General features: G+C 37.1%; 9 protein-coding genes and 14 non-coding genes across 25 annotated transcripts; 4 read left to right on the top strand and 19 right to left on the bottom strand.

Moving 5' to 3' along the window:
- Positions 1-998: 998 nt before the first annotated feature.
- trnad-guc (transfer RNA aspartic acid (anticodon GUC)) lies at positions 999-1,070 on the bottom strand. Its single transcript has one exon. It is a non-coding gene; the product is annotated as a tRNA-Asp (tRNA).
- Positions 1,071-1,318: 248 nt separating this feature from the next.
- On the bottom strand, positions 1,319-1,391 carry trnav-aac (transfer RNA valine (anticodon AAC)). Its single transcript has one exon. It is a non-coding gene; the product is annotated as a tRNA-Val (tRNA).
- Positions 1,392-1,632: 241 nt separating this feature from the next.
- On the bottom strand, positions 1,633-1,705 carry trnav-cac (transfer RNA valine (anticodon CAC)). The gene has a single exon. It is a non-coding gene; the product is annotated as a tRNA-Val (tRNA).
- A 1,127-nt stretch (positions 1,706-2,832) lies between these two features.
- Positions 2,833-2,904, bottom strand: trnad-guc (transfer RNA aspartic acid (anticodon GUC)). Its single transcript has one exon. It is a non-coding gene; the product is annotated as a tRNA-Asp (tRNA).
- A 248-nt stretch (positions 2,905-3,152) lies between these two features.
- Positions 3,153-3,225, bottom strand: trnav-aac (transfer RNA valine (anticodon AAC)). Its single transcript has one exon. It is a non-coding gene; the product is annotated as a tRNA-Val (tRNA).
- Positions 3,226-3,466: 241 nt separating this feature from the next.
- On the bottom strand, positions 3,467-3,539 carry trnav-cac (transfer RNA valine (anticodon CAC)). Its single transcript has one exon. It is a non-coding gene; the product is annotated as a tRNA-Val (tRNA).
- A 1,127-nt stretch (positions 3,540-4,666) lies between these two features.
- trnad-guc (transfer RNA aspartic acid (anticodon GUC)) lies at positions 4,667-4,738 on the bottom strand. Its single transcript has one exon. It is a non-coding gene; the product is annotated as a tRNA-Asp (tRNA).
- A 248-nt stretch (positions 4,739-4,986) lies between these two features.
- Positions 4,987-5,059, bottom strand: trnav-aac (transfer RNA valine (anticodon AAC)). The gene has a single exon. It is a non-coding gene; the product is annotated as a tRNA-Val (tRNA).
- Positions 5,060-5,300: 241 nt separating this feature from the next.
- On the bottom strand, positions 5,301-5,373 carry trnav-cac (transfer RNA valine (anticodon CAC)). Its single transcript has one exon. It is a non-coding gene; the product is annotated as a tRNA-Val (tRNA).
- Positions 5,374-6,500: 1,127 nt separating this feature from the next.
- Positions 6,501-6,572, bottom strand: trnad-guc (transfer RNA aspartic acid (anticodon GUC)). Its single transcript has one exon. It is a non-coding gene; the product is annotated as a tRNA-Asp (tRNA).
- Positions 6,573-6,820: 248 nt separating this feature from the next.
- trnav-aac (transfer RNA valine (anticodon AAC)) lies at positions 6,821-6,893 on the bottom strand. Its single transcript has one exon. It is a non-coding gene; the product is annotated as a tRNA-Val (tRNA).
- A 241-nt stretch (positions 6,894-7,134) lies between these two features.
- trnav-cac (transfer RNA valine (anticodon CAC)) lies at positions 7,135-7,207 on the bottom strand. The gene has a single exon. It is a non-coding gene; the product is annotated as a tRNA-Val (tRNA).
- Positions 7,208-8,654: 1,447 nt separating this feature from the next.
- On the bottom strand, positions 8,655-8,727 carry trnav-aac (transfer RNA valine (anticodon AAC)). Its single transcript has one exon. It is a non-coding gene; the product is annotated as a tRNA-Val (tRNA).
- Positions 8,728-8,968: 241 nt separating this feature from the next.
- Positions 8,969-9,041, bottom strand: trnav-cac (transfer RNA valine (anticodon CAC)). Its single transcript has one exon. It is a non-coding gene; the product is annotated as a tRNA-Val (tRNA).
- A 41,330-nt stretch (positions 9,042-50,371) lies between these two features.
- On the top strand, positions 50,372-57,711 carry nms (neuromedin S). The gene is made up of 7 exons (XM_055230691.1): positions 50,372-50,675; positions 52,983-53,029; positions 53,863-53,919; positions 54,672-54,698; positions 54,793-54,846; positions 55,359-55,439; positions 56,568-57,711. The coding sequence occupies exons 1-7, from the start codon at positions 50,603-50,605 to the stop codon at positions 56,595-56,597; spliced, it is 369 nt and encodes a 122-aa protein (XP_055086666.1). The 5' UTR covers positions 50,372-50,602; the 3' UTR covers positions 56,598-57,711.
- Positions 57,542-62,375, bottom strand: pdcl3 (phosducin-like 3). The gene is made up of 6 exons (XM_033987366.2): positions 62,291-62,375; positions 61,505-61,628; positions 60,476-60,566; positions 60,114-60,257; positions 59,078-59,286; positions 57,542-58,103 (listed from the first exon to the last, which is right to left on the bottom strand). Exons 1-6 carry the CDS (start codon positions 62,294-62,296, stop codon positions 57,955-57,957), a joined length of 723 nt encoding a protein of 240 aa, XP_033843257.1. The 5' UTR covers positions 62,297-62,375; the 3' UTR covers positions 57,542-57,954.
- A 1,573-nt stretch (positions 62,376-63,948) lies between these two features.
- LOC117389382 (TBC1 domain family member 8) lies at positions 63,949-95,153 on the top strand. The gene is made up of 20 exons (XM_033987051.2): positions 63,949-64,339; positions 74,167-74,277; positions 74,820-74,938; positions 75,370-75,598; positions 76,107-76,347; positions 80,497-80,704; positions 81,161-81,358; positions 81,933-82,082; positions 84,123-84,273; positions 85,466-85,680; positions 86,660-86,777; positions 88,467-88,752; positions 89,170-89,302; positions 89,886-89,984; positions 90,061-90,129; positions 90,852-91,122; positions 91,745-91,810; positions 91,974-92,063; positions 92,165-92,274; positions 92,838-95,153. The coding sequence occupies exons 1-20, from the start codon at positions 64,213-64,215 to the stop codon at positions 93,195-93,197; spliced, it is 3,351 nt and encodes a 1,116-aa protein (XP_033842942.1). The 5' UTR covers positions 63,949-64,212; the 3' UTR covers positions 93,198-95,153.
- A 749-nt stretch (positions 95,154-95,902) lies between these two features.
- On the bottom strand, positions 95,903-203,774 carry neb (nebulin). Its single transcript, XM_055230689.1, is given in 144 exon segments — positions 95,903-96,579; positions 96,827-96,930; positions 97,045-97,185; positions 98,451-98,543; positions 99,425-99,611; positions 100,491-100,598; positions 102,430-102,522; positions 105,064-105,156; positions 106,540-106,632; positions 107,518-107,610; positions 108,766-108,858; positions 110,197-110,289; positions 110,899-110,991; positions 111,535-111,627; positions 112,068-112,160; positions 113,148-113,252; positions 113,522-113,626; positions 113,718-113,822; positions 113,928-114,041; positions 115,752-115,862; positions 117,112-117,222; positions 118,451-118,507; positions 118,509-118,559; positions 119,280-119,384; positions 120,559-120,663; positions 121,225-121,338; positions 124,283-124,387; positions 126,160-126,261; positions 126,651-126,761; positions 127,411-127,521; positions 127,611-127,715; positions 128,402-128,506; positions 128,593-128,697; positions 129,314-129,418; positions 129,509-129,616; positions 130,164-130,265; positions 132,410-132,511; positions 133,337-133,441; positions 133,534-133,638; positions 133,904-134,008; positions 134,314-134,418; positions 134,526-134,630; positions 135,145-135,249; positions 135,331-135,435; positions 135,716-135,820; positions 135,918-136,016; positions 136,500-136,604; positions 136,690-136,794; positions 137,175-137,282; positions 137,378-137,485; positions 137,979-138,086; positions 138,312-138,416; positions 138,515-138,619; positions 139,421-139,618; positions 143,622-143,735; positions 143,821-143,928; positions 144,361-144,465; positions 144,767-144,871; positions 144,953-145,057; positions 145,864-146,061; positions 146,825-146,935; positions 147,040-147,147; positions 147,252-147,356; positions 147,717-147,821; positions 148,095-148,199; positions 148,668-148,979; positions 149,419-149,526; positions 149,813-149,914; positions 150,003-150,101; positions 150,485-150,589; positions 151,217-151,528; positions 152,396-152,503; positions 152,586-152,690; positions 153,071-153,274; positions 153,517-153,828; positions 154,468-154,575; positions 155,268-155,372; positions 155,976-156,179; positions 156,572-156,883; positions 157,601-157,708; positions 157,932-158,036; positions 158,676-158,879; positions 158,991-159,302; positions 159,812-159,919; positions 160,092-160,196; positions 160,611-160,814; positions 160,904-161,215; positions 161,301-161,408; positions 161,494-161,598; positions 161,693-161,896; positions 161,964-162,275; positions 162,364-162,471; positions 162,561-162,665; positions 162,792-162,995; positions 163,079-163,390; positions 163,501-163,608; positions 163,701-163,805; positions 163,912-164,115; positions 164,195-164,506; positions 164,940-165,047; positions 165,129-165,233; positions 166,916-167,122; positions 167,705-168,016; positions 168,380-168,487; positions 169,069-169,173; positions 169,249-169,455; positions 169,904-170,215; positions 170,645-170,752; positions 170,842-170,946; positions 171,035-171,241; positions 172,515-172,826; positions 173,279-173,386; positions 173,463-173,567; positions 174,107-174,313; positions 174,934-175,245; positions 176,279-176,386; positions 176,457-176,561; positions 177,309-177,515; positions 178,507-178,818; positions 179,758-179,865; positions 180,230-180,334; positions 181,355-181,453; positions 181,547-181,654; positions 182,353-182,550; positions 182,925-183,038; positions 183,126-183,233; positions 183,332-183,436; positions 185,013-185,107; positions 185,200-185,308; positions 185,995-186,102; positions 186,182-186,283; positions 186,790-186,906; positions 188,117-188,224; positions 188,545-188,649; positions 190,333-190,437; positions 192,204-192,308; positions 192,495-192,599; positions 193,134-193,238; positions 193,424-193,531; positions 194,680-194,787; positions 196,496-196,561; positions 202,554-202,620; positions 202,917-202,997; positions 203,697-203,774. Coding segments are annotated over 142 exon segments (19,278 nt in total). The 5' UTR covers positions 202,602-202,620; positions 202,917-202,997; positions 203,697-203,774; the 3' UTR covers positions 95,903-96,405.
- Positions 203,775-210,758: 6,984 nt separating this feature from the next.
- On the bottom strand, positions 210,759-223,092 carry arl5a (ADP-ribosylation factor-like 5A). The gene is made up of 6 exons (XM_033987427.2): positions 222,732-223,092; positions 214,970-215,030; positions 213,959-214,106; positions 213,262-213,345; positions 212,993-213,144; positions 210,759-211,359 (listed from the first exon to the last, which is right to left on the bottom strand). Exons 1-6 carry the CDS (start codon positions 222,775-222,777, stop codon positions 211,311-211,313), a joined length of 540 nt encoding a protein of 179 aa, XP_033843318.1. The 5' UTR covers positions 222,778-223,092; the 3' UTR covers positions 210,759-211,310.
- Positions 223,093-224,809: 1,717 nt separating this feature from the next.
- Positions 224,810-273,342, bottom strand: cacnb4a (calcium channel, voltage-dependent, beta 4a subunit). Of its 2 annotated transcripts, XM_055230630.1 has the most exons (14): positions 273,159-273,342; positions 267,950-268,033; positions 242,832-242,951; positions 241,791-241,913; positions 240,648-240,775; positions 237,873-237,922; positions 237,367-237,386; positions 236,941-237,021; positions 232,745-232,803; positions 232,213-232,322; positions 231,367-231,518; positions 230,603-230,698; positions 228,667-228,843; positions 224,810-227,611 (listed from the first exon to the last, which is right to left on the bottom strand). In XM_055230630.1, the coding sequence occupies exons 1-14, from the start codon at positions 273,219-273,221 to the stop codon at positions 227,348-227,350; spliced, it is 1,527 nt and encodes a 508-aa protein (XP_055086605.1). In that variant the 5' UTR covers positions 273,222-273,342; the 3' UTR covers positions 224,810-227,347. The 2 variants fall into 2 exon arrangements, with proteins under 2 accessions (XP_055086605.1, XP_055086606.1); XM_055230631.1 differs by lacking the exons at positions 267,950-268,033; positions 273,159-273,342 and adding an exon at positions 256,660-257,013.
- A 2,579-nt stretch (positions 273,343-275,921) lies between these two features.
- stam2 (signal transducing adaptor molecule (SH3 domain and ITAM motif) 2) lies at positions 275,922-296,796 on the bottom strand. 2 transcript variants are annotated; one of them, XM_033987170.2, is made up of 14 exons: positions 296,621-296,796; positions 294,991-295,075; positions 294,635-294,710; positions 294,292-294,387; positions 293,245-293,391; positions 291,327-291,393; positions 288,844-289,045; positions 288,356-288,450; positions 287,688-287,770; positions 287,491-287,578; positions 286,687-286,741; positions 285,736-285,886; positions 280,598-280,749; positions 275,922-279,506 (listed from the first exon to the last, which is right to left on the bottom strand). In XM_033987170.2, exons 1-14 carry the CDS (start codon positions 296,658-296,660, stop codon positions 279,329-279,331), a joined length of 1,515 nt encoding a protein of 504 aa, XP_033843061.1. In that variant the 5' UTR covers positions 296,661-296,796; the 3' UTR covers positions 275,922-279,328. The 2 variants fall into 2 exon arrangements, with proteins under 2 accessions (XP_033843061.1, XP_033843060.1); XM_033987169.2 differs by having other exon boundaries at positions 291,327-291,396; positions 296,621-296,795.
- A 740-nt stretch (positions 296,797-297,536) lies between these two features.
- hacd2 (3-hydroxyacyl-CoA dehydratase 2) lies at positions 297,537-310,612 on the top strand. Its single transcript, XM_033987562.2, has 7 exons — positions 297,537-297,746; positions 301,425-301,542; positions 302,341-302,359; positions 303,440-303,528; positions 305,019-305,140; positions 307,187-307,365; positions 309,569-310,612. The coding sequence occupies exons 1-7, from the start codon at positions 297,619-297,621 to the stop codon at positions 309,649-309,651; spliced, it is 738 nt and encodes a 245-aa protein (XP_033843453.1). The 5' UTR covers positions 297,537-297,618; the 3' UTR covers positions 309,652-310,612.
- Positions 310,613-320,520: 9,908 nt separating this feature from the next.
- Positions 320,521-402,518, top strand: adcy5 (adenylate cyclase 5). The gene is made up of 20 exons (XM_033987557.2): positions 320,521-321,501; positions 361,255-361,404; positions 361,838-361,959; positions 372,044-372,155; positions 378,415-378,542; positions 379,047-379,205; positions 379,680-379,821; positions 380,045-380,182; positions 383,999-384,021; positions 387,176-387,335; positions 388,808-388,905; positions 389,652-389,739; positions 390,567-390,683; positions 391,133-391,294; positions 392,170-392,354; positions 394,206-394,338; positions 396,866-397,129; positions 399,093-399,297; positions 399,718-399,842; positions 402,309-402,518. Exons 1-20 carry the CDS (start codon positions 320,521-320,523, stop codon positions 402,435-402,437), a joined length of 3,621 nt encoding a protein of 1,206 aa, XP_033843448.1. The 3' UTR covers positions 402,438-402,518.
- Positions 402,519-420,208: the final 17,690 nt, after the last annotated feature.

Raw genomic sequence — 420,208 nt, 5'->3', positions numbered from 1 at the left:
CTTTTTGGAACACTCATTTCAGGACACAGAAAGGCTACATTTGCTGGTGCTTTCATGATACACTCATTTTCAGCTCATGGTGGTGGTTTTCCTTTTCTTGAGAAGAACAATGCAGAAACAACCTTGTTGATGGCTTATATGTAAATTGGCTACACATTGAAGACACATTGCCAGACGAGCCATTAGCACAGTCGTTTGAGACCCTGAAAAGAAGGTGGGGCTGTGTTGAATTACTATGACATTCCCTCACCTGAGCCAGCATAACTCAACAAAGGAAGCCACAAAGATGTCTGAATAGGATCCAGAGGACAGCATACAGTTTGATAAGAAGATCTTACTTTACTGGAGCTCAACAAAGGAAGCCACGAAGCTGTCTGAATAGGATCCAGAGGACAGGATACAGTTTGATAAGAAGATCTTACTTTATTGGAGCTCAACAAAGGAAGCCACGCAAATGTCTGAATAGGATCCAGAGGACAGCATACAGTTTGATAAGAAGGTCTTACTTTACTGGAGCTCTGTGTCAGAAGGCGAACAATCCAATGCTACGATTTACCAACCTGGTAAGGTTCACAGTTGAGCCTGTAAGTCTTGGACTCCCTGGAATATCCCTGGCAGTTATTTCATGATAGACAATCATCTTGCCAGATGGACTTGCCTTGAACATCAGACCCTAGCCCTACCATAACCCTGCTTTCATGATACAATCATTTTCAGCTCATGGTAGTGGTTTTCTGTTACTTGTGCAGAAGAACAATGGCTTAGCATTGATGTCCTTGCTGCTGCCAGGTGGACTCTATTCATGAGAGAAAAGTAAGTAAACTTGCTGAAACCTGCCTTTGATGAGTGTGAGGCAAATTTGATGATCACTACACTACATAAACCACATGCAAGAACCTCTTGTAAGCTACTTCACCAAAGTTAATTTTGATGAAATCTTAAGACACAATGGTTAGACTCAACTGTGAACCTTACCAGGTTGGAAAAGGTCAGTTGCACTCCTCGTCGGGGAATCGAACCCCGGTCTTCCGCGTGACAGGCGGAGATACTGGCCACTATACTAACGAGGACTGGTACGGCTGGGAAGGACTGGAAATCATTCTAGAGCTTGGACATCATGGTTCCACAGCTCATGGTAGTGGTTTTCTGTTGCTTGTGAAGAAGAACAAAAGATTAGCATTGATCTAATCATTGCTGCTGCCAGGTGGACACTATTCATGACAGAAAGGTAGTTGAACTTGCCTAAAACTTTGGATGTGAGACAATCTTAACAACCACTACTGCCAAGTACACGGCAAGGAGTCAACATACCAGCCTGTGTTTCTGCCCGGTTTCGAACCGGGGACCTTTCGCGTGTTAGGCGAACGTGATAACCACTACACTACAGAAACCACATGTGAGCCATTCATGTAAGTAAGTGTAGCCCTACCATAATCCAGTTTTCAGGATAAAAATCATTTTCACCTCATGGTAGTGGTTTTCTGTTGCTTGTGAAGAAGAATAATGAATTAGCATTGATCTCATTGCTGCTGCCAGGTGGACTCTATTCATGACAGAAAGGTAGGTCAACTTGCCAAAATCTGGACGACCACTACTGTCAAGTATTCAGCAAGGAGTCAAAATATCAGCCTGTGTTTCTGCCTGGTTTCAAACCAGGGCCCTTTCGCGTGTGAGGCGAACGTGATAACCACTACACTACAGAAACTACAAAGAAGCAAATTTATGCAAGTAACTTTAGCCCTACAGTAACCATAACCCTAGTTTTCACACCACCCGCAAGCATGGAATGATTTATCACTGATGCAATGTTGGATGGACTAATCCAACAATCTTACCTTTTGGAACACTCATTTCAGGACACAGAAAGGCTACATTTGCTGGTGCTTTCATGATACACTCATTTTCAGCTCATGGTGGTGGTTTTCCTTTTCTTGAGAAGAACAATGCAGAAACAACCTTGTTGATGGCTTATATGTAAATTGGCTACACATTGAGGACACATTGCCAGACGAGCCATTAGCACAGTCGTTTGAGACCCTGAAAAGAAGGTGGGGCTGTGTTGAATTACTATGACATTCCCTCACCTGAGCCAGCATAACTCAACAAAGGAAGCCACAAAGATGTCTGAATAGGATCCAGAGGACAGCATACAGTTTGATAAGAAGATCTTACTTTACTGGAGCTCAACAAAGGAAGCCACGAAGCTGTCTGAATAGGATCCAGAGGACAGGATACAGTTTGATAAGAAGATCTTACTTTATTGGAGCTCAACAAAGGAAGCCACGCAAATGTCTGAATAGGATCCAGAGGACAGCATACAGTTTGATAAGAAGGTCTTACTTTACTGGAGCTCTGTGTCAGAAGGCGAACAATCCAATGCTACGATTTACCAACCTGGTAAGGTTCACAGTTGAGCCTGTAAGTCTTGGACTCCCTGGAATATCCCTGGCAGTTATTTCATGATAGACAATCATCTTGCCAGATGGACTTGCCTTGAACATCAGACCCTAGCCCTACCATAACCCTGCTTTCATGATACAATCATTTTCAGCTCATGGTAGTGGTTTTCTGTTACTTGTGCAGAAGAACAATGGCTTAGCATTGATGTCCTTGCTGCTGCCAGGTGGACTCTATTCATGAGAGAAAAGTAAGTAAACTTGCTGAAACCTGCCTTTGATGAGTGTGAGGCAAATTTGATGATCACTACACTACATAAACCACATGCAAGAACCTCTTGTAAGCTACTTCACCAAAGTTAATTTTGATGAAATCTTAAGACACAATGGTTAGACTCAACTGTGAACCTTACCAGGTTGGAAAAGGTCAGTTGCACTCCTCGTCGGGGAATCGAACCCCGGTCTTCCGCGTGACAGGCGGAGATACTGGCCACTATACTAACGAGGACTGGTACGGCTGGGAAGGACTGGAAATCATTCTAGAGCTTGGACATCATGGTTCCACAGCTCATGGTAGTGGTTTTCTGTTGCTTGTGAAGAAGAACAAAAGATTAGCATTGATCTAATCATTGCTGCTGCCAGGTGGACACTATTCATGACAGAAAGGTAGTTGAACTTGCCTAAAACTTTGGATGTGAGACAATCTTAACAACCACTACTGCCAAGTACACGGCAAGGAGTCAACATACCAGCCTGTGTTTCTGCCCGGTTTCGAACCGGGGACCTTTCGCGTGTTAGGCGAACGTGATAACCACTACACTACAGAAACCACATGTGAGCCATTCATGTAAGTAAGTGTAGCCCTACCATAATCCAGTTTTCAGGATAAAAATCATTTTCACCTCATGGTAGTGGTTTTCTGTTGCTTGTGAAGAAGAATAATGAATTAGCATTGATCTCATTGCTGCTGCCAGGTGGACTCTATTCATGACAGAAAGGTAGGTCAACTTGCCAAAATCTGGACGACCACTACTGTCAAGTATTCAGCAAGGAGTCAAAATATCAGCCTGTGTTTCTGCCTGGTTTCGAACCAGGGCCCTTTCGCGTGTGAGGCGAACGTGATAACCACTACACTACAGAAACTACAAAGAAGCAAATTTATGCAAGTAACTGTAGCCCTACAGTAACCATAACCCTAGTTTTCACACCACCCGCAAGCATGGAATGATTTATCACTGATGCAATGTTGGATGGACTAATCCAACAATCTTACCTTTTGGAACACTCATTTCAGGACACAGAAAGGCTACATTTGCTGGTGCTTTCATGATACAATCATTTTCAGCTCATGGTGGTGGTTTTCCTTTTCTTGAGAAGAACAATGCAGAAACAACCTTGTTGATGGCTTATATGTAAATTGGCTACACATTGAGGACACATTGCCAGACGAGCCATTAGCACAGTCGTTTGAGACCCTGAAAAGAAGGTGGGGCTGTGTTGAATTACTATGACATTCCCTCACCTGAGCCAGCATAACTCAACAAAGGAAGCCACAAAGATGTCTGAATAGGATCCAGAGGACAGCATACAGTTTGATAAGAAGATCTTACTTTACTGGAGCTCAACAAAGGAAGCCACGAAGCTGTCTGAATAGGATCCAGAGGACAGGATACAGTTTGATAAGAAGATCTTACTTTATTGGAGCTCAACAAAGGAAGCCACGCAAATGTCTGAATAGGATCCAGAGGACAGCATACAGTTTGATAAGAAGGTCTTACTTTACTGGAGCTCTGTGTCAGAAGGCGAACAATCCAATGCTACGATTTACCAACCATGTAAGGTTCACAGTTGAGCCTGTAAGTCTTGGACTCCCTGGAATATCCCTGGCAGTTATTTCATGATAGACAATCATCTTGCCAGATGGACTTGCCTTGAACATCAGACCCTAGCCCTACCATAACCCTGCTTTCATGATACAATCATTTTCAGCTCATGGTAGTGGTTTTCTGTTACTTGTGCAGAAGAACAATGGCTTAGCATTGATGTCCTTGCTGCTGCCAGGTGGACTCTATTCATGAGAGAAAAGTAAGTAAACTTGCTGAAACCTGCCTTTGATGAGTGTGAGGCAAATTTGATGATCACTACACTACATAAACCACATGCAAGAACCTCTTGTAAGCTACTTCACCAAAGTTAATTTTGATGAAATCTTAAGACACAATGGTTAGACTCAACTGTGAACCTTACCAGGTTGGAAAAGGTCAGTTGCACTCCTCGTCGGGGAATCGAACCCCGGTCTTCCGCGTGACAGGCGGAGATACTGGCCACTATACTAACGAGGACTGGTACGGCTGGGAAGGACTGGAAATCATTCTAGAGCTTGGACATCATGGTTCCACAGCTCATGGTAGTGGTTTTCTGTTGCTTGTGAAGAAGAACAAAAGATTAGCATTGATCTAATCATTGCTGCTGCCAGGTGGACACTATTCATGACAGAAAGGTAGTTGAACTTGCCTAAAACTTTGGATGTGAGACAATCTTAACAACCACTACTGCCAAGTACACGGCAAGGAGTCAACATACCAGCCTGTGTTTCTGCCCGGTTTCGAACCGGGGACCTTTCGCGTGTTAGGCGAACGTGATAACCACTACACTACAGAAACCACATGTGAGCCATTCATGTAAGTAAGTGTAGCCCTACCATAATCCAGTTTTCAGGATAAAAATCATTTCCACCTCATGGTAGTGGTTTTCTGTTGCTTGTGAAGAAGAATAATGAATTAGCATTGATCTCATTGCTGCTGCCAGGTGGACTCTATTCATGACAGAAAGGTAGGTCAACTTGCCAAAATCTGGACGACCGCTACTGTCAAGTATTCAGCAAGGAGTCAAAATATCAGCCTGTGTTTCTGCCTGGTTTCGAACCAGGGCCCTTTCGCGTGTGAGGCGAACGTGATAACCACTACACTACAGAAACTACAAAGAAGCAAATTTATGCAAGTAACTGTAGCCCTACAGTAACCATAACCCTAGTTTTCACACCACCCGCAAGCATGGAATGATTTATCACTGATGCAATGTTGGATGGACTAATCCAACAATCTTACCTTTTGGAACACTCATTTCAGGACACAGAAAGGCTACATTTGCTGCTGCTTTCATGATACAATCATTTTCAGCTCATGGTGGTGGTTTTCCTTTTCTTGAGAAGAACAATGCAGAAACAACCTTGTTGATGGCTTATATGTAAATTGGCTACACATTGAGGACACATTGCCAGACGAGCCATTAGCACAGTCGTTTGAGACCCTGAAAAGAAGGTGGGGCTGTGTTGAATTACTATGACATTCCCTCACCTGAGCCAGCATAACTCAACAAAGGAAGCCACAAAGATGTCTGAATAGGATCCAGAGGACAGCATACAGTTTGATAAGAAGATCTTACTTTACTGGAGCTCAACAAAGGAAGCCACGAAGCTGTCTGAATAGGATCCAGAGGACAGGATACAGTTTGATAAGAAGATCTTACTTTATTGGAGCTCAACAAAGGAAGCCACGCAAATGTCTGAATAGGATCCAGAGGACAGCATACAGTTTGATAAGAAGGTCTTACTTTACTGGAGCTCTGTGTCAGAAGGCGAACAATCCAATGCTACGATTTACCAACCTGGTAAGGTTCACAGTTGAGCCTGTAAGTCTTGGACTCCCTGGAATATCCCTGGCAGTTATTTCATGATAGACAATCATCTTGCCAGATGGACTTGCCTTGAACATCAGACCCTAGCCCTACCATAACCCTGCTTTCATGATACAATCATTTTCAGCTCATGGTAGTGGTTTTCTGTTACTTGTGCAGAAGAACAATGGCTTAGCATTGATGTCCTTGCTGCTGCCAGGTGGACTCTATTCATGAGAGAAAAGTAAGTAAACTTGCTGAAACCTGCCTTTGATGAGTGTGAGGCAAATTTGATGATCACTACACTACATAAACCACATGCAAGAACCTCTTGTAAGCTACTTCACCAAAGTTAATTTTGATGAAATCTTAAGACACAATGGTTAGACTCAACTGTGAACCTTACCAGGTTGGAAAAGGTCAGTTGCACTCCTCGTCGGGGAATCGAACCCCGGTCTTCCGCGTGACAGGCGGAGATACTGGCCACTATACTAACGAGGACTGGTACGGCTGGGAAGGACTGGAAATCATTCTAGAGCTTGGACATCATGGTTCCACAGCTCATGGTAGTGGTTTTCTGTTGCTTGTGAAGAAGAACAAAAGATTAGCATTGATCTAATCATTGCTGCTGCCAGGTGGACACTATTCATGACAGAAAGGTAGTTGAACTTGCCTAAAACTTTGGATGTGAGACAATCTTAACAACCACTACTGCCAAGTACACGGCAAGGAGTCAACATACCAGCCTGTGTTTCTGCCCGGTTTCAAACCGGGGACCTTTCGCGTGTTAGGCGAACGTGATAACCACTACACTACAGAAACCACATGTGAGCCATTCATGTAAGTAAGTGTAGCCCTACCATAATCCAGTTTTCAGGATAAAAATCATTTTCACCTCATGGTAGTGGTTTTCTGTTGCTTGTGAAGAAGAATAATGAATTAGCATTGATCTCATTGCTGCTGCCAGGTGGACTCTATTCATGACAGAAAGGTAGGTCAACTTGCCAAAATCTGGACGACCACTACTGTCAAGTATTCAGCAAGGAGTCAAAATATCAGCCTGTGTTTCTGCCTGGTTTCGAACCAGGGCCCTTTCGCGTGTGAGGCGAACGTGATAACCACTACACTACAGAAACTACAAAGAAGCAAATTTATGCAAGTAACTGTAGCCCTACAGTAACCATAACCCTAGTTTTCACACCACCCGCAAGCATGGAATGATTTATCACTGATGCAATGTTGGATGGACTAATCCAACAATCTTACCTTTTGGAACACTCATTTCAGGACACAGAAAGGCTACATTTGCTGCTGCTTTCATGATACAATCATTTTCAGCTCATGGTGGTGGTTTTCCTTTTCTTGAGAAGAACAATGCAGAAACAACCTTGTTGATGGCTTATATGTAAATTGGCTACACATTGAGGACACATTGCCAGACGAGCCATTAGCACAGTCGTTTGAGACCCTGAAAAGAAGGTGGGGCTGTGTTGAATTACTATGACATTCCCTCACCTGAGCCAGCATAACTCAACAAAGGAAGCCACAAAGATGTCTGAATAGGATCCAGAGGACAGCATACAGTTTGATAAGAAGATCTTACTTTACTGGAGCTCAACAAAGGAAGCCACGAAGATGTCTGAATAGGATCCAGAGGACAGGATACAGTTTGATAAGAAGATCTTACTTTATTGGAGCTCAACAAAGGAAGCCACGCAAATGTCTGAATAGGATCCAGAGGACAGCATACAGTTTGATAAGAAGGTCTTACTTTACTGGAGCTCTGTGTCAGAAGGCGAACAATCCAATGCTACGATTTACCAACCTGGTAAGGTTCACAGTTGAGCCTGTAAGTCTTGGACTCCCTGAAATATCCCTGGCAGTTATTTCATGATAGACAATCATCTTGCCAGATGGACTTGCCTTGAACATCAGACCCTAGCCCTACCATAACCCTGCTTTCATGATACAATCATTTTCAGCTCATGGTAGTGGTTTTCTGTTACTTGTGCAGAAGAACAATGGCTCAGCATTGATGTCCTTGCTGCTGCCAGGTGGACTCTATTCATGAGAGAAAAGTAAGTAAACTTGCTGAAACCTGCCTTTGATGAGTGTGAGGCAAATTTGATGATCACTACACTACATAAACCACATGCAAGAACCTCTTGTAAGCTACTTCACCAAAGTTAATTTTGATGAAATCTTAAGACACAATGGTTAGACTCAACTGTGAACCTTACCAGGTTGGAAAAGGTCAGTTGCACTCCTCGTCAGGGAATCGAACCCCGGTCTTCCGCGTGACAGGCGGAGATACTGGCCACTATACTAACGAGGACTGGTACGGCTGGGAAGGACTGGAAATCATTCTAGAGCTTGGACATCATGGTTCCACAGCTCATGGTAGTGGTTTTCTGTTGCTTGTGAAGAAGAACAAAAGATTAGCATTGATCTAATCATTGCTGCTGCCAGGTGGACACTATTCATGACAGAAAGGTAGTTGAACTTGCCTAAAACTTTGGATGTGAGACAATCTTAACAACCACTACTGCCAAGTACACGGCAAGGAGTCAACATACCAGCCTGTGTTTCTGCCCGGTTTCGAACCGGGGACCTTTCGCGTGTTAGGCGAACGTGATAACCACTACACTACAGAAACCACATGTGAGCCATTCATGTAAGTAAGTGTAGCCCTACCATAATCCAGTTTTCAGGATAAAAATCATTTCCACCTCATGGTAGTGGTTTTCTGTTGCTTGTGAAGAAGAATAATGAATTAGCATTGATCTCATTGCTGCTGCCAGGTGGACTCTATTCATGACAGAAAGGTAGGTCAACTTGCCAAAATCTGGACGACCACTACTGTCAAGTATTCAGCAAGGAGTCAAAATATCAGCCTGTGTTTCTGCCTGGTTTCGAACCAGGGCCCTTTCACGTGTGAGGCGAACGTGATAACCACTACACTACAGAAACTACAAAGAAGCAAATTTATGCAAGTAACTGTAGCCCTACAGTAACCATAACCCTAGTTTTCACACCACCCGCAAGCATGGAATGATTTATCACTGATGCAATGTTGGATGGACTAATCCAACAATCTTACCTTTTGGAACACTCATTTCAGGACACAGAAAGGCTACATTTGCTGCTGCTTTCATGATACAATCATTTTCAGCTCATGGTGGTGGTTTTCCTTTTCTTGAGAAGAACAATGCAGAAGAGCCCCAGAGGAAGATCGTTTTGGGGAAAGAGGAACTTTTCAGAGAAGACTCAAAATATGTCACTATTTTACATCAGTGGACCTGCAGAATAAAAGTGTGAGGCTGGACGTGTATAATTCTGCAGACAGGACACACCTCAGTGCTAACTGCTAGTGCTTAGTGCAAACGAGCCACTGTTAGCATAACAGTGAGTGTTGTGTTCCTTTTACCATGGCCACAGTTTCACACATATGGACATGCTATACCTTTGTTCAGTCGCTAAATGTGTTTGCCAATTATAATAACTTACACTGCAGCACAAGCAAATAATCACCAGCGCCATTTAGCAATGTTAGCATGCTACTATTGTAAACACAAGCACTGCGCTGATGTCCTCTGTGAACTATAAAGACCTTTAGAGTCCTACATTTTTGTATATTTCATGTGACACTCACATGTGAGTTCAGGTGCACTTAATGTGCAGAACAGTGAATGTGCAGCTTTATGTCCAGAGCTCACTGCTGTGTGCAGAGATGAGCTGTGAGCCTGAGGCAGCACTGCTACAGTGGTATCGGCTCTTGGTATCGACAGCAAATTGATGAGTATGAGTACTGCCACCCAATACTAGTATAGGTATCTGTGCATCCCTACTCATTAATATGAGCATTTAGATGAAATCTTGCATCCAAAACCTGACAATAAACATAAAAATAATGTGATCCTAAAATCCTCTTTTATTTAATGTTCAGTCCAAATGATCTGATGATTGTAAATCTGAAGGCTGTTTCTCTTATGCAACTCTCTCTGGATCACTACTTTGTACTTCTTGAGTGATATGATTTTGAAGTGTACTCTTGCTTAAGTACATCATTTGGCTACTTTATCCATTCTGCATTTTATGACATAAAGAATTGAGAAATATAAGCCCACTTTAGTCAACTGGAACACATTAAAATGCACAAAAATGTTTTGGCATATTTTTATACTGTTATACTTGTGGCTATTGCTCTTGTGAGCATCTAGAATTCTCAGTCTTTAACAACTGGTTGTGATGATGTCTTACTGTTGTCAAATATGAATATGTGACACTGAATTGGAGAGGGCCCCCAAGGGCAAATTTAGCTTATGGCCCCCTAAAGGCTAGAGCCCTGTGTAGCACCTAAAGCATTCATACTCATTATTGTGGCAGGAAAGTTGCCTTACAAAATGCACTGTTGTGTTAATGAACAAGTGAAATGAGCAGTTCCAGTTCAGTGGCTCTTGTTGAGCCAGATGGCATTAGTTGTACTGTGATATTTATAATGACTTAAGTGCAGTTTATATTTAATAGAGAGTTAACACATCAGAATATTAAAACAACCTTAGCACCAATCTGTATAAATGAAAAGCTAACTGTTTTCTAACTTGATAACCCAGATTTAAACCAGAACACCAAAAGCCCTCCTTCACTTGGAAGTGCTCCTCTCTGTTTTTTAAAGTTCATACATCTTGTCTAAAAATTAAAGAAAAACTCCCGCACACTGTCTCACTCTTAATGCAATTTTATTCCATACAACGTTTCGGTCGCTCTGACCTTCTTCAGGGCTGAAGAAGGTCAGAGCGACCGAAACGTTGTATGGAATAAAATTGCATTAAGAGTGAGACAGTGTGCGGGAGTTTTTCTTTAATTTTTAGACAAGTGCTTCACCTCCTACGCACCTGTCGCCCAGTCGGGTGTGCGGAGTTCACACAGAAACAAGTTCATACATCTTACCATCTTTACAGTAGCCTCAAACAGTATATATTGTTTTAATGAGAGCTTTCTAGGCAAATATGAGGTTTCATTAAAAGTATACATAAAGAGATTTTCTTTACCCCTTTCTTATATGTGTCTGTTGTTTCAAGTTATACGCCAACGTGCCCAAAAATTGTTTTAAACTATCTATATATAGCAAAATTTGAAGTATATTTTGAATTCTATCTAAAGTGGGTTTTGTTGAGGAGAAAACTTGCAAACAAACAGCACTTTAGAGTCACACTCCGATCCAACATTTATGTAAATTTGTCTGAACACATTCTGTACTGTACAGGAGACACAGCACAGAGGAGACTGATGGACAACGGTCTACAGTCCAACAGCCAATCAGGACGCAGAACACAATGCATGTTCATACACTGTAAAAAAAATAATAATTTTAAAAAAGCATGCAAAATTGCACCAAAAAATCTGTGAAACAGCAAAACCGCGAAAGGTGAACCACGATATAGTGAGAGACAACTGTATAACTGTACTTATAATTGAATAGAATATGAGAGGTTTAATGCTGTGGAACATTGCAAGCAAACTCACTCATCCACTCATCCCACTCATCAGAAAATTTAAGTAAAAGTAAAGTAATAGTATATCCTTGTGTTAAACTTTAGCAGTACCTGATGAAGTGTTTGTAGCCTCGGTATACAGGCCCTTGTTAATTATCCACTAAATGAGAGATCAGCTAATCAAACAGGATTATATTAAGGCTAATGACGCCACGTCCCTGTGGTAATCAAACATGGAGGGAGGAAGAGAGGAGTCGATTTACATTTCAAACACATCCACAATAACAGTAACTTTTACGGGGGAAGATCTGCCACCTTCTTGTCTCCATGAAGATGTTATTGGTAATGTTACAGGTCAGATCTGTGGAGAGGCAACCCCGCTCACATTAACAATATATGTTTTTAATTCAATTCAAAGTGCTTTACAGAATAAGAAGGACATTAAAATCACACAAATCAAAACATAAATAATCACAAATAATCATCATAAATTTACCATTAAAAGAGAAGAGTGCAGAATAAAAACCTTTCAGTCGTATGCACAGCTGAACAGAACTGTTTTGAGCCTGGATTTAAACATTGTCAAAGTAGAGGCCTGTCTCACATCTTCAGGAAGACTGTTCCAGGTTTTAGCTGCATAAAACTGAAACTCTGATTCCCCACGTTTAGTCCTGATTCTGGGCACCAGCAGACGGCCGGTCCCTGAAGTCCTCAGAATGTAAAAGGATTCATATGGCTCTAACATGTCAGAGATGTACTTTGGTAGTGCATATTTAAGAGTAATATAATTAAGGACTTCCAAAATGTATGGTCAAAAGTGAAATCAATCTTACAAAAAGTATAAACTTGTTGATTGGTTTACTTCCCAAACACTAGTCCTTACAAATGAAGTCAAATGAAGATGTGTGCACCTCTCCTCCTGTCGCCTCATGACCTAAATGTCTTCTTATTGTCATCAGGCTTGTCTAATGCTCCCATTTGATTTAGCTGCGGGTTACCAAACACTGAAGAGAATGATGAAAAACACCAATAACCATTTCAAATAGGCTGTAATGCTGTGACTACGCTCTCTCCATACTGCCATGTGCACTTTTATTGACTCCCACCACTATAATTGTATCATATTTCACTTCCAACTTCGTAATAAGCAGCAATAAGCATATTAAAGCCGTTCTATGCTCTTAAGCAATTCCCCAATCCAGTTTTTATTGTGTTGTGTTCATTGCTTGCTCCGTGCTGCGTGGAAATCGTACTGAAAGCATCTAAGCTATTATCTTTCTCCATTGAGATGAAATAAACACATTTATAGGAGTCTGCGATCTTAATTTTCCTATATTTATTTGTTGATGTGCGCATATTACAATTCTAAACAGCAAAGCAGTTTCTCAATATGGAAGCCCTGCAGGGACAGTCTTTGGAAGTAATATAATAATGATGCACTAGTTTAATATGGTGATTTTCTCCACTTGTTTCACATTCAGGTCCATTATTTATTGACTGGCATGAGGTGAAGTGTTGCCTAAGGACAGAAGAAAAGCGTGAACAGGAGAGGGTGGGATTTGAACCATCAACCATCTCGTAATTAGACTAACCTCCCCACCTGTGTTGGAACTTACACAGCTTGAATGCATTGCTCCCCTTTCCTAATTATTCATGGTAATATATCATGTATATCTTGCAGGTTTGAGGATGAAGCTGTGAAGTGGTGTGAACAACTGCCAGCACTGTCCCAATGGGCTGGACCAGAACTAAGTCCAGACAAGTGACTATTTGCACTGAAGACCGACCAAAAAAATCAAGTTTCAGCAGGAGGAAGGATCTGACAGGGACCACACAAGAGGCCAGAACACACTGTCTCTGATTGGGTATATTATATGGCAGATAACTAGAAAAATGTACATAGCTAACCCGCTACACCGTGTTTCAAATAATAAGTGTGCATGGGTGCTCTTCTGGCTCCATCGACTCTGGCTTCAATTCACTTTACATTGAAAAATTGTCACCCCTCTCTCTGTAACTGCTGCACTGAACCTTGTTATTTTGATCTTAATTGTTCATATTAACCCGCTCTACATGATCCTAGGGGTTTTATTTCACTATTATGTCCATAAATCAAGATATGAACATTAATAAGAGACAAATCAGGCACCTTCTTTCCCCGGCGTCGCTCTCGCTAGCTTTAGCATCAGGTTCGCACTGCTTGTCTCCACAGAAATGTTGCTTGTTTGATGTTTCATAGTATGGAATTAAACTTATCCTTCTCAGTGACGAACGTAAGTATGGTTTTAACTTTGCTGTCTCCATGGAGTTATACAGCGTACACTCAGAAAGTTTCTCAGTGCTGCTTTAATTTGGGCTTGTATTGTTAATAGTATATGAGTTTTGTTTGAAATGTTACTTTCAGTCAGACAGTATTGTTTGGTTTACTTGCTTTGCTAGTATTTCTAGTAGCTTCTATAAAAAAATCTATTGATATTTGTCAGTCACAGTTTAACCTTCATGTGTTTGGTGTCATGTGAGAAAATCCTGCTACAACAGCATCTACCTCCTTATATCTTTACCCTGGGTTAAAATCTGATTATTTCCAAGTGTTCTCCAGGCTATATTCAGCAGACATATCTGCTCCCTCTCTAAATAAATAGACAGTATCTTTGGCTCTGCTCCACATTGATTACCTCTCTCTCTCTCTCTCTCTCTCTCTCTCTCTCTCTCTCTCTCTCTCTCTCTCTCTCTCTCTCTCTCTCTCTTTCTCTCTCTGTATCTGTCTCTCTCTTTCCCTCTCTGTATCTGTCTCTCTCTCTCTTTCTCTCTCTGTATCTGTCTCTCTCTGTGTGTGTCTCTCTCTCACTCACTCTTCTCTCTCTTTATCTTCTTTCTCTCTCTTTATCTCTGTCTCTCCTCTTTCAATCTCGATATCCCTCTCTTTCCCTCTCTCTACCCCCTCTCTCTCACTCTTTCTCTCTCCCTCTGTCTCTCTGTCTCTCTCTCTTACTATTTCTCTCTCTTTCTCTCTCTCTTGCTCTTTCTCTCTTGCCATCTCTGTCCCTGTCTTTCTTTCTCTCTCTCTAGTTCTCTGTCTCTCTTTCTCTTCCTGCCTTTGTCTCTCTCTGTCTGCCTCTCTGTCTCTGTCTCTCTCTTTGTCTTTCTCTCTCTCTCTCTCTCTCTCTCTCTCTCTGTCTCTCTCTTTCTCTCTTTCTTTCTCTTTCTCTCTGCTGTGGTCTGTAGCATTCAGCCTGAGTCCATACTCTCTCTCTCATTCTGTTGCTCTCTCTTTCTTTTACTCTCTTTTTCTCTGTCTCTCTTTCTGTCTCTGGCTCCCTGTGTCTCTTTCTATTTCTTCTCTCTCGGTCTCTCTCTCTCTGTGTCTCTCTCTCTCTCTCTGTCTCTGTTTCTCTCTCTCTCCCTCTGTAAGTCTGTTTTTTCAGTATACCTTTCATTTTAGCAGTGTTTTAGATGGTAAGCCCGTTTGAAAGGTTTTAGAGAGAGAGACTGGAGGTGACTGCTGACACTTTCTCTTTAGTTCTGTGGCTAAAAGTCTATAACTTCAGTCTTGAGTCAGTTTAGTTTGACAAAATTGTTTTGCATCCACACATTGATCTGTTGGATGCAGTGGCAGAGTGAATCCACTGGAGGTTGCCAACTGGCTGCTGTGATTGGCTCAAATTTAGCATCCCGCCTCTTCCCAATCAATGGGATTCATTCCAGGTTGATAATGGGTGTGATACACATACCAATCTGGTATTAACCAAGTTACATGTTCACTGGTCCCTGGTTTATCGCGTGGGTTACGTTCTAAAAATAACCCACAATAGGTGAAATCCGCGAAATATCAGCTTTATTTTTATACAATTATTATATATGTTTTTTGCTGTAAAATCCCTCACCACACACTTTATACACTTTTTTCAGACAGGCATTAACATTCTCTCACATTTCTCTCTTGTTTAAACACTCCCAAAGTTCAAACCTTCCTAGGCGTCTTTGTCAGTGCAGAAGTTTCACCAACGTTGTGGGTTTTGTCGGGGAGAAAACTTGCAAACATACAGCACTTCAGAGTCACACTGCTCCCCTCCAACATTTATGTAAATTTGTCTGAACACATTCTGTACTGTACAGGAGACACAGCACGGAGGAGACTGATGGACAATGGTCTACAGTCCAACAGCCAATCAGGACGCAGAACACAACTTTTGTTTATACACTGTAAAAAAAAATCATGAAAAATTGCACCAAAAAAAGTCAGCGAAACAGTGAGACCACGATATAGTGAGGGACAACTCTATATAAAAAGTATTTGGAGAATTTACTACTCTGGACAGTTATTTTAAGAGTAACAGTCAGGTGTAACATCTCAGTTATGACATAAGTGTACAATAAAATACAATAAATTAAATAATGCACCTACATTACCTTCATCTTTTGTCGTTTTTAGTTTCAGGCATATGCACAAACACTGCATCAAAATTGGTACTAAACAAGATTAAACCTGTAACTAAACTAAAACTATACCAGGACTAAACTAGGATCCTAGTGTCCTTTCAGACTAAACTAGGATCAAACCAAGTATAAAAGCAGCTTTAGGAGTTTTAATGTAATCTCTTTCTCCCTTCGATCTCCTCATTCTGTTCTGCTTTGTCTCACAGTTCGGGGGCTGCATGTTGTTCACCTGGAGGAAGATTAGACTGAGACGAGGAGGGGCCAGTGGAATCTGACCTTTTTCAATGAAACAGGAGGAAAAAAACATGTTCAATATCCAGACTGCAGAGGAATCTCCCACACAGGGCAGTATGCTTAACACTGCATCAGTCACACCCGTCAGATACTATTAAAGTCAAGGAGAGAGCACTGTCCAACTCAAGTTACTGTAACAGAGCATGAGTGGGAACTTTTAACTACGGTATATTCAGGTAAAGTAACACTGTGGAACCTTCTAGGCAAAGACAGAACATCCCCATGGAGATAGGCCGTTGTCAGTCCTACAACAGAAAAGTTACATAGTGAGCGTTTTATTATTAAGTCTTTTCTTAAATGTGCTATGTTACGCAAAACTGACTCTCGTGAGCTTTAAGTCATGTTATAAAGCTGTAACCACCTCAAACAGACCTGGAGTTGTGTTTTGTTTCATTCACACATGTTTAAGTAATATTTTATTGTTAGACTGTCCACATCTCTGAAGTGTCTTTCTTTCTTTATTCTTTATTTGAAGAAGAGATTGTTTCTACCAGATTTAGCTGCTGTTTCTTTCCATGTGCCGTCCCTGTGCAGGTGAACACACATTAAAATACACATTTCATTACAATTACATTATAAGACAAACAGCTCATCATTGACATCAGCAGGAAAATACAATAAATGTTCCCATGTCCCATACAGTTTGTTTTCTACAGTCCAAACCAATTTAAAAAATCAATCATGTGCAGGTTTGTAGAGTGAGACAGAACATTTCAAATTAACTAGACTGTTGTGAAAAATTCTACAAATCTACAGACGGTTTCAGAGTTTGGAGCTGATTCTCTGATGGTTTGAAATGAAAAGGTGACTGAGCAAAGGCCCAGGATCTGTTTGGACCTGTGCAGGTTGTGTTCACAGAGACTGAGTGGATCTGGAGTTTGTTCTGGAGAAAGTTTAATACATTTTTTCAATGTAGGTGGAGCTGCATTATTAATAATTTTGAATACATTTCTTAGATTTGAATACAAAATTAAATTGTTGTGACTGAACATTTTATATTTATTTAGAATATTACAGTGGTGATAACGAAGTTTTTTTTTTTTTTTATCAAGTGCCTTTACTGCCTGATCATAGATGGATGTGAGAGGTTTGAGCCGCTCTGAGCCTGAGCAGGACACACAGTGGGTCATTTGTGGGATCATCATGGCATTGAAATATGTGAGAGCGCCCTCTACTGTCAGGATGTTCCTCATGTGTCTTAGGGAAGAGATGTATCAGATTGAATTACATACTTTGTCTTTTAAAAAGTACATTTCAAAAAGTAAAAGTCTGGTCCAAATGAACCCCTAGGTACTTTGTCTCTGTTACAATATTTATTTTTACTCTGTTAACCACCTTATGATGTCATGAAGTGGTAGTTTTCAAGTTAACAGCTCCTTTTACTTTTAATTCAGTAGAGATTGGCTATTCCAAGGTTGACATCATGCAAATGATTCCAGTGAAGTTTATGGAGTTTAAAAACACAGTGGAGCACTTCCTGTATCACTACATGATGACATCACAAGGTGTGTTTTCTGTTTGAGAGAAGAACTCAGCCTAAATATGTGTGAGTGAAACAAAACACAACTCCAGGTCTCTTTTGATGTGAAAACAACATTATACCATAGATCAGAAAACAAGATAATATAGGACTTTTAAACAAAATGTCTTCATTTAATATTGAATAATAATAAATAATGATGATAACACCTTTATGTCATTATTCACAAACTCAAATCGATCTTCCAGTCTTTGGGTTGGTGGATGAGCCCTCTAGGACAGTCCAGTGTTTGTGGTTTTAACTGCAGTGGTTTGTTGCTGTGATAGATTAACATCAGCTGAAGGAAGCGTCTACATGATGCATCTTTATCAGTCAAATGTGCTCTGGATCAGATAAACAGCAGCTGTGACTGACAGCACCAGGACACACTTGGAAACGGGGTCAGACCACGCTGCCAAAACAATTACGTTTTCTTTCTTAGCTTATTTCATTAAACCCAGAAAATATTGTATGTCTAAAATACGTGTTTATCTAAGGGTTAAATATACACATATATCCAAAATAAGTGCGGCTTAGTAATGATGTTTAATGTTGTACTCCTGCTAATTTATTATCACTTATGGGCCATTGCTTTTCAGTGGTGGAAAGTAAAGAATTACAAGTAGTCAAGTACTGTATTTGAGTAGAATTTTGATATGTCTGTACATTTTACAGTGTGTACTTTTTACATTTACTTCACTAAATTTGAGAGCAGTATCTGTACTTTCTACTCCACTACATTTTTGAATTGGACTAAGAAGGAAAAGTACTTTTTATATGATATGAGGGGTTATTTTTTACCATATTTGTGAAAACATTCTGAGTTTTTGAGTTCAAGCTTCGGCTTTGAGCAGAACAAAAATAAACACAAAATTCATAAGAAAAATTAAGAATTGTTACTGTTGGCCAAAATGTGTACCTTTTTTTAATTTTTATTTATTTTTTTTATATATCACTACATTTAACATTTAAGTGACTTTTACTTACTTTTACTAGTACTTTTACTTTTTACTCTTTAACTGCATTTTTAAACTAGTACTTAAATACTCAAGCATATTTTTTCATGCGATTCTTTAATTTTTACTGTATTTTTACTTCAGTAACAAAATTGAGTACTTCATCCACCATTTTGTTTTTATTTATGATAACTCATTTCACAAAAGTACAACATCATTATTTTACTAAAAATCATTGCTATTTTTTTCTCCCTAGTTTTTTTTATTAGTAGTAGTAGTAGTAGTCCTTTTATTATTATTATTATTATTATTATTATTATTATTATTATTATTATTATTATTATTATTATTATTAGTTATTATTATGGTCAAGTTTATAATTTCACGTCCTGGTTGGTCCAAATCCATCTAAGTACACAGAACAGCACAGCATGTACAGTATATGCAAAAACAATAATAAAAGAACGCCTCATATTTAGTCTGCTGTATACTGGGCTTTTTATTGTGCAGTGGGTCATAATATTTGGCTTGATGTGCTTAAAGTATATCCTCAAACCGATATCAATATACATAGAGAGGATGGTGTTTTGCATTCCACCCTTACACACATTTATAGCTCTACAAACTATGACCTTGGTATTTGTCCGAGGCCAGAGACTTCTCATACGACCCCACTGATGAAAAGTTCCACTCACAAACTGCATTAGGCCTGTGACTTTGAGGTAACCTTTCTTATTCAGAGCAGACTGATTTTAATCGCACTCAAGTGTTTATTTTATACAATTGTCCTTTGAAACGACGCCAAGCCCTAATGAAGATAAGGGTCCTCCATGTGTCAGGCGCTCTTAAACTGTTATTGTCAAGCACCAGGGCTCAAGCTTTAAAGCACTTCAGCTAAGTTTGCTCTTGTATTGCATCAGTGCTGGTTAAAGATGCACTATGTAACTTTTGGTAAGGGTCTCCAGGGAGAGATTATTGTATCGATTGGAATGTTCCACAGCATGACATTAAACCTATCTTTATTGTATTTATTTAATTACCGGTGTATTGTTATAAAATATCCTACAAGTCATGCATTCTTCACAGACCTTATCTGCAATTTACCTTTATCCATGGTAAATGTTTTGAAAATTTGCTGATTGTCCTCACTCTTCATTTCATTTCCTGCTGCCTTCTGTCCAGTGGTGGAATGTATACTGAAAGTATTGTATTGTAAGTAATAATTTTAGGTATCTGTACTTGAGTAAAAGTGAATCCTTTTTACTTTGATTTCACTACATTTGAGAGAAGATATCTGTACTTTCTACTGCACTACAGGACTGAAAAGTGAAAGTATTTGAGTATTTGTGTTTGAGACCTGCTGAAAAGGCCGAGGTGTTTATTTTTAACACATTTATAATATGAGCAAACAAAAATATACAAATAAAAACATCTAGAAAAAAACTACTGATTCATTTCAGCACAAATCTTCACCAAAATTACTACATTTGAACCTTTATTGGATTAGAATCTGCATGAAATACTTTTTAATCTTTGACCTTCTAGGACCTGGCGCCCACATATGTGGACAACACATATTAGGTTGTCTAGGCCACAATGCAAAGAAGAAGAAAAGCAGAAGAAGAAAAGCATACAAGAACAGCAACAATGCAAACATGTTCAAGAGTTTAGAATGTTCAGATTGTATTTATTTTTTTGTAAAGGCACGTCTTCCTGCTCCTGTCTGCAGCTCTTCACACCTTGTTCCAAGATGCAAAATTGCTGTTTCTCATTTTGTTTTTACTCAGGACAAATGTTCCTGTGTTCAGGCACTTAGTTTTTGCAAATCATTATTCAAGTGTTTTATCAAAATAATTAAAACATCCACATATGAGGGCATTCGTTTTGCATCACTTTTCTGAGAAACTACATAATGTAAAAAGATAAATCTTTGTTTTTACAGTCATCAGGTCCAATCAGCCCAAATAGCAAAGAAAAATGAATAAAGCCATGAAAGAGCTCGAGTCTTAGGGGGTTAAGTACATTTTCAAATGGGTACTTTAATGTTTTTTTAAGTAGATTGTTTCATGTGATACTTTTACATTTACTTGAGTATTTGTTTGCCCAATTGAGTACTTGTTCCACCACTGCTATTGTCCTAAGGGCCAAAAATAAATAAATTTGAAATTACAATGATATTGTTCCATATCCCAAAATTACTTTGAGTTGTATTTAGCTTTACGCTAAATGCAACTCAAAGTATGTTGATAAAGTCCAAAGTATGTTGATAAACCTTCTTTAGTAAATCCACTCCCTCTAAGCACTGAAAAAGACACCATTTTAAATTTGCCATGATTGTTATGTCATAGGTTAAAGTCCAGAGGCCTCCTGTGCTGTTTTTAGGTCCATAAATCATCGGCAGACTTCTTCAAAGCTTTTCTTCCGTAAAATCACATTAAATAGAACATGTGTTAGCATGTCGGAAAAGGTTGCTAATTCCAGCAGTGGTTTGTTTTGTTTTTTTCAACTAGCAACTCCCTCTGCTGCCAGTAGATGGATCTTTATCTCAGTTCTGAATGTTGCGAATGTAGTGAGAGCAAAGGTACTCAAGAGCACGCTTAAGGGCCAAGAACAATACATATAATGTATAATATTCATCCTTAAAGAGGGAGTATTATGTAAAATCTCTTAGGAAAAAGTTAGTAGTTTTCTCAGCAATATGATCTTTTGGATTTAATTTAAACCCCAGTCACACTTTGCTCTGTGTGAGCTGTGTAGTTTTTGTTCCAAAGCTTTTATTGTTGGTCTGTTTCCAAAGACCAAGCTTCAGATAAATCCGATTTCTCATCAGGTCTCGCCACAATACTATCCCTTCATCAGTGACACCGAAAGCTGCATGCACACAGAGAGAGGGACAGAGGGAAGGAGGGAAGGAGAGAGGGGGAGAGAGAAGGAGAGAAGGAGAGGGGGGAGAGAAAAAGAGGCAGAGAAAGAGGAGAGGGGGGAGGGAGAGAGCAGGAGGGGGTGAAGAGAGAGGGGGAGAGAAAGAGCAGACAGAGGAGGAAAGATAGAGAACAAGAAGGAGAGGGAGTAAAGAGAAAGAGGAGAGAGAAGAAGAGGAGGGGCGAAAAGGGGAACGAGAAAAGGAAAGATGGAGAACAAGAAGGAGAGGGGCATAGAGAGAGAGGAGAGGGGGAGGGAGAGAGAAGGAGGGGGTAAAGAGAGAGGGTGAGAGAAGAGGGAGAGGAGGAGAGGGGTAGAGAGAGAAGGAGAGGATGAGAAGAAGAGGAGACAGTGAGAGAGAAAGAAGAGAGGTGGAGGGAAAGAGAGAAAGAGAGAGACCGGAAGAGAGACAGAAAGGGCTTTACAGTCGTCCTTGCTGTCCTGTTCTATTTCTTTACTTTGCCTCTCCACAGATCTGACCTGTAACTTGCCTGGTGGCTTCACCTGCTCGTCTCTGTGGAGACTGATAAGTTTAATGCTACAGCGTGCGCTAAAATCAAGCAAACTGAAGCTGTGACTGCAGAAAAAGGGAAGAACTAGAGAAAAGAGGGACGATATTAAGTGCAGTTCTAAGGTTATAATTTTAAATAGTTAATGAAAAACCTTGTATTTTTTATTAAAACCAGCCTTGACTCTGCAACACTTTTAGCTGTGTAAAACAAATGAGGAGAGAGATCGTTTCAGATTTATGAAAACAGTCCCATGATAGTGAGAACCAATTTAAATGTACTAAATATTATATCTCTTGAATAGGAAAAAAGTCTTCATAATGTGGCATAAAACAGAAACCTGAAACCCATATAGACTTTGTTTAGTCCTGGTCTAGTTCTGGTTCAGTCCCAGTTTAGAGCCAGTTTTGGTGTGACGTGTGAATGAGAGTGAAAGAGAGAGAGAAAGAGAGAGGGGGAAGATAGAGTAAGAGAGAGATAGAGAGAGAGGTAAGAGAGAGAAAGAGGTAAGAGAGAAAGGGGGATATAGTGAGAGAGAGAGAGGTAAGAGAGAGAGAAAGAGGTAAGAGAGAAAGGGTTAAGAGAGAGAGAAAGAGGTAAGAGAGAAAGGGTTAAGAGAGAGAAAGAGGTAACAGAGAGAGGGGTAAAAGAGAGAGAGAAAGCAGTAAGAGAGAGGTCGTGGTAGCGTGAGAGCGAGAGAAAGAGGTGAGAGAGAGAGAAAGAAGTAAGAGAGAGAAAGAGGTAAGAGAGAGAAAGGGGTAAGAGAGAGAGAGAAAGAGGCAAGAGAGAGAAAAGTAAGAGAGAGAGAAAGAGGTAAGAGAGAATGGGAAAGAGGTAAGAGAGAGAGGTAAGATATAGAGAGAAACTAGTTCTGGTTCAGTCCCAGTCCTACTTTATAGCCAGTTTTGATGTGACATGTGTATGAGGTATGAGAGTGAGTGAAAGAAAGAGAGAAAGAGAGAGGGGGGAGATAGAGTGAGAGAGAGATACAGTAAGATAAAGAGAGAGAAAGAGATAAGAGAGAGATAGAGAGAGAGGAAAGAGAAAGAGAGGTAAGAGAGAGCAAGAAAGAGACAGAGAGAGAGAAAGAGGTCAGAGTGAAAGAGAGGCAATAGAGAAAGAGAGGTAAGAGAGAGAGAGGGAAGCCCTTGTTAGGCTCATGGTCTCTCTCATTGGGGTCATAGGTCACTGTTGCTCTTACTTCTTCACCTGTGCTCACCTGTGTCTGAGCCTCTTCCTTTAATCTCAGCGCACCGTCTTTGATCCAGCAGATGGTACTGTCACCCAAGGGTGCTCCCCGACAGACAGGGTCAGAGGTCAGGACAACACAGACTACAATGGCCTTTACTGTACAGACAACAAAACACTGGAGAGGGAAAAGAGGGTCACTGTCTGAGTAAAAATACAAAGAGCTGTAGTTATATTTTGTTGAACTACATTAAAGATGCACTATGTAACATTTCTGGAGACATGCAGGTGACACATTACATTCAGATCTGTGGAGAGGCGACCCTACTCACTTTTTATTTTGATTTATTTTTTTTTATTTTTTGTTGTTGCAATAAGAACACTTGAATTGAATAGATAAGTTAGTTAGTTACTTAAGCAACAACATCTCCATGGAGACAAGCATGTGGCCCTCCCTCTATAATGTTATGTAATTTGCCTTTAAACCTAAAATTCACTCAAAGTCGCAAGTGATGAAGCTATACTTGGAATTTTGAGTGGTATCAGATGTCAACACATACTTATATAACTTAAGGGAAGCAAATAAATGTTACCTAAAACAGTTTCATAGTGACTTAAAACAATTACAGTAAACATTTGTGCTAATATGCTAACAGCCACTCCTTTTACATTAGTGAAATCATATTGAGCACTCTGTCATTAGCACTAACTTTATGCATGGCACATTTTGACTGTTGGTTCTTTTTCAGCTCAATTAACCAGAGGAGCTTTACCCATCCCCAAATCCCAGACTGTATTTCCTCCACAAAATTACCTCCTAATGACACGCAGCCGCTGTAAACAATCCGATTTCACAGTCATTTGAAAGATGCAGAGAAGACTTGCAGAAATGAGCAGATTTAGATGAACCGAGCATATGATGAACGCAAACTTTTTCTCTGATTGCTTTGTGCTCATGCTCTTGGCAGTAGTCTATGTTACTTGGTTTGTATGGCATTAACAACCGACTTGCATTTATCATATTACATGTGTTTTTGTTGCTCAAATGTGCCTCTCCATAGATCTGTCCTGTAACTTGGCCTAGTAGCGTCATGAGGAGATACATAAGTTTTAAATGTCATGCTATTGGAAATTACAGGCACTCGCATAACATCACCATGGAGACAAGCAGGTGACAGACCCTCCACTAGAAAGTTCCATAAGCCTTGGAGCGGGACTGTTTGGTGTGGTTCTGTCCAGCCGAGTTGTGTTTCCATGACTCCAGGGTCAGGGCTCAGCTCCGTGAGACACTGACGTCACCCAAATATAGCTCATGTTTTCTTAATAATTCAAATCTAAATCATATCTCAATTATACTCGTAATTGTATGGCTGATTTCAGCAATTCACAAAAAGGTCTTAAGTAATTCCAGGTTTGTGGCGCTGTGAGACGAGGTTAAAGCTAAAGCTAAAGATAACGTAAATAGAAAACTTCTTCCGGTTTATTGTGAGCTTTTTGTACATTTATTTCAGTTTTCTGCGCCTCTACATCGCGTTTTAACCTCTCTTTAGGTAATGCAGTGGGTTTGGCTCATGTCAAATGTATTTACCCACTGGAAATATAATGTTTCATCTTTAGACGTGAGTGTCGTCCATCCATAACCAGGAAACAGCTGTTGTTTTGTTTTAAGCTGCCATGACTGTCAATACAGCGGTTTATCACAAGATCAAGTCAGTGTTTGGTGAGAAATTATTATTTGATGCGTATATCAGCTTTTTGCTGTCTTGTTTTTGCCTGACTCAATTCTGTTTCGAATCAGTCATCTCATCTGGTAGTTAACCTCGCCTGCAGCCATACTGTACCGACCTCAGATCTTGTCTAGGAGTTAGCACCGTCCAGGGTCTGCTTCAGACCCCTTTAACGGGGAGGTATGGTTCACTTTAGACAGACATTTGTAGTCCATACCGAGCCGCTCCAAAGTGAACCAGTGGAAACAGGGCAGTAACACACCTTTAAATATTAGTAAATAACAATTGACACTTCACAGCAATACTGAATGACCAGGTTATTCCATCAATGGATTTTTTCTTCCCTGATGACACAGGCATATTCCACGATGACAATGCCAGGATTCATCAGGCTCAAATAGTGAAAGAGTTGGTTCAGGAGCATGAGACGTCATTGTCACACATGGACTGTCCACCACAGAGTCCAGACCTTAACCCCATTGAGAATCTTTGGGATGTGCTGGAGAAGCTTTGTGCAGCGTCAGACTCGACCATCATCAATGCAACAGGTGAAAAATTAATGACTTTATGGATTTTGAATCATGTTATCATGTTAATGAAACTCAGAATTGTACTTTGTTGGTTAATTCATGCAGATTTGAGTAAACCTGTATGCCTTCAAGGTGTGAGTGCTCTGAAAATCTCCCCCCACTGCTCTGTGTGGTATTTGTAATCTGTGTTGAGGTTTACATTGACCAAAATGTACAGTAATGTTCACACGCCCTCTGTTATATTCTTTATACTAAGCCCCAGAAATTATGACTTATTATGTCTTGTTTAACCCTCAACATGAACAATAGGCTAATCCTCAGCTGTCCCAGGAGACGTCAAATAAAGAGGACACAGTTTGCTTACAATTATTTGAATGTGTGACAAGAAATTCAAGATTCAAGCCAAATATTCCCCTCTGATTGGGACAGCTATTGGCCAAAGCACAATCATTTCATTAAAAAAAACCAAACATTTTCTTGGATATTACATTTCTTAGGTGTATTTATATTAGTCATTATTTTCTTTATTGTAACTTCAAGAGAAAGTCTGAAGTTTAGAATTGAGTTTGAGGATTCTAACTGAAAACAAACCCAGCATTGATTTGCGCATCCACAGAATGAGTTTTGGACAAATATTCAGACTTGGCCGGCTCCTAGTCCAAAGTGATCACCCCCTAATGTACTTTGTACCTCTCTCTCTTCATCACTCTCTCTTCCCCTCTCTCCCGCTCTTCTCTCTCTCTCTCTCCTTCTCATCTTTTCTCTCTCTCTCTCCCTCTCTGTTTGATTCTCTCTTTACCCCCTCTCGATTCCCTTCTCTTCTCTCTGTTTCCTCTATCTGTCTCTCCATCTCTCTCCATCTCCAACTCTCTCCCTGTCTTTCTCTCTCTCCTCGCTCACCCTCTCTCTTTCCCTTTGCCTCTCCATCTCTTCTTGCTCTCCCTTTCTCTCTCTTTCTCTCTCTCTGCCCCTCATCTCCCCCCTCTCTTCCTCTCTCTTCTAGATCTTCCTCTTTCTCTCTGCTTCTCCTCTCTCTGCTCCTCATCGCTTTCTCTTCCCGTCTCTCTCTTTTCACTCTCACTCTCTCCTTGCTCACCCTCTCCCTTTGTCCTTCTCTCTCTCTCTGGTCCTTCTCTCTCTCCTTCCCCCTCTCTCTGTTCCCCTCTGTCTTTTAGATCTTCCTTTCTCTCCATGTCTCCCTCTCTCTGCTCCTTATCACTATCTCTTTTACCCCTCTCTTTCTTCTCCCTCTCACTCTCTTTCTTCCCCTCTCTTCTTGCTCACCTTCTCCCTTTTTCTTTCTCTCTGCCCTTCATTTCCCCACCCTCTTTTCCTCTCTCTCTCCTCCTGTCTCTCTCTCTGCCTCCCTCCCCTCTCTCTGCCCCTCATCGCTCTCTCTTCCCCTCTATCTTCTCACTCTTGCTCTCTCTCTTCCTCTCTTTTCTTTCTCACCCTCTCCCTTTCTGTTTCTCTCTCTCTGCTCCTCATCTATCTCCTTCCCCCTCTCTCTGTTCCCCTCTGTCTTCTAGATCTTACATACTCTCTCTGCCTCCCCTCTCTCTGCCCCTCATCTCTTTTTCTCCCTCTCTCTCTCTCTCTGCCCCCACTCATTTCTCCCTCTCTCCTTACCCTCTCCATCTGTTGTATTATGTCCTGGTCGTGTTCATTTGCCAAAAGTCCAGGCCTGCAGCTCTGCGTCCTGCTGGTTTCCAAACAGCTACTTCCTCTCTCCGCTAACTGTAGCCAAACATTTTAACACCCTCATACAAATGAACCGCTCTGACAAGGCCCTGCTGAACACAAGAGCACGGGAAAAAATGACAGAGAAACACAATCATCAGAATAATCTTTAAAGCCCTCTATGTAACTTTTTAGCCCAAAGAATAGACTTAATTTTGTATATGTTACTGCAGTGAAAAAACAGAGAAAAGCCATGTTTACTGTGACCGGGCTCGTATCCTCATAAATCTGACTTAGCCTGCTTGTTTCCATGGTTATGGCATAAAATGTATCTCCATAAATAATGTTCCGAAGTCTGGTTTTAACTTTCCATGGGATCCTGCAATTGACATCCCACCTCCAGAAAGTTCTGCAGTGTTGGTGTAAATGTGTAGCTTCCCTCATATGGCCAATTACGGGATACAATGTGGATACAGTGTTTTGTCTTGAGTGTCAGAGAATCCTAAATGCGAGATAGGGTCAGTTCTGTATCACTCTTTAACATAAATTAAAGAACAGTAGTACAATTCATTGACTGTAAACTTACTGTAAATCTTTACCGTTTGGGATTTTATTTTATTTTTTACTCAAAGAAGTCTGGGATGTTGCAGCATGTCTGATAAGCGCAAAATTTGGGAAAATACTTGAAGCCACAATAGATGAAATACAGGTGAAGAAATAACCAATTTACGATCTATCTATCTATCTATCTATACATCTATCTATCTATACATCTATCTATTATATTAATTTAGTATTATGTTTTACTGCAAACGTGTGTAAATTTGCAGTCACTATGTCACACCAGCTCCCCCTCCTCTTTCCCTCTGAGGCTGAAAAGAAACCCCCGTGTCTCCTATCGCCCCCTATCTGCCCCTGTCACGATGATGCCTCCTACAGACACTCCTATCTCCTCCTATCCGTCCTATCTCCTGCGCTTCTCCTCCACTTCTCCTTCTCTGCCCTTGTCTCCTTCCCTGACTCCTCCAATTGCAGAGATAAAAACTCTTTCCATGGGGGATAACGTTGTACTTTGCTATGAAATATGCCATGCAATATTCAAAAGGTAAATACACAAATGTTAATCCTGATTATTTGTATCTGGCAATATTTATGTTCTAATCGTACATGGTCCATTTTTAAGTAAATAAATAAATAATCTGAACAGAGCATTTTGAGCTTTGGAGATGTACAGTAGATTGACTAATAACGCAAGATTACTCAAACATGTGTGAATGAAACAAAACACAACTCTAGGTATGTTTTTAATGCAATAACAACATTGTAACATGGCTTTCAGCTCACAAGAGTCAGCTTTGTGTAATATAGGACTTCTAAACCGTAGCCCTCTTTCTATCTGCCCTCGTCTTCTTCTCTGACTCCTCCAACAGCAAAAATAAAACCTCTTCAGTGTGAGTTTTGTAGTTTATATTGACCAGGCTAAAGGAAGCGTGCGTTTGACTCGGTTCATTTAGACTGAGAGCACTACATTCACTTGAAAAGGGAAATGCTACTTTTACAGCCGTTGGATGTAAAGAGGCTGTGAACCACTTGATGTAATTGGTTTATACATCGAGGGCAGTGACTGAAGAGAAGCACGAGTAACATTCAAGCCACTGTACGAGAGTTGGAAAAATGTGTAGGTGAATAGCTGGACTTAAAACGTGTTCTTCTGTGTCACTTTTTTATTTGAGGGTCCACCACCTGACTGTATCCATGGAGATATTACTGCTTTGTCTGGAATATTCCACAGAATACAGTGGTGGAATGTAACAAAATAAAAGTAATAAAGTATACAAGTAAGTACAAATTGTAGGTATCTGTACTTTACTTGAGTACATGTTAAAGTGGGTCCTTTTTACTTTTACTCCTCGACATTTTTTTACTGGGCTGAAAAGGAAAATTATTGTTTGAGACCTGCGGAAAGGCTGAGGGGTTTATTTTTAACATGTTTGTAGTTGGAGCTGCTAGGAAAAAAAAGATCAATTTAATTGTTTCTTTTGAACAAAATTCAGCACAAATCTTTATCAAAATCAGTACATTTGAAGCTTTGTTAGATCTCAAAACCTGCCCAAAATACTTTTACTTTATACTCTTTAACTATATTTTTAAAGGAATACTTTTACTTTTGCATGTGGTACTTTTACTTTTATTCAGGGTATTTTGTTGTTTTGTTTTGTTTTTTTGCTCCAGTGTCAGTAATTTCACTTGAGTAAAAAAAATTGTACTTTTTCCAACAAATAGCATTAAAAGCTAATTTAAAGCAGCACTGTGTAACTTTCTGAAGGTGCTCGTCACCTGCATGATTCCATGGAAACAGAAAAAACATACTTCAGAACATTTTCAATAGACATAGACACATTTTATGGCATACTGCTTGTATTTTTGTTTTAGTTTATCTTTTGGCAAAAAAGTTTCATGGTAAAGACTTTAAGAAAGATGAGGGTAGGGCACGATAGATAAGATCAATGCTGTACTGTGGAACATTCTAGCTAAAATGTTATCCTCATTGAGACAAGCAGCTGACCCCTCACCAAAAAAGTGTAATAGTGCACCTTAAATCAATGACATATATTCCAAATTGTGGTTAAGACCCATTTTAGTCCTGATTTAGACTTGGTTTAGTCCTAGTTCAGCCCTGGTTTAGTCCTACTTTATTCTGGTTTACCCCTAATTCTGGTTTAGTCCTGGTTTAGTCCTGGTTTAGTCCTGGTTTAGTCCTGGTTTAGTCCTGGTTTAGTCCTATTTTAGTCCTGGCTTAGTCCTGGTTTAGTCCTGGTTTAGTCCTGGTTTAGTTCTATTTCAGCTCTGGTTTAGTCCTGGTTTAGTTTTGGTTTAGTCCTGGTTTAGTCCTAATTCATTCTGGTTTACCCCAGTACTGGTTTAGTTCAGCTCAGTGGTTCTGTAGTTCTGGATTAGTTCCATTTTAGACCTGATTTAGTTCGATGTTGACAGTTGGTTTAGAACAGGTTCAACTCAGTATAGTCCTGGTTTAGTTTAGACTTCAGGTAATCCTGGTTTTGTCATCATTTAGACCTGGTTTAGTCCTGGGACAGTTTATTCTGATTTACACTTAGATCAGTCTCAGTTCAGTCCTGGTTTAGGACTGGTTTAGTATAGGTCTGGTTGACATCCTGACTTTAGGCCTGGTTTAGTTCTGATTTAGTCCTGGTTCTATTTAAATACAAAGTTAAAACTATACTTCAAGACATTTTCCATGGAGATAGATATTTACTGTGGGACATTGTAGCTAAAATAATACATATTCTGAACAGTATAGATATTTTTGCAGCATATTGCCAATAATGTATAAAATATAGAATTATTGTAATGCATTATACCAGAATATTTCTACATTTCTGTATAATAGTCCCTGTTTCGTGTACTGCAGGAGACACTGGTCCAGTATTCTGTATGTTATTCACAGTGAGTCTGCGCTCAGGCCCGGGGCGATGCTGAGTTTACGGAGGCATCGCTGTGTTTCTTCATAAGCCGATTCATCTATCATTCCTTCATTAAATATTCAGCGCTCCGTGATAGGACCGCGGGAGCAGGGAGAGTCTGTGGACATTTGACTGGGTTCACCTCATAATTTAAAGAACAGGCTGGTGTGAGTGTGAGGGCTGCACCAGGGAAAGGATCCAACGTAAATATCAATGGTAAATCCTTTCTCTTCACACTTAAAACGAAATGAGGCGTAATATTTTGAACTACCATTGTGGAGTTTTCATTGGTTGATGCATGTTTGAGTATACTTTTCACTTCTACTTCACTATATTTGAGAGCAGGTATCTGTACTTTCTACTCCACTAGATTTTTGAACTGGACTGAAAAGGAAAAGTATTTTTTATCATACTTTGAGACCTGCTGAAAAGCCTGAGGGGTTTATTTTTAACACATTTATAATTTGGGTGAACAAAAATACACAAATAAAAACAGCTAGAAAAAAAACGATTGATTCAATTGTTTCTGTTGAACAAAATTTAGCACAAATCTGTATCAAAATCACTACATTTGAAGCTTCATAAGACCTCAAAATCTGTGACTTTTTGTTCTTTGAGTGCATTTTTAAACAAATACTTTAAGACGTTTACTTAAGTGGATTTTTTTCATGTGATACTTTTACTTGAGTATTTTTTTTTATTCTGGTTTACTTGTGAGTACTGTATTTTCCGGACTATAAGTCACACTTTTTTCATTGTTTGTCCAGGGGTGCGACTTATACTCAGATGCGGCTTAAATGTGAAATTATTAAAATTATAAATTCACATCTTCGTTATTGTCACATTAACAACTGGTTTGTATATTTTCCCTGTGTTCATGTGCAGTTTTGTGTGTATATGTGTTATGAGGCAGAGCTTATGTTACAATTGATGTGTTTGCTCATTCTACGGTGTGAACTGTGATGAAGAAGTAAGACCACAATAAACATCAGTGAAAAGAACTCTCATGTGTCTCGTGTTTATGGACAAGCTGCATATGTTACGTTAGCGTATCTGATTAACTGTGAATATCTTACATAAACATACCAGACAGTTCATTGTCTATGTGTTATGTTAGCGTGCTGTACTGATATTCAGCCTGTTGTTCTCTATTTTATTGTTATTATTATAACTTGCCTTTAAAGATAAAATGTCTGTTCTTGGTCTCAGATTTTGTTAAATAAATTTCCCCTCAAAAATAGTCCAGTGCAACTTATTTATGTTTTGTTTTGTTTTTCTCCATTATTATGCATTTTCTCACTGGTGTGAAATGTAGTCCAGAAAATATGGTACTTTTTCACCACTATCTACGGTGAAATGTCACTATTAAGAGGCAGGGCCATTCTGATCTGCAGTTTGGAACAGGGAGACCTCTGGCAGTTTACAGTGAAATAAAGTATAATGTAATAATTAATGCTGTACTTAAAAATAAATGACAACACCTCTGTAAAGTAACTAACCTACAATGTTCTGTTGTTTTATTCAGTGCTTCATCTGTAAATCAGTATAGTGACTACGATCATGAATTTGGGAGTGTTGGGTCAAAACTGTTCCAAAACACCCTCATTACACATTTTTATAATATCTCTGAGGAGAGCCAGGTCCTCCAAATCTCATCTTGGTTTCTTTATGCCAAAAATGAGAGAAAGGGGGAAACGCTTACAGGGCTCATATTACACTATTTTCTGCTCTGTTATAATGGAGCTACAGTAGAGTGAATTCAGCCTGGAAGACCTAACACCGCTCCCATCTACTCACTGCTTCTCCAGAGTTTACCTGCGCCTCAGCCTTCATCACCTCCTCCTATTACTCCTCCCCGCACCTCCTCTGCATCAAACCAGCGCTCAGTCTGCCCAATTTAAACCCTCATTTCAGATGCATAACCACCTCAGTCTGTACCGCACCCCAGCAACCCCTCAGCTCATCATCTCATTGTCTCTTTACTCACCTCAGCCTCCTCTCTACCACCTCCAGTGTCCAGGCCTTGGGGGAAGACATCTTCTAAACATCTAACAGAGCATTTTGAGCTTTGGACATGTATTTTTTGTGATATTCTTCCTCTTACACCAAACACAGTGAGGTAACTGAAAGGCACTACGTGTGAAGTGTCTTGCCTGAGGACACAACAACAGCACGCCTACAAAAAATTAACCCAAACCATGGACTCTCCGGTTGTCGAGTCAAGTCTTTACACTGCGTCACTTTAGTCTCATGGCACAAAATGAAAAACACGTCAAATCTCGACACATCAACATGAGGCATTCCTGAGTTGAAAGAATGGCTTGTGTCAGTTACAGCTAATCTAATTATATAGAGTTAACATCGTCTGATTCAAGCCTGATTAAACCGTCTGACACTGGAGTTTATCTATTAACATTAATTAGACATAGGATGCATAATTATGTTTTCATTACTTTATAATTAAATGAACAATGAGGGATGGTGATAAGAATGGAAGTATAGCAAATGTTTAGACCAGATGGTACAGTGAGAGATAATGGGGCAGTCAATAGGAGTGGTTTAGTCCTGGTTTAGACCTGGTTTAGTCCTGGTTTAGACCTGGTTTAGGCCTGGTTTAGTAGTGGTTTAGTCCTGATTTCAACCTAATTTCAACTTGATTTATTTTGGTTTACCCTTGATTTAGTTAAGGTTAAGAAATATTCCTTAAATGCTACGTCTTTAGAACTTGTTTAGTACCATATCAGTCTGATTTCTGCCCTGGTTTAGCCCTAGTCTAGTCCAGGTTTAAGTCCTGGTGTAGTCCTGGTGTGGTCCTGGTGTGGTCCTGGTGTGGTCCTGGTGTGGTCCTGGTGTAGTCCTGGTGTAGTCCTGGATTAGTCCTGGTTTAGTCCCGGTGTAGTTCAGGTTAAATCCAAGTTTAATCCATGTTTAAATCCTGATGTAGTCCTGGTGTAGTTCTGGTGTAGTCCTGGTATAATCCTGGTGTAGTTCTGGTGTAGTCCTGGTGTAGTCCTGGTATAGTCCTGGTGTAGTCCTTGTTAAATCCTAGTCTAATCCATGTTTAAGTCCTGGTGTAGTCCTGGTATAGTCCTGGTGTAGTCCTGATGTAAGCCTGGTGTAGTCCTGGTGTGGTTCTGGTGTAGTCCTGGTTAAATCCTAGTCTAATCCATGTTTAAATCCTGGTGTAGTCCTGGTGTAGCCCTGGTGTGGTCCTGGTGTAGTCCTGGTGTAGTCCTGGTGTAGTCCTGGTGTAGTCCTGGTGTAGCCCTGGTGTAGTCCTGGTATAGCCCTGGTGTAGTCCTGGTGTAGTTCTGATGTAGTCCTGGTATAGTCCTGGTGTAGTCCTGGTGTAGTCCTGGTGTAGCCCTGGTGTAGTCCTGGTGTAGCCCTGGTGTAGTCCTGGTGTAGTCCTGGTGTAGTCCTGGTTAAGGCAGTAGGTGCAGACAGTTACAGATTGTCTTCATTGTCTGTCCTGACATTTGATTAAACAGTATTTTTCTCCAGTCCCAAACAGACCACAGAAATAGAATCTAATCACCCCTAAACGCATGAATGCCCCTCAATACATTGTTCTAATTGGTCTGTGCAGATTTTATTTCATTATGTTGCCCCAGTGCAGGAATTCAGTTTAGTTTTTCCACTTCCAATGAATGCACACGGAGCAACAGATTAAAAGAGAATTTTGGGTGAATGATGCTATATAAAAGACTAGATAATAGGATTTTATTAACATGGAAATATAGTCACATTTTTATATAGCGCTTTTCCACCTTCAAGGCACTCGAAGCACTTTGCATCAAGGAACAGCTCACACATTCACACACATATTCACACACAGGCTTATGCAGACACTGGGGACGAGGTGGGTTAAGTGTCTTGCTCAAGGACACAGTGACAGCATTCGTCCAAGTATCAGTCAATGATGTTTGTGTCGAGACCTCAAGCTTCAGGTCAGAGGACAAACACTCTACTAACTGAGCTACTGTCGCACTGTTTCTGGAGAGTGTGGGCGATGTCCTTGCTAATCATTTTTAATCATTTCCATCTTGATAATCTGTCTAGTTATGATTTTCTTTTATGATTTTGTAAGACTTTAAAACATTTTTTTTTGCATTTTTGAACAAGTTATTTAATGAGCCAGCGTCATTTCTCAGGGAAGTACTCTCATACAGTGTTCCTAACTGTTCTGGGATACATTTACATACCCAGAAGTGTTGCTGAAAACTAAAGATTTGTTAGTTTGAAAATGTCACCCAAATAAAAAATCTGTCTCTAAATAAACATACTTTTCAAATGTTTACTTCTACAGTTATGTGCATTATTCATTCATCCATATTCAGTGGTGGTAACATGGATCCCAGACTTTTTTAAAGGATGCATCACATTAGCTTATTTGTATTAGCATTATTAGCATGTAAACAGGTATGAACAGGACACAGTTATAATATGATCAAAAAACAAGCTAGGTGACAGGTGTAGCAGTGTGGAAATGCTGCCACCTGCTGGTAAACAGAATTAAATGTTTAGATTTGAGGAAATGTGGTGTAAAAATAGCCATAGTGTATTTAAATTTGAGTATTATTTCAGTAATTAAGATACATTTTAAATTGATGGACTTTTTTTGAAGATGTTTCTGATTGCTGTCAATACATTAAATAAATAAACACAATTTAAATTAATTAACTCATTAAAATAAAAGATTTATTACCAACAGGGCATTGCATAAAATGAAGGAAACATAGAAACATATATGGGAGGATTAATGAGTTTGGCGCTGTCCATGGTGCTGATTTCACTTTTGAATGGTGGTTACAGGCACTTTATGAGATAATTGCGCCATCTAGTGGACAAATAAGCCAGGTGCAAGTTTCTTTTGTACTTGAAAATAAAGCTGAGAAACTGAGAAAAAAGATCATTTAAATTAAATAACAGCTCATTTAAATGGCCTAGTAATTCAACAAAACATACACAAGGCAATAACCCCATTTTTAAGTTAATACAAGAAAAAAGAAGATGAGGCAATGGGTTTCAGAGTGATAAAAAAAAAAGCACTGTACCAATTAACAATTCATAAGAAAACATGTTATAATTGAATGATGAAAAGTCCTCAAAAGGGCGCTGATACAGAAATCAGGAATTTGCAAACTAAGAAACTAGGAATTTGCTTCTCTGATTTGGCGTAAGATAAAACAATGAAAAACAATAGTAAATATTGACTATGAAAAAATAAAATAAAGGTATATGGAAAAAAAAATCTCGGACAGACAAACTTTTAATATAAATTTAGTTTCATTTATTTTTCTCTGTGTAGTTATAGCACTGCAATGGCTTTGACGCACAAGTAGGTGGTGACATCAAATCACAATCAAAGGTGCCACTGCCTGAATACAATGACAATTGGCCAAAATACTACAATATATATATATATATATACACATACATACATACATTCATACATATACACAAAAATACAGGAAGTAGCAGTAAGTTTTTAAATGGAATCTATTTCATCAGCACTGAAACTCCATTCAAAATACAGGAACTGTTTAATCACAAGAAAGGGATTTTTCTGGCAGATGACACATTGAGTTAACAAAATAAAGGGGCTGTCGTGTATTTTTATTAGTCTAATCATAACTTTTGTGGTGTTTAGATAAGTTTTGGCCCTTGTGGGTCACAGTTATGGAATTTCCTTTAAGTCATATCAGCGGCTCGCGTCCAACCAGGAACCAACCTTTACTAAAATTAGAAACACTGGAAAAATTTAGATACAATTTTTAGTTAAATCTTAAATCTAATTATGTTAACTATGTTTTAGCAAAACGAGCATAACTATTTGCAGTTTAAGAGCTAAAATAGTGCTTAGTCCTGTCACCATAATTATTACATTGACTTATCATTCAATATATGCTACATGAACAACATTTTTTAGGGTCAGTATTTAGTGGGGAATATTTTCTCATTTTTGTGTAGTGTTTGACTTGTATGATGACATTTGAGTTGTAGGTAAGCTGAGTTGTAGATCTGATAATTCATTTACATGACACATTATACTGGACCTACTACTACTATTACTACTACTACTTTGATTCATTGTAGTATTTATATATTGATGACCACGTTCTGTTTCATGTGATTCACTTAGAAGAGGGTTTGTCCTGCATTAAATTTATTGTGAAATTGGTAGGTATAAAGTGGCATAAATTCATTGCAATATTATCGCCGTGACAGGTCTAATAGTGGGACATTATTTAAACATGTACAGCAGGTTAAAATAAATCCAAAAATTACCAAAAGTGTAACGGGGGTTTTCATATCATTATACAAGTCTGAATGAATTTATTTCCCACATAAATGCCCTTTAACTGGACACTATGTGAAATGATCTCAGCTTTAAATTAGAGTTAACCTTTTCTGTCCTCAGTCAGAGGTAACACTGTGTCACTATGACTCTAAATGTGTGGAACTAATTAAAAAGGTAGATAAATCCACTTGGAGAACACGTGAGATTAATAATGTTTTATACAGTGGTGTGAGCAGTGTGGGGCTAGAGAAGAAGAGGTCAGTCCCCAAATAGAAAATGTCTTGCTCAATTATTGCAACCTACAGTTTTCCCCTAAGCCTCTCTCATCCTGTACTTTAAATTAAATTATTAACAAATTCAGAAAAGAAATATTGTACGTTTGATTGGATTTGGTCAATACTGATATGCCAGGTGAAAGCTAACAGCATTAATGGAGAGAGACGATGGTAATCTGGACACTTAAACTGTTTCAGCTCCCATCCAGAAGATATTTTCAGTTTGATGCAACTGGTTCAAAGTGCTAGGTTTCATTCTAACCTGAGTTAATTAAATACAGCCCTTATTTGAAGACAGTTAAGTGCAATTGTTTAGCAGATAAAAGAAAGGGAGTGAAGGAAGTCATTTGTGCAAAGAATGAGAATCCCTCTGTGAACAGAAATGGTGTACTTCGATGTACTCCAGTGTTTACAGAAGTGTTCTTAATCCATGGACAAAGGTCTCAACAAGACAATCAAATGCCAATCTGGTGCTTAACAACACGGCAGAAGAGGCATAACGACCCATAATGATGTTAGGAAGTAAACAAGGGCAGGGCAGTTTCACTCTAAACTCCTCCATTTGGGACAGGACTTAGTAGACTCTGATTTGGATAAAACTCAGAGCTTCAAGCCAGTTCCACCAAATTGAAAATGGCTTCTAGACGAGAGTTGAAACATCTTCCCAATTCCAGGGCTGAAATTATCCAAATGATTCTAGTGAAGGTGTGTGGAGTTTAAAACACAGTGGAGCACTTCCTGTATTACCACATGACATCACAAAGTGGAACAGAGTATTTTCTGTTTGAGAGAAATACTCCTAAATCTGCAGGGTTTGTGTGTTAAACATGTGAGAATGAAACAAAACACAACGCCGGGTCTGTTTGTGATGCAGAAACAATATAACGACGTAGATCAGAAAACTGTGTAATATGGGCCCTTTAAGTTGTTTGGCATACTTTAATTGACTTGTTTTAACATATTTCCCCTACTTCTGATGAACATTTTCCTCATTTGAAGAATAAAAATATTGGACTGTGGTGTACAATTAATTTATTAATTTTATTTTTTATCATTCAAACTTCATTAAAGCTCCAGTGCGACCTTCAGTCTGTGGAGAGAAAACCTGCTCACAAGGTCTGTTTGTCAAGGTAATTTTTGACCAATAAAATAGTTCTAGTTAAGTTAAGAAATGTTGTTGTTTTTTGCCATAAATTTTACACAGTGGGCATTTAAGGACATAGAACACCTGCTTCACAGAAGGAAATGATCTGAAGTAAAGTGACTGTTCTTGGACATTGATTTTGACCCTAATCAACACTAGAACAGACACAGGTCCTACTGCTGCCGTGACTCAGAGCTGTAATTAGACCTGTACTTTAGCACCTGACAGGCTCCATTCTGGAGGACCACAGGCTCCACTCTGCAGGAGGACCACACTATAGGCACCAAACATGAATGAATGCACAGACTGGAGCATGAAGAGGTTAAAGAGCTGTACCTCATTTTTTGTTTTTAAGGAAAAATGTGAAAAAACGTAATTATAGTAATTTTTTTTAACAGATTTCATTGATCCAAAGTTGTTCCTCGCTTATCTTATTCATTCTGAACATCCACTTTTCAGAGTGTAATGTGCACTTCCTGATTATCGGACAATAAAACACTTTATAGATAGACAGCATGCAGCAAACATACACTGCCTGGCCAAAAAATAAGTCGCCACCAAAAAAAAAAACCTCACACTCTAATATTTGGTTGTTCCTTTAGCTTTGATTACGTCACACATTCGCTGTGGCATTGTTGCAATTTCACTTCTGTAATGTCACAAGATTTATTTCCATCCAGTGTTGCATTAATTTTTCACCTGTTGCATTGATGATGGTCGAGTCTGACGCTGCACAAAGCTTCTCCAGCACATCCCAAAGATTCTCAATGAGGTTAAGGTCTGGACTCTGTGGTGGACAATCCATGTGTGAAAATGACGTCTCATGCTCCTGAACCACTCTGTCACAATTTGAGCCCGATGAATCCTGGCATTGTCATCTTGGAATATGCCCGTGTCATCAGGGAAGAACAAATCCATTGATGGAATAACCTGTTCATTCAGTATATTCAGGTGTCAGCTGACCTCATTCTTTGAGCACAGACTGATGCTGATCCTAGACCTGACCAACTGCAGCAAACCCAACATATTTGCTTGGTTAAATCCAAGTGACAACTTTTTTTTTTTGGTCAGGCAGTGTAGTTTGACCTAAATACATGGAAAAAATTGGGTACAGGCCCTTTAGCAAACAAAAAGCAATGGTTTGTTTCTTGATTTTGTACATGGTGGGGCGGGCTAATGTAAAAAGTAATATTGAGATTGTCCAGATGGAAAGCAGTAGTAGCTTACTCTGGTACAAATCATCTCTTCTTTTGTAAGATTAATGAATTTGTACATGGTCCCTGACAAATAAAGAATAAAGAAAGAAAGAATGTATATGGGAAGGTTAAATAAAATTAAGCACATAGTCCTACATGATTCTTGTTGATTTATCCGAGAGAAGTGCTTTGTCCTATGACACAGAGGCAGGTTGCCAGACATTATAGTAGAGATGACTCCAGTAATCCTTACAACTGAAGGCCATCAAAATCCAGGCCAGCATTACAAATATGAAACAAGGATTTATGTTTTTCTGGATAAAGTTTAAGGTCAATAAAATGAACTTAAAAACTTTATATAGCGCACACATCGTTGAATATGACGCTTCCCAAGGGACTTCACTGGAGCTGCTGATTTTTATGTGCTCCATTTAAATTATGAGTTGACGTGCAAAAAGATCATTTAAAAAGTATATCATGGCCTCCTCTCTCCAAATTATATGTAAATAACACCCACTTTGTGTTATATACAAATAACACCCGGTGGATATTGATTCAAGAGCCTTTGACTCTTGAATCAACTTAATTTTTTATCATTTAAGATCAGTTGCGTTCCTTCAAAAATGTATTAAATGCTTCCCAATGTGTTCTAGCAAAGGGCCACAGATCAGACTTTCTCAAGTGAGAGGTGTCCTGCAGGGATCAGTTCTAGCGCTTGCATTATTCACTATCTTTATAAATGATCTGGAGAAGGATCTCTGAGCCCAGTTACATCTGTTTTGCGTTTAACGTGGCCAGATCTGTAAAAGAGATTTTGAATCTCAATGGAACTACCTGGTTACATAAAAGTAAAACAAAAAATAAACTAAACTAAATATTGTCAATAAATAATAATATACATTTGATTTATAGCACTTTTGGGACACTGAAATACACTGTGATACATTATTTCCAAGCCCCACTAAAACAAAAACATAATAATATGTCCTCTGTAAATGTACTGTGCAACAGCTGAGTCTAAAGCTGTTATAGGTGGACAATACTGACACTGAGATTTTTAGATTCTCACAATTTAAAAAGCAAGATACTTTTGAACTCCATCATCAATATGGTAAAACATTACAGTAAATGTCTTGGCAACAATGAAAATACCCATAGGACATGGAGGATAGAGGCTATAGCATAAACGGCGCATTTCTGGTAAAATCTTTGCTAATCACTTACTCCTACACGTGTAATTATCCTCCATAGATTCATTTATTTGACTGGAGCAGTGACGAGACCCTTTACTCAGACAGAGCCAATATCCAGCTCAGATTATAGAAGCACAGAGCAGCCCGTAAAGGCAAGTGTGTTATTGAAAGTACAAATCATCAAGAAGAAGACTGAAGCAAGCTGACAATGGACTGGTTAGCTTATACAGAATGTGCTGCTGTCATTCAGAATATGATTAATATAATTCATTTAAAGGACACATATTATGCATTGCTTGTATTGTTATTGGCCTTTAAGCATGCGTTTGAGCACCTCTGCTTTGGCACTTCATGTTTTAGGAATTCAAATTTTTCTTTTTTTCTTTTTTTGGGGGGGAAAGTCAACAGTCAAAATTGGGATGCTAATATAAGCACACTGTTGTAATTGATTCAATTTGCTGGTGGAAATACTCAAACGAGTCTGACAATGATTTATGGACTTAAACACTGCATGGGATTTCTACCTGTGACGTAATGAGCCAGGGGAAATTGAAATGGAGTGATTTCTGAGGCTCAGAGCAAGATGAACTGGTAAGCAGGGTTAATAAAACAAGCGTGAAAGCAAAAGCAAACTGCAACTCCAGGTATGTTTTGGCTGAAGGAATGGATCCAAAAGCAAAAAAAGTCAACATTTTTTCATAATATGTGTTTAATATGTGATTGAGTTGAGTTAATAATTATATTTGAGTTTATTTGAGGTGTTTATGCATAGGTTTAGCTTGACTTGATACAAAGAAAAGTCATAATTTCACTTGAATACTTTTTTTTTTAGATTCATATCCACGTACAAATTGGGGATGGTAAATACCAGCATTTTATCTGCTCATTTGCAAATAAAAAGCACATAAAATAATGTTGTAAAAAACAACACTGAACATTTACATTTAAGTAATAGATGGGAAATAAAATAAAAATGAAAATACAAATAAATTCCCAATTAAATTTAAACCAAAAAAAAAGATTGCAGATAAAATAAATCCTTACATTGCAACTGTATATTCACCCTATAGCCAGTTTAATATCAGAACAGACTATTCTAATGTGAAGTCTTAAAGTTCACATTAGTTCTGAGCACTCCCTGAGCTGCACTACACTCGTGAATCACAGGGTCACTGCAAAGGAGGGGTTCGATGTCTACTCTGACTTATGACTTTAATAAAGAGAAGAACAACAACGAAATGGGACCTGATCTTTAATCTCATTTCAAGATTAAACACTTTAAGGAAAAAAAAAAAAAAAAACAGCAAAAAAAAAAACCCAACAAAAAACGGGAAATATAAACATCTGGAACGCGTAAAAGGAATATTGTAGTGTTCATTTATTTTATATGGTTTCAAGATTTTCATAGTAACAGCTAACTCTCCCATGCATCCTCTTCTCTCAGGAACTCGTTGTGCTCTTTCACTATATCATATATCTCTCTTTGGACTTCCTCTAGGCCTTCAGTTTCCATCCTCTCTACCATATATTCACTCTTCCTCCTCTGTACCATTTATTCATTCTCCCTCCTTTGTACCATATATTCACTGTCGCTTCTCCATCCAACCATCCATTTTCTTCTGCTTTATCTGGGACCAGGACGCAGAGGCAGCGATTTCAGCAGGGAGGACCAGATTTCCCTCTCCACACACACGTCCTCCAGCTCTTCCGGGAGGATCCCGAGGTGTTTCTAGGCCAGCCGAGAGACATAGTCCCTCCAACATGTCCTGGGTCTTCCCTGGGGTCTCTTCCCAGTGGGACATGCCCTAGACACCTCTCCAGGGAGGCGTCCAGGAGGCATCCAAGAAAGATGCCCGAGCCACCTCAGCTAGTTTCTCTCAATGTGGAGGAGCAGCGGCTCTACTCTGAGCTCCTCCCATGTGACTGAACTTCTCACCCTATCCCTAACGGTGCGCCCAGCCACCCTGTGGGAAAACTCATTTTGCTTGCTTGTATCCACTATCTTGTCCTTTCGGTCATTCCCCAAAACTCATAACCACAGGTGACGGTCGGAGCATAGATTGTCCGATAAATCAAGAGTTTTGCCTTTGGACTCAGTTCCTTCTTTACCACTACAGTCCAATACAGCAACCGCATCACTGCAGACGCTGCACCGATCTACCTGTCAGTCTCATTCTTCATCCTTCCCTCACTCATGAACAAGACCCCAAGACACTTGAACTCCTCCAGTTGAAACGGGGACTCACCACCCACCCGAAGATGGCAAGCCACCTTTTTCTTAGTCGAGAACAATGGCCTCGGATTTGGAGGAGCTGATTCTCATCCCAGCTGCTTCACACTCGGCTGCAAAAGACTCCAGTGCACGTTGCAGGTCCTGGTTCGATGAAGCCATCAGGACATCATCAGCAAACAGCAGAGATAAGATCCTGTGGTTCCCAAACTGGATTTCCTCTGGCCCCGACTGTGCCTAGAAATTCTGTCCATAAAATCAATGAACAGAACTGGTGACAAAGGGCAGCCCTGGTGGAGTTCAACATGCACCGGGAACAGGTCTGACTTACTGCCGGCAATGCGAACACAGCTTCTGCTCCGGTCATACAGGGACCGGACAGCCCTTAGCAAAGGGCCCCAGACCCCATAATCCTGGAGCACCCCCCAAAGGACACCACGAGGGACACAGTCGAATGCCTTCTCCAAATCCACAGAACACATGTGGACTGGTTGGGCAAACTCCCATGAAACCACCAGCAACCGATGGAGAGTAAAGTGCTGGTCCAGTGTTCTGCGACCAAGACGAAAACTGAACTGCTCCTCCTGAATCCAAGGTTCAACTACTGGTCAGATTCTCCTCTCCAGTACCCCTGAATAGGGTACTGGAAGGCACCGGGAAGACTGAAGCGTGCGATTCCCCTGTAGTTGGAACACACCCTCCGGTCCCCCTTCTTAAACAGAGGGACCACCACCCTGGTCTGCCGGTCCAGCGGCATTGTTCCCGACCACCATGTGATGTTGCAGAGTCATGTCAGCCAAGACAGCCTCACAACATCCAGAGACTTAAGATACTCAGATCTCATCCACCTCCAGAGCCACCACAATAAGGTGACAGTTCAAGGGGGACACTGACCCTCCTTTGTACCCTATTTTCAATCTCCCTCCTCTATAAAATTCATGCTTCCCTCTCTGTACCATATATTCGTTCTCCTTCCTCTGTACCATATATTCACTGTCCGTCTTCTGAACCATATTCACTCACCCTCCAGGAAAGTTTATCTCCAAAACATCTAATATTGGGCCAACAGTAGGTAGAGTGTTTGTCCACTGATCCAAAGGTTGGCAGTTCAAATCCTGCTCTCGGCATAGACATCATCAGTTGAGCGGTCAGATTCACAGGTTGGCTATGCGATTCTAGCTCACACAGATGAATGCTGTTGTTGTGTCCTTGGACAAGACACTTAACACCTCACCCTCAGTGTCTGTGTACACTGGTGTATGAATCTCCGTGGTAGCCAACTAAGCATGGCCATCTAACCCAAAGGTTGGCAGTTCAGTTGCTCTTCAATGTCACACTATTCTTTAACTTTGTCCTGCATTCAAGGCTTGTTTGCTCAGAAAATGTCCATTTCTACCCACATTATATCCCTGCCCACTTATCTGTACTTACTTGCAATTATTCAGTCCAAAAATGTTGCATAGTCTTTCTTCATCCATGCAAACAGGTAAATTAAAATCTGCAGCTACAGTGAAATGCCTGTATGCAGAGGCAGGTTGAAACGTTCTGCAATTTCTTTATTATAATGTTGTTTTAGATCAATATTGTGCTTTACAAAGGGCAAAATGTAAAATAATATATCTATGTGTGATATTGTTTAAGACTCAATAAAAAGTATTATATATTTTCTTTAAAGCTCCTGTATTATACAAAATTGACTGTTGTGAGCTTTTAGCCATGTTATAATGTTGTTACCTTATCAGAAACACACCTGTGTATTAGTCTGTCTACATCTCCAAAGCTCAAAATGCTCTGTTACACCTTGTGATGTCATGTAGGGGTAGTTTTTAAGTTAACATCTACCTTTTACCTTTAATTCAGTAGAGATGGTCAATTCTGGGGCAAATGAAATGATTCTAATGAAGATGTGTGGAGTTTAAAAACACAGAGCACCACTTCCTATATCACCACATGATGACATCACAAGGTGGAACGGAGTGTTTTCAGTTTGAGAGAAGAACTCAGCCTAAATATGCGGAGTTTGTGTGTTAAACGTGTGTGAATGAAACAAAACACAACTCGAAGTGCAGACATTATACATTATGACATAGACCAGAAAATAGCATAATATAGGCCTTTTAAGCTATTATAAATTTGAATAGAACACATTGTACATTGTGAGTCTTAAACAATCACATACCACTCATTTGTACACATAGAAATCAGACATCCCTCTAAACAATAGCAGTGTTTGTAATCAGGGACTATCTGCTCTCCACACTGTTTGAAAAGCACATTGAGTTGATGAGACAGCTGGTTCAGACTGTGGGACATTGCCTCGATAGCTGCAGAGTGGATCCCATAAGAAGCCATTGTAACAGATCTGCGTGTCTGTCAGTGTAAGGGCACCCTAGGGAGACCAGCGGAGGGAGGGCATCAGGTTTCCCTTGGCTGTTTCGTAATGATCTTTTGGGAGTTTCGTTTTATGGTATATGACGTGTGAGGACAGCTAATAGTGAGGTCATAACTGTAAAATAATTACTCTACAGTGTTTCTTTTTAAAGGTACAACCTGCATGATTCTATGGAAGTAGAAAGTTAAAACCATACTTCAAAACATTCAGAATGGAGATAAGTTCTATGGTGTACTATGGAACTTTATAGCCAAAGGAACAACATTTTGATGGAAACAAGCAGGCCTAGTAAGAGTAGGTTTGTGGAGATGCAAGCCCGTTCACAGTAGGGGTACATGCTTTAAAAAACAAACATACAAAATGAAAAAAACAACCCCAAAACAAGAAAACAAGATTTATGCTTCTGTTTTAGTTTATTTTTTGGCTAAAACATTACATACTGTGGCTTTAGAGGAGGCTACGGTGACCAGAAGTGCAACTCGTGTGTGATAAGGTGTAGCCTCCCTCATTTTGATTTATGCTTCTTGGACCTCTTTTCCTTGAATCCTTGATCTTGAAGGCCTCTCTGATCCAGCGGTGGTCAGAAAAAATAACACAGTCGACTGAAAAACATTGCTCAGCCTGCCTGATCAACGAGTGAAGCTGTTAATCTGAGGTAACATACGATTTTGTTCTAAATGATCGATGACCTCCTCTGTCCCATGTGTAGGGTTTCATTCTACTGCATACTGACCATAGACTGTATAAAGAAGTGGACTAAGGGAGTGTGATGTCACCGATAGCTTTCAGTTCCAGTCAAATGAAGCTCATCGAGGCTAGAGCAGTCACAGGGGCGAAGGCGCTGTAACTAGACGCTGTCAATCAAACCTGATGCTAATGCTAGTGGGAGGGACCTCAAGAAAAGAAGGCGCTTGATTTGTCTGCTACTAATGTTCATATCTTGAATTCTGGACAAATAGTGAAATAAAAATACCAGGATCATGTAGGATGCTTTAATATGAACATTTTAAGACGGCATTTTAAATGACGAGTCTGACAGCAGCAGATATGGAGAGAGGGGTGCCAGTTTTTCAATACAAAGTGAATTGGAGCCAAAGTTGATGAAGCCGGAAACGCGCCCATGCTCACTTTCTATTTGGAATGTGGCGGTTACAAATACAGAAAATAACAGACCTTTACTGACAAAAATACTTATTCATTCAATTTAACCTTGAACCTTGAACCTTAGATCATTATGAGACTGCATTAGATTACATTGTCATGAGTCAGACCGCTGTCAAATTATAAACGCCTATAGGAACAGTGGAGTGTAATACGTGTGTGATGTTTTCCATGACAGGGTGAGACCTCAGACTATCTAATGAAACACTTCAGTGGGTGCTCTGACATACAAGTGACAGTGAATGCATCGTAATGAGTAAACGTACGAGCGCTGGTCAGTGAAGGGGTCATCTATAGGCTCCATTTAGAAACATGGTGATTACGGAGGAGACGAGGAGACATGAAGAAGGTCAGACAAGAGCATTTTAAGAATGAGTTTACTGGTAAATTGACATGTTCACCGTAGAAGATAATTACAGAAGTATATAACACCAGAAAAGTTACATAGTGTACCTTTAATGAGATAGTAGGTCAAATTGCTCATGTGTTGTTTTTGATTCTAGTGTAACATTTGTGGGTTTTCATTATTAAAATGCAATCCTCCCACATCTGAAAAATGTTAAATACACACTATGAAACTTTTCTAGTGGACGATCTGTACCTGCTTGTCTCCATGGAACGTTCCACAGTAAAGCATTACACGTATCTACCATCTCTATCTATGGAGAAAATCAGGTGACACAAGGCCAAATTAGAGGTGAGATCTGTGGAGAGGCGGCCTTGCTCACAGTAAGAATGCAATATGATTACGATTATATATGGTTATTAAATGCAAAATACTGAAGTTTAATGCCTCACTGTGGAACTTTTTCAACAAAAAAGTCCCACCAGCTACAACAGTACACCTTTAAGCACTGTAAGTATGATAATATGTCTTCTAAAATCCAACCTAAGTTAAATAAATAGTTAAAAATACCTGATATTTGAGAGTAGTTTTGATGGAAGAAGAGTCATCCTTGGAAATACATTCAATTTGACTTTGTATGAATGTCTATGATTTTATTACAATTTGAAAAGATCTAAAAAAATAAAAAAATAAATATATATATATATATATATATATATATATATATATATATATATATATATATATATATATATATATATATATATATATATATATATATATATATATATATATATATATATATATATATATATATATATATATATATATATATATATATATATATATATATATATATATATATATATATATATATATATATATATATATCTTGGGCTATGGATTTGTTTTCTGTGTGTTTTGTCAGTGCAGAAGTGGGCAACTACAGTGCAACACCCAGGGACCCTTCTCCAAATCTTGAATCAGGATCTTGGTCCAGACGACTTATAGCTAGATGATTGTAGCTCATGTTTTGATGGAAAATCCAGAATAGGAAGAACATGCAAACTCCTCACAGGTCCCACATGCTCTGGTCAGTGGTTCGGGAATTGAACCAGGGATTTTCTTGCTGTGAGGTGAGAGTATGATCCAGCTACAGTATTAGAACAAGAGCATTGGTCCATTCATCGTAACATGTATACAGAGCTGGGCAGTCATTACTTTTAAAATAAATTGTGTTTTCAGAGTACTTTTCCAGCAGCATAATTTAGCTCCTATTTGAGGTTTTTTTTTTTGGTTGAAGTAACAGTACTGTTACTTGAGTACAGGGTTTTGATTCCTCTTCTCACGGTGAGTAAATCTACAAGTGACAAAAGATTTATGTTGACAATATAAAATGATTTGAACATTTCTGTTTCTTGTGTTTGTCCTTTGAAAATACTTGATTTTGTTTATTATTTAAAATTTCGTCCTTCAAATTACATTCACTTCAAATTATAAATTAGATGTTATGTCCCATTACTCTTTAAGTTATTCTTAGTTGAGTAGTACTTTTCCCAATCTTTTACTCTAATTTCTTGGACCACTTCTTTTCGTGTTTCTACTTGAGTAATATTATTTTGGGGTAATGTTACTCTTATATTTTTGGGCAGCTCTACCCACCTCAGTCTGTATGAAGTGCAGTAACATGAATGACCTCTTCAGATCCTCCTCATGTGTTTCTATTTCCTGCTGTTGTTTGGCCCAATCACACAAGATGGCCGTGATTACGTGTTCAGGATTCAAGAGTCAACAGCTTTGTGTTTATTGCCTGTTTTATCTCTGCCACTTCACTCAGACAGAGGCTCGATCACTGCTAAAGAGGACATGCTAGACATTTAAATACTGCATTACTTAAACAGCAGACAGGTGGCTGGAGCTATACTGTTAGCTGATGGCTCTTTTGGCTTTTTATTTGACCTTTATTTAATCTTTTTCTGCTTTTTTTTTTTTTCTATGACCATCCCAATACACAATAAAACCCAATAAAAGCATGTTTTTCATTTTGGTTGTGTTTCATACACAGAAAAACATGCGTCTTTACTGTGAGCGGGCTTGCATCTCCACAAAGGCCTCCTCCTGCTTTTATCCATGGAAATCTTAATTGCTGGCTATAATTTTCCACAGTATAGTGTTGAATTTACTTATGTACATGGAGAAGTATGGTTTTAACTTTTTATTTCTATGGACTCAAGCAGGTGACGGGCCACCTCCAGAAAGTTACATACGGTACCTTTAAGTTTAGGGCTCTCTGTAGAGTTTTTTGCAAATTCATAAATAATACATAAAAACATGTACAAGATCACAATTAACCATTATGTAAACAATCTGACAAGACACATTTACTCAGACTATTACATTTTGGATATGCAAGGTCATTGTTTGCAACGTTTACTGATTTCAAGTAAACTCAAGTACTGGTTTCAAGTTTTTGTTTTGCAACTAATTAATAACTAAAAAGTATAATAAAAAAGTATATTTGTAGTCTTTATACATATTATCTATACTCAATTCTTAGCATCCCATTTAGCCTCGGTGTGATTATTATTTCCGTGATTCAAAAAAATGTCCCTTTTTGAATTTGATGAAGGCAAGGTTATTTTCAGATGTAATTTTCGACCATTACACTGTGAGTCAGAACACATGTTTACGGATATGAGACTATGCCTCTAAGTTGCCCCTTGTCCATTTAGCACTTAGGACTTTCACTATCTAGATAAAAAAGATTGAAATCAACTTAAAGTGTATACGGCACATTTTCTTGTTTTTCTATTACTTGGTTTGGTGAGATAGTGACTGTGGTAATTATTTATCCTAGTTTTACATCAGTTAAGTGGCATTTCTAGGAAAAAAGCAGAGGAGAGAAATTCCAAGAACAAAGGAAGTAATGTTGAGTACTAAGACATACCTACGTCATCAGCAAGGAAAATTTGATCCAAAATCCAGGTATAATTCACGTGCAAGGAAGGCATTTTCCCATTTAACGAAGTAAAAGTATTGTTATTTACATGTATTAGTCTAATTAGTCTAATCATAACTACTGTGCAATTTAGGGACCTTTTGGACTTTGTTAACAGTAGGTTATTTGGTAGTTTGAGAGTTAGAATGACCTCTACTTATGTCATATCTGTTGCCCCTGTCCAATCAAAATTAATCTATAATGTAAAAGATTTGGCGTTTTTGAAAATCTTAAAGCAAATGAGTCTGACCCATGTCCGTAACGCGAATCTAATCAATACAGTATCGTAATCGGTGATGCGTAATGCGTGATGATCAACCCGCGGGCTCGTGAGGGTACAGGGTGTGTGTTCAGTTTACGCAAGTGGACACGCAGATGATGACCAGGAGGGCGGGGATTGGTTAATGGAAACATGTCCGTGAGACGCTCCAAAGTTGTGAGCGCATTTAACTGAGCCAAGAAGAGACAGTGGAGACGAGCTGAACAACATCGACTGAACCAAGTGGAGCCACAAGCGCGCGCATTGGACACGTTTATTGCTGAAAGAGAAAGGATGAGCGTGCCGTCCCTCAGACAACTTTGCGCTTTGTGTTTGCTTTGGTGCTTCGGATGTTGGAGCGCGACAGGTAGGAGTAGTACTTTTTTAAGTTAAAAACTGAAAGAACTATAATGAAAGTTTTTGTGGTTGAAGTTCCTTTTTATTGTGGGTTTGACTGAGTAAATATCAAACAAGTAATGGCTAAAACGGCTGTGCGTAATGTGTGCGTAATGTGTGCGTAATGTGTGCGTAATGCGTGCGTAAAGTTTATCCTTTCAGCATATAAACTGTTTTTTTTTCTACTTATGCTTATATTGTAATATTATTTGTGTTATAGTTACATTGTAGTGTCTTTCCAGAATAACTAACTAATACATAAACTTAATTCACAGCTCTATAAGGCACCATAACAAGCCCAATGACAGTTTACCATGAACTTTTTATCTGTAATAATTAGACTATGTTGGCCCAAGTCGTCCACTTTGATGAGAGCGGGAGTGTTTGTGTTTTGTAATCATTAAGTTTAAAATTTCACTGAATAGAGACATTTAGTGTGTACGCATAAGGTACTACTGTAACTGTAACTCAATCCAATCGTTTCACAGTTATTCACGAGGGACCAAAATAGAAGTCATGCTTTAATTAAATTATCCAAAGAACAAGTGACTAATCTGACTATTCTCTTTCCACCAAAAAATTTGACTTCATTTATAGTTTACATATGTCACCGGTGCTTATTAAGTTAATTATCAATTCATAAAATACCAACTTAAATACATTTAAAGTATAGTGAAAATGTCTGGGGAAATTATGTTTATTTATTTATTTTATTTGATTTGATTTCATTTTATTTTTTATACATAACATGATGTGATACTTGTTTGCAGAGGAAATTTCAGCACTGCCTCAAATCTACAATTACAGCCAATGCACTTTATTTACAATGACATTATATTCTGCCACTTGTGTCAAATGTAGTTATATCTTAGAATTCTCTTATTATATCAAAACTCACCATAGCCAAATTCCAAGTGTCTCATAATGATTTTATTTTTCAAGTTTTGTAAATTCTAAACATAACCTTGCCATTTCTGATCTAATTTTGCAGTCAACCTTGCATAAACTCTTCCATTTGCATGTGTCATCTGTTTAGGTTTTAAAATACATCGTTGTGGACAGGGATATGGATTGTCTGCATCATTTTTATCGCGTCACATTTAAAAGGAGTGCCGCTTTTAATGCCTTATTACTTATTAATGACGTTTGGCCCAACACTGTGAGGTATTCCCATAAATTTGTTCAGTGCCACAAGAGACTGGAAATCTGACTCCTGCGTGGACACAGGCTAAGTAACATTATGAGAAATGTGTTTTATTGTACTGGTCTGAGGAGAAAAAGAGAGTCAGTGATGGTACATAAACACATTCCGGTCTGCTGCCGTAGCTTATGGTCATTGCTTTGTCTATAATTGGTTATCTATAAAACAAATGCATGTGGATTTCAATATGAACATCCTGAATATAAACAATACATTTGCCCTTAAACACAAATAGTCGTCTAAAGTCTGAACTCTGCTCCAAACCAGATTCACTACTGACAGAGGATTGGCTGTAGACCTCTCTATTGACCTCTCCAAAGAACCAAGATAAATGTAATTATGTATTCTTTCTTAAACAAAAGAAGCAAGTTTGATCACACCATCAACGTGTCATAAAAGTGGTGAGTGAGTGAGTGGTGATGGACCGAGGAGCCGGTGACATCGATTGGGTGCCATGATTCAGTCAGTTTACCCCAGGGCAGCTGTGGCTAAGTGCCTGGGAGTGAATAAAATCCTTAAGCAGGTGACTGATCCAGGTCCTTAAACCATTTCAAGCCAATCACTGTCCTGCCTCATAACATCAGAGAAGAGACTGAAATGTGCGATGGATGAAGTGCTTTGCCCAGGGACACAGCAACTTACGAGCCTGACAATGTTCAAACTAGCAGCAATGTCCCACTTAACATATTGAGCCGTGCGCTTTAAGATGGGGGGCTCAAAAATACCTTGAAAAACATGCATGATACTGTGAGTGAGAGCACCTCTCTGCAGATCTGACCTGTAACTTAATCTGATGGTGCCACCTCCTTTAAAGTCATACTGTTTCAAGCAAAAATAATAACACCTCAATGGCGACAAGGTGGCTCCACCAGAAAAGTTATACAGCGCACTTTTATTATCATTAACAAAATCAAATAAACTATACTCCTCACTTCTCTTGTTTGTCTAACAAAACACTTTTTTAGTTTTACAAAACAGAAAGAAAATATTTAAATTAACACACTGTATCGAATACCACATAGCAATGTTTGTGCTGACATGAGTAAATCTTTTCTGTGTTTTTGGTCTTTTTTGCAGATGCAAGTCCTTACAGAGACTGGGAAGATGGTATTCAGTTCAGACCGGTATGGAACTTCTGTTTTTATATTTTGATCAATATAACAGACAGACAGAAGGCCTGCACTCAATATATCAATATATAGCTATATATACTTATATATGACTAATATTATAGTAGTAGGATAACATATATATATATATATATATATATATATATATATATATATATATATATATATATATATATATATATATATATATATATATATATATATATATATATATATATATATATATATATATATATGTGTGTGTATATATATATAAAACCTTACCTAAAATTCTATTAAAATCAAGTTCAAATTTAACTTCAGTTCAGTTTATTTCAATCACAAAAACAATTAACACTTTCAAAACAAAAACAATGTTTTATCTATATTGAAGAATTAAGCAAATCTCATCAAAGCCTAGTTTACATGCTGTATTATTATTTAACAAACAAAACTGTAGGTCATTTGCATAGTATTTACTTTAATTGAAGGAGAATTTTGACAGTAACAGTGTGGTTTGTGTGGGGTAAAAATGTTCACTTCATTTACAGTAAAATTAAATAGGTTATTAATGCCTTGATTAATAATAATAATTAATGATTATTTTGACACTGTATTTGCATAACAGGAAGAACACATTGATGAGGCATCTGTTTGGTTGTGGTTACTGATGTCAAACAAATTAAACCTCTCGGGTCAATTCAAAGTCTTGTTTGTGAAGTAAACATTTGCTAATTAGCTTCTAGTGGTGTCATATTTCACAGTAAGCAAAGTGTGTCATAGCATTTAGAGCTATTGACATTTGATTAAAATGTGGAATAATAATAACCTGAGCTTTTTAATTGCAGGTTCGGGATGTCCAAAACGAAGATTTGAATGACATTTTGTGGAGAGATCAAAATGAGGTAAGAATAGATTATAAGTATTTGCATGGTCAAACTGATACCAATGAAAAAAATAGGAAATTAATAAGGGTTGCTGTAGGGGATCGTTAAGCATCAAGTGAGCTAATAGTAAGGTTTGACACATTTGGTGAATGGTTAAGTAAAGCAGAAAGTAAAATGAAGTAGAAATCTATGAACAATGGGCGAATACGTTTTGATGCTGTGATACTAAAGGACGTCCATACTGATATTATGATAAAAAAAAAAAAGCTTATTGTCCTAACTCAGAAACAAGAACACAGCTATGTTCCATCCATTTTCTTCTGTTTATCTGGGGCCAGGTCACGGGGGCAGTACTCCCAGACTTCCCTCACCCCAAACTATGTTATATGGTAAATGGTAGATTCATGTCCACATCTTGCAAAAATGAATATTGACACACCATCACACTCTATATACATACAAATATAATAAAAGTTCATTTGAAATTAGAAGTTAAAATCTAAACCAACAACCCCTCAGTATAAAAATGTAATTTAGTTATACACGGTGACATATTTGACCCTTGTATAGCCACTGTTTTAAAGCTTTTAAAGTATTGAGAGTTCTTGTATATGATCCACAGTGTGTTCCACGTCTGACCTGCTCCATAAGCAAAAGAGAGTTGTCCAAAAACACTCTAAACAGCACAGAGCAGTCACTTCTACCTGCAGTTGCTTCAGAATATATACAGTTTCACCTAAACTAACTATACTCTCTTGATTTGTTTTCAGGAACAAGTCCAAAATGTTTTCAAAAGAGTAAGTTCCTTCTTATACTGCATTTTATTTTATGTTATTATACCTGTGCTTATTAGTAGCTCATTGATATTTATCCTGTTTTTCTTCGTTCTAGTTTCTGTTTCATTATTCCAAAGCTCGTAACTCTGTGGGGTCTGTACAGCAGGAGGTGAGAACAAACTGTTTTTACTGGTCCAATGTTACAAAAGAACACAGCATCTGCTCAGGGTCAAAACAACAAGGTTTAGACATGCATGATACAATATGGGACGCACACCGCAATGAAAATCTGCTCTAGTTAAAATGAATTAGGATTCTATTTATCTCGTGGGTAGTTTGGTGTTGATCCACTTTGTTTGTTCAATGTATTTCACAGTTGTTTCAAAGTGTGGTATTTTTAGCTTTAGCAGAAATGAACTTAAGATGTGAACTTGATAAGGGAAAAAATACTTTGTCCACAGATCATTTTAGCTGGTGATCAAATATAAAAAAAATACACATTTAGGCAGACTTGAGGTCTTATTATTGTAAATATTTCAAACTAATAGCTCACCACAAATATGTTCTGAAGTGTATAAAATTTGTATAAATAATTATTAGGTGTGCTTTATAGTGATACCAGCGAATGTAACATTTTTCCATAAAAGCATGCAACTTTAAATATATTTGTTTTGTTTTCAGAATCACTCACCCTCAGTTCACCCTCTGTTGCGACTCTCTCCAAAACTGTCCCAAAGAAGAAAGAAGAAAGTGGTACTTTTGGTAAGAGAACATTTAGGTTATTAAGAATTCATTCATTTAAATCTGAACTGCATTTGATCATATATGATCCAAGTCCACAGGCAACTTGGCTCTGTGGTTAAACTGCAGCGGTGTAAGGTAACAAAGTACAAGTAGTAAAGTACGGTACTTAAGTAGAATTTTTAGGTATCTGTACCTGTATCTAATATATTTTTACCATGCCCTTGGTGACATTCCTACTAAAGTAGTTCAACAGTATTGTTACTGTTGACTAAAATATGTATATGTATAAAATATGTATAATTTAAAAAAAAAAATCAATATCACAACTTTTAGCACAAAAATTAACAACACTACTTAAATACATTTTTAAAATATTTTTTTAACTTTTTTCCTCTGTATCTGTACTTTTACTTAAGTAATAATATAGTAGAGTATTTCATCCACCACTAATAAAATGTAGTATGCTAATATGGTCATTAGAATGTATCTATTAGAATGATTACTCCCATATGTTTTGTTATAGCAGGCTTACACCATTCTTTCACCCATTACTAGTTAATTGCTGGTAATGGGCAATACCAGTGATTTTGTTTCGATCTGATACCCAGTTACACCAGGGAAAGGATCGCAATATATCGATCCAATACTGATAGTAAAAAGTTTAACATAAAAATGCATTGAAATTCATATCAAGGATTTTAGCTTGGCTTATAGAGGCCCCTGCTTGAACTGATCTAATAATTAAATATATGTGCAGAAGACATAGTGGAGCACTTATTGTATTAACACATGACATCACAAGGTGGAACAGAGTGTTTTCTGTTTGATAGAAGAACTCTGTCTAACTATGCAGGATTTGTGTTAAACATGTGTGAATGAAACTAAACACAACACCATGTTTCTGATGAGGAAACAACATTATAGCATAGATCAGGAAACAGCGTAATATGGGCCCTTTAAAATGTCATTATCATTACCCTTATTAAAAGCTACGTGAAATGGTTCTTACCTTCTTTGTGCTATTTAACATGGACAAACGCCCTATTTAGCTGAACTGTGATTAGGCAAAGTAGTGGATACAAATGTGTTTTTCTTCAATTATCTCTGACACTTCCCTCTTGTCTCTGTCTCCTTAACGACCAATAGATTAGGGCACTGCCGGAGGACATGTTGTAAGAAAAATGTCCCACTAAAGGAACAAAATTAGACCCAAGAAGAATAAGAAGAAGAAGGCGCCATGAGCTCTGGTGAACAGAAGACCCAAAACTCCAGACAGAGGTGGAGCGATTGTGGACTCTAAATAAATGATTGTACATTTGCCAAACTTAGCATAACACTGCCATGCCACTGTCCTGTGTGTCTTCCTGCTTGAAAGGATAGGTCAGTATTTTAGCACAAGGGGTTTCCTTATACGCTGGATAAATAAATAGTATGTTTTCTTCTTGAATGTTGCAAACAGGATCAACAAGAACAGATGTAAAATAATCATATTCATGTATTTTGGCTACCTGTGATATACTATTTAAGATATATTTTGTTTTAAATTGTTAATCGATATGGCAGCGGTCCTAATTTTTTATTATTCGGGACCTATGGATAAAACTCAGCATTCAGGAATAAGGGTGCACTGTTTAAGTTTTCTAGCGGAGGGTCCATAACATGGCATGAAACTGGAACAATCCTTGATTTAATAAATGACAGGAGTTTCAAATTCGAAAAAAAACATTTCAATTTCGCTGGGTTGTCTCTCTAGATGTCATGGTGACACATGCTGGTCTTCAGGGAGATATGAATTTGTAATCAAACCAATAAATAAAATGAATAGATTAATTTCTACTTCTACTTGCTTTTACTGCACCTAGTTCTTTTTTGCTGGTCTGCTAATAATTCTCTAATATTGATGTTTGTTACCTGTTTAAGGCACCATTTTCAGGACTGGCAATTCAAATTGTTTTTGATTTTATCTGCTATGGTAACTTTTACTTAATTACTAACCCCAAGTATAAGATCTCCATTACAAAATACTGTCCTATGTCTATAATGTTCACTGTCTCGCACACAAGTTCCCTATGTCGCACTTTGAGAAAAACACCATTGTCTGAATATACAAGGGAACCAGGTTTAAATAAAAATCGTTTATAACCTGTAAAAAAACCTATTACAAGAAGTCGCATGCACAAAAGCTGGCATGATTATTGTGGCAAAGAGATTAAACTTAGATTCTTTCAAATGTATTTAATGTGGCTTTTTGACACATGAACATAATAAAAAATATCTAATTTGTTTTGAAGCATTTGTAGAGGCTTGTTGTGGTAATATTTGTCTAAAAGGTAATATTTTCTTGACAAGTGAAGATGTAAAATTGTCCATCAAAATGTCCTGCCTATATGCCGTTGAGCAAAACATACAAACATAAGACATACAACTCCCAATCACAGGGTTTTGTCTCTTTTTTTGTCTCTTCTGCTGTATAGAGATGGTCTGACAGGTCTCTGGAGTGTATGGAGCTGCCATTTTGAATTTGCCCATAGTGTTAATAGTCCTCATCGCTGTCGTCACTGTCCTTTCTCGATGGTATTGAACATTTGATCGATGACATGAGTTTATCCTCGATCTGTTTTTTGGGGTTTTCCTCCAGGTCTGTTTTCACTGCTCCAGATTCTGACAACCTCCACTCCAACTCTAAAAAGACATAATAAAAACATAATTATTAAAATCAGGAACACATATTTATTAAAAAAGACATTGTGCTTGAATCTGCTATATAGTTAAAATCTACACCTGTGGATTGTTATATTTAATTTGGACATTTTAAAACACAATATTCATCTAAAATGACCTAATAAATAAAACAAGTCAGCTGACTTCCGTGTTAGAGAACTGTGGTGCCCAATGGGAGCTGACATAGCTGTAAAATTCATCACAACAAAGAGCCACACAGTTTTTTGATGAATCTGTGAATCATGCAAAATACAACTTTGAGAGGGGAAACAACTACAGCATGCTTAAAAACTCTCAATGGTTAATTTTGCTTTTTTTTTTTTTTTTTTTTTGCACAGGTCTGCTTTAACATTTGTGAAATACTATATAAAATTATGCTCCAGAAAGGTCCTATATTTGTAACAGGAATTTTGTGCCGGCTATTACAACACAACTGAGGTATGTAGGATTTTTCTTAAATATGTCCTTAGATATATTTTCAAGAGCATTATCTACTATGGAACTAAAATGAGCTCCTCACTCTCAGATTCTTCAACTAAGTAAGAGAATTTCAATAATCTATCCCGCACTTACATTTCTCAGTTCAACATTGTCTCACAGGAGTCATATTTACACCATCATCTTCCCTTTCCTTTGGCATACCATTGTCTAAATTGTGGCATAATGCTAGGTAACCAGAGATTACTAGCCTTGAAAAGGGGCTATCTATGATGTGATCCATTGTTGTATTTTCATCCACTGTCTCTTTTTTTCTCTCATGCACACACTCATTCATACATCAGTGTACTAGGTGGATGAAGTCTAATATGCACCGTTCACTGAGCCATTCTCACCTTTTGCATGTAGCAGCTATTACATTTAAACCAAGCTCATTATATATTAAACCTAAACTTATTTCGATAAAGACTTCATTATGAAATAGTGTAATGCCCTACCGTCCACTTTGAGGTTCATTCCCCCGAATACAAGAGGTCCAATGAACTGTGCCTTCATGTCGCCCTCGTAGTAGACGAAGATGGTGGGCAGGTTGTGATCAGGGTAGTTTGGGATGCAGGTAGTGGAAATGGACTTCAGGAACTTTGTTTGAGGAAACTTCCGTGCCAAAACACTCAGGTGCTGGTTTATCAACGTGCACAGAGGGATACTGAAAAGATCAAATCAGTTATTTTAGCATTTCCTGTTTTTGGTGACCATCCTTAAAAATCTAGTGCATAAAGTATCTTATTGTGTATTATTGTTCGATTTTAAAACCGTGAAAGGAGGAAGTGGGTAGTTGCTATAATGTAATATGTTGCTAGCACATTGCTAGTACTCAAATCCATTTGTTTTTTTGGACACTGGCACACCTTGAGAACAGCCAGTACAGAAAAGTGAAGCATAAACACTCAGTTCTCTCCTCAAAGCATCATATAGGGACTCATTTAACACATCTGTAATAAGCACGGGACGATATTGAAATTTTGTGTCATGATTATCATGGCCAAAATAATTGTGAATAAGGATAATGATTAAAGTTGATGTCTAAATGTTGTGAATATTAATAATAATTATCATTTTAATGTTATAAATAAGTTCCATGTTTAAAAAGGTTTTATATAATTCTACTTTGTTATCAGTAAAATCAACTACGATGTAGCAGGGAACATTATGGATAAATAGCACATTCTGGTCAATATCTATGTTTGCGATTCTCATGATTGTAGCAAATGCCCCGTGAATGATTATTGTTGACAGTTTCTATCATGATAAACAATATGATTGTTTATTTCCCATCCCTAATCTGCAAAAGATGAAATGTTTTCTTATTCAATGAAGACAGCATGCATGCCTCTGTATCACATGTATCATAAATAGACAAAAATGTGACTACCATTATGCAAGTACAGCACACACAACACTCTTGTTATTCATAAAGGTAGGGTAGATGCAGAAGGTTGGACTCAAACTACTATTAAAGATGTAGTTACTTACCCTGGTTTATACAGATGCAGAACAACCCAGATGCCCTCCCCAGCCTGGTTGACTTCTTTGACATAGTCCTGTCCTGAGATTTCACCCACTTCTACAAACTTAGTCTTCATCTGAGCGGCTTTCCACTCAGCAAGTCGCTTCTGTCTATAAAAGAAGTACAGCTCTTTAACAATATAATAAATATAAACAATGCTAGATGATATAAATACTTAACAGTGATAGGGATAGGCCAAATTAGTTTAGTTACTATGCAGATGTTTACTGTAGTATAGAAAATTAGCCACTAGTATAAATGATCAGGTGGTTGAAAAAATAACATTCAGTTCCCCCATAAACCAGGACATCAAGCCGGCCAGTTTTACCTGTACATCTCCATTGCAGCTTCATCGTCTTCACCAAATTCATCCTCATTCTCCTCCAGTTCTTCTAATGTCATGCTCTCATAGGTTTTCACTGTCAGAAAATCAAAAGATTAGAGAATATACACTGCCTGGCCAAAAAAAAAAGTCGCCACCAAAAAAAAAAAAAAGGTCACACACTCTAATATTTCTTCGGACTGCTTTTAGCTTTGATTACGTCACACATTCACTGTGACATTGTTTGGATAAGTTTCTGCAATGTCACAAGATTTATTACCATCCAGTGTTGTATTAATTTTTCTCCAACATCTTGTATTGATGCTGGTCGAGTCTGACGCTGCACAAAGCTTCTCCAGCACATCCCAAAGATTCTCAATGGGGTTAAGGTCTGGACTCTGTGGTGGACAATCCATGTGTGAAAATGATGTCTCATGCTCCTGAACCACTCTTTCACAATTTGAGCCAGATTAATCCTGGCATTGTCATCTTGGAATATGCCCGTGCCATCAGGGAAGAAAAAAATCCATTGATGGAATAACCTGGTCATTCAGTATATTCAGGTGTCAGCTGACCTTATTCTTTGAGCACAGACTGTTGCTGAACCTAGACCTGTCCAACTGCAGCAACCGCAACCGATCTGCTTAGTTAAATCCAGATGGCAACTTTTTTTTTGGCCAGGCAGTTTATATAAACAACTACAGGCCACATATATAAAGAAGCATATTTTGTATTAACAATCATTAACACAATGTTTTTCAACTTTTTCAGTTAAAAAGATGCTCTGGCACACAAGATGCTTTGTTTTTTTTTTAATTACACCAATTTGAGCTAAAATAATAGTGTACATAATGTCTGGGTCACATCTCTGGTTCAGCTGTTTGCACAGGATACCTAAAAATGTCCAATTATTACATTAAATAACTTTGTGAATGTGTTAATTCAAACTGGACATTTTACCAAGGCACACCTGGTAATCCCTGGCACCGGTAGAAAATCAACGCATATTTTAGTCCTGAAAGCTGTGTTTCATACCGACAGACTGTTGTTGAAGGGCTAACTCCTCTTCCTCATCCTCATCCTCTTTAGGGACTTCTTTTGGAGGCAGGATCCCCTTCTTCCGGAGAATATCGTTCCACTCGGTGTCTTCATTTGGGTCCTGAGGTTTCAACAATAATCAGATAATATGTCCCAAAGACAATAGCTTAAAAAAAACATTAACTTTAAATGTTTTGGTTTAGCACATTGTAAAACCCAAGTGCATACATGTCACCGTACACTAATATTAGGAATAACAAAACCATTTCAGTGGTCAGTTTAGTTTGTGCATTTGGCCCTATAGACACCCATCCCCCAAAATGACAGACACACATTTAAGACAGAGGACAACTGTGGCTCTTGTTGTCAAGATGGTTGACAAACGTTATGTAACAAGAACACGAACTGGGAAATCACTACTGCTAATAGCAAAAATGTCCATAGTTGTGATTGTTCATATTTGTGGATTGTGAAATCTTGCCTTTCGTAATTTGATGTCCCAGTACATTCTAAAATTGAATTGCTTTGCGTAACTAAATACATCAATGGAAAATATATGGAGATTAACATTAACGAGATAACACGCTGCAAACACGGGACAAATGGACAGCAGGCAATTGAGTCACCAAAACCATTGCTGTAACTCGGATTGCTACGCCCATCTTTTAAACCACATTTAATAAAAGACACGGGACTGTTGCGCCGTGAAGTTTACATAAATTGTTTTGATGACATGATATGTGTAGTTTAGGGACGGTAGATCAATATTTAAGCTTCACAAACCTGCATTTTGATGGAAAATATACTCCTCTGAAATCACACCGCTGCTCTCCTCCAGACCCGGAAACAGAAGGACCGTACTGTAACAAGGTCCGACTGGAAACAAAGACACGCAATACACTAAAACTGAAAATACACATAGAAAATACAAAATTAAATGATATTCTTATTCAATAAATGTCTTAAAATACGGATCCTATTTTAAGTAAGATTCTACGCTATTTATTTGCGTGTAATATTGAACCCCAGAGAAAGATCGCTACTTAGGGGGACAATAATAAATGCAACACTATTTTCCGCTTGAGGCTCAGAATGACCATAAAAGGAGTGAGAGCGCACGTTCCATTTTTGGCACAGAAACAGGTGTTAAAACTTACTCAACAGAGATAAAGGTTTGCGTCACGATACACAGTGATATTACTCGTAGTTCATTAAATGTTTGGTGAATTGTTGTTAAAAATATACATGTCCATTGTGTAGTTTACCCAGATTTCACTTCTGGCGTAAATTGCCTTTGAGACAGACAACGCCAAAAGTCAAATGAGGAGAGGTAGCGTATGGATGGTTAGCTCTCTAGGCTAAAGCTAAAAACAGTAATCCGCTGAGAACTTTGGTAAATGAAGATATTAGTGCGGCTGGTTAAAGGGGCACTGTGTAACCTTTCCTTCTCCGTCACCTGCGTGTCTGTCTCTATGGCAATCTCCTTAGTTTGCCTGGAATCTTCCACAGTATGGCATTAAAATGTATCTATCTCCAGAGAGACAAGTAGGTGTCGCCACTAGGCTAATTTGCGAGTCATGTCTGTGGAGAGAGAGCCACATTTACACAAGAGATAATTACTCTCCTGATGATAACTGCGAACTATTCAGGTGTTCAGATGCACAGATCCTGACAGAGGATTATGAAGACCACAACCACCAGATCAGAGAACAAAGCACAGCTGCAGTGAGACTTCACACAGAAAAGCGACCTACAGCTGTTCAGTGTGTGCGAAAAAAAAATAAAAAATATATATATCTGTGGTCTAATCTCAGAACACTTTTGTAATGTAATTTAACAGACAAACCTTCACCTACACGAATTTACTAGTTATACTTTAGATACAAGATCGTCCCTGCTTAGACTGCTGCCCCTGCTCTCCGGCCCCGGATTAGCGGGAGAAAAGGGATGGATGAGTTGAAATCTGACTCAGAAGAATGAATAAACTAAACACCTGCAGGAGGCGCACGGATCGTGAGGAGGAAGTGACGGAGAAAGTGAAAGAAATGCGGAACCAGGGTAAAGACAGAGCCCTCACTCTCTTTCATATCACTTATACATCTATTATATAATTCATTAGTCTACGCCTTTAAAATATTCTACAGAATAATAATAACCATTGTAAAACATTTCAGACAACGAGTTTCGCATTTGATGCGATGCTTTTGTAATGTTTACTACAATTAAAAAAAAAAAAACATAAATCATATGATAAATGATCTGTAGTAAACCCCCGCTCATCTGAAAATAATCTCTGAACCTGACTTTATTCATCGTATTGCTGTATGTATTCTATTTTTAATTGTGATTATATTTAAATCGTTTACATAAAATACACATTAGTTTTATCTATAATTTATTTTGAACATCTTGTACAAAACAGCGTGAGACTCGTGCTGCACACACGATCTGTGTCTCATGTGTACAGCTGTTGTAGATCGACCATGAGAATCAGCGAGGAAGTGCGAACGAGCTCCGCATCTGTCCCACCAACCATGGACAAAAGCCCAGCCCCGGGCGTGTAGACCGACTCTGTCCTCTCCTCTACCCGGAGGACAGGCGCTCTGAGGCGGATCACACCCTCTAGAGAGCACCGGGAGAGTGGAGGGCTTTCCCGGAACGTCCCTGCCTCCCTGCCCACCTGATTGCTGTTCGCTGCGGGAAAAATGTGGCTAAACCCGGAGGAAGTTTTGTTGAAAAATGCACTCAAACTTTGGATTACAGAAAGGAGCAATGACTATTTTTTACTGCAAAGAAGGAGAGGGCATGGGGAGTCCACAGGCAAGATTACAGGTAAAAAATACTTTTATTTTTAAGACAGCAAGGTGTAAAGAAGAAACCTAGCAAGGAAAAACGCTTGTAAAGAAATTGGATAAGAGAACTAAGATCCAGAGGTCGCAGGTGGATTTGAAGAAACAATTAAAGTTGAATAATTTAATGAAGAAAAACAAATAAAGCTAAAGTTTTGGCTAGCTAAGCATGATGGCACGTGTGATCTAAAGTAGTTTGATAAATTGTTTTGAGGACTTTGCTCCAAAAAAAAATACTTGATAGAGTCAGAAGATGAAAATTCAAATAGAAATAATTAAACTTTGCAGGTGTAGAGTTGTGTCTAACTTAAATAATGGCTGCCAAAGTATTGCAAGTGGCATAGCTATTTTGTTTATGCAGTTTGTTTTGTTTTTTTTTCCTATTTTTTCTGATTATAAGCTGTTTAAAAATGAATGATTGATATAGGTCAACCCTAGTAAATGTTTATATGTACCCTTGTATATATTAGTCAGATGCAAAACTATGGAAATAACTTTTACCCAAGGCATTGTTTACATTTTGTTACTTATTTACTCTAAATTTACTACCGTGCATAAAGAAGTCAGCTTGATCTGCGCTCATACCACACACACTTATGAACATATGTTTCTATTTATTTAGTCAAAATCTGACTCAGAAACAGAAACAAATGACTTAACTGAACACCTGCAGGCAGAGCAACTCTAGTACATGTTTACACACTACCTGACCAAAAAAAAGGTCACACACTCTAATATTTGGTTGTTCCTTTAGCTTTGATTACGGCACATTCGCGGTGACATTGTTTTGATAAGTTTCTGCAATGTCACAAGATTTATTTCCGTCCAGTGTTGCATAAATTTTCCACCAAGATGTTGCATTGATGATGGTCGAGTCTGACGCTGCACAAAGCTTCTCCAGCACATCCCAAAGATTCTCAATGGGGTTAAGGTCTAGACTCTGTGGTGGACAATCCATGTGTGAAAATGACGTCTCATGCTCCTGAACCACTCTGTCACAATTTGAGCCCGATGAATCCTGGCATTGTCATCTTGGAATATGCCCGTGTCATCAGGGAAGAAAAAATCCATTGATGGAATAACCTGGTCATTCAGTATATTCAGGTGTCAGCTGACCTCATTCTGCTGAACCTAGACCTGACCAACTGCAGGAGGCTCATACCTATTTGCTTAATTAAATCCAAGTGGTGACTTTTTTTTTTACCAGGCAGTGTATATAGCCTAGTATATATGTTCATTGGATGCAAAACTATGGAAATAACTTTTACCTCAAGCGTTGTTTACATTTTTTTTCTATTTATTTACTCTAACTTTACTACTGTGCAATAAGAAATGAGCTTGAGTGAGTTATTAATAAAGAAAAGGAATGTTTACATAGTTTCCTCTTTATAAATCCTGCTAATCCTAATCTGGTTCCCTGGCGGTGCCATACCTCCATTTCCTTGTATATTACTTTCACGAATGTTAGGTTGGCATTGCTGGGCAAAGAGTTTTTACAAACATTTTCTGAAATGCATGAGATTATTGTATTGATACTTTGCAGCTGATGACATCAACATTCTGGGTGATGTGATGCTAACTGTAGGTTCTGCTCTGTCTGAGGCTTTGCTAGGCTTTAATCTGATCTTTATTTTAACACAGTCTCACCAGAAAGAACTGACTTAGTTGGAATAACAACAGGTCAGATGATTTTTACTGTTAAACAGGTCCCTCTCACATAGCATTACAGTCACAAACTTGCTATTATTAGCCAACATTTTTTCAGAGATTCATTTGCACCTTTTTGTTTGAAAATCAAACACCTAAACAGAACCACGAAGGCTTTAATTAATCACACACTCCTGAGAATGTGCTGCTTAAATCCATTTTGTATTTTTTTTTAGGTTTCAGACAATCTAAAAACATGTCGAGCTGTGTTTGCTAATGTGTGCATTGTGTCACCATGGTAACTGATGAACATTCTGCCATACACACATATGCAGAACACCCCCAGCGTGATGTCACTGTAAAGTATCAATTAGTCTATCAGAAATTCAAAGAAGATGTCAGTGCCTCATTTAGTAAATGGTTTGTCATGCTGCTGAGACCAGGGGATGGTCGCCTGGAACCATAAAAGTCACATGATTCTGATCAGGAAGTCAAAACTCTCATGACTTCACTTAACAAGAATGATCTAATTGTACAGAAATTTTAGAATCGTTTTCAGATATACTTTCTAACACAACAAACTCTTTGCTGGATTAGGGACGTCAAGATTATTTGGAAAATCATTTTTTCACAGTAATTAAAAGTAAAGTGAAAGCAAGAAATTTAGAAACACAAGTCCTTTCAGATTTCAAACGTACACTACATAACTTGGTGGAGAGTTAAGTAGCTTCTCTCCTTGGAGATGTTAATGTTTTGCCTGGAATGTTCCACAGTAAGCATGGAGACTCACAGTTCACAGTTAGAATGCATGTTTTTTGAGCAATAAAAACAAATGTAATTTAATAAATGCTAGATGTTTCATTATTGTCTATCTGAAATCTGCTAAAATGTGCCTGTACATGTCTTGTTTGAGATTAAATTATAGGAACCATAAAATTAAACACAAAAGTGCAGAAATACACCCTTATATCATTGACAGAAAAAAAAGTACAATAATTTGTTTATTTGTTTTTTTTAGTATATGTTTGATAACAAATTCTGAAGTGCGATTTACTGCTGAAGCTGTGTTTCCCATTAATACAGGAGACGATGGTGGCCCCTAAAATAAACTCAACTATTTATTGGCATATCAAAATTAGACTTTGTTGCTCCTTGTATTATCATAAACTTAAAAAGACTGACCAAAATGACTGCTTTAAAATGTAATATAGGCAGAAAGTCACCTTTTATACTTCACAAAATGAATGAGATTAAATTCAAATAAAAATTATTTGTACTGTCTTAGTCTTAGCAAATCTTGGGACAACAGATGGAAATTAGCCTTTGGCTATAATGTGGCGTGTTTACTTTCATGTTGAATCATGTTTGTTCATTAACATGCATTGTCCCAATCAAATAAATAAATAAATAAATGTAGACGATACGATAATAAAAGTATTCTAAATATACACCATTGTTAATTAAAAAAAGGCTGCAATAAATAAATAACAGAACGCAGCACTTAGGAAGTTAAATTATATGTATAATGAGTCAAAGAAGTTCCTAATTTATCTGCCAGCAGCTCAAATCTTATTGTAGAACAGAAAAATAACCCAAATTTTCCCGTAAGTACGAGGAAAAAGTACTTGCGATAAATATTGACCCCCAAACATTACTGTCCCTTCTTTCATGTATTGAATGATAAATTGATATATTATTTATCGTAACAGGCCTGTATACACTCTACACTATATTGTTATTTTGCAAGTCATCAAAACAACAATTTCGACATTTTCCTTTACACAAAATCTTGCAAAAACTGCACTTTAATATATGGCCTGTTGCCTACATCCTTCAGACCCAAATGCAGAACTAGCTTTTATAGTCAGATTCAAACTCCTAATATATTTCCTATTTACATGAAATCTCTTCCCACATGTCTCATAGTTATTTCCGTACAGTGAGCACAGGCTCGTCGCAGCTGCTGTCTTTCATTGTTCTAAAGTGGATCGCTGAAGCCGCTTCCTCCGTCCTGTTTCCGCTCTGAGTTTCTGAATCAACTCATGACAACAACACTGCTACATTACACTGTTCCTAAGCAAAGTTGATGTAAAGATCTTGTTGTTAATCGATTATTGTGATTGGTGACCATTTTAGAGGTATTACTATTCAGTCTACACTCTAACAAAGCACGAAAGTTATCTTCAAGTTCTCACAGTATGTTTGAATAGAAATAGAAAGTACACACTGATGATTTACTATTTTAACACAAAGTAAACTTTTGCTACAAATGAAACTAAGTTGTAAAATCGCAGCATCAGCTCTTAAAAACTCAAAAGCCAATAAAAACTCACCAAAATTGAAGTTTCACTGTGTAACTTTTTAGTGGTTATTACTTGCCTTGAATGTTCCAGAGTATGGCATTTAACTTTATCTCTAGTGAGACAAAGAGGTGGCACAGCCAGGCCAAAAGACAGGACTGATCTGTGGAGACATTATCCACTAAGCTTTTCACAATAAAAGCATCTGTAATTACGTAAATACTAAATAGATATGTTTAATGCCATACTGTGGAATGGACAAAGCTATAACATCTCCATGGAGACAAGGAAGTGGACAGCAAAGTTAGCAGTTTACCTTTAACCTTCCTGTTACCTGGAAAACCCAAGCTTTAAAAACACTTCTTATAAAAGTTTAAGAGGGAACTTCCTGGTTGCTTTTACTTTGTTTACTTGCCGTTTCCATGGCCACACAGGTGAAAGGTCATGTCTGTTTGTCACATGTATGTTGAATATTAACTAATAACGCAAGAAAAGTGTCCGTATTGTGCTATTTTCTGATCTGTTACAATGCTGTTTCCTCATCGGAAACATACCTGGAGTTGTTAAGTTTCATTCACACATGTTTACATCCAAACTGGGCATATCACATCAGCTCTTCTTTCTAACAGAAAACACTCTGTTGCAACTTGTGATGTCATGTGGTAATACAGGAAGTGCTCCACTGTGTTTTTAAACTCCATACACCTTCACTAGAATCATTTGTATAAATTCAGCCTGGAGTTTCCAATCTCTATTAAACAAAAGGTAAAAGGAGCTGTTAACTTGAAAACTATCGCCTCATGACATCACAAGGTGAAACAGAGCATTTTGGTAATGTAGATGGACCAACAATAAAGGTGTTACTCGAACATGTGTGAATGAAATAGAACACAACTCCAGCATTATAACATGGCTTAAAGCTCACAAGAGCCCATTTTGCGTAATTTTGGACCTTTGGCCAAGGGCTGTGTTGATGAAGAAGAGGAGGTCAGGACATCTTCAGATTCCTGAGCAGGGCAGGGCACAAACATCTGTCTCCTCACAGTTCACTTTTATGGAATATTTGTTTATACTTCAGCAGAGTCTCTTTTGTCTTCTGTTAAAAGTAAAACAGGTTCCTGAGTTTCAAAACATATTGGATCTAAATTGTTCCCAGCTCTCACAAACCCTTTGGCATTTCGCTATTAGATCCTTGGACCAGCAATGCACAACCATCCATCAACCAATCAGCTCGCAATGTATAGCATGTTTTAGAATTACATGAAAATGGTGTGTAGCAGTCTGGTTTTTGTCACAAAGTTCAATTTAAGAGAAAAAAGTTGGGGACTTCAACTTTAATAAAACTCTCCATAGCAAACTACAACAACAAACATAATGCAATCGACAAACAAAGTTATTTGTCATTTTTGTACTCTGGCATAGATTGTAACTGCTAAGCAACACCGCCACCAATTTCTCAAAAATTTCTCAAACTCTTCAACAATTTTTCTGAACATTTTTTAAAGGACCAATATTACGCTATTTTCTGATCTATGTTATAATGTTGTTTCCTTATCAGAAACATACCCAGAGTTGTGTTTTGTTTCATTGACACACGTTTATCACACAAACCTGCATATTTTGGATGTGTTCTTCTCTCAAATAGAAAGCAATCGGTTCCACCTTATGATGTCATATGGTGATGCAGGAAGTGTTCCACCCTGTTTTTAAACTCCATACACTAGACACATTTGTATGATTTCAGTCCTGGAATTGCCTATATCTCTACTGAACAAAAGGTAAAAGGAGCTGTTAACAAGGTGGAAGAGAGCATTTTGAACTTTGGAGATGCAGAGAAACTAGTAATAAAAGATTACTGTACTCAGCTATGCGTGAATGAAACAAAACTCACCTAAGAGTTCCTCCTCCTTCCAAACGATATTCACGGGAGCAATTGTAGATTTAAAATCAGTAGAACTAACTTTACCTGTCAGAAAGAATGTGAAGATAATATGAAGTCCCAAATAGTTCAAGCTGTTACTATAATTCACTTACGTTCTTAAATTTAGAAAGTTCACTCACATTTATCTCCTGTCCCATGCAGATGCAGAGAAGAATAAAGGATTACTGTAGTCAGATATGCGTGAATGAAACAAAGCACAATTCCAGGCATGTTTTTGAAGTAACAGAAGCTCACAAGAATAAATTTTGTGTAATATAGACCCTTTAAGATTTTTTTTTATTATAAAACCAAGGGCTGGGTATCCTCTGCGGTTTCAAATGATCAAAAAGGACTGATACTGAAACATGTTTGTATCAAAAACATGTAACCTTTTAAGAATGACCAATACCCAGACAGTCGTATAAAACCCTGAGCTCATTAAAGTCCAGTAGAAAGCACAAACTTTCTATGGTACTACTGCAAAACAGCTCCTATTGCTTGTCTGTAAATGTCAACTGTCTATGTGTCTTTGAAGGATCCCTATACTCTTTCACCATCCAGTGAAAAAGCCATTGACTTCTACAGACTGTTTATCTATCTCTCTTTCAGCTTGGACTCTCTCCTTGTTTTTTGCTGACACATATTTGTGTTCACGTTGCCAGGTTGGAGGCACTTTAGCTCCAAGCTGTTCCACTCCAATTGGACTTTACGAGGTCTAAACTCTTGGCCCAAGTCCAGTTTCTGTGTCAGACTTTTTATCACACAGTTGAGGTTGAGTACAGTTCACTGGGGCACGTGGGAAGTGCGTGGTTTTATATAAGAGACTGGAGATTGGATCATATGATAAGTTGACTTTGAATTTAGATCATGTTTCAGAAAACTTTTTGTCACTATAGTTTTGTTTTAGCCTGGTTTAATTTTGAGTTATGCTATAAATATAAAGGATTTATGTGTTGTGGTGTTGAATGAATTTCAATACTAAGAAAAATACTCAATACTGATTTGTCTGGGTATCAATTTTTGGATGTGCTGCAGGAATAGCAGTGGGTAAAACAATAGGAAGCATGGATGTGATTTAAGCAGCAATTTGTATGTGATTATTTATTTTAGAAATGGTTGTAATGCATTTTATGCACTTTTTAATTATAAAGAAAAAAGACCTACTACTTTAGGGGCACTAGCCCGTATTATTTTTATTCTTCCCCAATATAACATCAAGATGTACATGGGATAAAACCTTTAGCATAAGCCAAGACATTATGCTAATTATGGTAATTATATTCTATTTATCCTGTTTTTAACCAGATAAAATGTTCTAGAACTGATTTCAATTCACAAACATAATGGTCAAGATTTGTTGTGAGCACCTGTACATAAAACCAATGGTCAAAAGTAAAAGTAGTACTGCTCAACTCTCAACTCACTAGAGCCAGTCTCCAAAACAGATTACGGTAGTATCTGATGAATAAAACCTTCGCATCAATTTAGCATAGAAACCAAGTGTCGCATACAAACGCTGTTACATTAACTACACCACATAAACAAGAGCAACAAAAGGTTTCAACTGTGAACTCAACACAGAATATCAAATCATTACATTATTTACCTGGAAAATTCAGTAATTGTGTAATATTTGCATATAGAGTTGAGGGTTAGGGTTAGTGCTGGTTTTAAGTATTATGCTATAAATGGGTCATGTTTTGCTAGCCAGTTACACCAGTGCAAAGCTTAGAAGGCTGTGCAGTAGTATAAAATATTAATTTAAGATCATAGGCCATTTATACAGGCTTCATGAAAAAAATATTTGATTTGATTATTATTATTTTTTTTTTTAAATTGCCCATATTACATTATTCTCTGATCTATGTTCTAATGTTGTTTCCTCATCACAAACAGACCTGGAGTTGTGTTTAGTTTCATTCACACATGTTTAACACACAAACCCTGCATATTTAGTTCTTCTGTCAAACAAAAAACACTTCCACCTTGTGATGTCATGTGGTAATACAGGAAGTGCTCCACCGTGTTATTAAACTCCATACACCTTCATTAGAATCATTTGGATGATTTCAGCCCTGGAATTGCCAATCTACTACTGAAATAAAGGTAAAAGGAGCATTTAACTTGAAAACTACTGCTTCATGACGTCACAAGGTGGAGCAGAGCGTTTTGGGATTTGGAGATGTACAGTATTATCACATTACAGTACATTCTAACGTGGCTTAAAGATCACAAGAGGCTAGTTTGCGTAATATAGGACATTTAATAATAATTTCATAAACATAACATACTCTCATAACAAGTCAGCCATTTAAATCAAGAAAAAGTCAAACATATTCATTTCAAGTTTCAAGTCCAAACCACATGCTTTTATTGACAGAGAATTGGCTGTCGACCTCTATCAAAAAGACCCAAGCTGGCCCCTGACAATGAGAGATGACTGGATCCTGATTATAGCTAAAGTTTGATGTATTTGCATAGCCCATCACTGATAATTCTCCGTATGATAAATACTATGAAAATGAAATCATTATTTACATTTGTGAAAAAGTCACCTCTTCAAATATGGCCCTTATCCTTCTCCAGATCTGAACCAGGGTCTTGTCTCCGTTCATAGAGCTAGAAGCCAGACATAAAGGGCCCATATTACACTTTTTTCTGATCTATTTTGTAGGTCCTCTCTTCAAATATATATCTGGAGTTGTGTTTTGTTTCATGCACACACAAATCCTGCATGTTTAGGCTGCGTTCTCAAACTGCAAACACTCCTTTCCACCTTGTGATGTCATATGGTCATACAAGAACTTCTCCACTGTGTTTTTAAACTCCGTAAACCTTCACTAGAATCATTTAGATAATTTGAATATTGTAAAATTCATAATCTCCACTAAACAAAAGGTAAAAGTGGGTGTGTTAACCTTAAAACCACCATGACATCACAAGGTGGAACCGAGCACTTTGAGCTTTAGGGATGTAGACAGACTAATAAAGTTATCCAGACATGTGTGAATGAAACTAAACACAACTCTAGGTGTTTTTGAGGAGGTAACTGCATTATAACATTAAACTACTATACATTATAAAACTATTTCTTTCTTATTAAAATACATGACTAACTTTCATGTAGGTATCTCCTCTCTGTAGACCAAATAATAACATACTTTGGACCTCACAATAGATGAGCTCTAATCCACCCTCTTCCCTCCTAGTTGTGACTTGTACACGTCAGCCAGACAGTGATGTTGTTTTGTCTATTTGACGTTTGTGTCATTGTCTGAATAATGCGTTCACAGATGTCCCTCCGGTTGGCTGTAACATGATCAGACAGGTTTTTAGATGTAAATGTTTCTAACTTTGTCCCATTGTGGTTTGACTTAAAAGGCAAACTGGTTTTAGTCATAGGATCCTGAAACCCACAGTTAGACATTCTGCTTTTTAATTAGATAATTGGCTCGGCTTATGCAACTCTGCAACTTTTATGTCATGCATTTTGTTCCCTGTAATAGTGAGTAAATCAAGATTTGGTTGGAATGTGTGTATTTCACGTCTAAAACATTACTGATTTTTTGAAGAAAATAATACAGATCTGGACTGTGTTGTCATATCTCATATAATTTTCAGTTAGCTAAATGTTAAACCAATTGACATATTTAATTCTAATGTTACCGTTAATTCAAAAGTTTTCTGATATTGTACAGTGAGAAATGTTTACTTTTTTATGTTTTTGATAATGCATCTCTATAGATACGGTTGCTACATCTTGTCAATAATGTTTATTTTGGACTTTCGATCCCAAGCTCAATAGTGTCTTTAAACTTTGACATAGATATTGATGAAGTTAACTGGGCTAAATAACTCAGTAGTGCAACATAAAACTTACAAACAGTAGTAAAAAAAATAAAAACAAAACCCAAATAGTACTAGATCCTGTTGTGTTTGCAGGTCTGCTGGTTGGAGCCTTGGACACAGTGCTGGACTCAAACGCCAGAGTGGCTCCGTTCAGGATCCTGCTGCAGATCCCTGGCTGTCAGATCAGCTGGGTCATAGCCAGTGGTGAGAAGGCTTCAATAAATCTATGATACTAATGTTGTTTTCTACACTTTCACTGTCAGGGATGATTTTCTCTAAAACCCCCAATTAAAACTGCAACTGTTTTGGAGTACAAACCAACGTCTGGGCTCTTTGTGAAGCGGAGACTCTGTACTTTTGACCTCTGTCTGATCTACTCTCATTATAATTGGAATAAGCTCTGCACAGAGGAACACCACATTTCAAACCCTACCCAGTTTAATTTAAGTAGATTGAGCATTTGTTGTGTCTTGACAATTCCCATTACTTATCACTAAAAATGAGATTTAGGCACTAGGCGGAATGTGACAAAAGGCATTTTAAGGTAATTTTTTATTTGTGGGCTTGTGGGAGTACAAATAGATCCAGACTTTTCACAAATTATTTATTTGACTGAAAATAAGTGTGGTTATAGCCTTTGTTTTACAAGACCAGGTGCTTCAGTTTCCTTTTATCAGGCTGTTGATCTTGTTTGTAGCCTGTCATATGTGTGAAATTCATCACGTGTGTGTTTTTGTGTTGAGCAGGAGCAGCCATCGAGGAGGTGAACAGACACTGGGACTGGCTCATCCGAAACCTGCTCCACTCTCTTTCTGTGTTTGAGAACAAGGACGACCTCGCCAGCTTTGTCAAAGGAAAAGTCAAGGTACAAAAAATGATCATTCAATAATAGTGACATTATCACATGAATTACAAAAATATCTATAACCCTAACCTTAAACTGTAAGCTGGTTTGTGGAATGTTTGGAGCAGATCAGAAAGCATATATTTTTGGGCACATTTTGTATCAATACTTGCTCACATGGTGCCAAGCATTAGACCATTATACCATCTAAAAAGTACATTGTCATATAGCAGCCTGTCACAATTGGCTAAAACTCACCTAAGAGTTCCTCCTCCTTCCAAACGATATTCATGGGAGCAATTGTAGATTTAAAATCAGTAGAACTAAATGTATGTGTCAGAAAGAATCTGAAGATAATATGAAGTCCCAAATAGTTCAAGCTGTTACTATAATTCACTTACGTTCTTAAATTCAGAAAGTTCACTCATGTATATATCTCCTGTCCCCTGCAGGGTCTGATAGCAGAGGAGGTGCGTGGGCGTCAGGTGGCTCTAGAGGGTGACCCTGAGCGCTTCAGGGAGGCTCTGCAGAAGTTTGAGCTGCACTTCGGGCTCCCATCATCAGAAAAACTGGTGACATACTTCTCGTGCTGCTGCTGGAAGGGCCACGTGCCCCGACAGGGGCTCCTCTACCTCAGCACCAACCATGTGTCGTTCTACTCATTTTTGCTTGGGAAGGAAGGTATGTACTGTTCTGGGAACCAGGGTTTGTCAATACAATAATTAAGACAGATGCAGCCATAATATTGCCTCACTGTAAAAGTATTTAGTCATTTAACTGAAGGATTGGTGCCCAGATCTGCTACATTTTTTTGTTTTTACATTCAGTCAAATGTACCACCCTTAACATGGACTGCCCTCAACAAATACATGATCCCCCTGCAATTATAATTGCCACCTCAAAAAACTTCACAGCTCTATAGAAATACACAAAGAACATAAGCAGTTAAATTATTATTCAATGAGCTGAAGTGTCTTAAATAATAAAACCCATTTTACACCAGGGTGTTTGAAGAATGCACAGTTTGTTAAAGGACAATATAATTCTTACTTTAGTAAATTGTATAGAAATATAATTTATTGATGTATTACAAATAATAGGCTCAGCTGATGTGGATCCTAATAATAAACTAAACTATGACCAAGGTAGATAACATTAAACCCTGTTTCCCTCTTTATCCTCTGTGTAGTGAAGTTTGTGATCCCGTGGGCCGAGGTGGTTCGTCTGGAGCGGGTCTCCTCTGGTCTGATGCACGATGCGGTTCGACTGGTGACACGACAAAAGATCAGAGAGTTCTCCATGTTCCTAAACAGAGACGAGGCGTTCGGGGCCATCGCTCAAATGTGCGACATCGCCCTCCGCAGGCTGCTTGACAGCGAGGGGCTGGAGCTGGACAGACAGCTGCTGCAGCCCGGGCTTCTAAACAAGAGGTAAAGTACTCATATACACTAATATACGCTACTGTTGTACTTTAAAGATCCTATATTACGCAAAATTAACTCATTTGAGTTTTAAGTCATGTTATTACCTCATCAAAAACATACCTGGAGTTGTGTTTTGTTTATTCACACATGCTTGAATAACCCTTAAGTATTAGTATGTCTACAATTCCAAAGTAGGTATAGGACGATATTCAATAATATCGCTAATGGCAATCAAAAATCAAAAATCTGTGTCAGTCTGCCAGACCCAGACGAGACATTAACATGTGTGAAGCTCTGTCTCCATCCCACAAGAAACTCGCTGTTGTTCTACCTGTCTAAGTGTAAAAGTTCATTATCATATGGGTGTGAAACAAAGTCACTCTGCTTTGAAATGTATGTAGCATTGTCATTCTGGTATAAAATAGTCAGAGCTAAGATGCTCGGGGAGGTGGGTGGTGGCTGGTGGGTGGTTGGGTGGTTGGTTGAGACTTGGACGTAGGGGAGAGGGGAACTGGGGGAGAGGCCGGGAGGCTCCCAGTCTGTTGCCAGGGCAGGCCTGGGCCCTGTCCTGTCTGTATCTGCTGCAACAAACAATAAACCTTTTTTCCTGTATTGCAAAACTCACCGAGCTTTGTAAATGGATTACTTTTCATCTAGAACTGTAATTTTTCCACAACAGCCTTTACAGCACCAGATTGACTCATGTTTTCGTAGCAGTGACACTTGTTGGCTTCTGTGCCTGTTTTGAATTGAGGATGGTTCTTCACCTCAGTCACCGTCATGGCTTATGGGCAGTGGATCTGGATCTCAGTGATGGCGCACATTTATATCCTCCACTCAAGAAGATGAAGTCTGATGTGTGGAATGTGTGTGAATGTGTGAATTATTATGGATTTGAAAAACAAGACCAACAAGATGAGCTACCAAACTGGAGAGCCTGAAGACAAAAAGATACAACAATCAAGAATAAATCTGAATACATATAGCCTCCAAGGACCTGGCGTCCACATGTGGACAACACATTTTAGGTTATCTAGGCCACAGTACAATTTTTTCTCCACAAGGCCCTGGTGTCCACATATGAGGACATTATACTGCTTTGGTTTAATAATTATTGTGATAATGTTGTTAATCGCGATTATTTTGGTCACAATAATCGTGAGTAGGAATTTTAATATTGTTCCATCCCTACTCCAAAGCTCAAAATGCTCTGTTACACCTTGTGTCATGAAGCAGTAGTTTTCAAGTTAACCACTATCTTGTAATTCAATAGAAATTTGCTATTCCAGGGCTGAAATTATCCAAATGATTCTAGTGAGGGTGTATGGAGTATAAAAACACAATGGAATACTTCCTGTATTAATACATGACATCACAAGGTGGAACTGAGTTTTTTCTGCTTGAGAGAAGAACTCAGACTAAATAAGTTAGGCTTAACCCTTGTCCTTGTTTGGTCCAGTTCAATTTGAGTCTTACTATAGACTTGATTTTGTCTTACAAGTCCTGGTTTAGTTCTGTTCTTGTCCAGGTTTAGTTTCATATTTAGTCCCAGTTTAGAAACAGTTTTGATGCAGTGATTGTGTAAGTGTGAAAACAGCCATATGGGATGTCACACTGTCAGTCTTGAGTGTTACAATTACCACCAAAAGAAGCATTACAGCTACAATTATTCACTATTTTTGGCACCATGGCAAACAATAATAACAACAACAACAATAATATCCATCATTTTTACAATCCCCACATTATACAATAATTTTCTTGCTATTTTTGGATATTTGCTATAAAAGGATGAAAAGATACTTGGTGGGCGATACATTAGGACTTTAAGAAACAAATGAAGTTCCCATTTTACAAGAAATTATGTTGTATGTTGTGCAATATGCTGGTGCAATCCACAAAATGTGTTTAGGTAAGTTCCAAAATTACCTTGAATCTTGTTTTATGGGGCCGCTTTTTTTATTTTTTATTAAACGTTAATGGGCCCATATTGCGCTGTTTTCTGATATGTATTATAATGTTGTTTTCTCATTAAAACCAGACCTGGAGTTGATTTTTGTTTCATTCACACATCTTTAACACACAGACCTTTCATATTTAGAATCTTCTCTCAAACAGAAAACACTCTGTTCCACCTTGTGATGTCATGTGGTAATACATGAAGTGCTCCACTGTGTTTTTAAACGTGATACACCTTCACTAGAATCATTTGGTTCATTTCAGACCTGGAATTGTCAATCTCTACTGAACTAAAGGTAAAAGGAGCTGTTAAGCTATAACTTCATGACATCACAAGGTGGAACAGAGCATTTTGAGTTTTGGAGAGTGATAGTACAGGATTTCTCAAACATGTGTGAATGAAACAAAACACAACTCCAGGCATGTTTTTGAGGAGATGACAACATAACCTAGCTAAAGCCCACAAGAGTACATTTTGTACAATATAGGACCTATTAACGAACACTTGAAAACTCACAGTCCAAGCCATTTGTATGTGATGAGTCCCTCCTGTAAAATAAATAACTGGAAGGATCTCTGCAAATGTCCTCAGTCAACTTTATCTACAGTATATGAACACTATGTACTTTAGAGTCTCAATACATAGAGAAGCAATATGTAAAATTCATACACAGGTATACATAGTAGCTCAGTTGGTAGCTTGTAGTAGTGTTTGTCCACAAATGTGAAGGTTGGCGGTTTAAATCTTGCTTTCCTACATCATTGGTTAAGTACTCAAATACCAAACACCTACCCACAAAGCGCTTTGAGTGCTTTGAAGGTGGAAAAGCGCTAAATAAAAACATTTACCATGTGCAGCTTCTCTAGGAGTCATTGAGGGCATGAGAAAGCTTTGCAATGGTAAACACAACTAAAAGGTCACCCTGTTCAAATGAATGTGTTAAGCTAATGTAAATAAGAACATGGTACTCTGGCAATAAAAAGGTCCGGTCTGCTTGCCAAACTGGGTGAGGTCTTTCAGGTTTCCCGCTTCTCTGTATGTAAAGATGCTCTCTGTAACTTCTCTCGTGGGGTTTTGACATCTCCTTGTCTCCATATTGTTTTGTTTTTACTTTGCCTGGAATATTCCACGGAATGGCATTATCTTGCATTGATTTGTTTACATAGTTTTATTGCTCAAAAGTACCTTAAAAAACATGCATTCCTACTGCTAGTGGGCTGACCTCTCCGCAGATATGACCTGACAGGAGGTTTCCTGTCTCCATGGAGTTGGATAAAGTTAATCATACTGTGGAAAAACATCTACTTCTCAAAAAATAGTGCCGCTTTTAACATGAGTAGGGTCACAAAATAATATTTATATTGTAAATAAGTGAAGTGTAAATGAAAACAAGATTGACATTAAAGTTACCATTTATAATTGGAGTAGTTGACCCTCCTCTGCTGTATTCTCACATAACACTACTAGATGCTAGATGGTGTCTAATAGTGTGCCAGTTTCAGGCTGACAGAAGAAAACCAGAGAGCACAGGTGAGACTGAACAAAGGCCAGATGAGGGAAACTTTTCACAGATTTTAACCATGTTATAGTCTTCTCATTTCCTTCTTGAAGTTGTGTGGAGTAATTTGTGCATGTTTGAGCAATCTTTAATCACTTATTTTCAAGACACCATATTGCTGATAAACCCCCATTTTCACCACCTCCGGCATACGTCCACTGCTCTGTGCTTGCTTCATTGTTCAATTTTATTTTCTTAATAGATGAAACATGTAGGATTTGCCAGCGTAGTCATTCTGAAAAAATCCACTACTCACCAGTGTGATCTGTAGTTATCCATACGACGGGCCGACAGCTCTTTGTTGTGATGGCATTTGCGATGACGTCAGCTCCCATTGGGCAATGCAATTTTCAAATGCAGAAGTCAGCAGACTTATTTCTTTTACTAAGTCGTTTTAGATTAATATTGCAATTTAAAATGTGCAAATTACCATAATGATCCACGGGTGCCATAAATTATAACTATAGAGCAAACACAAGCACCATGGTTAAGATTAAGATTTGGCAAGAATGCGTGTTCAAAGGGCTAAGTGTTGCGGTTGTAGAAATTTCTTCCAGTATTCTTGCACAAATGTATAAATTATACCTGTATTATACCTATACCTATAATTATACTTTTCCCCCTCCCCTCTCCTCAGGGTGCTGGAGGAGCAGGCTCTCCGAGAGTACGTCCTGGCCTTGTTTCGTCTGCCCCGCTCAGAGCGCCTCCTGGAGCTGGCCTCATGTTCTGTATGGACTCCTCACACCCGGAGCCACACGGCCGGGACACTGTACTGCACAGACCAGTACCTGTGCTTCAGCAGTAAAGAGGAGGGGCATTGCACGCTCATACTGCCCCTACAGGAGGTATGAGTGAAAACTAAGATATTTTATCCTGTGAGTGGAGTTTATTATCTATAAATGTGAAATTATTTTATCAAGATTTTTGTCTTACATACTGAATGCAGCACTTTGGAAACATTCAGTTTATTAAATATGTTATATAAATAAAGTGGATTGGCTGTACTAAGTAGACAAATTAAAATAATAACTTTAAAACTTTTTTAGATAGTGATGGAATGCAACAGATCCCCAATTTCATCCATTTTCCATTTTCATCCATCAATTCTCATCCCTTCTTCAAAATGATAATAACAAATTTCAAATCTTCAACTTAAATTTATGTACCACAAATAACTAAGAAGCTTCCCCACTTTAAGGAAAAGTACACTTTGTAAAGATTGAATACAACATAATACTGTTCACCTCTCCTTTATTGAACCATAATTTTTTATATAGTAATTTTTTCTTTTCCTTTTGCAGGTGTTGTCCATAGAGAAGGCAGAGAGCACCAGTCCCCTGCCAAACCCTGTGATTGTAAGTGTGAGGAGTAAAAAGGCCTTTCAGTTCATCGAGCTGCAGGAGAGAGAGGAGCTGGTGGAGTCCCTCAATCACCGGCTCCGAGCGCTGCAGTGGAAAGTGTCCATGTTCAGGGACAAGAGGCAGAGCAAGAGGAGCGTGGTGAGGAGGGGGCTGGTTTCAGATTCTTAGACTTTAGTTACATTCACTTGTATTTACTAGTTATAAATAAGATAATAAATTACGCACATTTAAAGGTACCATGTGCAACTTTTCTGGTGGAAGGTCTGTCACTTATCTCCATGGAGACAAGCAAATGACACACCCAGGCCAATTTACCAGTGAGAGCTGTGCAGAGGTGACTTCGCTCTTTCAGTATTTTTTCATGCAAGATGGATTTTGTTAGAATTGTAATGCCATACTGTGGAACAGGCAAAGCAATAACGTCTCGGAAGGACATGGTAGTGGACCAACCCACCAGAAAAGTTACATTGTGTACTACTAACAATATATTGTTTATCTTTTTATTCTCATTTTAAATTAGATATAAATATACTCAACTTAATGACTGAGTTATTATACAGACATTATAAAAAGAACATTTACTAAATACTGCTGTTACTAACTAATCAGCTTAACAAATTAACAGATTTGGATCATGGTGTTATTGGTGTTATATTATTGTGTCTGTGACTTCATTTCAAAATGCCCATCTTAGATCTCTGTTCTTCCCCAGACCTCCCCAACTCCATATTATACGTTTTACTACGACACTGGTCTGTCGGATGAGGAGGAGATTGAGGAGCAGGTCCTGAGGAACACCGTGAACAGTGAAGCTTTAATGACAGCATTTCACCAAAACCAACCCGGAAACAACAGCAACAAGGTACACACACTATTATATAGTGTATATATAGTGTGTATATGTGTGTATATATATATATATATATTTTTTTTTTTATTGAATGTTGCACAGAAATGCAGTGAATCACCCTATACTTAACTATATACAATTCATATAATTCTATAAAGTGATAGCCCTGCTTTTTTTGTAGCAAATTTTATAGTCCATTTACGTTTTAAATGGCCCATATTACACCATTTTTTGGATCTATGTTATAATGTTGTTTCCTTATCAAAATTATGCCGGAGTTGTGTTTTGTTTCATTCACACGTTTTATACACAATCCCTGCATATTTACGTTGAGTTAGTTTTCAGCGTGTCCTGGGTCTCCCTAGGGAGGCATCCAGGGGGCATCTTGAGCAGATTGAACTCCTCACCCTAAGGGAGTGCCCAGCCAGGGGGAAACTTAACTTATTTCATCTGCTTGTATCCGCAATCTTGTCCTTTCGGTCATTACCCAGAGCTCATGACCATAGGTGAGGGTAGGAACATAGATTGACCGGTAAATCAAGAACATTGCCTTTCGACTTCTTTATCACAACAGTGTGATACAGCGACCGCATCACTGCAGACGCTGCACCGATCCACCTGTCAATCTCACGCTCCATCCTTCCCTCAATCGTGAACAAGACCCCGAGATACTTGAACTCCTCCACTTGAGGCAGAGACTCACCACCCACCCGGAGAGAGCAAGCCACCTTTTTCCGGTCGAGAACCATAGCCTTTGAGTTGGAGGAGCTGATTCTCATCCCAGCCGATTCACACTCGGCTGTAAATTGCCCCAGTGCCTGCTGCAGGTCCTGCTTCAGGACAACATCATCTGCAAACAGCAGAGATGAGATCCCGTGGTTCCCGAACGTGACCTCCTCCGGCTCCTGGCTGCGCCTAGAAATTCTGTCCATAAAAACAATGAACAGAACCGGTGACAAAGGTCACCCCTGGTGGAGTTCAACATGCACCGGGAACAGGTCTGACTTACTGTCGGCAATGTGAACACAGCTCCTGCTCCGGTCATACGGGGACGGGACAGCCCTTAGCAAAGGGTCCCGGACCCCATAATCCTGGAGCACCACCCAAGGGACATCACGAGGGACACGGTCGAATGCGTTCTCCAGATCTACAAAACCCGTAGACTGGTTGGGCAAACTCCCATGAACCCTTGCGGACCTCCTGAATCCGAAGTTCGACTATCTGTCCGATTCTCCTCTCCAGTACCCTGGAATAGAGGTAACCAGGGAGGCTGAGGAGTGTGATTCCCCTGTAGTTGGAAAACACCCTCTGGTCCCCCTTCTTAAACAGAGGGACCACTGCTCTGGTCTGCCAGTCCAGAGGTACTGTCCCGACTGCCCCGCGATGTTGCAGAGCCGTGTCAGCCAAGACAGCCCCACAACATCCAGAGCTTTAAGATACTCGACAGATCTCATCTACCCCGAAGCCTTGCCACCAAGGAGCTTGCTAGACACCTCAGTGAATTCAGCCAGTATGATGGATGAGTCCGCCTCCGGGTCCCCAGTCTCTCCTTCCTCCTCGAAAGATGTGACAGTGATATGGAGGAGATCCTAAAAGTATTCTTTCCACCGTCCTACAACATCCCCAGTCGAGTTCAGCAGCTCTCTCCCGCACTGTAAACAGTGTTGGCCCTCCAGTATTCATCAGCTTTTTACTTTCTTAAAAATGTGAAAAGGCAAATTAGTTCATTTTAAACAGTTTGCAGTGGTCCACACGTTTCCTCTCCTTATGCATTCCGAACATCCTAATTATTCACCACAATGAGTTTCTAAGCTTATTTCACAACTAACAACAACTAGCATGCTAATGCACACTTCCTGATTACTGGACAAGAAACACTACACTTTATCAGATGCAGACAGCACACAGAGGACTTATTTTAACCTCAAGATCTGCTTATATAATCTGTAATATATCTGCACTGCCACACTTGCTCAAATACATGGGGAAAAATCAGGTACAGGGCTTTAAAGTTACAAATGTTTTTTTTTTCCTGTATTTGAATGTGTTCAGAGCACAGAGAAGGTGAAGGAGCGTCTTTGGGAGGACCACTTTGAGGAGTTTGGTCGCGGGGTGCACATGTTCAGGACAGAGAAGATCCAGAGACTTGTGGCCATGGGGGTCCCGGAGAGTCTGAGGGGGGAGTTATGGGTGACCCTGTCTGGTAAGGGACGGAGGGATGAGGGTAGACGATATCTGACTTTTGATACATTTCTTTTTATTTTATTAACAAATTTAATTTACATATATATAAATATATTTTCTAAAGTCCAAAATCAAAACCTCACAGGGCTTCAGAAAATTGTTTATTTGAACTTTTTAGGAGGCATCTGCCACCTGATTGTCTCCATGGACATTCTATTGCTTTGCCTTAAATGTTCCATAGTATTGTCTTGCAGTAATTGTTTTACAGGTAGTAATAATAATGCATTAGTCTTATATAGAGCTTTTCCAGACACTCAAAATTACTTTACAGTTTTGTGATTTATTCATTCCCTTCACACTCGGTGGTGGTAAGATATTATTCTAGCCACAGACAGAAGTGAGACAATCTGCACCATCGGCCCGCCCAACACACACACACACACACACACACACACACATGCACCACATTCATACAAGGGCAAGGTGGAGGAAATGTCTTGCCTAAAGACACAACAACAAGTTTTCCTGGCACCCCACAGTGGTTTTCCCAGCTGTCTCCCATCTAAGTACAAACCAGACCCAGCTCTGCTTAGCTTCTGAGATCTGACGAGATCAGGCTTTGACAAGGATATTTGGCAGTTATTTATTGCTAAAAATACCTTGAAAAATGCATTCTTACAGTTTTTGGGAACCTGTGGTTGAGGAAACAAAACTATATACATTTATATATAGAATTGTATTGAGAAAATGAAAATGAGAATATATTAAAAGAAGTGATATTGTTACACATAGAAAAAAATATTCTAACCTTGTACATATTATTGGACATTTGCGTTATTTCTGTAAAAGTACAAACAGAATTAGTGTACATGTGGTGCCACTTCCTTCTCTCACTTCTCTATGATGAGCAACAGTGACACTAACTCTGAAACTGAAATCAACAGTTCAATAAAATGTCTAAAATAGCTTTAAAGTGCTTTCAACCGTACAATATTTTAAGCTCATATATATATATATATATATATATACACACAAGAAAGTATTATATAGATATACAGTTTATTTAAAACTAAAAACATTTTATTTTACATATAGAATTTTTCATAAATATCTAATATGTGTATGTATATATATATATATATATATGTGTGTGTACATGTGTGTAAAAATATGTAAACATAAACTCTCTACTGTCCCTTGTTTTATTCCAGATGCTTGTTCAGAGCTGGAGTCCCATGAGGGGTATTACTCGTCGATGGTGCAGAAGTCGATGGGGCAGAGTACTTTGGCCACAGATGAAATTGAGCGGGACTTGCACCGCTCGCTCCCTGACCACCCGGCCTTCCAGAACCCCACCGGGATTGCCGCCCTGAGGAGAGTCTTGACAGCATATGCCCACCGCAACCCCAAGATCGGATACTGCCAGGTATGGAGTTTCTAAGTAAGACGTCCAATGTTTGCATATGCATACAATAGTATATTATACAAGTAGTAAAGTAAACTACTGATAAAACTGATAAACATGTTTACACAAGGCAAATGATACATGCCACAAAGTTACACAGTTATAGCTGCGCTTTTAACTCCAGTTGACAATTTAAAGACAATTTATACATGTTATAAAACAATAAACAAAGCCAGGGCTTTCTATTACAAAGAATCATTATATCATAATAAAAATAACCTCCAATTATGAAGGATATTTTTTATACACTTCTTCAGTTTGTGGTGTTGGATGCCACATGTTGACGCACCGTCAGTTTTGGCAAAAATTCTGAATTTTCAACTCTGGCATTTGATGCCTGCAACATGTGTATGTTTTGAAAAGCAGGACTCGCCCTAGAAGTGTGTGTACATAGACTTTGCATGTAAAAGAGACACCTTGTGCACATTTTGTCTGCACTTTTATTATAGGACATTTTCTCATATGGCGTGTAACAGTGGCATGATGTAATACTTTTCATTAGGCCTGTCACGATAAATACTGTATCAGCTTATTGTTCGGTACATGATAGATGGTACTTTTTCTGGGTCAGTATTTACTGTGGGTACTTTTTCCTTGCACCAGTAGGAAAGGGTTTTTTTTTGTACTATGATGAGATTTGAGCTATAGAGCGTTCAATCATTTGACCGATTATAGACTAGACTAAATAACTCCTTAAACTAACTTGCTTAGTGTTGTATTTTGTTTTTTCTTGCAGTTAGTGTTTTTTTTTAACTATATTGTACATTAAGAATACTTTTTGTGAATAATTCTGCTTTATACTTTGGCTTCAATATTATCTTTTATTGTTTATATTTACTTCAGCAATATATCTCGCTTTAAATTTAGTTAGTTAGTTAGTTAGTCATGGCAGGCCTACATTTCATAACCTCTGTATCTCCTCTCTGCTGTGTCCCTGCAGTCGATGAATATCCTGGCCTCTGTGCTGCTGTTGTACGCTCGGGAGGAGGAGGCTTTCTGGCTCCTGGTTTGTGTCTGTGAGAGGATGCTCCCAGACTACTTCAACCGTCGGGTCATAGGTAACAGCGGGGGGCAGCAGAGGGGGCAATAAAGGCTAAACCTGGAGCTGTGGACATGTGTCTATTTATCTCTGGTTCAAAGTTATGTATTTGAAATTATATTGACACAGTTATTATAAGAGAAAAGCAAGTTTATTCACTATTGACATAACCAAAAAATATTGTTTTACACAGGATGACATTAAAGCAGGCCAAGTTACAGGTCAGATCTGTGGAGAGGTAACCCTGTCACAGTTAGACTTTTTCAAGGTATTTTTGAGCAAAACATCTGTAATTTAATAAATGCTATAGCTAAAGATATTAGTGTAATACAATACTGGAAAGCTCTATGGAGACGTGCTAGTCTCTATAATTGCGGGTGGTGTACCCTCCAAGAAAAGTTATACCATGCACCTTTAATTTGTAATATTTTAGAAATGTCTGTGGGCTAAATTAATTAGAATTTTAAATAATATTTTCACTCTTTCTGATCACTAAACCCAACTCGCCGTAAAAGCTGCTCGGAATAGACTGTTGCATGTTGGGTAATCTTTTTCTTACTAAAAACAAATGTTATTTTTTTTGTTCTCAGACATGGGCTAATTTCCTGTGTTTGTCAAGTTGTTTATTTACATCAGACGCTGCATTTGAACCAATTTCCTCTTTCCTCAAAATACATTTGTGAAAAAGCAAAGCAGGTCTTACATAAAGGGATTTCCATCGGAAAACAAAACATGAAGTGTTGGAACAATTATGTTTGTATTCTTTAGAATCCCTGCCTATTGTTGTAGCATATGAGCGCTAACAGAAACCTCACATTTTTTTAAAAGTGCATCAATAAATGAAAACTACTGAACCCAAATAATGGCAAATATGAGCAAAGAACCTTGTGACCTAAGACTTTAAAACTAAAAACGGAATATAAAACAAAGTAATAAAATAGTGAGTTATACTATTAACCTAAGTAATCTGTCAGGAAGTCATTGATCCACCTGTAAGTGGAGTCGGGCAGCAGAGAGAGCTCGTCCTGGAGCAGAGCAGGGAGACTGGTGTTGAGTGCAGAGCTGAAGTCCACAGACAGGATCCTGGCGTAGGCTCCTGGGGAGTGCAGGTGCTGCAGGATAAAGTGTGCTCCTCCGGCTTGTCTTCATGGAAAAGTTGTTAATTTGGCTATAATCTTCCACAGTATGGCATAAAATGTGTCTGTCTGTGTAATCCCTCAGTCGTCCAGGTCTGATCCAAGACGAAGTTAAAATTTTTCAGCTGGACAAATTTGTTGTACACTCCTACAAGAATTTGTCCCGTTGACAGATTTTAACTTGGTCTTTTGCTAATGTGTCTGTCTCCATAAAACATAAAGTATTGTTTTAATTTTCTAATCCTGCAGGTGACGTGCCACCTCCAGAACTACATACTGTATCTTTAAAATAATAAATAAATGTATTTATCTGTTTTTTGCAAGGATTAATCAGTCACATATTAGAGGAATAATATAATCGGACATTGTGAATGAAAAAAATAAAGTATTTCACTGTTTAACTTACATTCCTCATCTGTTTAAAGACACATCTGATGCACCAAGGACAAAACAAGAAAATTACACAGAGAACAAAAAATAATTGCTAATTATCAAGTAATAATAAATAATAATAATTTTTGAAGAAATGTGACAAAGAACTCTTTCTAACTTCTCTGTTTTGCGTTGTACAGGAGCCCAGGTGGACCAGTCTGTATTTGAGGAGCTGATTCGGGAGCGTTTGCCTGATTTGGCAGATCACTTTCCAAACCTCTCCTGTCTCTCGTCTGTCTCCCTCTCCTGGTTCCTCACCCTCTTCTTGAGCGTCTTACCGTTCAGCAGCGCGGTCTGTGTGGTCGACTGCTTCTTCTACAGCGGAATCAGAGCCATTTTTCAGCTCGGGCTAGCCGTTCTGGAGGCTAACACGGCTCAACTCTGCACTAGCACAGACGACGGGCACGCGCTGATGATTCTGACTGGGTACCTCATATTCTGTAAAACTTACATATAAATAACACAATAGCTGGTATAACAGTGGACAGGGCTTTACGATGCTGGACAGTTTTTGCAGTATGACTGATATGGATATTATTTTGATGTTTATTCACTTTTTACTTAATAATTTCAGTTATTTTAAAACAAAAAGAATACATCCTTTAATTTACAGTGAAACCCTGTAAAAATAAAAACTTAACAAAATACAGAAACAAAGCAAATTTTGGGTGTTTTTATTGCTAATATGATACCTAGAAAAACATGCATTCTTACGTGCAGGGCCACCTTTCCAGATCTGAGCCAACCATTTAATTCATATATGTTTGGTTGCATTATTTTCTAGTTTAATCGACCCTTCAGATTTACATGACTGTTATTCTTGTGTGTGTTTTTTTTCTGTAGTTTCCTGGAGCAAGTTGGGACAGAGGACTCTCCCTGTGCCCCCTCTTCTCCCCATTCTGCTCCTGAGGACAATAACGAACCTCCTCCTGTGAAAAACACCAACATCACTGTCCTCATCAACGAAGCCTACGAGGTCAGAATACATGTTGGTTTTCAATATCATTTTCCACAGTGCCCTAAGTTAGTCTCCAAAGTAAGGGTGAGCGATAATGACAAATGACTATCTTATGAATATCTTGTTTTGTTTTGTTTTTTAATCCCAATGATGATGCCGGGACAATATTATCATAAATATGCAAAAATATTGTCTTGATTCAGGTTCAAGTGTCACATCAATGTCAATATTTGACTGTGTACTGTAAAATAAAATGCATGCAAGTGTAGAAATATCACTTTTACCATTGTTTGAAAGATAACACTGCAAGTTTCCTTCATTTTCATTTCTAAACAGCTCTTTTTTAATTTATTTTTTTATAGAATATTTTTCAATATATCCCCAACTATAATTGTGAATAGTGGTGGTTTTCAGATTTTACAATGTGATGTTGTCATACTTTTAGATGGGAGCAAGAGCCAGATTTCCCTATTGATAACATGCTACGCCACCAGAAAAAAGAACTCACAACATAAATCTGCATTTTAACAATATTCATTTTAGCTCCTCCCATCTGTGGTAATCATTGACTTATGTGTGTAAATTCTGTTTTTTGTCTCAGAAATTTGGCGACTTGACCGTTCGACAGATTGAGAGACTGAGGTGTCGACACAGGATACAGGTGCTTCAGACTCATGAGGAAACCACCAAAGAGAACGCTGTGAGGAAAATACAACATCATAGAAATGTACTGTATTAAACTGTATTAAAACTATATTTGTGTCTCTGTGTTTCAGTTGAGAATAGTGTCTTCCGAAGTGTCCATGTCTCCTGAGAATTTGTCAAATGCCTATGACCTATTCAAGGTAATTTAAGTAGCCATTTGTCTAAAGTAAAGGAGCAGTATGTAACTTTTCTGGTGAAGTGTTCGCTGTCTGCTTTTCTCCATGGAGATTTCATTGGTTAGCCTGGAATGTAAACTTCTCTACTTATTATGCAGAGTTATCAGTCACTTCTGTGGAGAAGTGACACCTTTCACAGTAAGAAAGTTGCTCTAACTGTAACTGTAATCCTAACTAGCATGCTAATGGCGCACCAGCCTTACTTCCTGGTTTGTGGACGATGCTATGAAATATATTGTGAAGTGTTTTCACTTTGTAATTAAATGCACACAACGGTCTCAGTTTGACCCTCAAAGCTGCTTTTACAATACATCTGTACTAGGAAAAGAGATATTTTTACTTCATTACATTAATATAATAATTAATGCAGGTCAGATTCAAAAATATATCTTTCAGAAATTTTAAATTGTTTAATAAAAAAAAGTCAAACATCTAAATAGAACTATGAACGCACCTATTAACCACAGACACCCTGAAAATGTGTTTTTAAATGTATGTTTATATTTTTTCTTGAGTTTTCAGACTTAATCTTAGAACATATTTATTTACGATTGTTTGCTAATGTGTGCATTGTGTTTACATGGCAACCTCTGAACACTCCACCATAGCGACGCATGTAGCACACTCCCTGCCCTGATGTCCCTTATTATGTGTTTGTATTTATGTATTTATGTATTTGTTGTTAGACGGAGCACCTTGTCAGCCTGTACTGGGGAGACAGCAGCTCGGTGGCGGCGGCAGAGGCGGCGTCATGGAGACAGACGGACTCGGGGCGGTCCTTCACAGAGAGGCAATACCGTCTGGACCGCGCGCAGTTCAAAAGCCTCTACTGCCTCCTAGTGCCCTGGCCCGGAAACTCAGAGCAGCACTCGGACACACTGGGGAATCGAACCTTCACCCTCCTCAGCCAAGACACAGACAGCCTGGTGACATTTAAGGACTTTGCCACGTGGCTAGGTAGGTGGGGCAAAAACTATTAAGAACTGGGTATGAAATTTGAAATAGTATTATTCACACTTTGTAATTTGAATGGTTGCAGCTGCAAATCGCAAAAGTTAAATATTCTAAGGAAAGAGGGGGTATTATACAAAATCAGCATGTTGGAGCTTTTTACCAGATATTCCCAAGATATTTTATGTCATCCATGCATGTTTAAGATAATCTAGCAATCTCAATGGGGTACTATTTGGACCCTCCTTATGGTTAACTGTATGATTCTGTTGGAAGCTCTGCCCGCAGGTCTATGTCCAGGCTCCTGCACAGCAATTTTCCATAGATATTGAAAAGCATGATACAAAACAATACACTACAACTTCACAAACCTAATGCAATGTGTTTCATTAGCGGGATGCATGCTCATTATGGTGTGACAGCACTCTGAAGGGGGAGTGACTTAGCATGGAGAGTAAAGGGAGAGGGGTAAAGGGAGTGTCAAAAACTAAGAAAAGAGGTAATATTGTGATCTAAATATGTTATGTATTAGCTGTTAATCCCCCCCTTTTTAAAGAAGGATGTTTGCAGAGGTCTAAACTACAGGGTGAAAGGTTTGTTTTTTTTATGTTGTGTATATATTTTTCAGACACATTGTACTGTGGAGAATTGAATGAGAAAATCAGACATCTGTATCGCCTGCACATCCCTCCAGGTACATATTTACTACTACTTGCTACTACCAATGGTGCCACTTACCATTTATTCTACTACTACTGGCACTACTTAGAGTTACTGCTGCTAATACTGCATTGTACTACTACTACTACTAATACTACTAATACTACTGCCTACAAATGTACTTATTTCCCCCCCAGCTCTGACAGAGAGTGAGGACGACCCTTCTCTTTTGAGAAACCCACTGCTTTCGTCCAACAGACCGCTGTACGTGACCAGGCCTGAAGCCGGTGAGACTTATTTATCAAAACATCTACCTGTTATCATCATGTTGCTAATAGCTGTGCTGCTCTGGTCTTTTTGGTCAATGAGTGACTATAGTCTATTACAGAGGAGTGTGATGAGGGGAAGTCGTACCAGGAGCAGCTGAAACAGATGTTAAAGGATCTGGGCAAAGAAAAGGAGAAGGACGCCGAGAAACCTCTGCCACTAATGAATCAGGTATTTTGGTTTGAGTCAAAATGTGCACAGTTCCCATTCACATTTTGTAATGTAATGTAAATTTTACCATTTTAGTTGCAAAGGCACAAATAAACTATAATTTGGTACCCTCAGGACAGTTTTGGATAGAACCGATGGAGAATTTATTGAAACCCTTTTTATCAGTCAGATAATGGTTTTATTCGTCTTTTTTAAAGATGCACTATGTAACGTCTGGTCAGGGGTTCACTACATGCATGTCTTTATGGAGGTTATGGAGCTTTTCCTGTAATGTTCCCCATTGTAGCATTCATTTCATTTCTGGTGTTTTTCTGGATAAATCCCTGTCTAATCTCAATTGTAAAACATTTCAGACAAAGTAAAACCATCTTCAGATAGACAAGCAGGTGGAGGACCCTTAACCAGAAGGATTCTTGTGCACTTTTAAGTATATATTGGCACACCATAAGTGACCAAGATGAGTTTAGAATGGTAAAAAGCATGATACTATCCTCCCTCCCTTTTTAAATTCAGATGTATGTATTTTATTCTGTCTTTAATTTTCCACACTTCTCTCTTTCCAGCGTGAGTTCATTCAGTTCTGTAAGACGCTCTACAGCCTTTTCCATGGTGACCCGGAGGAGAACGAGCTGTTTCAGGCCATCGCCACGGTAACCAGCCTCGTATTGCAGATCGGCGAAGTGGGACATCAGGGGTCAAAGGTCCCACAGGAACCCAAACAGGAAATGACCACCACAGACACTTCAGAGAACGACGACTGGACCATTAGCTTTGCACAAATATTAGCCTCGTTGCTAACAGAACAGGCTTTGGTGAACTTCTTTGAGAAACCGGTGGAGTTAGCAGCTAAGCTAGCAGCAGCCAAAGAAAAACAGTACCATCAACGTGCCGTGCTACTGTCACTGCAGCATAAAGTCAGATGACCCAAAAAAAAAGAACCAGAAAAAAGCACAAACATACCAAGAATGTGATGTAGGAATGTCTAATGCCACAATAAGCCAATATCCAATGAGCTCAAAGGAAAGGCAAAGTTGCATGCCACATCTGTGGAGAGGTGCCCTTGTTAACAGTATAAACCGTAAGATGAACAGTAAGAGTAAGATGGACTAGTAGCTAGTCAAAATATGTGCATCTTCTACTTGCCAAACATGTGTCTTATAGCCATAAGGTTGTTGTGTCATTGGGCAAGACACTCACTTTGCTTATCCATTCATCCATTTTCTTTAATTTATCCGGGACCAATTTGTGGGGGTAGCAGGGACTCCCAGACTTCCCGCACCCGAGACACTTCCTTCAGCTCATCCAGTAACACTCCAAGGTGAGAGACAGTCTCTTCAGTGTGGTCGGGTCTTCCCTGGGACCTTCTCCCAGTGGGAAATGCTCAGGATACCTTCCCAGGGAGGAATCCAGAATAGATGCACAACCCACCTCAGCTGGTCCTCTCTGTGGACTAGCAGCGGCTCTACTCCAAGCTCCTCCCATTTGAGCGCACTTTGCTTGTGTGAGGGTAAATTAAGGTACTTAAACTTAAACACTTTGATTGGGATTTTACCAGTTTGACAACCTGCTCAATCACAAAATCAGCATCAACTAATCAGTAATAATCGCTAGTAAGTCCTGCATTTGACCCATTCTTCATTGATGCTGGGCAACCTATCAGGAGCAGTGGGACCCAACTTCAGGTCTTGAAGTATTCTCAATCAGAACTACTGTAGCTGGAGGATTTGACCTGTGCATATTTTTGGGTTGATGGAGGAAACCGGAATGCCCAGAGGAAACCTACCCAGACACAGGAAGAACATGCAAACAGGAGTTGAATCCAGAATCCTATTTGTTGTAAACCGTGAAGGAGCCTCTCAGCCACTTTGCCGTGTCTCGGAAGTGAAACCATCAATGATTTGTAACGGTGTTGGTAACATTTTAAAGAAATCTCAAACTAGGTCTGTCACGGTAACAAATTTTGCACTATATGGCTGAAGTAAATATAGACAATAAACGATAATATGGAAACCAAATCATGAAGCAGAATCATCCCTCAATGATTCTAAATGTAATATAAAATATGAGCAACAATAAATAAGTGACAGAATGTAGCACATAAGTAATTAGTTTGTATCTTATTAATGAGTCATAGAAGTTCAACCTTCTACAGGTCAAATCTCATTATAGTACAGAAAAATGACCAGACAATTCCAATTAGTACAAAGAAAAAGTATTCACAATAAATCAGTAGTATGTATCGTGACAGGCCTATTTGAAACAGACAAATGTGAAAGCGGCATTCCTGTCAGCAACTTAAAGCAAAAATGGCTCCTTTTTATTTGACCAAAACCAGTGACTGTATTAGCTGTATGCAAAATCTTTTACAATCAAAATTTAAGACTGACAAACAAATGAAACTTTGTAAATAGTGTTTTTGAGCCAAACTGCTGCATAGAACCAAGAAATTAAAATATTGCAAAGGACAATTCTAGTTTTTGTGCATTTGAATCTAACTTTATGCTTAATTTCTTATTGATAAACAAATAGTTGTTCTAGTTTTGAAAAAGCCAATTATTTGTATGTATGTATATTTCAAATGTAGTTAACCTTTATGTAAATACATTACTAATATCTTTGAAAGTTGAGGATTTAAAGAGTAAGTTTACATTGGCAAACCAAATTTGTCAAAAAAGACTACTGAAGTTTAACATTGAAGAAATGTTTATAAATAAGAAAATCAGCACAAAGTTAAAGCTTTTTTATCAAATTTCAATTTTTATTAAACCTGCGTCAATCTGTTGAAACAGTGTTCTTTTGATAATTTTATAACTTTCATGTTTTCATGTTTTTTCTCACAAACTGAACCAACAGACAATAAAATCATCTTTTATATTAAAAATATAATTTGAATTTTTTTATTATGATTTATTTTGTGTATTTCATTTTTATTGTTGTATGGACGACAGTAGCTCAGTGTTTGTCCACTGATCTGAAGGTTGGCGGTGCGATTCCAGCTGCCACTGATGAATGCTGTCATTTAAGGAGGGATAATGAATAATTGGGTAGAGGGAAACGGGAGAGCAGTGATTTGACTCATCAAGAACCAACAATATAAAAACTATTATTATTATTAAAACTAATATTATTCAATATTTATTAAACCAGGGAGCTGTTTCTGAATAGAGGCTGAAAAAAGTCAGCCTTATTGCGATAGTTTACTAACCATACTAAGTGAAAAATCTGAAATATTGTATTTTTAAATTTTTGGTAATACATATATTTTTATTAATAGATATGAAGTAAACCAGTGAATTACCAATGGTAGTGTCCATTTGGGGTTTATCACATGCACAGAATAAAGACCAGTGCGGTGCTTCAAGGGTCTAAATTCATTTTCCAAAAATGTCAAACAGGTTGCTGTCCTTACTATTAGGGTAGCAGTACCATTTTATATAAATTTAAAACCTTTAATCTATTTTCTATTCAAATTTTGCTTGATTGGAAGATGGTCACCAAAATCCATTCTATATCTAGTTTTATTATACCTTATTTGATCTTTTGTTTCTTTTATGGAACTGAAATAACAAAAAAACATATGGTTAGATGGTACAACTTTCACTGTGGTCACTTGAGATTAATAATTTCATAATAAAAAGACAGAGGAGTGCAGGAGCGTAGTGTGCTTTATTAGCTACAGATCAGGGCCTAAACCACGACCAAAACATTCAAAAACACACTTTAGTCTTATCAAAGCCTTCAGGAGGGAAGACTGTGGCTTAGCTTCACTTCATTCAATCTGAACTCCTAAATCCTCATTGTTTCATAGTATTTCATCTTTTCATTACATTTTAAGGGCCTTTGGTGTTGCATATATTAAATATATCAATAATTAATGTACAATGGGACTGAATCTAGTGTTTGGTTCAAGCCGGTGAGAAGAGTAGACATAGTAGTATATTTATACCATATTTATATAAGTGTATATGTCATAACATCCACAGATGCCTAGACAAAACAAAACAAACATTAAAATAGTGCTAAGCTAATCTAAGCTACACATTGCACAAAGCCACGTTGGTGAGGACGTTAGCAGGATGTGGATGTAGTGCACCCGGGTACACAGGGTGGTTCAGGGGGGGGTCTTCTAGTTTAAACAGCTTCCACATAGTTGGCAGGGAGCATGCCAGTTTTGCCGGTCCTCTGCACAGTGCCATACATCCAGCCCTCGTCAATGGACTGAACATTCACAATCACGTCTCCGTCTTTGAAGGAAACCTCGTCGTTATCGGCAGCAGTGTAGTCGTACATGGCACGCACCGTTTTCTGAAGGGAGAAGGATTGGATTAAATGACAGTATTATTCAAAGGTGAAGCCTTAGGCTGTATGTATCAGTTGATAGGTGTAGCTCAACCAGAAAGCTACACATTTGATTTCCACTACCAGCAGGGTGCCAACGTGCGTGTGGCATCAAAACAGAAAGGCTTGACTGTCACTGATTTTGGGGACTAAATGCTTTAGTAATTCTTCCAGCCACAGGTTGTTATGTTGTATAAAACAGTGAGTGACTCACTCCGGTGGTGGATGGGTGGGAGGGCACAGAGGACACAGTGGTCTGCTGAGTGGCCACAGAAGAAGACCTCTGCTGCAGCTCCACGGTGCGGGCGTGTTGGTAACCTGCACAGAGCAAAAGAGTTTTAATACGGGGAAAGCATATCTGATATATTTAGCTACTGAAAATATCTAATTTCACAGTATGTCTTTTAGGCTGAGCACTGCACTGATGCGTACCGACAGAGGAGGTCATGAAGCCATTGCTGTACAGTGACATGTGGTGGTCTGGGTCCTGGGACACCTCCGATTTCTCATCAGCCATTCCACTCAGAGCACTGGTGGAACGAGAGTGCTCCTTACTGCGCCTCTGGGCTTGCACTGGACATGTCAGATGGATATTAGTATGAGTTAAATATAAGGTAGTATCAAACATGCATGAAGACAACATGTCTGTCACCACTGTGGTCTACTGTACAGGGTCCGACTGTTTACCGTCCCCCTCACTGCACTGCCATTGTCTTGCGTCTACATGTACTATGCATACGAAATAGCCATTACAGATTTTTTTCTTCTTCTGTTTGTGTCCTCAAGTGTTTTGGGTATCTAGACAAGCTTTATGCAAGTGTTATGTATTATTATGATTAGAAATAAGTAGGGATGGGACTTGACACATTTTCCACAAGACGAGATGCGATAAGAGATTGGGTCTACAATCTTCATCTTTATTTATGTTACCAGATTTTTAAATTGTGCTTGTGTCACTGAAGTATCCAGTTTGGTTTTCCTTGGAGTGTATTTAATCTTTGTGCAGTAAAACAGCTAAAAGCCCTTTCCCATCTCAGTTCTGATGCAGCTAGTCGTTAGCCTTATGCAGATAGATAGATATATACTTTATTAATCCCCAGACCAGGGAAATTCATTTGTCCAGCAGCAAAAACAGAGACAAAACATAAATTACACACAGGTATAAAATCACAAACAGTACACAGATAATAAAGTGCACCCGATCAACAAGAGCTGTTACACAGTCTTATAACAGCAGGAATGAACGACCTCCTGAACCTCTCAGTTCTACAGCGCAACGAGAGAAGTCTGGTACTGTGGCTGCTTCTCTGAGCTGACACAGTCTCATGCAGTCGTGTGATCTGATATTAAATGTTCTGGTATCAATGATTAACAACAAGTGAGGTATTCTGGAAGTTTTTGAAGTCGTCCCTTATAGATACATTTCATACAGTGCTGTTGTCTTCCAACAGACAGTGATATCCAACCCACTTTTTCATAGAGAAAACAGTGATGAGTTTAAATCCATCACTTGTAATAAAATCTAAATATAAACACATGAGCAACAAATCTCACAAGATAATTTTTCTCTTGTGTGCACAATCTTCTGGCAATTTTGTTTTGTAAGACCTTGTGACATGAGATCTTGTACTATCCCTATAATTAACAATAATCAGCTACGCCCGATGGTGGCGCTCACAATTGGCGTATGGCATCGGCTCCACTGTGCACTGACGCAGAGTGGAGAGGATGTTGAATATTTTGTTTAATTTTGTAGGTTTTGTCTATAAGTTGGAGAATTGCAATAACAATACCTGTAATAATAATCATTTTTTATCTGTACCATCTCTGCTCCTCACCTGACATCATGTGCAGACTCCTGGACTGGATGTTGTCCTCAGCCGGGTCATAGTCAAACACAGACCCGGGGTTTGTGCGCCACACACGCAGATCTGAACAAACAAATATGTATTATTACACCAAATCCATGTAAATACTACCTACTCTACCATTAATACTACTCCAACTACTCCAACTACTACTCCACCTGCTACTCCAACTACTACTCCAACTGATACTACAAATACTACAACTATTACTCCACCTGTTACTACAGCTACTACTCCACCTGTTACTCTAACTACTACTCCACCTGTTACTCTAACTACTCCATCAACTGTTACTCCAACTGCTACTCTAACTACTACTCCAAATGCTACTCCAACTACTACTACAACTACTACTACAACTACTACTACCACTCCGACTGCTACTGTTACTACTAAGCATCATACTACTAATATTGTGATAGTTTTTCTACTTTCAACATTGGGGAAATGCTGACAGCAGCGAAGTGTAAAGACTTCACTGGAACACACAGAGGACCATCCTGAAGAGAAAGGCCCGGTGAAACAGATGGTGTTGGTTTCTTTTTTCAGCTCTTTGAAACAAAACAAGCTCAAAAAGGGGAGCTCAGTAGTAGGGACATTTGAAATTGAAAGTTACAGATGTAACTACACTTCTATGAATACCAATTGGACTGAACAATACCCATGTTTTTTTAATCTATTTATCTTTATTTATGCAGATAGACTCAGTGAGAGCACTTACACTCTCTTTTTCATGGGTGCCCTGTTCAAATACGGACAAAAATACAAGCAATAAAACAAATAATTATAGTCCATTTAAAACATTAAAAACGGGTACAGGTAGGGGCTTGAGACCCTGCCCCCCTGAATCTCTGGCACAGCCCTGCTCAGTAGGGATGAGATATGACTATGCTCTTGTTTCAAAATAAATAGTACAGTGTTTTTTGTATGTTAGCTCTCCATACCGGTGATGGTCTCCTGGTCATGTTCAATGGCGCGCCTCCTCTCCATCTCCACTACACGGCGCTGTATTCCCCTGTAGCTCACATCACTCATGTCCTGGGTGTTCTTCTTCACGCGGTCCATCACTGGGTCCGTTGCGGTGGAGGTGAAACTGCCTTTGGTCTTCTCAAAGTCCTCGTGGTACCTCACCTGAAACAACAAGAAATACACATTTTACGACCATAAGGATTTCAAACCGATTCCAACCCCTCTTCTCAAATGCAGTTTTACCTTTTAACACTTTTATTAAATCCTTAAATATGCTGTATCTTACTGTGCTTTTTCAAACTGTTTTATTCCATATTGTATTTTAAATAGCTTGGAAGTCTTAATAGGGGCCTCATGTAAAATGATAACTTGATAAATGATACAATTTATTTTAATAGATTCTTTATTAAGACCAAGGTTTAGTTTGTTTTCATACCTGACAGTCTCAGGTCTCAGAGTCCCATCACATCACATGACCACTCACATGAGGAAGAGCGCTACTGAGCAGTCGAAACTGTCAGTTATGAAAACAAACTTAACCTTAGTCTGAAAAAAGAATCTATTAAAAAGTTTATATTATTGTACTTTTTTGTGATGAGCTCCTCACTTTGGGTTGCTAGATCCTACAACTAAAACCAGCTTGTAATAAACCCAAAAATGGCTCTTTATGATATGATGAGTACTCACTAAAGTGTTTCACTTATTCATTTCCCTGTTGTTTTCAAGTATTGTTGCAGGCTACAGCTATATCTTTATTTATGTGACTTAAACTAAACATTACCCAAGAATGTAATGGAGGCACAAAGTAATTAGAGCATAAACAAACATTTTAGTGAAGTTAAGTCAAATAGCACGATTCACTACTCAAATAAATACAATGAAACTGGATTTTAAAACTTTTGCAACTTGGCTTTATGATGTAATTTTTCATTTTGAAGTGAGGGTCCCAAGAATAGTTTGGGTACCCTTCTCTTAGTGTTCATACCATGTAATACGAAATAATAGAAATAAATGAGCATAAATATCAGTTTTAAGTCTTACTCCAGAAATAATGCGCTGTGTCTCTCTGACACGTCTCATCTCAGGAGTGTCCAGGACAAAGGCAGCTTTACCCTGGATCTGTTTACGGAAACTGTCCGAATACAAAACCTGAAATAAAAATAAAATGATGAATAAATAACTTATATAATGTTTATCAGCTGTTAGGTTGGACACAGGGGATGTGAAAACGCACAAATGGATGTAAACACAGACAGGGATCAGAAGGGACGACATTTGGAGTTTGGGATTAAGAAGGAAGTATTAAAAGGGTTGAAACCAAATATTAGCACAAAAATATACAATTAATTACAAGAAGATTAAGACATATTTGTGACATGTGTAAAATGTGCAAGACTTACCTCTAAATTATATTATTATTATTATTATTATGAAGAAGAAACAATAATTTACAGTGTATTTGTCAATTTACTCACCTGTTGCTACGTATCATATTTACAAATACGAACAATAATTAGCAAAAATTTGCAATATTGGCTTAAATATAAATAAGTTAACATTTTAAAATGAATTAAGAATATTTTATTTTTAAAACTCCTTCACACGTATTTATATTTTAGTCAAACTAGCTCAACTTCTACGAACATGGCTAAAAGATACCAGTGAATATATATCATCTGAAAGTGTTAGCCCCACCCACTTCTCCCGCTGATGTTGAACCATGACAGAGAAACAACTGTTTGGGATAGTAACACAGACAGTTGTTTCCATATGGTTCTCATCCAATGAGTGTTAAAACTAGGTCCTGTAATTAGACCTACTCACCCCTGTTGTATCTCACACTTCACCGCTAGATGTTTCAAGTCTACTATATACTGGTAAAAAACTGAAGAAAACTTACAGATGGGAGCTTTACCAGTGCAGTTTGCATAATATGTCCCATTTGAATGCCCAGTGTATAGTTTCTTTATGTTCCCAAGACAACACACATAAACGTAACATAAATCAGACTTGACTTTGACTGTGCAGCAAGATGAAGAGGTGTAAGAGGATGGATGTTAGCACACAGCGGAGAGTGGTGCCTCTACAAAGGGATTAATGCGATTCAAGATAGACCTGTCACAATAACACAAGAGCAATATATTTCTCAAGAAAATATAGACAATAATAATATTAAATCATGCCAGTGGCACGATAACCCTAAAGAAGGACTTGGAAAAACTAAACTAAATGTAAAATATTGTTAAAAAAGAAAAAAACAAAAAACAAAACTTGAGCTGCAATAAATAAAAACACTTTACTTAAAGTGGAACTAAACATTAAATCAACTTTTTTCGCTACTAAACTGTGTATATGGTGTTTCAACAGAATTGTCTACTCTTCCTAGTCATTTTTTCGGCAATCTAAGTGCAAAATAAGAAAATTTGCAGCTTTCTGTTCAAAAACGGTCAAAAACGTGTGAGTGTGTACTGCCTTTAGTGGCCACTGAAATTCCAAGTACCATGTGACATCACACAGGACTGCTCTAATTACAGCGAGGTGTTTCTGATTACAAACACTTGGCTGCAGGGGGGGAGTTTGAAGTGTGGATACCTGTTGGACCGACCACACTATTCCTTATATGTCCAGACTCTGCCCCTCCTCCTCCCTCACTTTTTTGTGGCTGTAGGAGGAGATTAGGTGTTTAGTCCCACTTTAATTTGTATCTATAATGAGTCATAGAAGTGATTTATTCAACTCTCTATGGCTCAAATTTTATTCTAGTACAGGAAAGTAACAAAAAGTTCTGCAATAGTACAAAGAAAAAGTACCCACGATAACTATTGACCCCAAAACTTGTTTGATGTATTATATATATTACTAATTATATAATTATAGTAATTATCGTGACAGGCCTAAATAAAGACAGATTAAATAAACAGCAGGGGGAAGACGTTAGCTGGGTTAACATTAAAGGGACAGCTCTTATTTTGAGAGGTACCGAGCTAATGTTTTCCTGGTTCCTTTTGACTCTCTCCATCTCAGGAGTGAACACGACTGGAGTCCCTTTGACTGAACTGTCCTTATACAAAACCTATGGAAGAAGCACAGCGCCACCAACGGGCCAGTCAGACACATCGCAACAAAGACAATAGACATGTACAGTACAATGCAAAATAGGAATATAAATAGATATATATGTGTAGAATTAAGAATGTATGATTTCAGAATATGTCAATTTGAGTAGTTCTGAGCACCAACACAAAATTGTTTTAAGACACTTCAACTGTACTAATCCTTAAAATATTTGCCAATATTAATTTTTATTTGCAGTTTTCCTACTCTATTGGCCTACTGGATAAGTTAGTCTTTAAATAATAATAAATACATTATAATAATCATTAAAATGTAATTAAAATACTAAGGAACAACTGATAAACTAATGATGAGTGTCTAATTGTCCTTATTTGGGGAATATTTACATATATTTAAAAACTGTCCCTTTATAATAAACAAAAAAAATATAGAAATACAATGAATAAAATTAAAAAACATTTAAAAAATGGAGGAGAGCTACTACATTGGGTGGAATGTTTCATGCTGATGAGGCCTGATCTGTGGAGAGGCGAGCCCGCTCACTGTAATTATTAATCATTATTTTTAAAGACATTTCTGTGCAATAAAACACCTATAAATGAATAATTGCAGGATAGATACCAATGCCATACTGTGGAACATTCCAGACAAAGGAATAACGTTTCCACAGAAAAAAGCAGATGGTGGACCCCCTTACGAGGAAAGTTACATAGTACAAGGGTTGAAATATTGGATTGTAGGTATATAAATGTAGACTTTTCAAAACTACTCAAATCAAGTGTACTTAATTTGTCGTTAATGTAGATATTCTTTAATTGCATTGTACATTATAACACATAAAACAGCAGACTCCTAGCAGCGTGGATCATTGCAAAGAGGAGGGAGAAAGATGGTTGTCACGGTTACACATAGGAGCACAATTCAGCAGGAGGTGGAATTGTCATTTGCTGCAAAGTGGAAATTAACTTTATTATGGGGAAGAAGCAGAGAGTTTGTGGGTTAGAAAAACAAGAGGGACCGAAAACGCAAATAAAAAAAATACAGCAGGGAGTCAAAGGCAGATGGTGGAGAACAGTTGAAAAAAACAAAAAACTAAATGAAGAGTAGAGAGGAGCAGGTGACAAGACGGTGATTTAGATGTGAATTAAGATGGCGGCAATGAAGAGGTGTCACAAGATGAAGAGGATGATGCTGAAAATCACTTTGTGTCAAGACCAATGCAAGACTTTTTAACAAGTTCTATGAGGTTATGATATCGTCAGTAAACAATGAGTGGCCCTGTACTGTTATATTGTTATACTGTTGGCCCTTTTGCTATGACCAAAGGAAATGAATGAGATTAAATTAAAATGTAAGGAGGTAAAGCATACTCAAGTATAACAATCCAACAACATGTACTAGTTTGATTTCAATTAAGTTATGCTATAAGTGGCACTGTGCACAACAGCGCCCAGCCACCTCACTGTTAGTGTCACTACTTCCTGTCCATTTTTATCTCTATAAAATGAATAGATATTTAAAGATAAGACAATGGACAGGGAGCTGCGGGTGGAATACTTCACCAAAGGACACTTCTGTGTTTACAAAAAGAGATGCTAATTTTGAGGCATAATACATATTAAAACAACACCTCAAACTGAAGTATTCTACATATAAAAGTAATTGGATAGTCTTTATTTTAATTTATTTGAAAGTGAATAAGTTGTTTATTTTACGTTTTCCATTTTTAATAAAAGTGACTGTTAACTTTAAGACACAATGAGCTAGCTAGTGTTCATTGTATAGCTGCTGAATGTCCTTTGGGGTCACATATTTTGGGGTAACATATCTATCGAATCAAATTAAATGTATAAAGTATTAAATGCATTTGGAGGGCCCATATTATGCTTTTTTCTGATCTATGTTATAATGTTATTTCTGTTTCATTGACACATAAATTCTTCTTTCCGACAGAAAAGACTCCACCTTGTGATGTCATCATGTCGTAATAAAGGAAGTGTTACACTGCGTTTTTAAGCTCCGTACACCTTCACTAGAATCATTTGGATAATTTCAGCTGTGCAATTACCAGTCTATTAAACAAAAGGTGACAGGTAGCTGTTAACTTGGAAACTACCACTTCATGACATCAGAAGATGGTTCAGGGCATTATGAGTTTTGGAGATACAGCCTATTAATGCAGGATTACTGAAACATGTGTGAATGAAACAAAACACAATTCCAGGTATGTTTTTGATGAGGTAACAACATTTGAATATGGTTTAAAGCTCGCAATCAATTTTGGGTCAATTTTCCATAATATAGGACTTTTAAGAAGCATTCTACATTCACAACTTTAAAGTGTATAAAGTTTGGGAATGCATTTGCTTCATCTGTTTTGGTCTTGACACTTCCATTGATGAAGATGAAGATGGAGAAAGAGGAGGAACTAGCTACAAATGATGATCATTAAAGATGGAGGGTTCCACTGTATACTGTTAGCTTTAGCTTTAGCATTAGCTTTAGCGATGCACTCCAGTTTGACGTTCAGTCCTTGTACCGAGCTGATGTGCTTCTGAGTCTCTTTGACCCTCTTGACTTCAGGCAGGTCTGGGATGGCTATGCCCCGCCCCACGTTCTCCTTGTATTTGATCTACACTCCAAAGAAAAGGCTTCATTTACATTTAGACACAAAAACAAAACCAGCGAAAGACATACACAAGACACACTGTTGCCCATAGAGATAGAATAATGTGTACATTTGGGTAATCTATATGGTCACTGTTGTTTTGACCCATTTCTTAATGTCACTAGGGACGTTTGTCTTGTGCCTTGTAAAAAAAAAACAACAATTTGAATTGATCACACAACTGATTAATTTGATCATTTTGTAGTGCAGCTTCAGATTAAAAAAATAAATCTGTCACCGCTACCAAATGTAAAGAACCAGACAGATGAACCTTGGTACAATTAACCACATTACAGTATACCAATTTTGGAAGTTGTGATTTGGTAATAAATTGACAAAAACTGTGTGCCATTACTCAAGGAAGGACCTGACCTTGTGCATGTTTAAGATTGAATAAGAATGTGAAACAGAAATTTGTTCAACCTGTTATTGTTTCAGCTAACGAGATAATCCTGGCTAAATCTAGTTCAAGATCTGGAGAGGGGTTGAGGGAAGTTTGGGAGTTCTCATTTCGACTCCTGCCCTTGCTACCTAGCCCTGGATAAGCGGAAAAAAATGGATGGATATACTGTATCTGGAGAGGATCCATGCCCTTACACTACGGTTACCCATTGCTCCTGACAACTTTTACCCCAGCAGCATCGAAATATGGGGCAAATGCTGAGGATAGAGCATAGTGTTAAAAACATACCCTATTTTCACCCATATACTCATTTACACACAAAGTACTACACGCATTGATTACACAGTGGTTACTAGAAACTTGGGTGCAACCAATACAATTCATGAAAGAAGTAACATTATTCCCTTTATGGACAACATTATACAAAGACAAACAAAACCACAACAAAACAATTAACCACACAAAAACATCTGGAAATCTGAAAAGCATAATGAAGTTTGTTATAGTTTGTTATAGATATTATACTGCGGTCTATTGAAGGCACATTGTATTGGGATGAATGGGGTCAGATGAGATCATTGGTAGGGCCAATCGTAAGTCCTCTCTTTGCGTTAGCATGCTAGTTGTTATTAGCTTTACCATCATGGCAAAACTCTGCACTAATCTCTGAAAGTTGAAAAGCGCTTGTAAACTAATCGCAGTGAATAATTAGGATGGTCGGAATGTATAAGGTAAGTGAGGAATGACTTTGGACCACTGCAAACTGTTTAAAATGGACTAGTTCTGTTTTTAAATACAGTAAAAATCAGGGTCAGCATCTTTCAATGTTAATACTTCTCGGTGTAAATATAGATTAAAAATGTTGAAAGAATTGTTAGAAAAATTGCAATTAGATCTTTTTCTTTCATGATTTTTGGGGCAGCTTGGGTCACTCATCGGTGTACCGTGCTTATGTTTTGCTGGTTGCGTTTGACCCGTTCCATCTCAGGGGTTTCTGGGACTGAGGTGCCTTGTCCCACACCTTCTCTGTACTGGTGCTTAAAACAGTGGACAAAAATAAGGTCAGAATAAAAGCTAAGAATTAATTAAAGTTGGAAGGGGAAACTAGTACTTGTGACAAAAATTAGGCAGAAAAAAAAGCTTGTTTGTAATTAGAGTTTTAATATGAACGGTAGTTAATCAAATTTCTTAGTTGTCAGTACTTGGCTGGGATTTTAGAGGACTAAAAAGGTCACAAAACATTACTCAAAAAATGGGAACATTTTAATTTTAAGATACACTATGTAACATTTTTGGTGTAGGACTGCCACCAGCTCATTTCCATGGATATATTACAGTTTTGCATAGATTCGCCCACAGTATGGCATTAAACAATGTCTCTCCATGACAACAAGCAGGTCCACCAATACCACGTTATAGGTCAGATCTGTGGAGAGGAGACACAGCTCACCCTAATAATGTAATTTTTTTAAGGTATAGCAAAAGACAAAGTTTAAATCTGTCAATTGGACAAATCGTTGTAGGAGTGAAGACGTTTTGCTGCTCTTCCAAGCCGCTTCTTCAGTTCAATTTGTCCAGTTGACAGATTTAAACTTTGTCTTTTGCTATGGATCAGACCTGGACGACTGGGAGATTACACAGACTTTTTCAAGGTATATTTTGCTTAAAACAGATGTAATTGAATCAATGAAAGATATATATGATTAATGCCATACTGTGAAACATTATGGTGGAGACAAGCAAGTGTGGGACACCTGCGAGAAAAGTTACATAGTGCCTCTTTAAGATGGTTGTAAATTAGATTTTAGGTCTCTAAAAAAAAAAAAAAGATTATAATGGGTTTGGATGTAGGGATTTGGGTCAAAAAGGACTTCATAATTATCACTTGGGTTGTAGGACAATACACTCTTTTTAAAATCTACCAAGCTGATATTCTTCTGTGTCTCTTTGACCCTCTTGACTTCGGGCAGATCTGGGATGGATGTGCCCTGACCCATTGCTTCCTTATATTGAATCTGTGTAGTGTAAAAGTGCCATAGACAGAGGCAAGACAAAACAAAACCATATGAACACAATATGACAATGACAACAAGCAACATGACTGCATGTGGTAATATGTTCACTACTGTACATACCAAGTACCAAGTAGATGCATATTACACAGCACACAAAAATATGTTTTGTTATGTTTTGTTTTTATAATGAAAGGGTCAACAATTGTGAAAGTTAATGGGAAGGAGGATGCTAATTTGAATCATTAAAATATTAGAATAAATATCAAAATTGATATAGAAGGGAAAAAGCAATTTTGTATGTTTGAACATTTTCATAAGATTGACATAAATAAGTATGAGAGTGGTGTGTGCGTGAGTGCGTGAGGCATTGGTGGTGGGTCGATGGCACAGACTGACAGCCTCGCTTTTGGTCAGTCTGTCCCAGGACAGCTGTCGTTACAATAGTAATTTACCACCACCGAGTGTGGAGTGACTGACTGACACAAAGTGGACCATGCCTTTCTCTGATTGGTTAATTTGTCTGTCAATCAAGTCCACTGAAATGACTTGGTGGGCTGAGACAAGAATGAACTCTAACACCTTTGTAAAGAATAGAAAAACAGTTAAAGGTGTACTACAACTTTTCTGTAGGGACGTCTGCCACTTGAGATGTTAATAATTGCTTTGCGTGGAAAGTTTCGCAGTATAGCGTCATACCAATCTATTATCTCATCTTATATTCATTGAAATAAATTCTTATTTTTTTATTGCAAAAAATACCTTGAAAAACATGAATTCTTATTGTGAGCAGGGTCGCTACTCCACAGATCTGACCTGTAATTTGGCCAGCTTGCACTTCCTGCCTGCCCCCATGGAGTTAGAGAAGAGTAATGACATACTGTGGAACATATCAGGCAAAGCAACAACATTTCTCCACCAGAAAAGTTACATAGTGCCCCTCTTAGTAAAGTGATAGTATTAGATGGCCAGACTAGGCTTTTGGTCCAATTTAATTCAGTAATATACATTGATGTTTCAGTCTCACATGTCATTATAAGAAATCATATATCATTGTGTAGCCTGTGCAATGCTTGGGATAGTAAAGGGTTGGGAGAGGTTTAGAATAAGTTAGGGTTCATATAAAGGTTAATATGGATCACTCTAATTGATTTCTACCAAGCTGATATTCTTCTGTGTCTCTTTGACCCTCTTGACTTCGGGCAGATCTGGGATGGAAGTGCCCTGACCCATTGCTTCCTTGTATTTAATCTGTGCAGCGTAAAAATGCCATAGATAAAAAACAGAGACAAAACAAAACAACAATATGAACACAATGACAATGACACAACAGGACTTCATGTGGTAATATGTTCACTACTGTGCATACCAAGTACAAAGTAGATCAATATTACACAGCACACAAAAATATGTTTTGTTATGTTTTGTTTTCATAAGAGGGTCAACAAATGTAAAAGTTAACAGGAAGGAGGGTACTAACTTGATTGAGACATTAAAATATGAATTAGAATAGATATTAAAATAGATATGGAAGGGAAAATGGAATTCTGTATGTTTGAAAATGTTCATAAGACTGACATAAAGAATTACTTTGACACGAGGTGGACCATGCCTTTCTCTGATTGGTTAATTCGTCTGTCAAGCCCATGGAAACTTAGTTGGTGGGTTGAAACAAAAATCAAATCTAACACCTTTGTAAAGAATAGAAAAAGAGTTAAAAGTGTACCATGTAACTTTTGTGAAGCGGTGTCTGACGCTTGCTTGTTTCCATGTAGATGTTAATAATTGCTTTGCCTGAAATGTTTCACAGTAAAGTATAGTATTATACCAATCTATTATCGCACCTTGTATTCACTGAACTACATTCTTATATTTTTATTGCTAAAAATATCTTGAAAAACATTAATTCTTAATGTGAGCAGGGTCATTACTCCACAGATCTGACCTTGGCCAGGTAGCGTTTCCTGCTTGTCTCAATGGAGTTAGATAAGGTTAAAGACCTTTTAAAGACCTACTGTGCTTGTATTTGCTATATTGTTATAATCTATGACATCTGTGGATCATTATGTTAGAATTTGCGTATTTTAAATCACAATATTCATCTAAAATGACTAAATAAAATAAACAAATCTGCTGAAAACTGCAGTGCCTAATGGGGGCTAATGTTGCCGCAAACACAATCAAAACAAGTCGCTAGTGAGCAGCTAATTAAAAAAAAAATGTACCAAAATTAATCCTGCGTCTATCATTGATTAAGAAAATAAAATTGAAGAATTAAGTAAGTACAAAGCAGTGGACATGTACCAGCGGTGAGTCAATTTTGCATTATAGTTTTGCTTTAATGCCAGTCTGTGGAACATTCCAGGCAAAGCAATAACATCTCTCCACCAGAAAAGTTACATAATGCACCCTTAAAAAAATAATTACTTGGCCGGACTAGTTTTTTTGGTACAATCTAATTCAGTAATATACATTTAGTTTTTAGTCTTGTGTTGATGGGTTGTGTGCTTTGGGTATTAAAGGGGCAGGTTTTGGGATAGGTTAGGGTTCATATAAAGGTTAAAATGGATCACTCTAATAGATTTCTACCAAGCTGATATTCTTCTGTGTCTCTTTGACCCTCTTGACTTCGGGCAGATCTGGGATGGACGTGCCCTGACCCAGTGCTTCCTTATATTGAATCTGTGCAGTGTAAAAGTGACAGACAGAGACAGAGACGAGACAACACAATAATATGAGCAACACCAAGCAACAGGACTGCATTTGGTTCACTACTGTACATACCAAGTAGTACCATGTATGTCCATGTTACATAGCACACAATAATGTATTTTGTTATGATTTGTTTTTTTATAAAGAAAGGGTCATCAAATGTAAAAGGAGGAGGATGCTAACTTGATTGAGTCATTAAAATATTAATTGCAATAGATATTAAAATAGATATGTAAGGGAAAAGGGAATTCTGTATGTTTAAACATTTTTATAGGACTGACATAAAGTATTATTTAGACACGGCTGTTAATAATTGCTCTGATTGGACTGATCTCAAATATGGCGAGTGAGTAAATGGTGAGGGGATACAACTAAGTTACATAATGCATCCTTAAGAAATATTAAATGTATTAGCTGGCAACAGCTAATACATGCTGGGTACAATTTAATTCAGTAATATACATTTAGTTTTTAGTCTTGTATTAATGGGTTGTGTGCTTTGGGTATTAAAGGGGCAGGTTTTGGGATAGGTTAGGGTTCATATAATGGTTAAAATGGATCACTCTAATAGATTTCTACCAAGCTGATATTCTTCTGTGTCTCTTTGACCCTCTTGACTTCGGGCAGATCTGGGATGGATGTGCCCTGACCCAGTGCTTCCTTATACTGAATCTGTGCAGTGTAAAAATGCCATAGACAGAGACAGAGAGACAAGACAACACAAAAATATGAACACCAAGCAACAGGACTGCATTTGGTTCACTACTGTACATACCAAGTAGTACCAAGTATGTCCATGTTACATAGCACACAATAATGTATTTTGTTATGATTTGTTTTTCATATGAAAGGGTCAACAAATGTAAAAGGAAGAGGATGGTGGTAATTGTCCCAGCCTGGTGAGTGGGTATAACTATAACATGGTTAAAAGTTTTAAAAAGTCACTTTTGCATAATAGATCTGCTTTAATGCCATATTGTGAAATATTGTATTCCAGATAAAATAATTAAAACATCTCTCCACCAGAAAAGTTACTTAACGCACCTTTAAAACTATTAAAAATATTATCTGGCTAGACTAAATATATACATTTTTTGTACAATTCAGTAATATACATTTAGTTTTTAGTCCTGTGTAAGTATAGTGTGTTTAGGGCTTTGTGATAGGTTAGGGTTCATATAATGGTTAAAATGGGTCACTCTAGTTGATTTCTACCAAGCTGATATTCTTCTGTGTCTCTTTGACCCTCTTGACTTCGGGCAGATCTGGGATGGAAGTTCCCTGACCCAGTGCTTCCTTATATTGAATCTGTGCAGTGTAAAAGTGCCAGAGACAGAGACAAAGAGACAAGACAACATGATAAACAGACAGACAAAGACATAGACATCTGAGGAATTACTATAGTTTGTGTTGGCCTCACTGAAAGGCAAAGGGTTATATTCAAATGATTAATAACAAATAGGTAAAAAGTACAAAATAAAATAATAAAAAATAAGGGAAAGGTGTACTGAATGGCCAAAAGCACCACAGTATTGTGTATGTAGACTGGCCTTTATATACAAGTAAATCTTATGTAATGATGCATAAGTGAGCTACAATACAATAATGTATTTTGACCATCCAGTTGAAAGGGAGCGGTGCTTACAAAAGCTGATAAAATTGAATTATCATTGTGAAAAAAGGGGAAAAAGGTCACATAAGAGGAAGAGGCAGGTATTAAGGGGCGGGGCAGGGTCACTCTAGTGTACCGTGCTAATGTTTTGTTGGTTGCGTTTGACTCTGTCCATCTCTGGTGTTTCAGACAGAGCAGTTCCTCCGCCCAAGTCCTCTTTGTACTGAATCTTTGGTCAAAAAGAGATCAAAAATATAAATAAAATAAAAACTATTAAACTTAACTTAAAATTAAATAAATGCTGTTTAAGTCAAGTGACGATGAAACTTTGGACATTTTCTCATCATATGTAAAAAAAAAGAAAGAAAAAAGTTTGATCCCTATGATGAGAAAAACTATAACTGTATAATAAATACTGCACCTTCTAATTTAATAGGCCCTGTGTACAGCAGCATGCTAGCAAGTTCAGTGTGTCTCAAAGCTAATAGTTACTTGAATTAAAATCAGAAAACACAAAATAAAGAACTCAACTTAATTCACATAAAGACTACCAGCATTGAGACAAAACGTATGTACTAAACAAGAGTCCTCCGGTGAAGTATTAATTTTATTTGTGTAGTTTTTTATCATGTTATGAGTGACATCCACCCACAGCTCCCTGTCCACTGTCTTAGCTTGAAATATTTATTAATTTTAGTGTGAATTGGGAAAACCTCATAGAGGAAATTGGACAGGAAGTAGTGACACTAACAGTGAGGTTGCCGGGCGCTATTGTGCACAGAGCCTATTTTGTTTCAATATTGTATGTAAAAATTTTATGGTTGAAAACAAACTTTCTTAAAATAGGCCTAAATAAGCCTAAATGTATTCTGCTTACTACTATTTATTATTGGCTTTGAAAATGTACTTATTGAGAGAAAACCTGGACAGACAACATATATATACACAGATATACATAAAAATAACATATAGCACAAATTATCACTGAAATACAACATATATAGACAATTACACCCACTGCACTCAAAAACAAGAAAACACACAAATAGGTTAGCAAAAATAAAAGAATACATTTCCAGAATGTTAAGAGAATTTTGGGCTGCAGTCAGGGTACTGTTAAAGTGATGGGGATAAAAAAAATAAAAAAATAAAAATAGTGTTGTTATAATAAAAAAAAGAAAAAATTAAGATTAAATTCAACACTTTGAGTTTATACCGAGCTGATATTCTTTGTATTCTCTTTAACACGTAGTATTTCTGGAGTGTCCTGCACAGCAGACACTTTGCCTTTTATGTTTTTAAGATCTGTCTGGTACTGAAGCTACAAGAGAACACAATAATGAAGATATAGCAAGAGAGAGACAAGCAAAAAGAACAATGCAATAACCAGATATAGTTATTAACAGGACAAACTATAATGAACAAAACAGAAAGAAGAAATACAAACATGAAATACTTCACGATACAATAACATACATGAAGGCAATTAACAAATACTTTACGATGGGCATAGAAAATACATAAAAAAAAACACTAATCACACTGAAATGTCTTGATCATAAAATATAGTATATGTTTGATTGTACTTACAGTGCTGAAGTTCTTCTGGTTCTCACGGACTCTCTGCATCTCCGGAGTGTCCAGCACAGGCACATAGTGAGACATGGTCCTCTCAGCCTCCTCCTTGTACTTTTTCTGTTCAACACAAAATACAGAAAGTTTGTTTTGAGATACAATTCAACAGCAATAGCTTATTAACCAGTGAATATTTATCACTGTAAAATACCTGGCTGACGATGTTCTTCATCTGCTGAGCGTGGATGATATCAGGAGTGTCGATGACGGTGGTGTAACTGGCTCTGTCCATCTCAGCGGTCTGCTTGTACTTAGTCTGAAACACAGCAGACAAAATCATAGTAGTCACCAAATTACAAACATGTACTACTACTACTACAACTCACCACCCCAACTACATACATTATAATATTCCTCATACCTGACTGAGGATGTCGGTGGCATTCCTGGCCCTCATAAAGTCTGGGGTGTCTGTAGCCAAAGCCAACATGCCTTTGCCCTTGATCTCCTGCTCCAGGGCCTTCTTGTACTCTCTCTGTGAACAGGTTTAAATACATATTGACATTTACAATAGGACACAATAATAACATACTGATCAGGATCTACAGAGGAGGGCTGCAGGACATCAGGGGATAAGCTAGAAGATGGTAAAATAAGGGTGTGGAGGTTATAAGGTGGTGATGTGGGGGGGAGTCCAAGTTTCAGTGTATTTTAAATCTACATTTTCTTAAAGGCTAAAGTAATACAAAAAGTAAATGTACTTAGTAAATACATCATGGATAACACTGGATAATATCAATATATCTATATCTTTAGGGCAAGTTATTACCGTATTGTGTTATCCAGCTCATAAAAAAATCTACCTTATTTTTTTTACCAATATACAATACAACTACAGATGCAATACTAGATGGACTAGGTTTTGGAACTAGCATTAGCACTATGCTGGAAGGTCAATCCCTGGGTTTCAGAGTGATGCAGAACCACTGCTATAGTAATAAGCAGTAAAAAATAATATATATTTTTGAACATTTGGTTAAAAGTTCTCAAAATGTCACCTATAATCAGGAACCTGAAACCCATGAATTGGGTTGGTATGGCACAAAAAACTACTGAACTACTTTGACTATATGAACTTCAACTCCTGATACTAAAGTATCTCCAATCTCCAAGGAGATTGTATTGCTTTGCCTGGAATGTTTCAAATTATTAAACATTTCTACAAGCAGTTGGCTCCACCAGACTAAGCTTCAGGGCTGAAATGTGAAGAGGTCACGCCCCTCTCGATACGAATGCATGATTTTTCATATATCTTTGCCTTATAAAAATAACAGTAATTGATACTTGCTTGCTAGATATGTTTAATACTTTATTGTGGAACATTCTAGGCAAAGCAATACACTCTCCATTGAGAGCAAGCGATAACATTTCAACTGTGGTGGATCCCACACCGGAAAAGTTACATGGTGCACTTTAACAATAAAATTAAAAAAAATAATACATCAAATAAAAGAAGAAACGGAGGTTATAGCTGTTATGTTAGTGATGTCACAAGCAGGAATGGACACAGTCAAACATTTTAGTTTGATGGAGATTTAGGCATCATGAGCGTTTATGGAGCAGCACGGGGCAGTGGACAGGAGTCACACTGATGGAAGCACAGCACCAACAGTCTCAGCAGTAACACTTTATAATAACTACACTTTAATTAACCATAATAAAGCAGGAACAAAGACTTAATTCATAATGAACAAATAGTTTACTGAGAATTATTCAAGTTTAGTTACTACTTAATTAATACCTAACCCCAACCCATTGATGGCCATGTAAACAAATTTTTCCAGATATATTGTATCAACAACTCGAGGTCAAAATAAGTCTGCTGTGTACCGTCTCCACCTAATTATAAAGAGTTTTATTGTCTGATAATCAGGAAGTTGTAGTAGTAGTTGTTAGCTTCACTGTGACAGCAAAACTCCGCTTTGGTCTCTGAAATTTGTGAAAAGCATCCTTTCCAAGCATCCTAATTATTCAAATTAGGATGCTTGGAATGCATAAGCTAAATGAGGAATAACTTTGGACCAAACTTAAAATTAACTAATTTTGTTTTTCAGTCTGCAGATTGTAAAACTCAGTAACCAAGCCTGAATGAATAAACTATTTGTTCAGGTTTTATTAAGGCTAATTATGGTGTAGTAAGTCAAGTGTTACCACATTAGCTTTTTCTTCCATCTTTCATCTTTACCTCAGACAGGATCTGAGTAGCATTTCTGGCTCTCAAAAGATCAGGCGTTTCCTCCAATAGAGTCAACCCTTTACCCTTCACTCCCTCCTCTAGATCCTTCCTGTATTCTTTCTACAGGAGGCAGAGGATACACAGGTTTGGGGCAGGCACAAGCACAGGCCAAAACAAGACAATACAAGAGCTCAAAATCAATGTTTATTTACACTGTTGCCCATAAAGTTGGAATAATCATATAGTGATAATAATAATAGTCAGCAGCATTAAAGGTACGGTATGTAGCCTGCGTTTTGAAGTTTTTCTCATTCTCAGTATATGGACATGCCTCATGTGTAAGCTCAGAACCTCCAGAATTCACTCATTGAGCTGCAGAGGCTGCACTAGCACTGATTAATGATTACACTGGGGTTTAGAGGTTTAGGTTTAAGCCAAAACATTATGGGCAACTGTGTACTAGAAATAAGTGATGATTGACTTTGGCAGTTTTCCTGGTAAAAAGACAAGATGCGTTATACAGTTTGTCACTGGAAACAACAGAAAAATAATGCAATAAAAGACAGCATTGGAACACACAGACACCAAATTTAAAGAAGACATATTTTGCTTTTATCTCATATACAGTTAAAATCTACATGGATCATTATTATTTTTGCCTTAAACATCTCAGGTAATAATAAAAGAAATGTGTCCACTGAGTTCTGATTCCTTTAAATCTCATTACAGCGAACAGTGGATTTTTAATTTTACTTTCCACTGGCACCAAAATGGTTTTGTACCGCTGTTAAATCCTGCGTGTATCACTAGTTAAGAAAAACTACATAGATTGAAGTTGGCATTCATAAATGACTAAAAATACAACTTTGAGAGAGTTTATGAGGGAAAATCATAATAGTATGGTTAAATACTCTAAAAAAATGTACATAATAGGTCTCCTTTAATAAATGGTATGAGGAAATGTAAGCCGTTTCCTAAAGATCACAGGCCAAAATGCAACCTCTCAGAGAAATGCGTTAGTGTTCACATGAAGGACTGGCAGACAAACCGAATACAGAGTACATATAAAGAGCAGTGCTTAATCTGTGGATTAAGGAGATGTAATTTTAAAGTCACACAAAAGAATGACACTGATTACATGTAGAAGAAATTATTTTTAAATCTGAAAAGTGAAACATGCACATGAAAAACAGCGGGACTAACTTAGACATTGTAAAGTGACTGTACTGAGGTGAAAAGGAAGGAAGCTATTGTGGAAGTGAGCAAGGAAAGGCAGTTCAAAGAGACTATTATGTTATTAAGAAAATGACTGTGTTGAAAGAGAGGAAATAGGAAAGGGATTATGAAATGTTTTGTATCCGTTGGTTACCTCGCTGGCTATTTTGGTGGCGTGTCGTACGTGTAACATTGCAGGAGTCTCTTCCAGTCCAGAGAGGTTCCTACCCTTCATAGACTCCTCATAGTCCTTCCTATAGTCTTTCTATTGATGCAGGCGAAGACACAGGACAAGGCACAGACAAGGCTCATATACATATACATGCAACATACAGTACCCACAATGCAATGCGCACATCCTGCTAATGCTAAAGCTAAAAACAGATATATTCCAGTCGTAGCAGGAGGTGAGTACAAGAAATCATATATGAAGCCTGGAAAGCTTGAATTGTAAAGCTAATGTAAAGAAACGCGCTAACTAGCTCACTGTGTCTCAATGCTAACAGTCACTTTTATTAAAATTTGAAAACATAAAATAAACAAAATTCAAATGAGTTCAAAGACCATTCAATAATCTTTATATTTAGAATACTTCAGTTTGTGACACCTTTCATTATTTTTATTCTTCAAAATTAGCATTAGTGTTAGCATTGAGACATAAACATCTCTCTGCCAGTGACTTCCACCCACAGCTCCTTGTCCACTGCCTTATCTTTAAATATGTATTAATTTTAGCGTGAATCATAGAGATACAACTAGGCAGGGAGTAGTGATGCTAACAGTGAGGTTGCCGGGTTCTATTATGCACAGAGCCAAAGCTAATGTAAACTAAGACAAAAATATCTTTACTTATGTCCTAGTACTTAGCAAGAAGCTTTTAAGTATGAACCTGAACTTAGGCTAATTAAGTGAATTACAACAGTAAAATAACTCAAGTTACACTTTTTTCAATTAAGTAGAAATTCCTTCAAATGGGTTTGATAGCAGGGGACAATAAATGGCTCCTAATATGACCAAGTTCTATGGTATAAAAAATGTGCTTATTAACTTCAATAGGAAGTAGGAAGTTTCTGCTTCAATATTTATTAGGGGGATTTTTCCAGACTCCACATATGTAACCAAACATGAAGACAACATTGACACATTTCTAGAAACAAAATGCTAAATGCCAAGATGCAGTTTTTACATTGTCTTTCACCATCTGTATAACACCATGACTAAGTACAAAAAGATAAGCAAAAACATAATAAAAAATATAACTAGTACAGATTTTAAAGCCCATGGGAAGCGATTGCTGTTGTGATACTGGGCTATAACAACAAATTAAACTGAATCCGTAAAATTAAAGACAATGTAAAATACTTCATAGCTGGACAAACAACAAGCGATTTAGCAATATGTATGTTTGACCTGATGTAAAAATATAGTAATAGTAGCATCCAAATAGTGTTTATTTTGATTATAAACAGCTACTTGTTTTAGATTGATCATACCTGGCTCTGCATCTGCTGGGCCTCCTTAGCGGTCACATAAGATGGAGTCTCAAAGTCTCCAGCATTGGTTTCCCTTCTCTCTTTTCTCATACTTCTCCTTGTACTTCACCTAATTAAAACAATAATATTAAAGATTATCAGTACATTCATAAACTATTTAGATATTATATACTCCAACAGTAGAGTTACATATAGATCATGATTAAAAAAATTGTTGTGTTCCATCACCTTGTTTTTAATGTAAATTCTGAAGATTTGCATAAGTAAAGAGGTGGAAACGCCACAAATATCACATTCAGAACCTTTAATTTGTGCTTAAAAGTTTACTCATTGGCTTCAATTGGATTTGGATTTAAAGGTATAACACTGAACTCGTACTTTGGACGGTAAAAACACATTTAGCACCAATTGAATTACTTGATCTTTTATGGCTTATTTGTTCCTGGTACATATACATCAATTCATATTTTAATTGGTATTTAAAAGTGCACTTCGCAACTTTTCTGGTGGTGGGGTGTGTCCATGACGATGTGCCTGGAATATTACATAGTATGGAATAAAACAATCAATTACTGGTGTTTCAATTTCTAAAATAAAAAAAAATCTAGTTGAGTGCCACACTGCGGAACATCCCAGTAAAAGCCATTAGCATACCCTCAATCAAAAAAGTTACATTATCCACCTTTTCTTTTTTTCTTTTTTTTTTTTTATCTCAGAACCTATACCATAGTAATAATTTACTAATTATTGTCAAATTAGGAGTACTTGATATTCACCAGTCCTATGCAAAGGAATCAATATACAGTTTATATATCATGTTCCCACTTACATTGCTCTGCAGCTCTGACGCCTCCTTGTGGTGAAGTTGTTCAGGTGTGTCGGTGATCATGTGGTAGTGACCCTTACTCGCCTCAAATTTCTTCTTGTACTGGTACTACAGGGAAGCCCCAGTCAAGTGTTTCACAATGAGACCAAAACTACTGTCTCTCAATGGCATTTATTAGAATTACTCAAATTAAAAATGATAACGTTTTAGTTAAGTGGAGATTGATATGTTAAATTTGGACAGCTAAAGCAATGGGCTCAAATTGTGTTAAAGGTTTAGATGAACAATAGAGTAAGGTAGATAGGATCTTGTTAGGATACTATGAATTAGAAAGCTAAATGCAAAGAGGAAAAATATATATTAGGAGATTTTTTTATGTATTTGGTAGTACTATAGAGGTTGGTCAGAGGGTAGGAGAGGATGGCTGGGTAAGGATCACTACCAGATGAGGTGTTTAAATGAAGGACAAGTAAAAAAACAAAACATGTGATGCGATGAATAGTTATGAGTGTTACGTTTGAAATAAAGTTAAAATATTGTTTATTGAGGTTGTAGGGTAAGTGTTGTAGCATTTGAGACCAGTCAGTTGTTTTTTTTGTTTTTTTTTTTACAAATACTTGAAATCATTCAAGTCATTGTTGTCAGCCCTTTGTTTCAATAAATAGTAATAGGTTCGTGCTGATTTTTTATTCTGTGTTGCACACAATGCCACAGACTTAAGTTTTGGGTAAACTTGTGTATTTGAATGACAAGTCTACCCATAATGACTTCATATACCCTTCTTACAACCATGCCATATGCTAATTTCATTTGTTTGCATATATAATTAATTAACTTGTTATTATTAAACATTCTATTCTTTATTTAACGACAATAGTCCCACTAAAGATTCTAATCTAATTTTCAGGGTTTCCACATGTCTTTTGTGTCTCTCTGAGAAAACCAGCGCAAACCCATACAGAGAGAACATGCAAACTCCACGCAGAAGTCTCCACGCTGACCTTCTTGTTGAGAGGTGAGAGCACTAACTCCTAGGGCTGTCTGGCTTTTTTCTGATGTCTCTTTTGAGATTGATTGGTCTCATTAGTTTGGTTTAGGCTACAACACCAGATGACAGATATGAATGATGAAAGGGCTGCCGCAGTGTAAAAGTCAAATGTTAATGCAGTGATGATGAGAGAAGTGAGAGGAGAGAGAAGGAAAAAGAGAGAGAATGAATAGTAGATGAAGAGACAGAGAGAGATGGGGGAGAGATGTGAGTGGAGTGAAGTGTTAGTCTTACGTCGCTGGAGAGTTTGCTGGTGCTCAGGCTGTGCTGCATGGACAAAGACTCTGCCATGTCTGTCACTGGTTTGTGAATCTTCTTCAGGTCACCCTTATATTTCACCTGGAATTTGTAGTAATACACATAAAAATAATAGTTTTGTATAATATGTATAATTTATATACAAGTACAATACATATAAGTTTACAGAACAAAATTAAAATAATCACAATTTCAATAAAGGTAAAGTCTATTTTGAAAGGAACAACAAAGCATTACCATTATCTACATAGAGGTAATTCATCATTTTAAAATAAAATACACTGCCTATAATGTAAAATATTAAATATTCATCTGAAACAATTTAACAGAATTTAAGTATGATTTTGGGAATGGTAAAGCTGAGGTTTTTGAATTTGTTGAGAAGTTAAATAGATGCAAAATATAAGCAAATACTAGGTAGATAGTAATGATATAAATAACTGAAATATGAAATCAGAATGAACTTTATTGTCCCAAATTAGTCTTAGACTGGAGTACAAACATCTGAAATAACACAGGGACATACACATATTGTAGAAGAGACAAATATCTAATCTAAATGTAATCTAAATCTGATCTAAAATGTAATAAATTATCAAACTATTCAATACAATTATGAGTCTATATTTTGTTATTTCGTACCTCACTGGCCAGCTCATTGGCCTCCTTCATGGTCTTGTACATCTTGCTCTCCTTCGGGTCGTATTGTGGCTTCTTTCCTTTCACCTCCTTGTCAAACTTTTCCTTGTACTTCACCTGTTCACATGGCAACACAAGTTAGCACCAAAATAATTCAGCGAGAAAATATAAAAAGAACTTCGAACTCCAAATTTTGTATAAAAAGAGATGCAAAGGTTTGAGGTTACACTATTTTCACTTTAAGATGAATCTATTGCTACGCTTTGTCGATGCATCTCTTGTTATACACTAAACATGTAGAGAACATATTTTGAAAAATCCAAATTTAGCATGCTATTTTTTCGAATTTCAATAGTGGGTGTCAGTGGATATGTTCACATCTACAGTTGTGGATACTGTTCACTTTGTGTAATGGCAGCATAAATATCTTCATTAAACAATTAGTCCAAAAGCCATTCATTTGCTACATAAATTGCTGTGCTGTGAAGATACCCAGTGGCCCAGTTGCATCCAGATGTTTTCAAATTGGATCTGCATTAATTTGAGGTGACGAGCTGTTCAGGCATCACATTACTGACCCCAAATGGGCAATTCAATCACACATAATGATAAAAGAACATTGCTACTACATTTCATTCACTAATTAAATACTACAAGTTATCATTAAAATCTCTTCAATGATAACTTGATCTATAAAAATGTAAAAACAATATATATAGTATAATTTCTGGATACTTAAATTGTAAACAAAAAAAAATGTTGGTAGTTTACAGTTTATCATTTAAAACAAAAAAATATTGTCACATTTTATCCATGACAGAAATGGACAAATGTATATAAGTAAGAAATCTATGTTAATATCATAATAGGTCTAATGCTCCTCTCTTCTGTTACACTGAAATATAACTTGCTTATTTTACCAAAAAGACAGCAAGATGGATGTCAGAGCATTATGGCGACTATGCTCAGCGTAAGCAGTTTGGGATGACTGTATTAGAGATGAAGATGCAAAATACATGAATCTACTATGTTAAACCTGGAGCGCTTACATTTATAAATAAGAAAGACAAAACAAATGCAACTTGTCGATTTCAGGCAGATAAAAACACCATAAACAACACCTATGGGACAAGCTCTAACTATGTTTCGTTTTACAGGCTTGGGTGTAGGCCTGTCACGATAATTACTATCAAGTTATCGGTCAATATATGAACAATATATTTTGCTTCAGTATTTATCATGAGTACTTTTTCTTTGCAAAAGTGGGGAGATTTGGGGTATATTTGTTGTAATACGATAAGATTTGAGCTGTAGAGAGGTGAGTCCATTTTATGGCTAATTATTGGTAAATTCTGCGATTTATTTGTTGCAGCTCATGTCAAATAATTAAATAGACTATGTTGCATTATTTAAATCTTAATCAGTGGCATAAAGTAGTTTCAGTATAATTGTTCATCGCAATATTTCTGGAGCAACATATTGTGCTTAAAAAAGTGTTATTGTGACAGGTCTACTTGGGTGGGACCTCATTATATAAGATGTAAATGCTATAATAATCTATTCCTTAAAACTTGGGGCATTCAAATGTAAGAAAAAAAATGCATCTTGTTGACTTCAGGCAGAAAAAAAACACCATAACCGACACCTATAGGACGATAGGACAACATATAAAGGTTTTTTGTTTTTCAGGCTTGGGACCTCCTTACATCACTATTCATGGCACTCATTTTCTTAATGTGGCGCATCTGAAGAGTGTCAAATGAAGAGGCTCCATGGAGGATGGGCTTGCCTCCTGCTGTAGGCACCTAGAAGCGCAGTGACATGGAGGGATGAGAACAAACAGAGCCAAAGCGCAGATGGATGGAGACGAAAGAGAGTGGTACAGAGAGAGAGAGAGAATAGGAGATACACAGAGAGGCTTGGAGGAGGAGAGAGGCACAGAGGGATTGTGGTTAAGGGGTGAGAGAGTGAGAAGGATGGAGGGAGACAGAGTTTAGGTATAAGGGGAGAGAGAGGGAGAGGAAAGAAAGGAGAGAGAACAAGAGTTAATGGTTTGAAGGAGGGGCAAGAAAGAGGTAGAGAAAGAGCGGAGGGAGTAGAGAGAGGGAGAAGGAAGCAGAGAGTTTAGTATTAGGGAGAGAGACAGAGAGAGAAAGAGAGGGAGTGGAAAAGATAGATGAGTGGAGGGAGGGAGGGAGGGAGGGAGGGAGGGAGGAAGAAGGAAGGAGAGTTTAGGGTTAAGAGGAAGATGGGGGTAGGAAGAGAGAGATGAAAGGGAGGAGAGGGAGGGGATGGGGGTTAAAGGGTTAAGGGGAAGGGAGGAGAAGGAGAGGAAAAGAGAAAGAGAAATTAAGGGACAGAGGAAAAGAAGAGAGTTGACGGGTACGTGGGGAAAGAAAGAGGGTGAGAGAGGAAAAGAGTATAGGGTTAAGAGGGGTGAGATAAGAGCGAGAGAGAGAGATGAGAGAAAGAATAATAGAGAGAGTTTAGGGTTAAGAAGAGAGAGATAAAAAGCAAATGATTAAAACGTAGTTAGGCATTTAAAGCAATGTATGAAATGAAAGATTAGAACACTGATGAACATGGAAAGCAATAGGGCTGTACAATATGTCCATAAGCTGTGGAGAATCATTAAACATTTTCAAATTAAAATTGATAATCTTATATTATTATTTTTTCTTATGCCTGGTTGAAATAAATACGCCAAATAAATATATGGAACGTAATATATTGTATAGTTAGGTAGACATTTGGAAGAACACTGCCAGTTTTAAGTTGAAAGTAGTGGATAAATATGTCATACACAACTTTAAAATAGTTAATTCAGCTCATATTGTGCACCCATAGAAAGCATACTGAAAAGCTGGTTGCATGAAATGAAAGCCAAAGCGTTGCACCTAGAACAAGCTGAATAAAAAAACATGGAAGTGGCACCATCTTCTGGATACAACCACAAATGACAACACATAACACAACTGTCCCTGTGAAACAATCGGCTTTAGTTCATTTAAAGTGGGATTCCATCGGACTGGCCCAGAGGAGCTGACTGTTTTTGGGGTACCTGGCTGGTCAGCTTGGACACTGCAGTGGCCAGTGCTATGTCTGGTCGGTGGACCAGAGAGCCTCCTTTGCTGGCCTCCTCTCGAGCTTTATCACGGTACCCAATCTGATGGAATATACCAACCATTAGACAAGACACAGACAATACAGACACATCACAGGACAAAGGGTGTTTAGATGCAGTTGAGTATGCAGGGCTGATTTTGATCATATATTTTTGTTATGATCGGTCTGGTTTGCAATGTGGAATGTGAGAAAGCAGAGAGATCCTTGTTGAGACTTTTAATATTTATGTATTATTATGTATTATGTACTATGTATTATGTTTTATGTTTTCTATACTATTGTATCTATCTCTATCAATCCATAAAATTATAATTACTTCACCAAATCCTATTTGTTGTAGAAATTCCATTTCTGAGCTTCTAATGCAGAGGTTTATTGGGCATCAGTACGGGACTCAGCACCCGGACACATGAGCCCTCAAGACTTTGTGATAGTGTTGTCGATTACAGTCTAGTACAATCCAGTTTGTCTATGCTTCCGTTGTAGGGAGTATTATAACTCTGATGACGCAGTTTAAGATAACAAGGACTGAGCTGGCATTGAATTTCTCTAACACTATTATTATTTGTTTATGTTTTTCTGTCAAAAAAAGTTAATTTATTTTATCTTATTTACAGTGAGATCAATAAACTTGTATCTTATCCTGATAGATAATTAGGAGCTAGGAGAAAACAGTTCCCCCTCTCATTTTACTACACTCAACTTCTTAGAAACTATTAACTAATTATTAAAACCACAATGTGAATAGCTACTTTGGAATATGTTCATATTTCTTGCTCTTTTGCTCTTGGCCTAATAATCTAAAAAACATTTGGTTATAACTTTATATATACAACTAGTTTACAACATAATTATCGCTATTAGTTTACTGACTACTTACTTGGTATTTACTAAAGGTGACTATGTACAATTTATATATTTGAGGCACTACCTGTACCAGAATGAACCCTGAGTCATTACACTTCACAGCTGTTTTTATTAGCAAATACATTTTAAAAGATGTGTTCAATGCTAATGCTTTCCAGTGTATAACAAAATGAATGCTGTTTGCTCCCCCTCATTTAATCTTATGTTGCTGATATAACCAGAATACCCAAGTGCATGTAAACACATACATTACACTACAACATTAAACTGACAAATAAGCCACATTTAGACACATTGGTCATCCTCCGAGCTTTGTAGGGCTTTAACCATGCAACCAAGCAACATATAGTTTTACAGGCATTTAAAGTGAAGAATGTGGCTTTTTATATCCATTTAAGAGCCACCATTTCATTCAAGCACAGTATTATGGAATTCACCTTGCTAACAGCAAAGTAATAAACCATTTAAGTGGTACTAGTGCTTTTTCCATATTATCTCATGTAATAACTGCAACAAGAAAGCCGTTGAGGGATCTCAGCATTCTTTAGTATAGTGTAAACTTAATTTGATGAAATAACAAATACCCAGTGACAATTGTTTCATATACATAAATAATTAATGCCGCAATTACTACTTATCTATTGTTTTTACTATGCTGTTATCAAGGAGTTTCACCATTTCTCCAAGCAAACAAAGGTCGGAAAGATATTTTTATTAAAAAAAAGAATTGGTCTAGATAGTCCAAACTAAATCCTTCATTTGGACGTGTCGACCAATGGAAGAAGTTGAAAAAAGAGGAAGAAGGAAATAAGAGATTTTAAATTATTTCAAAATTTTACTGTAGCGTTGTTCTAATAAAGATAAAGGCTTAAGGCAAAATTTCTATGTATAATTTCTAAATATATTTTGATAATTATTCACAGATAGTATAGGTTTTATACGTACATGACTGATGAGTTTGGCAGCTTGTGTGGCCTTTCTGATATCAGGGCGGTCGACCACACTGGTATAGGATAGGTTAGCTTTAGCATTCTTCTTGTAGGCAAACTATGGAGGAAACAAAGAGACTACATTGAAAACATGAGCACATACAATGTACAGTAGGAATCTAAGAATAACAATTTCTACAAAAAAGATTACGCACACCACTTAAAATCAGATTGTTTTGGTAAATATTGTATATGGACAGGGGTTGGGTAGAATTTTTGTTTGCTGATAGGCAAAAAAATAATTCAGGATTGCAAAATTCTATAGTTTTTTCAAAAATGACAAAAATGTGAAATATTTGTAAGATTTATATTTAGAGTAAGATTTATATTTATTTTAGAAAAAAAATCATTAATAAATCTAGAACCTTAATAGCACATGTCATTTGAGTATATATTTGTTGATATTCAGTGCTTGATGTGATCGGGACTCTTGCTGGGATAACTCACGCTGCTCTGGGTCTTGGCCACATCCATGGCATGCTGCACGTCCGGTGGAACAGTCATGTTGTTGTATTCAGACTTGCCCTTCTCCTTCTCAAACTTCTCTTTATACAGTTTCTGTAAAGAACAATTATTATATCATGATTATGTTTTCAAATGGCAATCTTAGATATCATAATACATTTTAAAAGCCCAAATATCTGAAATAGTTGCATGCATACTTGTGTGATTTACAAAAGGTAAATGCTTAATATGCATATGGGAATTTATTTGTGTAAATTAATTAAGGAGTCTACTAGATTTGTTTGTTCAGTAATCATATAAATCACAATGTGTCTAATCACAACAATCTCAGCTTAAAATGTAATAGTGTGAAATTAGTTTTTTAAAATATACAATATGAAAAAAATATTGTTTCACAAACTGTATTCTGATGTTGATTTCAAAAAGTTGAACTCGTGTGGCAATCTATTAGCAGGGGAGCTGACATGTGGACAAAGGGGTCTGTTATCCCAGGCCCTAGGGTCTTAGGGGCCCAAAACTGGAACCACAGCCCATTAATTTATATTAAAGGGGGTATAAGCCTTTTGGCCCTGGGCCTTCAAATTTCTGTCGACAGGCATATCTATTATGTCAGTTAATGTAAAAATACATTTTTGTTCTGTTCTGAAATCATGAAATTCACAATGTTTCTAATCACAACACTTTTTTGGCATTATATCTGAAATAGTGGCATCATAATTTTGTGTAATAAATAAAATCTTACCCCACTGACGAGTTTGTTGACCTCCTTGCTGTGCTGTGTGTCCCGGGTCTCAGCCAGAGTGGTGAAAGATCCACTCTGCATTTCTTTCTTACTGGCCTCTTTGTATTTGCTCTGTGAAAGATTAAAATGCATGAAATATAAAATAGTACTATCCCTACATAGTGTCAAAGAGCAGTAAATATAAAGTGAACAGTACAAACCTCAGAAGCCAGAGTGCGCACAGATTTGGCGTGGAGAATTTGAGGTGTGTCAGAGACTGGGAGATAGTGGCCCTTTGCCTTCTCATACTTCTCCTTGTACTTCACCTGTTAACAGTGGAGGGATGAGTAGCAAATATTACATATACATATATAACATATTCATTAACGTTTTCTAAAAGGAAAACTCTAAAGAGTAAATATCCATTTATTTATTACAAAATAGGTAAATGTAATTGCTAAACCTCCTTTACCTATACACAAACCATTTTCTATATCTATCAAAAGGTAAGTTGCAATAAAATAACTCTAAGAAGTGCAATTCATTCAAAAAGTATATTTAACATTGTAATAAGTAGGGTTGGGACAATAAACAATAATATCGTTTATCGTGATAAAAAGGGTCAACAATTCATGGGACATTTTATATGATCATGAGAATCCACAACAAAAATAATCACCATTATATCACCAGAATGTGCAGAAAAAAAACTACTTCTCCATGATGATCTCTTCTAGATCACTGTTGATTTCACTTATAACAAGGTGCAATACTATAATAATTGTTTAAATATGGAACCTATTCTTAATATTAAAATCATAATTATTCATACCCAGAACATTTTTAAACTGACAGCAACTTATATCATTATTGTGATAAAACTGTGACACCAAATTTCAGTATTGCCCTATGCCTAGTAAACTATTGCTATACTCATCTTCATTTCTTGTTCAACTGAATCGCAAAACCGTGAATGAATGAAATGAAAACAATGAATTGTGGTCACACTTACATCACTGGCCATTTCAGTATTCTTCGTGCACAAAATCGTTAACTTGTCATCAACAACTGGGATCACACAGCCCTTCATGGCTTCCTTGTCATATTTGTACTCCACCTTTAGTTAAACAAAGAAAACATATATTACATTTGATAGTAATTTTACACAATATAAAGCACGTTAAGTATAAATTGTGTGCTCACATCGCTCTGTTGCAGGGTGTTCTTAGCAGCGTTGACAAAGTCAGGTCTGTCTGCGGTCCAGATCCACTTGTTCTTAGTGGCTTCATATTTCTTCTTATAATCCAGCTGTAATATATTTGCACAATATAATTATTTTAATGGCAAATGCAATTTACATACAAGTTTTTATCTGTAATTATAAGTTATTAAACGTTACAAATATTTCTGACCAAATGATCAAACAACAAAAATATATCCAAACTATATTGAACTGTTTTGCACTGATGAGTGGATCACCACATGATGCAAAAGGGATTGGAAATGGTGAGTAAAATATTTTATCTAAAGTAAACTAGATCAATTATGGCTATGAACTTAATGAAAAACGGGCTTATGTTGAACTATACAGTAACACATCTTTATAAACTACTATAAAGGGGTTTTGAGAGTAGGACGTGTGTTTTTCTATGCTTTTCTGTGCAATTAAAACAGCCTAAATGGAAAAAAAATGCTTTTATTTGATTTTATTATGGTCTATTTTTGGATAAAAAGTTACAAACTGGGGTTTAAAACAATAAAAAATCCAAAAGACACAAAAGAAATTATTGTTTGGCTAGTTATCATTCCTGACTAGTCCACTGCAACTAATCAAAGTTGCATACCTAATGTGTTTTCAAGCGAATACTGTACATTTATATACTATTAAAAATGCATACAGTGGAAATATAAAACCATGACTCACGTTACTGATGTTCTTGTAGGCCTCTTTGGCAGCACGGATCGAATGCGCTTCGGGGTCCATGTTGATCTGGGCCTTGCTTCTTTCATACACCTCTTTGTATTTCAGCTATAGACAAATAAAATAAAAAAATTAACATTTTTAAAAAACATTTTCTGTCACAAAAATATTATTAAATATTGTGATAAAATAGCTTACAGTGCTGGTGATGTCCTTGACTTTCTTCATGTGGTTCTGGTAGGGAGTGTCGTAGGGGAGAGTGTAGCCCTTAGCCTTGGTCCTGTTATACTCCATCTTGTAAATAATCTGTGGAAGAACAAACAAAAATATAATAATTAAAAACAAACCAATTCCATCCATAAAATTAACCAACTACTCAATTTCAACGTGTTTGTGAATTTTTTTTTAAGTTACAAATGTTTTTTCCCTTCTTTCATTTTAGTATTTTTGTGTCAGTTAAAACCTCATTCGTAATTAGACTGGCCGACCCGGCACTGTTGTATTCTCACTTATCACCACAAGGTGCTGTCTACTTTACTGCTGTCTGAAAGTGTAACAGTGTCACATAAACGGATAGTTAAGAATGGTAGATTTAAGGCATGTTATTTCTATCCACTGCCCAAATAATGCGTGTTCTTTTGTAATATATAGTCTTACACTTAACAAGTATAATTTGCATAGTCGATAGATTAATTATAATTATATGTATGTATTAATGGTTGTGATACTATATATATATAATAATACAGAATATCTTACCTTCACTTAAATCACTAAAAATAAATACATAAATATATAAAAATACAATGGGATTTGGTAGTTCAGAATAATTGTTAACATTGTTCAAACTTACATCACCGATCTTCTTGCTGCGTTTATGGCTCTCATACTCTGGGGTCTCCAGCACTGAAGTGAACTTGTCCTTGGCACGTTCATACTGCTCCCTGTACCTCCACTAAAATCCCATGCAAAAATACACAGTTAGCATAGCACACAATATTAATTTAGCATTGGAAACACTACAATCTTAAACTAAACTATATAAAACTGCTACTACTTTTTAATCATGGAAAACAAATACTTAACATTAAACTTAGCTGAACTGAAAAGACTAGCTGTTTTAACATAAACTACGCAGACCTACTTGAAGACTAACATTTTAACATAAGCAGATAAGTACCAAATACTAAATAAACTCATATCTACTACAAAGCATCAAAGCAAAATCCTATAAAACTACACATGCAGTATGAAGGACAGAAGGACATGAAGGACAGGTTACACTGTAAAAAGTTATATCTAGGCAAAGTAAAATGACTTGAATTTGTTTTTATTTTATCATTGCTGATCATTGATCACTGTTGATTTTCTAACTTTCTGTTGGTTAAATCAATTCTCATGTTCAGCCCTAAGAGGCGACTGCTGTTGTGATTTTGGGCTTTACAAACATAAATTTCATTGAATTTTGATTTGAGAAGCTAGGGCTAGTCCCACAAATGTATATTGTTATCTGGTTATAAAATATTAAAAGTCATTAATTAGATCTTTCTTGGTAAGGAGATAAATATATATAAAAATAGGTAAAAAATTCCAAATCAACTAATGATAATAAAATAAGGAATAAAAAAATATATACACAGGGAGAAAAAAGTGCCCAAACATAACACACTTATTAATGTATTTTTTATTTTTATTTTTTTGCTTTCTAAATATTCAACAAAAACAACTGGTAGATTTTATATTAGAGTCAGTAAAAGCTACTCAAATCAAGATATTCAAATCAAGATCAAGAATTTTTCAGTTCCTTTTAACATGTCTAAATAAAACTTTTTCCACGGTGTAATCTTATGAATGAATTGATAAAGCCATGCATACACAGATGGATCACATGCACAGTGACATAAGGAGACACAGTGAGGGTTAATGGACAGATGAAACGGAGAGTTGTTACCATGGTTACTCATGAGTGTCTGGGGCACCCATGGAGTCGATGATCAACCACAAAAAGTCCATCTTAGGCTAAAGTAAAGAAGGGAATCTCTAAAACTAACAAATAAGTAGTATATATGAGGAGGAGATAAATCATTGACTAGTTTTACTGTTATGGTAATACTTCTCAATAAAGTTACATCTATGAGATTTGAGATTGTATACTATATATGACTTCAATTTCTAGTTAGCCTGTATGATCCTAAAATAAAATTGCAAATATGAGTTTATACCCAATTTTTAAACATAATTGAAGAATATATTTATAAATGAACTGTTACACTCATACGCTTAGCCCCTTCTCTCACTCTGATGTTGAACCATGACAGAGAAACAACTGTCTGGGAAAATGTCAAGAAGTGTTTCCCCATGGTTCTCAACCAGCAACAGTTCTAACTGGGTAAAAATGTCTGTACCTGGCAGCTGCTTCCTTAGAAAATTAAAAGACAATATCAATTATACATTATGGAGTAAAAGTGATTTTCCTGAACTAGAACAATGAGAAGGTACTGGCCATTTAATTATGATAATGAACCTTAAATTTCATGATGGACATGAGATGAAATGGTGACGTCCAGAGATAACAAAATGTTTGATTTTAGCAAGATTTTTTGCTAAAATCTTCTTGGATGAAGGATGGAGCGACTATGATAAACTGATTTGGTTTACCTTACTGCCCATAGAGGACATGTACATGGCTGTGAGGATATCAGGCCTGAACAGTTCATTGCAGCCACTTCGGTGCAGTTCCTTTGCTTTGGATTGATATAATTTCTGTTTTGACACACAATAAAACACATAGCATGCACAATGTGAGTGAAAGAAGACAGTAGAAACAGAGAGGGAGAAGGAGAAGACAGGAGACCCAGTGTAGATCGGTTGTCCTGGTCTGTGCCTTCAGAGTGATTTTAGTTTACTTTAATAAACTGTCACTTTGATGGTACAGAGTAGGCACTGGAGCAGCTAAAAACAACCTGCGTGAAATAGAAAGATAAGGACAAAGTTATAGACAGTTGTAGATGCCATGCTGCGTAGACCGTCCCAGGATCAGGACCAGGTTTTGGGGGTCCTTCATGCACCGTAGACTGGACTTGGTCTTCCTGGGTTTACCTGGCTCATTTTGTTGTTCGCTCTGGCCAGCTGGTACCTAGGGTCATCAGTGGTAATGGTGAACTTATCCTTGGTCTTCTCATAATTAGCTCTGTAGTGTCTCTGCTCACAACGTCAAAAACAGTTTAATACAAATGCACAAAAATAATAATACAGACTGCTACGAGGGACCTAACTGGGATTTAAGGAGAGGTACAGGTTAAAAAAACAATGGTATATATTAATAAATGGATGAAATAGAATATAGCAACATGACAAGAGAAAACATAAGCCAGTACTAGACCTTAAAAATAATAAAATAAAAATGTACATTTTAAATTTAAACCAAATGGACTATCAAGAATTACCTTTTTGCTGTTCAAGCAGAGTTAACAATAGAAAATAAGTCTAGTTTACTGGTTTGTGTCTGTAAATATTTCACACCAAAGACCATTTAAAGCAATATTACATAACTTTCTTTTACCATGGAATGCAAATGTAAAAAAAAAAAATTGTTTTAGTCCAATCTAAAATCTGCAATAATACAGTAAAATCAATGATATATATATATATATATATATATATATATATATATATATATATATATATATATATATATATATATATATATATAACTGGAAGCTTTTAAACCTCTGGGCTGAAAAAAATTGAAAATATTTCATTATAAAAACAATGATTGGTGTTGGTGTGTTGTTGGTTTTTTTTTTGTTTTTGTTTTTTTTTTTGTGTGTTTTTTTTATATTTGTGTTATCAGTAGATATGTATTCAGTTTGTTATTGTGAAATATCATGTAAATAAATAGTTTAAAAAAAAAAAAAAAAAAAACAATGATTAGATAAATAAAATGACAATATCAACTGAAAAAACAACACAAATACTTGTGTTGTTGATACAATTGTGATATTATAATGAGAAAATAGCACTCACATCATTGATGAGGATAGAGGCGTTCCTGGCGGCCACGAAGAAGGGCGAGTCACAAGTGTATTTGAAGTTTCCTCTGTTCTTCTCAAAGGATGCTCTGTACAATCTCTGTCAGAACAAAATATGTTTAGTATTAGAAAAAACATAATGTAAGCCATTATAGCAAATGGGAATTTAAGTAAAATAAAGACAAATCTTACCTCACTGTACAGGGTCTTGTTCCTCTCAGCCTGTACCAGCTCAGGAGTGTCCCACACGAAGCAGCCGATGCCCTTCAACCAATCCAGATCCTCCTTGTACTTAACCTAAAGCATAAGTTATAAATTTAAATGTTGTTTGATGCATGGTTTCATTGTATCAGTTTATATTTTAGGATTATAATTCATTATTTTATGTTGCACCAAATCATAGAAGCAAATTCCTAGTTTGAGCATTTTGTTCACTTTCATTGGCAATAAAAGTATTTTTGATTGCGATAAAGAAATTAGACACTTGAGACCTAATGAAGACTAGTGACCATAAAACATGCAGCTAATTCAATTTCCAAATTATTAAAACATTTGTACTTACATTGCTGACGTTATCGTTGACAATTCTGCTGAAGAAGAACTCGGGGCGATCGGGGATAGACTTCCAGGTACCCAGAGAGTTAATGTATTTCTCCCTGTATTTAACCTGGAAAAAATCAAGAAAGGATATGGTTAAAGTGTGTGCAAACTTTTTGCTCCAAGCCAATTTGTGTTTTTTACAATTCCACAATTGAAAAAAATATTCTGTTTTGCATGTACGGTATAGTAAAAGTGTAGGTATTAATTCTGAATCTGAAGTCTGATTTAATGCAAACATCAGTGTTAATTAAAGGGAAAAAAGCTGCCAGCTAGAAATTAACAGCAATTTGTACTGTTACTGTTAATGTCAGGCCCTGGATACTGGTTATATACAGTAATACTAATAAATACAGATTATTTTGTAGAACTTACTTCACTGATGTCATCTGTGACTCTGCGATGAATGATAATGTCCAAAGCGTCCTTCACAGTTCTGTAGTGGCCCTTAGCAAGTTCAAAGCTCTCCTTGTAACGAAGCTAAAAACACAAACATACAATTAAAATGAGTTAGATATACTTTATGCATTTGTAAATAGTTAGCATGATTTAGCTACGTGTAAAAGTTTTTTTAAATGTTAGCTTACATCACTGGACTGCAGGTATGCTTTCTTAGCACGGATCAGGATGGGAGTATCGGCAATAGCAGTGTATCTGTGCTTCATCTTCTCATACTGGTCCTTGTACTTGTTCTGTAATAGACACACAAAACAATATGGCATTTGGAAAACATGAGGATAACTATTATGCAAGTAAAGTATAGATTTTACACTAAAATCAAGGTGAAATTGTAGGAGAAATGCACAGGAACAATATTGTGGGATATCTATCACAAATGTAGTGTTTGGTATGCATTTTCAGGCTTCTTTTGGACAAAAACTATAAATCTCTAGGGCTGTAGTTCATAAGTGAAGTCAGATTAAACTGTTCAGTCACTCCTAAAACTTCAGCTAACTCACTTCATGGTTCTTTTTTGCTGTGGTCCATAAGATGATCAAATAATTATAGATTAAATTAAAAAAGTCTCCACTTAGACTTAAAGTGACCCCAAATCAAACAATGTAAATGCATTTCGATCACCTACAAATTTTATAACAGGAAAAAATGTAGTTAATATTATTGTTGGGTTTATACAGGGAATTATGTATTATTATGTAGTATTATCATTATTACTATATTATTAAAGGAGGGAAGACAAATACTTACATCGCTATAGACCACTTTCATCTTTCTGCAGTGGCCCATGGTTGGAGTTTCCATCTCAGGAGTGAAGAAGGCCCTCTCCTTGCTGGCCAGATCAACGTACTGCCACTAAAAACAAAACAAGATCATGTCAAAATTACAAATAATAATCACAAATAATAATAATGTGTTGCCGTATGGTAGACTTGCCTTGTTGGTGAGCTGCTGGGCCCACTTGGCTCTCTTGATGTCGATGGAGTCCAGAGTAGTGCTGACTTTTGACATTTCCTCTTTGCTCTGGGATTTGTAGATCCACTAAAATATGAACAAGAAAAGACGGACATACGTCACAACTGTATTACTGTATTATAGATATCACATAGCACATTTTTTGCACCCATGGCAGTTTTTTTTAATTAATAAAATATGTTATTGCAGGGGTAAAGCTTGATCTTGGTTACTGTAATCATACCTGCTTACTTTTTGTTAACTTAGTCTACTTGATCAATTGTTAATCATTAGTGTTCTAGCGATTAAACAAATGACAAATAAAAGATGAATTTCTATTTTAAATGTAATTTTGACAGTGCCTTACGTTGCTCATGTGCGTCTTGAGCTCTGTGACGCGCTTGTATTCAGGCGTATCCAGGACAACACTGAAGTTATGCAGGTTCTTCTTGGCCTCCACTGGGTAATTCACCTAGACATGAAATACATTCAAATGAGATAATTTTAAAATAGTGCAATTTAGATATTAAAGTATTTATTAGGTTAGATATATAATTAAAACCACATACCCTGAATTTGTTGATGTTGCGTAAATTAACCATCTCAGGAGTGTCGTACAGGAAGCAGCCCAAGCCCCTCAGCCAAGACAGGTCCTCTTTGTATTTCAGCTACAAACACAGTTGGAAATTTCAATTTCAATATACAATTTCAAAAAAGGCAATTACTATATATTTATTAATTATTTAATTAATGTGATGAGGAAGGAATTTTCTAAAATAAATCAAATATCATTGTATACTTTAAGGGTTATATTGATTATATTGGTCATCATAATCCTTATTTTTACATTAGACTAACTTAAATTGGGGGGTGAAGGATGTGAAAATCTAAAAAAAAGAAATAACATACCGGTAAGTAATTTATCAAATTTTGATAAATAGACAAATAAGCAAAAGTGTGTAAAATTGCTAAATAAATCTAATCACATTTGCAACACCAACTGATACTAAAAATGATTTGTTATAAATTTGAATATATACGGAAATATATAGTTCATAATGTAATAAAAGCATGCCAAAAAAACATCAATATAAAGGCTCATTTAAAAATATAAATAAAGATTACAGGAAAAAAACTCATGTTGGTCTTACATCGCTGGTGATGTCATTGACGTGGTAACAGTGCATAAGTTGAGGAGTGATAGGCAGAGAGATCAGCTGGCCCTTAGCAGCATTGTGCTTCTCATGGTACCACAACTATAAATAAAAAGTGAAAAATATATTAAAATACAGAAAAAAATACATACGAAAAAAGCATAATGTTTTATTTTATTTTTCTCACGTCGCTAATGTGATCCTGGTTCATCTTGACTTGCTTGATCTCTGGAGTGTCGTAGGTTGTGTGGATCTTGTCCTTGGTCTTGTGCCACTGCTCCCTGTACAGACGCTAAAGAAAAAAACAAACAAATATGTGGATTAATTATCAATCAAATACCGTTATAATCAGGTTACAAGTACATTTGAAACCATCTTTTCAACTTGTATGTGTCCTATATGCAAGTTAAGGCACTGGTACAGGTTCAGCTGGGATTGTAGGGTTTTTTTTTCCTGCAATTTGCACTTTATTCTATGAGAGCTGTCACAATAAGTGGATGTTAAATGGTTAATCTTATTTCAATCAAATTATCAATCCTATTTCTACATTTAGAGTAATATTCAGGCATCGAAAAGCTAAAAACTGAAACAAAAAAATCAACAACTGTGTCACAATGTAAGACTGATCTTATGAAAATAATATATATTTTTGTATGTAAATTTTTTTCTCACCTCGTTGATGACCTTGTGGGCCTTTCTGGAAGTCACAAAGTTGACTCCCTCGGGATGAAGAGTGTAAGCTTTGGCCTTCATCATCTCATACGCCTCCTTGTACTTGTACTACAGACAAATACACAAAACTCAATTATCTTATTGTACTAAATTGTAAAAAAAAAAAAAAAAAAAAATGTAAAAAAAATAGTTTGAATACTTACGTTGCTGGTGACGATGGTGTTGTGTTTGACCTGCTTGTGGATGGGGGTGTCATAGGGGAGGGAGTACCCAGTCGGCATGAACTTCTTGTTGGCCTCTTTGTAATGTTTCTGAAAAAGGCAAGAAAATCATGCATTAGATGGAAAAGACAAAGAATAATGACATCTAATGGTTGTAAAGACATATGTTTATTTTCATTATAGAGTCAACTTAAACCTTATAAAGTTTGAATAAGTTAAACTACTACTTATAAATGTTATAAATGCGAATATTTTCTATTTGTGTTAGTTTAGGGGGTTAGCTGCCTTTCATATACATGCATAAAAAGTCTGATTACTTGATTAATTTCTCCTTTTTGGAAAAATATTTTGGTATAAATTGGTATTAAGAAAAAATCTGTCAATTTAACAGTCTATTTGTAAATGACATGCATGTATAAATATACTTTCAGTCAGTTAAGTTAGTTCTACCGGCATGTTAAATATCGTATTACATTTTATTACATATTAATACATAAAAAAAAATCCTATATAGTATTACTACACATTCAGCACAGTTTTTACAGCATTAGAGTTAATTTAAAGTTCTGAGTTGTTTCCTTACGTCACTCTGGATGTAGTTGGCCAGGCGAGCTCTCTCTGACTCGATGGTCACAGCGGGGGCAGTGTTGGTTCCCTTCACGTTGGTGTTGTAGTCATAGCGATAATGCAGCTGAAATAAAGACAAGTACAGTTATGGTTACTACTAGCAAATATCAATAAGAAAAGTTGAAAATTCACTGTTTGCTTTTGCTATCATATTGAGCAACTAAAAAAAATAAATTGAAAGCTACGAAAGGATATCTTGGTATTTTATTTTATATACTCTTTCTATGTATTGTGTTATATATAGTACGATATAAATAAAATTCTAATTTAATTAAAACTAGTTACTTACATCACTCAGGTTGACAGCGTTTTGCTTGGCCACTTCATAAGTTGGAGTGTCAGTTACCACAGTGTACTCCTTGAATGACTCAATACCCTTAGCTCTGTACTTGGCCTGGATAAAGAAAGAGAAAAATGTTTTTTTTTTAAATTTAAATTACAGAGAAATATTGTGTAAAAATGTTAAATATTCAGTTGTAAATAGTGACTTACTTCGCTCTGCAGGTTACCGGCGTGTTTGACTCTCAGGATCTCAGGAGTGTCCCAGGCGTAGCAGCCAATGCCCTTTAGCCAGTTCAGGTCATCCTTGTAGAAGATCTATGGAGAGAATGCAAAAGATTTATATCAATGTATGGGATAGCATTTTTAATAACTACACATAATAAGATGGGACAAGGATAACATTGCTAATGTTTAAAAGTAGTTCAAATGCTCCATTTGTCTGTTTCAGATGCAAATAAGCAAATAAATGTCTCCTATGCTCAACAAGTTAAGTGATATAACATTGAAAATAGCATAAATATAAATATAAATATAAATATAAATATAAATATAAATATAAATATATATATATATATATATATATATATATATATATATATATATATATATATATATATATATATATATATAAGATATTAACTAAATATGAATATTTATTTATTGTATTTAGTCTCTCCACAATCTTTCGTACTTCCCTACTGTCCAGTCTAATAAAGACTTTGGAAGTTGGTCTTAAGATGGAAAAATATTAGGCATAAGGCTGAGTAATATAACAGATTTTTTTCCCCCCTGATTGATCAATCACAATTTGAGGCAATATTCTCTTGTCAAATAAAATATCTTTATATATAGCATTATTCATTTCTTGAATATAAACAATTCATATTTTTAAGTAGTGCCATTTAACACAAAAATAGAACAATTTCTTCCTCTTAAGTCTTAAACTCTGCTTGAAGCCACATGTTTTTGACAGACAGACGATTTGGCTGTAGACTGATTACAAAGACAGATTACAAATGAATTGATCTCGATCTTGATTCAAATTGTATATAAAAGAGACAAAATATCTAATAAACTGCCAGCCCAAAGAGATACATTTTAAACACAGTTACTCACATCGCTGAGCTGCTCATTGACCTTGCGAGCCTGTCCAAACACTTGCATATCGGGCAGACACATCCACTGGTGCAGGTACTTCCTGTAGTGGATCCCGCTGACTGTGGACTGAGTGTTTCGGGCTGACAGGATCTCCAACATGTCGGGGGGGATGTGGTTCTTGGCTTTGGTCTTTTCATAGTCCTGTTTGTACAGACGCTGTAGGGACAAGGCAACACAAGATTAGAGAATCAGAAGAGCTAAAATTCACAATAACATTGAAGTCTACTGAAAACCAGAGACAAAGGTTTTATCTTCAGCTGGTCCTACACTGTGGAACTTTCTTGTGTATGTAAAGTGCATATGATGGATAGACTTCTCATTTCACTAAAAATAGATAACATCATTATATATCATAAAATTTTACTAAACAGAGACAAGCTGTCACCCTCTCTTAGTGACTGTGGTTACACGCACACTCTACATCTAATTATTATGAGATTTTGGGAGGGATAAAGTAAGTATCGTCTTCATGCGACAATATTGCCAAAAAACTGGCTAGTACACCGGTCGATAAAAATGCCCTTAGCTTAACAAGATCAAGCAATGTTTTGATCACAATCTATAAGGGATGGGACAAGATCTCATCCCACAAGATCTTGTGAGACAAAATTGCCACCAGATTGCAGACACAGGAAAAATAAAGTGTTTACATTTAGCAAAAGATGAAATTTAAATGTGTCAACTGGACAAATCCTTGGAGTGAAGACATTTCCCTGCTCATCCAAGCCGCTTCTTCAGTTCTGGTCAGATTACTGGTGGACACTGCCTTATATCTATCTGAAGGGAGGAGCTAACAACACTGCAACTGTAAACAGCTATTGTCTCCCGTTTCAGCCATAACGACCCTATTCAACCTTTAATTCTATTGTTCTCTTGTTGTTCTCTTGTTGTTCTTAATTCTATTGTTCTCTTTGGTTTTTTTTTTTAGATCTGAGGATGGAATCAAAGATCTGTGAGAGATTATGTCTCAGTCCCCCATTCCTGTTAAAGGATGTTTACATTTAGATTAGGTTTAAGTGCTGGTGAGTTACGCATTTTGAAAAGTCATGGGATTAAAAAGAAGTGCTACTAAAATGACAGTGAAAATATAAAATGAAATAAATAAAAACAATAAGGACAATATTGTGTGATATAACATTGAAAATAGCATAAATATAAAGATGGGTTCCAGAGCTTGGGCTCTGGAACCCATCTTCTTGAGAGGGGTTGGACTCTCCATTTCTCTGGCGTTGCCCGCGGGGAGCGGCGGCGAGCTGGTGTGGGCTTGCTCATTGCCCCACAGCTCAGCCACTGCGTGTTGGGGTTCACTCCGGTGAACGAGAGGGTCGCGTCCCTGCGCCTTCGGGTCGGGGACAGGTCTCTCACTGTTGTGTCGGCCTACGGGCCAAACAGCAGTGCAGAGTACCCGGCCTTCTTGGAGTCCCTGGGAGGGGTACTAGACAGTGCACCAACCGGGGACTCCGTTGTTCTCCTGGGGGACTTCAACGCCCATGTGGGTAACGACAGTGACACTTGGAGGGGCGTGATTGGGAGGAACGGCCTCCCCGATCTGAACCCGAGCGGTGTTTTGTTATTGGACTTCTGTGCTAGTCACAGCTTGTCCATAACAAACACCATGTTCGAGCACAAGGGTGTCCATCGGTGCACATGGCACCAGGACACTCTAGGTCGGAGGTCGATGATCGACTTTGTTGTCGTGTCATCTGACCTCCGACCGCGTGTCTTGGACACTCGGGTGAAGAGAGGGGCTGAGCTGTCAACTGATCACCACCTGGTGGTGAGTTGGATCCGCTGGCGGAGGAGGAAGCCGGACAGACCTGGCAGACCCAAGCGTATTGTGAGGGTCTGCTGGGAACGTCTGGCGGAGCCCTCTGTCAGGGGGGTCTTCAACTCCCGCCTCCGGGAGAGCTTCTCCCTGATCCCGGGGGAGGTTGGAGACATGGACTCCGAGTGGGCCATGTTCTCCACCTCTATTGTTGATGCGGCTGCTCGTAGCTGTGGTCGTAAGGTCTGTGGTGCTTGTCGCGGCGGCAATCCCCGAACCCGGTGGTGGACACCGGAAGTAAGGGATGCCGTCAAGCTGAAGAAGGAGTCCTATCGAGCCTTGTTGGCTCGTGGGACTCCTGAGGCAGCTGATGAGTACCGGCAGGCCAAGCGTGCCGCGGCTCGGGCAGTCACAGAGGCAAAAACTCGGGGTTGGGAGGAGTTCGGGGAGGCCATGGAGGAGGACTATCGGACGGCCTCAAAGAGATTCTGGCAAACCGTCCGACGCCTCAGGAGGGGAAAGCAGTGCTTCACCAACACTGTTTACAGTGCGGGTGGAGAGCTGCTGACCTCGACTGGGGATGTTGTCGGGCGGTGGAAGGAATACTTTGAGGATCTCCTCAATCCCACTGTCACGTCTTCCGAGGAGGAAGCAGAAACTGGGGACCCAGAGGCGGACTCGTCCATCACCCTGGCTGAAGTCACTGAGGTGGTTGGCAAGCTCCTCGGTGGCAAGGCTCCGGGGGTGGATGAGATCCGTCCTGAGTACCTCAAGTCTCTGGATGTTGTGGGACTGTCTTGGCTGACACGTCTCTGCAACATCGCGTGGCGGTCGGGGACAGTACCTGTGGAATGGCAGACCGGGGTGGTGGTCCCTCTGTATAAAAAGGGGGACCGGAGGGTGTGTTCCAATTACAGGGGAATCACACTCCTCAGCCTTCCCGGTAAGGTCTATTCCAGGGTGCTGGAGAGGAGAATCCGACCGATAGTCGAACCTCGGATTCAGGAAGAGCAGTGTGGTTTTCGTCCTGGTCGTGGAACACTGGACCAGCTCTATACTCTCCATCGGGTCCTCGAGGGCTCATGGGAGTATGCCCAACCAGTCCACATGTGTTTTGTGGATCTGGAGAAGGCATTCGACCGTGTCCCTCGTGGTGTCCTTTGGGGGGTGCTCTGGGAGTATGGGGTCCGGGGCTCTTTGCTAAGGGCTGTCCGGTCCCTGTATGACCGGAGCAGGAGCTGTGTTCGCATTGCCGGCAGTAAGTCAGACCTGTTCCCAGTGCATGTTGGACTCCGCCAGGGCTGCCCTTTGTCACCGGTTCTGTTCATTATATTTATGGACAGAATTTCTAGGCGCAGTCAGGGGCCGGAGGGGGCCTGGTTTGGGAACCACAGGATTTCATCTCTGCTGTTTGCAGATGATGTTGTCCTGATGGCTTCTTCGAGCCAGGACCTGCAGCAGGCACTGGGGCGGTTTGCAGCCGAGTGTGAAGCGGCTGGGATGAGAATCAGCTCCTCCAAATCCGAGGCCATGGTTCTCGACCGGAAAAAGGTGGTTTGCTCCCTCCGGGTGGGTGGTGAGTCTCTGCCCCAAGTGGAGGAGTTCAAGTATCTCGGGGTCTTGTTCACGAGTGAGGGAAGGATGGAGCGTGAGATTGACAGGCGGATCGGTGCAGCGTCTGCAGTGATGCGGTCGCTGTATCGGTCCGTTGTGGTAAAGAAGGAGCTGAGCCGGAAGGCGAAGCTCTCGATTTACCGGTCAATCTACGTTCCTACCCTCACCTATGGTCATGAGCTTTGGGTAATGACCGAAAGGACAAGATCGCGGATACAAGCGGCTGAAATGGGCTTCCTCCGCAGAGTGGCCGGGCGCACCCTTAGGGATAGGGTGAGGAGCTCGGTCACACGGGAGGAGCTCGGAGTAGAGCCGCTGCTCCTACACGTTGAGAGGAACCAGCTGAGGTGGCTCGGGCATCTGCTCAGGATGCCTCCTGGACGCCTCCCTAGGGAGGTGTTCTGGGCATGTCCCACCGGGAGGAGGCCCCGGGGAAGACCCAGGACACGCTGGAGGGACTATGTCTCTCGGCTGGCCTGGGAACGCCTTGGGGTCCCACCGGAGGAGCTGGAGGACGTGTCCGGGGTGAGGGAAGTCTGGGAGTCCCTGCTTAGACTGCTGCCCCCGCGACCCGGCCCCGGATAAGCGGAAGAAAATGGATGGATGGATGGATGGACAATATTGTGAACTGAACCGTACCACCGCTCAGTGTATTATAAATATTGTCAAAATCTCGACTGGTCTTGTTCGCGTGTGGAAACTGCGTCTCACCCCAACCCTACAATCTATTGATTATTACCATAGTCCTATATGTAAATACAGATTATACTATCCACTTACATCCAGGACGAGTTTTCCGGTCTTGACGCAGCGAGCCGTGTTGGGATCATCCTCCAGGCACTTGGGCAAACTGTACAGGGACTTATACTTCTCATAGTCCTCCTTGTACTTGACCTAAAGAGAAAATATATATATAAAGATATACTTTTACTTCAAATTTTTTCTCATATTGCAATGTAAATTACAAAATTGTACTTACGTGGCTGAGGATGACTTTCTGATTTTTGGCGTGTTGCAAGGCGTGGGAGTCTTTGGGAATCTGGTAGCTCTTGGCTTTGATTTTGTCCCAAGCAGAAGTGTAATTTTTCTGTTTTAAGAGAGAATACAAATAAGTACACAAGATACATTAATTTAAATAGTGTAGCATTATATATTTGTTAAAGGGGACATATTATGCAAAATCAATGTTTATGAGCTTCCTAGCTAAAAGTTGTATTTCCATTGATCTGTTACAGTAATCCTGTGTCGTCCTGCATTTGGAGCTTGCCTACCCCCTACACTGACCCACTTTCTTAACTTGGATTTATTTAGAACAACATGCAACTGAACTAGAGAGAAATGTAAAAATTTACAGGTAAGGCTTATTAATTCTGCATTTTTATTCTAGGTTAGATAATAGTCCCATATTAAGTAGTTTTACAATAAACACATAATAAAATAATGTTTTATGCATGTTATATTTTATTACTAAGTACTAGAAAATAAGCATGTCTCCTTTAAGAAATATTTTGACATGTACCTGGCTGAAGAAGTACTTGAAGTTGTGGCATCTTGCGTAGTCGTAGGTATCAAGAACAGTGGTGTACATGTGCTTCTCCTTGTGGTAGGCCTCTCTGTAGGAGAGCTGTGAATAAAAAGAAAGAAAATATAATTGATTTAATATGACTCAAAATGATGATAATGATGATGATTTTTACTAAGATTATTGGATTTTTAAGCAGTAGTAGCAAAATTATATGCCACAGTATAATATGAAGTGATACAAGAAAGATCTGAATACAGATTTTGTATAGGGCTGCACCATTTTAGAAAAAAAATCTAACTGAATTTTTTTAAGTAAAGATTAGATTTGTCATATATTGTGCAGCTTAAATTATGTATATTCAAAATTGTACATATACATTTTTCTCTATGCTTTTACTCACGTCACTGGCCCAGGTGGTTCCCAGTACAGCTGTCACATAAACAGGAGTGTCTGTCACAATAGAGTAGTTGTTGAACTCCTTCTTGGCTTCATCTCTGTATTTCAGCTAAAACAACAAAACAATACACCATTTTAGATACAAATTTTAACAGTTTTTGATACAATTTTTAAGTGATTTTAAACTTACATCGCTCTGCAGTTCGTAGGCTTTCTTGGCGCGGACGATCTCAGGAGTGTCCCAGACATAGCAGCCGATGCCCTTCATCCAGTTCAGGTCGTCCTTGTAATAGACCTACAAAACAGCAAGAGATATTAAGAAATGACCTGGGTTAATTATTACCTAAATAACAAAGTTGACTAAAGTAATACAGTAATTTTATTTGATTATTTTTTCTCCCTTTTTACAGTTTCATTATAGTCATTCCAATGCAATTCCATATTTTGTGCATATCCCCAACAACAAACAGTAACTAATATTCAAATAATATGGAAACACTTAACTCCATCTTAATTAGCATGAACAAAAACTTTGTCCTAATGAACAAATAGTTTATTAAAGGTGCACTATGTAATATTTCTGATGGAGGATGCCACCTGCTAGACTCCATGGAGATATTCTTGCATGGAATGTTTCACAGTAACACATAAAGAAATAACAATTCTATGGAGATGAGTCAATGCCAGACCCTCCACTAGAAAAGTAACATAGTGCACTTTTAGGAATGATTCAGGCTCATTTACAGAGGTTTGTGATAGGAACTTATTATTAATTATACAGTTATATTTATACAGCCTGAATTGTTCTTGATAAACTATTTGTTCATTATGATTTAAGTCTTTGTTAATGCTTTATCATAGCTAATTAAGGTGTAATGATTTAAAAGTGTTAAAAATATTTTCTGATAAATATAGTTAAGTACTGCAAATTAATGGTTTAAAACAAATTATCTTATTTCAGTAGCTGGTTCATTGGCGGGTAATATTAAAATTTAAACTGCACATAGGGCACTATTAGGGGTATTAGCAACATGATGCTAACATATGCCAGCAAAAAGCCCCTAAGAGCCTAAAATCAACACAGAATAAGAAGCCCCGTACGTCGCTGAGGATCTCGTTGGTCTTGCGTGCCCGGATGGCGTCCTCCTGCTCGGGGTGGCAGGTCCATTGGTGCAGGTATGTGCGGTAGATGACATCACTGAGCATGTCCTGGCAGCGCTTGGCCACTTTGTTGGCGATAATGTCCGGAGGCAGGTGGGTCTTGGTCTTGGTCGTGTGGTAGTCCTTCTGGTACAACCTCTGAGGAAAAGGAAATACAAAACAAGTGAATTATCAATTTGTATGTAATTTTAAATTATTAACATTTTTCTTCTTTATGTGCAGGTATACTGTCAGGTAAATTGCTGTTGTGCAGTTGTTAAATTGGACACAATTGTATGTTGGCTTCAAGTTTTGTTTTGTAGTTATGGTGTCAATGAAAACCCACATATTTTATGACAAGTACTTCCATTAAAAAGTTACATACATTAATACATATACGTATTATGTATATACTTGACATTGTAAATTAAATGTTTAAAACAAAAAAGAGAAAAAAGAAAAAAAATGTTGAAATTGCTAATTATAAAATAGGCGAGGTGCAGAACATCCATTATGTAAGAGCAGTTCTCTAGAGAATGTCTTGTAAATACTTGTATAACCATTGTAACAATTTTAAAATGGACAATGTACAAGGGAAAATTAACTTTTGTCTTTTCAACAGATGTCAAGATGTGTTATTAAAATTACAATTATTTAATCAAGTCTATATTTCTAAATTTTAGAAAAAGCTAAATGAGGAACTTAATCCGATGATGTCATAATGGGAAGATGTCAGAAGATGGCATGTGTTAAATTGTCCAGTATGTTTATGTCTGTGTGTAATGTCCTAATATTGTGTATATGTGAATGAGATGCTGTTTAATTGCGAAAACTACACATTGAAATGGATCTACGACCTGACAATAAAGAATCATCTAAATCTAAAAATCTTCTAAACATAGTAATATCGATAAAGTCTTACCAGTCCCTTGTTCTTCTCCTGCTCCCCACACCTGATCACGTCAGGGAAGTCGATCAGAGTTCCAGCCATGTAGTGTCCCTTTGTCTTCTCATGAGCATCCTTGTACTTAACCTAAAATAAAAATATATTTAGATAGCAACAACTTACTATTTAGCATGGTTGTACTAAGCTGAGACTAGCTCAGTTAGTAATTTTATTCTATATAAAATCCTTACATCAGAGGCAATCTCTCTGCCCTTCTTTCCACTCAGCAGAGGAATGTATTCGTGGTTGAGCTGGTAGCTTGTAGCCTTAGTGTCATCCCATTGTTGCTTGTATCCTTTCTGTAAATATAAAAAAAAGGAAAACATTTAAATAATTGCATATTGTGCATTAGTGCATATTTTAAAAAGGTAATTTATGTTTAACTATGTAGACAATTACGCACCTCACTGATGATCTTGGCCACCTCTCTGCTATGGGCGAGCTGGGGAGTGTCTTCAGCTCCAATGTACTGTCCCTTCTCAGCATTAAAGGTTTCTTTGTATTTCAACTGTACAGAAAGTGAAAATTAAAGGTATTATATAAGTAATTTATACAGTACACAGCATATACAGTTTATTTCACTATTACATTTTTCAGTTAACTAGTATGCTTTGAGTAGTCAACTACAAAAGAGATTTACCAATGGAATATTCAAATAAAATAAGAATTAAGTAATTAAATCAAATTATGTAAGAAATAAGTAATTTTTCAGTAGTTTTTCACTTTTTCACTTGTATTTTTCACAATTGACTTGAGAAAAAAAAATCCAATTGCAAAAAAAAAGGTTCTGTTAGCAAGTGGCTAGAGCTAATTGTTATAGTTTTGCAGATTGTAGTTTGAATTATTATATTTAAATTATTCTACTAACGTCACTGAGGTTGGCAGCGTTGACTCTGGCCAAAATAAGCTCAGGGCGGTCCACGATCAGGGTGAACTTTCCAAAACACTCCTTGGCATTCTTCTTGTAGAGTCTCTGTGGATAGAAATAAAATAAAATAGATTAATACTTGAACAAACATTTAACTGAAGGATCTTGACACTATTGACACTATTAATGACCAACTAGTTCTACTTTTGGTACATTATGGTCAAACTTGCTAAAATAGGTTTAGGATTTAAAAGATCACAAAAGATCTAATACATGGCTCTGATAAGAATTTATACTCCTGCTTATAATTATTGATTATTAATTAGAAGAATTTTCTATCAATTTACTGCAATTAATAAATAAACATTTTGTACATACGTCATTGAGGATTTCTTGGGCCTTCTTGACTTTGACGTGATCCACTCCCTCCGCAGGCACCCAGCCACATCCACGGATCCATTCAAGATCTGCTTTGTACACGTTCTGCAAATGAGAGGAAAAGTACAGCATAACAGCGATGCTTTGACAAATAATTTCAGCTTTTGAGATGTAGACTGACTAATAATAAAGGGTTACTCAAATATTTTTGAATAAAACAAAACACAACTCCATGGCTTAAACATGGCATGAAGCTCATAGTCAGTTTTACATAATATAGGATCTTTAGACATGCTCTTGTTTACCTCTGCTTTGGTATCTCAAGTTTTAGAACTTAAAATAAATATAACAAATATGTGTCCTTTAAAAGTCCAGCATACAAATCCTTAGTACATATTGTATTTATCGTTATACTTTTCAAATGTATAGAGAGTGAATAGTAGTTTAATATCATATAATTTGGATGAAATTATACAAATTGTCTCAACAGTTTTATCAGTCAACACCTGCTCTGGATTCTACAAAAATATGCAGAATTTATGAAACACAATATATTGGTCTATCTCCACTTACATCACTCTGGATGTCGTAGACTTTCCTGGCCTGGACCACATCATTGGAGTCGGGGAGGCAGGTCCACTGGTGCAGTCTGGTCCTGTAGTTGAAATCATTCACTTGGATCTGACATTTCTTTGCCAACTCAAGATTCAACATGTCCACAGGGAGGTGGAACTTGGTCTTGGATTTGTTGAAGTCCTTCTTGTACAGAGCGTCACTGGCGATTTTGGCGGAGTTTATGGCCAGCATTATCAGAGGATCGTCCTGAACACATCTGGCACCAATGTGATGTCCAACCTGCTTACGGTAGCTCTCCAGATACTTGTACTGCAAATACAGACACATTTCAGTGTTAGTTAGTTATCATTATTGTCTTATGCAAATCTAAATATCACAAATCTATGTAAAAATATTGGAATTCACATGGCAGAGATCTACACACACATTTAAACCTTTTTTTTTATTAAAGCTTTGAATGAAAACATGCTGTGACCAAATAAATACATTTTAATGCCAAATTCCCGCTTTTCACATTCCTTTAGTCCATCTCTTACCCTATCTATATGTAAGAGCATCAAATGATTCCTTTTTTGTCGGAAAATCTATATATTCTGCGTTGCACCAAAAGTTATGCGGATTCAAACTAATAGTGAACTTTGGGTCAAGGTTAAGTCCAATTACTATTAGATTGCTGACCTATTGTCGTCCAGATCTTTATACAACAACCCATCATTTGTGAAAAGGAAAGCATGATATTTGCACTCACCTGACTTTGGACCTTGGAGGTGTTGATGCACTGTTTAATGGGCACGGCGTCTCCAGGCATGAAGTATCCAGTGGCCTTCACCTTGTTCCACTCTGTAGTATAGAGTTTCTAAACAGCAGAAAATATTCAATAAATATTCAATAGTATATATTTGTGTCAATATTTCACACAGTGGGAATCATGGGTGGTTTAATATGTCTATAGTTTAAGTGAGGTTTAATATAACCCTTGCTTAAACTATAGATGCAAGTGCTTTTTCGAGAAAAATAAATAAAGTTACTTCATTTGCTAATTAATTTGTTTGTAAGTAGTTTTTCGTTCTATTCAAAACATAACATTGAGATAAATTAATAAATTGTATAAAAATAAAATAAAATAAAATAAGAGTCCATACTGGGTGAATGTGCTTGGCTGCCTCTCTGGCTGAAGCCATGGTTGGAGTGTCCACCAGGGAGTACTTGATCTTATCCCTGTGCCAAGCTTCACGATATTTGGCCTAAAAACAAAACAAAAATTCAAAATTTAAATGAGTAATTATAATTATAGCAAGTTTTTATCTTGAAATCATTAGTTTAAGTCCTGACCTCATTGAGCGCAGCAGCAGCAGTTTTGGCACATTCAAGGTCCATTCTGTCAACGGGAACAATGTATTTCTGTTCATCCAACTTCACACGGTAACCTCTCTGTAGAAACAAAACAATTAAATCAATAATTAGCATCAACAAAACATTTACATAAAAATATACTATCAAGGGATTAATTTATAAAGAAGGCATAAACAAAATTTATATTTAAATAATGTTAATTTATCAGAGATGACAAAACTCAATAAAACAATATATTAATGAAATGTATAAACTTAAAAATGTGGTTACAACTTTTCAAGCTATTTCTAAACTGAATTATATGGTGATTATATAGTAATTACTACACTAGTTTAAGAAGTTTTAGAAGATTTTGGGACAGTTGAAAGGTGTTTGGCTAAATGTAGTGTTAAATAAAATAACACACAATGCAACTTAGTACTATTTAGGTTCTCAGTAATTGGTAAATAGAGTTTACTTACATCAGCCAGGATCTTCTGAGCATGTTTCACCTTCATAACCTCCACAGACTCATGGGGCATCCAGCCGCAGCCACGGAGCCACTCCAGATCAGATCTGTACACAGCCTACACAGGAGGGACATGAATATAATATAATACAACACTGCAATATAAGTGCAATACAGTGGCATGTGCTATAAAGAATAATTGGATTTTAAATGTCTTTTGTTACCAGTTGAACATGTTTCTGTTAAATGTCTACATTAAATTGTAGTCAGTGTTCCTGAATCATTGATATGCACTGTTCCTCTTTTCTTAAAAATAACACAATTTATATATCACCCAAAAAACACATTAACATCTTCCTGTTTTAGTTATAAGCAGAAAAGTAGTGCAACATAGAAAGTGACAAATTGTTGAATTGCTGGATACATAGTTCAACATATATTTTTCACAATTTTGGCATACTATTATTTGTCACCATTTTGCAATAATTTATTCACTGATTTGACAATATTTTTTTACTAATTAACACTGTTTAAAAATCTGTTATGTGTTATTGTGTTAAATATTTTTATTCTTACAATATTACTAACTGAATATATTGGTGGAAATATCATGTTCTGCATATCTGACCAAATTGTGTTCCCTGGCCTAATTGTTCATAGACTATGACTTGGTAATAGCAACAACTTTAAAGAGACCTCAATTAAATAAGTGTTATTTATTGATCAGTTTTAATTGACTACTTACGTCACTCTGGAGGTCATAAGCCTTTCTGGCCTGGACCACATCATTGGAGTCGGGGAGGCAGGTCCACTGGTGCAGCTTGGTCCTGTAGTTGAAATCATTCACTTGGACTTGGCATTTCTTTGCCAGCTCCAGACTCAACATGTCGACGGGGAGGTGGAACTTGGTCTTGGATTTGTTGAAGTCCTTCTTGTAGATGTTGTCACTGGCGATTTTGACAGAGTGCATTGCCAACATGATCAGTGGATCCTCCTCAACACATCTGGCTCCAATATGATGGCCAACCTGCTTACGGTACCCCTCATGGTACTTGTACTAAGAGAGGAAAGATTGGTTAAAGTCACTTCAGCCGCTTTAAAATATGTTAATAGGTTGTGTTTGCGACATTCTAGTGTGGTATTTCATAATTTCAGATGTAGGGCAGAAGCCTATGGGAGATTCCTGATTTTAGAAAGAAATAACCAAATCCAAAATCCACAAATATTAAACTTATTTTTTATTATGGATTAGGTCCGCAAACTTGCCAGATTAATCTTGCATTTTAAAGTCTTATAAACTGACAACAATCATGCCTTGGGATTGAATATTTTACCACATTTTGTAATGTAATAACGTATGAATAATTTAACCTTCGTTCATTTGTGCTGACGGAAAAGACAAATTACGTTCTTATTGGCTTTTTGGGTAGCAGTTCATAATAACTAAATCTTAATTAGCTTTAAGCATAAACAAAGTCTTAATTGATAATAAATAAAGAATGTATTATGAATGACTCACACTTAGTAATAACTTAATTAAGGGGTTAGGAATTAGACTACCGGTAATTTAAGTGTAGTTCTTATAAAGTGTTTTTTCTTGTATATGATGAACAAGCATGTAGTGCAATTTTTAACCACTAGGGGGCGGATGTTGTGAATGAGTAGCTCACTTTACGGATGATGTCACAACTTTAAACAAATCAGCACAGGGAACGCATTCTACATTTAAACACTTTGACTTGTTTTTCAAGGACAATTTATGGTTTTACAATGTTGTATGTTAGAAGAGGGATTGAGAGGAGGACATATTGGCTTTGTTTTAATATTTGTTTGTCTAAGGGGGTATCCCATAATGCTTTGCAATGTGATTTTAGCAATTGTGAAATGCACTATTGTGTCTGTGTGAGTTCAATGTTTAACTTACATCACTGACAATATCCCTGGAAGCTTTGGCTCTGATCACAGACACGGCATCCTGCTTGATGTGGTACCCTTTGGCCTTCTGGTCATCCCAAGCTTTTGTGTAGAGTTTCTGGGGAAAAATTGAAACAATAATTATGACTACATAATTTTTGCGCACTTGTTAAATTGTTGAAGTGTTTTAGACGACTTACATTGCTGATAGCCACAGCGTTAGCCTTGGACAGCTCAAATGTGGGAGCATCAGGGGGCATGTGGATGGTAAGCTTGTCCTTATCCCAAACCTCTCTGTACTTTCTCTGTAAAAGCAAAAGAAAAACATTAGAACAATATATATAAACTACCCTGTGATACTGAAAAATTGTACGCAAGGTAATGCATTGTAACTTCAAAATGTTTACATATATAGTCTTTAAAGCGATCACCACATAGGACAAAAATAAGTAGTTTTTAAATATGGACAAAACCAGGACTAGAACAAACCAAGTCCTAAAGTGCATTCTAAAGTTGGACTGGATCAGATTTTTTGGTTTCCATTAGTCTAAAATGATGAAAAATTAGGACCATTGCGATACAATTAACAATTTAAAGCCAAATATTAACCTTTTGAATGAGAAAAAGTCCTCAAAAAAACAGGACGCTGAAACCCATGAATATAACTTGTAGTAAAAGCACTCACATCGCTGATATTGTCTGCGTTCTGCTTGGACAGGACGATGGCTGGCAGGTCGACGATGCTGGTGAATTTGACAGTGCTCGGGGGCTGTTTGTACAGACGGTCATTCAGGATCTTTTGGGCATTTCTTACTTTAATGACATCGACACAGTCCTGAGGAGACCAGCCGCAGCCTCTCAGCCACTCCAGATCTGATCTGTACACCGCCTGCAAAACAGAATAATATATTAGTGGTAACACTAATACTTGTTAAACAAGTATCGTGTGAGTATTGTGTAGTTGTAACTGGTATACTCATTAAAATGCAAATGTGGTTACCGTGGTATGATCACACACCACACAAGGGCTCAAGTGACTGTATTGCAATATTGCAGTTTACGTGGCAGCCGTAACATTAAGTATATATTTGTTTGTTGTATATTGTGTTATAAAGTGTCAAGTCTACTCACATCACTGCGCAGATCGTAAACTTTTCTGGCCTGGACCACATCATTGGAGTCGGGGAGGCAGGTCCAGTTGTGCAGCTTGGTCCTGTAGTTGAAATCGTTCACTTGGATTTGGCATTTCTTGGCGAGTTCCAGAGACAGCAGGTCCACGGGGAGGTTGAACTTGGTCTTGGACTTGTTGAAGTCCTTCTTATAGATGTTGTCACTGGAGATCTTAGCTACGTGAGCCGCCAGCAGACACATTGGGTCATCATTGATACTAAGTGCTCCAATGTGATGCCCACACTGCTTACGGAAACCGGCTTTGTATTTGTACTGAAATAAAAAACAGAATATTACAACATTAGGTGCTTAAAATGACTGCAGATTAGATCAGGGGAGAATTAAAGTGAAACTAAACACTAAATCATCTTTACTTTGCTACTAAACTCTACATATGGTATTTAATAGCATTGTTTACTGTTCCTATTCCTTATATAGGTATATTTCCAGCTTTGTCTTTAAAACTGTGCTGCCTCCAGTGGCCACAGCAAAGTTTGAAGTGTGGATACCAATCACACTGTTCTATACCCCCAGACTGCGCCCTTCTTCCCTCCTCACTCTACCCTTTTGTCCTCAAAGTACTGTCCAAGTTAGTAGCTCTACTTGAAATGTGGTTGCGAGCGAAGCTTAGCTGTTTAGTCAAAAAAAAAAATCTAATTATTCTGAATATTTTGAACCAACATCCATCATTTATTTTTAGAAAATAAAATGGCTAGACAAAGAAATAAGTAAATCTTTTTTCCTTTAATAAAATTTTAATCTCAACTTTCAGATAGATATGTATACCTGGTATGAAGAATCTATATACAATTTCCTTCTGTTCATTTCGGAGCAATGAAAAAAATATTGATTACAACTGCAAAACACTTTCAACTATTTATCTTATGATTGTAAACTGTACATAAAACTCACATCGCTGACGATATCTCTGGAGGCTTTGGCGGCCAGGACAGACACAGCGTCCTTGGGGAGGTAGTATCCCTTGTTGATCATGTTTATGAAGCCCTCCTTGTAGGCTTTCTGTAAACATAAAATGTATGTATGTTAAAAAAAATCATGTGAAACAATTGTGAAGTCATAAAAAGGAGGGAAGCTATGTCTATTGAGCCATTCAGCTACAATTGTATTCTTTTAAAAACATTTCATTAGTATAGTCCCAAAGTGCTGGTGAAGGTGCCTAATACAACACACAATATTTATCTTTTGTTTTGTATTACTACATTATATTTTACTAAAAATATTTAAAAAGCATTTTTATCAATTTTCCTAATTTACTGTTCTCGAATAGTTACTTTAATGGATGTGAAGATTATTTGGTTAATCAATTCTTTCATAAACTCAGGTAATAACATAATAGTTCCAACATTTTCAGAAACAATAATACAATGTAATTCAATCCATTGCACACTCTAAAACAGAACAAAACATGTTCTGTTTTCTGTCTTAGCTTAGCTTGCTAGTTTATCACATTAAATTTACTTCATCATTAAGAAAGTTTTACTTCATAAGGTTTCATAAGTGGTCACATGCTAGAGGAATCATTACAATGAAATTAAGGATTTCACTGTTTTTTGATCATGATGTCAATTATCAAAAATTGTGATGTTTCATCTCACAATAATCTTGACTATAATATTTGATATTATGACGTCTTTAATTACTTTTCATATTTTGATACTTGTAAGTTAAACAGTTTTGTTTATAAAACCTACCAGGCTCATGTTGATCTTGTTCTGCTTGGACAGGACAATCTCAGGAGTGTCGGGCTGGATGTGAAGGTTGGTTTTATCTTTCTCCCAGGCAGCAATGTAGGCTTTCTGTAAATACAACATTGCAGTTAATGTATATGTAAAATTCAAGATTTACAAAAGTTATTCATACAAGGCTGAAAAAATATATCTACTTAAAGTTTGTTTGACCAATTCTGCAATTGCCACTATATTTGTATAATTTATTTTTTAAATTAAGATTCAGTTCGCAAGCTTCAATATTTGAGAAAAGACAGACATATGACAGAAATAAAGAGAGGTTTAGTTTAATTCAAAAGTGAAAAAGTAGTTCTAGTAATTCACATATTTAGCTGTTTAGCAAATGGAACTGTGTCAGTCTAAGCATTCATTCACTTCATATTTGGATAGTCATTTTAAATTATCTTGGTCAAGAAATTTAAAAGAAGGCTTTGGACATTCATGTGTTTTAATTATGGAGACAGTTGAGATCAAGGCTGCATTCACACTTGCAGTGGTTTGATCCTTATTTGATCCCAGTATTTGTAGACTTACTTCAGTCCTGTTTTAGTGCTGGATTACTAGTTAAGGTTAGTTCCAAGTTAAGTCCAAGTTTGTTCTCAATTTTGATAGTTTGTGTTAAAGTGTGAGTGCACTATAAACTCATTAATCTGCTCTTAAGTAGTTGTTTACCTGGTTCATGATCTCAGCATTAGCTTTAGCCAGTGCGTAAGGCATGTCTGTGGTCTGGGCTGTGGATTTGAACAGGCTCGGGTGTTGGCGATACTTCCTCTCGCTCAGGATCTCTGCAGCTTTCTTCGCCTTTTCCACATCGAGAGACCCAATGGGCACCCAGCCACAGCCCTTGATCCATTCCATGTCAGCCTTGTACACAGCCTGGAAGAAAGGAAATCAATAAGATTATTATTCTCTTTATTGCTGAACTCCAAAACCAAAAGTTAAGAAAAATATAAAACTTATTAGTTGTTGTTGAAATTCTCTAGTTTCTTATACTGTACTTAGTCCATTGACTTAATAATTTATGTCAACATATATACTGTTGTAATTACAAGCATTAAAATGTCGAAATGTCTGTTTAAGATAATAAAATGTACTGCTATTCAACTTATTGTCTTAAGGTTTCATACAACTAAATATCTTGACAAAATCATTAAGCTGTTAAGTAATGTACTTCACGCAGATCTGTACAAATGGATTAATAGTATTGCCTTTCATTGTTAAATTGTATACTAATGCTATTAAATAAATAAACACATAATTTAACTCACATCACTGCGCAGATCGTAGACTTTCCTGGCCTGGACCACATCGTTGGAGTCGGGGAGGCAGGTCCAGTTGTGCAGTCTAGTCCTGTAGTTGAAATCATTCACTTGGATCTGGCATTTCTTGGCCAGTTCCAGATTCAACATGTCCACAGGCAGGTTGAACTTAGTCTTGGATTTGTTGAAGTCCTTCTTGTACAGAACGTCACTGGCAATTTTGGCGGAGTTCAGAGCCAGCATCATCAATGGATCATCTTGAACACATCTTGCGCCAATGTGGTGGCCAACCTGCTTACGGTATCCTGTCTTGTACTTGTACTGTGGTCAGAAGAGAGAGTATAGCATTATTATGTAGACATTCACAGTAATCACATAGCAAAGTAATCCTTTATTAGATTGTCTATATCTCCAAAGTTCAAAATGCTCACATCCATCTTTTGATGTCATGCAGTGACATTTTTCAAGTTAACAGCTACCTTTTACCTTTTTTTCAGCTGAAATTATCCAAATGATTCTACAGATGGTGTATGGAGTTAAAAAAAAAAACACAGTGGAGCACTTCCTGTATTACCACATGACATCAGACGGTGGATCAGAGTACTTTTTGTCTGAGAAGAACTCAGTCTTTGAGTAGTAATTGATGATTTACAATACATGATTTTGAATCTAGTAAACAATGTTGTATAGAATATGATTAATTCCTCTGTAATAAACTCATGTATGTCAAAGCACAAGTATCCATGGGTTTCAGAATGATGAGAAATTAGGACCATTGCCATAGAGATTAACAATTTAAAACAAAATATTATATATTTTGAATGGGAAAAAGTCCTGAAAATGCTACATATGCTAAATGCTAAATGCTACACATGTTGCCATAGCAATTAAAATTAATTTAAAACATTAATTGAAGCCCGTGAATCGGCATTAGTGTAACTTACTATAAACTGTGTATTCATGAATATCTTGTTAATTACATATTCATTAATTATTTTTTACTGTTTAATAATCATGAAATCCAAATATGTTACTTACGTCACTAATGATTTCTCTGCCGTGCTTGGCAGCGATAACAGAAACAGCATCAGGTTTCATGTCGTAGCCTTTCCTGAACATCTCCTCCACAGCCTCTCTGTAAATTTTCTGAAATGAAACAGATTCATTAGAAAAAAAAGTATTGCAATTAAATTAAAACAACATTGTTTTTGTCAAGTTAATTAAAAGTTAGTTAATATAATGCTTTAAGTGTAACATGTATGTGTTAAAAAATACTTTGGCCTTTGATGTAGTTATGAAGTATTTTTGATTTTTTATTCTTAGTTTATTTTTCAATGTTTCTAAACATATAAAAAGCTATAAGACTTACCCTGCTGATGTTGTAAGCATTAGCTTTAGAAAGCAACAACTCAGGAAGGTCAGGAGTAACGTGGGTCTTGATCTTGTCTGCTTCCCAGGCAGCAATATAAGTCCTCTGTAAAGCAAAGAAAAATATAAAACATTAGGATTTTTGGATTGAAAAATATTTACAGTATATACAACATTTACAGTAAGGATCTGTTATTAGTTAAGTTCATTAGAGGCATAAATAAGTTAATAATAATAAGGCATTTTCTTTATAAGTGCCTTTCAAAACACCCAAGGACACTGAACAAGATAAAAATTAGATAAAAACATACAAATACAATAAAACATGACAAAAAGCTGGGTGCCAGTACACACCTTAGGATATTTCAAAGGACTTAACTAATAGCAGATACTCCTTACTGTAAACAACTAGGTGTGTTAGTTTCACTGTAGTTATTTCCTCCCTGCAGACAGACATAAGGCAGTGACTTACTAGAACCCTGTCAGAGTTGAAGTAACTACTTGGATAAGTAGTGAAACATATGCACTTAAAAAAAAAAAGTGTGATTATTGTATCTGCCTCATAATTAAAAAAAAAAAGTATGTCTAGATGTCAATTTTCTTTTGTAATGGAAGCTACCTAGACATCTGAGGGATTGCACAGACATTACAATATATTTACAATCAGTAAAATGGAATAAAAAATGTGCTGCTGGTAAAGGTGTATATAAAAATATATATAAAAATAAATCTGAAAATATGTTACCTTGTTCATAATGTCAGCATTAGCCTTGGCGAGGACCATAGGGATAGCATGTGTATCGGAGGTGTATTTCAGAGTGTCTGGTTTCTGCTTGTACAAGCGGTCGCTGAGGATTTTGGCTGCGTGTTTGGCTTTCAACACATCCAGCGAACCAATAGGAACCCATCCAACGCCAATGACCTCTTCCATGTCAGCCTTGTAGACAGCCTAAAGCAAAAAGGTGCACAAAAGCATTTCAAAATTATTTGTTTAAATTATAGATTTCCAATATTGGATTTTGGTAGTAATTGCTGGTTGATTACTTCATTGATTACTTACGTCACTCTGGAGGTCATAAGCCTTTCTGGCCTGAACCACATCATTGGAGTCGGGAAGGCAGGTCCACTGGTGCAGCTTGGTCCTATAGTTGAAATCATTCACTTGGATCTGACATTTCTTTGCCAACTCAAGATTCAACATGTCCACAGGCAGGTTGAACTTGGTCTTAGATTTGTTGAAGTCCTTCTTGTACAGAGCGTCACTGGCAATTTTGGCAGAATTTATGGCCAGCATCATCAGAGGGTCGTCCTGAACACATCTGGCACCAATGTGATGTCCAACCTGCTTGCGGTATCCTGTCTTGTACTTGTACTATTTGAAAGAAAAATATTTATTATTATGTCTTCTATTGTGTATTCTTAAGTCTAAATGGGTTGACTGTTAGATATTCAGAGCAATGTGCAACAGAATTTTTGTATAAATTAAATGTTTTTCACCTACAGCAAAAGTAACCAATTGAAAAGGTTTAATACATGGTATTTCTAAAGTTGATTAACCTAACAGTACAACAAAGTATACTAAATTTAGTATACTAAAGTATACTAATGTAGTACCTGACAGTCAGATATTAAATTAATAAAAAGCTTTTCAATCAAATCCATTTTGGTTACAAATGGATAAAAGAAAGTGGAAAAGATATAATATCCAGTAAAAAAAATCTATGGTGTGAAATTAATATCAATATATCTATATAATATGTAGGACATATATATATATATACACACACACCCACACACCCCCACACACACACCCCCACACATATATATATATATATATATATATATATATATATATATATATATATATATATATTTACTCACATCGCTGATAATTTCCCTGGAAGCCTTAGCAGCCTTCACAGAAATGGAATCCGGAGGAAGGAAGTAGCCCTTCTTGATGGCCTCCTCAAATCCTTGTCTGTACAGTTTCTGTGACACAAAACATATACCAAAGTTAGGGAGCAAATTTGACAAATTTTGGCAGTAGCTGTACCATCCAGAATAGGCATTAAATCTAATATTATTGGATATTTCATTTTACACTATTTGTAGCTTTCACCATTCGATCCTATTTAACAATATTTAATAAAAATATACAAACCTTGCTCATGTTGATCGTGTTCTGCTGAGAGAGGATGATCTCAGGAGTATCAGGCATGATGTGGAGCGTGGTCTTGTCCTTCTCCCAAGCTTCCACATAGAGGCGCTACAAACACCAAAAGGAATCCAAGCATTAATTTTATATATGTACAAATTAAATCTTAGAACACCGTGAGACTGAAAAATAAATCTGGAAATCTGGAAATCTGGAAATTGGTGTAAACTACAGCTAATTTGGGACCCATTTTTATCCCTTTATATGGCCTATGCCAGTTACTACAGAACAATAATGAGTACTACCATAACTACGCAGAAGGCATAGATGATCTACATCACACTGACTGCTGGTGATTTTTGTATTGGCCGCAGCTAAACTCAAATATGACTTTATAAATAAATTAGAAAATATCTTTGTGACGCTTTGTATTATAAAAATAGATCATACGCTCTGAAATGCATACAATTCTTGTAGCTGTTTATATTACAGTGTTTCGTACATTTAAATGCAGTTGAGTTGTACCTGGTTCATAGTTTGGGCATTGTTCTTGGCCAAGACCATATTCATGGCATCAGTAGTGCTGGTGAAGGGCACAGTGCTTGGATGCTGACGATATCTTCTCTCACTCAGAATCTCTGCAGCTTTCCTAGCTTTCTCCACATCCAGTGAACCTATGGGTACCCAACCAAGACCTTGCAGCCATTTCAGATCAGCCTTGTACACAGCCTATGGAAGACAAGAATATATTTTACCACTGAAGTATAAAAACAAATTTCAAAATGTTGGAGAAAGAAAAGTTCATTTTTTATGCTCACGTCACTCTGGAGGTCATAAGCTGTTCTGGCCTGAACCACATCATTGGAGTCGGGGAGACAGGTCCAGTTGTGAAGCCTTGTGATATAGTTTGCATGGTTCACTTGAATTTGGTTCTTCTTGGCCAGTTCAAAGGCCAGCATGTCCACTGGAAGGTTGAACTTGGTCTTGGACTTGTGGAAGTCCTTTTTGTATAGAGCATCACTAGCGATTTTGGCGGAATTTATGGCCAACATGAGCAGAGGGTCGTCCTGAACACATCTGGCACCAATGTGATGTCCAACCTGCTTACGGTATCCCGCCTTGTACTTGTACTGGAGGAAACATAATAATATAATGTGGAATACATAGGAGGCACACATTTAGGTTATCATATCAGGCATGTTATTGTTATCTTACATCACTGGCGATGTCTCTTGAAGCCCTGGCAGCCAAAATGGAAATGGCATCTTGGCGCAAGTCATAGCCCTTCTTCTTGGACTCCTCATGTGCCTGCTTGTAAGCTTTCTGTAAATTAATATAAATGTTATATACTTAAATGTCATATTGCAGATTGTGTAAAACATTATCCCAATTATTTTGTAACACTTACCACGCTGTAGTTAACATTGTTGGCCTTGGCCAGGAGGATATCCATGGCATCAGGCATAACATGGATGTTTTTCTTGTCATTGTTCCAGGCTTCAACATATGCTTTCTATAATGCCAGAATAGGATAGTTTTATTTACCATATTTTAAACTGTATAACCATGTTGTTGCTCTGAAATATATATTTTTGAAAAAACTATACCTGATTCATGATTTGGTTGTTGGCCTTAGCCAGAACCATGGGCATGTCTTCAGTGGTGCTCTTGAATGCAAAGGTGCTTGGATGCTGGCGATAGTTTTTCTCATCGAGGATTTTACCAGCATATTTAACTTTCTCAACATCAATTGAACCAATGGGCACCCATCCAAGACCCTGTAGCCACTTCAGATCAGCCTTGTACACAGCCTGTGGGACAAAGCAGAATATTTTAGAACTAAAAAAAAAAAAAGGAAAAGGTCGCTGCTATACTCACGTCACTCTGGAGGTCATAGGCTGTTCTGGCCTGGACCACATCATTGGAGTCGGGAAGGCAGGTCCACTGGTGCAGCTTGGTCCTGTAGTTGAAATCATTCACTTGGATCTGACATTTCTTTGCCAACTCAAGATTCAACATGTCCACAGGCAGGTTGAACTTGGTCTTGGATTTGTTGAAGTCCTTCTTGTACAGAACGTCACTGGCAATTTTGGCAGAGTTTATGGCCAACATGAGCAGAGGGTCGTCCTGAACACATCTGGCCCCAATGTGATGTCCAACCTGCTTACGGTATCCCGCCTTGTACTTGTACTAGTAGAAAAAGTGAAATTGTTAAAAAAAAAAATTACACAATGAAGGATATTTTTGTAAAAGTCTAAAATAAACTTTGTAAACTTACATCACTGGCAATGTCCCTTGAAGCTCTAGCTGCCAAAATAGAAATAGCATCTTGGCGCATGTCATAGCCCTTCTTCTTAGCCTCCTCATATGCCTGCTTGTACGCTTTCTGTGAAAGAATATCATCGTACAGTAATGTATGCAAATTATTTAACACATATATATGTATTATATATAAAAATTGTAGTTTATACTTACCACACTGAAGTTAACATTGTTGGCTTTGGCCAGAAGGATATCCATGGCATCAGGCATGATGTGGATATTGGTCTTATCATTGTTCCATGCTTCAACATAGGATTTCTGCATCAACAGAACATGTTATACAAAATATGGCCTAGCATGTAAAGATTATTCTTATTCTTAGCTATAATTTCAAAGGTACGTTGTAATATTCTTGTCCTAGCTATAATGAAAATCCTTCCTTACCTGGTTCATGTTCTGGTTGTTGGCCTTAGCCAGAACCATGGGCATGTCTTCAGTGGTGAGTTTGAAGTTGAAGCTGCTTGGATGCTGGCGGTAGTTCCTCTCACTGAGGACTTTACCAGCGTATTTAACTTTCTCAACATCAATTGAACCAATAGGCACCCATCCAAGACCCTTCAGCCACTTCAGATCAGCCTTGTACACAGCCTGTAGAAAATAACAATAGCATATTCTTCAGAACTGAAATTCATGGAAGTATTTAGAATTGTTAAAGAAGCTGCAATACTTACGTCACTCTGGAGGTCATAGGCTGTTCTGGCCTGAACCACATCATTGGAGTCAGGCAGACAGGTCCAATTGTGCAACTTTGTGATGTAGTTAGCATGGTTCACTTGAATCTGGTTCTTCTTGGCCAGTTCAAAGGACAGCATGTCCACAGGCAGGTGGAACTTGGTCTTGGATTTGTGGAAGTCCTTCTTGTACAGAGCATCACTGGCAATTTTGGCAGAGTTCAGAGCCAGCATGAGCAGAGGGTCGTCCTGGATGCTGCGAGCACCGATGTGATGTCCAACCTGCTTACGGTATCCTGCCTTGTACTTGTACTATGGACAGAAACAAAATAATGATAAATATAATAAATAAAACACAGGAATTAAAAACTAGAACACTATAGTATGCAGTTTACAGCAGAACCGAGTAAATGTTTTCTTACATCACTGGCAATATCTCTTGAAGCCTTGGCAGCCAAAATGGAAATAGCGTCTTGGCGCATATCATAGCCCTTCTTCTTGGACTCCTCATGGGCCTGCTTGTATGCTTTCTGAACAACAAAATAAGCAAAAAGAACAAGTTATATTCTTCATAATACTGAATAGTTTAGATGAACTTAATATTTGCAGATCCAAAACTTACTACACTGTAGTTGGCTTTGTTGGCTTTGGCCAGGAGGACATCCATGGCATCAGGCATAATGTGGATGGAAGTCTTGTCCTTCTCCCATGCGGCTGTGTAAGCACTCTGTAAACATGTTTAGATTAATTTAATACAAAAATAATCAACAAAACATGCAAACAAATAAAATGCACAAAAATAATAGTACGACATATTGATACTGCCAGCATACCTTGTTCATGATTTGGTTGTTAGCCTTAGCCAGAGCCATAGGCATGTCCTCTGCAGTGCTGGTGAACTTGAAATTGCTTGGATGCTGACGATAATTCTTCTCATCAAGGATTTTACCAGCATATTTAACTTTCTCAACATCAATTGAACCAATGGGCACCCATCCAAGGCCTTTGAGCCACTTCAGATCAGCCTTGTAGACATTCTATGAGCAAAAATAACAGATTTTAAAACAATGTTGTCTAATGAATGTAAAAGAAATTGCCAGAAACTGCTATACTAACGTCACTCTGAATGTCATAAGCTGCTCTGGCCTGAACCACATCATTGGAGTCAGGCAGACAGGTCCAGTTGTGCAGCCTTGTGATGTAGTTAGCATGGTTCACTTGAATTTGGTTCTTCTTGGCCAGTTCAAAGGCCAGCATGTCCACAGGCAGGTGGAACTTGGTCTTGGATTTGTGGAAGTCCTTCTTATACAAAGCGTCACTGGCAATTTTGGCAGAGTTCAGAGCCAGCATGAGCAGAGGGTCGTCCTGGATACTGCGAGCACCGATGTGATGACCAACCTGCTTACGGTATCCGGTCTTGTACTTGTACTAGAAATGTATTAAGGAGATTTGATCAGTAAAACAAAATAGAGGTCTATCTACCATTGAAGTCTTGGCTAAAAATAACATCAAAAAATTCTACTGAAAATGAATCTATTCAAAAGTTGTGGCAGCAAATATGACAAAACAGTGAGTTATGTTCTTTACCTTCTAATTTTTTGTGTGTAATTTTAATCTTAGTGTTTAATGCTTTTTAAAAGTCAAATGTAAGTTAATTGATATTGTAATTGTTAATGTAATTGTTGAATTTTATCAACACTAGAACTAGCACTCATCTCACTTACAGACTTGTCACCCAACAATTGGCAACCCTAATGTGAGTACTAAAACCATTGCATATAAAGAGTGCAACGTACAAATAACAAATTTAAAAACGTATAATTTGTTATTTGCTATATGCTTGTAATTGTGCTGTACTTACATCACTAGCAATGGTTGTGGAGGCCTTGGCAGCCTGGACAGCAATAGCATCAGCGCGGAAATTGTGTCCCTTCTTCTTTGCCAATTCATTGTCCAACTTGTACAGTTTCTGAAAACCAAAACACACAAACGAATAAACATCTAATTGTCATGGTGTATTTACTGAGTTTTAAATAAATTAATACTGTACCTCGCTGTAGTTCTTTCTATTTTCACGAGCCAGCACAACATCCATAGCATCTGGCATAATGTGAATAGTGGTTTTGTCCTTCTCCCAGGCTTGAATATAGGATTGCTAAATACAAAAATGAAAAAAAAAACGAATTATTCTCCAAATAATTCAACTATTGCAGTAAATTATAATGAAATGTTTACAGTTCTACACCACATTAAATACATAGTATCCTGAATTCCAATGTAACATACAACAATACATACAATAACAATACAATAACATGTAATGTCATAGCACTTAGGTTTAGTTTCAGGGTTATGTAATTACCAGTTGTTACAAAATGTATTAAAATTAGATTACCATATTTTCCAGACTATAAGTGGCACTTTTTTCATATTTTGGCCAGGGATGCGACTTATACTCAGATACGACTTAAAAGTGAAATTATCCAAGTATAGAATTTTCACATCTTCATTATTGTCACACTGACAACTGCGCGAGACTACGGGGAAGCAGCACTTCATCTACCTACAGAGTGGCGCTTCATCTACTTCCGGGGCAGGTGGAGCTGTTCAGAAGTTACACCGAGGATGAAGAATTCAATGAATGAATTAGTGATTTGGAGTGAGATCCAGAGTAAACCTGTTAGCTTGTTTTTTATGCTTTAGTTATCTGATTAACTGTTAATATCTTGCGTTAACATACCAGACCTGTATTCAGTTCTGTCTATGCTTCATGTAGGTGTTTAAGTATGTGTTATGTAACAGCTGATTATACATGTTACAGTTTGACCACTTGATGGCGATGTTGTGTTTGTAATACCTGTAAGAAAATTGACTTGACTCATTTTCTTTTATACATTTCATATTTAATTTCCCCTTATTTACTACCCTTTCATTTATAAGACCATAAAGGAGATCATTTTTCATTTGGAACAATATTGTAAATGTTTAGTTTATCATAAGTCTAGTTTAAGGTCACGAAAACTACTTCCTGTTTTCTGGTTCAGCCTTTTTTTACGCTAATGCGAAGTCTTACCCGACAGAGCACTACTTAAGAAACAATTGAAAAGTAAAATATAAAGTTTGGGGATCACTGATTTGTTTACTAGCAGGCCAAAATGGTCTGTATATTTTCCATGTGTTCATGTGCAGTTTTGTGTGTATATGTAATATGAGCTTAAGTTATATTTGAGCTTAAGTTATATTTGATGTATTTGCTATTTCTACGGTATGAACTGTGATGAAGAAGTAAGACCACAGTAAACATCAGTGAAAAGAACACTCGTGTCTCTTGTGTTTGTGAACAAGCCAGCATATGTTACGTTAGCGTAGCATTTCTGATTAACTGTTAATATCTTACGTAAACATACCAGACAGTATTCAGTTCATTGTCTATATGTTACGTTAGCGTGCTGTACTGCTATTTAGGATGTTGTTCCCTCTTTTTATCGTTATTATTATAAGTTGCCTTTAAAGCTAAAATGTCTGTTCTTGGTCTCGGATTTTGGTAAATAAATTTCCCCCAAAAATTAGACTTATAGTCCAGTGCGACTGATATATGTTTTTTCTTCATTAATACACATTTTTTCGCTGGTGCAACTTATACTCCGGAGCAATATATAGTCCAGAAAATAAGGTATATGCAATTACAAGATGTTACAAAGTATTATACATTCAACTTTAACGCTATTACTTGTCATTATACGGTTAGTTTTCTACTTCATTAGCTAAATACAATGTAACAAGTGTAAAAGTAAAATTCCATAAAACCATAAAAAAAAAAAATTTAAAATCTGGTACCTTGTTCATAATCTGGTTATTGACTGTTGCAAGTGCCACATCCATGGATTGCATGTCTTTGGTGAATTTGAATTGGCTTGGGTGTTGGCGGTAATTCTTCTCGCTAAAGATGTGACCAGCAGTTTTGGCCTTTTCCACGTCCAGAGACCCAATGGGGACCCATCCCAGGCCTCTGAAGTAGTTCTGGTACTCACTCTTGTACTGGTTCTGTGCAGGAAAGTGAACAAGGAAGGATTTATTTAAAAAAGTAATAATAATAATAATGATAAATACATTAATAAATAAATAAAAGGAAGGTAACATGACTAATTTATCTTAATCTAATTTAATTATTAGGTTACATTTTTATTCAATACAACTTGATTAATCAACTTGATCAAACATAACTAAAATATGGCAATATGGACATTCACACAAATCTCCACTTAATTTAAATACATTTTAATTTGTTTTAATTATCAGACATTATTATAAAAACATGCATAGCTATTATTGTTGTATTGTACTGTCACTACTGTAAAAGCCTCTTTAGCTTCCACATTTTTATAACAGGTGTAAAAATAGGTTTGTAACTATTTTAAAACTCTAATATTTGTAGAAAATAAAGTGAAACTGAACTGAATGCTTAACTTAATCAAATGTATTAACTTCAAAATGTATAGTGTATAACTTAATATTTGATTTAAATTAGCTTTTTGGACCATGGATTTAAATACTACTACTACTACTACTACTACTTAAATACACAATGTGAATATGTTTTTAGTAATTCACAACATGCATACTCACATCACTAGCAATGAACTGCATGTTACGAGCCAGTTCCAGGTTCATGGCATCAGGGAGGAGCAGGTTGCTGTGTGAAATCTGTTTATATCCGGCCATAGTCTGAGCCTTTGTGGCCTGTTTAGCATGGACCACACTCAACATGTCGACTGGGGAGTGGTACTTCAGCTTGGACTTGTGGTAGTCCTTCTTGTAGTTCTTGTCGCTCTGGTGTTTAGCCAGCTCCATGTAGTGAACCAGGAGAGGATCATCCTGCAGGCTGCGGAAACCAACATGGTGTCCCTTGGCTTTCTCAAAGGCCAGCTTGTACTTGTACTGTAAACACAAACAGTGTTTGTAAGTTAGTGAAATTTCATTGATATTTCAGAATCCAATATCTTTATTACAAGGGTCTATGAGGTTCTTTAGTTATGGTTCTTTAGTTATTCAGAAACACTAACCCACTAGCCTAAATGGTGGCTATTTAATTTCCATTACTGAAAATAAATAATAAATGCATACTTTACCGACTTGCCTCCAGTGTTAGTAAAAGTTATGCATATTTTTTTACCAATTACCATGTATTATCTGTAACAATTAATATGTGCTAAATAGATAGATATTAAAAAAGCATCTTAAAGCCCACGTACCCAAAAAATATTAGAGAAACAGTTAGAAAGATGTATTGACATTACTTACATTGCTAGCAATAATAGTGCCAGCCTTAGCAGCCACAATTGGGATGGCATCTGCCTTCATGTTGTGACCCTTCAGAGCCATTTCCATGAGGCCAGCTTTGTAAAGTTTCTGTAAAAGTGAAAAAGACATGGAAATAAGCATGCAAACAAAACTTATTTACAATATTCACTTATATTTACAATATTCACTTTAAAAATATAATCAATGACTAAAGGGTAGTTTGTCAATAGAGATTATGATTGAGTTGTCATACCACAATAATTCACAATTAGCATAGTAAACCAATAGAGGGGGGTTCCATAATACTGCTACAGCATGTTATATGTACTCACAAGTGTAGACTAAGCAGTTTTTATTCTTGTCCCTCTATTAACATAATTAGAGATAGTGAATACATTAGAACTGGCAAAACCTACCCTGTCAATATGTAATGGATATAATCTAAATTTCAGTTAACTAGTCCTTCAAATAAGTAGCAGTATCAGTGTACACTTCTTTAAGTGCTATGTAACACAATATAAGAACCTGAGGTAAGCTAACCCAATCTCTAATCACAGTGTAATTACACAGTTGTTGCACATTACCTTTAAATACAGTATTATTCAATATGGTAGGCAAATTATGTAAAGTATAGTGTAAATTTGTATTTTTAAATAACTTGTATAGGTTTTGCATTTTAGTTTTCGTACCTGGTTCATGGTGATGGCATTAGCTTTAGCCAGGACAACATCCATAGAATCAGGCATGACATGAATAGTGGTCTTATCCTTCTCCCATTTCTCAGTGTAGGCTTTCTGTAAGTAGACAAGTAAGACAAATTATAACACTTTCAATACGGTAATTATACTGTAAATTTAACAACATTATACCTTGTTCATGATCTGGTTGTTGGCAGTGGCCAGAGCAACATCCATAGAGTCCATGAGCTTGTGGTATTTGAAGATAGATGGATGAGTGCGATACCTTCTCTCACTCAGAATGTCTCCACCAACTTTGGCGGTTTCTATTGGGAGTGACCCAATGGGTACCCAACCACATCCCTTGACGAAGTTGTTATACTCAGATTTGTATTCCACCTATGGAGAAACACAATGATATACCTTTAAGTACAATGTACTGTAATGTACTGTATAAACTGTACTGTTTATTTATATATAAACACTCTTCTATGGATGGTGAGCGGTCTCAATAGTGTGCCATTAGTCTTGACTCTTGAGGTTAGATTATTATATAAAGTTTGTATCCATGATTTAAATCTAGCCCCAGTCCAAAGCAGTCGTTAGTTTCATACAAAAGGCCAACTTACTTACATCAATTGTTAATTATATGGCTTGTTTTAAATCGAGTATTATTATTATTATTATTATTATTATATATTCCCAAATGCCTTCTGTACTCTTGTTGTTTGCTGCGTGGTCTTGATGAGCAAAAAACAATTTTCTAAAACTTAAACTATCTCAGAACTATCCAGAACATAGATGAAACCCTAAGGGCACAATTTGTGCTACATCAAAAAAAACTTACATCACTGCAGATGGTGTTCATGGTGCGTGCCAACACCAGGTTCATGGCATCGGGCATCAGCAGGTTACTGTGTGAAATCTGTTTGTACCCAGCATTGGTCTGAGCCTTTGTGGCCTGTTTAGCATGGACCACGCTCAACATGTCGACTGGGGTGTGGTACTTCAGCTTGGCCTTGTGGTAGTCCTTCTTGTAGTTCTTATCACTCTGGTGTTTAGCCACCTCCATGTAGTGAACCAGGAGAGGGTCATCCTGCAGGCTGCGGAAACCAACGTGGTGTCCCTTGGCTTTCTCAAAGGCCAGCTTGTACTTGTACTGTAAAATAAATTCATACAATTTAGTAAACCAGTAGTTGACTAGTCAGCAATTATTTTGTCAATTAAACAAACAATTATTTCTATTGTGCACTAAGATTTTGCCCATATATTTTAGCCAAAATAAAGATATAATATAAATATGAAATATGGTGACTGATGGCTTCTAGATATAGAATATTTACAAATGAAGTGGATTATTGTTTAAAATCAGAAATTGCTTATTGTAATAGACATTTTGATTTAATAATGCCACAGTCTTTGCTATAAAAGATCTTTTGGCATGTTTATCAGTATCACTATAGTTTCATTAACAATTAACAACTGTCAAAATACAATTTTAATAGCCAACTAGCCAATTTATTCCAGTTAATAGTTGTAGTCGTAGTAAATATGTTTTTTTTCTGAAGTTGAATTATTAAAAACTTACATCACTAGCAATAATAGTGCCAGTCTTAGCAGCCACAATTGGGATGGCATCAGCTTTCATGTTGTGACCTTTGAGAGCCATTTCCACCAATCCAGCTTTATAAAGTTTCTGGAAAAAAACAGATAAATATATGTTAAAATTCCATACATTAGCTATGTTTGTATAATTCTTGAGTTTGCATTGTAAAAATTCCTTACCTGGTTCATGGTGATGGCATTAGCTTTAGCCAGGACAATATCCATGGCATCAGGCATGACATGAATAGTGGTCTTATCCTTCTCCCATTTCTCAGTGTAGGCTTTCTGTAAGTAAAGAAATTGGACAAATGATTACACTTTGAATATTGCTATATTGCTATTGCTATTATAATGCAAAATAAAAATGCTATACCTTGTTCATGATCTGGTTGTTGGCAGTGGCCAGAGCAACATCCATAGAGTCCATGAGCTTGTGATATTTGAAAATAGATGGATGAGTGCGATACCTTCTCTCACTCAGAATGTCTCCACCGACTTTGGCAGTTTCTACTGGGAGAGACCCAATGGGTACCCAACCACATCCCTTGACGAAGTTGTTGTATTCTGACTTGTAGTCAGTCTAGAATGAAAAAAATATTGTCATTATTTATTATTGCAAACATACACAAATCTTATAACATGTTTTGATCACCTGCTTTATTATCAGTGGCCTTAAAAGCATATTTTGTGATCACCTGCTTAGTAATAATATATAGCCCCATACACAATACATTGTTATGTATTTGAGTATTCTGATATCCCTTTAAGAAGCTCAACATTCCCACGCACTTGGAAGTCCACTCTAGTTCCTTTAGACTTTTCAAACAAATGTTAAAAAATATGCAGTAACTAAGCAAAATAACATAATTATTTTAAGCCTAAAAAGGATGTTTAAAACACCAGATTATGAAGGACGTAAACGTCATTGCTCATAATATTAAAGATTAGACTAAAAGGAGGTTTAGGACTTTCACGCAACACTGAACAAACACACTCCATTCTTCCCCTATCGCATAGAAAAAAAACGTACTGTGACAATAGATAGATTGTGTAGCATGTCCTCCCAGATTAAGCTGTTACAGATAACGCTGCGCCAGTGGGGCGCCTGGAGGGTAGAGGAGTGCCAGAAGGAAAAAGAAGATGTCCACGCCCAGCTACTGAATATTCAGGATTTATGTTTAAATGTGGCGTTCAGGGTAAGGCACTCAGATCAAAACGGGACCGCCCCTGAGATCTCCGTGCACGTACTAGGGACAGCATCACGCCTGACTTGTATTAGATTGGATGTATAGGGAACAATAAAACTCGAGTGATTCTACTCTCTGGTCTCCAGTGATTCTTTTGATCGGATAAAAGGAACATGCTTACAATGCTTGCAACAAAAATGAAAAATGTTTTAATAACTTCTTAGTTTATAACATTTCAGAAACAGATGTTAAATAAATATAGGTGTTGTCATCTTGTCGCCCTCATGTTTAGTTTTTTTTTGTTTTTTTTTGTTTTTTTATAAAAGCTTACGGGACAAATTTCCTGAAAAGTTCACTTCATTGGATCCAGCCAGCATAAACTTCTTCAGTAATATGATCTATAATAGTTGGGATAACTATTGCTACATCCATAAAGCATTGCCAGTTCATTTCTTTGAAACATCTTTGGACAAAAAACAGATCTAACCCAAAACTAAGCCAGGTTTAGTCCAGAACTAAAACATGTATAACTCAGAAATAAACCAGGTTTAGCCTAGAATCAAATTGGGTCTAAAGCACCTCTGACAGAAACTGTCCATTACAAAGACTTTGTAACATGTATATTGTTTACTGCACTACGAGATATCATGATTAAATGTCACTTACATCGCTAACTTGAGTGTTCATGGTACGGCAGAGCTGCAGGTGCAAATTGTCAGGTAAAAGCAAGTAGCTGTGAGGGATCTTCTTGTACCCAGCCATAGTCTGAGCCTTTGTGGCCTCTTTGGCATGGATCAGGCTCAACATGTCGACTGGGGTGTGGTACTTCAGCTTGGACTTGTTGTAGTCCTTCTTGTAGTTCTTGTCGCTCTGGTGTTTAGCCACTTCCATGTAGTGAACCAGAAGAGGGTCATCCTGCAGGCTGCGGAAACCAACGTGGTGTCCCTTAGCTTTCACAAAGTCCTTCTTATACTGGACCTAAAACAAAAAAAGATGGCGTTAGTTATCATAGTGTGGGAAAAAAATGCATCTAAGTAAATGGTTTTCCATTTAATAGATAGAAAAATCATATACTACTACCAAGCAGTGGTTTTAAAATGTGCACATATGTGTACGTCTATTCAGGTGCTGTCCGAGTTCATAATTTCAATGGTAGTAATACAGTTTTGACTAAATTTAAGTCTACTTTTTCAGTTTGGTCTGATTAATTACAGTACAAAATATTACATTTGTTGCCTTAAATTTAGATTTTAAGTCATTACAGTTGGTACAAATTCTACTATAAATCATTAGCTGAACATTAAGTATTTCTCAAAACTATCAATGTTTAATAACCGTGTAATAAGGTCTCATAAATCAATGGAAAAATTATACACTTACACCCTATTTACAGTCATAATGAGTTATTTTCAACCATTCATTTTACTTACATCACTAGCGATGTGTCTTCCCTGCTTGGCGTGCAGAATGGGAATAGCGTCAGGCTTCATGTCATAACCTTTAGCAATAGTCTCCAGCCACTTATGCTTATAGTAACTCTGTAGAAAGAAGACAAAACATTTATTACAATCAATATTGTTTTATATATGTATTTATTTTATTTTAGATACTTACATCACTCATAGTCTGCGCATTGAATTTAGCCTGGAGGAACTCAGGGCTATCGACAGGGAGGTTGTAAGTGTGCATAAACTTCTCACCAGAAGCCCTGTAAGAAGCCTGGCAAACACAGATATCATTACTACACAAAAATACATACATTTATTTGCACAAATGCGGAATGTTGATACTAAATGTTTCATGTAATCTTTTTGCACTTAAGTATTTCTATGTTAATTGAACAAATATGGAGCCAATTAACTTTACTTTGGATTGACCTTAAGAGTTAAATGGGCGTAAATGACATAATACACTCATTTAACCCCAACATATTGTATCTATTTTGGGGATATTATATATTTTTGGGGGGTTTTGAATCTTTTTAGTAATAATAAAGCATGAAGAAAGACTTAATGCATAATGAACAAATAGTTTATTAAGAAGGTTTCAGGCTTAATAAATACCCTAACTCCTGACCCTTTAATTAAGTAGTTACTAAACATGAATTTTTCTTAATAAATTCTTAATCCTTTTTTTTTTTTTTTTCAAATTTGTTCATTATATACATGTTAAGTATTTCTTCCTGAGTTAACAAGGCAAATTAAAGTGTAGTATTCAAAATTACACCTTTTTTTCTTTTATTATGACTTCATTCTTACATTATCCATGATCTTGGTGTTAGCCAGGGCCAGAGCCATGTGCATAGCATCAGTTTTGCTGGTGAATTTGAAGTTGCTGGGATGTTGACGGTAGCCTTTGTCATCCAAGGCAGTGCTAGCAGCTTTAGCCAACTCAATTGGAATGGAGCCAATGGGGACCCAACCAGTGCCTTTGCTGTAGTTGTTGTACTCAGACTTGTACTGGTTCTGTAAAGGAAAGAAAAAAAGGTAATTTTATTTTTGTTAATGTGTGGTTAAAATTGATGAAAGGATATATATATATATATATATATATATATATATATATATATATATATATATATATATATATATATATATATATATATATATATATATATATATATATATATATATATATATATATATATATATATATATATATATAGTTTAGGGCTTAATATTAAATAAAAGGCTGTGGGTCATCCTTAACAATTCCAATATAATACATAGCATATTTCTGTACCAGTGTTTGCTGTCAGTTGTGAATGAATCCAGGTCTTTTAGGACAGTCAAATATGCTTAATGTACCAGTAACTTGAAGTAACAACTGTTAACTTTGCATGGTATGAATTTCTTTTCTCTGGCTAAGATCTGAACTCCTCTATCTTAGTGGCTTTGAGATGGAGATGTACAGCGGACTGGGGTCCAGAAGAACTCTCATTTATCACAATATTTATCTGTAGCAATGTATCATGCTTGTGTTATCATAGAGAGGCTTCAACAAGTCTGGGAAGTGGAGTGTAAGGCATCATCATGCAATAATTGTGTTACAGTTGTCACCACTGAAAAGGCAAACTTGTACTCACATCACTCTGGATATCCATCATGGTACGGCAGAGCTGCAGTTGCATATTGTCAGGTAAAAGGCAGTAGTTATGAGGGATGTTCCTGTACCCGGCCATGGTCTGAGCTTTGGTGGCCTGTTTAGCATGGACCAGGCTCATCATGCCGACTGGGGTGTGGTACTTCAGCTTGGCCTTGTGGTAGTCCTTCTTGTAGTTCTTATCGCTCTGGTGTTTAGCCACCTCCATGTAGTGAACCAGGAGAGGGTCATCCTGCAGGCTGCGGAAACCAACATGGCGTCCTTTGGCTTTCTGATAGGCCAACCTGTACTTGTACTGTAAAATAAAATAAAAAAGTATCATTGCTGTGTTGTTATAACAATGATTCTGCAGAGATATTTCCAAATGCATTTATTGCCACAGGTTTAAATAAATATGCCAACCTGAACATTGTAATGTGACATTAATTTAAATGTGACTGTTAAATAAAATTAGGTTGTCACGGATTTTTCTATGGATACAAGTTCAAAATAGCAAACTGTTCATGGATATATTGCAAATCAGTAATAAAAATATATGATTAATGTACTTTAATATACTATGGCATCCAGATTCCTTAGTTGAAAACCATTGGTTTTTACAACAACTTGACCCACAAATCCAAGCTATTGTGGGAAAAAGTGCAGTGGTTTTAGATTATGATAGGAATATTTCCATATTGTTTAAAGAGTAAAGGGTAGATAATATTTGCAAGTTGCTAATGAAACCGTGGTGACCCTATATGAACAAACAGTATGTGAATGAACACATACATGCTTCCACAATGGGTCTCACCAGTTGGCACAGTGCTGTGTAGATAGATTTTTAAAAAATACTATTATATTAATACCATTTTACTTTAATATTTTATTTTTAATAGACACATTACAAACTAAAAGCAATTTGGGTCTGTTGAAAGGCACTACATAAATACAATGCATTAAACTGAACATTAAAATTTTAAAAAGGATAAGTGAATTATATGTACCGTATTTCCCGGACTATAAATTACTCTGGAGTATAAGTCAAAAAATGCATAATAATGAAGAAAAAAACATGGTTGTCAGGCTGTCAGTGTGACCGTGACGAAGATGTGAAATTATATACTCAGATACGATTTATATTCCAGATATAATTCAGTAAGTGAGTATAAGTCTCACGTGAGTATAAGTCTCACCCCCGGCCAAACTATGAAAAGAAAAAAAATGCGACTTATAGTCCAGAAAATACAGTATGCTATTTATATGGAAAATTGACACTTTCCCAACTGTTATGGCAGAAATGTATAATGCATTTGTTTTAACAGCTTAACAATGGTAGCTTTACTTACATCACTGGCAATGTCCCTGGAGCTTTTTGCAGCAACCACAGGAATAGAATCTTCCTTCACGTGATGTCCTTTGAGAAGGTCACGGCGGTGAGCATAAGTGTAGTAGTTCTACAAGAATAGAATTAGATGATTATTTCTTTCATTTAGATGAAGGTTTAAAAAGGATGAAGAATTGTACCTGGCTGATGTTGACAGCATTGTATCTCGCTTGTTGAAATTCAGGAGCATCAGCAGGAAGGTTGTAAGTATGCACGAACTTCTCTCCACTGGCTTTGTACTCTTTCTGTAATTCACACAACAAACAGCCATCAGTTTAGACATTGTTTAATGTTTGCATATTGTCTACGGGGGTTCTTGATCGATTCATGTTCTAGAGTTTGATTGTCATAATTTCAGATGGCGGGCAGGGACCTATATAAGTATAATGGGGATTCACATATCAACTTTCATGACACTTCACTTTGTGTCAGTTCTGTTTCATGTGGATAAGTCCAGAGATATTAACCATAAACCAAGTCAACAAATATGTAATCTGACAGTTAAACAGCAAATTCTACCACAGAATTATGACCTGTCCTCCAGCTCAATGTTAAACTATAGAGACTCTAGAATATTGTGATATCATGTGAAAGAAACCTATTAAATTCCCATGAATAATCTGTTTTGTAGTATATAATTCTTTCAACAGTAGATGTGTCATGACACCAAATTTTGAAGCATGATATATTGCTACAGATCTAAATAATACAAGTAAATCCCAGTAAACCATATAGACTGTTTCATTAAAAGACATGAGCTGCAACAAATAAATAGCAGAATGTATCAATAGTTAACCATAAAAGGGACACATTCACCCCTCCACAGCTTAAATATTATCGCAAAATACCCAAAATATTCACTTTTGCAAAGAAAAAAGTACTCATGATAAATATTGAGGCCCAAAATATATTGCTCCGTCTTTCATATATTGAACGGTAAGTTGTTATAGTAATTATCGTAATAGGCCTAATCAACATTTTAATATTCTTACCACGTTGAGGTTCCTGCTGTTGGTCTTGGCGAGCTCCATCATCATTGAGTCCATGCCGCTGGTGAATTTGAAGTTGGATGGATGTTGTCTGTACTTAATCTCATCCAGAGCTGCAGCTGCTGCTTTAGCTTTCTCCACCTCCAGAGACCCAATGGGCACCCAGCCACTGCCCTTCACAGAGGTCTCATAATCCATTTTGTAGTTCACCTGAAAAATAACAAAATGGGAATTTAAAACAGTTTTATAAGATTCTGTGTGACTGTTACGGCCCTAGGCCTTAAGTTCTTTTTGTTGTTTGTATTTGTCCTTTATGTTTCGTCTGTGTGTTCCCGAGTCTTCTTAATCATGGCTGTTGGATCCTTTGGCTGTGATTGGAGGACAGTTTTCTAGCCTGGCCCACCTTCAGCCGCCCCTACTTAAGAAGATTCGGGACACCTATTCGGGGCTGCTAGCCTGGAGTGGCCAGTCAGCCAATTCGTGCGTGCCTCTTTTGTTCAAGTCACTACAGTGGTAGTGACTTTTTGTGATGAGACACTTCCTCGTCAGTACTGACTCTGTTTGTTTGTTCATAAGATTTTGTTATTGTGAAATTTGTGTTTTAGTTAACTTTACCTTTACTTTAGTTTTAATCCTTGCAAGGTACCCTTTGTATATATGTTTAATCCCTTTTTGTTTAGTTTACCGTTACCATTCCTGTTATTATTAAATTATTATTAAATTACTTATTATTTTACAATTTTTCCATCTTGGTTTTCTTTTTGTTACTCCCCTTTCCCTAGCTGAGCTAGGTCATAACAGTGATGATGTCGTACTCTCAGATGGGGGGTAAGAGACATTTTTTCCTAATGATAATATTGTACTTTCCTATGAAAAATCTAAGAGGTAAATTCCCGTCTAACCCCCATTAAGACTAAACATGAGACCTGGGAAGACAGGGCCTTCTCGACTGCTCCTTCTCGACTGCCTTAAAGAGTTCCCAAGTTGGCTTTTTTATACTGGCTTCTTTATGGGCTTCATTTGGGGGAAAATCACTTGCAAATGTTGAAAGTTTCAGATTGGATAAAAGAAGTGATTTTTAGCCTTTTTCAGGTCTGTTTCATGATAACAGACCCAGTAAAGTCTCAAATACACGTTATTAACAGTTGAGTAAAGCAGTTTTAATGTTAAATATATCTTAACTGACAGCACTGGTACTCACATCGCTGGAGTTAAAGTTCATAGTACGGGCCAGTTCCAGGTTCATGGCTCCAGGCAGAAGGCAGTAGTTATGAGGGACATTCTTATACCCCGCCATGGTCTGAGCCTTTGTGGCCTGTTTAGCATGGACCAGGCTCATCATGTCGACTGGGGAGTGGTACTTCAGTTTGGACTTGTGGTAGTCCTTCTTGTAGTTCTTGTCACTCTGGAGTTTAGCCAGCTCCATGTAGTGAACCAGAAGAGGGTCATCCTGCAGGCTACGGAAACCAATGTGTTGTCCCTTAGCTTTCACAAACGCCTTCTTATACTGGACCTGAAAGCAAACAATAGGAGTAAGATGTGAGTGATGTGGCAAAATAAGATGAGGACCTATATCACAAATTTGATTTATGATAAAGTTGAACTTGTGAATCTTAATTCCTATTATAATGCTAACAATTCACTCTAGATAACCTTATGCCTTGTGTATTGCGAGTGAGTGAGTGCCTTTTTTAAAAAAATTGGAAATTTGGCTTAACTAATTCGCATGTGAATTTACTTTAATAATTTTAAACTTCTGATCCAAAATAAAAAGCTAAAGAATCATTCATCAATCATTACCAGATTTAAGAAACCAGACATAATTGCATGGGAAAACTTTGCTAAATTATAGACCTTTATTTTCTAAAAGGTGTGACTGTGCAGTGGATTCTTTTCAACCCAAAAAATGTTATGACAAAAAAAGATTGAAAAAACATTGCCTTATGTCATAAAATACCATTTTCATTGCTGCCCTGTATACCCCTACGCCACTTCTTGTATATAAAAGGATATATTGATATTTTATTTTACTCATACATGTAGAAAGTCTTTGTTTTTAATAACAATATGTATTGCTTTTTATAAGCTACTGCGCCCAAGTATTTCCCCTCACGGATCAATAGTTTGTCTAAGTACTGAAGAGGTAACTAAAGTTATCATATTGTTCTGAGAGTTCACGATTCACTGCCATTGGTTAAATCCACCTGTCACTCACTAAGGGTGTGACAGAGTCTGATGAATAGAGGGAGTGGGTAGGGAGAAGTAGACTTACTGTATGTAGGGCATAAAGCGGCATTAAACAGAAAACACACGGATTCTCTACAAATTTTCAGATCTTCACAGGATCAGATTAGATTTTGATTCACTATGGACTATTCACATAATTATAATGAGAGGTAATGTATTTCGTACCATATAAACAATAATTTAAATACAGGTTAAATGGACTTACATCACTGGCAGCGTGACGAGCAGCTTTAGCGGCTACAACAGGGATGGCATCAGGCCTCAGGTCATAACCCTTAGCGATATGCTCCAGCCAGGCCTGCTTGTAGTTTTTCTGTAACAACAACATGTACACATTTAGTACAACTTATTGGTAAAGTATTTAGTATGTATGACTATAAGAAAATAAAGACAACTTTATAGTGCTAGAAAAAGTTTTGTTCATTTTTAATATTAGTGATGTAATGTTCAGTATTGGACTGATACGATATCTGCACAAATCCGTAAATCCTATAGTTACCGATAGCACTGTTAAATTGTCCTAATTTAAAAAAGATAATATTGATTTATTAAACTAAAAGTTCACTGCTAAATAATTAACCACTTGTTAGTAGGAAATGTCACAGTAAATCTAAAATTGGTATAATTTCTTACAAACTTCATGCATACTGATTTGCCTTTGAAAATCCAGTACTTACGTTGCTCATGTTGTAGGCATTGCATTTGGCCTGAAGGAACTCAGGGACATCTGCAGGCAGGGAGTATTTCTGATGAATCTCCTCCAATCCTCTCTTGTAAAACAGCTACAAATAAACAACACAATATAAGTTTTGATATTATACATAACATAAGAAGCTGTGGGTGATACATTGCCTAAAAGATAAAAAAAAAAAGTTTCTTGAATAATTGTCTTTGGGAATATTTTACATCTATATGCACATTCTTATTTAAATAGACAGAGATTTCTGTGTAATCCCTCAGTCGTCCAGGTATGATCCATAGCAAAAGAAAAATCAAATCTGTCAACTGGACAAAAAGTGGTAGGAGTGAGGGCAATTCACTGCTCACCCAAGCCACTTCTTCAGTTCTGGTTAGATTTGAATGTTTCTTTTACTACAAATGGAAAGAGCTGTTTTCTCTCAAATAAAAAATCCAGTTTGGTCCCTACTCGATAAATAATTTGTTGTGAAAAAAGTTTTAAAAATGTATACATTGACAATACCATTCTTGTTTATTTAAGTTTACATTTGTGAAATTGCTCTGTTGCCTTTGAAATTAATACATTTAATCAAATTTTGGGGGTTTATGTTATATTTTTGGTAAAAATCACCTTGCCTTGGATCCAGAATACACATTAATACGAAGATGCGAGTCTGGTCACTGGTGAATCTCCCAGTTTTCAAATGGGCGTGACTGAAAGGTGGATTAGCCAATCAATGAGCGAAGCAGTAAACTCTATTAATCTGGGGTGAGATTTATTCTATTTGTAAATGATGGGCGACCAATGAGCTCCTTCGTTTCACATGTGTCACTGAAAAAAACAAATCTGATTGCATGTTCACGTTTGACTGGATTTGAGTTGCAACACAGGACGTGGGGACCAGACCGATCAATCTATATAGAAAATACAGGATTTGACAGGCAAAAAATATAACCAAGATATTGCAAAAAATTCTAGCACACTGCAGATGGATTTCAAACATATAATAATAAAGATTTTTATGAACATATTTATTGCTGTGTTATTTGTAATTTTAAGTTTTGCTCAAATAATAACATTTTTAATAATTCATATAAATACGTTTGTAGATGTTAAAACTTACATCGCTTCTCTGCAGCTGGTTGACCTTGGCCTGCATCATAATGGGGTGGTCATCGATGGCAGTGAAGGGAATAGTGTCTGGGTGCTGCCTGTACTTTTTCTATTGGAGACAAGCACAATACGCAGATTATATACAGTATTTTACACAGGAATAAATACAAAGACAATGGGGGCTTAATTGAATGCCCTGTACCTCGTCAAGGATTTCACCAGCCTTCTTGGCCTTCTCCACCTCCATACAGCCAAAGGTGACCCAGGGAGAGCCCTTCACGTAGGTGTTGTAATCAGATTTGTAATCATTCTGTGAAGAAAATAATAACAATTTAATAAAGCAACAATGACAACATTTATCAATCTACTGAGGGTAATTTAACTCAATAAATACTTTAAAATATAATATAAATCTAAACCATATTTGGTACTAACTAATACCAAATTTTATGTAATTTCTGTAGTATTAGCTTTTTAGAGGAGATTGGGGTAGAACTTCTGCTATCCAGCATCAAGAAAAGAACAGCTGATGTTTCAGGGAAAGTGGAGATATGTATGTGATGTGTGTGACTAATTGGTTGGGGACCAGTGGTGGACCTTGCTTCAAGGGCAATAGTCCTTTATCGTTCAGTCAATTAACTGGTCTATGCTGCCTTAGTCAACTCAACGTTTTATTTTTATTTTAAGGATTTATAATGGGACAATGGCAGCAACTGCAAGTGCAGTGAAAATTTGGAAATAAATGCATCAAATAAATACATAAATAAATGCATTTTTCATAAAATACACAGTTCCTATACTTTCTGTATTAATAGTTATTTTTGCATGAACTCCTGCAGCTGTAGTTTTGTGAGTGCAGCTTTGGTCAGATACATAGTGAGATCTTTCAGAGAATGAATAAAGCATTTTAGGTATCTTATCAGGCAGGTCATTATTTGACATTGACAGAAGAGCTATAACCCATCAACAGATTTTTGAATTATCTTTTTCAATGATACATTTACTCACGTCACTCTGGATGATGTTGGCTTTCTTGGCCAGGTCAAGCAGGACACTGTCGTAGGGCAGGAAATAGTTCCTATTGATGGTCTTGTATCCGGCCATACTAGCGATGGCCTGGGACTTTTTGGCTGTCGTCAAGGAGATCATATCCAGAGGGCTGTGGTATTTTGTTTTAATCTTTTCATAGTCCTTGATGTACTCTTTCTGCAATGATAAAATAACATGTATTTATCTACACTCTGACGATGCTTTACAGTAAAGATATATATAATAGAGTTGTTTAGAACAGCAATGGAGATACTACTGGAAATATTTCAATAATTTCAATACACACTTTCAGATGTTAAGTTACTTAAATACATTACGAGTCAAACAAAAGTTTAACAAACTCAAAACTAAAGCCACAACTAAACTAAATTTGAATGACATTGTACATTTTTTGCATTTCAATGAAAAAAGGCCAATAGTAATGCCAATAGTAATTCCACTGGTATTACTTTAATCATTATCCCAATATCTATAATTGCTTAAATACTGTGAAACCATAATATATCAATTACAAAGTTAAATTGACTTACATGACTTTGAATCTTCGCCACATGAACTGAATGCAAGATTTTAGGGTCATCATTGATACTAAGAGCTCCAACCATATGTCCTCTATTCTTCTCATACTCCTTCTTGTATTTAACCTAAAAAGGAAACCAAAAACACGAGCAAACAATTGAAAAGTGTATATATTTTTAAATATAAAGAAAAGAAAAATTTGCAATTCTTACATCACTAGCGATGTTAGTGTGGGCGCGAGCTGCGAGGATTGAAATCATATCGCCCTTAATTTCAAACTTCTTGGCTTTAGTTTTCTCCCAGTCGTACTTGTAGCAGTTCTGGAAAAAAAAAAAAACATAATTTATGAATTTGGTGATTACAAAATATTTAACATTTTCAGAAAGTCTGTCTAATACTAATAAAGGCATATACATACATCACTGAGGTTGTAAGCGTTTACTCTGGACTGGACGAAGAAGGGATAGTCTGCGGGAAGGCTGTTCTTGAACTTCATCTGCTCATACTGTTTCTTGTAGTTCAGCTGCAAAGAAATGTAACATTAATGGATGAGAGGCTAAAACTGAGATTGATTTATGATCAAATGTTAAAAGATAGAGTGTCAGCAGCTGACAGTAGCTTGAAAATGTCCTAAAGTGGTGGTTCTCTGCCTGCGAAATGATTTCAGTGGGAAAATTTGAAAAGGTAGGTAACAGTCCTAAACAAGTCTTGGCACCCTTCAAATGCAGTGATAAATGTAGATCTCTATTTGTTGACAGACAAAATTAATTTAAACAGGCCTAAATCGTCAAAATAAAATGAACCAATAGACATAATGCTACTTTAGCATTTGACAGGAAGCCTATTTTTTGTGTTTGGGGTTTGCAAATGTGAACTAAAGTGTTTTACTTTGCAGCCTTTTTTTTATAAACAATATACTAGATTTTTTCCAAGCCAAAATTGCAATATTATCAAAAAGGGTTGATCAAAGCTCTGATACTCATTTCTCCCACTAGAGGTCACCCTCGCCATGAGCATGTCCTGAATGCCTAACAGGTGCCCCCAGCCCCTGCAACGGCCCCTGCCTCTGATCACTGGGTTTATTCTGGGCCAGCCTGAATGCTCCGTGCTATTTTTACGACTCTGCGAGGGCTCTCCAGTTTCCATGGAGCCCACAGAGACAGCTGGGCCTCTGCTCGCATGATTGGACACATTTTAAGGTGATCTGCATAACCAGGAGAATACAATCCACTCTGTTAACTACTACAGAACTGCCAGTCAATTCGTAATGTATATACCATGGAACACATACAGTAATTATAATGTGCACTTAAATGACCTTAATGTCCAGCAGTTGAACAATAAAATGAAGGTCCTAAAATGAAGTAGAGAACGTGACAATGTCAGGCAAAAGTTTACTTTATATAGTGGCTTGAGGGTTGATTATGTATGTATGGGTATACAGTGGTGGAAGAAGTACTCAGTTTGAATATTTAAGTAAAAGTACAGATACCGGAGTGGGAAAAAAAAAAAACAACTCAAAAAAGTATCGCATGAAAAATCTACTTGAGTAAAAGCATTTAAGTACCCATTTAAAAACGTTTTTAAAGAATAAAAAGTAAAGGTGTTTCGTACAGATTTTGAGCTTCAAACATATGGATTTTGATAACGATCTGTATTGAATTTTGTTCAAAAGAAACAACTGAATGATAGCTATTTTAGTTTGTATATTTTTGTTAGCGCATATTATGAATGTGCTAATATTCAACCCCTCAGCCTTTTCAATAATAAAAAATACTTTTACTTTTAAATCCTGTTCAAATATGTAGCAGAGAAGAAAGTACAAACACCTGTTCTCAAATGTAGTAAAGAAAAAGTAAAAAGTATCCACTTTACTTTAATTTTAGGTATCTGCACTTTACTTAAGTAAGTACTGTACTATGTTACTTTTATTTTGTTTCATTCCATCACGGTGGGTATGTTATGGGTATGCAATGGGCATTATGTAAAAGTAAACTGAAGTAAAAACTTCAGTCCTGCCCCTTCCATCAAAAATATACAGTATATGAGCACACCATATCACTACCTTCCATAAATTAGAAATAGTCTAAAATACTTACATCACTCAGTTGTTTGGCGTTGACTAGTGCTTGAACCATGACGGGATTATCTGTGACTTGTGTGAACTTCACTTTGTCCGGATGTTGGCGATAAACTTTCTGCAAAACACATAAAAAACAAATATTTAACTTTTTCAAATCTCTTTTTATGACGTTTGAAAATTATATAAATTATTATTAAAATGACTTGCCTCGCTACAACCCTGAAGCTTCTTGGTGGCTTCATACTCAGGCGTGATGGTTTGAGGGAAGAAACATCTCGTCTTGATGTCTTCATACTCTGCTTTGTAGGCTTGCTAAAATGTTAAATAATCAAAGAAATAATCAAAGTTTTACATTGTTTTAATTTATTACATCATTTATAGTTATGAAAAGGTGATGTAACCTATATTACACAAAATCAATCTCTTGTGAGCTTTAGACCATGTTATACTGCTGTTACCTCCTCAAAAACACTCCTAAAGTTGTGTTTTGTTTCATTCATACATGTTTGAGTAGTAAGTTTTTATTAGTCTGTCAACATCCCCAAAACTCAAAATGCTCTGTGCCACCCTGTGATGTCATGTACTGGTAGTTTTCAAGTAAATTTCTTTCTTCAGTAGAGATTGGCAATGCCAGGTCTGAAATTATCCAAATGATCCTAATGAAGGTGTATGGAATTTTAAAAATATAGTGGAGCACTTCTTGTATTACCGCATGACATCACAAGGTGGAGTGTTTGCAGACAGGCTAATAATGTTTGAATTAAACAAAATACAACTCCAGGCATGTTTTCGAGAAGGTAACACCATTCTAACATGGCTTAAAGCTCACAAGAGTCTATTTTGTCTATTTTAGTCTATTTTAATATAGGACCTTAAAACTCAGCTTGTTAACTAATTATTTCATTTGGGCACCAACAACATTTATAATACTAATACAACTATACCTAATAACAACAATAATCATATGTATTTAAAAAATGTAATAAATATTTAGTTACATCGTTCTTAAATCCCTCGACTTTCTGGCAGTGAAGCATGTACAAGTCCTCATAGCTGCCGATGTAGTGTCCCTTCACCTCCTCGTCGTACTTGTCTTTGTAATGTGCCTATACAAAAATACAGAGAGTTGAGTCAAACAGTAAATTGTTTTCTGTATATTTGAATATATTCTGTTAAAATTCTTACGTCTGTGAACTTCTTGAGAACCGAGTCCATCTGGAATTTGGGTGTGTCGCAGTAGTTGATGCTGAAACCTCTCGACTTTTCGTAGTTGGCTTTATACACTTTCTGTAAAATTTAAAAAGTAAACAAAATTAAAAAATATATATTTAACTTCTACATACAAATATTGTCTTTGAATTTCTCAAATAGTACTCTTTGTATTATGTGCATCTGCAAAGGGGTTATCAGTTTTAACTTATCATGATACCTTATTGAAAGAGTACATACCATACTTAACACAAAAGTAATTTGCAGTATAATGTTATATTCATTTCTACATTATCTACACATGTCTTTAAAGGTGCTTGGCTCTGTGGAGCCAACTTTTCCATGTGATGCTTTTACTTTGACTTGAATTTTTTTTTGCTCCAGTATCTTTACTTTTACTCAAGTAACAAAATTGGGTACTTCTTCCACCATTGTGTATTAGTAACATTACTAAAAACTAGGACCTTTTTCTAACTACAGTAATACGCATCTATGTATCTATCATAATTTTACAGATTAATAGGCAAATACATCAAGGAATATAAGTCTCCTATTGCTGTTTTGTTTAGTTTTCACTGACGTACATCACTGAGGATTGTGCCGGCGTAACGTAGCTGTCGTAGGAGCGGGTTTTCTGTGGCGGGGAGCGTGTTGTAGTCGCACTTCATTTTCGTCTTCTCGTACTCCTTCTTATACTGGACCTGAGGGGAAAAAAACATAGATTGTATTATAGGCTGATTTCACATGACACATTATCACATTATTCTAAACTGACCATAGTTTAACACTTGAGCTGCAGGACAGGTCAGAATTCTAAGGTACAATTTGCTGTTTAACCTTGACCTGGTTTATGGTTATATCTTTAGCCACATGAAAATAAACTGACAGAATATTCAATATCTTCTGTCAGTGTAAATAAACTAATGTTTCTCACTATAGCTTCAAATACTGTAGGTATTATTTGATTTTAAAGGTGCACTATATAAGTTTATACAAGGTCTGCTTTTTACACAACTGCTTTCCCTGGAATGTTTCTGAAATATGGCACTCAACTATCTGTCAGTTCAAATGATTTTAAACCTAATCTCTGACTAATAATGATTAGGTTCAACAAATGTGGATTTGCTGTTTGGGTATTTCTTTCAAAGCAGCGAATCTCCCATAGAGTTATTGCATCACATCCTCAGTGGAGTGAATGGAGCGTGTTAGTAAATGACTCATGTGAGTGGAGAGGCTAGCCATGACCAAGTATCTCATGTCGTCTCTTATTGTTGCATTGACTGAGTGACGTATGTTTACCATCATGACTCATGGTACAGTGGGTGGGTTTAAAAGATCTGGACTAGTCATCCGAAGCTACTGAAGTGAGTCAAACTAAACTGTGAAATTACGCACAATTTCTCTTCCATACTATATATTCACTGTCTCTACTCCTCTGTACAATATATTCAGTCTCCCTCCTCTGTACCATATATTCAGTCTCCCTCCTCTATCCCTCCTCTGTACTCTTCCTCCTCTGTCTCTCCTTTGTGCCATATGTTCACTGTCCTTCCTTTGTACCATATATTCACTCTCCCTCCTCTCCCCCTCCTCTGTACTCTTCCTCCTCTCTCCCTCCTCTGTCTCTCCTCTGTACCATATATTGACTCTTCCTCCTCTGTAGTATATATATTCACGGACCCTCCTCTGTGCCATATGTTCACTGTCTCTTCTCTGTACCATATATTCAGTCTTCCTCCTCTGTAGTATATATATTCACTGTCTCTCCTCAGTATCATATGTTCACAGTCCTTCCTCTGTGCCATATATTCACTTTCCCTCCTTTTCTGAACCATATATTCACTATACTTGATAAAAAATACCACTACAGTACTTGGTATATTTTGAAGTACTTTATATTTACATACTTACCTCACTGGCGGAAATGCGAGCCTTCTTGTGCGTGTCGTAAACGGGCGTGTCGGTTTGCATGAAATATATTTGGTCTTTGATATTTTCAAATTCTTGCGTGTATTTTCTCTGTAAAAAAAACAAAAACAATTAAAAATATCACAATTAAATGCATAAGAGTAAGTAAAGTAAAGTGAGTAGCATGGAAAACTCATACATTGGTAGATTGGTAAACATGGTGAATTCACTGAAAGAAGAATTACCATAGCTAGAATTAATACTTTGGCTGGATTTGCAATATACTTTGACTCATTATTTGGCAATACAATAAATATTTTTAAAAACAAGATATTCTTTTCTAATTTGTAATATAACTTATTAGGATTAGCAAAAATGTACTTAGAATGTACTTTTTTGACTAGTTTTTTCATTCTTGCAGTGTTACTTACTTGGCTGAGGTTGTCCATAGCGACTCGGGCAGTGGCAACGTCGAAGTATGGCGTTTCACACCACTGTCCCCTCACGTTTTTATTGTAATCCTCCTTGTACTTCAGCTGCAGAGGACAAATACAAGATTGGTCATTTAGTTTTGTAATAGATATGAAGTTTTAGTCTTAAATAGACCACTGGTTAACAAACTTGTTTTTGTCTCGCATACCCTCTATTACCTGTACTAGTCTTAGTAATTTAAGTGTGTGTTGTTCACACATCAGGACCAAACCACACATAAGGACTAGAACAGGACAAAGTCTATATCAGAATTAAACTGGGTTCAAACCAAGACCAAACAAGTACAAATGCAATACACCCTTGAATCCAATAACTAGTATACTGCCAATTATAGCTATGAAATGTGTGTTTTAATATATTAATATTGATGTCTATTATGCTCATACAGAAAGTACCACTACCAATATTAGTCAGATAACATTGAGTACCAAATAGCAGCAACACCAAACTGTGTAGTAGTAACCTAGTAGTTTGTCAGTAGTAGTTTATTTTAAATGTATGTGTATTGTAATCTAATCTAGAACAAAGCATACTAATATCGACTGAACAACATCACCTTTTTTCATAGATGTTGTTGAGAATGAGAACCTTGAACTGCTTGTTACTACATCCCAGACAGTTGTCTCTCTGTCATAGTTCAAGAGTGAGAGAAGGGACTAACAGTTCATTCTGAAACCTGTTTGCTATCACTTTGTAATAACTACTCCTTACTTAGCCTTAATGACAAAGGACTCTGGCTTAGTAACTACTTAATTAAGGGGCTAGGATATTAATTATGTTGTTACTAAGTCTGATTCTTAATATCTATTTTGTTTGTACAAGCAGAATAACAAATTCAAATCACTGTTAATAAAATGAACAATGTCGGCTTTTTATATCCTCTCCACATGTACGTTGGTGTGTTACTGAAATAGCTGGGGAATGCAATTGTTGTCCTGACGCACTCGGCTCATTGGGTTTAAAGGGGCCGTAATATAAAGGAGCAGGTGGAGGGTTATAACAGCAGCAGGAGCTTTGGTTTTCCCCTGGTTTCACATGAGGGAGCTTCAGTAACAGTGACATCAAAATGGCGCCTATGGGTAACTTAAGTTTGTTCATTTCTGCTCCTAATTTTGTTTAAAAATGACCAAATAAACAATACAACTGTTTCATTATTTTGGAACATGGACTAATGAATTAGTGAATGAATTACACAACGTAACATGTTGCTTTGCTTCGGGAATCTCTGTTCTTTATCATATTGGTTTATTCCAAACCTTCATCAAGCTGAATGGTAAAACGCTTTGCTATGTGGTAAAAGAAGGCATTTAATTAATTTTTTATAAACCTTTTGAATGTCTCACTTTTTTTTTTTACTTTTCTGAATATGAAACTGATCCCTGCACTGAAGAGCACCATAAGGACATATATACATCCAAGTAGCACTCCTGCTTGCCAACTACATTACCAGTATATTTACATTGTGCTGTGTGATTAATCAAACTTTAATTGCAAATGGAATCAGCTTGGGTCAAATGAAGAGGTCTATAGTCAATATGTCAGTAAAAGTGTGTGAATTCAAACTATGGAAGGAGAATTTTTGTTATTAAATGCCAATGGTTTGTATGCTTGTGTTTAGGAAATTAAAATCATGATGGTTTAACATGACATTTGTTTTCCTTTGGTTATATCATACAGCCCTAATTTAAATATTTATTTAAAATAACATATCATTTTTTTTTCCTTACATCACTGCGCTGATGAGCCACTCTCTTGGCCAGTTCCACTTCAGGAGGATCAGCCAGCGAGGTGTACTTGGCTTTGCGTTCGTTATGGCCCTTCTTATATTGAACCTATGGACAAGTAAACGCAGCAAGAATACACAATTACCATAAGGCTGCAAGATTAATCATAATCAAATTGAAATCGCAATTTGAATGGATCCAATTAACAAGTACCATCATTAGCTTCAGAAAACATAAAATCTCATAATCTGCATTAAAAACAGTTAACCCTGTAGTTTAGATCTGTACAAACATGTTCTGAAATGTGATCCTTTTATTAATTTGTCAGTTTATATTGCAGTCCTTTTTGTCAATTCTCTTGGAAATGTGAACTTTAAACAGAATCCTATTATGAAAACATGAATCACAGATATACATACATATGTGTGTGTGTATATATATATATACATATACACACCCACACACACACACACACCCACATATATATATATATATATATATATATATATATATATATATATATATATATATATATATACACACACACACACACACACACACACACATTTTTGTGGAGCAGAACAGCTAAAAGCCCTCTTTCCTGTCTCAGCTTAAGTGCGGTTAGTCCAGACATGGGCAAACTACGGCCCAGAGGCCACAGATGGCACTTTCGGGTTATTAACCCGGCCCGCTGAACATGACCAAATTATATTAAAATAGGTAAGGGTAAACTTTGTTCAAAGTTTTTTTTTTTGCTGTGTTTATTTAAATACATTAATTATTAATTTAATTAATGCATTTGGAAAATAATTTGTACAATGAGCGTTGCATATTCATGTTTTGCTACATGTTACAGGACAAATGTGTAATATATACATATATATATCCTGGCCCAGCCCCCCTGTCAAATTTTAGAACCCACTGTGGCAAAGTTTGCCCAGCCCTAGGCTAGTCTTTAGTCTTATGTAGTCATGTGATGTGGTATTAAATGTTCCAGTATCAATTATTAACAAGCATTCTGGCAGTTTTTGAAGTAGTCAATTAGAGATACATTTCATACAATGCTGTGCTATCAGCTTAATAGCTGCTAATATTTGACCCTAATCCATTGTCTTATACTGGCCTTTATGTGTCTTCTATCACATCAGCAAAACTATAATGTCTTTAAGGAAAAGTGGGCAGTTTAATTACTTTGAAAGGCTACATATGACACGTCTGAGTCAGCATGAAACAATGGACTGTGAAGGCATTATAATAGCTAGGCTGAAAATGTGCTAAGCTATGTAATTTGGATTTTGCTAAGTTAAGAGCAGCTAAAGCATTGCCTTAAGTGACAAATTGCATATAATCAATGAACTGGAAATTGCATAAAATAGTTTATAGTGAAGTGAACTATTTTATCCATTCATAAATCTAAAATGTTCTAAGCACATGGCATTGCATGAAATAAATATAATTACAGGGAAATTACTAAAAAAATACCAATACTAAGCAGTGTAGTGAAGTGTAGTCAAGTACTGTAGTAATCAGGTAGATGCCAACAAGAAAATAAGTTCTACTACTTAGTTATATTTTAATTATGAAGAGTTTATTTTATTTGCCATTTACATGATATTAATATCTATTTTAATATATATAATTTTTAAGAAAATTAAAAAGGTAATTTCATTAATGTACCTAATGTATTACACTCTTACGTATTTATGTATGTATGTTGTATTTATTACAAAAGTCATAAACAGACATGATTTGTAGACAGTACAAAAAACTAAACAAAACAAAACAACCACAAAAAAAAGAGGATGAAATAATGAGAAGAAATAACTTTTTACATTCTACAAGCGATGAAATATTACTTTAAATGAAAGACTCACATCACTGAGAACCTCCTGAGCCTTGGCCACTCTACGCAGCTCGGGGCTGTCGCTGTACGGGCAGTACATGGTCTTCTCCTCATTCCAGTCCTCAGTGTACAGTTTCTAAGAAATAGAAAAGACAAAAATTGTCTCCCATTTGGGAATATGACATAATCATATTTTAAAAACTGAAAAGCACTAATAGGGAAAGTGGGTTAAGTGTTTGCCCAAGGACACAACAACAGTTAGGTCAGAATGAGGTTCAAACCACTAACCTTTGGGTTAAAGGATGTTCTATATATAACTTACTTTGCTCATGTTAGCAGCGTTCTTCACAGCCAGCACCAGCTCAGGAGCATCAGGGGGCAGCAGATAGCGGTCCTTGGTTTCATCCCACTTCTGCCTGTAGAGGACCTACAAAAACGATAAACAATAAACAAATACTGCATTAAAATCATTCAGGGAGGCATCCAAGAGGCATCTGAGACAGATTCCCGAGGAACCTCAAATGGCTCCTCTTGATGTGGAGGAACAGCCGCTCTACTCTGAGCTCCTCCCGTGTGACTGAGCTCCTCACTCTATCTAAGGGAGCGCCCAGCCACCTGATGGAGGAAACTCATTTTGACCACTTGTGTCCATGATCTTGTGCTTTCAGTCATTACCCAAAGCTCATGACCATGGATGAAAGTAGGAACGTAGATTTACTGGTAAATCGAGAGTTTTGCCTTTCGAATCAGCTCCATCTTCACCATAACAGTGATAAAGTGACCGCATCACTGTAGACACCACATCAATATGCCTGTTAATATAATTCTACATGGAAAAGGGGAAATTAATTTATAGAATTGTGTTTATTAAAATGACATTGATTTAATATTGATGTTTTGTGTGTACAGTATATATCTTTTAAAAGAATGATTATTGCTTGAAAGTTATCATTAGTTGTACCTTGCTGATGAGTTCAGAGACCCGTTTGACATGGGCAATCTCTTTGGCCTCTCCGTCGTACAAGCTTGTTGTTCGAACCTTGTTACCCTCCATCCGGTATTTCACCTGACACAAAGTTACACAATATTAGCTTTATTTTATATTTAAATAAATGAAAAAACATCACTCTAATGTAAAGATTTAGATTATTTTTTCTATACAAATACATAAATTATTATGCAATATACAGTTTGTGATTCAACTGGACATACAAACTTTATAAGGAGCATTGTTTTCAGTGTGTTTTGTACCTCGCTGAGCTGCTCCTGGGCCTTCCTGATGCGGATCATCTCGGGGGTCTCCGTGATGAAACCAGGAGCGGTCCCTTTGGACAACTCATAGGCCTCTCTATACTTATTCTGTCACACAGAGCAAAAACAACATTCAGCATTCATAGTTTACTATAGAAATCGTCATGCTGTGATGCTATATGTACAGTGAAATAACATAATTTTCTTTATTTTATTTACAGTCTCTTTCAATACATACATATTTAATTTTATTTTCAACAAAGTTACATTAGAGCATCAATAATAACCATGGCCATTAGTGTAATTGTAAAGTGCAGATAATCAGACTGTAAACATATACACTACTGTAAGGCATGTAAACACAACAAGACAAGAACGGCAGAGTGTGCTGTATTTGTATATATATAAGTTCATGTCTTTCTTTGTAAAGCAGAATTGTGCTTGAAAACCTTGACTTGCTGCTATTCAATAAGATTTTTTTCACATGGATTTTTAAATAAATATTGTACAGGGCAGTACTTACTACAGATGGGACAAGATTGGACAAAAAAGGGGTTAAGTGCTGATAACTTACACTTTTTGAAGCTGTCATTCCAAAACGCAGTGTCACAATTTTCGCAAAAATATAAAAAAAAAAAAAATTAAGTAAAAAAAAAACAAATAGTTAACTATACAATTTATTTATTTTAAATTATGTCAAAATCCTCCCTATCATCTTAAGGGAATTGTGTATCATCCCATCACTAGTCGTTAATTAGCTTTTACAGAACATAAAAACATTAATTCTGTCACAATGTTTTAAAAGGCTTATAAAGAATCTAAAAACATGAGTTATGTTGAAAATAAAATGTTATTAAAGCCTTATAAATAAAAACATGTATTACGTCATAAATAAAATGTTGTGAAAGCTTTATAAAGAACCTAATAACATGCATTCTGTTAAAATGTTATAAATCTTTATAGATAAAAACATGCATTATGTTATAAAAGCCTTACAAAGAACCTAATAACATGCATTCTGTTTTAATGTTAATTTTATGATTATTATTTGTGATTATTTATGTTTTGATTTGTGTGATTTTAATGTCTTTCTTATTCTGTAAAGCACTTTGAATTACCTTGTGTACAAATTGTGCTACTTGCCTTGCCTATATTGTTATAAAAGCCTTAAATAAAAACATGTATTATGTCATAAATAAAATGTTGTAAAAGCCTTATAAAGAACCGAATAACATGCATTACGTGTTGTCTCTTACGTGGCTGAACTGCTCCAGCATCTTCTGGCTGTGGGCCAGGTAAGGAGTCATGAACTTGGAAGTGTCCACCTTCACCTTCTTCCTCACAGTCCTGGTTGGCAACCCGGTCTATACCAAGAAATACATTATTAACTTCTATAGTTAATATTTATTTATATTTGAAAGAGGTTGTTGTTAGAGTTAAGTGATGCCCTACTAAGCCTGTGCAATATGCCAAAACATATCACAAGGCTAAATTTGGACTTTTGAATTAACAATACCATGAATAAAATTCAACTTAAAGTTGCAATATGAAAGATTTACTGGTGAACGGTCTGTCACCTGTTTGTCTCCATGGAGATTTTTTTGCGTTGCTGAAATATTCCACAATATGTCATTAAAACTCATGTATCTCCATGGAGACAGAAAGGTGACACTATCAGGCCAAATTAAAGATCATATCCATGGAAAGGCAACCCTGCTGACTGTAGGAATTGTCTTATGATTAAGTTAATGCCATATTGTGGAATATTTCAGGCAAACAATAACATTTAAATGGAGACAAGCAGGTGGTAGACCCTACAACTGTAAAGTTACACAGTGCACCTTTAATGAATATTCACATTTTCATTTCAGGTTCTGTTAGTAATTACAATCTTTAGAAACTCAGTTGGCATAAAAAAAAATAAAAAAATAAAAATCAGGATGATGCTAATTGTGCAGTCTTAATCATTATTAGGCCTGCCACGATAATTACTATATTGACTTATCGTTCAATATTAGAAAGATGGAACAATATATTTTGGGGCTCAAAATGTTTTCATGTTTTCATGAGATTTTTGTCATTTTTATGTAGATTTGAGCTGTAGTGAGTTAAATATATTACTGCTATTGCTAATAGCAATAAATTATTGGTTCATTCTGCTCTTTTTGTTTTGTTTGTTGCAGCTCAGGCCTTTAATGATGCAGCAGATTTAAAAATACGTTTACTGGGATTATTCTGTAGTTTAGTGTTGTGTCAGTGGTATAAAGTAGTTTCAATGTTATTGTTAATCGTAATATTTTTCTGTAGCAATATATTATGCTTCAAAATGTGTTATTATGGCAGGCCTAGTTATTATCATTACAAAAGTGATAGTTACTGCTTTTATTGCTGCAGTAAGCCAGTGGCCATGTAGCTCTTACCGCTACTTAGCACTAAACTAGTTCACAGCAACACATCTCTAATTTACAATGGCTTAAAATAAAAGCACTATGGTAATTATGGAAATGGTATGATTTGCAATAAGAAATAAACAGCAAAAAATAAAGAAAATGTGAGGAATGGTAGATTGAAGTGTTCAGTAGCCCTCAGAGCATCACATGCACAGTGAAATATACTCACCAAATGATATAGTGTAATAAGTGTAACAGCAGTTGGTGAATATTGGCAATACTTATAACTACACTATTTACACTCTTTATTAAGCATGAAAAAAAAGTTAATCCATAATGAACAATGAAATTGTTTACCAAAAATAATTCAGGCTTAGTAACTGCTTAATTAAGGGGTTATTGTTAGGCATTTGGGTAGGGTATTAATTAAGTAGTTACCAAACCTGAATCATTCTTAATAAACTATTTGTTGATGATTTAAGTCTTTCTTCATGCTTTATTGCAGCTAATTAAGACTGTATTATCCAAAAGTGTTACCAGAGTATTTGATGTAATTGAAGTTGCCTGTTTTACCACTTACAATTTTCCATATTTTACAGTTCTACTAGCATGCGGACATGGAGGGAGATGCACCATAGCTACCATAGCGGTTATCCTCGGCCCCTTAAAGGAGGTGCTTTACCTGCTGCATAGAGCCACTTGTAGCAGTTGTAGTGGTAGTCACCGTGGAATACTCTTCAACAACATACTACAAATATAGGACACTATGTGGTTTCAAAGGTTATGGGAGAAACAGCACAAGATTAACAAGGATTGAGGTTGAATTTTCTCCAGCTCTGATTATTGCTACAGCTACTACTACTATGGCTACTATTACTATGACTGCTACTACTTTTTAGCAGAACTAAACCTAAACATGGCTAAATAACTTACAAAACCAATCAACAACATTTCAGAAATATACTGTCAACCTTATAACTCAGGACCTATCCTGCTACTACAAAAACTACAATTACTTCCACTACTGTTACTACCACATTATTGAACTACACTATTCCCAAAACTAAACTTAAAAATACCATTTCAGAAATAGATCAGCCAACATTATAACTTAGAGCCTGTCCATTCTAATCATTGAACTTTGAATATAAATAAAATTTAAATATGTATTACTTTTTAAAATTTTAACAAATAAATAAATAACAATAGCATTTGAATTTTGAACCTTGATTTAAGAGGATAAGGTGTTAGTTTAACAACCTCTTGCTCCTTGATTGCTCTTGTCTATTTCAGGCTGCATGCTAAACACACCTATATTTCACTGTGATGACTACACACCTTTTAAACCACGTTCTCGTATGACAATTATTCATTTCTATTTATTCATTGTACTGGATGTGCCTGTGATCAGTTGCTACAGCACAGAGAGTACACAAATGTTTGCACAGCTTTCCAATCCCCAGGGTCTGTTCACACAAAGTCCTATAGGATTACAATGACCTAAATAAAATAAAAATGAAGCCAATGCAGATAGGTTAGGCAGCATTCATTACCAACTAGTTTTCTATCATTTTAAACCCTATAGTTAAAGGAGGCATATTGTGCATTATCTTAGCCTGGTCAATGAATTGTAGCAAATTCTGGTACATTTACAGTAATGTTCATTATATGTAGTTTTTTCAATCCAGTCCAATCAGGACTGGAAAACTAGGATTGTAAATTTTGTGATTTTAAATTATATCTAAAGTTGCACAGTCATGTAACTTTACTAGTGGAGAGTCCACCACCTGTTTGTCTTCATGGAGATGTTCTCGCTTTGCCTGGAATGTTCTATAGCATGACATTAACTTTATCTAGATCAGGGATGGGCAAACTTTTGGCACATGGGCCCCAGTGGGTTCTGAAATTTGCCCGGGGGACCGGGCCAAGATATATATACATGTATATATTACATTAAAGATTTGTTCTGTAACATGTTGCAAAGCATGAATATACAGGGGTGATTATACAAATTGTTTTCCAAATGCATTAATTAAATGAATAATTAATTCATTAAATTTCAGTTAAATAAATACAGCAGAAAAACTCTGAACAAGGTTTACCCTTACCTATTTTAATATAATTAGGTCATATTTGGCGGGTCGGATTGAAAACAATCACTGATGGCTGAGCACCAACCAGAAAAGTTACATAGTGCACTTTTTAAGTACTTTCAATTAACATTTTTGAACATATAGAAAAGTCAGTATGAATGGAAACAACCATCTTGACAACATACATACATTGATATGGTTTGAAGTGAAGTCATTTTAGAGGTTTGAAAGTTCATAGGGTTCTTTTGGCATTGTATGTCTCCTTTAAATATATGCTCTAGGAAAGTATAGATATAAAACCATCAGGAATTCTCTTTGAGTCCAAGAGTTTCCTTTCCACGCCTAGCACACTTTAAATAGCTTGTCTAACTTAAGGCTAAGTTACACAGCCAAGAAGACACTCTCACATAAACTCATATAGCTTTTAATATGACTACAAATTTAGAAGATTCACTACAGCAAATAAACAGTGCACTAAACTAGCAGTAAACCCAGCCCTAAACCTGAACTAAAAGAGGACTAAACCAAGTCTACAATTAAACCAGGGTTAAACCAGGAAGAAAGTGTGAAAGCATCTTTACCAATACAACACACAATTAAATACAGTTCAATATTTTCTGACTAATGTTTTCAATTCATAACATCAGTTCAATTATGTTAAGGTTCTAGTGGTATATCTGCTTTTGTACTGTCATACTGAAGTTAAACAAAAATGTCCATACTTTGACCTGGCCCCATTTCGATTTAAAACCTCTTAAACTGATCAGTAATCTAACTAAAATTATGCATATTCTAGATGAAACCTTGGTAATCTAACACTTGATTTTAACCAGAGCTGAGAGAAAAAGCATCTCAAACCATTTATCAACATTTGTAAGTGGCTTCCTAATCCCAATCTATCAGACAGGAGAGAACCATAGGAGTACAATTAGGACCTAACCTGCTACTGCAAGATATAATTCTATACTACTATATATTAGCACTGAATGAATTAATACTGTGACATTCTATTTGAACTTCTAGAAAATGCTACTAAGGTCATTTATAGCCTCTACGTCAGCCTCGCTCCTCCAAGTCAATGTTCCTAAATTGTCTACTTCTAAATTTACCATATGGCTAGACTGAGAAATACACAACCCTCTCTAAAAAGTTACACTGGTATCACCTTTATTTAACAGTAATAGCATGGTAAGAGATTGTAATGACATGATAATTATCCATGTGCAATACAGTTATTCTACTTTCTTGGTAAAATGGGTAATCCTAATCCAGTGTAAAGAATATAAAATGATTAATGATTCGTTATTACCCTGCTATTACCATTGTTGTGGCCCTGTACCTGATTTTTCCATGTATTTGAGTATTTATATTGTATAAGCAGCACTTTCAATGTCTGCTGCATGTTGTCTGCATCTGATTATAAAGCGTATTATGTGAGAATCAGGAAGTGCATGGTTAGGTTAGGTAAGTGAGGAATAACTTTGGAGAACTGCAAAACTTTTCTAATTAACTAGAATGTTCTGTTTTTAATGTTTTTAAAAAATCAGCTACAGCACCTACATATAGTGCAAACAAAATGCTTCTACTTGCTTGGACATAAGTACTGTCTTTGTAAGAATAAATGCCAAATACTAATCAATTATAAGCCCGTTTCAAATATTTCATTAGCATGTCTAGTGTAAAATGTCTTACTGGCACTATGTTTCTCCCCATTCTATAGATATATAAGAAGCCATCTTACTTAGTTCCAGAAAATGCTAAATTTCTCCACTGTCAGATGAAAGTTTAAGTGAAATCAGAGTGTATGTAGTTATATAGTTATGTACTCCCTCCAACTTCGATTTACTATCTTTTCAATGATAGTAAATCGCTGCTGATACGTTATATTGGAGTTTAATGATTACACACTTTTATTAAAATCATTTTGACTCCCCTATAAGGTATCAGTGTTAATTGACAAACAATACAAGGCTATTGTAATCCTGTTTCACCAGGAAATTAGGATTAGGATCAAGCCTTCTGCTCTCACTCTTCCATTGGACACTGACATGGAGACATTCAACAACATACACTATAAACATACATAGGATTAAGCAGTAAATTGAACATATACATAGAATAATTGTAGCAGTGGTACCTATTGGAGTGATGTCTACAAAATATACAATTGGTAATTACATAAAACTAATATAATTTCTATACAATGTATACAATATGCACTGATACTATTGTGCTAATTCCGGCATATTTACATTGATGCTATTTGTTGACATGTTGATTAATATGCACTGTCCTAATTAAAATAAATAAATAAATAAATAAAATAAATAAATAAATAACTTCAAGCAATTTCTATAAAAAGGTTAGCCCCTTGATTAGGTGTATTTTTATGTATGATCAGTTATGACAATCCTACTTCTTGATCGCTTCTTTTAGCTTCAACAATGGCAAGGATTTTTGAAAATGTCCGCCCTCCCTTCAATTTGATTTATTCATTGGCTCATTCTTCTAAACAATGTTATAGTTTTATGTATAAAATATATAACATAACGTTCTCAAATTGTGATAAATCAAAGTCATTTAAGTTGTTGACTGAAATAAAAGTTTAAGTGAGTACAGTAGTTTAGTATAAATGATCACCGTAATCTGAATTGCAGATACATTCTCAAAATGCCAATAAAAAAATAGGAATTAGATAGTTTTCCATAATGGTTTAGATCTTCACTGAGTAAATTGTTTTATGAGGCAATGATGATGATGTCCATCTTGTGAAAACACATCCTGTACAAATCCCACACATTTTGAGACTCATTTCTGTTTTGTTTTTTAAATGAATGCTATTATGATATTAAAAGTCTGTTTTTATATTATTAAAGAAAAAAAAAATAAGTTTTTGGTTTTAACTCTAATTTTTGAATCAGTATCTGGGCGTTGATTTTTGTGACAGCCCTACCTTTGTTTTTATGATTGGCAGTATTAATTGTGTTGCCAGTTAGGTGGAAACACGGGACATTATAAAGCCAGGCTAAAACAAGTGAACAACTGTCTTGTATATTCTGTGGGTGATGAGCGATGACACTAGACAGGCTAATGGTATGTGACCATCTGCCAAAACAAGACTTTAGCTGTCTGTGCCTTCAAAACAAACCAAAAATCATGCTTATAGACAAATGTCTATCTTAAAATTTAACTTGTGCATTAAACTTAATTAATTCCTATTTGTTAAAGATACATTAAGTTAGTGCTTTGCCTGGAATGTTCCATAGTAAAGAATTAAACTTAAAAATGCTCATAGAAGCAAGCAGGGGGTACCACTAAGACAAGTTAAAAGTCAGATCTGTGAACAATATTTTTAGCAGTAAAAACACCTTGATTGAACAAATGCAAGATTGTTAAGTTTAACAACATTCTGTAAAACACTACAGGCAAAGCAATTTCAATGCCATGGATACATGGATAGTGTACCTAGCCTGCAACTAGTACGGATCTTTGACCATATTGATTGTATACATGGTCCTATTGACATATTTATGTGAAACCATCTCAACATCATCTTTTTTTTAAATAAATAACTATTATAAAGGATAGATTATTCAGGTTTTTGTGAATGCCGTTGCAAGAACATCAATTGACTTTATGACATAATATCAACTGCTATGGTACTATACAGCAATGTCAAAAATGATGTTAAAATGTTTTTGACTTTTGCAAGATTGATGTTTTCACAAGATCACTGTATGCCCATTCCACAGCCTTTCACTTGCAATGTACACATTACTAATTGCTTGCACGAATAACAACTTAATACACCTCTATTCGTTTATATAGCTAGCTTGCTACTGTATATTTCAACAGCCTGCATAATGGTACTTAGATCAATTACATTAGCTAAGAGTTTAATTTAAGTCTAATCATGATTTATAGCAGGTTGTTAAGGGCCGCTCAAGACTTAAAACCAGCTAAAAACCTCACCTGAAACAGTATCCAACATGGAGGGCCGGTTACATGAACTGCTGACTGTAAGGACAACTATTCAAGGGGCCAACCACTATCTCATACACTACAAAAATAAATAACTACTTGAGTTTAATTGACTTGAATTCAGAATAATAATTTGATTTGAGTGGTTTTGACTAGTTTAGATTTTGTTATTTAGTACACAATGATTAATTGACTTAACTTGGTAACTTATCCCAGTGCAGCATAGTCTGACCAATGGGAAAAAGCTTACAACAAGAAAAATAAGTTATAGAAACAAAAGAAATATAAATTTAAAAATAAAAATAATTTCACCATATATTTCAACTATTTTGGCTTTAAACTAATTCAATATGTTGCTTCTGTCAGTAAAAAAAATCTGTATCATTGACAATATACTGATTGCAAGAATAGTCCAGTTTTCCAGAGTGCAACAGATTAAATGGAATTGTTGTCATTTAAAGAATATGGATAACAAATAAATAAAACAAACAAAAAAACAAAAAAACAAAACAGATTAATTAATTAAAAGTCTAACCTGTAATATTTTCTCCATTCAAGTTTATTAAACAAAAGCAGACATTCATTTTTGCAGTGCAAAAATCCAAAACGAATTCAAATTCTTTGTGTCAGGGCAATGAATGAAAAGTATAATGCAAGTTTACATACCTCCTCCTCCTCATCTTCAATATCCCCAATATCCTCGGTGTCCGACATTTTGATACGGTTTAGGGCTCTATTGGAAAGACAGGTTCAATGTAAGTACTTAGGAATTGTCAGTTTTGCAAGAATCCTGACAAGCTAACTAACAGTCCAAGCAATCCCATATCTTTGAAATACAAGTACAGTTTTAACCATTGTAAAAGATACATTTTCTAGGTTAAGCTAATGAACAAATGGGCAACTGCCAGGGGCTGTATTTCAAGAGACTGCCTCCCTGTGTCAGATCCCAACTTTAAAACCAAAAGCATAAAAATAACAAACAAAATTCAAATAAAACAGCAGAGTTTCCAACCAAACTGCATGCCATACCAGTTAAAGATTCCTGCGATATATCCAGGTAGCAATGAAGCTTGAATCTTCAAATAGTTAGTCCCAACTTTGTGAACTGCCCTAAACAAAATGGTAAGAAAATGAAAAATGTAGCTAAAAATTCAAGATAAAAATGGTAGATTCATTAGAATTTGGGTTTAACAAAGTTAGGGTTAGTAAGAGGTAAGCTAGACTGAGTTAACCCAGGTTTTGAATGTGTGACAGTGGCCCCTCCCCCTTAATGGGCCATAACAGACAGGACACCACAGGCCTTTTGGTTGAAGATTGGAGACAGCTGAGCCAGTGCTACAGTGCTATTTCACATGTAAGCTAATGCCACGAGCTGATTGGTGGACTGCGTTTAGCTAGCAGAGATGCAATGCCTTCTGAGGCTGCAGGTTAAATATAGGCTAGCATACTAACTAGCTTTTTTTAGCGCTAAGCAGACATTTCTATACATTAAAAAAGATTATTTAAGAGTAAAAAAGAAATAGGAAAGATATGAATGGAAGTTAGAAGAAGATGCAAGTTGGAGTTTGGGGTTCGGTCAGTTGGCAACGCAGAGGTGAAAAGGTCATAGCATCCAATGGGAAAAAGTTGGTGTATCTTGCTTGTTTCGTAGTACTTTGTTTTGACTGGTTGCTCCATAAAAACAATTCAGGCTTCTTTATCCTCATTGAGATCCTTCATATAAGCTGGCAGAAAAAGACATCTCCAAGACCGAAATCAGTGCCGTAGATTCACAGTTAACCAATGCATGTTATCCTTGTTTTTGCTTACCAGTTGAATTAGAAATAAATGGTCTCCCAAGTCGCCAAAGCCTCCCCAGCTTCCCTCCAGAGAAACGCTGGGCGACAGCACACAGCTGAGGGTCCTACACAGGATCTCATGTGCACAAATGGGCCAATGGCAAACCACCACTCTCAGGTTTCAAAATCTAAATATACCAAAGTGAGGTTTTCAGATAGGAGCACCTGTTGGACATCAGAGGGGCAGCGATGAGGAAGACAGTGAAAAGCCGGAGCAAATCCAGGCAACATTGTCAGAGTGTTGGGGGGGATGTTGACAAAAGCTAAGGAAAAGTTAGCAGTTAGCATTAGCAACGATGTGTATATTGATATAGGTAGGCATGTCACAAAAAATTACTATATCAACTTATCGTTCAATTTCACCTGAAGTGGGTTGAATAAATAACTTCTATAACAAATTTTAGATGTATCCTAACTACTAAAGTATTTCATTCTGCTAGTTATTTTTTGGACCTAATATATTTTAAATGTTGAATTGAATTGTTTTTTGGGATAATCCTGCTTTTTGGCTATTGTGTCAGGGGGATAAATTTGTTTTAATATTATTATTTATCATCAATATTTTTTCTTCAGCAATATAGAGCATTTCAAAATTTGTTAGCATGACAGGCCTTATTGGAAATAACCACAGTAAGGGTGGTACGCTACTTCAGAAGAACAGCGTGGAATTGGATCAAAACTTACTGGAGAAGAGCAGAGGAAGCCAGTCAAGTTAAATTTTGTTAAATGAAATTGTTCTGACTGAATAATGATAATTAAATTAATTAAAGTTGCACTATGGAACTTTTTTGTTAGAGGATCCGCTACGTGATGGTCTGAAATGAGCATCTGATGGACATCAGAGGGGCTGGGATGAGGAAGACAGAAGGAAAAGCAGGAGCAAATCCAGGCTACATTGTGTTGGAGGATGTGGTGACAAAAGCTAAGAAAAAGTTTGCAGTTAGCATTAGCATTGTGTATATTGATACAGGAGTAACTACACTATAGGGTTGTCAAAAATATTCAAAATAAGATACTGCTTGATAGTAAAACTAGTACCAAAACTAGATACTCATTTGAGCAGATAGCGATACTAAAAAAGAATCAGGATAGAAATGAATCTTTCCTGAATAGCTTTAGAATGATTTTGAGCTGCATGTTTTGGTATCAGAATCAGTATCGAGTATCGAGTCTATTCCTTAGTACCTAAATCAAATTTGAAATTTTTGTATCGTCCAGTTAAGGGTGGTAGCCTACTTCAGAAGGCCAGTGCGGAATGACCTAAGGAATTGGGTCACAATTTACTGAAGAAGAATAGATGAAGCCAGTCTAATAACAATTTAATAAAATAAATGGCTCTGACCATATGCGATGCAGTAATTAAACTTGGCACTATGGAACTTTTTCGCTGAGGATCCACTGCCTTGTTGTCAGAGAGGAGCACTTGTTGGTTAGCCATTAAGCAGTTAGCATTAGTAATGTGTATGAATATAAAACAGTGACTACAGGCAAATACAAGCCTGTGTTTGGCTACATCAGAAGGTCAGTATGACCTAAACTTGTGAAGTAATTGGGTAGAAGTTACTAGACAAGAAGTCTAGTACCACCATGTTTCTATTTAAAATATATTACTTAATTGTTTTGTTCCTTCTTTTTGTTGATTTAGCTAGCCTTTTTAGCTCTTACCAGAACTGTCTATAAGTTAAAAAAAAGATTATTTAAGAGTAATAAAAAGAGTAGGGAGGCCAGAAGTCTAGGACAATTAGCAATGATTTATGTAGAATTATATATAAATAGAATTATATAAAAATAACAGAATACTATAAAGAATAGTTTTGTTGATCATTTTGATTTCCTGTTGCATGATTTTTTTTCCCTTTAATTGTGGTCTGTATTAATAATCTATATTTGTCATACTGTGTTCTTTTTTATATTTACCTTTATATGTCTGTATTTTATTTAATAATTTTTGTTCTAACTTGAAAATAATAGTAAAAAACATTATCATAAAATAAATAAAATTAAATATTATACATTTTCTGATTGACTAATAATCAAAACTGTATCACTATCAAACTTTTCTGAAGGGGATGTTATTGCTACAATTTCTCACAATATGACCTTTAACTTATCTATTGACCAGTAGTTCACTCTACCAGGCCAAGATACAGGTCAGATCTGTGGGGAGACAAGCCCGCTCACAGTTTGAAAGTATGTTCTTCAAGGCAGTAAAAACACTTGTAATTGAATAAATGATAGATCAATAAGATTAATGCCGATTGTTGGAACATTCCAGGCAAAGCAAAAGAATCTCTATAACGGACCCACCCGCCAGAACAATTAAACAGTGCTCCTTTAAAATGTATTTATTTTGTGGTTATTTATTAATTAATTATTCATTTATGTATTTATTCATTTGATGGTTCTTTATGAATAACTGAATAATATTTGTGAATCTAATGTAAATAAATTTAAGTTGCCATCATTAGCTAGCTACTGTGTACAGTAAACCCTCTTAGCAAAAGATATAGAAAGGGTATGCTAGTTTTGTGTTATGAAATTATAATCTTATAAATATTCATGCTTTGTTTATGTAAAAAGAAAATCAATATTTTGATTTGAATTTAACAAGAGTACTAGTTTCTTCTGTACAAACGTATGGTATGTGGATGCATTCTCACGGCTGCAGGAGCTCCACAGGTCAATGATGGACAGGAGCAGCTGACTCTTTCCCCCTCTCTCCCACATACACACACACACACACACACACACACCCACACACACACACACACACCACACCACACACACTCCCTCTCTTTCCCCCTCCTTCTCACTGTCTTTCTCTTCCTTTCACTCCTTTCTCACTCTCTCACTCTCTATCCCTCTCTTCCTCCCTTCCTCTTCTCTCATTCACTGACACCTGCTTAGCCTCATTAGCATCTCTGCAGACTTTACTTAACACCACAGAATAGTTGGAATAACATTACTACATTTTCACTTTTTTATTTTTAAATTATTTTGTTATTTTAGTTACTTAAATTATTGCTAGAAAATATAAGGCAAGTTTAAGTTGAATGATAGTATGGTGTTTTATAGTTTAATAACTGGTGAAAGTTTTATATTTTTTAACAATCACTAAATTTAGCATTATATTGCTCATTACTTTAAAGGTGTACTGATAAGTCATTTTTCTGGTAGACGGTCTGTCACTTGGTTGTCTCCATGGAGATGTAATTGGTTTGATGGAATGTTGTGCAGTACGACATTAACCGTATCTACCTTGCATTTATTATTTTTAAAGGTCCTATATTACACAAAATTGACTGCCATGTAATAATGTTGTTACCTCCTCAAAAACATACCCAGAGTTATGTTTTGTTTCATTCACACATGTTTGCGTAATCATGCACTATTAGTCTGTCTACAGGTCCAAAGCTCAAAATGCTCTGTTCCACATTGTGATGTCATGAAGAGGTAGTTTTCAAGTTAACAGCTGCCTTTACTTCAGTAGTTTGGCAGTTCCAGGGTTGAAATTATCCAAATGATTCTAGTGAAGTTGCATAGAGATTAAAAACACAGTGGAGCACTACCTGCATTACAAGGTGGAACAGAGTGTTGACCGTTTGAGAGAAGAACTCAGCCTAAATATGCAGGATATGTGTGTTAAACAAGTGTGAATGAAACAAAACAAGACTCTCTGTATGTTTTTGATTAGGAAACAACATTATAACATAGATCAGAAAATAGTGTGATATGGGCCTTTAATGGTATTATGATTACCTTGTTAAAAGGACTTTTCCCCAATCCCCTATATCCATGCATAGAAAACACTCAGAAGTCCAGAGAAGTGACCTCTATTTAACAGAATTACATGTCAAAAATAACTGTGGCCCTGAGCTCCACAGGAAAACCAGGGTGACACAGACATACAGAAGAGTCTAATGCTTAGTCACTGGAAATAATACGAGAAGGAGAAGGTCAGAACAGCTGCATAGACAACCATAACATCAACACGACATAGTTAAACATAGGCCCAAACCACATTCAAAAACAATGAAATCCAGTGACGTAAGAGCTCTAAGCAAGGACCTGTGAAGTTTGGAAGGTATTATAACTATGGGACAAACACAAGTGTCAACTCCTCTATTAGAAATGACAGCTTGATTTTCTCCATGGGGGTTGGTGGTGGTGAAGATGGAGAGTCTGAAATTTCACACATTTTGGATGTTAAGGAAGCAATAAAAGCCAATGGATAAGCAGCAACTGAAACTTTGAAAGCAGGCATGGTTTAAGATGTTTTAAGTGAATGAAAAGCGCCATTGTCTTGTCCATTTCAGTCTCTAAAATAATTTAAAATCTAAAATGTGTGTGCAATTTTGTTTTAATGGGCCCATATTATGCAACTTTTTTTAATCTATGTTATACTATTGTTTCCTCATCAAAAACATAATCAGCTGTGTTGTTTCATTCACACTTGTTTAACACACAAACCCTGCATATTTGCATAACACTCTGTTCCACCATGTGATGTCATGTGGTAATTCAGGAAGGGCTCTTCTGTATTTTTAAGCTCCATATACTTTTGCTTGAATCATTTGCATAGTTTCAGCCCTGGAATTTCCCATCTCTGCTAAACAAGAAGTAAAATGTAGCTGTTAACTTGAAAACCACTTAATGACATAACAAGGTAGAGGAGCTGGAGGTATTTTGAGCTTTCAGGATGTAATAAAGAGTTATTCAAACATATCTGAATGAAACAAACCAACTCTAGGCATGTTTTGGATGAGAAAACAATATTCTAAGATGACTAAAATTTCAAAGGAGTCAATTTAGTGTAATACTGTACCTGTAAGGGGCCCTATAACTTTACTGATAAGATCTGCTGCCTGCTTGTCTCCATGGAGATGTTACTGTTTCATAGGGAATGTTACAGTATGGCATTAAACTTAGCTTTTCATCATTATTATTATCTATACAAAAAAATCCCTAAAATATGTATTCTCACTGTAAGCAGGGTCACCTCTTTGCAGGTCTAACTTGACCTGGTGGTGGTACCTGCTTATCTCCAGAAAGATGTGTTATGCTAACATTGTAGAACATTTCAAGTAACACAATACTGTCCCCATACAGTGTTATATAGTGCACCTTTAGAAAACAAGTATAAAGGTAACCAAGGGTGGCAATGCATTGAAGCTTCCATGACGTGCCTATTACAAAAGAAAAAACAAAAACATTTCCCTCACTGATCAAGTCTATATTTGCAGTAACTTAATATTTTATAATTTCATAAATAATGATCTGATACTTTGTGTTTGGTTCAGACTTGAGACCTTTTGTTTTTTCTTGTAACTGTTCATGTGTTGTTAATGTAACTTCTTTTAAATGTGACACTTGGTTGCTATGTCGACAAGTGTATGTGAAGGTTGAATTAATCAGTTACTGGTCTGTTTTGGAGGCTGGTTCTGGTAAGTTGAGACTGTTCTTGTTTTGGCGTGGGCTACGGCCTACAGTAGCCCTTGTGTTCAGAACATACATATCCAGAAGAAATTCAGCGTGTTTCCTTACACCAGAATGCTATAATAATAATAATCATGCCATTTTTACAACTTGCTGTACTGATATCTTGAACCACATATCAGGAAGTACTGGACAGGGTCTGGCCACTGACAATGAATTAATATGAGGTTAATTTGAGAATTAACATAGGCTTCTGTGTCACTAGACTAATTTCATCATTTACCTGGTCTGTACCCCTGAAATCTTCTCTCTGTCCCTTTGCTCTTTACTGCTGTGAACCATTTCCAGACCTGAAAAGCAGCAGACTCAATAAGTTTACACATTTCTTTTCAATCATTCCCCAAATACAACACAATTCCATGTTTGTTCAGAAACGTGTTGAGACATGGTTAATAGTTCATAAAACAAACATTTAGACACCAGAATTGCCCAAAATAGAGAGACAGGATATGGTTCAAGACCAACTCATCTTTGTGAAGTATTGTCATAGCGTGTAGTTTACACTGGCCAGGTAAATATATACACCCTCATTTACCAGGTCTGATGTTTTTTTTTCAGTATCTCTAATATCTCCTCTCTGTCTCTTTCAATCTTACTGCTGTACAACTTCACTGGCAATGAAAAACAGTCTGCACAATGAGGGCACACATTTCTGTTCATTTTCCTAACTAATGCTTAAAGGAACTGTATGTAAGAATTTGAATTTAAATTCCATAAACATGATGTAACCGTGTCCCCAGATACAAGATTAACATGTTCAAATCTTGATGTCCATGTTGTTTATGTTAGAATATAGTTTTCTGGTTCTAAAGATCCAATGAGAAAACACAATGGGCCTCATATGATTCTCTCATTTCAGTTGCCAGTTTCAATGCTGAAATCCAGTTGGTTTCAAACTAAAAGGACTATCTCTGGTCTGAATCCTCACAAGCTCAACACTAGCACCTGCAGCCAGTCATTAATCAGTCCTAGTGCAGTTCACATGAGGCATGGCCTGCCGGTATACTGAGAACAAGAAAAACCTGTATGCGTCCCCTATTTGCAGGCTCAGGCACTTGTAACACAGGTTCAGTTGTGAATGTATTATCTTTTTTTTTTATAGTTTTTATAGAGTGCAGGCTACATACAATTTCTTTAAAGACATACACAATACAAAACTGAAGTCTCTGCCCTCAGGTTTTTCAATAACAAAGCATTGACAAGTTTGTTAAGTTTTGTAGCTCACAACTCCTCTTTACGTTACAATTTACCTGATTTTTTGGCCTTTTTCTGTAACCCTAAACTCTCTCTGTCCCTTTCCTCTTTACTGTTGTAGACCTTCAGAGGACCTGTAAAGCATCAAATACAATTAGGAACACACATTTTCATTTATTTTCTTAAAACAACGTTAGGTTACTTCCTTGTTTGTTTAATAAATGCTTCAAGGAGTAAAGAAAAGGGCCATCTTGGCTGTAGCCCAATGTTAGTAATTCCTGTCTGCATAAAAGAAAAAAATGCAGTTAGTCAAGTTACTTGAAAATAAATTATGACACTTGAACACAGATAAAAACACTTTATTCACTGATTACTGTTAGGGATTGAAAAACAAAAAAATATGCTATGATTTCAATTTTTGATTTTCAATCCCTCTCTGACCATTGTTTCTTGCAGGCACCATGTTAAAATAAAATACTGGACTGTACATATAAGGAATGGGGTGATAAAAACCACACCAAAAAGTCCGGTACAATACTGACTGCAAGGCCACCAAAATGGGCTAGACTCGCTCACAGCTTAGGAACAAGTCCATTAATATAGTCCCAAGCCATTATTTTGACCTGAAAACCGTGCTTAAATTTAAATAATTCAAGTCTTATTTTGAAGGGTCAATGTCCTCTTCCATATATGGTCATTTGTTCAGTTCAGACCGTCTTATAACATAAAATAAATTAGTGTAGGCCCATCTCAGATTCACAGGGAAAGAGGAGAGAGGAGATGTCATGGCCACCACCGCTGTGTTCATCTTCGTCTTCGATTCCGAGCTCAGTTCTGAGGTAAAACCAGTAGAGGGCGCACTCCCGAAAGGACAAAGATGAGAGGTGAAAGTTCATCATCTCACACGGAGTCGGGACATCATCCACTCGAGACCCTGGCACAACCTGGAGAAAAAGTCAAGCAAAAAAGAAATGTGAAAAATGTCTTTGTGATGCAACGTTCTGAAATGAGGTTTTTAGGTTTCCTTATTCATTGTAAATATTTTATAATCAGATATTTAAAGTAAGATCTTCTCTATTTTTCTCTAAATGTCTGAAAGTTTCCAGAAAGCTTTAGAAATTAAAAAAAGTTCTCTCTATGCTAGACTATTTTGTGATCAAATGAATAAAAATATAGAAATATTGAATAATTATGAGCTTTTACATGTGTATAACGTTAAGGTTATGGAGTAAATAAAGTAAATATTACACTGATATAGGTACTTATACATTTCTATATTGATTATTTTTTCTAGTGCATGTGAGTACCAGTAGTAGTTGTATTGGTAAATGTCGAAAGCAAGTTTTATAAAGTTTATTTTGTGCATGTTTCAAATGGTATTTTCTCAACCATCTGTGCAAAATTATTACTTTAAAATTTTTGCTGATACTTGCAAATACCACTGAATAACAAGTAAACAGACTGCTCTAAAAAGCTGTAAAATCTTAATATTATTTCTTCTGTGGTATCTGGCAACAAGCCACAACAACTTGTGCTGAGATAATTTGTTTTAATTTCTGTGTAGTGTCACAACCAAATGCCAATTTACCAAATGTTCAAGAGTGGAGAATACTTTTATACTGTGGGGGGAATAAGTAATAAGTATCTAACCAGAAGAATTGTGCAATTTAATTTAAATATTATGAACATCAAGAAAAATATGAACTGCTATCAAACTCACAAGAATAAATACAACAATTGAATTAAAGAAATATGATTATTGATAGATTATTGATTATTGATAGTAGAGCCGCTGCTCCTACACGTCGAGAGGAACCAGTTGAGGTGGCTCGGGCATCTGTTCAGGATGCCTCCTGGACGCCTCCCTAGGGAGGTGTTCTGGGCATGTCCCACCGGGAGGAGGCCCCGGGGAAGACCCAGGACACGCTGGAGAGACTATGTCTCTCGGCTGGCCTGGGAACGCCTTGGGGTCCCACCGGAGGAGCTGGAGGACGTGTCCGGGGTGCGGGAAGTCTGGGAGTCCCTGCTTAGACTGCTGCCCCCGTGACCCGGCCCCGGATAAGCGGAAGAAAATGGATGGATGGATGATTATTGATTAAATCAGGGGTGTCAAAACTTTTCTCATTAAGGGCCACATATAAAAACACTGACAAAGCCGAGGGCCGATTGAGGGGCATAGACTCGTTGCCAATACAGTGAATACTTCAAATCTATGTGTTTGTACAAGTTACACTGAACCACTAGACCTTTATTCATGCTTACATCCTCAATGGGACACATTAAATATTGGATATGGGCTTGTTAAAGTAGATTTTCAAAAATGTACAGCAAAAAGTACTGTTTAAGGTAATATGGGCCAATTCACCTGGAAGCTCGAGGGCCAAGAAAAATTGGTCCTCGGGCCACAGTTTGGACATGCCTGGATTAAATTGTAGTAGCCATAAAAGTAGAAGTAATGGGAGACGCTCTAGAGTTAGCAGCAGCAGCAGCGGCGGCAGTGGCAGCGGCAACAGCAGCGGTAGTAACAGCAGTAGCAGTAACAGTGGTAGAAGTAGCAGTAACAATAGCAGTACTGACCCCTCTCCAGTGAGGGCGCAGCAAGCCTGGATGTGCCATTGATGGTCTTTGACAGATGTGAGCTGCAGACTCTGTGAGATTTCTGCCACAGACATACAGCCTTTAACGTCCTGTTTGTTTGCAAAGATTAGCAAACCTGCCTTCCTCAGGTCCTGGAAATATGAATGGCAAATTGTACTTTAAACAACATATTACACTAATCAAAAATGAGTTTGGATTTTTCAATATAAAAACTTTATAAAAGATACTGAAGTTGCCATTGTACTCACTTCATGTGCAAGCATTCTGTAGAGCTCCTCTTTGGTTACTGAGATGCGCTCTCTGTCTGTGCTGTCTACCACCACTATTACAAACTGAAAAAAAAAATATGAACAAAAATCATTCTCAATTTTACTCACACAAGTGGAGACAGGTAGAGGCACACTAGAGGGTACTTTTTAATTTGTACTAGTGGGGAACTTTTTGTTATTGTTTTGTACTGCAGCTGTAGAGGGTTGAATAATTGACTTCAATGATTCATCATGGATACTAACTAAATATTGAAGTGTTTTATTTTGCTATTTATTTATTGCAGCCAGTTTTTTTGTTTTTTTTAAAAGAGTTTTTCAGGGATTATTTTGCTTTAGGGTTATTGTGGACCTCCCTTCTTACTTTTCTTACCTTTTTTACTCTACTTCTCACTTTTTAACTCTTGTATATTGTACTAATGTGATGTATTTGTTGTACTTTTTACCTGCCTGGGGACTGCGGATGTAAATTAGCTCTGTAGCTATAATCCGGCATATTTACATTTGTTTACAACAGATGTTCATTAATGTGCATTGTCCCTATCAAATAAATAAATAAATAAAATTAAAAAAAAATAAAATAAATTGTGTCAGTTTCAGTATTATCGTTTATTATCTATATTGTCTTAAGCAATATATCTTACTTGAAAATGTGCTATCATGACGGGTCTACTCGTACCTCTGTGTTGGTGTAGTAGGTGTTCCAGGATGACCGGAGTGACTCCTGCCCCCCAATGTCCCACATGAGGAAATGTGTGTTGTTCACCACAATCTCCTCCACGTTACTGCCAATGGTCGGGGACGTGTGCACCACCTCATTCATAGAACTGTGGAAGGAAAACAAAGTGTTGACTGAAATTCTTACTCAGTGTTTTCATTATTATTATTTTTTTATGTTTAATTAAGTTTAATATTTATTTGTAAGTACAGCGACATACGCTCATATAATATCTCTATAAACAGATTATCACTAAAGGTCCTATATTACACAAACGGGATTCTTGTGAGCTTTTAGCCATGTAATAATGTTATTACCTCCTCAAAAACATATGTGGAGTGTCTGTGTGTTTTGTTTCATTCACACATGTTTCAGACCTTTATTATTAATCTATCTACATCTCCAAAGCTCAAAATACTCTGTTCCACATTGTGATGTCATGAAGCGGTAATTTTCAAGTTAACAGCTACCTTTTACCTTTTGTTCAGTAGAAACTGGAAATTCCAGGGCAGAAATCATCCAAATAATTCTAGTGAAGGTTCTTGGAAGTGCTCGGAAGTGTAAAAAACCCAGTGGAGCACTTCCTGTATTACCACATTCACAAGGGGGAACAGAGTGTTTTCTGTTTCAGAGAACTCAGCCTAAATATGCATGGTTTGTGAGTTAAATATGTGAATAAAACAGAACACAACTCACGGTATGTTTGTGATGAGGAAACAACATTATCACACATACCATAAAATAGTTTGATATGGGCTCTTTAAAATAGCTTGTAGTTTCCATCAGCCACTTTCATTTGCAGAAATAGCCCGGGTAATTCCAGTAGCACAATTTGCATGTACAGAAAATGCCTAAATAAGCAAGTTTACTGAAATGTGCAATTTTTTTTTCAGTTTTGCATTTTTTTAAGGAACAAAGGGATTGGTACAAAAACTTGTCTAGACAAATGTTCCTAAATGTCCATATACTTACAACTGATACAGGATAGTGGTCTTGCCGGCATTGTCCAGTCCCACAATAATGACTTTGTGTTCTGTAAGACAACAGAGAAACAAAGAGAACACAGAATTAACACAACCATCCATCAATTAAACTGCAGTAAGTGACAGGGAGCCAATGAGTGATGTGTTCAAAGACAGAAACAAAAGTGGGATGTTTTAACACAGTTTACTATTGTACTGGAAAGGCCCATTCTTTACCTCCAGACTACGGAGGGCTTTAATGGGAAATACAGAGATGAGTTTGGTTGTTGCCATGGTTTCTAGTATCACAATACTAAAATATCATATAACTCCACTGCGATAGAAAAAAATAGATTTGATACTCATTACTGATTTTGATACCCAAATGATCTAAAATATATTCTTTTAGACAATATTGTAGTTGTCAGTATTGTAATATTGTATTTGTTTGTGGTCTTACAGTAGTTCTGATAAAACTTGTACAGTAAAGATCCAATTTTTTCCATTTTATTGATATTTTTTTTTTAGTATTTATATTTGCCATCTAGTTTAATTAATAAGACATTTGTACAATTGTCAGTGGTCACTAAAGTGCTGTCCAGTGTTGTTATCCAATGTTACCCTCCAAATAGAATAAAAAAGAAAATTATTGTTAATCATAGCTTTAAAGAATTGTTTACAAAGGATCAGCAGTAACTTATAATGTTGTAAAATAAATAAATACAAAGGTGAAAAAAGGTTTATTAAAATAACCTATTTGGCCAATCCTGTATTCATTTGACCTCATTCAGGGTCATGCAGTGTCTACCTCAGCTGACTGAAGGTGTGTCACCACCGACTATATCACATCTCAATCATATGACTATGTCTATCAAGTGAATGGCAGCGATCTCTGTGCATTGAACCCAGTCTCCAAACTGAATGAGAGAAGATTCAACATGGTACATTCAATTTTAACGCCAAAACAGCACCTAAAATTTTATTATAGTGTTTTTACTGTGGAAATTATATGTAGTAAGTGACAAAGTGAAAGTGGTTTTAAGTGTAATATTTAACAGCATTTTAGTAATGTTGTGTTGAATATTTACTACATCTAAAATCTTACCATATTAAACCTTTTTTCTCATGTTATGGGACTGTATGTTTTTGTTTTGCATATTATGATAAATAGACAGTAACAATGCATTGTTTTTATAAAATACTTAGATCTCATAAACCACAAAAAGATACACAAACGGTAAAAAGAAGATTATGAAGAAACAACACAACCATATGAAAGCAGGTAGCGTGTGTGCAACTGTAGGCTTTTCTGAAGAGAGCAGTTTTGATAATATTCGTAGAACTCACCAGTCTCAGTACTTCTGTTTAGTAAACATCAGGAAAGTTTATGTGAGAGTGGAGTTTATATGTTCTGAATATCCTCTGCATGTAAAAAGGAGGTTAAAGCTGTGACCCCAACCACAACCAAATGTGTGTAACGTTCAGAAAATGTTAAGGTTAAGGTTACAGTTAAGGTTTCATCACTTCAACAGCAATGTGCTAAACTTGAGGTTTAAGAATCAGTAGCAGGAAACAACAGACACAACAGAATGTAGTCTGCCTCAAACAATACCAAAAAGCACTGAGGAACTGAAACTACAGAAGAGACTGTATCAAGCAGATGCCAGTGCCAAACTACTGCAAAACACTCTCTTCCACTGAACCATTACTGACCTTTACAGCTTATTTTGTTACTATGGTTACTTACAGGTAACAATGCCAACTACTGCCATGAATTCCCTTTGACTTAACCATTACTGATCTTTATAATATTTATGGAGATATTATTGCTTTATCTGGAATGCCCCACATTACAGTTTTAATGTTATTTCCATGGAGATAAGTAGGCATCACCACTTTATCTGTAAAATATTGTAAAACTGTCATGTTCATGGGCTATTCTTGATCCAAACAACTCATCAACTGACCAAAAGAATAATCGGCAGAAATCGGCAAAATAATTGTGAGTTTCGGCCCTAGAATGGAGTAACGTTTTGACAGTTCCATTTGTGTTTGATGATTTCAATTTGCACAATTAACTATTACCAAAGGCTGCAATTTTTGAAGTACTATAATTTTCTCCACAAATAAAATATCTTATTCTGCATAAAAACTGGTAACACTGTAGTTTAGGTTTGTGCAAACATGTTCTGAAATTAATGAATTTGTCAGTTCATATTTTATTAGTAAGATTTTTGTTGTAACAGTCACTCAGACAGTGAACTTAGGGATGTCCCAATACAGTTTTTATGGCTCCCAATCTGACGAAAATATTTATTTTAATCTGTAATTCCTGATTCTGATACCAATCTCATCCCAATTCTGATCTCCTCTTCTTTATGAATAATTAAGTATTCTATGGTGAATTTAGCCGCTGTAGAATAAAATTATTACCAGATATAAAAAGACCTACATAAAAATAGCCTAATAATTTGTTATAACTACTACTAATACTGTGAGACAGGCCTCTACTTTGACAATGTTTAAGTCCAGGCTCAAAATGGTTCTGTTTAGCTGTGTATATGAGTGAAAGGGTTTTATTCTGCACTCTTCTCTTTTAATGTTATTTTTATGATAATTATTTGTGATTATTTATGTTTTGATTTGTTGTATTGTGATTTATTGTCTTTCTTATTCTGTAAAGCACTTTGAATTACTTAATTACTTTGTGTAGGAACAGTGCTATACAATTGCCTTGACTAATAGTACCGGTAGCAGTAGTAGCATTGGTAGCAGCAGTAGTAGCAGCAGCAGTAGCAGCAGCAGTAGCAGCAGCAGTAGTAGCAGCAGTAGTAGCGGCGGTGGCGGTGGCGGTGGTAGCGTTAGTATAAGCAGTAGCAGTAGCATAGGATACAGAGGTTAAAAGGATTGATATCTCTAGGGACGTGAAGTTGATGGGTGTGGGTTGAGTGTAAGTGCTCGGATAAACAGGTCAAAATGGCAGAGTGACGTCTTCTGAACACCCAATACAAAAAAAAAATAACATTTCACTAATTCATTTAACTTTAAATGGGGAAATGAAAAATAGAAATGAGAGTTACGATACTTAATTTGACTTTTATCATTATAATTAAAAATACCATGTCAAAATCATATATAAAAATTGTTGTCTTGTCATTAAACATGGTACAGTATTTCTCTTCCTTGTGCATTCAGTCATTGTTGTGGTTAGTCTGTATTACCTACTCTACACTGTATTGGAAAGCATTCTGTCTGACTCATCAGTGACCTGTGGAATGTACTTTGAAACTGGCCACGGGTTTGGTTTCAAGCCTCCACAAGTAGCAGTAGTAAGTAGGTCTGTCAAAAAGAATATATAATATTGACTTACCATTCAAAATATAAACCCTGGAGCAATATTTTTGGGGTCAATATTTGTCGTGTGTACTATTTCTTCGCACTACTGAGAAAAGATTGGTTATTTTTTGGCTATAGATAAGATTTAACCCATAAAAGGTTGAATAAATCGCCTCTATGACTCATTAATACAAACTAGAATTAGAATGAAGTACTAAAGCGATTCATTCTGTTATTTATTTATTGCAACTCATGATTTTGACAATATTGCGCATTTAGAATAGTTTTTTTGGGCGTAATGCTGCTTCAGTGTCAGTGGCAAAAATTTGTTTCAATATTATCATTTAGAGCTGTATTTTTTTCATCAATATATCACAAATCAAAATTTGTTATCATGACTGGCCTAGTAGTAAGTAGTAAGTAGTAAGTAGTAGGTAGTAGTAGTTAGCATTTTAGAAGTAGTTAGATTTTATCAGGCCATTGTTGCAATTAAATTTGCGATTTATCTTGTAAAAGTTTATTCTGTTCAGAGTGCACATTGTAAACATCCACAGGAGGATTTGAGAGAAGATGCCCATCCCATGCTTTTTAAGACAGGTTTGTGAAGATCTAAACTACAGGTACAACAATAAGATTTTTCTATAAAAAGACGAGATATTTAGTTTTTTGTAGAGGACATTTGATATTCTGGAAAGCCCTTGTTGTAGTTATAGCAGTAGTTTGTTTACATGTCGGTTCACATTGATAATAAAGGCTTTTCTCCGCAGCTGTCGACTGACTCATCGTGGAAAACCTCAGGTACTTTACTTTCTGCTGATGTGGATTTACCGTATTACACAAAATACAGTCACTCCATAAGAGAATGTACGAACAACGTCACGAGAGCACCTCAGGACCCCAGTCTGCCGTGCATCTCCATCACTAAGCAAAGCCTGACAAGACAACAAATTTTGAAGTTCAATATATTGCTGAAGTAAATAGATGATAAACAATAATAACTGAAACAAATTTATGCCACTGACACAATTAACCAATAGCAGATTTAAACCACAAAAACTATTTTAGATCTACAATATTGTTACAAATGATGAGCTGCAATAAATAAATAAGTTATTAATTCAACCTTTTATGGCTCTCCTAGTAATGGAAAGAAAATGTACACATGATAAATACTGACCCTAAAAATATATTGGTCCAGTTGATATATTAATTATCTTGACAGGCCTACTCTAAGCCACTAATCACTCATTTGAAGATAGTCAATCAATAGATCTTAGCCAAAGAAAAGAAATGGTTTGAGAGTGGAGTTAGGGCACTTTTGCACCAGTCCGGTTAACTGGTTTGATTGAGAACTAAAGTTGAAACATTGTTGCAGTTTTTATTTCACAGATCAAGTTCTTGGCACATTTCAGCTCGAACAAAGCAAAAAAAAAAAAAAAAAAAGAAATAGAATATACTCTTCACCTGAGGTGGCGCTGAATTGCAAATAGTGCAGAAAATGACATCAAAGTAGAAACCACTTTACCCATCGGCCAGACGAAAGTCCCTACCCAATCTGTTACTTGTAAACAAAAGTTAAAATGCATCAGATTTTAGTGATGCTTCTATTTCGCATTTGGGTTTTACAAATATATCGGACATATGCACTCTACACTGGGCTGTAACGTTATTACACTGTCTGGATAATAAAGACATGGATCAAGGTAAGACATGACTGTAAAGGGCGTGACAGCATTATACGAGAAGAAATACATGTAAATGTTGTGAGGATTATTCACAGTTCTTTACTTTACGAGCCTGTATGACTGATTAGCCGCAACTATATATATATATTTTAAATCGGTCCCAGAAATTGTGGTATATTTTAATCTAATTACATAAAATAACCGTGATCATTAATTTCCTCCTCACTATACTTCTTATTAAATTTCTCCCTTTTTGATCGTTATTCTTTTATTTTTTTATCACCATACTACGAATAATGGGGAACAAACCACAATCCAGATCAAAGAAAACAAAACAAGGAAAACTATAGTGATGATAGCCGGTATACTAATGGGTGTGAGAGCAGGGGCCTGAGTGATTATGAAAAATATGACTCAGGCACAGTTTACACTTAGTGTAGCTCAATAGACCAAGCTAACAAATAGAAACTGTAAACAAATATGTATGTTACTTTCAGTGTAGTTAGCTCCTCCCTTCAGACAGATATAAGGCAGTGTCCAGCAGCAATCTGACCAGAACTAAAGAAACTGCTTGGATGAGCGGCAAAACTCTAAAACATTTGTCCAGTTGACAGAATTTAATTTTTCTTTTGCTATGGATCATACCTGGACAACTGACGGATTACACAAAGATACTACACTCTATAATATTACTATAACTACTACTATAAATACTAGCACTATAACCAGTACTAATTCTACAAACACTACCACTACCACAACTACTCCACTGGAGCTGGGGCTATGGCAAGAATCACTTTTTTTCCTGAGCAACTGACAAAATCTCAACTGATTAATATTCTATTGATCCCACAGCAGTGTAAGTACATAGTCCCACACTTTCCTCACCCCAGACACTTCCTTCAGCTCCTCTGGTGGGACCCCAAGGTGGCCGAGAGACCTAATCAACATTTACAAAAAAATTGCAATTTGAAACTTTGTTCAGGTAATAGAAAATATTGCTCAACAAAGAACAAAAACATCCCCAGTCTCCATGGTGCCTTAATAAAACCTGTTAACTGTAATCTAGACCTCTACAAACATGTTGCAACATGCAGCTGACTCTTGTATTACGTTAGCAGTTCACACAAAATCTAAAATGCAAATATACCCAGATTGAACCCGAATGTCTACTGTGACCCTGTAAAAATTTCCCAAATATATTATTAGTATTTCTACAAGGTTGTACAAATTGGTCACTTTACTAGGGCTGTAGTTGGCTAATGTCCTGCCGATCAATTAGTCGATTAAAAAGAGGACAAGGAAAAAGCTCTCAAAACGATTACGCATCTCTATCTCTACGCAAAAACAACTACAACAGAAATAAGTATTGTATTTATACCAAGACATATTAAACTTGTGAATCTGCCTTTTTACATGCAAGAGCCAGAGCCATCACAATGGGGTAGGCAAGCTAGGCAATTGCTTAGGGTCCCAGACTGAAATGGTGCGACAAAATATAATTTACATAATTAAAAGCCTTGCAAATGTAATCTTAGCGATGATGAACAATATTTCCTCTTAAATGTAAATTGTCAAAGCACAAATTACCTGTGTTTTATATCACTTTGCTGTTAAATTTTATATGCCCCGGACCAGATCTTCTCTAGGGCCCCCATGGTATCTAGAAATGGTTCTATCTCCAGCAAACTCACTCACTAACTTCTCTTTTCTGCTGTTGTCCCATATAAATCCTTATAATCTAAATAAAATGATTAGTCGCCTAATAAAAATTTTGGTAGACTAAGACACCGATCGAGTGTCAGGCCATAGAAAGCAAAGAAAGAGGAACAGCGTCTCTGGTTACCAAATGGGTTTTCTTTTCACAATCAGCTGAAGCCTTGGACCATAAATAATACAAGCAGGAACAGTATTCTTACATAATATTACCTACTGATACACATAGCTGTAATTCTTTCACCTCAAAGAAATAAACATTGTCATTCTAGTCATATTTGCTCAGTCTATTTTAGTCAAGGAAAACAAACATTTCTAAATTAATTGACATCATAATAATTTAAATGCAAGGGAAGATGTTATTATTGTCAAGTAAAAACTAGCCTTTTATAATCAATACTAAACTAACATATAGTAATTTTACAATAAGAAAATAAATAATGTAATAATAACTACTTGTATGACATAACGTGAACAGTTAGCAATAGTAGCACACCATTTGCCCAAAGTAAGAGGTTATGAATGTAAAATGTGACGTACCATTAATACACCATTTTATTATTTAACTATGGCTGCTTCATAGTATCAGATTGTACTGTCCCAATCTAATGCAGGTTTATTACACATTACAACTCTATCAACTTTAAAGTTTTTTTGTAAAATATTTTTTGTAATGTTTTATTTATTTATATAAATGTACTAGTCTTGATGTGTAGCCTGTTGCACATATTTTTACTATTATTAATATTAGATCCTATATATTATATTTAAGATTAGATGTTGTTTATAAAACCAATTGCCTCGTAAATCAAGCTTATTAGAATTAAAGATAAGCTAGTAAAATAACAAAACCAATACATAAGAAACTGTAAACTGTAGTTGCCTAAAAGGATATTCGTATATTCGTATTATAAAACCATTAATTGTCCAAAAAGAGCTATATTTTACTTTGGGCCTTACGAACGAAGCATCGAGCGCATTGACACCCTTATTTTCAAACATTTTTATAGAAAAAATCTTCAAAATCATTCTTACCTTGATGATTAAAAAGCCTCCACAGCTTCGTAAACAGTATCCCCATGGCTGACGGTGTCCAAAAGCCGATGCCAGTTTGAGAAAATCTGATTTGAACTACACAATGCTATCAACTTTAGCTAGCCTGCAAGCTAACTAGTCTCACAAATGTACATAGTTTTACGTACAAACGACATACTTGCTGGTCTCAAAGGCAATCTATCGAAAATACAAAGGCTATATGAAAAGGCTAGAGGACCGATGTGGTTACGGTGGTTAAAAACGAAAATGTAAGCAGAAAACGCTAGGTTGGAGCTGGCTGGAGTGAAGTCATGAAGGCAGCTTCGCTAGTTAACTGTCAAACTCGCGCATGCGCACAGCGGACTCGTCATTAGATCGATGGTTCAATGTTCAGAGGGGTGAGGGTTCAGCATAATTATGACCTAACCCTGAGAAAAAAAAAGAAGAAAAATACATATAAGAGGATAACACGTGTATATTCGGTCAGATGTGTACATTTAAGTCTATATTTTGTCCAAGCACTTTAATATTGTGACAAGGTAATGGGAATCACTAAAGAGTTGACCATTTGAATGTATGAGCTGAGTTGTCTATACCTTCAAAGTAATCTAGAATATTAATGTTTGTTAAAATATTTCTGTTGATATGTGATATTTCCAATAAAACAAAAAGATTTAAGGATTGCAACATCATTTCAATATAATTATATTATAGCCTTAGATGCAGTAGCCTAGTAGTAGGAATAGTAGTTGTTTTCCCATACAGTTGAATTACACATTCTTTCAGTATAGCCATGCCAGTAGGCTATTTGTTCCTCTAAAGGCTGAGCAATTTTGCAAATATGTGTGGTAAGAGTATAAGAGTTCAGGTATTGCAAATAGCCTAAAGCTTATTTTGGAATATTTGGTTTTCTGCAGGAATACAACTGTCTGTGAGTTGTCATATTGAACGTATCTTTCAAAAGTGCACACCCTTGTTAATGTGTCCTTGGGCAAGACACTTCACCCTCTATTAATGTGGCGTGTGTAAATCCAATAACATATAATCCCAGACCAAACTATTGCTAAAATGACTAAACAATGTCCAACTGAAGACGGCAACACCAGAATTAAACCTGATCTACCAGAAAAACTTAGGCAAAAATTGGTTGATGGTTCCATCTCAGCTCCAGTTAGTGTATACACTTATGTCTTTGGGCAAGACACCTCATCTACTTTACCCATTTTTGAATGTAAAGTATTTAAAAGAGTGGTTGTTAGTGGCAAGAGAGAGTTTTTGTGCAGATTGGAAGTGGCTCAGCATGTAAAAATATGCAGAGTGCATGATGCAATGTAGAAACATCTTAACATGTAAAAGGGACTATATAAATCAAAATACAGTATTAATATTTATAAATTTATAATTATATGTTTTGAGTACCCAAATTTCTACTTAGAATAAAGTAAAAAGTATGCATGAGAAATACTACCCAAAGTGCAATGCAGAGCTATAATGTGTCTTTGTTGATAGAAAGGAGTGGAGATAGTTACATTGCCTTAGGGCAGTATTTCCCAACCAGGGTTACAGCGACTGCTGACGGTACGCAAGCACTTGTCAGGTGGCACTAGAAATGATTTCAGATAAAAAAAATAAAAAAAAAGATCAAATTCAATAGTATTTGAATCGAAAATGTTCTTAGTAATACATTCTACATGTTTAATAATGTTTCTGTATGATAATTTTGACATAAATATAATTAAAACAAGAAAATAGACTACTAGTTATTGACTGTAATAGTAAAAAAAGAAAGAACACTGTGTAAAACACTGTTTTACACTGATATAGTAGGTATTTACAAATGTGAGACAATGTTTTAGAGGTATGCAAGACACAAAAGGTCGGAAATCACTGCATTAGGGCAACTGGTACTTGTTCTGTATTCAGTAACTTCTATTATTTTAAGTGTAGCAAATTACAATTACAGGCTAAACGTATACCCAATAAAAGTACAGGTTTAAAATGTACTTTAAAAAGAGTTACTTTCCTAACCATAAGCATTGTAGGACCACATAGGTCAAATGAAAGAAGTAGCAACTCTATTGTAGCATAAGGGCAGTTTATTTCATTGTTTTTGTAAAAGGCATGGCACACAAACCAATAATCAGTGCATCATTCTCTCACAGGCAGTTTTCAGATCCAGTGGTTTCTTCTTATGCTCCAGATTTCAAAACATCAACAAGAAAAGCTACTGTTTAAGATGCCGGATAGTTGAACAGAAGTCTATAGTCCATTTGTAAAGAGTCTCTGGCATTTTAAATCACACGATATATGGATATGGCAGTAAACATAATGGTATATTTATATTTCTGTAACAGCTGGCAGCATACAAGTAAATTCATATATTAAAAACGAAAACTGCTCATTTTCTCTTTTTTTTTTTTCCAGTGACAGAAAGACTACATTCAGCATATCCCTGGCCATTTCACTTTTGCAGATATCAACAAAATCAATATAGAAAATGATATTAAATACAGGATGATATGGTTAAAGCTCCACTATGCAACTTTTCTGGTGGAGGGTCCCACTTGCACGTCTCCATTCAGATGTTATTTGCCTGTATAGCATTAAACTTATCTATCTCTATGAAGACAATGTCAGTGCCATCAGGCCAAATTACAGGTCAGATCTGTGGAGAGGCCTGCTCACAGTCAGAATGCATGTTTTTCAAGGTATTTTTGAGCAATAAAAACACGCGTGATAAAATATATGCAAGATGGATATGTTTAATGCCACACTGTGGACCAATGCAGGCAAAGATTAACATCGCCATGGAGACAAGCAAGTAGTGGAAAGTAGTAGAAAAGTTACATGCCGCATTACTTTATAGAATGTCAGTATATTTTTTTAAATCTAAATAATTACTTCAATGGGACATGTGTTTGTATAACTGAAGATAGAAATGTCTAGACACCAGTTTTAGCAGTAGCTTTTTGCCACTATATCTAATGCGTAAAAGTAGTCACTAGATTTATGGACAGTTACTTGTATTTTTTTCATTCATTGTTGAATGCACAACAATAGACATATATGTGTTGGAGCAAGTAATAGTAAATCGTTATTTGCCTATTAATCATAATTGTATAATGCTTCAAAAATGTCATATTGCTGTTGCTGCAAAGTAGTCGTAGTAGTTGCAGTAGTAGCTTAGCAAGTACCGTAAAATTGTTATCTAGACAATATACTATCCATATGACCCATGTTACAGCAATATATTTATGAAAAGAGAAAAAGTGAAGGTAAACTATTTATAATTTAACTTGAAAATAAATCCATCCATAATATTAAGTGCATCGATGCTACATCTCCATGACCGCCCTTTCCTGAGGAGTACAGCTTTATAATGTGTTTCGGTGTCAGTTTGCATTCTGAAATATCGATTTATTGTTAGCCTAGCCAGCCATACCAACAGTTCTTCTAATCAGTATAGAGAATTTGTCTTCTATGCCTGATGATTGAATAGTTAAAGGTGCACTGTGTAACTTTCTTGCCACAGGGTCCACCACAGGTCTCCATGGAGTTATTTCTTTTTCTTCTTCTTGAATGTTCCACAGTATGGCATTAAACTTATCTCCCTGGAGACAAGGAGGTGATGCCACCAGGCCAAGTACAGGTATATGTGTATGAAGAAATGTAAGATGTTCAAATGCCGTACTGCAGAACATTCGAGGTAAAGAAAATACATCTCCATGGAGACAAGCAGATAACAGACCCTGCATCAGCCAGGTTACATAGTGTATCTTTATATACAGGTCAGAACTGAGTAGGGAAAACAGGATAGCTTCAAGACATATAAAAAATACAAAACACCCCATTTTAGACTGTAAGAATAGTCGTTATTGGTCCAAATGGCCAATGATTCCCAACACTGCAAAAATATATATATGCACATGTAACAAAATTATTGGTATTCTGATTATTAGTTTAGATTTATTTTAAAATATGACCTAGGTGACAAAGAGGATCAGGGGATTAAGTTATTATTATTTAGAGTTGTATTTTGTAAATAAAATCACCAAAAATAAAGCAAAATTTCAAATATATAAGCTAGTAAAAATGTAATAAAACAATTTAGAAGATGGGTATGGCTGGTCAGGCTGAACTATCAAAATGGCATCATGATTGGGGCAGTAATATACCATTCAAAATCAATGCAATTTTTCAGCGCAGGCATTGAGTGGATATTTTCACTCACATCGCAGACAAACAAACAGAGCCTCTAGACTTTTTCCACAAGCTCCTGGTGCGTGCAAACTGGTTCTGAGTTGGTCTTTTTCACTGTTGCTGAGTACTTTGGCCATTGGCTTCCCAGTTCACCTGTTCATAGCCTTCCCTGCATGCTACAGTAACATCACACATGAATTTCGGCTTCAAAAAACCTGTTTACATCCCTTAGTATATGCTCTTGTGCTACTCCTTCCATCAACATTGGTCATATACAACAAGAGCTATACATCTGGCAGGGAAAGTGAAATCCTACACATGTTATATTGGTCCAGATCAGTGTAGAAACTTCACTATACTGTGGTCCTTAGCTTTCGATTTCAGAAGACATGTCTAGATTGGAGTGGGACTAGAGTTTAAACGCGGTGTCTTGCTTCTTGGCTGTACCCGCCCGGAGACTCCCTGTTGCGGTGGGGTTTATAGGAGTCCTGGTAGGGGTCCTGGAAGTCCTCCTCGACCAAAGGGGAGTGGTCGCGGCTGTGTTGGGAGCCTGAGGAGAGGCGGTTGCGGTTCTTGCGAGCGCGTTCGTTGTGGTAGTTTTCGTCTGCGGGCATCAGGCTGCGGCGCTCGACTGGGGAGTGGTCTGACGTCGTGTGGTTACTGTTACGGTTTCTTTGGGCCTAGAGGGAAAAGACAAAAAGGGTTGAAATTAAGAAGTACAGGGAGTTTAAATAAAATATACAGGAATGAGAGATGTGTGTGCCCACTGCTTATAAAACTCTAAATAACCCATTTTAACAGTTGTAACAAAACAATGCATTTTACACAAAAGGTTCTCAAGAATACAGTATACAGTAGGAATGGGATGAGACATAAACAGTGGTGAAAGAAGTACCCAATTTTGTTACTTAAGTAAAAGTACAGATACCAGGGCAAGAAAAAAATGCTCAAGTAAAAGTAAAAGTATCTCATGAAAAACTCAAGTAAAAGAAGTAAAGTACCTATTTTAAAATGTACTTAAAGAGTAAAAAGTAAAAGTATTTTGCACATATTTTGAGGTTTTATAGTGAATACAAATGTAGTGATTTTGATACAGCTTTGTGATCGCTTTTTCTGGCTGTTCATCTCTATATGTTTGTTTGCTAAAATTAAGAACAAGTTGAAAAGAATTTATCTGTCAGTCCTGTTCAAAAATGTAGTGGAGTAGAAAGTACAGATACCAGCTCTCCAATACAGTAAAGCAAAAGTAAAAAATATCCACTTGAAAATTTACTTAAGTAAAGTACAGTCAAAATTTAAATTAAAAATAAAATAACTTTACTACTTTTACTTTGTTACATTTCACCACTGGACATAAATCTGATAAGACGATATTAGATCCACACAAAAAAAGACAAGATGATATGTAGACCCACTTAAATATATACATTTATGTGTGTATACAAACAGCTACTGCTCCCGATAAAGGATACCTTCACTCAAAACAAAGGGTTAATAATTTTGATTTGATTTTAATTTAGCTAAATACTGCAGCACAAGATCTTGCCCTTGTATACAACTGAAGTATGGTAATAAAGATTTCCTTTATTTTCTGAGCTAAATATTATAAAACTCTTTTGATCAGTATATTATTAAACTGTTCTATTTTCCTATTGTTCTAGATAGTCCAATCTATTTTCTCGTTAGTAGCTCAATCCCTTGTGTCCCCACTTGTGGTTGTCCTGATCATATTCACCTGGTTGGCAGCAGGGTAGGGGGCGAGTGCGGTGGAGCCCAGGTTTCGTCCCAGCAGAGGGTTGAGGGGAGTGCTCAGAGACGTGTGTGTGGCTCTCCAGTACGCCTCCAGGTACTCTGCCAGGTGCTCACACGCATCTTCCAACTGGTTCTCATCCAGGATTATATCGAACATCTCCTGAAAGCAGACAGAGAAGGGAGGGAGAAAAAGGGAGAATTTTGAGCCATTTGAGCTCCTAATTAGAATCAGAACTAGAATTTTTTTTTGGCAGATGATAAACAAAATTCTAAATGACAAAAAAGGCATGTATAAATCAGATCTTAGAATAAAATAGTCTTAAATACAAAATATATACAGTTACAGTAACATTATCAGATATAAGCATTTTGTATAATTTGCTAATCTAGAATGAAGTTTTAATGAAATCCAAAGGTAGTGTTCTTTATCACTGAGTGAGCTTTATCCCTGTCAATACTACTGTTAATACTACAACCACAACCTCTTGTCATGATCCTGCCTGTCCTGTCACCTGTTGTTACCCCTCCCTGTCTTGGTCACGTATCTGAGCATGAAGCTGGGGCAGAGAGCTGTCTCCTCCCGTGCACACCTGGAGCGGATTCCCAATCAGCCGCACCTGGGGACCTGGGAGGAATAAGAGGAGCCAGGACCTGACACTCAGTGCCAGATCGTCCGCGTACCTCAGTGGTAGTATACGCTTGGCTTAGCTCTTGTTTTTTTATTCTTGTCGCTTTTACTAAGATGGATTATTTGCTCTTGCTCCCACCAGATCCTGCTCCCGCTCCACGGACCCGCTCTGCTCTCCTGCCTCTGATCCAGCTCCACCCTGCCGGTACAGTCCGCTCCTTCTCTGACTACACTCCGCTCACCCTGTTCCTGCTCCCTGGACCCGCTCCGCTTCCCCGTCTCAGATCCTGCTCCATTCTGCCGGTGCTGTCCGTCCTGCCTCTGTCTCCATCTCCCACGCCCGGCCCCGGGACTACGACTCACGCCCTGTTCCTGGTTCCCCGATTGCTTCTCGTTTGTTTAAATTTCACCTCTGTAAATAAACACTGTAAATCTTCCCCCGAGTTCTGTATCTTTGGTCCCCCCCTGAGCCGAGCGTTACGACACCTCTATATTACTACTTACTATCATTACTTCCCCTCTACTTTATGTTTTAATACTTTGTTTAAATACTTTTACAGAGGCAATTAATTATTAATCTATAGCAGGGGTCGGCAACCTTTAACACCTAAAGGGCCATTTGGACCCGGTTTCCACGGGAAAAAAAACACTGGGAGCCGCAAATACTTTTTGGCATCATAAATGAAGATAACACTGTATATATTGTTTTTATATATATATATATTTTTTTTACGTTTACATTTTATAAAAACAACTACAGTGTGTTACTTGAAATCCATGAAGTGCTACAGAGATTTCTGCTCCTGAACCTCTGCACACAGCGTCTGCACATCGGGGCTGTATCTTTACACAGGACTGTAAGCTGTCGTCTGTGAGGCGTGAACCGTATTTGTTTTTAACTTAGTTCCACAAATGTGAAGCTTATTTTGAGCGAAAATAATAAAATATAATTTTATTTTAATATTTCAAGATCATGATAATCTTCCAATTTAAACTACAATTTAAAAAAAAGAACTAACACAATTAAAATACACTTCAGTTCAATACTTATAATTTATTTTCCCAAGCCACGCGGAGCCGCAGTGTAAGGATGTGGCTGCATGTGGCTCCCGAGTCGCGGGTTTCCAGATCCCTGGTCTATAGTCTGATTTGCTGAGTTTTTAAATCTTATCCTTCATGATAACATAGGGTAAAAAATCTGATTTGTTTTACAGTGTTGGTGGTAGTACACTATATTTCAGCGAAAAAATGTGTGACTTTATAGGAGTGATATCGTTTCAATTTGACTCACAGAGGGACATTGTGAGAGTTTTTCAGCCGCGACGAGCTGCACATTCAGGTGTTTGCTCTGAGACTTTCCTCTGGATTTGATCAGACGCTGGAGCACCTGCACAGAAGCACAAAGGGGAGTTATAACCAACATCTTGAATGTTTTGGTCACCATCCTTCTATAATTTATAATATAGTATCTACAGAAGAATCAAAGTCGGTATTGGCAAGGCGTAGCAGTACAAATACCGCATAAAAATAGAAACTAAACTCAGACTAAATCTGGAACTTAGACTGGACTAGACCAGGACTCATCCAGGACAAGAACAGGTCCAAGCCAAGTCTAAAGCAGGACCAAAATGGGACCAAACCAAGATCCAACTAAGATAAGTGTGAATGCAGTCATCCTCAAATGCATAACAAAGACAGATACAAAGGCATCTAAATTGAAATTAAACAATAAAAAGAAGAAATGAAAAATTAAATGAACTTGTCTCTGGATTGTCCTCATACGTTTTGTTCCTGATTTCTATTTAAAAGGACAGAATGTGAGTTTGAGTGTGTACCTTGGGTGAGAGACTTTCACATGGACAATGATGGGAGCGAAAGAGGTCTGTAGTGGTCAGTAACTATCAGTGTTGCTTTAGACAGTTAAGTCCTGGTTTAGTCCTGATTTAGTCCTGATTTATACCTGGTGTAATGCTAGTTTTACCGTGGTTAAGTCTTGGGTTAGACCTGGTTTAGTCCTGACTTAGACCTGGTTTAGTCCTGGGTTTGGGTGCATACCTTGGGTGAGGAGACTTTGACGTGGACGATGATGGGAGCTAAAGAGGTCTTAATGAGCTGGGCTGGGTGGTTTATGGTGTCCGCATCCAGAACCACGAGTTGCAAAGACCGGGCCAACTCGAAAATACGCTCGATCTCGCTCTGCACCTCCGCTGGGAATTCAGACCAAAAACAAAACCAGTAATAAAATTAGTGAAAGTGGAAAAGACAAGAGTTGACAGTCAGTAAGTTTACATGCAAGGAAAAGAGAAATTGCCACCCATAGAACTTGGCAATCACAAGAAGCTGATTTCACTAAACCAAGTATTTTTTTGGCAACAAACATTTTCATAAGACAAGTAGATGAAAAACCTTACATAATACATTATAAAGAAGGCTAGTACAAAGAAAATACACAAAATAGTCTAAGTAAGCAGTGTGCTGATTTGGTGTATTATGATTGTTTTACTTTTATTCAGTTGCAAAATAAGGCTGAATTCTAGACAAAATGTTTAGAGTGTTGCTACTCATCTAAGTAGCTTTTTCAATTCTGAGTTCTAAGTCAACTGAACTACTCTAAGGCATAAATTGTCTCTTGAGTCACATTTTGAATTATCGTATTGCCCCAATGAGTCAGCTGGCACATATTAGCATATACTGATTAGCCTTATTGTTTGTTTTGGTTTGATGGAATAGGTTGAATTGGAGACTTTTAAATAGGTTTGAGGAAACATTTATGTTAATTATATTTAAATCTTCCTAAGCAGAACACTGGTTATCTCTAAAATCTCTCTTGCATGTAAACATAGTGATTGAACATGGTATAATATAAGTCCATGCACATCATTGAGTGAGCGTTGGTTTTACCCAGACTGGAGCGTGTGTTGGACCTCTCAATGATGGCTCTCTTACTGGGGTTGTTCAGTACTGACCTCTTGGCCAAAGAAATGTCAGCCGTTACCCTGGTGATGGATATCCTGAAAGCATACAAAAACAGTTAATATTATGTTAAAGTAAATATAAAAAATATATGGGTTGATCAGGAAAAAATATATTTAATTGAATGTCATATTTATGTAGTGTATGTTTGATGTTGTGTGGTTTACCAGTCTGCTCTCAGTATGGTGCTTTAGACTTGGTTTATTCCTGGGTTAGACCTGGTTTAGTTCTGGGTTAGACCTGGTTTAGTTCTCCCTGGGTTGGTCTTGGGTTAGTTCTGGGTTAGTCTTTGTTTAGTAGTCTTGGGTCAGTACTGGCTTATGGAATGTTCCTGGTCTGCAGTCTGCATCTGCATCTGTCAGAATTATTTTAGACCTGGTTTTGACCTCGGGTTTAGTCCTGGTTTAGTTCTGGATTAGTCTTTGTTTAGTCCTTGGTTAGACCTAATTTTATAGCTTACCTTCCATCAAACCTGTGCTTAAGGAAGTCAAAGAGTGCTTTCTGCATCATGTCTGTCACCTGCAATGACAAAAAGCAAAAGAAATAGAGAAGATAAATAAATATAAATAACAATTAGCCGGCTGTTAACTATACCCAATGGCAGTGCAAAAAAGTGAAGGTGCAGTCTGTAACTTTTCCACCACCTGCTTGTCTCTACTTCCAGAGTAAGGCATCTAAATTGATCTTTTTCCAGGGAGACAAGAAGGCTAAGTGAGCCCGGCTATGAGAAAAATCCATGTAGTGTTTTCTTATAGCAATAAAACACCTGTAACTGAATACATTCAGAAGAAGTTGAATGCCATACTGTGGAACATTCCAGATAGAGCAATAACATCCACTATCCACCAGAAAATTACAAAGTGCACCTTTAAAATAACATAAATGTGGTTATTCTAAATACTTTAAATAGCGCCAAAAATGTACTTTAGAACTTCAGAACCACTTAACTTAAAGTATTCCATCACCAGTGTTGCATATAACCAGCCTTTTCTATGAAGATTTCTCATAGACTTAAAATAAAGTGATCAAGGCCCTCAATGAAAGAGCTGCACCAGTGATCATGTGATGAATTGGACCAGTCAAAAACGCAGACTCCAGATCAGGTTTAGAAATGAATATGGATGGACTACAATCAAGCAGAAGTATAATGATCTATAGGGAAGTAGTATAATGCCATTTAGAAGTGACATTTGAATATAGAAATTATAAAGTGATTAAATCTGAAAGCCAACTACAGGTTAAAGTGCATCTGTGTAAATATGAATTGATTGGGTCTTGTTTACAGTATAGAGATTACCAGTGAGTGGTGAAAGTAGTTTGATTAACAACAGTAAGTAATGAAATTAAATAGCTGTATAATGCAGTGCTTTGAAAAATGCAACATGAACCCAAACCATTATTATTGTAATTGTTAAAATAACACTGCTGGACACTGCCCTTATATCTGTCTGAAGGGAAGAACTAACAATACTGAAATAACACACCTATTTCTTTACAGTTTGTGTTTATTAGCTAGATATGTTGAACTGCAGTAAGTGTGAACTGTGCCTGCGACATATTTAGATTTGATTAATTCTGATAAGGCTGATCTCAGTGAATCACAAAAAGACATTTAGTATTCCAAGTTTGTGGTGCTGTGAGTTGAGGCTAAAGCTAGCATAAACACTAAATTCATTCTGGTTTATCTTCAGTTTTTTTGCATTCATTTTATTTACCTGCATCCCTATGCTGCATTTTAACTTCTCTTTATTTAATGCATTTGGGTTTGCTAGTGTTAGTTGCATTACACACTGAAAATGTAATATGTTTTACCTCATTGGGAGTGCTGTGTTTTGTGAAGCATATTGGCTCAACATATAAGTTGCCATCACTGGAAATACGGTGGTATGTCACAAGATCAAGTCAGCATCTGGTGAGAAATTACTATTTTACGTTTATCGTTGATCCTCCAGTGACTGCGTGGAGGTGTATCCAGTCCCAATCCCTGCAAGCTCATTGTTGTGTTGTTGTTGATGCTCCTGTTTCACCAGTCTTTTCATAGCTGTCCTGCGGCTCATGGCAACGCCTTTGGGTGTGTCTTGCTAGACCTGCGTCATGCCCAAAAGCAGCCTGGGTCGTTTGTAAAGGAAACTCCCCGGCTGAGGGTGTCCTTCAGCCAACTGGTCCATGCCAAAGTGGCCCCAAGCAAACCATGCCAGCGGAAATGAGGCTTAAGCGTCCCATTCCTATTGAAAGAAAGATTGTCTTTCCTAACAAAAATTCCCTCTTTAACTCCCTCAAACTGAACAAATATACAAAATATGTCTGAGGCACATTTCACACAGTGAACTTCAATATACCTAGCGAACAAACAGAAACAGTAAACAAATAGGTGTTAGTTTCAGTGCAGTTAGCTCCTCCCTTCAGACAGATATAAGCAGCGTCCACCAGAAGTGAAGAAGCACCTTGGCTGAACAAAATGTCTTCACTCTAAAACTCTTGTCCAGCTGGCAGTTGAATAAAATGTTTCTTTTGCTATAAATGTGTAAGGCCGTTTTATTAATGCATTACTACTGAGTTATCAAATGAACAATTACTGAAGCTGACCAAAGTACCGTACTGTAATTTCCTTTCAATATGTAAAAAAATGACATACAAAAAACCAAGTCCTGAAGAGACAAAGCGCAGATCAGAGTCCCCTTCCCCCTTCAGTCATATGTACCTAACAGTGACGCTGTTGACAGAGGTCTTGTGTCCTATGTGTAAAAACACGGTTCGTCTGTCATGTTAAAAAATCGTCCTATTTAAAAGTGCTATTCCACCTGCTCCCAGCTCTGCACAAACCAATGTCATCACTTCTCCTCCTCACTCGGATACAGTGGATACAAAGGAAATGAGATCGCTAATAGAAAATCTGCCGTTTCTGCACTTTTCCCATCGCTGTGTGGAATTATACAGCCTTCTCATATTGATTCAGCGGTGAGAGAATCAATAAACAGGAGCGAATGTAACCAACGCCAGCTACAATAGGTCTACTTTTCAATTTATCAACATAGAAAGTAATTTTAGTCTCGAAAAAAAACAACAACAAAAAGAAATAGAAAGAGAGAGAAAGTAGACCAAGGTTTCTAAATTAGAAACAGGAGGATGGTGCTATGCTATTTCTTTTTACAAGGATGCAGTTTACCCACAAGGCAGTTACCATAGCAACTCCAAGATCGGGAGGCAATGTTACCACAGCGACGGACCACATCCCCCGCCTCGCTCCCTCCTCCCACCCTGCTCCATCCTCTAACACTGAGTCTATTACTGAGTGTGTTTAAATGCAATTGAGTATTCCAGATATATTTAAAGGTGTATTATGTAACTTTTTTGATGGAGGGTCCACTGCCTGCTTGTCTCCATGCTATTGGTTTGCCAGGAATGTTCCACACTATGCCATTAAACTCCATGGAGAGAAACCACTAATGCCCCTGACCAAGTTATAGCAAGAGCTCTGTGGGAGAAAAAGTTGTGCCTTGAACTGCCTCCAAAAAGGTTGCCAGTCCAATCCCCACTTTGATTATTAAATACAAAAATAAATAAAATAACAGCTGGGGTTGGGGTTAAACTGTGACTAAAGCTGTTACTAAAGCTGTGACTAAACCAGGACTAAACCAGGACTAAACCAGGTCTAGAACGGCACTAAACCAAGAACTAAAATTTAGTCCTAAATAAGGACCCTGAACCATAGAATAGAGCCAAATAGAATAGAACCAAACCAGGATACGTGTGAATTTACCCATAGTTGCCAAAATCCCTGTTGTATGAATAGTTTATTGTTTGCACAGTAATTGCAAAATATATTATCACAATATCTTCACTCATCACAAAGTCAGGCCATCACATACCATTATCTACCAGAACAATTTATCAGTCTAGAAAACTATATTTATTGGATACTGCATTACAAACCAAGTGCTTGTATTTAAAATAAAGCTTAACTACAATGTGTTAAATAAGAAACACTACTTTATGTTATTAAATATTAGTCATACTATAGCGATAGGAGTCAGCAGCGTACAGTAACAGCATGAGTCACAGGATGCTTGGGTTCAAAATACCCCATGATAGCAATGTACTATAAATTGAATTTGCAATGTCAATTTAATTATAGCTTCAATTGATAACAAAATACAATGACCGAAAAGTCATTGGTTACTTTTGTAATGGAGGGTCCATCATCTTTTTCTCTTCACGGAGATATTGCTACTTTACCTGAACGATCCACAGTATGGCATTAAACGTATCTCCTCTGAGACAAGCCAGAGACATGACAAGGCCAAGTTACAAGTTAGATCTGTGGAGAGGTGAGACACGTTTTTCAAGGTATTCTAGCAACAAAAAGACCTGCAAAATAATTCATGCAAGATAGATAGAATGAATGACACTGCGGAACATTTCAGGCAAAGACATAACATCCCCATGAAGACAATCAGGTGCCAGACTCTTCATTTGAAAAGTTAAATAGTGTACCTCTAACCAAACTAAATACATAAGACTGAACCAGTATAAAACCGACTCTAGTTCAAAGAATAAAATATAAACAATAAGAATGCAATGTGCAGCTTTTGACAGTACATAATAAAATGTTTTTAAAAATCCCATATTGAGTTTTCCCACATTGGACAGGCCTACCTCATAACCTTTGAGGGAAGGTCCCACCAGCACGACTGGTCTCATGGAGGGAACCACATCATAAGGAGGAATGTGCTCTGCCTGTAGGGGGCAGCAAACACATGAATGAACATATGTTAATCAATCTTAGTCAATTAAAGTTGCTATGTGAATGTTTATTTATTTTATTAGAATCAATGTAATCGATGCAGATGTAAAATAAAACAAAAAAGCAAAAGAACTGGTGATACAAGAGGTGAATCATAATTGAAGAAGTTACATAAAATATTGACATTCATGGATATTCAAGACTATTACTGTTTAATTCAAATCAAAATATCATGTAATCAAAAGCCCTCAAAAAGCCCTTTGCAACCCATGTATACAATGTATTCTATTATAATCAGAAAGACAACATAAATATTTAACATATACAAAATGACTTACCACTTTCTGCTTTTGTTTACCTGCAAAAGATATTCAATACATTTAGTCAAAATTACAATTGTTCTGTTGTACTGTACAGCTGTTAATAATGTATGTGAAAATATAGGGCAGCTCCAAGTGTAAAGGAGCAATATGTCATTTTTCTGGTGAAGGGTCCACTGTCTGCTTGTCTCCATGGAGATATCACTGATTTGCCTGGAATGTCCCACAGTATAGTGTTACTCTCTTTCACCATGGAGACACCAATCCACTTTACAGGTCAGATCTATGGACAGACTTACTTTAAGTGATTAAAGTAAGAATGCATGCTTTTCAGGTATGTTTTTTGCTATGAAACCACTTGAAACCACAAATGCAAGACAGATGAGTGAGGCCATACCATAGAGCATTCTGGGCAAAGCAATAACATCTCCATGGAGACAAACAACCAGAAAAGTTACATAGTGCTCCTTTAAATGTGTTTTTACATAAATTATGTGCAGAATTTGGATTTGGCTTAAACGTACCCGACACCATCTCCCCCAGACTGGAGGATGAGTTCCCACTGGATTTACTCCTGTGAAAATAAGAATGTAGTTTAGTACATGGTATAATTCAATCAATATCATGGTTAATGCATTAAGATGTTGACATGCTGACGGATTTTCATTTCAGATATTGTCCTCCTTTAATCATTGTCCATTGATATTGTCCTCCTTTAATCATTGTTACTTTTGGTCTTTTGATTACATGATTATTATGTACATCCAGGCGTCATGACGTTTCATTAAAAAAAATAGATGCTTTGGTTCAACTATACAGAATAAAATTAAAAAGTTAAAATCTCATCTACCATATTTTGTTGTGGAATGTGCTATCCAACCATTTAACACTTTCTGTAGGTTTATTGATGCATAAATAGTTTAACCCTCTTTGGTAATAAGTTAAAGACTTGACTGAAAACCCACCTCTTCTCCCTGGCATTTAATATTAGCTAGACAGGATATCTTGGTGTTTTATTGTTCTTTTTTATGTATCTGTATCTGTATATTTATCTTTGGGATATCATTTGGAAATACACAATGCACAACCATACACACTTTCTGTTGCTTGCCTTTAAATAATGTATAAATGAATAGCACAATGAACTAAAATTATTGAAAAACCAGCAGAGAAGAGTAGTAAATCTGCAAGTTACATATTACACGGATATTGGTAGTTTTCAACAAGTTGTAGTTAGGAGCCAGAGAGTTGACGGGGAAGAAAAAAGGGTCTGTAGTTCCGGCCCAGGTTCTTAGAAGCCCAGAATTGGACTCTCTTTCTATTAATTTATACTGAACAGAGGCACATGTGAGGTTTCTTGCCCCGGACCCCCAATTTTCTGTCGATGGGCCTGGTTATTGGCAGGCCTTGCATTATTTAACAAGATTCACATTTTTATTTAAGCATCATTCAGTGCTTTATAATTTTATTTATTTTGTCCCCCCAATTCAACTAAAAACAACTAAAACTCTACAATCAGTCAGGGTATAACAAGTTTTGAAGGGCAATATATTTCCTCAGAGAAAATTGTGATAAAAGATTATATTGAAACTACTATGTACTTGTGAAGCACATTGGGCAGCTGAAGTTGTTTTTAAATGTGGTATATGAATAAAACTGAACTGAATTGAAAGGTCTGCTGTAAAGGTTAAATTTCATTAAAAAATGTCCAAACATGTTGCATTAGTTTGGCAGAAAATTAGGGCTATGCTGTAATAATAGCAGAAGATATTTTCAGTTTATTTTGATCTTGCTTTTTGACACCACAGTCCTTATTTTGATTCAAACAACCACAAATATTTAGCAACAAAAATAAGACCAAAATCTGCTGTAAAGCGGTGCCCAGTGGTTTTTGGCTATTTGCTTGTGCTGTCATTATAAACTCTGCCAAGTAACATCAAAATACTGAGACTCAGCCAGATCCAGAATATTCAGAACAAAAAACGAGAGACAAAAATAACTCTTTAATCACCTTATGGTCATCTCACCGGGGCTGGCTACTGTCCACACACACCTTGAGCCTCTTGGATTACAAAATGTTTTCTGGCATTTTTACACATTTGCTTTCATTAAACAGGGTGTTTTACACTTCTATAGGGTATTATCTGCTAACAGATAGATCACAATGATACCTGTTATTGTTTAGAAAATGCTACATTAGCTAAAAAACAATTTATTAAAATGTGTAATTAGTTTCAGTTTTGTTTTTGATGCTGTGAGTCTCTTTGCTCTCTGCATCAAGTCACCCCCCCTTCAGAGCAATATCCCAAAACATTCAGTGTGCAGTTCACCACTGAACCTACTGCACGTTGCATCAGGTTTTTGAAGTTGTAGTTTATTGCTGGGTATTATGAGTTTGCATATTTATGGTTAATTCCGTGCAGGAGTGTGGGTGACGTACGCTTATAGGCTATGCTGCCCATAGGATCGTACTGCTGACCATCGCTAGATTATCTTAAACATGCATGGATGGACACTTCAGACATGTTTTTGATGAGTGAATAAAATTATAACATGAGAGCTACAAAAAGTAAATTTTGCTTAATAACCCCCTCTTCAAAAAAAAACACTTCATAGGGAAGATAGTCAGTTGTGTTATTGTCTTCAAACCACACTTGTGACTAATTAGAGCAACCTTTACCATGATATATGAATGCATCTCCTGCTAATTAATTTAATTAAAGCGTAACTGATTCTCATCGCAGAGAAAGATATAACATAGGACCTAAGGCGTGAAACACAGAAAGCCAAATTACATTACAATATAAAGTACACACCTGTTTAGGGACGTTCACACCACAACAATATTGGTACTAAATCTGGAACGAAACCAGGACAAGAACAGAACCAAACCAAGTCTACCACACCAGAACTGTGAATGCAATTTTTCTTCCCACAAAGTCTGGCTTTGTAATAACTGAATGTGTCACTGGTGCTAGAATTACAGACATTATTATAAAAATATGATTACTAAACATGACAAGTCTTTATTTTGTTAAATATTTAAACTCTCCAAAAACTGTGTTCCTCACGCATAAATTGACCCTGCATTTTTGGATGGAATTTTGTGTATTAATGACTTAAATAGATGGAATAGATGAAAGAATAGATGGAAGAATTCATTCCTACTTCCTCTACCTTCTTCCCAACTCTTTTTCTGCAACCTGTCATTTAACGGATGTAAAACTATAAATATTTAGCACAGGTACAATCCCACCAAACAAAGTAATAATTCTTTACTTTAAATTTTCTTTTCTTACCCATGAAATCGTCCTCTCTTCTGCTCTTGCTGCAGTCGGATGTTTTCCAGTTTTAAAGGACTCGGGATGAAGCCGATCTCACAGCCCTCCTTCACCAAACGCCCGATCCACCAGTCATTATTGTACTTCTGAAAATAAAGAAGTTTCACAAATATTAGTTTAAAGAAATCAAGCCCAAAATCCAAGTTTATTTGTATAACATATTTTATGAACAAGATAGCTTCCAAAACGTGGTACATAATCGAAATACAAACATTTAAAAGGTCCATATTAAATTATTTTCTGATCTATGTTATAATGTTGTTTCATGTTGTCCTCATCAATAATATTCCTGGAGTTGTGTTTTGTTTCAATCACAAATGTCCGAAACACAAACCCTGCGAGTTCTTCTCTCAAAAAGAAAACACTCTGTTCCACCTTGTGATGTCATGTGGTAATACAGGAAGTGCTCCAAGGCAAGCAAGGCAATCTTATTTGTACACAAGTTAATTCAAAGTGCTTTACGGAATAAAAAAGACATTAAAATCACAATACAACAAATCAAAACATAAATAATCAGAAATAATCATCCACTCCACTGTGTTTTTACACTCCATACACCTTCACTAGAATCATTTGAATAATTTCAGACCTGGAATTGCCAAACTCCACTGAATGAAAGACAAAGGTAGCTGTTAACTTCAAAACTACCACTAAATGACATCACAAGGTAGAACAGAGCATTTTGAGCTTTAGAGATGTAGAGAGATATAATAAACCAGAGTTCTCAAACATGTAATAATGAAGTTTACGGGAAAAATGAATGGGAAATTTACTTCCGGAAAGTCAGCGGGCTTTGTTGACCTCCAATTGCTGAGAGTATCAATACTAGTGTCAATATACGGGGTGAAAAACTTGCTACTTGCGGTAGCCAAACCTCCTTGTCAAATCCTGATCTCATCAGATGTCAGAAGCTAAGCAGAGCAGTTATTATTATTGTTATTGTTATTCTTAGTATTATTATTATTATTGTTACTCTAATTCAGATCTACCATAGGATAACCACTCTGTACATTCACACTTTCACTGATTAAAACGTCCAACCCTGTTCCTGCTTCTTCTTCTGCTGTAGACTTATAAATGATTCGTATCTGTGAATAGCACCTCTTTGATGTGCAGGAAGTCCTTGGCATCAAACGAGACCCCGGTCCCAGCTACGGGGACATCCTCATCCAGAGCGCCACAATAACTCACATTTGTGCGGACCGCAAACGCCACACCCTTCGCCTGCAAGCAGAAAGGCCAGCACTGAATAAAACAGGGCAATTAAAGCACGGTTTATTTACAACAGAGAGATAGATGAGTTCATCAGAATCCACTGGTGCAGAGATGAGAGGGAGAGAGGGAGGGAGAGAGGGAGGAAGAGAGCGAGGGAGGCGATATAACATGGCTGTAATGAGGAGTAGCCAGGCCTGTAGCTTAATGCAAGAAGTTAAATTAATTAAATGGAAGTTGAGGTAGCTGGTGTATTAAATTGGAGTATTTTTATTGTGGATAACAGATTACAAAAAAATTTCAATAATCTAACAGAAGAGAAACAAGAGAGGAGTAGTGAAGTCAAGCTATAGCAGAAGTACAGTATCATACATAGTCTATAATACATCCAAATCCTCAAAATTAATCACAATCTCAATTTGCTATTTGATACAATTTAATGACCAGGAATGCTTAATGCTTAAAAAATATGGGAAAACATATTAACATTTAGCCTGGTTGAATCAATATCTGAAAGCTGCAGTACCTAACTTTATTCTCAAAAATGTGTTAATTCTGTTCTGTAAAAAGTCAGATCGCTACTATTTGTTTCATCTCAGTAGAAAATATTTTATCTATTGCAATCTAGTAAGAAAGAGCCAGTTCCAAAAAAGCTATCCTAGTGGCCAAATAAATCTTGCATAGTGTTGTGCAAAAGGGTTTGTAAGAGCTAAGAACAAGTTAGATTTAAATAGATACCTCCTCCTCTCATTGTTTGAAAAGCAGGTACCGCAGATTTCACTTGGTACATATTAACTAGTCTAAGACCTGGTATATCTTTTAAGTCCTGGTTTACCTCTGGTTTAATCGTGTAGTCCACTTCCACCCCCCAATTTGATTAGTCCTTTCAAAGACCTTTAGTTCACCAAAACAATAACAGGCCCTTCTGACCTTTGCCCTCTCGAGCTGGACGGTGGCCTGCTGCTCTCGCTCCTGTCGGCCCCCCTCCTTCTCCTCCTCCAGAGACACATCCGAGTCTGAGGGTCGGCTGGTGTACGAATCCGCTGAACCCTGGAACAAAAACAGCACAGAACATACAGTGTTAGCGCTATAGGTGCTAACGGCTAATATATAAACAGCTATGGGAAAACACCAGCGCTAGGTCCTGTGATGATCAGTACAAAAGACATGCTAGTCCCATAAGGCAAATCCACTCAACACTTGCCCTATGCATTGATTAACAACTAAAAGTGGGTACGGCGTGATGCTAGGAAAGGCTCTCAAGTTAGGGTGAGCAGAAGTCACTATTTTTTTTTTTTTTATATATATATATTTATTTCATTCATTAAAACAAAACAAATCAATGCAGCATATCTGCATACAGTATTTCAGCTTTTGTACAATTATAATAGATGAATGAAAGGGCACAGAAAGAAGCAAAAGCTTATAATTTATAATTTATTTACTCAGGACAGTCCCACTTTTGAGCCATTTGTCCCATGTGGATTTATTCAAAACCAGTGATTTGTCCGAGTTTTATACAAGAAATGTCCCAGGTGTCGATGGGACTCCCTCAGATTATGACTGACACAGGTGAGTCAAGAATGGACAATGTTACACACTCTCAAAATTGTATTTATACCAACCATTCCATCCTGGGTGTGTCCCAGTTTTGAATAGGCCTGGTGCTGGGAAAGGCTCTCAAAATTATTAGGTTATTACGCAACTGTATACAGGGAAGTACTAGTAAACAGAAAAAGCTGATTAAAATGTCCAATCTGTAAATCCTTACCATCTTAATTAATTAAATTCAACTAAGAAATTTAAACTAGTTAGTATGAGTTAAAAGCAAACTAAACTCAATCTTGATTCAAATTTGATTAATTGCACAGCCTTACTTTTATCTAGGAAAATGTGATTATTTTTAGTGTGCTAGAGATGAAAAAAACATTGTATGAATGAATGAAACACATAAGTGAATGAATGATGTCTGTGATGCAATTTTACAGGATACAATATTATCAGAAACATGCAGGTTTTATCAGGAATGGAATAGTTAAGGGTTATTAGTTATTTGTCAGATAAACAACATTTTGGATAGAGTACCTTTAACAGCCTTATGAAGCGAGGTAATCCCTCTCACTGTGATCAAAGGCGGGTAGATTAAAGATCTCAAAATAAGCTTCACAGGGGCAGTGCTTTTTGTGTTAAAATTAGTCTCAACACAACTCAGTGAGGCTCAGATGTTACACAGATCTTTCATTTAGCAGGTTTTAAATTTAGGGATAAAAATAGACATGTTTTTCAGTGATGACCAGTCAAGTTGTTTCTCATGTTTGCAACCAAAAGTGCAGCCAAAGCTCATTAAACTAAATATATGGCACGTATATAACAGCAAGATGCTCTCGATATATTATTGCAAGTTATATATACTGTAAGGTTTGAACTGGTACTCAATGCTATTTTTACATAATGAATTCAGTTGTTAACAAGCTAAACTAAAAATGCAACTGGAGGTCTGACAAGTTTGCCCTCAAAGTGGGCCTGGATAATTAACTTGTAAAATGTAAACAATATGGCTAATGCTAAACCATAGGCCAAAGAATTGTAAACATTATAGTGTGTCTAACTTGTTAAATAAGATTATATTCCCCGTATTTTACATGTATCAAATGTTTACAATGTGGTGATTAGCAAACATACTTCCCAGTTTATCTTTATGTTTATTCTGAGTCCCTCCACTATCTCCAAATTCACAAGTGGGAATTATCTGTTTGAGTAGTATTCCAGGGCATTTTTTAAAGCTGGAGGTGGGAAATATCCCAATTGTCAATTGCCTGGAATAAAACAAAATCTTAACAGACCTAGGCTTAACCCATGGGTAATTATGTAAATGTCATACAATGAAAGAAAGTAGATACTAAATCCAGGACTAAATCAGCACAAACCCAGGATTAAACCGGGACTAACCTGGCACTAAACCAAAACGTATCCAAGACTAAACTAAGACAGAAATCAAGAATAAAACTAGGGCTAACTCAGGTCTGCGCTAGAACTTCACCAGGGTAAACCAGGCCTAACCAGGTTTAACCAAGGACTATGAAGTAATGTAAAAGCACGACAAAAAGGTTAAACAAGGTCTAACACAGGACCAGGACCACTGAGACTAATCCAAAACTAAACAGAAATCAAGAATAAAATCAGGGCTAAATCAGGTCTGCACCAGAACTCCATCAGGGTAAATACACAACAGAATAAACCAGGACTAAACCAAGGATTAAACAAGGACTATGAAGTAATGTAAAAGCACGACAAAAAGGATAAACAAGGTCTAACACAGGTTCAGACCAAGACTGAAAATAGCCCTGTTAATGTATGTGTTTAGTCCCAGGTACCACATGTTCTCCCTCACTTTATATTTGTACAATAGTGTTTCTATGAACACATTTACAATGTACAGTAGATTATGTTCATTCCTTTGGCATGACTTAACCTCATGTCCCTCAGGCGCAGAATTACCCACAAGTCAGTGCTTCAAGAGCTACTGTTTTTCCTCGGGTCAATGACACATCATGAACTGTAGATAATTGTGAAATGAAATACAAAGACACAATTGTGGGGTAGCAAAAAGTACATAGTACATACAAGAGGCTCTGCAGAGATGGACCTAAAGGTGCATTGTGTACCTGCTGCTTGTCTCCATGGAGATGTTATTGCTTTGACAAGAAAGTTATTGCTTTGACAAGAAAGTTCCACAGTGTTACATTAATATGTCTATCTTGGATTTATTCAATTACTGGTCTTTTTATTGCTAAAAAACTTGAAAAACATGAATTATTGGAATTGGGCTGGCCTTTCCTTAGTCTATAAATTGGCCTGGTGGCTTCACCTGCTTGTGTCCATGGAGAAAGATAGCTCTAATGCTATACTGTGTAACATCAAGCACACAGCATATTCTCCATCAGAAAAGTTACATGAAAAATGCTGATCTTTGAAAAAAAGAGCCAGTTATTATGATGAATGGTGGAATACTGGAGCAAGTCTAAGTTATTACATTATTTCTGAATGTTTTTGAAACTGTAGCAATAACAATGGCATGCCAACTGAGTGATATCAGAGCACTTTCGTCTCGCGAGGTCCTGAGTTTCACTCCTGGGGTGGTTGGGACCTTTCTGAGCAGAGTTTGTATGTTTTCTCCATGTCTAAGTTTTCTTCTAGACACTATTCACCTTATTCCAGTTGTATTATTTTGAATGGGGCTGCTGATCTCACCAAATCAGTTCTATAGGGACTCCTGAGGTGGTTTAAAGCCTCCCAGGGAATCGGTGTATTGTTGACTTGTTGGTGCACATGAACATCAAATACTTTACACAAACTTTATATCAGAATTTAGCTGCAAAACCTTTCTCAAATTCTCCATTGAAATGAACAGGATTCCTGCTTAATTGGGAGTGCCATCACAAAGAAAGCATAGTTTCTTCGCATTTCTAACAAAAGTTGGCGGGGCAGAATAAGGTCAATACCCATGAACCCAGACTATGCAATATAAAGGAACATCATCCAGTGAGGTACTTCTGACCAAATACAGGCCATGATCTGCTGTAGAATTTAAAGATTGAGTAAACTGCTTAGGACAATTAAGAATTACTTTGTCCCCATTTATATTGCACTTTTAAATAAGACATAGTCACATGTAGATTATTTGTTATGTACTTAAGTTTTATGAAGTTCGTTTTTAAAGGTTGTTCTTTTAAATATACTATGCTCATTAAAGAGTGAGTTTATGTGACTGAAGCATGTCAGAGACAATTTTCCATGTTTTAAACAGACAAAAAAGCTTTTTGAATCTTGGGTATACATATTATCCCATCAACCTGAAAACATGCATAAAGTACTCATCACAAAACTGAATAACGTGATAAACTGTTTTAGGTGCACTGGTACAGTGTTACAGATGGAAAATGGTGCAATGAAAATGAATCTGTGCAGCATGGAGTCTGATACTGCACTAAATATGAGTACACAGAGCATTACTAAATGTCTTTGCAGCCCTGGTACAATGCATGACTCATATCTGAATCTGGAGGAGCACAGTTGTCCTATATTCTCAGCACCACATTCGAGCGATGAGTGGATTCTCAGAGTCCCTGCTCAGACTGTAGCCCTCAGCAGCAGCAGGTCCAGCTCATAATTACTGCTGCTCACTGATGAGTTTAAAAGGTCAATCAAGTACAGTGGAAATCTATTTTAAGTACTACAGTTGTCAAAAAATACTTAGATACTAATCATTACAAAACTAGTATCAAAAATAAATACTAATTTCAACCAATACTGGACGAAATTAGACTTTTCCTGAATAGTGGGGTTAAGTGTCTTGCCCAAGCGAGAGTGGGGATCGAACCGCCAGCCTTTGGATGAGTGGACAAACACTATACCAACTGAGCTACTGTCGACTCAAATAAAAGCATATTTGCTCATTTCACTGAAAAAAAACATGTGTCCTAACTGTGAGTGGGCTTGCATCTCCACAAACCTGACCCTTACTTGGCCTCCTCCAGCTTGTTTCCATAGAAATGTTCTTTTGGTTATAATCATCAGTGTGGCATAATTCCCATCTATTCACAAGTCTCATCTATTCATAATCTAATTCATTTTGCTGTTTATGTGCAGCTCATGTTATTTTTTACAATGCTGGTTGTTTAGAAAGGTGTTGGGGTTATTGTGTCATAGGCATGAACTATTTCTTTTCAGTAACAATACTTCACAGTATGTGTTGAATATGTGCTATCATTACAGACCCATATTCTCCCTGTGTTTGGGTGGGTTTTCTCTGGTTTCCCCAATCAGCCTAAAACATAAAAAGTAAAATACTCCTCAAAATAAGTCCTGACAGGTTAATCCAGTGGCATTAAAGGAGGACACAGTTTACAGGGACAACACATAGCCTAAATAATAGTTCAATACAATGGATAATATTGTTATTTGAGCAGAATAATAGAAAACAAACATAAGGCTGTTTCACAGAGTGTAATCCTACACTCACCTGCAGCACAGGACCTCAGACCAGAGGGACAGAATGATAGAATTAACTAGAATTATAACCAACAGTAATGAATGAACAAAAAAGTTTAAATTATTATTATTTTTTTAATGCATGTGTGTGTGTGTATATATATATATATATATATATATATATATATATATATATATATATATATATATATATATATATATATATATATATATATATATATATATATATATATATATATATATATATATATATATATATATTATGTATATATATTTATTTTATACTATAATTTTTGCTTGAAATCTGATACAATTTTAATAGTAGTCTTTCCTTAGTCTTTTTCTTTTTTTTTAAGCTAAATTGAATAACTGCAATATAGATACGTTGAATGCTATACTGCAGAACATTCCAGGCAAAGCAATAACATCTCTATGGAAACAAGCAGATGGCAAACCTTCCACCAGAAAAGTTCCATAGTGCAGTTTTAATAGACCTTCCTTACTGATTCCACTTTCACGTCTTGGTCCGAGCTGTTGTCTCTCCTGTGCTGGTAGAACATGTGCACCTACACGGTAACAGAAAGCTCACGGGACAGAAACATGCTTACAAAGGCCCGGCTCTGACAACTCCACTAACCTGAGATGGAGTGGCTACATTTTTGCTTTGTTCATCAGATTTTCCTGCTACCTCTGAACCAATTACGATCTATTTCTACTCCTCTCTCCTCTCTCTCTCTCACTATCTCCACAAACTGGCGTTTTCTTCTATCTTTACTTGCCCCTCTTCCCTCCTCTCTCTCTCTCTCTCTCTCTCTCTCTCTCTCTCTTTACACAAACAGGCTTTCTTTTCTAGCTTTACTTGCTCCTCTCTCTCTCTCTCTCTCTCGCCTCAATCTTGCTTTCTTAACTTGCTCCACTCCCCTCTCTTTCTCCCTAAACGTTCTATCTTTATCTTTAGCTCCTTTCCATTCTCCTCTCTTCTATCTTTACTTGCTCCTCTTTCTCTCTCGCTCTCTCTCTCCTTCCATCAGGCTTTCTCTTCTGTCTTTACTTGCTCCTCTCCCTTCCTCTCTCTTTCTCTCTCTCTCTCCAATCTTGATTTCTCTTCCATCCTTATTTGCTCCCCTCCCCTCCTCTCTCTCTCTCACTCGTTCTCCAATCTTGCATTCTCTTCTATCTTTACCTGCTCCCCCCACTCTCTCCCCAATCTTGATTTCTCTTCTATCATTACTCTCTCTCTCTCCAATATAGCTCTCCTCTCGCTCACTCTCTCCTCCCTATGTTCTCTCATTTCTTTCTCCCTCTCCTTTTCTCATCTCTTCCTTCCTTGTTTTTCTTTCTCTCCTTCACTATCCTTTACTCTGTCTCATCTCTATCTATTCTCTCTCTTTCTTCCTTCTCACCGTAGTTTTCTTTTCTCATCTCTCTACTTTTTCTCTCTATCTCACCCTTACGTTCTTCTCTCCCTCTGTTCTATCTCCTTCTCCTTTCTTACCTCTTGCTCTCCACTCTTCTCGCATCCTCCTCTTTCTTCTCTCCATCTCTTTTTCCCCTTTTTCAAACATTCCCTCTTTCTCAATATCTTACTCATCTCCTCCTCTCTTTCCCCACTCCTCCCTCTCCATCTTCTCTCTCATTTTCTCTTCTCTTTTCCCATCCCTCTCTCCGCTTTTCTCTCTTACGTTCCCTTCTTCTCTCCTAATCTTTCTATCTCCTCTCCGCTTTTTCTCCTCCCTCTCTCTTCTCACCATCTCTTTCTCCTCTTCCTCCTCTCTTCTTCCTCTCCCCTCACTTACACTTCCTCCCCCTCTCCTCTTTCACTCTCCTCCCTCTCTTTAATCCCCCCTCCCCATCTCCTCACTTCCCTTCTCTCCCATCTCTTTCTCCTCTCCACTCATGTTAGACTTCCTCCCTCTCTCCTTCTCTTTCCTCTTACTCTCTCCTCCCTTTCATCCCTTCCTTTCTCTCCTCACTCTCAGTCTTGCCCTCTCTCTCTCCATCTCCTCTTCCTCCTCTCTTCTTACTCTCCCCTCCCCCTGACGCTTCCTCCCTATATCCTCTTTCTCTTTCCTCCATCTCTTTATTCCCTTTCTTTCTCTTCTCTCTCCTTTTCTCCCCTCCCTCCTTCCTTCTCTCCTCTCTTATTATACCATGCTTCTCTCCTCCCTCTCCTCTCCCTCTTTTCTTCCTCTGCCCTCTTGTTACATTTCACCCTCTTCTCCTTCTCTCTTCTTTCTCTCCCTTCCTTTCTCTCCTCCCTCTCTCCTCAGTCCCCCCCCCCCCTCATCTCCTCCCTGCCCATCTCTCCCCTCTTCTTCCATCCTTCCCTTCCTCATCTTCCTCCTCCCCCTCCCTCTCTTTTCTTGTCTCCACATGTTTTGCTTGCTGGCGCTCAGTCCTGTTAGCTTCATGAATATACAGTGCACAGTGCAGTGACAGAGACAGTATGTTCCTGATATTCACAGCCATCACAAGTTTGGAGGAAAAGACGTTTAAGGACAAAAATGATGACACTTAACATCATTATATTGAAGACACTGGGAGAAATCTTGTCTAAATTTCCCTTGTGTGACAATTTTGTTATAATTTTACTTCCTGGTAAGACAGGTGGTAAGATGTCCGATTGTCCGCACTATTCCCTAGTTAAGGCACTATTTAGGGGTCACGCCATTTTTAGTGGTGTCTAAATGTCCAGTTGGTGAAAAAGTAGTACACGCAAAATTCCCACAATGCACCTTGAAAAGTAGTAGGCATTGGTGGTCATTAGAATGGTCAATAACAAACATGTTAAAAATCAAGTCTGTTTACATGAGATCCAGCTTGAGAAAAACTTGTATGGTTATTATTAGTCCATAAATGTTTGTGTCCCTGTCAAGATGATTATTTATGACAGAGATTGACTTTTATCAAGTTGAGAAGACTTTCTGAGTCACGTGACACGAAAGTAGAGAGCTGTGTGTCCGAATCGTTCTGTGAGCGAGTGCACTATATAGTCCACCAAAGAGTGTGGGGCTATGTCTGAACGAGTAGTTACGGGCTAAGGTGGACAATCGGACACATCTGTTACCTAGCAACTGTAATTTACAAATCACAAATTACAACTCTTGTTTAATTTACACAATAGGTATAATGTGACAATTAATGTGACCATTAAAAATATGTGACAAAATCTTTATTTTGTAAAATGAACGTTTCTTGCCAAACTTATAAATGTAGTTTGAACCCACATTATTTTTCAACGTCTTTCCAAAAAACTGCCTCTTGACTAATATTAATATGAACTAATGGTAAATGGTCAAATGGTAAACTTGCTTTTTTATATAGCTCTTTTCTACCTTCAAGGCACTCAAAGCACCTTACTAAAAGGACCCACCCATTCACACACACTTTCATGCATCAGTGTACGCAGACACTGCTGGTGAGGTGGGTGAGGTATCTTGGCTCAAGGACACAACAACAGCATTCATCTGCGGGAGCTGGAATCGCACCGCCAACCTGTGAATCATTGGATCTGACTGCTCAAACAATGATGTTTTTTTATATATATTTACTACAGGTATGAGACAAAGACACTCAATTCAATCCAAAATATTTTTTTTAAAGTATTGTAATGTCAGTTGCTTGATATTTTACCACACAACAAGAAGGTTATAGGTTCAATTTCCATACTATGCGGCTTATTTGAGTTGCATGAGCATGTTCTCCTACCTCGTCCTGTCTCGTCTTGCACATAACCAGCTAGCTTTGTGCAGCGTTTACAATATGGACAATCACACATCCACTTCAACTGTTCTGCCTGTACATGTACACACGCACGTGCGCGCGCACACACACACACATGCACACACAATAGTGCTAAAAACAATGGCGATTATCTGTGAGGACACTATCTCTAGAGTCTTCAGTTCATCAGGTCACACTCTTCCTTGTCTGGGCACTTGGTAAACAGTCCCATTTTTATAGAACACTTTTTCACCTTCAAGTCACTCAAAGCACTTTACAATAAGGAACCACTCACCCATTCACACACACATTCATACACCAATGTACATAGACACATCACCAATCTTCAGATGAGAAGACAAACATTTAGGGATTTTTAGGAGACATGGTATACTGTTTTCTGGTATTTATTATAAACATGTATGTCATGTATGTATCACGTATAGATTAGTATTTTACATTATTTTTCATTATGAAAATGTAATATTTATAAGAAATGAATTGCTAATATAAATAGGTCTTTTTATTTTTTAAATTAAGCAACCATAGTGTTCAAAATTGCAATAAAACATAGCATATATTCATGTAGTCGCTCCTCTGTACCATTCACTGTCCCTTGTCTGCACCATATTTTCACTCTCCCTCCTCAGAAACTTAATCTCTTTAACATCAAACATGATCTGTTCTAATGACTCACTCCTCGTCCAAAGATATAATTTTCTCCTTTCAAGTAAAACCTCAGACATATTAAGGTGTATAGGACCAATCAAAGATATTAAATAAATCCCTGTATTCTTGCATTTCCGGTGTCCCTGAGCGGTATCTAGGCAGCGGCTGCAGCTCTGGGTCTTTTACGTAAGACGCTTTGAAAAGGTGAGTCACAAATGAGAGGAGACACAGTAGTAAAAAGCCACCGGCTTCAACACAAAATCTGTTTAGACTGGCTAATGTGAGTTTACAAGTGTTTTTATACTGACCAAATATGGATCTTGAAGTTTATTTAAACAAATCTGAAGTGAGTAATTAAAAGTATTGTGATCAGAAAGAAATCAGAGGATGCTTTTTATGTGACACTTAAAGGTCCTATATTACACAAATTGACTCTCGTGAACTTTAAGCCATGTTATAATGTTCCCTTATCAAAAACATACCTGGAGTTGTGTTTTGTTTTATTTATCCATGTTTGAGTAACACTTTATTATCACTCTGTCAACATCTCCAACACTCACAACAGATGTCATGAAGTGGTAGTTGTCAAGTTAACAGCTACCTTTTGCCTTTTGTTTAGTAAAAACAGGGAATTCCAGATCTGAGATTATCCAAATTATTCCAAAGGTGTGTGGAGTTTAAAAACACAGTGGAGCACTTGTATTACCACATGACATCACAAGGTGCAACAGAGTGTTTTCTGTTTGCGAAAAGAGATCAGCCTAAATATGCAGGATTTGTGTGTTACATGTGTGAATGAAACAACACACAACTCCAGGGATGTCTTTTATGAGGAAACAACATTACAACATAGATCAGAATATAGCCACATGTCAGATTTTGTTCTTTTTATGTAAATGTTTCAGTATCAGTACTTATTCAAATGAGTATGATACTAGTGTTAGTATAAACCTGGATCTGGACATCGATGTTATTGTTAGTTGTAAGTAGGGGTGAAATATAGAGAAATACCAAAAATATCTCTAAAAGCGTGGGTCTAAAAATATCCCTGCTCTTTTACAGTGCGCCCGGTCCAGGTGTCAGCTGGACTAAAACCGGATTTGACAGACTCTGGCTCAGCGGGACCCAGTGCACCTCCTGTCTCTTCTCCACAGTACAGACCACAGCTTTGGCTTTGTAAGCATTTCTCCAACACATTTTATACCAACAATACAAGCGCCAGTGACTGCACCAATTAAGTCTTCAATGCATCAGTGACAGGGTGCTAAAGAGGTAGGCTCCGGTCTCCGATATTCAGCGTACAGAGTGATTGAATGGACCAGGACCGATGCAGACATATGCCACTGCTGGTTTCCACAGGTGAGGCTATGTGTTAGAAAGGGAATTACATCATCTGTTATGTAAGGGGAGCAATAAATAAAGAAAAGATCCTCATCAAAATATATGTTCTTTTAACACACAAAAAACAAGTTCAATGTCACTGATTTGTTCCATATGATGTCTATATGGCATTTTATGGATTTTTCTATTTCAAACCATATACCGGTATATATATATAAAAAACTAAGGCCCTGCTCGGGACAGCAGCATAGAAAGAGGGGTCAAATACAAACTTGGCAATTTTGAATATACTCAATGCGTCATGCTCAAAATTTCACCTAGAAAATAAGAAACAAAATATGTAACAGCTGCTATTAATTGTAAGAACAGTATAATTTCAGTCCTGGATGGATGTGCTTAGACATTAAACCAACACTATGTAAACAACTCACCACTATACCATGATGCAGGTGAAGTGAGCAATGCCGATGACCTATGTTTATGTAATCTGAATATTAGTTTGTAGCACCAGTCGCCTAATATAGTAAACAGCATGGAAAAGGTTTAAATCTCATCCTCCATCTTAAAAGCCTCCATAGCAAAGTAATGAGATAAGATAGAAGCTAAATAAGGACTAAAAGACAAGCGTGAAAGTGTGAGATGAAGCAGACAGGAGGAGAGAGAGAAGGGGGAGAAAGAGGGAGGGAAGGAGGGAAGGAGGGGAGAGAGAAAGACAGATTGGAGAGGGAGAAAGAAAGAGAGAGAGAGAAGGGGGAGAGGGGGGAGAATGAGAGAGATAGTGAGAGAGACAGAGGGTGGAGGGAGAGAGGAAGTGAGGAAGGGAGAGAGAAAAGAAAGAAAGAAAGAAAGAAAGAAAGAGAGGGAAGGGGAGAGAGGATAGAGAGAGGGGAGTGAAGGAGAGAGAAGGGGAGAGAGAAAGGGAGAGCAACAGAGAGAGGGGAGAGGGAGAGACGGGGGAAGCCTCTGATAAATGCAGCAGCTCTGGGCATACTAACAAGACAGTACAGCTTGGTAGTAGAGCTGTGGGGAAACAACACATGTTTTTCAAGTTTACAAGAACAGATAATGATTGATAGGTTCTTATATTTGGAATATAGTGAAAGTAACAATAAAAATGCTAAATCTGAAAGAGAAAAATAGGCAGACATGTTCAAAAAGGAGTAGGAACGAGTTACAAAATCTGTCCTGAAGATGGAATGGGGGTTGGGTATTTCTATAGTTATATTTTTGCACGGCTGATTGTCTGTAATAAGCATATTAAATGGCATGTTCATTTGTCTAATCATAAACATAGACATGGTATTTTACATTCAATACGCCAAAACACACACACAAAACACATTATACAGTTTAGTAGTAGGGCTAGGGATTCAATTTTACCATAAGATATAAAGCTTGATTGGTTGATAAGCACATTAAAGGTATATTGGGTCACTTTTTCAGGAGATTGGTACACCAGCGTGGGGATGTTATTGCTTTGCCTGGAATGTTCCACAGAATGGCATTAAAATGACCAATCTCAATGGAGACCAGGTGAAGTAACAGGGCAAATCTGTGGAGAGGCGACCCAGTTCATTGAAAATATGCATATTTTTCAAAGTAATAAAAACGGCTGTAATTTTGTTAATACAAGATAGGTGTGTTTAATGGCATACTGTGGAACATTCTAGGCAAAGAAATAATATCTTCATGGTGTAGCCTCCACCTGAAAGAAGTTACGGAGTGAAACTGTAAATGCGATATAAGAGAAGCAGTAGGAAGAAGATACAAAGTGTGTCCACAAAAAACTACGGTTATGTGTTGGGCATTTCTATTGTAAAATGTGTTTGATCATGTGCCATATATATAGAGAGAGAAAAATAGGAATGTATTTTTAGTATTATTGATCATCTATTATAAGGATATTACACTGACACATTGGTTATTTAACGTAAACATAGAAACACGGGTATTTTACATTTTTAGGCTAAACTAACTGACCAATATTTAATGAGTTGAATTGTGGTATGGCTAAATAAAAATTCACAATCGCTGTTAGAGTGTCATTCTCAAACTTATTACAATGCTTCTAGAAAATATAATTGATACAAGTACTATCTGTAATGCGTAGGATTACATTAAACGTAGTGTAATCCTGATATAAACAGCAGGTCTTACAAGAAATAACTGTTTTTTTACTAGGATAAATCTGACATTGTAAACCAGATCGAAACCATTGGCCTATCACGATAACACATTTTGAAATGCTATATATTGCTGAAGTGGTAATACTGAAACCAAACCATAAAACAGATATATCCTGCAGAATCTACTCTAAATATACAATATTGTGGAAAAAAATATGAACTGTAATAACTAAATGACTAAACACTTAAGTAGTTAGTTTGTATCTATAATGAGTCATAGAAGTTCATGATTCAACCTTCTACAGCTCAAATCTCATCGTAGAACAGAAAAATTTTCCATCTAGAACAAAGAAAAAGTGCCACAGAAAATACTGAGCCCCAAAAATGATTGTCCCGTCTGTCATCTAATGAACAATAAGTCCATATAGTATTTATCGTGACAGGCCTACTAAACCTGGACTAGAACAAGACTAAACCAGGACTAAACCAGGACTAAACCAGGACTAAACCAGGACTGAACCAGGTCTAAAACAGTTCTTCACCAGGGCTATCCCCAACAAATACAGTACAAAACCTGGACCACCTTGTTCTATCTAGTAATATAGTACCACCATTAGAGACCAATGTACTTTCAACAATGCCTTAATTTACATAAACCATTACCTGTCATACTATGTCATCACTATGGTTATAACGATTCAATTTTCTATTTTTCTCATGACAATATTCAACACAGTTCTGGCATATGTAGGTCTATTTTCATTGTAAAACTGAAGGCTTGAAGAATACACAAGCAATGCATTCAGACAGTGTAGTGTGGGCACGACACACTATTACAATGGTTTACAATGATGTGTTTTCCCCATTCAAAATCAATTACTACTCACCGCCTCCGAATCTTCAAATCCATGTATGTATGAATTATCGTACATGGATGATTTGTAGATTTATCCACAATTCAAGATCTCAAATCAGATTCAGAATCAAATTGGGTAGATGGTTAGGCAGCTCCGGTAAGAATGAAGACACCAATGCAAAAAATGGGATACAAATTGGTACAGAAAAAGGCGTGGTGCTGCTATAAGCGAAATATTATAGACCATGAATACAGAATATGTCGGTTTCCATGGTAATAAAGCAAATTTGTTCCCATAGGAAGTATAAAGAAGGTATTTTCATCGGTAGAAGATGAGACACATAAGGCTAGCCATTCCCTTTCTCTTTCTATCCACCACTGGTCTGATGACAGCGGAGGGGAGCTGCGATCTGATTGGACAAGAGGTGCTACAGACAGGAGCGAATCAGGAAGGAGAGAGGAGAGAAAGGAGAGAGAGAGGGAAGGAGGGATGGGAGAGAGGGGAGGAAGGGGAGAAGGAAGGGGAGAAATGGAGAAGACAGGGAGGGGAAGAGGGAGAGGGGAGATGGGGAGAAGGAGGGAGAGGAGAATGGGAAGGGTAGGAGAGGGAGGGAGAGAGGGGTAAATAGGAGATAAAGGGAAGGTGAGAGGAGAGAGGGAGATAGGGAAAGGGGAGAGAGACAGATAGAAGCGAAAGGGGAGGGGACAGGGGAGAGAGAATAAAAAGGAGAGGGGTAAGAGAGAGGAGGGCGATTAGAAAATAAAGGGAAGGGGAGACTCAAAAGAGGGAGGAGAGATGGGGAAAGAGAGAGGGATGAACGAGAGGGGAGGACTAAGAGAGGAGAGAGAGGGAGAAGTGGAGGAGAAAAAGGGGGAAGAGAAAGAGGAGAAAAGGAGGCAGAAGGGTTAGGAATAGAGGGAGTAGAGAGGGGTGTGAAATTGAAGAAACAGAAGTAAGGAGAGAGGGGGGGAGAGAGGGACAAGAGTGAGGAGAGTAGAGCGAGAGAGAGGGATGGAAATGGAGAGGTGATGTGTAAATGAACTTATTACATCACACAGACACAGATAAGGGACAGCAGAGGAGAGAGACAGACACAGGCTTTTAAAATGCTCATAGAGGAACAGTGCATGGACGTCAGTGGAGCCATAATAATTATACTATTACTGACTGCACTGGATAAGAATAAGAGACAATTCGTTGCCAAAGGAGTTTCTCTCAGCATGTTTAAAGAAGCTTGGTCTCAAATAATGGTCAGACACACCACTACTATTATCGTAACATAGAAAATAACATTGTTTTAAGATACACATACATAATAAAACTTGGTCAAAACGAATATAGTGATACAATAAGTGCAGTTTATGTCCACTGCTGATGTATTTTGAAAGGGATTCCATTGGGAGTGGACTTACACTGGCAAAAAATATTTACGCTTAGTGAAAATTGTAATAACTAACTCATTGAAACATATTATTGTTGTGTTCTGGTGTAAGGAAAAATGCCACATGTCTTCTGGTTGTTTATTTTCTGAACACAAGGGCTAATGTAGACCTTAACCCACGCCAAAACTTACTAGAGCCAGTCTCCAAAACAGCTGACGAATAGGACCTTCACATCAAGTTGTTGGCATAGCAACCAAGTGTCACATACAAAATATTAACAACAACAACAACACATCAACACAAAATATTAGATCCTTACATTATTGTGTACAGATTTCTGTTTATCTTGTCTGCACATATATGTTTTAATATTCATTGTTGTTTTAATGCATTTGAATTAGTTTTTCATACATTATTAATTTTAGTATTGCATTTATAAAATAGTTAAATCAATGGGCTATTTCCCTTGTTGCTGACTACAGACAATCTTTTGACAGAGTAGCAGCCCCCTCTGCTGGCCACAAAACGGTACCACACTCTCCTTACGACTCACACTTGCAGATAGAAAACCCCTTGAGTGTCTAAGCCCTGGTCTTGGCCTGATTTTCCATGTCTTTAAAGCTGAGGGGAGCGCAGCTGATACAGTCCTAATGATTACTGGATATTCAAATGGAGGAAATACAGAGACATCAAAGTGCTCAGGGCTCATTATAAAACATGAGGAGGTCAGCAGCTTTGAGAGCACTGTTCACAGACTGTTAACTAACTGTGAGAAGTGGAGATAAAAGGGGAAAGGGAGGTTATACTGCTGCATGACTGAACTGTAAACATTCAAATAAATATCATACAGTAGGCTCTGTGCACAACAGCGTCTGGCAGCCTCACTGTTAGCGTCATTACTTCCTGTCCAATTTTATCTCTGTGAGGTTTGTGCCGAGTCACTCTAAAATGAACAAATATTTAAAGATAAGGCACCTCTGTGTTTAGAAAGTGAGATGTTTGTGTCACAGTGCGAATGCTAATACTAACTTTGAAGCATAATAAATATTAAAACAACGGCACAAACTGTACTCCACATATATAAATGAGTTGATAAATGAGTCAAATGAGTTTTGAGACACCGTGACCTAGGTTTTTGTCATATTGGCATCGTAAAAAACTGTTGAAATTATAACATATAATAGACTCTATGAACCAATCCAGTTTTTTTGGAGTTCCAAAACTGTTATCTGCATTTGGGCTTTGAGTATCAGTCAATAGTAATATCCAAATATCTAAATTCTACAGGTTCTTAGTTTCAAAATGAGATCTGGGGCCTGGTTGCAGATTAGCCGCTATAACTGCTAGCCTTGATGAGCTTCATTTGGCTGGAGCCGAACACTACGGGTGACGGCACACTCCCTCAGTCCAATTCTATTAGACAGTGGATTAGACTTACTAATATTGGTTCCCCTAAAAACCTATTAATTTATGCGTGCTGAAAATGTAGAATATTTCACAGTATGGTATTAAACTTAACTGCTTTACTATAAGTGGTGTTACCTCTCCACAGATCTGACCTGTATCTTGGCCTATAATGGCGTCACCTGTTTGTTTCCATGATAATAAATAATGCCATATTACTGTGGAACATTCAAGGTAAACCAATACCATCTCTATGTTTCTGCCCATCCTTCACCACAAAGGTTATATAGTGCGCTTTTAATTAGAATAATATGTGATTAAACAAAACTACAGTAATTAAAAAGAAAAGGGCTTTGTCAAATTAGCTAAGAGCCCAGTGCAAAGAGACCATCAAGTGTTTCCTGAGCAGCTGCAGTGACTGACCTACATTACAGGATTAGACTTTTCCTTATCACTGAGAGACTGCAGCTGAGCAAAGCTTCATATTATAAATCTGCTTAAATTGAATTTCCAGGGACAAAGTTGTGGTTTCGTGAGATTTGCTGAATAAAAAGGGTTTTGTTGTGAAGATAAGAATTAAACTTGTGACCCGGGAATTGAATACAGGATTAAGATGGATTTACCAATGTGTTTTGAATCACTTTTTCTGCTGGTAAATGTAAAATTATAATGTCAGTAGCAAATTATGAAAGTGTAATGAGATGGTAATGCCGTATTTGGTAATATAAAGTGCAAATCAGCATATTGCATGTGTTATATAATCGTACAGTAAAATGGACATGAACTCACTGATTAACACATGGACAGATAGTGAGATAGCGTGAATCGAGTGAATTGGAAAAAATAGACCAAAACAATGTCAAATGTTTGTTTTCTGTTTTTGTTTTTTGTTTTTTTGCTTGTATTTATTCCACTGCACTTGTGCCCTTATTGTGAGCAGGCTTGCATCTCCACAAACCCGACTCAGAGGCCTCCTTCTTGTTGTTTCCATGAAATTGTTGTTCCTTTGGCTATAATATTCTAAAGTATGGCATAAAACCTATCTTTACCATGGACAATGTTTGGCTTTAACTTATTTTTTCCATGGAATTATGCAGGTGACTTCAAATCTGCTTTCTACTGGTAAAAACAAAAATCTAATAAACTTTAACGCTGCATTATGTAACTTTTCTGGTGGAGGGTCTGCCACCTGCTTGTCACAATGGAGATGTTATTACTTTTAACTGGAATGTTCCACAGTGAGCACTTAATAAATGCAAGCTAAAGCAGTAACAACTCCATGGAGACAAGCAGGTGGTGGATCCGCTACCAGAAAAGTTACACAGTGCGCCTTTATCAAATATTACAATGTTTAGTCAAATGTATTTAGTAGATTCAGTTGCATGGTTTTAGTTATTTTACACTTGGAAATACTAAGCAGACATTTTCAAGACATCTATTTGTAAGTGTAGTGTGATCATAGTACAGTATGCAGCTAAACTAGTACTTTTAAGCAATATGATGAGCACTGCATCAGAGGTGACTGGGGGATAAACCACATCAAGTCTGAGATATGACTTTAAGCCCTGGTTTGAAAGGTCAAACGCAAAGGTCAGAGTTCAGGGAATGGCCAAACCAGTAGATTATAAACACTGGACATCTGCTCTGTGAGTATACAGTATATACGATTATTACATTCAATCTTCACTCCTCTCTGATAGAAACCACTGCACGTGTCCATACATGCGCACACCGATCACCAATGGGCAGCTATAACCTACCATATTATTAATTCTACAAAACTAAAAAGGACATTGAGCAAGTAAAAACAACTTCATATTGCAGAAAGTAAATTTTCAATAATTCAACATTTTACTGCTATTTGAATAATATATTTGACAGTGTAACTGTACGTGTAACAGTAAGTGACAAAAGCTCTATATTAAAAATGTGAAATTATCTGAACATTTGAGTTTATTGCATTTCTCCTTCAGACATGATTTAGTTTTTCAAATTCAGTTTGTGCAAACATGTTTGCACAGATCAAAACAACAGGGTTAACAGAGGAAATTATGGTACTTAAAAATAAGGAACCTTTTGAGATTTACTTATAGCGTCAAATTGCAATTTCGATCCGATAGCGACTAATTGTGGAGCACTACTCTGAATATATGTGAAAGTACATCTCCTCCACTACTATATAATTAAATGTGAGAACTATGTGTTACGAGAGCACGCTTCATACCTAACACTTTGTCACATCTCACTAATTACACAGAAACCATACAAACAGGACATTCTCATTGGCCTAACCTGAGCTCAACCAGGCGAGCAGAAATCCAACGTGTGGGTGTTTGACTGTTTAGGTATATGCAGAGGAGGAGGGTTAAAAGGGCTCACAATGTTCTAAGATATGAATAAAATACTTTGAAACAGTTGTTACTCAAGTTATTAAAAGTAAGATGTGATTCAACTGTTTAGAAATTCAGTTGTTTTGATTTCTCAGGTCTAAAGGTGCACTACGCAACTTTTCTGGTGGTGGGTACCTGCTACCTGCCTGTTTGTCTCCATGGGGATGTTATTGCTTTGCCTGGAATGTTCCACAGTAAGGCATTAGACATATCTATATCTATCTAACATTTGTTTAATTACGGGTGTTTTTAGTGGTTAAATTAAAATGTTTGAATGCCTTGAAAAACATGCATTCTTACTGTGAGTGCTGTCGCCTCTCAACAGAGCTGTAACTCACCTGCTTGTCTCCATATGTTTAATGGTATACTGTGGACCATTATTGACAAAGCAATAGTGTATCCATGGAGACACCTAGGTGGCATACCCTTCGTCAAAAAGTGACATAAGAATACACATTTAAAATCCAATAGATCAAGATTCAGAACTAAACTAAGGACTAGACCAGGACTAAAACAGGACATAACTTGAGCTAAAGGTATATGTAAAAAAAGATTCAAGTGAAGCCCAAGGAATGACTAAGCCAGTGGTGAACCAGAATGAAAACAGGTCTAAAGATCCAAACAAACTAAAGACAACAATAATCTAACTTAACAACATGGTCTTAGATAAACCAGGACTAACCAGCAAAAACCTGATTTCAATACAGATGGAACTGCAGATAAAAAATGTGATAAAAACAAATACAAAAATTTGGACAATGAATATAAATTCCAACACCAAATAAGGTTTATTATTGATTTGCGTCTGGGTATTTGGATTTTTGACTATCCTATTCACATTCAACCATCTATCTTCTTTATCCCTAAACCATAACTAAGGTAAGACTTAACCAGGACTACACCAGGACTAAAGCAGGACTTAACCAGGCCTTAACCAGGACTTAACCAAGACTTGGGGTTAGGGTTAGGTCTAAAGCAGAATCACAATCTAACCAGGGCAAAACCAGGATCAAAGCAGGACTAAGTCAACACTTCATGGGGTCTTAACTAGGTCACGTGTACAAAAGTGCTCTTTGAAAGAGATGGGGGAGGAGGCATCTGGGGAGAGGGAAGGGGGCTCCTAATTGACCCCACGTCGTTAAGGGCGGCTGTTTCCATGGATACTCGAGGGATTCAAAGACACATTCACACCTGACAACGCTGAGGAGGTGGAGGCGGACAGGAGGACAGCTGCTTTCTATGAGCAATAATTATAAGAGCCATACAGTATCCAGATAACTCCATGCTATTTAGTTTATCCATATCTTACATCACTGTAACAGTAAACCAAAAAATGTAATTACTGAAAAACTTAAAAAAAACCTTCTTAACAATAAATATTTGCAGTACTAATACAGTATATATGTGACTGCTCTATGCAATATTACTTTTATTATATTATATTTATATTATAAATCTGTGCTCACCGTAGCCTTTTATCATCATTATGCTGTATTTTTGTGGTTAAAAGTAAACAGAAATGTGATTATAGAGACCAAAAAATGTCCCTGCAGTCTGCAATAAATATGAAAGGAAAATACACTATATGTGTGATTGATATGCCATTTTCTATGTGTTTATTTTATGGACTATTTTCACTATTGTTTTGTGAATGCAAGCTAAAGCTAAAGAAAAACTAAATAAAATGTAATTGTAATTGTCAATGAAAAGATAAACAGCTGCAACAAAGATTACTAGTAAAAAAATAGGATGACAACCATTTTGTTTTGCCATAGGCCTGTCATGAATCAGTGTGATGTTTGGTGTTTATCTGTGTATATGTCAGACGTGCTCTGTATATGTGGAAAGGAATCTCCCCCCGGGGACAATAAAGTAAAGTCAAGTCTAGAAATGTCCAGATTTGTCGCTTAATTAGGCAAAATGAACAAAAGGCACAAATGTATTTAATGGACCAAATTTGTTGTCATGGCAAACTAGAGACTAATCATAAAAGAGACTAATCATAAAAACTGCAAACAGTGACAGTGTCTGGTTAAAGCAGTGGTTAGGATTAATTTCCACTCGGACCAAGTTCTGTTGTTGTGTCCTTAGGCAAGATGCTTCACCCATCTTGCCCAGTGAATAATGTTTACAGTGAAGCACTTTGAGAGGCTTTGTTGAGTCTGTAAAACACATTATTATTATTATTATTATTATTATTATTATTATTATTATTATTATTATTATTATTATTATTATTATTATTGTTAAATTGTTGAACATTTATAGGACCCTTCATAACAGGAATCAATGCTATACAGTGGTCCCTCACTATAATGTGGTTCACCTTTCGTGGCCTTGCTGTTTCGTGGATTATTTTTGTGCAATTTTGCATGCTTCTTTTTTACAGTGTATGAACGTGCATTATGTTCTGCGTCCTGATTGGCTAAGGGACTATAGACTATTGTCCATCAGTCTCCTCCGTGCGTTGTCTCCTGTACAGTACAGAATATGTTCAGACAAATTCACATAACTGTTGGATCGCAGTGTGACTCTGAAGTGCTGTATGTTTGCAAGTTTTCTCCCCGATAAAACCCACAATGTCGATGAAACATTCTGCACCAACCAAAGCACCTACGAAGGTTTGAACTTTGAGAGTGTTAAAAAAAAAGAAAAATGTGAGAAAATGTTAATGTCTGTATGAGAAAAGTGTATAAAGTGTGTGATGAGGGGGTTTTACAGCTGCAAAACATATATAATAATCGTAAAAAATAAAGGTGACTACTTTGCGGATTTCGCCCATTGCGGGTTATTTTTAGAACATAACCCCTGAGATAAACGCGGGACCACTATATCTTTAATTTGTGAGTACAGCGCATCAACTGTACATATAACTGTATATATAAAGCAAACCTGCTAGCTGCTGTGTTCCAAATAGGAAGTGAGCATAGGCATGTTTCCGCCTCCATCAACTGTGGTCCCTCTCTGTAACTGCTGCTGTCAGGCTCATCATTTTGCTCTTAAAATGTTCATATTAATCTACACTACATGATCCTGAAGTTTTTATTTGGTTATTTTGTCCATAAATAAAGATATGAACATTAAAAAACAAAGCAATGAGGCGCTTTCTTTCCCCAAGGTCGCTCCAGCTAGCCTTAGCAACAGGTTTGATTGACAGCGTTGTTAAGTGCCCACACCCTGCTAAATCAGTGGTGTGGGCAGGAAGGGGCGTTACCTTCAACAGCCTCAATCCAGACTGGCTCCTTGGTTGTTATGATACTTACAGTCAAAATTCCAAATATGAAATTCGGCTCCAAATTCTGCTCTATAACTGCTAGCACCAACAAGCTTCATTTGGCTGGAGCTGAATGCTATGGGTGATGTCACACGCTTAGTCCACTTCTTTATACAGTCCATGGTACAGCTTCCTTTTTGATTGTTGACAACTGCCCTTATCATGGTTCAGTGTGTCAGATGATTTTGCCCTGTCATACATCACATGCAAACTATAGATTACACTATAATTAATAAGCTTGTGTTAAAGGCAGAGTATGAGGCTGGTGAATAAAACATCGTGCCTCAGAGGGGTCCAGGCTAATGCAGGTCAATGTAAACCCTATGGAAGCTACATAATTAATACATCACTCACATCAAATAGTTAAAGGTCTCTGTATGGAGCAAATACATAGACTGTGACAAAATAGGTATGTTACAATATCAAATGTTTGTGTTACGATTATTAAGAGATATGGTTGGGTGTTATGGCATTTTTTACTTATAAAGAAAGATTATGATTTTCTATTCAGTTTTATTTTGCCTTAAAACTAAGAACTTTCCATATTTCTGAACTGTACGGACAGACAATTAGTGCCATTTAACACAAAAAAATATTGTCAAAATTCTTCCTCCAAAATCTGAACACTGCTCCACATCATATGCTTTTACTGACAGAGGATTATCTATAGACTTCAGCACAAAAAAACAAAAAAACTAAAACAAAATCTGATTATTGACAATATGAAACGATTGGATATTGATTTGAGGTATAATGTATTTAAAATGTGTAGTTTGGTAGTATGAGCACTGGCTGCCACATCTACACCATTATCCAGCTACGTATTCTCTTAAAGCAACACGGTGTAAATTTCTGGAAGTGGCACTTCCCCTGTATGATTCAATGGAAATATACCATACGGTGGAATATTATGGCCAAAGGAAGATTTCCAGGGAGACAAGCAGAACGAGGCTAGGTCAAGTAAGAGTCGGGTTTGTTGGTGATGCAATTTCACTCACAATAAGGACACATGTTTTTCTATATTTTTAAATGCAATAAAACAACCTAAATAAAAAAAAAATAAAAAAAAGTTACACAATTGGGCTTTAAGCAATGATATACGACTATAATATCACCTGTCTCTCTTTGTAAAATGAATTTAAAAATACAGTTTGTAAAGTCACATGTCTCTCATCTCAAATAGCACTAGCTTTAGCATTAGCATGTTGTTTTGAAGGAAAAACCCACAGCGGAAAAGATTTAGTCACCTGAGGATTAAAGTGTTGACAAAAATACAGTGTCACATCTTACTAACAAGTTATACTCCCCAGATAGCTTGTTAGTAAGATCCTGTTACTGTTACTGGAAAGTCCTATATCTAAATAGATACTACAGAAAACAGAAAGCAGGAAATGTGCACAACTGGACTTCAGAATAAAAACTACAACATTAATTCAACATATTAACTACCGGTAATAAAGCTTAGTAAAAGAGTTAGACTTCTCTTACACTTACATTATTTTCCCGTTATTACACTTACCAAATTGATAAAAAATAAATAAATAAATAAAATGGCAAATACCTCATGCATTTCTGATGCATGTCTCTCCTTTTGAGGCCGGGGACAATTCACACACTCTACTATACATATTTAGTGACTGCCTATTTTATTTCCTGAGTAAGTTTAAATGGGTCAAGCCACTAAATTAGCCACTGAAGTAAATATGCAGGTGTGAAATAGAGTTTAACCAACAAAAAAGGGGGCATACATTTTTGAGTAACCTTTTTTTTCTAAATCCATACATAAATATACCATACATATTTGATTTAAATAGTTCCTTGAAAATGAAATTGTAACTGCAACAATGTAAGGGTTGTAAATTGTAAGGGTTGTAAATTTGAAAATTTTAATCTTGCTGTAACTAAAACACAAAGCAAAGTAAGATAACACCTGGAATCAAGTCGCACAGTCCACAAGCCTGGAGGGTGGAATAAAGCTGAATTGGAGGGCGTCACGTTTCTCATCAAAACATTTCAGACAAATCAGCTGTACCCATGCAGGTGGCCGTAGTCAGTAAAAAACAAGTGAGTCCACCTTGTAAGACGCCTCCAGCCACTCACAGGGACCTACATACAGGTTGCATCATCTTAAACACGTACATGACTGTCCCATGGTTAATACTGAATGTTGGTCTGCTGCGACTGGTCCTTTGAAGTAATGACATTTAAGAACAGGAATATTATTTTAAAGAAAGGAAACAGGTTATGGTTAGGGTTTGGTTTTGGATTATGCAAAATTGACTTTTCAGAGATTTTAACCATGTTATAGTTGTTTCCGCTTCTCATTTAACCTTGAAGATGCATTTGGAGTGATTTGTGCCTGTTAAAGCAATCTTTAATTGCTTATTTTCAAGACGCCATATTGCCGATCAAATTTTCAATTTCATTTTCTTAATCGATGATATGCGTAGGATTCGGCAGCGCATAGTCATTTTGGTACAAATGATCTGCTATCCATAGGAGGGGGCTGACAGCTACATAGCTCTTTGTTTTGTTTAAAATGTACAAATAATAACATAATGATCCACAGATATCATAGATTATATCTACATAGCAGACACAAGCACAATAGGTCTGCTTTAAGTCGAGGAAAATGGTTAAGGTTAGGGTTAGGGCAATCTATTGTGGTAGTTAACATGTTAGCAGAAGTAATTTTAAAAAACAAATGTGTCACCCACTAGCCTTATCTCAACTTACACCATAAAACAGTAAAAAAAAAAAAGTTAGTCCTATTTATAGCTACAGATGTTAACACATTACCGTGGCAACCAGAGCTACGTGATCACTTCTGTTCCTTAAGACCTGACTACCTAGCACTAATCCTGTCCTACCTGTCGGAGAATGAAGCTCGTTGACGTCGTGCTGCCATCTGATCTCTTCAGTCGGCTGCGCCTTGAGTAGGTCCCCCTGTTGGCCTGGAGTACACAAGACAAGGTAAGTTTATGCGAATAGCACAATTTGTACAGAAAGCAATTCAAAGTGCTTTATAGAATAAGAAAGATGTAAAAATCATAATAGAAACAAATCAAAACATAAATAATGATCATAATATTAATGTTAAAGAGAAGAGTGCAGAATAAAACCCTTTCAGTCATATACACAGCTAAACAGAACCGTTTTGAGCCTGGATTTAAACATTGTCAGAGTAAAGGCAATATAAAAATGTCTCTCTATTTTTAAACTAATAGACTTGATGATACTTAATGATAATTTTTAAATTGTTCTTTTTTAGACAACAGACTGGCATTTTTAACACAGTAATACTATTTTCTTTATTATGCCATGTGGTGAATCCAGACCATTCTAAAACTATTTGGGCCCAAAATTATGTGTACTTTTGTTTTTTTCAGTATCCATAATCATTTAAGTATATACGAGTTTTATTTTTAGATAAGTATCTGGGTATAACAATAATATTGACAATCCAAATATCACATTTTTAAAAAGAAATGAAACCTGACATGTTTTGTATGTTATTCTGTGTATTCTCCTTAACCTTAACTCAAGGGCACCTTCTATTTGACAGCCCCATTATAAAACTCCCATTCCTGCCTCTGGGGTGGTCCTCCTCTGCCTCTTCCTCGCCTCGTCCTGTCTGACCTGATTACATGAACCTGAACATATATTACATTTTCATTTGTTCTATATAAATCAAATAATAAAAAGTGTTTGTACCAATACGAAACAGCTGCATGGTGTGACCTAGTTATATCAGGGCCCATTTGTTTTGCAGTTTACCTGAAGAAGATATATGTAATGTGAATTTATGGCAGCTAAATCTGGTCAGGTCTGTTGTCTGCTGTCCTATTTGTGATAAAGCATCTAGGCTAATAGTAATACTTAAACCTAAATCTGAACAAGGGCTGAGTAATCAACTGAAATTTGATCAAATTGTAATCTAATGCTTTCAACTTCCTCCTTCAAAATCATCAAGGTTTACTTTAAGTTTTGTAAATGTTTCATGAACCTTAGTATTGAAGGCACTGTCCCCGATTTTTTTCCATGTATTTGAGCAAAAGAGATATATTGTATAAGCAGCTGTTGAGGTCAAAATAAGTCAGATGTATGCTGTCTGCATCAAATTATAAAGCATTTTATTGTTTGATAATCAGGAAATGCAAGTTAGCATGCTAGTTGTTATTAGGGATGTAAAATATTGTGATATGATATCATCAAGAATCTCACAATAATATCGTGGGCCATCACAATATATGGAATCACAAGTCTCTTTGCTTAAATTCATTGTTGTGGTGCAGCAACAACAACAAAAAAACAGAGAGAACTACATAGACCATGATCCTTTGCTCTGTTTCAGTGCCGACTACATGAATAAATAACTTTGAAATTAAATCTTAATTATTTGGATTATGACAGAAGCAAAGGACTGTGAAGGCAAGGAGCATATTCACAATTTGGGTAGCCTCCACAAAATATCACAATAAATATTGTACCATGAGATAATATTGTGAAAATAACGTAGAGAGAGATTTGGATATTGTTACATCCTTAGTCGTTATAAGCTTTACCATGATGCAAACCTCCATTGCATAAGGTAACTGAGGAATAATTTTGGATCGCAAATACCGGTAGTTTAAAATGAACAAATTCTAGTTTTCACATTTTAAAAATCAGGTACAGCAACTTTAAGATAAATTCAATGGCAAATGAACAAACCTTTACTGAAGATGGGAAAAATACTTTTCAGCTTAGTTTCATTATAAGTTTGTGCAATAGTAAATAATAACCAGAAGTAAGTTTAGACAAGTAGAACAAATTATAAATCTATCTATAGATTTTTCCAACACTGAAAGATCGAAGGTGGAACAGTGGGTTAATGATTACCAACTTCAGTTCTGCCACACAGCAAGAAGGTCCTAGATTCGATTACCAAACCCTATGGATCTTTTCTATGTTGAGTTTTTCCCTTGGGTTGAACATAAGTAACTGTAACAAATGCATTATGTTATATTGACTGGAGACAAAGATTACAGCAGTTTCCAGGCTAAAATCGTTATCTTGGCTGAAAAACTTTAGGCACCTCATAGATCAAGTGTCTATAATTTATTCATAATTAAACTTCTAATTTTATTTCTGTTCTTATAAATCAAGTCTGCACTGTACTGGGGGGGAGGTGACAAATTATACCCATTAGCAATAATTAAATATGTAGCACAGAGACTATTGCGAGACTATGGGAGACAGTCAAATGCTGCACTAAGGATTGGTTCACTCTTTTAGACACTGTATTGAAACTGCCCATAGGTTACAATTTAATGAAAGAATTAGCCTTTTAATTGGCTCTGTGCACAGTACCACCCTGCAACCTCACTGTTAGCGTCAGTGTTTCCTGTCCAATTTAAGCTCTATGAGGTTTTTACCAATTAAAATGAATAAACATTTAAAGATCAGGCAGTGGACAGGGAGGTGTGGGCGGATGTCATGGACAACATGCTAAAAACTACACAAATAAAACTAATACTTCACCAGAGGATACTTCTGTGTTTAGAAAGAGATGTTTGTGTCTCAATGCTAACGCTAATGCTAAGTTTGAGGTATAATAAATATTAAAACAACACTATAATCTGCAGTATTTTACAGTTAAAAACAATCAGGTTATCTTTAATTTAATTTGAATTTACAGGTAACTTGGTTGTTTTGGTTGTTTTACACTTTTAATAAAAGTTAGCCTAAGCTATGATACACAGCAAGCTAGTTAGCATGCTGCTGTGCACAGTCTGCTGTCAAAATGTAGATATTTTGACTAGGGCTGAACAATTTGGGGAAATTATCTAACTGAGGTTTTGCTGACAAGATTAACAATTGTGATTGGATTGTAATTTAAGTGATTTATGTTTTAATAATGGGATTTTGTTCAAAGTTCACATTTCAGAACATGTTTGGACAGATCTAAACTACAGGGTTAGCAGTTTTTGTGTAGAATAACACAGAAGATTTTGTTTGTGGAGTAAATTATTGATGGTACTTCAAAATGACTGCAGCCTTTGCAATTTGTTTATTGCGTCCATTCAAATGATGATTTCGATGAGATTTCGATTCATCTTGTAGACCTAGCTTTGCTCTGGTTTATGGTTGATATCTGTAATTACTGGGCCATTCCATATGAAACAAATAGCACAAAGTTGAGATAGTGGGGCGAGAGCAGAGCGAGAGCGGGGCGAGGGCGGGGCGAGGGCGGGGCGAGGGCGGGGCGAGGGCGGGGCGAGCGTGAGAGCAGGGTAAGGGCGGGGCGAGAGCAGAGCGAGGGCGGGGCTAGAGCTGTGTGAACACGTTCGAACTTGGCCTTGTTCACACCAGAGCATACAGTCCTCGCAGTGTATTTAACCACAAGTGAAAGAAAAGACCACAGTGTATAGGGGAAGCAAGCGCGCACATGCGTATTCTGTCTGCTTGAAATGTATTGTCATAGAAATAATGTATGTGAATAAGGTCAACCCAAATGTAAAGTAAACAGAACTAAATCTAATGTGCACTGGGGTCACTCCACAGAGCGCACTAACGTGTGTGGAACCGACTTAAAGAACATTTCCAAAGCAGTCCTGCATTTTGGGTCCTCCTGTTTAAAATGTGACATCTACCATGTTATAATGGTTTCCATTATCAAAAACATGCCTAAAGAGGTTTTAAATGTCATCCATGCATGTTTGAGTATTTTAGCGATCTCTCCCGGGTCCTATTTGAACCCTGCTTACGCTTAGTCATAAGATTCTACACGACGAGCAGCCTACAAGTCTACGTCACCGAGGCTCCCACAGGACAATTCTCCACAACTATACAAGAACATGATACAAAACTGTACACAACAACTTGACAAACCTGATGCAAAGTGCAGTAGTTTCATTAGAGGGAAATAAAAGGCAGTTTCATTAGCACTCTCAAGGGAAAGTGACTTAATGCAGGAAGCAAAAGGAGGGGAGACTCAGAGCATCAAAAACAAAGTGAAACTTATCAGACATGTTAATGTGTTGTTTTTGGCAAATAACGTATTTTCAAACCGATAAAATGTAATATGGTGATCTAAATATGTTATGTGTTAACAATTAAAACCCCATAGAAGTAACATACCCCCTCCTTAATTTAGTCCATGGAAGTTTGTCACCTGTGATTGACCCATTCTTCAATGCCACTAGGATTAAACTTGTCAGGAGCAGTGAGCAGCCACAGTGCCCAGCTTAGTCAGGACTACCTTAGCTGGAAGATTTCAGTTTGCGGATTTTCTATTTGTACGTTTCTTCAAAAATCACCCATAGAGTCACATACACACCTTCCCAACATGTGAACACAACCTGTTATATACTGTGACAAATGAAGATCTGTTTATTGAGTGTGATCTGAATTTCTAATAGCGACATATGTAAATTGCACTGGGAGTTCTGTGACCCCTTTCTGATCAGGGTCGTGCATAACATACATAACATAACATAACATAAGGAGTGATGGTCAGAGATAAGATCCTGGCTCAGATGGGTCCCTGGGTGCTGCACTCTGGTCGCCCACTGCTCCTGACAGGTTTAACCCCAATGGCATTGAAGGATGGGGTCAAACGTAGAGGACAAATGTATAAGGTGCAAATTAAGTCTACCTTAGCCTCGCTTAATGATGACAAATGTATGTATTATATTATTTACAAAGGTTCCTATACATGGGTTTCAGAATTGTGAAAAAATAGGACTATTAACATATCAATTAAACATTCAAAACAAAATATTATAGCTCTTTTGTATAGCGAGAAGTTCTCAAAATTTTACATTTAGGATGAAACTCATGATTTAAACCGGTTTAAAACAGTTGTTGCCATTTCGCCTCTGCATTTGTAGTCCTGTGTGCATGTTTAAAATGTGGTATGGCTTTAGGTTTTATTAGCCCAAATATATAGACCAAATTGAACTAAATAATCCACAATATTGCTGTTTTTCTGTGGACTGAAAACAAAACGCATCCTCTAATATTTTTGACCACAGGCCAAGTCTAAAACACGGTAGAAACTACAAAGTGACAGCTGTGGACGCAGGAGAACCGTACCTGAAAGACACCGGGCTTCTGCAGTGCGTCTATCCCGTGCCGAGTGTAGATGTGCTGGGACATCTGAGCCAGTTCGTCGGTCCACGGAGGAGGCTGCCGCTCGGAGCCGCTCCACTGTAACTGCTGCTGAGGCGGAGGATCCAGTTTGAACACGCTTTCTGACCACGAAAACTAAAGAAAAACTGAAGGTGGATCGGTTCCGTTTGGTTTAGGAGAGAGGAGAGATGAGCAGATGAGAGTGGAGATGCGGGTTTAATCTACGGGACTCTCTGTGTCCCCTCCCCCTGTTACGAGCATCACTCCGCCGGCTTCACTGCTGCTGCGCACACGCTCCCAGGACCAATGGGAATGCGCCATTACGCATGAGCCATTACGCACAACCACGATAAAAACATCCACAACTACAACATGAAAGTGAAAAACTATTTATCTTATCATTGAAATTTAGGCGGAAAAGATAAATATTAGTGGATATTTTCGTATCCCAGTCATGTAACTCCAATAATCCAATAATTGTGTGACCAAGATTAACGAAACTAGCTAAATAGGCTACCACCACGTGCCCGCGTCATCGGTCAGCGAAAACGGTGATTATTTATTTATTTATTTATTTATTTATTTATTTATTTATTTATTTAGCACCCAATAGCAAAAAAGAAAAAAAAATCACAAATATTTATTTATAGTGTTAGTTATTAAAAAATATATATATTTTTTTTTTTTGTTAATATTTAAGAATTTTTTTATGGTAATATCACTGATTTCACTGTTTTCTGAGTCAAGTTGAATTCTTTCAGTTTTAAGAAATGAACAAACAACAGATGACGCCGCTATTTGTCACCAGCTGCACTGTTCCAGACAATACCACACACACAAACCATTATCTCTACGCTTTTACGTCCACAATTGGAAACCTGGTCTAGACCTGGTTCCGGTCATTTTGCTTAAGAATGGGTTTAATTTCATCTTGACTGTCTTAGATGGTAGACCTGATATTTGTTGGTTAAAAGTCCTAGATTACACAAAATTGACTCCAGTGATCTTTAAGCCATGTTAGAACATTGTTACCTCCTCAAAAACATGCCGGTACTCAAAGTTGTGTTTTATTTCATTCACACATGTCTTAGTAACCCTTTATTATTAGTCTATCAACATCTCCAAAGCTGAAAATGCTCTCTTCCACTTTGTGATGTTATGTAGTGGTAGTTTTCAAGTTGTCTGTGTAAACCCTCAGTTGTCCAGGTCTGATCCATAGCAAAAGATGGAGTTTAAATCTGTCAGCTGGACAAATCGTTGAAAGAGTGAAGACATTTTGCTGCTCATCCAAGCCACTTCTTCATTTCTGAGTTCAACTTAACAGCTATTTTTTTTACCTTTAGCTCAGTAGAGATCAGAAAATAATATAATATGGTGGTCTATGTTTGATCTAATCTAGAACCACGGTTTAGAGTCAGTTTAGTCCTATCCAGAGTTGGTGAGACTGGGTTAAGATTTATTCCTGATTTGAATTACAGTAACTTCTTATAGATACTAGATGTGTTCATACTTATCCTGCTTTGAACCAGTTTAGTCAAGATGTAGATTTGGTTTGGTTCTGTTTTAATCCTGTGTCTAGTCTTTGTTTTTTTTTTTTTAGTTATTCTGTATGCAGTACAATGTGACCTGTAGCCTATGACCATGATTTTCAATAAACCAATTTATCTTGACATCCCTAATTACAACATTTGATGGAATGAAGTCTTAATTTTGAATACATTTTTGCGTGTATAAAAAGTACAAAATAACAAATTTAAAAAAGTTTAAAATATGTGGTATTCAATGTGTAAGACAATGTGTAAGACCCTGTTCAAAAATTGCTTCATTCTTTCAAAATTAGCCCATATTTACAACACATTTGCCTGTCCTTTACGAAGAAATAAAGTGACTATCTATTTATAAAGCTTTTGTTCTGTTAAACATGAATCTCTGTCACGATAATGACAACATGAGCCAAGTCCATCACAGCAGCTGTCAGAAGGAGCTCAAGGAGAGTTAATTAAATCCTGAGTCTATTTTTAGAGCATGTTAATTGTTAAAATGCACTCACCAAACAGAAGACAAGAGTCCTCCATTCATTAAGTGATTTTCCAAGACTTTAAAAGAACATTAATGATACTGTAAGCATAGTGGGTGGACTAAGCTAGAATGGATATGAATCAGATCTAAAGTAAGACTACATCAGGTCTAAACTAAACCACCTCTAAACTTCAACTAAACCAAGACTAAATAGATATGTTTATCAAGGAACTTAATCAAAAATGTTGCCTAGTCTTTCACATTAGGGTGATATGGGACTTGCAATCTATTGGAGAATTAAATCACCATGGAAACAAGTAGGGGGCACAACCAAGCTAAGTTACAGGTTAGATCTGTGGAGAGTAAGAATGTTTTTCCAGCTTATTTTCAGTAATTCGTCATAATTGAAATGCATGCAAGAATCAGACCGTAATGCCATATTGTGGAATATTCAAGGCAAAGATTCAACATCTACAGACGGAAAACAGCCATTGGTCTAATTCTGTCATTTTCACATTGAATGCTCATTAATATGCATTGTCCCTTTAAATAAATACATTTAAATCTTTATAGAGACAAGCAGGTTGCCACCGGAAAAGTTCCATATTTCACCTTTAATTTTGCCTTTTTTGAGTGTTTATTGTTCCTTATTGATCAAATGTCAACAATGAAAGTTAATTGTTCATTTTACACACATCAGACAACATGCACTCTTGTACATTTTTTATTTCAAATTATTATTCTATGCCATTACAAAAGCATAAAGTTTTAAAATCCCAGATGTTTTTTACTCTAGCATACTTTAAATATACAGATTTATACATTTATGAACGAAGCATCTGTCCAAAGTAAAGTCCGATTTCTACAGAAGAACAAGAAGGCATCCAGTGGTAGATAAGTTCACAAAGCTAAGGTGCAAAATGTCATGAAATTTACATATAATATACAGACTGACAGGTATGGATTAAACATAAACAATGGGAAAAGGCTAGAAGTAATAGTTTAGCATTTTGTAAATTGGGTCACAAAGATACAAAGTTATTCAATTGCAAGTGATTTTTGGTAGACGAGCCAATCTAAATTAGAACAAAGACAATCAGATAAGCGTATAGGTCAGGCTGCAGTTATTTAGACAATATATTGTCCTTTGCAACTTCCAATGGGTCCCTGTAGTTTAGACTATTACAGACATGTATACTGTCATTTGGAGAAGCAGACAGATGCAAAAACAGAGATGCTAAATCATAAATACAAATATACAGAAAACAAGTGATTCTGATGGTCCCCAATAGATATTTTGTACATGGCTATATTATTACTTATTATGGGAAATAGAAAACAACTTCATATATTAAAACATATGCTAATATCATTAATAATATTGTTTTGGGGCCATATCCCACCAGGTGAAAATCACAGCTCTAATATAAATAATTGAAATAAATGTAAAGATGAAACTGTAGCCCAGAATATTGAACAACTAAAGTGAATAATGATTTATGAGTAAATGGCAACCAATAAAACCAGCTATATATAGAAGAAAAAATGACTGGAAATTTCTACCCCTAAACCACAACAGATTAGGATTTTAAGCAGTTAGGTTTCCATAGATGCATGCAACACAAACCCGCTACATTTGCTCCTGTCTGCTACGCCAAACACTTTTATCCATAGAATAACATGCATATCTTAATATTTAATAGACCCCCATTTACAAAATACTGTACAATCCAAATAAGGACAGCAACCCAGCAAGCAGCATGTCACCGCCCATTCTTCATATCACCATAGCTTTTTACAACTGCATCTTAGACATAAACCCACAAGCTAACAACATACACATATATTTGCCATAAATAATTCAAACAGAAGGCAAATGAATGAATAGGTACATAGATTTAAAGGGGAAGTTGCTTGACATTTTTACATTTTTAGCAGACTGATGTGGAAAAATAAAAAACAAAATTATATTAGAGGAAACTCATTACTAATCTTTGCATAATCAGCCTCTATTACACAAGACTAGAAATAGATAGATTCCCAATGTACATGTATAAAACCCAACTCAGTCAAACATACACACAACCAGGCCCATCGATAAATATTTGGGGGCCTGGGGCAAGAAGTCTCAAAAATGTCCCTCCCTATAATATAAATGAATAGAAAGAGTTACTGTTAAATTCGAGATTTTGAGTGTAGCAACTGGAAAAGCAGCGTGAAGTTGTTAAGATATTTTTACATTTTATGACAAAATGACAAAAGTCCAATAGAAAAGCAGCTCAGAGCTACAATACATACAACCAATGAAGCATATTAAAGATGCACTATGGAACTTTCCTGGTGGAGGGTCAGCCACCTGCTTGTCTCCATGGAGATGTCATTGCTTTGTCTAGAATATTCTGAAGTATGGCATGTATAATAAAAATAAGTAGGCAACCTCGGCTTACAGTAAGAATGTTTTTGAGCAATAAAAAAAACTGTAATTGAATTAATGCAAGATGTACAAGTTTAACATAACAATATTCCAGGAAAAGCAATAATATCTCCATGGAGATAAGCAGGTGTGAAACCCGTTGTAAGAAAAGTTGCATAGTGCACTTTTATTATAGAGTGTTCTAGAGTAGTGATCTATGCTGAAAAAGAAAATGGCCATAGATATACTAAAACCCAAGTTGCCTTTCATCTTGACCAAAAGTGTTTTTTATTCAGTTTTAACAGGACTAAAATAAACATGAAAATTATAAAGAACTGTAGCAGCATCAATGAGAATATGTTAGACATAAAACAAGATTAGTGAAGGTAAATTGGGACAGAAATACTGGGGCTAAAATGTGGGTTATGAGTTGTGGATGTAACAAAGATGTATTTATTTTCAATTACAGTTTCTGTGAGTTGACATAGTACATAACCTTTGGAAAAATTGGTGACTGAGCACTTCATTCTTTAAAAGCCAAATCTATTTACTTGCCTCCACCAATGAACCTTGTCAGAAGTTTTACATTGTATTGTATTTAAAATGAATTGGCTCAGGGTGATGAATTGTGTAGATTTTTATTGATACCATCTATACATTCTATTTGTTCCATAAAACTAATTTCTCTCTCATTTCTCCTTATTTGGAGCATACTATATACTACAATTTTGTCCAGTTACAGTCTCAGTTTTTGAAAGGTGGTAACTTTTCTGGTGGGGGGGGGGGGGGGGGGGTCTGCCACTTGTGCCTATCTTGATGAAGACAGGCAGGTGACAGCTCTAAGCCAATTTACAGGTCAGATCTGTGGAGTGATGACCCTGCTCACATTAAGAATGCCTGTCATTTCCAAAGTAATGTTCTATAGTAAAAACACCAGTTTTGAATAAATGCAAGATACATTTAATGCTACATTGTGAAACATTCCACACCAAGCAATAACATCTCCAATGAGTCAAGCAGATGGTAGACCCCTCACCAGAAACAAAACTTGCACCTTTAAGTTTACTTTAAATCAAACTATGTCAATGTGAAACAGAAGCCTATCGCAGGCAATAGAGATGGTAAAATAACATGTAATCCTAAATCCTGGATTATTTATAACAGCTATACAATCTTAAATAATGAACTGTTGTCATGGTAATTCAGCAAGTAAAAGAAATATAAAACAAAGTTCTATTTTTGTTGTGACGTCTGACCACTGAGGCCTGCTAGCATCAGTTATCATTTTGCCCTAGACTAAAACTGGAGCAGCACCCCAATGTATTGAAACTAAGGTACGCTTTAACTTATAGGTAAACGTATTGGAACAACTGAATTTATATTGACAGACTGTTCCTCTATTATCACACCAGAGAGCCATTTCAGCCATTTGCAAAACAAATTAGACAATCATATGCAAACTATATGTATTTCTTGTCATTGCGCTGTTGTAGAATGAATTTGACGCCCCTAGTGGCTACTTTTTCATCAAGATATTTATAGAAAACCAGCATTGAGCGAATGAAAAATGTCCTTCTGTGCGATTGTCCAAAAACATGCACACAATATCCACTCTTGATCGCATTACAACTGTCTCAAATATCATTAAGGGCCATAACTGTACTCTTACACTCACCACACATAGAAACAGACAGAACAGGTTTTAGAGCAAGGGTTGTTGGTAGTAGGCTGCTTGTTGTTGCTGTGGGGGGGTCTGTAGAGGAGGAGGGGCCATGGGGTAGGACACGGGGGGCATTTGGGGGTTGTGGTGGTAGTTTGACATGTCCATGTTCTGAGGGGCGTATGGGGCCTGGGTCATGTACTGAGGGTTCATGGCACTGCTGCGGACAGAAAAGGCATGGGTAAAAACACAGTAAAAGGCAGAGACAACGGTTTTAGTAGGAGATGATGTTAATAAATGAGATTACTGTTGACACAATATTGCAATTTTAAACTAGTTTGATACTAAAAATAGGCAATAGGCTATTTACAACACAGTACTTTTATTATACTATGTGGTTCGAGATCTAGTTCTTGCTCAAATCAATATTTAGTTTTGATACTAGTAGTACTGAATAGTTTCTGATTCACCCCAATTCAGAATCCATTTTGTTTTTTAATATATTTTGTAGTATTTTGTAGTTTTAAAAAATATTATTTGGATAGAAAAGTTTTTTTTGATTCTCCCATATAATGTCTTATTTTTTTTGCTTACATTCTTAAATCTAAGTCTGTGTATTCAATCATTTTTTTCTCTGTCTCTGTAGTTAAAGTTGGATATTGCTGTGTGCAACTAATACTTATGGCATTTTCTTCCGGGTTTGTTAAAGATAAAATACTTAAGTAGCGCTATGCTTAGCTGAGTTTAGATGATCCACCCTGATTTCACTTTACTGTCTGAAAATGCTGTTCTAAAACTAAGCACAAGCTGAAATATTAATATGCAGGTATTAATAATGAGTCAAAGAGTTTGTAAGAGCAAGAAACTAGTTAGTTAGATTTTTAGATTTAAATGCATGGTTCTTCCTTTTGACAATTAGGTACCACAGCTTTAAAAATTGCTTCATATTCTTAGTGCATTTTTGGGCTAGCTGTTGATATTTTTACAATAATAATATGTGATTAGATATCATGTCTGTTTCACATACCGCCTCTTTCATTCAGTTGTGCTACATCTGCGTTTGACCAGAGTGACAGATGTAATTGATATTGTTTTTGCACGCTAGCCAGCACAAACAAATGTATGTTTTGCATTGTTAATCACTAGGATAACAGTCTTCATTTCTCATCATTCTGAAACCCAAGGAAAGTTCTCTTATATTATACTTATGTGTCTTCTTTCTAACACTTGCAGTAATTTACACTGGACCTGTTCTCTTCACTGTCAGTCGTGAGTCATTCTAACAGTATATAAAGAGCTCTATGGTCTCACCTCATGTACGGCTGTGGCTGGCTGGAGGGGTGAGCGTTGGGAGGTAGAGAGCAGAGCGAGGAGGGCTGGTCACTGGGCAGAGAGTAGGTCTGTGTGGGGTGTCCTTGGGTCATCGCTGTGGTCATGTACGGAGCTCCGGTCGGGCCTACGTACTGAATATAACAGATACAGATGTGAGGTTAGAAAAGATGAAAAATAATGTGAACTGCAGTGGTTTAGTTTTACAGGTCCAGAGATCGCCTTGCCACAGATGTCTCAAGAATGTCTTACATTTGTAATGCACTTGTTCAATCTTGTTGAAGTCTCTCAATTATTCACTGTCTCAGTCGTGGTAAATTACTGTAAGTTGACTGATGGAAGCGAGGGTGCCAATCTGCGCAATCAGCCCTAATCATTCACATCAGACAAACATCACATTCTTACTAGGCATGTAGGGGAAGTATGCTCCCTAAGGACACAAGGACAAACCTTAATCCCAGCAGGAATTGATTCCTGAGTATTGATCCTCCGACCTTTGACCTCACACATTGACACTCAATTTGACACTAAAGCCATCAAAATCAGGACAAAAAACAGGGCTAAACAATACTGAATTTAGACAATAAGCCAGGTTCAAAACAGATCTACACCATAACTAACCCAGACTACAAGAACCACTTCTAAATGAGAAATGTAGACTTCAAACCATTAAGCTTACACAGGCTCTGTAAGTTAAATGCACTTATTGACAGAGACAGTACCAGATGTAACAGCCCTTTATGTTAAACCACAGCAGGTGCAAGAACAGCCTGACGATGCATTCACAGTCTGCAGAAAAATAAGGAGAAAAAAAAATCATGATAAAGGATGAAATAAAGCGTGGGCCGGCCCAGTGAAGTGGACATTTTTCTAAATCTCCAAGGACAGACAGCGATATCAATCATTAGGCAGAAAACTGCAAGAGCCAAGAAAAGCTACAGCATCCTCCTCCTCCCAGAGAAAAAGGCTGACTGAATATGGGCCAAATCAATAAGAATGCAATAATCTGGAATTAAATGTCATGCATTATGTATTTGACACAATGTTTGCTTAAAGGTAGGGCATGGAGCTTGCACTTTTGATAGTTAAAAAAAACAACTATATTCACAAGCCAGTGCTTTAAGCTGCAAACAGACCTATATGTATACATTATAGATCTATATCAGGGGTCACCAACTCTGTGCCCCCAAGCCTCACATGAGTCGCCCGCAGACCGGTTCTAAAAACAGCACAACTCACTAATGAGCTGCATCTAAAATTTTATTTTATTCTGTTGCTATTTTTTTTTTTATCACCCTTGCGTTTATATAGATTTAAAAATGACAATATCTTAAACATATGTTCATTATACGTGAAGCAAAACCAGTGCTCCACTAGCAAGCGCTGTGAGGATGCGCTGAATGCAGTTCCTTACTCCAAAACATGGTAGAAAATAAAGAGATCACTTTCACAACCATTTAAGACTGTAAAAGAAACCTGCGCGTATCTCATCTGCGGAGCGACTGTGGTGATGGCAAAGCGGCACAATGTGGAGGGACACTTCACTACGTCTCACAAAGCTCCACACTAACTACACATAGTGTGCGTCCCCGTGGGGACGCACACTATGGGCAGAACAAGCCCAGAGCTAAACGCAGCTTTGGGTAAACAACAGGCTTTTTTCACGACACCGGTGAAAAAGTCACACAACACAACCGAGATTTATTTAAAAATGTGTAAGCTTATTTTTCTTTAACATTACATAATTGATAACTTTATGAAACATGGTGCAATGTATATTATTTATGTTTTGTTAAAAAGGTGTGTCAGTGGATAGTGAAAATGGGACACTTTTCCTATGAGATGCAGTGATGTAAGTGTCATCTGGAAATTTAACAATTACTAAGATTAGTAAAGTTAAAGTGCTGAATACTGATATCTGTTTCCTCCTTGCTCATTGTTGATAATTATTTTGAGAAATCATTAATGTGATCAGTGTCTTGCAACATGATCAGTGTGTTCACATAGATGATTATCATTTATCATTATCATTATTAATAATTTATAACTAAAGGCAAACTGAGAAAATGTGTTATTTCAGAAGAGCGTCTCAAACTGGTAGCCCTTCGTATGACTCAGTGTCAATAAAGTAGCTCTCAGGTTAAAAAAGGTTGGTGACCCCTGATCTATATGGACAGGACTCACATGAAAGCTCAGAACCTCTAGAATTCACTCACCAAGCTGCAGCGGCTGCACTAGCACTGACTGGCTACAGGTGCTGTGGTTTAGGTAGTGACAGTCCTTTTAGGTTAAATCAACTGGATTTCAGCATTGAAACTGGTGACCAAAATGAGAGACTCATGTCAGGCTCATTCTGCTTTCTGATTGGATAATCATCTTGAGAACAAAAAGAACCAAATTTTAACACAAACAACTTGGCCATGATACCCATTGTTTTTGTAATTCATAAAAAAATCATCATTTTGTGCAATTATAAACAGTACCAAGAGCTATATTTGATGAGAACATGTGTACCTCACATGTTGGGGACACAGAAAATAGGTCTATTGAAGGCTATACGCCTTCAATGAGACCAAGCAAGATAAATGGGAAAACAGCCTAATCAAATCTGATAAAATGAGAAGGATGAGAAGAACATGTACACAAGGAATGTGTACATATTGTGTTTCTGATGAAAAATATATTTTGTCTGTAAATATATCCATAACAGAATGGCCTCAAGCAGCTTTACTTCTGCTTCTGGGAAAAGTATAGCACAAATCTCATGTTCACAGGCCATTTGCAATCTATGACTAATAAAAAAATAAATAAAAGATTGCCAGAATGTTCATGAGCTAAATAACTACTAACTTATGACAGGCAAAATACAAGATGTAAGTGGTGCTGCAATGAATACACTGAGATTTTTTAAGTATATTATCATCCAAAGAAAGATTGAAATTTGGTAGCTGAAGGCTTTTAAATGTATTTGCACATAAAGAATATTTTTGATAGATAACATAAATTGTTTATTATTTTCTGACATTTTAATTTAATAATGCCACTGTCTTTTCATATATGTTTCGGAGTCTGTAATGTCCAGATAACAAATACGACTATGATTATTTTTTATACTTGACTAGTCACAATTAGCTGATTAATTGTTACATCCCAAGATTTAAGCAGTCAAATAAAAATCAGATACATCAAGTATTCTAGTCTTGTAGGATTTCCAAAATCATTTAAAAGAACAAAATAATTGATCAAAAAAGTCAATAGAAGATGTGCTCTCTGGCAACTCCTGCAGTGAGTCAAAGGCCTTTTCTAAGCTCAGAAAATCTCCAGCCTTGAAATAAATCAGTCTATAAATAAATTATGTACGACTCGTGTGGACTGACCTGAGTAATATGGCCGACGCTAAGGGGAAGGAAAGGACATGATGTGATTCACTGTTTTCTCAATCTGTCACCAACGGCAGGTTTAAAAATGGATTTAGGATTGGCAGCAATAGCTCAGAACAGAAGTCAATATACAAGACATAAAGGAGTATTTTCTACATCATTTTAAATCAAGCTTATTTTATGATATATTTAAAAAGGGACATATTTCAAGACGCAGATTTTTTTTTTACCATGTATTAGCAAAATTTGTCTTCCCCTCATACAGTTATATTGTATAAGCAGCTCTTGAAGTCAAAATAAGCCAGCTGTATCTAATTATAAAGTGAGCTCATTATGGTGGATAAACAGAATGTTCAGAATGCATAAGATAAGTGAGGAATAACTTACTTTGGACCACTCCAAACCGTTTAACATGAACAAGTTCTGTTTTTCATGTTCTAAGACAATAAACATCAGACACGGTGGAATTGCACTTGCCTGGACCAAAATATGTCTGCAAAAATGTATTCAATTTGTAATTTTTTGAATACACAATTAATATATTAATATATATATATATATATATATATATATATATATATATATATATATATAAAAATATATATATATATATATATATATATATATATATATATATATATATATATATATATATATATATATATATATAAAAATATATATATATATATATATATATATACACACACACACACACACACATACAGATATTTTAAAGAGAAATTGGACAAATTCAAGGAGTTGACCAACAATTTGAGACAGAATTTTTTTTGTGTTGATATTTGCTATACTGTAACACTGATTTAAATTTAAACCTGCCATTGTACCTGTAATACTTTTGTAACCATAAGACCAAATAGATTGTGTATTTCAATATAATTCTAAATGTTTAAATGTGTTTGTTACATTTGTTCAAATTTAAATGTGAACACACATATTTTTATAATTATTTTAAATCAATACTGTCATTATGTTGCGTAATCAGTGAAACAAAATAGATTATAAAGATCAAGCTGCCGTCATTAAGATTTAAAATGTCTTTCAGAGAGCTGTACAAGTGAATTTGTTTTTTGCAATTGATTTGAGTGAAGGGAGAACTAAATGCCCCTGAAAAAGAGTATAGCCTCGTTAACCAGTGCTTTAATACATAGATGAAAAGTTAACTATATACTGTACTGTAATAAGAATACAATAAAAGAAATGTGTTATTTGCCCGACAACATTGTTCAGAAAGCATAGTGCTTAAATCAGGTCAGAACTGGAATTTGCTTTTTAAATTATATTACACAAAATTAATTCATGTGAGCTTTAAGCCATGTTATTTTGTTGCTATCTCATCAAAAAAAATACCTGGAAATGTGTTTTGTTTCATTCACATGTTTGAAGAACCCTTTATTATTAGTCTGTCTACATGTCCTAGGCTCAAAATGCTCTGTTCTACCTTGTGATGTCATGTGGTGGTAGTTTTCAAGTTAACAACTACATTTTACCTTTTGTTCTTGCATTATCACATGCCATGTTTTCAGTTTGAGAGAAGAACTCAGCCTAACTATGCAGGGTGTGAGTCCTAGATGGGGGGCACTTTCACTGCCATGAAATATCCAAAAGATAATGTTGAACCTGATCTTTTCTATTACTGACTAGATCCAAAAACGTGTTGAATTTTGTAGTGATGTCACTTAAATAACATAACTGTATTTTAAAGATTTTTGTGTATCTTACCGGCATGGACATGGCGGTTGCCGTGGGAGCGTACTGTGGCTGGTGCAGTTTGGAGTATGGAGTGTAATACGGTGCCTCATTCACCAGTTTGTTATAAAGCTCCAAAGACTCCAGCACCTTCACGTTCAGCTCAGACAGCTCAGAGTGCTTCCTACAACAGGGAAAGAACACACATTTTTAACAAAAGACTTATCAGGAGGGGACCTAAAATACTGCCAATAACCAAACAAACTTAAACTAACCCTTAAGAGAACAGATTTTGGTAACCGTTCCATAGATGTAATACTTTTATGCATCCGAGTTTGTACTAAGCGAAATTCATACATTTAAAGCTTGCTTGATATACAGCGTATAATTATAAACTTCTAGTTTTAAGACAACCCTTCAACTGCCCATGAGTCATTCCCGCCCCTTATGTCTGTGTTGAGTTTAATTAATGAGAAGAGTGAAGTGTATGCCTACATAAAAAGTGTTGCATTTCTATAGCTTTTTTGGACACATTTTTTTCTTTCGCTTCATACGCTGTGGTGATAATTGATGAATTGTAGCTACAGCTTCCCTGGGGCAAACAGATAAAAGTGAGGCTGCCATTCTGTGCCATCAGCCCCTCCGAGCACCAACACTTACACACACCACATTCATAAAAGGCAACGTATGTGTCTCACCTAAGGACACAGTCTCCACTAGAGTTGACGAGATTGAGCATTATCAAGCAGGTATTGCCAAGTGAATTATAAAATTTTGAAAATGAATATTCATGAATAAATGCCCTAAGGTTTGGTGTCAGTTTTCTAAAAAGTGCATTTGCTTGTGTTCTTTTAGCAAAAGGGACAAGTAAGGAGTCCCATGGATATACTAAAATGACAATTGTATTTCTGATGTAGTATAAAAATTGTTTTTAATTAAAAGCAACAAATTTTAAACTTTTGACATTATATACTTGTTTGTTACCTGTCAATTTCTTGTAGTTTCTCATCAATCAGTGGGTTCATCTGTGCACAAGCTCCTGTTTAAAGCACAAAAAGCAAAAACACAAATATTTTAACACTTAGCATTAGAGGTAACTTTTCTATGTAACTATTATATGTATCGTACTGGATAGCAAAAATTGTATTCATTACCTTTGTAAATGTATCATGTTGATGCCTAACTTTGTGGAATAACAAATGGATTGTGTTTTATAGTCATCTAACTGTACCACATCTAATGCTTGCTATGGCACTGATATTTAGGCAATTTCTTGTGCCCGCTAAAATTAGTAGCTCTCTGGCATTGTGATTTTGTAAAGACAGCTCCCTGGAGGAAAAAGGTTAGAGACCCGTGAGGTAGAGGGTCTGTCACCTGCTTGTCTTTATGGTGATATTATTGATTTGCCTAGAATGTTCCACAGTATGGCAATAAACCTAAAAAACATTCTTACTGTGAGTTTACTTTTAAGTGTATATGAGACTAATCATTTCACTAAAATATCGCTGATGACAGTTAGTGACATAGGTAGACGGATTTTGTTACAGAACTCACTACTTGTGTCTCACTTCCTGTATGTTCCAACATTTTGTTTTGTACTTTTCTTCCCGAACTGCCACTGATATAAAATTATTATGAAAATTTACCACAAGTACTATCCCACCAAACCACATAATAATTTGAAATTTAAAAGAAGTTAAACGCCATACATTGGAACATTCTGTGCAAATTTCCATAGAGACAAGTAGATGAACAGATAATGTTATGTAATGCCTTAAATTGTTGTACCCTCGAGTTGTAGCAGCTCTGTGGAGTCTGGGCTCGGATCTGCTGGATCTACATTCTGCAATAGAGCCAGCGTTCTGTCCATCTTAAACTGTGGAAAAGATAAATGAATCCAAATAAAACGTCTGAATTAAAGTGAATTAAAATGTTTTATCTAAGTGTGACTTTGCAGAAGACTCCAGACTTGGCGCCATTTTTACCTCGTCAATAAAAACAGGTTCTGGCTCAGCTTTGGTCTCTAGGCTGGTCTGTTCAGGAGTACCGGCATTGTCAACATAAAGGACTGAAAGAAATAAACACTTGAGTCAGATTACAACAATTTAAATAATATGTGGAGCAAAAAGAGTTCCATTTACAAAGCAGTTTCATCACATTATACTTTTTACTCAAATAATACTAATACTATTATTTTGAAGTAGCCGTAAAATAATGGCTACTCCTCTCTACAGTAGCCTTACATTATCCAAAACAATAAAAGCTTTATATCGGTGAAAATGTAAGTTTGAATAATGTAACATTTTGAATCATTTTTAATATAAAAAATTATATAGTCGTCTGCTCATTTCAAATATTACAATTTTAATATAATTTTACTACCAACTAAAACATAAATTAGATGTTATATCCAAGTAGATGCTTAGTAGTTGAGTAGTATTTTCATCAAATATTTACTCGTCTAGAGTAATAACTACTTTTTACTTCTACTTGAGTAAAATTATACCGATACTTTGAAATATTTTTGCTACTCAAAGAAAAGTACATGGAAAAAGTACTGAAACAGTGACAAGCAAGAATCAAGTAGATATAGATAACACATTGTAGTATCTCTAAACAATTCTGTTGATTGTAAAATATAAATTATACTTGCCTGGTTCTGGTTCGGCGTTGAGATTTGTCGTGACGAAGTTTGAGGGAAAAAGTCCGACTCCCCTGTGGTTCTCTCCTTTCCACCAGTTTGAGTCACTGTCAAACAAGGCAAGCCATTTATTCAAAGCCATATTGTGTCTAGAAATTTAACCCTAACCCAATTTTGTGATCACATTATTGCCAGTTTAACTATATTGGTAGGGGTGGGAAATTAATCAATGATCAACTTGAGTCTTTTTAATGGAGAGGTTTACAGTCAATCTCTTGTTTATGTTCATAAAATCAACTAAACATCAAATTAAAATCAAATTGCAAATCAAGATTTATATTCAAGATTGCGATATCACTTGTTCATTTGTGAATGAAAATTATTCTTGAAACATGTAATTATTGGATTTCTGTGAGCCCATAGCCCAGAAGTTTTACAATATAACTGTATTATTTTGAGATGAGATTTTGCATATTTTTCCATATTTCCCTCCTCGTTACCTGTCGTCTAAAACCAGTATGAGCTCTCCAGCCTTGAATGTGAGCTCGTTGTCCTCTGCCGCTTCAAAGTCGTAAAGCGCCCGAACTTTCTGTGCCTCCTTCGTCACCGCGGCAACAGCACTGTAGGCCGGGGGGTCAGAGGTCATGGCGAGGGGGCGTGTCTCGGCTTGCTGCTTCTGCTCCTGCAGTGAGAGCTCTATGGCTACAAGATAGTAGAGCAGAAAAGGTGGGACAAAATACCAAGGCTTCATTTATTTAGAATACTTTATTTAATGTAGTGGATACTGCAGACAGTTAAATCACTATACTGGTATGACTAATGTGATTCCTAAAAGTCATTTTCAGGGTGTTGTTGTGTGCTATATGGTTATAATCTATGACACGCATAGATTATAATTTACATTTTAGACTCACTTTTAAATTGCAATATTGATTATTAAAAACTTCATAAAAGAAATAAGTCTACTGACTTCCAGATTTCCACTTGCTGATTTGTGCTATGTCACAGTAAACTCAGTGGAAGCTAACAGTGGGTTTATTTTCATTTGTGCCTAAATGGAATGGTTGAACTACATGTATCGCCGATTACAAACAGAAATTGGAGAACAAAGAAAGTAAAGAGCACTGGGCATGTACGGGGGTAGGGTAAAGCAGGAATGTTCGGAGTCTTCACTGGAAAATAAAGATTTCTCAACTATGCATGATAGGGTTGGGTGATATGATATGAAAATTCGGGACAACTGTTGTTGTGATTTTGGGCGTTACAAAAATAAATGAATTGAATTGAATTGAAAATAATCACAATTTTCAATTTGATTTGTCTAACTAAAAACTAACTTTAAAAAAACTAAAGACATATAAAAATGGCTTTCAATATTAATTTCCTTAACATAAACAAGAGACGTTTAAAAAAAAAAAAAAAAAAAGGCCATTTAACACATTTCTACAGTATTCCTCTGTCTGAAATCTGCTCAAAACTAAAGTCAAACTGTACTAACAGATGACTGGCTGTGAACTTCTCCATTAAAAAAAAAATAAAGAAGGTGATTATTGACTATTAAAACTGACTGAAACTTGGCTCTGTCACTAATTAAACTAATGTTAATCGAGACCTTTTCTGTGTCAGGGCCCAGGCAATGGGCCTGTCAGATCCTCTCAGTCTTTAACACAGTTTAAGACGAGACTGAAAACCCGCCTCATCTCCCTGGCATTTAATAATACTTAGACAAGATATAGGTGTTTTATCCTTATTTTCCTATGCATCGTGTTATCCGTACATTTGTTTTTTGTTGACATTTATGTGAAGCACTTTGGTCAGCTGACGTTGTTTGAAATGTGCTATATAAATAAAACTGAATTGAACTGAATTGCACAACTCTAATACACAAATCACTCAAAATATAACTTCAAATGGGTCAATGAGAAGGGAAAACAATTATAACATGGCTCAAAGCTATTAAAGGCAGATTTTGCATAATATGACCAGGCAATGACATCTCCATGGAGACAAGCATGTAGCGGAACCTGCACCATAAAAGTTACTTTAAATACACCTTTAAACTCTTGTTCAAAATTTACATTCATCTTAGCTTATAAAACACTAATAACTGGCACTTATAAAACATAAAAATTGGCAACTAACTTTAGACGACAGATAATAGTAGGATGGTGGTCAAAGCGTCAGTGCATGTGGGATTGGCAGTGCTACATCATTCATCATCATTATTTTGTATGTAACTGCACCAACTGTTCCCACAAGAGTGAATGTAGGAAGAAGAATGTGTAAAAGAAGAAACCAGTGATGCATGGAGACAAATGGGCCAGCAAAGACAGTTTTTGTTGTTTTCTATGTTTTCTATGTATTTGTTTTTGGGGAAAAAGGGGTGGGTTAGCGGGTTGTGACCTTTGTTGTTTTAGGTTATTATTTAGGTATTTGTGTCTTGTTTTCATAGTTATTATGAATGTAAAAAAAGACTGCATTAGTAAGTAGCATTAAGTCTATTCTGAAAGTAAAACATCATTATTTATGCTTTTTCCAAACTTATCTCATGTGCAAATCTAAGAGGTTGGAGATATATTGAAAGCAACTGTTAGCCTGGGTAAGGGAATATGAATTATATTGACTGGAACTGAAAATATTAAAATGGGCTGCAAAAAGACCTGATCACATATAAAGATAAAACAATGTAATTGTTCACATAAGGGTACAAAGTGATGTTTAATTTTTACAATTTAATTAAATTTTATTTCTTCACAATGTGATACTTGCAAATTCCAGCTGCACTGACAAAAGGGAATTGGGATAATCTAAATCATCTAAAACAAAACAATAAAAAATATTTCCATTTTTGTAAATATCCTCCCTAAGAAGAAGACTCAAAATCCAAATATATAACTACAAAACTACAAAAAAGCAACGCATCTAAAAAGAAAGTGGGTTCTGAAATGTCCCTTTCATATAGAAGATGAGTCATTTCTAGTACCTTTGGCGAGGTCGTCCTCCTCTGATGTTTTGGCTGCAGCCGGAGCAGTGACCTTTGAACTGGACCCCTGCTGTATATGAAAACATAGATAGCACATCATTAAGAGAGAATAGGGTTAAGAAAGACTTTAAAGTAATAACGCCACCTACAGTTTAAAATAGGAAGTGGAATGTGCTTTGTGAAGAATTTGGACATTTAATATTAAATATTAAAAGTTGCATGTTTTATACTTTAAATACAGTAATTTGATTCATCAAGAATTACACAAATGGAATAAAATTATTTCAGATAAGAAAATCTTATCTAACACCATGGAGAAAAACATGCTCACCCCAAAGACAAGTTACAGGTCAGATCTGTGGAAAGGTGAGCCCACTCACAATAAGAATGTATGATTTTTAAAGTGATAGATTACCATTAGATATTATAGATATTATAACATCGTCAATAACATCTCCACAGAGACAAGTAGGTAGCAACAACCAAGTAAGTTTCATAGTGCATATTTAATGAAAATACTGTTACCAGTGTGATAATTTAATATTACTTTCCTCCTCTTCCTCTCCACATATTTGAAGATGTAAGAGGAAGTAGATAAACACTGAACAGCATGAGTCTGTTGTGGTTTCCTCCTCCCACTGTGCCCACTCTGAGCTCGATCAGATTAAATGTCATTTCTGTTACCAGTCTCTCACCCACCCTCACCTGCTTTGAATCATGTATTAAACACCAATATGTGCAGTACAGTGAGAAGGAGTCACTGCCGCTAACGGCTTTGCAAACTTCAACACAGTGGTAATATTACATCCACACACAAATGACTACAGGCTACAGATAGACAAATAGAAAATAATAATTTCTAAGCCCTGGATGTGCTCTACAATGTACATCAGGAATTGAGAGACTATCTTAAAACACTTAAAAGAGACTGGTTGACTCTATGTCCTTCATAAAGGAGACACATTAATGGGCCTGGTCTCAGGAGGTTAATTGACACCAGAGAAAGTGCTATGAACATTATGACATATCATTACCTTATTTTTACAGTCTGCATACTGAACAATACTGGGTCAACATTACAGTGACAAAGTCCACCTGAGCCCTTGACACACAAACTACTTTCACACAACAGATTAAACAAGGATACAAGTCTCATAACATGTAGGTGTTGTGTTTAAAGTTATTTAGGTCAACCTACTTCAAACATAGGGATTTAAAATGACAAATAGAGAGCAAAGTTGGTTGTCTTGTATGTTGTATTGTTTTTACCTTGTATTTTTGTGATTTTATTCTAAGGTGGCCTTTACAGTCCTGAAAGGCACCATTAAATATTATTATTTATTATTGTTAGTGTTGTTATTGTTGTTATAATTATTGTTATAATTATTATTATTATTATTATTATTATTGTTATTATTATTATTATTATTATTATTATTATTATTATTATTATTATTATTATTATTATTATTATTATTATTGTTATTATAATGAACAAAGTCAACTGAAAGCTTCAAATGGCCTCACACTGAATAAAAAGTTGTTGTTTTTTTAATCTAACAGGACAAGCCTATGTGTGTAGTTACTGGTAAAAAGGTATAGATAGTATAAAGTGCCTACTTTTATTAGCCATAAATAGACTTAATTCATGATGAACAAATAATGTATTAATGGTTTATTAATTAAGGGGTAAGGGTATTAAGCAGTTATTAAGACTGAATAATTCTCAATGAACTATTCATTATATGCTTTCTTATAAAGTTTACAAAAGGAAATCACTTTAAATTAATTAATTTTATCATTTTCAACAGTAAAAAACAAAAATATATCTATTGTCTATATTGCAGTAATAGTGTTTTATATAAATATTTTGTTTATATGTCAGTAGTCTGTGTTCCCCTGGTTGTTTTTCATGTACCTGTGCAGAGGCTGAGGGGAAGCTGACTCCATCCTCTTTCAGAGACTTGATAGTTGCTGAGATCAGACTGAGCTGTGGGTCTTTCTGAAACTCCTCTGACCACTCCACCATCAGCGCCTTCAACTTCTCACTCACTTTAGGATGTGCCTGCAGAGCACATATTAAAAACATTTTATTATATTATATGGAAACATTCTGAGATATAGTAAGAAATAACCGGATTAGTCCTAAAATGTTCTAGTATAAGGAGATTGTAGACAAGATGGCAACCCTTTTAGCACAAATACATTTTTCAGAAATTAACCAAAACATGCAAATACAAAATGCATAAAAACTGAGCAATTTGAATGTGGTAAGTTAATGAAAAAGCAAAACACAAACTGGTTAGTTGAACAAAGAATACGACTTGAAAATGAATAGGTAATACTTGTATAGTAGTGGTTAAATAGTAGTCAGAGTGGAAGATAGTTACTTATTCTTTAATTAAAAAAAAGGTATTATTATTATTATTATTATTATTATTAACGTCTGCCCCTCTGTATTCGTCTTTCAGTGCTTCAGGGGAAGTCAATTGAAGTGTAATTGCACCAGATATGACCTAGACCCAAGTAAATTAAAGAATTTGTCTACTGTGCATGTATTTCTTTCAATCACTGTCTATCAGAAGACAACAACATTGTATTAAGTATATTTATAAGGGACTACTTTATAGACTGCCTGAATGTTTATTTTGTTTTCCAAAAATGTTATACATTTCAAAGATATGCAAAACTGGATACCACTGGACCACAAATGCATTTTAATAACTTGGTGATAAACATTTGCAATCACACCTGCACATGTTTTTTAATGTTTTTAATGTTTTAAATGGACCTATGTAGTTATTTGTTTTGTTTGTTATTTGTTTGCATTTTCCGGTATTTGAACAGGACACCCATGAAAAGGACAATCTGAGTGCTCTCATTGGGCTCTCCCTGTATAAATACTGATAAAGAAGAAAAAAAGAAGCATTATTTAGTATTTGAGTATTGTGTGCACTTAACATACCTTGTTTAGGACACTTCTGACTTCACTGGCGAACTCTCTGGAGCAGATTTCCAAGTGAAATATTTTGCCACAGTTTGCTACACAAGCCCCCAACAACTGCAAGAACAACACAGCATTAATCTTAGTACAGTATTATTAGTAGTCACAATTTATAGTTACATTGTAAAGTTGAAAAGTTGAGCTAAAATAATACATATATGTTTCCTACTACAATAAAATCAGAATTGTTATTGTATTTATGAATGCCAGTGGAGCAGCAGAAATCATAGACTCTTAATGATGGAAAGATTAATAAGTAATTTTTTCTGCCATGTAACATTACAGCAATAAATAACACACTCACATTCAGAGCTTGCATTGCAACATGGGGCACTTTATGGTTGACTCTTTTCATGATAGATCTCAGGCTGTCTTTTGGTCTGAAAGTTAAAAAACCCAAACACAATTATAAATCATACAGTCAATACATATAAATACATTTGCAAATGATAAAACACTTAATGGAGTTGGGAAAGAAATGAAAACAATAATGTAAAATCATCAGAAGTTGCTACTATAATATAACATCATTACATTTTTTAAATGATCGAGTCAGATTTTTTTCTCACAAAACCATTGATTAAGGTTTAGAAATAAAAGTAAATACGCATTCAAACCAGATTTAAATACAGCTACTTTTCATCTTAACTTAATTCTTACCCATTTGGTGTTGTTCCAATTCTGTCACATATGTCCATAATAAGGCCCCAGTCATCTACTGTGTTGGTTTCATTGGTTACCTTTTCTGCAATGAAAAAGCAAACATTTTAGAATGCAAAACTATACAGTGTTTGTGTTTTGTTTATTTTCATGATAGTACATTTGAGAGTAACTGTGGTTTTAGGTTGAAATACTTTGTTCCTATATCTACAATGTCTCAACTTCATTGCCACATTCTGACCCACAAACCATCACGTCTATGTTGACATGACATTACGAAAGTGTCTCAAAATTACAATATTAGTTACAAACCTAAAAAGCAGTGCGAAAAAGGGCAAAATTAGATGTGTTCGGCCTAATATTACTGTGTTGAAAAGGTTTTAAATTAACTGAAACATTTCACAACTGCTAATGTACTATGTTGGCGAGATTGATTTATCTTTTGACAGCTTGCTAATTAAAACAACAACAGTGGAGTATATTGTAGAGAATTTGAGGCATTTTAATTGTGTAGCAGAAAAAGTAACGTTTCAAAGTTAAGTATATAAGACACAGACAAAACAACAGCCCTCCTTTGATCTAGTCTGATAGATTTCCTCACAAGACAATGCAACCAGCAGATCATAAAATATGACACTTGTACCTTCCATTGACAACATATGTTTAATGATAACATAAGTGCATAGAGTTAGGCTTGTCACAATAATTATTATCTACTTATTCAATATATCTTAGATGGAAAAATTATTTTTGGGGGACAATAAACATCTTGGGTACTTTTTCTTTGTACTAGTGGGGAAAATTTTATAAATTTTCCTGTCCTATGATTAGAGTTGAACTTGAATCACTATGACTCATTATCAACTAACTACTTAAGTCAGATGACCACGTATGACTGTTTGAATTACTACCACTGATTGGGTGGTGGATCGCTGTCTGTGAAGCAAACTATATAACCTAGTCCAAAAAAGGATTTACTAAAGATGCAGATTGTTGATAATATTGACACAGTGACCTGAGTGAATGAAAAGTATGTTTCGGAAATGCTGGGGTAAGATATGACAAAATGATTGTTGTGTAATGTGTTATCACCAGTGGCCAGTGACTGTTACAAATTTGGGAGACATGAGACTTAACTGTTAACAACTAGCGCATTGATTATCATAGATAGAAGTTATAAATGCTTTGACAATTTGACAATCATAAAATCGTTTTCTGTCATTTTGTTCTCACATATGAAATTGTTAATAAATAACATTTTAATCATTTTAGAATCTGTTGTTTTTTTTCCCCCCAAGTATGTAACTGACCAGGACACGAGATCCAACTTGTGGCTATGTCATTCTCGTCCAGCGCATTAGGTTAGATGGGGTTTTAAATGACCAACAATACCATTTTAAGGTGGTATTAAGGCTGGTAGACAACTGTCAATGGCATTTTGTTCTAAAACACTAAGATTAAGACTAGGATATATGGTATTTATCTCTTATTTTCACAGTAAAAGACAAAGACAACCATTGTACAACAAAACTACAGTCGCGACCAAACTCGTGCTAAGCTAAAGTTAGCTCCTGTTGCCTCATCGGGGCACCTCTTTGACAAAAAATGCCAATAGCAACATCCCACTTACCAACATCTTGGTCAAATGGGTTTTTGGCAAATAAAGGCATCTTGATAATTAAAAGAAACACAAAATATCCAACTGTTAGAGAGGAAAAAATCGAAGCGTCTTGACAAAACTAAAACCTAAACAAATGACTCTTCCGTGTTCAGCACCAGTTACACTTCCGGAAACTTGGTTGCCTTGGATAGCGCCTGAGTATTTTTTATAAGTGGATAAAAATTGATATAAACTTGATTTCTGCATGTTTTGTTGCCTGTAACCACGCCAAATTGGATATACAGTATTTTACATGATTTTTTATGGCATTTTTCATAAATTCTTTTTTTTATTGAGCAGTTATTGGTGAAACGCTGACATCTAGTGGCCCAAAAATAAGAAAATAAACAATTATTATTATTGTTGTTGTTGTTGTTGTTGTTGTTGTTGTTTGCTCACTCACTGTTTATTTAGTAAAATGTGACTTGTAGTGACAATAGAAATGTAAATACTAGAGAAAATACACTCATGCCAATATTTCCATAACTGGTGTTCATTATTTAGCTCATTAAATTGATTATTATTGATTATTTTGAATAGATAATGGGAGTAGCTTTATAACTTTGGATGATACCGGTTGTGCATTGTGTGACAAAGCATCTAAATAACATTGGTAGCGTTATATATGCAGACCATGTATGAATGTTCAATAAATTGACCATTTTATTTGATTACTGTACTATATTCAGTATGGACAATAAAATCATTTTCAGTTGTATGTAGCATGTATAGCTGTATGCCTTACACCTAACTTGGTTTAAAAGTGAAATGTATTCAAGGTAAAATAAATTTTATAAAGTTATGAAAGTCTACTTTGTAACGAAACAGGAAGTACATTATCTTATATCTCCCGCTTTGCATCTCTACTTCCGGATTAATCTCCACTCTTCGTTTCCGGAGTGTGAGCCGCTGTCATCCATCCAGGAGCACCGAGGAGCACCGACCGCGTTCAGAGGGCTGTAGCAGACATGTCGGCAGCTGCGGCGGGGACCAGCAAAGCGGCTCAGGGCCCCGATGTGGCCCAGAAGAAGCGCAAGGGGCCGGGGGCTCTGGCCACGGCTTACCTGGTCATTTACAACGTGGTTATGACAGCAGGGTAAGTACCGTGTTTCCCTATATGGAGCTAGCGTTGGACTCAATGAACCACACTGCAAGAACAGATTGTGACAAGCAAGAGAAGAGATTTTTAAGTCAAATATTTAGTCACCATAGTTCACAATTTTGACGTAAAGATTATGAAAATATATGCATTGGAATCGATGTATAGCGTGCTTTTCACTGGAGCTAGCTGTGCCAATGCGCGCAAGAACAAAACACAGTAGCCGAACAATTCAAAGATCTTCACTGCTTTAATGCTAGTTGTCCAGATTGTTAACAAAATGCTTTGAAATTAATATACTATGAATGTGTTTAGGTTGCATGTTTTTCTATGGAGCAAACCATGTGCCAATGAACGCACAAAACTAGATGGCAGAAGTTAGATTTGCTTATTCAAATTATGACTGTTATTGAAATCCTTCTATTATCTTGTTGTGACAAACGTATTCAAATCTTTGGCGCCCTGTATTATAGAGATTTAAGATGAGATGATCCACTGAGGCACCTGCCATATGTGCACTTAATTGTATTTGACGGTTCCCAACGCAGACAGAAGAATAAATGAAGCGTATTACTATTGTCTAAATTCTAGAGGCAATGTTGTATCACATATGGTGGTTGAATGGTGGTTTAGCTTTGTTCAAAAGTAGTTTCAGTTCTAATCAATGTGACAACAGAAAATTTAACATTAAGCACCCAAGTGTTTGATTAAAATACTTGTATCTTATATTACTCAGTTAACCACCAAAGCAATTTGCCTGGATTAAGGATTTTGAAAGTATGTTTTCAAATTGTTGGGACTCATATTTAAACCCCCAAATAACCAGTGATTCAAATTATTGTAACAAAATCTAATAATACTCCAAATCTGTGTGTAGATGAGATTGCTGCAACTATTCAAGGCTTGTGGTTACTGGCATACTTTTATTGTGCTCTTGGGCAAAACACTTTACCAGTCCTGTATTAACTGATGGTGAGATTTGTAGTGGTTGTTTGAGAGGCCATTGGCACAAAATTTCAGCCATGTTTCTGTCTGTCTGCATCAAGTCAAGGCTGAGGTGGGAATAAATGATAGCGGACTAATGTATTTGTGGGTTTCAAATTATAGCAGCCATCCTCTGTGGTCATAGCAATTAAACAATTCAAATTAAAATATAGCTTTTGAAATTCTGTTAACAAATGCATGTAGCAAACCAATGGAATAATGGTGCTGTTTTTAAAATTTCATATATCCTACTGTATCTAACCCAACAATTGTAATATATTTTCTTAGTGTATTTTGGTTTCGATAAAATGTGTCTACAACTTTGCTGAGCGCAGGGTAGTACATTTGCATGAAATTTTTTTTTTTGTAAAGTAATGGGAAAGTTCTTAAACTAAGCAAGACAGTGTTTAAAGAGTGTGAGAGAGAGTTTTTAAAGGGTGCAAACGAGTGGGTGAGAGAGTTGCAGATTGGGTGATTATTTATGTTTTGATTTGTGTGATTTTAATGTCTTTCTTATTCTGTAAAGCACTTTGAATTACCTTGTGTACGAATTGTGCTATACAAATAAACTTGCCTTGCCTTGCCTATTTTGCATACATGTTTTGATAATTTGATATCCAAACAGAAGTAAGAAGACACTTTATTTATATTGGCTAGCACTTTTACTCCATAATGATTTAGAATTGTGTATCTGTTAAAACATTAAAAAATCATGTTAAAACAGTTACAAATAAACACAAAAGGTTGTGTAATCAAGTTTTTAATGAGAGCCTAGATAATGTTGGTTGATAATGTTACTTACCTTGAACTCTGACCTAAATCTGAGCGTTTTATGGCATTGGTTTCTTGAATATTGCACAAGTCAATGATGCGTGTTGTTTGCTCACTGTTCAACCAGTTAGATCACATTGTGGTTCTCTCCGGATGGATAGATGGTGCTTTGTGCTGGCTTGTATAGAAACTCGCACACTTTTGCATACTCCCCCTTTTTCCTTCAAGATGCCAGTTCAGCAGATAGAAACGAGCTTGTCTAGTTAATGTCCAATAGGCAGAAGAAGAGCCATGAATTTTACTACTATTAAGTTTCCAAAGAGATTAAGTTGGCCATCTTTTCTTCTAAATTAGTATTAAGTATTATATCTAAATAACTGCAACATTTATGGTTTGCTGATTGAAGTTGTGACTATTCTAATTCCGTATATATTCAATACTGTGAATAATCTTGTAGAATGTGGACCTATTGTTTGTTTGTTGTTTTGTCCAATAAAGCTGCAAGATTTATCACAATTTTAAAAGGCCGCAACTTTTTGAAGTACCATAAGTTCCTCCACAAACAACAAAATATCTTATTATTGCCTTATTGTACATAAAAACTGCTAACCCTGTAGTTTAGAATTATACGTATACATTGTTCTAAAATGTCTTTTTGTTGGTTCTTCTGGATTGATTTAAAATGTGAACTTTCAACAAAATCCTATTATAAAACAAATCTAATCTCAATGCTTGTCAGAAAAATAATAATAATTAGATATTTTTTCCAAATCGTCCAGCCCTAATGACTAGGTCCAATAAGTGAAGATTGAAAAGATGTAATGTGTTTGAATACCATTATGTTATAAATTGTGCAAATTGACACAGCTTTCTACCTCATGTCCTGAAGTTGACCTACTAGCCTCCTTATGAGTGCAGTGCTTTAAATAATCCATGGCACATATAAATGAAATAAAATGAAAGAGCAGATATACAAAACAATAATTTCAGAAGAATTAATCAATTAAACTTGGAAATTAAACTGGAAAATGGCTGGTATTGTTGTAGCGTGCCTTGTACACATGTTGATTTAATATTGGAAAAGAATAACAATCTAAGCAAAATGTTCTGGTTGTATCTTCAGTCTTTACATTTTTCTGCTGGCATCTAGTGAACTGCAAATTTAGAACCACTAACTTTAGACCTCCCACCTACTTTTGTATCTATGGCAGCCCTGGAGGGACATGCAGTTTATAAACAAACTTTGAAGAACTGGGTCAAAAAGGCACAAGTTTAAAAACTCCCCACTCACTTTTGTCCTTATTCATGTGGTGTGTGGTTTGGTGGCTGCGTGGTTAGCAATCCTGCGTCATAGCCAGGGCGAGGGTCCCTGGATTCTTGTGTTCAGAGCTCAGTCTTCTCTCAAATGTTAATACTCCCAGATGCATTTCAAATTTGAACTGTGAACTGAATTTTAACTTGAAAACATAAATCATGAAACTAATCTTGCAGCAGTAGTCTGAATTGCATCATTTTAATTTTACTCTTCAACATGTATATGAGCAAAATTACTCTTGCCCTAGTACAGATATATTTTATAAGCAGCTCTGGAGGTCAAAATATGTCTGCCGTGTGCTGTCTGCATCTAATTATGAAGTACTTGATCATTCGTCAATTGGGAAGTTAGCATTAGCAAGCTGGTTGTTGTTGTTGTTGGCTCCACTGAAAGTCATGAAAAGTTCTTAAAAAGTCATTGTGGTGAATCATTAGGATGCTAAGAATGCATAAGTTGGCGAGAAATAACTTTGGACCACTGCAAACTGCTTAAAATGAACAAATTCTGTGTTTCACATTTTTAAGATATAGAACCTTAATGCCTTACCTTAATCTTAAAAGCAAATAATGAAAGTATAAATAATTGATTATCTTTTGTGTGTGCAGGTGGCTGGTGATCGCAGTGGGTTTGGTACGAGCATATTTGGCGAGAGGCAGCTACCATGGTCTTTACTACTCTATTGAAAAACCTCTCAAGTTCTTTCAGACCGGGGCCCTCCTCGAGGTAAAGATACTTACCACAAGTATAACATCAACAAGCTAGTATTGACTTTATCTATCCTCGAAAATCATATGTTGTGTGTTGAGTTGCGAGTAGCCTGGCCACCAGACTGAAATCCTCTGTATAGGATTTAAAGGGATGCAAACAAGCATATTAGTTTTCTATCATTAAAAACTGAATCCACCTTCTCTCACTTCAGATGATCTGTGGCTGTGTTAGATGCACACCACAAATCTGATCCTTATTCGATTTCTGGAGTTGGTAGTTGAAATGTCATGTAAACAATTACATCTGATGTAAGTAATCTGATTCTTCACACCGGTGCAGGTTTTGACAAGGAAAATTATGCAAAAAAGTAAATGAAAGAAGAATTGTTACAGATTGAAAGAGAGTTATTTTAAACATTTTTATGCATGTACATCAAACCAATATCAAGTCTGATTTTTCAGTTCAGTCAGATTTTTACTGGCCATGTAAAATGACTTGGGGCTTAATGTTAACCTTTCTGTCAGAAAAAAAGAATGAATTTTCAAGTAACAGTCATATTGTATCAGGAGAGCTCATCTTCGATGTCACTGCTTTCTGCTCCTGTCACTTCTAAGGTTTAAATAAGATCCTTGCTGTATTGTGCGCAGAATAAGAAGTAGTAGATTTGTTTTGTAGTGGGGTTGTGGAAACCACTTGATGATAATGATAAGAAATGGATGTGTGATAGAAAGGCTATGCTGGCAGTTTTAAAAGAAGCTCCTCTGCCAAGCCTGTTGCCTCGTGGGTAATATTTTCTTGTCTTTTCTTTTACAGATCTTGCACTGTGCTGTCGGTGAGTCTTCACTCCCACTTCTATTATAAAAATATAATGTATATTATAGAGCGCCTCATCCCACCTCTGTACACAAAAAATAAAAACACATAAATCTCTTTGCTAGGGCTGTGTAACTAATCAAATTTATAATCGAGATTTAATATATTACGCTGTTCAACCACAACAAAGTTGTAATTTAAAATGCAGTTGATTTCTTTCAGTTCAGAAATGTATGCACACTTGTTCTATGCTGCTACTATAGATTGCTAATATTATAGAGCCATAAAAAGGCAAAATATATACTGATATGACACTTCTCTCCATCCAATCCTCTTATTGGACAGTTCCCATCATCCATGAGTGATGTGGATTTAACCAGATCAGAGTGAAATGTTGACTCTCAGAAGCAGCCTTTATTTACATCTGAAATGCAATACTAAAAGGCTAGTTATTCAAGAATTATGATATTGAAAGTGTGATCTAGGCTCTAAAATAATTGGGATTTGAGATTTTTGGCATATTGCACACTGGCTGCAATAAAACTGTATTAGATATTTAAGTATTAACGTCATGATCTAACCCTTTGAAAGTGATTTAAAGTGCACATGATTTAAACCTGTCACAATAATCACTATATCAGTTTATCATTCAATATATGAACGCTGGAACAATATATTTATCTTGGTACTTTCCTTTTTTTGTAATATGTTAAATTTTGAGCTGTGGAGGGTTGAATAAGTCTCTCTTATGGCTAATTATTGGTTTATTCTGCTATTTGTTTGTTGCAGCTCAGGTCTTTTAATGATACTGTCCAATTTTAAAAGGAGTTACTGGGATTATCTTGCTTTATTTCAATCTTAATCAGTGGTATAAAGCAGTTTCATTATTTCTCTTTAGCAATATATGGTGGTTCAAAATTTGTTATCGGGCAAGCCTACATATCACAGGTTTTCATGTTTTTCTAATGATTACTTTGCTTGTAGGGATCGTACCTGTAGTAAATGTTTATCATAGTTTATGGGAAAAAATACATTTGCTATAATATTATGCTTAGTTCTTTGTGTTAGTACAGGCTATAACTTGTGCGTTTGTTTCCAGGTATCGTGCCCTCCTCTGTGGTGCTGACAGGGTTTCAGGTCATGTCCCGAGTCTTTCTCACCTGGGCGGTTACTCACAGTGTCAGAGAGGTACAAAAACTACCCCTAACCTTATTTTCCTATGTTTCTCTATGCCTTTTTATATCATAATCTATAGTTACAATAGTGTATTACTATAATTAGAGGTGAGCAACATGTTGTGTTTGTATACAAGTTATAAATGAAAATAAAGTATATCAGCTATAACAATAATTCTCATAGCTTTTATATAACCCAAGAAAATATTCGTTCTTTTGAAAAGCAAATGTTTTAAATGGGACTACTTCATTGTTACAGTAATTCTAAACCAGGAGGACTAACCCAGAAGTGGACAAAAATATTGATAAAACAAAGACATTTAAAGATGTATTTGTATTAGCACATTTCCAGAAATATGATCTGATTAGTTGTATTAGGAATATTATTGAGAGATTCCTTTTTGGTCAAAATAGCCCACCCCTAGCTATAATTAAATTTGTTACATATTTATTTGATTATCAATTTTAAAGTAATTAAGGGTTTGTAAAATGACCGGTTACTGTGTCCCATGTTGATAGATGGAAGAGGAGAATATACAGTAAGTAAAACCTTGTGGTCATTCATTGGGGCTGCCGCTATTGAATTAGATACAAGATATAATATAGACCGGGTGACCAAAGTGTTTTCCTCGGCGGGCCAAAAAGAAGCCACATTAGTGATTCATGGGGCCAAACCTAATTACAGTTTGCACATAAAAATGTTCTTCCTCAAAGAAATGGATGATTAATTTACCTTTAAATATTAGGAAATAGAAACGATTGGCCTCCTGCCCATCTCCTGACAGTCTTCAGTATAAAATTGAATCAAGATTGATTATTCTTAAAATCTTATTGTTCCCTGTGGGCCAAATTAGACCTCCTGGAAGGCCAAGTTTGGCCTACAGGCCCCACTTTGGGCACCCTGATATAGACTTAAATGTATTTAACTGCATTGTTATTATTGATACTGACAATATTCTCTGCATTTTTTTTAAGGGTGTGTTTTTGCTCATTATCTGTTGTCAGTTTTTATACTAAAATTTGCATTTCTAGAAAAAGTCTGCATTGGGATCTTCAGTGTATCAGTGTTTCTTGATGTACAAAACTGAAACAGAAGCATTTGAATTTAAGCACTAGAAGGTAATATTTGGATAGTTTGCAATCACGATTACGATTCTGATCAGATCTACCAAATAATGTTCTAAATTCAAGATTCAGATTACATGAAGATTAGAAGCAATGACATTTGATATAATTTCTGTTCCACCATAAAATTAACATTGTGCATCTTATTCTGGATTTGATAAATAATAATGATTATATATTCAAGCTGTGACAACACATCTAAACCGTCCTATGTGAATGCTGTTTCTATTGTGGAACATGTCTCTGTATCTAACCATTGATATGAAATTTTCTGTCTTGTAGTGTGTGGACTGAAGCATTTAAACCAACCTGCATGCTTTCGAGTGCATCTTTGTCCAAACTTGAGTATTCTTTCCCATAATGCTTTGTGTTCGGCAGGTGCAGAGTGAGGACAGTGTTCTGCTGTTTGTCACCGCATGGACCGTGACTGAAATAATCCGTTACTCCTTCTACACATTCAGCCTCCTCAACCACCTGCCCTACCTCATCAAATGGGCCAGGTATTGTTTATATTAAAATGCATGTGGTTTTCATATTTTGAAATTATTACTTGATCTGTTAGGATAGTACCTGTGGTAAATATTTATCATAGTTTTACATCAGTGAAGCAGCAGCTTGTGAAGAAATATACACAACAACAAAAAAAAAGAAAAAAGATTGAAAAATACAAGAAGTAGTGAGATCTGAAACTGAATCCCTCTACCTCTGTCATCAGATGCCACCAGTTCCATCAAAATGTGGAGACAATTTACGCACAAGGAAGGCATTTTTCTGACCGTTTGAACATTTATTTAAGAAAATAAATAAATGTGTTGTAATTCATTTTTATCTGTCAAATCACAACTAAGGTTTGGCCTTTGTTTACATGATGGTTTGCTAGGTAACATACCTCTGTATATGTCATATCGGCTGCCCATGTCCTACCAGGAAGTAAAATTATTAACTTAAACAAAATTTCAGAACTAGAAAAGATTTTATTTTATTTTATTTATTTTTTTAGTAAAATCTTAAATCTAATGATGTTAACTATGTTTTACAGAAATAAGCAGTCTAAATGTTTCATATGTACTTTACTAACATGTTATAAAGTTGTTCCCTCATCAAAAACATATCTGGAGTTGCATTTTGCTTCATTCACGCTTGTTTCATCAATCCTGTTTTCAAGGTTATCTGGTTCTGAGCCTCAGAAATTGCTGTTTCCAGTTTTCACCAGTAGAAATCCAGTCCAGACTCGTTCTGAGCCTTTCTAAAATCCATTAGACTTAATTGACTGTCTGTTCTTATTGCAATACATTGAAAAACTAAATTTATTATTACGGTAACTTAATTTAAACCATTTGACAGATCCAAATTTTATAGACATAGCTTAATTTCAGTCAATTAAGGATACTACCCTGAAAAGGTGCATATTTACTGATGTAATGCTGTCATAAAAGTGTATAAAATGTCTAATCACACCAAAATATTTAAAGTCAAATCTATTCTTATCCTTTCCGCTCCTGTGAACCTGCCTCTCAGCTTCACTAATGGTTTTGTGTAGCAGCCGTCGCTAAGTGGCAGTCTCCCTGTGGCTTGTTGCTAAGGAGCAGATGAGAGCTGCTGTTTTTACCATTTAGAGTCTCAAGACATCATCCTCTGTCTGAAAACTAGACATGTTTAAGGGTTTGTTATAAATTGGGAGGTCAAGGCTATTTGGTGAATCAATAATTGTGATAATGCAAACATTTTTAGGGAATTGTTGTTACCTGAATTGAATACATTTTAAGAGTAATTTCAATTCAGTTCACTCAAAGTTGTTTTTTACCTTTTTAATTCACAACAACAGTGCAATTCCAAAAGTTTGATGTCATAAAGATGGTTAAATACTGGAGGAATTCCATTTCCTTGTTGTTTGTTTATGGTGTCAGTATTGTAAATAATCATTAAATCGTGACACTAAAATTCAATATTGTGACATCCCTAATTCTAAATAAAGAGGAACTTGGATCTCACTTAGACTTGACTAACCTTAGATATAGTATAGAAAAAATTCCATTGTTTTTCAAATGTGCCTTCAATCTTCATTTGAAAAAAAAATAATAATTTCAAGTCTAATTTTAGTTTTTCTCAAATTGTAAGATATTTTTTCCAATTACATATGTTAAAAAAAAAAAAAATCTTCAAATACATGCTTATACATTCCTACTGTGAGCAGCATCGCCTCTCCACAGATCTAACCTGACTGTGGTGTAGTCTCTCCATGGAGATAGATGTGTTTAATTGAATGTGATGATGTCATACTCCCAGATGGGGGCAAGAGCCAGTTTTTCCTATTGATGACATTGTACTTTGCCATGAAATATAAATAACAAATGTTGAACCTGATCATTTCTATTGTTGACCAGACCTAATAACTCACTTCTGGGTAATTAAAGGTGTGGCTGAGGTGAGCTGTGGTTCACTGGAGAGGAGCAGGAGGAGGTTGAGGCATGGTCCTGCTCCTGAATCTCAGTCAATCATATCAACTCCATTTTCAGATAAGTTAAAGTGTATTCTTTTCCCTGCAGGTATACATTCTTCATTGTGCTGTACCCAATGGGAGTGACTGGGGAGCTTTTGACCATCTACGCCGCACTGCCGTATGTGCAGAAAACAGGCCTGTACTCCGTCACGCTGCCAAACAAATACAACTTTTCCTTTGATTACTACACCTTCCTCATCCTCGTCATGCTCTCCTACATCCCACGTGAGTATTACTATTCAAATTTATCTATATTTATATGATTATAATTCTTTAGGTTACCCAGTATATCATTCATCAGCTGTTTCCACTTAGTTCTCTTTGAAAGGGCCCATATTGTTTTATTTTTCTGATCTCATCAAAAACATACCTGGAGTTGTGTTTTGTTTCATTCACACGCTTAACAAACAAACCCTGCATATTTAGGCTGAACTCTTCTCTCAGACTGAAAACACTCTGTTCCACCTTGTGATGTCATGTGGTAATACAGGAAGTGCCCCACTGTGTTTTTAAACTCCACACACCTTCACTAGAATCATTTGGATAATTTCAGCCCTGGAATTGCCAACTTCTACTTAACAAAAGGTAAAAGTAGGTGGTAACTTGAAAACTACCGCTTCATGACATCACAAGGTGGAACAGAGCATTTTGAGCTTTGGAGATGTAGACAGACTAATCATGAACCGTTACTCAAACATGTGTGAATGAAACTAAACACAAGTCCAGGTATGTTTTTGATGAGTTGCCAACATTATAAAGCTCACAAGTGTTAATTTTGCGTAATATGGGAGGGGGGATCTTTAACCTCACTTCTAATTGGATAAAATATCTATACTTGGCAGATGCTTCATTATGGTTTTAATCCAACAAAATGCCTTTTTCATTCAGTCTGTTTTTACAATGTTCTGTATGGAATAGGGCTTTGTCTCTGATCAATGAAATAAGTCAGACGATTATTTTATCTGGTCAGTTTTCATTTGTGTCCCTAACATTTCATACTGTGTTTAATATGAAATGTGAAAGAGCTGTGACTTGAAAAAGAGATGTCTGAATCTCAGTGAGATTTCCCCAGTGAAATAAAATGGCCCTGTGTCAGCAAAAAAAAAAAAAGCTAATATGTAGCCTAATTATTTTTCATCTTCCGATTCAAACGTGTGGATATCGTTCCATCACACCAACATGTAAAGGCGTGATTGAAAATAATTATCTTCTCTCACATTGATGTAAATGCCATGCTGTATTTTTTTCTCACTCACACCTGGGAAGTGTTAAACCTATCTAAAGCTGCAGATGTACGTGTAATTATCAACTTTAATTGGATTCATATTCACGCTCCCTCCTCTGTACCATATATTCACTCTCCCTCCTCGGTACCACGTACTGATACTTTGCAGTGATGTGTATGGTGGAATGTTCGTCAGTCACCATGGTGACACACACATTAGCAGAACCCAAGCAGCCAAAAAACTTTTTAGATCATTTGAAAACTCAAGACAAAATACAAAATGGATTTAAAAAACACATTTTCTGGAGCCTGTGATTAATTCAAGCGTTCATGGTTTGGTTTAGGTGTTTGATTTTCTACAAAAAGAGTCAGAGTGACTAATTGAGAAACTGTTGGTTAATGCTAGCTAGTTTGTGACTGTAAAGTTATTTGAGATGGACATGTTTAATAGTAAAAATAACGTGAGTTGTTGTCCAAGTAAGTGAGTTCTTTCTGGTCAGATTATGTTGAAATAAAGCTCAGTTTAAGTCTAACAAAGCCTCAGACAGAGCAGAGCCTAAAGTTACCATCACGTCCCCAGGGAGTGTTGTTGACATCAGCTGGAAAAATAACAAATCACTGTCACTCTCCTCTGCACCATATATTCACTCTCCTCCCTCTGTGCTAGCCTTTATGGTAGGTTGCCCGTCACCTTCTTGTCTCATGGAGATGTTATTTCTTCGCCTGGTATGTTCCACAGTATGGCATTAAGTGTGTCGATCTAGCATTTATTCAATTACATGGGATTGATAAAACAAAATACCTTGAAAACATGGATTAGCATTGTCACCTCTACACAGATATGAACTGTAAATTTGTATGGCCACCTGTGTGTCTTTTTCCATTATTGTAGATATGTTTAATGCCTTACTGTGGAACATACCAGGCAAAACAATAACATCCAGATAGAGACAAGCTGGTAGCAGACCCTCCATCGAAAAAGTTACATAGTATATTTATAAATGTAATGGATTTTTATTCCTAAAACAGATGGAATTGATTAATCTATAATATATCGCGCAAATATGTAAAAAATATATATAAAAAAATACTACTACTATTATTCTATAATAATGTTTTGATGTTTGTTATTGTAAATTAAACTGTGAACCTAAATTAATAAAGAATTTCTCAAATTAATTCTTTTTTTTTTAAATTTTCCAGTGTTTCCTCAGCTGTATTTCCACATGATCCGACAGAGGAAGAAGGTTTTGGGGCACATCGAGGACTACAGCAAAGTGGAGTGAGCGAAAACAAAACATCAATTTCCAAAAAGATCAACCAAATCAACCAAATATTAAGCATTTACAACACTAAAAACAAACTTATCGAAAAACCCCACGAGCCCGAGCAAAACTGCCAGAACTGAAGGGAAAAGTAATTTATTCAAGTTATCAACCGGGTGCTCACTAAATCTTCATTTTGTTGTTTTATTTATGAACAAATTGCAGAGGCTGGTGGTTAGTAGCAGTATACTATAGGAAAAGAGCATTTTATACAACTGAGTACACACAGACAAAACTGATACCTGTGCAAGAATTAAATCAACTTGAATTCAAAATAGTTATCTGGATTTTATTTGTTTTAAAGGTGCTCTGTGCAACTTTTCTGTTGTATATTCGGCCAGCTGCTTGTTTCCATGGAGTTGATTTATTTATTTACCTTGCTTTTATTCCATTGCAGATGTTATTGCATTCTCCACAAATCTGACCTGTAACTTGGTCTTAACTCCAAGGAGATGGAGAAGTTTAATGCAACAATGGGTAGTACTAAACGTCTCCATGGAGACGAGCAGTTGGCAGACCCTCCACCAGAAAAGTTACTTAGTGCATCTTTACCTTGTTTAGATTTATTTAGTTACAAGGTTAAGTATGAAGTGACTTTTATTTATTCTTCAACTAGCAAAATTATCTGTCCATTAAGAAATTGTTATTGCAAATTTTCTTATCTATTGACAGAGATATTTTTCCTAAATTCAGAGAAAAGACAAAAAAAGGTTGCCCTAAGACTTCAATCTACTAATTAAATACATCAAAACTAGTCCAGTTAAACTACTGAAATCCAGATTATTAATTAATTTGTGTTCAAGGCCTTTCACCTTCATTTGAGTGCAGTCGTCGGCTCAGGTCCAAACGGCACGATAGACTTGAATCTCGATCTGTCAATACACTGTTTAAGTTAGTCTTTTGTGTTGTCTCATTTTCGTTTAAAAACATTCCTAATTTAGCTCAATAAATCTGTTTTGTAACATACTTGCATGGCTTCAATCCATTCTTTATTACTTTGTTGCTTTTCTCATTGTGTTTTTGTGCTTTTAATTTGAAAGGTGCTCTGTGAGAAATTTAGTTGTTGGATATAACAGCCTAGAGTCACATCACACCTTTGTTTTACATATTTAATTAATTTAGTAACACTTTTGAGTCTATTTAGTTAAAGTGTACTTAAATTAAACGTAAGTTGTTTTAGGAGTATTCTATTGTCAACTCTACTCACCTCTGCAAAAACAGACTTGTAGCACTACAATAGACGGTGATTTCAGTTCCTACAACAGCCTGGAGAGGACAAACTTTGCAGCAGAAATCAGAGCATAAATACTTCAAATGTATCAGTCTATCTATTAACCTTTCAATTTTCATTTAGTTCAACATCACCACAACTTTCTGATCTACACATTTTGCATTATGAACCATTATGAAACTTATTCTCGTTATTCCCAAAGTTGCTGTCGGCGCCGCCGTCATCATTGGGGGTGTATTATTTTGCGTGGGGCTGCTGATCTTGACAGTAAATATGTTCTATACAGACTACAAAGCCACATATTGAATATTTTATACAAATGAACAGTATCAAAACTTGGCAAAACTTTTCCCAAATTCTCCACTGAAATGAATGGGATTCTTGCAACTGTTGAACTAATCTAGGACATATATTAGTAACTCATTTCACCACAATATAGCTTATACCTAATACCTAATTTAATATAAGTTTATAGGACAAATCTCAACAGTACATCACAAACAATATATGCAGAAAAGGCTATTGAAATTAATCCTATTTTACCACTAGAGGTCACCAAAGGGCTAAACTCTGCACCTTTATGTCATGATTCATTTTGTTTCATATCAGTGGGTTGTGGGTGATGGTCTTGTCATCGTTTGGTGTGTCAGTGGTTTTAATGAAATTGATGTAGCTTTTGACGGAAAGTGAATGTAGCGTATTTAAGCTAATTGATCTATTATTTTATTGTTTACATCTCAGTCTTAACAGGCGTGCATGTTCATTTTTGACTAACTTAAACAACACAATTACTGAATAAACGGGTAGGGAAAAGATTTATTATATTAAAGAAAAGCAAAAAAACTTCAGACAGCACAATATACAGTAGCTAAATACTTTAAAATCAACATGCACAGGACATTGCAGTTTGAGTTGTCAGTTTGGAAAATTATTTTCTATTTAAATTGTATATCAATTCATGTATGTTTTTGGTTATTCAATCTTTAATATATTTATGCTGCCAGTTTTAACTGTAATTAACACAGTGGACACTAGAGGGAGACATTTCTGCTGGTCTGCATTGGTTTATGTTTTTGTTGTTTTGCTTCATTCCAAACTCTTATTGTTTCATTCTCATATTCGACTTAAAAGGTGCACTGTGTAACTTTTCTAGTGGATGGTGTGCCACATGCTTGTGTCCATAGATATGCCGTTGCTTTTCCTTAGATGTGTTTAATGTCATGCTGTGGAACATTTATCTTGCATTTATTAGATTTTTTTTTATAAATTGCTCAAATACTATATAAATATAATGGGATCACCTGCTTGTTTCCATGGATATAAATGTTTAATGTCATGCTGTGGAATACTCTAGGGCAAGGAGAAGCACTGACATCATAGCGAGTAGGTGACTCATCCTCCACCAGAAAAATTACATAGTGCACCTTTAATTCAAAACATTGCTCATTGATCACAAAACATGATGAACATTTGTAAACATTCCTTACCTAGCATATGTTTTTATTTAAATAAAACACAAACACAATGCACAATGAAAGAGAACAGTTCTGAAACAATTCTGCAGATTCTCATTTATGCAGATGAATATTATCTACGATACTTTTGTTAAGGTTTGTATGTTTATTATCCAACCACTTGCCTATTTTCATAATATAATTTCTGGTACCAGTTTCTAATAACTACATCTTTATTAGCATTAATCATGCATGAACAATGGCTTAATTCATAATTAACAAATGGTTTATTAAGAATGATGCAGGCTTAGTAACTTCTTAAAGGCGCTGTACCTAATTTTTACTGTCTTAAAAATGTGAAAATCAGAACTAGCTCAGTTTAAGTTTGCAGTGGTCCAAAGTTTTTCCTCACTTACCTTGTGCATTCTGAGCATCCTAATTATTCACCTTGGTAAAGAGCACTTTTTACAACTCCCAGAGACCAGAGCGGAGTTTTGCCAAGACACACACTTCCTTATTATCAGACAATAAAACGCTTTATAATTAGATCTTGACCCCAGATCTGCTTCTACTGTATATATGTACTGGGGTAACACAGATTTTGCTCACATACAAGGGAAAAAATTGGGTACAGGTCCTTTAATTAAATCTTTGTTCATGCTTTATTAAGGCTAATTAAAGTGTGGTTATTAAAAGTGTTAGCTAATCTCTCTGTGTACATTGTGGCTGTGTAATGCTGTAGCTATCATTCTCAACTGTCTTTTGTAGCAACTTGAAACGGCTAAGATTTGTGGAGAAGATTTATGATCTTTTCTTATTTCCCTTTAACTTTTCAATGGTCAAGCATGAGTTTTGGGACGATGTTTTGGTCATTTTGGGGGTTTAAAGGGCAGTACATGTAAAACAGCATGGACACAATGGAGACGCCTGGACTGGAATGACTGACTTATTCACAATGAGAAAAGCATGGCATATGTTACTTCAAAACATGTGGATTAATAAAGGTTTTGATACAAGTGTTTTGCATGGGGCCAGTGGACTTTGGTATGGACAATGAATCTATATTTACAATAAACATCAATTATGGAGAGTCTGAATTTATTTTTTATCTAATGTCCTCCTCTGCGTCACAATCCCCCCTCTGTACCATATATTCACTGTCCCTCCTCTACATCACAATCCCTCCTCTGCACCATATAGTCACTCTCCCTGCTCTAAATAGCCACAAAATAGACTAACTTTCTCCTATCTAAATTGTATTGCTGTGACTCATATTATTTTGCATTGCGTGGGCTATAACAGAGGCTCTCAGTTCTACAGTATGCATTCACAGCTTAAACCCAAACACTGGCACATTAGCTGCGTACAATTAGACAGTATTTCTAATGGATGCAGTGATATGCATTTTCAAGGTCAAAATGCTATAATTATAATGGAAAGTGGCATTGGTTTGAAAGCTCAACACATGCATTATGTAACAGCAGGATTACTAATGCTACTTGATACAGCAGAGATATATAAATTAACATCTCAGCAGTAGCTCAGTTGGTGGAGTGTTTGTCTACTGAGCCAAAGGCCTTGGGTTTGAATCCCGCTCTTGCCATAAACGTCATTGGTTGAGTAGGCAAATCCACTGACTTGCAGGTTGGTGGTGCAATTCCAGCTCCCACAGATGACTGCTGTTGATGTGTCTTTGAGCAAGACACTTAACCCACCTCGCCCCCAGTGTCTGCATACACTGGTGTGTGAATGAGTGAGTGGTTTGCTTTTTGAGTGCCCTGAAAATAGAAAATCGCTATATAAAATTGTGAACTTTTATCAATTACTAATTACTGACAAGAGAAGAGAATATGTATAGCAGGACTGAAGCCAAAAACTAGGCAAACATTTCATACAAATTTTTAACATTAAGAAAAAAAATTGATGCAGGTTTCAATTTCTGTTTTATCATAATTAAAACTTTTTTTAGATTATAAATTTCTCTTCAAAATATTAGTAGATGCTAATATTACCATGATGTCTTAATAGTTCAAAGGTCAAAATTTGTTTTTGCTTTAATCCTCCTATATCTTTTTCTAATGAATATCTACACTGCCTGGCCAAAAAAAAAAAAGTCCCCACCAAAGTAAAAGGTGACACATTCTAATGTTTAATTGGACCGCCTTTGATTACGTCACGCATTCACTGTGGCATAGTTTCCATTTCGCTTCTGCAATGTCACAAGATTTATTTCCATCCAGTGTTGCATTAATTTTTCACCTGTTGCATTGATGATGGTCGAGTCTGACGCTGCACAAAGCTTCTCCAGCACATCCCAAAGATTCTCAATGGATTCACAATCCATGTGTGAAAATGATGTCTCATGCTCCTGATCCACTCTGTCACAATTTGAGCCCGATGAATCCTGGCATTGTCATGTTGGAATATGCCCGTGCCATCAGGGAAGAAGAAATCCACTGATGGAATAACCTGGTCATTCAGTATATTCAGGTGTCAGCTGACCTCATTCTTTGAGCACAGACTGTTGCTGAACCTAGACCGGACCAACTGCAGCAGCCCCAACATGTTTGATTAGTTAAATCCAGGTGGCAACTTTTTTTTTTTTGGAAGAGCAAGTGTAGTTTCAATTCTAGTTTTAGTATCAAGTGGTATGTTGATATTGATTGATATTGATAGTGATCTTGTTTCCTCCATCGACCTAAAACAATGCTCCATTTCACAGGTTACTTGTGTGTTATTAATGCAGTGGTCACAAACAGAGAACAGGTTTCCTTTAACACTGCCAACAAATTCCAGTCAGTGAAGTAAATATAAATAATGTAACCATAGTTTATATATCCTGCTCTGTTGAAGTGCAGCCTCTTCCAACTCAGATCCACAAGTTGCATTCACAGTCTAGGATTTGTGCATGTCATATATTTCCAATGAAGGGCAGGGGGCCATATAACTCCATGAGAGTTTTGTTTTTTTTGTTTCAAATATCCAAACTTATAATCCACAAATGTTGAATCTAATCATTATTTGTTAGCAGTGTTCAGAAGTAACTGTATTCATGTACTGCAAATACGTATTCAGAATACTACAGTTACGTTTTCATTTGGTGGTATTCTGTCGTAACGGTGGGTGTAGGACTAAGGGATGCAGACTCGGGGCAGATTTACAGTGTTTATTGTACATTTAGTGCACAAGACAGTTCAGAAAGTTCATACGGGATGTAGGTAGCAGGAGGCAGACCAGACAGGCGTAGGGCAGAGCGGGCAGGAGACATCCAGAGCCGGAGCACGACGGGAACACAGACAGGGTGAGGACACGCAGACGATCTCACCCCGAGTGTCTTCTCCCAGCTCCTCTATCCACGGCAGGTGTGGTGATTAGCCAGATGGAGATCAGGTGCGCGCAGGAGGAGCCGAGAGCTCCGCCCAGCTCCAGGTACAGGCAGGTGAGGGAGGGGGAAGAGCACACAGGGAGACAAAACAGGAACAGAAAAGCACACATCATGACATATTCAGAATACATTTACATTTCTAAATTCAAAGGAACACATGGCATTACAAGAGCACACAATTTAGGCTTCAAACTGTGCAAAATTAATGACAAAATATCAAACACTGCTCTTGTGGTGAGATTACGTGTAATTTTTCTTCTCTAGTCAGTGATAGGAAACGCAAAACAAACAGTTAAACACACATAAAGCTGTTTTTAATCCTATTTTGTGGTTTTACACTATGATTTAAATACACCTCAATGTAAGGTATTCCAAGTATTCAGAATACAGTACTGTGATTGGACCGTGTACCAGAATGTGTTACCAAAAGACATTTTAATGCAGGTATTTAATATTCTGTAACTCAATATATTTTGAAAGTATTCTTCCCTTTACAAATCTGCCATACTACACTTGTGGCTTAACGTCTTTCACCACCATCTTGAATAATGGCACCACTTTGTTTTGTTTGAAACAACATTGAACTCTGTGCTGGTCATGTGGATAGGCCCAGCATCTGGCTCAATGTCACAAACTACCCAGGTTGCACTAAATTTGCCAAAAAAGTCTAGAGACAATGGACAGTAAAACACCATATTAATTTTTTTTAATTTTTTTTTATTTATCTTCATTTATACAAGGAGAGCCCAATGAGAGCACTTAGACTCACTTTTTCACGGGCTCCCAATTAAAATACAGAAAAAATACAAACAAACAAACAAGTCAATTTAAAACATTAAAAACAGGTGCAAGTGTGAGTATAAAAGTCAATTACCATATTATTAAAGTGTATTTGTGGCACCAATGTATACCATTTTACTTGTCCTCGAAATATATTCCATTTTTGTGAAGCTAAAGAGCCAAAAACCCTTTTTCCCATCTCAGTTCTGCTGTGGCTAGTCCTTAAACTTATACAATCATGAGATCTTGTATTAAAATCTCCCATATCAGTGATTAATTAACAAGCAAGTCAGATATTCAGACAGTCTATCAAGTATTCCCTTATATTTTATACAGTGTTGTTCTCTTCTGATGGATAGTGATGACCAACTTAGTTTTTCATAGAATGTAAAGTGATGTTTTTATAAACTCTTCACCTGTTATGAAACGAAGGAGTGTATCTAAAGATTTGAAAGTAGAGGCTGAAGTGTTGAAGATGATTTAGTGTTTAGTTTCACTTTACAAAAAACGTTATAATCAGATCGTGTCAGAAATTTGCTTTAGCACTACAAAAGTAATGATAGAGATCTAGGGCATTGATGGCTTTTATTTTGTCCTTGTTAAGAAGTAGACAGTTGTGACATATCTATAGACTCTGAGTCATATGTGGAGGTGCACCACTCTCTCCATTCACTCAGGGTCATAATTATCAGTAGCATGTAGGCCTTTTATAAGCACAGGAGGAGGAGGATTCAGACAGAAGATTATAAAACATACTGTAGAAGGAGCTGAACACGTCAAAGTAAGAACAGAGAACTGCAACAGCTATATCCACTAAGGACTAAAGACTCACCTTTTTACCCTGGCCTACAGCTAAATACAGGCTATTGACTTATTGTTTTTATACTGATTTTTAATTGTCTTCTGTTTTTAAAGTCTTTTTGCACTGTAGCACTTTGGGATTTGGTGTCAAATGTAAAGTGCGTTATAAATAAAATGTATTATTATTATTATTATTATTATTAACAGAGAAAGCATTTGCACTTGAGCCTTGGCAACGTAACTCAATGATAGAAAGACTTGCATAAGAAAAATATAGGGCAGCAGTGGCTTAGTTGTTAGAGTTAAACAAACTCAGCTCAAGTATAATGCAAAAAAATGTAAAATGATTAAAGTATCAAAAATGGCACAGACTTGACTTAAATGGTTGTGCACAGAGGACGTCAACAAAGCAATTCTCTACAATTTTATGAGTATCCTAATATTATTCTAGCCTATATTAAGTTGATTTTATGAGTTGTGTGGGAGAGCTATAGAGGGCAGCATTCAAAGCACTGGTCATGAGATGCACTAAAGATGGATTCAGATAACGGCAGCAGTGATTTTAATCAGAGTGTTTTTGTATTTGAGGGGCAGCGGTGAAAGGAAAGGTCTGTACTCATGGCTAACCCGGTTTCATACTTGGATTCCTGAACAAGCCCATCTGTAAAAAGCAAAACACACAAGGAGGATGTCACATGGGTCAATCTGACTATTATTAACCAGAGAGACACTGGCTTAGTTACAGAGTGGTTAACATAAAAAAAGGGTTGCGTGCCATTATGTCATTGGGCAAGACACTTCATCTGCTTTTTGCCTGTTTGAATGTGTAAATGTGTTTTGCAGCCATGTTTACAGGCTTTGGGTAGCCTGGCTTGGTGCTATGTGCATTCAAGAGGGAAACAAACGAGCAACCTCTGAGATAAGGGTCGAACTCTATATCATTGAACTTCACTGACTGAATATTAAAATAACATGTATTTACCAACAAATCTAAGTTGCCTTTACCATTTACATGTTTTTTTTTCTTTTTTACTTTTGTAACCATGCTTTGTTTAGATATTCTACCTCTAGATAGGACGGTGGTGCAGAGGTTTGCATTTCAACCTCCCAGCAAGAAGGTTCTAGGTTTGACTCCCGGGTGCCATGGGGCTTTTCTTTGTGGAGTTTGCATATTCTCCCCGTGTCTGCGTAAGTTTACTCCACTGAAACATATACACAAGGTTTCCCTTTAGGATCAAGATTCCCCAGAAAATGAAATGAGATTCCAAATCTCAGCAGCACTTTGGTTAAATAAAGGACACATATGAATCTAATAATGAAATTACACACGACCATATATATTGATTTCTAAAACAAGGTCCAGATGACAAAGTTTGAACCATTTTCTACCAGAGACCATGTCAAATCGACTATAATTTCAGCTTTCAGTCAACACTTTTTCCCATTGTCCCCTATGGCTCTCCAATAAGTAAAGTTCTAACTAAATGCCCACGTTTTGTCAGAGGCGTGGGTGTGTGCGTCCAGCTTTGCGCACGGACCCGCCCATCTCTCCAGCGCTGCCTCCGAGGGTCTCTCCTCCGATCCCCCGGCCCTCCTCTCTCCTGTTCTCTTTTGACTGACGTGCCTTTTGACCAATCAGCGCCTGCGTCTCCGTGAGTCACTCTGCGGCGTTCCCAATGGAAACAACACGGCTAGGCGGGCACGAGGAAGCACACTTGGTTGGATTGCCCATTAGAGCGCTAATCACTGTAAAAAAAAAAAAAAAAACTTAAAAAAAAAACTGGTTATGATGCTACAGCGGAGCGGTGAAGCGGACTCTCCTGGAGCTTTGTAGCCGGGGCAGGGAGGGAGGAAGGAGGCGAGGCTACGTGTGGGATGATGCTGCTGCTCGCTGGATGTCCACGGTGAACGCGTGGGCTCCCTATCGCTCCAAACAGCAAGACGTGGGGGAGTGTGCTTGGTAACAGACAGCTGCTGATTTCATTGCTTAGGTTGACGTCCTTAACGATGTATCTAGGCGACTGAAACGACCACGCTATGGAGGGGCAGGAGGGGGATGTTGCGTGCTTCTGTGGCCGGGGAAGAAGGAGGAGAAGCGGCTGAGCTCCTCTCCTCCTTCTTGCTCTCCATCTCTCCAGTCCTTACTGCGCTTTTTTTTTTTTGCACGCTTGAGTATCGCACCAAAGCTGGATTTATTCAGGTACAGTGGTCTTATATTTTCTAACTGGTGACTCAATAAGTGACACGTTTGCTTCTTCGCGTTTAAGTGGATATAGTTGTTGCATTGATGGATCTTACCACCTGGGACCAGAGCTCTCAAGCGAATCCTTGCGTTATCTCTCTGCGGACAGCTGCTAATTGGGCCCTATAATGTAGTGCCAACTCCGCCTGGATATCTTGCTCTCTTCTCCATTGGACCAAGTGCCCCCCTGTGACTTGCGTCTTCAATTGTTTTTATATTCCCAAAGTGGATCAACCCTATTTCTGTTTTTAAAAGGATGCTTCGCCTGCTGCTGACTGGACATTATAAAACCACCCATGGGAAACACACTAGACAATCCTATCTTGGAGACTTCGAGTTGTTTAAAAGGATCTATTTTTAGTTGCGGAAAGTTTGCTCAAAATCTTGTCAGCAGAGGGAGTAGTGAGAGCAAAGTCCCCTAACAGTGACCATATATGAAGTGCTGCAATAGGTCTGTACTAAAATGTGATGCAAATTTATAAAGTTAACAACTAAATAAAAATACACTAATTGGGGATCACCACTATTAAGCAGTTATTGGGCACGTTTAAGTTAATGTAGTGGCAAAACTATATTTGTATCTATATTTGGCACATTTTTTGAGCAATATTTCTCATTTCCATTCATAATATTCTTTTACATAAGACTTGTAATGTAATTTGTACCAATGTAGGCTACACTTCTCCCCACTATATTTTCTAAGCACAGTGGTTAGGCCTATGTATTTTGGCACAATTTGCTCATTATAAATTTAATATTGCTTTTACCCAATGAGCACAGCACTAGAGTGTACATCAGTTCTTATATCACAATCCAAAATGTTCTCAAATATTATAATCATTCATATTTTTCCCATTTACATTTTGCATGGAGTCCCTCTGTTTTCAAAGGGTTTTTTTTCCTAACTAGAGTTTAGTGTCTTCTGGATCTCATTACAATGTCCCGGTCCAATAGCGTGAGCCCTCCCGGAGTGGGGCATCCTGGCCTGAGGGGAGGGACCGAGCACAAGTCCGCCTGGGCCGAGTCTGAGTCGGTGTCAAACGGCTGCCCATACACCTCCACAGCTCCTCCAGCACCAGTGCGCACCACCAACAACAACAGCCGCTGGAGAGACGACCATGAGGCGGACCCGGAGCACCGACACCCCCCGCCAGCTCGGTCCTCCACAACCACTGTCAGCCGGGTCAGCTTCCGATCCCGGTCCGCTTGGCAGGACCATGGCGAGAAGAACCAACAGCAGAATCAACAGACCCAGAACCAATCTCCTAAACGCGAGCTGAGAGCCAACAAGTCCGTGGAACTCGGGCTACAAGAGCGCAGGGGTGTCGCCAACAAGCTGCCCCCCATCTCCACCAAGAGCGAGCCCGAGCCGGACGCGATGCCCGAGGTGAGGGTGTCTCTGGTGGCGTGCTGCGCTAGTGTCCTGCACGTTTTCAAGTCCAAGAAGTTCCAGTCGGAGAAGTTGGAGAGGCTCTACCAGCGCTACTTTTTCCGTCTGAACCAAAGCAGCTTGACTATGCTTATGGCCGTTTTGGTACTGCTTTTTACGGTCATGCTGGGCTTCCACTGCGCTGGAGGAGCCAATATCACTTACATTGTGGTGTTTTCCATAGCTATCTTCCTTATATTAGTTCTAATGGTGGTGTGTAATCGCAACGCATTTCACCAGGACCATATGTGGATAGTATGCTACGCACTAATACTTTTAGTTTTGGTGGTACAAATGATTGGAGTGTTGTTGGTGCAGCCCAGAAGTGCTACGGAGGGAGTTTGGTGGACGGTGTTCTTCATTCACGTTATTTACACGTTGTTACCGGTGAGGATGCGCGCGGCGGTGATCACGGGGCTCGTGCTGTCCACCATCCACGTGGCCGTGTCGTGGATGCTCAACGCTACGGACAGTTTCGTGTGGAAACAGGTAAGAGACACTAAGATTTATTGGTTTATGTGAAAAATCCTGGGATGTGGGCGGTAATGTGGAAACCCGAGCAACAGGTGCTCTTGTGTCGGGTCTAATTTGAACTTTTACGCACGGTTTTTACGCACGACTTATTTACTATGGCAACAGGTGGAAAGTAACAAGATGCTTCTATTCTAGTACTTGTACAACATTATTGATCCACTCACTCAAAATCTGTATTGAAGTTTTATATTTTTCAAGTGATTTTGCAAAATTGGGTGATAACAGCTGTGACAGTTGTTGGAAGACCATTTTGTCTTGTGCGTCTTAAAACAATTAGTTACAATTAGCCAGTAGGTGTAGATTAAGTTCTCCTAGCGCTTGAATATGATTTTTCTGACAGCTTTTTTCTACTAAAAAGGGTAGTTTTTGTTGACCATTACTATTTTTGAATATGCTGTGTAACATAAGTGAAATTTTCAAATGACACAGTTGCTGTACTAATTTTGGTGTTGTGTGTTCAATTTTATCACAGTACAACTTTAGAGATTAGGGAGGAAAGCCTTTTGCACATAAGACATCATTGATCTAAGCAACATGTATTTGTAAAGCTTTCAATAGGTTCACAGCTCTTAACTGTACAAGTTTTCCATTGTATTTAGTACAAGCAATGAAACTGGACATGCTAATTCATTGAACTGTACTTGGGGATGCTTGATACTGTTTATCATATAGTCATGACTTTGTTTTCTTGTTCTTTTTGAATATCCATTCATATTCAAATTTAAATTCACATTTTATTATGCCAGTATTAAGCAAGTTTTAAAGGTACAGTATGTAACTTTCTGGAGGTGCCGCGTCACCTGCATGATTCCATGGAAATAGAAAGTTAAACCCATACTTCATATCATTCTCCATGGAGATAGATACGTTTTATGCCATACTGTGGAAGATTATAGCCAAAGGAACAATGTTTACATGCAGGCCAACTTAAAGTCAGGTTTGTGGAGATATAAGCCCGCTCACAGCTCGCTAAACTTAAACTTAATGTTGTTTTTTATCCTTTTTAGTATTGGGTTAATATAGGCTGCTTTTACTGTACAAACCTGACACAGGGAACATGTAATTGAATAAGTATTTAGTTGCATGTAGTTCTAAAGTACATAGGATTTATTGGCTTGTATTAGGTTTCTTAATGAAAGAACATAGCCTGAATACTTTAGTGGATAATGACTTCAGGATTATCTATTCTTAGTAATAAAGTCTGGGTAACAGTGCCAAATAAAACCAGGGCCACACACCAAGATGCAATTCAGAAGATGGGAATTCATTGTCTGTTCAAAGATTTTATGTCTTTAATTGAAAACATTAGAACTGTGGCAAGGCGAGCTTATTGGTAAAGGACAATTTGCACGTCAAGTGATTCCAAGTCTTTACAGAACAACAAAAGATGCATTAAAGGAGAACCTATTATGTAAAGTTGTCATTTTAGAGCTTTCCACCATTTTATAGTTGTTTCCCCTCATCATTTACTCACCCAAAGTTGTTGATTTGTGCATGTTTGAGCACTTTCTAATCTTATATTTTCAAGATGTCCCCGTTTTCACCACCACCAGCATACATCCACTGCTAACTTCACTCTCCAATTTTATTTTTTTGATCGCTACCAAATTGCTCGCTATTCATCAGAGTCAGCTATCCATCGGAGTTGCCGACTCTTTGTTGTGATGACGTTTACGGAGACGTCAGCTCCCATTGAGCACTGCTGTTTTCTAAGGCAGAAGTCAGCTGACTTGTTTCTTTTATTAAGTCATTTTAGATGAATGTTGCTATTTAAAATGTGCAAATTATAACAGAATGATCCACGGGTGTCATAGATTAAAAATAACAACATAAACAACAACTTAAGTAATCATAAAATTTACTTTAAAACAGATATAAAATAATTGCACATCAAAATATTAATCTTAGTTTACTTGAAATAGGGAATACATCAGTCCATTTGGGTGCATATTTTTTCTTCCAGCATTCATGTAAAAATGTAATATAAAGTTGTTTTTAAGTATTTTAGACTTTGAACAGAGCTTTCTGTAACTGACAACTAACAAGTTAATAGACTTATTTACACTCATTTTATCCCTTTTATGAAAGTTCAGCTGTTCTCAAGACATGTGATGCCTCATATTCTCCTCAGGCATCGTTTGACTGGAGCTGACCAGTTGAACAGGCTTATTTTTAACATATGGACTTCTGCCCTATGATACAACTGTTCTTTACATTACTACCACTATCGAAAAAGTTTGTTTGGTTGTACTGTTACCTGTCAATGTCCCTGGTATTGCTAGTAATTATGATGTGTAAAAAGCGCTATTTTGATTAAACTTGCTAATTTTTCAAGCAAACTTCCACTCAGCATCAGCCACTACAGTAGATCAAGTTGAGCAAAAAATATAACATACAGTTTATATTGCTGTGCCACTATAGACTGTATATATACAGTGAATGGACATAGCTAATCTGCTAGCCGCCACGATCCAAACAGGAAATGAGCATGGCCCAGCTCCCAGCTCGGTCGACTTGAGCTCCCATTCACTTTCTATTGAAAAATGGTCTCCCCTCTCTCCATAACTGCTGCTGTCAGTCTCATCATTTTGGTTTTAAAATGTTCATATTAACCTGCTCTACATGCTCCTGGGATTTTTATTTTGCTATATTGTCCATAAATCAAGGTATGAACATTAATAACAAAAAAATCAGACACCTGCTTTCCTTGAGGTCTCTCCTGCTAGCGTTAGGAACAGATTAACAGTGTTGCTGTCTTTAACAGCCTCACTTTTGATTGGCTCTTTGGTTGCTATGAACTCAGCTCCAATGATGTTTGTATAACTCCTCGACAAGCTTCATTTGAGTGGAGCTGAACTCTTTGGGTGACGTCACACTCCCTTAGTCCTCTTCTTTATATAGTTTGTGTGTGCTACGCAGCCATTGATGTAAGATAAAATAAAGTAGTTAAAATTATTACTTAAAAGTGCAATAAATACTGCAGATGCTACTACTAATACTGGGCTTGCCTCATCTTGCCTGTGGACATGTTGCCTCATCTTGCTGTCTATAATAATAGTTGTTGTTTTTTTCTAGCAGTTGTTATTGTTTTTTGTGGGGGTTTTTTGCTCAAAATTAATGTGTTAAAGACAAACCCTTCAGGCTTTTCAGCAGGTCCCAAACTATAATAAAAAATGTTTTAACTTTTCAATCCAGTTCAAAAATGTAGTGGAGTAGAAAGTACAGATATTGCTCTCAAATGTAGTGAAGTAAAAGTAAAATGTACCCCCTTTAAAATCGACCTAAGTATAGGCCACATACCTAAAATTTGTACTTAAGCACAGTACTTTACTACTTTAACTTTGTTACATTCCACCACTGATTATTTAAATACAGCTCAAGGTGACGTCATTGGATTTAGTGGATATTGTTTTTAGTGCACTGTTGAGGCTAAACATCTCATAAAAGCACACATTTCCCGTTACTTTACAGCACCTCTGCTCCTGGCTTTGTTACCCAGGTACTTACAAAAATGACTGCAATTTTCCAACGTTATTTAAAGCTGCATTTAGTTACATCATGTTATTTGTTAAAACTGGACACACTGTGCAAGCTTTGTACCTATTCCATTTTCACCCTTATTTCACTTTGTATAGCACTATACACTAGCAGTGACGCTCTTTGAAATATCTGTCAAACATGGAGTCGTCAACTTAATTCACTTTTTTGCCAAATAAAATAAACAATTATGTCTAGTTTTAATACATTTTTCCATGGACAAGTTGAGTATTTTGGTAAAGCTTGCATCATATTTTTAAGTGGCACTTAAGCTGGAGAGTAATATTATTTGTATTGCTTGCAGAGACATTGGTGTGTTAAGTGGAGGATGTAATGAATGGGGTTTTCACATCTTGAGGTGTGAATGATGCAGATTGGCAGGTTCTGACTGTTCCACCTATGTTGATGTAGACATTTTGGAAAACTCAAAATAGCGCCTGTTATGGTTATAAATGGACCTAGGGAACATTTTGTCGTCAAAGTTGATGTGTTAGATGTAGAAAAATTTCAGCCAGTTTTGAAAATTGTTATGTCTAGACAACTTGGTCAAATCATCTCCAAAACTTATTGGGTGTTCCCTTGCCTGAGATCCAGAATACACACCTCTCCAATAGTTTATGAACATGTGTGTCTGGGCACCGGTGAATATCCCACTTTTTAGATGGGCATGATTTACAAGTGGATTAGAAACAAACATGGCTGCTTATAAGGAAAAAAATATCACAAGGAACTGAAAAACACTGTGGAATCAATGACCGAAGCACTAAATTCTGTTAATCTCAGGTAAGAGAAATTATTTTATTTTATTTTTTTCAAAATAATGGGTGACCAATGAGCTCCTTCGTTTCACGTGTCACTGAAATAAACTAATTTGATTGCACGGTCAGAACTTTCATGATAATTATTGTGGGATACATCACAAGGAAGCCCCGGGGAAAACCAAGGACACGCTGGAGGGACTATTTCTCTCGGCTTGCCTGGGAACGCCTTAGGGTCCCACCGGAAGAGTTGGAGGACGTGTCTGGGGTGAGGGAAGTCTGGGAGTCCCTGCTTAGACTGCTGCCCCCGCGACCCGGCCCCAGATAAACGGAAGAAAATGGATGGATGGATTTTTTTCACTTGTTATCGTGACAGGCCAGTGCGCGGCCCTGTTTGAACTGGCTCGAGACTTGACGGAGGGTGTGTGGAGCTGACTGGCATCCCCCTGTATAAAAAATACAGAAAAATATTATTGTGGACTTACCTGGCAATGTGTTCTCAGTTTGCAGTTGTCAGTATCAGAAGTGCTTTAGTTATTTCGAGTTTGCAGTGGTCAGTATATTAAAAAACAAGCAGGTTTGTAATTTTTCAGTAGTGTTGCAAATGTCATTCAAACCGGGATTCCATTCGTAATACTCATTTTAATCTCAGCGTCCATATTTGAAACCAACACGGAAATGAAATAACTGCCAAACTATGTAAGAATCCCATGTGTCTCAGAACATGTTTGTAAAAGTCTGACCTATAGATTAACTCTTTTCCCATAATAACATTTTTTATTGTTTACCGAAAAGATACCAAAATAATTACACTGTATCTTATGTAACTGTGACCATTCAAATCACAAAGGGCTGAAGATTATAAGGATTTATATCTGACAGTGGGAATGGGAAGATAGTAAGTGAGTCAGCTGAAGATTTGGGATTTTGTGGTATTTGTTTGTAAAAAGGCAGATTCACGATTCATGATTCACAAGTTTACTCTGCCTTAATTATAAGCATGCAGTTTCCTTGTACTTTTTCCAATAAATAAATATTTGTTTTTGCATGAACTCCCATGCAGCTGTAGTCTTGTTAGCGCAGTTTTCACCAAATACATAGAGATACATTATAGCTTTGAGCGCTTTTGCCACGCCCCCTTTTTAGTGGACTAATAAATCTGCAGGACATTGGTTCAGTTGAACAAGGATTTCTTTAGTTAACTACACCTCTACATGCCACCATAGATACCACATGCTTTGAACTGTAGTATTCAGTACAATTCTCTCATATTGACTCCCATTCATAGGCTTCCGTACCGTCTTTTCATCTATATTACACAAACATATGAAACTCTGTGAACATGTTAAGAATGTGCTGATGCAGGAAATGACCCTAATACTCTTCAACCCACTCCTGATAAATGTTCTCTTTGTTTCTTTTCTTTCTGCTAAACTAAGCAAGAAAACTGCCCCTCCAGTTTACATTTCTGTGACCCCCTGCATCTATTTGTGTATCTATTGTCATTTGGGTGTTGAATTATAGCGTGGGAACTATTTTGGTATTTGTTAATCTTTCCTTCATAGAATTATTGGTTTAAAGTTACTTAGCTATCCAGTACAAATATCTCCAGTTTTTGTACATACAACTTCAGTTACATGTGTTTTAATTGCTCAAACAGCACCTTAAAAACATGCATTGTTATTGAGTGGGGTTGCCTCTCCATAGATCTGACCTTTAACTTGACTTGGCGTCATTGCCTGCTTGTTTCTGTGGAGATGGATAGGTTTAGTTCCATTCTGTGCAAAGTGAATACCAGAAAATTGCAAATTTTAGATTTAAAATGCTAAATAATCGTGCTACGTCTGAGAGGACTGCCAGAGGAGGACAGAAACCAGACTGCTCCATATTGGGTATTAAAATGTTGCAGCTTGATATAACCTTTTCTCTTGAGGGTTGTTTTTCATTGAAATAATCTAATCTAGATATTCCCATTTAGTCAAATACAAAATATGAATATCTGGTATATGACATTTATCAGTTGGTCCCACCACCGTTTCTTAAACTGTAATGTTGTTTTAGCAGTGCTGAAAACTGAAGCCCTTAACTGTATTAGAGTCGTCCTGGTTAGAGATAAATGTTTGTAGTACTGCAGACACATTTTTTAAACTTTATAAATGGGTTTAATGGAAATATGTGGCATATTTACCTCTGTTTATCTCTCTATTATTAATATTAATTATTTTATGTATATATTTTTATTTAAAAACGGAAAGCTTATAATTAGCTTATAATTAGCTTATAATTAAAGGTGCACTATGTACACTATAAACTTTCTGGAGGTGGCTTGTCACCGTTATGATTTTATGGAAATAGAAATGTTCTCCATGGCAATAGATAGCAGTGAATAAGGACTCATGCTTTTCAGTGCAATAAACATGACCAAAATGAAAATATGCTTCACATTTCTCTCTTGTTCAATTGATAGTGACTCAGGTGTATTTCTCAGTTCCTCTGATTGTGCCTCTTCGTCCTGGCGCCGCTCTGCTGTAGTGTCGATCCAACATTTATGTAAATTTGTCTGAATACATTCTGTACTGTACAGAATTAAAAAGACCCAAGCTGATCTCCATGTGATTAAAACTGGCTTAACTGTTACTGTAACACTAAGAAAATCAAGGCTGATTTTCTTAGTGTTACTGTTTACTGTCCTCTATAGATTCCACATACCCCTCCCCTCCCCTTGCAAAAAAAAAAACAACACAAAAAACTCTTTGTACTTTCCATAACATGTGTGGTGTGGATCCAAAAATGTATTTAACAAAATCCCAAAATTCCTGCCTGTAAGCTATTCCCAATCCCTGTAGTTATTTCCTGCCTGTGTCTCTTTCCTGAGGGCAGTCTAGTTCCTGGCAATAACCTTTTCTTGTGTTTCCAATGGCAGAAGTCTCCTGAGGACATCAGTAAATAGACTGGTCCCACTTGGCTGTGCCTCAGTGTAACCAGGTTTTCTTCCTCTCTTAATTGAATTGCGAGCAGATGTGTCCAATGTATTTACCTTAAGCTCTTTTGTCTTGCACTGATCTGATTTCAACGTGTTTTGAATTTTAATATAAGCTCTTCAGGATGTGGGGTTTCTATGGAGTGAATTTAACACAGGCCTAAAGGATAGACAGTTCTTTCATATTTTATAGCCGTAGCACTGTAAATAGGATTCAGTGATGAATGAACGGTGCATGTTAATGAGTTTTATACTGTAAGTGGAAAGAAGAAATAAAATTGGGCACTCAAAAGGCATCAAAAATAATTATGTTTTAAAGTAGACATATTGTGCTCGTGTCTGCTCTGTAGCTATAATCTATGACACCCGTGGATATGTGGATTATGTTTTTGCAGATTTTAAATTGCAACATTCTTCTAAAACGACTTAATAAAAGAAACAAGTCTGCTCATTTCACCCTTAGAAAACTGCAGTGCCCAATGGGAACTGACGTCACCATAAACGTCATCATAACAAAGAGTTGGCACCTCCGATGGATAGCTGCAGATCACACTAGCGAGCAGCAGATTTTTTTTCATTTGTACCAAAATGATGCGATACTGCTGAATCCTATGTGTATCATTCATATAAAAATAAAATTGGAGCACGAAGTAACGACAGAGAAGTGGCCGTATATACTGGGGATGGTGAATACGGAGGTTGATTGGCAATATGCGGTCTTGAAAATAAACGATTAAAGATGCACGAATCACTCCAAAAACAACTTTGAGAGGGTAAAAGAGAAGGTGAAACAACTATAACATGGTTTAAAACTCTGAAAAGTTGATTTTGCAGAATAGGTCTGCTTTAAAATGTACTTAAAATTGCGATGTATATTTACTTTGCATTGTTAAGGTAGAGCATAATATAGTTTACTCTAAATAATACATTGTGTTGAATTGTCTCTCTGTCTCTCTCTTCTTTTACCTCTCCTGTTTCCCCCGACCTTCTCTCTTTCCATGTCTTTCCCCTTCTCCAAGTATTGGCCTACTCTTTTTTACTATCCCTGTCTATCGTTCTTTGTCCCTTTCCCTCTCCCCTGTTTTCTCCCATCTCCTTCTCTCTCCCACTCTCCCTTATCTCACCTCCTCTCTTGCTCACTATCTTTTTCTCCCTCATCTCCTGCTTACTTCCTCTCACTCTCCACACATTCTCTCTCACTTTTTCCTGTCATCCTCTTGCTCTCGCTTACTCAACCCCCCCATCTCTCCTCTTTCTCACTTTTCACCTCTCTATCTCACCTCTATCTCCCCACTCTCTCCCTCTCATGTGTTTGACAGTCTAAAATCTCAACATTTCAGTATCTTATGGTTTATTCATGATCCACAGCTGCTTTCCAGATGTTTCCTGATTCCTCCGAACCATTTTGTGTTTGATTGAAAATGTGAAAATTTCATAACACATTTTGATTGGCTCATTTACAACAGATCAGTGCAAAAATCCTGCCTCTAAATATGTTCATAGTTACTGTATGGCTGCTTTTTCCTTATGATGATATCTTGGTGTAATCTGCAGCGTGCCGTGGAGTTAAGTCATGTTTTCTTTCATAAATGTATCTAAAATTAAAGTGTGATCTTTGAAAGAGTTTTTGAAGTGTGGACATTAGAATAAAACCAGGGTAAGCCAGGACAGGTGTCTCCTATTTGAAACATCGTCTATAATATAAAATGGTTATAACTTTTTGCACATGTTCAAATCAAGTTTTATGAAGTTAATTCTCTCTCGTGAAGAGTTTTTAACGGTCTTATAGTACGCAAACTTGACTTTGTGAGCTTTAAGCCATGTTATAATGCTGTTACCTCCTCAAAAACACACCTGGAGTTGTGTTTTGTTTCATTCACACATGTCTGAGTAACAATTTATTATTAGTCTGTTTACATCTCTGAAGCTCAAAATGCTCTGTTCCACCTTATGATGTCATGAAAACAGCTCCTTTTACCTTTAGTTCAGTAGAGATTGGCAATTCCAGGGCTGAAATTATCCAAATGATTCTAGTGAAGGTGTGTAGAACTTAAAAACACAGTGGAGCACTTCCTGTGTTACCACATGCTGACATCACAAGGTGGAACAGTGTGTTTTCTGTTTGAGAGAAGAACTCAGCCTAAATATGCGGGTTTGTGTGTTAAACATGTGTGAATGAAATAAAATACAACACCTGGTCTGTTTGTGAATCAACATTATAACATACATCCAAAAACAGCCCATTAATAGCATTTTCACCTTTACTTATCTTTTAATGTTGTTTGTAAAGGCGCACTACGTACCTTTTCTGATGAGCACATGGTTGTCTCCGTGGAGATGTTATTACATTTCCTAGAAAATCCCTCAGTGTGGCATTAAACTTGTCTATCTTCATGGAGACAAGCAGGTGAGTCCACTAGGTTAAGGTCTCACAATAACAACGTAAGTTTTTAAAGGCACTTTTATAACTGTAAACACTTATAATTTAATAAAGTTAGTGCTGACTATTTAAATAAGGAAAGGAAGTCTAATTTTAAGATTATGCAGGAATATGTCAAAGTAAGTAATAAAGGCTTTTTTAAAAGAGTGATTCTATTGGTTACTCAAAGCAAAATTGGTTAAGTGTCTTGCCCAAGGACAGAATGACTGTACACACGGGTGAAAGTGGGAATTGAACTGCCAAGCTTTCACGGTATTCAGCAATATCTTTCACTTGCTACTGCCTCAAATACAATAAAAAAGAATAATGTCTGTAACATTTTCCCCATTTAAATGACTGTCTGCAAATTATAGGTTTATTTTGTTACAGCTACAAGTGTTTCTATTTGGCTTTATCTGTCTCTAGGTGAGTGTTGGCCCAGAGTTTGGACTTCCAGACTCCAGCTTCTGTCATTGAAAACAGAGCATGCACACACTGTATAAATACACCAATACAAGTGCTGCTAATCGACACAGACCAGACAAAAAAGTGGACGATACACTGGCATACACGCAGCTTTCTGGTACAGTTTGCAGACAAATATTCTACAAAATGGCTTCTAATAGATATCAGACTGTTATTGTTCCCTTTGGCAAGACACTTTACCCACCTTAATAAGACTTTGGATCACAACCGAGATATTTTGAATACAGAATTGCTTTTATTTTTATTTTTTTGCACTATTATTAAGGATCCACTATGTAACTTTTCTAGTAGGGAGTCCACCACTTTCTTGGAGATCTTAATGCTTTGCCTGGAATGTTCCTTAGTATGGTATTAAACATCTGTCTTGCATTTATTCAGTTACAGATCCCTTCAAAAATATTTGCTTCTCCACAGATCTGACTGGTAACTTGGCCTGTTGGTGCCACCTGCTTGTTTCAACGGAGATAGATCAGTCTAATGCCATACTGTGGCACATTCCAGGCAAAGCACAATTTTGATTCTACTGATTAGTCCCTATACAATACACTTGTCTGTTCTCGTGGCATTATTGTTTATAGAGCCTATTACCAATGTTTATGTGTAATAGGAGCAGGTAAGACTTCCCATTATTATCTAACACCACATTTTAGTTTGTGCTGATAATGTTTTTGTGTGTGGTTAATGCTGTTGAAATAAAACAGTTTAAATCCCAAGGCTCCCTCCAAGAACAATGTTGTGAACGAGTTTCCATTTTAGGCCTGATTAAAGTTGCGATGTCTGCAAAAATCTCGTGGGAAAAACAGAAACATTCTTAAGTATATTTTGAAAGATTACCAGCAGTCAGAACACAAGGCAGCTTTGGTTAGAGGCCAAGTCATCAATGAGAAATGGAATGTTGGAAACTCCTCAAGAATCTAACCAGTAGGCATTATGTAATTTATTATTTAAGTTATTGGTTGAAAAGGGTATGTTGGATTAGACACTTCAGTTCATTTGGTTAGCAATAGGGCTGCAAGATGAATTGCAACTTAATCAAAATTGCATTTTGAATGAATGTAATTAGCAAACCACAAAGGCTGTGGTACCATAGCACTATAACTTCCTCCTGAAACATCAACATATTCTCTTGCTTTGCATAAAAACTGCTATCCCTGTAGTTTAAATCTGTACAAACATGTTCTGAAATGTGATTCTTGTGTTAGTTAGTCAGTTCATAATATTTCAGTCTTTTTGTCACATTTGAATGTGGAATAATCGCATTCACAAAGTTTTCCAGAAAAATCACAATTAGATATTTTTTTGAAGTCGTTCAGTCCTAATTAGAAAATTATATTGTTAACATGAATGAAAAGTACAAATTGGCTTATTTATGATACACATCTTAATGTATTTTCCATTAGATCATAAAATGACTTGTCTGTGTACAACTTATCTCAAACAAACCCTACGATATTAACCATATTTCATATTTTTATTTAGCAACATTCAATTTGTGCTACTAAGCTTTTGGCTTGCACTGGTTACTCTGACTTGCTGATATGGTCTATCCATCCCTCCATTTTCTTCCGCTTATCCGGGACTGGGTCACAGGGACAGCAGAGTAAACAGGGACTCCCAGACTTCTCTCAACCCCAGACACTTCCAGCTCCTGTGATATGGTTCTGTATACAAACTTGTTTGAGTGGATTTAGATAAATGTTAGTTAACCTATTGTTTGATTAATTTGATTGGTTTTAAGTTGTTTAAGTTAAGTATAGTTTTCGCACCACTAATTTGTCATTGTTTTTAATAATAATAATAATAATAATAATAATAATGGCTTTCACTTGTAATGCGCTTTTTCAAAGCGCTACACTATAGTCATTATTCATTCATTTCCATGCTTGGTGATAGTAAGCTACTATTATAGCCACAGCTGCCCTGGGGCAGACTGACGGCTGCCAATCTGTGCCATCGGCCCCTCCGACCACCACTTATCATTCGCGCACACGCACCACTTTCATACTAGGCAATGTGGGGGACCAACACTCTAACCACTGAGCCACTGTCGCCCCCCTCCATTATATTTTGTGACAATTTATGGTATGTACTATACTGAAGACTGATGTTTGAATTTTTGTATTGTGTGATTTTTATATTTGATTTTAAATTGCATTTTGAAATAACTTTACACTAGGGCTGCACAATTTTGGGGAAAAAATTTGATATTTATTAAATTGTTTTTTATGAAGTGTATGTGATTAGATTTGCAATATATGTTTTCAGAGTAGGATTCTGTTCAGAGTGAACATTTTAAATAACTCCAGGAGCATAAACATTTAAGAGAATACTGAAGTCTGATATATACACTACACTAATTCTAATACTAATAATATAATCCCATAGGTTTCAGAACATGTTTGGGAGACTGTTGCATTCAGATTTCATCAGTGAAGCCGAGCACATGAGACGTGCTGCATGATACAATATTCTGTCTTTACCACATTGTCTATAAGGACAGGGCATTAGCACTTACTACTGACTGGCTGCAGGATCAGAGAGATCAGAACTTGATGTTGACACTGAAATTGACAACTAAAATGAGAGAATCATGTGAGGATTACAATTATGAGTAAAAGCTATATTTGATTTGAACATGTTTACGTCATATCTGGACACACAGAAAGGTCATGAGAATTGAAATAAAAATGTTATGTACTGTATCTAACTGCATGAGGTGCTACTGACTTCAATCCTGGCTCATATCTGGAGGGGCATAGTATGAAGGATGGGTCAAATTTAGAGGCCAAACATAAATATCTGAGGATAATAAATGGTAAATGGTCACATTTTTATACTGCGCTTTTCCATCTTCAAGTCACTCAAAGCGCTGTACATCAAGGAACCACTTACCCATTCACACACCAGTGTATGCAGACTCTGGGGTGGCAGGGTAGATTAAGTGTCTTGCTCAAGGACACAACAACAACATTCATCTGTGGGAGCTGGAATCACACCGGCAGCCTGTGGGTGACTGGATCTGACCTCTAAACCAGTGACGTTTATGTTGAGAGCAGAACTTGAACCAGCCTTTGGATAAGTGGACAAACAATGTACCATCTGCTACTGTTGCCCAGTACAATCAACAATTATATATATAGCTGTAATATTGAGCGACAGAGGCACTTGTGGCTGACTTGTACCTTATCCATCTCTGTCTTTATAAATCACATATCGACTGAAGAGAGGAGGGACATGTTGTTTTCTGCAGAATCATTTGTCACTGTCATTGCATCACTGTAAAACTATACATTTTCACTGACCTCCTGCTCCGAGCTCAGAATAGCAATATGATGAGCTTTCACTAAATCGAGATTCTATTTGAGACTCCTTTTAAGTTTTATTGAGTTCACAGTAAAACGTGATCACACTAAAATTAGTATAGAAACTTACATAGGTCCCATATTACTCTGTTTTCTGACATATGTTATAATGATTTTCCTCATCACAAACCTGGAGTTGTGTTTTGTTTCATTCAAACATGTTTAACATACAAACCCTCTGTTCCACCTTATGATGTCATGTGGTAATACAGGAAGTTCTCCACAGTTTCTCTAAACTGCATGTGTTTATAATAACTATAACATGCAGAGAAGGGCTGTTAGATGCAATTAGCAAATCCCAAAGGCTACAGTTTTTGAAGTACCATTATTGTGCCAAAAACAACAAAATGTCTTATTCTGTATAAAAACTGCTAACCCTGTAGTTTAGCTCTGCACTAACTTGTTCTAAAATGTGATTCTTGTATTTCTGTGTTTTTGCTAGAGTTTCTGGATGGGTTTAAAACATGAACTTGAACAGAATACCCTTACTAAGACATAAATCATGAATCTAATTGCAATCAAAATGCTTGCCAGAAAAATTGCCGCTACATATTTTTCCCAAATCATTCAGCCCTAATGTGTAGATCGTTATTTTGCATATTGTTCATTGTAAACTGCAGTACTTCATAGTGGCATTTCACTAGAGCAAGAAGCCAATTTTATGTACAGTGGTCCCTCGTTTATCGTGGGGGTTACATTCTAAAAATAACCCCCAATAGGCGGAATCCACAAAGTAGTCAGCTTTATTTTTTTCACAATTATTATATATGTTTTGCAACTGTAAAACCCCTCACCACACACTTTATACATTTTTCTCAGACAGGAAAAATTGCGAAAGGTGAACCACGAGGGACTACTGTACATGTTTTTGTTGTTGAAAATTTTGACCCTTACATGCTTGACCAGAATCCAGAATTTTTGTAATAATCATAAGTAGAAATGGGAGGAGACGGGGGTAAGTGAAAACAGATCAAATATGCCTGAATCGAAATACAACTATAAGTAAGCTAATGAGGGAAAACTGTTATAACTAAAGACTGATAGCTGATAAGCTCTGCCGATATTTTTAGGCCGATATGTAGAAAAGGTCCCCCACTGTTCTGTGTAATAGGAGCTTGGGAAACAAGACAGAGGAAAGGTATTTCAATCAATTTATCTCACTTTGTACATAAGAGGCTGGGAAAGGTACACTGAACGCTAACTAGAAAACTAAAGCAAAACTTCAGCTGTTTTTCACACCATATCCATACCTATGAATAATGTCCTGTTGTTTTAAAGGTGCAGTGTGTAACCTTTTAGCCAAAAAATACACTTAAATATACATGTTTTTATTTAATTTAATTCATTCTTACTTGGTCTTGTCTCTTGTCATGAAAATGTTGAGAATTTTACACAGTATGGCATAAAACTTATCTATCTCCATGGAGAATGTTCCAAGCATTTTCTTTTCTACAATCAAGGAACTCAAAGTGCTTTAAAGCAAGAAACCCATTCACACACATTCATACACCAGTGGACGCAGATACTTGGGACGAGATGGGTTAAGTGTCTTACCTAAGGACATAATGCCAGCATTCTTCTGTGAGAGCTGGAATTGCACTGCAAAACGAGAGTGGGATTCAAACCACCAACCTTCAGATCAGTGAACAAACACTCTACCACCTGAGCTACTATCGCCCCATAAAAAACAGTAAGAGAGCTTGTTACAGCTATTATTAATATTGTAATGTGCTATATAAATTGATTGACTATAACAGTAAAAGTCCATTTGACCCTGGATGATCCTTTTCCTCGGCTTTACTCTATTCATCCGCTATTTCACTGCTCTTAAAATGGTTGCTTTGCAATCCACTATTTTACATTTTTTATTGATCCACATGAAATGAAAATTAAAATTGAAAAAGTAATAATATTTTTATAGGTGCAGTATATATTGTCTCCATGGAAATGTTATTATATTCTATATACTACGTCAAAGGAAGTAGCTAACACGCTAACTGCCACATTCCAAATAGGAAGTGATCATGGGCATGATCAGCTCCAATTCACTTTACACTGAAAAATGGTCGCCCCTGTCTCTGTAACTGCTGCTGCATTTTGGTCTTAAAATGTTCATTTTAACCCGCTCTACATGATCCTGGTGTTTTTCTATTTCGCTATTTTGTCCCTAAATCAAGGTATGAACATTAATAACAGACAAATCAGGTGCCATCTTTTCCTGAGGTCACTCTTGCTAGGTTTAATTGAAGGTGTTACTAAGCATGCATGATTTACTAGGTATTTTAAGCACTATCAATGCTTGTAATAGAATTAATGCAAGATAGATTGTTTAATACCAGACTGTGGAACATTCCAGGCAAAGGAATAACAACTTCTAGACAAACAGGCTCCCAAGCAGAAAAAAATACATAGTTCACCTTTAAATCGTTTGAACATTTCAGTGTTTTGAATGAAGTTGACTGAATGAATCTCTGGTCACATGCAAAAATAAAATCTGTGTTATTGTCCCTGTGTATTCCCTGTGCGTTTTGTCACCTGTTGCACAAAACAATTAAAAATAGCCCAATAATAATAATAATAATAATACCACAAAAGCCCATACTCCCACTGAGCATGTGAGGTCTGTGGAGAGAGAAGTGTGAACTCACTGTTTAAATTTAGACACAGTTCGGTTTAACCTCAGAGGGAGCGGGATCAGCACCAGTCTGTACATGGGATTTTAAAAGATGCACTGAGTAACTTTCCTGGAGGGGAGTGCGTCATTTGCTTGTCTCCATGGAGATGCTATTGAGCTACTGTTCGGAGTAAAATAAAGGTAAATAAAATACCTTTATTTTACCTGGAGCAGCGGCTCAGTTGGTAGAGCGTTTGTCATTAATTCGAATGTTGGCGGTTTGAATCCAGCTCTTGACATAAACATCCTTGGTAGAGCGCTTACAGTTGATCCACTGACGGACAGGTTGGTGGTGCGATTCCAGCTCTCACAGAATGTCATTGTGTCCTTGGGCAAGACACTTCTCCCAGTGAATGGATGAGTGGTTCCTCAAGCGCTTTGAGTGTCTTGAAGGTAGAAAAGCACTATGTAAAAATGTGACCAGCGTTCACCAGTATGACATAATGTTTATTTTATCTTGCATTTATTTAATTTGTGTTTTTATAACTCAGACTCAAATTACTGCACTGAAAAACTTATAAACCTACTGTGAGTGTGCTTCCATCTCCAAAAACCTGACTCTTTTTTGGCTATAATGTTCCACAGTATGGCATAAAGCTCTTCTGACTCACGTGCCATCTCCAGAAAGTCACAGTGCTGCTTTAACAGGATTGTGGAGAGTGTTTGCATCTCCACAAACCTCACTTTTACCTGAAAATGTTGTTTCTTTGGCTATAATGTTACAGTGTTGCTGTAACAATGGACCATAGACCTTAGAGCCGCTGCATTATCCTGTCCTATAGCCCGTGTCCATGGCGATGACGCACACAGAGATGACAGTGAGAAGGCCCCAAACTGTGATAATGATCCAGAGCCTGAAGTCTATTCTCAGACAGAACCACGTCACTGCGCCACATCTAGCCCAGAGGAGGCGCCGTGCCGCGATTGAGCGCATCCTTGTTTTCCAAAAATGGCGTCTAGTGAAAATGAATGGTTGAAATAATTAAAGACGCGCTGTGTAACTTTTCTGCTGTAGCATCCTTGGAGATATTATTGCTTTGTTTAAAATGTTCTATAAATATGACAGTGTGATGGAGATGATAAGTGGACCTGAACCACAACCAGTATCACCAAACACTGTTCTATTGTTTGGCTCTATCTTGCATTTGTGTTTTTATGAATGGAAAATATCTTTAAAAACTCACAGATCTGACCCGTGGCACCGGTGGTATTACAAAAACGACTGAATGACTTGTTGATTCTCTGCATTGATCCTTCCCTGTCCATCTCTTTCTCCCAGACCGTCTCTATCCTACTTTACTTCCTCTCTCGGTCAGTCCCTTTTCAAAACTCTCAAATGTCTCAAATCTCTTCCTTCTCCATCTCTCTTCCACTGCTTCCTCCATCTCTCTCTCTCTCTCTGTCTCAGTCCCCCTCTCTCCCTCTATCATTACTCTATGAGCTGTCATACACTTAAAAATCTTTCTCTGCTCTCCCTCCATCTTCACCCCCTCTCTCTTGTTCTAGTCCCTCTCTCCTTATTTCCACCTCTCCTCCTTTTCCTCTTTTCTGTAAGCTGTCTCACACTTTCAAATCTCCCTCTCTTTCTCTTCCTCTCCCTCTTTCCATGTCTCTTCCGCTCCCTTCCCCCTCTTTCTACCCCTTTCTCTCTCTCCCCCTCTTATCATTACTCTGTGAGCTGCCTTACCCTTTCTTTCTCTCTCACACACTTTTTTGTTGTCTCTCCCTTTCCCTCTCCCGCTCTCTCCCTCCCTCTGTCCCCCCTTTCCCTCCCTCTCCCCTTCTCTCTCACTAGCCCCCCTCTTCCTTTCTCTCTCTTTCTCTCTCTCACCTTTTCCCTGTCTCTCCCTGTCCCCCCCCCTCATGCTACCCCCTTACCCCTGTCCCGTCTCCTCTCTCCCTCTCTCTCCCTCTCTCTCTGCCCTCTCCCCCTTTTATCATTACTCTGTAAGCTGTTTTACCCTTTCAAATCTCTCTGTCTCCCCCTCGCTCACTTTTTCCCTGTCTACCTCTGTTCCTCTCTCTCTCCCTCTTCCCCGCTCTCTCTCACAACCTCCTTGCCCCTCTCCTGTGTCCTCTCTCTCACTCTCTATCTCTCCCCCTTGACCTCTTATTGTTACTCTGTGAGCTGTCTTACCCTTTCAATTCTCTCGCTCTCTTTCTCTCTCACTTTTTACCCTGTCTCTCCCTTTTTCTCTCTCTCACCCTCTCGCTCCCTCTCCTCCTCTCTGTCTCTCACTACCCCCTTACCCCACTCCTGTCTCCTCTCTCTCGTCCCTCTCTCTCCCTCTTCCTCTCTCTCTCTCTCTCTCTCTCATTCTCACTACCCCCTTACCCCACTCCTGTCTCCTCTCTCTCCCCCCTCTCTCTCCCTCTTCCCCCCCTCTCTCTCTCACTACCACCTTACCTCTGTCCTGTCTCCTCTCCTCCCTCCCCTCTCCCTCCCCTCTCCCTCCCCCTCTCCTCCCTCTTATCATTACTCTGTGAGCTGTCTTACCCTTTCAAATCTCTCTCTCTTTCTCTCTCACTTTTTCTCTCTCTCACCCTCTCTCTCCCTCTCCTCCTCGCTATCTCTCACTACCCCCTTACCCCACTCCTGTCTCTCTCTCCCCTCTCTCCCTCTTCCCCTCTCTCTCTCTCTCTCATTCTCACTACCCCCTTACCCCACCCCTGTCTCCTCTCTCTCTCTCCCCTCTCTCTCCCTCTTCCCCTCTCTCACTCTCTCACTACCACCTTACCCCTGTCCTGTCTCCTCTCCTCTCTCCCTCCCCCTGTCCCTCTCTTATCATTACTCTGTGAGCTGTCTTACCCTTTCAAATCTCTCTTTCTCTTTCTCTCTCACGTTTTCCCTGTCTCTCCCTTTTTCTTCTCTCACCCTCTCTCCCTCTCCTCCTCTCTATCTCTCACTACCCTCTCACCCCACTCCTGTCTCCTCTCTCTCCCCCCTCTCTCCTTCTTCCCCCCTCTCTCTCTCACACTTTTTCCCTGTCTCTCCTTTTTTCTCTCTCTCACCCTCTCTCTCCATCTCCTCCTCTCTATCTCTCACTACCCTCTTACCCCACTCCTGTCTCCTCTCCCCCCCCCTCTCACTACCACCTTACCCCTGTCCTGTCTCCTCTCCTCTCTCCCCCTCTCCGTCTCTTATCATTACTCTGTGAGCTGTCTCAGTACGCTTTCAGATCTCTCGTTCTCTCTCCCCCTCTCTCTTTCCTTCTCTCTCTCTCTCCCTGTTGTTCTTCCTCTCTCTGTCCCTCTCTCCCCCTCCCCCTCCCCCTCCCCCTCTCCCTCTCTTATCATTACTCTGTGAGCTATCTTACCCTTTCAAATCTCTCTTTTTCTCTCTCCCCCCTCTCTCTTTCCTTCTCTCTCTCTCTCCCTGTTGCTCTCCCTCTCTCCCCCTCTCCCTCCCCCTCTCCCTCTCTTATCATTACTCTGTGAGCTGTCTCAGGAGGCTTTCAGATCTCTCTTTCTCTCTCCCCCCTCTCTCTTTCCTTCTCTCTCTCTCCCTGTTGTTCTTCCTCTCTCTGTCCCTCTCTCCCCCTCTCCCTCCCCCTCTCCCTCTCTTATCATTACTCTGTGAGCTGTCTCAGGAGGCTTTCAGATCTCTCTTTCTCTCTCCCCCCTCTCTCTTTCCTTCTCTCTCTCCCCCTGTTGTTCTTCCTCTCTCTGTCCCTCTCTCCCCCTCCCCCTCCCCCTCTCCCTCTCTTATCATTACTCTGTGAGCTGTCTCAGGAGGCTTTCAGATGGCGGTGCACCTCTCGTACATGTGTTATGGTAATGGAGTGAGTGATAAGGTGGACTCCAGATACATGACCTTATAAGGACACAGACTTTAGACACACGCTCAGGTTGGGCTTGGGTCTTTTGTGTCGTCCCTGTTGCACTTTCCTGACGGATGAGTCTGTCCCGGGTCTAAATCATGGAGGCGCAGGAGGACAGTGATGTAGAGCTGTAATAGTAATAGTGCAATAGTTACTAAGGAGAGGATTTGAAGTATTGCAATTTTACTTTTTTTATTTTTTTATTTTTACATTTTTTATAATTACTTTGTTTGGCCAGATAATACATTTGCTAGAGACAATTTAAGAGCAAGGATTACAATTTTCCTGACAGTAAACATTTATTTTACAAAATAAAAGTATTTTTAGTCATGATATAATAAATTAGACAAGCACTGGTCTTTGTTTGCGGTATGGTTGCTAGGTAACAGTCATGGAATTAACTTTACCTATGTCACATTTGCGGCCTGCGTTCAACCAAGTAGTAAAATTATTCACTTAAATGGTCAAATTCTTGAGCTTTCAATCATGTTATAACATTGTTCCTTCATTTTTATCTTACTTGGTCTTAGAATTCGAGTGGCTTGATCATTTATATAAAAATGCTGCAAAAAGAGCAGATAAAAATGGTAAAAGGTTTGTGTATCTGTGCATACAAAAATACATTTAGCACAAAACGTAAATACATAATAAATGGATAAAGATAAAAGATATGGACCACCCTTACTCTCTTTTGTGTCATGCATCACAGTGTACGTAAATTAATTCTGAATTCAAACACCAAACAGCCTGAGGTGTCTGTTTAAAGAGGTGATTAAACCATCTTCGCCACAACACAGGAAATCCAGGAGCCACGTCACCACAGACCACTGAAACGGTCGCTATGGTTACACCAACAACCTGGCAGGAATATCATTTGCACCATATTGAATCATGTTAATAGAACCATTGTAACAGGTAGCTATGTTTTCTATCACTTGTAATTATGGATGTCACAATATCAAATTCACATTGTAAAAAGAAAAGATTTGGTTATTATTATTATTGACTTGACAGGCAATGATTATCTGTTGCACTTTTGTATAACACTCCCTCCATCGCACATTGAGACAGGAACAAACATAATGCTACTATATTTGTTTTGATATGGACAGACCATGCTTGCCCCTGATTAGCAAATCCAAATGTCAATCACAACCATCTGAACTCTGGAAGATGCACCAGAGTTTAACCAGACTCACATCTTTGTAAATTATTGGAGAAGTGTGTATTCTGGATCCTAGGCAGATTTCTTTTTACCGTGAACAGTAAAATCTTTCATTCAATTTCATTAATTAGATCGTCATTCCTCTAGTGACCAGTTTTATGAACTTTACTTTAAAGGTGCACTCTCTAACTTTTCTGGTGGAGGGTTTCACAGCGTAGTATTTATGGTATATTTATTTTCCTGGATGCTGCCTGGCTAAGTTACAGGTCATACAGTCTCATCCTATCCCAACATTCCAGGCAACGCTATATCATCTCCATGGCAGTGGCCACCTTACTGGAGATATTACATAGTGCACTTTAAAGGTTGAATATTTTGGAGGATAGGTTGAATAAAATTAACTTTTTTCTTCTAAAACACTGTAAATTATTTTTGCTTATATGCTTTATGGTTATATTGAGACCTGAATAAGCACAATCTTCATTCCAATGTGATCATTTAACCAAATCATCTCGACGTCTCTTGAATGGCCTCACCATGTCTAAGTATTAAGTCCAGGTCCAGCTGACAGGGTTGTCTCCTGAGTGAGAAGTGGACATAACAAACAGCAGAGTGGCCTGGCAGCGCAGCTCGTTCTCAGAGAGGTGTGAAGTGTCTGTGAAGAGGACTGATGTAGCTATCCTGTTGTCAGGGTAAATCCATATCAACATTTTCTTGTAGAAATTTAATTTATATCTTTCAAGATTTAATGGTGTAAATTTCCAGGTTTTGGAGGCAATAAAAAGAATGGAAGACAGATAAGTTTAATGTCTTACTGTAGAACATTCCAGCCAAATTATCTTTAACTAAAGCATTTTCTTCTGCAAGTTCACAGTTCTCAGTCAAAAGCAAAAAATGTGGTCTCAGTTCAATTACTATGGTTGTTTATGTCACATTAACATTAACTTTATTATTCAGAAAGTTTGATTTCATAAAGCTGGTCACATACTTGAAGAATAGTAATGTACTAGACAATATTAGTGGAAGAAAGTGAAGGTTTTCACTATTGTTTGCACATATTTTCAATAATAACAAGCAATCATAAAATTCTGATGTTTCTCAAAATAATCGTAACACTAAAATGTAACCAGGGAACGTGTGAATGCAGTCGTATCTGCAGTCTGCTGTAATGTGGGAGGAGTGATGAAGTGTCATGGCCGCCGCTCTGTTCTCACTGTGGAGGAGCAGACGTCTCAGCGGTCGATGGGTAAACTGTGTGAACAAGTGCAAACACACATTTATCCTCAGAGACTCGACACTAGACTGGACTAGAGCACAGGACTGAATACCCTGGTTTTGTTTTTGATATTGTCATAGTTCTCAAGAAAATTATGCAAAGAAATTAGAGGAACAAATGAAAATAGAACAACATGTTCTTTTGGTAGAACTGAAAAATGCTTAAGGTCTGCAAAAGGGCAGAAGTTGTGCTATGGAAAACTTTTGTGTTTTAAAATAATATTACTCAAGTAGAAGTAAAAAGTGGACCCCAAAGAGTTAATAAGAGTTGTAACCTATATATCATAGCCTAAACATCACAATAAACAATAATATTGAAACTTCATGCCACTGCCATAATAACGCCCACAACATGGCTTGATATTTATTTTTTATTATTATTATTTTTTTTTTTTTCAGTAACACATGTGAAACAAACACACCATTTTGAGGAAAGAACATTTCTCTCCCCTCAGATTAACAGAGTTTAGTGCTTTGCTCATTGATTCTGCAGAAATCTGTTATATTTTTTTCCTTTCTTTTTTCCTCATAAGCAGCCATGTTTGTTTTGATATGGACGGACCATGCGTGTCCCTGATTAGCTAATCTACCACGTTTTCACCATTTAAAAAAAAAAAAAAAAATTATATAGTTACAGCATAGACTGAAGTGGACTAAAAAAGTGGACTAAGGGAGTGTGAGGTCACCTATAGTGTTCAGCTCCAGTCGAATGTCAAGGCAGCAGTTATAGGGCGAATTTGGAGCCGAGTTCTATATTTGGAATTCCAACTGCAAGTATCATAGCAACCAAAGAGCCAATCCAGAACGAGGCTGTTGAAGGTAACGCCCCTTCCCGCTCGCACCGCTGTTGCTAATTCCAGCTGGAACAACCTCGGGGAAAGAAGGTGCCTGATTTGTGTGTTATTAATGTTCATATCTTGAGTTACGATAGTTCAAGATAGCAAAATAAAAATACCAGGATCATGTGGAGCAGGTTAATATGAACATTTTAGGACCAAAATAACGAGCCTGACAGCAGCAGTTATGGACAGAGGTGAGACAGTTTTCCAATGTAAAGTGAACTGGAGCCAGAGTCAATGGGGCAGGAAGCGGGCCCATGCTCACTTCCTATTTGGAACGTGGTGGGTAGCAGGATAACTATGTCCATTTATATATACAGTTTACAGCCGACAGTCAGATATATTAACCATAAACCACGAAAATATTTAGCCTTGCAGAAAATTTAAGAATCCTGAAATGGCCACACAGGGATGTTGCCTATTGGAAACTTAGACTCCGTAGTAAATCGGATTATCTTCTCTGGGTCACAAAAGGCATGCTTGGTATGTTGTACTCATGTCGTACTATATTCTCACATATTTCCTTTAACACAGCTCCCCACTCCTCACTGCATGGTCCTGACTTCACGTATAATTCCCTTCATGTTTGCATTGGACTCTGTGATATCCCTCTACGTTAGGGCACCCTAGTTTGGTCAGGACAGTGGATAAATTGGGCTTGTTATGCAGTTTCCTGTTACTTATAGCCAGATTCGGAGCAAAGTCGGTTCAAGTAGTGTGATTTGTTTCTTTGCAAGGGTCAATGAAATGTTTTCGTTGAGTAAAATGTACCTTAAGGGTGCACTATGTAGCTTTTCGCGGGGGTCCGTCGGCATGGAGATGTTTTTGCTTTGCTTGGAATGTTCCACTGTATGATTAAACTTATCTAACATGCTTTTATTCACTTACAGGTTTTTTTATTGCACAAAAATACAAACAAAAACTGCATTCTGTTCATAGACTCACCTCTCCACAGATCTGACCTAGAACTTGACTAGGAGATGTCACCTGCTCATTACCATGTAGTTACATAAAATTAATACCGTGCTGCAGATTATTTCAGGCAATGCAATAACAAGCAAGTGGGAAGAGCTCTACAAGAAAAGTTACACAATGCTCCTTTAAGGAATGGGTCGTCTCATTTTTTCCAGGGCTGTCCTGCCAATACCTGTACAAAAATGTGTAGACATTGAGGCTTCTCTCACAGAAATCTACTACTAAGCGCTTTGAGTGCCTTGAAGGTAGAAAAGCGCTATAGAGAAAAAAGAAAATAAATAATATGGAGGACTGAAAACGTTGAGAGAAGCTTTGGATTTTGCAGAACTATACAAGACTAAACAAAAAAAACATATTTTCCTTAGTGAAATATTTGAAATGTTTTGAAACTTTTATTGCCCCAGTACATCAGGAAATTTCTGCATTGCCCTAGGACACCTCTTCAGATATTGAGCTGGTCTTGGTCAGGACGATCTTAGCTGGAGGATTCTGTCCTGTGGTGCGTGTTTTGGGTTGATGGGACAAACTGGAGTACCCAGGAAACCCACACAGACACAGGGAGAACATGCAACTCCACACAGAAATGCCTGGGCAGGACCTTCTTGCTGTGAGGTGAACGTGCTAGACAGGAGTACCCAGCTGGAGTATGTGCCTAAAACAAATGTTATAGTTTGATGAAGGACACTTGCTCAGACACTGCAACAAACATAGTGACTGTTCACTAAATAGCACACAGTGTGATTTTTGTGCTGGGTTGGGTTGTCAAAAGTATCAAAAATCAGATACTAATCGATATTAAAGATCGTATCGAAACTAGATACTCATTTGAGCAGGTATTGCCACTAAAGTCAAATTCACAGAAATGAAACTTTTCTGAATAGCTTCAGGATGATCTTGAGTTGTATCAGAACAAGCATAGACATTCATAGATGAAATTCTTTACCTCTACCTGTTGCTTCAACTCAATCATTTGGGTAGCTGATGTTACGTTATGTCAATTCAAGCGCTCCCCAAGTATAAAAAAAATTGCCTATAAAAACTATTAATAAAGTAAAGTAATTTATCTGCTCTTCTCACCAGTCACATGTAAAAGAGGATGTTTGGTGGTCACTAGATGTTTACTCACACCACACAACTGAAAATTGGTTAGCTGTTAGCTCAGATGCCACTCTTATCAGCTAATTGTTATCTAAAATAAAACATCACAAGATTTAGACACTCATCATTGTCTTTAAATGAGGCTTTGCCCTAAATGTGATCGATGAGTTAGTACCAGCTGACACTCCTACAGCCGTTAGCTAATGGTAACTGCTACAGTTAAAACTACGAAATCTAGCATTAGCATTGAATGGTGTGTCTACTAATTATGTCTATGAAAACAAGACCACATAGATTAGTATACGCCCATTGACCGCTACGGAAACTACCTCAATGACAGGTATTACACAGATATAATGCCACATTTTACATAAAAGAATGTAGCCTACTATGATTTAATGTTGAAAATCACATTCTGGTGTCTAAAGGAAGAGTCTTTTTATTATTATCTTGGTATCAAAATCGGAATTGAGTATGGACTCTATTCCTTAGTATCAAAATCGAGTTTGAAAATGACAGCGCTAGCTAGTATTAATCTCTGTAACAATAATAAAGCATTTGCCAAGCTATACAATATAACACCACTGATGCTTTCCACTGTGTAGGAGTGCTGTGTTGTTTTGTTCATGTTGTATCAGCTGTAGTAATGTATCCCTCCCATTATCGGGACCTGTTCTCCTTTGGGATGAGTTATAATAAGAGCAGACTGCAGGACGCCTCCTTTACACTGTCCTGTAGCTCAGAGCATCTGCAGACGAACATGTCAATTCAATACAGAACAGGTTATTTGAACATGTGTACCAATGTGATGGGAAGTACTGCACATTTGTACTCAAGTAAAAGTACTGTTACATGGCTAAAAATGTCCATTACATACAAGTACTGCTGCTAAAAAATAGACTAAAATAAAAGCATGTTTTTCATCGCAATTGTGAAAGACTTGCAAAAAACATGCATCCTTACTCGGAGCAGGTTTGCATTTCCACAAACCCGACTCCTATTTGGCCTAAAAGAAGACCTCCTCCTGCTTGTTTCCACGGAAATGGTGTTCCTTTAGGTTTATTCTTCCACAATATGGCATGAAACACATATATTTCCATGGAAAATGTTGCAAAGTATGGGTTTAACTTTCTGTTTCCATGGAATCATGCGGGTGACATGCCACCTCAGGAAAGTTACATACTATCAATACTATATTTCTTAAAAAATCACTTGGTACAGCCTGGTTTCTTCCTAAAAAAACCCCCAGAAAAACAATAAGTCTAACATTGGAACTGTGCATTACATCTCAGAAAACCAGGCAATGTTTTCATTCCAAAAGCAGATAGTGTTGTCACGATACTAACATTTCAAACTCGATTTAGCTGCTAAGGAATTCACTCAACACTTAATACTGATTATGATTCCAAAATGAAGATAACTGCTCCTTTTTAGTACTAGAATGTTTCATGTACAAAATAATAGTACATTCCCTATCTTAGCATTAGGTCTTATTCATTCTAATAAAGCTCAGAATCATACTAAAACTCTTCAGGAAAGCTCAGATTTTGTTCTGGTAATGTGTCTTTTGCAATATCGATACTTGCTCAAATGAGTATCTAGTTTCGATATTAGTTTTTGTGTCAGTTAGTATATGATTTTCAATACTTTTGACAACCCTAAAAGCCATACTGTTCAGTTTATTTAAAAGGCTAAATGAAAGCATTGTATCCCCTTTATGCACAGTTTCCTAAATAGACAACAAAGCCGTCCTTGTCTTGTATAAAACACAGGTCTATATTTGGACACATCTGGTTTTGAGTCACGTCTCTGGACTCTTTAGGCTCAGGATTAAATATTCAGTAGAGTGTTTCTGTTTTGACCAGAACGGTGGGCTGGAGGCTTTCTTCTTCAAAGCCCTGAATCACCCGCTGACCTTTAGGTACTGCTATTAGGGTAAGTTCAAAGTGAATGGTGCCTCTGCAGTGTAGTATGGGTCATAGGACATGTGTTTAGTGCCATAATGTTTTGAATGGAGCAATACTGTTAATAGTTTTATTCATGGGTTTCAGTTTCCTGTTTAAAGGTGACATTTTGAGGACCATTAAATTGTTATTTGTTATGGCAGCGGTGCTAATATGTCATCATTATAAAACCCTGACGGCACGGTGGGTTTGACTCCATTTCTGTGCAGCATTTGTATATTCAATTTAATTTAAGTTTATATATACAGTGGTCCCTCGTTTATTGCAGGGGTTAAGTTCTAAAAATAACCTTCAATAGGCGAAATCCATGAAGCAGTCAGCTTTATTTTTTACAATGATTATATATGTTTTTAAACCCCTCACCACACACTTTATACATTTTTCTCAGACAGGCATTAACATTTTCTCACATTTCTCTCTTGTTTAAACACTCTCAAAGTTCAAACCTTCGTATATTATATCCCCCTTCCTTGACGATCGCTTTAAATTTGTTGTTCATGTGCCTCTGCTCCAGCGGCATCCGCAAAACAGCGAGGCCATGAACAGTGAATTGCGATATATAACAAGGGAAAAAAATTTAAAAACAACCAAAAAAACCCCAGACAAATATACAGATAATAACTCATATACATATTTAAAGTACAATAAAACACTAAGATAGCCTGTCTCGCTAGTTTTAAATGCCAGGGACAAGAGGTGGGTTTTCATTCTAGTCATAAACAGTGTTAAAGACTTGTTAAAATATGCACTACAGGTAAAATCCTCCAGCTAAGATAGTCATAACCAAGCCTAATCAACAACAACTGCACAAAATAACAGTGTTTTATTTATGTCAGGATCTTACACTAGCTACTACTTCTTCAAACGTGTACCTGATCTTTTTATACTTTGGACCACCCTATTACAGAGATACTGCATTCACCACACAGCTAAAACTAACAACATCCTCTTCAGCAAAAGTGAAACTGAATTGAATGAAAAGTGTTCTTCTGATCTGAAGGTTGGTGGTTTGAAACCCGCTCTCATCATAAACATCATTGGTGGAGCGGCCAAATCCACTGACTCACAGGTTGATAGTGTGATTCCAGCTCCCGCAGATGAATACTGTCGTTGTGTCCTTGGGCAAGACACTTAACCCAGCCTTGCTCCCAGTGTCTGTGTTCTTTGATGTAAACCACTTTGAGTGCCGGTGAAAAAGCGCTATATAAAAACGTGACCATTTACCATTTATTTAATACGTATAATTGCCATGTAATTAAATTTGACTTTTTCCTTTTTTCCATTATAGAGTAAAGCTTTTCCCCTTATGATTGGCAATAAAATTATTACCTAAAATGAACAGTATGCCGAGTATGCCATCCATGCATTAAGCTATTCTCTACGGAAAATCTTGTTAATTCAATGTGGCAGCTGTGTATAGATTTGGAAAACATTTGACATTTTAAATTTGGCCCCCTTCACCATTAAAGGATAAAAACAGCTCAGTAAATATTGGAAATGTTTTTGATTGATTTGTCTGGTAATTATTAATGACTTACTCTATGAACGTCAAACCTAATACATGTAATACATTCAGAGAGGAAAGTGTTACAAGCTAAAGGTCATTTTCCCTCAAGTTTGTCCAGTTTTTTTGTCATTTTAGATCAGCTGGAAAAGTAAAAGAATGGTAATAGTACTCCAGCACCAAACAGACTAAACTAATGCTGCATTCACACTACCACACCTGATCTGGGTTTATACCAGATATAGACTTGATTTGGTCCTGCAGTGAAGTCCTTGTTTAGTCCTAGTCCAGTCTAAGGTTTATTTTATTTATTTATTTAGTTTATTATTTTGTCTTTATTTATACAGCAGAACCCAATGAGAGGCTGTCTTTTTCATGGGTTTCCTGTTGAAAATACAATACAAGCAGAAAACACAAACAAAGCAAACAAGTATATAAGTCCATATAAAACATTAAAAACAGGTGCAGGTGTGTGTATAAAAGTTTGTTACCAGATTATTTAATTGCGATTGTGTCACCAGCGGATCCAGTTTTGCTTTGCCTTGGAGTGTATCACAATTTTATGCAACAAAACATCTAAACGCTTCTTTCCCGTCTCAGTTTTGGTGCGACTAGTTGTTAGCCTTATGCAGTCATGTAATCTGGTATTAAATGTTGTTGTATTAATGATTAACAAGCAGGTGAGGTATTCTGGCAGTTTTTGAAGTAGTCCCTTATAGATACATTTCATACAGTGCTGTTCTTTTCTCACAGACAGTGATGACCAGCCCACTTTTTCATAGAGAAAACAGTGATGGGTTTAAATCCATCACCTGTCATAACATGAGGGGCAGAGTTAAACAGTTGATCCAACGGTTTCAAAGCAGATGCCAAAGTCTGCATGTACACCACATCCCAATAATCCAGTATATAAATCTGCATGTACACTACATCCCCATAATCCAACATATAAATCTGCATGTACACCACATCCCCATAATCCAGTACAGAAATTTGCATGTACACCACATCCCAATAATCCAGTACATAAATCTGCATGTACACCACATCCCCATAATCCAGAACAGAAATCTGCATGTACACCACATCCCCATAATCCAGTACAGAAATCTGCATGTACACCACATCCCAATAATCCAGTACATAAATCTGCATGTACACCACATCCCCATAATCCAGAACAGAAATCTGCATGTACACCACATCCCCATAATCCAGTACAGAAATCTGCATGTACACCACATCCCAATAATCCAGTACATAAATCTGCATGTACACCACATCCCCATAATCCAGAACAGAAATCTGCATGTACACCACATCCCCATAATCCAGTACAGAAATCTGCATGTACACCACATCCCAATAATCCATCATATAAATCTGCATGTACACCACATCCCCATAATCCAACATATAAATCTGCATGTACACCACATCCCCATAATCCACTACAGAAATCTGCATGTACACCACATCCCAATAATCCAGTACAGAAATCTGCATGTACACCACATCCCCATAATCCAGTACATAAATCTGCATGTACACCACATCCCCATAATCCAGTACATAGATCTGCATGTACACCACATCCCCATAATCCAGAACAGAAATCTGCATGTACACCACATCCCCATAATCCAGTACATAGATCTGCATGTACACCACATCCCCATAATCCAGTACAGAAATCTGCATGTACACCACATCCCCATAATCCAGTACAGAAGTGCCCGGTACATCCCCATAATCCAGTACAGAAGTGCCCGCTACATTCCCATAATCCAGTACAGAAGTGCCCGCTACATTCCCATAATCCAGTACAGAAGTGCCCGGTACATTCCCATAATCCAGTACAGAAGTGCCCGGTACATCCCCATAATCCAGTACAGAAGTCTGCATGTACACTGCATCCCCATAATCCAGTATGGAGAGGAAGGTTGCTTGCACTGTTTCTTTTCTGTACTTTATTGGAATACAATATTTGTTTCTGTAATAAAATTATTGAAATTTAGATTTTAAACTGTTGTGTAATTCATACATAATGGTTTTTTTTAAGTATAAATTCAAGATATTTAAGTGTTGACTCTTTCAATCGCTGCACCACTAAACCGGGACATGTAAACACTGCATTTGGTAAATAACATCACTAGACCTTAGAATTGACAACACTGGCTGTACTGATGCTTTTAGATTATAATTCCATAAATGTTTTAAGAGCCTATATAAAATGCTATTGTACTTGCTCTCGGTGAAGAAAGCCTCAATAAGAGAGGCTGTGTTTCTATGACAACAGTACAGTGCATGACTCCATTTGCGTTTAAATAATAATGCAGTTACATGATAATTTAGTGGTTATTGGACGTAAGAGGCCAATTAAAATACACAGGATGTAATTTGCTAATGTGGTCTTAGGCTGTGTTCCATTTATCCTCGGTCGGATCTCGGTCTCGGTTTAAAGTTTTCTCAGAGTTTCTGTGGTCCAGTGGCCATCTCAGGAAAAACAATGACCTATACATTACCGTTAATGTACAATAATGTCATAAAACTAGCAATAAAAACAGGGGAAGTGTTCAAATCAACCAAAAAGATAATACTTTTAAGTTCATTCATCAACCCAGACATTGTTCTTACAACTGTAGGTTATCAATCAACGTTTGAGAGTGAATTTTTGCCATTGTTTACATTCTCTTTGTGTACCATTAGCATAACTGAGCATAACAGCCCTTCATAATTGCAGAGGCTCAGCGGCTGCAGGAGTAGGTTCACAGCATCGGGTGGACGGAGGGAGCATCTAAAGGCAAAAGAACACCAGTGCGATCAATATTTTAACTGTCAGATTTCAAAATCATCAACACACAGAGGATTTTCTAACTCAGAACCAGCTTGGGTTTCTGAAATGTTGCCCTAGTTTCCGAGTAAGAATTCCGAGATTGGAATCAGGTGTTCTAGTGTAAATTTACAAGTCGGAACTTAGAAAATCTGACCTCGGAGGACAAGTGGAACGCATCATAGCTTGTGTTTTCAATCTCAGGGAACAACAAGTGAACAAGTAGAAATAGAAAGACAATGTAACAAATCAAATTGGTGACATTTTTATTTTTAAAGTCATAAAACTAGAGAATAATGCTATTAAATTAAGAGTGCACTATGTAACTGTATGGTGGTGTATTGCTTTGCCCGGAATGTTCCACAGTAACACAATAAACATATCTATTTGGAGACAAGCAAGACCAAGTTACAGGCCAGATCTGTGGAGAGGTGACTGCACTCAGAGTAAGAATTTTCACAGTATTTTTGTCCAATTGAATAGCAGCAAGGTAGGTAGGTTTAATGATATACTGTGAAACATTTAGGCAAAACAATAAAGTATCCATGAATGCAAGCAAGTGGCAGACCCCCAACCAGAAAAGTTACGCTGTGCACCTTTAATATTATTCAGATTCAAAAATAATTTGCTGAACCAAGTGAGGATTCTTACCCACAACCTCTTTGCTTAAAGGAAGGTAACTAACCACTCAGCCATAATGCACAAGTAACATTAAAACACTAGAATTGATTTTTGATTTATATGTGGCAAAAAATATAGCGTTTGCAAAAAAATGGTGTAATGTTAGTGTACCAATCTCAAAACCTTTACGATAATGTACATAATTTCACTTTTCAACCATCAAACTTAAATCAAACATTGTTATTGTTATTTAACTCAGCACTTTTTCCCTGTTGAGATTTTTCTGTCTTACTTAATCATTTTAGCTGTCTTTCTTGAGACCCATAGATTTCCCAGAGGTTTCCAAATAAGGTGTCCCGGTGCAAGTGGAATGATAGTATTAATAGAATAAGACTTGGTTCAGAAATGCGTTTGTATTGACCTGATTCAAGGACATTTTTGATGCATGCAGTTGCTGTGGTAACATGTAGGTGGGAATTCTATGGCGGCCGCGCTGGAGCTAGCTTCAATGACAAGTGTTGTAGGGTTTACATGCAGAGTGGAAATTGTTTCTGTTGTTAAGTACAATATTGAATTGGATTTGTTTAAAGGACACATTATGCAACACTGACTCTCTTGAGCTTTTAAAGGTGCTGTACCTTATTTTTACCGTCTCAAAAATGTGAAAAACAAAACTAGTTCATTTTAAACAGTTTGCTGTGGTCCATAGTTATTCTTCACTTAGCTTATAAATTCACAATTTTCACAGACCAGAGCAGAGCAGAGTCACGGTAATGCTAACAACAACTAGCATGCTAACTGTGCACTTCCTGATTCTCTAACAATATCATGTTTTATAATTAGATGCAGACAGTAAATCACAAGAGCTGCTTATTCAATATATCTGGTAGTGGTGCGAAATGAATTTTGCTCAAATACATGGGAAAAAATCCAGTATAGTCCCTTTAACCATGTTATACTGTTGGTCCGTCCTCAAAAACATACTTGGAGTTGTAATTTGCTTCATTCACACTTGTTTCATCAATCCATTAATCTAAAACAATCTTTTCTGAGCACTCAAAAATGCTTCGTATGCATTGTGCCTGAATTGTTGTGTCACAGATAAAAGGATTTTTCTTACGCAGTTTTAAATCCGTAACACATCACTGGAGAAACACATGGCTCTGTTAGCATAGCAGTCACAGGGGACAGGGGCTTTATTTGTTTGTTTATGTGATTGTTCATGCTTCAGGGAGGGAGTTAACACGAAAATACCTTATTGGAAACAGAGGTGCGTTTATAAGTGTGTTGACAGATTTTATTTTCGGCTTTTACTCTGTGTTTTCCAAATGCAAACATTATTTAAGTTAGAAAATGTAGTTATGATCAGACAAATAAAATGAATAACACCTTTATTTTGTTAAAGGAACTATATGTAGCCTAAGCTCTATAAAAAGTACTACAATCACAACTGAACCTGTGTTGCCAGGTTTTTCTCTTTCTTAGCATATGGACAGTCAAAGCCTCATGGGAAAGCTCAGAACACTCAGAATTCATTTCACTGAGCTGCAAAGGCTGCACTAGCACCGATTAATGATTGGCTGCAGGTGCTGTGGTTTAGGTAGTACTGGCGGCCTGAATGAGTGACTCTTGTGAGGCTCATTCTGCTTTTTGATTGGATAATTGTCTTGAGAACCAAGACACCATATTATGACATAAATAAAAATATAGCTTTTTTTCATTGCTATGTTGCTCTGCCTCACACCACATAATCCAATTTCCCCTTGTAATATTACCCAACATTGAATCCAGTCTCTGCTGCTTCCACTCTGGCAGCCAGCCCTAACCTGATATAACCATGCTGTGTGTCCAGTTGGTTTGGACAGCACTGGCCCTATGGCGTGAATGAGCTCTGACCGCCTCTCTATGCCCATTTTGTGACTCAGGGTAAAAGAATAGTGCCGTGGTATGCCCAGCCTTCAATGGAAACTATGTCCTCCGAGCCAACAGGAGGCAGAGAGCTGGAAACTTGGACAGAGCTGTAGGCAGTGAAGCAAATGAAGAGACTGGATTAAATTAGGGGACTTTGTGGGATGTATAAATGTATAATACCTAGAATCACTGCAGCTGGTTTGAATTCTAGCTATATATGACAGAGTGCATTCAGGGACATGCATTATCAGACGTAAAAGTCGTAAAAGTCGTTGAATCAGGACTTAAAGTGCATATGACTAGTTAGACCACTCATTTCACTAGTTAACATAATTATACTAAAGAGTTCACAAAAAAATCTTGCCTAGTTTTTTCTAGTTTTATTAATTTTGGTGAAGTTTATAATTTTTCTTCCTGGTTGGACACAGGCAGCAAATATGACATGGGGGCCCTTTCTGAAAACGCTTCCTTCTTCCTTTTCCTAAGCACTAATCCTCATTGTGCGTATTCCCACGAAGGAGCCGCCACATGAAACGGAACACACAGTAAGGAGAAGTGGCTTATAGTCTCCTTCACAGCGAGTCAGCATCAGAGCTGACTAAACAGGTGTGCGTAACAACGGAAAGCAGCCTGACGTGCAAGACACACCAACAGCTTTAGTCCCATGGTTATTTAGATGCACAAACACACTTTTATTACTGCCTCACAGACATTTTGAAATGAAACAGAAAACAGTCTGGAAATCAAATATGTTTTTATTGGCACTTGGAAACACTGCTGTGAGATAAATGAGTTTGCATGACATTATTTTGTACTGCCCTTCATGCGCACCTACATCTGCACTTATAACACACACAGGCCTGTCATGATAAATTCTATATCAACTTATTGTTCTATATATGTCAGATGGAACAATACTTTGGGGGTCAGTATTTATCTTTTGTTCTAGTGGTGAAATTTTGGTTATTTTTTGGTTCTACAATGAGATTTGATCTGTAGAAGGTTCATTACAGAGACAAACTAACTACCGGTACTTAAGTTCTGAATTGTTTATTTATTGCAGTTCACATTTTTAACAGTTTTTGTACATTTAGATTATTTCTTGGGGGATAATTCTTATTGGTCTACACACACGTTTTATCTTTGTGCCATGTGACCATAAAAAAATCATTTAATAGGTCCAATTGTACATTACGTCCTTAATGACACCACCATTCTATGTCCACGAGTTAGTGCATCACATCTTAACAGCTTTATGTTTGTTTTACATATTTTAACATTGCAATTATGGTACTTCAAATATTATAGCTTTTGCGGTTTGCTAATGTATACATTAAAACTGCAATTTCTCTTTGATTTCATCTAATCTTGCAGCCCTACTTGAAATGCAGTCTTTTTAGAGTGTAGATTTTGCTAACTGTTGAATTTTCCTGGGTGTAATTTTATCCTGGTGGTCATGTAACAACTACGTGACTGATAAAAGCAGAGCTGAGCTTGGGGGCAGAACGTGGTCAGCCATTTTGTATTTGATAAGAGAGGACATTTCCACTGTATCCACACACACTATTAGACAAAGCAGCAGAATGTGAGCAGCGAGGGCTTTGGGGTCACTAGTCTTTGTGTCTGAGCAAATATTGTTTTTAAATTAATGGGAAACAGGGAAGATGGCTTGTTCTGTCAATATAGGGCAGAGCATGAAGATAATAATAGTAAAAACCTCATTGCAGAATATATAGTTTCTGGGTCTGTCATGGGCTTATCTCCATGGAGAAAATACCAGCCCGTGAGTAAAATCTTCAAAATAATTTAAAATTTTCTTCTTCAAAATTATGAAATATTTAAACTTACTTAAATGAGGCCAAAAATCTAGAGATCAATCAGTATCTATAAATTGATTAAATGTAGTCAAAATAACTCAAATCAAGAGTAATAGTCTGAATTTACCATAAGACCACCGGTATAATCCTTTATTTTAGGAGTGGACAGTGGTCATCTCTACACTGTTGTGATGAGCCATTGAAACAGTGTTGAAACAGCAAAAACAGTGCCCAGATGGCCTCCGTTTTAATGTAATCTTATTTTTCCATGGTAACTAACAGTACTTCTTGGAGAATATGTCATTACTTTGGATCTCTAATTAATCGTTTAGCTCTTAAATACTTAAATTGTTATTCGACAGTAGCTCAGTTGGTAGAGTGTTTGTCCTCGTCCAAAGGTTGGCAGCTCGAATCCCGCTCTCGACATTAACGTCATTGGTAGGGCGATCCACTGACCAACAGGTTGGCGGTGTGATTCCATTTCCCACAGATACGGCTGCAAAATACTGCTGTTGTGTCCTTGCGCAAGACACTCAACCAACCTCACCTTTAGTGTCTGCACTGGTGTATGGATGTGTGTGTGAATGAGTGAGTGGGCCCTTGATGTAAAGTGTTTTGAATGCCTTGAAGATGGAAAATCGCAATATAAAAATGTGACAATTTACATTTATTCATTCTTTGTTGTAAATGCCAGGAAAACACTAACAGTAATTTAAATACCATGGACCAATCCAGTTTACCTCGCAACAACATGGTATGAAACGTGATTGTCTTTATACATTTATTATTCTACGCACAGTTCGATTTGACAGTTGAAATGAAATGCTGAATATTCATAGTCCTGTAGTCTGACCAAAGTGGAATGTTATTTTCAAATAACAGCCTTGAGGTAACTTATTAATTCTTACTAGTGTAATGAAGGGAGTGATAATATGTTTTTAATTGAAATACTTAGTAAAATAAAATGTAGCTAATTTTTTTCACAAGAGATACTTCTTTGCAATATTTGTCATAAAGAAAAAGAAATCTCAAATTATGTCGTAATGGCAGGCGCGGACCAAGGAGTGCAGACTGGGGGCAGATTTACAGTGTTTATCTACAGTTTGTGCAGAAATAATAGTCAATAGTTCATTAATCACACACGGGGAGCAGGGAGCGGGAGGCAGACCAGACGGGCGTAGTGCAGAGCAGGAACAGGAGAGCCTGGGCCGGAACGAGGACAGGATTGGGACGAGACCAGGGCAAGCCGAGCAGGGGTAGTCCAGAGCGGGCACAGAGACAGCCAGGACCGGAGCACGACAGGACCAGGAACGGGACCAGGAAGGACCGAGCAGGAGTAATCCAGAGAGTGGGAGCCAGGGCAGGAGACGGGAAGCAAGCCGGAGACCAAGGCAAAGGGTGGACTGTACCAGAGCTGCAGCGCAGAGTCAGGAGCAGGAACGAGCGGGAGAGCAGGAATCTGGGGAGGTAGCAAAATCCGGTAAGAGACGAGCAGGCAGGCAACAAAATACAAAACTGAGCTGGAACATTCTGTCATGATCTGCACTCTCCGCTCCTGGTTTTACTCCTGTCCTGCTCTTTCCCTCCCTCACCTGCCAGATCTGGGCTGGGCTCCTGGCTCCTCCTGCGCGCACCTGCAGCCCATCAGTGCAATCAACACACCTGCTGTGCATAAAAGGAGCTGGGAGAAGAGACTCAGCGCGAGATCATTGTCGTGTCACGTCTTTCCTGCCTGCGTTCCTGTCGTTACTGTCATGATCCGCACTCGCCGCTCCTGGTTTTACTCCTGTCCTGCTCTTTCCCTCCCTCACCTGCCAGATCTGGGCTGGGCTTGCTCACCTGCTCACCTCCGGATCACCCGCTGTTTGTACTTGTCCTTTTCTTACAATAAATCCTGTAAATATTCCCCGAGTCTGCATCCTTTGGTCCGCTACACTCACCCGTTACGACAGAATGATCCTGCCAACCATGGACCAAGCGGACTCGGGGTTCTTTGGACAAGACTACCAGCCCACCCTGCTTACCTGTTTGTCTCCGGTTCACGGGCCTGTTCCCCATTGGCCGTCCTGCACCAACCGGTCCACTCCCAACCTGTCCTCTCCTCGCCTGGACCGTTGTGGCTCCGATGGACACCGTTTCCAGTCCAGGGACCTCCTCGGGTCATCTGCCCCTCGTCAGGACAGTCGCAGCTCCGCTGGACATCATTCTCCGTCCAGGGACCTCTTCGTGTCCTCTGCCCCCTCGGTGGGACCCTCGCAGCTCCGCTGGACTCAGCTTTCCGTCCAGGGACCTCGTTGTGTCGTCCGCCCATTTCCCGGACCGTTGTTGCCCCACTGGACAGTCTGCCGGCCCGCACTGGTGACATTTTTGCCCTCCATCCGGCTCCCCTCCGCCCACCCGTATCAATTTTTGGGCCACCAGGAGGTGACCCTTAGGGGGGGGGGGGGGGGGGTACTGTCATGATCTGCACTGTCCGCTCCTGGTTTTCCTCCTGTCCTGCTCCTTCCCTCCCTCACCTGCCAGATCTGGGCTGGGCTCCTGGCTCCTCCCACGCACACCTGCAGCCCATCAGTGCAATCAACATGCCTGCTGTGCATAAAAGGAGCTGGGAGGAGAGACTCAGCGCGGGATCATCGTCGTGTCTCTACCTTCCTGTCGTCCCTGCATTCCTGTCTGTTCCTGCGTTCCGTGTTCCGGCCCTGGATGTCTCCTGCCTGCTCTGCCCTACGCCCGTCTGGTCTGCCTGTCTTCCTGTCGTCCCTTCATGTCCTCGGTCCTTGTGTTTCCTGTGTTCCTGCTCACCTGCTCATCTGCTCACCTCCGGATCACCCACTGTTTGTACTTGTCATTTTCTACAGTAAATCCTGTAAATATTCCCCGAGTCGGCATCCTTTGGTCCACTGCACTCACCCGTTACGACACATTCACATTAAACACGCGGACGATCTGGCTCCGAGTGTCTTCTGCCGAGCCCTCATATACTCCACAGCAGGTGGAGGTGATTGCGCTGATGCGCTCCAGGTGCACGCGGGAGGAGTTGGGAACTCCGCCCAGCTCCGGTTTCAGACAGGTAGGGGAGGAGGAGAGCACACAGGGATACAGAAAGTGCAGTCATGACAAATTATCACTGTAGATTTATTTTTGGTATAGACATCAGGAAATGGAGTGGGATGATGTGGCAGCACTATAATCATATTCAGGGGTTTCAGCTTCAAGTTTAAAAGATCTAATATTTTGTTTTGAATTGTGCATTGCATTGAGTTCAGATGAGTATGATTGACAGGTGGATTAGCCAGGGACATCAGGGACATGCATGGTCCCTGTCCGTATCAAAATATGGCTGCTTACAAGGGAAAAATATCTCAGGGAACTGAAAAAGATCACAGATTTCTGCAGAATAAATAAGCAAAGTCTGTTAACCTGAGGTGAGAGAAATGATGGGTTTTTATTCAAAGGTGAACATTGAGCTCCTTTGTGTCACACGCATCACTAAAAAAACTAATCTGATTGTACTGCCAAGCCTGACTCAAGATGCAACAAAGGAAGTGGGAACCAGACTGATATCCCTCTATAAAAATACAGAGATATTATTCTTGCCAGGAGACTGCATACTGAGACTTGTGCATTTCACACTGTACCTTATTGACTTGGTATCATGTGTTTTTTCAGATAGTGTCAAACGTGCTGATCTTCTCCTGCACAAACATAGTGGGCGTGTGCACTCACTACCCTGCAGAGGGCTCCCAAAGACAGGCCTTCCAGGAGACCAGGGAGTGTATCCAGGCCCGACTCCACTCACAGAGAGAGAATCAGCAACAGGTAAGGAGGTGCCTGAGGAGGTTAAATGTGCTGTATCGGATTTTTACTGTCTTAAAAATGTGAACAGCAAAACTACTTCATTTTTAACATTTTTCTGCAGCTTTAAGTTATTCCTGACTTTCCTAACACATTCCTTGCATCTTAATACCACCACTATGAGTTTATAAATGAGTTTCTCAACTAATGGTAACAACAAATAGCATGCTAACAGCAGACCCGTGTTTCTTCCTGGTTCACGGAGGATATGCATGCTGATACCACTTTGTAATACACTTCAATCAGCCTTAAAGCTGTGAAGCATGAAAAATGTTTAGCAAGAATGATTCAGACTTAACTACTGAACTCACAAACATTGCAAGAATTCATCTTGCTGCTCAAGGTAATACTGGCATTACATTACACAGTATTATAAATGATTTAATTTCCCGCTCAGGAACGCCTGCTCCTGTCAGTGCTTCCACGTCACGTTGCCATGGAGATGAAAGCTGACATCAACGCCAAACAGGAAGACATGATGTTCCACAAGATCTACATCCAAAAGCACGACAATGTCAGGTACAAGACTATTCTATGTCTTTATGTCACTGTAGTTTCATTAATACAAGTCAAGATAAAATATATTTGCAAGAAAATGTTGAAATAAGCTGAGATCCAGGAGTTGAATGTAACAAAGTAAAAGTAATAAGTAGTAAGAGCAGGTATTTGTACTTTCTACTTCACTACATACAGGACTGAAAAGTAAAAGTACTTTTTCATTATAGTTTGAGACCTGCTGAAAAGGCTGAAGGCTTTGTTCATAATTTGAGCAAATAAAAACTAAAAGCTAGGTAAAATTATAATTATTAAAATATTAATTCAGTTGTTTCTACTGAATAGTAAAAGACAAATTTTAAATCTTTCAACTGGACAAATAGTTGTAGGAGTGAAGACGTTTCATAGAATGCTTACAGAAGCTGGAGAAGGAAGAAGTCATTGATGGAGCTGTATTACAGACTCTATCGCAAAGAGGAAGTGCCCCTCAGATCCATTGTATGTAGCACAGACTCCATCACATACAATGGGGCCAAACATCTGAAGACTATCCTAGCTGCTGGCAACACGGAGAACACAACAGAATTTGTGAGCAAAGTTAAGCTTATCCAGTTTGATCTGGAAGAGACCATGGTTTCATCTGATGTGACGTAGGGCGACAGTGGCTCAGTGGTTAGAGTGTTGGTCCCCCAACCCGAAGTGTGCGAATGATAGGTGGTGGTCAGAGGGGCCGATGGCGCAGATTGGCAGCCTCGCTTCCGTCAGTCTACCCCAGGGCAGCTGTGGCTACAATAGTAGCTTACAATCACCAAGTGTGGAAATGAATGAATAATAACTATAGTGTAGCGCTTTGAGAGGCTTTGACAAGCCTGTAAAGCGCATTACAAGTGTAAGCCATTATTATTATTACCTCTCTTTTCACTTGTATCCTCACATCAGTAGCGGTGGAGGCAGCGAAGAGGAGGTTACTGCAGGATACTAAGCTAAAAGAGAACTAAACTGTCAACTGACCAAATCTGCAAACTGCTGGAAATGTATTTAAGTACCACATATTTCCAGCTTAGAGGAAATTTCTACAGGCAAATCCACGGCTGTGCCACAGGTTCACCGGTCTGTCCTTAACTTATATTTGGAACAATTTGAAGGAGGCATTGGCCTCATTTCCAGACACTCCTCCCACACATTGGTATGGATATGTGGATGACAACTGACCTAAAATCAGAATTCAAGATCTGGAACCCTTTACTGCACATATCAATGCTGTGGATCCAAACATCAAGTTCACATGGGAAGAGGCCAAGGAGAAAGAACTGTCCTTCTTAGATTGTGCAGTAACTATAGGAGAGGACAGGCGACTCCAGGTAGAAGTCTTCAGGAAACCCCCAGGAAAAGACCAATACCTGCTGTTTGATTCGCGCCATCCACTTCAGCTCAAACTCGGAGTGACCCGTACACTACAACACAGAGCTCAAGTGGTGCCTACAAACACAGAGGGAAAAGTGAAGGAGGAACCACATGTGGAGAAAGCCCTCTCTGCTTGTGGATATCCAAAATGGGCCTTCAATAGATCTAAGAGCTAAAAAACAGGACAACAGGGAATCTGAACCTAGAAGGAAAGGTGTAACTATTCCTTACACAGCATGTGTGTCTAAAAAACTAAAGCGAATTTTCAGACAGTGTAGCTCAATACACCTACCCTACATACAGAAACTGTAAAGAATAGCTGTTCATACAGTTTCAGTGTAGTTAGCTCCTCCGTTCTAATAGATATAAGGCAGTGTCCACCAGCAATCTGACCAGAACTGAAGAAGCTGCTTGGATGAGCTGTCTTCACTTTTTTGTGTCCAGTTGACAGATTTAACTTTTGACTTTTACTCTGTTTCTAATGAACAAAATTCAGCACAAATCTTTATCAAAATCACTACATCTGAAGCTTTATTAGATCTTAAACTGTGTGTAAAATACTTTTACCTTTTATTCTCTATGTACATTTTTAATCTGTAATTTAATAATTTTACTTATGTAGTTTTTTTCATGTGATACTTTAACTTTTTGCTCAGGTATCTGTACTTTTACTTAAATAATAAAATTGAGTTCTTCTTCCACTGCTGCTGAGATCTAGACCTTTAAAGCTGCACTGTGTAACGTTTCTTCTGGAGGGCTGCTACGTATAATTGCTTTGCTTAGAATATTCCACAGTATTGCATATCTCCATGGAAACGAGCAGTTGGCACCATCAGGCCAAGTTACAGGTCAGGAACCCCATCAGAAAAGTTACAGAGTCCACCTTGAAACTGCTTTTCTTGCTTGTCTTTCTGTAGTTTGTCCAAATCAGAACTAAACTATGTGCAAACCAACCAAGACAAGCCCAAAGTTACAGAATATTTCAACCCACTTTTAGACCTGTTTAAGTCTGGGTTTAGTCTTGGTTCAGTCCTGGTTTTGTCCTGGTTTTGTTCTGGTCTTGTTCATGATTAGATTGGATTGGATTAGTTTATGAGTCCATCATTTGTACAGCTCATTTGAGATGTTTTGATTTCCAGATTGAGTGTAAATTGCGCAGTTATCTTGATACGCAGCTGTGTGAATCAAGCATATCTCTTGTTGTCACTCATATAAAACAGTTAATCTTGTGTGTCATGATAATATTGGATTGGAGATTAGATTTAGTTTGTCAGTAGCTGTATTGACTGTGGTCGACTGGAGCAAAAGAATCATTGACAAGAATTTTGATACATGTGTCTGTGTTACACTGATAAAATATACCTTCTGTCTTTCTGTCCTGTGATAGTCCTGGTTTGGCCTTGGTTTGGTCCTGGTTTAGTTCTGGTTTGGTCCTGGCCTAATCCTTGTCTAATCCTGGTTTAGTCCTGGTCTAGGTCTGCTTTGGTCTTGTTCTAGTCCTGATTTGGTCTTTCTCTAGTCCTGTTTAGTCCTGGTCTTGTCCTGATTTGGTTCTGATCTACTCCTGCTATAGTCCTCCAATTTAGTCCTGGATTAGCCCTGTTTTAGTCTTGGTTTAGTCCTGGTTTAGTCCTAGTTTGGTCCTGGATTAGTCCTGGTTTAGGCCTGGTTTGACCCTGGTTTAGTCCTGACTTGACCCTGGTTTGGTCCTGATTTAGTTCTGGTTTGGTTGGTCTAATCCTGGTTTAGTCCTTGTCTAGTCCTTGTTTAGTCTTTGTCTAGTTCTGGTCTTGTCCTGGTTTAGTCTTTGTCTAATCCTGGTTTAGTCCTGGTTTGACCCTGGTTTAGTCCTGATTGAGTCCAGGTTTAATCCTGATGTAGTGCTGGTTTGGTCCTGGTCTTGTTCTGGTCTTGTTCTTAGTTCTGGCATAGTCCTCGTTTGGTACTTGCCTAGTTCTGGTTTAGTCCTGGTCTACTCCTGATCTAGTTCTCCTTTGGTCTTGTTCTAGTCATGATTTGGTCCTGCTCTAGTCCTGGTTTAGTCCTGGTTTAGGCCAGGATTGGTTCTGATTTACTCCTGGTATAGTCCTCTGATCTAGTCCTGCCTTAGTCCTCTTATAGTCCTGTTCTAATCCTGGTTTAGTCCTCTGGTCTGATCCTAGTCTGTTCCCTACTGTTATAGTCAGTAAGAATCTTTGTGCAGTTTTCATCGTGAGGGGGTGAACTATATTTTTTCTTAGCTTAATGTGTGGTTAATTGGCGAATAACTGGGTGAGACGAGGCCAGTCCGGAAGCAGCTGAGAATTGTGGGTAATTGAGTTTGTTTGGAGTAACACAGACTTAAGCAGAAGTGACATGTCCCAGTGTGGCCATTATAGAACAACAGAGGAGACAAAGGGGTCAAAGGTTAAATTAAGATTAGGTCCTACCAATGTGGATGGAACAATTTTCAATCATATCTTATTCCTAACCTTTTAACATAATTTTTCATTAATTATTTAGATTTTGTATTTCTATTTTATTTACTCATTTGCATTTGATATTTAAAATCTAAACTGCTAAACTAATACAAGACTCCCGTGTATTTCAGAGCATGCTTGTAAAGGAGGTAGTAGGTTTTCTACAGAATAAGAATAAAACCATCTTTAATTGAACTGTTTTCAACATAAAATTGAAAAATGAATAGAATTTACAGTTGGTTTATTGAGCTACTATGCTACTATGCCAGAACTAAGACTAGAAAGTTAGTTAGTTGCATAAACTTTAACAGTCTATGGTTAGTTGGTTAATTTTGTTAGTTCAGTGTAAAAAAGAAATGGAGGTATTAATTTACACTACTACACTACCCAGGCTGAAGTCACTGAGACCGCGGTGGTGGTCCCTCTCTTTAAGAAGTGTTCTTGTGTTCCAACAAGTATTTTAATAAACTTTTTTGGTATTTTAGATTTTATTTTGAAAAACAAAGTCACTTTAGACCCCATTCTCAGTAATCTGGTACAGTGCGTTCCATCATCTCTTTGTCCTTTATTAATGGACAGTTAAGTGCATTTTTTGTCTCTTTGTGAAATCACTGCTTTGGGAAAATGTCATTTAAATGTCAGAGTGGTCAGAAAGGGAACGAAATATCAGTATCGGGTCAGTCTAGATTTAAAGGGCCCATATTAAGCTATTTTCCAATCTATGTTAAAATGTTGTTTCCTCATCACAAACATACCTAGAGTTGTGTTTTGTTTCATTCATTCATGTTTAACGCACAAACCCTGCATATTTATGCTGAGTTCTCAAACCAAAAACACTCTGTTGCACCGTGTGATGTGGTAACACAGGAAGTGCTCTACTGTGTTTTTAAACTCTATACACCTTCACTAGAAACATTTGGATAATTTCAGCCCTGGAAATGTCAATCTCTATTGAACTAAAGGTAAAAGGAGCTGTTAACTTGAAAACTACCTCTTCATGACATCACAAGGTGGAACAGAGCATTTTGAGCTTTGGAGATGTAGATGGACTAATAACAAAGAATTACTCAAACATGTATGAATGAAACAAAACACAACTCTGGATATATTTTTGATGAAGTAACAGGATTATAACATCGCTTAAAGCTCATAAGAGTGAAAGTCAGTGTTGCGTAATATTGGATTATAATTCTGTATATTGTGGTATTTTTGTAACAACATAAAATATTGTTATTTTTCTCAGTCCTGCTTATTTGGTCCAATCACTGAAAAATTACGATTCCATTAAAGAGATATAGTGCCACTTTGGAGAACTTATAATCTGCTCTCTCTGTCACTCTCCTTCCATCCCTCCCTTGCCACCTCCCTTTATAACTTCCCCTTATCCTCCCTTTTTGTCTCTCCCTTGCTCTGTCTTTCTCTCAGTCCATCCCCTATATCTCAGTGTTTCCCTCTCTCCTTTCATCGTTCTCTCCCTCCTTCTCCCTCCCACCCATATCTCTTGCACTTTCCCTCTCGTTTCTTCCTCCTCTTTCTCTCTCTTATCGCCCTCCCTTACTCCACCCCTCACTTCCCCCTCTCTCTTTCTCATTCTCCCTTCATCCTTCCTTCTCTGCCTCCCTCCCTCCTTGTCTTAAATACACTAGTATCTCTTTTTCAGGCTCACAACACTTCACAGAAAACAGATCATTACTTCCTAGAAACCGTTCCCAAGAGCCCAATGTCAATCTATCTATATCTATATAAATGTGTGTATGTGTATATATATATATATATATATATATATATATATATATATAAGCCAGGGGAGCCAAACAGTCGCCCGAGACCTCAGAACCCATAAAACCAGCCTGTGCACTGCCTGGATTGATTACAAAAAGCCTTACGACTCAATGCCACATGGATCACTGAATGCCTGGAGCTGGTCAACATCAACAGGACTCTAAGAGCCTTCATTGCAAACTCGATGAGGTTGTAGAAAACCACCCTTCAGGCCAATGGCAAGCCACTTGACTTGCACAAGTGACCATCAAATGTGGCATATACCAAGGAGATGCACTGTCCCCACTTCTGTTCTGCATAGGTCTGAACCCCCTCAGCCAAATCATCAACAACATTGGCTATGGATACGACTCAGGAGTGGGGCCACCATCAGTCTACATGAATGACATCAAGCTGTACGCTAAGAATGAGCGAGACATCGACTGTCTGATCCACAACACCAGGATCTACAGCACAGACATTGGAATGTCATTCGGACTTGAGAAGTGAAGCTGGATGGAGACAGAGGTGGACACTGTCTTATATCTGACGGGAAGAGCTAGCTACACTGAAACTCAAAACACCTCTTGTTTACAGTCCTCTGTTTGTGGAGTTATAGATCTATCACTTCATCCTCAGACCCAAAGCAAAATGAAGAGAACAAAGAAAATAAAGCCAACCAGGATGCTAATAGGTGTGAAATCACTCATTAGGGTCTTGAATGACTATACTAAATATGCCTCAGGCACAGTACTCACTTAGGGTACAAACTGAAACTGTATACTACGTGTTTTGAGTTTCAGTGTAGTTAGCTCCTCCCTTCAGACAGATATAAGGCAGTGTCCACCAGTAATCTGACCAGAAATGAAGAAGCGTTTTGGATGAGCAGTAAAACATCTTCACTCCTACAACGTTTTGTCCAGTTGACAGATTTTATTTTTGTTTTGCTATGGATCAGACCTGGACGACTGAGGGATTACACAAATAATTGATTCAATTGTTTCTGTTTAACAAACTTCAGCACAAATCTGTATCAAAATCACTACATTTAAAATTTTTATATATCACAAAATCTGCACAAAATACTTTCACTTCTTACTCTTAAAGTGCATTTTTAAAAGGGTACTTTAATATTTTTACTTAAATATTTTTTATGTGATACTATTTTCTTGCTCCAGTATCTGTACTTTTACTTAAGTATCAAACTTGAGTACTTCTTCCACCACTGATTATAACACAAATATTTAAATTCAAGTGGAAATGATAATAATGTAAACATCCTTTCTGTTCGCAGTTTATTTTTGGAGCTAGCTGATGCTTCCTGAGACTCAGAGACAAAGTAGTTCTGTCTTTCCTCTTGTAGCACATCAGTGAACGCTTGGATACATAAACAAAGGCTGGTACAAACTCAATGGTAACTTTGAACTGTAGCGTACACACTGTGCCATTCATTTCTTTAAAGGACCTATGGTAGGCAAAATTGACTCTTTTGAGCTCTTACTACAATAATGTTACTTCCCCAAAACATTCTCGGAATTGTGTTTTCATTTACACATTTTAGAGTAATCCTTTATTAATAGTCTGTCTGCATTTGCAAAGCTCAAAATGCACTTTTCCACCTTGTGATATCAATGAAGCTACCTTTTACCTTTTGTTAAGCAGAGAGGTGTATGGAGTTAAAAAAAAACAAAAAACACAGTGGAGTACTTCCTGTATTACCACATGACATCACAAGTGTCACAAGAGTGTTTTGTCCGTTTGAACTCGGCCTAAATAAACAGGGTTTGTGTGTTACACATGTGTGAATGAAACAAAACACAAGTCTGGGTATATTTTTGATGAGAAAACAACATAATATAAATAAAAAATAGCATCATATGGTCTCTTTAAACTAGTGTAGTAGGATGGATCAGATGACTGTTACGGTTTGGTATAGGACCCAAAGGCAGATCACAGACGCACAGTCAAAATTATTTATTTACAGCTAATTAAGCAGTTTGGCCGGTAGGGCAGGCTAGAATCCAAAAATATTGAAAAAGAGCCGAGTGAAGAACTACTAATGAATAGTGTTGATCAAACAAACTGGCGAGGAGCGGCTGTGGAGCTGCTCTTTGTATACTGGAGGTAGAATGTAGATGGAAGCCAGGTGTGCAGTCAGAAGCCACGCCCAGACAGAAAGAGACAGATGACAGAGGATGAGGGGGAGACAACTGGAAGAGCAGACTGTGACAAAGATCTTATATATAATATATATATACAGCAGTATATCTTATATTGCCGTAACATCTCACAGGAGAGACCAAAGAGACGGAACTCAGGAAAGGATTAACAGTTTAAATATCACTCTGATTCCCTTGTTTGAAAAATTACACATTTTTGCAACCTAGGTTTTTATATAGACCTCTATACTCAAGCTTTTGCTTATCTCCAAAACATCTCCAAAACAACAATTGCAATATTATAAATGTTACTCAATGTCTGGTTCAAGAGATCAGTTTAAAAAAGCTCTACATTCTATTATTCACTCCACACTCATAGTTATGTCCTGAGGAGGTCAACTCTGAAAACTCTATTTAGTATCATGTACTGCTTGAATTACTTTTTTGTATATTAGTGTAGATAGCTGCTTATCTACACTAAATACAACATTTTGCACTATTTGCATTATTTTGCTCCGGTACATTTGTCATGGTCTAGTCCAGGTTTAGTCCCAGTTTAGCCCTGATCTTAATGCACTGTTATGCCATCATTATGCATGTCATTTGTTACTATTGCATGGCTACTACTAATACCAATACTAAAACTACTACTATAGCTCTTGCAAAGCATGAGAATAATTTATTTTAAGTAACCTCTTTTTTATAATTTACTACTTTAATGTAATTACTGCTACTAGATAGAAATATATCAATTATATTCATTTTGTCTGCCTGGAGATGGATTAGTTTAATGCTACCGTGGAACATTCCAGGTAACATTCCAAGGAGTCAAGCAGAAAAGTTACATAGCGCCCCTGGTAGCTAATCTGGGACTGAATTTTTTCAAATGCTTTCCTGTGTTAAGTGAAAGCTGTTTTACAAAAATGTGCCCCTCAAACTGTGGGTGAGAGTGTTCAGCCTAAATCCACTTAAACAAAGAAATATGGACAGTTTTATAGGCAAACAGTTTCATGATGATGTAGATTGAAATTTTTAGGACACAAAGTAACTCAAGTGTAACGCACTTACATTTTTGGACAGTTATATGAGTAGTATAAATATATTACATATTTAGAACTGTAACTAATGGACACTGTATTCCTGTTCCAGACTTGCATTAGCTGGAGTTCAAAAAAAGGATAGGCCTAAATGTCGTACTATGGAAGATAATTTGCTTCAGCAGATTTTGTATTTTGAAGGCAGCTGAATTTCTCACTTTTGATTTCTTTATTCTGAAAAAATGTGTTTTAATTGTTTTGATTCTGAATTTCAGTTGATACATTTTTAAGTACAAATTTTCAATGTGTTTAAAATTTGTAAATTAAAAAATCACTATTAAAATATTTGTTTGTGGGGTTTACAGCAGCCTTAAAGTTTTTGCAGCCATATAGATGGACAGTAGTTCAGTTGGTAGAGTGTTTGTCTATACTTTGCCCCGTTGCGTACTTTGCGTACACTGATGAATAGATGGGTGCTTGATGTCAAGTGCTTTGAAGGACTAGAAGGCAAAGTGCATTATAAAAATGTGACCATTTACCATATACATCTGCAGTACATCCAGAACGCTTCTGCTTGAATCCTGTCTAAAACCAAGAAGTACTTCACACATGTGTCCTGTGCTCAGGTCTAGAACCAGGAAGTACTTCACACATGTGTCCTGTGGCTCAGGTCTCTGGCTCCTGTGGCTCAGAGAATAGACTTTAAAGCAGCTCTGTGTGAACAAATCTCTCCATGGACCAGCACCAAAGAACATCTCCCACATGAGCCACATGAACCAGCTCACACTCTGAGGACTTCAGGGACCGGCCTCCTGCTGGTGCCCAGAGTCAGGACTAAACATTAGGAATCAGCGTTTCAGTTTTATGCAGCTAAAACCTGGAACAATCTCCCTGAAATTTGTGAGACAGGCCTCTACTACAATGTCCAGGCTCAAACTGTTCTGTTTAGCTGTGCGTATGACTGAAAGGTTTTTATTCTGCACTGTTTTAATGGTAATGTTATGATGATTATTTGTGATTATTTATGTTTTGATTTGTGTGATTTTAGTGTCTTTCTTATTCTGCAAAGCACTTTGAATTACTTTGTGTACAAATTGTGCAATACAAATAAACTTGCCTTGCCTATTATATTCCTTTCTCTCCCTCTTTGTGTAAAACTCCTTGTACATGCATACTCTGTATTCCACTATTTGTCCAGTTTAAAGCTGAAATACGCTTTAAATCTATGGGTAAATATAGTCATAATGATGTTGCTCTGATGTTGCTCTTTGTGTTGTGTGTTTTGCAGTATCCTGTTTGCAGACATCGAGGGCTTCACCAGTCTGGCCTCTCAGTGCACGGCTCAGGAGCTCGTCATGACGCTCAATGAACTGTTCGCTCGCTTTGACAAGCTCGCAGCGGTAACACACTTTTATACTTATACCATACCCTTGTAAAAAACTGAAAGGTGATCTCTTCATATTTTGTATTTGGACTTCAAAATAAATTTGGTGTCGTCTTAGACTTAGACTCCCCTTTTCAACCAAGTAGCACATAATAATCTCTATATGTTTAGTTTTTATTATTATTCATACTAAATATGGTTTTCAAACATTTAGAAAGGTGTTTGACTATGCATTTTGAAATACTCATGTACAAATGTGCTGTTGACATGAAACAATGGATGTGAAACATGACTAAATTATTGTATAATTTATACTAATAATGCCAGAGGAAAAAGTTTCATAATGATTCCCTTTAGTCACTACATTTTACAGGTTAAAGATGCAGGCTGACGTTTCTGGCAGGTGGTCTGCTAACTGCCATATTGCTTTTCCTGTTCTACACTTAGTCGTTAAACGTATCTGTTTTGCATTTATTCATTTACATGTGTTTTAATGCGAAAAAATACATTCTATGCAAAGCAATAACATCTCCACGGAGACAAAAAGGTGGCAGACCTTCCATCAGAAAAAGATCTCATCCTGAAGCTGAAGCTGTTTCTTTATTTTATTGCACTTAAATAGATGTGGTCTGAAATAATAATGTACAAGCCTTTTTAACTGTCCCTGTTGTATCTGTTCTCAGTGGTCTATATTCTTTTACTGTATTAGGAGTTCACATCAGTAGATTCACACTGTTATATCACCCTCTGATCTGTTTAATTTACACTTGACACATACACCAGATCTGACAGAGAATGACTCAATCCATCATTAAAATACATTACCTTAAATGACCCAGTATGCCACCCCATAGAATACAATTTAATTTAATATTTAATATATTTAATTTAATAAAACTGCAAGCAGATAAAGGGATATGGGAATATGCGGATGATACAGTCATATTTGGTCTTTTCGATAAGAATATTAACATATTATGTGCCCCGGGTGCAAATGGTTGAACAATGGTGTGGACAGCATTTCCTGATCATCAATGTAAACAAGACCAAAGTCTGGGCCTGTTCACTCCCTCTCCATCCCTGATTTATTGATTTATTTATTTATTTATTTATTTCAGGGACAATGCACATTAATAAACATTTGCATGTAAATATGCCAGAATTAGCCCGAGGGCAATTTTTCATCCGTAGTCCCGGGACAGATGTAAAATGTCAATCTGTAGGAAATAAAATACAATAGAATAAAAACAAGGTTATTATTTACACTCTAAAATCATTCTTACATACAGTCACATACAACTCCATTCTTATAGTCATAAAACCACATTCAGCCACATACATTCATTTTCAGCCACAAACACAACATACCGTTGTCTACATACACACACAGACACAAACAGACATACAACAAAACTCAAACAGAGGCAGGATGGAGACAGGAGCATCGAGAGGTGGATGTTAGTGGTGACAAGACTGATTTTCAATCATGATCAGGTCATTGAGGTTGTGAGCAGCTTCAAGTATTTGGGAATGTATATTGATGACAAGCCAAGCTTTAGACAAGTGAGTGGAGTGAGAGGTAGAGGGTCTATGTGAGCCTGATTGAAAGTGTTCTTATATTTAACATCTCTGTTTGGTTTGGTAATCTGACAGATGTTGAGCATCCTCTGTGTGATTAGTTTAAATTAAGTTAGATGTACAAAGATTTATTTGTGCCAAAAGCTGTGATTGAATGATTATTGTGTTCTTGTGATGGTGAACCAAAGACAAATTTCCATTATCGCGGTCAGTAAAGTTAAAGTTAAGTTAAAGTTAATGTTGTGTTTTAGTGGGAGAGCTGCCTATCAACCGTGGCTTGACATTTGATTCCAAATTGACAATGTCACACTGGAATAAATGTTAATGTCCCATTTTAACTTTGCAAGGGGCAATGGAGAGGCATTATTAGATATAAAATGAATTAACTTATCATTATGTCCAGGTCATTAAAATACACAAATGCTACGCTGGGTTCATATGAATCAGATGATGTTTGCAAAAGTTATAAGAATTTTTATGCTTTCAAATGGCTGCTTTGTTCAGAGGCCACAACCTGAGACTTATATAAATTATTTTAACAACTTTTGATCCCAGAAATGTCCTGATGTTTCTGCCTCAGTTTGTAGTCCATTGGATAAAAACCCTCAGACAAGCTTGTTCAAGTGTTACGGCTGGATTTTGGAAATCTCTCTCAAAATTGTGTCAGAAATACCATGTGATCCTCATTCTCTTTTTGCTCAGCAGCACATAAAGAATTTATGTACCAAATTTCACTGGATTATGACAAACTCATTTTTTTCACTTCTGATTGACCTTCTTGAGCCGCGACCATGTAAATGTGGATGAACATAGAGCATGGTCTTCAACGGCATTTTTGTTCAAAATTATATAAAGACTGTGTGTACCAAATTGTATTAGTCTACAACAAACACATTTTTCTGTGTCATTTTAATTTTGTAGGGGGAAATAGAAAAGTGAATTAATAACCTTTTATTACCTGTGGATTTTGTGTCTTTTGGCCAAGTTTGAAGTGCTTTTGATGAAAACTGTTGGAGGAGATGTCAAAAGATTATGATGGCTTATTTTGTCAATCTCAGACTTGAATATGGTCAACTTCCTGTAGGGTTTATGGGGTCATAAAATAATTTTTTACATTTTTTATGCTGACATTTTTCTGTGCTTTACTACTTACACTTAATTGTCTATACATTATTCTTTACTGCTTAATTTTTTACAATTTTCCTTAAATTTGTACAAATACAATAGGGCTCTTGATGAGTTGCTGAATCACCCTCCTTGCACGTTCATGCTTGGCCACTAATAATACTATTGGCCTGGATTTATAAAGCACTTTATAAAGCACACCAATACAAAGGCAAGGTGATTGAAGTGCCTTGCTCAAGGATACAACAACAGCGATATGACTTTATTAACTGATTGAATATATATAGACTTGTATTTTTAATGAGGTTTTCCTCTTAATTCAGTTTCTTTCATGTGAGTGAATCTGAGCAACAGGTTGCAAAAGAGTTTTTATTTTTAGTTGTATGGGGTATTAACTGATAACACATAACATATTTAGACCGCCATGTTACCTTTTATTGTTTTGAAACTGCTATATTTGCCAAAAACAATGACGCTATCATATTACAATGGCTTGCATTTCTCAAAACTACTGCACATCTCATCAGGTATATTTGGAGAATTGTCATGCGGGAGCCTGGGTGACATAGGCTTGTGCATTGAGTTTTGGATAGGATCACACTGCTGATAATAAGGAGGGATTGAATGGGGCCTCGGAGAGATCACTGAATTACACAAACATCCACAAATGACATCTAAAATCTTTTCAGAGATGTTTTTTATGAGGGAGTGTTATAACATGGTAGAAAGCTCAAAAAAGTTGATTTTACATAATACCCCCTACATCTGAACCACCAACCTTTGTGAACAGAGGACAACATGGCCCTAACATCTGAGTAAATATAATAAGTAAATCTACTGACTTAATATGTAACACACAGGCTTAAGTCTCCAACAGTGTCCTGAGGCTGATTAAATAAGATTAAATTGTTTATTAAAACCCAGATTAGATCTTATAAAGTTTTTTGGTTTTTTTTTTTGCAATATCCACTACCCTCCAATATACAAAACCCGTTAGTTAAAGAGGATGTTTTCGTCTACTGAAAGAATCCTCATTAAAATGGGTAAAATGAGATCATGAAAATTAGTTAGAATCAGATTTCTTATATTTGTGGCAGTTAATTTTACTTGAAAAAAAATCACACATATCTAGAAGATTTCAAATTATTAAGGTTACAAGAATCATGCCACCAACCTGTGGGTCAATGGATCTGACCACTCAGCCAACCTTCGGATCAGTGAACAAACGCTCTGCCAACTAAGCTACTGGTTGAGAGTTGTGGTAGTGTCATTTGGCAAGACACTTCTCCCACCTTGACTCCAGTATCGCTGTACACTGGTTGGTTCCTATCATATAAGCTTCTTTATTTGCTAATAACAGTAGACAAACCCTATACAATAATGACCACTAACCAAATATATACAGCTGCCAAAATTTCTAAAAATCATTATTAGTTTGAATTTGAGTCACTTTCACGTATGTAGCTTTCCCCTATTCGCAGCATGTGGGTGGTTGGTAAGTAGTCTATTTGTTTTTCTGGCTGTAAATCTAACCTCACTCCAAAGGGGAATCTCATGATAACCACCTGAGCATCTCCGCAGCAAAGGACTCTGGGAAAACGGCACAAAACATTCATTGTGTGAATCAGAGCATGTTTACTGTACAGGCACAGCTGGGTCATTCAAACACATTAGGAACCCTGTGTAATTATGTTGATGTGTGAATATTGATCAGTGCTCTCTTTTGGCGCATACAAGTGAAATAGACAAACATAAACAGCAGCTTGGCATTTAGTGCTGCATGATTTTGGAAAATGATCTAACTGCCATATTTTTGATGTGTTGTGATTGCAGATTTATGTTTAAAAAGCAAGATTCTGTTCAGAGTGCACGATGTAAACAGTATTTGAGAGAAAGCTGAAATATGAACTGATAAACTTTTCATTTTGGTATGTAAAAAAAAAAACAGGATATTTTATTCTTTGCAGAGCACATTCCATTATGTAAACAACTGCAGCCGTGATAATTATGTCAACTCAAATTGTGATGGAGACAAGTTGAGTAGAGTCTTGCCCAAGGACACAAGTGTCAGCTGTAATTATGCTAACAGGGATTGAACTGCCAACCTTTCAAGTTTACCAACACAAATCTACAATAAATGATAATACTGATAGTAGACAATACAATACATTCTCTCTCTCTACATATATATAGAGAAAATTGGGTCTACGGAGTGTTCAGAGACGAGGCAGAGGCAATCCGTGCTCAGAGACGAGAGAAGGAGCCAGGCTGAGGAAGTTTGTGTTTAGTGCACAATGGACATAGATCCTTTTACTTTATATTTCCAACACATGTCAAGTAATATTACTCATCAAATCACAACTGTGTGGGGAATAAACACAGTGGTTTGTATTCATATTAATATTTTGTCATTTTGAAGTGGTCTGCGTTTGGGTGCACTGTAATTTTTGTGACAGAAGCAGAGTTCACTTTGTCACCCCCATGTGTCAATCAAACCCACTCATTATTGGCTCATCATCAGCTCATGTTTAGATAAATCTGATTCACAACTCAGTTTGGCAGATTTCTGCTGCTGGTGTGATCTATGAGGAAAAAATGACCTGCTGGAGCCTACGCAGGGTTTTATGAGTCCCAATATTTTTCTTTGTGAAGTACGTAAAGTTTGGGCTTTCGTCCTACATATTCTTTTAGTCAGAGTTCTACGTACTTTTTCACAAATGAGACCTCACATTATTAGTTGTTAGAGTGAGTTGAACTCGTAATAACTGTATGTGTTTCATATTGGCGTCTGGCTATTTTTATACACTGAATCTGCCTTAAAACGCCAATTCCACAAAGCTGTTTCTTTAAATATGAAGTGAGGTGCTTGACCAGGCCTGCTCCCTGAGGGTCCACCTCTTAAAATGCCAAATGATTCATGCTCCGACTCTGTCAAGAGAGCCTCTCTGTACTGCAAATGTTCCACCATTTTAAGTTTTTATTATCTAAGGACCCTATAACCTTTTGTTCTTTCTACTTCATAATTATTTTAACTGGTGTAAAACAAGCTATTTTGTTGCCCAAAGAAAACTTATGCAAATTGGTAAATATATTTACTAGATGAATTTTAAGTAAGTTCAAGTTTTCTACACACAAGTCGCTTTACAATTTGATACACAATATGGTTCATACATTTGATGGCACCAAGTAAAATATAAAGTGGCTGCAGTGTCTTGCCCAATCTCAGATCTGAACAGCAATTCATTTTATTTTATGTTAACTTGTGAATGGTCACACTTTTATATAGAGCTTTTCCACCTTCAAGGCATTCAAAGCACTTTACATCAAGGAACTCACACATTCACACACTAGTATAGGCCGACACTGGGGGCAAAGTAGGTCAAGTGTGGGAGCTGGAATCACACCGCCAACCTGTGGGTCTGTGGATCTCACCGCTTTACTAATCATGTTTATGTCGAGAGCAGGTTTCAAACCACCAACATTTGTACCAGAGGACGAACACTCTACCAACTGAGCTACTGCTGCCCATTGTAGATATTTGATGATTATTATATCTGTATTTTTTCTTCCAGGAGAACCACTGTCTGCGCATTAAGATCCTGGGCGACTGTTACTACTGTGTGTCTGGGCTACCTGAGGCCCGGGCCGACCACGCCCACTGCTGCGTGGAGATGGGACTCGACATGATAGAGGCCATATCGTAAGTTCAACATCAAATATAGGCTACTCTAAGAAATTAAAACAATGTATAAACCTTTTGTTAAGTTCAGCTGAGATTTGGATTTAGGCAATGTTGTAGTTTGTCCAGATTGTTGTCATCATTGTTATTTGTAATTAAAGTTAAAGTTTGTAAGATTCATAAACTTGACCTGTTATCTGTGTTTTCATATGCTCAAATATGGCTTACCCTGATAAAAATTGTAATGTTGATTTTACAATCATTACATGACACTGTTATTTATGATTTTGTGTTTTGGTTCTCAACATGATTATCCAATCAGAAAGCAGAATGAGCTTCACATGAGTCTCATTTGGGTTGCCAATATCAATGGTGAAATTCAGTTGGTTTAAACCTAAAAGGACTGCATATGTTACTACCTATTTTTGTCACTATAAACTATACATATTTAGATGCTTAAAATAAATCGCTGCCCAAAATATTGTATTTTGTAAATGTTTTGTATATTTTTATGTTTATTCCCAGTCTGGTGCGGGAGGTGACTGGCGTAAACGTAAACATGCGCGTTGGCATCCACAGCGGTAGGGTGCACTGTGGAGTCCTGGGACTCAGGAAGTGGCAGTTCGACGTCTGGTCCAACGACGTGACTTTAGCCAATCAGATGGAGGCAGGGGGAAAAGCAGGGTATGTGTCTTTTATATTTTTATATTTATATCACTCTGGATTAATAAAGTTTCTATTCTTTCTATCTATCTATCTATCTATCTATCTATCTATCTATCTAACTAACCATCTATCCATCCATCCATCTATCTACCCATCAATCTATTGATGTGTCTTTCCATCCATCAGTGTTTAGTAGCTTCAGCACTTTTTTTTTTATCCTTCAGCAATATGCCAGTAGATAAAGCATATGTTTTGTTTTGAAATGTATAAGTTGTACATAATATTCATGGATTTCAAATGGAAAAAATTGTCTCTTCTCATAACAATTAACAAAAATAATAATAAATAAATCAAATTCTTTTAAATGGTCAGCCAAAGTCATGAGACTGAAACCCTTGAATATAAATCTACATGCAAACCTAACCTTTAATGTGTTGTAAGTATATAAAAGCCTAACTAAAGCATCATTTTGTACATGTATTTGTATTTCAGCCGGATTCACATCACAAAGGCTACTCTGAACTATCTCAACGGTGACTACGACGTGGAACCCGGAGCAGGAGGAGAGAGAAACGCTTATCTGAAAAAGCACAACATAGAAACCTACCTCATTGTGGGCTGCAGCCAGAAAAGGGTAACTACATAAACATATGTGAGATATTGGTGTGGGCCCCTAGAGGACAGCCGTACTCACTATGTTCTGGACTACTGTATGTTATATCCAAAGCAACGTTTACTTCTATAGAGACAACTTTTACTTTTAAGACATTTTAACACATCAACGTCAATGGAAGACACTGTATTTGGGGGTTGTATTTTAATTTTTTTCCCCCTAATATTTAACTTCTCATTTTTAGAAAGAGGAGAAAGCCATGATCGCCAAAATGAACCGGCAGAGGACGAACTCGGTGACCCACAACAGCGGACACTGGACGGACCGACCGTTCTACAACCACCTCGGAGGAAACCAGATCTCCAAAGAAATGAAGAGGATGGTGAGGAAATACTATTTTATTATGTCAAAATTTAAGACTGTGGTCAGTTTGATCAGAATTTTAGAAAGGAACTCCTAAAATCCATAATTACTGAACTTGTAGTAAAACACAATGATAACTATACACATTTCTACCATATAATACAATTTGTTTACATAAAGAATGGAAAAAACACATTATTATACTTAAAGTGGTTCTAAAAATTGAATATTTGATGAATATTTACTTCATATTTTAAACATATCCAGATAAATTGACAAAAAGTCTGAAATCTGAACTGACAAACTAATACAATAATCACATTTCAGAACATGTTTGTTCACAGGGTTAGCAGTTTTTATGCAGAATAAGCCTTTGCAATTTGCTAATTGGGTTCATTCAAATTGTGATTTTAGTTTCATTGCGATTAACCTGCAACCCTAAAGCGTAGGTTTATTTAAAAATACACAATGATTGAAGTACTGCTCTGTTTACTGTCCATGATTATACCTTTGTGAGTAAATTAACTGTAACAGTATAATGAAAACATAACTTACATCAGCATTCCTGGAATAACATCTCCAAAGAAACAAGAAGGTGATATACCCTCCAACAGAAATGTCACATAGTTTACCTTTAAATGAATCAATTCAACACACACACTACACTTTCATGAAGGTATAATGGTCAAATCATTTAATTAAAGAGCTATTTACACTATCGCAAACTTACCCAGAGTTGTTTTTTGTTTCATTCACACATGTTTAACACACAAACCCTGCATACATAGGTCGAGTTCTTCCCTCAAATGGAAAACACTCTGTTCCACCTTGTGATGTCATGTGGTAATACAAGACCAGCTCCATACACCTTCACTAGAATCATTTGGATTATTTCAGCCTTGAAATTACCAATCTCTACTAAACAAAACGTAAAATGAGCTGTTAACTTTAAAACTGACACTACATGACATCACAAGGTGGAACAGAACATTCTGAGCTTTGGAGTTGTAACAGACTAATAATAATGTGTTAGTTAAAAAACACAACTCCAACTATGTTTTTGAGGAGATAACAACATTATAACATGGCTTAAACGTCACAAGACTCAATTTGGCATGATATAGGACCTTTAAAGGCGGCATTTCCTCATATGTGTGTCTGTTGCTTTGCCTTGCATGTCCCACAGTATGGCTTTAAAGTGCACCTTTAAATGTGCCCTCAACTCTAAATTTAGTTCAGTTCCAGACAGTAAGAGGTGGGTGGGCTGGCTGATTGCACAGAAGTAAAAACAGTATAAATTCCTGTCTGCTCTGAGTCACTGTTCGCAGGTCTGCTCCACAGGGATCCAGTATTCACTAAATAAACACCATTTGTATTTACAGGCATGATTTTTCTGCTTGTTCAATTTGTTTAGACAATGTTGCACTAGCTCAAATCCTCCTACATGGTTTTGTTGTGTGTCTGACAGCCGCTAATGGGATATGAGAGAGTATAGGTGACATAGGAACAGGCACTGCTCAGTATTAGCTCTCAACATGCAAAATAATGCTACATTTTTAGGAACTGAGCCTAAATATGCAGAGTTTGTGTGTGAATGAAACAACTCCTGGTATGTTTTTAATGAGGAAACAACATTACAACATAGATCAATCAAACTTTCAATCAAACTTTATTTATATAGATCAGAAAATAGTGGCTCTTTAAGTCACATTATGATTGTGTTTTGGTGATTTTAAGATGTTATAAATCAGGGCTAAATGTGTGATACTGAGTGAGTGACAGGTGGATACCTTGAAAAACATACATTGTTACTATGGGATCGCCTCTCCACAGATCTAACTTAGTGGCAGTAACATCTCCTCCCCCAGAGAAGTTTTAAAGCTTTAAATATTTATATTCCAACTATATTCCAATACCAGGTTATTGGTTTATCTCAAATGTTCCCCAGTATGGCATTAAACCGAGCTGACTCACATGTGTTTCATTATGGATATTTTTATGGTCCGTAAATACCTTGTAAAACATATGTGAGTGGGGGTCTCCTCTTCACAGACCTGAACTGTAACTTGGTCACCTATTTGCTGCCGCCATGGGAATAGATACACTTAATGCCGTTCTGTGGAACATTCCAGGCAAAGCAATAGACAAGAGGAAGATATAAAATACTGTAGGTTTTTCATTACCATTAATCAACCAAATCTCCATAATCTCCAAAAAAAATATTACCTTGAGATGCAACACTTTGACAGTAAAACCTTCTATATTACAGGCTTACAGAATATCCCCCATTAAAGTAGTGCTATCTGCAGTTTCCTGGGATTAGCTTCATGTCTGATCCCGACAGTCCATTTGTCTGAGTGGATTTAACTTTGAACTTTTGGGTCAAACTTTCAGAAACTATAAGAAACAGTGGATCTATTTACTCCCCTCCCCATAGCTCCCATCACTGTGTCCCTGTATCTCAGTAGAGCTCATTGTACAGACTGACTCGAGACGCAATGAGTGAGAGATTATACAAAGAAATACAGTTTTGTTCCTTCTTTGTGCAAATGTTAAAAGATCTTGTGGTTCAATTTGTCAAAAAACTATACTTGCCATCTATATTTTGTAAGGCAGTTGTGAAGATGGGCATTGATTTGAATGATCATGTTTCAGTTAATCCACAAGAGGGAGCCCTAGTCCCACAGATGCGTTGCTTAGTATCTGGACAACAAATTTAACAATAAAAACAACATCAATGTTTGCTTTTGGAGATGCGATTTTATGGTCTCAAATGTTCCACAGTATGGCATTAAACTTATATTGATGGTTTCAGATGACTTCACAACATTCTAAGTATGGGCAGATTATATTTTATACAGATTTACAGATGAGAGTAGCTAAATTTAATATTGTTTAAAGGGCTTATATTGTGCTGTTTTCTGATCTATGTTAAAATGTTATTTCCTCAACACAAACATAATTGGAGTTGTGTTTCGTTTCACATTTAACACAAATCCTGCATATTTAGGCTGAGTTCTCTCAAAGGAAAATACTCTGTTCCACTTTGTGATGTCATCATGTGATACAGGAAGTGCTCTACTGTGTTTTTAAACTCCATACACCTTCACTAGAATCATTTTGATCATTTCAGCCCTGGATTATTTGCCAATTTCTACAAAAGAAGTTGCACGTAGTTGTTAACTTGAAAACTACCACTTCATGACATCACACGGTAGAACAGAGCATTTTGAGCTTTAGGGGTGAGGATAACTCAAACATGTGTGAATGAAACAAAACACAACTATAGGTATGTTTTGGTAACTGCATTATGGCATGGCTTAGTTTTCAGGATTCCATTTTATGTAATATAGGACACTTTTTGTTAATTTTTTTTGTTGTATACATTGAGTTGTTGGGTTTAGTCACTTGTCAACATTTGTACTTTTACCTTTTGGATATTTCATGGTAAAGTACGATGTTATCAACAGGGAAAATAGCTCTTGCCTCACATCTTAAAGCATGGCATTATGACATTGTATGTTGTAGGATCTGAAAACCACCAATATCTTATACAGTGGATTGACAGTTTAAATAATAAAAGAAAATATAACATTCCTGGTTGTGTCACCTTTGTGTTCTACAGAGATAGACAAGTTTACTGCAATACTGTGGAATATTCTAGGTAAAGAAATAACAGGTAAAGCAGATAAGAAGAGCGTGTGGGATCCAGGATTTTCCACCAGAAAAGTTGTAGTGCACTTTTAAAAAGAAAAAAAAATCAGCAAAGTGTAGAAAGCTGTTTAATATTTAGAAGTTTCCATCTAATTATCTCCTCTTTTTGTCTGTGTTTTAGGGATTTGAGGACCCTAAGGACAAGTGAGTACCCTTTTATTGCTTTCTTTGGACATTGCTTCTTACATAAACTCACAAAGGAGTTTTAAACCACCGTCCATCTCTAGAAAACTCGATAAAACGCATTCACCCAGAGGAGTAGTTACTGTAAAAACAGGTCTGAAGGCAATGGAACATATTGTCCTTTATTTCTACAGTCTTAAAATGAAACCTGAGACTGCTGATGCTGTTTTGGTTTAATTAAATTCTTTTACATTATGTTCAAAGCACAAACACAGCACAGATGTTTAATATGCGTTGTTGAGCACTGTTGTGTTCTAAAAAGGAAGAGGGCTTTGTCAGATGAACCCAAAACAAGAATAACAAATATAGACACTACAGAGAGCACTAAAGGATTGAGAAAAAAAACCTTCATAATAATGTTTTGAGTAGGTGTGACAAAGTGGGTTCCTTTTTCCCGTAAACTCACTTTAATTAATTTAATGTAAGCATATGCCTCATTTTGCTATAATCACCAACTAAACAGCTAGAAATAACTATCCCGGGTTAGTTTTGTTTAGTCTTTTGTTTAGTTATAGTACACCTTCAAGTGTAAATACCATATAAACACTTAAGTTACTTTAAATGTATTTTATTTGATTAACGCTATTCATTTCAGTTAAAGGAATTCAGTTAAACACATGCACCTAACGTCTATACTGATCAAGACAAAAGAGGGAGTGTTTAAGTATTTCAGTGCTTATAGTTTTATTTTAAACACATTTGTTAAAGGGACTGAGGCCCTTGTAATGTTGCTGTTAGTTTGGACATCCTGCTAAAGTTAAAACCTAAGAGTCACCAGTGGAAGAATTGTAGTTACCTGGGGGAAGTCCTTCCTGCTGGTGAGCCTATAAAAGTACGCTGGTTTACTCCATCAATGGACCATCAGTGTAGCCTGGTAGAAGTGGGTTTTCTCTTAGTTTTGTTAACTTCTGTTGCTTTTGATTTAGTTGAACACAGTAAATATTTGTAAATATGTATGATTTTCCCACACTTTACCATGGTAAACTTGAATACATTTTTGGCTGAGTCTGCCTCCTACTTAAGACCACATCGGCCAACTTCCCCTTCATATGGTGACGGTAGTGGTGGGATTCAGGCCAGTGGGAGGCAGTGAAGATGATGTCAATCAGACAAAACCCAAAGAAATCTTGTGCTGAGGCAGGAACTGATCCACCAGATGGTCAGCAGGGGGCAGTCGGTGGAGAACCAGAACTACACAAAGTGAAATCGGTAACCAATTAGTTGTCCCACAAACACTGAGACTGACAAGGTAGCATGCCCATTATTGACACCCCTTTTTTTCGTATTGTCATGGACATTGTTGGACCACTGGAAGAGGTCAAAGCTGCCTCTTGGGCAGGTTGTCATTGTAAATGAGAAGGTATTCTTGCTTCATTTACATGGTAAAATTGAATAAATAAATAAATAAAAATAAGCACCCCAAATTGTCACCTACCTAATCCAGCTCTTCTCCAGAATGGGCATCCCAAGAGAGATCATCACCAACCAAGGCGCTAACTTCACCTCCACACTGCTGACACAAGTCTACAATCTCCTGGGAATACAAGACATCAAGTATCACCCACAGACCATCATGTTGATGAAGTTTGTTGGTGATTCTGGAGCAGATTGGAATCAGTGGCTTCTGCCTGCTTGTCGAGAATTGCAAACATCTACTGGATTTTCACCATTCCAGCTTCTCTATGGACGTTCCATTCGAGGCGCTCTGGATGCCCTAAAGGAGGCGTGGGAGGGGCTAACTCCAGAGATAAGCTGGAGCAGTTTAAAGAGCTTGCCTGTGATAACCGGGCGCAAGCACAACAGAGGTGAAAACAGAGTTAGAACAAGGCATCCAGAAGAAGAGCTTTCAAGGTGGGCCAAAAAGTCTTGCTGTTATTGCCAACATCAGAGAGTGGACTTTTAGCTAAATGCCAAGGCCGATATGAGATCCATTAAAAAACTGGACCAGGCATCTAGGAACCTTTTTATGAAAGAATGCTGCAAAAAATATCAAATATTCCGCATCAACTTGCTTAAAGTGGCTTAACCGGCCAGACCCGGTATTTCCCGGCATGTGCATTCATCAACAAAGAGGAGCTTCCGGAGCAGTACTTCCCCTCACCAGCAGAGCTAGTGTAAGTCATCGTAGCACTGAGCAAAAACAGGACCTTCGAATTTACTTGATCAATGAACTTTTTAGTGAGACCTGTATATACTCATCTCATCCAGCACCAGATCCCTCTACGCCCACCAGAGCAGCACAGGCCACGTTCCAAAGGCTAGTTGAGACGAGCTGTGCACTACGTGGCTGCTTACATTGATGACATAATCATTTTCAGTCAGTCCTGTGAGGAGCGATGCTACTGCATTGCCCGACACCAAGAGAAGGCTAAGATCCTTCTTGGGATTAGTTGGTTGGTACCGTTCGTTCCAGACTTTATCTGACGTGACCCATAAAAATAGTCTGGTAAAGGTTAAAAGAACGTCTGAAACTGTACATGCTGTTAATGATCTGAGAGCCTGCTTTTGTCAGCTGCCAGTTTTGCAGTGTTCACATTTTGAATTGCCTTTTACTGCACAGACTGATGCTTCAGGGGCTGGGGGCAGTGTTACTGTAAAGGGAGGAGAGAAACCAACTTCCAGTTCAGTACATTAGCCGGAAAGTTTCTAAAAGAGAGAAAGGTTACTCAACAATTGAGAAAGAAGCTCTTGCTCATTGCTATTGCCAGTCGATTAATCGGTTGATGTGTGTTAGTCGACCAAGATTAGTCAGTTAATTATTTTATTAGGAATACCAGGCCTTTTATGGGCCAGAGCAGAAAGGAGGGACTTGTAGTTATTTTGAGATTTGGGAGTGAATTTTTAGTTACAGAAGAATACACTGTTTACTATTAGTTTTATATAAACATTTAATTGTTTGAGTTTTTGTGGTTTTGTCAGTTCATTTAAGGTCTGATAAATGGTCAGATCATATAGATACTTAATATGTTTGGGAGCTTTTGCTCGCACAACGCATTGCTCCTTTTAGTTGACTAATCTATACTCAGGGCATGGTTTAGTCAACCAAGGATTTCTTTAGTTGACTCCAGACCTATTTACTATTGTGTGAGCATATTTGTGCTTTTGTATGTTTCAGACACTTTATCTTCAGGAACACTCAGGAGAACATGAACCCGGAGGACGAGGTGGATGAGTTTTTGGGAAGAGCCATCGACGCACGAAGCATCGACCGCCTCCGATCGGAACATGTCAAGAAGTTCCTCCTAACCTTCAGAGAGCCAGACCTGGAGAAGAAGGTAACCATAGTGATAAATCATTATTAAAGGGGCTCTATGGAACTTTTACAGTGGAGGAGTTTGTCACCTGTTTGTCTCTATGAAGATAATTTTGCTTTGTCTTGAATGTTCCACAATATGGTATTAAACCTAGCTATCTCCATGGAGTCAAGTAAGTAACACAATCAGTCCAAATTACAGGTCAGATCATGGAGAAGGCGACCCTGGTAAAAGTAAGAATGCAGGTTTCTTTAAGGTTTTTTTGTAAAAAAAACCCAAAACACTTCATTGATACTTTGCAGTGACATCACGCTGGGGGTGTTCTACATGGATGTGTATGGCAGAATACACATTAGTTACCATGGTTACAAAATTCACACATTAGCAAACACAGCTAAAATGTTTTACATTGTCTAAAAACTCAAAAAAAAGGTTAGGGATTTAAACAACACATTTTCAGGAGCCTGTGATCAATATGAGCATTTGTCGTCCCATTTAGGATTTGATTTACAACAAAAATGTGAGAATGACTAACCGAAAAACTGCTGGCTATTGCTAGCTACCAACACAAATTAGCTCACCCGTTGTAGCTCCAACAAACTAAGTTATTTCTGATCAGATTATGTTGAAAATAAAACTCAGTCTAACAAAGTCTCAGACAGAGCAGAGCCTACAGTTGGCATCACACCACCAGGGAATGTTGATAACATTAGCTGTAAAGCAATAAAATAAATGCAAGACTGATATATTTAATGCCATAATGTGGAACATTCTACGAAACCTCACCAGTGAAGTTCCATAAATGTGTTTGTTTTTTTATAGGGAGTAGCAAAGGTTTGTCTACTTGTCTATTAACTTGAGGGTTGCTGGTTCAGTTTCCTTTCAACCCTGTTATTGTGTCTCCGGGCAGGACACATCACCCCTATGAATAAACAATTTACATATGTTTTAACAAGTTGATCGTCACACCTTTTAAATACTTCCCATTCAGTTTCCACACACTATTCTATCCCATACACAATTGGCGTATATGTGACCACAGTTTGCAGCTATAGGAGCACATAATTGGTTGTGACAGGCCAATTTCCTGTCTGCACCACGCTCCCTCCTCCGGTCTCCAGGGGGGGTCAGTCAAACGAAAGAGCAGAGGAGACAGAATGAGGAGTAAAGTGTTTCAGACAGAGGGTGGCCACCGGGGGCAGGATGGAGCTGTGATGTTTAAGAAGATAGTTTCAACTTTTAAGACTTTTCTGACAAGCAGTTTAAGAGTTTTGTTTTATTTTTGTGCTTAGTTGTGGTGACAAAGCTACTCCAAAATCCATTCCAGTAAATACAAAAATACCCCTTTCTTTCTATATCACTCTCTCCTTCACCCCCTTCCTCTTCCTCCCCCACTCTCTTTTTCCTCTCTCTCTTTACTCCCCTTTACCCTTCCTCCCTTTTTCCATATATCCCCCCCTCTTCCTCTCTCTCTCCTTGTCTCTCTCTTTCAGTACTCTAAACAAGTGGACTCCCGGTTCGGGGCATACGTGGCCTGTGCTTCTCTCGTCTTTCTCTTCATCTGCTTCATTCAGGTCGTCATTGTTCCACAGTAAGTCCAATTTAATTTGTAATAAACCTTTATATCTGACCCATCCTCACAAACGCCATTTTCAAATATGAAAGACGTCAAATATAAAAGATTTCAGTTTAGATAAATTTTGACTAGGTATAAAAAAATGTGGTTATTCATGTTGTTGTTTATCCTCTCTTCATCTATTCCTATGTACCCCCCTGTCTCTCTTTCCCAAATTTCTGCTCCCTCTTTCTCCCCCACTACATCAGTGAGTGAATTGTTTCTCTCTGTTCTCTCCCTACCTCTCCTCTGCTATCTAAATCTCTCTTCCTCTTTCTCCTCTCTTTTTCTATGCCCTCCCCTCTCTCTCTCCCTTTTTCTCTATCACTATACTCTCCCTCTCTCTCTCCACCTTCTTTCTTTCACTTTTTCTTTGTCTCTGTCTCTCTCCCTCTCATTATTTTCCCCTCTCTCTCCCCCCTATTTCTCTCTCTTACAGTGTAATGTGCATACTAACACACTCTCTCTCATCTCTTTCTCTCTCTTTCTCTTTCCTTTGCCTCTCTCTTTCCTTTCTCCTTATTTCTCTCTCTCTCTCACCTCGCCTTCTCTTTCTTTTTTCTCTCTCGCTCTCTCTGACAGTGTAGTGTGCATATTCAGACTCTCTCTCTCTGCATATTGACACACACTCTCTCCCATCTCTCTTTCTCTCTTTTCTCTCTCCCTCTCTCTTTGACAGTGTGTCTTGCACTCTCCTGATGTAAATCTTTGTTTTGTTTCAGCTCCAGTCTGATGGTGGGCTTCTTCATCACTTGCCTCATTATCTTGACAGCTGTCATGTTTGTGTCCACCATCTACTGCTGCTACGGGGTGAGCTATTATTAAAACCTGTCACAATAAAACATGGCACAACATATGCATAATGCTACTTATGTTACCTAGCAACCATACCTTAAATACGGGCCAAAGCTTGTCTCATTTACATAATAGTTATTTTTTAACAACTAAAACCTTTTCTTAATGAAAAGTGTGGTCCCTGGATGTAAACTGTCCCTGCATTTGAGATGGAGGTTTGTGTATTAATGACATAGATAGAAGGATTCCTTTTTAGAACTTATCTTTACTTCCTGGAATTTTTTTTGCCAACAAACTGACACTTGATTGATGTAAAAATATGAATATTAACCACAGGTGCTGTCCCACTGTACAAAGACATAATTTAAAAACCTGTCATAAGTACTTTAAAGCAGGGCGACTTGTAAAGAGGCACTGAGGGGAAATTATTCATAGATTGATCTGATATTTCATTCAACAAATGCATTTTTGTGTCTTTGATTTATTTTGATGTTATGAAAATCTTGCATATTTCACAAACCCCTGGTCTGACACGTCTTTCAACTGCCTACTTCTAAACCAAGCTTGTGTTGCTTGCCACACATTCTCATTATGTTTTGGGCAAGAGTGGTGCAATGGGTGATGCATTTGGAGAGTTGATTACACGCTTGTCTGACTTTTTGCATCCTTGGGCAAGACATTTGCTCTCTGTATATGTATGTATGTACATAAGTATGTAATAAATCTACAGTATTACATACTTGGCATGTTTTGATATTATCAATACATTTGCCTTTTGTTGTGCTTATAAAGAGCGTAAATGCTTTTTTGCAGTAATATAAGATCACTGTTTGTTCCTCCAGCTGTTCCCCGTCCCTCTCCAAACTGTGTCCAAGAGGATTGTCCAGTCCCGGCTCAAGAGCACTTTAGTGGGAGTCTTCACCATCATTCTGGTCTTTCTCTCAGCTTTCATCAACATCGTGAGTGCATCTTAACTCGTCAAAGACCTGCTGTCACATTATTATTGAGTGGCTGTGCAACCAGCTGCAAAATCACATGTGTTTTTGCCTCTCTGACAAAATGAAAATTACTAAAGTAACTAAGGTACTATAACTCTTGGATGACCACCAGGGGGCGGTGCTGAAAGCACTGACTGTTCCCTTCATGCACAGTTCCTTTAGAAATACCAATAGAGTCACACCTGTGACCCTGAATGATGCCCAGACGTAATATATTCCCTTGATATATTCCCTTGCCTACAGAGCCCTCTGGTCTTTTTACCTCCTTCCCTGTCTCTCTCTCGCTCCTTTCTTCCTCTCCAGTTCACCTTCCATGACCTATGCAGGTGTATAATCTCATCTCTTTCCCTCTCTCCACTCTTCCCTCTCTTGTTTGTGTTATAATGTCTCTGTCTCTCCTCTCTCCGCAGTTCACCTGCAGCTCTCATGACCTCCGCAGTTGTATCGTCGCAGAGTTGAATATTTCGTGGGACAGTGTTGGTCCGTGTCACCCTCAGCTCCTGAACCTGAGTCTGGACTCAGAGCAGAGCCCGTGTGCACAGCCGGGCTCTACTGTCTGCAGCTTCCCTGAGGTATGGCAGTGGTCATATTATAAAAGCACAGTAAAGTCATATTATGTTGGTATATGTGACTGGTAAATCATATTTTATACTTATATAATATAGTCTTGTGTCATACTGTATCTTATGTCATTATTTAATTAGTTTTATATTTGTACATAGGGCTCAACGATTTGTGAAAAATATTTAATTGTAATTTTCTTGACAAACAATGAGATTGAGATTAGATTTTTCTGATTCTGTTCAAATTTGACATTTTAAACGCATCCAGAATATTGTAGTTCATTGTTTGTAGAGGTCGAAACTACAGGGTTAACAGTTTTCAAACAGAATAAGACTATTTACAATATGTAGTTGATTGTGGAGAAAAGTATGGTACTTATGGTACTAAAACTTTGATTTTGATTAGACTGCGATTAATCTTGCAACCCTATTGGTATGTTAAACAACACATGAAAAGTACAACTATTTCAGGTGTTTTATTTACAATAAAAGTAGTAGTGGCTGCACAGTGGCTGAGTGGCTTGCACTCTCTTGCAGTACTGTATGTGTTCTCATCAGTATTAGTGGTAGCATTAAGTGTTTTCTCTTCTCTCTTTTGCAGAACTTTACATTGTGCTTGCTCCTCCTTCAGTAGTAGTAGCAGCAGTAGTAGTTACAACCCTTTCTCCCCCTCTCTCTTTTATAATACTCAGTCTTAATCAGTTGAACCAGTAGTACTTACTGCAGCAGCAATAGTAGTATTAAACCTCTCTCTCCCCCCTCTCTTGCAGTACTTCACATTGTGCAGTCTTCTCAGCCTGCTGGCCTGATATGTAATAGTAGCAGTAGTAGCTGCAGGAGTAGTAGTAGTAGTATTGACTCTTTCTCTCCCCTCTCTCTTACAGTACTTCACTTTGTGCGTCCTCCTGAGCCTGCTGGCCTGCTCCGTCTTCCTGCAGGTCTCCAGTATTGGGAAGCTGAGTCTGATGCTGGTCATTGAGCTTCTGTATGTTCTGGTGCTGGAGGTGGCCACAGTCAGTCTGTTTGACAACCAGGACCTGCTCATCATGGCCAACGCTCTCAACACCACGTACGTAGTGTTGTCATGATACTAACATTTCAACTAACTAAAGAGTCGGCTCAATACTCAATACCGATTCCAATACCACAATGAAAATTTAAAAAAAAAAACACTCTTTCAATACAAAGTGTTTCAATAGAATGTGGTTTTCAACATTAAATTGTAGTATTCTTCTGTATTCCCATGTGGTTTCATATCTGTGTAATCTTTTAGTATCTGATTTTGGACATTGAAATTACCTAAAATGAATACATTGATTGATTTGTATCCACGGGGGAAAAAAAGTGTTTTTGACTTTTTGGTACACTGATTCTCTATAGTTGGACATAGTAAGTCATAAATACATTACAATAGAATTAGGACTACAGCTAACCTTATTTTTTTTTAGTTTTTTATTTTTTTCTTGTTTTTTTATTGGGTGACTAGTCGAACATATTTTCTATTGTACATTGAGATTTTTACACACATTTTTAATCTGCCAAAAGTTGCTGTAAGGCTACTAACATTTACGATAAAAGAAATTTTTAAAAATTGTCTGCGAAATTCTCATTGTTGTGCAACTAATATTTTGATATTTTCAACGTTTATTTTTAAGCACTCGAATCTCTAAACACAATAATAATCTTATCTTTATTCAACAATTGATGAAATATTTTAGATAAATTAATACATTAAATAGTTTTTTCTATTTTGCTCCATTTTTATTGATTGTCTTGCATTTAATTCCTGGAGACTTCTCTTACTCTTAGCTATAATTATTAGTTCCCCTACTTTAACCGTAATGTAACCCTTACCTCAACCTAAACTTTAACCTAAACTTTGACCTAAACGTTAACCTTAACCTAAACTTTAACTTTAACCTAAACTTTAACTTTAACCTTGACTTAAACTTTAACCTTAACCTAAACCTAAACTTTAACCTAAACTGTAACTTTAACCTTGACCTAAACTTTAACTTTAACCTAAATTAACATGTAGCCTAAACCATGTTGTTGATGTGATATTAAAGGGTTGTGGGACTGCAGAAGTACAATGAATTGGGGTCATATTACCAATTTGAAACACAAAAATACTCTTTAAAATGACACTATTTGAACAGATGTTAATTATGTTTTTATTTGTCTTTTCACAGAAACACGACAGGCTCAAGGTGAGTGTCCTCTTCCTCACATTAACCTCCATTTCCAATGCAGTGGCACAAATGAACCATACTGATATACAGGGAACAGATGCTAAAGCTAATGACCGTTAAGTGCTGTTTCACATCACCACTTCTGGCTAAATACTTCATATGGCAAATTTTAGCTGTAATGTTAAAGAGCCTAGAATGTGCTATTTTCAGATTTATATTATAACACAAACACAACACACAGGTCTGTTTTTGATGCGATAAAATTATAACATGACTTAAAACTCACAAGTGAATTTTGCGTAATATAGGAGCTTTAATGTGAAAATAACTATATATTTACTCACAAATAAAGGTGCACTATGCAACTTTTCCATCAGGTGGCTTGCCTCCATCCAAATGTTATAATTTTGTCCATAATGTTTCATAGTGTGAAACATGGCATTAATCTTGCTAATAACTGTAACTTGGCCTGGTGGTCTTACCTGCTTGTCCCGATGGAGACAGATAAGTCAGTGTCATCTTGGGACATCTGGCATTTTTGTAGCTTAATCTTTCTCAACTTTTGCAATAATTTTCTATTCACAGGACTTTCACAAACTAGATAGCCAGATTAATCATTTATCAAAATAATCTTTAGTTGCAGCTGTAATATTTTTGTCTACATATCTTAATCTTGTCATTCTGTATACATATATGTGTATATAACCTGTATGTTTGTGTCTTGGCAGCTGTGTGGTGGACTTGAAGGTCCCTCTGAAGATCATGACTCCTATAGTGATCACTGTGTTTGTGTTGGCCCTGTATCTGCACGCTCAGCAGGTCGAGTCCACGGCCAGACTGGACTTTCTATGGAAACTGCAGGTCAGTGCAAAGACTATTTAAAAGAGCCCATGTTACTTTATTTTCTATCTATGTTATGTTGTTTCCTCATCAAAAACATACCTGGAGTTCTTTTTTGTTTTATTCACACATGTTTAACACACAGATCCTGCATATTTAGGCTGAGTTCTTTTCTCAAACAGAAAACACTCCACCTTGTTCCACCTTGTGATGTCATGTGTTAGTACAGGAAGTGCTCCACTGTGTTTTAAAACTCTTTACAGCTTCACTAGAATCATTTGGATAATTTCAGCACTGGACTTACCAGTCTCTACTGAACAAAATGTAAAAAGTAGCTGTTAGCTTGAAAACTACCACCTCATGACATCACAAGGTGGAACAGGGCATTTTGAGACTAATAATAAAGGATTCCTCAAGCATATGTGAATGAAATAAAACACAACCCCAGGTATGTTTTTGAGGTGACAACATTATAACATGGCTAAAAGCTCTCAAAATTCAATTCTGTGTAATATGGGACCTTTCAGGACTGTTTTTGCCTTATTTAATACTAATGGGAAAGTAAAAATTTTGTCACTTATTATTTCTGAAGCTGAAGTTATTCTGCTCTGCCCACTCTTGCCTCTGACCGCTATTAACCCACAATTCCAGTTAAGCGGGAAACCCCCAAATCCTGTCACTAAAATATGATATAAAGTCATATTTGTGGCATGGTTTAATTCTGCATTCATCCAGTTGTTGTTCAAAATAGAGACGGTTTCAACAATGTTTGTGTTTGGGGTCGCATCCAGAACTTATTTTCAATTTGATGGAACTGGCTTGAAGCACTGGGCTTTATCTGAACCTGTGTTTACAAAGTACAGCCCAAAGGGAGGAGTTTAGAGTGAAACTGCCCTGTCCTTGTTTACTTCCTAACATCATGATGGATCGCCATGCCCCTGTTGTGTATTGGCTGTCTCACCTGCCGTGTCGTTAAGCACCAGACCGGCATTTGATTGGTTTGTTGTGGGCTTTGTCCACGGATTGAGAACACTTCTGTAAACAGCTGGTAGATTATATCAGAGTCTACCCTTTCTGTTCTGAGAGGGATTCTCTTTGCTAACTTTGCAAAAGAAAGAGAATCTCTCACCGAACAATGCCCAGATGACCACAGTTAAAACGTCTCTACTTAGGTTGACTTGAGTAAAATGTTCAGTGTTCATGTGCACCAACAAGTCCAAGCAATAAGCCTTTCTTTACTTGACTTTTGAACAGTTTAGACCACATGTGTCAAACTCAAGGCCCGGGGGCCAAATGCGGCCCAACATATCATTTTATGTGGCCCGCGAGAAGGTAAATTAAAAGGCATGACTGTCATAAAATAAGTTTATACTGCTTTAATGTGTGCATTGACCATAAATTAATGAGATTTTCCCAACAAGTGGAGCTGAGAAATATTTGCAAATAATCATCACAAAATGTTCATGGAGAGGAAAACTGTCGGCATGGAAGGAAGTTAGAAGGACTTTAAGGAGAAAAACCTGTATGTTTTTTGTGTTACAAGGCGGGGTCGGCACAATCTTCGTCTACATCATTTTGACACCAAACATGGAGCCAAGTATGCAAAAGTTAGCCTGCAAGAAAAACAACAAATTGTCCAATAATTAAAAGGCTGTAAAAGTGTGTGCTCTGACCAGATCCACACTTTTAAAAATGTCAGTTTATCAGGAAATACGCCGTTTCACAGACATGTAATATTTGCAACTTGAATAAGTAATAAATACAGAAACAGTTATTTAACACGTTATAAAGTAGTTACATTTATTTTACATGATGTTTGTTTACATTTAATGACATTTATACAGCTGCACAGTTATATCTGGCCCTTGATGGCACCATTTTGCTGATGTGGCCCTCGGTGAAAATGTGTTTGACACCCCTGGTTTGGACTGTAACTGATTGCTCTTGATATCGGCAGTCATATGCAAAATATTACAACCAGAATGATAATACTGTGTCCGTGGCAACTTCCAAGATAAGGTCAGCTCTCTGTAGGTTTTGTGTCAATCTCAAGATGAAAATTACTGTAAATGTACAATTCTGGAAATGTACAAATCTACAATTTGCCAATTTAATAAGTACAGCAGAATGTTTATCATATGATCCTGGAAAAAAAATAATAAAAAGGTAAAATGTAACAAATGTAAAACTCATAGTACAAAGATTACTTCATTTTTGTGAGCACTGTTGCTACAAAAACTCGAATTACAAATTGGGATTGATACAAATTGAGTTTATACATTGCATGGCCAAAAAAGTCACAACCAAAAAAAAAAAGGTCACACACTCTAATATTTTGTTGGACCATCTTTAGCTTTGATTACGTCACATATTCACTGTGGCAATGTTTCGATTTTGCTTCTGCAATGTCACAAGATTTATTTCCATCCAGTGTTGCATACATTTTTCACCCAGATCTTGCATTGATGATGGTCGAGTCTGACGCTGCACAAAGCCTTCTCCAGCACACGTGCACTCACCCAAATGTATGTTATGCACTTGTTTTCAGGCCACAGAGGAAAAGGAGGAGATGGAGGAGCTTCAGGCTTATAACCGTCGTCTGCTCCACAACATTTTACCCAAAGATGTGGCTGCGCACTTCCTCCAGAGAGAGAGGCGAAATGACGAACTGTATTACCAGTCCTGTGAATGCGTCGCGGTTATGTTTGCCTCCATCAGTAACTTCTCTGAGTTTTATGTGGAGCTAGAGGCCAATAACGAGGGAGTGGAGTGTCTGAGGCTGCTCAATGAGATCATCGCGGACTTTGACGAGGTATGACGTAACAAATATTAAAGATAAGCCATATATGCTATGGTCAGTGTTGGAAAATGTTGAACCTGATCATTTCTATTAGTGATTAGATCCAAGAACTTCCTATATTGCGACAAAAGTCAATAAAAATATAAACTTTTCCTGCCTCCCCATCTGTATTAAATATTATTGTCTTATTGCAGTGGTGGGAGGTAATGAAGTACAAGCTATAAAGTACTCTACTTAAATAGAATGTTTAGGTATCTGTACTTTACTTAATTTTTACAGTTTTACTTTTTACTTTTATTTCATGATATTTGAGAACAGGTATCTGTACTGTCTATTCCACTAAATATTTGTACTGGACTGAAAAGTAAAAGTACTTTTTATATGATTTGAGGGGTTCTTTTTTACCATGTTTGTGTAACATCCTGACTAAAGTTTTCGAGTTCAAGATTTGGCTTTGAGCAAACAAAAATAAATACACAAAATTCATGAGAAAAATTAAGAAATTGGTTTGTATTGTTACTTTTGACCAAAATATATATGATTTTTAATCAATATCACTTAATTTAAGACTTTTTTCATGTGATTCTTTTACTTTTACTTGAGTTACTTTTGTTGCTCCGGTATCTGCACTTTTACTTAAGTAACAACATTGAGTACTTCATCCACCACTGCCTGATATGAAGGTTTTGGCAGCTGTCCTCTTTTGTTGTAGCGATTCAAATCAAAGTTTGATATCTTTTGAATGTGGATAGGGCTGAACAATAAAAAAATCAAATCAAAATCACAATTTGAATGGACGCAATTATCAAATCCCAAAGGCGGCTAATTTTGAAGTACCATAATTTCCTGCACAAACAAAATATCCTGCCTCATTCTGCATGAAACCAGCTAAACCCTGTAGTTCAGATCTGTACAAACATGTTCTGAAATGTGATTCTTGTATTAGTTTGTCAGTTCATGTCAGTCTTTTCGTTAATTCTTCCAGACACATTTGAAGCAGAATCTTGTTATTAAAATATAAATTGCAAATCTAATCTCAATTTCAGTGCTTGTCAGAAAAAAATAGCAGTTTAATATTTTTCCCAAATCGTTCAGCCCTAAATCAGGAAGCAATTATTTACCTGAAACTCAATGGTGGAGGGTAACAAAGTACAAGTAGTAAAGCACTGTATTTAAGTAGAAGTTTTAAATATCTGTACTGTACTTAAGTACATTTTACTTGTACTTCACTACATTTGAGAGCAGTTTTTGTACTTTCTACTCACACACTCTACATTTTTTAACTGGACTGCAAAGTAAAAAGTAGCTTTCGTATGATTCAAGGGATTATTTTTTACCATGGTCATAATATAACATAACATCCTGACTAAAGTTTGCAAGTTCAGGCTTTGGCTTTGAACAAACAAAAATAAATACATAAATAAATACACAAAAAATTTGAAAGGGCTGAATACTGCTACTGTTGACCACATTATGCCTCATTTTATATCTATATTACTACATTTCACACTTAGACAAATTAACAGTATTTGTGTGAAATACGTTTACTTTTTACTCTTTAAGTAAATTTTAAATGGGTACTTCAATACTTACTTACTTTTACCATGTTCGTGGCGACATCCTGACTAAAGTTTTCAAGTTTAAGATTTGGCTTTGAGCTAAACAAAATAAATACACAAAATTCATAAGAAAAATTAAGAAATTGGTTTGTATTGTTACTTTTGACCAAAATATATATCATTTTTAATCACTTCATTTAAGACGTTAACAAATTAACAATACTTTTACTTTTTACTCATACATTTTTAAACAGATACTTAAATACATTTACTTAAGTAGATTTTTTTCATGTAATACTTTTATTTTTACTTGAAATTTTTACTAAATTGAGCACTTCATCCATCATTGCTGAAACCCATGAATATCAAATCCTGTAAACTTTTGCTCTCTGTCGCTCACTCGTGTCTCTGTGTAGATCATCAGTGAGGAGCAGTTCCGTCAGCTGGAGAAGATAAAGACGATCGGCTCCACGTACATGGCTGCCTCTGGTCTCAATGACTCCACATACGATAAAGCCGGTCGCTCTCACATCAGAGCTCTGGCCGACTACGCCATGAGACTCATGGACCAGATGAAGTACATCAACGAGCACTCCTTCAACAACTTCAAGATGAAAATAGGTGAAATATACAAGGGAAATCATGGAATTAACGGTCATGCCTCGAGGAAAAATTATCTTTTATTTATTTTCTGAACTTATAAACTAAACTGAGCTCATGGAAGTTGGGCCAGTTCTGAAGCTCTGCAAGTTTTGGTAGAATTCCAAAGACACAGACTTTGTTTATAGGTGATTAAACAAGTACTTTTCTTCAAGTAACCCACTCAAAATATGTGCAAACAAGGCAGAAGTAAATAAGGATCAAAGTGCAGTTGATCAGTACTTAATGTGTGTTGGTGCGTCTTTAGTCCTGGTTTAATCCTAATTCCCGTCTAAGGGTGGCTTCACTAATGTTAGTGTGTTTTGTGGAACAATAATCATTCAAATATTTTTGTGTATTTTATTTTTACTTACATGTGTTTTTTTATTTGTTTGTTCCCAGGTCTAAACATTGGTCCAGTGGTCGCTGGAGTGATCGGAGCCAGAAAACCGCAGTATGACATTTGGGGAAACACAGTGAATGTGGCGAGTCGAATGGACAGCACCGGGGTCCCAGAGAGAATACAGGTACAAACTACTAATACCTCTACTTTACTACTACTAGTACAATAACAACAGGTGATAATATATGTAAATGTAAAAATATCTCCTTGTAGTATTTGGCTTCAATGTTATTTTCATATGTAGCCCGTGACATTTTAACAAATCCTTATGGACTTATGTGGTCAAAGCCTGATCTTGTCACATCTCATAAGATAAGTAAGTCCAGGCCTGGTTAGTACTTGGATGGGGGGCTGCTGAGAATATCAGGTGCCACAGTAGGGTGCCAGTCGTTGTGTCCTTAGACAATTCACCCACATTGTCTATGAAAGTGATACAAGTGTTGGTGGTTGTTGGAGGGGCAACCACTGTATAAGACTTATGGGATGTTACAAAAAGTCATTTGTTTTTTTGTTTTTTTTCTCTAATAACCAAAACTGGAATCTCAAAACACTACATACATTGAACCAGGAGTGAGTAAACTGACAAATCAATAACATATAGACAATAAATGACTAAATAATCAAACTAAATCAGGATAATGCATATTCGGCTGTATTCTCTTACTGCTTTATATTGGCCACTTCACACATGGACGCCTATGGGCTCCATCAACGTAATGAAAAATGCTAATTACTTCGGACCATATAAGCTGTGCTCTATCAGATGGGAAGTCATTATAGAACCAGTAAATCATTTAAACTGAAATGGAAAACCTTCATTTGGATTTATATCATATTTCCATAGAGCAAAGGCGTTGGAAACTACATTGAAAAGCACAAGTAAAGCTGCAGTAATGTCAAAGGGCTCTCAGATATTTATGGTATTGGGAAAAATGAGGCAAGTAAATAATAGAGAATTACAATGGGACAATCAAACAGGACGGAGAGCTTATATTTTCTATTGTACTAATACGCCTGAATACTAAGTAGTAAACATTTTACATATAACTAAGTCTAAAAGTACTTGTGGAATCAAAATTCAGAAACATTTTTTTTTTTTAAATGTCATACACTTTTCAGGCAAAAACCTGCATGGGACCCACACTGTAAAATCGAACTAATGCGTCTTATAGATTTAAGTGGCAATACCAAATACTGTTTCATACAAAAGATAATAAAATGTAGTATCGTTTAGTCTTAAATATTTCAAGCATAGATATAATCAAATATAAATCTTATCTGTCTGTTAGTTTTAAATGGAATATTGGGACACAAAATCTGTGAGATTAGAGGAGTTACAAGATAGGATCCACGAGAAAGATATAAATAAATAAATAATTATGTGACAAAGTTGACAATTGGCTGTGTGCATCCCTGAGTAATATGTGAACAATTATATACCAGCCTTGTCTATCGATGGTATCTGTGGGTAGGACACTTGACAAGCCATACAAAAAATACTTACATATAACAGCGTTTCTCAAACTGTAGTGTGCGTACCATTAGTTTAGAAACCAATCTTTAAATCCTCCTAAAAGTACTCCTCCTGTTGATTATTTATCTCATCTGTGATTTAAAGCAAAGCTAAATAACACGTTTACCTTATTAAATGTGGTAGTAAGTCTCTGTGATAGTTCAATGGGCATTTTCGAGGCGTTTGAATCGTCCCTCGACTCCCTTCGCTGGCGGAAAACCAGCCTTGCAGAAAATGGCAAACTGACCTGAAGACACTTCTCCTGGGAACCTCTTTTTATATGGCAACATTATGTTTTATTGTTGTATGTGATTATACTGCCTCGTTTCAATAAAAAAAAAAAACACTTTTGAGTCTGTTCCCTGACAGTGTACTGGTACTCTCGATCGCTGGAAGTTACTTAGTTCTGCTTTAATCTTATTTTAGGCTTAATTTAGTCCTGAGATAGTCTGGGTCTGTAGCTGGTGATACTCGATAAGACAAATAACCTTGATTCATTTGCAGTGGTGGATGAAGTTCTCAATTTTGTTACTTAAGTAAAAGATACAGAGGTAAAAAGTTACTCAAGTAAAAGTAAAAGAATCACATGAAAAAATCTACTTAAGTAAAAGTATTTAAGTACCCATTTAAAAAGTATTTTACACAAGTGTTGTTCATTTGTTTAAGTGTAAATGTAGTAATTTTGATTTAAAATGAGATTTTGGTCACAGTAACAATACAAAACAGATTCTTAATTTTTCTTATGAATTGTGTGTATTTATTTTTGCTTGCTCAAAGCCGACGCTTGAACTTGAAAACTTTTGTCACGACGTTACTACAAACATGGTAAAAACAACCACTCGAATCATCAAGTACTTTTTACTTTTCAGTCCTGTTCAAAAATGTGGCGCAGTAGAAAATACAAATACTGCTTTCAAATAGAGTAATGTAAAGTCCAAACTATCCACTGTAAAATGTTCTTAAGTAAAGTACAGATACTTAAAAATTCTACTTGAGTACAGTACTTTACTACTTGTACTTTGCTACCTTTCGCCACTGTTCATGTGTCTCTTTTGTCTGTTTTGTGTATTTGTACAGGTCACTACAGATCTGTACCAGGTTTTAAGTTCCTATAACTACACATTGGAGTACAGAGGCATCGTCACCGTCAAAGGAAAAGGAGATATGATGACTTATTTTCTCACTGGGGGACCACCGAACAGCTAACCCACGCTAACATATCCATGCTAACTCCAATTTCTATGGATTTAACGTTGAACCAGATGGACCAATGTAACACAGCAAATTCTGGACTATTTTTGCTGCAAATGTTACCAGAATGGCTACTTTTTGGATGTCATTTTTCATTTAAGACTTTCAAAAGAGGATTATAATACGTGGATTTGTGGACATTTTTGAGACCAAAGATACAAGACTTCTGTTAGAGAAATCATATACTTTGTTATGGGCCCAGAAAGGACAATATGAACTTATTCCAATTTGTTTTAAAGCTCTTATTTTGAAAGGCTGCACATGTTTACTTCCTGTCCGTCAGCAGCGCTTATAAAAGGATGTCAGAAGAGCTTTTTTACACTTGTTTTTTTTTTTGTATTTCAACAGCACCAAAATGTCTGAAGCCGATATTTTAAAATGAGTCTATATTTTGTACATTATTATATGAAAGAGCTATCTTTAAACACCAATGCGTATTTAGATTGTACAGTCTATGGCCTCACCTTTCGGGATCTTTTCCAAGCTTTTCTGGTGGTAATTTGCAGATAATATTTGACACTTTTTGAATCACTTCTAGTCTGATAAATGGGGGGTTAATGTTGCATTTATATGGTCTAAAGGTAATGAATCATTTTGAAAATCAATACGCCATTCAAAGTTGCACTTCGATAACTTTTTCTGCCACCTGCTTGTGTCTATGGAAATGTATTGCTTTGCCTGGAATATACGGCTTTCAGAGATTCTAGATAAGCGAGCCTATACCAAAAAAGTGTCATAGTGGAGCTTTATGTATAAATACATCATCACAGTTCCAGGATGTAAATTATATATATCTATGGGTTTCAGAATGATGAAAAATTAGGGCAGTTTTCATCTTGATTACCAAATTTAAGACAAAATGCTTTATCTTTTGAATGGGTAAAAGTGATTGAAATGTTGCAAGAAGCTAAAAGCCCTGAGTACTTTAACCATTAGTTTCATAATTGACTAAACTATAATTAATAATTCACCACAGAAATACTGGGGGTGACAGTGACTCAGTTGGTAGAGTGTTTCTCCACTGATTCAAAGGTTGGTGGTTCAAATCCTGCTCTTGACATAAATGTCATTGGTAGAGCAGTCAGATCTAGTGACCCACAGGTTGGTGAAGTGATTTTAGCTCTCAGAAATGAATAATGTCGTTATGTCTTTGTGCAAGACACTTAACCCCTTAAAGGTAGAAAAGCACTATATAAAAATGTGACTGTTTACCATCATTTAAAGGGCCCATATTACGCTATTTTTGTGTCTGTTATACGGCTGTTTCCTCATCAGAACCAAACCTGGAGTTGTGTTTTGTTTCATTCACACATGTGTAACGCACAAACCCAGTATATTTAGGCTCAGTTCTTGAAAACACCACCTTGTGATGTCATCATGTGGTAATACAGGAAATCCTCCACTGTGTTTTTAAACTCCATATACCTTCACTGGAATCATTTGGAAAATTTCAGCCCTGGAATTGCCAATCTCTACTGAACAAAAGGTTAAAGGCAGCTGTTAACTTGAAAACTACCACATCATGACATCACAAGATGGAATAGAGCATTTTGAGCTTTGGAGATGTAGACACACATCACAAGAGTCAATTTTGCGTAATATAGGACCTTTAACCTTTTCTGTTATATAATTGGAAAACAATAAATAAATACTTGCACCCAGGGACCACATAGATGCACCATAATGACCCCATTGAGATTATTAGATTATTCCTCACAGATGTTTTTGCACTGCAGTGTCCTATATCCGTCCCCCCTTGTAATCAGATGGTATACGACCCTTTGAATGTCTGTGATCCGCGAGGCCTTTCTCGTCTTCTGATGGTTCAAATTCTATGCTTTTTTCAGTTTAATGCAGTATTAGACAGCTCAGCATGGTACAGTGTCATCTCCCATTTAGCCATAATAATAATGTTGATGATTATAATGTAGGAAAATGGTTTGTTTCAGATGGTGATATAACAAAGGAAATATTGCTGGGTATCAAGTAACATCACAACATTACATTGGCCAATAACATTTAATATAGATGGGGGCAGCTAAAATGAATATTGTTCAAATGTGGATTTCTGTTGTATACAGTGAGTTCTTGGGTCTAGTCACTAATACAAATGATCAGGTTCAACATGTGTGAATTTACTTTTTGGATATTTCATGGCAAAGTACAATGTAATCAATATGGAAAATCTGGCTCTTGCCCCGCCCATCTGAGAGTATGACATCATCACATTATAGAATAGTTATGTTGTCCTCAAATCTCAAGATGAATGCATTGTTTTACACATAACCGATATTGCTAACATCATCCAATATATAGTTTTGTATATATTTTAAAGATGTACTATGTAAGTTTTCTGATAGAGGATCCACCACCTGCTTGTCTCCATGGAGATGATATTGCTTTACCTGAATGTCCCACAGTGTGGTGTTTAACTGATTAAACTTCATGGAGAGCAGGTGATAACACCAGGCCAACTTCCAGGTCAGATCTGTAGAGAGGCGACCCTGCTTATACAATCAAACCCATGTTTTTAAAGATATTTTTGAACAATAAAAACACATTTAGGTAAGTAGAACTTTTTAAGCAAAGGACAACAACTTATATGGCACACCTTTCTACCTCAAATTATGATTAGTAAGAAAGTAATATGAAAATAATGTTATGGAAAATTTGACTTAATCAGCCTCTCTCTTGATGTTTGAGGACAAACTGGCCTATTCAGATGTTCAGTCCATCATTAAATATTTTCATTTTGCTTCATTTTGTAAATCTTGGCATAGTTTGTTTGCTAAAGTCTTGCTTCTTGAAGGTAAAGTACTGTACGAATGCACTAAATGTTTCTATGTGTTGTTCTTATGGTCCACTCACTCCACTCAGCGCTGACCATTGCTGTTTATGGCGTCATTCAAATCACAATGTTTTTAATTCCAGGCACAAAAAGAAAAAAAGTTGGTTGAATTTGTAATTTTTCAGTCGGAAACCTCACAAAGCTTCATTTTTTTAAGGTCAACTAAATAAACTGCTCAGATGTTTAACAAATATATAATTTTGACTGTGTCTCTTTAAGCGGTTTAAAAAGTCAATTTCAATATTTATGTAAAAGGGATAAATATATATATATATATATATATATATATATATATATATATAATGTGTGTGTAGGTCAAATGTGGTTGTTATTTATCGTCAGACTGCATAAAAATTGATTTGAAAAGTATTTTATTAATTGTGACAAAATGCAAATGATGAATTGGTTAAGGATCAGATCTAACATTTGAGACATTGTGTAACAGATGTCAAAACATTTATTGATTTTTACACATTTTAAAATAGTTTTCAAAGTAAATTATTATTACTTGCTATTTTGTCAATCATATTTTGTCATACATGAAATGGATTTATACATTTAGCTTATACTGAAGTTGGAAGAGGAAATTAAAGCCACAAGCGGCATCGAACGGCCCTCGTGGGCCGTGCTTCGCACTAGGCCGGCCCCGCACTCCCTGTGGGTGGCGCTGATGCGCCACTTGTCCCTTTTTTATTGCAGCTTTGGGCTGCACTTGTCACCAAACAAGTCAAAACACATTGGAAGTGCTAATGCACAAAATGGCAAAATTTGGGTTTTTCCAGGCATCGCCATGGCAACACCGTGCAAAATACAAACTTGGCCCCTCGGACTTTTTTGTCGGGGACGACCTGAAGAATCACTGTGCCAAATTTTATGTTCATCGTTGACGGTAATAAGTTGTTATTAGACTTTGAAATGTACGAAAATTTTGAAATTTTCCCATTAGGATAACATGGGCGCTTTCGCGCATCACCATGGCAACCCAGTGAAAAATATGACTTGGGTCTGATTGACTTTTTTGATCAGGATGACATGAAGAGTCATGGTGCCAAATTTCACATTATTCCATCAAACTAATATTTTTCCCATGAATGGGAAAAATTGGGAGGTTTCCCATTAGGATAACATTGGCAGTTTGGCGCATCGCCATGGCAACACGGTGCAAAAGACGACATAGGTCTGATTGACTTTATTGATTGGGATGACCCAATGGAATTTTGTGTCAAATTTGGTAACATTTAGAAAAACTAAATTTTCAGCCTTCCATACAAATTTATTTGTTATTCTGTAGGGGGCGCTGTCGCGCCAAATTTAATTCTTTCACAAACATTAGAATTAGGCCGGAATGTTTTACAACTGATTCGAATTTGAGCAAAATCGGGCTTTGCATGCGCAAACGGGCATCAATATTTTTCAGTAGGAATTTTAAAAAACTAAATTTTTCGCCAATCTTGAATTTTGGATCCAATAAAATTGAGTTTTCGTTAACATTCAGGGGGTCAAAAATGAGTTCAATCCGGCACGTATAATAATAATAATAATGGAAAAAAATTTTCCACCCATTATTTTTCTCCTAAACCATAACAGCTACAGTCATGTGACTTTCTCACATTGTGCCCCATCACAAATAAGGCCCCTGTGATTTTTTTCACAAGTGCACGACAAATCAATTGTCTTCAACGAATTTTTGAAAATGAAACTTGAAGAGGGCGCTAGAGAGCCATTTTGTGAGAGAGTGCCTTGATTTGCATATCATTGCGTTCAGCTCACAAATGTGCATAAACGCTGTATTAGTGTTTTTCCAACAAAAAATGTGTGAAAGAGAAATATTTTTTTGAATTATTCCAAAAATTGCGATTTTGTTGAAAATTCACCCTGACCACACCCAAAGTCATAATCAAAATATAATTGATAATCTTTAATCACACATGGGTTTAGTGGGATTTGACCAAATTTGACATGTTTGTGATGAAAACTGTGCGAGAAAATGTCCTGAATGTGAGAGTGTGCACTTTTGTCGTTCCCGGGTTTGATCCAATATGGCAGACTTCCTGTACATTATAGGGCGGGGCCATAATATCATTTTTGTCATGTCGCGACATGTACAATTTTTTGATGTGAGTTTCAGATTTTTACTTTGACTTTTTTCCGAGTCGGGCTCCCATTGGCCCCATGAAAATCAAAGTTTGAGGTGGCGCTACCGAGTCGTGTTTCGTTATTTTTTCTCGGGGTCTTTTGTGACAATTAGAGCTCGTCGAGTTCTAATTTCTGACACCACTCACTGCCATGTCGGGGTGTGTTTACTACTTGATTTTTGCCATTTTCCACGCTCCAGACGCGGTTTTAATGAGTCCCTCGCCGGGACGTTGTCCCAGGCTCGGGCCTAATGAACTGGCACGGCATAGAAGGTAAACAGCGCCCCCTACTGGTATTAAAGTGGTTTAGCCACAGATCAAATGAAACCTGCGCAAATACCGAATCGTTAAACTTTAATGTCCCAACTTTATGTACAACTAATCAGTGTTCTCTGGTTTATAGACTATGAATGTAAAAATGATCTCTGTTATTATGTTTTCACAAGGTATATTTTGTTAAAGTTATGAAGTAGCTACAATTGAGAAAAAATCACCTTGAACGTTATATTTGCCCATTGATATTCAATCTAAACAGAAATAAACGGGTGCGACGAAATAATAAAAAATAATGTACATAATGTATGTAACGTACGCGCAAAGACACCGGTGGAAGTACGGTCCGTGGTGTAGGCATGTCCCATTTCGACAAGATGGCGGTTACACTGAGGAGTACACATTTTCGGCCGGGTACTTCGATCGGTACTTAGGGGAGTACTTCGAATGGTGCATTTGGCGAATTGGGACACTGCCTATGATTCATCAAACAGGCTTCCACACTTCAAACTTTGTTGGCTGTAATCAAGGCAGTGATGTATGATGTCAGATAGAAAAAAGGAGTCAGAACAGTAGACCATGCTATTAGAACACCTTATATACAATTTAGTAGAAAAAAGCAAGTTTATTTAGCAGGCTTTGAGGTCAAAAAGCTCTAATAATAGTGTTTTATTGTCAGAGAATCAGAAAAAATGCTAGTTGTTAGCTTTGCCATCACTGCAAAACTTCATACATTACTCATTGTGGTGAGTAGTTAGGATGCTCTGCTTAAAGTCAGTGAGGAATAACTTTGGACTGCTGCAAATCATTTAAAATGAACTAGTTTGTTTTTTCACATTTTTAAGACAGTAAAAATCTGTGACATTCAGCCTTCAGGTCTGTGAGCCTGTATCATTAGAAAAGTGTCAGATAGTGTTGATGTTGCACCTCACCAAAGCAATCTCCTAGTTTGTGAATTCACTTCACTAATGCAGGTGAATGGTGGAACGGTAAAATGTATGGTGATTCAAAACTACACAACTAACAGGCCTTGTTTCTTCAATGATAGAATTTCACTGAAATAATCAGAATATCTATGTCTATGTGTGTAATTATGTATTTACTTAAAGAGGGGTATTATACAAAATCGACTTTTTTGGAGTTTTCTTGTTATAATGTTGTTCCCTCATCAAAAACATGCCTCAAGTGGTTTTAAATGTCATCCATGCATGTTTGAGTCCGTTCAAACCCTCCTTACAGTTAGCTGAACGATTCTGTCCAATGCTCCGTCCACAAATATACAAAAACATGATACCAAACAGTACACAATAACTTGACAAACCTGATGTGATGTGTAGTTTCATAGCGGAGTGCACACTGATTGTGCTGTGATAGTGCTCCGAAGGGGGAATGACTTGACGCAGAGAGCAAAGAGAGGGGAGACTCTGAGCGTCACAAACAAAACTGAAACTTATTTAACATGTTAATACATTGTTTTCTGTGAATATAGCATTTTCAAAACAATAAAATGTAACATTGTGATCTAAATATGTTGTCTGTTAGCACTTAATACTCTCCAGAAGTAAAATACCCCCTCTTTAACATCTGCACCAGTGACAGAACATTCCCTTGTTGTAGATAGACTGTTTCTGACAGCACGGCCTGACAAACTGTAGTGTGTCATGGTGGCTGAGTGGCTCGCACTCATGCCTCACAACAAGAAGGTTATGGGTTTGATTCTGGTTTCCACTATCAACACAGAGCACACACATGCACAGCTAAGGCCCTGACGAAAACTAACTCTGGAGATCTGGAAATGGCTCACCAAGTGCTGCACTGTGCGCCCACTGCTCCTGGAAGCTTGCATAAGAGGTGTAGATGGATGGGTTAGAGGTAGAGGACAAATTTCTCTATGGGGACAATAAAGTGTTCTTTAAAGTAGACCTATTCTGCAAAATAGTTTTTTCAGAGCTTCTAATCATGTTATAGTTGTTTCTCCTTCTCATTTCCCCTCTCAAATTTGTTTTTGAAGTGGTTTGTGCATGTCTTTAATCTCTTACTTTCATTATTTATTGTCACCATCTTGCCAATCAACTCTCGTTTTCACCGCTACTGGCTTACACCCACTGCTCTGTACTTACTTCAACCTTCAATTTTATTTTCTTAATCAGTGATACACATAGTAATTTTGATACAAACAAAAAATAAAATAAAAATCTACTACTATATAGATTGTACATGGTTTCTTTGTGTATTTTCTCAAATTTAAATGAAATGTATTTGTTTTCTAAAATGGTCTTTTGTCATTTTCTAATGAAAATGAAAGTTAATGAAAGGTGCAGTTAATGAAGGAAAAACTCACAATGGTCACAAAAATAACTTAAATCTGACAAAAGTAATAATAAATAAAAAATTCTATGAAATTTAACCAATGAAAGTCAGACATTACTTTTCAGCCATGCTTCAACAGAACTATTTTAAAAATAAACGTATATAAGAAGTCTGGACAACCTTCCTTATCGAAGGGAACCAACAACTTTGTCCACATGTTCATCTGCACAGGTGTCCACAGCACAGAGGACATCAGAGCAGGTATCTGCACAGCTGTCACCTCTACTGGAGCAAAGTACAATCCGTCAGTAGTATTAACAGGGAACTTGGATTATTTTAGTTTGGGAAACAAAGATGAACAGGCCACATTAGAAATCTGACACATTTATTAATTTCAGCCTGGATATTTTAAGCTAGTGGACTTTGAACAGAGAGGGACATTCAGCAAATTGTCAAAGAGAGTCTGCTGTCCCGACATCGAGACAGGTCGGCCTATGATGCCATGTAATAGGCTCGAGCTATTGATCATATTTAACAGGCTTGGGGTTATATACACTGGTGGAAAATAAGTAAGTAAAGTTTAAAGTAGATACTTTTTACCTGTACTTCACTTTGAGAGCAGGTATCTGTACTTTCTACTCTACTACATTTTTTAACTGAGCTGAAAAGTAAAAGTATGCTTACTATTGTTTGAGCCCTGCTGAAAAGGTTGAGGGTTTATTTTTAACACGTTCATAATTTGAGCAAACAAAAATATACAAATAAAAACAACTAGATGGAGTCGTTCTTATTGAACAAAATTCAGCACAAATCTTTATTAATCAAAATCAATACATTTGAAGACTTACAGGACCTCAACATATGCGCAAAATGACTTCTTACTCTTTAAGTATATCTTAAACAGGTACTTTCTTTGCTCCTATATGTGGACTTTTACTTAACAAAACGCGCTCGTCATTCACCATGACGTCGGGGTCCGCCATTGACCTCCCATTGACTTCCATTCATTTTAGCAGTAACAAGTATGGCCCATGCCTGCGGCATGGGGGCTTGGATAGAGCTCGATGCCAGGAGTGTGTTTGGGGACATGAGCGCTTCGCGCTGCGTCAGCGTCAACAAAGCCCATTGACTCAATGTTGACGCTGACATGCTAGCAAGAACAAATATGCATGTCCCATGCCTACGGCATGGGTTGCTAGGACACAGGAGTCTGTGCAAGGTGCGGTGAAGACAGTCTGCAACGATGAGTGCTTCCTACGCCCTGTAGGGGCTCGGGCCTAAATAGTTTTTAGTATTATTGGAATAATACAAAAATATTAGAAATTAAAAATGTGTTTTCTTCAGAGAAATTGGGAAATCTTTTTAAAGAATTCCAGAGAAAATACCCAGATGTGAAAAATGCAACTTAAACCCAACCACCCAACCCATACCCACTATAATAACTAAGCTTATGGTTAACGTGCACTTTACTGTCCCTGTAGAGAAATGTATCCTCTGCATCTGACCCATCCTTCAACGCAGCTGGTTCATCTCCTCAGGAGGAGTGTATGGCCACAGCGCCGCGCCCGGGACCCATCTCCAGATCATGAGCTAGTCTTGGTCGGGACGATACCTGACCAAAACTAACTAACTGGAGGATTTTACCTATGGAGCATGAATAAGTGCAGTTATTGTAAAGTCTGACCTTATTAATGTTATTTTATACAACACTCATACCTGTGATGTCCAACAGGTGGCAGCAGGTCCCCATGTCTCCTCTGCTCCTGTGTGGTCCCATGTCTGGGTCTGATCAGGGCTCTGCTGATGCAGGAGACAAAATGCTAATGCGCTAATTAGCATCACAACAGTTACCTCATCCATTACTCATCAGTGTGTCTATATTTACACACACAGACAGGACAGTGTGAGGCAATGTTACTCGGATGGGTTCAAAATTATTAGTTACATGTATTTATTTTAATAATTTTGAATATGTTTAAAATTCATTTCATAACCGGTGATGGATTTAAAACCCATCACTGTAGTACTCTCTCTGAAAAAAGTAGGTTTGGTCATCGCTATCTGTCAGAAGAGAACAAGGCTGCATAAAGTATATTTATAAGGCACTACTTGATAGGCCGCTGGAATGTCTTTCTTAAAATGGAAACTTGTAATACGAGATTTCATGATTGTCTACGTCTAAAAACTGGCTGCACTAGAACTGAAACAGGAAAAAAGAAAATTGGTTATTTTGCCTCCCAGAAGTGGAATATATTTCAGGGACATGCAAATCTAGATACATTGGTGCCACTAATGCACTTTAATAATCTGGTGATAAACATCTCACACCTCACACTCACACCTGCTCCTGTTTTTAATGTTTAAAACGAATCTGTGCAGTTCTTATTGTTGTTTGTATTGACTAAACAAAAGAGAGTCTGGTACTCTCATTGGGCTCTCCTTGTATAAATAAAGATAATGAAATGAAAGGATCTATATACTTAAACGTGAATGAGCTACTGCAATTCTGAGCTTGAAATTCCACTGTATGGCATTAAACTTTTCTATCTCCGTGGAGTTAAGCAGGTGACACAAAACACACAAAATATTGATAAGAATGCATTTTCCCATTTATCTGCAAGACAGATAAGTTTAATGCCACACTATGGAAAATTCCTGCCACAACAATAACATCTCAAATAAAAGTTATCTAGTGCACCTTAGGGCTCAGTTCAGAATTATAAGTTCTGACATTTATTCCAATCAGATCAGGAGTCTAACCCATGACCTCCTTACACAGAGGCAGGTTGCTGAGTGGCCGGGACTTTCACCTCACAGCAAGAAGGTTCTGGGTTTGACCACCTCTCCAGTATTTTACGAAAATGTGAGGCTGGTCACGAGTAAACCGTTTAAAAATATTCTTAAAGAGTATTTCGTGCAGATTTTGAGTTTCAAATGTATTGATTTTGATTAAGATTTTGCTGAAAATAACTGAATTGATAGAACTGTTTTTAGAACTAAGAATGTGTTCAAAATAAAACACTCAGCCTTTTCAGCAGTTCTCAAACAATATCCCATCCATCCATTTTCTTCCTCTTATCCGGGGCCGGGTCGCGGGGGCAGCAGTCTAAACAGGGACTCCCAGACTTCCCTCACCCCAGACACATCCTCCAGCTCCTCCAGTGGGACCCCAAGGTGTTCCCAGGCCAGCCGAGAGACATAGACCCTCCAGCATGTCCTGGGTCTTCTCTGGAGCCTCGTCCTGGTGGGACATGCCTGGGGAGGTGTCCAGGAGGCATCCTGAACAGATGCCCAAGTCACCTCAAATGGCTCCTCTGAACGTGGAGGAGCAGCGGTTCTACACCAAGCTCCTCCTGTGTGACTGAGCCTCTCACCCTATCTCTAAGAGAGCACCCGGCCACCCTGCAGAGGAAACCCATTTGGGCCGAAATGGGCTCAAACAACGATAAAAATACTTTTACTTTTTAGTCCAGTTAAAAAAGTAGAAAGTAGAGACAGATACCTGCTCTCAAATGTAGTGAAGTAAAAGTAAAAGTATCAATGTTAAAATTTACTTTAAGAACAGATCTGTGAAACGTGTACTTAAGTACAGCACTTTACTACTTTTACTTTGTTACGTTCCACAACTGCACGTGTCACTGAAATAAACAAATCTGAAATGGTGCATGATCATGTTTGGTTCTGGCTTGAGACGCGATGGAGGGCGTGAGGACCGAACTGATATTTCTCTGTATACAAAATACAGACACATCATTGTGGATCTGCCCGGCAACTACAACACAATAAACCAAAATACAACTGTATGTTTGGATCCCACTGACAAAGAGAATGAAAATAATCTGTCCATCTAACAGCAGGAAACATCCAGTCTCCTCTCCAAGCAACAGCACCGTGTTTACAACAACGTCACGTCTCATTCAGAGCATCCACACGTTTACAGAGGAGAGGAAAAGAAAAGAGAGAGAGGATGGACAAAAGAGAGATGGAGAGGATAAGAAAAGATAGGAGTGAATGAAAAGAGGGAGAGAGAGAAGAGCGAAGAAGAAAGGAGAGTAAAAGACAAGAAAGAGAAGGAGAGAGAAATTTTAAAGAGAGAAGAAGGGGTAGAGAAGGGGAAAAAAGGATGAGAAGCGGAGACAAGGAGGGAGACTGAAACAATACAAATGGAGAGAAGGGGGCAGCGAGTTTGGAGAGAAAGAAGAGAGAGGGGGAGAAAAAGAAGAGTGAGAAAGAGGGTTGGGATGGAGAAATGGAAAGAAGGAGAGACAGGAGAAATAGAGGGAAGACGGACAGAAGGCGGGGTGAGAAAGAGGAGAGAAAGGGAGTAAAATAGTTGATAGAGAAAGAGGGGAGAGAGGGGAGCAGGAAAAGAAGGAAGAGGGACAGGAAGGAGGAGAGAGAGGAGCGTAAAAGAGGCGAGAACAAGGAGAAGATCAGAAGAGAAGAGGAGAGAGGGGGAGCAGAGAAAGGGAAAGACAGAGAAGGAAATTGAGAGTGTTGGATGTCTTGTAATGTGTATATTGTGACTGTGGTGAGGTCATGTAGGTGTGGACCACTGCAGACATGAATCATACTGAGCCCGACGGACAAGTCAATCCAACTGGTCACAGTCTGGGCTTAAAGTGCTCAAATATATGTGCCATGGTTATTCTCATCCCAAACAACTAACTAAATACTGTATTGTACTATTCACATTACTCCAGAAGTTGCCGTGGGCGCTGCCAATGTCATTTGGGTTGTGCTTTTTGCATGGAGCTGCTGATCTGGACAGCAAATAAGTTCTACAGGGACTACAAAACTGTTGAACATTGAACAGTTCACACAGATCAACATAATTTACATTGTATTTTAGCAGCAAACCTTTTCTCAACTTCTCCCTTGAAATGAGAGAGAGAGAAAATGCAGTTTAGTAGCATGGACAGCAAAAGTGGGCAGGACGGAATAAGGTCAATAGCTTAATATAATTATTGCAATGTTTAACTTACATGTTTCTTGGTGTTACGGCCTCTGGCCTTCAGCTCCTCCTACTGCGTGTCTCTCTCTTTCTCCTTTCTCTCTCTGCCCCTGGTGTGTCCCCAGGTGGCAGTTGAGTGACGGTCTGCTCTACCTGTGATTGGAGGGACAATTAACAGCCCGGCCAATTGTTGCCCTCCACCTGTGGCACCGGTTTAAAAGGACCCTCCCCCGTCAATCCTGGCTGCCTGACTTCATGTGCTAATCGGCATGCCACTTTACTGACTTTGTACTTTGTGTTTTGTGAACTTTGAATTCAAACCTGTAATGGAGAATTTTGACCTTTTTGTGTTCAGCAGTACATCTAGAATTTTGTTCTCTGTCTAGAGCCTCTTTTTGTTAGATTTAACCTTAACATTCCTTTTAAATAAATTATAACTTTAGTTTTACAATTTCCATCTTGTTTTGTTACTTTCCCTTTTCCCTAGCTGAGCTGGGTCGTAACACTTGGCTTACACTCACACTACCACAAAGTCCTGCACGGTTTAACTCCTGAGAAGGATACGACATTTCTCTGCGGAGTTTGCATGTTCTCTGTGCTGGCCCAGGCTATAAACACACTAAGCATCTGCTTAGGGCCCTGAGCCCAACAGAGGGCCCCCAAGAGCCTGTACATTTATGTTGAAATAATATAATATTGGGGGGCAGAGAGACAAATTCAGCATAGGGCTCCCTGAAAGCTAGGGCCAGCCCTGCATGTTCTCCCTGTGTTTCCACTCTGGTCTCAACCAAAAAAAAATAAAAATAGATCAACTCTTCCAGCTACAGTAGTCCTGACCATGCCTGTCACGGTAACACATTTTGCAGTACGATATACAGTTTTGCTGAAGAAAATATAGACGCTAAACAATAATTCTGAAACAAATTAATGCTACTGACGCAAAAACCCTAAAGAAGAATTATCTTAAAAAAATATTCTAAATGTATAAAACAGCAACAACTGCCAAAAATAAAAAGCATAATGAAACACTTTGGTAGTTAGTAAGTCGTCATAGTAAGTAGTAGTAAGTCGTAGAAGTTTTTTTTTCAACCTCCACAGCTCAAACCTGATCGTAGTACAGAAAAAAATAACAAAAAGTTCATGACTAGTAGTAAGAAAAAGTACCCGAGATAAATATTGACCCCCAAAAATGATTGTTCCATATTTTGAATAACAACTCAATTTAGTATTTATCGTGACAGGCCTAGTCCTGACCAACCCTAGCTACTCTGGAGATGGGTTTACTGCACTGCTGAACATGTTAAACTCCAGTATTATTGAAGGATGGGTCAAATGCAGAGGTTACATTTCCCCACAAGAACAATTAAGCATAACTTGACCCATCTGATTTTAGGTGCTTATGTAAATGCCTAGAGCCAGGTCATATTAACATTTAACATACAAAAATACATTAAAATGACATATTTGACAGCCAGTTTATATAGATTTGAAAAAAAAATATTGTAAATTAAAAACAACAACACATTATCCTTCCACACTAATGGCTCCACGTTCTCATTTCAGACAATTTTATGCAGGATTTTACAAGATATTACATGTGCTCGCCAGTTCATTTGGCCATAAAATAAATTAGAAAACTGAAGATGGCCAAACACAATTGACCATGAGCGTGTAAATCATTTCCCCAATCACACTTACAGGCTTATACTACTGAATGTGCTGTTTCCATTTCTGGATACTAACACCAGGCAGAAACATGTGAGAGATGGTGTAATAAATTGCAGTTTGGTGAGAGCCCAGGGGGATTGTGGGTAGCAGAAGTTATCAGATTGATATTCTGAGCCTGAGGTCTAAACAGCAGCAGCCCATTCTTTATATCAGGCTGTTTACAGAGTCACCTGACCTGGAGGTGTACTGCGGGCTAGCACAGGGATACTAACAGGTTTGAGCTAGCAATCATCGAGTTTCAGATGACAGCACACTAACCGCTTCCTGGATTTCAGGCAAACGCATTCCTTCCTGATTTTACGGATTTGGCAAAGACGGTCCTCTGTTGTCATAGCAATAAAAACATATCTTTTGAATGGGGAATTGTCCTCACTAAATATTTCAACACAGGAAGAAATTATTTGCTTGAAATCGACACATGAACACTCCTCTTGTCTTAAAATGTGCACTGTGTAACTTTTCTGGTGGAAGGTCCATAACCTGCTTGTCTCCAGTGAGAGGTTATTGCTTTGCTTGAGATGTTCCACAGTATGGCATTTATTCAACTGCAAGGGTTTTGATTGCTGAAAAACAAACTACCCAAATAACCTTCATAATGTTGAAGCAATAATAGTTGGATGACTCTCTACTCATAAAGTTACATTAAAATATTTCATAAACATTACCATTATCATAACATTATTGTCTTCAGACATGACTTAAACATGCTCAATTTAAAGATGGAATTTTACTAATATTACTTTCAGTAATTTATTTACATTTACCAAAACATCATGTGACTGGCATGTATGATCAAACATTGTGTTTTGGTGTCCTGACAATTATCCAATCAGAATGCAGAATCAACTCCTCACTCAAAATACCTTAAAGCATGTATGTCAAACTCAGGCCTGGGGGCCAAATCTGGCCCACAGCATAATTATATTTGGCCCATGAGATCATACAAAATGTGCATTAGAGCTGGCCCGCCGGTATATAGCACATGCACCAATAATACTACAAATCCCAGAATGCTTTGCTAGTCAAGACAAGCAAGTGCTCCTCCTTTTCTGTTGACAGCAAACAAGCTACTAGTCACCTCAGCCAAATGATTTACTACAGAGAGAGACATAATTTATTGTACTTATTTAAATTAAAAAATGAATACTACCGATGTGTATTTTATTTCAAATTTAATTTGTCATATGTTAATGTTGTAATATCAGGCATATGAAAGGGTTAAATGTTACATTTCAGGTGCAGTCAATTTTTCAATAAACCTTGAGTTTGGCCTGTGAATTTATCATAGTTTTTAATTTTGGCCCACTGTGGATTTGAGTTTGACACCACTGCCTTAAAGTATGATGAGGGCAGCCAAATCATTATTCAGATTTGTAAGTTTAAGTGGAAAAATACAATGGAAAAAAAAAAACCCAAAACATCATGTCATCACCAATCTAGTTACCTTCCCGTTCAACATTTTCAGATTTTTCTTTTGGACATTTCTTTAAAAACACCATCTCATTTATTCATGAATGTGGTCTCTTAGCCCCATATTTGTGAATCTGAAAAGTCAAACAAGCTTTATATTATTAACAAGTAAACTTTATTTTTGCCCATTTGCAATACACTGACTGCATTAAAAATAAAATACAGAAAAATGCACAAATAAAAGATCATCAATTATTGCTGCAGTCAGTAATAAAGGTAGTAACAAAAAAAATTAAAAAAAAGATTGATTCTGTTCTGAATGATGCTTGTTTTTCTCTTCAAAACCTGGGAGCAAAGTCACTTGTTGAATCTAGTATAAATGATCAGTTTCACATAACTTAATCCTAACGCAAATCATGACACAAATGATGTTAACCAAGCAGCTCTGGCCAAAAGCTGAATGTTAAAGATGCACTATGTAACTTCAGGTGAGAGGGCTGTCACCATGGAGATGTTCTTTTCCCTGGAATGTCACAGAGAAGATTTGATTATCAACTTGACCTAATGGTGTCACCTGCTCGTCTTGATAAGTTTAATGCCATGTGGTGGAAAATACCATGTAAAGTAATAACCTCTCCATGGAGACAGTAGATGGTAGAACTGCAACAAGAAAAGTGACATAGTTCATCTTTAAAAAAACAAAACCTTTCCTCCCTATAGTTTTTAACGTGCAAATTGAACAGAAAAAACTTCATTTTCACAACATTTAAAATCATTCAAATCTCAATTATTCCATTTAACCCTTTGTCCAGGGCTGGTTCTAGCAGTTCTTTCAGGGGGCCCTAAGCTGAATTTGTCTCTGGGGCCCCCAACAGCAGATGCCTCCCGGTTCAGCTATTGGTGATTCACATTTGACACATTCTGACTCTGCTCTCATCACCTTGACCAATTGTATTTGACCAACATCAGACTGAAAACATCCAGAATGTCACAACTACAACAGTCACCAGAACAGAACACAAACATATAAGGGAGGTCAAGAATTTTAGACAAGTTTCTGGTGGATTTTAATGTGTTCCAGTTGGCAACAGTGGGATTTACATTATTCACCACCATTTGTACTGTGTGAAGCCGGATTTCCAGTCGTGTTAGTGGGATCTTGCCTGATGAGAACTTAGCATTAGTATCACCAGATTTTTGCTTTTGAAAGATGGTTTGGTCCAGTTTTTTTTACCTTTTTCCCCCCTCGTTGTCATGGGAGGCCAGGTGAGTTTCGAGTGATTTCGCTTCTCACATTGGTCACAATTATATCTCATTCCTCTGAGAAGCCTTGTGTTTTTTTACATTTAAACGTTTTGTCACATCGGCTACATGCAAATAATCTCAGTTGAATGCACTCGTTTGCGTTTTTTTCAGGTCAGCTTCAAACAAACGACTTTCCGCAGTCCGAAGAAGCGTACCGGTAAGTCTTTTCCACATTTTTTTTTTTTTTTTTGGTGAACTTTGAGTGCGAGCCGAGTGTCAAAGGTCAATCCGCACTCATCATAGGGGAAAGTTGTGAGAAACACGATGAACTTGGAGTTTTTTGTAAAGGATACACTTGTTCCCACAAGTCTCACAGTTGAATGGCCCCTTATGGTGCTCATGGGTTAAAAAAAAGACTGTATTTGTCAGTTCCAATCTGTGGAGTTGTCTCTTAGTAAAAGGCTAGATGTTTTTATAAAAGTTTTGAGTAGACTAATAAACGTGACAAAGTGGGTTTTTGTTCCTTTTAATATCACCCTGATTTTTTCACACATTTGTTCTTTTCCAATCATTTTTCAACTGAGTTTCTTAAGTTCTGTTGCGTTTGTTTTAGTTAAGCACAGTTACTTTTTTTGTAAACATGTACTCTTTCCTGTAAATTTCAGTAACAGAGAACTTAACATATGTAAGCGAGCTAAGTGTGGAACATCCCATGCACACAATTTAATGGGGACAAGCATGTGGCAAATTCTTTACCAGAAAAGTTACATTGTGCACCTTTAATCTTGCAGCTGTATATAGATTTTGTCATTTTAGTAGATAC

Source organism: Periophthalmus magnuspinnatus, chromosome 21, assembly GCF_009829125.3.
Source record: "Periophthalmus magnuspinnatus isolate fPerMag1 chromosome 21, fPerMag1.2.pri, whole genome shotgun sequence".
Taxonomy (NCBI): Eukaryota; Metazoa; Chordata; class Actinopteri; order Gobiiformes; family Gobiidae; genus Periophthalmus; species Periophthalmus magnuspinnatus.
This window is presented reverse-complemented; position numbering and strand designations above follow the sequence as displayed.

Bases quoted from the DNA above. Each gene is read 5' to 3' on its own strand.
- nms (XM_055230691.1), top strand. From the start codon at position 50,603: ATGAGCGTGCCGTCCCTCAGACAACTTTGCGCTTTGTGTTTGCTTTGG. The intron at 53,030-53,862 runs GTATGGAACTTC...TTTTAATTGCAG, and splicing joins ATGGTATTCAGTTCAGACCG to GTTCGGGATGTCCAAAACGA. The intron at 55,440-56,567 runs GTAAGAGAACAT...AACGACCAATAG, and splicing joins AGAAGAAAGTGGTACTTTTG to ATTAGGGCACTGCCGGAGGA.
- pdcl3 (XM_033987366.2), bottom strand. The intron at 60,567-61,504 runs GTATGAAACACA...ATTTTCTGACAG, and splicing joins CCTTCAACAACAGTCTGTCG to TGAAAACCTATGAGAGCATG. The intron at 59,287-60,113 runs GTAAGTAACTAC...TGATCTTTTCAG, and splicing joins CTGCATCTGTATAAACCAGG to TATCCCTCTGTGCACGTTGA.
- LOC117389382 (XM_033987051.2), top strand. From the start codon at position 64,213: ATGTGGCTAAACCCGGAGGAAGTTTTGTTGAAAAATGCACTCAAACTT. The intron at 81,359-81,932 runs GTGAGGAGGGGG...GTTCTTCCCCAG, and splicing joins GGCAGAGCAAGAGGAGCGTG to ACCTCCCCAACTCCATATTA. The intron at 85,681-86,659 runs GTATGGAGTTTC...GTGTCCCTGCAG, and splicing joins CCAAGATCGGATACTGCCAG to TCGATGAATATCCTGGCCTC.
- arl5a (XM_033987427.2), bottom strand. From the start codon at position 222,777: ATGGGGATACTGTTTACGAAGCTGTGGAGGCTTTTTAATCATCAAG. The intron at 214,107-214,969 runs GTAAGTATATGG...TTCCTTCCACAG, and splicing joins ACCACTATCCTGTATCAGTT to TTCTATGAATGAGGTGGTGC. The intron at 211,360-212,992 runs GTCAGTACTGCT...CTTTTTCTCCAG, and splicing joins TGCGCCCTCACTGGAGAGGG to GTTGTGCCAGGGTCTCGAGT.
- cacnb4a (XM_055230630.1), bottom strand. From the start codon at position 273,221: ATGTCCCAGCACATCTACACTCGGCACGGGATAGACGCACTGCAGAAG. The intron at 268,034-273,158 runs GTACGGTTCTCC...TGTGTACTCCAG, and splicing joins AGAAGCCCGGTGTCTTTCAG to GCCAACAGGGGGACCTACTC. The intron at 237,923-240,647 runs GTAAGAAAAGAA...TTATTTTCACAG, and splicing joins AAGAGAGGACGATTTCATGG to GAGTAAATCCAGTGGGAACT.
- stam2 (XM_033987169.2), bottom strand. From the start codon at position 296,660: ATGCCTTTATTTGCCAAAAACCCATTTGACCAAGATGTTG. The intron at 294,711-294,990 runs GTAAGAATTAAG...TTTAACTTTCAG, and splicing joins ATTGGAACAACACCAAATGG to ACCAAAAGACAGCCTGAGAT. The intron at 287,771-288,355 runs GCAAGTATAATT...TATTTCTTTCAG, and splicing joins CAACGCCGAACCAGAACCAG to TCCTTTATGTTGACAATGCC.
- hacd2 (XM_033987562.2), top strand. From the start codon at position 297,619: ATGTCGGCAGCTGCGGCGGGGACCAGCAAAGCGGCTCAGGGCCCCGAT. The intron at 297,747-301,424 runs GTAAGTACCGTG...TTGTGTGTGCAG, and splicing joins AACGTGGTTATGACAGCAGG to GTGGCTGGTGATCGCAGTGG. The intron at 303,529-305,018 runs GTACAAAAACTA...TGTGTTCGGCAG, and splicing joins TTACTCACAGTGTCAGAGAG to GTGCAGAGTGAGGACAGTGT.
- adcy5 (XM_033987557.2), top strand. From the start codon at position 320,521: ATGTCCCGGTCCAATAGCGTGAGCCCTCCCGGAGTGGGGCATCCTGGC. The intron at 387,336-388,807 runs GTAACCATAGTG...TCTCTCTTTCAG, and splicing joins AGCCAGACCTGGAGAAGAAG to TACTCTAAACAAGTGGACTC. The intron at 388,906-389,651 runs GTAAGTCCAATT...GTTTTGTTTCAG, and splicing joins CAGGTCGTCATTGTTCCACA to CTCCAGTCTGATGGTGGGCT.